Source organism: Spermophilus citellus (assembly GCF_964194105.1).
Source record: "Spermophilus citellus genome assembly, chromosome: 6".
In the NCBI taxonomy this organism is placed as follows: Eukaryota; Metazoa; Chordata; class Mammalia; order Rodentia; family Sciuridae; genus Spermophilus; species Spermophilus citellus.
This window is the reverse complement of record NC_138187.1, coordinates 80,644,436-81,109,440: the sequence shown is the minus strand read 5'-3', so window position 1 is coordinate 81,109,440 and position 465,005 is coordinate 80,644,436. Positions and strand designations below refer to the sequence as shown.

General features: G+C 40.1%; 1 protein-coding gene and 1 long non-coding RNA gene across 24 annotated transcripts; one reads left to right on the top strand and one right to left on the bottom strand.

Annotated features, from left to right (window-relative positions):
* Positions 1-29,157: 29,157 nt before the first annotated feature.
* KIAA1217 lies at positions 29,158-435,313 on the bottom strand. 23 transcript variants are annotated; one of them, XM_081297956.1, is made up of 24 exons: positions 435,165-435,180; positions 333,174-333,618; positions 324,246-324,529; positions 199,153-199,233; positions 186,653-186,851; positions 130,952-131,150; positions 127,094-127,187; positions 94,094-94,926; positions 76,774-76,878; positions 76,207-76,256; positions 70,341-70,507; positions 59,439-59,614; positions 54,048-54,178; positions 53,133-53,280; positions 49,063-49,519; positions 45,633-45,816; positions 43,361-43,524; positions 42,276-42,443; positions 38,827-38,946; positions 34,494-34,529; positions 34,266-34,343; positions 32,552-34,153; positions 31,927-32,049; positions 29,158-31,182 (listed from the first exon to the last, which is right to left on the bottom strand). In XM_081297956.1, the coding sequence occupies exons 2-24, from the start codon at positions 333,241-333,243 to the stop codon at positions 30,685-30,687; spliced, it is 5,967 nt and encodes a 1,988-aa protein (XP_081154082.1). In that variant the 5' UTR covers positions 333,244-333,618; positions 435,165-435,180; the 3' UTR covers positions 29,158-30,684. The 23 variants fall into 23 exon arrangements, with proteins under 23 accessions (XP_081154082.1, XP_081154093.1, XP_081154083.1 ...); XM_081297967.1 differs by having other exon boundaries at positions 49,096-49,519; XM_081297957.1 differs by lacking the exon at positions 333,174-333,618 and having other exon boundaries at positions 435,165-435,313.
* LOC308651142 lies at positions 335,587-347,435 on the top strand. The gene is made up of 4 exons (XR_014022504.1): positions 335,587-335,646; positions 338,790-338,940; positions 345,185-345,260; positions 346,133-347,435. It is a non-coding gene; the product is annotated as an uncharacterized lncRNA (long non-coding RNA).
* Positions 435,314-465,005: the final 29,692 nt, after the last annotated feature.

The following is a 465,005-nucleotide window of genomic DNA, read 5'->3' as shown; positions in this document are numbered from 1 at the left end:
GAATGCATTTTATTGGTAATAAATTTCATTACATTTACCAGTTTTAACACAGGTGGATACAGAACTTCCATTCTTTAGTCATTCCAGGTGGATCTGAGTTTTATATTCAAACTTTTAATACAGTTTTTGAGTTTTGTGTGACTTGAATTTTTAATCTTTCTGTAAAATACGTAACTTAAATGAACATATTATATGTGTATCTTTTCTTCAGATACCAGATTTGATATAAATGTTGTAACATAGGTGTGTAGATAGTGGATCCTGGATGGAACTGGCTTCTTTATTGAGAAGAATATAATTCTGCATGAGGACCTAATGATCCAAACCTGTGTCATGCCTGTGTGCATACCCAATTAAACACTGGAAATAAAAATTGTTTTGATGAACTTTGCATGGTTTCTGTTTTTAAATGTTACCATTTATATAACTCATTAGCCCTAATTTTTTAAAAAAAATTACCTACTACGTTTATACATTCCATCTCTATATTGCTGTGGCTGGCAGAGATCCCTTATAAATACTTAAATTAGCTTAACCTCACTTCCATATACATATTTAACTTTTCTTAAAGAACTTTGAAAAGAACATGAGTTCTCAAGTTATTTGACTCGATTCTTCTTAAACAGTTTGTCTAATTTACATCTCACTGCCTTCATTCTCTCATAAACAGTGACAATATTCCTACCCCTTTTAAGGGGACTTATTAGATTTAAATGGAACACCGTTCCAAATATAGTATTTGCCACACACTAGTTGCAAAACAGATTAGAGCTATTCATAGAAATAATGATCACAGAAAATCTTAGAATGTTAAGGCTGAGAAGGACCTCAAAACTCAGAATTCAGAGTCTCAACTCTCTCAGACCCAACAATCCTATTCTAAAAAGATTCTGAAATTCTCTATCATGAATCATAGTTAATGTATCCACATCTAAGTTTGGATATATTCAACATACTTTGTGATATAGATCGATTCCCTTACTACAAAAGGAAAAGAGTTTGTAACATTTCAATATGCAAACAAACATTCAGGCACAACTACGTTATAAAAACAATGAAGGAGGTCAGATGTTTTCAGATAGAAAGATAGATGGATCGATTGATTGATCACAAGGCAGTAATCAAATGGAGGCATACCATGAAACTCTTAAACATCCCTTGGCAGATAGTAGAGGCCTGAGAAAAACAGCACACTTTTGCTTAGGTTACATGGCAGGTGTATTCTTGGAAAAGTTGGTATTATTAAAACCATCAAAGACTCTTTTCAGGGGCTGGAGTTGTGGATCAGCAGTAGAGCACACACCTAGCATGTGAGAGGCCCTGGGTTTGATCTTCAGCACCACAAAAAATAAATAGAAATATTGTGTCCAACTACAACTAAAAAATAAATATTTTTTAAAAAAGTCCATACATTTGAAAAGTTAGATGCAGGCTCAATTATATTTCATTCATTCTGCTCCTACGTGTAGTATACTTACCTGTTTGGATTTTGTTGGCTGTGCATTTTTTAACTTCCTGAGATGATGATTGCTTAGATTGTTGGTTTTTTTTTTTTTTTTTAGAGAGAGAGTTTTAATGTTTATTTTTTAGTTTTTGGCGGGCACAACATCTTTGTATGTGGTGCTGAGGATCGAACCCCAGGCCGCACGCATGCCAGGCAAGCGCGCTACCACTTGAGCCACATCCCCAGCCCGAGGTTGTTGGTTTTCTAGTCCCATTTTCTACTATCTGTATTTTAGGCTGTATACTGTATTTTATTAATTTTAAAACATTTTCTAGTTTCCATTGATTTTCTGAATTACTGGGATGTATGTTTAATTTTCATACATTTAAAGGCTTTCTAATTACACTAATGACTAGCATGATGCTACTTGGTCACTGAACATATTAATATTGTTTTCAGGCATTTGAAATTGAGACATTAATTTTGATCCAGTATATGATCAGTTTTGAGAAATGCTCCATATCTACATGGAAAGAATATGTATTGTGTCATCATCGGGGTCTACGTTAGATTGATTAGATCAAATTCATTAATCATGTTTTTCATATCTCCCAAGTCTCATGATTGTAGATTTGTCTCTCATTTTTGTCTGTTAGTAACCTAACTTCAAAATATATAAGGAAAAAAAAAGTGAATTTAAGAATTGTTATATCTATCTTCATGTGGATTAACTTTCTGAACATGGAACATTCCTCGTTATCTCTACCAAAGATCCTTGCCTTAAAGTTATTTGCTATAATATTAATATAGCTAGTGTTTATGTAATTTGTTTTTTTTTTTGTTTTGTTTTGTTTTCATTCTTTAATTTACAGTCTTTTTGTGCTTATATTTTCAGGGCTGATTTCTTGTAGCAGCATCTAGTCCCAATCCAGGAGTTCAAAATCCAAAGAGGTCTGAAACACATTTTTTTTTTTAAACAGTGACATGATGCTCAAGAGTTTGATTTTATAGCATTTTGGATTAGAGATGCTTAGCCAGTAATGTCTATGTGAATTTTCCAAAATTTGAGAAACTCAGTTTGGAACATTTCTGGTCCCAAGCATTTTAGATAAGGGTTACTTAGCTTCGTGTTGAAAATAGGTATTCCCTAAACTCAGATCATTATAAGTAGATTTTTTAAAAAATTAATATCTACAAGAATGTCAGGCAGGAGAATCACAGATATGTGGGACATAATGCAGTTCTGTGGAAATTTTTGATACTTCTGTCACAAGCCTCCAAGATGAAATTTATTCTAATAAAGGAATATGTACTACTATAATTACTGTTTTTAGTAAATTTTTAAATAATGGATTTTCTAAAAGCACTCAGCCAGAAGATTGTTGGCTTTAAGTAACCTGATTTTACATGAATAATTTATGATTTACAGTTATTCAAACTGAGTACCCTCAGTCCATTTAAATTCTAGTCTCACCTCAGTAACACTAATGTTTAGAATAGGTTCATCTCATAGTGTTTTTCATTTTTGCCTTTATAGCGGGTCCCCTTATTGGATAGAGAGAGATTCCAAGACCTGCAGTGGATACCTGAAAATGAGGTTAGTACCTGGTTAAATCACGTACATGGTCAGATGCCACCATGGAATTTGGGTGAACAGTGGGACCACTGTACAATGGTAGTCCCTTAAGAGTATAATGGAGCAGGACAGTTCCTATAGTCTATTGACATCATAGCCATCATAAGGCTGTAGTGTGAAATCTTATGTGTTTGTGGTGATGCTGGTATGAACAATCCTGTAGTGCTTGCCATATGAAAGTACAGCATACAAATATGTGTGGCACATATTTGTGTTAACTTTTTATATACTTACTAGACTTTTAATCATTTTTTAATTTACTCCTATAAAAATTTTACTATGAAACACTACACTGGCACCAAGTTATGCCAGCAGTGGTCTCCTACATCTCAAGTTTACCACATCTCTTCATTGCATCAAGCAGCTTTGATTGACCTTTACCATCTAGGATTGTATCCATGGCATTCACCTGATAAAGTCACCTAACATTTCTCAGAACATATCCTGGTACTTAAGCAACACATTATCATATTATATTTTTTATATACATACTTATGATAAAGTTTAAATTAAGCACAGTAAGAGGCTCAACAATAAATGATAATAAAGTAGAATAATATAATGATAGCTATAATGAAAGTTACACAAACGTTATCTTTTGCCCAACTGCCAAGGGGCAGGTAGCATGTGTGTACAGCCTGGATACGCACAGGGGCTTATTTCGTGATCCAGGTGGAATGGAGAGGAATGGCACAATATCTTATGCTACTCAGAACAGCAATTTAACTAATGAGTTATTTCAGAAGCTTTCCATTAATGTTTTTGGTTGACCTCAGGTAACGAAGTAGATAAAGGGAGTGGGGGACTTATAGACTTTTTAATAAAAATGCTTTGAGGATTTTTTGCTCAAATTTAAGAGGTATTTTATAAAGTACCTGCTGCTTTACTGCAAGATAGGACACAGTATTTGTTTAGGGTTCATTTATTGAAACATTCATGCTGAGGTGGAGTTTCTGGCCTCTGAAGTTGACAGATGAAAATATATGGAGATATTAAAAACTCACATTCCTTGATTTTTCATAAGGTCATGTGCATTCTTGAACCCTAACTTCAACTCTAATGCCACACCCAATGGTGATGATTCCAGATGACAGCCCTGACCTTGCTACTAGCCAACCATGTAACTTTAGGCAAGTCACTTCACTTCTCTGGGACATAGTTCTCTGATGTATAAAAACCACTGAATTAAAATAGATGATCCTAAGGGCTGAGGCTGTAGCTTAGTGGTAGAGCACTTACCTTGCAGGTGTGAGGCCCTGGGTTTGATCCTCAGTATCACATAAAAATAAATAGATATTATGTCCATCTACAACTAAAAATATCTTTTTAAAAAATGGATGATCCTAAAGTAATTTCTAATCTTCCATTCTAGGATTCTTCTGTAGGCTATAGTATTAGAGTCCTCTAACCATATTACCATCTCTTTGGGGAAAAAAGGGACTGTTACATCACCCACAATGTTAACATTTTGTAATATTTGCATCAGATCTTATGCAGTGAAGTAGGTATTTGTGATAGCTTTACCCCATTTTCTTACCCTTTCCAGGCACATTCCCTACTTCTCCTCCCAATAGACAGCCCTATTGTGAACCTCTCTCTCTAGTCCACATTTTATAATTATGTGACCATAGTTATTGATGTTTTTAGTTCATGTAAATTATCTCAGAAGTTACAGCTGTGGCTTGCTGTTTTCACTCCACAATGTTGAGACCTGTCTTTATTGATATATATTGATCAGTTTATGGTCTGATTTTTCTCTTGGGGATGACTGTGGTCATCAATGTGGTCTTTTTGTGCTTACCTCATTGTGCACACACAGTGTCTTCGAGCCTCTGGGTTGTAAGGGACAGACATTTTCAAATTTACTAGGTTTTTGCCAAATCCATCTCTTAGGTTGTACCAGTTCACCATCCACTATACGCTGCCATGTAAGGATCCTCATCTGGGGACACCCTGAACATATTAGGCTTTGTCAGGGTTTGGAAGTTTTTTGTTTGTAACAAAATGGAACTGAGATGATCCCCCACTGGTGTGCATTTCCTACATGACTAGGCAATGGCATTTTTCACATGTTTATTGACAGTTCCAGTTTTCCTGTGTCAAGCATGTTCATCTCTCATCACTTTCCTGTGTTGTTTGGAAAAAAAAAAAAAAAAAAGTTCTCCGGATGTTAATCCTGATTGCAAATACTTTCTTCAATGTAGGTTCACCCCCTAACCCTTGCATCTTTGAGGTAGTTCTTTCCAAAGTTTTTTTTTTTTTTTTAACTTCAGCTTTTAAGTGTATATTCAGACCCACTTAGAAGTACTTCCATAATCACAGGCATGAGTTATATTTGTTTTCTACAAGTCTTCAAGTATGGTTTTCGCGTGTCTGGAATTTATTTTGCAAATAATGTGAAGTAGAATGGCAGCCCTGAACCCCCATGAAAATTGATACATTCTATGTTCCAAAAGTTTGGATCCATGAGTTATGCAAGAAAATAAAAGGTCCTTACTTGACACTTCACTGCAGCAAGCTGAAGAGATTCTATCCTAGTAAGCAGCTTTAACAGAACAGAAGAGCTGGTTGTAATACAGCAATCTCAGGAAGAGGAGTGTGGCACTAGGAGCACAACTGTTACCCAGACCTCAGAATAGCATTTTAGGTGAAAGTAAAGTACAAAGCAGAAAAAAAAATTTTTTTTCTTAAATTTGTCCAGCCATGGGACTTAGACATAGGATATGTCCAAACCTTTCTGACCCAAAGCAATTACAAAAAGAGGATAATAAGAACTAGAGGTTTAGCAGTTGAAAAGCGTGTTGACACACTGAGTTCTAGAAAAGCTTGCTTATAGAGCTATAAAAAAAAACAAAACTGTCCTTGATTTTATAGTTAAAAGATAACAACAACAACTCCACCAGAAAACGTCTAGAATTCATAAACGAATTCAGCAAAGAAGATATAAAACTAACACCCATAAATCAATTGCGTTTGTATACACCAATGATGAATCGGCTGAAAGATAAATTAGGGAAACTATCCCATTCACAATAGCCTCCAACAACAACAACAACGAAAAGACACTTGGGAATCAATCTAACGAAAGAGGTGAAAGATCTCTACAAAAGAAAGAAATTGAGGAATACCTTAGAAGATGAAAAGATTTCTCATGTCCTTGGATAGACAGAATTAACATTGTCAAAATGGTCATACCACCAAAAGTGCTATGCAGATTTGAAGCAATTTCTATTAAAATTCCAATGATGTTTTTCATAGAAATAGAAAAAGCAGACATGAAATTCATTTGGAAAAAGAAGAGGACCACAATAACCAAAGCAATCCTCAGTGAGAAAAGCAAAGCAAGAGGCATCACATACCAAGTGTTGGGGCTGGGGAAATAGCTCAGTTGGTAGAGTGCTTGCCTTACATGCACAAGGCCCTGGGTCCAATCCTTAGCACCACCAAAAAAAGAAAAGAAAAAAATATGGTGTTGGTACCAAAAACAGACATGAAGACCAATGGTATAAAATAGAAGACTCAGAGACAAACCCACATAAATACAGTTATATTAGACGACAAAGGTACCATAAACATACATTGGAGAAAAGATAGCTTCTTCAACAAATGGTGTTTAGAAAAGTGGAAATCCATATGTAGTAGAATGAAATTGAACTCCTGTCTCTCACCCTGCACAAAACTCAAGTTAAAATGGATCAAGGACCTAGGCATTAGACCAGAGACCTTGCGCCTACTAGGAAAAAAATCTAGTCCTGACTTTCTATCATGTTGGCTTAGGAACTGACTTCCTTAACAAGACTCCTAAAGCACAAGAAGTAAAAGCAAGAATCAATAAATGGGAACCGGGGTTGTGGCTCAGTGGTAGAGCACTTGTCTTGTACATTTGAGGCACTGGGTTCTTCTAAGCACCACCAAAAATAAAAAAGTAAATAAATAATAAAGATATTGTGTCCATCTACAACTAAAAAATTTTTTAAATCAATAAATAGGATATCAAACTAAAAAGTTTCTTCACAGAAAAGGAAACAAGACCATGAAGAAAGAGCCTACAGAATCAGAGAAAATCTTTGCCACCTACACTTCAGATAGCATATTAATTTCCAAAATATATAAAGAACTCAAAAAACACCAAAAACAACAACAAAAATCCAAATAACCTAATCAGGAAATGGACAGAGAAACTGAACAGGCACTTCACAAAAGAAGAAATACAAAGGTCCAAATATATGAAAAAATGTTCAACATCTCTAGCAATCAGAGTAATGCAAGTTAAAACTTCACTGAGATTCCACCTCACTCCATCAGAATGGCAATTATCAAGAATACAAGTAATGAGGGCTGGGGTTGTAGTTCAGTGGTAGAGTGCTTGCCTAGCTCATGTGAGGCCCTAGGTTCAATCCTCAGCACCACATAAAAATAAACAAACAAAATAAAGATAGTTTGTCCATCTACAGCTACCAGTTGCAACATTACACAGGCCACTTATTTAAAAAAAAAAAAAGAACACAAGTAATGATAAAGATTAACGATGTGGAGGAAAAAGATGTGCTTATACATTGTTGGTGGAACTGCAACCACTATGGAAAGCAGTATGGAGATTACTCAGTAAACTTGGAATGGAACCACCACTTAACCCAGTTATCCTATTCCTCAGTATATACCCAAAGGAGTTAAAATCAGCATACTACAGTGATGCAGCCATATCAATGTTTATGGCAGCTCAATTCACAATAGCCATGAATCCAACTTAGGTGGCCTTCAATAGAGGAATGGATAAAGAAAATGTATTTTCAATGGAATATTACTCAGCCATGAAAAATTATTTTTGCCAGTAAATGGGTGGATCTAGAGACTATCATGCTAAGCGAAATAAGCTACCCCCCACAAATAAAAGACAAATGTTCTTTCTGATATGCAGATGCTAACACACAACTGAGAGGAGGTTGATGTTCATTGGATTAGACTAAGGGGAACGAAGGGAAAGGAAGGCAAATGGGAATAGGAAAGACAGTAGAATGAATCGGACATAACTTTCCTATGTTCATATATGAATACACTAATAGTGAAACTTGACATGTTCAACCACAAGAATGGGATCCTAATAAGTTATACTCCACATATGTAAAATATGTCAAAATATACTCTGACATGTATACCTAAAAAGAACTATTTTTTAAAAAAAATCCTCAAAATATATCTTGAAAGGTTTAAAGAAATAAAAAACGGCCACTCTGAAAATCTAACAATAAAGCAAAACCAACCAACCAACATGCTCATATGCTCCTTTGAAGTTCACATAGATTAGTTGGCATTAGATTTTGAAGTAGGGTTTTACCCCATAGGTACTGTCACTATGCCTCAGACGTCTGCACTATGATATGGTGCTCTCTCTATAGATTTCTTGGATAATGTTGAAATGGTATTGTTTCATGGTGGATTTTTAAACATATAAAGTCAGTGGTCAATGAAGTCAACCCACATTTTCTTGAGAATAACGCAGCAAACATTTGAAGACCTTTATGATGTTTACCAAATCTTATCTTTTCCATTTTAAGCATTCTAACCTCTTAATGTGGAAGAATGGAAAAATCTTAGGTGGATTTTATCTCCAGGTGAGCTAGGGAGTTCAAACCAATTCTGTTTAAAAATGAACCAAATTGACTTGAAAACTGAGCCTAACCTCCCTGGGCAGCACCAACTGAGATCTTCCACATCCAAAACATCACAATTTGGTGGCATGTGCCACAGTGAATTGCCCTTGGTTATGGTTCTATCCAGTTTATGATTGTTGAACTGAAAGAAAATAGTGGGTTTTGGAAATAAAATCTATGTGGGCTCTCTAAAATTCTGTTCTCATAAGCTGATGCTATGTCCGGAAGCCCCAGTACCTCTGCTCCTTACTTCTAGTACAAACATTACCAAAGCACTTCAGGAAGCACACCTGGAGGATCGCCACAACTGTACACTCGAAGAAACTGGCAAATTCAAGTGTACCTAGAAACTAGTCTATGTCTTTAGTCTATGAGGGCTCTCTAGCTATGGGAGATAAATTTCTTCATGATACTTAAAAAAAATTTCATTTCTGACAGTAACTAACATACAAATATTAGCATTTTTAGGAAGAAAGGGCAGATTCACAGGAAGAATTCCACCTCAGTAATGCTTTCCTTAAGTATTGTTCTGGCCACTATAAATCATCTTTTCAGCCTTTCTCTGAGAAATCGTCTGAACCACACAACACAGGAAATGCTTTGAGGAGCGATTCTCTAAATTCCCCCAGGGATGGGTGCTACACCTCCAGTCCCTTTTAGATTCTTAGAATTTATTCCACTCCATGGAAGTCATCATACATATTTTAGCAAGCATCTTACAGTACACCTTTCACCAAGATAACAGGGTTAAAGAGGCCACATACATAGATTATATAACGGCAAGGATTTGGGTGCCAGGGTGCTAACAAACCGACTTGAAATTCTGGCTCTTATCAAATTATAGCTCTTATCAAGGATTAAATAAGTCATGTCAAGACTTAGAGACTGCCTGCTACATAAGTGCCCTAGATGTTAGCTATCAACGGGAATGGGAGCCCCACAAGGGTGGAGGTCTTGGTCTTTTGGGTTTACTGTCTGTTGTATTCAAATGCTTAGAACAATGGCAGGAACATAGTAGGCCCACAGAAAATATTAATTGAATGAATAGGAGGCATTTTGAAAGCCTAGATTGAGAAAAATCATACAGTTAAAAATAGGGTGACCATATACTTCATCATCTGTTGGTTTGCGTTGTGTTGTTATAGCAATATAGCCGAGTCGTCTGAGTACATTATACAGGGTTCTATCTAGCTCACAGTCCTGGAGACCCATGAACTTGGTACCAGCATCCTGGTACCTGGAGGGCTCCACTGTCCATTATAACATGGCAGAGAAGTGGAGAGGGAACCAGCCCCTCAGAAAAGGCCAAATACATGGGGTAGCTTCGCTTTATATCAACCCCTTCTCCCAAGAATTCACTCCTTGAGACCAGCATTAATCACTTCTTGAGGGAGGTGCCCCTACCTCAACACTAAGTATCAGGACTCCAGTACCTGGAACATCTGGGGTACACACTCAAACCATGACATTAGCCAACATTGGACATTTTTTCAAGTAAAGGCTCTTGTTCCAGGTGACAGTGAGTTTATTTATTTATTTATTTATTTATTTTTTGGCATGTGAAATGGGGATCTATGTACTGAATGTGCCCTGTTTTCCCACTGACTTGTAATGTCACCTCTGCCATAGGTTACTTTCCTAATACATGCAGGACGACTTGGGGCTCAATATTCTATTCCATTTGTCTAATCTTCTGGCCCTACAACACACTTTATAAATCTTGGAACTCTTTTCCCCCATTTCCTCTAATCTAGGATATTCTAGTTCTTATGAGCTCCCACATGAATTGTATAGTTCAATATGATATTGCCTTCAATTTTTTTTTCTTTCCATTAGGGGTATTAACTTGGGTGCTTAAGCTGAGTAAGCTTTATTTTCAGGCTTTCTTGTTTTCTAATAGAATTTGGATCATGCATTTCCCTCTAAAGAGTATAAATTTCATCAAAACAAGTTTTAATCCTAAGTATTTTTATGTTCCCATTGTGATTTCTTCTTGACACATGTGTTGTTTAGAGGGATGCTTTAAATTTTCCAAAGATATGCTATTATTCTGGTATATGTTTTTGCAGTGTTTCCTAAACTTTTGTGATAGATTATGCGATCTATGTGACCTTAGTTCTTGGCAGTTGGTTGAGGTTAGTATCTAATCTGTTTTAATGGATATTCTGTTTGGAAAAGTATGTTCTTCAGTTAAAGACACTCGCCATCCTACTATTTCCATTGCAATCTTAAACTTATACCCTTTCTGATTTTTGAAATTATTACTTTGGAGGCTTCCCCCTAGGATGATGGATTTTTCAGTTTGCTATTGTTTGCTTGTTTTTTCCAAGTTTAGCATTGCTATAACTTCCTGCCTCTTGTGATTACATAATGGCTAAACTTTTATCATTTTCTAGTAATTCTTTTCATCTCTATTTTAACTTAGTCTATTTGGTATTTTGTCTTATATTAATTTAAATGTTTTAGTCTTGTTTTGATTTGTGTATTTCCCACCCTTGGTGTATTTTTCCCATGTTTAAATCTTTAGCCTTCCCTGGTGTCTATTAAGTTGCCTTTATAAATGCCACATGGCAACATGAAGGCTTTGTTTTGTTTTTAAATCCATCTGATGAACTTCCATTAGTCTTTTTCCACTGATACACAGAAATAAATGAGTAATTATTAGCTGTTGAATTGTCTATTTTTCCCTTTTCATACTTATTTAATGTGGATTGACTGATATAGTGTTCTTCTTTCCACTTTTCTGTGCTTAATTTCTACCCTTTCTGTGGATATTCTAGAAACTTTAATATGCATATTAAACAAATTTCAAGTTAATCAAAAACTTCTTCTCAAGTAATACAAAGATCTAAGCATACCTTTAATTTCCCTTGTTCTTCCAACCCATAAAGTAACACTTTTCAGAATTTTATTTTTATTTTTTACTCCATGAATTGGGCAGTATGTTCTTTGAGTCAAGGTCAGGTCAATGGTTAGATTTGCTCACATAGATACTACGTTAAGCTCCTTCTTGCATTCCGGGGCTACCTTCTAGGACCATTTACATTCCACCTGAATTTGTCCTTCAGAAGATCATGGAGACTGTCATGCTGGTTAAATAAGCCATTCCCAAAAAACTAAAGGCCAAATGTTCTCAGATATGTGGATGCTAACACACAGTAAGATGGGAGGAGGGAAGAACAGAAGTTCATTGGATTAGACAAAGGGAATGAAAGGAACTGGACACGACTTTCCTATGTTCATGTGTGAATATTTGACCAGTGAACTTCCACATCATGTAAAACCTCAAGAATGGGAGGTTATACTCCATGTATGTATGATATGTCAAAATGCACTCTACTGTCATGTATACTAAAAAGAATAAAAAATTTTAAAGAAAGTTCATGTGCAGAGAGTTGTTCTCAGATTTTATTTCTTAGAGTATTATTTTGTTCTTTCTCTTAAAAAAGCATGTTGCCAGATACACAATTATAGGTTGATAGCAATATTTGGAGTTGCTAATATAGTCTCTCGATTTTGGTGTTGCTATCAATCCTCAGTCTGTGTAAATCATCTTAAGTTCTCAGAGGGTTTCAAAATTGTCTCTGTTTGGTGTTCTGAGGCTTTGCTCCAAAGTGTCTAGGTATGAATTGCTTTTTATTGCCTTAGGATTTATTTGGCCTTATGAAACAGGGTTGGTATCTTATCAATTCTGGGAAACTTCTCAGCCATACTCTTCCATTCTATCATTTCCCTTAAGAGCTCCTATTAAATGATGCTAAATTTACTTACTGTACCCTCTACATTCCTTACTCCATTGTTCATATTTGACTTCTCATTTTTCTGTGCTATATGCTAAGTTTTTCAGTTATTTTCCAACTGTCTCTTTTGCTTCCAGATATGTCTAATCTGTAAATTTTAAATTTCATGTATCTCATTTGTAGAAGTTCTGTTTGTTTTTAAAGACAACCCAATTTTGAGATCTTATTTACATCATATTTTAGACCCTATTTCTGAAAAATATAAAACACATTTATATTATCATGACTTCTAGAACTAGACCACTGTCCTGGCTTCAAATTTAGACTCTGCCATTTATGAAGTAGGTGGGTTTGGACAAGCTCTCCAACTTTTCCTTTTCTCAGTGTTCTCACATATACACTAAAGGAAATAACAATCTCAGTCTCAGTGTGTTTCCTGTTATCATATTTTGGATCCGATGATTTCCATAATTCAGTTTTAGCAGATCTGATTCTTGATCTGTTTCCAGCGACTCTTAACAACGATGATCCATTTTCTCAAAGCATGTGTTAGGTCTCTAGTCATACAAGAACAGTAGACTTATAATTTTACATCATAGTTGATCTAGAAAAGTAAATGTTTGTTATGGTGTATATGGTTCATTTAAATAAATTTTTTTAGTTGTAATTGGACACAATACCTTTATTTTATATATTTGTTTTTATGTGGTGCTGAGGATTGAACCCAGTGCCTCTCACATGCGAGTCAAATGCTCTACCAACTGAGCTACAATCCTAGCCCTATGTGGTTCATTTTGACATACTGAAATCATATGTGTATCCTCTTCCATGTTTGACAATACCCAAAGGCAATTTGAAGATTAAGGGAGAGGAGAAATCGTAAACATTCTATGTCCATTTACACAGCGACTTTGGAAGTCAGCACAAGATTCACAGTTTTCGGAGTGTTTTTAAAAAGGAGCCTTTATCTTAAGAGTCAGAAAATAAAAGGCTATCAAGAACCTTGCCAGAATCACTGCAAATCTGGTGACTGCATATTTCACCTTCTGTGATTAACCCCTGTCACCAAGAAACTGTTAATGGACAATAAGCATTGGTATTTTTAGATTTTATCACTGGCCAAAAAAAAAAAAAAAAAAATCAATCTCCATTTCACTTTTCAAGCAAACAGAGTTCTAAATTTGTCACTTGTTCATTATCTCTATTTTGTTTGGGCCAAAATAAACAAGTTGAAGAAGCCTAATAATATTCCTCTTACACTATGTTGATCTTTTTAATAACATTCCAAATATGTCCTCCTCATGAATTCTTAGGAAGAGAAATATCCATTTCCTCTCCACTTCCCATAAGCAACCTGTTCTGAAAGCCTAAGTACATCCCAGAGCACTGTTTAGCTATGGAGTAATGGGGTGAGTCTGGGCTTTGATTATAGACTTTAGTGGTTCACAACAGTTGATTCTTATTGATTGACAGACATTTCTCCTTCCCACAATTGACTCATTCAGACAGAGAGGGATTTATTGTGTGGTTTTTTTTTGTTTTGGTACCAGGGATTTAACCCAGGGCCGCTTTACCACTGAGTTACACCACCAGCCCTTTTTATTTTTGAGATAGGTTCTTGCTAAATTGGTTAGGGCCTTAAAGCTGGCCTTGAACTCGAGATCCTCCTGCCTATATCTCCCAAGCCACTGGAATTATAGGCATGCACCGCCACACTCAGCAACATTTTAAATATTAGAAAATCATATTGTTTCCCCTCCTCAGCCCATTTGAGCCAACACCATGCAAACACAACTCTTAAGTCATGTAAGTGTAGCTTAAGCATTCTTTCCTTCCTTGGTCCCTGGAAGGGGTTGCAGACTGAAGGTCACTGCAACACAACTTGATAAGCTCCACCCTGGATGTCATTCCCTGTGTAACCTTGCCATGTACCATTTTATACACATGTCCTCCGGCTATATCTCGTGATGGCTTTTTTGGGAGGGGTAGGGAGGTAGGGTAGTACCGAATCCAGAGATGCTTTGCCACTGATCCACATCCCCAGCTTTTTTTAGTAGTTGAGATGGGGGCTAAGTTGATTAGGGCCTCGCTAAGTTGCTGAGGCTGGATTTGAACTTGTAATCCTCCTGTCTCAGCCTCCCGAGTTTCTGGGATTATAGGCATGAGCCACCACACTGGGCTTCTGATGGCTATTTCCAGTGTGCCCCCTTCCTCATTTCTATCTCATGTGGTCTTTATGGACCGATTACTTGCCTATGGCCATAAGACACAATTCAAGATGAACAAAAGGATGTCCCATAGAAATCTAACCATTTAAAAAACTCGAAGGTCTGACAGTGCTAGTGCCACACTCCCACAGGGTAGTGACAGGCAGCAGACATCCTTAGAGAACCTGCATTTGCTTCCAGTTTGCTCAGCTCCATGGACCTGCCTCACCCTCCTGCCTGAGCTCACTTCACATTGATGTTACATTCTTCACTTGAAGCCCCAAAATACTATCCTGACTCCTACCATGATTGAAATCTCCTTGACCAGAGAGACTCTACCCAGTCCCAGTCTCAGTGTCCAGTCAGGGGTAAGAATAGGAAAGGACAATGGAGATGGACATTCTTTTGACACATCTGCTTCCTTAATGCCAAACTGACGTTTTCTACCACTTCCTGTTGGAGGATAGCAGCTAAACTCGAGGTGAGTATATTTAGAGTACCAAGAACCATTCTAAGCTTTTCATGCACATCATCCCCTTGAGTTCTCACAACTTCCCTAGTGAAGCACATTTGTGGCACAGAGCCCTGGTTATTTCCCAGCACCGTTCTTAAAGACTGCACTTCTCAGTTATGCCGCCACGCCTAGCCAAGAGAGTCTAAGTTCTTGCCCATCATCTGCAAGTGTTTTATGCAACTTTCAGGCCAGTATCTTGAAAGGCAGGAGGCCTGGGTTTCTACTTGTGTTCCTCTTTCCATGGATTGAATGCAACCTGGAACCTCTAGAACCATAAAATAACCTTGCCTTGCACAGTGGACAGAGAGGGCATGATACCATGGACACCAGCCCTGCACAATCGACCTGAGCTGCTTGAATGTGAGAGAAATAGACCCCTCTTTTGTTTAAGCCATTATTGCTTTGGGTTTTCTGTTACATGTAGCTACCCTTAGCCCTAGGTTACATAAAAGTATAATGCACAATCTTACAGATGAGGAAGCTCAGGCACAGAGATGCTCAGCCACCTGCCCAGATTGAACAACAGATCCGAGAATTCCACCCTAGCCAGGGCCCCCCTCACACATTCTCAAAGCCTGTGATGGCATTAAAATCTGTCAGGTTCACTCCGGAGGTCCAGTTTTTATCTCTGTAATGCAGAATTTTAGATCTTATTTATTTAGAAATATCTACTCCTTTATGATAGATTAAGAACATAAAAGTAGTTATAAACATCAGCTTAGTATTATTTATCTGAATAAAATCTATGCACCTGAGGGTTTAGATGTGACATATCACTAAAAACGAAGATTTTTCTAAAATGAGAGAGTTTACTGGGCAAGGACATCAAGAAGAAAACAACACACAAAGCTTCAATTAAATATTTACGTTTTTTCATATGTAAATTAAATAGTTTTTTTAATCACTATTGGACTATTTTCATAAGCAATGTTAGTTTTTCATAGGAAAGGTAAATCCAGAGTAAAGTCTGAGAAATAAAATTACCTCAAGAAAAATGCCCACATATATTTAAAATTCCATTTTCTGCAGAAAATTCCCAAATTCCCAATTCTGCAATCCAAATTCCCCCTAGAGAGGTAGCATCAAACTGAACATACCAGACCTTGATTCTTATTTGAAATTCAAACAATAGCTTGGTGCACACAGATATTCTTCACAGAGAAAACGGAAGAGGCCAAGTCTGTGAAGATTAGAATTGAGCCCAGAGTTTCACTCAGCCACTCCATTCTAGGGTACTTGGCTCTCCTTTTGTCCTACAAAGCTTTCCCCTCTGATGACACTTGCTTTTCCACCGTGGCTTGGGTTCTGCCTTGACTTAGCCTCTTTGCTGGTTCTCAGGTTCTAGAAGCCTCTCTATGACTTGGGCACAGCTCCTCCCGACTTCAGAGCCACACTCCAACATCATCTCACCCACCACCTGCCTGTCTCCCTCAGCCACCTTTCTCCATTCCTCTGCTCCTTATCTAGGGTAATAATGGAAGTTAACCCACAATGCGGGGAGGGGAAGACTAGAAATTCAGATTAGATAAAGAGGAATGAAAGGGGGATAGGAAAAGGAAAGACAGTGAAATGAATCTGGCATAATTTTCCTATGTACACATAGGAATACACCACAATGCATCCCACCCCCACGTGCATTCATAAGACTGGGATCCTAAGTAGAATGAGCTCTATTCCATTCTTGTATAATTATATCAAAATGAATTCTATTATCATGTATAACTAAAAAAAAAAAACACACACTCTCTCTCTCTCACACACACACACACACACACACATACACACAGAAGCTGCTCACTGGAGCCCTGTGCTCTCAGCCACTATGCTCTATGCAGATTACCAAAGTACCATATTAATAATAATTACCTAATCAATGTCATTAACCACATTAACAGAATAAAAGTGGAGAAAAACAGGTGGTCATCTCAGTAGGTGAGAGAAAAGCATTTTTAAAAATTCAATACCATTTATTAGGGGGAAGAAGAAAGCTCTGACCACACTAGGAATAGAATATAATCTGCTAATAGAATATAATCAAGATGATTTTACAAAGAAATGCAACAGCAAACCATACCTGGACTGGTTAAATATTGCAAGCTTTAACCCTGACAGCAGGCCCCACAGAGAAAACTGCTACTGCCCATTCTATTTGGTGGTAGGGGTGGGGAGAGAGAAGTTATAATATCAGAAATGAGGAAGTCGATATGACTGTGGATTATATAGATATGAAAAGGACAGTATGAGAATACTGTGACCAATTTTATGCCTAGGAACTCAAGGTGGCCGTGGCAAAAACAGAACCCTGCCAACAAGCACTTGAGCTTGGGAGCAGATCCCACCCCAGTGCCTGCTGACAGCTCATCTGTGGCCTTCTGGGAACTCCCAAAGCAGACAACTCTGCTAAGCCAGCTGGGCTAGTGATCCATTGATAGGAACTCTTTGATTTAAGCCACTAAGTTTGTGGTCATGTCTTTCACCAATAAAATATAATTAATAAAAAGTAGACAAGGAAGCAAACCAAATGCCTCCCATGAGCAACACGACCACCAACGCGACCAGTATCAAAGAGAGCTGCTGGTGAGCTGAGTAGCTGGGGCTGTAAATTGGGGCTGCTTTTTGGAAACCTCTATGGCTTGGCAAGTTCCCACCTAACTACAGACCCAGCAAAAATGTACCTACATGTGCACCAAAAATACATACGGTGTCAAAGAAATCAGGAGTAGCGTCAAACCAAGAATAACCCAAGTTCCAATTAACAAAATGGGTGGTGACTTTTTTGTCCACAGAAACTCTATATAGTCACAAGAATAAACTACCAATAGGGGCAGTACTTTGGGCCACTCATAGCCCTGCGTGAAAAAAGCATCATAAATTATATTTGATTACTTTATTTGCATAAAGGTGAAAATCAGGTCGAAATATGGTTATAATAAAATCAGTTACCTGATGGGGTTACATCTGGGAGGTGGCCTGAAGAGCACCTGGTTTTTTTCTTTCTTGAATTGGGATGGGAGTCACCCCAGGTAAGTTTACTTTGTAAAAATTTAATCACAAACTGCTACTTTGTGTACTTTTATGTGTGTTACAAATCAGAAAAATGAGACTCAAAAGCTAATTTATATGAAGAGAGACAATTTAAAAATATTGCGCCTTAGAGTTGTATGGGCTTTTCCCACGTCTACAGAAGCCTGTGTCACACCCACGGTTACCTTAGTCCATTGGGACTGTTAGGACAAAATATACCGCAGATGACTTATAAACAGGAATGTATTTCTCATGGTTCTAGAAGGTTCGAGTTCAAGATCAAGATTCCAGACTGGTGCAAAGGCCTGCGCCTGGTGCATGAATGGATGCCATCTCCTTGTTGGGTCTTCACATGGTGAAGGGACGAATGAGCTTTCTAGGTTTGTTTATTTTTTGTGGGGTTGGGGATCAAACCCAGAGCTTGGAGCATGCTAGGAAGCACTCCGACACCGAGCCAAACCCCAGGTTTCTGAGTCTCTTACCAGGTCACTAACCCCATTCTTGAGGATCTGCCCTATGACAGAATCACCTCCCAAAGCCCCCACCTCCTAATTTCATTTCCTTAGAATTTCATCATAAATTTGGGGGAAGGGAGTGCACTTTCATTCTTTAAAAACAGGTCCATATCCTAAAACTTATGTATTATGCAAACAAGAAAACAGCCTTGTGGAATTTAAAAGAGGAGAAATGACCTAGGCTCAGAAGAGAATATACATTCAATCTACAAATATATGAAAAAATATTCACCATCTCTAGAATTAGAGAAATGCAAATCAAAACTACTCTAAAATTTCATCTCACTCCAGTCAGAATGGCAGCTATTAAGAATACAAACAATAAATGTTGGCGAGGATGTGGGGAAAAAGGTACACTCATACACTGCTGGTGGGACTGAAAATTGGTGCAGCCAATATGGAAAGCAGTATGGAGATTCCCTGGAAAATTGGGAATGGAACCACCATTTGACCCAGCTATCCCACTCCTTGGTCTATAACCCAAAGAACTTAAAAACAACATACTACAGGGACACAGCCATATCAATGTTTATAGCAGCATAATTCACAATAGCTAAACTGTGGAACCAACCTAGATGCCCTTCAGTAGATGAATGGATTAAAAAAATGTGGCATATATACACAATGGAATATTACTCAGCAATAAAAGAGAATAAAATCATGGCATTTGCAGGTAAATGGATGGAGTTAGAGAAGATAATGCTAATTGAAATTAGCCAATCCCCAAAAAACAAATATCAAATTTTTTTTCTGATATAAGGATTCTGAATCATATTGGGGTAGGGAGGGGGAGCATGGGAAGAAAGAGGAACTCTAGATAAAGCAGAGGGATGGGAGGGGAAAAGATGGGGCATGGGGTTAGAAATGATGATGGAATGTGATGATCATTATTATCCAAAGTACATGTATGAAGACATGAATTGGTGTGAACATAGTTTATATACAGAGATATGAAAAATTGTGCCCTATATGTGTAATAAGAATTGTAATACATTCTGCTGTCATGTAGTTAAGAAAATCAATTAAAAAATAATAAAAAAAGAAATGACCTAGGATACAGCTGAGATGTTCTTTCTAATTAAATCTAAAATACTGTACTTTGAAAGTCAGCAAATAGAGTAAAATCAGTTATATGGAAGCAGGTGACAATGACAGTGACTCATCATTTGGGTCATCTTGGGACAGGTAATCCTGAAAACGTTTAGGGTGCAATCAATTTGAAGGCTGAGGGAGGCCCTGGTTAGGTCATTCTAATGAGGCCATGGAGCAGAAGGGACCTAAGGACACAGCTGTCAGATACTCTACCCTGCACCACTATTTCCCTCTTTGTGAGGGATGTTTGGAAATAAAGATCAGAGATTCTTAGCTTGTAGGGTGGAGGTATGGACAAAAACCGAGGAAAGACCTCAGGAGAGGGCCAGTTCTTTGCAACAGATTCTCTCAGGGACTCTGACCCTCGCAGGTGTTGATTCTTTTCCCTTAGGCCAACCTGCAGCCCTTGGTGCAGCGCCCCCTGATGGGCATCAGTAGGCAGAACAGCTCCATGTCACCTCAGCCACTCCCTAACCTGAGCTTTAGGAAACCTTCAGTGGACTTTTCTTTCCCTACACCATAGTAAATTCTGTCCTTCCTGGTCACAGTTGATAATCATGGTTATGCCTCAGGCTCTGAGAAGTCCAAGCTTTCATGCAGTGAAAGCCAGGATGCAGGAAGTACTGAGAGCAGAGCTTCAAAAAGATGCCAAAGTGGAATTTCTCCACCTTTTAGTGGCACCCAAGAGATGAAAATTCCATGTAGCTCCTCCACCATTCTAACGTGGCTTTGGGGGAGGATAAGGGCAACCCCGCAAGCTGAGTGTATTGATATACAGAAGGTAAAGTCTTTGTACTTGCTTATCAGGCAAAAAGTTTGTGGGATAGGAATCAGCCAAGTAGGAGACGTCGGTAGGACATGTAGCAGCAGAGCCTGGAGTGGCCTAGTAAGGGCTTTGGGTTTCATTTAAATGCACCTAGAATGTTCCGTTGAGTCTAACAGGTGGAAATGTGAGGGGGATACATATAAATTTGTCCTTGAGTCCAAAATATCAATTTCAAAAGTAGCATTTGAGTAGGTGGAAGGGGCTCAGGGCTTTTGGAGACAGACATCATTATGAGTGATATGTAGGCTATTGCTGTTTAGAATTCAATGCAATCAAAAGTGACTTTTTTTTTTTTTGCACTGGGGATGGCACCCAAGGGTGCTCTACTATTGAACCACCCGCCTAGCCCCTTTTGAGACAGGTTCTTGCTAAGTTGCTGAGGCTGGCCTCAAACTTGTAATCCTCCTTCCTTAGTCTTCTGAGTCACGGGGATCACAGGTGTGTGCCACTGTGCTCAGCAAGAACACAACACTTGTGTTGAGAGGGGGAGCACTACCACTAGGCTCTGCATGGAAATGTTTATTCATATTTTGATTAAAATACGTCATCTATTTGTCACTAAACTGAACTATCGATCTGCTTAGCTTATCTGGGTCAGAAACCCTCGGTTCCTGTGGCTTATTGTTTTACCCAGGTGTTTACAGCTTTGAGTTCTTTCATCCCTGTGATGGATAGCAAAACTAACTTCAGAAATTCCACAGCTAGAAATGCAACAGCAGCAAGCCAGTTGGCAGGAGAGGGCTGCCTCACTGGGCTTGACTTCCAGGGAATTCCACCTTGGATCTGCCGTGTCAGCACTCGGGTCCCATCACTGGACATGCTACTCAATGTTCTTTTCCTGAAATCCTAAGGTGCTTACAAGGGAGTTTTTTTAAAAATATTTATTTATTTATTTAGTGTCTTTGTTCATTTCACTACCCCCCCCCAAAAAAAAAATAGGAATAATGGAGATGGTGAGTAGTTCCGCAAGGATGGGCAAATGCCACCTTCCTCACAATTCCATCCAGGGCCACAGCTGCATTAGCTCGTCAATTTGGTTTTTTTATAGCGGCAGTAAATACTGCAGTGAAGGAAGTGGAGAGATTTCAGTGAGGAGCAAGGCTTGCTCTAGTCTCTTCGAGGAAGTTCCAGAAATGACCACAAGGTGGCAGCAGGTGAACAATGTTTTCCTAAACTGCTGTAGCTTCTTACAGGAATCTTAAATCTCGAGTCTTCAGAGATTTTAGTGGATGATGTGAACCATAGGGACCATGTCAGTCTGCCCTACCCCCACACCCCATCTACTGGCTGGTGTCCCCACAGAAGACCATGGGTCTTCATGGTTTTGGGCAGGTCCTGCTATGGATCCCTCCATGTGTTACAGACCTTAACTTCTGTACTTGTTAAATATTTACATGTCACTGTATAGCCTTCCCTAAGTGCTGTGCAGGAGGGGTGCCAACAGCAGGGCCCCACATTCAGGCTTCCTGAAGGGGTAGTGGACCAGAGGATGAATACAAGTCAGGTAAGGCTGGAGGTCGGGGAGAATATTCCAGGTGGAGGAAGCACCCTGTGGTTTTGGCTTGTCTGAGGAGCAGACTGAGGCAGGGTGTTTGGAGCTGTGAAGGCAGGGAGAAACCAGGTCCCATCCCGTAGGGCAGGATTGCCTCGCTTCACTCCCCAGTGTCTCCCTTGTATGGAGTTTTAGAGGGAGCGACAGAGTCATGGCCCCTGTCTCTGTAGTGTCAGGGTCAGGGCATTCTTTAACCAGGTTGGGGAAGGTGTGCCAGATCTGGTGAGACCCCTTCCACTGTGATATTCCTCATTTGTGAAGACAAAGGACATTTGACTGCAACCCCTGTGTCATGATCTATTTATTCCTATAAGTTTTCCTGCCTTCTCACTTCTAGGCAAAGGAACTGTCCTACAGAATAGCTTTGAGATGATGTTTGATGAAAACAAACAAAACCCCAATAAACTACTTCTCAGAAAGTCCAGGGACTGGACCAGAGAAGATCAGGGCCTTGGATGAGAGGTGGCTGGGACCCAACTGCCACTGGTCTGTAGTGAAAGGAGAAGACCAGGGTGAGAGATGGCTGTGAAAGGGAATCTAACAAACATCTTTGCCTTCCTCATAGATCTAACACAGCTGAGCGCTCTAATTCATTCAGAATTCTCTGATATGTAATTTTAGAATCCAATCTCTGTGAAGGACTGCACAGTCCACTTTTAATTCTGCCTCAAACAAAATGGTTGAGGAGATGCGCTTCCGAGGACTCGAGGCCTTCTGCCCAGAGAAGGGCAGGACAGTGGCTTGCCCGTGTTCTGGATCATCTATGCTTGTTACCCCACAGAGAAGTGCCAACTAGGGAAGGCGTCAAGATGGGCCCCCATTTCCTTGTGTCCATAGGAACGGGCTTGTTTAATATAGAACCATTGTGAAGCCGAAGATGGGGACTGAAAAGGGGCCCTGGGGACAGAAACAAGGAGATACCAGTGATGGTAGAGTCAGCCAGAGTCAGCATGGCTGAGGGGTGACAGGAGGTTGTAGGGTGGGCAGACGAGAGAAACCGAGGCAGAGCTGGGGGCTGGTGACAGAGCAGAAGCAACGTGCCCAACACCAACCTGCCTGATGCAGACAGGGAGACACGGAGGATGCCAGGACCGGGCTCACGGGAAGAGCTAGCCCTCTGCCAAGTAAGGAATGGGCTGAGGGCTCTTGGTTTTGACCTGGTGCCGCCAGCACTTTTCATCTGGGGGGTCCGGGAACTTCCACATCACCCTCCCAACTTCGACTTGCAAAGTCATCGGAGACTGGCTTCTGTTTCTCAACTCCCCTACTATGGCCCCAAACCCTATGTCACATCTAAGCTCCTGAAAGGGGTGGGAAGTTTTGCTTTATGCATCCATGTCACCTCAGAGAGGCCCAGAGGCAGCATGTGAAGTGCATCACCAACACGTCATTCTCTACCCAGGCACCTCTGTAACAAATTCACTTGGAGCATCTCATTTAACCAAATATTAGGAACTCTTGTGGGAAATTCCAGAATTTCCAGAGGCTGAGGGAAGAGCCACACCTGCACTTTATTAAAGTCAAGTCCTTAAACTGTTTTAACTCCAAAGATTTAAATACTGTAAACATGCGCTCCTGGTACACAAAGCTCTCAGCCTAGTTAGGATTGGAAGATGCCCACAGAACGAGAAGTGTCCAAACCCAAGCCCATCTCTGAAAAAGGAACCAAGTAACTATCCAGTAGGAGGACAAATATTGCTTATAAACTCCAACTTCTAAAGCACACAGTTGGAAAGTTAAAAAAAAAAGTAGTGGCCAAGCCAATACTTTTTTTTTGGGGGGGGGCGGTACTGGGGACTGAATCTAGGGGTGCTTAACCACCAAGCCACATCCCCAGCTCTTTTATTTTGAGACTGAGTATTGCTAACTTGCTGAGGCTGACCTCAAACTCTCGATCCTCCTGCCTCAGGCTCCTCAGCCACTGGGATTAAGGTGAGATCTGCCATGCAGGGCTTGAGCCAATACACTTCAAGCATGAACTTTCTGCTATGTGGCAATAGTTAACTCATGGGAGACTGTGGTTCAGTCCTGTTACACCATTAGCATCACCTGGGGATGTTTTTGAAACCCCAGTTGTACCTCAGTGCTTTCCAGGTGACAGCAGCCTACAGCTAGTTTGAGACTCTGGCAGGTGAATCAAGGCTATACTGATGAAAGACTGGGCTTTCTTGCGTTCCTCTGCTGTTGGTGTATCTCACTGTTCCCTGACTTTTCCTGTTAGCAGATCAGCTGGGAGAAGGCATCTGCAATCTGTGCTGCCTGGTTCTAAGTGACAAGTCCCCCTCCACCCAGAGCTTCAGCAGTTCCACCTATTGCCACTCACCTTTCCGAGACCTTCCATCCCTCCCTCCCTCACAGTTGCTTATGGATTAATCATTTACCCCTCCAGGTACAAATGACAAGAGCAAAAATGAATTTAGGTTTCACAGGAAGTTCCAGCCATAGTAGAGAATGTTGAGGCATAACTGAGCTCTATGTGTGTCCTGAAGTGCCACCATCATGTGCAGAGGGTCACCAGGCCAGTCCCATGGTGGCTCCTTATTGTTGGATCCTGTGCAATTGGGGGTTGATAATGAAGCCCATGTCCATCATTCCATGCCAGTGGTTTTTAGTCAAAGCAGAACTGCCACTTGGGGGTGATTCTGGGTGTCTGTGGGAGAGTGTTTTAGTTGTTCCCATGGTGGTGGTGGAGCTGGCATTGAGTGTGGTCAGGATGTTAGACATTTGCTCAGGAAGATGTGTAGCAGGACCCACCCCTAGCAGGACCTGGTAACATCCACTGGCATTTTGAAAACCCCGCTATAATTATCTGAGCCTGGGGCCAATTCCATTTTACAGTTTTTTTTTTTTGAGGCAGGGTGGTACTGGGGATTGAACACAGGGGCACTCAACCATTGAGTCACATCCCCAGTCCTTTTTTGTGTATTTTATTTAAAGACAGGGTCTGAGTTGTTTAGTGCCTTGCTCTTGCTGAGGCTGGCTTTCAACCTGTGATCCTCCTGCCTTAGCATCCTGAGTTGTTGGGATCACAGGCATGTACCTCCATGCCTGTTTTTTTTTTCTTTCTGAAAATATGCTATAAATTTTCCAGAAATGTGTAAGACAAGGGAGAATTATGCTTTGTTTTGTCCGAAGTTTTTATTATTATTAAAGGCACTAGTGATCAAATTCAGGACTTTGTGTATGTTAGGCAAGAACTCTACCACTGAGCCACATCCCCAGATCTGTCTGAAGTTTTAAAAAGAGTTGTTCATTGTTTTGAGAAAAGTCTCATCAAACATTTATGGTTTAAGTTCCCAGTGCTCCTCTGAATTTTGCCGATTAGTTTGATAGCCTTATTATAACAATTGTTAAGGCTTTCTGTAATGTTTTGTTTTGGAAACTAGGAGAGTAGGAAGGATACATCAAGAATTCTCCCTCATATATTTAAAAGGGGACCTTGGATCTGATGGGATCAAAACTTGTTGAATTTCAAAACCTGAGAGGCTGAAGTGTCTTCACAAGTCCATGGTCTAAAGTCTCAGGAAACAGACCTCTAGAGAACCCCTTTCAGGAGGTGCTTGGAAGCAGCTTAGCTATAGCACCCCAGCAGGTGATTGAAGGCTACAGGAGGATTGCAGGGGATCTGGCCTAGAGGAGGAGAAGGCATCCTACAGGGAACAGAGTGCAGCTTGGGCAGGAGCTTGGTGTGGCCTGTCAAGGCAGGGCTTAGAAGGTTGGGGCCGTCCCTATTCTACAGTGAGATGCAGAGGCATAAGGACAATAAAGTCCTCACAGGGAGTTTGTGAGGATTAAAAAGCAATGGCTGGACAGAAAAGGAAAGAGAAAAAAAATGAAGAATCAAAATAACCACAATGGCTGTGAAACACCTTAGTATTATACCTGGTCCCTAATGGGCAACAGATGGTCGTTAATGCTGATACCTTCACAGACCCAAGGACTAAGGAATCCTTGTAAATCCTAGGCACTTGAAACAATAAGCATTTATGTCTAAATCTAAGGTAGGCAATGTAAACTCCTCCTTTTTTGACACAGTGTGTTGCACATAATTAACTTTCCTGCTTCTGGGTCATCCAGGTGGGGACTGGTTTCTAAGGTAAGTGCGATCTCCAGAGCTAGAGGAACCAGAGATCTAGCAGGGCCTGGGATTTTTTTTCCTCCATGGGATTTGTGCTCTTGGGATCCTTTAGTCTTTGGACGTTACCTGCTCAGCGGCAAAGATCAGGGACTTTGGTTGCATGGCTAACGGCATTTTCCTGGACAATGTCTGGTTACTTTTACAAAACTATCTTTCAATTGGTTAAAGCAATTATCATTTCTCTAACTCCCTCCAAAAAGCTTCCTGGTTGCTCAAATGTCTGCCTTTACAGAGCACTGGAGAAGAAAGGAAGTTGGTTAAGAATTATAGAGTGGGCATTTGGGAAGAGAACTGGATTTGCCTATGAATCCAGCCAGGAAGAGTGTGGGTGATGGCTAAACCTGCTGTCTGTCTGGGCCCAGTGGATGTGTCTTCTTTCCTTATGGGTCTAGTTCCTGGCACCCTGCCCAGTGATGGGCACCATCTGGGCGTCTAGTTGGGCAATTTGGGAGCACCTGCTCCCCAGCCCAAGAAGGCAACTCCATGCTTTTCTGCAGCCATGATTCCCAGGGCCTTGGCTTTTCTCCAAGTTTGTGTCAATGTCTGTTTTACACTGGAAAAAATTCTAGTAGCAAGCAGCACTAAAAGACAAGTAGCTTCTTTAATGTTGCAACACTGTTAAAGGTTCTGTGAGAAAAGACCCCTGAGGGCCAAATGCCACCACCTCCATGAAACACTAGAAAAGACCTCTGCTCTGGACGCCTGCAGCCAACTTTTAGAACTCAGTCTGGCCCATCCACCTCACATGTGAGGCGAGTTCATGCTCCCCTGCCACCCTCAACCAGGCTAGGAGTCTCTGGAGGGCAAAACATGGGCTCAGCCACCATCACAGCTGTGATCACTGTAATCCTAACCTTTGTGGAGAAGCATTAAGTGTTAGGCTCAGTCTAAGAGTTCTGTATTTAATTCTCCCAACAATCCTACCAGGTAGGTTCCTTTATTGACAGAGGATGAAAGCAAAATGTGCTTGAAGTTGCACAACCAGGAAACAGCACTGATGTCACAGGTCACAGTCACCCCCCACCTGATGTACTGCCCTCTGCACAAGAGGCACTCTGCAAGGTGGCTCAGTGACTTGATACTGAATGATTCTGAAGAGCTCATTTAGTTTATTTCTAAGCATTTTTTTTTTTTAGTTCTAGAGATTTATTCGTTAAATGACAAACTCCCCCTTAAGTGAGTCTGTTAATAATTTAACAAAATCTGGAAATGCAGCAGTTCATCCTGCCTAACGTCACACACTTTCGATGCTCAATTGACTGAGGGTCTGTTGTCATTTTTTTTTAATATTTATTTTTTAGGTGTAGATGGACACAACACAATGCCTTTAGTTTTTACGTGGTGCAGAGGAATCGAACCTGGGTCCTGCCCGTGCTAGGCGAGTGCTCTACCGCTGAGCCACAACCCCAGCCCCCTGTTGTCATTTTTGTTAGTTTCTTTCTGTTTGGGAGGGTCTCTTGGGAGTGACCATGAGCCAAGTAACCACTCTCTAAGAGAGTCCTGATGGGAGGTGGGGTTGGCTAGGGTCTGGGGTTGTTCAGGTGAGACCCAAAAGGATCAAAATGCACAAAACAAAAGAAATTCATTACTTACAGATCCTAGAGAGGTTCAGAAGCAGATGGGAGCTGACAGGAAGCCTGGAAGCGGCAGAGAGCTCCATGGGCAGATGGGGGACAAGCGAGAGGGGACGAGGGGCCATGTCCTTATCAAGGCCCGTGGGCTTGCTCTGTCTTGGGCTTTTCCGTGGGGGTGTGGATGGACTGGCTGGTTTGAGGAAAATGTAGGAAGGGGGAACTTATTTATATGTTTCTGGTGTTGCCCGTTAGGCTTACCATGGTCAGCTGCTGTGAGTTGAGTTTTAGGTCAGAGAGATGAGGAGCAAATGGGGGGTTAATTACAAACTACCACGTGGGGAGGGAAAGTCTTCACTAGGCTAAAGGTGACAGGGTGCCCCTGGGCTTCCTACAAGGTATCTCAGACTAAAACAGGAAGTCAAGGCACACAGTTTATGAAGGGTGCCTTGGTGTGGTCACAGGTGGCCTGTGCACACTTGGATTGGGATCTGCAGCTCCGGCAGTTTCCAGTTTGCAGAGGAGGAAGCAGCAGTTCGGGGGGAGGTTATGGATCTGAGCTAAGCTGTTCCTTACCTGGAGAAAGGCTCTGTCCTGCAGCCTTACCTTGGCTGAAATGAACTGTTACCTGCATGACCTTGCCGAAGTAATGGGAAGTCGAGGTCAAACTGGAAATGTGAGCCACAGTATGCTATTTAGCTGCTCACAGAGAATTCTCTTCATAGAGAGAAGCAAATACATCGGCATAGATTAGCTAGTTTATATATATATATATATATATATATATATATATATATATAATAATTATAGTAGTTATTATACATATATAAACTGAATGTAGTGAGATCAGGAGAGATGACTGAAATGTGGAAACCTTTTATACCTAAATACTTGCTTAAGTGCTAACACATGTGATTTTACCATTACCATGATGAGACAAAAGAAATTGTTTCAGGTGAAAGCATCCCAGCTCAGGAACTCTGAGGTTTGGGATCATACAACTGGGTTCTAAAGTGTAAGTAAGACTTTACAATTTACACCAAGCCACCAAATCAACTATTTTGGAGGTGGAAAAGAGTGATAAGCAGGTTCCTAAGTTTGTTTCTGTAGTCAATTCATAATTTTGGTATTTTCACCAACTTTCCTATTTTTAAAAAATGAAAACATACAGTGTGGTGTTTGCTAGTATATTTCCCTCTAGGCCAGCATTTTTTATTTTTTCCAATTGAGAACTCAAAAAATAAATCTCAATGGTAAAGTCATTTTATTTCTCTATTTTACTTCTACCGGAAATGTAAGAAAACAGAGAAAGAAGCAAGAGGCTCTCCAGGAAGTGAGGGTGGAAACTCGGCAACCAGGTTTGCTTTCTCTTAGCCAAACCTTGAGAAGCCACAAAGAAGAGAGTGAGTCGGCAGGTTACATACAAGTTACGACACTTGCAATTAATTTATTAGGAACTCATCATTAGTCACCCCAGAGTTTTCAGAAAAACAGTGTTGTCTGAGAGGTTGTTGAGTTACATGTTACTGATAATGCCCTCAAAGCCAAAAACACTTAACTTGGTAATGGTTACATTTTGTTCTTTGACCAGGAAGTAGTTATAGTGACAAGGTACAAAAAATAATAAGCATGCAGCCCTTTATTTAGTTTTGCAAAGTCTCTGCTCATAGTTCTGTATATTACATGACTGTGTTATACAAATACATTTATTTACAAAACACTCTAGCTGTGCAAACTCGTTGCTTTTTAAAAATGTATGGATAGCCCCATTTCTGCCCATTCCAATATATCTTCTTAAAGCATGCATAAAAATTAACTTTGGTGTGGGAAAACTACTCTATGTGCTATCACATACAGTATTTTTGTCTATTTATATATTTACAAAAGTTGATCAGTTTACAGAACCGTACAGAAGTGTACATTTTAAAATCCACAATGCAATAGTGTGGGTTACCAGGTCTCAGAAAACGAAGGAAGGGGTTAGATACTGTAAAGAAAACAACCAGAGAATCTCAACATGTTTAAAAGAAAAACAAAAAGAAAAGAAAAAAAAAAAGCAAAGAAAACAAGCTTGCTTGGGCTAGCAAATTATTATACATACTTTTAATGGCAGTGCAATAGTTTTGATAAACTGCTTTCTACAGAAGCCTCCCTATTGGCTTACGTAGAAGTTCATTGGCTTAGAGTCTAGCACACTACTTTCAAATGTACAATGCTATAGTATCAAAATGTTTTGGCAAAAAAGATCTTGAAAGGAACCATGAAGTTTTGACAAAAATAGAAATCTGTAATAAAGCTAAATAACACTAAAATAAAAGGAAATATTATAGTATCTGTTTTACAATTTATATAGTCACACTTGTGTATTTCTCTGTTCACTTCTAGTCTCCGTAGTGAAAAATATTTTTATACAAAACATACTAAAGTTCTGGAATCATACATGTTTTACATGCTTAATACAGTTTCCCCCATCTCTCACACACCCTGTCCGCTCCCCAAACTCTCTTTTTGGTAGCAACATGCTCACTCCATTTGACAGGTCTCATTCTAGACAGTAAACACTACGTAGTTACAACAGCAACAAAGTAAAAAACAAACAAGCTTTACCGAGATCTATTAATCCAGTATTTAGCACATACTTGTCATTAAGCCTCAAACAGTACAGCAATATATTACATTCTCTTGTGAAAACAGTTGTTGCAGACTGCTAAAAATGAAAAAACAAAACAAAACAAAATATGTAACTCCGACTTGGGCCTAACAGGATTTGGCCTTTAAGAGGTCTCCTTGGCTGTGGAAGGGGTGGCTTTGCTTGAACTTCCATTCTGTGCCTTGTAGCTGGTGAGGCTGGGAGTATGGATGGTCCTGATGCCTTTGGCACCTTGGCTGAGGGAGGTCGGGGAGGCAGGGGAGGGAGGGGAGGAGGAGGAAGAGGAAGGAGGGACTGCTCGGCCATTTTGAGTCTGCAGTGAGAATGAAAGGTGGTGACCTTTACCTGTGTGAGGGGGGCTCTGAAATTTTAAGGAGCCATTAGAGACAGAAGGGATGAGGGAGGCGGAGTGAGCGGATCGTCCTGTTTGAGGGCTGAGAGGGTTAGAAGTAATCGATGGTTTAGTAGCAGGCGGATTAGGAAGGTTAGAGCTGTCACCACTAGAAGAGGGCAGAGAACTGCTTTTCCCAGAGCTGGGGGAAAGGGCTGGAATCTTAGAAGCAGGTAAGGAGGGGGAAGTAGGCTTACAGTCCCCAACAGCTTTCTTAGCACTTCCATTAGCCTGCAAACAAAGATGGCGGAAGACAGTTTATCAGAAAGCTGGTAACACGATCAGCCCACAGGGCCTGGCAACACAGCCCTTCTGAGACTCATCCAATAAAAGAATAACAAAATAGTTCAAGGCCTGAACTAAGTCTTGTGCTTTTCTAGACCTGGCAGATCCCACCCATTCCCACCCCCCCCCCCAACCACCCACCCCAGTCCAACCACATAGCAAAGGATGTTCAGGCAGACGGAAAGGAAGAAAGCATGTCACGTCACTCCAACTACCACTTCCTGTGGGCAAGGTTGGCCGTGCATTGGGATTATTATTGGGTTTGGGCTGGACACTGTGATGGGAGAGTTAATGTACTCCTAGGGATGCAGTCAACACAGACGTTAGTATTGGTGACTTTAAGGGCAGTTCAACAGCAGGTTGGTCTGTCTCTGCTTCCCAACGTGTTCTTGATGAAGCACTACATTCACCAACGGAAATTCAACTGGTCTGGCACTGTGTGTTAACAGTTAAAATTTGGAGTCACAAAGTAAAAGATGTTTTATTGCAAGCATGCAAGAGCGTGGTGAAAAGTTTAACAAAGGTTTTTTTTTGTTTTGTTTTTAGACTTTCTTCATGCCCCCAGATCCAGGATGTCTACTGTAAACCATAGCTTACAAAGAAAACATAGTATTTGGTATGAACTAAGTCAGTGACTTGCTTCAAAACGGAAATCATGTCCATCCAAAATTGGGTTTAAGGTAAGACTACCTGACGATATTGGCGAGGATCCTGCAGTTTGGATTGCTTGCCAGGTTTGTCCAGGCTTCCGGGTCTATTCTTGGAACTCATAGGGACGGGCATCCTGCTCGTCTGTGGGGTCCCACTGGAGCCCTGTGGGAAGGACCAGCGAGAGGGGGAAGAGAAAGAGAAGCATGTGAGTGGATCGTCACCAAGGCTGCCCCCACTGTGTGCAGAGAAGGCCAAGGGGAGAAGCCAGAGCCCTACATGCAGGACAGATCTAGGAGACACCAACGTGGGTTAATTGGAAGAATCAAACAGAATCAACTGCTCACTACTGATCAAACGGATTTTAATGTGAGTATCAGAGCAATCATTTCCAGAGCCAATGGCTGACCCAACATCCGGACGTTTACCCGACACCAATCAGCAACAGAGGTAAAAACAGAATCAATTAGCTGTTAGACACCTAGTTGTTGTTGTTTTGAAGGTGAGAAAGGATGAGAGAAGGGGATCATGGCGAACACACACACAAAAAAATCACGAGCCACCTGAAAGGAAGCAATTAAATCACAAGACACCTTTGGCTAATGGTGATTATGGCAGGTTTAAGAAAAGCAGCTGGGTCTTTTCATTTTCCACCAGACCAAGATACCTTACGTGAAGCTGAAGATACTGACGTGGGGGGCTCTAGGGCAGGGGGGGCTTCATCCAGAACTAGCAAGTTTCGGGGAGGGGCCTCGTGGGCTGTGTGGGATGAGCTTGCAACAGATTCTCTGTTGGAGGAACACGAGGTCTCAACTAAGGCTTTGGGACTCATTTCACTGATCGTACTTTCAAGCTGTTTGATGGTCTTCTCCAGGCTGTCCAATGTTCTGTAGGTATTTTTCCTAATTTCATCAGTTCTTGAAACCTGAACTGTGCTCTCTAAACTGGGTTGCTCCTGTCTCCTGGCCATATTTTTCGGGGTGTCTTCAGGTTGAGACCTGGTGATTTCGAATCGCTTGGCTTCTTTGTGCTGTTTCAAAGTGCCATCCTCTTCCTCTTCCTCGTAGACCACCACCTGCAGGGTCTTCTTGCCCGTCTTGGTTCCTGTGAGGATTGCCTGAGTGAGAGCAGCAAGTTGCTTTTTAGGGAACTTGAATTTAAATTTTTTCTTGGGGCTTTCAAATTGGTCATCGGCCACGTCCCCTTTGCTTTCGGAATCTGGAGAATCTGTCAGGCTCAACTTGCACGGCTCTGTTGGGTTCATGGCCTGTCCTGCTGGGGGCTTGGTCTCTGCTGATAGGGAGAGTGGCTTCGATATCATCTCTGTCTGCTGTCCCTCACTCAGACTTCCTGAGGCAACCTGCGTAGGAAACATGTGGGAAGCGTCATTCTTGACTACGGAGTCTCCATTTTCCTCCTCTTCCTCCTCCTCTATCTTTTCTTCCGTCATCATTCTCTCCAATTCCTCATCACATTCTTCAAAGATGGTGGAAAGTCTCTTATATGCAGACCGGATATCCATGGGTTCATCAAAAATGATGATAACTGGTTTCTTGTCTAGGCACACGACAGGCTCTTCGCCTTCAGTCACCTCTGGGCGGGAGGCCGTCTCTTTCTTGGTATCGATGTTGACTGTCTGCACATCTTGTCCCTTTTGGCTCACTATGTCATGGACCTCCCCACTGGACAGCACCTGGACAGCGGTTTTGGTGATCATGAAGGCGATGTTGTCAGTGGCTGAATTTTCTTCAGTGGGAGAACCTGGAATTGAGTCTCCATCATCAGGAGGATTCAGGTTTCCATGCCTCGTCCCTTTGGGTCTTAGAAGAACTTGGCTGATATCTGTCATGAGCCCATCTTGATCTTGTGTTCTGATGTCATGACTATTCGATTCTGTTGACCTGGCAGGGGAGGGAACGTGACACTTATCTGTATTTTCGGGTCCTTGTTCACCCATCTCCTTTGTCTTTCCGTAATTCAACTTCTGATTCTCAGGGTCAGGTAGAGGGTACTGTAGTCCTGAGACTTGGGGCCCTTTGTTTATTTCATCTTCTAATGAGTTCGTTCCAGAGAAGCTGAAACTGACCTTTGGCATATTTTTCTGGGAGTAGTTTCTACTGTCTCTGAATAAATTCTTATTGGAAATGGAATTTTCCTTCATTAAGATGTCAGTTTTATGTTCTGATGTTCTGGATGCATCAGAAATACTATTCTCCATTCCTCTTTCCCACTGAGGAGGGTCACTAGGTCTTAAAGCCCCTGCAGAAACCTGCGAGCGAGAGTGGAGGAGGAAAACCACACACATTAATCAGCAATGGATCTGCAAGGGAAAGTAATTGTCTGCATGGTTATCAGCTGGAACACAGATGTGGCGAACTCACCTTTTGTAATTCCATTTGGGGACCATTGTCATATTCAACATCAGATTTCCGTACATCTTCATGGAAAATTTCCAAATTCTGGTAGAATAGTGTAGGACATGTTACTCCACAAAACCACATCCCCCCAAAGTGGACTATAACTAACTTGTTTCTTTAATTAACATTTCCAAACATGCTGGTCAAGCACAATTGGTTACACGCCAATCCAAAGCCTATGGCTCTGTTTACCTGGGATTGCTTTGTTCTCCAACTTCCAAAAATGCCCTGTGTTTGCACAAGATGAAAGTCTCAATTAGCAAAATATTTCAAGTATTTAAAATTTTGTGGGGGATTATTTTTCAACCTCTGACTGTGATCTTAGTTGAATCTGGAGCCAGAATTGCAGAAAGCACAGCATATGGAGAAGCAGTGTGTTCAGATTCTAATCCAAATCTTTCTCTTAACTATATGACTTTAGGCAAGTTATTTATTTCACTTGTCTGCACCTTCATTTTCTTGCCTAGGAACTGAGGAGTAAGACCAGGAGATTTCAAATGTCCCTTCCAGCTTGATTTCAGTCCTATTTCTGCTTCTGTGAAAATTGTCCTGTAAAGACTTCTGCATTGATTAGGTATGGTGCTTTGGAATTGGAAAAACAACAATGACATTATTTTTCCCTGGTCAAATGACAGATTGAAGATGTCTTTGCAGTTTTTACGCAGGTGTCAAGGGGTCAAAATAACATTCAAATTAATAACCAAGACAATCAAATCCAAATTCACAGTGATAATGCTGCCACAAAATACGGTCATGTATCACTTAACGATGGGGACCCATTGTGACAGATGCATCATTAGGTGATTTTGCTGTTGTGTGATAGAGTGTGCCTATTCAAACCTAGAGGGTACATTATCCATTCAGTGAGGCCTCTTGATGTCATCAAGAGACATGAGGCTGCTACTTGTGCAATAGGCCAGGCTGTCTTACTGTGACATTTTTTTTTTTAAATAAATAGAAGCACACACTAAAGTTATGATGCAAAGTATCAAAGATACAGGGATGGGACTGGAGTTGTGGCTCAGGGGTACAGCACTTGGCTAGAACATGCGAAGCACTGGGTTCGATCTTTAGCACCACATAAAATAAATAAATATAATAAAAGTATTGTAAATTCAACTACAACTAAAAAAATTAGAAAAAAAGATACATAGGTATTCAAAGTCTAGAAGATACATAAACCAGCAACAGTTGTTTATTATCAAGTATGACATACTATGCATAATTGTGTGTGCTATGCCTTTACATGTAGGTCTGTTTCCATCAGCATCACCACAAATAGGGCAGTAATGGGGCTACGACCTATGGCTGCAGGGACTGTCGCTAGGGGACAGGGATTTTTCAGGATCATCATTGTATATAAGGTCCCCTGTGGACCAAAACATTGTTATGTCATGCATGACTTTTATCTAAACACAAAACAGATATATTAAGCTAAGACAGTGACAGTGACATCATGATTCGGCTTTACTTCTCTGTATATTACCATGCAGCTTTTATTCTCTACATTTTATGGTGTAGAGCAAAGATACATTTCTGAGGGTCTCACCAAGGCTCAGACTAAAGGGCCCAACAGTGAGGCTGCAGGTAATAATGGAGCTTCCCCTAGAAGCACAACCTCACCAGCCTGACTGTATGAGCAGCCTCAGGCCATGCCACCACCTGGACAGTAGTGATGCCTTGTGGCTTCCAAAGCACGGCTGCCCCTTCTTGCTATAGAAGCCCAAAAGGAAATAGTGGTTATAACAGGGTGAAACACAATCCTGAAGAAGGCTATTTGGTTAAACCAATGACAGAGTAACAAAGCACAATAACCCAGGCTGGGCCAACTCAACCCAAAGCAGTCCTAAGTCCCTGGTTAAAACTGGAAAGAATGTTCACATACACTCAAGGAATAACACACACACCGCAAGGTTAATTACACAGAAATATCCACAAGGTACAAGGCACATTTAGCCACCCCACACCTCCTGTTTTAACTTCTGCACATCCTCAAGTTGAAGTCCCCCTGCAGAAGGGCAGTGCTGCAGTTTGAACCATACAGTTTCTCTTGTGGGATTTAAAATGTTCAGATTATAAAACAACTAACATGTCAAATGCATGGTTTTTTAAAAAAAATAAAGTTCTGGCCTAAGCTTTCAACTCCAAATATGTAGTTAGCATATTTTCCTAGGACCTGAGTGAGAATTTACCCTCTGAATCAAAGAAGGGATTGGCATGTAATATTAGGAAGACACATGCCAGACTGGTATGTCTTCCTGAGTTCATTTATTGGGGTATCTGTCCTGATTGTTCAGGGGCCTATGCCACACCCATGTTAAATATTTCCAGTGTCACACTGCAGAACATGTATTTTGATGTTGATTTACTAGCAGAAATAATCAGGTGGAAAGGCATCATGTTAAAGGTGTTGAGGAGGGCTGGAGTCGTGGCTCAGTGGTAGAGTGCTTGTCTAGCATGTGTGAGGTACTGGGTTCTATTCTCATCACTGCATATCAATTAAAAAAAAAACCCACCAACTAAAAAAATGTTTTAAAAAGGTATTGAGGATACATTTCAAGTGAACTATCATTTTCATCATGATCTAGAAAAAGGAATAAATGTATCAAAGCAAGTGTGACATTGGGTCAAAAGTGTCATGTAAATAGAAAATGATTTTTTAGTTTTAGAAGGTCAAGATTCTATGTGAAAAGGAATTAAGCCTCTTTAATATGTTTCTAGGCCCCAAGAGTTAGATTGCTTACATAACTGGAGAACCATACTCAATAGGCAAATGGACAATAAACCAAAATAAGAGACATAGTTACAAGAAAATTGCATAAAAGCAAAGTATTAGGCTAGAGCTACATGATAATAAGAGGAAAACACTTCACTTATGGGACAGGTGAACAGCCCAGGTAGAGGTTAATAATGACAAGAACTGAGAGACAAATTTGAAACTTATGGTTATTATGAAATAGATCTATATCTGAGTAGAATGATCCAGAAAAAGCACCTGCAATTAAACCCAGTGCTGGGCACTCAAGATAGACCTGCTGGTTTTCCAAAAAAATCCTTGGTTGTGATAAATGATATCAATGGGATATGGGTTTTTAATTATGGAATAACAAGAAATCTCATGCAACATTATAGCCAAATTGAGAAGTTCAAGTTAATAAATCAATGATTGCCTCTTTCAGAAGGGATCTTTGAGAAGTTCCAAGTTCCCAGTCAGTGTTTTAGACAGAAATGGTTGTATTGTCCCAAATATGCCATGCTAGGTCATGCCAGGGCCACCCATGAGTTAGTTATTTAATAAGATCACATAAGAAAATTCCACATAAGAAAATTTCACATGAAAAAGCAATATATTTCCAATATGACTTTGAGTTCAAATTAGGAGGAGGGTTTCTTCATGAGAGAGATCTATCAATATTCTTGTGATCTCCTCTGGTGGAAAGGATTCTCCTTCCCCTGGTAGCAATTTTATATGTCCCTTATGTGGCAGATATGGTTCATCCAAGGGCTCTAGGCTGGCTGTGAGCCAGAGAGGAGCAGATTTCTTGAAGGCTTTGTCAGACCAGCCTTCAGACACTGTGACGTGCCATCTCCCTCACTTAGATATGGACCAAGGATCCCAGTTGGAGAAGCTGTGGTGCTATCTTGCACTTGATTAGTTTGACTTTATTTAAGGGAAACTTTGAGTCCCTGAATTCTGATATATAAGTTCCTGGTGAGAATTGTTAGGACTTGAGTTGGCTAAGCTTTTTATCCTGATATTTAGACAAGTATCTTCATTAAAATAAGATGGCTTGAAACCCCCAAATCATAAGTGCTCTAGATCCAATTTAAAGTCACAGCTCCAAAGTCCAGGTTAATATCCTTTCTCTAAAGTATGTATGCAATGACAACTGCTTTGTTTTTAAGCCTGGACAATCTTTTAGAAACTACAAATATAGTTCAGTGCTAAAATTATCTCAGAAGTGTATCTCAGAAGACACACTTTAAAAACTGGTAATACTTCACAAGGATTCTGGTGGGAATTCTTGGACACATGTATAAATACTCATAGGTTTCTGTGATTCCATATTTATACATATGTGACCAAGATATTTTCTGTTATGCAGGTCTTCCCCGAGACTAAGGCTTTCACCTATTTTTAATATAGTTTCTTTTTTTTTTTTTTTGTCCAGAAGACATGTTAAAAGTTGGAAAACTTCTATATATTTGGTTGCTATTTCTTTTTTTTCCTTTCTAGAGTTGTTCTAGAAAATCTAATATTCTTTAGTTTAGGAAGATATTGCTTAGCTTTTGCATATACTATTATATGCTGGGCACAGACACACGATGTTCACTCTGGAAACCTGAGCCAGGTATCTCTGATCTCAACATAAACCTGTGTCTCTATTAGTTAAAAAAAAAAAAAAGGCAGAGAGAAGGAGAGAGAGGGCAAGAAGGTCAAGTGCAAGAGAGCCGTGTTAGTGTCAGAGCAAGGAAGAAAGGGCTGTCTGACCATGTGGCAAATGCATAATTGCCACGTTGTTACCTTCTTCTCCTTGGGTGGCACTGTGGCGCCTGGCCTAGTGTCTTTAACGTGACTGTCAGCCCGGGACTGCTCAGCATGACTGTTTGAATTTACTTCCATAAAGGAACACTTCTGGAATGCCTAAGGAATTAAAATAATGAGGTTAACAGGGGTCCAAGTATACCAAGCAGAGAAGAAGGAAACAGGCAGGAATCCAAAAGCACAGGGACCCCAGGGGTCCTGCCTGCAGTCACACCAGGGAAGCAGCACCCTGAAATCCTGCTCTCCACGGGCCCTCAAGTCAGCAGAACAGTTGACTTGGGGGGTGAACCTCTGGGACATCCTCACCAAGATAAAATGGGCAGAGCCCTCAAGAGGAACACCCTGGGGCTGGGGGTGTATCTTATGACTGAGCACATACTTGACAGGCATGAGACCCTGGGTTCAAACCCCAGGACCAAAAAAAAAAAAAAAAAAAAAAGAGGAGAGGAACACCCTTTATTTTGTGTGGGTGAGCCTGATTTGCACTTAGTAGGATTTCTTGCTCTGACCTTTGCAAGATGTTGAATGTAAGTGAATTAAAACAAAAAGATCTTTTCCTTCATTCCTTTAAAAAAAAAAACAATTTTATTGTATTATAGGAAGAAGTTCACAGGACATTTTAAACCTTAAAAGTAATTTTTACTAATCCATTTTCTGAAATAGTTAACAGGTCCTACCCTGCTCTGAGGCTCATTTACAATGAAGTGACCCTCCTCAGCACCCATACATGCATTTCCAAATGGCCAGGGAGCTGCCTGAGCCCTGGAGATCTGCCTCTGAAAATTAACCATTGCCACCCTGGGAGCCAGAGGCTGGCTCGTGTGAAAACTGTCTCAGGGAGGCCAGTTCCCTGGCAAAGAAAGAAAGTAATGGCTGTGACTAGAAGGCTGAGAAGGAAGTGGACATTTCTAGAGCCTCCTGACACTTGACAATGACAGCAGGAGAGCTGAGGACTCAGGAACCCAAGTTCATGACCATCATTGGTTTTCAACCAGTTAATTTGAGGGAAAAGGACCATCACCAAGGCTTCTTCCAGAGAACAACTAAATCAAAATATCTGGGCCTTTTCCAATCCCCCAGATAATTCTAAAGTACAGTGAGGATTGAAAATCACTAACGTAGGGCTGGGGGTGTAGTTCAGTGCTAGAGCACTTGCCTAATGTGCATGAAGCCCTGGGTTTGACCCCTAGCCCTGCCAAAAACAAACAAAAACTCCAACAAATAAACCAACCAACCAACCAACCAAAAAATCTTATATAAATGCATCATCTCAAATAATTGTCTAGTATTTTCTTTATGTCAAATACAGACGTTTGGAAATAAGTTGGCAGGCAGAAAGGAGAATTGGTGTCTTCTCTATATGAACATTCCAGAACTGGTCCTAAAGTCGAAATATAGCTGATGGTGAGAGCCTCCTCTGCACTTTCTCCCATGACTCTGCTTGTCTCTCTCTTCTTGCCCCCCTGCCTTCCCTGCTACCTCACAGAAAGCCAGTCCTGGCTCACCTGGGAATCCCTGGCTTAAATGCCTGCCCATAGCCTTGCTTACTGAATCTACTCGCCATCTCTGTTGGGCTGTTAGGCCCTGGCTTTCAGAGCCTGTGTTTTCTTCTGATGCCTGGTGATGCTCTTAGAGGGGGCTGCAGAGTCTCCTCATCCTGCCCAGGATCTAACTCTAGAGGAAGAAGCAAAGAAATCAGCAAGGCCCTTGGCCACTGTCCTAGCAGGTTGGTTCTTTGTCCCAGCAGGAGAGCCAACAGGGCTTGGCTGAGTTAGGGTCACAGCACATCACTAATCACTGTTAAATGACCATCCACCATGGGGCCAGAGGCCAGATACTCCATGCAATGAAAAGTGGTCATCAAAGAGGGTATCGAAGATTAAGATTTCAGTGGAGGGAGGCATTCCCAAGTGGCAGGTTGGAAGTGACTACAATAAATGTATGACTTCTCTTAAATGGCTTAAACCTGGATTATTCACAAATCTACAAGTTATTCACTTTACAAATCTATATGCTCCAACCATTCTAAAACCCTGTGAACAGTCTGATTTGGTGAAGGGATGTCCCAGGTCAGTCTGAGTTTTACTAAGGCTCAAAAGGGTTTACGTATATGACAGAGTAATCGAGAATCCTATTTTCCCTGTAAAATCCAGCAGCTCAATTCTGGCAGTTATTACCATGGAAACTAGTAGTGAAAACGACATGATTTGAAAGACTTCCTACTCCAAACGAAGAAGGAGAATCCATGGGCCTGCACAGCCCCACTTTGTGCAGGGAGAAAATGACATGTTTTGGAGCCCCAAGAAGTGTGACTATCTGATAGATGGAAATATCCTATAATACGCAGGAGTCCAACAAAATTCAGAGTTTAGTCTGGGAATTGTGTACGCGTTAGACAAGTTTTTAGAATACATTCTTAGGGAAGATTCTTATCTATGATTGGAATGTGAGATATCAGTTATGGGTATAGTTCCTATATCCCATCCTTAATCCTATGAGTGAAAAAGTAAAAAGCATGTAAAGCTGATGAAGTATCATTTCTCAAACAGGCCAAGGCAAATGCAGAGCACATTTTTTTTCAGCTCTTCAGAATATCTGACAAGATGACATTCACGTAGAACAGGAACCTGGTATGAACTACAGGTGGTCATTCATTGGCATGACTCAAAACTGGTCACTCTAAAGGTTAGAGCCAAAGAACAGGATCCACCTAAAGTGCGCTTCAATTAGTCCTTATCAAGGCAAGACAATGGCTGGTGTTTCTAATCACCATCTTAATTGCTTTTGGGATGAAGCAAAGACTATTAAGTCAGAAGGAAAAGAAAGAAAATCCTATGGCTAGAGCTAGGGAGGAGTACAAATAATTTTTCTTTTCTTTTTTTTTTTTTGGTTTGGGCAGACATTTATTTTCTAAGATCCTAAAACCCAAGTAACAAAAGCAAAAATATAGAATGAGATTTCAGTAAAGAGCTTTCTCACAACAAAGGAAACAATTAATAGGGTAAGATAAAATTTTATGGATTGGTAGAAAACATTTGCAAGTTATGTTATCAAATGTGGGGCTGATACGCAAAATATATAAGCAACTGAAATGATTTAATTATAATAAAATAAATAACCCTATTAAAATGGGAAAATTACTTGCATAGTCATTTCTCCATAGAAGATAATTACATAGCAAACAGATTCTTGACAAAGATGCTCAACATCACTGGTGAGATTCCTCACACGTCTCACAGGCACCCCAAGAGCCTGGTATGGTGCCATCTTGGAAAAGTAGAAGCCAAGTCTAGAGGACGAAGTTTATGCGTCCTAGCTCCAGGGACCCCTCCCCAGCCTTCTCTAGCTAACCAATCTGTGAAAAGCGGTGTCTAGAGAGTCCTGGATGAGATGGTAGAGAGTCAATGGCAGTCACCTCATTCACATACCTGGAGTTCTGCCATTATTTTGTCTCCTTCTTCTTCTTCTTCCTCCTCATCTTTCAAGGAGGACGCAGTGATTGGTGGTGGGGATGGGGCCCAGGCTGAAGCAGGCTCTTCTGCTGGACATTTTGTGGCTCTTGTCTGTGGGCTTGAACCAACATCTTCACCACTGGCCTGTGGGAAATTCAAACCACAGATAATGGCTTAACACCTCTTAGGTACCAGCTAAAAAGTGACAGATTCACACGATCCCTCGTCATCTGATCCCGTGGCTTCCTGGATCTTCACACTTAACTGAAAGGCTAGTTTGGGTTTTCATTTTGACAAGTCGTCATTTTGGTAAATGGATTGAAGAATTGTAATAAAATCAAAACTCAGCATCCAGGCCCTTTAAGAAAGGCCACCTCCCATCCTCCATTTCCTTGGAAATTGTATTTTACATTTAATGTGACAAAACTTGCCAAGTTAAGCGGGAGCTATAGCTCACTTAACATCTTTCTGTATAAACCCTCACCTGTGTCAGCTAAGCCGCTACTTTTGTAAGATACCTTTCCTTCACTTTCCCTTTTCTTCCCCTATTTTCAATCTTAAGATGCCCTGTTTGGGGAGTAGCTTATGATTTATTTATTTTATTTTATTTTTTGTTTTGGTAATGAGGATTGAACCCAGGGGTGCTCAATCACTCCCAGAGCAACATCCCCAGCCCTTTTTATATTTTATTTACAGACAGGGTCTCTCTGAGCTGCTTAGGGCCTCGAGGCTGTTGAGGCTGACTTTGAACTGGCAATCTTCCTGCCTTGGCTTCCAAAGTCACTGGGATTACAGGTATGTGCCACCAGGCCTGTGATAGCTTGTAATTCACACTTAAATCAATGCAGTGAAAAGTCAAGTCAGGATAAAACCCGTGATGCGAGTCTATTCTAGTCACATCAGCTGGGTTTTCCCACCTGTGGCACTCCTTGGGCATATAGTTTAGTTGAGGTTCTATTTCTCTTCTCCATATAACTGCTTTTATGTTTGAACACAGAGCATCTTGTCTAAGGGTATCATCGTGCCCCAAAACCAGTTTACTAGGAATCAACCCGTCAGACCTTGGTGGTGGTACTCTCCTTCCTGCCAGTGTAGACCACATCACCGGATCTCGTGGTAGTGAGCCCCGATCCGGGCAGGTAACTTCTCCGAGGAGGTGGGGGAGGGGGAGGGGGTGATTTCCCCCCCAGCTTGTCCAAGTCTGGTTCTGAATTTGGTGAGTCTTCTGGAAAACAATGTGCCATTGTGATTTTTTTTCAAGATAATGTTCAAAAAGTCCAGTGTATTGCTATAAGCTTAAAGAATACTGACTTAAAAATTTTGTCTTTCCCATATAGCAACAATTAAGCATACAGATCCTGAAGATCGACTGGATCGAAATCTCAGAAAGACCCTGCACAAATGACCTAACTTCTCTGTGTCTCAGTTTTCTCATCTATTAAATGGGTATTCATTATTAAATTAATTTTTAATGACACAAAAAAGCTGATTGTCACTTGAAAAAACGAGGAACTAAAGGTAATTCCAAAATGCCTCATATGTCCTCCAACATCTTCAGTCCCTCAGTGAAAAGACAGGTGTATCAAGAGGGATGTGTGTGGGGAATGTTAGAGGAGGATCTAGCTGAGGGAAGGCGAGAGAGGAGATAAGCCAAGTGAGGACAAAGGACAAAGCCAGAGAGGAAGTGAATTATTTTTTAAAAATTGGGGTCATGGTTACATGGTTGAAAAAGATTTTTTCTGCTAAAAAATGATAAATAAAATAAAATAAAAGGAGGGAATAAGTGTAGAAATCAGAGTATTATAAATAAACATTAATTTCTGGTCACACATTTCTAGAGGCCTGCACATTAGTGGATTATTTCTGAGAAGGAATCAGAGCATTAAAAACAACAACAGTAATAAAAAATATAACAGTAAATAATAGAACATTGTAACTAAGTAAAAATATTCTTGGGCGTTACTTGAAACATTCGTGCAGAACCCTTTTCAATCTGAAAGAATAAAGAGGGAAAATGAGGCACATTAATAAAATTGATGTTATATTTTTGTTGTATAAATGCAAGAAGGAAAAATTATGAGAACTATATAAAACATCAAAGGACTGTAAGGCAAAATGAATGATGGGGCAGAGCAGACGTCCACAAGATAGAAACGTAATGAGTGGGTCATTTTAGCTATCAGAAATTCTTCCTGGGGACTTGGAGAGACAGACCATCTTTCTGAGAAAAGTGTCCCTCCCAGGTCCTACCCTGTCGGAGTAGATGTTGCCTGGCTATCCAGGGGCCCCAGACAGGCCTCATCCAGATGGCATGTGGGATGGGGTGGGCAGGGGCACTGAGGCCTCTGAGCAGAGGCTGAGGGGGGAGAGTTTCAGTTGAGTGGAGCTTTGGAGAGTGAAATGTGGCAGGGAACATTCCATGAATTTTCAATCCAATCCACTTAATGTTCCTTGACAAGCAAGTCCAGGTGGTGATTCCTTTTCAAATTAATTTTAATGGTTGGACAAGGTACTGTTGAATGTGACATGGCAGAGACTTTAGGCTGCATGTAAAATAACATCTCTGTACAAAATTCTAAGATCAGAGTAAGGCATGTGCCTTGTAATTAGTGAAATATTTTGTAGTTTGAGTTTGTAAAGTTATATTCATGCATCACTTAAAAATAGGGAGACACGCTGAGAAATGTGTTTTTAGGTGATTCTGTCAGTATGTGAACATCACAGATGTACCTACACAAACCATGATGGCTACAACATCACTCAGTAATACAATCTTAGAGGACCACCATGGTATGTGAGGTCTACTGTGGACCACACGTTACGTGGTGCACGACTGAATTTTATGTTAGTATTGACACACTGATGCTTCAACTTCCATGATTGAGTTGGTTAAATATACATTCTAATAATTTTCTCAAATGTAGAATTTCACCTGATGATTGACATAATATTCCCTGAGGAACTCATAAAAACCACCATTTTCTTTCTGGGGGGTGGTGGTGGCGGACAAAAAGCTCTTCTTTTAAATGCAGGCCTCATACTTTCCTAGCTTCTGCTCTAAGTGTCATATGTTCAGAGGAAATAGAGAAGCTGGAAAATTACCTTTTTCTTTATTGGACATTATCTGTCATCCTAACACCCAACATGGCTTCCTGCCACAGTGAGAGGCAAAAAGTCGTAGCAAGGATCTAAGGAACACCTGGGGGATTCACTTTATATGATTCTGGAGAAGTGAGACCTTGGTCCCGTTGTCTAGCACAAGCTCCAGGAGTGACATCCCTCTGAGCTGAAGACACCCCACACTGGCAGCTCTAGCTGTGAGATCAACCTCACCTGAGAGTTCCAGCTTGTCCATGGGGGCATCTCCCTTTGGCAATGGGGCCGAGGCTGGTGGCATCTCCAGGTTTGGAATTGACTTCATGATGTTGGCCTGAGCTTCTTCCAGGAGCTTCTCAAACTCTTTCCCATTATAATGGTCCAGATTTTGCCTTTTCTCTTCCCATTTCCTTTCTGCTTTCTAAAGGGAAATGGCAAAAGAAGACAGTTTAAAAACCAAAGGGGAGAACTAATTTAGTCTGGAGATTTCACATTGAAGTTGGGCATGTAACTCAGTTAAAATGTCCACAAGACAATGTCCCGGTTTTCCTTGGAGGGACAACTGCACATATCAGATGAGTCCTAGCCACCCGACCCTTCTGCTGTCTGCCACATCATTTAGAACTACATGACTTGACATTTCAGCTCAGGTGACAGTCATCCACAGAGAAGCAAGCTCAGAAACCCAAACCCATTCCTTAAATGATCACTAAGCCCTTATGACATACTTCTACCAATACAGAATAAAAAGGGACACAGATAAAGCTGTCAAAGATACGTTTTTCATTACCAAATTTTTGCTTTTTAAAGTAAGTTTTCATTGTAGAGGATATGTGCAAACAAATGAAAACCGCAACACTAACAACAAAATAATCTTGTTCTGTTCTGATTATACACTGTGTGTGTATTGAAATATCACATAGTATTTTGTTAATATGTACACTTTTTGTGTCAGTTTATAAAAGATAAAATTAATTTTAAATATCCTACATCTTAGTTCCACTTCTAAGAACTAAGAACTGCTATGTGACCCTTTCTTGGTCATGTTTTTTTTTTTTTTTTTAAATCCCTATATTTTAAAAGACATTTCTCCTGTGATTTTACAGATGGTTCACTAATCATTCTAGAAAGGCAGAGTGGAAATTAGCCCCAGAACTAGTGGAACCTCAGAGTTCAAGATTTGGAAAAGATCACTGAATCAACACACTTCATGTAGGAGTTTGGGGTGCAGTAAGATGAAGAATTTGCTCAAGGTCCCCATATAATCAGTACCCTCACTCATTTTTTCTTCTTAGTATTTACTATCAGCTGGCATATACGTGTTCTCAGTTTCCCCACAAGTAGGTAAGGTTCTTGAAGACACAGACCTTATCTTTCTGTTCACTGCCTATCCCAGAGCCTAGGAAGGCTCAGCATCTCTACTGAATGAATAAGGTTCATTCCACTTGTTAGTGGCTAAACTGACAGAAAGACCCAGGTCTCCCTGTTTGTGGATCAGGGAATTTTTAGGAGATGATTTATGTCTCTTCTCAAAGCAAAATATACAAATCACAATGATTATTATGCTAAGTTCTTAAATATCCATATTCTTTAAAAAAAATTTTTGGTGGGAGGAGGGTACAAGGGATTGAACCCAGAGGCACTTAACCACTAAGTCACATTCCCAGTCCTTTTTTTTTTGTTGTTGTTTGTTTGTTTTATTTTGAGATAGGGTCTCCATAAATTACTTAGGGCTGAGACTGGCTTTGAATATGTGATCCTCCTGCTTTAGCCTCCTGAGCTGTTGGTATTAGAGGTGTATGCCACCCCACCTAGCAATATCCATATTCTTAATGGATATTTGTGAAATAAAAGTGTCATCAGACTGACATCCTTTAAGTATTGAGATAAGTGATGAGATGTCTTAAGAGGCAGATTAGAAATTCTCAGGAGGAAAGGCATATTCCCCAGCTTCTCTATCAGGCATTAAGGACAGAATCAAAGCCCAGAAAAATCCTATGAGAAGAAATATTAATTAATTAATTTTTGCAATTCTGGGGATTGAACCTATAGGTACTCAACTACTAAGCTACATCCTTAGGGCTTTTTACTTTTTATTTTGAGACAGGATCTCACTAAGTTGCCAAGGCTGTCCTTGAACTTGCAATCCTCTTGCCTCAGCCTCTCAAGTACCTGAGATTTACAGGTATGGGTCACTGCACCTGGCAATAAGCAATTTTTAAATTTTGCTGATTTGGATTAGGGGCACAGCCTCTAATTCTGGAACACAGAGAAGCTACATAGGGACATGGATAATGTGGTCAAAGGTATATTTTTCACTACCAAATTTCTGGTCATGACTGTGGCCACATTGGTTTTAAGAGGGCATCTCTAACATACCCACCCTGAGTTATTCCCTGATGACTTGCAAGAAAAGCAGGAAGGATCAGGACTGGGTTGCTGGGGACAGAGCACTGAGCTACAGGGTACAAAGCAAAGGCTTTGGGGTAAAAGGAAAAAGATCTATGGAAGCAAAATACAGGATTTAAAAAAGAATATTTAAAAACAGTGTGTTTTTCTACATATTGGGTTTTTCTTTAATTTTTTTGAGGTGCTGGGGATGGAACCCAGGTCCTCACATATGCTAAGCAAATGCTCAACCACTGACACTCCCAGCCCTCACTTGATCTTTTTTTTTTTTTTTAAACTTATGTAGTTTTTAGTTGTAGATGGACACAATACCACTATTTTATTTGTGTATTTTTATGTGAGGCTGGGGATCAAACCCAGTGCCTCACACATGCTGGGTAAGCGCTCTACCATTGAGCCACAACCCCAGCCCCCACACTTGATCATAAGACCTACCTTTCTCTTTCCATTTTGACTGCCTCTGCTTTTCATTCCTAGAGTCCTATAATTTGTCATTCTGCTTCCTTAATTCTAGACCTACTACCACAATCAATCCTCTATATTGTCTCCAGATTAATTTCTTAAAAATGCTATTTAAAAAAAATCACGGGTCAGATCTGCAGTGTTATTTCTCTGACACCTTAAAAATAAACTCCACACATTTCTCAAACTGGTTTCATCTATTTACCCTTCTTTATGTCTTCAGTTCCAGTTAAACAGGTTTACTATGAGCTCAGCCTCTGCTCCGGCATCCCTCCATCCCAAAATGCCACAACACCCTTCTCTGCTTATCACGAATCTTCTGTCTTTCAGGATCGTAGTAACCCTCCCCAGCCTGCCTTTAGCACAGGGGAAACTCAAGTCACACCCACTGCCTCAGGAAACTGATGGTCACCTCTCTCCCCAATTTCCTGCTCAGTGATGTCATACTGTAGCTTGAATTTGCTGTAGTGGGAGAATGTATACCACGGAAATTGGCAAATGCCACAAATCAGAGCTTTCTTCCAGAGAGCTGGTTGTTAAATATTTACCAGCACACCACTGAGTTATATTCCAACTAAAGGTTAGGGGCCATCTTTCTCAAATCTTATGACCTTTCCTTTAACTTGGCTATGGAATCCTATTCCCAATTGAAGGAAAAAAAAACTATCTTTGGCAAAAAATATATCTTTGATCCACAAATGAATTCATATACACACTATCTCTATAATTAGACTGTAACTCATTAAGGGAAAAGACTTTGTTAACGGGATGATGAGAAATGGAAACAAGACTCTACCTCAATGGACACTGCCCTGTTCTTGGCACTCACACTGTGGATTTCCTCAATGAACAAGCTCTGCATGGTGGAACCATTCGTGGGCGTCTGAGGGGACTGTGGGGCTGGAGCTGACTGCAGTGCAGAGGTTACTTCCTGTGTGACTGCAGGAGGGTGGGCTGAGTGGGTACCAGTCCCCACAGGCAAGTTCTGGGCAGGGTTCAGCAGGGCCAGGGAGTGCTGGGAGGGCTGGATGACCACAGGGGAGCTCTGCGCGTGGTGAACGGTCATGCCAGACAAAGGCACCACTTCCGACTTCACATCGCCAGGGACTCCCGTGCCATGGAAGGGCTGGCTGGGGCCATGGGCTGCTTCCTCCTGGTTCTTCAGGACTTCGGCGGCTGTGGCCTTTTCCATAGCGACATACTGTGCGGCTTGGGCTGCATCGGTGCCCTTCAGGAGCCCATCGGTGACATGTCTAGGAGAAACCATGCACAGTAGAATTATCTGCTAAAATAGGTCACTTCCATCTTGTCACTGTGGTGTACTCGAAGGCCATGCATCCCAGAGCTGGGTGAGATCAAAACAAGAGAAACTCAAGAGTAGCTGCTGGGGGCGGGGGTGAGGGTTTCCATAGCAACTCCCTAATGCCCCTGATGGCCTCCTAGTTATGTACGAGCTGCTTCTCCAGGACTTTCCCAGGAGATGATCTCATTCCCTTTTCATTAGAACTGTTGTGCCCAGACTGAGGCCAGCCTGTCATTGTTCGGATGGTGGTGACACGACATGAACAACAAGATTCTAACAACACTCTGACTCCACCACCTGATCCTGGCCTTTGCAGACCTTCAATACACCCAAGAGCTTCCTGAAGCCTCCAGCCACCCTCCAATGGCAGACACCTCAAAGGGTAACCTGCCTTCTAATTCCTTCTGTTTGCTCTGCTTGCAGATCAACCTGTTGTACTCTGACATCCCCACCGGGACCCAACCAAATCTTTCTGCAAGGTCACGGATGACTGACTCTATTGTAACATTGGGCTTGGTTCTCATCCTCCTCTGCTTTGGGAAGTCATTCATTGCTGTGTCTCTACCCATGCTTCAGAGGAAAAGGCAGAACCTTTGCTGACAGACGCGCCTGTGTTTGAGTGTCAGTTCTACCATGTTCTAGTTATATAACACTGGGCTCATCACCTTTTTGAGCCTCAGAAACTCTTCTGTAAAATGTAAGGATGGTGACAATGACAATGGACACAATGCTTTCCTTGGGGGTTGTTAGAACTAATGTTGTGAAGTTATGATATAAGCCGAAGTCACGCCTGTAACTTGATCCATAACTTAAGAATCCTACAATCCCTTCTTATTAAAGTACTCTCTTTTCTGATTTGAAAAGAAAAAGACACTGTATTTTATGACTCTCCTCTGTTACTTACTTCTCTCTTTACTTTTGACTTTACCAACCCCAGGCTTTTAACTCTCCAGGGTTTTCCCAAGATTTGTTCTCTCCTACCTCTACCAATTTACTGGACTACTGCTTCCATTTTCAGTAATCATCTCCATGAAGGCGACTTTGATTTAAATCCTCCCTCCCTCTCTTCCTCCTTCTCCTCTGCTGTCCTCTCCTTTCTCCCTCTCTTGCTCTGAACTAGGCCACGATCCCTTCCAACTCTGTCTCTGGATCTTGCCCACTAATCTGGGTGCCTAGTAGGAATCTCTTCCAACCTCAAATTCCACTTGTGCCAAACCACCACTTGGGCATTTTCCCAAGCTCCTAAGTGTGCTCTGAACTGTGACCATTTGTCGCCCACCTCACCTTCCCTGCCATGGTGTATGGTCATCTGCATGTCCTTGGCAATATGCTCATTCCCACTTCATCCTTCGGTCTTCCACCATGCTGAGAATCACATGTTATGCACAAACATGCTAGTACAAAATTAACTATAAATAGGCTTGTGACGGGCACCCTAATAGAAGCTAAAATTTATTTTATTTTGAGTTGTTCGACTCATTTTATATACCATTCTCACCACTGGGTATTTATAAGTAAAAATGTCATGTAATGTTCAAAAGCTATAATCCTGTCTTCTGTCACTCTGTGCTGGCTCTCAACACATCCTTTAACTGCTTTTCAGGGATGGAAAGGGAAGGGAAGGGAGAATGAGCAGTATTACCTGGCAGATCATGCTCTATTTTTGCTTAATAAGGTTGCTTTTTTTTTTTTTTCTTTTGTGGCCTTGTGGGTGAGTTACCAAATTTGGGTTAAAGCTTCATAAAGAATTAGTTTAACAGATTTTTATCCTATTGGAAGAAAAAGTTCCTTTGGAGATTTAAAATATGTGACTTTATGAAAAAATTTAACACACATGCAATTTCTTCCCGTATACAGTCAGATGTGGACTTCACAGGAGGGGGCATTTTTTATTTTGATCTGGAATTCCTTTAGCATCCTGTGCTTACACACTTGCTATAGAGGGTTATCTCAAAAGGGGCTTTTCTGAGGTTATTCATTGCTAGAAAAATTTAATCTGCTCCTCACGCTTAATGATTGGCCTTAGTTAACTGTGAACTTCATATACTTTTCTTCTAAATCTGGTTAAATGATTATAGTCAGTGATTAAAATCCCTACAAGAAATTTTCCTACATGTTACTTCTGTCTGGGACCTGATCTCAAATCTGGTCCAGAAGGGGAACTTTTTGATCTTATTAAAAAACCCTGAAACTTCAGGGACTGCCATTATAGAGCTGTGGTTTATTTTTGGTTGTTGTTTAGTGTCTATTCCTCATGGGAGAGAGTAATTTTTATAAGGATAGGGTCCCACCTGTCTTTTATTACTGTCTCTATAACACCCAGCACCAGGGCTGGGCACAGGGAATGTTACTGAACTTTACTGCATCCCTGGCTGTGAGGTAAGAACCAAGAACTACTCTGGAGTCAAAAGATCTGTTCATAACCCAGCCCCACCTCTCACTAGCAGTGAATGTCCCCAAGCCTCAGATAAATACCTTTAAATAATGAAATAACAGTGCCTGGAGTGGATGAGGTAATACACATCAAGAGTTCTGTCCTGCGTCTGATACATAGAAAGTGCTATGTCTGATACATAGAAAGCGCTGGGAGGTCCAAGTTATCCTTATTGTTAGGTTGAGAAGAGAGTGATCCAATTGTAACTCAAAGACAGAGCATACAGAATGTCATTTACCAGGGTGCTTCCGAATCCTGCATGCTTATATGTTGGCATCCCCCACCCCATGCTGGGGATTGAACCCAGGGCCTTGCACATGCTAGGCTAGTGCTCTGCTGCTCAGTTGTACCCCCAGGCCTGTAAACACTCTTTGAGTAGATTATGGAGTTCTGAATTTTTCTTTTCAATGAAAGTCATGGGTCATTCAGTGATTTTCTAATCTTTCCCTATAGTAACCCTTCCTGATGAGCAGGTTCACCCTGGGTAGGAGACTGGCTCACGCCACTTCAGGAGTCTTGGTTCTCTTTTCTAGATGGCACCAACACACTCTTAGATACTCCTTCAGTAGGAAATTTAAGAGAGACTTATTTATTTCTACTCACTTTCTCCAAAGCAAAGTCTTCTATGCCTCTGAAGTGAAGGAGGCTAATAGACTACTTTGATTTAGTCTTAACTTCAAAGTTACTAACAAAACAAAACAAAACCAAGCCAAAAAACAAAACCAACTTTCAAATTTTTTTTTTTTTTAAAGAAATGTTGACTATGTCTACTCATTTTATTATTTTATTTTCTTGTGTTGCTGGGGATGGAACCCAGGACCTCATACATGCCATAAACATGCTCTACCACTAAGCTACACCCTAAGCCCGTGTCTATTCATTTTAAGTCATAGGATGGGTCCAATGCTGCAAGTCTATGCTAAAGAATTAGAACCTCGAGGTATATTGCAATGAAAGCCCTGGGGTGGAAGGAGTCGTGGTTTCCAGAAACAAAATTTGATAAGTCATGACTCTGGATGCAGGCTCTTGGATGGTGGCAGAACCTGGGTCTTCAACATGCACTCCAGTCTCCCCGGCCCACCCCCTCAGCAGGCCTTCCCGGCTTGGGGGTGTGGAGGTCCCCAGTTACCTCCGCAACATGGTCAGGATGTCTGTCATGCTGCGCACACGTTTCAGGAGACTGTCCAGCTTATGTGGCTCCTCCTTCAGAAACCGCACAGCCTCGACCTCTATGCGCAGGACGGCTCTCATCTTGTTTTGTAAGGTTGGAAATTCTCCTGTAGGCCAAACCAGCTGGTGATTATAAGAGAATGGCAGAACCACCACCCCCATCCTGCACCCTGACACTGGATGGCACTGAGAAGTGTGGAATTCACATGTCTGTGGGAAGCGCGAGGCAGGGTTCAGAGAATAGGAAAAATGTCAGATCAAGTAACTTTGTGCAAGGTCACAGCTCCTTTAGGCCTGTTTCCTGTATATTTGGGTTAAGGCCAACTGAACCTTGGGGTTATGTTTAAAGAGTTTGGCACAGGTGTCTGGGCACACTGTATGGGCCCAGAAAATAGAAAAATTAATAGAAGTGTTTTTAGCATCATTAGTCTTGAATCTTCCAGAACCCACTAAAATATAAACTTCAAAAAGGTAGGATATTTGCCTGTTTTGCTCAGTGATATATTCCAAGTACCCAGGCCAGTGTCTGGCATGTAGTTATTTGATAAATAATTGCTGTATGCTTGCATGAATGAATCCTTCACTATTTAACATATATATGTATATGTGTGTGTACACATATATACAAATACATGTGTATATATATATATATAAATGTGATACATATGAATTATATATTTACTTATTTTAAATGGAGTCTCATTACACTAACTAGGCTGGTCTTGAACCCCTGTGCTCCACCCATCCTCCTGCCTCAGCCTCCACAGTAGCTGGGATCACAGGTACACATCAACAAACTTGACATCTATTTGACAGATCTTTAAACATCTCAGGAAACACACTTCAGACTTCTCCCCTCTAGTGGAATGCTCACCTTTCAGGGTGGCTACTGCTTCTCCCACTTGTCTTAGGAGGAAAGCCCCATCTTCCACGTCCTTGAGAGTAACCACTCGGCCAGCGGACGAAGAGTCCTTCTTCAAGTCTTCAACAAAGTCTTCCAGCTCACTGTGGAGGAAACAGACAGCAGACAGGGCTGAATAGTGAGGTCCAGAGGAAGGATGGGTACAAGGGCGGAGTGCTTGCCTGGGTCTCCCATTTCACAGTGTCCAACCCTCCTAAGCCTTTCACTTAGATGCCGAGAGCACATTAGAGCAGCAGCTGGGTTTGGCTTGGAATACTCCCCAAGGTGTAAGGAAGGGCCAAGGAGGTTTTCCCAGGGCCTGTTCTTGGGGAGGCCCCCACTGGCCAGAAGATCATGCCTGGTGGAAGACCCATTCTTCATTCCCAGTGGGGCTGATACCAGCTAAGGGAGGGATGAGTGCAGTTCGTGATGGGGTGGGGCGGGGCGGTGTGTGCACAAAGTAGCACTTAGTGGAGTGAGATGAGAAATATGGACTGGTTTACATCAGGTTTCTCAACTTCATTGTTTGACATCTTGGGCCAAATAATTCCTTTTTTTTTTTTTTTTTTTTTGGTCAGGGATTAACCTGTGCATACTATGATATTTAGTAGCCCTGGCCTTCACTTTTGAAATGCAAGTAGTACCCCGCCTTCCCCCTTTAACTTGTGATAAATAAGAATGTCCAGACATTGTCAAATGTCCCTAGGGGAGGAGGAACAAAACTGTCCCTGACTGAGGATTGACTCTTTCCTATACAAGCTACAAACAGAAAATATGTTTACCAATCTGGTTTCTGGTGTGTGTGTGTGTGTGTGTGTGTGTGTGTGTGTGTGTATTTGGGTGTAGAGATGTCAGCTCCAATAGAGCTAAGTTAAGCTTTTCTACTTGAAACAACAAGAAAACAACAGTCTGCTTCTGGGCACATTACCAGCGCTACCCTAAACACCTGTTGGTATCATTTCAGTTTGCCTGGGAATGCAACCAGAGAAAATTTTGTCATGAATGTACAAGGAAACCTACTAGTGCAGAGAAAAAGGATTGGGAGGAGGGAAGGGAGGGTAAGGAGAAGTAATAGGGGATGTATTTGACCAAACCATATAAGCAAATATGAATATGCATATATTAATATATGAATATGCATATATATTTTAAGCATATATGAATATGCCACAGTGAAACCACAGTGAAACCCACCATTCTGTATAATAAATACGTGTGTGTGGGCGGGTGGGGGGGGGCAGCAAGGAACGTTGGGAAATGCAGAACCACTAGGTGGCAGTAAGTGAACAGTGATTCTGTTTCCTGGATCTGAGTGTGGAACAGGGAGCTGCCAGAGATAAGACAAGGCAGAGTTATCAGAGAAAAGATGGATCACAAAGCCCCCTTCCATCAGGTGGGCCAGTGGATGGCGCCATGGCAGCTGTAGAAGAAATTCAGGCAGGGATATGTTGTAAATTCAACAGGACCATAAGGCAAATGACAAATTCATCCACTTCTGACCAGTGGATGGAGAATGTAGTGATATCATTCATTCTGTTATAGAAATTGGTTGTGAACATTTCTGATGAAACAATGTCCTTAAGGACCCAAAGGGAAAGTCTTGCCTGCTCACTGTCCACACTTGTGAATGATAGAAAGGTGCTTATTGTTAGGGGAACATACCCAAAGGATGCTTCCTACATCTACTGTATCCCTGAGGAGGAGAGACTGTGTGGCGTCCCTCATGAGAGCTCTACATATGGTATATCTGGAAAGGTTATTTTCTACCACATGACCCACAGTCACTCTGCCTGAATTCTATTTTGATCTTTTCTACACAATGTGACTCTTGGATAACCCTCATAACTCATACATTTTCTTCGTTGTGCAAACTGATACTATGGTATACAAGTGTCCCTTCTATTCCAATGTTCATGATACTATTTAGACAAAGCATTAAATATTACATTTGTGAATTGAAAAATTGTAAAAGAGACAGCGGAGCTAAAAATGAATGTGGAACATCTTTTAACCTAACAATCAATGTGACTTTTGAAATACTAAGTTGCTTTTCATGCTACTTTTGTGAAAAAGCATAGAGTTTGTTAAAATAGATTTCATCTGTTATTATAAGCCCAACTATTATTTCCAGGTAGAAAACCATGAAAGAGAAATGATCATGACCCAATATCTATCTATCCTTTTAGACTCAAATTTCACCTCTCTGTCATCTGACTGGCCTGCTAGTACCTGGGCTTCACATGCTCTCCAAGGGAACTTGTTTTCCAGTGCTTGGAAGGAAAAGGAGGAACAAGAGGAGAAAGAGAGAGGTCTCTGTTCCCTCATGACCCAGAGTTGGGAGTTTCTGACTATCTTTTATAACCTGTGCTCTCACTATGCACACACATCCAGTTAACCCACTTTATACATTATAAGAGGTAAAGTTACAAAAATATTACAAGGATATATATATATATATATATATATATATATATATATATATATATATTTTTTTTTAAAGACATTTTTGAGATGAATCCAGACCTAGTTTTTTTTTAAATATATATTTTTAGTTGTTGATAGACCTTTATTTTATTTACTTATATGAGGTGCTGAGACTTGAACCCAGTTCCTCATACATGCCAGGCAAGTGTACTACTGCTGAGCCCCAGCCCCAGCCCCAGACCTAGTTTTAGGCAATTGTACTTTAGTGTACTTTGTCTTTGATTTCTTTTCCTATTTCTTCTTCTGTTGTTTAGTTCAGGCTTCATTGCCTCTTTGCCTAGATTGTTACACTTGCTTCTAGTGTGGTCAATTACTAATCTTGTGCAATCAGTCCGGCACAGGACCACCAGAGGGAACTTTTCAGAATACAGGTCGAGTTTTGCTATTTCCTTGATCAAAAATCCTTCCTCATTATGTGCAGGTGCTTTGGAATCATCTATGTAGCTTAAGTTTCATTGAGAAAAATTCTTAGGTGGGGTTGGACCTGGGAACTTGTATAAAAACCAGAAATTTAGTCTGGTGCAGTGGTGCACACTTGTGGCTCAGGAGGTTGAGGCAAGAGGATTGCAAGTTCAAAGCCAGCCTCAGCAACTTAGCGAGATCCTATTGAGCCCTTATTGAGCCCCTGTCTCTAAATAAAAAAAAAAATATAAAAGGGGCTGGTGATGTGGTTCAGTGGTTAAGTGCTCCTGGGTTCAATCCCTGGTACCAAACCAAACCAAACCAAGTCAAAACAAAACCAATAATAAAAACAAAACCCAGAAATTCAGGTTTCTGTTAGCATGATCTTCCAATTTTGGTAAGCACAGCCCAGACAGGCATCAGGCAGATATCCAAGTGGAGTGTAGTATAAGATCTAGAAATGAATGGCACAACCTAAATAGGAGACTTCAGTAGTATCTTCCATTCAATTCTCCTGCCAAACTGGACTACCCCCAATTCTCTAAGGATATCCTGTACTTTCCTGGTCCAGAGACTCTGTGGTCCATAGGGTTCCTCTGCCAAAAAGATCTCTAGCCTCTGCTGATGAAATTCACCTGCCTTTAAGCCTAACTCAGTTCAGTTTAACAAACCACTTTTGACATTACCCTGTGTATAGGGCTGTGCTTGGCCTGTGGGGCATATAAAGAATAACTACTTCAGGTTAAGTCTCCCCAGTCCCTGGGCTCACAAGCAGTAGGTTCACCCACAACCTGCATATCAACAGTTCTGCACTAAACTCCTATTTATACATTCTGCTTTGCTACACTGAAGATCCCCAAGGGCCCCGTGCATACTTTTTCATCTATGGCCATACCATAACACCAATCAGAAAAAATCCTCTCATGTATTTCATGGCATAATTGTTGCAACTATCTTAACATATATTCACAAGTATTCTGTGCATATGAATCTTGCACCAAAGACAGTTTAGTAATAAATAATTTTTGAATAATATTGACACAATTTTTAAAAAGCCGCTCATAAAGGTTGCATCTCAGTTTTATGCAAAAAAATTTTAGTATCAGATATGTGACAATTATGCAGTAAAATATGGTACAATATATTTGTTCCATTATCAGCTATGCTATTGGTCTTAGGATATTATTGAGATAAAGATGCTTGTTAAAGGCCAGAAACAGAGTTAGTTAACCAATAAACAAAAAAATTTAAGGAAATTTTCTTTTTTTTCATAATATTACTTGAAAATTTATACAAATATTAAATGTATGTATACATAAGTGTGTGTGTGTGTGTGTGTATATATATATATATATATATATATATATATATATATATATATATATATATATATACAGATAAATCTTGAGACCTAGTATTAAATAATCTGGCTGTCACAAAATCATTTCAGACAAATAATAGTCTTATTACCTCATGGTGGGTGATCAACTCTGTCCACAAATGTATGAACTACGTAAAATTTTAGAAGTTTTTTTTGAGATGTCAATGAAGAGTGGCCTACTTTTATTTGGAAAATAATAACTCATATTGATTTTTTTCTCTCTAGACTGTTGAGAGGGACATTCTCATTTTAATCAAACACATGGGGTTGGTACTGGGATAATGTAAGCTACAGCTCAAATATGAAAGAGGTGATAGAATATAACACTTTCCATCATAAAGAATTCTGGTCAGGTTGGTCATAGGAAGAATCTGCAAATTCCCCTCTTAGATTTAATATTTCTAAGCAAAAGAAAACTACCAACACTAGAGGAACCTAGAAAAATTACTATTCATTACACTAAACGGTGAAATAATTCTATAACAAATCTTTGTTGCATAACAAAATATACATTAACTTAAAAGATGGGCCTGCTTCCTGATGGGGAGTAATAGAACTTTGCTCATTTCAATGGTGGGATTTGATAGATGCTTTCAATAAGGACCTTATATAGGATTGGTAACATCCCAGGAAGCATCTTTCATTCTGGATCAGACACACTTTACATTGAAATTCTTCTTCAGCAATTTTAACTATGGTTGAATAATAGGAGGATAATTTTAGTGCTGTGTTATTTTGCTTATTAGTTTTAATTTATTGATCTTAAATACAGACTTCCCATTTATCATTGGGTTTTGACATTTGCTGCTTTTAATTTTATGTGTTGCTGAACCCTAGAGAAAAAAATGTAATTCTCCAACTTGTAAAACTGCTAGCTCACTCATCTGGGGGTTGCTGAATTTCCCAGACCTCCATGATGGGGTACCTGTGTTCACAGACACCAGGACCAATGGAACACTGACTTGTACACAGTAGGGGCTTAATAAAGACACAGAAAGAAAAACACCAATTAAGAAAATCCTCCTTTTGAGTAAAGACACTTTTCCTTTTCAGGTTCAACAGCTAGACTTGGGACCAGTGACTTCTGGACAACTCACCATAACTTCTTGACAATCCTCTCCTCTTCGTGGAGGTATTTTTGTCTCTCTTGCTCCACTAGGGTGCGCTGTCGCTGCACGGGATCCTCCAGCCTCTTCATTGTTTCCACAACTTTGCTACTGATTTCCAGCTCAGCCTTCTTCATCATGGCCCTCAGCAGCTCCTGGTTCTGCAGCTGTGGAACAAAAGAAATCAACCTCAATTGGCTGTGCCTGCCTGCCATCGTGGCAGCTGAATGCCTTGCAGACTTCAGAAGTGGATTCGGATAAACAGAATCTTTGCAATTGCATCGTTATTTCTTTATTTTAGCAGGAAAGGGAAGGGCTCAAAGACTGTATATCCTATTTGCTTCTTCAACCAACATCTGAATTTTAGAAACTGACTGACAACCAGACTTTCATGTCTGTATCTATAAAAGGAAAAAAAAATAGGGATCATTTCTATCCTATGGCCATGCATCATGGGTACAAGATACAAACTCTATGGACAGATTTTTATAGAAAGCAGCAAAGAACCTAGCTTGGGAACCAAGCAGACTTTGTATAAACTCAATACCTTCTTCCAACCCCACTTTGAGACTTTGGGCATGTTACTTAGACCTTCTTGGTCTTCATTTCCCTATCTGTAATGATGAGGGACCTACTTTCCTTGGCAGGGCTATTCTGAGGATTATATGAAATACTGCTTGGATTGGGATAAGTACTCCATAAATGTGAACTTGGATATAGCATATTCCAGAGTATCAGTTGAAAGTGAACATGTGCCTCTCTGGCTGGTGCCTGTCATATGAATACCTATGAATCACAGACCCTAAAACAGTACTCACTGTTAATGGTAGCAATGACAATGATTCTAGATGAGCCCAAGGCTCTTGGCAATTGATGAATATCCCTGGATTTGAAGAAGGCTGCATGTGTACATAAGCCCACATTTTCCATAGCTTCCAGAACTCTCTGGTGTGTCATCCCAGAGCATATAGGATGTGCAAGTTTGCATCTAGGCTTTACAAGAATCTAGACCAACAACATGAGTCCCTGGGGTAGGACAATTTTATGACAGCACATCCATCAAGCAAATTTCCTTGATCAACCTCAACAGCGGTGCTTCTATTGTGCCTATTATATCATCCCTAAAATTTCCCTGAAATATCAGGTAGCAAATTTCAATTGTTTCCTTGTTTCATGGACTGTTCTCTAACTACTATGTATCCCCTCGTGGGAGTTGGAGGTGTCTTTGCCAATTGCTCCTGATCTGTACACGTTGAGCAGGAGTATAATTTGACCGTGGGATCACTTGCTTGAGACCTCATCGAAGTTTCTATTTTCTCTGAGTAAATACAACATATTTTAACTCGGGCTACAAGCAAAACCACTTTGGTTTCCAACATCAGCATTGCATGATGATTAACTGGCTTCCAGAAAAAGAATGCCTGGGTCTAATTTCTAGTTTTACCACCGAGTAGTGGTGTGTCTGTGGCCAAGTCATTAATCTCTGTGTCCACCCATAGAAGGTGTAGTAATAGTTCATAGCTCTTGGCTGGTCATGGAGACTGAGTAAGACAATTGAGTACTTACAATAGTCTCTGGCATGAATCCAGCTCTGAGTCTGTACAACCTACTGTTATCAGGGAGAGAAAACTTAGGGTAGGGCGTGTGGTTTTGTTTGGGAGGGAACCAAATAAAAATGTGCCACTCGTGGTGACCTTCTGTATATGACTTACAATCATGCTCTCACACTGCTTTTGCTAATGTTTTTTTTTTTATTGTTTTGCTAAAGTCTTTTTACTGTGGACTTACAAACAGTCAAAGTATTTCTGAAAGGCACCAGTTTTGGAAGCAACTTCCTGCCATGCTCCCTGTAGCCCCAGCCTGTCCACAAGGTGCTAGGCAGCCTGGCCCCTTCCCACATGGCCAGTCTCCCCTCTCTCCATGCACCCAGCACTCTGTGCTCCAGACACACCAGTATACTTTCAATTTCTCTGGCTGGCCAAGCTCTTTATACCACAGGTACTTTGCACCTGCTATTTTGACCTCTCGAATGCTTCTCCCTCCACCTGGTTAATTTCTGCTCTCCAAAGATTCCAGGACACTGTGCCAAGCACAGAGCAGAAACCCAATAAATGTCTGCAGAGTGAAATAACAGCATGAAGCAGCAATGTTGAGGATAACAAAATGATGGAGAGTCCATAATTGTTTCCTAAATGATTAAAATATGGAGGGGGCTCACAGAACCTGGGCTTTGTTTACATCTATGCCCTGGGCTCAGCTTGAATGTTCTACCTTGCTCCAATCGCAGTAGCTGTGGCAGGGTCAACACTGCACAGGTCAATTAAATACACACAACAATACTACCTGCTATCAAAATGGTATGCCCCAAATTCACTGCCCTGGATCCAATTCCACAGAGCCATTGCCTTTGAAAGGGAGGTAGGGGGAATGAAGAGTGATGGGTATGAAAGGGGCAAATAAACAGGCAATTAAACAAGTCTAAAAGTTACGGAAGCGTGAGTCCCTCTCCCGAGAGATTCTGATTTAATTGGTCTGAGGTATAGCCTGAGCCTTGAGAATTTTTAAACTTCTCAGATGATTTGATTTGCCACCAAGAGTAGCATCAGAGGCTAAGAAAAGGGCTCTCCAATGTACAGATGATGTCACTGTGCTCTGATCTGCGGGGCGCAGCCCTCTGCAACAACCCTCCTGCCCCAATCCCCCAAATAGACAGTGCCACGGTCTCAGCAGTGAGCATCAACAATGGCCATCAAGCTAGAAATTACTGCTGGAATATTTCAGATTCTCAAAATTGAAATTTGAAAGCTAGGAAAAGTAAAGCCCTGAAAGTTCAAGGGATTTCTTCCTGCTTCCCTGGCTGTCACTGTCAGGATTAGAACCAGGAAAATTTTGAATTCAAACTATTTTCCCACTGCCCCAAGTTGTTCTTCTATCAAGATAAGGGAACACGTCTGTTTTGTTCCCAGCTATAAGCACAGTTTCTGGCCCACGGTATGTAGCCAACACATATTTGTTGTATGAGTGTTAATGTTAATATTTCTGAGCAGACTACGGGTGCCCTGGGAGAATACAACTGTACATCATATTTAAGTGCTAGAAGAGCAGGGAGGCATTCTCCTTGAATTCTAGGCTTTATTATCCTCATTCCCAGAAAGAGAGGCTTTAGGGGATCCAGTTGAGAGGACCAAAGAGGGAACGCTTCCCAGCAGTCCAGCTGACACATGGGCAGTGATGCGTGACCTCTGGAGGAATAAACATTTGCCTAGTTTCTCTGTCTCCTTTTCCTCTATTCCCCCCCTGCTTCATGTCCCTTGATGCTGTCTCCAGGCCACAGGAATGTTCCCATTTCATCTCAGCACAGTGCAAACAGTGCTTACAGAAAATGCTTTCAGTCAGTAAGTTATTGGCAGCTCAAATCGTTGGTTTATTTTTGCTTACAAGGTGATACTTACATTTCAATTTTTTTTTTAAATCAACTCCATGGAGTATGGTTTACAACCAATAAAATATGCCCATCTTAAGACAGAGTTCTGTGAGTTTAGACAAATATATATTCCAGTATAATCCTCACCCAAAGGCCAGAAGACATTTTTTTTTTATCACTCTAAAACTTTCCTTCCTTATCCTTTGCAATTAATCCTCAATCCTCAGTCCAGAGAAGCCACAGTCTGCTTTCTGTCATTAAAGATGAATTCCCCCTGTCCTAGAACGTCATATAAGTGGAATTATACAGTCAGTATGTACTCTTTGGTGTCTGGCTTCTTTCATTCAGTACATTGTGGTTGTTTGTTTGTTTTGCAGTGTGGGGGATGGAATCCAGGGCCTGATGCACACTAGGCAAGAACTCTACCTCTGAGCTCCATCCCTAGCACAGTACACTTGTTTTTTGCAATCCTGGCCATGCTGTTGAGTGTTTCAACGATTCATTCTTTTTATTTCGGAGTGGTATTTCATTGTACGGGTACACTAACATTTTTGTATTTTTACATATTACCCTGATTCTGTTGATCTTGTTGATTTCACTTATTTATAGTAGCTCACTCTATTTCTTAGTACGTCTTACAGATTCCTTTTGATTTCATATGCTCACAATCATGTCCTCTGCGAGTAAAACCGATGACACTGTTTACCTTCCCACCTGGATGCCTCTATTTCTTTCTGTTGGTTTGTTTTGTTTTGAGAGAGGTTCTCACTATGTTGCCAGGCTGGTCTTGAACTCATAGGCTCCAGGGATCATCCCACTACCCTTCCCTGGCTGGATGCCGCTTTTCTTTTCCTAGCCTTTTGCACTTGCTAGGGTCTTCAGGACAGTGTGAAATAGAAGTGAGAGTAGATTCCCTTGGCCTTGTCGCTGATGTGATGGGATGCGTTTAGCATGTCACCGTGACTAAAATGCCTTCTGTAGTGTAAGGACATTTACTTCTCCTCCTAGATCCCTATATGTTTTCATTATCTGTTGTGAATTCTGTCACATGCTTTCTCAATTTTTCTTGAAATGATATGATTTTCTCCTTTGGACTGTTAGTATGGTCAAATATATTGATTAGTTTCTTCATATTAGAACAATCTGGTATTACCAGGAACATTTATATCCTTTTTTACCTATGGTTGAATTTCACTGCTATTATTCTGTTAAGGATTTGCTGAATCTATTTTCATAAGGAATGTTGGTCGGTGCTTTTCCTATAATATTTCTACCTGGTTTTGCCTTAGGGTAATACTGGCTTCATGATACGAGTTGGGAAGGGTCTCTATTTTCTGAGATTTTTCCTTTGAATACTTTAAAGAGGCCACTCCATTGTCTTGTGGCTTATATTTTGATGAGAAGCTGGGATTCACTCTTATTTATGTTTCCTTGTATGATTTCATTTCTCTTTTTCCCCTTCTGGCTGTTTTTAAATTTTCCTAGTTATTCCTTGATTTTTTATTTTTCAGTTGTAGTTGGACACAATACCTTTATTTTATTTATTTATTTTTATGTGGTGCTGAGGATCAAACCTAGGGCCTTGCACGTGCTAGACGAGCGCTCTACAGCTGAGCCACAACCCCAGCCCTATCCTTTGATTTTTAGCATCTGATTACACCCTGCTTTGGTGTGGTTTCTTTTGTTCTAACTGGTAAAGGTGTTTATTGAGCTCTCTTGGTCTTGGATTTACAACTTTCATCAAAGTTGGCAAAATCACAGTCCTGATCTCTGAATATTTTTCTGTCCTTTACTGACTCCTTGATTTTGTTCCACAGGGCACTAAATTTTGGTTTGTTTTATTCTTATACTTTAGCTTGGAGAGTCACTATTGCTATGTTTTCAAGTTGACTGATACTTTGTTTGGGCTGTGACTCATCTAAGTCCGCTCAAATACCATACTTTTCAGCATTAAAAGCTGCACTGGGATTTAAAAAAAATACCTTTCCATTTCTTGTTTTATTATGTTCACATTTTCCTTTAAATCCTTGAGAAGAATCATATCTATTTTGAAGTCCTTGCTGCTGACTTCATTATCTGTGTCATTTCTGGTTGGTTTCTACTGGGTGATTTTTTCTTAAGGTTATAAATCACATTTTTCAGAATCATTATGTCTAGTAATTTTTGATGAGATGCTGGACATGGAGTTTGGGATTTTGTTGTTTTCCTTTATAGATTCTGGACTTTCTCTGGTTAGACAGTTCAGTTACTTGTGGATCAACTTTGGCCTTTGAAGTCTTAAGGGTGTTCCTTAAGACTGAAGCATAGCCTTTCTCTGTTCTTTGCTGAATGCTCATGTATTCTACAAGGCTTCTCTACTCTTTCCTGTTAAAATATGAACATCATAACTTGAAAACAGCTTCCAAGCCTGTATGGGCTCTGGGAAGTTTTCAGCCCCCAGCTCTCCCAACTTGGTCTTTGCCTGGCTCAGTGGTCTTTCCATACCACACAGAACTGGCTTATGACCCAACAACAGACCCACAGATTTACATAGTTCTTTCTGTGTACAGCTTCCTTCTTCTTGGTACTCCATTCCACAAACTCTAGCTGCCTCAGCTCTCTAAATGTTGATCTTATTTCAACCCAGCAGCTGATCCTGGGCTGCTTGGGGTATCCCAAGCATTACATTTGAAAAGCATCTCTAGGCAGAAATCTGGGTCACTGGTGGGTCTTACCACCTTTGTTCCCATTCTCCAATGTATCACACCCCCAGTTATCTGTTGCCTAGTGTCTGAAATTAGTTGTTTCATTTGCTTTTCAGTTCTGTAGCTGTCAACAGCGGGAAGGCAAGTAGATCTGCAGTTATTCCTTTGTAGCTGGAAACATGATTTACTGACAATGTCTTTGACACGTTAATAAGCATACTTAGACAGAAATAATGTTCTTGGACATTAAAATTTTAATTGGGCCAAATGAGCTATCCATATCAATGTCATAAACAAAGTAGGAAACTGTTTAAGTCAAATTCCACCTACCTAAAAATAGACCTGTACTTCATGTACTTATTCTTGATTTCTTTGGTAAAATCAGCTTTGACCACAGTGGATAGTGTGATGGGAATGGTTTTTCTGTCTAACAGTGATACTGAACAGCGACTGCACCAAAAGTTGGGAAATTTCATGATGATCACCAGACCCCAGAATGACTCATGAGCAACTGGACAAGTTCTCCCGGGCTTTAGGGAACAAGACAGAGAATGCCAGGTCACAGCTGCATGTTATCTGGGTGCTGTCTCCCCATCTCAGACAGCTTCTTATTGTCTGAAGATCTGATTGAGGCTGGGTATATTGTACCAAGCAGCCCAATTTTCAAGCCCTGTACTAGTTTTATTTATTATTTCTGCCTGGCAGGAGAAAACAGGTTTTCTCCACACAAGCCACTTCTGGTGTGCTTTTCTCCAGAATACACATTCCCCTGACCATTATTTTGGACATCAGAAAATAAACAAGACCCTGAAACAAGAAGTAGTATCATATAAAAAGATACATTCACATAACTATTGAGTTTTATCATTTCTAACACAAGGGCTCTGTGTACTGCTGTTTCTTTTATTATGTTGATCCTCCCTCTCTGGGAAGAAATAGAAAATTCACAGTAGTCTTAAAAATGTAACATTAAATTCAGAATAACTCATTTTTTTTCTTGGTCATGAGTATCACAATTAGGAGATAGGGTCTAAGAAAAAAAAATTGTGGGAATTAAATAAGTTGAATGTTTCTAGTCTCTTGATTTAGGTCAAGTCTCATTTGGTTTCCACAGAACCTGCACCAACTCTTTTATAGACTTATTTCTCCTCAGCCCACAGGGAGGGTTAGAAGTGTAGTCGCTTCTATGTGTCTGGAATTACCTTGGAAAAATCCAAGTACTGAGCCATTTGGGAAAAAGATGTTGTTCATCCCTCAAGAAAAAGCTTCCTCCTCCCAATCATATCAGGAAAGGTAATATACATAGATAATTATCTTTGAAAGAGAACAGTTGTGAGTAAGAAAAATATTTTCCATTGTTGCTAGCCCATTATAGACTGTTATTTGGGAACAGGAAAATAGCAACATAAAAGATGCATGTAGCAATCCTACCAAACATACCTAAGCAGAGGGCACATCTGATTAGCCCCTGCGAAAGAGGCTTTAGGTTACTGTGTATTCTGTTCTTACAGACTGGTCGGTAACTTCCTTAGTTTCCATTTGACCTTCTGTGATGGCTGATAAATCTAAACAGTTCCATGAGGTACCTTATAAGAATGAGCATCCATAATAACCTAAGAGCAGTAGTTCTTGCCCTGGAACATTCTAGAATCACCAGCTAGTCCACACCTCTAGTCCACACCATTAAAGTCAGACTGTGGCAGGGGTGCCTCAGTATCGGTCATTTTGTTAAGAGCCTGAAGTGGCTCTAACGGACAGCCAGGATTGAGAACCATCTGTAGAGAATTCAAGTGAAACTGCAGAGCAGAGAATTATATGAAGTGATTTTCAGAAGTTCTCTTGATCTGCTTAGGCTCCTTTTACCTTCCTTAACTTTCCTTCTGCCCTGCTAAAATCTACACACCCTCCTGGGTCTGCATCCCATTTCTATTCCTGAGAAGAATCCATTAGTGCTGAAAGTGAGATGCTCAAATACGATATGCTTGCAGTCTAGGATTTTCCAATGATTTAATTATCTAATTACTGGAGCTGACTGCCAAGCACAAAGATTTCATTCAGTTTCAGTATTTTTATAACACAGTTCAAAGAACATTTGAATTTCTAATACAATTTTTGTTCTTTTGAGACTCTTCTAGAGAGTTTCGCATATCTCTAATGATAGCTCCATTATTGGCCTTATAATCACTTTGGGGTTGCACTTCATTTTTGTTGTATAATAATACATATGCTGAAGGAGAATGGGTGCTGCCATAGCTTAATTATTCTGAGTTGTTTTTGTCTTAAACAGACTCCCCTGACTGAAAAGATAGAAATCTGAGGGGGAGGGAAGTCAAACTGGAAGAATACCAAGTCACAGGTAGAAACAATAGCAGCTGGGTTAAGAAATAAGGTTTTTATCTTCCCCAACATGTCTGCACTTGAGAACTATAGACATTTCTAAGCTCAAAAGCACATTTGTACATTGTTCTTTATTTTCAGAGAGCCAGAGGACTTGAGCAGTTCTGAAGCAATAGCGGAACTTGTGTGTTAAAATGGCCTAGACCTTGATCAAAAACCTTCAAGTTCAAGGCTGCAAAGAGTGGCAAGTTGCAGGAGACCTCTGCTAGCCAGCTGGAGTACCAAATGACACCATTCACCAAAGTGCAATGCTACAGATAGGAACACCATAGATGTGCTAACAGATTCACCTTAACACCCATGAAATATATAGGGCAAGTAAGAAATTGATGCTAAATTAATTCTACTTCTCATCTTCAAACCAACAACTTCTCTTCTCTCGTCCTCAAACCAGCAACTTCTCTACATAAATGATAGATCCACTCATTTTTCTTATGGTGGGGGGAGCACAACAAGGAGAGCATAATTTCCAAATGGCCAGCAGGTGGCGCCAAAAGGCAGGAGCAGGGTGAGGAGGAACTTCACCTGCAGAAACCCTGACCATCTCTGGCTTGCAGATGTGTCCTTTGGCCATCAGAGCACTAAACAATTGGGTTTAATTACTTTCCAACATTTAAAGATAGATATATTTCCTGTAAAACCTGTATTTCCAGATTCTCTTGAAATAACCGACCATCAGGCTACGGGTTGGCTAGGACAGAGTGGTGAAGGTTCTCTAAGGGGACAACTTTGCCCTTGTCCCTCCTCACTTCCCCTGTTACATTACTGCCTGGACACTGAAGACATCTGTGTCATCACCCCAACATACAACCCAAGCCCAGCCTGGATACTTCATTTCATTGCAAAGTCCTTTAAAAATTGTGAAGCAAGGAGAAGCCCATGCAAGGGATGGGCCACTTCACCGACAACATGATTCAGAAGTGATGTAAGTAAATTTGCACCAAATATCCAAGGTGTGGGGATCTGAGCACTGACCAGTGTGTCTCTTCTATTAACTCCTGTGACCTAAGCTAGGGCCTTGGGGCAGCTCCCTCAAATCAGCTGCTCTTTTTGTCCTCTGGTATTCGGAGGGCAAGGGGAAATAATTTTCTTAGCCATAATAAATAAGGTGGTGAGAAAAATGTAGGGTTTATGTCATTAGTGTGTGGAAGGGACAGAAGAGCTGTGACTCAAAGACCTTTCCTTACTGCACCTTGGGGACTAAGGGGGTTGCCTTCTTCTGACTACTGAGGATGCTACAGTGGTGGCTCCTGTGTGCTCTCCTGTTAGCAACGTTTGGCTCATGAACTTTGGTTTTATTCTTGGGGGGGTTATACTGGGGATTGAACTTAGGGACATTTGACCACTGAGCCACATCCTCAGTCCTGTTTTGTATTTTATTTAGAGGCAGGGTCTCACTGAGATACTAGGGCCTCGCCATTGCTGTGGCTGGCTTGGAACTCACGATCCTCCTGTCTCAGCTTCCTGAGCCACTGGGATTATAGACGTGCACCACCACAACCAACCCAAGAGCTTCTTGAAGGAAGCCAGGGAATATCTTGAATAAAGTCTGAGCCAGAACTATATCCTTGGTGCTCCACCTACCACAATAGGCAGGGAGGTGTGAGGCTGATCAATGAAGCAATCCTGTGACCTCATAAAGAGACATGCAAGCCAGCTCCTTAGTCCTTATACCAAGTGATAGAAGTTTTATGCAGTGTAAGATTTACAGGATTTGTTGACCAAGATTTGTGACATGAGAGTTATTTTCTCTCCCCTTTGATTCCCCTATAGTACATATATTCCTCAACAATGGAAAAGGATAAAAAAAAACTTGGAACATACTATGCAAATAAAATGCAGATGTTTTTCTCAACAAATCATCCAGGATGGCTTTTTTCTTTATGAATTCATCTTCTATTCTAAATTCATAGTTCTAAATGCATCATAGTTCCTTGCATATAAATAAATTAAAAAAAAACAAAAACAAAACAAAAAAAGCTTGGCTGACTGTAGTACCTTGCGCCTGCTCCCTGGGGAGAAAGAAGGAGCCTACACTGAGCTGGCAGCCTTAACTGGCTGTTAGAATGCTCCACAGGGCTCCTGTCTATTCCAGTCTTCTCCAACAGCAAATGTGAATAGTATTTTTTTCTTTTGTCATGTGTAAGAGCATGTACCACTTAAAGAAATCATTATAGATGGCCTGTAGTTGCAGCAGAAGGCTCTAGACCAGGATTAAGTTGTGCAGGGGGAAACCAGGCCATTATGGTTCTAATGCTTCAGGTCTTCAATTAGCCCCTAGGAAAAAGATGGCAGAAAGAGCCCAGAGAGGATGCAGTGGGGTGGGCTAGGGGAGGAGGTGAGGGGAGACTTAGCCAGTGAGACAGAGGGTGCATTCATAAGGGATACCTGGAGTTGTCTCATCTGCTGGAGCTGGAGCTTGAGTTCAGCCACACTTCGCTTCATGTCCAGCAGGCTCATGTGGATGGCCGAGGCGCCTGTAGGCGGGGGCTGGCTGGGCGGCACCGTGGCCTCTTGGGCGCCCAGAGTCTTCCCTCCGGAAATGTGGGGAGTTCCTATGAGAAAAGAGCAGCAAAGGACCTTAGAATGTCATGGAGGGAAGTCCAGGCTCTGAGCCCCATCTCAATACAGAGTTCTAGTAACTTTAAGAGTGCCATTTGCTTCCTTATGAAGCATGGTTATAAGCCACACAATGTTATGGGATGTAGTCTGTAAATAACATGTTCTGGAAGTTTAGTGCTAGAGGATGGTAGACCACAGAGCAGAGTGCACAGCTCGATGCCACATTAAGGAAGTTAAATGTCCCCGCTGCTCTCTCCCTCCCTCTCTCCCCTTCTTTCTCCCTCCTACCCCTTCCTATCTTCTGTAAGCACACAGGTTTGCATGGAGGAAAGTTAAAAAATACACACATACATACATATATGCGTGTGTGTATATTTATGTATGTATATGTATATTTATATAAAACAAAGTATTAACAGTATCCCACTGGTGGTATTGCATATGAATTTTATATTCTTATTGTTAGTTCTTAGATTTTTAAATCTACAGAGTGCACATACAGAAAAAATAACTTTAAGATTCATGCGACTGTGTCCTGCATGGCAGTGTACCCTAAGGATGCACACCTCGTTTCTGGACAAGAGTTGGGTGATCACCAAGATAATAAGGGCTTGGTTCTCTCCTGAATCCCTGCAGGTTTCCCAAACCCCAAAGAAGTAGGACTTCTGCACACATCTCCTTTAGTAAGAAAATGAGGCGTGACTCCAAAATTCTTTAGGAATAGAATTTAAAAAGTCAGCAGAAAGCAACTCTTCCAGGCAACTCTTCTGAGGTGTGGCTCTGTGGCAGCACATTTACCTAGCATGGGTGGGGCCCTGGGTTCCATCCCCAGAACCGAGGGGGCATAGGGCAGATCTGGGGAACTCTTCCTAAGTTATTTTATAACTTGCCATAAACTTTTGTTTTTCGAGTTCAACTTAAATAATCCGCATATATTTCGTAAGACCATCAGGGAAGGGCCCGATTTGGCCAAGTTTGTTTGTAAAAGGACTTAAAAAGAATCCAAGTAGTGAAGTTTAAGGAAGGGGAACAAAAAGAAGGGACTGCCTCCTTTTTCAGGCAACTGTTTGAAATAGGCCTCCAGAGTGGATGAGTCACTAACTTATACACATGCACATACATATGCACACACATGAACACATGCACACACAAACATCTGTTCAGTTCTTTCCGGAAGCTTTGTAATGGGCCAGGCTGGCCTTGCTGGACAGAACCCTATTATACAACCCAGAGTGGTTGGTTACCTAGCAGAGGCCTGACTTTCCATTCTGGCTTAGCAACTAATGGGCCCCTTCTTTCCCCAGCACACACCACCCTGCAAAGCCTCAGTGGAGCTGATGCCATGGGCTAAAAAGCTGGCCTGCTATGAGTCAGGGAGTGCTGGTCACTGTGCTCTGACTAGCTTGGCCTCTACAACACTAGTGGAGAGTGGACAGCATACAGGTTCATCATACTTAAGAGACTGTCCAAAGAGAGCAGGTCTCTTCCTTGCTTCTCTAAGGGCCACTTGGGGGAAATCAGGAGAGCAGATTAGAGGCATCTTAAAAGATTTACAAAGGAACCCCAGCACACCAGACAGCAAGCTTTTATGAGCCTACATAGTCACTCTTATCAGGATGTCCCCTTCCTCTACCCCAAAATGAAAATTGCCCTCAAAATGAGCAATATGTGCCATCTCTGCAATTGTTCAAAAGCATGTTCTCCACTGTGAAGGGACGAAGTAAAAGAACATCCAATAACATTCCCAATGTCAGCAGCATGTCAGAATTCCAAGGTCAATTATTCTATGGGGGGATCACAGTCAGGTGGAAGTCGTCTTCTTGGGAATCAGCCACATTACTTTTATCATCATTTCCTATGTGGAGGCCTAAGCGCACATGCATGCACATGCCAACAACCCTACCCCCCACAAAATAATATTATGTGTTCAATGAATGGAACCATTGAAGTGTTTCTCCAACAAAAATAACACTGTGCTAACTAACTATTACCTCCTGTTTGGTAAGTGGAAACGTTCTGCTAATTCTTCAGCCAGGTGAGGGCTCACCTTCCTTCAACATTCCTCTCTCTCTCTCTAAACATTCTGAGGGCACCACTGCACCTCACCAATCTTTAACTGTTAGAGAAAAGAGGTCGAGTCTACATGCTATCTATCTGTGAGAGCTAAATGCTGAGAAGTGGCATTCACAGTCAAATGGTCTTTACAGAATCTATCCCCTCCTTTATTTTGAGGTGCTGAGGATTAAACCCTGGTCCTCACACATGCTATACAACAGCTGTTCCTCTGAGCTGCATCCCCAGTCCCACACTCATTTTTTGAGATACCTATGTCTTTTTCTAAAGCCTCTTAGCTCACCACGTTTGGTTTCTACTCCATCATTCATGGAAATGGCTGTTTGTAAGGTGATCAGTATTTTCCTAGTTGTCAGTCCAATGGATGTGCTCCAGGGCTGACATGACTTCATTGCAATGTGACATTGAGCTTTGTCAGTCATTTTTCTACAGTTACTTTGAACATTTCCTCTCCCTTGCCCTCCTCTACTGCTCCTTCTTGGTCAATCTCTTTCCTAATTCCTTTCTCTGCCAACCCTTGAAATCCTGGCAGGTACTGTCCTGGGCCTGCTTGTCTTCTCACTGGATGTGCTTTCTAGAGAGATATTTCCACCTCCATCATCTGCCCAGTTATCTCATGTCCTTGTCACCAGCATACAAATATCTTCAGCTTCATATACCAATTGCTTCAAGTCACTACTGGACTTTCCCACGAGTAGGTTAAATTGATTATTTCCACTCATCTTCTGTTTCTACAGACCTAATTGTAGCCAGGAGTACTATATCCACTCAATTATTTAAGTCAGAACCTGGGGATCATTCTCAGTATCCACTTTAGAGTCTGATCTTGAGCAAGTAACTGAATCTGATGGATTCTGATTCCTTATCTGTAAAATGGGCTTAAGAGTTATTGTGTAGGCTAAGGGAGTGACACGCTTAATTGCTAGTCTGGCACAGGGGAAGTCCTTGCACTGTTAGATGTATTATTCCTCTGAGCAGAGGGCAGAGAGGGACTCTGTCAGCTCTCCTCTCCTCACCTAAAGTCTCAGAAGGTATAGAGGCCAGAGGTGGCAGGAGTACCTGGCTGAGATCTATAGGTAAATGCACCAAAGTCTCAATTCAGGATGGAAATGATCTGCTGGTTGGATACCATCAGCAGGTCCCCACTTAGATTAGACTCATGAGACCTGGGATTCTGCCCCCCACCCCAAGGCCCATACATGGGTATTCATATTCTGTCCCTCTCAGGCCTGGTTTAGTGAGAGTCAACATAGGGTAGTCCTTAGGATTGTATTCTTTTCTGAGTACTTAACCTGCTCTTGGGAATTTCTTTTTGTCAGTTATATCTTAATTTGAATCTTATAAAATACACATTTGACATGAATTTATTGTAATAGAATGAACATGGATTGGGGTTTGGCAAGACAGGCTGTCATTCTTTTTAGCTGTGTGACTTTGAGTAATTTGAACTCTGAGCCTCACTCCTTTTACATAAAATATGGACAGAAACACTTCCTTATAGGTTTATGTGTGTTAAGTGATATAATGCACAGTATAATACGTCCTATGCCTTGGAAATGGGAGGTTCCTTCTGATCTCATATCTACAGTAAACTACATACTCCTAAGGTAACCAGGAAGTCAGATGAGTTCCCTGACTTCTATATAATTTTGTTTGTCTACAGAACAGAGATAATACTTCCTAGGATTCTGGAAGCATTCATGTATTTTGTGCACTGTATAGAGCTGCTATGGCAACTACACCCCTGTGGACAGGATCTTGCTACATGAGAATGAGAAAGACCAAACTCAGCAGAGACGTGGAGAGCAAGAGCGCACCTCCATTGCCAATGGCACTAAATCGGTTCAGCCTTTAGAAAGAGAAAGCCGGCCCCATGTCGCCAGGGCTACTAAACTGCTTGTCCCTTTGGACGTATTGATTCCAATTTTGGGAAAATATCCAAGGATATTAAGACTTTCTCCTTCCCCCATGCTCAAAAGAGACCTTTACAAAATTTTTCAAATCAAAACAACAACAATAAAACAGCTTGTATATCTTTTAAGGGACTAGGGTATCTTTAACATAAAACAATGGGATAAAATGACAGGTATGTGAACTAGGTTGAAAGGTGTCACGTGTGTGGATAATGTGTTCAGTTTCCTTATTGGAAACACAGAAATACAATTGCTCCTCATCCTGGAGGCTGTAGTCAGGAGTTAATGGGTTGATGCATGAAAAAAAAAAAAAAAACCAGAATAGTGCATGACACATAGAAAGCACTTACTAAATGTTTCCTGTTATTATTCCACAAAAGGGGAAGGAATAGAGGGAGAATACAAACCAGCATGTGCATATTGATCAGAACAATGGTATCAGACACTAATCATTTCCAATGAGGATCCCAAAGGGAGGGAAGGTTTTAGTATTGGGTAGTTTCCTCCCTCCACCCCCCGGTTCATAATAAATAAGAAACTAAATGAACGAATAACTATCTCCAAGAGAAACTGGCAATTGCTCTGAAAACAAGTTTTAGCAATTTCCATGAAATAATTCTCTGGCTTTGGCCAAGGCCACTGATTGATTTCTAAGCAAAATGCTGGAAAAGCAGCCCTGCTCACTTTAGAGCTCAACTGTGCTCAGCCAGCGTGAACCAGGGCCAGCAGGGGATTAAACTTAAGTCCCAAATTCTGTCCACTCTACTCTACTGCACAAAACTAGTAGATGTGGTTTCCCCAAATAAGGGGTTTGACCCAACTTGACATATGTTTCTGGGTAATTTAGCATCTGAACACGTTTCTGCTAATGATTTCCATTCTAACTTGAAGGAGGTGTGTGGCGGGGAGGCTATATCTTCTTGACAGAGCCCTGCCTGGGGAATGCAGGGGGAGGCTGTCATTGCATATATCTGGACACTAGGAAACTCCTCTAGTGAGGGCAACAGTCCTCTTCTTGGAGAAGGCTGGCATTTAAAAAGCAGAGCCTGGTCCAGATGCACCTTCTTCTCTCACCTGGTCCACTGGCTGCTCCCTACTGGTTCTCGCCCTTCTCACCTATTCTCATGCTGCAGCTGGGCTGGTGTGTTTCCCCGGTGTCCAATCTTCCAGTGACTTCACTTTCCAGTTAGGATAACATCTTGAGTTCCCTCCATCTGGATGGTTCCTGCCTGTGTTCACCTCCCTCAATCCTGGCCATCCTTTGTATTTCACTTTGTCACTTTCTCAAGGGGATGCTCTTGGTAAGGGCTAGCCCGGTGGGTTAAACATTTATCTTGTCCTTCTTGAAACTCAACACACATAAAATTACTTGTCCTATTCTCAGTTTTCCCACAGGAGTCCAGGCAGCCCTGTGTCTGATGCCCACCATTCTTGTCCAGTGCTAGGCACATAAGTATGTCTTGGGTGTGTGGTCATATAAATGAATTAATGTAGCAGCAAGTGAATGAATGAATGAGTGAATAAAGATGACAACTTTTCATCCCCTGAATCAATGACTAACTCTGCTTTTTCAGCACTAGCCGGAAGCTGTAGTGTAGGGAGTTATCCCAAAAGCCTTCCAAAGCACAAAAACTGGGTGACTTTGGGAAAGGTTAACTAGCTCTGAAGCCAGCAGGCTCCTAGACCTCCCAAGAACATTTACTTACCTGCACTTTCTGTGTGGTTCCTGTTGGCTGTCGTTTTCATCATTTTCTCGCTGAATGAAAGAAATAGAGAGTCAGCTACGTACTTTCCAAAATGCCCTTATTTTTTGGTACCTTCCAATCACGATTCTAAGCAATTAGCAGTGATGAGATTAAGCAATGAGGGTATTTTGGCATCAGCACCATGACTGGCTTGGATGGAAAAGGCTTCCCGGGTGTGCATCTGATACTGTGAAATGTAGCCAGGCACACTCGTGACTTTCAGATGGTGGCAGACGTGGACACGCGTGGATGGCGGTTGTGGGCACTGCGCAAGGAGTGGTCCATGAAGCCACATGCACTGGGAAGCCCATTTACCCTTCTTGGGCCAAAGTTAACCTTCGTCCAAGAATTATCAGAACAAAAACAAAAAAAACAAAACAAATATAAAAATCATGATTCATAGAGACGAGAATATTTTAGCCTTGAAATGATTATGAGGAAAGGAATTTGAATGAATGAATGATTTTAATGATTAAAGAGAAACAGATTGAATTTAACTCTTTAATTGGATAGCTGGTTTCTTTTTACCTAGATGCATCTTTGCTACTACTTGTAATGGGCCCTTTAAAAAGTGCAGACTGAACAAGGCCAGTTAAACTGGCAATCTGCTTCTCCATGGCTTGCATCCTCTCTCTGTAAAACAAGAGAATTGTTTGTTAAAGCTCTTATTGACTTTCAGACTGGTTTTTCTAGGTGAATGATCCACCAGAGGGTTATAAAAGGTACCACCTAGAAGCCGCCAAAGTTCACCCCAACCTGGCTCAGAAACCGGAAGCGCCTGCAAGTCCTTGGCTGAGATCGATTGGATGATCAGAGTTGTAAGACAGTGACCTCAATTAAAAAGACACTGTGCAGACCAGCAGAGGCCTCCCAGAAAACTGGAAGGAAGGGAGGAATCTCCCTCGAATTCTTTTGTTGGCACAGGATGTGTTTTTGAGTCTTTCTGCCCTGCTTCATTATTTGACCTTACACAAAACGGCTCCTCTCTGGACCAGGGAGACCCTAGGCCAGGTACTGCACAGTCACACACAGTTGTAATCTGTTCTTCTCTGCTGGGAGACTGCAGGATGGTTTTGGTGTGAATGATGGAGATGTTTGGCTGTGTGTGTATTTACACTTCTTTTATAGCCCAAGGGCAACACAAGCAAATGTCTCTTATTAAGACCATGGAAAATATGATTGAAATCAGTGTATGTTTGGGAATAGATGATGCTCAATCTAATGTTGTAGAAATTTTAGCCTAGAGGCTTTTATAGGATCAGGCAGGAAAATGAACATCCCTAACAACTTGATAACTCAAGGCGTCGATAAAAAACTCCCTTTGTTATTGACTCAGGGCAGATACCGTACCTCTCTGTCTTCAAGGTTCACAAGAGTCATGTCAGACATTTCAAACAGGTTCACATTTCCAGGCCTCAGATGTTTCACAGAACTGTTACGTTATTTTCGACACATTATAAAAACAACTGTCTATATGAGGAGAGTATCAAATGTCACCTCCTGTGAATTCACTTATGCATACCTTGTAGGTAAAACAGGAAGAGAGGGCTAATGGCTTAAATAGTATGGGTATCTCACCATCATTCCCCATGAGCAGGTGTCCTATGTGAGCTTGGGATAAGTGGCCACTGTGGGTCTCAGTTCATGGCCCTCTAATATGAACCTCAGTGGTTCCTATGTTACAAACAGCATAGGCACACACGATGACTCTCAAATAGAGTCCAGTGACTTTATCTGGTACTCAATGGTACAAGTAATAGTGATCTATTCTTCTATGAAGTTGAGCTCATTGAGAGATGATATGTGCATGTCCTGAATTTTATGGCAATTGAACATTTTCAAGCACGGGAGAAATGAGTTGTGCCTTGGAATGTGACCTATCTTGCCAGGTGAAATTTCAGTTTTGCAATTCCAAGCCTCTGACTTCAGAAGTCCATATATTTTCTTTAGTTTAAAATGGTTGGTTTGTCACAACACTGAATTTTTCGGACATGAGCTAGACAGTAAGGATAGTTAATGGCTGTAGACCCCCAAAAGAAAAAAAATAATTAAGTATTGATAGTATTATTTCTTGGTTCTAATGGAGCAGAAAGAAATCTCCAATGGTGAATGTGGACACACATCTCTATGGAGTGACTTAGCAAATGTCTCCAGGTGCACCCGCGGGTGCTGTAGAGCATTTTCAGATATACCTCTTTCCCATAAAGTAGTTAATGTGTCAAAAGAGAAAGATTAGTAAGAAATCCAAATAAGGAAAGCAGTTTTAGTAAAAACCCAATGGAAATCCCAAGTTTATCAAACCAAATCACACAGTGACATCTCAGAAACATTGGGGTGACGGTGATGGTGCTGGAGATACAGACCCACAAACTCTTGGGAAATTAATGACTTTCTTGGGGAAGTGCTCAGTACCAGGTGAATGTCTTCCATTGCCATTAATTGTCCCACAGGGGCTGCCTCTGTCCCTGGCAGTGCTTGAAGCCAAATTTATGACCCTAAGACAGGAGCTCCCTTGGGAATTACAGGTTTAGTCATCTTATTTAATCTCAGGCAAATGCAAAGAACATATCTTTTCTGTTTTTTTTTTTTTTAAGTGGCATGACATTTTTAGATTCTAGATGGCTGTGGTTAAGAAGTGGCTTAAGGGTTCTATACAACTGGGGTGTGAGATAGTGAGGCATGGTGACAGCCCAAGTATGCAAAGAAGACAGCAATATTAAGAAATGAAAAAAAAAAAAAGTAAGTCTACAGCTGTATTGGATAAAGAAGAATCTGCTAGGAGGGAAGTGGTAGAAGGGAATGCTGGGATTCCAACGCTGTTCCTGGGCACAATGCTGATTAAGGTTAAACCAGTGTTCTTGAAAGTACTCTGCACTGACCGATTACTCCACTGGAGCTCTGAGGGGTTCCTTCTGGTCCCTCTCTGATCAACGGCTTTCATTACCTTACCCAAGAAAGAAGAGCAGGAAAAAAAGAAAAATAATGAAACAAGCGAACAACAACAACAACAACAAAAATGCCCCCAAACATAGCACCAGAATGATTCTGGATAAAGAACATTGATCTTTAACTGGTTTATCATAATGGTTAGAAATCTAGAAGGTCACAGCACAGCCCAAGTCATCTCTACCCAGGAGTCTGCAGGGGGAACAGGTGTTTTCCCCAGCTCTGTGGGTACCTGGATTCTCCCCTGGGCTTTCCCCAGATAAAGGTTTTAGGACGTGGAAAGAGACAATTCCCCAATCACATCTCATTCCCTTATCTTTCAGGACATAGTTGTAGGACTTCCTGAGATGAGCTGCTCAGGAACCAAAGCCCTGTAACCAGTGGGCACCCAGGTGATCTGGGCTCCTTCTAGTATTGGGAGTTAGTGCATGAACCCTCCCTTGGTGGCCTCTTCCAGGCAGTGTCCCCTGCAGGGCCACCAGGAAGGACATAATAATGTAACAGAGATATGGAGTCAGATGACTGACATCCTCCTCAGAGGGTTCAGATGCTTGGGCCAGGCAGCAGATGGGGAGCGCATCTCTCCCTTTGCCCAGAAAACAGGAGGGTCTGAGGACAGCGAGGCTGGCAACGCACGGCAGCGTCTGTCTCAGCCAAAACCACCCTACGAAAATACAATTCTTTTGACACATGGTAATGAGAAAAGTTTCCCCCTCTTAGTTAATCATCAAAGAGTTTCTGGTTTCAGGATTCATTTGAGGGAGATTATCTGATTTATAAATTCATAAATAAGATTGTCTTTCCATTTCATGGTTGGTAATCTGGAAACAATTTTATGGTTTAACTAAATTACAGCAACTGGAAATTTACACAGCCTTCTCCCATGATGAAATGCTATGAAGTATGTTTTAATGTAAAAGGGGAAAAATAGAAGGGAAATGCGCTGGAAGAAGAGAAATTAAGCACAACCCTGTCATTTTACTGCAGTGGCAAGTTTGCATGATAATCATCAGAATATTAAAGATGCTTAGGCTAATTCTTGCCAACATCACTGGCTTTACGGTATTACAGAACCAGTGTAATTACTGTTGAAAAGATGGTTTCAAAAATGATTTCATAAACCATTTTACATCACTCCATAAACCATATTTATGTGATTAGTAGGTATGGTTAACTAGTTATTTTGTGTCATAAGTCAGCTTGGCTGAATGAATCTTCTGAAGGTCCAAACATAATAAGAATAAAAAATTTCAAGTCAAATTCAGGGAAAGTGCTGGTGCTACCTTTACTAGCTACTGCTTTTTTTTTTTTTTTTTTTTTTTTTTGGTGCTGGGGATGGAACCCAGGGCCTTGGAAATGCTAAGCAAGTGCTCTACTACTGAGCTACATTCCCAGCCCTTTTTAATTCTTACTTTGAGACAGGATTTCACTAAGTTGCCCAGGCTGGTTTTGAACTTGGGATCTTTCTGCCTCAGCCTCCCAAGTGGCTGGGATTACAGGTGTGTGCCACTGAACCTGGATTCAGCTACTGCTTTAGCCAGGTTTCCTATAAGCCTGTCTGACATCTGACCCACACTGCTTGGGGTCAGGGGTGGCTCTCGGTCTTCAGAGTGCAGGGTAAGAATTGGGTAAATATTTTTGGCCAGCAATGCCATTTATAGAACTTTAGATTCAAAATTTCACCTTCACCAGTTTTTGAGTAGGGCTGTGTCTTTGTACTGACCGAGGCCTCATTAAGCCTGAATTAGGTACTTATCCTTGTATAACTAAGCAAATTAATGGCTATTAAGAAATAGGTCAATGTTGTAACAAGTATGAGGCTGGCAATTCTCCTACAGTGAATCCCACAGGATATGCTTTTAAATATCCAAAGGAGATACAGGAGAGTTGGCTGGGCCCAGCCAGCCGAGTTGGTAAGATTAGCTCCCAAACAGAAGCACTAGCCTTCCTAACCAGTACTTATTTTGAAAACCAGTGGCACAGGAGAGTCAAGAAGAACTCTAGTAACCAAGAATGGCCTTCTAGAGTACTTCCCAGGAGGTCTGCCAATTCACTTCTAATTCTAATATTTTGTGAATTTTTCTTCTTTATGCTCATGATCGTCCATCTCTCCAGAAAGTGATGAATGGTCATTGGGACTGCCAGCAGGTATTGTCCAACACCTGGTACGTGCTGGGTGCTGTGCTTCTGCCATAAACAGCGTAGAACAAAGCACCATCAATCCCCGGCAGCACACTCTTCTCACGATATCAATTTTTGAGAAATCTAATTCCACTGCAACCTTCCAGTCCTGGCAGTGCAAAAGGTATTCTCTAGAACTGAAGAGTGGACAGGCTTAAAGCTGGACTATGCCCTAACTTGCTCAAGCTCTGCTTCTGTGGTACGAGGGGAAAAAAACCTCAGAGTAAAGGCATTGTTTTCAGATGAGACCAACAAAACACTGGAATCCAGATGACCTGAATTGATGGGAAATCCTCACAAATATAGGACGGAGAGCATCGAACTTTCTATTTCTGCCCAAAGTTAATCTACTGGTTTAAAAAAGAGAGAGAGAAAGAAAGAATAGGAAAAAATTTAAAAAAAAAAGAAGCAAACCTATGTAACTAAAGACGTTGTTCTAAAACTTCCCAGTAAAATCAACTTATCATTGAAACATCTGGATTTATTGAGGGGATGTTTGTGGTTGAACTCTGTCCCCTGCCCCCACCTTCTGTTCATGGAGTGAGCAGGAGGACTGGGTATATTCTGTATTCCTTGTTGTGACTTCAATCCACCTCCATGTGTCCCCTGATTCTCATTTTGGACTTACACATCTGTAAGCTGCCTTCCAGCAACCAAGAAATTCATTTCCACATCTTTGGATGATTCCAACCCAGAAAGCTGTCCTCCTATCTGACACACCAGGCCCCCCTCCTCAGTGTTGCTCCCCTCCCAATAGCAGCACAGCTTGGTGACTGAGCCTTTGACACAAAGGCCTTTGAGGGACATTCCATACCTAAATTATAGCACCTGGCATGGGCCTCACACTCCTTCACCACCAGCCTCTCTTGCTTCTAGGCTTGCTCCCAGCATCCCTGATTCCAGACTCGACTGGCTTTGCCTTCTGACCATTTTGGAATGGAAATAGATTTTTTAAAAAAATCCCTTCTATCCCTTCTGTTTCTTCCTACTTTATTTCCTTTTGGTGAGGCTTTAAGGAGACAGAGTAGGGGGAATCCTCTTACTAGTCACCCCAGCTCACTATCTTTTGTAGCTTTAATATCTACACAGACAATGCTTTTAGAGGTTTGGCATTTTGGATTTTTAAACTCTTCTTTACAGCCTTACTCTGACCTTGAATTCTAACTCAGGATGGTTTTACTGTCTATATCTGAAACTCCCAAATCTCTACTAAGTAAAGCAACATTTTGTTGTCTTCAGTTCCCTCATTTATACAAACTAGCCCTTTACCTGCATCCTAGCCCTACTTTCTCTCCATCAGCCATCAATGTTATTTTTTGGACAGTCCCTGTTAATTTCTCTGGCTCCTTATTCAGTGTGTTAGTCAGGTTTATGATACTGTGACAAAATACCTGAGGTAAACAAATGAAAAAGAGGAAAGGTTTATTTTGGCTCACAGTTTCAAGAGGTTTCAGTCCAGGGTCACTTGGCCCTGTTGCTTTGGGCCTGTGGTAGCATAGCTTATCCTGGTGGGAGCACATGATGCAGGAGGTCTGTTAATTTCATGGCAGTCAAGAAATAAAGAGAGAGACAGGAAAGGGGCAGGGTTCCAATATCCTGTTCAAGGGCATTCCCCCAATGACCTAACTTCCTTCCACTGGGTCCCTTCTATTTCTTCCCATACCATTTTCTTTGGTTATATTTCAAGGAAACAGAGAGGGACTTGTCTCACTGGGCAGACATGTTTTCCCAAGTCAGGAAAGAAACAGTGACCAAATCACCTGAAATGCTCTGATAATGCATGACTTATGATGCATGAAGACATGCATATTTAAGAAACCTGTTTTTTAAAAAAACCAAAATGGGCAAAAATGGAGCCCCATTTACATAGCTCTGGAGAGGAAAAAAGCTAGAACTGTTCTTCCTTCATAAATGCATGGAGGCATTGCGATAATGAAGGCTCCCATGGGATGCATATACTAGTAGTGGATAGTTTTGGACAGTTCACTTTCCTAGAGGCCTTGGGAAATGTTTGATTATCACCATCAACTTCAGTTCACTTCAACAATCACTTTGGGTATGGGCACAGGTGCTTGGGATCTATGATGCCAGAATCTTTTGTCCTTGTTCTAGGCTTCAGATGGCACTGCTTATGTAGTCACGGGTGGCCACACTCTAACCAGGATTCTGTGGGCTTCCTATGTTCTCAACACTGTCAACAAAGTACTCCTGGATGATGGAGACAGAGCAGTCAACTGGGAAAGAGAAAATCCTCATAAGAGCTGACATGTGGCTATGCCATGCAGCCACATCAATGTTTATAGCAGCTTGATTTACAATAGCCAAGCTATGGAACCAACCATGTGTCTTTCAACAGATGAATGGATAAAGAAAATATTACTCAGCCAACAAGAAAAATGAAGTTATGGCATTTGCCAGTAAATGAATGGAGCTGAAGAATATCATGCTAAGTGAAATAAGCCAGTTTCAAAAAACCAAAAAAAGGTCAAATGTTCTCTCTGACATATGGATTCGAACTCATAGCAAGGGAGGATGGGGAGGGGAAGAATTGAAATCCACTGGATTAGACAAAGGGGAATGAAGGGAAGGGAGAGGAAAAGGGAATAGGAAAGACAGTAGAATTAATTGGATATAACTTTCCTACCCTTGTATATTTGTACAAATGCAAAGTCCTGAGGTAGGAACATCTGGGACACATTCAAACCCAGGAAGCCGGTGTATGTGGGTGAAGTTTGTGACACAGAATATAGGAGGTTTGCTATAGTTTGGATCTTGAATGTCTCCCAAAGGCCCATGTATTGGAAGCTTGGTTCCCTGGCTTATGGCACTATTGGGAGGTAGTGGGACCTTTAAGAGGTGGGGACTAATGGAAGAAAGTTAGGTTACTGGGGGTGTTCCCTAGAAGGGGATATTAGGATATCCATTCTCTCTCTTTGCTTCCAGGCCACCATGAAGTAAAGAAGCCTCCTGTACTACATTCCTGCCATGACATACTTTGCTGCCATAGACCCAAATCAACAGGGTCAAGTGTCCACAAACTGAAATCTCTGAAACTGAGTCAAAATAAACCTTTTCCATTATCAAGTTGCTTATCTCAGGTATTTTGTTACAGTAATGGAAAGCTGACTGACGTGAGGCTGAAGGTCTCAGCAAATAGAGAGCACAGGGTCTCAAAAGACTTTTTCTACCCCTTGTTTAAAGGATTAGGGATACACATTGCCTTTTGTCCACCACCCAGAGAAGATCATTTCTGAGATCCAATCTGACTTTGAATTCCAGAATTAAAAAATTTTCTTGTCGGAAAGAATTTGTTTGGGTGTCATACTTCTTCTCCTTCTGGGTCTGTGATCTTGATAGAGTGGGAGTGGGGGGTGGGGGGTGGGGAGGCGGGAACCAAGGGTGTGGCAGGCCAGGAAAATAGGGCAAAGCTCAGTCACACCTAGGCCTAGCACTCCCGATGTGCACAACTTCCAACACTCCAACAGGGTTCTTTCTAGCACAGCAAACATGCTCGGAAAATCCTCTAGGTTAGCCTTTCATTTATTTCACAATTTACTTCTAATGGCTTCAAGTCAGGGACAAGGACACAATAGTCTCTCAGATCCAAATGAGATGACTTCATGGTTTTACATCAGTAAGTCTCTTATTTATAGAGAACTATCTGATTCACAAAATGCTTTTGTACCTATGCTCATTTAAATTGCACAGAACCCTTGAGAAATGCTAGTGGCCATGCCCAAGTTACAGTGAAGATCTGAGGCTCAGAGAGGCAAGGACTTCTTTGAGAAACACAGTGAATTAGTTTCAGACCCCCATAGCCAGTGCTCTCCGCCCTTGGTTCAGATTTGAGTCCTGTGGTGACATGCAGCCTGAGGTGAGGCACTTCTCTTCCTGTTGGCTCTCTCCTGGGTGACTACATCCTCCACTCCCAGGGCATGCCTATACCCTGCTTCACGAAATCACTGATTTTGCATTTTTTTTCTCTCTTCCTGGAGGGCAATCTTTAATATTCATGCTCTGGAAATGACATCTCATTTTTTTTTTTAACAGGTACAAACTGGTAGGAATAGCTGTTCATTCATGTTATGGCTTATAATTTACCTTCAAATGGGAGATGGTGTTAGAAGCCACGGAGAGATGTCTCTTGAGTGGTCCTCAGGGGGCTATGAGAATAAGCCCCTTCCCCACACTCGCTTTTGATCTGTAAAATCTTAAGACTGGATGCCAAAGAAAAAAGAGCGATGCTTAGAATAAAGAAGGAAGATATTTTGTATGTGTGGCCTCTGGTTTTTAAATTTTTATTTATTTTTGTTTTGTCTTAATTTCTTGTGCATGATGGTGGAGGTAGACAGGTACTATCTTCATGATGAAGAGAAAAGAATATTGAGACAGAATGATGGTGAAAGTAACTTACTGGAATAGCTCTGGTTGTTGCACCTTTGGGGTTTCTCTTCTGTTTGTCTGCTCTAAAGTCAGACATCAAGGTATTTGCTGATTTACAACTTGGCAAATACCTCTATACAAGAGTAGTGGGCAATATGGACTTTTTAAGACCCGCCATTTTTAAAAGTTAGAATTCATGCTTGGACTTGGCTGTATTTTTGAATCATATCATTCATTGCAAATAAAGTCTAGATTTCAAATAAGGTCAAATATAATCTCCCTGATCTCCCCAGCTAATCACTACAGAGGGTAACATGTGGCCTGGCATTAGGAGAGCGTGGAATTAGGCACCTGCCGTGCCAAAGGCTGCTCAGATGAGCCCCAACCCTGGGCTGGGGGCAGCCATGTTGATTCTACACCAGGTTAATCTTGCCATCTTTTAAGGAGGCTAAATCGGCACCTTCACATTACTCTTCTCTTTGAAAAGGTTCTAGCTGGCAATGAAAGGGATGATCTGAAGCATACAGGCAACTCTGGTTTCGTTTGTGGTTTCAGGCTCAAGACCTCATGAATGTTCAGAGATGGAGAAGTGCAATTTAATTTGATCTAATTAAGGAAGATGATGGCTTTTCCTTTTGAGAAACTGGTTTAAAGTGGCACAGATCTTGTGGCAGTCATTCTCTGGTATGTTGGGCAGAATCTCCCAGGTGTAAGAGTGGTGCAGTCTTCATAAATCTGTCAATTCTCAAGTATGTTTATCAGACATCTGTGGCCCGAACTCAGCAAAGGAATGTCTAGCAAATATTACTTAACCGTGAAGTTATATTCCTGTGATGGAAGTAATAACTCTATTTATGGGTACTTACTTAATTTCTGAGACTGGCAAAAGCATATTGTAATGTCATTTTTATAGGTTCGGTAATGGTAGAAATATAAATTTTGAAGAAAGGCCAGTCCGCCTTCGCAAATGATATCTTTTCATTCCATCATGTACGTGCCTTATATTCCAGACCATCTTAATATTCTCATGGAGGCTTCCAGACCAGAATAACTTTGGGAAAGTGCTCTTTTTTTTTTTTTCTGAATTCTTAGCAATTACCGTCTGTATCACTACTTTGGAATTAATTATGTACAAGCAGCCCCCAAATTATGGCAGTCTTGTCATTGAAAAGTTTACTTGTACTTTCATTGTTCAGAACTTGCAATAAGTGCTGGTTGGATTTCCAGCTGGCCACAGAAGCCTCTTTAACCTGCAATGTATTATTAATTCTATTGTTGTTCTGCATCGTTTCCAAGGAAAACGTGTCCTAACTTCCCAGCTGGACTTTGCAATATTGGAAAAATATCTCCCCCCCTGAAGCTCAAGCTTTTGGGAGATGTGTTGGACTTGGCATGTCCTCTCCTTCCTCCCGGCTTTGTTAGGAGACCCTGTCACTCTTGGGATGAGAAGAAGAACATCCCAGGGTATTATCAACACCCAAAGAAATGCCATGCATGAAATTCTACTGTTGTAGTTATTCCTCCAAAATGGGTATTCAGTAGGCATTCAGAACCCAGAAGCTTCCTGCCCTTAACTGTAGCATGACTTATACATGTGTATTAAACTTGTTTTATGATCGTCTTCACAGTTTATGTTCCTTGTGTATAAGAACCACGTCTAAGTTTCTTGGTTTCCAGAAAAGCATCCAAGTCCACAGCTAAACCCATAAGAAGAGCTTAATAAACATTTACTGATCCATAATCAGAGTTTCCTGAAATAGCAGTTCAGGAAAGAGCTGGGTCAGTCGGGTATTATCAGATACCCAAACAGGCAACCTAATAATTTCAGCCAAATCTGTTAGGGGTCTTTATCATCAGTCATATAGCTCAGAAGCAATCTTAAAAGGATGACTCACAGCTGGCTTGTCTTTTTGTCCCTGGACCCAAAGGGATGTACCACTCAAACTACTTTCCTGAAATGCACTTAAAAGTGCTTTTGATACTCTATTCTAATTCGGATATTTAGCACACTAATTCCATTCTCTGTTCAAATTAAATTTACTTTCTCACTACCCCTATGCGACCATTTTGCGCTTTTTGATATTATATTTAAAAATAGGCCTCCCTATCTCTTCAGGCAGTCCTCTGTCCTAGCCATCTCTGTGTATTGATCTCCTGTTAGCATTTAGTAGAATGCTCAAAGTAGGAACTCTTGGGTTCTTGGTATACTTCACGTACCCTCTGAAGTAGTTACTATTATCATCTCCATTTGCAAATGAGCACAGGGAGGCAGAACACAATTCCATAAGTGGTCAAAGACATTAGGAAAAAGTATCGAAACTGGGATTTGAACCCAGGCAGTCTGGCTTTGACATCTACTAGAAGTTACTGCTTCTCCATAAATGGTTGCTGAGAGATCGATTTACTTTACCAAGAAGTAAGTTATGGCAGAATTGAATTAATAATTGGTGTGATTCATGTCTTATGAATGTCATAATTTGCATGGCTTGAGCACAGGCAGTCTTTCTCTACTTCATTATGTTTTTTGAAAATTCCATTTTTTTTTTTTTTTTTTGAGAGCCGTGTTTCTTAACCAGGGGCATTTTACTCTGGTGGAAGGCATTTGACAATTTCTGGAGACATCTTTGACTGTCAAAGACTAGGGCAGGCTTAGGGCATATTTTGCTCCTGGTATCCAGGGGGTCAACCAAAGACCTCAAGGCCAAAGAGGCTGCTGCTCAGCACAGGTCACCCTCCTCCCCAGGCCCTACAACTCATCAGGCCTGAACTGTCAACAGCACAGAGTCTAAATAGAGCGATTCCAAGTTTAACTACTTAAGAGATCTCTAATGTGGCTCACTTTTGACTAAACCAAGGAAAGAGGTAAAAAAAAAAAAAAAAGCAATAATTCTTTTTGGGTCATTCAGACTGCTTTGTAGCAGGGTAAAGCATAGCTTAGAAAATCTTCAAAGGTCTGCCAATCACCACGGACATTTTTAAATGATAGAAACCCAAATTTAGGGCTGGGGATGAGGCTCAAGCCGTAGCACGCTCGCCTGGCATGCGTGAGGCCCGGGTTCGATCCTCAGCACCACATACCAACAAAGATGTGTGTCTGCCGAGAACTAAAAAATAAATATTAAAATTCTCTCTCTCTCTCTCTCTCTCTCTTCTCATTCTCTCTCTCTCTTAAAAAAAAAAAGAAACCCAAATTTAGACTTTCATCCAATCAACTGCTAAACCAAGGATCCATCCCACCTCTCAAAGCTACCATCACAATAACATTTAATCCTCATAAAATGAGAAAGTGATATAAAATGATTAAAAACAGACACACACCGCCAATTAGCAGGCAGGTTTCCTTTTCTACACACAGCTTTCCTTAGTCTTCCTAAACAACCCAAAACAAGAGTTTCTGCTCGATAAGTCTACACTGTTGCAAAAATCCTAACGAGTCTCATGTGGCTTTTCTTTCTCTAGACACAGGTGCCTAGGCAGGGCAAGGCTTTGCTCTTCAGTGAGCCTCTTTCCTAGTTTGTTGAATTTAGCTGCTCTAGGTAAAGAACAGTATAAAAGTCTGATCTCGGCTCAAGTTTACTGAGTCTGACAAATCATATTTCATTGGGAGGAATCTGCTACTCACTTGAAAAGGGAGTTATTAGTCACTTTGCAATGAGCACTCTTGACTTTTGAGAGTTATTTCAATAAAAATATTTTACACTATATGATCCCAACTACAAAGAGAAAATAGCAAGACACAAATGTCCTCAAATTTTGGAATTCTTAAGAGCTGTTTTATATGCCACGGGTAGAAAGCATGATGCTGTTTAATGAAGTGATTTCATAACGGGGGGAAGACAGCCTCACGTGCTGTCACATGATGTCTCTCTCTCAGCATCTCTCATGGTTTTTCAGACCCACTTTCTTCTTGAAGAACCAGGTGAAGGGTGTCACTCGGGTACAAGCTACTTCAACACTCAAGGTTGTCTTATTTCTATAAGCTCAGACATGAGAACTGCTGTCCTGAAAGTCACAAGTGGCTGTGATCTATTACTTTACCCAAAAGTCCCCGGGCTCCTTGGAAGGAGAACCCCAACATCACATCACACATCACTGCTTTTTCCAGATCTTCTAGATAGTATGGGTCATTAGCAGATGCTTCTTGAAGCACTTTTAAAAAGAAAAGATGCCAAATTCATTAGAACAAGGCACAGGACTAAATATAAGAGTCGAGATTATGCCATTTAGTCTTTAGCTCTTCATTTCCATGTCAACAGACCTGTTTTAAAATCGTGTTTCTTCAGACAAGCTACTGTTGAATGGCTCTTGGGTATGGATGTGAAAGAAAGAATTTTTCTCTCTGATTTCTAACGTCCTGCAGTTATTTGGGTTATTACATGGAAGTGCTCTTTGGAACAGTATTTGAATCCAGCAGTGCCCAAAAGAAAGCAGAGCTACAGATTTCTCAGTCTCCCTCCTGTGTTTTTTGTAGCTTCACATCTTAGATGTAAAATTTCACTTGAGAGTTTCATATAAAAAGCACTCTAAGATTTATTTGCTTTTTAATATTATGAAATTGCAACAGAAATTGGTTTGGCACTTTATACCCTGTACTCATGGAGTTTAAGGGGTTGAACACTCTTTAAAAATACTTACCCAGATTAAATATTTCTAAAATAACGTCATGGGATAAGCAAGACAATGTACTATAATTTTGTACTGCAGTAATTGTTTCTGGTGTTCTTATTTTAATTTTTTTGACGTAGTACTCAGATGCATTTTTTTTTTAAAACAAAATCTATCAAGAACGTTCTCTTCCTTCTTTCCCCACTTCTGCATAATTGTGCTAATATATTAGCTAGGGCAGTTATGTTTTAAATGGCATGTATATATTTAGAAGTATAATTATGCAAATTCTACCATGTTTATGATTGTGAATATCCTTTGGGAGCAGTTATTTAGCATCTAGTCCTGAAACAATTCTTCAAGGATTCTGGTTGAAATGCTCAGAATTCACTCCTGAATTCATTTCTTGCTGTGTGAAGGTGGGGGCTCATAGTTTTCAGTCCCAAGAAAGAATACTATACAGTGGTAAAAAGTACAGATTCTTGGACATTTTATGCCACTTACTGGCTTTGTGACCTTGGACAAGCTACTTAAGCTATCTGAGCCTCAGCTTCCTCATCTGTAAAGGAGGGGTGCTGCTAGTGGGTTCTCATGACAAGTACATCTCCTGATGTGTGCAAACTACTTACACAGGCTTGGCTCATTAAAAAGGTAAAATAAATGACACCTGCCATCAATAGCTATAAAACACCCGGCAACCCTGCATTTCAGCCTAACCCTGCATTTCAGCCTAATCAACGAGCTGTTGAAGAGTTCACTGTCAGATTCAGAGGGGTAGCTACAGAGAAGGAAATGTGGCACAAATCCCATACTTTTCCCTTTGTCCCACCTTCTTATCTGTTCTGGAAGTAGTGGGGGGTGGGGTGGGGAGACTGAGAACAAAAGTTCTAGAGTTGAGTTCTTTTGAACAGAAAGTCACTATTTACTCTTGGCACCTGCCTGCTGAGTTGGGGCAGAGGTTAGTCTTTTACTAACAGCAGCTGTTAATCTGTTAAGCTGTATGAGTGTCTGCATATATGTCTGTACCTGTGTCTACGTGCTGTATATCTGTGTGTGTGTTCGTGTGTCTATTTGCATTTGTGTGGTGTATGTATCTGTGTGTAGGTCTGTGTATCTTTGTGGGTCTGCAGGTCTATGTGGTGTATATATGTATCTGTGAGTGTATATCTATACATGTATGTCTGTGGTGCATGAGTTATATGTGTATGTGTCTATATGTGTGTGTATGTGTGTCTGTGGGTATCTGTATGTTCCTCTGTGTATACATATGTGTTTGTGTATATAGGTGTGTCTACATATTATGTCTATGGGCTTGTATATGGTTGTGTTTATGTATATGTGTGTGTCTGTATAGGGCTCTTAGAGAACAGTCTTGCACAAACACCCCAATTCTACCCTTTGGAGCTAAGTTCACTAACAGGTGAGGAGTCACCTAGCCAGATGTATGAGATAAAATTGTTCTGTGCCATTTCATATTTTGGGGAAGGGAAAATATGAAAATGTTAAATTAATTCATAACTACAATCATATGTAAGAACATGATGATAATTATGACAGTGCATTTTAGGTGAACATTAATCTTTTTTGGTCAATGTTTCTAATATTTTTTTGTTTTAGATGTATACTAATTTAGATTTTCTAAACAGGTTTTCTAACACATAAAACAGAACTACATAGAATCTTCTAAGATTTAGCAAAAATGTCTCTGAGGCAGGCAAATCCTTTTTAAAAAGAGAGTGGAGGTTCTAAAAGAATGCAGATGGCACTGAAAGCTCATATCCTTCCATGCTTTGGTCAGGGAGCTGCATAGGAAGACTCCTCAGGTCTGCAGAAGATTCTTGTTTGATTCCCTCCAATAACCAAATCCCTGACAAACACAGCTCAGCAAAGCCTTGAAGTTGTTTACATGTGGTAACTGCATGGATGACACCCCACTAGGCACTGGGAAGGAGGCAAATACCACTTGTTGGCCAAAAATGTACCTAGAACCCAGGGGGTGGACACAGTTAACATGATCCCGGTGGGATAGGGCTTTTGATCTTCTGATACCCTCAAGGTGGGCAGTGTGGGGAGGTGTCAGCATGGTGGGATGAGAGGGAGGACGGATCCTGACTCAACATTATATCCAGAAAATGGATTCATTTTATTATTTTCTGGACCAAATTCTTGTGGCTTTAAATCCCCTCTTTTCAGTGATACACCATTTTTCAATCCACACCTCATAATCCACTGCAGGGGACACATCTGTTACCCTTTCTGCAAAGCACACAGCACAAGCTCCAAGCCCCATGACAGGTCCTGGTAGATTCCTCTCCAGCTGTGACACTGGTCTGTTCTAGCCAGCCACTGTGGACATTCATTCCACCCCCTTCGCCGTCTGTGATTATGAGAAGAGTCCCTATCTTTGATTCTCAGAATTTTCACTTCCTAAGAACTATGAAAAGGAGAGAATGAATATTATTTTCAAATCCTTAATTTTTCTTAGTTCTACCTAATCCAGCCAGTCACCACTGAGGTTTTTTTTAGCTGTGTGAGTTAGAATCTGTTGTTGTCTTAATGACCCCAAAATGTTCATGTTCATTCTTGTTCCATTCTCCTGAAATCTGTCTCTTGTGAGATTCCTTATGACTGAACAAATAAGGAGGGACAAGCTTTTCCTGATAAATTTTGCTAAAGGGGACAGGACTGTCTGATTTCTGTGTGAAAACATTGATGTAGACAGTTCACATTTCATTCACATGTTTGGCCTTCTTTTTATAAGGTTATATAATGGTAAGTGATAATACCATTTTTTTAGTGAGGAACAGTGGTTCTAAGAAGGTTCCGAATGACTGAATATCTGATTCTTATTTTTTACACACCTTGTGAATTCACATATGATGACAGATAAAATGCTTCACCTCTTTTGGCCTCAATTTCCTTGACTAGATTTTTATGAGTGTAATTATTATGTTGACTTCCTTCAACCCATTCAGGTTAGAGAAATTCCCTCTATCAAAATTTGCTTTTCTATTATTACTTTATAAATTTTGGAGGGGTTTCAAAACATGAGAGGAAGGTTCTGCACTGGTGAATCATACCAATATATGCATATAAAAAAGAAATTTAAATACCCAGAGTGCCTCATTCACGAGAAAAGTTTTGCTGATTTTAGCACCATTCCTGAGTGGATATTAAATCTAAACCATTCTATGTTCATGCAAATTCACATTTTATCATCCTACAAGACAGGCAATGACACATTCTTTCCATTTCCCAAAACCAGATGAGAAAACAAAATTGCATTCTAAAAGAAAAACAGAAATTGCCACTGCAAACAAACCACTCACTTCTTATTTTCTGCAGCAGATCAATTACTATGATCTCTTGATCTATTTCTCTGAATAGTTTCTGCTAATCACAATTTTCTTCTATATGATTCAGATTTATACTAGTGATAATGCTGGCAAGACCATGGTCCAGAGACCTGCTGACTGATGGTCCTTGTGGGCACACCTATCCTCTTTACCATGGCTACTGTGTACCTCACAGGACTCCATTGATTCAGAAGCTCTTTGCAGAGAAGGCCAACCTTGGATGCTCCTCTGTGCCCTCAGTGGCACCCATAAAGCACAAGGCTGGAGCTTGGCACTTATTCTTTGGCATTTGTTCTCTCATTTCATTTCTGGAGAGCAGCCCGCCCTCAGCAACACATGAGCACAGACCACCCGTGGCTACCCTTCCCATGCCTTACCTGGTCTCTCTGTCTTTGGGGATTGTAGCAGTGCTGTAGGCAAAAACTTGCTTCTCAACTAGAGGAGGGCCAAGGTCCACAATGCCGGATAATCCTGGAGTGTTCCTGGGCTTTTCAAAATATACCAAGGTGCCTGGTTCCTTTTTAAAGGACTGACGACTTGGCGAGGCCCGGTCTGGCTGCATGGTGTGAGGGGGGCCGTGAGCATTATGATGAGCATGCATGTCTATCATCCTCAGGTCACTGACTCGGTGAGGAGAGGCGGGGGGTGTTTTGGAGCCCAGAGTAGGCAAATGGCTATCTGGATACTTCCTTGGTTTCTGTCTGTACAGTGATTGCTCCATGTGCATTTCTGCTTGCATGGAGGGGTTACAATAAGCACTCGCTGACCGAATCGCTGTGCGGTGATATGCAATGATGTGATCAGGGACATCCAGGGGGTGCCCTCCATGGGATGAGGCTATGCTCATCCTTCCCTCATGATAGAGGTAAGGATCAGCATAGAAACCCTCATTTCTGTACATTGCGATGTTTTTGCTGCTCATGTCTTCATCGGGCTTGACATCTCTTCTTTCTAAGATGGCGCTTGGGCTTGGTGAGATGGATCTGGAGACCGGCAGGCTGGAGAGTCTGTCCCGGGGGATGGTGGCATTGCCAGGAACAACCATGGGGCGAGTGCCCCCATAAGGAATTCTGGATGGGGAGGGAGGCATGGAATGAGGCACAGGAGTGGATGGTGGAGAATTGGGAATTGCATGGGGTGGATGAGCTGTGGATCCAGGTCGAGAGGCACCAGGGCCATCTCCTCTTGCATAAACAATTTCTCTCTGCATCTGAAAAAAATAAATAAAGGAATTAGAAAGTGTACTTTGAGATTTGTGTTTTTAGAGAGGTCTGAGTGTGATGCTGAGATGGGAGATTATCCAGGTGTTCTCGCTGCAATTGCAAAGGTCTATATGTGCAAGAGGGAAGCAGGAGACTGCAGGTCAGGGGTGAGCTGTGATGATGGAAGCAGAGTCAGAGATAGAAAGACTAGAAGGTGCTACACTGCTGACTTGAAGACAGAAGGAGGCATGAGCAAAAGAATGTGCATAGCTTCCAGAAGCTGCAAAAGGTCAAGAAATGGATTGTCTCATATTTTCCAAAGAAAGGGTGGTCCTGCCCATAGGTTGATACTGGCCTGTGAAACTCATTTTGGAATTCTGACCTCTATAATATAATAAAGGTGTGTGTGTGGTGTTTTAAGCTAGGATTTTTCCTCCCAGTGCTGGGGATTGAACCCAGGACCTCACACATGCTAGGCAAGCATGCTACCACTGAGCTACACCTGCAACCCTAGAGTCATCTAATTTTGAGTATTGTTATAGTGACCACAGTGAATGAATATACCTGACATAGAGCTCAATGCTGTGGGGCTTGGAGAGAAAATATTGCAGTGATTTAAATATTAAAATCATTGTTTCTCATAGACTCTTAATAAATGTGGGTCTAATGTATCAATAGTTCTGAAATTGTTTTGTAAAACGTGTCCTGGACATGTATTCCTACTATTAGACCTGGGAAACAGTAATCACCTCTTCCAGCTTTCCAAGCTAATACAATCAACGAGACATGCCTAGAGAGGCAAAGGAGATCCCTGGGGAAGTTTGGGAGTTCAATTCATCCACCAAATCTTATTTGAACTTACGAGAAACCAGACTGAGAAGTTGGGGGAGGGGATAATGATCCTGGAGATAACAGTAAAATTATAGTCAAACTCATAATTGGGAAGCTGAGGGGTAAAGAATCCTGACGGTACACCTTCTGAGGTGCCATGTGGTGTAAGGAACCTGCAGGCACAGCCATAGTGACTAGGGCTTTCTGCTGTCACAGCCTAGTCTTCGGATGTGTTATTCCCTCCCAGTTCAGAAGCTGCCACAGAGTCTCCCACTGACTCTCCTGTAGGAAAGCAATAGCGGAAGAATGAAGTCAATGGGGAAAAGGGAAATGAATTTGTAATTTCAATTACGCTACTGTGTTTAGCAAGGGCCCACATTAAAAAATACAAACGATTCAGGACATGATTTTTGATACTGAAATTCTCTAATTGGCTACAAGGGACAGGACAGACAGCCTTGGCCCTTGCTTCAAGTCCTATTTATGCCATCATGGAAGCCCACATCCCCTATCCTAACTTCCAAGAGGTGTTATAGACAGGAAGAGTATAAATGGTTGTAGAGGGGTTGAGACAGTGGCATGAAGAGAGAAGGGAGCCCTTGAACAAACAAGAATCCAGATGTACTGACAAAAGATAAATGATTGGAAAAGCATTAAGTAGATTCCTCAGAAAATTTGGAATGGAATCACCATTTGATTGAACCACTGAATCACCAGTTATCCCTCAGTATATACCCCAAAGACTTAAAATGAGCATACTATACTGATGCAGCCCCATCAATGATTATGGCAGGTCAACTCACAGTAGCTAAGCTCTGGAACCAACCTAACTGCCCTTGAACAGATGAATGAATGAAGAAAATGGGGTACATATACACAATGGAATATTCACCATAAAGAACAAAACTACGGCACTTGCTGGTAAGTAAATGAAACTAAAATCATGCTAAGTACAATAAGCCAATCCCCCCAAAACCAAAGGCCAAATATTCTCTCTGATATGTGGATGCTAACACACAATAAGGAGAGGGAAGAAGGGAAGAACAGAAGTTCACTGGATTAGACAAAGGGGAATGAAGAGAAAGAAGGGGGTTGGGAATAGGAAAGACAGGAGAATGAATGAGACATCACTTTCTTATGCTCATATATGAATACATGACCGGTGTAACTCCACATCATGTACGACCATAAGAACGGGAAATTATACTCCATGTCTGCATGACATGTCCAAATACATTCTACTATCATGTATTGCTAAAAAGAACAACAACAAAAGACTAACAGTTGGCAGATGGGGGAAAAGAATAGAAAAAACAAAGGCAACAAGAGGAACTTGAAAATGAAAAGGATCTCCCAGCCTTGAATACAAAGAAATCAATTCCTTATCACATAATTTCATTTGTTTAGTAAACAACATTTACCAAGCACTTAGGAAGAGCCATACATTATTGGAAGGTATAGTTCTGAACAAGCCCATAAGTTTCTGCCAGGGACAGGCTGAGTTCTTTTATACACATGGTAGAACACTGGCCAAGAATCAGTGGATCTTCCACAGCTTCCTGACCCTGGGAGAATCTAGCAGTGCAGAACCCTTGACGGGACCAGGAAGTTTCACCTATTATAGTGGATTTCATAACAAAAGTCACTGATGATACACACAAGGTACAAATAGGTAGCAACAAATTGAAGCCCGTTGAGTGTTCCGTTCCTGGGCATCAGCAAATTGGCTTCTCAGATCCCTTAGGATCTGTTTCTGGGGACCTGTTCTGGTTAATCACTTACAAGTACAATTTATCTCCTCTCATGTCACACACAGAGTTCCTACCATCCCAGGCCAGACTGTTCTCCTGTGATATCCTCACGTTGTTCGTATCCCTGGAATTCTGTTCATCTCCTCACCCGTGTGGATCCAGATCTAGGCTCAGGCTCCAGGTGCCCTGGGGCTCCAGCCCAAGCAATCCTCTCCCTGCTCACTTGACACCCTCACGACTCAGGCATGCAGGGCCGTAGACTGGGATGGCCACTCCCAAGGTCACTGGGGGATAGTATACCAGCATGGTTCTTGTTCCAGAACGGCTAGAGCCACCATGTGACAGGTTTTGTAGAAAGTCAGCACCCAGCCTCTATAAATGCCTCTCCCACTCAGTCTTCTACAATGTAGGATTCAATGAAAAGAAAGGGATGGCTCAGCAGGGCTTCAGAGGTCATAAAATGTAAGAAGGACCGGCTTAGCCAGCAGTGAGATATCTGACTGGATTCTCTGTGCAGTCAAACCAAATAAAGCAATAATCAACCAAAATGAACATCAAGATAAATTCATCATATTGATTCAAACATGGCACTTTCCATAAAGCATCATATAGATCACATTGTGCCCAAGACAAGTTAATAATAAATGGCAACTTGTCATTATTGTTATCAATACCCCTGTGTCGTGCTTCTGTCAGAGAGAGAGAGAGAGAGAGAGAAGAGAGAGAGAGAAAAGAAAATATCTCTCCCCTGTAAGACTCCAAATGTCTAGAACCCCTTTGGGTTGAACAATAGTTCTAACCAAGCTTGTCCCTGTTCTCTGTTCTCTTTTCTTTGTTCTGCTTTAGACAACATCTTGGTTTGGGGAATTGTGACTCCAATTAACACTCAGTAGAAACTTTCTTCTTTCTGGCACAATACTAAAAAGAGCCATCTAGATTTCAGGGAGTATAAAACTGTCTAGGAGATAAATAAAACTGTAAAATTAATTTTAATTAATAAAAAGTTGAATATTTTTTTAAACAGCAGAGATATCTGTATGGGTATTTAAAAATGTGTTTGGGGATATGAAAAGAAACGGTGAGGCATTGCATTTTATAAATGAAACATTAAAAAAATTCTCATTAGGAAAAAATTCATTAGACTTTCTGGTGGCATATGGAGACATGATCAAAAAGAAATGTAACAAGCAGTTAAGAATAACTCTGTGACACTGTGTTGTAAATTCATATGGGGAATGTGGGTGATGGTCAAAATATTTAACAGCCAATATTCAGTATGGCATGGGTGCCAATTCAAGCACAATGGAACTTCAGCTACTGAGCATGATCCTAGCCAACAGCAATTGGCATTGTGTACCTGGTGGTAATGCTGTGTATCAGCCCTGCCTGGTCCACTCCAAAATCATAATGCCATCATCCAACAGGGTCATGGAATAAGTCACTGAGTTACTGAGCTATCCACAGTGGAATATAAGCATTCAATTATGAAAAGAACAGGTGACTGGAGCATCAATGTTTCTATCAATCAAGTGACTTAGAAGTCGGAAGTCTTTGACAGAATTCTCCTGTTGATTTGCCAAGTGATGACTGACTTTCCAAGACAGTTTTAAAAAGTGCCCTGTTAATTTCATCTGTGGCTCCAGACCCCAAGAAGAGAATGATATGATTATCCCATTAAGTCATGGGAAATAGGTTTTAAGCCTAAAACTAGATTAATCTCTGAAAATGAAATACCTTGGGTTCATACACTAAAAGGTATGGACCAAAGACAACTCACTCTTAGGGTGTGTCAAAGTCCTGGAAGATGAGAAGAGAGAATCTTCTTCAGGTCTTCAGTGTGATCTCCCAAGGAGGCCACTTGCTAGTCCAATAAAAAGTGGGCCTCCTTGACTCTGCAGACGTTCGTCTGATTGAAGCAGGTGATGAGTCAGAGTCTTATAATTCATAACTTAAAACAACCTCCGCCTTTCGGACTTGTGTTCTTCCCATGTCAATACTTCCTCGAGTGACACACCTACACAATTTTATTTCATTTTTTTTTTTTTAACTATCTGGCTATTTCGTAAAAACATGGCATTAAATACATATTGAGGTTTTCCTGTTCTGGTACTCAAAGTTAGATCTCCTAGGAGAAAATTACATTAATCTCACAAGGTAAAATAAATAAACAAAGCACAAATACACACAAGGCTGAAGATACATATGGAATTGCTGTTCGCCTTAATATATCTGAATTTATTCTGCCATCAGCCTCTCTTATGTCTCTGGTCTCTAGAAATCATCTCCTTGCTCTTAGTAAGTTAAAAAAGTCTCTGGCTATGTGGTATCCTTAATACTTTCTCCCCAGAAAATTTGTAAGATTTAAAGAATTTCATATCATAGCAAGAAAAGAAGATAACCTAAACACAAAAATAATGATTCTTCTGAATTCAATACACATATATATTTTTTTCCTGAACGTAAGCTCAGATAGAATGTGTTCAATTATCTGGCAGTGTAGGAACCGGACTATTCTCCAGACTATTTATTCTCCCTCATTCATATGGTATGTGGGCATCATCTTTCCCTCTCTCCATTACTGCCCAAATCACTACTGTGTCTTGGTTATTTGAGCCCTTCTGGTTTGTATAAAGAGGGAAATTTCCTTCAGAGTCTCATCACCATGGACCTGGGTAGGCGGCTATTGTCTCTGCCCATAACACTCAGCTCAATATGTTTGCCCTATATTTCTAACAGTCTAGGAAATATCTTGGGTGGCTTCATATTAATTATTTGAAGTTTGAGTTAGGAATTTTTATCTACAGCTCTATTTCATTTTCCCAAAGCCCTGTAAGCCAAAAAATATCACTCATTTAGAAGTTTCTTGAAGGTAAGATAAGAAAGAACACCTTAAAATTGTTTCTGGGGAAAACAAAATGTAGCATGAAAAATGTTTACCTAACATCATTTGGGGAAGCTGTCTCATGAATCGTGTCTCTCTGTGGAACATTTAGAATGCAGAGATATATGCTTTGCAGAAAGGGAATATTATATATAGTTTATTGTATTTCAAACCCCACCCTTGCAAGTCTAGAACTTGTAAACATACCACTCCATAAGACCACACAATGAAGTAACTGGAGAAAAGAATTCTTAGGATATACTTTGATCCTGGAAGAATTAAAGCCACTTACTTTTTCTTCAGGAAACCACCTGTATAATTACGCTGTGAAAAAAGCACATTGGCTCAGCTCCCGGTTATGTGATCCCTTTGTTTGCTGGCTTCATCTAAATTCTCAGTTCCACTCTCGGATATCTTAGGCAGCTTTCTCTTCTGATGAAATCATCACAAAGGACGCGGAGATCCTAAAACGTTCCCCAGCTTGAGTGTTCACAACGAGTAAAGACCATTTTTCCTTTACCCAGTTCTCAGAGCGGAGCTGCCATAGGCATGGGTAAAAAGTAGCCTTCCCTATGATAAGCCAATTTCTCCTCCCCTTGGAAATTAGTCACTGAATAACCTCAGCCCACATCCAACCACAGGCTACCGCACGGGTGAGTCAGTCCTTCAACAATTGCTTACAGGGAAAATACATACCAGCAAAGGAAGTCTTAAGAGGCCTAGGTAAATGGGTTAAATCAAGAAAATATTACCAAATCGATTCTACCTAGGTCAAACAGGATCATTTAAACAAGCAAGCCAAGAAACGAAACCATCAGAAAACCCAACCTGCTAATCACTTCCAAAGACCAGCTCTTAGATCAGTTTTCTGTTAAGAGTGCTGCTGTGAAAACCTAGACCGGTACCCCAAACTCATTCTGCTGCCAGACTTTTGAAGTTCAGGAATTGGCAAGTGAAGGAAACCTGAGCTTCTTACCCAGGTTCATAATACTGAAGGGAAAACATGGGCGATAAAGGAGGCTGTCTATTAATTAACCAGCCTGCCTTGACTAAGCTGAACTTTGGGTAGCAGCCATTCACCAGTCCTTCACAACACCGGGTAAGCAACTGCAATCATTCTGGAAAACACGGCTGAAATAAGAAGGGAAGACAGGGCAAGGCACAGCTACTCAAAAGAGGAGACAGGTCCCGGAGCCCAGCAACCCCACCCTAAGCAAGATGGAAGAGGAGCAGACAGGACATTCTCCAGAGACCTCCCCCTGCGCACCACTGTCAGCACAGCCACTCACTCCCAGGGGACGGGGACAAGGAAGTGCGTATCCACAACAAGAAGTGGCTTGTGCAGCTCTCAGCCGGGGGGACAGGTATTAACACATGGTTGGCAAAAATGAGAGAGATGGAAGCGCCTCCTTTGCTTGCAGGTAGGCTGTGTTTTATCCACGTCACACTTTCTGAGTCCTAGGGGACTGAGTGGCACCCAGTGGCTCTCCAACTGGGAATCCTGTGATACTGAGCTCTAAACACTGGGCTGGCCTCATGCCACACCCGACTGCCACGCTCTGGGCAGCCTGTACATTTTTCAAACATTTTAAGGTTTTTGGAGGTTGTTCTTGTTGACCAAAAGAATGCCCTGACGTCTCTTAAGTCCAAATCCAGTCTGCGTTGCAGGCTTTCTTTAAAAAAAAACCAAAAAACTGTTTACTGCCCTGGGATCGCTTCGTGGCCATTAAAGAAGGGGAAAAACTGAGCACATGACATTGCCTCCCTCCTAGGATGTCTCATTAGAAACAATATTTGGATGAAGTGGTTGCAAGAGATGCCGAGATGCCACCTAAGAGGTCGGGAGAGTAGAAGGAATGTGAAAACCCCTGTTGTTATTTTTTAATCTAATCAGAAAGGGTTTGTTATTTCTCACCAGATCATGGGAAGCACAAGCTATCGGGCCGGGGAGGCATCTGGTATACATTTGGCAGGTTTTGCTTCTCCAGTCAGAGGCGGGCTTTCCAGGAAGGGGGATGGATGCAGGGGCTGCCTCCCTTGACTGATGAAGCCACGCTTCCACTCTCCAGCGCTTCCCACAGTCCCTATTTTATGGCACGAGGCGTGCTAACGAGCCGGGCTCTTGGAGCTCGCTTTACCTGCTGTCTGTGACATGTAGGACTGCTTGTTCCAGACATGGGGTGTGAAGTGTCTGGGGCCATGCCATCCCCCACCAGGAAACAGGAGCTGTGAACTCTCCGTGCTGTTTGACCAATGCATCACTCCATGTTCGACACACTATTCTGTGTCATACGCCCCAGAGAGCAGTGGCTTCTTGGACCCTGCTACCACGTGAGTGAGTCGGTGGGTACCATGTGAGAGGAGGTCTGGCTTACCCTCTCCCACCTCTTCCTTCCTGCCCTGTTCAGAGCAATTTCCTTTCACTTTCAAAATGCTCCAGGGCGCTGTGTGCGCAGAGCCAGAGCTGGCATGGCTTCGTCATTACGGAGGGCAGTAATTCACTGTCAGGAGCTTGAAAGCCAGCCCAATCCTGTGGTGAATCAGGATGAGTTAAATGCTCTCTAGTAAGCATGAAGCTCACCCCAGAGAAAAGGGGAGTTCAATATCCCAAGGCCCCAGAGTAGCAGCTAATGAACCAGACATGCTAATTTCCTAAGCAATATCCTGGTGCCATACACGGGGCCCAATGGCTTCACCCGAGTGGAGCGTGCTCTCCAGAGAAGGGCTTCCTCAGACTCAGTTGTTACTACAAAGTTTGGCTCAGTCTGCATACAGTCAACTCCCGACACCCCCATGCTCTGGTCTGATTGCTTCACCAGATCCTTCTCAGCCCTGTCTACCTTGGGATGCAACAGACTTTGTCAAATTACTCTTTCCCAGCAGTGCATAAAGTGTCCTGCTATTCATTTCCCCTCTTCCTTTCATTGACTAAGGCTATAAGAAAAGTGGAAGTAATTTATTTCTTTTGAGTTAGTGTTAAGAAAGGACATGCTAGTAAATATTCAGCCTTACCTCAGTAGGAAATAATTTCTATGCTCTGGGAAGGCCAATAGTGTTGTGAAATTTATTCCTAATTCCCATTTCTTGTTCATTTCTTTATTGATTTAAAAAAAAAAAAACAACTAAGTATGCTAAAAGAAAACCCAAAATGTGCCTATAAACATAATGATGATATTGTGAGAGCAAGTAATTATTATGTTGGACACATTTCAAATGCATCTTGTTTATGCTGTTAAAATTGCAAAGATGGTCATTTGTGAGGTCTTATTAACCTATTAAGTGTTTCATTTGATCATAAATGGAATGTCTACCAGCCATGTGACAGACAGACTGTTGCCAAAATTACTGAATTCTCAGGAAAGAGAGGGTCCAGCCAACTGATGGCTATATATTTAAGATGATAGTTAATTTTCACAAATATTTTGACACAAAGAATTCTGCTGAGTCCTCCAACGCCAGACCTGGTGGAGCAGTTCTATGCCCTACCCTGAGAAAGATCTCAGTCTGGAACAAAATAAAAAAGGAATATTAAATAAATCATTTAACTTCCAAGCCACAATCAATAACTATGCAGAGCCGTAGGAGAGATAAAGAAAGAAGGCTTTCTCTCCCAGATACCTGACCTTCCACTGGGCTATTCCTGTGTTATCCAGGCCAAGGACAATCTCCTTTTGTACCTAAAATAGTTACAGTTTGTACATTCACATCTTGTTTCTAAAGACTTGGAACAGATGGAGCCAACTACTCCTTCTCATTTTTTATCTCCTTGTCTGCACATCCACCCATTTCTTGGATTGAAACAGTCCTCGTATGCTTGACTCCCTTTTATCATTTTTTAAATTTGTTGCTGACATATCATCTATGTTACCAAACTCAAGCTATTCAGTGCCTTAGATATTTTCTTTTGATGATGGGTTTCAAAAAGTCTATTTAGCTCATCCAAGTAATTCTGCAGTATACAATATATGGCTGTATTTACTTATAACACTTTTTATTGTATAAAAAATTTTAGATGCCTTCCCCTCCCTTGGAAATACTCATTATAATCACCCAGCAGTTTACAGTTTACAAAGTGCTTTCAATTTTGATTTTATTTAATTTCATGCAATTTTATTCTATTTCATAATATGCTTATGTGTATCATGCTCACATATACTTATGTAATTATACATCACCTCCTGCAAACACACACTGATAATCACCCACCAGTTTGCAGATTACAAAGTGCTTTCAATTACAGTTTCATTTCATGGCCCTCAGAACTCAGTGAAATACCTACTTACTGCCCCATTTGAATGGTTAGGAAATGAAGCATGGGGAATTAAGTATCTTTCCTCACTTCTGGTAGCTAGGAAGCACAGCAGTGCTTATTCCTAGGGGACACATTCCAAGACCCTTAAATGGTGGATAGTCTCAGCCCTATATATACTATGTTTTTTCCTATAACATACATAATTATGATTCAGTTTAGTTTACAAATTAGGCACACTACAAGACGAACAACAACCATAATAAAACAGGACAATTACAACAATATGCTGTAGTGAAAGTTATTTGAAACTTATGAATTGCTTCTGGAATTTTCCATTTAATATTTTCAGATTATGATTGTGCTCAAGGGCACTGATACTTGGAAAGGGAAACTGCAGATAAGTGGGAGGGCCACTGCAGTGAGGTAGCAAGAACCTCAGTTCCAGGATTCCCACTGCTTCACTTCCCCCACCACTGGGAAAGGCCGTGTCCTCCAGGACACTGTGCGTGTTCTGCAAAGAATCACATCCCAATGCCTTCCCAGCCAGGATCCCAGAGGGGCACCTCTATTCCTGGATTTTGGTGTGCAACATGGAAAACACCCTCTGAGAAGTACCTCTCTTGCTTTGCTCACAGGTCTGGATTTTCACAGCAGAGGAGAAGAATCTCTGGGTGTCTCCCTGGGCATGGCATCTAATTATCCATTTGGTCTCTTGGCTTACATTAGGTTTTATATACTTGTCCAAGTATAAATATATACTTGGTTTAGATATGAACCATATCTAAAAAGCTCATGTGGGAGACACTGCAAGAATTTCTAGAGGTGAAATGACTCAATCATGAAAGGTATAATTTAATCAGAGGATTAATCCACTAAACTGGATTAACTGGGGGGTAACCATAGGCAGGTAGGGTGTAACTGGAGAAAGTAGGTCACTGGGGGCATGCCTTTGGGGTGTATATTTTGTCCTTGGTGAACAGAGCTCTCTCTGCTTCCTGGCTGTCATGTCTTGAGCTGTTTTTGTTGGCCACACCTTTCTACTTTGATGTTCTGTCTCATCCAGAGCTATGAAGTTGGACGATCGTGGACTGGACCTTTGAAACCAGGAGCTAAAATAAACTTTTTCTCCTCTATGTTGTTCTTGTCATCTTCTGGTTACAGCAATAAAGAAACTGACTAAAATATGTCCCCAAATTATATTAGTTATATAATTAATTATATATCATTTATAATTAACTAATAGATGTCACTATATATTATGCTTATGTATATCACATCCATATATATTTATGTAATTACATATCACTCATAAATCATCACTATATAGATGTCACTACATCACTATTAGTTATACATATATATATATGTGTATACACAAACATAAATACATACTATCATCAGTCAGACACTAGGTTACTCATGGCTAATTATCTGGGACACATCTGATTAAAATTCCTTAGCATTATGACCCAATTCTGCTACTGGGTGATATTTCTGGGAGATGCATTAACCACTGCCAGAGGTGCTAGGTCCCTGAATCTGGGCCCTTTGACCATCTTTCTTTTCACTAGGGACACTGATCAAAGTTGATTATGTTGTAAGTGAAGAAGGTTAGATACAGCACTATATAGCTTTCAGATGATTGTGACAATATGAGAATTAATAAAGTACATATATTTTGGTTCAATGATATGACAGATCAAAACTTACCAAATGAGTTGATGATTATATAGAATTTTATGTTCTACAACTGCAACTTAAAGGATGGATAGTTTTCAAGACTCATTAAAGAAAATGATGGTGAACACATTGATGAATGAAAGATGCCAACTTTGAAACCAAATGGCTATCTACAGTAGTCTTCCCCATGCCTGAAACCACAGGGATAGTACCAAACGGTATATATACTACATTCTCCTTATATACATATTTATGATCAGGTTTAATTAATTAACTTATTATAGACCTTAGCAGCCTCAGCATATAGTATTTTTTCTTTCCTTTGATTTAGAACTTTCACTTCTTGTCTTAAAGGAAGCATTTAACAGCTAGCTACCCTTTGGCATATTTAAATAGCCTGTATCACTACTCTTGTGCTCTGAGGCCATCATTAAGTTAAATGAAAGTTACTCAAATACTGTGATGTTTGACAGTTGATCAGATAACTGAGAATTGCTACTAAGTGACTCACGGGTGGGTAGTGTATAGAGTGTGGATACACTGGACAAAGGGATAATTTACATCTTGGAAAAGTGTGGAGATGGCACAAAATTTCACGACACTGATCAGAATGGTATAGAATTAAAAACCTATGAATGGTTTATTCCGGGAATTTGCCATTTAATATTTTGAACCATGGTTGACAAAGGAGCTCCTCCAATATCAGGACTGCTGTTCGTCCAATACCCATTTATCATGGCCTCAAGCAGTCCCAGTTTCTTATCACCAAGTGTTCTCTGGTAGGTTTGTCCCCTACCGGGCCTCCTTGCACCTTCCTTTGCTTTCCTCACAGCTCACCTGGAACCAACTCTGATGATCCAGGTTGTGATTTTTGCCTTTCTACAGGATTCACCCCATTTCTTTCTTCATATTGATCCCAGTAGATATATGCTAGTTCCATTACCACTTATTAGAACGAACATCTAATGCAAGGTGACCTGTGTTAGCAGAGTCTTTTTTTTAAAGAATCATCCATGGATGGCTTCCAATGAAAGGTGTTTCACGGTGTCATTATTTTGATCTTCAGCTGAACAATATCAGCTAATGTGTCAGGGGAACGAAAGAGTATGTGAGGGAAGAGCCCCAGAGGTTAAGTGGAAGACAATAATCCACAAATCATGTCAGCTCAATTTTCCCTCAAAATAAACCTGAAAAACCAATGATGGCTTGTCAAACCAAATAGCCCTTGTGCCATTTCATCCTGGATTAAAAAGAGTCACTTGTCCCACTCATAAAGAAACCTTCAAAACCAGAAGAAATTCCACAAGTATCCTAGGTATATAGAGTATGTTATCTTGAGAAAATCCTTATGGCTCTGACTGGGAATTAGAGCTATGTGTTACAAAGGCTCATAACTGAAAAAGCATACGTTTCCAGTTATCATTAGTAATGAAAAAATCTAAGAGCTGTGGGTTTATAAATTAAATGAATACAGCTTTGAAAACCCATCTGTTTTCCTGGGCTCTAGTTGGAGTCTGTAGCAGACAGCGTAAGAGCACCTGTTTGTTTTTGGACCGGACCAACGGTCCTGAATTCCCTCGGGTATGTCTCTTAGAAGACAGTGCAACATGACGGAGTGGGAAGAATATCAATGGGGAATCATGGAATCTAAACTCTGCTCCAGGTGTTAACGTCAGTTTCTTTACCTATCAATTAGAAGCCTGGTCAAAATTTTCTCTAGGGCCCATTCCAGTTATAAGATTCTGTGGGTTCAGGAGATATTTTCTGAGTGGCTACTGTGTTATGGTTTAGACATGAGGTGTCCCCAGAAAGCTCATATGTGAGACAATGTAGGAATGTTCAGAGGTGAAATGATCAGACTATGAAAGCTGTAACCTAATCGGTGGACGAATCCATTGAAAAAGACTACTGAATTGGGTGATTATAAACTATAGGCAAGGTAGGGTATGGTTGGAGGAAGGAGGTCACTGAGGGCATAACTTTGGGGTTTATATTTTATTCCTGGTGCCTCTATCTCTCTGCTTCCTGGCTGCTAAGAATAGAGCAGCTTCCCTCTACCATGCTATTCCGCCATGATATCTTGCCTCATTTTGGGCCCAGAGAAAAGGAGTTGGCTGACCATGGAATGAACCTCTGAAACCATTAGCCAAAATAAACTTTTCCTTCTCTGAGATGATATTGTCAGGCATTTTGGTCATAGCGATGCAAAGCTGGCTAACATACATTGTGACAAGTCCAGGGGTAGCGCTGGTGTGGGGGTAAGGAGATCTGTAAGACGTCATTCCTACTTTTCAAGAACTTACATTCTGGTAGGGAAAGTAAGGCATGTACATAACTGTTAAAAATAAGACAAAGAAAGAATGAGAGTGATAGACACATACTCTTAGAGCCCACAGAGAATGAGAGTCTTCTGGCTGAGTTAGTTGAGTAACAATAATCCGAAGAGGTGAAATTTAAGTAGGTCATGGATTAGGAGTAGAGTTTCAGTAGGTAAAATAGAGTTTCCTTTCTTAGGTATTCCAGGCAAGAAGGCATGGTCAGAGATAGAAGGTAGGGAAGACCAGCTGCCTGAGGGAATAGATAGACCACTGATAGCATCAGAAAGTTGGTCTAGGTCAGTGATTCTCCAACTTCAGTGTGCGTCAGAACCAGTCAGAGGGTTTACTAAAAGATTACTGGGTCGGTCTCACATCTGATTTGAGAGGTGTGAATGGGGACCAAGAATTAGCATTTCCAACAATTCTTTAGGGGATGCTGCCCTACTGGACCGGGGACTATTCTTGGAGAACTGCTGCTCTAGAGAGAAGAGAGGAAACGCAACGTAGAGTCACTATAAACTCATGATGAGATCTCCATTCTACTCTGGATTTGGCTAAATTCTAGTTCAGGAGGGTGGCCTTATTCAACTTTGGGTTTAGTTCCAGGCAATTGTAATTACTTAGAATTTCTCCAGCGGTAAGTATTTTCACTAAATCTGCCAGGAGAAGATGGAGATGGGGAAGTCTCTAAACATATTAAACATTAATGAAATACTGTATCTCCAAAATGCCTTCCAGAATTAGCTCATTTAATCTCCAGATCATTCCCATCAGATAGATATTATCATCAGCCATTTCACAGATGAACAAATTGGGACCCAGAAATGTCAAGTGTCTTATTCAAAAACAAACAACACGGCCAGGACCTAGGAAATGCCAGAACAATCTTGCATTCTAGTATCAAGAAATCAGTGAGGATGTCCGACTTTCTCTGAATGCTCTTCACAAGAGCATTGGCTTGAGAATCACCGCAGATGAGTATCATTTCTGTCCAAAACCAGGTTCAGAGATAACACCTGCACTGATTGTTACATGACAGAGAAAGGTGAAATGGACCAGCCATATTAATGCTATCTACAAATGGGGGATAAAAAGTCTTCCAGACAATGATTCTAGGGTATGCGTGAGCCCCACAACAGTGCTCCATTTCAAAGAAATACCTTCCCGTGTTTTCAGTTCAAATATCAAGTCAGTCAGCCAGTGAACACGGCTGGGAAATATGAGATGGTTAGCAAAACCACTGCTTCGCCTTATTTGGATAAATAACAGCCTCAAAGACAAGCAGTTTGGGAGTCGTGCATATCCTGAGGCTGAGCTTGGCAAGCATCTCTGCCCACACCCTACCATGCCCTGCCTTGCCCTGACTGGCAAGAGAAGTCTAGCCAGCCACCAACCTGTCCCCACTGAGCTCTGATAATACTGATAGGACCCTCCTCAGAGACTAGGTCGGCTTCCCTGTGTCACAATAGCCAACCGCCAAACTTTGAGCGTTCCTACTCTCTAATGAAGCCCTGCATTCCTGGAACGTACTCCCCCAAACACTGCCCCCTGCAATGGGCAAGATCTCTCTGCCCCACCTGAAGCCACGCATGTGAAGAAAAGGCTTTATCTTCTCTGGAGTGTTTTTCAAAGAGAAGTGGTGCTCCAGGCTGAACCAAAGGTAGCTCATCTCCCCCACTGCCCAACTCAACCTCTAGCCTACCCCCTTTTTCTTTGAATTGTCTTTCTCTCTATATATTTTTGTTTTTGAAAAGCAACATCAGGAAAAATTTTTCTCCTCTAGTGACGATGGGAATATATGAATTAAAATAAACAGAGGGGCATTTCTTCAGATTCGAACAGCAAAGCATTGGCTCCATTTCGAAATCTCTGCTCCAATATAAAAATTAATTTTTAAAAAGTGTTATGGGTGTGCTAATCCTCTTCAATCTTTACTCCTTCCCTCCCTCATACTCAAGGAAGACAGAGGAGCATGGTGGTGAGACAAGCACTGGATGATGAATCCAAAGACTTGGTTTCTCTGTAGGAGCTCCTGTTGGCAGAAATCTCACCACTCTGACTGTGTTCCTGACCCTGAACTTCTCTGAGCCTCCAATTCTGCTGTCTCATTGTTCCAGGCATACCTTTTGTACTTATGCTTCTGGAGCCACAAATCATGATCACATCACTGTGTGTGTGCAGAAATGCGGAAAAGACATACATTCTTATTAACATCACCAACAAATGCTCATGCATTTACTCCATGAGTTTGTGAGTAAAGCCAAAGGAACAAGATGAATAATACCCACTTGAACATGTTCCTAGGGAGAGGAAGAGAATGACACAGTCTCTTCTTGAAGCACAAGAACTGAGGAAAAAATGGAAATTGTGAATGTAGCAGTGTGAGAACACCTTCCTGTATTATATAGCACAGACCTCCTCCTCCCTGAGGACCAAAGTCCAGTCACGTGCCTTGAACTCAGATTTAAGAAGACACTTTTCATCATTCCATTCCCCAATTTACTGACGATTCTGATCTAGTTCTAGCTATCTAAAAGACTCCCTCCCGACCCATCTCATACCAGTAGAGCAAGAAGGAGACTCAAATTTCAATGATTTATAATAAGTATGAAATGAATAATTATCCGCATCTGTGCTTTTTTTCGCCCCCGTTCCCATATCACCTGGGAGAGATCTCTTTGGGAATGAAAAGAAAATTCATGCCATTACTTCCATGTGGCCAGAATAAAGCTTGTAGTTGGTGAGTAGGAAGCTCAATTAGTTCAAGGTAAGTTTTTGGATGTTCTCAGAATTTCAAGAATCATCATCCCTTCTAGACCTATCCCATGTTTATATTCAAAGCCTGGATTTGGGCATTTTGGGGCTTTTTCTTGATTAAAAAAAATGATCTTATAATATTTCTCAAAATAAATTCTTGGCAAAAATAAATTGATTCGCATTTTTAGGGGTATAACAAAAAGTAGAGGTCTAATGTAAATGTAGACTATTTACGCTGAGATGGTGTTGCGTATATATTCATTATATTTTAAATATAAAATTTGGTAAATTTTATATTAAGATGGATTATGTATACAAGTACATTTCTTTTGATAACAATTTTGTGTCAAAATAAAAAATATACAAATTCCACACTGGACTCATTTTCATGCTCTAATCACAAGGGGGTACTGAATAGAAACTTATTAGCATTTTGCTAAATTTCTTCAGATCATTGTTACGAATAATAAAAATACGGAAACATTTTAAAACAACATATTTTAGTCTTAAAATGGTCAGATTAACATAATTATAGCCTTAGGTTGCCAACAGTGCCATGGATCTCATTTTCATGAGAATGTAGACGTTTGCTCAGATCACAAGCTAATAGGCTCCTTGGTCTAAATATATACAGTAAAATCTGCAGCAAATTTCTAAAGCGTTAAGGTCTGAACCCTGGTGATAGCTGGTGAGTAAATTACGCTGCAATGGAGCATATTTTTTTTCTTTTCCTTTTTGCAATTACACAGCTGCTAGGAAATATATTTTTAGGTTTATTTTAAAAGGCAAGGAAAAATGGTATCTACTTGGTGGGTATGCATGCTGAATATTCCTTTAGTCACTACTACAAGATGCCAGCCATGTAGTCTAGATGAAGCCATCAGGCAATGGTCACAAATCCCATGTGTTAGAGGTGGCATGTTTTATGAAAGAGTGTGCAGAGTCGTGTGAGCACACTCTGCTATGTCTGAATTTCCCCACTGTCAATATCGTTGTGATTTCTTGCTGTTTGGGGCTTTGTTTGGTAGCTCTTCCTACTCTATTGAAGGCAAATGAAAAGGGAACAGTTTCAAAGAGTGAAATCAGAGCAAGGAAAAGAATGACCTTTGATGTCATGGAAAAAGAGAAAAAAAATGAAGGGAATGAAATCAAGTGCATGTGTCGATCAACAAAACGAGTCAAACATATTGTCTATATTTCAGGAACCCAGAGTTAGTGTTGCCTGAACAGTAGGGACAGGTCCTCTTCCTCAAACGACACACTGGATATTCACACCTTGTGCCTAGTGGGGCCTCCAATAAATAAATCTGCACAAAAAAATGATGCAACGAATAGCTCCTCTTTTGTGGCAAATAATGAGACACTCAGGTCTTCAGACTTCCTAAAGACGAATTAGACTGGATTTTGACACTAAAGTTGTTTTTCCCACCCCTCCTTGAATCCCCACAACTTCAGTTTCTGCACTTCAAGCATTTACAAGATCCTGTCACCATTGTGCCCATATCCTTACACCAGCTGTACTAACACTCATTTAACCATTTTCTTTAAGTCAATTTTAAATTGACTTTCCTTTTTCTCCTTAACTGCCACAGAAACAACAATATTCATTCACTCTCAGGCTCTTTGTGTGTCTTTCCAAAAAAATCAATAAAAACAACATTATACAATTATTAAAATTTAATAACCACGTTTCTCTGTGGCACCTAAATATCAATGGTTCCAAGTGAAGAACAAATTAGAAAACAGTTTGAGCTTTAGTACATTAAAGTTTCAGAGTGACTGTGGGAGCTATTTGACAAAGCAAAGAAACTGATATTTAGAGATAATACTATAATACCACATGACTTTGTTAAGCCAATCTTGTTTTATTCAAAGTATGTCATAATTTGAAGCAGCTGCTGTTGTTTCAGTTGACTAGATGCCTAATCTCTCTCCCATAAAAATATTGGATAATCTAAATCTAGTTCAAAATCCATTTATTTTTGGTGCAAGCCCGTGTATGTCCAATTAATGGACTCTAGACCTACTATAGGATTCCTGAGTCTTTTTGAGTAAGATAATCTAGAAGAGTGAGACTTGAGCGGCTTTTTGGAAGGGAGGAGGTAACACCTGGCAATTCTCAACGGCAGCAGTGGACGGCAAAGAGAAGTCAAATATACAGCTCTCCTAAGTCCATTAAACAAATAAACCTCATGAGGCCTGGGGAGGAGAACAAAAGCAGGGAACAGGCTAACAGGGCACTAGATATGGGGCTGGTCTGAGGACAGAGGCTTGGGCTGTAGCCCAATTTTTGTCACCACCTTATTTTGTGATTTATTTATTTATTTTGGTCCTGGGGATTGAACCCAGAGGTGCGTCAACACTGAGCCATATCCCCAACCCTTTTTAAAAAACATTTTTAATTTGGAGACAGGGTCTCTCTAAGTTGCTTAGAGCCTCACTAAATTGCTGAGGCTGGCTTTGAACTCGTAATCCTCCTGCCCCAGCCTCCTGTGCCACCAGGCCCTGCTTTATTTTGTAATTTTGACCAAACCTCTTCAACTACTCTGAACCTCCTGGGACTCAACTTACAGGTGAGTGGGTTACCAAAGATGACACCTAATACTCTCTTTCTACCTAGAAAGCCCAATGACTCTCAATAAGTCAAGCCTGTTCACTGAAGGAGCACCAATGATGCACAAATCTAAAGCCGCTCGCTCTGTTTCCTCAAAAGCAGACAAAGTGTCTATCACTCCTGCAAATTACAGGCAAGCAAAGAGATTGCTACCCTATGAGAAAAAAAAAAGCATACCAGGGAGGAATTGTGTTACCAGGAGAAAAAACACTTTTTTTCTCTTTAAAGATTAATACATGATTCCTTTCGCTCTCAAATTTATATGAAATAACATATGCTCACCTGAGACAGTTTGGGAAAAGCATAAAGCAACTAGAAGTGCACTATGGACCCAGGGAACCTCAGCTGATATGGTAGGGAACAGTTTGGTATGATCTGGGAAGGCAAAATCTCGGCCAGATAACAACATGTAGGTACAAGGGATACAACTTAAAAATACAAGGACATATGTTTCCAGTCAAAGGCCATTTCCGTTAACATCTATATTTGTAAAAACAAAGAAAAGACATGTGGCTTGGACATCAAAGGGCAGATGGGTGTGGCAAAACCCTCTCACACACTCCAGCCATGGCTTGGAACCCTTTGGGAGTCAACCCTACCCGATACCTGCTGATGCTCTGTTCCAAGTGCTTACTTGAGTTGTGCTGGTTGTTTAGCTAACCCTGGGATTTATGCTGAAGTGGGGTTGGAAGCAAGTTGCCTTGATCCTGACGCCCAAATTCTGTGTTATGATGAGCAGCTGCATTGCCTGGTGATGCTGTTGGCAGTAATTACTTTGCATCGCAAATCACCAGAGTATTTTTGTTGCTCAGTTGACGTCTCAATCTTCAGGAGGGGGTGGTAAGAGCATTGCTGTAGGGGAAACTCTGGTTCTGAGAAGGCTCACTCAGCTTGCTGCCCTAACCCCAGAACCTTCACCTCTAGCTTTCTGGAACATTCTCCCTGGTCTCCTCCTGAAACAGTGACAGGCGGGCACATTGAGCCAGTCTCCATTCAAAGACACTTTCTCACTTCCAAATCAAGCTTACAAATACTCTCCCTGTTCTCCCCAACACATTTTAAATGAACACTGCAGCACACAAAACAAGAAAAAAAAAAGCAATAAAATCTTCAGCAGTAAAATCAGCAGTTTACCCAAAGTGCTTTTCGCTATCTGATGTTCACTATTTTCATTTCAGTAACTTATAACTAGGTCCATGGATAAACAATCAGCCTGATACAGTCCAAGGTTTTAGATGCCACAGATCTTAAAAAAAAAAAAATTCCCCAAAGTACAAAATAACTTATCTTGAAGCCAATTCCAATATTACTTGTTTATTATTATTATTCTCAAGATAAATTATCTGTATTTGACTCCAGACTATAGGCATCAGCAACTGGTGAGGCTGTGCAGTATGGGATATAGAAACAAGGGCTATGGAGAATCAACCTGGATTTAAACCCCAGCTCTGCTACTTATTACTAGTGTGCTACTTCATCTCTCTCGGCCTCAGTTTTCCAATCCTAAAATGGGTACAATATTAACAATGCCATAGAATTATCATTATGACTTAATAAAAATATCTGTTATTTAGATTGCATTGGATAATCACATCTGATGTACATCAACTCATCTACAGACTGTGATAAAGATGGAATATAGATAAGCAGATCCATGCACACATGTATCTTTAAAGAAAAACTGACATAAAATCTTCATTAAATTCCTTTAAGAGAAACTAATGCATAGTTTGTGAACAAACTCCTGCAAGAGTACGACAAAATATTTATTTCAATCAGCGTGATTTCTATCAAAGACTTTTTCAGGCAATCATTAAATAACCTGGTGCAACAGACTCAAATCTGTTATTTATAAACTGTAGGAGTTTTGAATATTATATTATCAAGTTTAAATTGATATTTCTTTAAATATTTTCAAAACCAAGATAAAGGAGTTGTTTTTATTTAAAAATCTTAAAGTGATTTTCACAGGAACAAAAGACCAAATAATTCTCCCCTGCCTGTTAAAGGACACATCCTAATTTCCCTCCCATTTGTACCATGTCTTTCAATTTTCTACATTTGTCTCAGAAACTGAACACAAGTCAACATCTTCCTGAAAACATGGGACGCTGTCACAAAACACATAAATCAACAAGCTCGGTACAAGCAAACTACATTGACATTTTAAATCCCTTTCTAAATTATAAGGCTAAACAGAAACTAGATCACAAGATTTGTGGAATGGAGACAGCCCAGTGTAATTTCAGTTGATCTTTCAAAACAGACGAACACCAGTAACAAAGAGGTCTCCTTCCAAGCAGAGTGCACGAAGTTGACATAAAAACCTCAATTGTGATTCCTTATTGAATTGAACTTGAATACAGAAGGCTTAACTCGAGTGAATGTAAATGTGCCAGAGCGTGACCAAAAAAAGAAAAAAAAAATTCCAAAGATCACATTTTGTTATAAAGACACAGTTCTTACCTTTCATCTTCCGTGGACCTTTCTTTTCTAGAAAAAACTTTCTAGACTTGCAGAGACCTGGAAATCACCCATCTCTCGAATGCTTCCTGCTCTGCCTGTCTTCTTGGTGACTAAACGCCAGCCTTGGTTTTCTTACACAAGGAAGCTTTTAGTCAAAATATGTGGTTTAAAGGAGCAGTATCCACCCTTGTTAAAATCATTTCACGGACATTCAGAGGTTTTGATTCTACTCTATGAAAGTTAAATCTAAATAGGAAGGCATTTTTCCTGTCCCGGAAATCAGCATAACTAAAACCAATGCTGAGCTAACAAGAAGTGTTTCTTCCATGTGTTCTGCCTGGCAGACACTGCAAGCCATATCAAGGAAACACGTGATGTTTATAAATACAATATGGCTCATGTTGTCATAACCTCTCAATGACAAAAAAAAAAAAAGTGCAAGAAAAAGCAAGCAGCCATGCAGCAAGAAAGATGAGATTTTGTATCACTTGAAAACTGTCTCTCTGATGCGCATATGTTACCTTCTTGCTTCCTAAAAAAAACAGACTTTATAACTGGGAGCAGTGAGGGAAGAAGGAGCTATCTGTCAGGTTCTGGATAGCCACTGCATTAAAATGTATTCGATGGATGATCATTTCAGTAAGTCATTTCTAATCAGTTGGAACAGAAATCATCCTTTTGCATGTTAGAGAGACATAATATAATAGGAACATTAGTACGTGTGCTGCTCATAGGTGAGGTCCAGAGTATCCACTCAAGCAAATACTAGGCAAGGATTTCACATAGCGTGGAACTGATGTGGAACATTATACATGTCTGTTTATATTTTCAATGATTAACTTCTGAGAAGGGAGCTACCACTCCTATCATTCTCACCGTTATCTTCAGGAATCTCGAGTAAGAGGTTAGACCAGAATGGGACTGAGCTCTTGAGAGCTGGGAGACAGAATCAGTGAAATTTTGCCATAAGCGGGGTGAGGTTTTCTGTTCTAAAACCATGAGCCCTATTTTGTAAGTTTGGAGGTATTTGAAGTCCTGACTACAAATTCAATCTGAAAGCAAGATTTGTCCTAGTGAGTCATAAATGCAGCAACAAAATGATCTGTATTATTTAGATTTGTTGCCGATATTTAACTTACTCTCTAACAAAGATGAATGCAATGCCTGAAACCCACTCTTCAAAAAAAAAAAAGTGTTTTTTTTTTTTTTTTGGACAATCACTTAGTTTAATCTGACAAATTCAGACTCTTTTCCTTATTGTTATTTTCATCTTAAATTTCTGGATTATTAGCTGCTATCAAATCATCATAATGAAATGGGGAATGCTGGTAAGACAGGTAGACACTTTTATTCTCATTTGGGCCAGCAACCCACACCAGGATAAACTAGGGATGTGCTGCAAAGCTCAAATGTTTGTGTTTACAGATTATCATATTAATCTTAGTAGATAAATATCGGCAGGAAGTTTGACAGGAAAGTGGTGATGTAAGTACCATTTTTCATCCACATACTCAGGACAAGGACACTGAAGAGAGCCAGAGGGAGCATAAAGATGAATGAAATGGAGCCCTGGCCTCCAAGAAGCCTGGAGTTTGGCAAGGAACTTAAGATAGGTGCATCAGGAACTACTAAAAAGATTCAATGCAATCCCCATTCAAATACCAATGGCATTCTTCTCAGAACTAGAAAAACAGAATAGTCCTAGAACTCATTTGGAAGAATAAAAGAACTAGAACAGCGAAAACAATTTTAAGACAAAAAAGCAATGCTGGAGGCATCACAAATTATACTACAGAGCGATAATAACAAAAACCGCATGGCACTAGCACAAAAACAGACACGTAGACTAAGGGTACAGAATAGAAGGCCCAGAAACAAGGCCACCTATCTGGTCATCTGGTCCTTGACAAAGGTGCCAAAATCATACACTGGAAAAAAAGACAGCCCTTTTAACAAATGGTGCTGGGAAAACTGTTTATCCACATGTAGAAATATGAAACTAAACCCTTATCTCTCACTCGGCACAAAAATCAACTCTACATGGATCAAAGATTTAGGAATCAGACCAGAAACTATGCAACTCCTAGAAGAAAATGTAGGGTCAACACTCCAAAATATAGGCAAAGACAATGCTGTTTTCAATAGGACCCCAAAGCTCATGAAATAATAAGACTTACTAAATGGGATGGCATTGAATTAACAAACTTCACACAACACAGAAAACAATTACAAATGTGAAGAGAGAACTTAGAGAACGGGAGAAAATCTTTCCTAGGGATTCTTCTGATGGGATTAATAACCAGAATTTAACACTAAAAAAATTTAGCAATAAAAAAAAACCCTCCAAATAATTAATAAATGGGAAAATGAACTAACTAGATACTTCTCAAAAGAAGAAATACAAATGGCCAACAAGTGTATCTGAAATACACTGTTAGCGATTAGAGACACGCAAATCCAAACTACACTGAGATTGCATCTCATCCCAGTCAGAATGGCAACCATCTAGAATACAAACAGTAAATGCTAGAGAGGATGTAGAGAAAAAGGAACATTTACACTGTTGGTGGGATTGCAAATTAGTACAACCACCATGGAAATCAGATGGAGGTTCCTTAATTAGGAATGGAACCACCATATGACCCAGCTATACCACTCCTCAGTTTATATCCTAAAGAATTAAAGTCATAATGACATATGCATGCCCATGTTTATAGCAACACAATTCACAATAGCTAAAGAATGGAACCAACATAGGTGTCTGTCTATTAATGAACAAATGTATAAAAACTGTGATAAATATACACAATGGAGTTTTGGGGTTTTTTTGTTTCTTTTTTTTGGTACTGGGGATTGAACTCTGGGGCATTTAACCACTGAGCCACATCCCCAGTCCTTTTCATTTTTTATTTTGAGGCAGGATCTCGCTAAGTGGCTTGGGACCTTGCTAAATCGCGGAGGATGGCTTTGAACTAGTAATTCTCTTGACTCCTGAGCCACTTCGATCATTGGAATGAGTCACCATGCCTGGTTCCACAATGGGGTTTTACTTAGCCATCAAGAAAAATGAAACTGTCATTTGCAGGAGATCAAATGGAACTTAAGAACATTATGTTAAATGAAACAAACCAAACTGAAAAAGTCTCATATGAGAAAGTGAGAGAGGAAATAAGAAAAGAAAGGTGTAGGGGGGTTCTCATGAAAGTCAAAGGAAGATCAGTAAAGGTAGAGGAAAAAGGGATCAGGAAAAGGAGTGGGGAGGGCAAGGGGAAATACTGCAGAACAATATTGATTGAATTATATGTCACATTGTGGGCATGTACAAATATGTCACAATGAATCCCCACCATTATGTCCAAGTATAAGGCTCCAATATAAAATATAAAAAATAAAGACAAAATAAAAGTAAGAATAAAAGAAAAAAAAAAGGAAATGACCCATAGAGACAGCAGTGGGAAAGGACTGAGGTAAGCACAGGAATGACTAGGAAGGCCAATTCCAGAGTTCTACCTGGCTTGAGACCCACTCTATAGCTCATTGGCTCTGTGATTTTGAGCAGGTTCACTAACCTCTCTGATGAGCACCAGGCTCCTCATCTGTCACAGGTAATAAAATAATAAGAACTCTCACATTACCTTGTTTTTACAGTCAGAGATGAACAACCACAAGCAAAACATTTATCAAGGTGCTAAGCACAGACAAGCATATGATGAATATTATTTTTTAATACCACTGTCATTGTGACAGCCAAGGGGATATCATGGTTGGGTCAAAGAAATCTTTGAACAAATGACAAAATCAGCTAGGAGTGTTTTTTTTTTTTTTTTTTGAAGCTTCCATCTCTTGGGATTCTTTGCTCCACACTTCCTGTTCCTTTTTTCCTTATCCACCTCCCCTAAGGGTATCTTTCTAGTACAGTCAACAGAGAACAGAATGGGGTAAAGTAAAACATGAAAAGATGCCATGAATCAGGTACAATATAGTGTCAAGAGATGAAACAAATGTTAATAAAGTAACATTTGTACATTTCAAAACTTGTAGAACTTGAATGAAAATATGAAGGAAAGGAGACTGTGGACTAAATTCAAAGAAACAGAAAGAGGTGAGCTCAAATCCATGTGACCTTGGGAAAGACCTCTTTGGCCTCAGTTATATCATCTATAAAAAATCAGCATACCTACTTTGCAGAGTTGTGGACTAACAGAACAGTATGTAAAGTACTTTAACACATTGTCTACTGCAGACACAAAAAGGTCTACTATCTCACATTCGGGACAACAATGGTATAGAATGAACTCATTTATATCCTGTCAGATTCTGCAAGAAATTAACAGAGTTCACATTACTTATTACATTTTTTTTTTAAAAAATGAAAGTCAAAAGTGGAATGTACGACAAGAAGAAATTGAAAGTAGGGAAATTAAAGAGAGGGGCCAGGAACAAAGCCAATACACAAAATACCCGCCACAAATGCCTATATCCTTGCTGTGGGTGGGCCACAGATTTAATTCTAAGCTTTAGAGGAGCAACACAAAGAGGGAAAATGATCACTTACAAGATTCAAAGTGTCCATATGATAAAAATAAACCAAGAGAAGCACAACTATTTCTGGCAATGAGAACAGAGAGATATTTTTACAGTGGGTTCTCATTAATAACAGAAAATGAATAATACAGCATTTGTAGCACCATCATTATAGTACTCAATGCAATCCATGTAAAGAGATTTACTCAACTTTTACCACAGGTTAGGATGCTGGACTGGCTTTCAGAGGTCTACTGAGATGAACGTATTATGGCTTGTGCCTTTGAAGAACTAACAGTCTGTGGATGAGATGAACAACGTGTAATGTGCAACGTGTCCTCAATGGGGGGAAGATTAATCGTAACAGAGCGTTAGGGAAAGCTGCATGGAATAGGCATTCTTTTCTTTAGACTTGAAAAGCAAGTTTTTACTTTTAAAACATTTTATTAGGGAAACTGTCAAATATAAAAAAGTGGAGAAAATAATATAATGAATTCTTATCTCCCAGCTTTGGCATTTTTTCAACATTTCAACAATTTTGTTTCATCTACTTCCTGTATGTGTGTAGATTTTTGTTATTGTTTGCTGGAGTGTTTTAAAGCAAATTCCATTCATCCTGTCATTTAACCTGCAATACTTTCGTATGTTTCATTAAAAAAAAACCACCAACCTATTATTATACCCCACAGAATTACCAGTTTCATCTTAATATCATCTGATTCCTAACACATGTGGAATTTTTCCAAATAGTTTTAAGGACATTTTTTTACAGTTGGTTTGTTCAACTCAGTATCCAAACACTGGTGTGCCTATGGCACTTGGTTGTTACAACATAGTCAAGTCCTGAGAAACTCAGCGCTCCTTTTCCAAACTTTTCTCAAGGAAGTAGTTTGTTAAGGGAATCAGACAATTGTCCAGCGATATGTTTGAAGACTAGAATTTTGAAAGTTAATGTCTTGAGTCTGTTTCATGCTGCTATAACAAAATGCCTGAGGTTTTTTTTTTTCCTTCTTCTTCTCATGATTTTGATGATTCTGGTAGCTAAAAATCCCAGACAATCTGGTGCCAGTATCTGTGGGCCAGGCTGCATCAACATGGCCAAGAAGCAGAAAGGGAAATGGCCACGTGTGGAAGGGGCCAAGCATGTGAGGTGATCTTGCTTCATAACAAACCACTCTTGTAAGAATTAATCCAGTCCTGGTAGAAGTACGCTGATCTCCTCTGAGGGTGGATCCCCCCATCCATTTTCCAACCACCTTCCATCAGGCCCCATCTCTTAAAGATCTACCACTTCTTACGTTGGGGACCAAGCTTCCAGCCCATGAGCCTTAAACCATCTCCAAACCATAGCAGGCAGATATGTGGAAAGGAAGAGGACATTTCAGAATCTTGGAACTAGAAACACTGGGGAGTAAGAACAGAACTGCAGCTGATGCAGTTGGTAGAGAAATAATGACTATTGTAACTACAGCAGCAGAATGCTAGCTAAGGAGCCTAGTATCCACAACTAAGTTACCCAGTTCAAAGATCAGCCTTTTCTCTCTAGCTATGTGGCCCTGGGATAATTTCTAAACATAAGAAACTGTTTCATCAAGTACAAATAAAAGGACTTATTACAATGCCTGTCTCAAAATTTTGTCTTGAGAATTAAATAAAAATGTGTTATCGACTATAAGAATACTGGTGTGGGCAATGGCAGAAGGGCCATCTCTGAAAGACCTTGCAGCATGGAATGGGCAAGCTCTGGGGGCTGTTTGAATATGTGAATACAAGAATCAGGCAAAAGCAGAATCACTGACACCTCAATGCAATGTTTTAAACCTCACATTCCCTAGCCCCCAAGAGATTCATGCACACATGTATACTCCCTAATGTAACCAATCTATCCTCAAAAGATAACCAAAAAAATCAAGGAGGATAAAGGCTTGGAGGCAAAAAAACAGTGATTTTATCTTCAATGGGATACATTTGAAATGCTAGAAGAATATCAGTATGAAAAGAACCACATAGAAGTTGAACATTTGGGTCTTGAATTCTAGAGATGGCAGAACTAGGATACAGTTTTAAGGGTCATTCAAATGGATGCAATAATTAAATCAGTAGTAAAATAAAAACTACAAGTGCAAAAGTTCAGAAAACAGACAAAAGAAATAAAAACTAAAATCTCCAAACTGGTAAAGACTGTGGGAACACACTGGAGATCATTTAGGGGGAAAAGAGAGGAAGAAACAAGAGTGAATAAAGGAGGCTGGGGGGTGTTTGAATGGAGGGAAGGAATTCAGACATGGCGATGTAATGGAAGCCCATGGTTTCTAAGGAGACCATTCCTCAGCATTAAACACAAAGTTCAAATAGAAGAGGCCTGGGCAGCGGTGACTCATCTGGGTATTAGGAAGTAATTTAAGATGCAGGGTCAATTCTGGGGAGTTATGATCTAAATGAAAATCTGGCAGTTGTCTGTATACAAGTAAAAATCCTAGACAAGTGAAATTAACAGAAGGAGACAAGAGGGAGAGCATTAAGGGAGAGTAAAGAATCTTGGGAAGTAATGTTGACTATATACAAGAAGGTAAAGAAGCCCCCAAACTATGAAAAAGCCACTAGAAAGTCACCAGTACCATTTGAGAACCACAAAATGGAATAGTTCATTTTAAGTTATATATTTGTGAATTAAAAACCCTGTGAGTACCTATATAATTTGTGTGAAAGATCCCCTTCCATATGGGAAGCTCGATCCCTTGGGAACTGAAGTATCAGCTCTACCATCTGATGCAATAAACAAAGGCTATGTGATTAAATTACATCAGGATGATTTGCACCCGTGTGCAAAAATCAGAGCCGGGTGGGCTCAGATCCAGTTGAGAACCACAAGTCTCATTAGATATCCTGGCCTCAAAAATTCTCAGCTAGATGCTAAATGAAAAGCTAGACACATGCTTTCCACCAAGCATAAATTCCATGTACACTCTGAGGCCCATAACCTCAGAGTTAATACATTAGTCTAACACACTTCCTGAGGAACGCCATTCTATCATAAAGCTGCTCTGGGAGAAATGCCTGGGAATTTTGGATATACAATCTGAACATTTTCTTTCTGTTCAAAGGCAAGATATTAAATTTATCATTTCAGGAAAGTCTTCGAGGCCACTGCAAAGTTCTGGCATGGCTGGTGTTACCCCTCTACTTGTTCCAACCAATGTCTTTCTCATATGCATGTTTATTGGTAAGGAGTGGGCAGCTGGGAGTTCTGGCCCAGGCTGACTCTAGAGGCTGGCAAGTAAAGTCTAATGACATCGGGGCAGGGCTGCAATGACTGATGCATGCAAGTGGTTACTGTGGAATTCCTTCAGGCCATGCTTACATTGCAAACATACGGAGGATGCAGCTCCCCTAAACCCAGCATGCAGCTTGGTTTAGTCTGTGACAACTGACTAAACTCTGTTCTTTACCATGAACAATGGGGTTTTGGAGCTGGGCTACAAATAAGGCTCAACAAAACTTCCTGTAGTTTCATAGCAATGCAGACACATTCATCAGAAAAGGAAAAAGAATTCTAACTTTCAGAACCAAAAGGTGAGGCCCAAGGAATTCCATGTCTCTAAGTTTGGAGAATCTGTGAAGAGGGGTTAAGTTACAAACTATAGGCATGATCACATCGAGCTGGTTTCTATTTTTTCATTTCTAAATAGTCTTATTGAGACAGAAAAGCTTTTCTGTTGTGTTGGATGGTGAACATTTGTCATCCCCTCATTTGAGGACAATGGTTGACTTTATTATACAAACAACTGGTGTCTAATGTAGGCTGTGGATAACCCAGAAAGTGATCGTTGTCATCTCATCTACAAACAAAAACAGATCCACTTGCTGAAACCCTTAGCAAAAGTTGTGCATTTTAATAGGCTTTGTGCATATGGTTAATATTTGATGCTTCCAGTCCTCACAGCAGGTCCTTATGTAGGCACCACATCTGCTTAAGAGTTAAAACAGGTGTCCTCCCAGCCATAAACAAGATTCTCAAAGGCAATTGTGAGGCGCCTGTCTGGGAATGGCTCTACATAACAGAAACAACTCCAAGCATAATGGAACTCCAGTTCAAAGGCCAGACATATCAAAAAAAAAAAAAAAAAAAAAAGAAATAAAAGAAAAGAAAAAAAAAAAGATATCCAAGGGGGCAAAGACTCCTAAGAATGTCACCAAAAAAGAGTAATAAAAGGCATAGTGTCTTGTATGCTTCATGATTGGCATGACATAATCTGTCTTCATGTATATCTGGTTTATAGTTGAAGTGGAACTGGTTGAAAGTAAACCTCAAAATTTTAGATTTTCCAAAGTAGCCACACAGACTTCAGTTCTACTCACACACCATTTTAGACATAAAAAAGCATTTGAGGATATAAGCAGCCTTTTTCTCCAAAAGCATAGACCCTGGTTCCACATGTCACTACTCACGTTCCAATCCAGAATTACACAGGAATTCTTCCAGCACATTCAACTGAACCTCCTGACTTGTTTCTTGGTCTTGAACTCACATACTCTTTGTAGGAGATACAACTGTGGTCTCCCAATACTATCTGTACCCTAACTCCCTGCACTTGTGGTTACATTGGGGTACCTGGGAAAGAGAGGTTTAAAGTTGTTAATCAGCTAACTTGAAATTAGGGAGATTTTTCTGGACTACAGTGTAGGCCCACTGTAACCACAAATGTGTTGAAAAGCAGACAACAGGTTAGAGATAGGCCGATGGTCAAAGTGATGCTATTTTGCTAGGTTTGAACATGGAGAAAGGGGATTACAAATCAATGTTGATGATTGCTAGAAGACATAGGGGGAAAATAGATTCTCTCTAGACCCTCCAGAAAAGCCTTGCTAGTGACCCCTTATATTGGGGGTCCTAGCAAAACTCATGTCAGTCTAAAGACTCTAGAACCATAAGATCATAAATTTGCAGTGTTTTAAGCCACTATATTTGTCATAATTTGTTCTAGTGGCAATAGGAAACCAACAAGCATTATCAGGAGACAGACAACACACCTTACTCAGGAACAATACTCCAACTCCAGGAAAGAATCATGCCTGAGTTTCTTTGCTAGTAATTTTTTTTTTTTTCCTTTCTAGCTATACTTCAACATTCAACTAAGGCTAACCCATAGAAAAGATGATATGAAATGGTGCAGTGTCATCTAAATGTGTGTGTGTGTGTGTGTGTGTGTGTGTGTGTGTGTGTGTGTGTGTAAGGAGGCGGGTTATGGGGTGTGCAGCTGAGAACCAAATCTTTTATTTTCCCCTCCCATTTTTACTTCAGAAGAATATAAAATTATTGTTAGAAACTCGATCCCTTCCTGGTGGATCTACATTAATGTGATCTTACAATTTTCTTTTTTAGTTTCCTTTTTCTTTTTCCTTCAAAACACCCCTGGATACTGTGAATATTTGTGTGATCTCCTGAGATGATCTAAATCTAGAGGATTTTTAGCTCTTAAATCACACAGATGTTTGTGCTTGCCCACAACATGGTTCACAGAAGATCTGCTAATATTAAATACAGTACAACAGCAAATAGTCCTGGAAGGTGAATAATGGAATGTGAACGTGAGGAACTTGGAAGACACACTCTGAGAACATGAATAGTTTGTCCATGTAACATGTGACTCTTTGTTTGTATGTGAATTTTATGTTGAAGAAAAAAATTTCAAGGGATCCTCTAAGTTAGTATATTAAGGAGAAAATTTTCAGGATATTCTTGGAATGAGGCTTTTTCTAAACTCTAGGCTTAGGGGTTGGAAGGGTATAGCTCAGGGATATAGAACTTGCCTAGCAGGTGGGAGACCCTGGGTTCAAACCCCACCTTGCCCAAGATAAAAATAAAATATAAACTCCATGCTTAGAGGTGAGGTGAATGAGGGTATATAACACTCCCATTTCAATCTGGTTGCCCTAAATGTCGAGGCTATCTTATTTTTCTACTATGGAACAAACAATGAGTCACCAGAGGAGAACCCATGAAACCAGGTGGTGGGGTGTGACTATGTGAGAAGCAGGAACAAGAAGAAAAGATGGTTGGACCCACCAAGAAAAGTTAAAAATAGAACAGTGCCGCTTACCCTCAGGTCTCCGTTCACAGTTTTTGGTGTGTGACTGAATGCGTGTGAAGGATCCTTGTTGTACACTTTGAGGAGGGATCTGTCCTGAATATTCCTGGAATCAAAAACATCAAAAACTATGGCAGATGAAAGAAGCCTGACTCTGGCCATTTCCTCTGGAGGATCAGGTAAAAGCCAAGAACAGACAATCTGGCAGTGTCTACCAGAAACCACACAAAAAGTTCTTTCACCATAAAATAGGCAAATATAAATAAGGAAAAGAAGAAAAATGACTTCGGCTTTTCTTTCTTTGTCTCGTTCCTCGGGCAAGTATTATTCTTTCAGTGTAGCTCTCCACCCATAAATATCAGGTAACAAGAACTTTCTTTCAAGATTTTGAGGGTGGAAAACTAATGCTTTCAAAAACAATAAAATTCCAATGTTTACAATATGTTCAAAGAGATTCGGTTAATATTTAAATATTTAATCGCTTACTTTGCCCAAACACCTGGTTTGCTGCTTATCTAATGAATGCACACACACACACACACACACACACACACATGCCTTTTTTCTTTTTCTTTTCTTTTTGTCTACAAACATGCTCAGCAAAGAAAATAAAATGTTATATGCAGTCTTAAAAAGTACCAAAATTAATTAAATTAATATCTTTACAGTGCATTTGTTTCTTCCACAGTGGGTTTTAAAAAATACTTTCCTACAAATTGAATCATAGGCCATAGAGGAATAGCAGCAGATAAATTCTTCTCTCCTTCTAAACCTAGCACTTACAGCCAATGAGTCATTCCACAAGTAAAAGACAGAAATCCCATACCTTGCTTGGCGCCTACCTTAAAATTATTTAAGAGCACATGAATGTCTACGAAGTCCTTGTTTCACCCTGTAAAGTCTTGGAAGGGCCATCCAAAGTCCCTTCATCCCTGTCTACCCTGTGATTCCACTCCAGTGATGGCTGGGGCAAACTCAGAAAAATGTGTGCAGGAGGACAAATACCTTCTCCTAGGTGCAGCGATGCATTTAATGGGCTGATTGCAATCACTGGGATTACTGGGTTATGTTTTGGTTTTAGGTGAAGTGGAGGATTCTTGGACTGGTCCTGTTCTTCTTTAAATACCTGCCAGTCATTACTTTGAAGCAAGGACTAGTCCAAGCTTGCACACTTGTTCCACGTTTCAAGGAGCTCGTTAGAAGTCTGCTGAGGGGAGCATACAGCCCTTGTTATTAAAAGGGGCTCAGTTAATGAGAAGGGGAATGTCGCAGGGGCAAGGCCTTGGGCATTCACTAAAGGAACGCACCCTCTGGCTAGAGGCAGAAGTCATGTGTGACGATGTGGAGAAACTGCAAACCTCACTGGTGAGAAAGACTTACTGCAACTGTAAAGATATTTTGAAAATACATGAGCTTGGCTTATGATTGATTTAGAAACATGTTCATCTGAGATGAACCAACAGTAAAAGGCCAGATTGCATTTATGGTGGTGACATTTACAACACAGTATTCTGACCTGAACTCTGCAGCATTTCCCGAAGGAAAATACACAGAACCCAACACATAATGAAATAAGCCAAATGGTGAGAAAATACACTCTTGCTTCAAAAGTACTCAGGAGGTGACATGAAATTTGCCTTGAGTTTAGATTAAAGCCATTGTCTTCAGTTAGAACCTATGTGATACTTTTTTTTTTGGTCTTAAAATAATGCTTGTGGTGAAAATTTCTTCTACCATTCAAATGAAATAGAATTGAACCATCTTTTATATTTAAAAAAAAAAGAGAGAGAGAATGATTCTCAGGAAGGATATATATGTGATCATTTAGCATAAATATTATATTCATCATCCAACAAAAGCATTTTTCTCTGCTTGAACACTTTTAGGTCTTTTTAAATATTTAAATCAAAGAAACTGAGAAGTAAAATTATAGAAAATTTACAAATCAATGACTTTCCACTTAAGCTTTTTAAATGAGATTTTTAAAAAATCAGGCTATCAGTACTGCAGCTTAAAGATCAAAAAGATCATCATTTTTGCGATCACAAAATGTAAGCATCACTGGGAATGATAGTGTTTAAAGTGACTGCCCTTCAAGTGCTACTTTCACTAATCTTACCAAATGGATTTGCAAGGAGGGCCATGACCTGTTTCCTCCTAGTCCTTCTCGCATTTCTCTTTGTTAACCGCTTTCCAACATTCCCAAATAATGCAAACAGGAACCAAATGAATCACATTTTGAGGCTTGCGAAAGGCTCTAGGAAACAGACTTGTGGCAATCCTCCCATAGGCTGCAAGACAGTGAGCTCCAATTGTCTACAACCCTCTCCTCAGCCCTAAGCTCCATAATCAAGAGTGCTTAGTTTCACACCTACTTCCTATTACAGCATCCCTCCATGCCTCTAAGTGTGGAAATATGATTGTTATAAAATGTCATGTCCATGTAAAAATACTACATGGGATTATATTATTGCAAACAGTCTTCAAACATAATGTGATTATTTCAGGCTTAAGTTTATGCTTTGTAAATTAAAAAAAAAGTTTTGGTGATAGCTTGACTAATAATTTATATCGAAAACAAGCATGAATGTTCTGGTACTCATGAATATTTAAACCGTTTTTAAAAAGCAGGAAGGTTATGTAATAGGTAGCACCTATACCTTAGGGCATGTGTCAAACTTTGAAAGCCCTAAATTACTCATTCATCTTGGCACAATACTAAATGTGTCATTTGTGATCTTTGTTAGATATTTATCGGTTTACATTTACTGTCCTCTAAAGGCATATTTTAAAAAGTGGTACTCGTTATTTCCAAGATAACAAAACTGGAGAGCTTGCTATCACCTGGGGGCAAGGATCCAGAAACCCCAAGTTCTGCCCTTGATGATCTGAGAATGTCCACTGACAGCCAGGTTTGGGGTGGGGCTTAGTGCTTAATTGGCTGTGTGCTCTTGAATAAGAGCCTTAACTTTGATGTTATCTGTGATTCTGGTTCCATAAAACGAAAGGGCCAGATTATCCACTAAATAATCTCTTGAGCTGTACAATAGGTAAAGGCCACCATATTAGTGATTTAAGTCCTGTTTCTCAGGTTATTTGAATAGAATAGTTCAAAAGAGTCCCTTCTGTTCCATATACACCACCACTGCAGCCAATAGGATGTTTGTTTTTTTGCCATTTACAATACCATGAATCTTCATAGTCTAGTTTTAGAGCACATCCATCTGGGTGTCCTGGAGAAAGCCCTCCTGGAAAGTGAGACTCTTGGGTAAAGGACACTCTCAAAGAAACAAATGGAAAGTGAGAATGCTTTTCAGTCTCATTTCTTTTAGGCAATAAAGGTGAGCCACTGCTTGTATTTTAACTTGTTAGTTGTAAATAATGACCCAGTAGGATCATTACTCCAAATAGCCACAGTCTCTGTCTACAGGGGAAAGAGCACTTGAGAGGGAATTTGGAAATTTCTAGTCCTGAGTACTGCTTTCAATTCTCACCAAGTTTCTCCACCAACTCTCTGGGCCTTGGTTTTCCTGACTTTGAGATGAAATGGTGGGCTGAATCATTTCTAATGTTCCTTTCTGATTTATCACATTGAAAGATCTGATGTCACATTCAAAGATCCATGCAAAAGTCTTTTGCCTCCATCTTTATAAACTACGCCTTGCAAATGAACTGTGGAAAGCCAGAGAGTGAATTCACACCTGGGTGAATAATCCTGCCAATCATGATAATGGCTATGCTTTCTTCACTGGGATGAGATAAAAGACCCTCTAAATACCATATGGTGGAGAGAAACAAACCATAAATACAACACATGGAAGACGCCCCCTCCCCCCCAAAAAAAAACCCTCAAATGACATAACTACTTACCTTACATCATTTAATTCATAATAGACATTTCTGCTTTCATCTTTGATGTAAATGGCGACACTGGGTGACTCCAGCATTTTCATGGTGAGCTGCTGTGGAAAGGCACTTACAAAGAGAGCACGGATCGTGTCTGCACTTGTGATTTCATTCGGCATCCTGAGCTGCTTGGTTTCATCTCCATACTGGAGATAGAGAACCCCTGCATGCAAAAGGAGCATGGTTATTAGTCAGACTCAGAGGACTTGAAGCACAAGCTAAGCTGTGTCTGTCCTACTGCACTTACAGATGTTCTTGACAAACTTGAAAAGCATGTGACAAGGAATATATGTTTGGAATTTCCAAGGAATGCACTATCTGGTTATCACATAAGCATCTGCTTTTATTCTTTGGAGTCCAGGCAGGTATTAAAGAGGCTAATTAACCACTGTTTTAAAACCAAAAAGATAAAGAACTGACCTCGACTAGCCTAAGGTGAAAGGTAGCATTTAATTCCTTTGGAAGGTATATTTAGGACCTAATCCCTTAGGGTTATTTTTTCCATGTCTTTCATTAACCAGGAACATAATCATTATAGCAAAGGGTAAACTACAGAGCTTAAGTCTTTGTAATCCATTCAGAAACATTTTTAGTGGAAATGCTACCATATTTCTGTGGTTTTAATACATACCTACTGTATATTTGTACCATCTTAAGTTAGCTACAAAAAAAGAGTTGGACACAGCAACATTTCATAAATAAAATGGGAAAAAGTCCATTATACAAAGAAAAACACAGGACTGAATCACAGAATGATAGAATTTCAAGGGGTATTTGGTCCTCAGTGAACCACATTTCTCAGTATTTTATTCCCCTATAGAGTGTAGTCACTTTCCACATTGATTGTGGGCTTGGCCCTGTGACTTGCTTTGGCCATGGAAACATTATTAGCAAGTGTGATGCAGAATGAAAACTTGATATGTGTTTGCACACTGGAGGTTTTCCTCTAGGTGAGCTGCACCTTGGGATCCACTTCCAGGAGTTCAACCAAGGCACACCTGCGGGAGGCCACACAAAGAACCAGAGTCCTCCTGGCTCCAGTTATGCACTCATTCTATAGCCAGATCTACTGACTGGTCATGTGAATGAGCTATCCCAGCTGATGCCACATGGAACAGAAATGAGATGCTCCCTCCAAACTCTGCTCAAATTGCAGAATCATAAACAAATAAATGACTGCCATTGTTCCAAGTCACTATGTTTTATGGTCATTTGTTATTCAGAAAAAATCCCTGAAATAGGATATCTAAGACCCTAGCACTGAATGTGAATCTTTGTGAGATCCTACTGAGGGTGGACCACCACTTGGCTAAGCCTTAATAGGAGAGATTGATAAGAGAATAGAGCGACATCTAGATAAACATGGCAGTTCATGAGACAAATTTATTACTTCCTTCAGAAATTCCATTTAAAATGGCAATGAGGAATCAAAAAGACATAAATCCACAATGACAAAGATGAGAGAAAAAAAATGGCTGTGTGCTCTTGAATAAGACCCTTAACTTTGATGATCATAGCATTTGAGGCAAAGTTGACACTTACATCTTTAAGGGAAGAACTTGACCTACAACATCCAGGGCCACAGAAATCCAGGAAAAGATAGGAAGGAACAGTGAGTCAAACGCATGAGGCCTGGTTGAACTCTTTTCTTCCCCAGTTCATGGCAAGACGTCCACCTCTTCCTTTCCGCACTACTCAGCCAAGGAATTCCTTATTGCACTCTATCAGAAGACTGAAGAGCTCCATCCAAAGACTGGATTCAGGGTGCCCAGGCCCAGGGGAGAATGCTAGCCAAGGGGCTCAAACCCCAGTCAGGAAACTGAAGGATCCCCCTAGAAAACTGAGTGGCCTGGAAGAAGGTGACCAATAGATTTTTGAACGTGATATTTAGATGTCGTCTGGTCATGGGATATGTGGAGTGCCATATATAAAAACTTGCAGCTGGTATGACCACATCTCCACCATGCATTTAGACTCACAGGGATTCACAGGTATTTATCAATGGCTGTAAACAGGAAACAGAAACTCTGCAGAGGCGAGGCAGTTCAGGTAGCGGGGAACACTTGGAGAACTCATGCAGCAGAAATAAAAATTCAGTGAAAAAGAAAAAGTTGATGGAATCTTAGAAAGTAGAGCAAACAGAACTAAGGGATGAGAAAGGGAGAAGCACAATAATGAGAAAAATAGAGAATGACATCAGAGCACCATAGTCCTAATAAAAGAGCTTTGGGTAAGAGATCAGGAAAAAGAGAATTTCCCCAAAAAATAATCCAAGAATTTTCTTTTCTTTTTTTTTTTCTTTTTTCTCTCACAAACTGAAGTACAAGACGGAAGATTTAAAGCATTCATGAAATGCCCTAACATGCATTTAGGCTTGTCACTGAGACACTGGAGATGACAGGAAAAAGCAGAGGGCTTAAAATCTCCCAGAGGCAGGGACAAAGTCACTTAGGAGGCACTGGTATCAGAAAAGTGATAGCTTTCTGAACAGCAACCAGGAACCAAGACAACAGCAACACCTTTGAGAATCTGAGGTAAATATATAATTTACATTTTAATTATTTATGTTGTTTACTGTTAGTTTTTCTTCCTAGAATGTAAATTTCATGAGATCAGAGATTTAAAAAAAAAACATTTTTTGTTGTTGTTGTCCATTGTACCTATGATAATAGTAAGTTTCAGGTAGTAAGTTTCTTAATATTTGTTGAGTGAACGAATAAATTATTAGTTATCTAAAGGAGGATGTCACATGCAGTCTGGGTGAGCTGTAAGAGGTTTTGTTAGGTGATGTCAACTGCCAAACAGCCTTGCCTCTGGTTTGTATTCTCATTAGGAATACATTCTGAAGTGGTGATTTCTTTGACTAGCGTAATCCTCTTGTGTTGGGCAGGCATAAGCAGCTCCATTTCCCCTCTGCCTATCCTAATTTTGGCCCTCAGCTTCCTCAGGGAAGGAGTTCTCCAGAATTTCCACGTGGTTCTACATTCCTCGGAGTATGGAGAAAATCTTTCGAGCCTGTCTAAATCACAGGTTGTGCAATGTCTTGCCCCAAATGGGAGGTGTGGCCACTGTCCCAGGCGATTGCTAATGCTATATCAAAAGGCCAAAACCGCTCTGAGGTCTGGGCCCCACTAGGCCTAGGGTGAGGCCACTGCAGATGAGCCACTTATGGTCTCACTCCAGTTTCATGTCACAGCCTCACTCCCCCAAAGGGCCTGATTTTCATCCCCACATCTGCATTCTGTACGTGTGTGTGCTTGAAATAGAATTTGTAAGCTCTGGAGTGGAAAAAAAAATGGGGGTCTAAACTCCAGTTACCTCAGGTCTGGCTGGCGCAGATGCCAGCTGGGTACACACGTCCAGTTACAGAATGTGAAAATCCGGGGCGGATGGGAGAGATGCCTTTACAAACAGAGAAGAGCAGTCTTTTCACACTTGATTCAGGAAAGGTATTTAGAAATGCTTAAACTCAGAAGGAATTCTCTTAATATACAGTGGCGTTTTGTTGGCACAGTGATAAGCTAAAACCCACATGGTTTCTGGAGATTCAGCGTGTTTGGCACAGACTCTCTCCAAGTTAGTCCTGGCTGCTCCAGATTCAGAGGATGTTGGAGGGACTCTGGATCCTAACCTCCCTTTTTATGAGGAAGGGAAGAGGATAAAGAAATGCTTTTTTAGGATGCCTACTATATGTCAGATACAGGGTGCATTATTTCATTCCATCAGCATAGCACCTCGTCAAGTTGTTAGTAAGGCTACTATTTCAGATAGGGAAATAGAAGCTCTGAAGGGCCAATCAAGCAACTTGCCTAAAAGTTACAGCTACTTACTAAGAAGTATATCCAATTCTGTCAATCCACAGAACCAGTACCTCTCCCTTGAGGCATGCGGCTTCTGAAATTCTGCATTTAACCTTGTCCAATCCTTCCACTCAACAACTTTAGTCCTCACACTTAGACTGACCATGAGTTGAAGATGCTGGGGCATGAGCAGGGCCGTTCAGGAAGCTATCTCCTGTGGGGAGTGGTGATGTCAATCAGGGTGGCTGATTATCTTGAGGTGCACTTGCACTGGGATTTCCCTGTATGTGAGTGTAGGGTTAACATTCCCCAGTTGCTATGGCACGATGGCCCTTGGTCTCTCTGGGCAAACATCCAGAGATGTCAGTTTTAATCTTGAGTTGCAGACACTGTCTCCTAAGAACAGAAGATTCTGAACAGAGCAAGGTAACCATAATGGCTCACCTGTGCTGTGACCTGCTTTCCAGAAACTTTCTCACAAATAAACTTTTGATGATAAAACCTATATAATAACCATGTGGAGCCAGCTCTGGGTCACTGTTCCTCCATCAGAGGAGAGTACCCACCTGATCCCACCTTTCTCTCTAAATGTTTGTGTGTCTTTTCTTAATCCCCCTTTGCCCCTCTCCAGTCTCTGAATGAATAGCCATGAAGGTGGCAGCGATCTCCTGTCTCTAACTCTACTGAAGGAAATGCCAACCCGTGGTTAAAAACAACCCACCTGCCAGGTGGGGTGGTGGGGCTCTGGGGAGGCAGAGAGCTTGGAAAGCTGCATCAGGGTTCTGAATGAAGCTCACAGCACTTGGAGTCCTTCTGAGAAGCCTGGTCCTTCAGTGTCCTCCCACCCTGATGACTTCGAAGGCAGCATGGATTTCAGCAAAAGCTCTAAGTCACACTTAAACAAAATGCAGCTGGCAGGCCCTTCAGGCTTGTGTCTGTATGTTTTTATTGACTTGAATCTCAGAATTACTTCCACAATGCAGGAAATCTTCTCTTTCTTAAGATATCCAAGGAAATTCACAGTGTGGCCCCTCAATTTCCAGCCTTATGACCCCAAATCATCCCACCTTCCTTGGGTATCCTGCCATGAATATTTGCACCTGCTGCTGTGCCCCGACTGGTGATGGCCCTCTCGCCACTTCTTTGCTTGACAAGCACATCACACATACCTCCTCTGCACGATCTTCGTCAACCCCTCCCTCATCACTTTTCCATTATGAGTTAGAAAATTAATTTCCTCTCACATATGTGTTCACACTGTGTTTTGTTGAAATTGCCAGCACAGCTTTTAATTCTGCATTACAGTTAGTTGTATATGTGTCGTTTTCCCTCATTGGAAATATAGAGTAGACTGTTAAGCACCTGGTAGATGCTCAATTATCTTTAGTTAAAATAAATTCATTTCTCTCTGTAACGTGGTCAAGTTAATATGATGTGTGTTTGCCTTCTGGAATGGCAATACAATTTCCTCTAAAGGGCATCTTCTGCAGGCAGATAATGTGACAATTCCAAATGAACTAAATTCCTTAATTTCTCTGAATCCAATTGCTGATTATGCAAATTACTGTTTGCATTACCAATGGCATAGAGCTAATGCCCTAAATATATAGAGCTCTTGCTGGACTTATTTTTCCACTTAAGAAAAAAAAAGATAAATTAAAAGACAAGACAGCTTTTTATATCTATGAAATCAGCAAATGTTTTTACAATACAATAGCTTAGATAAGAGTTAGGAAAATGGGTATTCTCATATCTCACTGTTGGGAAAGTAAATTGATACTACTTTTCTGAAGGGCTATTTGTGGATATATATTCAAAGCCCCTCAAATACACATATAGTTTGAGCCAGTAACTCAACTTTTACACAGTTAGGCACAAAGCAGGATGTTAAATGAAGCAAATTTGTAAGTACAATACAAGGGGTGGGGAAGTTTCTGTCCAAAAATAGGGAAGTAATTTAGTAAATCGATTATCTTAATAGATCTATTCACTGGAATGCTACACTGTTTTTAAAAGGGATTCTAAAAGCATGTGACAATGAACAAAAATTTATATTTCATTAAGTGGAAAAGCATATTATAAAATGGAAAGGAACTACATTTATAAAAGCCAATTAATAACCATCATGGATAACAGTGATAGATCCAGGTTTTGTAGGTGCTGAAACCTAAAATTTTGAGGATCCTAAGAATGAAAAGTTACATAGTATGAACTTTGGTGACATTAGCTTCATGGTAAGCCCACCAATTTGATGACTACATACCAAAATGTTAAGAAGAGTTGTCTTTGGGCAATCAGTTCACCCACACTTTATGATTTTCTATATCTTCTTTCTAAAATAAGTGTGCTTAAAAGATAACTTCCACACATCTGAAAAGACCGGCCAACTGGGAATCTTATTCAGTTAACTGGGTAATTTTTTTTAAGCCAGAGAGAAGGATCAAGAGAGGCAGCTCAAATAAAACCTTTAAGTTAAGGGAGCAAGAATGTAAATTGGCATCTGAATGGGGAAGATATTGGTATTTAAGCAAAAGCTTCCAGAGTGTAGTTATCACAGTAGCGCATCCTTAGGAGACTGTTCAAAGGGTGGGGTGGTGGCCTGGTGGTAGAGTGCTTGTTTAGCTGTGTGAGGCAGTAGGTTTGATCCTCAGCACCACATAAAAATAGATAAACAAAATTAAGGTCTTGTGTCCCTCTACAACTAAAAATATTTTTTTAAAAGAGACTATTTAAGAGTCTTATGATGTAAACTTACTGGGACTGTAGAAATGACTTCATTTATTGGCTAGATAAGGTCCTATCATGTGCCAGGTCTGTGTGAAGAACTGGGAACACAGTGACCACAAAAGAATCACAATTCCTTTCTTCTAGGAGGGGCTTTCTGGCCACTTTCTGTGTTTTAACCCCTACAGTGGTTCCATAAATGATAGTATTCCTTGGAAGTTAGCAGTTCACATCTAACACATATACTGCAACTGTAATTAAATTTCCTCTTAACTTGGTGAAGAGTAAGATAAATTGAATATTGTTGTTAACAATTCACTTCATAAGGCTAGTATTTACTCAGATATTAGACAAATAGTATGAGAAGGACTTCAAGTTTCAATGTAAACCCCTTAATAGAACATGATATTTGCTTCAAACACAGCAGCAAGCTGAAGACGGTTGTGTATTCCCTGTAAACCTCCAAGATGCATTCTGTCCAGAGAGGACACCTACGTGCCTAAGTCCCTTCCTGTGGAACAGCTTTTCAAGTAGGTGACAAAGCAGAACAGTGACAGTTGCCTTGGGAGAAAGGAAGTGTAGAAATTTTATTCTCCATGGAAAGTCTGGAAACTCTGTTTTTGCAGTCACCTTACTCTTAGATTTTGCTGTCTTTGTCTTCAGTTGAGGAACACCAAACCTTTGCTACAGTTTCTAAAAAGGATTAAATCAACCCATTATTATCTCCCTAGGAGAACTGCTATTTAAGGCAACATAAGACTTTTGCTAAGTCTTTTAATTAATTCATCTTTTATTTGTTATAATGTGGAACTTGGAGGTCCTCTGGAAAATCTCATCAGGAGATTCCTGGCAATAGCAAGTTTAAGCCAAATTCTAATTTAGAATGTACTTTAAAGAGTCATTACTGTGGCGCAACCTGTGAGGGCGTGTTAAAAGAAATGAACATGTAGGAAGTTAAATATGGCAGTCTTACTCCACCAACAACCCGACAGACAGTAGTTGCTGGATGGAGATCCTGCTTGGAGATTCTTGTTCTCAGCACTGAGACTTGGTAATGGCATATCAGTGTTTAACCCTATAACTACTTTGTACAATTGGGCCTCAAGTGAAATGATAGTGCCATTGAAATAAGCATCCCAAGGCATTTCTATAAAAACTGTCTTGAATCAGCTAATGACTTCTGGAATTCTGGCTGTGTTAAAGACATGAATGTATTTAACAAAAAAGACACAAATGCTGATTTTTTTTGCACTGTGATGCTCTTCATTCTCAATGGGTCTTATTGTCCTTTATGTGGAGATGAAACTTGTCCATGAAAAAAAAAATAAAATAAAATGCAAAGTCACAACAGAACATGCAGAAACATCAACCAAACCAGCATTTCAGTCTTACAGATTACTCAACAATTAAGGCAGAAAACACTACAAAAAATGCGGTAGAAAAAAAATATACTAATTACAGGTATACTGCAACTGTAACTAAATTTTCTCTTAACTTGGTGAAGAGTAAGATAAATTGAATATCATTGTTAACAATTCACTTCATAAGGCTAGTATTTACCCAGATATTAGACAAATAGTATGAGGAAGGACTTCAAGTTTCAATGTAAACCTCTTAATAGAGTTCCACCCTTAGCACGCCCTGATACACACACACAAGAATTGAGGAGAGTGTTCTTCACCTGTGAAGGCTTGGTGAAAGGTATCCACGAAAAATCTCAAATAAGCATAATGCTTAATGATGAAATATAGAAGCCTTGACTTTCAATTCAGAATTTTTATATGAGCAAAGCAAATATGTATGAAAAAATACCTCATGACCAAGAAGAGTTTCTTGGAGGAAGGTAAAGAAGACTGAATACGAGAAGTATTTTCTGTAATATAGATAAGTAGAAAAACTATACACTGATCTTTTTTTTGTGAGGCACATTCATAGAGGTCCTTGAATTTTAATTTTTGACATTTTGATTTCTGAGTATACATTTAGGCCTAGAGATTAGGTTTAGGCCTATGGTTGGAAGAGAAAGAACTCCATCACACCACTTTAAACTCATGATCTATTATAGGACCACTGTCAAATGAAACTTACACCACAAACCCTACCAGTTTTATAGAATAATATGGAATGCTTCTTTGATAACAGCATAGATTTGTAAAATGTAAACAATGCGAGGCGAGGTGGCACACAATTGTAATCCCAGTGGCTCCGGAGGCTGAGGCAGGAGGATCTTGAGTTCAAAGCCAGCCTCAGCAAAAGTGAGGTGCTAAGCAACTCAGTGAGACCCTGTCTGTAAATAAAACACAAAATAGGGCTGAGGATGTAGCTCAGTGGTCGAGTGCCTCTAGTTCAATCCCCAGCACCTCTCCAAAAAGTGTGAACAGTTATAGTAAACTACAAATATGTTAATCCTTTTTGGCCACTTCTTTTCTACATATATTCTAAACATGTCTATATACTATACACTAATCTTAACAGAGTCAAACAAATGTTAGGAAAAATCCAACAAAATCATATTTAAAAGACAAAACAGTTGTGGATGTGTAACCGAAGTGATTCTGCAATCTGCATTTGGGGTAAAATTGGGGGTTCATAACCCACTTCAATCTAATGTATGAAATATGATATGTCAAGAGCTTTGTAATGTTGTGAACAACCAATAAAAAAAAAGACAAAACAGTAATCTGCAAATTAGAGAGGGTTGGGGATATAGGTCAGTGAAGCTCTGAGTTCCACCCTTAGCACCCCCCTGACTCATACACCCAAGAATTGAGGAGAGTGTTCTTCACCTGTGAAGGCTTGGTGAAAGGTATCCATGAAAAAATCTCAAATAAGCATACTGCTTAATGATCAAATATAGAAGCTTGGACTTTAAATTCAGAATTTGTATAAATTCTTCATGGAAAGAGATAGCTAGCACAGTTAATATAAGAAAAAGAAATAAAAGGCATGTGGATTAGAAAGGGATAACAAAATGATATTGTTCACAGGTGATACAATAGAGAATCCAAGGAAAACCGCAAGGTATCATTAGAACCCATAAGGAGTCAATACGACTAATGATGCAAGATCAATGCATGAAATCAACAGCAAGGTGGACACTATTTTAGAAAACAGAGAATATAGTTAAATAAATATGCCATTTATAACAACAATCTGGGAATTCTGAAGAACAATAATAAGTGGGAGTACTTGCTGTACCAGATATCAACACTAGTAAAACATTGTGGTTTTGGCACAGAACAAATAGGATTATGGAATGACACACAGGGCCTAGAAAAAGAGTTATTATGAGAGCTTGATATAGGACAGGGCTGGTCCAAAAATCCATAGAGAAATGACTATTCAATAAATGATGTCAGGAAAATTGGTTATCCATATGGGAAAAGTAAGAAATACATCCCTATCTTGCATCATAGGTAAAATAGATTCCTGATGGACTAAAGATCTATATGTGAGAAAGCCAACTATGAAACTGAAGAAAAATACATGGTGTTGTCTCCTAGCTCATTGGCATAGTGAAAAAAATTTTTAAAGGGAACAGAAATCGTATACCACAGAACAAAATATTGCTTTATTATCCTACATTACAATAAATATTTTATACTACAAAAGACGCTGTATATAAGGAAGACAAATCACATTCTGAAAGAAGATATTTACAGCACTCATGGTCGACGCAGGATTAGTATTCAGAATAATTAGAGATGACTTATAAATCAATAGGAAAACAGCAAAATAGAAATGGGTAATAATGGATATCCCAAGATGGATACGAATAGGCAATTCAAAGAAGAAACCCCCAAAGGCGAATAAACTTTAAAATGCTCACTAGGAATTTAAAATGTAATGTAAATAAAAAGAGTGACTCGATATCTTATGCCCATAACAGAGGCAAAAATCAGTAAATGTAAGAGCTTCAGGTATTGGTGGGGACATATGGGAAAGTGGTGCCTGTCACTTCTTGCTGGTGAGAGTAAATTTGCACAATCTCTCTGGGACACCTGGGAGAGTTAAGGACGTGCATCCTATAGTTGGCTATGTCTTTAAGCTGTCCATATAGAGAAAATCTCAAAAGTGGGCCCTGTTACAGGATACTCACTGCAGAACCATTTGTCAGTGATTTCTTCGTAGTGGCTTATTTGTAGAATGGAATAGTAAACAGCAGTAACAAGTGGAGTAGAATCATATCTACCAACACGGATAAATTGAAAAAGAAAAATGATAATGCTGAGTCACCATAGAAACTTTATTGTAAAAGGATGCATGTGGTACTATCCATTTAAGTAAAGTTTTATGATACACACAACAATGTGTATCATAAAACTGTGTATGAGTACAGCAAATAGAGCAGATATACCAAAATTTTCCTATCAATTATCCCTCCAACTTCAGCAAGTGGTTAGCTCTGGGGAAGGAAGAGAAAGGAAAGCATATGGAGTTTTAGAATACTTTATGCCTGAAATAATCCTGGAAACATTTTCTTTTACAAAATTTGACAAAAAATGTACATAGCACTTGTTATATGCCAGGGAATGATCTAAACCCTCTTCCAAGTATTAACTCACCAAATCTTCTCTATGAGGTCACTACTATTATCCCCATTTCAAAGATGAGGAAAACGGAGGCAAAGAGAAATCATGTGGGTGATTCACTTAGCTAATGATCTTGCCCATCATGTTCAGCTGCCTCTCCAATCATAAACAGATGTTGGCATCCATTTACTTTTGTAATATCTACCATATTGCTGTTTTCTGTGGTTTTTTTTCCTTTTTTTACAGTCAACAAATTAAAGAAAAATCATTTTAACAAAAAAGAATGTCAAAGTAATGCTGCTGTTTTAATAGTGCTCCTTTTACGGATCCCCATAATCTGACCTGGGAGCTCAAACCTGAATGAAATTGTGGGAATTTGGGAGTTTTCTTTGGTTTGTAATAAAACAGAGGGTGTTGAAATTCTATAACACAAAGCAAAGAGTAAAGGCCACAAAGGGAAGAATGAGATTTTTTTTAAAAAAGATAATAACAAAAGGGTAAAAGTACAATACTCTTGTTTGGGGGAGGAGGGAATCAGAAAATCAACTGGCCTTTTAGGAATATGAAAAAATGTAACTTGGTCTGTGGGTCCAGCTCAGTGGCAGAGCACTTCCCTAACCTCCCTAGCACACTCGAGGCCCAGGTTGGATCCCTAGCACCGCACGTGCACACATACACAGACACACACACACAGTACGAATTACACAGGTTTTCCAATGCATCTTTTCTCAGCATCGGAAAGATTTATTTTTTTTTTTTTTAAGGTGGTTGCCACTTCACCTAGGACATTTATATATCCTGTGGTTTCTTTGGTCACAGCGATGAGCAAATTTAGGCATGGAGATTATGGACATTAGTGAGAAACAGTCTGAGCTCATCTAAAATTTTTTTTCTCTGTATAAGTATTAGGATTCTACACAGTAATAACTAACAACTATTGCAGATAAATGAAAATATCTTTAGAAAAGTTTTTGTGTTATGAAATGCTAGTTTTTAATATTGATACATGTAGACTTTTTAAAAGCCACCATTATATAGTACCATGAATTAAATTGCTAAGAACTTATTTGATTTTCTACTAGTGGGGAGAAAATTATGATGCTTGAAAAGATGCAACCTCTTTGGTCCTCAAGTAGGGGGAGAAAGGGGTCAGAAAGTGTTAATGTGATGATTTTTTAATACCCTAAGGCACAAAACTCAGGATCACCAAGAGTTTCCAGAGGACATGTTCAGGGTAGAGGGAGATGGGGTGCCTCCTCTTCACTATTAAGTCAAGCTAATGACAGAACAAAACAAAACAAAAATGCAAAGCTATCCTTGGACAACAAATATTGTAAACAAACATCAGAAGACCTGTACCTGTGGGATTCCAAATCACAGGATCAGCATTTTACTTTCTCAAACTCATTTTTATTTTTTAAATTTAAAAATTATTTAACTTCTTTTTTTGTGGTGCTGGGACTCAAGTTCACAATCCTACACATTTAGGCAAGTACTCTACCTTGAATTATAACCTCAGCCCTATTTTTAATTTTTTTTTGTTTTATTTTTATTTTTTCTAATTAGTTATACACGACAATAGAATGCACTTTGATACATCATACACAAATGGAGTATAACTTCTCATTCTTCTGGTTGTACACGATGTGGAGTTACATGGGGTGTGTAATCATATATGCACATGGGGGTAATAATGTCTAATTCATTCTATGATCCTTTCTATCCCCATACCCTCTCCCCTCTTTTCACTCCCCTATGCCTAATAGTAATTCTATTCTTCCCTAGCACCCCTTTTATTAATGCCAGTTAGCATCCGCACATTAGAGAAAAGTTTCTGCCTTTGGTTTTACAGGATTGGCTTATTTCACTTGGCATGATATTCTCCAGTTCCCTCCATTTACTGGCAAATGACATCATTTTTAATGTTCGTAGAGATGGGGGTCTTGATATGTTTCTCAGACTGGCTTTGAACTCCTGGGCTCAAATGATTCTCCCGTAGCTGAGACTATAGTTATGCAACATGGTGCCTATTTCAAGCTCATTTTCAAAGTCACACATACAGGCTGCTTGGACCTCCCAGAGTCTTGCTCTTTGGTCACAACTCTCCCCACCTCTTTTCTTCTCTAGTGTCATTCCTCGGCTCCACACCTTCGCCCTTCCTGTGAACTGTGCCACAATGCCCAGCTCTGCATGGGTCTTGTCCTACCAGTGTAGTCCCTGGCAGCCTATGACTCCCAGGGAAATCATTCCCCTTTTAGCACCTCAGGAAGCATTTGGGGGATGCACTTTTCATCAGTCTGCAAATCGATGGCCTTTGCTGGCGTTTGGGTGTACCCACCCACGTACCTCAGGAGACCCTAAAGTCTGGGTAATGTCACATGCAGCCATTGAGAGATTCAGAACACTCAAATTTGACTCCTTGCTATTTTATTCCCCAGATCTACTGCAGAAGGCAATAAAGTTGGAAATATAGCCAGTCAGGAAGGGCAGGAACCCAGTAAGCTGCCGTTCCTCTCTGGGTAGACATTTCTCAGTTTCCTGTTAGGGGTCTGAGGGTCAGGCCCAACACTTTTTCAGAAAATGGTGAGGAATACTGTGTGGGCAGTTTGGAGAAATCCATATCTCACTAGCCTTCATTTTGAAGCTTAAAACAAACAGATATGCAAACCAAAAATTGCTCTATCTCCCATGGGATCTGAAAACATAAAATCCATGTCAGTTTTGCTAGGAGTGAACAACTTCCCTAAATCTTTGTGATCTGATTTGATGGAAGTAAAGGATTTATGTGTATAAATGCTGATGGGATATGGGTTAAACTGAGTGGTGGAGGAGGAGTCTGGCAAAGGAACCTCTGCTCCCCACAATCCCGATCATTGGTAGAGGTACCCCTAAGACTGAGTGGTGACTAAGGCAGGCTGCTTGCAGGACATGGGGAAGGAGCCTGCCATGCAGTTTGGGACAATCATCACATGTGCCCGGGAACCCCCGGGATGTGGAATAGACTTGAAGGTAGAACAAGAAGTGGGGAGGGAGGGCTGCTGCAGGGTGGGCTGGAGGGGACCCTTCTTAATGACACGATCCAGCACCAAACTGACAGGTCAGAGAATTCTAAAATCAGACCTGACTTTACAGGTCTGGCCATTGTGAAGGTCTGTCTGTCAAAGCACAAGGATAGAACATTCTGTTGATTTATACCTTTAAAAATATTTAGACAGAAATGATACACTCCTCTGTATTCTTGACCCAGGCAGATTTGTGTGTGATACACAAAGGTGAGTGGTGTTTCCTAATGTCAGCATCAAAGCCAGGCACAGAACTTCCTTCACCTCCTGACATCCACAGTGATGAGCGGTCCATGTTGTCGACAGGTGATTGTACTTTATTTTTAAAGACGTCCTAATAGAGGTGGGTACCTGAAGTCCTCTACTCCTGCACAGATTTGATTATTTGGGGTTTTATGCTAGCTGCAGCATCCTACTGAACTGCTTTTAGTGTCCCCACCTTTTACAAGTTGGTGAACTACTTGAGTTCTAAAATTTCCCTTTTACAATTGTGTGCTAATTATTCTGTCATTTGCTCCCTCTTTGGTTCCTTTGGGCTCTCAATATGGATGAGAGCTTTCTTAGGGATGATATAAAATATCACAGCTGCCCCACAGACACTCCCAGACAAACCCAGTTGGACGTTGGCCTGACATGGGCAGTGACAGGATGGATGTGACAGTGTCTGCCACAGGATGGGTCCATTCCGTTCTGAGGCCTGTCCCTGGCTCACTGCCCACTGCCCCTCCTGAGCCTTGCCTGCTGCTCCCAGTGTGTGTTCTCAGGCTTGTGCCAGAGGGTGTGGGTCGCTGACAACCTCCATCTTTGTCCATCTACATGCCCTGGACTTTCATGAGAACTGGAATGTCCTTCCCCACCCTGGCCAGATGAGTAAAGGGGTTCCAAGAGTAAAGAGAACCCAGACACACGGCAGTGGAAAGAGCCCCAGCTCTCAAGGGCCTGGGGTGGGTGCTCAGGTCCAAAGTCACTCATGAAAGTGTGCAAGAGTGTGTGCGTGAGCAGGAGGGGAAGAGGGAACGGGGGCTGAGAGTCATAGTGTTTTAAGCTAGGTCATTTGGTGGCTTCTAACTTAGCAGGGAAGGGACAAAGGGATTGTGAGGTGAGCCTGATCTGTGCAAGGTGCACCTCTGCACGCCATTTCTTGCTTTCAGTGTGAGAAAGGAAGGAGCTACTGCAGACGGGAGTCTGGGTGAGGGAGACGAGAAGATGGAGCCACATTTTCTCCCCAGAACTGCTGGGTCTCCAGCACTCAGGGACTTTAAGAAGAGGACAGCGTGGGGGCACTTGTTCTCATGACATAAACCTCCAGGGCTGGGCCTGACAAATGGACTCTAATCTGCTTTCACAAGACCAGAAAGACTCTTTGTACCCTTACTTTTGACTCCCCTTGGGTACTTTCTGGAGACACATTTAAGAGACATCACGCGTGTCTGGTCCCCCCCATGTCCTTTTGAAGTCTCTGCGATGCCTTTTAAAAGGAACTTCTGATGTCAACCACAGGATAATAAAGAATAAACGTCTGAGAGTGGCTGGAGCAGGCAGGGCCCTGTGGGAACAGCTCTGGGAGTGGCGACTGGGGAGGGACTGCCAGGAGAGTGTCCCTGCTGGATTCATGTCCACAGGTCCCCCTCCCCCACTGCCTGCAGAATACAACCTGGGCTTCCAGATTCACCACGTGCTCCTTTTCCTCCTCACTGTGTTCATAGGTAGGGGTTCCTTCTAAATGATGGATCAAAATGACCCATGTGGGCCTTCCAACTAAAAACACTAGGAGAGAAGCTATAAACCCCTGGATGCCTTTTTATCTGAGGAATTTAGCAAGCAAAGTCATTGTTCGGTGCTATGCCCCTCAAAACATGCACCAAACAGGTTGGGTTCCAGCTCTGGGCTGCAGGAAAGTGGGAGAGACAAGATTCAACTCAGAGTGGCTGTTACAGGCCTCCGTGTATTCTCTTGGGTTTATCTTCTGTAATAGCCACTTGGCTCATATATAAACATTATGCTTACATAACAAGCCTAACAAAAGAGGAGAATAATAGTCAATGTCCCTTTTCCACAGGACAAGATAATTAAACTTACATCCACCGTAATGACAACTGAAGCCCGGCAGACTGAGCTATTATTTTGATCCTTAAATACGTTCTTTAGGATCAGAGATCTGTTCAAACTTAAGGCTGTTTCTGATTTACACAGCAGCACCACTGCATCCATTTCAATAGAATCAGTATAATTACAGATACTCTACAGATATTCATGGCATGCTATGAGAATCACAAAGACCGGTGATACAATGGTCAACTCAAGAGAACTCAGCTTCTATTGATGAAGAACAAAGGATAGGGCAAAGGAACTAAACAGACACTTTACAGAAGAAGAAATATGAATAGTCAAAAGATATATTAAACCAAGCACGGGGGCGCACACCTGTAATCCCAGCAGCTTGGGAGGTTGAGGCAGGAAGATCGCAAGTTCAAGGCCAGCCTCAGCAAAAGTGAGGTGGTGCTAAGCAATGCAGTGAGATCCTGTCTCTAAATAAAATACAAAATAGGGTTGGAGATGTGGCTCAGTGGTTGAGTGCCTCTGAGTTCAATCCCCACTGCCCCCTCAAAATATGAAAAAATGTTCATCATCTCTAGCAATTAGGGAAACACAAATTAAAACTACACTTCAGTCAGAATAGCAATTATCAAGAATACCAGTAACAATAAATGTTGGTGAGGATGTAGGGAAAAGGGTCCACTCATACATTGCTGGTGGGACTACAAACTGGTACAACCAATACTGGAAAAGCAGTATGGAGATTCTCCAGAAAACTTGACATGAAAACCCTACTTGACCCAGTTATCCCATTCCTTGGCTTATACTCAAAGGATGTAAAATTAGCATACTATAGTGACGTGACTACATCAATATTTATAGCAGCTCAATTCACAATAGCCAAGCTTCGGAACTAATCTAGGTGCCCTTCGACAGATGAATGCATAAAGGAAATGTGGTATGTATACACAATGGACGTGAAATAAATCAATCCCCCAAAACCAAAGGTTGTATGTTCTGATATGCATATGCTAATTCAAGATAAGGGAGGGTAGGGAGAGGAAGTATAGAAATCCATTGGATTAGACAAAGAGGAATGAAGGGAAGGGGGAGGTTGAAACAGGAAAGACAGTAGAATGAATCGGACATAACTTTTCTATGCTCAGATATGAATCCATGACCAATGTAACTCCACATTATGTTCAACTACAAGAACAGAATCAAAATTGTAATGGGTTGCACCCCATGTATGCATAATATGTCAGAACACACCCCACTATCATGTACATCTAAACAAAACAAAACAAAGGATAAACTCATGGACAAGTAGCGTAGAGTGTGCCAAATAACAGAGAGGAAAATAAAACAGGGTGTGGGGAACAGAGAGAGGCAGGGTGGGAGTGGGTGGATGGTTGTTTTATGCATAGTAGCTGGGCGCCCTGCTGATACAAAGATGTTGGAAAGAAGCACGGAGGGGGCTTTGCTGATATTCTGGGAAAGAACCATCCAGGCAAAGGGAGCAGTACGTTTTCTTGAAATGGAAACACAGTTGATATGGTCCAGAACAGCAGAGAGCTACTGTGTTGGGAGGAAAACGAGCGAGGAAGCGAGTGGAAGGAATGAGTTTAGAAAAGCAGCCAGTAGTCAGTTTGTGCAGAACCTCCTACTTCCCATGGAGCTGGGAAGCTGACAGAGCAGAGGTGTGACAAGATGAGATTTCTTACCAGGACTGCTTTGGTAAGAACTGACCAGAAGGGAGCAAAGACTAAATTAAGAAACCATAGGAAGCCAAGTGAAAACCAGGAGAGAGCTTAGGATGGGCCTGGGTGGAGGGTTAGAGATGGGGAGAAGTGGTCAGATTTTTAAATAAACAGCAGTCCTTCTGTATCCATGGGGAGGAAGGTTCCCTGACTCCCATGGATAGCCAAACCCATGTACGCTCAGGTTTCTTATATAAAGGGTAGTATTTGCTCCTTCTCCTATGTACTTTAAATCATCTCTGTTAGTTATAAAACCTAATGTAAATCTTTGTTTTACTTTTTTGTTTAGGAAATAATGACAAGAAAGAGAGTCTGAACATGTTTGGTGTAGATGCAATTTTTTATTTCTGAATATTTTTCATCCATGTTTGGTTGAGTCCATGGATGTGGAACCTACAAATATGAGGGACTGACTATTTTTTAAAGGTGGAGCAAAACATATTTTCTGACACACTGGATATGAAATGAGACCAAAAGCAGCCAAGGATAATGGCACAATTTTGGTGTGAGCAAAGCGTTGTGTGTCAGGATAAGGCTACAATCTATTTACATGGAGAAGACGGTTGGGGGAATAAGAAGTTCATTTTTAGACCTGCTAAGGTTGATATGTCAAGAAATATGAATCTGGACTTCAGAGGAGAGGTCTGGGCCAGAAGGGTCATCATCATGTAGCTGACACTTGGTCACCATGGGAACAGGACTAAATGACATCATCTACAGTGTTGGTTTAGAGAAGTGATGAGGTCGGGACAGAGGCCAACACAAAATGTGACAAAATGATAAGGAACCAGGAGGTTGGGAGAAAGAGGTCTCTAAGAGCCAAGGGAAGGACACTGGGTCTTAAGGATGGGAAGTGGTTTAACTTGGGAAGTGCTGGCAGTAAAGTACAGGTCACCTGTGACCTTGACCAGGGCTGCTCTGGTGGTGCAGTGGGATTAAAGGTCTGAAAGGAGAACAGATGGTGGCTCAGTGGTAGAGTGCTTGCCTCACATGTGTGAGGTGTTGGGTTCGATTTTCAGCACTGCATATAAATAAGTGAATAAAATAAAGGTCCATCAACAACGAAAAATGAATGAATGAATGAATGAATGAATGAATAATAAAGGTCTGAAAGGACAGGTTGGAGAAACACCCAGGGAGGCACTGGAGATAGTGCTACTGATAAGCCTTTCCAGTCCCTCTGTTGCCATGGTATAGTAACTAGAGAGGGACTTGGTAAACTAACATAGGGCTAAGCTACAACATTGGGTAATACAATCTCAAAATAGTCCCAAATAATTCCCGAAGACTGACAAGCCAGGCAGATGAGACCTAACTCAAATGCCATCGTAATAATAGAAATATGTTTAGAAAATTCAGATTTCTTGTCTTTTTTTTTTAAGCCAAAGATTTTTGTGGGATTGTTACAGTCATAATGGAAAATTGTAACAAACATAACAATTGCACAGGATCTTTCTTTTAGAATTCTGCAGACACAAACAACTTTTGGTCACAGTGATATGTCTAGCCACGCAGCTAGGGTTTTTCCTTTGCAGACATTACTAAGCCGCCCTCAGCACCACCCGCTCTTGTTTTATAGGGCACGCTTTGTGCACAACTTGTCTATTACCTCTGTGATCTTTGAGGTATGCTTGGCCACAATCAAAAGCATCCATTTCTATTAGCAACTTCCTACTGATAGCATCTAGTCTCCAAATCCAAAGAAAAATAAAAATTTTCAATGTTCACAGCTAGATCCAAGGAAACATGCTAGTGTTCATTTAGATCAGGGCTGTGATACAAATGGAAAAAAAATCACGTTGGGGTTTTTATTTTCCTTTGTTTTCTTTCTCTCTGCCAGACTAGGCTTAACTCTGATTACTTAGAATACAGATATAAAAGAAAAGAATGTCCTAATCTAAGGAAATGTATGCACAGTTGTCCCCTGGAATCCATGGGAGACTGGCTCCAGAACTCCATGTAAATACTCAGATTCATGGACGCTCAAGTTCCCCATATAAAATGGTCTAGTGTTTGCACACCCTCCAAATACTGTAAACTATCTTAAGATTACTTATAATATTTAACACAATACAAATGCTATGTCAAGAGTTGCTGTCCTGCATTCTTCAGGGAATAATGACAAGAAAAAGTCTGTAGTATATGTTCAGTGCAGGCATGATTTTTTTCAAGACCTGTAGTTGGTTGTATCTATGAATGTGGAACCCATAGATATATGGAGAAACAATTCTGGGGGTGTGTGTATGCTATATGTGTTATATGTGTGTTTGTGTATGTGTATTTTACAATAAAGATAAATTAAGGAGTAATATTAATATCTTGAAAGAATTTACCAAAGCAATCCTTTAATTAGCAGTTAGTGTCAAAATGCACTTAAATTCACAATAATAAATTAATTGGCCAAAGGTTTGGGAACATAAGTGTAAAAAAAGGGATAAGCCAATGTATTCAAAGCTGAAGTATAAGAGCATTAATAATTAAAAAAAATTTAAAAACTTCAAGTATCTCAAAAATAATACACTTTCCTTACAATTGCAAAATACTCGTTCATTTGTTCTTTTCTGTCTGCTGAAGAGTTAGGCTGACTTATCTTTGAATTCCTTTGTGTCAATGAGCATTAAGTGGGTACTCAGTAGTATGTGGCAGTAAATTAAAAAAAAAGAAAGAAAGAAATAAAAGAGAAAAAGAGGGAGAAAATGTGTCCCATTGAATGGTAAAGTGCTCATCAACTGAAGAGTGATTGTTTTGTCAGGAACAAGTTTATTAATTACAGTGTGGCCCATTTAACTACTGGAGTTTAATTTCAGCCTTAATCTGACATCCACAACTAACTACAATATCCTTACTGAGTTCAGTTCTATTAATACTGCTTAGAGTAACTGGTGACTTTTTTACATAGTGAATGGCAGGGAGGAGGGTGTGGCCTAATGGTGAGTCCTGCATGTGCAGGGAGGCGTCTAGAAATCCGCCTTCACAGAGAGAAAAAGAGGATGTGCACAAAAAACTGTGAGAAACAGGTATTAGATAGATTAGATACTTGGGGGATAAAAAGAGTTAGGCTTTGTCAATAAAGAATGGTGTAGCTCAGTGGTAGAGGGCTTGGAGGGCTTGTCTAGCATGTGTGGGCACTGGGTTTGATTACACACACACACACACAGAGAGAGAGAGAGAGAGAGAGAGAGAGAGAGAGAGAGAGAGAGAGAGAGAGAGAGAGAAAGAGCAATGTGGCTTCTAATGCTGAAAAACAAAATGCAAAGTTATCCAGTCATTCAGTTTTTGATTCCTGCACTGAAGCTACTCTTCTCGGTGACCTCGGTAAAATCATTTAATGCTTTCAATTTGCTCATCTAAAAGTTCTATAAATCTGCAGTTCCACAAATACTACTCAATTAATTTTGGCTATTAGATTTTTATTCATTTCAAAAGAGAGAAAGAAACTCATAAAAGTGATGGGAACACTTTTAGCCTGTAACGTCAGCCTCTTCCTTTTAACACAGAGAAATATGAAAAAAACTTTATTGTAAACAGGATGTCATTAATTAATTCATTAATATTGAAAACCTGAGCCTCATTATCACCTAGTGGGCAATGCAAGAAATGGAAGACTAAACCATGAATCTATAGATGTGGCCTCTACTCAAGCTTTGCAAAAATATGCAATACCATCATGTTGGACAATTTTTTTTCCAAAATTATTTATTTTATTGAGCAAAATTATATATAATAAGTTATATATATTTAAAGGGTAAAATTTGATAAGTTTTGATATATCCATATTACCATAGAACCAGCATCAAAATGAAGCTAATGAGCTAAAATGTTCCCCTGGGTCCTTTGTGAATCCCCCTCATCACTGGTCTGCTCTCTGTCACTACCAGTTAGTTTTCATTTTGCAGAATTTTATACAACACATATTCTTTGGTTTGGCTTCTTCCATTCAGTGTAATGATCTTGAAATTTGCTCATGTTGCTGCTGTATTGAGTACATTAAAAGTGAGCTAACTTACTGTACCTCGCTAATCAAATAAAACAGTAACACTTTACAAAGTACAGAAGTCAAGTGGCAACAGGCTGCTTGGGCCTGGGAACAGTAGAGCTCTCTGGAATCCGACCCAATCTTTATAGGCATAGGGACAAGAACAAAATTTGTCCTCCTGTGATCCTTACTTCTGGGGATTAAATAAGACAGTGCATGTAAAATCCAAGATAAACTATTATACGACTATTATAAACTATAGAAGAGACCACCATAGCAAGAGGGGAAACAGGAAAATCACTTTAGGAGGTTACTACAATAGTCTTAGCAAGAGGTAGTGGTAGACTGGGAGTCAAGTAAGTAAAAGGTCAAGTTCTAGTTATGATTTTATTTTCCTAAATTAGCTCTATGGAAAATGTAATAATAATGCCCCTCCCATCACCACTTATAAAATACTTACAATTTGGGTACTCTAGTGAGCAATTAACATAAATTAACCATTTCAATCCTCACAACACCATAGAGTCTACTTTTAATATTTCTTACTGATGAGGAATTCAGGCATGAGTAGTTGGATTACTTGGCCAACCTCACGTAGTGGCAGATGATATAGCTGAGATGTGAGTCCAGGCAGTCTGTCTTCAGAGACATGCTACATGGCTTCTCAATGTTGACGTACAAAAGAAATACAATTTTGTTCAAGGAGAACCTAGACCGATCAAAAAGTTGAAGTCTGTATTATATTGGCTGCTGATTTAAAACTTGGGATTTTAAACAGAAGTTGCAGAGTCAACCTCATTACCTTTTGCACCATGAACATGACAAAAACCATTTTCAATGGAACCACTTTTGCAGGTCCACCTGGATGGGCCACCTGGCCACTCTTCACAACTACAGCCAGAGAAACTCTGAGTGCTGTTAAGGCCAGCACTGAGGGCAGCTCTGGAAGATGCTGACTCCTACATGGGACTAGACATGAGCAATTCAGAGCATCATGGCCTGCCTGCCTGCCTTCCTTTCAGTGAATCCTTTCTGGATTTTAGTTGTATCTTGGCAAAATTAGTGTTATCATCACTTTATCAAGGGCATGAAATAAATAAATGTCTCCTATTTTATCATTATGAATGATAGAGTTTTGCTGGAAGACATCTGTTGCACATAGCCATTTCTATAAAGCCAACACTTTCCTCAAATTTCTTAGGAAATGGGTCAGGATTTCATGGATGAGGAATCTGAATACCAGGAAGGATAAAAGACTGGGCACAGGGTCTCTGACCTATTCCATGACACAGCTGGGAGGGTAGTGTTGGGACCAGAATGTTCCTGATGTTTTTATAGAAGGCTGTGAGCTCACTCTGTGACAGGTGCGTCGGTTGTTTCAGCAGATGAAACTATTGTGCAAGAGTTGGGCAAACTCATTCTTCAGCCTGCCCACAAAGGGCTAGGCAATGGTACGTGTTTGGAGAGTTGGATGCTACCATTTGCTAAATGTTCTATTTGGGCTTACTTCAATGCTTCCTACCGATGCTAAAATCTGCACACATTCAGGGAAGTGGGATTACTCAATAATGCACCTGATTATAATTCTAACTTCAGGAGGCAACACATTCCAAATCTTTTTCTAGTACATTCTCTATAGTCATCTTAAGAATAACAGAGGAGGCATAAAATCTTTTATGAGTCAGTAAATAGAAGCTTCTTCTGCACAAGATTTCAGGTAAGATCAGAGTACTTCCTCTTCCCAATTCTACCAACCGAGGAGCTGTAGTCATTTATTCCAGACTAAAAGAAGAAAATACTTGATGAGAGAGGAATATTCAGGTTTCTTTTATTCAAGGCTATCAACAAATAGGAGCCACCTCCCAGGACCCATCCAAAAATGTGTGTGTGTGTGTGTGTGTGTGTGTGTGTGTGTGTGTGTGTAAGAGTTTTGCCCTGCAGGCTCTGTGGACAGGGATGTATGAGAATGTACCTGAGGGTACCCAGACTTCAAGTAATTTCAGCATCAGGAGAAACGGAAATAAGATTTACAAGTGGGAAATCAATAGATATAGTGGTTTTCTTAGGTCTTTAAAATACACTCCCCCTTTTCTCAACCAAATGCAGGATAAGATCAAAAATTTTACTTCTATGCTCATAGCTTTATTAAGAAGACGCTAAATTTGAACGTGCATTGGTGCTCTTCATTCTCCCAGGTAAACAATTAGTTGAATGCTGGCCTCCTGGGGCAGACAGCTTCACAATGACTGTTTAGGGTCCAATAATAAGGAAAAGAGTCGATATGAAGGCTTCCAGTTTTGTGGTATGTTTTGCCCAGAGTATGGTCAACGAAATCAGGTGAAAAGATGTGAAAGCTTTCTGTTTTGCCTAGAGTTTGAAGAAGATTTTCATTTGGAGAAAAGGTGAGATTATTTCACCTCCCAAACATTGCAAGCACTCCTTTTGGAAAAATTATTCAGTATGCCCAGGAGGGTATGGGAGGGTTTAAAGAAGGTAAGATTGGGAGAGAGGGTGAGCCCTGGGCTCAAAGCCCAATTCTGCCACTTACTGCTCTGACCTACACATTTTCCAGCCCTGTTTGGTCTCTGCTGTTTATCAATCAAAAGAAGAGAAAACCACTTCCCCTCCAGATTATAACAGGGATTGTGACGTCAGTAGGTTTCCAAATCAGAAGAGATCATCAGCAAATGATACTTCATATTAAACAATATTGGCTGGGTTAAATGTTGTTCTTACATTTCTATCACAGACATATTTGTTCAAATGTATGCATGTCAATCTCCTCCAATAAAACATGAGAATTTTAGAGTGCCTTCGTTGTGATCCCCTCTCTGGTCTTTGTTTCTAGCTAGTACTTTCATTTTGTCTTACTTTTAACCTCCTTACATGACTTGTCACATTAGGCTCATTTTAATTACTATTTTATATTATCACTATTGTTTCACACATTCCACACCCTCCTTCTGTTTTTAGTATCCTTCTTGGTGAAGTATATATGTTTCAACCTTTTATGCTAAAATGGTTATAAGAAAAAGTTGCAAAGAAACAAAGGAAGACCCCATGCATTTTTGGCCCTCTGTTTTAGTCAGATTTTTTTTTCTTTTTTCTTTTTTTTTTTTTTTTTTTTTTTTTTTTTTTTTTTTTTTTTTTTTTTTGCTGCTGTGTCTAAAGGACCCAACCAGAACAATTATAGAGAAGGAAAAGTTTATTTGAGGGCTCACAATTTCAGAGATCTTAGTCCATAGAAGGTTAGCTTCATTCCTTGGGGGCTCGAGGTGAGGTAGGATATCACGGCAGAAGAGTGTGTCAGAGGGATACAGCTCACATGGTGATCAAGAAGCAGAGAGAGAGACTCCACTCTCCAGATTCTAAATATATAACCCAAAGCCACGCCCCCAATGTCCCACCTCCTCCAACCACACCCCACCTGCCTTCAGTTACCACTCAATTAATCCCATTGGGCGACAGACTCGCTGATTGGATTAAGGCTCTCATGACCCGATCACTTCTCTGAATCTTCTTGCATTGTCTCACATGTGAGCTTTTTGGGGATACCATATCTGAGCCATAACACCCTTCCTCTCCCAATTGGACAACTATAGGACAATAACAAAACCAGATTTGGCATGGATATGACCCAGAGAGAGTACTCAAATTTATACGTATGCTGTCTGTGTGTGTGTTGCTCTATGAAGTTTTATCACATATGTCACTGTGTGTAACTACCACCACAATGAACACACTATTATAATGAGGATTGCTATGCCACATTTTGAAATCAAACTCCTCTCCCCCACTTATATCCTTAACACCTGGCTACTACTAATCTGTTCTTCATATCTTAAAAAAAATTTTTTTGAAGCACAAATATTCCCACAAAGGGAATTTTATTGATAGCTCAAGTTTATTCCCTTCCCAAAGGTCGACTGCAACCACACGAAGTGAACAGAACATCAAGGCACTACTATTTTTATAATAAAACAAAAGATAAGCTAAGGGTTGGATCCTTCTGCCCCTTCTCCTCTTATCTCCTTCCAGGTCAAATGTTTGCATCTCTTAACAGCCAGCATTTTCTTAAATGTGCAGTTGGGCTCAACACATTCAACCTCTCCACAATGTCCTTAAGAGTTTTAGCCTTTGTTCCTGGAGAATCAACTTAGTCTGTTCACCATTGCTACACCGCTTCCTTTCATGACGCTGCTTTCTCTGAAAACAGAGAATCCTTGCCATTCGTGTACTGTGCTGCTTTGTGGTGCTTACTACACTTCTTGTAGAAAGTCTGGCAGGTTTTAGGAATATTTACCACATTTGCAGGAACACCATCAGCACATAAAGAATTGCCCGTCACTTCACTTTTCTCTCAAGTGTGTTATGCATAAAATGGAATGGTTCCATGTGTAACCTTTTGAGATTGGCTTTATTTTACAAAGCACAATTTCCCTAATGTGCATCCAAGGTGTTGAGCATATCAGTAATTCATCCCTGATTAATGTATAGTCTTGTGTGGTATGGATAGAACCTAGGATAACCATTCACCCACTGAAGGGCATCTGGGAAGTTATTATGGCTTGGATATGAAGTGTCCTCTGAAGAGTCATGTGTTGAAGCCTTGTTCCCCAATGCAGCAAGGTTCAGAGGTAAGGATTTTGGGAAGTCATTGGATCACAAGGGCTCTGACCTCATCAATGAACTAAGCCATTGAGGGATTCACAGCTAAATGTATTATTGGGGGTGGGGAAAACTGTAGGAGATAGGGCCTACTTATAGGAAATAAGTCCTTAGGAGTGTACCCTTCCAGACTATATCTGTCTCTGGTCCCTTCTCTCTCTGCTTCCCAGCTTTATGAGGTGAGCTGTTTACCCCTACCACACCCTCCCACCGTGATTTACTGCCCCACTGAAGAAACAATGGAGCTACCAGTCAGCCTTGGACTGAAACCTCTCTAAACATGAGCAAAAAACAATCTTTCCTTTCCTCCTTTTCTCTCTCTCTTTTTTTAAATATCTTTTTTTTTTTTTTTTTGGTAGTTGAACACAATAACTTTATCTATTTATTTTTGTGTGGTGCCGAGGATTGAACCCAGGACCCTGCACATGCGAGGCGAGCGCTCTACCGCTGAGCCATAACCCCAGCCCCAGCCCCAATCTCTCCTCCTTTAAGTCGCTTTTCTCAGGTATTTTGTCTCAACAACAAAAAGCTGACTAACACAAGTAATTTTTATCATTTTGGCTACTATAAGCAAAGGCTGCTCTGAACACATATGAACAAGATTTTTAGAAAGGTTTTCATTCCTCTGAGATAAATGTTAAAGAGTACAAGTGCTGTGTCATGTGGTAACTTCATTTTTTTAAAAATTTTAATTTTAAAGGAAACTGTAAACCAATTTCCAAGCGGTTTTGTCATTTTACATTCCCATCAGCAATGGATGAATGGTTCAGTTTGAATCTTTACCAGCATTTGGTATTATCACTATATTTTATTTAACTATTTTATAGTGATACCTTGTTGTGGCTTTAATTTGCATTTTTCTAAAGGCTAATGATGTTGGGTATGTTTTCATATACTTATTTGCCATCCGTGTACATCCTTTTTAGTAAAATGTCTCTTTTTGTATTTTATCCAATCTCTAATAGGATTATTTTTATTATGGAGTTTTGAGAGTTCTTTATATATTCTAGATAATGGTCCTTGTCAGATATACAGTTTACAAATATTTTCTCAGTCTGTAGCTTGTTTTTTCATCCTTTTAACAGGGCTTTTTTAAAAAAATAAGATTCAAATGATCATTTTTTCCTTCTATGGATCATGCTTTTGGATTCATGTCTAAGAAATATTCACAAAATCCTAGTATATTAGTCAACCTTCTGATACTATAACAAATTATGTTAAGATAGAGCTGGCTGCAATCTCAGTAACGCTGGGGGCTGAGGCAGGAGGACAGCAAGTTTGAGGTCAGCTTCAGCAACTTAGTCCCAAGAAACCTAGCAAGACCCTGTCTCAAAATAAAAATTAAAAAAAGGCTGGGGATGTTGCTCAATGGGTAAGCAACTCCTAGGTTCCATCTCCAGCATCACCCCCCCCCCCAAAAAAAAAGACAACATAAAAAAGGAAAGGTTTATTTTTGGCTCACAATTTTGGACATTTCAGTCCATGATCAGTTCTCCCATTGCTTTGGATCCTATAAGGCTGTATATTGTGGTGGAAGTGCATAATAGAGAAAGCCCCCACCTCATAGCCAAGACGGAGGGGCAAAGAGGGGCAAAGGTTCCATAATAACCTCCAAAGGTACATCCCCAATCACCAAAGACTTCCTGCTAGGCCCACCTCTTTTTTTTTTTCCCAATAGTTTTTTAGTTGTAGATGGACACAATACCTTTACTTTGTGCATTTATTTTTTATGTGGTGCTGAGAATCGAACCTAGTGCCTCACATGAGCCACTACCACTGAGCCATCACCCCAGCCCTAGACCCACTTCTTAAAGGTTCTACCACCTTCCAGTAGCCTCATGGGTTGGGGACTAAGCCTTTAACTCATAGGTAGGCTTTTGGAGAATTTTCAATTCAAACTATTCAAGACTCCTACGGCTTGAATACTGTCTCCTGATTTTTTTTTTAATCTAAAATTTTTACAAATTTTCTGTGTGGTGACCCACACCTGTGTTTCCAGTGGCTCAGGAGGCGGAAGCAGGAAGTTCGTGAGTTCAAAGCCAGCCTCAACAACTTAGTGAGGTCCTAAGCAATTTAACTAAGACTCTATCTCAAAATAAAACATAAAAAGGGCTGGAGAATGTGGCTTAGTGATTAGGTGCTCCTGAGTTCCATTCCCAGTACCAAAAAAAAAAAAAAAAGTAAAATTTATAAATTTACCTTTTTATATTAAGTTCATGAGGTATTTTGAGTTCATTTTTGTACAAGACTTAGATTGAAGCACATTGTTTCTTACCTATTGCTATCTCATTGCTTCAGTACCACGTGTGGAAAAAGCTCTTTTCCTTCCTTGAACTGCTTTTGCAACTTGTGTTAAAAAGAAAAAAATAAATCAGATGGGCATTTTGTATGGATCTATTTCTGACTTCTGGCTTCTGTTTGATTGATCTGTATGTCTATTCCTCCACTAACAACAACTAATCTTTATTACTATAGTTTCATACCAAGTCTTGAAATCAGATAGACTTATCCCTCCTACTTCACTCTTCTTTTCCAAAGTAGTTTCAGCTATGCTAACTTCTTTGCTTTTTTATATAAAATTTTGAATAATCTTGTTTATGTTCATAAAAAAAGATCTTGCTGTGGTTCTTAGAAGAATTGTTTTAAACCTGTAAGTCTATTTGGGTAGAACTGACATCTTTACTTTGCAGAGTCTTCCAAGTTATAAATAGACTATGTCTTGATTATGAGGTCGTTCTTTCATTTCTTTTCAGCCTATAGCTCCTATACCTGTTTTGTTATATGTATACCTAAGGATTTCATTTTCTTTGGAGCAATGGTAAAGGAGACTGTGTTTTTCATTTGGGCTTCCCTTTGTTTGTGAGTTATATGTAGAAAGACAATTGATTTTGTGTGCTGATCTTTTGTCCTGTGACCTTACTGATCTCATTACTCCTAGGAAGGTTTTGTTTTTGGTTTGGCTTTTTTTGTACATTATTTGGGATTTTCAGTGTAGATACTATTATCTGAAAGCAGAGACCATTTTATTTCTTTCTAATCTGTACGCCCTTTGTTTCTTTTCTCTGTCTATTGCTCCAGCTATCATATCTAGAATTACACTGAGTAACAGATGAAGTCAGATACTCCTGGTGGTTCCCTCTGGCAACATTCAGCTTTTCACCATTAAGTAAGGTGCTGCAGGTTTTCTGCAGAAGTTCTTTTGGAGGGTCCTCTATGTTGTTGTTGTTTATGACTTGGTGTTGGGTTTTGTCAAATAGTTTTTATGTGTTAATAGATGTTATCTTATGATTTTAATTTTTTACCCTGTTGATATGAGGAATTTCATTAAGTGATTTTCAAATATGAAACCAGCATTGCAGACCTGGAACAAAACCCACTTGGTTGTATTGTTTTTTTTTTTTTTTCGTTTTTTTTTTTTATATTTGCTAAAATTTTATTGAGGATTTTTGTGTGGAATACATATATTACTCACTCATTCAGTGAGTCTGGGAAGGGCAAATACTTCATATCTTGTTTATCTAAAATTGGCTCCTTTTTGCCATCAACTCTTAAATAATAATTTTGCTAGATAAACAGATATTGGTTGATGGTCATTTTTTGCTCTGAAGTTTGAAGATTTTATTCCATAACTTTCTGACTTCTTGGCTTATAAAAACATACCATGGAGAGGTTTTATTTTCTTTGTTGGTACCTGTCATTTACCTCTGGCTGCTTTTAAGTTTCCCTTTTGATCGCTGATGCTCTGCAGTCTCTCCATGGTGGGCCTGTGCATAATTTTTTTTTTTAAATCTTCCTTGGGATTTTGTGTTAGTTTTCAAACTTAAGATGTGGTTTGTCTTTAATTCTAGAAAATTCTCATCCATTCTCTCTTCCACTACTGCCTTTCTTCAATTTTCTCTAGTCTTATCTTCTAGAATTCCCATGAAACAGATCATCTTTGGTCACTTTCTCTTGCCTCTTAATAATCCTTTCACATTTTCTTTCACTTTCTCCTTGGGTTTTCAGATTTCCTCAGATCTGTATTTTAGTTGGCTATTTTTCTTTTTAGCTGAATAATCTTGAATGATCTTGATTATTTTAAAGCCAATTTATAAACACGGTGTGGTTTTACTTGTATTGTTCACAAATATTCTAGGCCCATTATTAAACTATACCTCCTTATTTGCTCTGAAGTTAAATATGGCCTTATGACTTCTTTAAATAGAAGTATCCCTTCTTGAAGAAAGTTTTAGGGCCAAAACAAGATTCATTATGATCTACACATCCTGCACCACTGATGTGCTGAGCTAGAGCCTGCATCAATGGGACCCTGAGTGCCACTGGCAGGCAGGGCTCCATCCAGCTTGAGCTAGACATACAGTTTGAACAAGAAATAGCCATTGCCTTGGAGATAAGTGCTACTGAGATTTTGGGGTTGTTACTGCAGCATTACCTAGCCTATCCTGACTTATATAACTGAGAAGTCCCCCAAACGTGGGAAATGTAAGTTCAGGATACCTCCCTGTGGATAGGTCCTGTCAACAGCATTTGTTTTTCCCAGATAATTTTCTCTTGTTAACCCTAATGCCCTTGCTAGAGGCAAACTTCTTGCTGCTTTCCTGGGCTGAGAGAAGAGTACTCCCTTACTCCCACCCCATTTTATAGATGATCAGCTATTTGAACCTCTAGGCTATTTATTTTTGCTGGGGCCATCATTCTATCTTTCTGCTCATTCTCCTGTAGTTGTGTAAGAATCAGAGTCCTAGCCCAAAGGTCTGGTACTCATTTATGAAACATGCAGGTTCACAGTCATTTCTATTTCGATATGCTTTACTTCTGGAACCTGGAGATTTCATTTCCTTCCTTGCAAACATGCCATGTTTTAATTTTTGGTGTTGTTTTTATATTTCTATGTGTTTGTAGCAAGGAAGGGTACTGTTTGCATCCTATGATCTTTCACATTGCATTATTGCTAGAAGTCTCCCTAAGATCATTCTTTCCTACCAGTATAATTCTATCTTGTCTGAACTATTTGTGAAAAACTATTCATACTCAAATTAACTCTCTCCTTGCTGGGATGACTAGGACATATTTTTCAAGTTGATGAACACAGGACTTGAAAGACAGCAAACCAGAAAAACAGGAGAAAACAAGGTGGCCATTAGAATTTAGAGAAAATATGTAATAGTCAAGACAGAATCCTCCAGAAACAATATAACCTAAAATGTGAAGACAAGCTGTTGATAAAAGTAAAGAATATGAAAAATCAGCCAAACTGAAATGTTAATTACTAGAAACAACTTATTTGTTTTCAAGATTTTCTTTTTCTTTTTTTAAAAATTTGTTCTTATTAGTTATGCATGACAGTAAAATATATTTTGACATATTATACATATACGGAGTACAACTTCTCTTTCTTCTGGTTGTACATGATGTAAAATTACATAAGTTGTATAATCATATATGTGCATAGGATAGTAATGTCCAATTCACTCTACTGTCTTTCCTATTCCCATTCCCCCTCCCTTCCCTTCATTCCCCTTTTCTAATCCAATGAATTCTATTCTTCCTTACCAGCCCCACTATTGTGAGCTAACATCTACATATCAGAACATTCAGCCTTTGGTTTTTTGGGATTGGCTTATTTCACTTAACATGATAGTCCCCAGGTCCATCCATTTACTGGCAAATGCCATAAATTCATTTCACTTTAGGCCTGAGTAATATTCTATTGTGTATATGAACCACATTTTCTTTATGCATTCATCAGTTGATGGACACCTAGGTTGGTTCCATAGTTTAGCTACTGTGAATTGAGCTGCTATAATATATTGATGTACCTACATCACTATAGTATGCTGATTTTACATCCTTTGGATATAAGCTGAGGAGTGAGAAAACTGGGTCAAATGGTGGTTCCATTCCAAGTTTTCTGAGGAATCTCCATACTGCTTTCCAGAGTGTTTGCACCAACTTGCAGTCCCACCAACAATGTGTGAGTGTACCTTTTCCCCCACATCCTCGCCAACATTTATTATATTATTAATAATTGCTATTCTAACTAGAGTGATATGGAATCACAGTGTAGTTTTAGTTTGCATGTCTCTAATTGCTAGAGGTGTTGAACACTTTTTTCACATATTTCTCACTTCTGTGAAGTGACTATTCAGTTCCTTTGCCCATTTTTGATTGGTTCTTTTTTTTTTGGGGGGGGTGTTAGGTTTCTTGAGTTCTTTATATATCCTGGAGATTAATGCTCTATCTGAGGTGCAGGTGGCAAAGACTTTTTTCCCATTCTGTAGGCCCTCTCTTCACATTCTTGATTATTTTCTTTGCTCTGAAGAAGCTTTTTAGTTTGATTCCACCCCATGTGTTGATTCTTAATTTTACTTCTTGCACTATAGGAGTTAAGTAAGTAGATTCCTAAGCCAACATGATGTAGATTTCGGCTTACTTTTTTCTTCTATTAGGTGCAAAGTCTCTGGTCTAATGCCTAAGTCCTTGATTCACTTTGAGTTGAGCAATTAGACAGAAGAAAGAAATTAAATGGATATGAATAGGAAAAGAAGAACTCAACTATCACTATTTGCCAACATGATTCTATATTTAGAAGACCAAAAAAAATTCTACCAGAAAACTTCCAGAACTCATACATGAATTCAGCAAAAAAGGGGGGCGGGAACATGGCCGCCGAGGAGGAAGCAACGACTCTAATGTCTCCGCACTAACGAGATCAAAAAGACCCTTTGGAACAGCGGCAGTCTTCACACTGAGGAACTTCTAGCAAAATTCCATGAAGAGGGGTCCTGCCGGGATCTGGCAGGTCTATTAGAAGTGTCGGTTTGTGGCTGCCGGGACTCGGGGCCTGGGGACTGCGGTACTTGCCGGAGACGGGCCGTCGCCTCCCCGGCCCCGGGCGCCGCTGGAGCCGCGAGCCATAAAGACACGGACCGGGCCGTGGTGCGGCTAGAAGCCGGGAACGCTGGGGGCGGAGAGAGCAACCAGGGCAGCGACGGCTGTAGAAACCGCGGCGGAGAGAGGCGTGGGAGCTCGAGGCAGAGACACACCGGAGAGAGCGAGCCAGCACCCCGCCATCATCCCGAAAAAGCGAGAAGAGGAAGATGGCGGCGGGAAGTGAGTAAGCCCCTCCGTGTTCCGCGCCCCGCACTGCTGCGTCTGAAAAGCTGAGACAGACAGCTGCAACTCAGCATTAAGCTATCCGGCTGAGGCGGCTGGTCAGCCCTTCTCATCCTACGGAGGTGGATGCCTGCCGGGCCTTCGTGGGTAGTGGCCGCAGGGTCCAGGCGGGGCTTGGGAGACAGTGGGGACCCGCCCGTGGCGTTGGTCGCCCGGCAGGGTGAGGCGAACTGTAGCCGTTTGCGGAGGACACCACTGTGGCGGAGGGCTGGCGTGGCAGGACTGCGGCGGAGGAGATAACTTCTTTGAAGCCTGCTGCAGCAGGTGTGTGGTCTCCTGGTTTTCCCTCTCCACACATCGGGGAAACCTTAAGAGCCCCTCCCAGCTCTCCCGAGAGTGCTACAGCCAGCCCGAGGGAGTCAGAGGTGGTGTGGGACTGCCGCTCCCGCAAGGGCTGACTGCTGAGGTCTCTTGCACCAGCTACGGGGGTGTGGCTACCGGAGGGCAAGCAAAATTCGCTGAGGATTCTCAGCACCAAGCTCTACAAGCTTAGGGTCTGAGGGAATGGCAATCTGGAGGAGTGAGCCCAGTCGTTCATGAAAACAGGGCTCCCGGGAGCAGCAGACCCGGCCTGTAGCCAGTATAGTGGTGAGAGGGGCCTGGCTAGAGAAAAAGTGGAAGTGATTGGACACAAGAGGAGGCCCTAGGCACTCAGGATTGGAGAATCGCCCAGTCTGGGAGGAGCTGCTGCACAGTGATTGGTTCCCGCGTACTGATGGGAAAGACTTGACCTGGTGGGCACAGCGCCACCTAGTGGAAGAGAAGTTAATCAAACTCTAAGACGGCATTTATTAGTCTTTTTTATTGTTGTTGTTGTTGTTTGGTTTTTTTTTTTTTAATTGGGGTTTTTCTTTCATCTTCATTTTTCTATCTTGTTTTTTCTTTCTTTTCTCTTTTTTTTCTTCTTTCTCTTCTAATCTTAATTTTAATTTTTTTTAATTATTATTAATATTTTTTAAAATTTTTGTTCTTTTTTAGTTCCTATTTCTTTCTTCTTTTGTCTTTTCATTTTTCTTATCCCCCCTTCCTTGAATTCTACCTGCCTACTCTCATTCTCCTTAGTGACTTCTTCCCTTCCCTTCTAATACCTTTCCTCCCTAGCATCAAATAAATTTATAGGAATAAACAGTAACCCAGCAGTCAATCAGAACAAGAAGCAACATGAGCAGCTTCAAGAAACAAGGAAGAAATGGAGTACAAACAATGCAGGACAGCCTAAATATTCAGGAGGACCTAGAGTCATCAGAAAAATGGTCATATAAAGACCTCAAGGAACACCTTAGACAGATGGAATGGAACCTCAAAGAGGATACAAGACAGCAAATTCAAGCAGCGAAAGAACACATTGAGAATGAGTTACATAAACAGCTAAAAGAAGAAGTTAAGCATCTTTATAAGGAGATAGAGATTATAAAAAATAATCAAACAATAATTCTAGAAATGAAGGAAACGATAAACCAAATTAAAAACTCAATTGAGAGTATCACTAACAGAGTGGAACAAGTAGAAACCAGAACGTCAGATAATGAAGACAAAATATACCATCTTGAAAAGAGTCTAGCCAACTCAGAAAGGCTGGTAAAAAATCACGAGAAAAACATCCAAGAGTTATGCGATAACATGAAGAAACCAAACTTACGAGTCATCGGGATAGAAGAAGGTACAGAGATTCAAACCAAGGGAATGAGAAACCTGCTGAATGAAATAATTACAGAAAACTTTCCAGAAATAAAAAAGGAAACAGATATACAAATTGAAGATGCATACAGGACACCGAGCACACAAAATCACAGTAGACCAACGCCAAGACACATTGTTATGAAGATATCCAATATACAGAACAAAGAGAAAATATTAAAAGCTACAAGAGAAAGGAGACAGATTACATTTAGGGGTAAACCAATACGGTTAACAACGGACTTTTCATCACAGACACTGAAAGCAAGAAGGTCATGGAACAATGTATTTCAAACACTGAAAGACAATGGATGCCAACCAAGAATTCTGTATCCAGCAAAATTAAGCTTCAGGTATGACAACGAAATAAAGATCTTTCATGATAAACAAAAGTTAAAAGAATTTGCAGCCAGAAAACCTGCATTGCAAAGCATTTTGAGCAAAACAGTACACGAGGAAGAAATGAAAAATAATAACCAAAACCATCAGTGGGAAGTGCCTCAGTAAAGACAGAGGGCAAGGGGAAAGATAATCACGGAGAAACAAACTAAATATTTAAAAAAAAAAAAAAAAAGGATAAACATTCAAACATGGATGGAAGTTCAAACCATATATCAATAGTAACTCTGAATGTTAATGGCCTAAACTCTCCAATAAAGCGACATAGGCTGGTATCATGGATTAAAAAAACAAATCCAACAATATGCTGCCTCCAGGAGACACATCTGATTGGAAAAGACATACACAGGCTGAAGGTGAAAGGATGGGAAAAAATATACCACGCACACAGTTCTCGTAAGCAAGCAGGAGTGGCCATCCTCATATCGAATAAAATCGACTTCAAGACTAAGTTAATCAAAAGGGATAAAGAAGGTCATTATATACTGTTAAAAGGAACCATTCACCAACAAGACATAACAATTATCAATATTTATGCACCAAACAATGGTGCTGCGACATTCATAAAACAAACTCTCCTCAAGTTCAAGAATCAAATAGACCACAACACAATAATTATGGGTGGCTTCAACACACCTCTTTCACTGTTGGACAGATCCTCCAAACAAAAATTGAATAAAGAAACTATAGAACTCAATATCACAATCAACAACCTAGACTTAACTGACATATATAGAATATATCAACCATCATCAAATGGATATACTTTTTTCTCAGCAGCACATGGATCCTTCTCAAAAATAGACCATATATTATGCCATAGGGCAACCCTCAGTAAATATAAAGGGGTGGAGATAATACCATGCATTTTATCTGATCATAATGGAATGAAACTGGAAATCAATGATAAAAGAAGGAAGGAAAAATCCTACATCACATGGAAAATGAACAATATGTTACTGAATGATCAATGGGTTACAGAAGACACAAAGGAGGAAATTAAAAAATTCTTAGAGATAAATGAAAATACAGACACAACATATCGGAATCTATGGGACACAATGAAAGCAGTTTTAAGAGGAAAATTCATCGCCTGGTGGTCATTCCTCAAAAAAAGAAAAAACCAACAAATAAATGAGCTCACACTTCATCTCAAAGCCCTAGAAAAGGAAGAGCAAAACAACAGCAAATGTAGCAGAAGGCTAGAAATAATTAAAATCGGAGTGGAAATCAATGAAATTGAAACAAAAGAAACTATTGAAAAAATTAACAAAACTAAAAGTTGGTTCTTCGAAAAAATAAATAAGATCGACAGACCTTTAGCCATGCTAACGAAGAGAAGAAGAGAGAGAACTCAAATTACTAACATACGGGATGAAAAAGGCAATATCACAACAGATCCTACAGAAATACAGAAGACAATTAGAAATTATTTTGAAAACCTATATTCCAACAAAATAGAAGATAGTGAAGACATCGATAAATTTCTTAAGTCATATGATTTGCCCAGACTGAGTCAGGAGGATACACACAATTTGAACAGACCAATATCAATGGATGAAATTGAAGAAGCCATCAAAAGACTACCAACCAAGAAAAGCCCAGGACCGGATGGGTATACAGCGGAGTTTTACAAAACCTTTAAAGAAGAATTAATACCAATACTTTTCAACTTATTTCAGGAAATAGAAAAAGAGGGAGCTCTTCCAAATTCATTCTATGAGGCCAACATCACCCTGATTCCGAAACCAGACAAAGACACCTCAAAGAAAGAAAACTACAGACCAATATCTCTAATGAACCTAGATGCAAAAATCCTCAATAAAATTCTGGCGAATCGAATACAAAAACACATCAAAAAAATTGTGCACCATGACCAAGTAGGATTCATCCCTGGGATGCAAGGATGGTTCAACATACGGAAATCAATAAATGTTATTCACCACATCAATAGACTTAAAGATAAGAACCATATGATCATCTCGATAGATACAGAGAAAGCATTTGACAAAGTACAGCATCCCTTTATGTTCAAAACATTAGAAAAATTAGGGATAACAGGAACTTACCTTGACATTGTAAAAGCTATCTATGCTAAGCCTCAGGCTAGCATCATTCTGAATGGACAAAAGTTGAAGGCATTCCCTCTAAAATCCGGAACAAGACAGGGATGCCCTCTATCTCCACTCCTATTCAATATAGTTCTCGAAACACTGGCCAGAGCAATTAGACAGACGAAAGAAATTAAAGGCATAAAAATTGGAAAAGAAGAACTTAAATTATCACTATTTGCAGATGACATGATTCTATACCTAGAAGACCCAAAAGGGTCTACAAAGAAACTACTAGAACTAATAAATGAATTCAGCAAAGTGGCAGGATATAAAATCAACACGCATAAATCAAAGGCATTTCTGTATATCAGCGACAAAACTTCTGAAACGGAAATGAGGAAAAACACTCCATTCACGATATCCTCAAAAAAAATAAAATACTTGGGAATTAACCTAACAAAAGAGGTGAAAGATTTATATAATGAAAACTACAGAACCCTAAAGAGAGAAGTTGATGAAGATCTTAGAAGATGGAAAAACATACCCTGTTCATGGATAGGCAGAACTAACATCATCAAAATGGCGATATTACCAAAAGTTCTCTATAGGTTTAATGCAATGCCAATCAAAATCCCAACGGCATATCTTGTAGAAATTGACAAAGCAATCATGAAATTCATATGGAAAAATAAAAGACCCAGAATAGCAAAAGCAATTCTAAACAGGAAGTGTGAATCAGGTGGTATAGCGATACCAGATTTCAAACTATATTACAAAGCAATAGTGACAAAAACAGCATGGTACTGGTACCAAAACAGGCGGGTGGACCAATGGTTTAGAATAGAGGACACAGAGACTGATCCACAAAGCTACAACTATCTTATATTTGATAAAGGGGCTAAAAGCATGCAATGCAGGAAGGATAGCATCTTCAACAAATGGTGTTGGGAAAACTGGAAATCCATATGCAACAAAATGAAACTGAACCCCTTTCTCTCGCCATGCACAAAAGTTAACTCAAAATGGATCAAGGAACTTGATATCAAACCAGAGACTCTGCGTCTGATAGAAGAAAAAGTTGGATCCGATCTACAGATTGTGGGGTCGGGCTCCAAATTCCTTAATAGGACACCCATAGCACAAGAGTTAACAACAAGAATCAATAAATGGGACTTAATTAAACTTAAAAGTTTTTTCTCAGCAAGAGAAACAATAAGAGAGGTAAACAGGGAGTCTACATCCTGGGAACAAATCTTTACTCCTCACACTTCAGATAGAGCCCTAATATCCAGAGTATACAAAGAACTCAAAAAATTAGACAATAAGATAACAAATAACCCAATCAACAAATGGGCCAAGGACCTGAACAGACACTTCTCAGAGGAGGATATACAATCAATCAATAAGTACATGAAAAAATGCTCACCATCTCTAGCAGTCAGAGAAATGCAAATCAAAACCACCCTAAGATACCATTTCACTCCAGTAAGATTGGCAGCCACTATGAAGTCAAACAACAACAAGTGCTGGAGAGGTTGTGGAGAAAAGGGTACACTTGTACATTGCTGGTGGGACTGCAAATTGGTGCGGCCAATTTGGAAAGCAGTTTGGAGATTCCTGGGAAAGATGGGAATGGAACCACCATTTGACCCTGCTATTGCCCTTCTCGGACTATTCCCTGAAGACCTTAAAAGAGCATGCTACAGGGATACTGCCACATCGATGTTCATAGCAGCACAATTCACAATTGCTAGACTGTGGAACCAACCCAGATGCCCCTCAGTAGATGAATGGATAAAAAAAAATGTGGCATCTATACACAATGGAGTACTATGCAGCAATAAAAAATGACAAAATCATAGAATTTGCAGGGAAATGGATGGCACTAGAGCAGATTATGCTTAGTGAAGCTAGCCAATCCCTAAAAAACAAATACCAAATGTCTTCTTTGATATAATGAGAGCAACTATGAACAGAGCAGGGAGGAAGAGTAGGAAGAAAAGAGTAACATTAATCAGTGACATGAGATGGGAGGGAAAGGGAGAGAAGAGGAAAATTGCACGGAAATAAAGGGAGACCCTCATTGCTATACAAAATTACATATAAGAGGTTGTGAGGGGAATGGGAAAATAAACAAGGAGAGAAATGAATTACAGTAGATGGGGTAGAGAGAGAAGATGGGAGGGGAGGGGAGGGGGGATAATAGGGGATAGGAAAGGTAGCAGAATACAACAATTACCAATAGGGCATTATGTAAAATTGTGGATGTGTAACCGATGTGACTCTGCAATCTGCATTTGGGGTAAAATTGGGGGTTCATAACCCACTTCAGTCTAATGTATGAAGTATGATATGTCAAGAGCTTTGTAATGTTGTGAACAACCAATAAAAAATAAATAAATAAATTAAAAATAAATAAATTAATTAAAAAGAAAAAAAAAGAATTCATCAAAAAAAGTAGAAGGATATAAAATTAGCACCCATAAATCAAATGTGTTCCTAATACATCACCAATGAATCTACTAAAAGAGAAATTAGGAAAAGTACCCTATTCACTATAGCCTCAAAAAAATAAAATATTTGGGAATCAATCTAACAAAAGAGGTGAAAGACCTCTACAATGAAAACTACAGAATGCTAAAGAAAGATGTTAAAGAAGACCTTAGGAGATGGAAAGCTCTCCTGTGCTCTTGGAAAGGTAGAATTAATATTGACAAAATGGCCATACTACCAAAACTGTTCTACAGATTTAATGCAATTCCTATTAAAATCCCAATGATGTTCTTCATAGAAACAGAAAAAGCATTCATGAAATTCATTTGGAAAATTAAGAGACCCAGAATAGCCAAAGCAATCCTTAACAAGAAAACAGATGCAGGAAGCATCACAATACCAGACCTTATTTTATATTACAGAGCCATAGTAACAAAAATGACATGGTATTGGCACCAAAACATACATGAAGTCCAGTGGTGCAGAATAGAAGACTCAGACAAACCCATATGAATACAGTTATCTCATACTAGACAAAGACATCAAAACCATACAGAGAAAAGATAGCCTCTTCAAAAAATGGTGCTGGGAACACTGGGAACCAATATGTAGAAAACAACTGATTAACTTAGAAATGAAACATAGTATGAAAAGATAATGATAAACGTTTGTTTTTAATTGGGGAAAACAGAGTGATTTGTTTTGGTTACTTTTGAAGGTAAAAAAATAATTTAAAAATGAACTCATTTAAACAGAAAATACCTTGAATACAGTATTTCTAAATGAAATTTAAAATAGCCTATGTTTGAGAACAAAATAGAGTGGAATTTAAAAAAAAAAAATTCAGGTCATCATTATGGCTATCTGCTAAATTACAGAGTACTTACCAAGTACCAGGCAGTTTATTAGAACATTTTCTGTAGAAGTTCAATTGTTATTTACATGTATTTTATGAGGCAGGTATTTATGGAAGGGGCTCAGAGGCTAAATAATTTCTCTAATGCCACACATCAGGTAAATCATGGAAGCCGGGTGAGGTGAACCTAATCACGACACTGGCTGCTCCTGTTTATACCTAGTGCCCTCATTTCTCTAGTGATGGGGTGGGAACAGCTACAGCTACAGGTATGGATGGCAGAGAAGAGAGTTGGAAAACTACCACTCAGTGTGCTAGACACTGCCTGGCATAGAGGAGGTACCCAGCAAATGTTAGCTAGCACTATGCCTTCCCCACTCCAGTGCTAACTCCTAGATGGCACTAGCCAACCTTAAGCTAATTTCAAAATACCTACAGAATTCAAATTCTTCTCAAAGCCTCCATTGCTAACACCCTCCTCTTCCTCACTTTTGCAAAACTCTTTACTGGTCTCCCAACTCTGCCCATTCCCCCTTTAGTCTATTCCAAACCTAGAAGCCAGAAGACAGTCTTTAATTCTGAAATATCATCAATGCTTATACTCTATGATATAGCCAGGCTCATTCCAATGTGGCTGGTGTAGCCCCTTCAGTATCCATCTCCATTACCTTTCTAAACTCATTTCCTGCTCCTTTGCTACCTACTGTGAGACTCCAATCATAATAATCTTGTGGTTCTTCAAATGCTCAGGGCCAGTTTGGCTTGGTGGCACATACCTGTAATCCTAGCATCGTGGAGGCTGAGGCAGAAGGATCGGGAGCTCAAAGCCAGCCTCTATAAAAGAGAGGTGCTAAGCAACTGAGACCCTGTCTCTAAATAAAACACAAAATAGAGCTGGGGATATGTCTCAGTGGTCGAGTGCCCTTGAGTTCAATTCCCAGTACCCCTGTCCCCCAACATGCTCAGGCTCTTTGCACTGGCTATTCCTTCTATCTGGAATTCTCGTCCCCCAAATATTCATGTGGCTTACATGTTCACATGTTCCAGGTCATGGCCTAACTGCCCCTTTCCCACTTTCTCCGTTCATCCTTTGCAAGTTTACAACTCTCTTCAGTAGTTTCTGTACTCCTTCCCCTGCTTAATTTTTCTCCATAGCACTTACACAATCCATTATCCTTTTAGTCAGTTTTTTAGTGGCTGTGACCAAAACGCCTAAGAAAAAACAACATAGGGCAGGAAAGGTTTATTTTACTCACGGTTTCCCAGGTTCAGTTCATGATCGGCCAACTTCATAGCTCTGGGTCTAAGGTGAGGCAGAAAATCGTAGCAGAAGAATGTGGCCGGGAAGCAGCTCAGAGCATGGTAACCAGGAAGCAGAGAGAGAGCTCCTCTGACCAGGGACAAATATAAACCCCAAAGGCATACTGCCAGTGACCTACTTCCTCCAGCCACATCCTACCAGCCTACAGTTACCACCCAGTTAATTTCTAGTAGTGGATTAATCCATATGTTAGGTTAAAGTTCTCATCATCAAATCATTTCACCTCTGAACCTTCTTGCACTCACAGATGAGCCTCTGGGAGACAACTCATATCTAAACTGTGACAATATGTAACACATTTATTATCTCTTCCTCCAAATAGAACAGACACTCATGGCTTTTTTGTTGACTGTATCCAACAGTGCACAGAACTCCAAGTGCTTAGAAGATATTCAGCACGCATTTCTTAAAAAAATGATTTTCCTTCTTCCCACCTAATAGAGCAGTGTGTACACTGTAGGCAGGAAAAACATAGTTTTAAATTGAATGCTTTTACTCTTACAAAGGCTCCCATATCATGTGACTCTTCTTATGAAGGGAAATGGGAACTCATGAAAGTGCCTAATCCTAGAATCATGCAAGATCAATTACTGAACCAAATCCTAAAACAGCGGGTCCCAGGGGACTTTCTTCATAGTGGCCTCATCTATTTGTCCTCTGCCTCATCCACATCATGAACAATATCAATGGTTGGGTGCTACGTGACCATGGTTAAGCCAGGGATCCCTTAGGGTAAGGCAAGCACAGAGCACTAGTGTAAAAAATCCCTGAATTAGGTAAACTAGGATGTGTATGCAGAGCAGCATGAAGTCATATTAAAAGGTAAAACTCCCAAGATCCAAGGATTGGATCAGGGGTAAGTTGTTGAGTCTACACACATTTCTAAGTGGGTTGAGGTGGGGGCTGAGGTGGCAGATACAGGTGACTCAGAGATTAAGGAATCAAAAATAGGAACATAAAGATCAGGAGAGACGGATCTGGGTAAGCAGGATGCTACCTATTCTTCCTGTGGGAAGGATGTGGCTCCTCCTTCTTTGTAAAGGCCATGTAAGTTAAGAGTGTTGGGATTACGAACTTTATTTTTAATTTTTGGTGGTGCTGGGGATTGAAGCCATACTCAAGTATGCTAGGCAAGTGCTGTCTCACTGAGCTACCTCCCTAGACCTAAATGCTTTAGTGTAAGGTCAAAATCCAGACCCAAACTCCATATTTCCTCCAAAGGAAGTCTTTTATATTTTCCTTCCAAAGTATCATGACAGGTTTTCATTCCCTGCTGGGGGCAGATTAACATGCCTCATAGGGCTCAATGTTGTAATTACCCTTAACTCCTTTCTGAGGGCATCCTACTGCCCTAAAGCAGTGGTCCCCTGACCTGCAGCGTCAACCTCAGTGACACCTGGAAACTCATTAGAAATGAGAATTCTTAGATCCCAATCCAGATCAACTGAATCAGAAACTCAGGAGGTAGGACTAAAAATCTGTTTTATTAAGTTCTCTGCTGAAGTTTAAGAAGCAATGTTTATAATAAGCACATGCACATGCACGTGCGCACACACACACACACACACACACAACAAATAAATGTTGGGGGCTGAGACAGTGGGTGGGTGTTACTTTACTCAGCGAAGTGGAGGGCTCTGATGATCAGAGATCTGAATGACGTGGAGAAGGTGCACGAAGGTCGGGGAGGTCAGGGTCTACAGGGGAACCCAAGCAGAGGAGCAGAGGGAACCCAAGGACAGAGAATCTCAGGAGCAGACTCTGGAGCAGTCACGGGGCCCCGCACGACTGGCTGTAATCAAAACCTTGACTGTGAAGTCTGTGATTTATATGTATTTTAAAGTTGGTCCTTACATGTGTCTTTAGTTACACTAAAAAATTCCTTAAATACAAGAATCTGCTCTCATATATTTTTAAAATAACTCACTGTGGCACCCTTAACAGTGCCAGAAACCAAGTAGATCCTTAATAAATACATGAATCGAGAAAAAAAAAATTGAAAATGGGCAAAACTTGGGGTGGGGGAGAAAGGAGGATTTATTTTTATCCTTATATTACTGGGAGACATTTAGCCAAAAATGTCTGAAGGCCAATTAACACCTTAGAAAAGTCTGAAAATGAGAAGTTGGTGGGAATATCGTTTTTAATGACATTACCAAACTTTTGAGAACTCAAACTCAGCACAATGAAAACAGGAGCTTTTCTTGATGCGATACAGTTGAATCAGTTAGCTGTCAAGCAACATTTGTTTGCTAAATTTGGGAGCTGCCAAAGGGAAAAGTAGGAATGGCAGATGAGTCTGTACCCAAAGTTTTAAAATGTCTCCTGGCTATGCTCAGACTGGGTTGATGTACCATGCACGGGGGTGGGAGGCTGGAATAACACCAAATTAAAATAAATGGAAAACTTGATCAACATAATTTTAATGTCTTGAAGAAAGACACACAATATGTTTGTGACAACTGCCATAAGCAATTGAGAAGGGAAATAAGAAAGGGGGAGTGGGCCTGAGCCCTGTATCCAGTTTCTCAGGCTTCTAGAACCAAGTCCTCCAGGCTTAAAACACAGCCTTCAAGATCAAGGTCTTGGCAGGGTAGGTTTCTGCTGAGACCTCTCACCAGGGTTTGTCGATGGTTCTCCTTCCTGACTTGATTCTGTTATCCTAAATTGCTCTTCTTAGAAGGACATTAGTCATATTGGACTAGGATCTACCCTATAACCTCATTTTAACTTAATCATCTCTTGAAAGATCTTATTTCCAAAAAGTGTCACCTTCTAAAGAATTGGGGGTTAGGACTTCAACATATGAATTTGGGGAGACACAGGCTCATAATAGCTCCCCAGAGTGACTTATATTTGCGAGAAACCAAAGATGTCATGTTGGTATCTGGGGACACACCTGCTGTTGTGCTCAAAAGCAGTTATCCAGGACAGAAAGCCCAATTCCCAGTGCTCCAGAGAGAACCTCCCTCCTTCCAGACATGGGGTCTGCTTAGTCTCAATCCCACATCATAGAGTTAACCTGAGAAATCTGAATGGGGAGTGAACCTGGACCATTCTCTAACTCCTTTGCCTAAGAAAATGTACATCTGCCCTCTTGCTATGCGGAATGTGTGCTTCTACTCCACCTGAAATATGAGAAACTGCCACAAATCTGTTTCCAGATGCCCCCAGGCAGCCTTCTGGAGACCAGTGCTAAGATGAGAACACCAAGAAGGAAGTTCTACTTAAGGATATGACGTAAAGCAGGCTTGTATCTTAATTTTGTTTCTAGCACTTCACAGTATTCTCACACTATTCTCTAAAAGCTGATGCAAAAAAAAAATGTGTGTGATTCTTACAGTTAAATGAACACAAAAGATCACATTTGAAAGTCAGTTGTTAGAAAAAAAAATGCATCTGACAAGAAACTTTTAATTGAAAAATAGCATGTGCTATTAATCTTGCATTTACCCAGATAACAAGGGTCAGTGAATAGATTTCAGATAGAGTTGTTACAGTAAAAGAAAATGCGATTGACAAACTAAATCTTTCCCCTCATGAGTAGTCCAGACAACCTCTTCTAATGTCTCATTTCTTGTTCCAACCAAACCATTTCAGAGCATCTGAGGGTACAACATCTGGATCCAGACACTTCTCATCTCATTCCTGGAGTGTGTAGTAATAGCTGGTACTAGACAGTATTCAAAATCTGAAGTTTTGTTGCTGTGAGGAGATTCTCTTTTTGCCATCTAACCTTTCAACAATGACCTACCCCTCAAATATTCCTCTCCAAGGAAGAAATTGTCCACCCTAATACAAATATTAATTGCCAAGGACCAATCACTCGAGGGCCTGGTGAATTGCCAAGATTATATCAATTATTTCCATGTATCAAATTAGACCCACAGAAATCTACAGATTCTAAGATATGCCCTTCATACAGCATGATGTAATCCTCTGTCATTGGATTTTGAATTTTTATGTAAATATAGAGCTATATGAAATAAAACTTTCATGCAACTTAAATATAACTGCCTATTACATAATACGTTATGAATATAAACATATAAGAGCTCTTGGATTACAATGCTTTAAAACTTTATTTTTTCCTATTTAACTAACATAAACCTCTTCTTAAATAATGAAATTAATTCAACTTACTGGATTTCTCCTTTTTTTTTTTTTTTTGGTCTTGGTTGAAATTACAGCAATTATTCTTATCTTAATTTTTCTGGCTCACATATTATGCTCAACTGCTACTTGTATTAATTCTTGTTTTAATGGTTCTAATATTTTTTATTGGTTTTCATTAAGCCAAATCAAATTGATTTTGGATGTAGAGAGGTATAAGAGATAAAACATGCTTTACTCTCTCCTATGTTACCTTTGAAACTTGAAGAGTTTCTTTCTGAATAAAAGTATTTTTCGCATCACAAAATGATAGCTAGATGTCTGTGTTAGGGTATGGCATGTGGCTATGATAGACAGAAGAATATTTCACACTGACCCTCAGGAGGACTGAATTTCTGAAATGGCTTTGGACATATATTACCTTTCCAGTTATTTGTACCCTTTAGCTTCATCTTCATTAAAAAGTTTTATGTTAACTTTACAAAATGGTGACCTATGATTTAGTTTAGCAACACCCTGGCTGCAAATGGAGAAACAGAAACAGGAGACCCTAAGTCTTCTTTAAGATCCTTTTTAAGATGTTTTTGTATTTGTTAGCCACCTGATCACTGACGGACCCTGTAAAATAATGGTGGCTCAGGGAGGACTCAGACCCCAGCATCAACTAAATCTTCCATTCACTGGTATTCCTACAGCATCCCATCTACAAAATAATCCTCAAAGATACTGGTAAAGGGCATAGAATCTCTCAGGTCCATGTGAATTAAACAACTTCTTCAATATTTTGAGAGTTACAACCAAGGAATTTTAATAGCAAGAGATTTCTAAAGATATATAACTGTATTTTTTAAACTAAGAACAAACGCTTCATGAATCTACACGATCTTTCACAGGAACATTCTTTCGTAGGAGGGAATTGTGTGCCAAGTGGATAAACTTGGATAAATCTTCCCTTCCTTCAGTAAACCTCATATATGAAAACACTAGTTTTTAACGGCCAAACGAAGGGTGAATTGCTTGAATTACAAATGCATGTTTCATGATATGAAAGGATTTCTTAAAACATTCCTGCTCATGATTAATTCCCAGCTCCAAATCTATCTTTCATTTGAAGATGGACTCAGTTTGTAGAAACTACCTCTCAGGGCATTCACTATACGGAGCATAAGAAAAATAAGAGGTAAGATTTATTTCAAAAACGTTTTTTTACCCCCAAAGAGCCAAATTAAAGTACTTAAGAACTCCTTTTATATAGAGGAAATTTGTTCCTAACTTTCTTCCTCTCATCTTTCTTCCTTTCTCTGTATCTCTGGATCTATTTAATATATTTTAGTATGTATGTAGATATTTTATTTATTTTACCAGTTTAGCATCAGCTCATTGTTAAATGAAATCTTACATGAAACTGAAAAATTTATAGCAAAGAAAGCTCCACAGAACTCAAGACTTCTCTAGAAGATTGGAAACCACACTTGCAGTTCACTGCCAAGCCTCTAGAAGGCACCAGTCTACACCAGTTTTCGTGGAATTTCATGAAACCAACCCTGACAGAACCACCATATCTACAAACAGAAAATCAGTCAGTGTGTAGTTGCACGGAACTGAACCAGCTGCATCTAGTTAAAGCAAAAATGGATTCATTAAATAGCTTGCAGAATCACTGGGCTGAATTTTCACTGTGGAGCTGGGCCACTTTGACAAAAGAAGCAGCTTCCTGCCATTCTGGGCAGGTGTGACTCCGAAGCCATGCGGCCTTGATCAGGAAGCTGCCAGGACTATGGTAGGGCCTGGCAACACCTGGACCTTCAGCGCTACAAAAATGGATGCCCTAGATCCATTCTCTGAACCCTATCAACCTAGTTACTGTGGGCTGGGACCCTGGCAAAGGATGCTGAGGACACCCAAGAGCATCAGTAACTTTGCCTTGTCACCCACCATCCAGAACCTTGCACATTTGATATTCTAGAATGAGCCTGTTTTCCAGCCTTAGTGGTAGAGGAAGACACAACAGGAGAAGGTGGGAGGGGGGATTTGTGTCTGTCATCGTAGCCACCCAACCTGGTCCACTTGGGCCAGGGCACTAGTTCTGGTGCTATCAAAAACATGCTGGCATTTTTTTTTTCTAGTTTCCTGAAAAGGTCAGGGATATGTCCAAATCTATTAACTTGCTATGAAAATCTTTTCTGCAAATTTCTGCTGTATTAATAATATTGCAATCACTTCCAGTGCTTAGGACCACAGATATCCTATTTTACCTACTCTGCAGAGTAATACTTTTCTTATTTGTTTAAAATTAGTTTTTTTTTAAATAGTCAATGGATAATTGTTTATGCTCAAAGAATCGAATGCTGGTCTTACAGTGGCTGCCCACACTCCCTTTGGATTTCCCCCTTTGGATATGAACACCTCCTCTATCCTTTGTCCTCCCCTCCAACCTAGTCCTGCATACCCACAAGATGGCAGATTCTGGCAGCCAAGAACCACCCTTTCCTTAAATTCCCACAGGGCATGACGACCAATAAAGTTATCAGCTTGGAATGAAAAAACAGCCATACATTCAATAATTCACACCCCCTAGGGACCTTGTCCCACAACTAGTCTAAAATCTTCCTATGCCATTGAAAATCATTTTTGCCTTAGCGGTCTGAGTGTTTAAGAGGCAGTTCATTACAGAAATGACAATACCACTGGCTGCTAGTCTGGTAAGCAAGACTGTTTTCTAAAGCTCTCCGTGTGGATTATGGTCAACAAAGGAATCTGGCTGCAGGAAGAAGAAGTTGCTGCTGCTGTTCTTGTTTTCATGAGTTTTATTTTCAAATTCCTGAGGGCACACAGAGGGGTGGGAACATCTTGTGGCTACCCTTTCCCCGAAGGCCAACTAGGGAAGCAGCCAGACAACAACCCCTGCCTATGGTCACATTCCAGATGGGATTTATAAGACAGCACGGTGATTAAAAGGCAACTACTCCATCATTAAGACTGCAGACCTAATATCAGTGGGGACAATTTTTCATGGAAATTATTTCTAAAACCAAGCCCTACTGAAAAGTGGGTTTCGTTTTTTTAGGCTGCCTTTCTTCTGGTAACTTTATTTTCTCCAAAAAGAGAGTGAAAGAGAAATGGCATAAGTTCCAAAGCTGTGTTTTGGATGGGTGGAGTGGACGGGAACCCACTGCCCTGGAGAAGAAGTGAAGATTGAAAGATGGAAGGCCACTGGACCCAGTCATGTGCTAAGTCACAGCCACTGAACAAATTTCTTTCTTTACCTTGCTGCTTTGTACACCTCTCCAAGAATGGCTAGTTGGCCCTCAGCATCAGAAGGGACTGTGTTTTACTGTCATTTGGCTTTTTCTGAAGGCTCAACATGCCTCTTTGAAATGACATGCTCACATCTTGCATTCCAGCACAGTTGTGCCTCAATGTCCACAGGGGATCGGTGCCAGGATCCCACCTCAGATACCAAAATCTCCCAATGCATGAATCCCTTATATAAGATGGCATAGGATTTACATGTCACCCATGCATATCCTCTAATACACTTAAAATGATCTCTATATTACTTATAATAACTTGTACAATGACAGTGCTATGTAAATGGTTGTTAAAGTCATTTAGGGAATAATGACAAGCAAAAGAAAGTCTGTACATGCTCACTACAGATGAACTTCATTTTTCAAAGATTTTTCAATCTGCAGTTAGATGAATCCAAGGATTCAGAACTGGCAGATACAGAGGGCGACTTGTGTTTATGAGCTACAAAATGTACATATATGCTAAATATAGCTATGTATATATTTATTTATACATAAATGTATTACATACTGCTCTCCATTCTGTATCCTGCATGTCTCCTAACAGCCTCTGCAAAACGCTCAGCCTTCCTGCATTCCTCATTCTGGAAATATACTGAAGCCACAGAACAAGGGATTATTCAAGTGGAATAATTGTGAAGGTTTATCTTCAGGCACAGGCAGCCCAAAGTGAGGTAAGGTTTAAACCCAAGGAGTGGGAGTATTTTGAGAATTCTGTCCATCCAGGCTCCAACATAAAGGTGTCAAGTCTTTTGATAGTGCAGCCTGGGCTGAGTGGGATTCCAGTAACAAATAATGCTATGTGCAGAAGCACAGGCTGGGGACAAGGCTTTTTCTATTCAACTTCATTCCAGACTCTGGCTAGAGGGTGGTGGTGGTGGCATCTTACAGTCCTGGGGTGACATCTGGGTAGGCACTTCAAAGGTGCCAGTGGAACACAGCTTCCAGTGTAAAATTCAAGTGGTTCCCAAAACTTAGTGATCACAATGAACAATATCTTAATGTGATACTTTTAAAACTCAAGATTAAGTCAAGAACCCACAATGAAACTAAACTAAACGTAATCTTCCCATATGATCCAGCAATTGTGCTCCTTGGAATTCACTCGAAGAAGTTGAAAAGTTCTGTCTACACAAAAACCTCCACACGGATGTTTTTAGCAGCTTTGTTCATAACTGCCAAAACCTGGAAGCAACCAAGATGTCCCTCAGTAGATGAATGGATAAACTGTGACACATCTAGATGCTAGAAAATTATTCAGTGCTAAAAAGAAATGATCAAGCCACGAAAAGACATGGAGGAGACGTAAATGAACATTACTAAGTAGAAGAAATCAACTTGCAGTTTACATTCTGTCTGATTCCTGTATGCCATTCTGGAAAAGGCAAAACTATAAAGGTAGCAAAAAGCTCAGAGGTTGCTAGGAATTAGGGGGAGAGAGATAAATAGGTAGAAGACAGAGGATATTTAGGGCGGTGAAAATAGTCTGTATGAACATGGCATCATAATTTGTGCAAACTCATACAAAGTACAAAACCAAGAGTGAACCCTAAGAAAATCTATGGGATGTGTGGATGTAGTTTCACCAACTGACCCCAATGCACCCACTCTGGTGGAGTGCACTGGTAGCAAGGGAAGCTGTGTGTGTGTGGGGCGGGGGTATATGGGAATGCTCTGTGCTTTCCTATCAGTTTTGCTCTTAACCTAAAACTGCTCTGAAATAATAAAGTCTTCAAGAAAAAAAATATGCCCAGTACGGCAGTGCATGCCTCTAACCCCAACAGTCAGGAGACGGAAGCAGGAGGATCGCAGGTTCAAAGACAGCCTCAGCAACTTAGAGAGGTTCTAAGAAACTTAGTGAGAACCTGTTGCAAAATTTTAATAAATAAATAAATAGCCGGGGATGTGACTCAGTGGTTAAGCACTGCTGGGTTCAATCTCTGGTTTAAAAAAAAAATAACAAAACCAAAAAAAACCTACAATGAACAAACCATCAAAACTTTCAAGAAATAAAGATAAACAGGACTTTGAAGAAGATCTTAAGTCTCTGTGGATTAAGATAAATGTCAATGCACAGTTCTAAAAGACCAACTATGGGTTTCCAGGAGGTCTCAGCTCTAAGTGTCCAATCTGCAGCCTCTGAGGCCCCTTGGGGTCACAGTTATGCCACCATCATGCTGTGGACACTGTAACTGTGGCTAGGTTCTCCAGAAAGTGCCGCTCTTCCCAGGAGCCTGTGTTAAAGAAGGCCAACTACAAGGGGATTTACCTAAAGACGAGGCTGAGCAAGTCCCTAGCATTTAGACTCTTTGTGACTCACATTTTCCCCTTTATTTCCCATCCCTGTCAAACAGATTTACACCAGGCGGGCCAGGTGCATCTGGGAGGACATTTCCAAATTGGCCTAGAAGAGGTGGTCAAGGGCAATTCCAACCTTGCTGTCCAGGTGCCAGCCTCATTTTCTGAAACCATAGCCTTCCTCACTTTGGCAAATTTCTCCTTCTCTCCTGTCCTCTCTCCGTGTCTGTTTATTTCCATCCAAAAATTAGGAAAAATCACAGGTCAAAAAGCCACTCATGAAGATGGCAGAATAAATAACTTCGGACACATTTTTCTTTAACCTGCCGTGGCAGCGTGTGGAGCAGCACTTTATGGCAAAGTGGCTGCAGAGTAAAACAGTGTTTTGCAGAAGTACAGCCACCTCTGTGCACAAACGCCAACCACACTCAGCAACTCCTTGGACAAGGCTGCCCCCAGCTCCTGCAGTCTCTCTGCCCTGAGGCTTGGTTCCTGAACTCTGCAAGTATCTACCTGCACAGCCAACTGTGGATGCTGCCAGGGGAAATTCCTGCCTTGGAAACAAAGGATCTATTATCCAACACTCAAGGTCCCCCAGGTATGGGGGGGGAAGGGGAATTGGCAGTTCTTTTTATCTTCATTTTCTTTTGCAAAGCAGAGGCTATCTCTACAGAGACCTGAACCTCACTCATTTCCTGCAAAGCACAAAGGAGAAATTCCACTCCCAGCCTGGCTCCTGCTCCAGGTGTGAGCAGGGTTGAGAAAGCACAAAGCTCCTCAATCCAGAGGAAATCTGCAGCCAGGCGGCAGTGGAAAAGCCGTGTCGTTTTCATAACAGCATGTCCCTGTACCTTCATGTGTAAGGTGAGACTAACAGGAACTAGAGGTCTGTACTTCCTGCCCCTGCCATTTAAATAACTGTGCCCTACTAACAAACAAACAAACAGGCAGATTTTCCGTGGCCTTCCTCTCTCATTTGAAAAATAAGGACCCTGCATTACTAATCTAAGATCAAGTATACAAATTTAATATTAAATATTAATGATGAACATTTGCATGAGCTGTATATTTAGTAAAATTGAAACAAGAAGGATTAGCATGGCTGACTCTTGCACAAAACAGGAAAATAAAAAATATTCCATGTTTTTAAGATAACCAGTGGCATATCTTACAAATAAACAGAAGAGAGGCACTCAAAGGGTCCAAGCACACAGTAATGATAAGGAGACGAAAACATTAATTGCCCTGATTGATCAATACATACTGTATATGTGATGAAGCATCAAACCACATCTCAAAAATATATACAATTATGTGATCATAAAAGTTTATTTTAAAAAAGGTTAAGTACACTGGGGCTGGGGCTCAGTGGTAGTGCACTTGCCTGGCACGTGTTCGGCACTGGGTTCGATTCTCAGCACCACGTATAAATAAATAAAGGTCTATCAACAACGAAAAAAAAAAGTTTAAGAACCCAAGTGTGTTGGTGCACACCGGTAATACCAGTGACTCAGGAGGTTGAGGCAGAAGAATCACAAGTTCAAAACCAGCCTCAGCAACTAAGTGAGATCCTAAGCAATTTAGTGACACCCGGTCTCAAAATTAAAAAAGAATATAAAGGGTTGGATATGTGGCTCAGTGGTTAAGCACCTCTGGGTTCAATCTCTGCTACAAAAGAAAAAAGAAAAAAAAAAGCTTACGGCGAAGTAACCACCCTGCTTCGATCATTATATGATGTATACACATGTTGAATTACACTGTACTCTATATAAGTTTGTCGAATTAAATTGATAACTAATGAAAAATTACCAGGTAAAAGTAAAAAAAAAAATAAAGAAAATATTAACAACCCAGAGGATAATAGTTTTTTGTTTTGTTTTTAGGACCAATTTGCTCTGGTTGGGGAAACAAAATCAAAGTAGCATTGTATATCTATCTGCCCCTTTCTTCTCCCAGCATCATACTTGCTAGGTTTCACATGGCAGAATTCAGCTGTCTTCTTTTTTTTTTTTTTTTTTAAGAGAATTTATTTATGTCACTTTAATGTTTTGTAGGTTTTTTTTTTTTAAAGAGAGAGTGAGAGAGGAGAGAGAGTGAGAATTTTTAATATTTATTTTTAGTTCTCGGCGGACACAACATCTTTGTTGGTATGTGGTGCTGAGGATCGAACCCGGGCCGCACGCATGCCAGGCGAGCGCGCCACGGCTTGAGCCGCATCCCCAGCCCCAAATTCAGCTGTCTTCTGCATGGGCCAGCCCCTGAAGATTTTTTTCACACTGATCCTTCTCCTCTTTGATGTTACCCTGACTTCATCTGTCTGCACCCACAGGTACCAAGTGGGAACCTGCAAATGGCAGACGAAGCATATGAAACACCAGCACAGCGGCATGCTCTGCAAAGAGGCTTAAATTCTACTTGATCCTATGACTTGTGCATTTTGTTAAAGGGAGAGAAAAAAAAAAAGAAACAACAACAGCAACAAAAAACAAAGCAAGCTATAAAGTGAATTTCCTATAAAAATGGATGATATGTGGTAATGGTAGAAAGTTAGAATCTCTGTTTCTTGGGAAAACTTTCTGAAAAGAAAAGCAGCTTCCTATTTGTGGCTTTCACAACAGTCCTGGGAGTGATGGCCACGTTGGCCCCCTTCTTCCTGGAGCCATTCATATGCTCTACCAGACTGCCAGGCAAGTGGTGTGAGGCTCCTAATACCCATCTCTCTGCTCATGCATCCCAACCGGTGGCTCTGGGACTGGTGGAGGAAGTCTTGGGAGGTGAGGCCAGGCTTTCTGTAGTCTGTCCTTGGTATTCCTTATTCCAGGAACACGGGCAAGTACTACCAGCCTCATGGCTCAAGCTGCTAATTTCAGCCACTTCTGAATGTGCCCAGTCTCAGCAAATCTTCAATACTTGATATTTGTTATGGTTTGGGTTTTAAAGGTCTCTTAAAGTCCATATGCTAAAAGCTTGGTTGCCAGACTGTGGTGCTTATTGGGAGACAGTGGGACCTTATGGAAGGAAGTTAGATCATGGAGGGGTGTACCCTGGAAGGGGATTTTAGGATTCTCTGTTTGCTTTCTGGCCACCATGATGTGAGCAGCATGGCTCTACCATGCATTCCCCGCCATAATGTACTACCTCACCACAGTTCCAAAAGCAATGGGCCATGGACTGAAATCTTTAAAACCATGAGACAAAATAGGTCTTCCTTATAAGTTGATTATCTCAGTCATTTTGTCACAGTGATGGAAAGCTGACTAACATAATATTAAATCAAGAAAATTCCCCAGGATCTGTGTTTTTACAAATTACAGTTGAATTCATATTTGAACGCATGGATTTGTGTTCCAAAGTGTAAATGTACATATATACAGTCAGAGGCATCAGAACCTGCCTCTGGAAGCTTACCCAGAGATCTTTCTTTCGTCTGGTTGGTTGACCTCACCACAGGAAGGCTTGCACGAGTTCGGCTGCCTCTGGAAAAAGGACTTGGCGCCTCCCCCTCAGACATGGCTTCCAAAGAATCACCGGACGTCTCTGATAAATGCTCGACTGGGTCACTCAAACTGGGAGGTTGAGGACTGTGAGACAGTTTGGGACTTCTTGTCTGAAAAAGATATTTTAAAGACAGTGGGAAAATAGATTAATTCTACTGAAAATATTTTCAATGCCATCTCTGCCAATCTAGAAAAAGAATATGGTCAAGGGGGAAAGGCCATCAGAAGGACTGAATGGGGAACCCTTGCCCAGTGGGCAAGCATTAGTTGTGAAGGTTACTGAAAAAAATTATCCATGAGTACTCCATTAAGAGCATTTTACTGCTGGACATCTAGCGTACAAATGCCATTTCAAACAGGGAGTTGGGGGCAAGTCATGTCACAGGAAAGAATGATGGCAAATCAATTCCTTTTGCCAGACAAATTTTCACAGTTGTCACCACAACAGACGGGACTGTGAACATTTCAATACAGGGATGCAGTACTCCCACCAGAGTGACTGAACACAACCAGTCCTTCAGAGTCGTAGATCAAGGCTGTTTCCAAAATCAGCAAACTAAAATGGTGAAGGGAGATATTTATATCACAGTTGAATATTTTTATTTTGAAGCAGCAAAATCCCATAAGTAAGATTATGTCTAGCTTTGGTTATTATTTACCTTGCTAATCAAGAAAAAGTATCTATCTATAATGATTTAAGCCAACTCACTCAGCACCCAGTTGAATTTCTCTCCTAGTTCTCTCTACTGCAATGGCAGGGGGTGAATGTGTAACATGCTCATGATCTATTAGTCAATACTATTCTTGGAACATGAACTACAAGTGGGCACCATGGGAGATTCAAAAGAAAGAGACAACATGTTGACTGATGTCAAAGTTTCTGAACTAATTGGTGAAATTTGTGAAGAACAACAAATAATCCAAGGTAATGTATAATTAAAGTATAAACTGGGGCTGGGGATGTGGCTCAAGCGGTAGCGCGCTCGCCTGGCATGCGTGCGGCCCGGGTTCGATCCTCAGCACCACATACAAACAAAGATGTTGTGTCCACCGATAACTAAAAAATAAAATATAAAAAAAGTACAAACTATGATTTGGGTGGTATATCTATTTGCTTTTCAACAAATACCTATTGAGCACTTCCTGTGTTCCAAGCACTATGCTAGGTATTGGGGACAGAATACTGCACAAAAGAAACATGACATGTGCCTTGACAGTGTTCATAATCCAAAAAGAGGACACAATTTAAGATAAATTAAAGGTGCAAGAGAGTGTGCAACTCAAACGGTGGTGGTAGTGAGGTTGAGTGGAGAGACAGAAACACAGAAAAACTTTGATCCCAGAAGGAGGGACAAAGAGAGGAAGAAAGACACCCTGGTTGTAGGGAATAGCCTGTGCTAAGGTCCCACACCAGAGAAAGCAGTGGTCCCTGGAGATTTGGTGGGCAAGAGAGCAGAGCACACACAAAGTCTTTGAATCATGGTGAGAATTCTCCCTTTGACTGCCAAGTAACAGAAGGCCATTGAGGTAGTTAGGGATGGGGATGAGGTAGGAAAGATCAGATAAACTTTTAGATCACTTTGGCTATTGTGTAGAGATTGGAGATTATACATGTACAAGGGCGGAGAAGGTGAGCTAGAAAAACTGGGGGGTTATGCTGAGTGAAATGCATTATTTCCCTTTCAATTTCCCCTTCTTCCATGGCCTATCTTTATTACATGATTCCATGCACTAGCTGGGAAGCAAACTGATTTGGAATTAACCAGGCAGGCTGGTGATAGGAAACTAGTCATCCCCAAGAGCCAGGTTTTGTTATGTTGCATTCTTAATTTCCTTTAATCCTTCCTAAGGCTGCCAATGCATTTTGACATTAAGCACCAAGACTCTTAACTCTCAAGGTAGGGCCAGCTTCCTGGGAGTACACTGCAAAGTCAGGTAGGGCCCTGCTCTCCAAAGGATCTGTAGATGGTTTTATGCTGCACTATGGCATTCCTAAACTTCTTAATGAGTTTTTTGAACAAGAGACCCTGGAAATCATAGAGCAAGTAAGTCCTTCCTCCAGGCTTTGTCTTCAATTCTTTGACGAGGAATGCCCCAGGAGTGCTGGATACTCTAAGGGACTCTTTGAGGATTGCATAGTCCATTTCTCCCCCTTTCTGGAAATATGTACAAGGAAAACCCTCTTGGCAGAAGCACTATCATGTTACCTGGACACACACACACCTTGCTACACCTTTCAGGACCTTCTCATAGAGGGAAGTAGGAATAAGATAATTCTTCTCCTTCTGCATCCCAGAAAGGCTTTGGGAGATACCTGAGTATCTCATAGGAAACTCAGCTTTGGGGAGATGCCTGGGTATCTCATAGGAAACTCAACCATTACAAGCCAATGAGATTACAAGTCAAAATCATGGCCAGAATGGACATCCATTAACAAGCAAATTATCCTTGCTGGTTAATTTTTCTGTGCTTATTTCCAAAGTGGTTTGTTCCCAGATTTATTTTTCATAAAGCCTGCTTCTATTATGGGGATCTGGCTTTGGCACCCTTTAAGAGTATTATTTGAGTAGGAAAATCATCCCTGCTCACCAAGATTTACAAAAATTTATGTGGTCTTCAATGAAGTAGTTTCCCAGTTACTCTGCTCAGCAGAATAGCAAACTAAGATGCCCTCATTCCTACCTTAAAAAAAAATACACATTTAGTTTAGCAGCATAGCCAAGAAATAACATTACTGTAAGCAATAAGGCAGCATTTACCACCTCTACTGGTCATCTTTGCAGCCTGCAGCAGACACGCTACATTTGATGAGTTGTCATTTTCCATTGTAAAAAGAAATAATCCTTGAAAAAAAAAATAAAAATCAAATTCTCTATTTCTTCTTCAGGGTCATCATCGTGGTAGGTAAGTATTTTAAAATAGAGATGTAAGGGCTAATCTTTTTTTTTCGAACTGCCTATACATAGCTATTCAGTTCTATATATAAACTCCTCCTCTTCTTTTTTTTTTTAAATATATGTCAATCACTTTCTCATTGAAAACTATCCCTGTATATTAGCAATCTCCTCACACATGGTACCCTCCCCTCTGATGTCAGCTCGCTGCTGAGACATCATTTAGTTCAGGGAGAAGATAATGGAAATTGCTGACAGCAGGATCAGAAACAATGACTTGATACATTGAAAAAATAAAAAGATACAAAGCGTTTGGAAGAGGGACTCAGCACAGTGCTAGGCACTGGGGGATGACAGCTTCTAAGGCATTTAAGGTATATTTGGGGACCAAAGATAACATATCCATAACAGTAGAGCTAAAAAGCAAGCCACGGTGGTACAGAGAGGGGTTTCCATTTCACTTTGGGCCCACCTATGGAGCTGGCCCTCTATTGACTGAGATCTCTGAAAACATGAGCCAAATGAACTTTTCTTCCTCTAACTGTTCTTTTTCAGGTTGTTTGGTGACAGCAATGAAAAAGTTGACTAAAACAACTGTCTAGAGCAGTAGTACCCCCATTATTTTGTATTTCAAGGAGTAGACCTTTCAAAAAAAATTATAGGAGGTTACAACATGGAATACTGTTATTTTTGCAAAGTTAGAGGCGATGAAAAAATAACTTTATGGCTGGTGGTGTCACTTAGTGGTAGAACCCTGCTGCGCATGCTTGAAGCCCTGAGTTCTATCCCAACCCCCAAACAAGACAAAACAAACCCTACTGTCTATGGATCATTATTATCCCAAGAAAGGAAAAATATTTTAATGCCCTGAAAAGAAAGGCAAGATACTCATGCAATTTTAGATTTGGTCTCATTTTGCCTCAGCTAAAACTTTTTCTCAGCGCTGCATGGTCTACAGCTCAGTAGTGGAAGCCTGGGCTCTAAAATGCTGAATAAGGAACTGTCCTTACCTGGGGAGGGAGCAGGGGACTAGGGAAATGTTCTCTGGGCCACTTGAGCAGGCTTCAAGTTTCCCTAAGTCTGGATTTCCCTTCTTGCCCAGGGAACTTCTAACACCAATCTCCTTCTGTTTCCATCACAAATTTCTAGAGATTTCTAGAGATCATGCCCAAACCTACAAACTCAAACAAGAACAGGGGGTCTGTACAAGTCTGAATCCACTTGTCCTTTCTAGTCTTCTCTTCTTCAAAGAGGACTTCCTATCCCTCCCAAAACACTGGTGTCAGAGGCTTCCAGTAGCTCTCCTCTCAGCTTCATCTACAATTTATAGAATATTCTCTTCCTAATGGAGGAGTGAGGAGGAGTGAAAGGAACTAACATATGGAGTGCCTGGGTCACTGTGCCAGGTAATTGATATGGTAATCTCATTGTAACCTCACTGGTCAACACAGAGAAAACAGCAATCCTGATCACTGTACTGATATGAAGGAACTGAGATCCAGTGTGTAGGATTCCACAGCTGATGCCCAACAGTATGGTTGTTTAACCAGGAGTCTGGGGGTGCTGGCTCTAGTTTAGCTTCCACCAAAAGCTGGTCAATGTCTAAACTCATTGGATCACAACTATCTTATCTAAATGGCAAGAGCTTGAACTAATTGGTACTTAAGATCCCTTTCAGGACCAAAATTGCGTAACTCTAAGATATACATCATACAAAGAAGAAAAGATCATGTCGTCCAAAAAAAAAAATCAGTTGACTGAGATTTCCTACAAATTATTTACCATATTGCACCTGCTCTATAGAAATATATAGCGAGGCAGTGGCAAGATCTAGTTTTCTGCACAGCATTAATTTTTAAAAGACTGCCAGGCTTGCATTTTTATCACCGTGAACAAATATTTGCTGAAACGTTCACTGTGTGCATTATGCTTTACTAGGGGATCAGATTTATTCTTATTTTTTGCAATGCTGTTGGATTTGAAGACCACAGCCAAAGAGGAAGGAAAATTAGAGAGTCATTGATGATATTTTTTTCATTCACATTTTTCAGATCCTTTAAATTCGAAAATGAAATGCTGAGGTCCAGAAAATGAATCAAAACTGTAGCTTTATGTAACAAGTTCACTGTCAGGAACAGTAGGGTTTCTGGTTAGCCAACTCTATTCACCTTCCTTCAGAGTACATTCTATTTTGAGAAGGAAAAACCAATGTTGCCTTAATGAAGTTTCACTTCATCCTAATTAATGCCCAATTTGCCACAGAGAATTCAGAAATATAATGAGGCTTCCCACATGCAAATGTATTCGGAATGACTCATTCTGGTCCTCATTAACTGACATGGTTAACCATGACACTCTGTGCTTTGACCCATTTCTTGCATCTGTGAAACTTTCAACTCAACTTCATCAAAATTCCAACTTCAATTCCAGAGAACTTTCTTGTTGCCGGAAGCAAAGCATTATGTTAACAAATACTGGGTCATCCATCGAGGGTAGATTTTCTCTGCCATCCCTGCTCCACAATACTCTAGTAGATCAAGGAGAATTAATGAACTCACTATGGAAGGTCTACACTTCTACCTAACTTAGAGGGTCCTTTCTACAACCCACAGCGCAATCACCTCCTTTCCATTCTCTGATCTTCTAGTCTTTTTTCAAGGACTCTGAGTTTGGGACTGGGGATGAGAAGACGGACAAAGTCCTCCCCAACATCACACCTGGCTTCCATTCGGTCTCCTGTCCTTACAGACTCCCAACCCAGGTGGCAGCCTCAGTAGGACCCTCTCCCTCCAGGTGTGCTCTGGAGCAGCCCTGGTCTCTGCACGATGCCCTCCTACTTCCCAAAGCTTCTGTGGCTATCAAAATCTGAGCCAGTTATCCCCAGCACCATTCTTATGATGATGGTTAATTTGGGAAATGGACTGAGGGCATCCACGGTTCTAATGATGAGAAGTGGATGTGAAAACTGTGATACATCTGGAAGAAAGAAAGAACTGTAGTTTTGTTATAGTCTTGTAATTTGTGTGTGTGTGTGTGTGTGTGTGTGGTGTGCTGTGGATTGAATCCAGGGCCTTATGCATGGGAGGCAAGCCCTCTACCAACTGAGCTATATCCTCAGCCCAAGTCTTGTAACTTTTGAGTGGGCCTGGCATTGAAGACTCTGAAGAATGGTAGTAGAGGAGAATCAATCAGCTGTCATTTTTATTAAAAAAAAAAAAAAAGCAAAATTGGGCACAAGCAGGAAAGAGTCCTGTGGTTAATCAAGAGCAAGAAATAAAGTCATACAAAATTTTTGTGTACTTCTGGGTCCTTCGTGTTGGCAGTTTGGAGAAACATATGCCAGGTTTATTAGAGAAACTTCTGGGCCTTATAAAGAGGAAGGTCTGTAGGCCCAAACCCTCACTGTAATGCCAACTTTCAACTCTGCACACCTGAGATTCTCCTACCTTAAGTTGAGTTTTGAAATTCGTGTTTTCCTTCCCCAACTTGGACAAGGGTTGGGGGACATTTTTTCTAGGATGTATTTTGATGAATTATCCTTGATAAACTCAGTTTAGACCTTGTTTCTTCAAGGCTAATATTTCAGTGCTTTCCTCCCTCTTCCACCAGAAGAGTATCCAGACATTTTTCATGATTTTCACCTGTGAAAACAACCATGTTTGGTCTGGAGTCAAATCAGACGATTCAGCAGCTGAGCCAACCATGCCTATTGCTTTTACGGTTTCCTTCCCTGGATGCATTATTTCACGATCAGATCAGAAGGATGTAAAACCTGCGATGCCAGGTACTCACTGTCCATTGACGGCCTGTCTAGAGCCAGCCACAGGCATGGGTGTGGTGAGCTACCCATGGCTCTGTGCCAAGTGGACCCCACTTTGTGTGCCTATCTCCCCACGCGTAGACACCAGCCAACAAATGTCAAGAACACCTCTGTGCAGAAAAGGGTGTTCCTCATCTTTTAAAGTAACATTTGCAATACAAACATACTCCTACTAGAGTATAATTTGTATGTTAGATTCCTCTTTTGAGATAGTATTAATTTATCTTGTCCTATTTTTAGAAACAAACAAAATTTATGGAACTTCTACCTCCAACCTCCTTGGAAAACCGCCATGCTTTTGAGTGCTAAGGTCTTTCCAAGAGGAGGAGTGGAGGGTGTCCTCATGTTACAGATGCCACCCTGAAAATCCTCTCCCTAGTTTGGGCTTAGAAGGTAAAGGAATTTGGAAAAAGAATCTGGATGGGAGGGAAGTTACTTTTGGAAGGAAGAGGAGAGGGAACGACTTTTCAGAGTTGAGAGGAAGATGGTAGTTCTGTTGTCAGTGGTGGTGATACTGAGGGTGTTCTTCCAACCTGGGAGACCTGCATTCCCTTTGCAGAGAATTACTCTGACTGGGACCATGGCTGTGTGGCATGCTGAAAGTGGCTGAAACCAGGTTCTCAAGCCTAGGAAAAGATATGGCAAAGATCCCTGTGCACCTGTCTGCAAACAGACTGCATGGGAGACATTGACTATGAATCCTGGGAGACTCAAAATCCCTTACCCAGATTTACTGGAAAAGTCAACCTCCTCAGGATTTCTTTATAACCCCAAATGAGAGAGCATTATTTCCCTTGAATATGAGGAGAATGAAATTTCTCAATAACTGCTGAAGCCAAGCCAGATTATTTTGATTTAGGAAAATTAATATATTCTACACTTGAGTGGCAGAGAGCAAATCTCTACATATTACATCTTTAATAAAATAAATAAATCTAGAAAAACCTTCCAAGGCTGGTTAATAAATTACAGTGTATTCCTACCCTAATACTATGCAATCATACTAAAGGTATTTTAAAGGAATGTTTCTGTGTAATTTAGAAAATGAAAGCAATACATCCAAACATTAGCATTGGTTTTCTTTTGATGGTGGTTATCATGAGTAGCATTTTTCCTTCATTTCTCCAAAGTGAGAATATATTGCTTTCATATATTAGAGAATTACTGAAAAAGCAAGATATTTTTAAACAGTAGATTAGGGGAAGGGAAGACTTCCACAGGATAGGATCCAGAGGATTTCTGTCTGTGGTCACCTGTAGGTATTTATACCATCTTTTCTGTGCATTCTGTACAACTGGATTCCAGGTTAAAGGGCTTGTCCTTAGAGAGATGATCCTCGAAATGAGGGCATAAATGCATAGGGAAAACACAGGAAGGAAACATTCTCACTTTCATGCCATGCAAAATTTGGCAGGAACCCAGAGCTTCCAATTTCAAAAAAGATGCAGTTAGGAAAGAAGAATCAAAGCCAGCAAATCAACTGTGGACATGCAGATTGCACTTCCCCTCTTAAAGAGAACAGACTTTCACATCTCTAGTGCTAATGTCATTACAACAACTTAATTTTAAGGCCTTTAAAATTTGACTCCAGGTAAACTTGGAATTTTAGAAATTTTCTATGCTCTCTTGACTATTTTTCTACTTTTTAACCCCTTTGTGGCATGCAGCTGACAACGACTCTCCTTTTTTTGCTCTAAGAGGTTTGGTTCTGCCTAGAGTTGCTGTTTGAGTCTGTTTCACTGCAGACTGGACATGGGCACCTCACCTGGTCTGAATGCAAGGTAGCCCTTCCAACTCTCAGGATTAGATGTCAACCTGACATCTGTCTACCTGGTGGTCTACCTGTAACACAGGCTGTTCTCTGAAATTACTCCTGCTTTTTGACTCCTCCCCAAAGCCAGCATGAGATAAAGGCTATTTAAAGAAGATCAGCCCTCACTCTCAGCCTGTCTCTTTAGTCTCCTTCCATTAAGTTAGAAAGTTCTGTTATCAGCAAGTTCCACATCTGGATTTCACTAACTCAGCCCCACCCCTTTCAGACATTCACTCAGGTACAATTGTTATTTAGTGATATGTTTTCCTCTTTTATTTTGCTGATACAAAATAAAAGTCTAAATGAAGAATACCGTTTACTTGTTGATTCTGCCTATGATGTTGGTCCATGTCCCTTTCATGAAGGCATGAGCAAACAGCAGTTCTTTTAGAATTTAAGACAATGAAAATGTTTTGCTGCCTGAAGGGGTCATAAGTCTTAATTTGCCATATAATAAGAATCATGTAGAGTATGGCACATATCTGGAATCTTGAAGCTAAATTTAATGTTCAAGAAAATCCTAGTACCTGTATTTGTAAATTGGCTTCCTCCTCCCACAAGGCTTCCCCTTTGATTTTTTGTTGTGTTCACCTTAGTGGGGATGTCACTTTATAGCACATTGCTTTGAATCAAGCAATCAATTAATAGATTCCTTCCTTTGTCTCTTTCTGAAACAAGCAAGGTATACCTTATAAACAAGCAAAATGTTGAACAGGCGTTGGCTCCCACAGTTCTCACTGGATGACATCTGAGCAGGCTGCAGATACCTTTGGAATTCAGCGTCAGGAATGTGCTTTAAAAGGCTTCTTGGGATAAAAGGTGGCTGTGTGAGGATGGCTGTTATTACAGTGATGAAAGGAAAGGGACCTGCTTGCAGGCTTTGATATTTCAAATACAATACAAGCAGCATAACACACGGTGCTAAACCCACACTTAGAAGGCCTCTGAACAAAAACCCTTATCAATCCCACCCCTGAAGCCTCAGGCTTCTCTGCCCTGGGTGGTACCATAGGGCGTAACTGCACTCTTGTGAAACCAGTGAGGATTTACCCATTGGGAAAGGCCCCAACCTCAGCAAGGACATGAACAGCATTATGGGAGATGTTACTATGTCCTCACTATCCCATGGTGGAGAAGGCCACGTGGAGATGGCCCAGAGACTCTACTACTGGGCACCTAAGTCCCATTGAGTCTTATGTGCTATGGCCAGAACCTCACCATACATCCCGGGAATAGAATTTGCTTTTACCTTCAAACTCAAAATGCACACACGTGCTCACACACACATGCACACCACCTGCCCAATTTCATAGGAACATACACACATACACATTGTAAATTGTGTAGATATACATATAGATATATATATAAGTTCTGAGTAGTTTTCTGGGCCAAAAAAGTTATTTTCTTCCTCTAATCTTGTCATGGTAAAATGTCTCAGGGTTAGAAGACATGGGCAGAAGACAAGATTAAGAATGAAAGGACTTAACTGCTCTTATCCTGTTATTGTATGGAACATGGCTTCCAATAATGCCGTGTACTGGTGGCATGACCCACATAAAACTTTTCGGAACCTCAATTCTTACTTTAATAAAATATTCAGAGAGATTGGGGGTGCAGCTCAACGGTAGAGCCCTTGCTTTTCTGGGGTAAAGTCCTGAGTTTGGTCCCCAGAACTGTAAAGAATAAAGAAGGTAATCAGAATATCTATTTGATAGAGTTGAGATGAGAATAATTTGAATAAAAATGCACAGGACAACAAAGAGGGACACAAAACATTTAGCTACTTTTATCCAGTGTCACTCACATTAAAGTGGTTCTAGGCCACTCAGTTTCCTGCCATACTGGTGTGTCTCATGGCTTATGGGATCCCACGTGAGATTAGAGAATTTTTTATTTTATTTTATTTTTTTTAATATTTATTTTTTAGTTCTCGGCGGACACAACATCTTTGTTTGTACGTGGTGCTGAGGATCGAACCCGGGCCGCACGCATGCCAGGCGAGCGCACTACCGCTTGAGCCACATCTCCAGCCTCCAAGTGAGATTAGAAGGATGCAGCCATTGCCATAAGGGGTCCATTGCACCTCTGTTTTGGTCTCCTGAGATTGGTAAATGGTCACTCCCAATTTCACTGCAGAGAATTGACACCCACAGAGGACCCAAGAGTGACTCATTTACTCAGTAGGAGAACGGAATGTCTTCAGTTTCCAAACCTTGGCCTTCATCCTATTCATCTCTGAAAATCACTATTAGAACTTGTCTATGAATGCAGATGAAAGTTTGAGAGAGTTCTCTGACATCCAATTATTTGCCAACAGGTTAAAAAAGGAGGAAAGAAAACTCAGTACTAAGGACTTATTTGTTTCAATCATAAGAAAAAGAATAAGGGAGGGGATTGAGGGGGCAGCTGCTCAGTGGTAGAGTATGTGCTTAATGGGTGCAGGACCCTGGGTTCAATCCCCAGCAGGAAAAAAAAAAAAAAAAGAAATATGGGAGGGGATCCCAGACTCTCTACTATTTATGATGGAAAATTCCACATCATCCTATCAAATCTCTATTTGGAGAGTAGGAGAAGCAGTTAATGGCAGGGTGTAAAGTTGTAGGAACGGGCTTACCAGGGCATTCTTTCCCACTTCTGCATTTCTACTCAGTGCATGGTGCTTGTGCAAGGAAACTGTAAAGATTCCTCTATTTCATATGGATTAGAGAAACTGTGAATACATTTAAGAACTCGTGGAAAAGATAAGAACAAATACCTCTCAGAATTAGGGTGCTATAGGGTTTGACAATGATCCTTGTTGGTCTGTTTAGCCCAAATTTAGCTGTCATACTTATTTGTTTTGAGAAGGAACTTTCTAATTTGAGCTTGTCATTCCAAAAAAGAAAAAAAAAATCAAAGAGACCGATTATTTAAAAAAGGAAGGTGAAGAGGTCAGTGTGGTCACTGAAAACTGACCAAGAGGGAAGGAGCTCCCTTTGTACAAAGGCCAGATGGCTAGACATTTCCTAAGCACAGTGCATTTGGGCCTCCCCCAAAAGACTCAGGGCTCTGATACATGCATGCTCAGGGAACAGTGGAAAAACTCCATGCTTAGAGGACAAAAAGGAGGTGGACAACTATGTTTATAGAAGGCCCTGAGGTTTTTGGGTAAATAATCTGTTCATAATCAACTTCTGGGGTCAGACTTCCTAGAGTCAGATACCAGTCACTAACTAGCGTTAGGCAAGTCATCTGCTTTAGTTTTCTAATTTGTAAAATGGGGATCACAGTAAACCTGCTTCCAAGAGTTGCTGTGAGAAGTTAATACTTATAAAGTTCTTAGAACAGTGCCCAACACATTGTCCATTCGAGAGAAATGTGTTTATTTGCACCATTATCATTATTAAAATGTACGCCAGTAAAATGATCTGGACCCAATATTGGAGGTGGTAGAGCTGGAAGAGTCATTCTGCTCTGGGATTGTGAGAAGCATGCACACTTCTGTTCTCCTTCTATGAATATTCTTCCTCGTAGTGGGCAAGGATGGGTGTCTCTCATTATAGAAGACTACCTTTCACATGATTGTGCAAAGACCCCTGACTTGCTGTTGCCATGCCACTGATTCCACAAACCAATTTGTGGAAAGCATATTAAATATTTTGAAGCAAGCATGCAATGAATGTTCATTCCAATTTCAACTCTCACCATTTAACAGCACATGGGTCAGAGTGCTGCCAAGCACTGGGCTTGGAAGGATTTGAATCAGGGCTTGGGGTCAACAGGGGACAGCAGAGGAAGCTGGTTTAGTCACTGACACGGATTAGAATGGCACACATGGCAGAGTGAAAAGGCACAGGAGGAGGCGCAACTGGATGCAGAAAAAGAAAAGGTGGAGTACTAACTCGCTGAGATGACTCAATTTTCATCAAGTACCTTTGAATGTCAAGTTCTGCCTGAAGAGAGATCAGCATGCACTGCAAAGCCTGTGGACCAGGAGAGAAAGAAAAAAAAAATAGAAAAGAAAAGGGGTGAAAATGTGCAGAGGAAAAAGAATAACTTGAGCAAATGGACCATCTATTCATTCTTGATAAAAATATAGTTACCTCCTCCCCCCCCAAAGAAAGAAAAAAATCGTGACAGTTAAACCACATATTTTAGAAAGAAATGCTAAAAGCAAGCCCTGAGTAGCAATGTGTTTTCACCAAAATATCCTGCTACAGACACATCTGAATTCACCTTGTGCCATTTGAGAAGAAGTCACATTAACCCTATGTTGCCCTAGGACTACAGAGGACTTACCAGAGCCTGCCCATCCCAAATGAAATGCCTTTCTTAGTCAGAATGCAATTTGGTGAGGCCTAAGGCTGCCATCTTGATCGGCACTGGTCACTGGGACACTGACCATTGAGTTGTTCTACTCACAGCAGGCCTGTGAGTGCAGTGGCCTCTGCCTACACATTGTCAAACTGTGTGCCATAGCCAGGGTAAATATGTGTAGGATTAAATCAGCATAAAAATTCAGAGCACGAGTGCTAATATTGTCCTGGGGTCTGCCTTCAGTTTATGGCTTTTGTTGTGCTAGTTCTTAAATATTTTATTTTTCTTTTATCCTATTGGTTAATTTTTGGATGACTTAATTTAAAAAAATATAGTAGACATATATTTTTGAGTCTTAAAAAGAGAAAAATTTTCACAAGCCTCATGCAAGAAAGACTGCTTCTTGCACCCCCAAGTCCTAGCCACATGTTATTACACATACACTCAGATATATCCATATTCCAACATATAGGAGCCTTGAAATACCATCATAATTGAATGACATAATATCCATGATGCATATTGCCACTTTATATACATAAAATATACATACATCTACACACCTATTTTACATGTGTGCATTTATTGCTGATAAACTTTACATTTTTTTAGAACCCAAATGCATACATATCAGACACAAATCACTCAGAGAAAAAGAAAATTCAAATATCATGGTAGCTGTGCTCAAAGGCCAAAAAGGCAAAAGACAGGTCTCCAAATAAGAACTGTACTAAAATATTTTACCCCGAATGCATTTAGAGCTTAAAAAACATAAAAGAACTTGATAGAACCTTTAAGAGGAAAGAGAAGCAACTCCCCTAGAAGAACTATTATCGAGACTGACCTCATAAAAGTCCTTAGTTTGGTGAATATATTCTCCCTAGAAAGGCCAGGGTTGCTGTAGGGCCTTCCAATTCTCTGCTCCTAAGTTTATGGTCTTCACCAACTATGAAAGAAATATCTTGAAGTAGACCACAAATAAGAAAGCCCTCTAGGTACATGATGCATAAAAGTGTAAGATGAAAACAGGATGATAGATTTGAAGAGATTTTGTGGGTAGACAAGAAGAGAAAGGGCACAGGAAATCACAGATTCCATTACAAGGAGATGGTGTGTGTTGGGCAGGGGACACAGAGATGGCCAGAAATGGGAAGGGTTGAAGGAGACCCCAACCTCTCTCTGCAAGGGGACACTCATCAGAGGAACTTGGAAAAAAGATAATGGAATACTGAGAGAAAGGGAGAATACTCTGGAAAAGGAAAGTGCCTAAAGCAATTGCTTTAGGTAAATATCACCTGAAAGTCTAGAAAATAGGGGCCAGAGAAACAAAGGCTCCAAACTTTGCCATAAACCCATTCTACTGGTTGTGTCTCTTACCTTGGCTGATGATTTTAGTCAGCTTTTTCACTTCTGTGACTAAAAGACCTGACCAGAACAGTTTTAGAGGAGGAAAAGTTTATTTGGGAGCTTACAGTTTCAGAGTTCTCAATCCATAGACAGCAGGCTCCTTTCTAGGGGCTAAGGCAGAACATCATGGCGGAAGAGTGCGGTAGAGGGAAGTGGCTCACATGATGTTTAGTGAGTAGAGAGAGACTCCACTTGCCAGATACAAAATATATATACCAAAGGCTCACCCCTCAGTGACCCACCTTCTCCATCCAGACCCTACCTGCCTTCAGTTTCCACTCATATCTCATCGGCAGATTAATCCACTGTTTGGATTAAGGCTCTCATAATCCATTCCTCCTCTAAATTTTCTTACATTGTCTCAAATGTGAGCTTTCTGGGGGGACATCTCACATCCAAACCATAATAGTGAGTGAGGTCAAGGAGGCCAGCAGAATCTCCCAGGAGCAGAGCAGGGAAGGATCCAAGGCGTGTTGGAACGGGAAGCTCTTCCTAGAAGATGGAATGGATCCCAAGCTGCAGAATGTGAGGCCAAAGAACATTTATTTTCCATAACCACAGTCAATTTTTCTCAAGATGACAAAAGGAAGCTCATAAAACTATGTTTGCTTCCCCATAGGCTACCCTTGTGTGGAAAAAGTGTTAAGCTCAACAGTCAGACAGCAGAGAAAGAAAACTGGATTTTTAACAGGTTTCTCCCATAACACAAACTCAATCAAGTGTGTAGAACTTAGAAGTCTGTGACTTTGACTAGAAAATAGATTGTTCTTACAACTGTAAGTGTGGTGGAAAAGAAGTTATCTCTGATAAAACTACTTGTTATCAATTATAATGATAACCAAACAGCTCAGTGAATATAAAGAGGTTATATTAAGGATTAAGGAAATGTTAACCAGAAAAGCACAAAATACCCATCTCAAGGAAATAGTAAATGCTGCAAAAACAAAACAGAACAACTGATACCAAAACCAAAACAACCACCACCACCACCACAACAAAACCCTAAAAATTAAACAGAGGATGTTTATTCTTTCTAAGAGGTCTAATAAGCTCAAAGGCTATCATAGAGGAAAATGGTAAAAGAAACTATGTGTTTCCGAATTATACCTGAGATCTCTTTGAAAGGCTGAGTGTGGCAGGAAAGAAAAGAGACACCAAATTTCCTTCCTCCCTACCTTGCTTCTGGGGATTGAGCCCAGAGTCTCGTGCCTGGTAGGCAAGCACTATACCCTAGAGCTGCATCCCCAGACCTCAAAGTTTCTTTCCTGAGATAAAGACAGTGCCCAAGAGCCTCAGATGAGTTGGTCAGGAAAGGCAAATATTGGGTAAATGCTCAAAATGCATATGTAGCAGAGAGAATCAAGAATGAACAACACCTATACAATGTTTATTAGGGCTTGAGTGATGAGTCATATTTATTTTTCTTCTTTGCTATGCCTATTTCTGAGTTTGTCTCATCATTTAAAAAAGTACTGGTAAAAGTGGCGAAAATGACACGTAGGTCTCTAGTGAGCATCTAGTGAGAGGTAAACTGTAAAGAATTTTGGAGAGTGCTAAAATTTTAAAAGGTTAAGTCTTAAAGGTTAAGTTTTGGTTTTATTCAGAAATTGAAGACTTCTGGCAGATTTAGAGAAAGTCGGCTTTTGACTCTTTGGGAGTCACTTAACCAGCTAGACTATGATTAAATAAAATCCATTTATGGCAAAATGATAAGAATCAGGGCAAATACCTCTTTATTAAAAGTCCTCTAGACATGTAATGATATAGTGATCAGTGTGTTGGACCCCACATCATCTTCTAACCTGAAACCTAATTGCCAGACATTTTGCTTAGATTTTTTTTTCACGTTCCTAAACCCAGAATATGGAAAAATACTTTCGTTCTTTCTTCTTTTCTTTTATAGTCCAACACACTTGTTTTCTAATTTACCAGTGGAAATTTTTCAGTATTAGTTTCCAGTTGGTTCAAGATTCAAGGAATATAAAATGTTATTTTTATCCAGCTTTGGAAAGCTCACTTTCTCTCTGCTTTCGAAGTCACATTATAGCTATTTAATTTCCTCGAACTTGACTCTCCTCATCTGGAATATAGGAATAACAATAGAAAACAACAGGTTGTTGGGCAGATTAAATGAGATTGAGGCATGCAGAACACTATGCAACCAATTCCTGGCACACACTAGGAATGCAAATGATAGGAATTTGAAGTTTTTCAAAACTTTTTTTTTTATCAAAAATACTTTTAAAAATGAACTAATGATACCAAAACTTATGCTTGTTCTTTTGATTCAGCCATTCTATTTGTAGCAACTGATCCTAAAGAAATAATCCACAATAATCCACAAGGAGCCATGCTCGGTGTTGTGTTTGTGTAGAGTGGTGTGTACACATTCCAGAACTAACAGAACCAGCAACCACTAGCAATGATGAAGCAGCTGACCCTGCAACACTGAAAGAAGCTCACATATATAATTCAGTGGAGAAAACCATGTCAGAAAATATGACATAGGCTTTTGGTTTTCTTTGAGGTTTTATGCCTAGGGGGGAAAATAGCAGAAGGATACACCAAAATACTAATAGAGGTATCCTGCATGGGTCAAGGGATTGTAAATGTCTCTCCTCTTTATTCTTTCTGAATTGTATGTGTTACTCTGGTAATTGAAAAAAATATACAAAAAATTATTTTTTAAAAATCACCTAGGATTTGTGCTTGATTTTCCGATGTTTCTACTTCTAAAAAAATAGTATCGAATATGATATAAATAGCTACAAAAGAGTTTAAGACAAAAGGAGGTGAGATCTTATTCACTTGGGGGCTTTCAAAATGGGAGAATTGGAAGATCTATCTAAAGGGATAGGCTCTTTGTAATTTTTCAGCCTGCTCTCCCTGTTTTCTCACATTGATCATGTATCAGTTGCACCACGAGGGGGTGCCCTGAACTTGGCAACAGCAGTACAGTCTCCTGCCTGATGGAAGGAAGCAGCTGGAATCCCAGACTTGGAGGAAACAAGACACCTCCCCACTGCTGGCTTTGGGTCATCTTGGGCCTCTTTGATATGCCTTAGGGCCCTGGTCTAAACTCACCCTGACTGTAGGCTACCCGTTTGTGAAAAAAACTACAGTGGATAAACTGTATAATTAACACCAATGATGGAAGTGAGAGTTGATTTCCGCAAGCCTGACAAATTTAATATATTATAATCTATCTGATACACTAGATGCTATGGTTTGATTGGGGCACCGCAGCAATTTCAGGCTCTTTAAGGTTAATAAAAAAAGTTATCCAATTAAGAAATCCAATCGTAATATAATTCCTTTTAAAAACATTTTAAAGAGTAAAGATGGAATAAAATTATGTAGCCTTAAGTGGCTTGGGAGGCTGAGGCAGGAGGATCACAAGTTCAAAGTGAGCCTCAGCAACTTTGTGAGGCCCTAAAGCAACTTAGAGAGACTCTGTCTCTAAACAGAATTTCTTGTGTGTGTGTGTGTGTGTGTGTGTGTGTTTCTGGAAATTGAACCAAGGGCCTTGTTCATGTGAGGCAAGCACTCTATCAACAGAGCTATATTCCTAGCCCCCTAGAATATTTTATTTTAAAGGGCTGGTTGAGAGGTTAAGCACCTTGGGTTCAACCCCCAATACAATAAATAAATAAATAAATAAATATGGTCTTGTGAGACTCAGTAAGTCATGCTAACATTTGTAATTACTATAATGATAATGTTAAAATTAGTATTAAGACTCTAAACGGCAGACAAACAGAAAAGGCAGCAACTCCCAACAAAAGTAAAAAGAGTTCTACTGTCATGTATAATTAATAAGAAGCAATAAAATAAAATTAAAAAAAATTTAAAAGAGTTCAGGGCAGATATCCTAAGAATCTGTAATCCTAAGAATTTCAAGTTTTCTAAGAAACCCTAGGAATTCTAAGTAATCCTATAGTAAATGTAGGATAGTGGTTGAGAGGATAACTTTTAGAAGAGGCAGAACTAGACTTGAACCTTAATTTCAACACTGCATGCCTGTGAGACCTTGGGCACATTACCTTGACTGTTTTCCTCCTTATCCCTAAGGTAATAATGTTTAGATTACAGCTTGTTTTATGAAATAGAAAATTTATGAAAAAACGCAAAAGCCAGTGGATAGAATCCAAGGCAGTACTTGATCTAGGAAGAGCCTGGTAGGTATTATGGTCATCCCTGCTCTTCGGCAGAACGTGACCAAGGCAACTCTCTGAGCTCCTGTTCTCATGAGTCCAAGTAAAGGAACCTGATCTTTTAAAAGAACAAAAATATCATGTATACTTCTGCATATAATATGGTGCTGGCTTTCACAGTAGTGGTTCTGAGGTATTTCACAATTACTTCTACGACCTTGCCACTCCTCACAAAAACAGAGTGCAAAATACATGTGTCATACACAGGGTGGACCTTCAGCCAGTTTTCATAATGGTCCTGCCACTGTGTCTGGCTATTGTTCTGATTAAACAATTCATGCCACAATAGCTGTTAAGGTCTGGCTATTGTTCTGATTAAACAATTCATGCCACAATAGCTGTTAAGTTGTAATATTAACCTTGGTCCTTTATTTTCAATTCTGTGTCTCAATAAACACGCTTTTTTTTTAACTCCTTGAGTATGAGACTAAAATGATGCAATATATTTACAAGAAATTTGAAATAGTTAATATTTTCATGCAGACAAAGGTGGTATTAGAAAAAAACACATTGGCTAACTCTTTATCGAGTTCTTTCCTAAGCCCCCATATTCCCTATTAAGGAAGATAGGAATGGAAGGGAGGTGAGTTGGAAGTGTCTCCACGTTCGAGTATCTGGGAAGAGATAGCCCAGGTCATCTCTGCAAAGGTAACAGATATTCTTAGAACTTCCCCTTTAGGACATTGGGATGATCAATCCCTTGAGAACTCTACCCATTTGTTCCTGCACAGCCACCACCTGATATACTAGATGTATGCTATGGTTTGATTGTCAACAGACAGTCCACTGTGATTGAAGTCTTGGTCCCAAGGGTGGCGCTATTACAAAATGGTAGAACCTTTGGGAGGCCCCCTGACAGAGAAGTTCCCTGGAAGGTGGTTCTCATAGAACATCTTGGTAGTTCCCCTGTGGAGGTTGATTAGAAAGTCTGAGTTTGGTTTGGCCCCACCCAGTTCTCTCTATTTCCAGGCAATGCAATCACTTGTCCCAACAGGTCATGAGGCTCTCAAGAACTGAGCTGATGTGGGCTCCCAAAGTAAACTAAATAAACCTCTTCTCTTCACAGCTAATCTTGGGTATATCATTACAGTGATGCAAACTTAATACATTGTATTTATTTGCTTCTCCTCTCCCACCACCACCATAATCCTTAGGAAGGCAGAGGTATCTTCAGTACTCAGTCTTTACTGACAGAATGAATGAATGAACACCTGGAAGGAGGCAATGGCCCTTGGGAGTCTTGGTTTTTATGAAGCCTGTGTGATTTGAGCACTTATCTTTTTTTTTTTTTTTTTTTTTTTTTTTTTTTTTTTTTAGTACTTGGGTAAAGAGCCCAGTGGTGCTTTTCAAATGAGCCACATACCCAGGCCTTTTTATCTATATATTTTTTCATTTTGAGACAAGTTTTCGATAAATTGCTTAGGGCCCCTCTAAGTTGCTGAGTCTGGCCTTGAACTTGCAGTCCTCCTGTCTCAGCCTCTGGAGCTGCTGGGATTAAAGAAGTATGCCATCACACTCAGCTAAGGCTTACCTTTTGTTAATAAACTATCTTTTAAGTCTGAGGACTTCAGATCTGTGCCCCAGGTAGTTGTGCCAGCAGCTTGAGCAGGACTATAGGCTCCAAAGACCTGGATCCAAACCAACATTGCTGTGCGTCTCACCACCAACCTTACTTCTAGGCCCTAACGGTGCGGCTCCATCCAGAGCATTCTGATCTATCTCCTGACTCTCCCACACTTTCTGGCTTCTTGGCCACTCTCATACCTTCTTGAAAGGGGGAAAATATCCATCTGATATGGAATTTCTGTTTGGCAGGACTTCTCTTCAGTTTTCATCAAAACCCTCCTCTTTCCCCTCCCCTGGAACACTGAAGTTGAACCAAAACACTCAGAATCCCTTAAGGGGAGGAAAAAAACTTCCCCAACCCCAGGTTTCTATTCCCCCTCATTATTACAAGGGCTTTGTAAAGCATCTGTTCTTGCTTCAACAGCTTTATGTGGGTGAGCTGGGCTGCTGGGAATTATGCTTTTCAGTAGGGATGGCAGGTGCCACAGAATACTTGCTTAGACTATAGTCCCAAGGGGGCTGACTTTAGGAGCTGCTTCTCATGCTAGAGGACTGGCTACAGGTAATAATTTTAGTAGGAACGAGGTAGAATAAGACCTAGGATTGTTTATTGAAGCCCATCAGAAACATATGTCAGTTTCCCTTTTCCTCCCACAGAAAACAGGTTCAAAGTCTAGAACCTTAAAGATCCTGATCAACGTGTACCAGAAGTGAGACGATGATTCACTCTGTGCCTGGCACAGGCAACTAGCTGAGGGACATCTACAGGCACCCTGCCTTCTTCCACCTAGAGTGTGGAGGGAGGGGCTACTTCACACAACATGCCCTCTGGAAGTTTCCACAATGGCTGATAGAAGGACATCAGGGGAATGACTGCTGACACGTCTCTCGGAGGGAGAGGCATAGCTCCGGGGTCCAGAGAGCACTAGAGCCACAGACCTGGTTCTTATCCAGGCTCTCCCTTGAACTCCATGTAATTTATGCATGTCTGAGCCCTGGATTTCCTTTTACATTCAAATGAAGAGGTGGATGAAATCTTTATGACAAATTTTAGCTTTGAATTGCTCGAGACACAGAATGCCCCCTAAAACACCTGGGTGCAACAGAGGTCTCCCTCCCAGAGTTATTATGAGGCAAGGCCTAAAGTAAAGGACCCCCAACTCCATGGTCCTCTGATAAAGCTGATTTCCATGGGAGAGCCTGAAGTCAGAAGGCCCGGGATCAAGACCTAGGTCAGCATTCATTAAGCATTTTACTTTGAATAAATTACTTAATCCAATGTCAGGCTTTGCATTGGATCCATTAAACTACCGAGTCTCAGTTTCTATACCTGCAAAACAGCAATAATCATCCCACCTACTTATAAGGCAACTGAGAAGCACAAATGAGATATGTTGGATGAAAGCACTGTTAACTATAATGCCCTAAAAACATGAAAACAATTGTGTTATTATGAATATGAAGCTTAAGACATGTACAAGAGAAAGGGTTCCTAAAAAGTTTCAGATTGAAGACAGGCTACATCCAGGCCAGTCCTCTGTAGGGATCAAAGACCTTTAACACTCAGCTTCAGTTCATGAATGTGATGGACTGAATGTCTGTACCTCCCTGTATTCAAAAGTTGAGTCCTAATCCCCACTGTGATGGTGCTCAGATACTGGGAAGTAATTCATTTGAGTGTGGAGCCTTCATCATAGGATTAGTGTCCTCATGAAAGAGAGAGGGAGTGATCACTTTTCTCTCTGTCACACATGAATATAGCAAATTAGGTGGAGGGCCCTCACCAGAACCTGAGGATACTGGCACGCTGGTCTTGGACTTCTAGTCTCCAGAACTATGAGAAATAAATTTCTATTGTTTAAGCCACTGAGTCTATGGTATTTGTTATAGCAGGCCAAATTTACTAAGATATCCACCAATGAAAACCATGGGAGCAGATACTGGCATCCACATTCACAGGTGAGTCTAGCCATCAGACTTGCTGTCCTGAATTCCAGAGGCCCACATGCCTGTCCATGATGCTACAACCTCCCCTGACCCCATTCATCATGAATTAGGCTCAGCTAACCTGACCACCCTCGACAACCTGCATCACCTGCAGAACTCAACGTTGGACTCTGACCTTCTCTTCTACTTTCTGGCCTATTAACCTCCAGAAATAACTAAATACATTTGGAGGCTGAAAAATATTCTTTGAAAGCTAATAAGCTTTACTGAAAGAAAAAAAATGCCCTCATACAGAAATACGAATTTTGACAGTTCCATTTTGCTGCTTATTGCAATTAATAAGGGGGTGAGGCTATTTCTTAAACTCAAAAATGGACGGATATTATTTAAACAGGAAATATATTGGTTGCTAACTGTTCTGATCAAACATGATCATTATAAAAAACACAGCATAACTGAGAGTAATAGTTACAAATTATTGTTTTTAACATTGCATTTTAGGAAGATAATCTGAGGGCAGAACAATATAACGTAGCTATGTATCTTCACCATGATTTTGAAGTCACAGGAGTGGACATCATACATTCTGCTAGCTGGGTGAATATTATTGGTTGCCATTTTTAATATCCAGTTGAATCTTTTATTCATGAAACAAGTGAAGATTTCAATCCTCTGCAATCAGAAGATTGGTTTCTAAGAGTTCTTAAAGAAGTTTAATGCTCATTCCTCTAATTACAATGAATTAAAATAGAATGTCTGCACATAACAATTCAACTCTACACAGACTTTGCTAATTGCCTGGAAACATTGAGAGAACTTTTTAAAAAGTTGAAAACACAGACTCTGAGTAGGCAAACAGCCCTGTACTGCAAACCTGGGAGAGTTAGACGAAGAGAGAGTAAAGAGCCATTTAGCAATATCAAAACGTTACAGCTTAGGTTGACCATCCTCAATATGAAACTTTGGAGCTCTGTGTCACCGCAACTCACAAGGATGAGCGGTGCCCTGTGTGATGCTTTTAAAAGGTTTTCGAAAAACATTTTAGAAGATGACCAAGTGCCTTTCCAGAGGAAAGGGGTTCCTGTGGAACTTTGTAGATACCTCTCCAGTAAAAACTCTAGAGAGAGAAACTGAAAATACACACTAGAACAAACCTAATGAGAAATGTTTGGAGGAGGAAAAGAAAAACAGAAATTGTCACTCACAAACAAAATATATGGTTTTGTCATAAATAAGGTTCAAAAGGGATATTGGGAAGACACTGTTGTTCCCATCTGTAACACCTGTCCGTGTTGCTCCTTGTGGCCTTTAGAACCACTGGTAGCCACAGACAGATCTGGAAGGTGAACACCATGGGGTGAACTGGCCTCCCTTTTCCTCCTCTGAAAGATGGCTCCGGACCTCTTGGGTGCAGTGGGGGACCCTAACTTCAGGAAACAAAAAAAACAACTACATCATTGAGATGAGGGTTTGCAGCTGGTGGGAACATAACTCTGCATGAAATATCCCTGTCTTCCCCTTAGAAGTCCCAAGAAGCTGCTGTGAGTCTGGGGCCGATGGGGAGGGATATGGGGTCACTCATCGAAGGGCTCTTGGGGAAGGCTCGACATTCTTTGCATCCCCCAGCGCTGCCTTGGAGAACCCCACAAGGAATTGCTCCCCCACCGACCCCCCAACCCCTACAGAGCCACATTTCCTCCCTTAATTTGCTCTCCCAGGCATGAAGGCTGAGGACAAAGTTGAGAAGATCACTCATAATTTTGAGATTATTTGCTCCAGGGTAATTCAACTCTTAGGCAGGGACGTCTGGCATGCAGTCTCCTTCCTTTTGACCCTGGCCCCTCTCCTAATTTATCAAGTATCATGATGACCTCCTACCTCCTTTACAAAGCTAATAAATCCCACTTGCATATCATCAACCAAAGCACAGCATCAGTTTCTAAGCCCCTAGGAACAGTAACTCACTCTTTCAACACAAGAATAACCTTGACTCTCCCTCCATTCCTAATTTGACATTGACCTCCTCCTACAGGGATTGTCCTTGAGATGCAAATGAAGTGCTTTAAAATCCAGAGTGAAGAGCAGAATTTAAACTGAGTGCATTTAATTTTTTGGCATTAAAAAAAAAAAAAGATTTTACTTTTTAATGGCATGTTGGCCACCATTATTTACAACAGGCAGAACAGCACACCCGTTTATGAGAAGGGTAAAGCAACATTTTTAAATTTATACATAAAGCACACACACAATCTTCCAATTATTAGATGTACATGCAAAAACGATATGTGATCCTGATTATTCCACATGAACACTTGAAAGAAGGTAGACTTTGGATGGCCTCAACTTCTCTTTAAAGGATGACTTGAATCATCCCTCCTCCCCATTCATAATGGGGTTCTTCAGTTAACTGAAACTACTAATGGTGGAAGCACAGTCTGATGTTTATCTCTGTTGTTGATGCATCCTTTGACTTCTTTCCTACTTCAGTGGAGAGAAGAGTGTGGCAGAGAGGGAAGGCAGGCCTTCATTAAGTGCATAGAGCAACCAATCTCATGCCCAGAATTCGCCACTCAAGGAAAAGAGAAAACAGCCAGATGGGCAAGTGGTCCTTTGAAAGAGCATCCAGAAGTGCAATTCTTGGCCCAGAATGGATGTCTCTGGTGGGTTCCCCATTGTATTATCAGGTATCTACGTATATAAACTCTTGTCTGGGCCACTGACCACATGGTAGGGCCAGACCTGTGAGCAGATATAGTGGTGTCTTGTCAATGATACTGTCGTGGGTAACTTCATGTGAACTAGGAGCTGCCTTGTTCCACAAATGCCATACCAATTTGCCTGCTGTATCCCATAAATCCAGAGTTCCCTGATGAGCTAAGCAGGGGCTAGCTCTATCATTAAAAGAGGAGACATACAACAGCAGCTATATGGATCTCAATAAGTTTAATAGAACCTTTTTGAGGGGGATTTATTAAGATGCAGGATAACTGAGAAATTAAATTATTGGTACAAAAGGTGACTATTCCTCACTTTATTGTTTTTTATAAGTTCTTCCTTGACCCAGAGAGAGAAAAGTCCTGTATTCTCCCTGGTTCTATAGCTCCTTTTCTCTAGCCAGACTCGAACCCTGCCACTGTACAGTAAGCAAATGGGCCAAGGGTCACCCACAAACACAGCTGAGTGACCAAGTGGAGACCGGCACTCCTGCTGACCACTAATGGATAGAGAATGGCCTGGTCATTAAGACTGCCAGGTGCTCTAGAAAAGAACAAAGCCTGTGCAGGAAATAAAATCCACATTTAGAGGGGAAGAAAGGAAACCAGATAGGAACTTTTTAAAAGTTAGATTCCTAATTGGTTGCACCAATTTGCACTTCCACCACCAATGTATGAGTGTGCCCCCCACATTCTCACCAACATTTATTGTTGCTTGTATTCTTGATAATTTGCCACTCTGACTAGAGTGAGATGGAATCTCAGTGTAGTTTTAATTTGCATTTCTCTATTTGCTAGAGATGTTGAACATTTTTTCATATATTTGTCGATGGATTGTATCTCTTCTTCTGTGAAGTGTCTGTTCAGTTCCTTTGCCCATGTATTGATTAAATTATTTATTTTATTGGTGTTAAGTGTTCTGAGTTCTTTATACATCCTGGAGGTTATTGCTCTATCTGAGGTGCACAAGGTAAAGATTTTCTCCCATTCTGTAGGCTTTCTCTTTATGTTATAGACTGTTTCCTTTGCTGTGAAGAAGCTTTTTAGTTTGATTCCATACACTATGGAAAGCAGTGTGGAAATTCCTCAGAAAATTTGGAATGGAACCACCATTGACCCAGTTATCAGCCCCTTAGTTTATACCCAAAGGACTTAAAATCCGCCTACTACAGAGATGCAGCCACCCGTGTTTATAGCAGCCCAATTCAACTTCACATGATGAGTATTAAGTGCCTTTTTGTGTGTCTGTCCTGCCCTTCCCAACATGAACTGAGTCCTGTGATTCCATCCTGGTCATGGCTGTGTTTGTGGTGATTTGCCCAAGACTTGGTAGGAGGACCACAGGTGTGTGCTGCATTATCTGTATTTAGATATGAAGGCCTGGAAAGATTTTTAAAGAAAGAGTGCAAACTGTCTGTGAGCTTAACAGAGTTGCTTGTACATAGCGTAATAATGTCCAACTCATTCTACTATTCTTCCTACCCCTCTACCCCTTCCCTTCCCTTCCCTTCCCTTCAATTCGCTCTGTCTAATCCAAGCTATGTCTACTCTTCCCTAACAACTCCCTACCGGGCTTATTGTGAATTAGCATCTGCATAGTAAAGAAAACATTTGGCATTTGGTTCTTTAAGATTGTCTTATTTTGATTAGCATGATATTCTCTGGCTCCATCCATTTAACAGCAAATGCCTTAATTTCATTCTTCTTTATTGATGAGTAATATTCCATTGTGTATATATACCACAATTTCTTTATCCATTCATCTGTTGAAGGCACTTAAGTTGGTTCCATAGTTTAGCTATTATGAATTGGGCTGCTATAAACACGGGTGGCTGTCATATATAACTAATTAGAACAATGAAAAATAGATTTAAAAAATTAGATTCCAAAAATCTATTTATAAGGCATGTATTAACTTCCCAAGAAAGTTATGGGTGAAATACAATAGCCCATCAGGTATGATGAACCATGCAAGTAACACAATTAAGACACTATCAGTTATCTTTTTATCACCACTTGGCTTTCCCTACTCACTGTCCTGCTGTGTACAGTCAGCTAATTCCAGTGTATGGAGGGGGAATGATTTAGGGACAATCTGTTTTATGAAATTCCTTTGGTTCTACCACTTAACCTCATGCTAACAAGAATAAGACTGAGAGTCAGTTCCATATGACAGATGAAATACATGTCTTATTTCAAGGTCAACTACTAATGGGTAAAAGAGTTTATTGTGTCTCTCCACAGATGTCAAAAATTAAATAAAGGAAGAATAATTTCCTTGATTCTTCTCTAAAGGGGGACTTTTTCTTAATTACTTCTTCTGCTTTTTTGGCTGAACTGATCATAAAAACACATCAAAAGGATCAAATCAACACAAAGACCATTTGAGTGCAATCGGGCCCGATAAGTTATCTCTAATACTGTCTCAGAACTGGGACACAATAAAAACTTATCTTCGCACACAAGAAAAGTCACTCTAAATTACTTTTCTTTGGTCAGTTCACAATCTAAATCAGACTTCCTCCCCTGCCCCCAGTCATGTAAAGGCTGCCCCATGGCTGCTACTGGAATTATATGATGTGGAAGAAAGCTATCCTTCAAAATTGATGTCATAATTGTTTAGCAGCCAGGTCACAATTTTAAGAGCAGGAAGCATGTGCAGCATATAAAATTACTTTCAACTTCGGAGGCTCCTAGGCCTAAAGCCAAAAGGTAATGAGTTACCTCAAAAATATTTTCTTTTCTTTCTTTTTTTTTTTTTTTTTAAAAAAGTTATTTAGGGGGATAGGGTCTAAGACAAAAGCAATTTATACCACCTCACCCAGGGGTGAAGAGCAGCCACGCATTCACATCGTGCCTGCTTTTAATCTCTCATTTTCTTTTACCTGCCATTCACTCCAATACCAGGATTCTTTTCATGCCCCAGTTCGCTCTCCTTTCAACATCGTCCCCCCAAAGGCCTGCTCTTCAGCTCCCTGCGCTACAGGCATTCCGAGTACACGAGCTTTTCATTATTGCTTAGATATCTTTTCTGCTGACCATGATTATCTATGAACCCGCCAGCGATCTCTACTCAGGGGAGAGTCAATTCTTTTTAAGAAGAAAAATCATTTCTGTACTTTATTTCTCCTCGAAGCTCTTGTCATCTAAAGAAGTCTGATGCATTCAGCGAGTTACTTGTTTTCACTAACGGCTTTCAGTCACCGGCATGCACGTGCCAATGTTACAATGTCACTGCCCTACACAGAGAACAACCTCACAGTCTAAGAAGTCTCCCTGTGCCCGTGTCTGGTGGCCATGTCCAGGCATGGGGAAGGTAAGTTTTGCAAAGGAACTGCTTTGGGAACGGACCATCCTAAATGCATGGTCTGCCAGAAAAAAAAAAAAAAAAAAAAGTCTCAACCTTTTCATCTGTGAAATGGAAATATGACCGTGTGCCTTCTCCAGAATGCAGTCGGGAATAAATGAAATAATGTCAGTGTCTGGCACATAGTCAGTCAGAGCTCAACAAATACCTTTATGTTGCTCATTCTCCAATTTCTACTCAAAAATATTACAGAATATACAGGATGCAGTTAGTGGGATGGTATTTTGTATTATACGTTGGCTGATGCTGGCCGTTACATGTCCTTTACAAATAAGATCACAAGGTGAATATGCATCCACTGACAATCAATTCAACCTCCTACAAAAACAGCAGATCCTAGTTCCTTTTGAATGCATGGGCCTGCACTGTAGGTACGGGTACTTGCTCAGAGTATCATCGCCTCTAGGTAAGTCCTTAAGTTTCTCCCCAGTATGAAAATTGCTTTGCAGTAAAATCACAGCCCAGAGAATGGGTATGCAAATTTATTCTGCTTATTCTTCAGATCTGCTCTCAACCTAGATTTGTCTGGTTTTCATTATGTACAAGATCCTATGGAATGTGCAGGTGATGGGCTTTCTTGACATTTGTACAGTGTTCCTTCTTCCTCCCCACCCCCCCAACATCTCACTAATGTACCATTTGTTAAATAATTTAATAATTTTCTTTCAGGTAACTTTTACCAAAGCCACAAAATTATTTTGGGTGGGGGGTGGTACTGGGGATTGAACCAGGGGATGCTTAACCACTGAGCCACATCCTCAGCCCTTTTTTTTGTATTTTTATTTAGAAACAGGATTTCACTGAGTTGTTCATGGCCTTGCTAAGTTGCTGAGGCTGGCTTTGAACTCATGATCCTCCTGCCTTAACCTCCCGAGCTGCTGGGATTACAGATGTGCACCACCAGGCAGCTCACAAAATAATTTTTAAAAAGATCTCTCAATCCAAAATTACCAAGTAAAAAGGAAAAAATATCTGCTGTGACTTTTATACACAGGTCCAGTAAAAGGGTCCATTTGCTACAGTTTGCTAGATAAGCCATTTTAAAACCTCCACGTCCACCAATGATAAGTTTAGACATGCATTTAAACATTGCTAGCTATTTGTACATGTTAGATTACACAGAGGGTTGTTCCTGAAAAGTACATAGGAGTCAAATAAATTTTAATAAAATTGGCTTTTTAATTTCCAAATTGGTTAAATATCAGGCTTATACCAATGCTTTTATTTTCATTTATAATTTATCTTCAATTACACTTTCACCATTAAATATACAGTTGTAAAATAAGTTGTTTATTATACTGAAACAAACTAGAGTAACTTCTATTTTAGAAGCAAAATTGTTGGTATTTCTTTTAGGATATGGATAATTGTAATTTAAGTTCATTGGGTCAATAATTACCTTTCAGTTATTCAGTGATTTTCCTAAGGCAAGAAATGATATGCAATGACATATACATACAGATATGGTTCTGTTTATTTACCTTAAAACTCAAAGTGTGATGACTATGTGAAAGATGCACTTGTTAATTAATTTCACAAGATACTCATATATCAAATTGAATTTGCATACCTAGACTGTATTGTACACAGTTTTTCTTTGTTATTTACACCTCAGTAAATAAAGGCAGGAGAAAAGTCCTTGTTATGGTTTGGATGTGAGGTGTCTCCCAAAAGCTCATGTGAGAGACCATGCAAGAAGGGTTGGAGGAGAAATGATTGGGTTGTAAGAGCCTTAACCCAATCAGTAAGTTAATCACCTGATGAGATTAACTGGGTGGTAACTGAAGGCAGGTCAGGTGTGTGGCTGGGAGAAGTGGGCATTGGGGGAGTGGCTGTGGGGTATACATTTGCACATGCTGAGTGGAGTCTCTCTTCTGCTTCCTGATCACCATGTACCTGCTTCCCTCTGCCACACTCTTCTGCCATGATATTCAGCATCACCTTGAGCCTCAAGGAATGGAGCCTGCTGTGTATGGATTGAGGCTCTGAAACTATGAGCCCCCAAATAATCTTTTCCTCTTCTAAAATTGTTCTTGTGGGGTCTTTTAGTCACAGGAGTGACTAAAACAAGCTTCAACGCACATCTTCACAAGACTGATATGGCCTTTGTTGTATTTTTAAAATGGGTGTGTGTACGCTGTTGTTTTAATTATTATTCTGATTTCTGTCATACTCTATTTTCTCATTTTCCCTCCCCCATGCCAATAGAGTAATCCACAGCTATGAAAACACAACATTTTTAAAAATAAAAACTGTGATGTAAGCTTTATGGCTTTTGCATGGCAAAATCCCAACTACTAATCTCCACTCACCCAGAGCCAAGAGTGGTCAAAGGTGGCACATGTGTAAAAAACAAATGTACTAAGTTTCCATTTCTAGCTTTCTCTGAGAAACGTGAAGGAAGTATGGAGGAAGGAATGGACTCCAGGGTCAGAGGATGTGAAAAATATAAATGGTTCCCTCCAGTCCCATTCTCCCAAGCTCTGACTGTTTACCTAGAGGAGCCTTTTTAAAAATCTGGTGAGAAAGATTACACACTGTGTATTTGAGGAACCAAACCCACATCTCTAGCTTATGAGAGGTCTTAAATGTCCACGAAAAAAACACCTTTGTGAATGTGGATAGAGGGATAGCAATTCAAGAAAGCAACCATCCCTCACCAGGTGGTTGCCACCTGCATCCTTTGGCTTCTAGATGGAACCTGCACCTGTCTACCTGAAGTGAGGGAGATAGGAGGGGTCAGGACTAGTGACCAATCACTGTAACTTATTTTTAAACAACTATGGACTACTATTATGTGCTGTTACCCTTATTAAGCCAAGTGAAAGTTATGTACAAAAGTAAAATTCTAACTAGGAAGTATCTTCAGATTCTAAAACAGCTTTGTTGAGACTTATCCACATGGACATTGATAATGTGTGTACATTTTATTGATTAAAAGTGAACCAAACCCAAATGTCCACTGACAGATGAATGAGTAAATAAAGGAGGGGATAGAAATAAATGAAATATTATTCAGCCTCAAAAAGGAAGGAAATATTGATTTACGATACGACATGGATGAAACTTAAGGGAATCATGTTAAGCAAAATAAATTAATCACAAAATATGATTTTTACATATGAATTATCTAGAATAATCAGTCAAACTCAGAAAAACAGAAAGTTGAATGTTGGTTGCTCAGGGCAGTGGGGAAATGGAGAGCTATTTAATGATAAGAAGGTTCTGGAAATTGGATGCATATCAATGTCTGTATAATTAACACCCCTACAGTGTATACTTCAAAGTGATTAAGATGGAAATTTTTACGTTATGTGCATTTTACCACAATTTTTAAAATACTGTCAACCATCAAAATATATAAGAGAAAAAAAGTGTACTAAAGAGAACAGCTCATTGCCCAAGTTTCTCTAGAGATTCTAAGAAAACAAGGAAAGCTCAAAGGAAAAATTATTCCTAGCATATCATTTGTATTGCAGGGGCTATTCCTTGCTTTTATATTTAGACAAAATTCCATCTTATCTTAATAGCTGTCTCTAGAGGGGACTGTCCCTGGACTCATGTCAAGTTTGAGTGACGATCATGGACACATTTCATTTAGCCTAATGGTCCCTTTGGTATTTTCTGGTTCTTTGAGATATTTACCCATGTTCTTACTTTAAGCTGGACTATATACAGATGCCCTTTGGACAGGCTCACTGAGGTACACTGAGGTGAGTCCCTGCTGCCTTTTTTATTGGGGATGATGGCCATATAAAGACAAGTCCCTGCTACCTTTTTTATTGGGGATAATGGCCATTTAAAGACAAGTATTGTCCCATTTCTATTCAAGTGGAAAACTGTGTGCTCAATGCTGAAGAAAACTCAAGAACGATAGCTGTCCCTCATGTGTCGTCTGATGCAGCTTCTCACAGCTCTTTTTTTGTGTGCTGAAAGGAAAATAAAATTCATTTTCAGTGCTGATTGTCAGTGAAGGAATCCTTGTGCTTGATACAGTTGGACTGAGAAAAGTATTTTTCTTATTGAAAGTCAAGGTAATAGAATATATTGTAAAGACCTTTTCTCAAACCCCCAGATTGCTTCTCTGGCTGGGGGCTGGGAGGAAGGAGCACTTCTGTTCTATTTGCTCAACTGAAAAGAAACAACCAACTGCCCAAACGACTTAAGATAGGTTTGCCACCTGGACAGCTGGTATTGGATTCTCTGAGAGACACTGCAGAGGTGATTCTGAGATAGGAACAGTTCTTAATTGTATCAACTCACTGAATCCATGGTCTGTTTTAACTCAGGAGCCAAGACACAATTCTACCATTAAACATATGGAAGACAGAGAAGAAATCATTTATTTTCTCTATGTATAAATAGTAAGGTCTCTCCTTTGGACTTTTACATGTACAAATAAGGATATTTTACAGCAAGGACCATTATCTGACCATGTTTAAGTATAGATCTGTGTAGAGAGAAGTTACATCCCTGTTATTAAAAGATTGTTCTCTTTTGGAAAATACCCAATCAGCTCAGGGAGGAAAAAAAATCCTTCACTATTCACATTATTAACTAAAGAAAGGCTTTAGGTTTCTACATTCCCCAACAATAAGATCAGAACTGACTCTTGGAATCTACCCCAAAACCTCAGCTTCCTGCTGCAAGAAGATTTACCTCCAAGAATGAATCTGTCCTAACTGCTGCCAGAACCAAGACCTTTATATGAAATCAATCAGATCAGGGCAACCCATAACTCTATTTGATGTGCCACATACTAAAAGATGCAGCATAAGAAATACTAACACTTCTCTGGCTGATTGCCTACAAATGTGTGCATGAATAGGTACAGTAATATCTTATTTATTTAATATTATCCCAGAAGTGAGATTTCTAAATAAGATATTTAAAAATACTTTCTAGATGCAATTTTAAACATCATCTTATTTCTAATTTTGAATATCCAGTCTTCTTCAGCTTACTACAATGGCAAAGTTACTTCTTGTAATGTCATCATGAGCATTATTAGTTCTGATGTTCATAGAAAAAACTGGAACAACAAGGTCTCTGGATGAAGTAACCACAAAACAGTAAGCAGAGAAGAACAATGGCTAATCTTCCTTCCTTTAGTTTGACTCATAACTAAAAATACAGTAACTCCAACAAATTAGAATTACAGAAGGAAATAGCAGTTCCGTGGAAACAAATATAGGGCTTGGAAATACTTTCCAACGTGAGCAGAAAGTTGGATCTCATATAGAGAGACATTTTAAATCAGTGGGAAAAAAAATAATTATTTAGTCAGTGGTAGTGGCACAGGTGACCAGCCAACAGGAAAAAGAAAGAAAGCTGGTTCCCTATCAGACACTCACCTCAAAATAAACTTCAGGTGGATTAAATACTACAGCCAAGAAATGTTAACCACTAACAGGGTTAGAATAAAACATAATTTTTAAATATATAATATTGGAACGGGGGAAGGCCTTTCTAAAAATACACTCCAACAACAGAAATATAAAAGATATCTAAATTTGATTATACGAAAAATTAAAATTTCTCAGGCGAAACTCCTCACAAACAAAATCAAAATACAAACTGGAAAAATATTTACATCAAGTGTAGTAAAAAGTTAATTCCTTGATTTATGAAGTGATCTTGCCAAAGGAATACAAAAGAGAGTAGTTTTCCAATGAAAAATGGGCAAAAACACAAACTGGAACTGCATACAAACACAAAATCAACTAACATATAAAAATATACTTTAACATAAATGATTTTAAAAATCTAAATCAGAACAATTTTTTTTTCACTCATTAGGCAAGTGAAACTTTAAAAATTTGATATGCAGGGTTAGTAACAATGAACCATAAGTCTTACACCTTGCAGGGATGTCCACATTGTTACAACCTTTCTGGTTAAATTCATAAACATTTTTAATAATCAATTGATTTTAGGATTTTCCTCTATGTATATAATAGCTAGGAGAAACCCAGAGGGAAATATGAAGAGATGTCTAAGGCAGTTTCACCTTCCTAAGAAGAATAAAAACAGAACACAGGAGTTGCAGTTTGAGAAAAGTGGAAACAAGAGAAATGATCTCCTAAGTTGTATAGGAGACTGATTTAATCAACAGTGATAATTAATATGGTGGCAAACAATATAATTATTAAAAACTGAATAACATCGTATGAACTGATGTTGAATACCTTGAAGATGCATCAAGTGAAGAGAACGTGTACATTATGATAATTTTAAATGCGCTATGCATCTGCCTACTGAGATATACAAATGCTATTTTAGGAAAGGCTCTTACAAGAAACTATTAACAATGGTTACTTTTAGAAAGGATTGAAAATTGTGTGTAAGAGCTTTTGGTTTTGTAAGTGTAGCTTTTTTGAATATATATTTTAGATTGACCCATGTAAACTACATATATTACATTTAAAATTTTGATTTAAAATATTAGTCCTCTTTTGCTGCCCCCTGGTATCTTTCCTGTGGCCAGTCTTCTACTAAATTGATTAAGTATATAAGGAAGATATCTGTAATCAAAATGCTTAGACTTAATGATAATTGTTTCTCAAGTGTCTTTTTCTCCACATCTGAATTGATGTTTGTGACAGTTGCCCTCTGTGACCATGCACTTCCATGTATTTCTACACATAGCTCACCAGGTACTACAATGTCTACGTGGAATGTGTTCTGCCTTCAATCATAATTCATGCTAACAAAGACAGTCTGATAGATTTCCTTCAATTTTAATTATTCATCCAAGATCTGTATATCAGCACTCTTTTCAAGCATTGATTGTTATAAAGAATGCTTTATAACAATACTTCAGGAAGAAATAGGATATTCCTAGTCTATGCAAGCATCTTTTTTCAAAGTCCTGGAATGTCAAAGCTAAAAGGAATTTTTAAGAACATCCATTTCAGCTTCCACATTTAAGAGCATGGAGTAGAAAAAGTTAAATGCCTTGGGTAAAGTCACCAATTAGTAGCTGGCACAGAAACTGCAGAACTCTCCATGCCAGTTACATGCTCTTTGTCCAAAAAAAAACATGTTAAGGAACTTTAAACTACATCTTCAGTTCATGAAAATAAATATTAAAGGAGTTATAGGACATGACATAAAGTGTTGAAGAAAATACATTTTGTTTTTCTCATTCCACTTGATAAAGTTTTCCCAGGAATGCTGGTTTCAGAAAGGGGAATGCTACAAGTGGATCCTCTGTACCCACAGATTCCACATCCATAGAGTTTAACAACTGCAGATGGAAAACATTTGGGAAAAAAACGATGTCTGTAGTGGGTATGCACAGACTTCTTTTCTTGTCATAATTCCTTAAACAACATCGCTTAACAACTGCTTACATAGCTTTTGCATTGTATTCGGTATTATAAGTAATCTAGAAATGACTTAAAGCACACAGAGGAAGTGCATAGGTAATATGCAAATACTATGCCATATTATATAATGGACTGGAACGTCTACAGATTTTAGAATCCACAGGGGTCCTGGAACCAACCCCCTTGGATACTGTAGGAGGACAGACTGTACTCACCTAGAGGTGAAAGTAATGAAATAATACATCAAGACTCTATGGAAAAGGAACGCAAAAGGAGAACTCAATTCCAGATAGAGATTAACAAAACATATGGTTTAAATAAAAACAATTTATGAGATCTCTTTTTAGGGATGGATGAGAAGGAATTATCTTAACAGGACAATTCTCCAGCTGACTTCTGGGATTGCCATCTCAAGAAGAGGTTTAACACAGTTTGAGCACCTCTGATCTGAAATTCTTGAGACCAGGAGTATTTCAGATTTTGGATTTTTTTAAATTGGAATATTTACATAGACATAATGAGATATCTTGGGGATAAAATCTTAATCTAAACAAAAAACCTCATATTTCCTATATAATTTATACACAGAGTCTAAAGGTAATTTTTATATTTTTACTATATCTGCATTTTGACTGTGACCTGTTACATGAAGTCAGGTGTGTAATTATCCACTTGTGATTCACAATAATACTAAAAAAAGTTTTGGATTTTGGGACATTTTGAAACTTGGATTTTGGAGTTAGGGATGCTCAACTTGTGAAGATTCTGCTAACATACAAAAGACAAGGAAAAGGAAATCCTATCACAAACAACTGTGGCATGCTTCCAGAAAGAAATTTTAGAAAAAGTTCATTTGCAAGCTGGGGCACTGAGTCCCATGTTAGCCCAGGGATAATGTATCTCTAGGTTTTCCTTTTGCACTGTGATGGTTATTTCAACAGGACTCAAAACAGGTTAACAAGAGCTGCAATCCGTATGGATTTGGCAGCCTTTTGAGCAGTAGGTGGTATCTCCAGGAAAGAGTGAAGCAATCAGAAAAGGAGATTTGCATTTCTTAGGATTACATGACTGGGTACTATCTCCACAAAGCCTTTGTAAGACACATTTCACGCACACGCGCGCACATACACACACAGTCTTTCTCTCAAAAAATATTCTGATCCATTAGAAGGCCAGATAGTATGCTGAGGTTATTTCTGTTTACTTGAAAATAATTTCCAGCTGGGTGTGGTGACACACATCTGCTAATCCTGTTTCAAAATTTTAAAAATAAATAAAAAGGGTCAGGGAGGTCACTCAGCAGTAGACCACTTGCCTAGCATGCAGGAGGCCCTGTGTTCCACCCAAAGTACTGCAAAAAAACAAAAAGAAAAAAAATAAATAAAAAGAAGGAAGGAAGGAACAAAAGAAAGAAAAAATTCCTTATGAGGTTAATCTATTAGAAGGAAAGTGCCTTGCACTAAATAGGTGGCAGGGTGGTGGGTGAGGAACTTGACTTTATAAGGCAGTGTCTGGATCATTCTTTTTGTGGCAGTTTAAAGGAAAAGAAAATTTCCAAGAGTAACCTTCACAATGGATCATTCTGTTTGAACCAGAGGAGGCTTGCCTGGCATCACCCTTTGTGATGGGACAGATGCTACATGGGTAAGGGAAAAGATGGTGGTGGAGGGAGGAGATAGGGGTAGGAGATGGAGAAGGAAGTCCCACACACTAACCAGAAGATGACAGAAGTTATAGCAGCGTCCAATTGATACTCCCCTACAAAAAGGGGCCAAGTCGGCCAGTTCTTTCAGCCATTCTCCTACCTGACCCCAAATGTCCTGGAGCTCAAGTTCCAGTTAGGTGGTAAGATAAGCCTCCCCTTCCACACAGAACCACATAGCCTGCAGCACACCTTCTCTTTGACAACGTGGCTCTCTACATCCTTGGAATTAGCGATATTTACTACACATGTTTAAAAAGCAAGGGAGAGAGGGAGAGAAGATGGAGAGAGAGGAAAGTGGGGATCCATCTATGAGGCAGCCTTTAACACTGGCTTTGGAGGATACTAAAGTTCCTTATGCTAAAGGGTGTCTCCCATATCATCACCCCTGGATCATTCACTTCTAGATAGAATTCAATTGTGGAAAATACTAAACATCTCAAAGAGGCCCAGGTACCACACTGGCCCAGAACCTTCTTAGTGTGCTATCCAGTGAATTAACCAACTTCTGCGGGTCTTAATTTCCTCTCTTATTATAAAATAGTGCTAATGATGCCCACTGGAGAGTTGTGCAGATTAAATGTGAAAATGTATGTGAAGCACTTGGCCTGATTCCTGGCCCATAGTATTTATTAGACAAATACTATAATTCCTGACTACCATCTCACTTTTGAGGTCACTGGATCCCGAACTCAGTGATTGAACAGGTCCTTATAAAGTTAAGGCCAAGAGCCCAACAAGGGAAGCTGACACTAAGAAAGTAAACCATTTACAAAGGATGGCATGGGACTTCCTTCGATTTAGAAGGCTAATTTTCTGTAGATTGAAATTAAATAAGAACTAATGAACTACATTTATAAATGAAGATCGACTTAAATTATCAAAAACTGGCTGGCTGGCAATGTCCAAAAGAAAAAATATATATATTAAATGATTGATGTGCAATGATTATGACCCAAAGGTAAAACATTTTCTGTGTTGATATAAAGAGAAGCAGACATTGTTATTACTGTGTATATATATGTGAATGCATGACCAATGTGATTCTGCAACCCGTATACTCAGAAAAATGAGATATTATATCCCATCTGATTCAAATGTATGATATGTCAAGGTCATTGTACTGTCATGTGTAACTAATTAAAACAATTTTTTTAAAAAAGAGATATATCCAAGGGCTAAGGATATAGTTCAGTTTAGAGTGCTTGCCTAGCAATGTGCAAGGCCCTGGCTTTAATCCACAGCTTCACAAAAAAAAAAAAAAAAAAAAAGTAAAAATTTATAACATTAAGTGTGTAGGGAGGTAAACAGAAAAAAAGAGAGAAGATGGAATGAAGAAGAGATCATTATTTGAAAAGTTGCTATGTGTACAAGATACTTATCAGGTTCTTCTATGTGTAGGGTTTATGCAATCCACATATTAACACTGAAATATGATGGTGTCAGTTTTACAGATTAGGAAACCAAGATTCAAAATCTTGCTTAAATATATTGGTAGGATTTAGGGGGTGGGGTTGTGGCTTAGTGGTAGAGTACTTGCCTAGCATGTGTGAGGCACTGGGTTCAATTCTCAAAACAACATTAAAAAAATAAAAATATAGTGTCCATCTACAGCTAAAAAATATTTTTAAAAAATATTGGTAGGATTTTAATGTGAGTCAGTTTAACTCAAAGTTTTCCTTCCCCATCTAACATGAAATTTATTCCTGACTTTACTTTATATATGTATATCCTCCTATAAAACAGTTTGAATATAATTCTGTTAAAATGAAATTATGTTTTTATGTATGTATGTGTGCATGTACTGGTACTGCGGATTGAACCCAGGGGTGCTTTACCTCCAAGCCACATCCTCAGTCCTTTCAATTTTTATTCTGAGATAGGGTCTCGCTAAGTTGCCAAGACCGGTCTTGAACTTGTAATCATCCTGCCTTGGCCTCCCAAATCCTTGGGATTACAGGTATGCACCAAAGCACCCAGCTGGAATTATGCTTTCTTAAGAATCATCTATATTATGAGAATTGATTCTGTCTAGAATTTTTAGTCACAAGAAAAGAACTGAAGGAAATAAACTTAAAATGACTCCATCTGACAATCATTTTAAAGGAAAATCTGTTAATTCTACATTGAGGAAAAAATAAATTTATATTACGTGCAAAACAAATCTATTTTAAACAAGTTTTAGGTTAGACAGAGAGGCATTCCTTGGGTATCAAGGTCAGAATTGTAAAATATGCTCAGCTTCTTAAAAAGTTGACAAGCTGCTTTTTTTTAAGGATTAAATTCAGTCCAGCTTGGATGCATGAATACTTTCATGAGGCTCTCTCCAGGTTGTCTAATTCCTATAGGACCTGGGGGATTGTCTGTCAGTCCTCCAGAAGTAAGGGGAATTGATATTATTCATTTTAGGGCCATTTATATGTCAACCTTCAGGATTGAGAGGCTAGGACTGAGAGGGTTGATTAAGGTCAAGATCCCCCATAAAGGGATTTTTGGTATTCTGCAGAGGACAAGCAAAAGCCATATCCAGATACCAGGCAACTCCTAAAGTACAATCATTCCTTGATGTCTACATTGGATTGAGTCCAGAATCCCAGAAATACCAAAATTCACAGGTGCTCAGGTTTCTTACCAAAAATGGCATGGTGTTTGCATATAGCCTACACATAGCCTCTAATACACATTAAATCATCTCAGATGACTCATAATACAATGTAAATGCTAAGTAAATGGCTGGTAGATTGTATTGTTTGGGGAATAATAAGAAAAAAATTATGTACGTGTTCAGTACAGGTGGAGTTTTTTTCTGAATAATTTTAATCCACAGTTGGTTGAACCTATGGATGAGGGATTCACAGACACACAGGGCTGACTGCATACATATAGGTGAGGATTCTCTATCAGGGCTTTGAGAACAGGATAGCTCTTCCAGCCTCTTTAGAGTACCTATCAGGATATAGATTACTCAGAACTTCTGGCAACAAAAAGACTCAAGGGGAAGGCTGGTAGGACATGGAGACACACGCTAGACAGAACTCTTGTTGGTTGCCTTCCAGACTACAGATGCATGCTTAATTTAGAAAACATTTTGAGAGATTACAACGTCCCATGTATTATTGGCAAAATGTTGAGGGAACAGTCTAAAGCTAAATGTGCAGACTAACAAAACACTATTTGTCATGCTTTCACGAAGTGAGGTATGTACAGGAATCCAACCTAAGATGGCCAAGCCACATGTCACAGAAGAAATCACTTGTTCCAGCATCCATTTCTCAGACCCCTTTTGAAGCACCAAACCTGTATTCTGTCATTATCAGGGAGTCTTCAGGTTTTACTATGAAACTGCTTATGAGACAGTAATATCTTTCAAAGATACAATTTCTATAAAATATATATATATACTACATATGTAGTATAATATATATGTCTCTATTTTGGGAGGTACCGGGGATTGAACTCAGGGGCACTTGACAACTAAGCCACATCCCCAGCCCTATTTTATATTTTATTTAGAGACAGGGTCTCAGTGAGTTGCTTAGCACCTCATTTTTGCTGAGGCTGGCTTTGAACTCACGATCTTCCTGCCTCAGCCTCCTGAGCCTCTGGGATTACAGGCATGTGCCACCACAACCAGCTAGAAATATATTTTTAAGGTGCTATTTCAAATAATTAGTATGAAAATTGGTAAATCACCAATAACAATACCAAACACAATATTGTAAAATCTCATAGAGTTTGGCCCAATGACACATGCTCAGTTCCAGGTTTTTCAAAAGTGTTTTCAGTACTATTGAAAATTTTGTAAATTATTGTCTGGTTCACTCAGTAATCTGAAGGACAAGCTGTTAGACAATGAAGGTAAGGAAATGCTTTCTGTGGCTGTGGTCTAGAAGCAGCAATTGAGGATATTTAGGCTGGGGTGAACTTTTTTAGCCAATTCTATCTACACAAGTAAATACCTTTATTTAAAAACAATAATTTTTATTGTGGTTTAAAAAATATATAACATAAAATTCACTACTTATTTTATATGTATAATTCAATGGCCTTAAGTATATTCATACTATTATACAACCATCACCACCATGCATCCCCAGAACTCTGTTTTTTGTTGTTTGTTACCAGAGATTGAACCCAGAGGAGCATAACCACTGAGCCAATTCCCATCCCTTTTTATTTTTTATTTTGAGACAGGGTCTCACTATGTTACTGAGGGCCTTGCTAAGTTGCTGAGTCTAGCTTTGAACTTGCCATCCTCCTGCCTCAGTCTCCCAACCACTGGGATTACAGGTGTGCACCACCATACCTAACTATGTTGCCTATGCTTTGGTGTCATATCCAGAAAACCACTGTAAACTTAGTAGCATGAAACTTTCCCCATTTTCTCCTAAGAGTTTTACAGTTTTAGATCTTACATTTTGAGTCTATTTGTGCATACAGTGTAAGGTAAGGATCCAACTTTATTCTTTTGCATATAGATATCCAGTTTTTCCAAGAACATTTGTTAAAGACACCATTCTGACCCCAAGAGTGGTCTTGGCACTCTTGTTGAAAGTCATTTGAATATTAATTTTTTAAAAATCCTTTCTTTAGCAAGCAACTCTGTTAAGCTCACAGACAGTTTACACTCTTTCTTTAAAAATCTTTCCAGGCCTTCATATCTAAATACAGATAATGCAGCACACACCTGTGGTCCTCCTACCAAGTCTTGGGCAAATCACCACAAACACAGCCATGACCAGGATGGAATCACAGGACTCAGTTCATGTTGGGAAGGGCAGGACAGACACAGAAAAAGGCACTTAATACTCATCATGTGAAGTGCAAGATTCAGAGGTCTGCACACATTCTAAGGGGAAATGGTAGTATCACAAGGCTTGTTTTATAGAAAACATGTTTTCCTAGTGTAATCCTTAAGCATAGGTTAGTCAAAGGCAAATCTGGAAAATAGGAAAAAATAGAATTTTGAGCTGTCTCAACTCCATAGTATTTGTGTTCTTTTCTTGCTGGAGATGTGTCACTGTGGTGCCAGGTGACCCCTAATGTACCTACGTAGAGTACATAATTCAGTAGCTTTTAGGGTATTCACAGGGTTGTACCATCTTGGCAATCTATGTGGAATGTTTTTAGCAGACATACTGGCAGTTACTCCCTCTTTCCTCCTAACTTCTCTGACCCTCGGCAACTACCAGTCTACCTTGTATCTCTGGATGTGTCTGTTCTGGACGTTTCTTATAGACAGAGTCATAATAAGTGGTCCTCTGAGACTGGCTTAGTTCACACTATATAATGTTTTCAAGATTAATCCATGTCATAACAGTACCACTGTTTACACATACCACATTTTGTCTATCAAATTCATCAGCTGATGGACATCTGATTTTTCATTTCTTGGTCATTATGCATATAACCACTGTGAACATCCACATACAAGTTTTTATATGAATTTCATTTAGATTTCAAAGGGAGATGGTTAGAGATGGAGCTCTTAGGTTCAAATGACATGTATTTCCAGCAGTCGTAAGCCTTGAAGAACATGACAAATATCCGGAAATACATTTCAGTGACCATCTAGTCTGTTTAAATAATTCCTAAAATGACAAACTTTTAAACCTTCAGCCTTCTGTGCCACACTTCTTTCAATGTCCATCATTCATTTTCCCAATGTTACAACTATGTGCCAGATACTGTGTTGGACCTGGAATTACAATGATGAGCAGGATAGAAATGGTCTATTTGTAGGGGATAGAGATATAGCTTAGTTGGTAGAGTGCTTGCCTTGCGTGCACAAGGCCCTGGGTTCAATCCCAAGCAACACACACACACACACACACACACACACACACACACACACACGTCCATTTACAGAGCTGAGAGGCCCCAAGGAGATTGCTAATTAACCTAGCATATATAATAAAAGTCCACAGCATTACTGTGAAGGAGTTACGTGGCAATTAGAAGAGAGCTGAGCACACAGTTGTGGTAGGAAGAAGAAAAGTGCCAATTAAAACTTTCGTACAGATTAAGTCCTTCAAAACAAATACAAATTTTGACATGTAGTTGAAAGATATAAGAAGGTTCATCTCCATGATTTTTTTAGTCCAAATTCAAACATTTCATAAATTCACAACATGTATTCCTCCACACACACAAAAACATATTACTTATAATTTTAAAGATTCCTTAGAAGGAGGCACACATTCTCTCTCACTAACTTATCTCAATGTTTAGGAACAAACTATCTTCTTTTAAATCTATTTCAAATCCTTTATGCAGTTAAGCCTTTGCCCTCTTTGTCATCAAAAGAAAAGCAGAACAGCTGTCACCAATGTGCTTTTAGGAGTTCCTTGCATACTTAGCATGAACAACTTATCTCTCAACATTCTTCCACACCAAAGTCAAGTTTCGCTTGGGCTGGAAGTCTTAATTTTCCCAACCTTTTAACTATCTTCAAGGCTTTTTCAGTATCCACAATCACTTCATTGTGGAGCTAAGACTAGATCCTTGCTTCACTTAGGCTGCAGCATGTGCTTGGTACAATGTGCTTTATTCCTTGACCTTGGAAGTCATATGGTGATTTTGAGTTATATACTAACAAGGTCTTCCCTGCAGTTGGTCTCTAAGCTGGTCCAGAAAAGACTCAGCAAAAAAACCCAAATCAATACTGCTTTTGGAAAAATGAAAAAAAAAAACACTATAAGATTGCCTCAAATTGTATTCCTTTCAAACATTCATTCATTCATTCATTCATTCATTCATTCATATTCCTCACACAAAAGATAGGTACTCTATAGAGTCCCTGCTTCTACCCTTGATATTACCATCTACTACTCGGTTTTCAACCATGTCTTTCAATGACCACAATCATTTTGACCAATGATAAATCTCCCCCTACATCTGCCACCAATCTAGTCATTTTCTATGTTTCCTGCATATCTTGCTGATTATTGGACATTTTCAATAAGTCCTAGAACTACTACTAATTACACAGCATTTGTTGATATGGCCCCCTTTACCCACTCCATTATGACCATTAACTCCTAATTTTAAACATTATTTCAATATTCTCCAATGAGGGAGCCCCTTGAGGAGCTGTGTAGTGAAAAATAATAATTTCTTTGGGGTCTGATAGGTGTGACTTGTGGCCCAGATTCAGCAGCTTTTCTAAAATCAAACTAAATTGCATTGTTCACTCCCCACAATCTATGGGCCGCCATTCTGTCACAGAGAGAGAGAGAGAGAAACTGCACTTTTTTTGACAAGCTCTGATGTCTTTCAGACCACATTGGTGATACCTGCTACCTACCAGCCTGCAAAGTATTTCCAAATCAATTTTGGAAATAGATGATACATACCTACTTGATATCTGTTACTCTACCCACTACCACCACCACATTTTCTTCCAGGTCATAAAAGTTTTTCAGATTTGTCATTTCAAGGCTATTCTTCATTCCATATTACATAGAAATGGCATGTTGCTCCTTTCCTAGGTTCTATATTCTCTCTTTGACTGGTGCACTGTGAGGTTATCATTCAAAACAAGTATTCCAGTATCCTCACGGATAAGTCACTGGGACTTACAGACATTAATACAAACTGTCTGCTAAAACCATCTTTTTGCCAGTTCTTCTAATAATTTTGTGAATCCCTCCAATTCCCAGTCAGTACTACCAGATTCCTTTAAAACAAAGATGTTTTGCTTTGGCAGGGCAAAAAAAAAAATAGACAAACTGACCTACAGACGTCATTTAAAACCAAATCCCTCTTCTGCTTAGCAGAGAAACTACATTTGCCTGTCCTGTTGTTTCTGATGTATTTAAGGAATGTTTCCCTTGATGTGTTTTGAGAGTTGCTTCTCATTTCCTGTTTGAGCTTCTCTGACTTTCCGCTTCTGCTGCTGCTTTGTGTTCCTCCTTGGCCAGATGCCATCCCCTGCTTTGGTGTGACATTCTTGTTCCTGTCTCAGCTATTCAAGCAGCTCTCTGTTCAGCATGCTGGGTTTCCTCCTACCTTAAGTCAGAATGGCTTTTCCATTCCTTCCTTAACTGGAATTTCATGAAGGCATGCCCCCCATGTCTTTTTTTTATCCAATCTCTACACTGATAGCTACCCCCTTAAATACCTGAGAGCTGCATCCATCATTTCGACTTCATGAAAGCTGCTGATCTGTAGCTTTTGAAGATACTACACAATACTCACATCATTTGTCATGAGATACTTATCCAACTCCTACGTTTGTAATATTTAATTTTGGATAGGACCGTCATCCTAGTGGCTCCTTTGGTTTTCTTTAAAATATCCCTAATGAGGTTGGGAATGTAGCTCACAGATATCTGAGTGTTTGCTTACCACGCACGAGGCCCTAGGTTTGATCCCCAGCACCAAAATACCAAATAAAATGTCCCTATGGTTCATATAAGAGTTTATTTCATTCTATAATATAGAAAAGGGCAATGAGATTGCTGATACCTTCAAGGTCTAAGTCTTGGTCAGATGATCAAGAGATCTACCCAACAGCTTCTCATAAATCAAAGATCTACATCAAAAGTCCTTGAAAGGGTTCCCTTTGCTTTTTAAATTTTTTTTTTTTTTTTGCTTTCAAAACCTATAAACTCTCTGCCCAGTGATTTCCTTTTATGTCCTCTTAAAGGCTAAAAAAGAAGAAATTGCAAAGGGTTACAGCTTTACTTTTTATGTACCTTCCTATTCTTAAACAGACCATATTTTTGAATTGTGAGTAAGTTATGCAGACAAGTGAAGAATAGAGAGTTCTTTGACCCATTTCCTCCTTATTTCCTATAATTTAGGCAAGCCCATAACACAGTGCTGGCTTTGTACATCTCCCTAGACTCTTTCATTATGATTTTATTTTATTATTATTATTATTATTATTTTTTTTTGCTAACGGTTGATTCTCCAAACCTGTTCAAATTCCTTGTAACACTCTCTTCATAATCAACAAAAAGTATCACATACAAAGTATGTAATATTCACATTCATCTTCTGGAAGAGGGTTTGCCATTATTGTACGGAGCATCCATGAAGAACACTGGAACCCACAAGGAAACAGACTCAAGGTTACACTGTCCAGAAGCAGAGTTTAAATCCTACTCTACCATTTGTTAGCTGTGATCCTGGGCAAGTTGCATGAATTGTTGTGCCTCTATTTCCTGGTTAGTAAATGGGAATAAAAACAAAACCACATGTCTCAATGGGTATTGAAAGGCATTAGGACTCAATGAATAATTTCCTTAAATTTAGACCAAAAGGGCACTTTTAGTTAATCAATAAAATAGCAGGAACACATTCATATCAGTAGGGGGTTGGGAGTACAGCCCAGTGGACAAGCTTACATAGCATGCACAAGACTCTGGGTTCCATCCCTAGGACCTAAATACACAAATAAGTAAATAATCGATCCAATAGGTAACCATGATTTGGGAGAAATTCTCCAATATCTCATTTACATAATATGCCATAATTGGTCTGGGTACCTCAGTAAAGCCAGCCCACTAAACTTACATTTCTTAAACAGCTATACTTGGTATCTTTTGCTTTGTGAAGGCTGCACTTATGAGGTAGTTTTCTAAAATGCTGACAATACCCAAGCTAGTTCTTGCCAAAGAATAAATAATACCAATATAGAAGACTATAACTGGCTTGCATCCCTTCTCGTATAAATCTGATGAGTTTGCACTTTATATCTTATCTTTCAGAAAACAAATCAAAACCAAATATCTTATGCTGTCTTTCAAAAATACCAAGAAGCAATAACTCAACCAAAAGCAAAATCAAAAATGGTATGCATAAAACACTTCCAGTATAGGTAACAGTTTGCCATCTTTCTCTGTCTAAATTATTGAGCACCATTTATAATCCTGTTCATATCATTTTTCTTTCCTAGTTATCATCAAAATACCATTTCACTTCCAACTCTACTTTTCTTGTGTATAAGGATTTAAAAGGGCTAGTATTAACTCATACAACTGTGAAAGTGTCCAAAAGAAATTTAGATTTCCATTCATTGTCAAAAGAAGAATGTCACAAACCTTTAGTAGATAGCCTTGTTGAAACAATGTAAACACATAAAAGAAGGAAAATCCATCTTTGTTTGAGATAATCCATGACTGACACATCAAGAAGCATGACATTTTCTAACACAGAACCATGCACATGTATTTGTTTTCTGTAACCATGTCTTTCACACCTTTAGATTTAAGAAATGTTAGAGTACACTGGAAAAAATGAATTATGTAACTTTGATACCTATTTCCTCAGGAACTTTTGTCAGTTATTCTCAAACGAGGCTACCAAAAAAAAATCTGTATTTCATAAACTAGAACTAAGTATTCTGTCATTGACATTAAAAAAATAGCCATTGTTTTCATATTTAAGGGGTAACAAGAGAAAGGAAGCAGATCATATATTTGAGATTTAAGATAATCTCTATGTTAACTTCAAAATCCTGAGTGAAATGAATAATCTTAGGAGATACAGTGAATAAAATGGTAGCTTATAGGAACTTTTCCAACTTGGAACCTCCACACATTGATTCAGCTACTAGAGTAATGAAAGGGCTTGATGAAAAAGATAAAGAAATAAAAATTAGATAAGAAGATTCTTTTTCTCTTCCAGGTATCCAAAGTACTCCTAATGGTACTTTCTTCCAGATAGTTCTGGAACATTCTGAAATGGAAACATTGCTTCAAACTAAGCCTTAGCATGATAGGTCATGGTCTTCTCAATTGGTACACCTATAGTTTGATAGTATCTTGCTGGAGTGCATTTCAAAGTTATTTATATCATAAAAGTGAAAAGAATCTAAACTGTATCATAAGAAACTAATAATTTCATTTATTTTAAAAATCAACACAAATATCTTGCAACCATTAAAAAAAACATAAAGTAACAAACTATTAAAAATATGCCTAAAAATGGAAAGGCATTTGTATCTGGAGGATAGGGTTTTAAAAAAATGTTTTCTTAAACTCTCTGAATTTTCCACAATTAATGTAATTTCCTTTAAAATTTTTATTTCTAGAGAACTAAATATTAATTTTCACCCTTATTTGTGATTCATTGGTAAGTTATAAAATCAGTTTGAAAAATAAATTTTAAAAAGGGACAGTTTTAGAGTAAAAAAACATTAAAAAAGAGCTGAGTTTTTATTTTTATTTTTAAAGAGAGAGAGAATAGAGAGGGAGAGAGAGAATTTTTTAATATTTATTTTTTAGTTTTTGGTAGACACAACATCTTTATTATTTTTTTTAATGTGGTGCTGAGGATTGAATCCAGTACTCCATGCATGCCAGGCAAGTGCGTTACTGCTTGAGCCACATCCCCAGCCTGAACTGAGCTTTTTTTCTCTTTTTTCATTGTTAGTTGATAACCCCAAATTGAATAAAAGCAATAAAAATCTTCTATCATCATCCAAGTACTAACATAGCTGTTATGGTTTGAATCTTTAATGTTCCCCCAAAAGCTCCTGTGTTAGGCAATTGTGGCAATGATCAGAGGTGAAATGATATTGTTATGAAAATTGTAACCTCATCAATGGATTAATCCATTTGGTGGATTACTAATTTGAATGGACTACTGGGGAGTAACTGTAGGCACATGGGGAGGAAGTAGATCACTGAGGGCAAGGTTTTGGGAGTTGTATTTTGTCCCTGGCTCCTCACATGTCCTCTCTCTGCTTCCCAACCGCCATGAGCTGAGCGGGACGTTCTGCCACGATGTTCTGCCTCACTTTGGTCCCATAGCAATGAAATCAGTTGTCCGTGGACTGAATATCTGAAACCATGAGCTCTAACTAAATTTTCCCTCTCTAAGTTGTTGTTGTCAGGTATTTTAGTCACAGTGGCAAAAAGCTGACTGTTTTGGTTTCAGGGCTTACAGTTTCAGAGGTCTCAATCCACAGACATCCAGTTCCATTCCTTGGGGCTCCAGGTGAGGTACGACATCATGGTGAAAATTGTAGCAGAGAAAGTGGCTAAGGACATCACACCAGGAAGCAGAGACAGCTCCTGCTCTACAGGGACAAAATCTATATCCCAAAGTTATGTCCCCGGGGACCCACTTCCTCCAGCCACACCCTACCTGCCTCAGTTATCATCCAGAGAATTAATCACTGATTAGGTGAACACTCTTAAAACCCAGCCATCTCTTGCATTGTCTAAACTTTGTTACATTGTCTTCCATATGAACTTTTGGGGGACATCTCACATCTAAACCATAACACCGACTAATGCAATAGTCTATTAAATGAAAATCCTGATGTGAGAATTTGACTATTGGGCCCACAGACAATACTCTCCACCATGTGTCCTGAGGACAGTTGTCTATTTAGAGTATAATTTAGACTATGTACAAATTGAAGGCATAAAGATTAAAACCACAAAAACCACTAACCCAGCTCCTAGTTTCCAGTAATCCCTTGACCCACAGGGACCTTATCTTTTGATAACTCTAATCATGTGCTCTCTGTCCTCCACATCTTAAGATTCTGTGGTGGGTGCAACTTGATGATCAATTCCTCACAAATATTTTTATCTGTCTTGCCTCTTTCGCCCATCATTGGAAACAGCATGGGTTCAACCCAACACGCCATTCACAATTGAGCAGTTAAAATTCCTAGAAGGACAAAAACCTCCCAAAACTGCTTAATGCTCTTTCCTTAAATTCACTATCCCAAACCTCAAACTGGCACTCAACTTTAGATGATTCTTTTATATTTTCCTAGTTGCATTTTTTTTCTTCCTGGATGATAAAAACTAATAGCTTTTCCTCTTTCCTCAAATTTTCAACATTCTTTTCCTCCTTCTTCTTTTTATTTTTGTTTGCAGGACAGGAGATTGAACCCAAGGACACTTTATCACAGACCAACATCCCCAGTCCTTTTTACAATTCTGAGACAGGGTCTCGCTGAGTTGCCCAGGCTGGCCTGGGGCTTGTGAGCCTCCTGCCTCAGTCCACCAGTAGCTCGTATTAAAGGTGTGTACCACCATGCCTGGCTTATTCTTTTCTCTCTTCTGATCACCTCCCTCATATGTTATTAATAGACAAATACAATCACATCTTCTCACCCTCAAATCCACCAAATGTATAACCTATGAATCGTGGTTTTCCTGCTCTTAAGTTGGCCAATACTTCTACCAGGTACTAAGTCCCAAATGTCTGACCTACTCAGTATCTTCCTTTCTATACTGTCCCCTCTCATCTCTATATCAGTCACAAGGGATACAAGTTTGCCTCTATATTTCCCACCTTATAAAAACCAACAGTGATGGTTTTATGTTCATGTTTCCCTTAAACTCTATAATTCAATGATATATACTAGATGAAGTAAAACCAAAAAGTTTAACTGTCATGCAATATCCTTGAACTGAGTAGCTTTAAGTATACAGTAGGTGATTTTCATGAAATTATTCAGCTAGAGAATATGCTCTTTCATTAACAATGTCACATGTAAATGAACAAGACTGCATGCAGTATGAATTAAATTTAAAACAAAACAAAAGAACACAATTATTTGGTATTCCCAAAGAGGGTTTTTCCTTATAAACTAATGGAAGTGTTCATTGAGAAAGAGAAGAATCTCTCTTAAAAGCACAGATGACATGAGAAATAAATCTGAGGAGGAGGCAGGGTAAGTCATTGAGGGGGTTGGAAATGGTATTCTCTGTTGATGGGTCTAGGATAAAGAATAATGATGTTCTATTAGAATTACTTGAGCTGGCCTGGGATCTGGATCTGTCAGCCCTCCTAAGGATACCTGAGAAAAAAGCAATTCTGAATGATATCAGCAGACTTTCTAAGCCTATTTTCAGTAATTATAACAAAATGTCCAAGGCTGGGTACTTTATAAAGAACAGAGGTTATTTAGCTCACAATCCTAGAGGCTGAAATTTCAAACAGCTTGGTGTTGTTCTAGTCAGGGTTCTCCTGCTTGTGTCACTTCATGGCAGATGGTAGTATGGTGGAAATATAAGTGTGGGAATGAGATCACTTTGCAAGACAGGAAGCCAGAGTGCAGAAAGGAGCCAATTTTGTGACCTCTTACTAGACCTCAGCCCTTAAAGGCCCCACCATCAACACTCAAAAGCACACTCAACTCAGATCCAAACCATAGCACAGACAGTGGATGCCAAAGAAGACTAGCAATTCCAGTTGATGTCTCCTGAAAGAAAGAGATCAAAGGCAGCACTCAAGCAAGGGACAGGGGAAGAAACCCACATCCTAGGATTCATTCTTACACCATCTCTTCCGAATTCCAATCTAAGAAATAATGTCCATTGCCAGAATAAATGCATTTTGTTAATAAAAGGATCATTAAAATTTAGAGGTAATTTTCATAACATGCAAACATTGTATAACAAACATTATATAAATAACGTCTGTTATTTACCCACTTATATTTCTAGAGTTAGGGTTTTTCAAGCAATGTACCAAGGAGTAAAAGAGTGAGTTGGGGAGGGAGCTGGACAGTAACTCACCTAGTTACTGAGAGTCACAATGGCAAGTCTGAGATATAATCAACCAGAGTGGGCAGTGATTCACCAGTGCCCATCTGACTACCTGTAAGCTCAAAAAATTCTATGAATCCTGGATAAAGGAAAAAGAACCTCAAGGATAATCCTGTAGAATCTAATCCAAAGAATGCAAACTCACACAAGAAAACGGCTCAGGGTAGAAAGACCACAAAATACTGAAACTGAATTTAGAGTAGAAACCGGCAAATGAGTAGATTTCTCCAATTTCCTCCCCTCACCAACCCCCTGAAGGGCACATACCTGCCCATCCATCTATATTCATATGCAAAGCAAAACTTTGGACTCATATCTACTAGTCTGTTTTCTACAGTCTGCATCAGGAGCATAATGTTCTCTAATCTTACGGCCAGACCAAACAAATAAGTAAATTGCAAGATCAACTGGCTGCTTGTAATTAATCTTGTCTAAGAGGTTTAAGAAGATCTATCCATGTTGTGGCATAAAAGACAGATGATGAGGGGGCCAAGGGACTGAGTGGCTGTGAACTCTCCAGAGCTTGGTTGAGACAGCCCTGTAATTCTCTCTGGACAGCCATCCTATATGAACAGCTGGGACCAAGACACCTTCTCACTCATTCTTAGATGCTCACTCAGAGACCAGACACACCTTTCTCATTTCCTCTGTATATTTCTTCTAATAATTCTGAAATTCCATAACCCTAGGCACTGATGCCAGCAGAGAGAGCTGAATGAGGAGAGCTTGCTTGAGCTTTTTCTCCTTAAAACCAAAGAGCTGAGCTCCAAACTTGAAAGGCACAAGAAAATCCCCAATACAAAACGTTAAAGAACTTGCAAATCATTGCCCCTCGTGTGAGGAAGAAATACCAAAAGAATAAAGGCAAGGTAGAAAGCTGAGTTTCATGTTTAATTTACTGATTAACTCCAGATGGCTTTGGGATTGTTCTTTGATATGTAGAAACAAGAACTTCTAGAATTATTTAAAGTTGAAAAGGCGGCACCCACCCAACTAGCACCTAGATGGTCACCTGCTTCTACCTTTCCCAGCTCAAATTCTGCACAGTCCATTTCTGAGAGGTCAAGTTCATGACCAACTGAAGAAGGGAAGGCTCTTCCAAGCAGCCTCTATAGAAAAGCAAGTATAAGCATTATTATGAAAATATGATAATCTTGGGCTCCTCCTGGAGAAATTAGCACAACAGAGATACAAGTTTGCAAGACTTGACAAGACCAGTACACAAACAAGTATTGACATCACCTTTTTTAAAAAAAAGTAAAAAGGTCTGTGAGAGTGTAAAGATTATGAAAAAAAATAGTATTACAAAATAAATAAGGAGTCAATGTCTGGAGAAAAAAATCCAAGAGTCATTCCTAACATGCTACCCTGGGCTCAACTCTGTATCTATAATTTTTTTCTCCATTTCTACAGTGGTTCCTTTATCTAATATCTAATGCCTCACTTTATTAAAATTGTTATGTCTTCTGGATTTTTAGACACTTTTGATCATAAGTCTGTCATTAACTAGGGTACATTAGCTTTCGGGTACTAAGAAGAAAAGCATTAAAACACCTCAAGTTACACACACACACACACACACACACACACACACACACACACACACGATGATATTGCCATTTGCTTCAGAGTCCATTGGAGTTTGGGGCAATCTTAATGGCACACAAATTTTTCTTCCAGTGTGAAAAAGATTCAATACGTTTTCCTTCTTTGCACAGCTGTTTTTTACAATGACATTAAAAAGCAGATGGAATGCTAGTAACCAAAAGCCAGAGGGCTGATTAGGCTGTTTGCAATCTGCACTTCACAAATAAAGAACTATTACTGAAAAGTAAAGGTCACTCAAAAAGAATTGTATTCAATAAGGAGTGTGGACAAGGACACCAGAGCTCACTATCGATTCCCCTGAAGTTCTCGGGAATAGGAGGAATGGAGCCTTGTCAGGGATGGCTCGTGGTTTGAGAAGACTTCTTCAAGTGTGCTGTGGTTTGCATGAACTGAGGCGTGCATAGAACTCTCTGTGCATTCATATAAATTAAATCAATACCTAAGTCATTCCATTAGGTCCAAAGTTCAGTTAGATGTTTCTGACCAGGGAAGACCAGGTCCTTGAAGAAACAAGAGGGCTGAGGCCAGGTCCATCCCTTCACAGATAAAAGGGCCAGGATGAAAAATTATAGTTCATTCATTCTGAGCCTCCCTCCTTTTGCTTTTTTTATTCCAAGAAGATGGATGTCCACTATCTTCAGGATTCTGATGAGCAGCATGCATGACAAGACCCAGAACAGACTAGGTACTTTGTAGAGATGTGACAGAGATACACCAATAGCATGTAGTTTTAAAGTCAGTAGCACAAGTGTGATTTAAAGACCCTTCTACTCCATGTGCATAAATCACTCATAATACCTGAAATTTCTACCACTAAAACGATTCCTTTGTCAAGTTCATGTGCAGGGTCTTCTCCCTTGCTGGGACTTATCTCCCTACTCTTTGCATTGACATTCTCTCTCCTTCCCAACACTCAGTTCTCGAAGCCGGCCATATGGGCCACACCACTAGGGTCTAATTGCTCCAGAAACCATCCCCCACTATTGAGCAGAATCCACTGCAGTGTGGGGTCCCTGCTATTGGCCACGTGGGCTGAACTTCTGTGGCAGAGCCCACTCCTCTGTAGTTGTTATTTTTTAAATTGCAATAAAATGTATACACAATCAAATTCACTATCGTGAATTTCTGTTGTGTGTAGTACTAGGGTCAAATAGGACTTCCTGCAATATAGGCGAGTAATCTACCACTGAGCTACCTGCCTGGCCTTTAAACATTTTTTAAATGTAGAATTCAGGGGCCTTAGGTGTATTTATACCATTGTGTAATGGTCACTCCCATCTACCGCCAGAGCGCTTTTCATCTTGCAAAACTAAAACTCTGTACCCCTTAAATAACAACTTCCTATTTTGCCTTCCCCAACTTCTGGCAAACAAGCACTATACTTTCTGTCCCTAAAAAAGTGACTATTCTAAATACATCATTATAGGTAGAATCATTCCGTATTTTTCTGTTTTTAACTGTCTTATTTCACTTAGCATAGCTTTCAAGGTTCATTCATCTGACAGCCTGTGTCAGAATTTTCTTTCACATTTTGTTTTTGCATTCTTCCCCTGATGGACTCATGGGTTGATTCTACCTCTCAACTGTTGTAAGCAATGTTTCTGTGAATGTGGCTGTACAAATATCTTTCTGAGAAGTGGACTGCAAGGTCACAGGGTAATTGCATTTTTAGTTTTTCTGAGGAACTGCTATACTGTTTGCTAGAGAAGCTGCACCTCTTCTCTGTGGGTTTAAAGATGTTCCCGGGTGACACTGGTGAAAGTGAGAAAGAGGAGATCTGGTGCTGGGCCCATTAGAACCATCCCCATCTCATTATATTAATTAATGACAACCACTACTGAAAGTTGTTTTGTCTTTACACGATGAACAAAATGATGCTCTTTCTTGCAGATCTGATGATTCTGACAAATGCATGGGTGCTGCAATAAGATGAAAATGGCCTCGAGGCAATTTTTTATAATTTAATATGGACCTCCTGATGATAATACTTAGCCAAAAAGGAATGGAAACTGTTAACCAGGATTAAGGGAATTTAAAAAAAAAACTTTTTGATTTTGAGTCTTACTTCAAAAACAGCACTGCCAGCCCAAGATCTAAATTCTTAATTGTTTACAATAGACCAAGAAGAAAGTAATCAGCATCAAGCATACACTTTTTTTTTTTATCTGTGATTAGCTATTCTATGTCTGATTTATGGCTTTTGGGTAGATGGGTACCAATTTATTTTTCCTCTTCATAGATCCATGCATGAAGCGTAATTACAAATTTGCTTGCATTTTCTGTGGTGTGGAATTAAAAACATAACCTTCTTAGAGACTTGGAATAAGATGACATCCTCGTCGTTTTATTTTTCCCCCCTCAAAATAAAAATTTAATAGATGCCAAGTAACATTTCCTACGATACATATAAATTCACTGATTCCAGCCACATGATTCCATCAGAATCGTTGCTTTTACCCGATGAAACAACTCATTACAGTGAATAGTCATTGAAAAAAAAAAAAAAAAACAACTAGAGTTTTACATGCTTAATTATGCCAACTTTTCATTTTGTCACACTGTTGTATCATTAATACGGGCATTACTTATCTCCTGGAAACATTTACTCAAATGTACAGTTAACAAAGCTGGAAATGTGTATTTTCTTGCAGGCAAATTAATTTCAATAAATGCCAAGAGACTTACATAGCTTTGGCAAAGACTTGTGAATTTAATATTGGCTTGTTAATTCTAAAGCTCTGAAAGTAGGGCCACACACCATCAGCTGAGGCCCCTCTTGTATCTAGTCACTGGGGCCTTGTCCAAGTGCTGTGCTGAGACTCACCCCTAGTTGCTCTTTCAGGCTTGAGCCACCAGTGCAGTTCTCACACCCTCCACTAGGGGCGTCCCACACCTGAGGTCTTTTCTATTCCTTGTTCTGGTCACATGAGCCTTGTGTTTTTTTTCCTGAGGCTTCCTTATACCACTTTATATAACTCCCCTTCATTGCTTACCTTCCAGATATAAAGAGAGTTTTCTAAAGAAAAACAAACATGGAAATATTTTCTTTTGTCACATCTTCTGTTAACCTCTCTCCCAAGCAACACTCCCCTTTTGTCCACAGATCAGTGTTGGAACTGAGTGGAAGCAGGGTACAAGATGGGAAGAAAAGGATTGCAGGGTTGAGTTAGCAAGAGATCTAGAGATCAACTTTTTTCATGATTGCAAATATATTTTTTTCATGACATGATAAAGACATACTGAATAATTTTTTAAAGAGAGATGAGAGACTATTGCCATATTCTCACCATCGTAACTCCTCCAAATTTGAAAGCTTTACAGAATTTTCTTCCTACTTTCTTTCCTATGAAAAATGATTTCCTCATTGGAATCGTATTGGAATTGCATTTCCCCTCCTTTCACATAGTGTATTGGGTTTTCCTTGGGTCTCTAGTCTTCTGTTATAATCTTCTCTCAAAAACTCCTCTTCCACGATCTCTTCCTTCTTCCAGATGTTCTGTGAAGTTCATCTCTACACCTCTTGTGGTGCTCTCCCTGCTTGAGCTCATCTACTTCCCATACCCACTGCTGCCACTTGTACCCTGGGTTCACCAACTCTGTACCGCTACCGTGAACTCACAGAGACAATGTGTGATATTTTAAATGTTTATGGGAAACAAAGTATTTTCGTTACTTTTTCCTCATGGTGACCAAAATACCCAACAAGAGCAACTTAGAGGAGAAAAGATTACTTGGGGCTTATGGTTTCAGAGGTTTCAGTCCAGAGACAGTGGACTCCATTGTTCAGAGCCTGAGCGAGGCAGAACATCATGGTGGAAGAGTGTGGTGGAGGACGACAGCTCTGGACATGACAACAGGAAGCAGAGGGAGACTAAACTCAGCTCACAAAATATATACCCCAAAGGCATGCCCCCCAATAACCCCACCTCCTGCAGTCACAACCTACCTGCCTACAGTTGCCACCCAATTAATCCCTATCAGGGAATTAATGCACTGATTAGATTAAAACTCTCATAACCCAATCATTTCACCTCTGAACTGTCTTGCATTATCTCACACATGAGCTTCTGGGAGACAATCTAAATCACAGCAGTTTCAATGTTAGATCATCCACATTCCTTCTGATGGTATCATCTTTGCAAAGCAGGGTTTGCAGTGGTTGCCATGATAAAAAGCAAATATGCACAAAAATCAAAGTGGAACAAGAAATGGTATTCGATCTGATTCCAGGGTTTGGGAGGTTGTCCTGTGTTCAACAGGTACATGCATGCATCTCTTTGGGAAGTGAATTAGGATTCTCCAGAAATACAGAACCACATAAGGGGTGTGTGATGTGTGTGTGTGTGTGTGTGTGTGTGTGTGTGTGTGTAAAAAAGAATGGGATGGGGAATGGAGGTTTAAAAGAATTGGCTCACACAATTGTGAAGGTTAGCAAACCCAAAATCTGCTGGGCAGGTCAGTAGGATATAGATGCAAGAAAGAGCTGGCATCAGAGCATAAATGAAAAGATAGTCTAGCAGCAGGGCGGAGTTCCGCCTTCCTTGGGGAAACCTGAACCTGGCCTCTCTTAAAGACGTCAAGTGCTTGGATGAGGCTTACCCACATTATGGAGAGTTAGAGGGTAATCAGCTTTATTCAAAATCTACTAACTTAGATACAATCTTATCTAAATAATACCTTCTCAGCAATATCCAGACTGGTGTTTACCATATCTGAGCATCAAAGCCTAGCCAAGTTGATACATAAACCTAACTATCACCTTATAAAGAAAAAGACATACATTTTCCCTTGAATTTGTGTAATTTTAATTTTTAATCAGTCACTGAATTGCTGGGTTATAAATACGAAGTTGTTTGAATTTTACCACTTAATAAATCCAACAGTTAGATATTTCTGCCCGTGGGCACAGAGAATGCCATGAGCAGAGAAAGCTTGAGAATCCTCAGCTTTCACACTGCTGGCTGCAGCCCAGACTGTATTCAGGAGTTACGGACACACATATTCTAAACATCCATCAGGACACATGTATAATCTAAAATGAAGAATTATCACAGCTACATCTCCTCACATGTTCCAAACTGAATTTCTATGTCCTCCACCAAACCTATTGTCAGTCTATTTCCAGCACCCCTCTCTTCAATAACTACTCCCTTCCAGGGTAATATAAAGAATTTTATCCATGTCATATTTTATTATAATAACAAAGTTAAATAGTGACAGATCAAATGCTCTGGTCACAAACTATGGATTTATAACTTTTCAAGAGAAAGTGTTTATTTTCAACTTTACCATGTCTTCCCATCTAGAAAAAGCAGTGCAGACACGGTGCTCAGCATGGTGACAGTAAGCATGCTTTGAAAAGGTTCTTTCTCCTTGATTTAGAAGAAATCACGCTTTAAAATATGACCTCTAACAGAACACTGCAGAGGCAAATAGTTCATTCAGTGAGCCTGGAGATGGCTAGACCCTCCCTAGTAACAAATGAACAGTCTCTATCCCTGTGAGAAAGGAGTCCACTCCACCCAAATGGCTCAGCCTGTGGTTGGCTTAAAACAAAAGTGTTGCCAGGAATAGTGGCACATGCTTATAATCCCAGAGGCATGGGAGGCTGAGGCAGGAGAATCTCAAGTTCAAAGCCAGCCTCAGCAACAGCAAGATGCTAAGCAACTCAGTGAGACCCTGTCTCTAAATAAAATACAAAATAGGGCTGAGGATGAGGCTCAGTGGTTAAGTGCCCCTGAGTTCAATCCCCAAGACCAAAAAAAAAAAAAAAAAAAAAAATTTAAAAGTCACAAAAACCAAAGGTAAAAGTGTTACCCCCCTCATCCCATTACAAATGCATGCTTCAGTCAAAGGTGACCACTAAATCACTGTGCAAAAACACTTTAATTGTAAACTCTCTTTTTTTTTTACTTTATTTTTCATAATTAAAGCTGGAAACCACTAGAAGTCATTTCCTCTACTCTTTCATTTTTGTTGGCAATATCTGCTCTGTTGAATAAAGATGCTGCTCCATCATGCATAATAATATTTATGGAACTGCACTCTTGAGATACAAGGCAATGTGATTTCTCTCTCTCAAGGAGCAGCACTTGTTATTCATAAAGAGCAATTGGTTTGCCATAAAAAGTCATCCCATTTAAATGGGGCCACAAGCCTCACCTAAGTGGATGCTGGCCATCAACACTCCTCCTTGTGTCTAAGGACTGGGACAGTCCTGTGGAAAACTCAGTATTCTCATGAAAATAAACATCAGGAGGCTAAAAAGAAGCGATAGCTCAGAGAAAATCCATCAAAAAAATTGGTTAATATAGAAACTAGAAAGTATTACAATTTGAATGTGTTTATCTAACAGGAAAATAATGCACATTAAGATGTACAATGAAGGCAATCAAAATAAATGTACTCCAAATAGAGGATTTGGGGACAAACAAGAAATCTGATAAAAGAATAGCACGGTTATTCTCTTTCTCTGCAAATGCTCTTTCTTAGTTTATTCTCGTCAGCCGATGTGTACATTTTGGGGCAATGAACTAGGTGAAAATCTATAGGCTGACTTATATATTGCAATTCTTTTGGTATATGAATCTCCCCAACCAGCAGACATTTATAATAATTTACAACTCCAGCATTTTCTAGACTACACAATCTCACCATCCCCTCTAGACACTCAGAGTAAACATAACCTGATTTTTCCAACACTTTTTCTAAAAATAAAAAGGACCACACAGTGAGCACCTCTCACTATCACCAGAAACATTTGAACGGCCAGTTCTTTAAAAATTCATTCCATTCAAAGCCTTTGGAAAATTAGCAATTCTCCATCGAGGGCCACAGAATGCTAGAAATGGAAGGGTTATGCAGACATCTAATCTTTAGCTTGGAAATACATTATTATTTTATGTTTTAGTTGTAAAGCTTTATTCCCCTGACAGATAAAAGTAGTGACCTCTGGGCTCAGAGGCCAGGGAACAGCCAAAGGAGAGGGAGTCCTATTGTCTAAGCCCACCGGCAGCTGCTGAGGCACTTTGCCATGTCTAAACCACTGAGCAAGAACACAGAGGCACCCAAGTGTCCACGCTTGGGGACAAGCGGAAAGGGATGTGTTCTAAAACAATTTTGGTGTCCCTCCCTATCTGGAGCATGTCAAGAGCTGACAGAGTCAACAGGCAGGAGCAGGGTCTTGGACATCAAGGCCAGTCTGTGATATAAGATAGGTTCAGGGACATCTAGAAGGTCAATAGCTTAACATTTTGAAATGGAATACTTAAGTTCCTGGCCAGTCCCTTGCTCTGCACAGGGTGCTGACTCATTCTGGTTTGCTTAGGGCTTTCCCAGTTTTAAAATGGAAACTCCCACCCCCTGGGAACCCCCTCAGTGTCACAGACTGGACAGGACAGTTAGTTGTCCTCCAAAAAGTACTATAAAAGTGTTCCACTGCCGACTGACCTCCTGTTGAAGGGACACATTGAGTCAATAACTGATGAACAGTCTGGATTGTGGAGAACACACGTCACCTGAAGTGGCAGGAGAAACCGGGTGTTTCTAACATCATCAGGATGTAGCTGAACATATTAAAATGGAAGATCCTCTAGGCTGGGCTCCATGACACATCCTTTAGGGAGGAACAGATGCCCAAGAGTTTTCTGCATGGCAGGTAACTCCCTTCTTTATAAACTTAATTATACCGTAATTTTTCTTACATATTCCTTTGATCTCCCCCTCGCTATGAGATAATATTAAGATAAACTTCCATCCAGTCACTAATTAAGCAACTGCAAGTTAAAGTTATTATAAGTTATAAAATGATAATAAACCGATGCCCATTTCACTGTTCAAGATTTTTAAGTATTTAACTGCTGTTCTGGTGACAGACAAAATTGAAATCATATCCTCTAGTGGACACTGCTTATGAAACCATCCTTAGGCCAAGCCATGACCTCCCCAAGGAGGCTTTTTGCGGACCAGGAGTGAGCCCCTGTAACTCGAAGATAAAAAATCAACTGTTTGTGTGATTAGTCAAAGCTGTGCCACCTTCCCTGCAGGGAGTCCCCAATACTTAGCATCACTCCAGAAAACAGGCAGAAAAGCATGCCGTCTGCACTGTGTGTCTCTCTCCTTAACCAAAGGAGTTCCACCTCTGAAGCTGGGGATCTGGCAAAGACAAGGGAGAATTCTTATGTGTCAAGTGATTCTCGGGAAAACTAGGCTCATTTTCACCTTAGGAAAAATTCCCTCCAGGCCTCAAATTCTGTCCTTTCTCTCTTCTTACTGTGGCTGCCTCAATTTTCTACAGTTATCCTGAATGTCAGCCGCTGAGGCAGTGAAGGGAGTTCTTGTGCTGCTTTGTACCACCTTCTCCGTGAGCTTCCCAAATCTCTCTCCATCCCACCTTTTTCTCCTGTCCCTTCCATCCTCTATCTCAACCTTCCAGAGATGCTCCTGGGCACTGCTGGGTACCACAGAAGACTGGGAGCAACAAGACCAGACAGAGAGCCACCAAATGGCAAGGGTGGGTTTTTGGGTGAACACTGGCTTTATAACATGAATGGTAGAGGTCATTAGTGTCACATCTGAAACACCCATCAACAACCACAGAGACTAGCTAGAGGTGTGGAGCAGCATCCCATACTCTTGAGTTGGTGAACATGCACATGTGTGCACACACATACACAATCATGCCCGCACACGTGGGTATCTCTCCCCATTTAGGAAGCTGTCCGAGGGCTCCCCTAGATGCCTCACACAACTTTGATGAGCTGTGACATTACTCCTCTGAGCAAAAGTCCTTACCTGCCCTACTTAAGTCTTCACCGTGGTGTCAAAATGCCCAAGTTCTGCGCAGAAATGCTACCACGACTAACAAAGACATGAAATTAGTTCTCTTTATTTGATATGTAAACAGAATTATAGTAGAAATTGAAAAGGAGTTAACAAGGTTTATTAAGTCAACAAGATTTACTTTTAAATGAGGTTATAAATAGATATTTTCAAAGTTTTCTTGCTGAGGGCTCAGTTGTTTTTCTTTCACAAGTAAATAAGATGGACCCCATTGATCCACTAAAACCAGGACCAGCAGTTCCAAACCAACCATCAGCTCTCACCCAACCATTAGCCGGTTGGCAATCCCAAGCCAACTTCATCACAGGATAGGACAAGATCCATCCAAAGAATCACCTCTCAGAATAGTACAGCCAGCTTTCTGCAATCTATAAGTGGTCAAAATAAACAAGTTTCTGCAGGTGGTATCCCAAAGAAGCAAAACAATCATTATCTAACCCCCCCACACCCCACCCCAGGAAGGCATCCCACATAAAAATACACAAGAGCTTCCTATCAACTGCATCCCGAAAAGCCCCACTTGGCTCCAAACCCAGACAGCTTTAACAACACAACCCACTGATTTTTCACAGCCACACTCCCTTTCCTCTTAATTGGGTTGTTGATGGGCCTTGTGCTCAGCATAACAGGCTCTTCCAAACACAGCCGAGCTGCTCACTATGAATAAGAACATTTAATCACCGGGCGCCTCTTCTCAAGCCTTCCAATAAGAGCACTTTGTCACACATTATTTCAGTGCTTGCGAACAAATACAACTTCATCGCTCTCTCTGCTGACAAGCAGGGCTCCCATCACTGTCCTCAAAGAAACATTTAGAAGTTTGCCCTCCGGGCTCCCTAAAAATCTTCAGTGAAGCTGCAAAATGCTTCCCATTGTCCCATAGATTTCCGTCAAAGGGGCTAATTGGAGGAGATCACAGCGGGGCTTGGGATATAGAGCACCGGGGATGCTGGATTTTCTTGGATGCTGGATTTTCCTTCGCACACTATGAAATCTAAACATCGTCCACCCCACTTCCACCCAGGAGTGCATAATGCAGGTGTATTCTTAAATCCTCATTTTCAAAACAATCTTTGAGTCAGGGGGCTCAGGCAGGAGGATCGCTTATGCCCAGGGATTCGAGGCCTGCCTGAGCAACAGAGTGAGCCCTTGTCTCAAAACAAATAAATCTGGGAAGTTAGAGCTCCACTTCTATTTATATTCATTTTTCCTGAATGACCTGGGGCTGGCCTCTCCTGGCTTTTGTGCCCAGAAGTTCCAAGAGGGCAGGCATCTTGGGCAATGGTGCCACCTCCTCTGGAGGAAAGGCACTGTCACTGGATAGAGTGATCCAGATTCCACAAACAAGCTGTGATGGCAACTGCTTTTTCTCCTGTCATCTCATGGGTCCAGACTAACCCTAGAATAAGGGCAAAACCAAAATTCCACCCCAAGGGGAGTCCACATTGTAGGGCAGGTGGTGCCCTGTCAAGGGGTCCTAGGGTGAGTGAGTCTTAAAAACAAAAACTCTGTTCCTGCATTTTCTCCTGTCTCCCCTTCTGGACAAAGTTCAAATGTCACCTGCCAAGTTCCCAGCCTTTCTGATCTATGAGAGAAGCCCCTGCCCATCCTTACCTGCATTACTTTCTCACCCTCGGAATAAAATGAAGACTTTTTTTTTTTCATTTTTCCCCCTCAGATGAAAACAAAGTTCCCTGATGATTTATAATGCCCTGACTCAAGACCCATATTCATCTATTTGTGTGACACAGGAACTCTAACTCAAATGTAAATGTCACCACAGCAACATTGCCCAGCACGGACTGTCCCTGGGGTTTGAAGGTGATGCCCTCTGGAACTAGGGTGCAAAGAGCTACACAGAGCAAAAACCAGACAATGCTGGTGAATGTCACTGAGTCATTCAGAGAGCAGCTCAGGGCTGGGGATGTGGCTCAAGCGGTAGCGCGCTCGCCTGGCATGCGTGCGGCCCGGGTTCGATCCTCAGCACCACATACCAACAAAGATGTTGTGTCCGCCGAGAACTAAAAAATAAATATTAAAAATTCTCTCTCTCTCTCTCTCTCTCTCTCTCTCTCTCTCTCCTCTCTCACTCTCTCTTTAAAAAAAAAAAAAAAAAAAAAAACAGAGAGCAGCTCAGGTGTCACTCCTTGTATTTTTCTCCCCCCTTATCACTATTTCCCCAGGGTACACTAGAGAGCACAGAGGCTACCCAACCACCTGCTAGTATTTACTAATTGATTCCTGCACGCAAGAAAAGGTATGAGCTCAGAGACAAGCCCCAACTAAAGACTTGTCCACTGCCCTCAGGTTCCTTGGGCATCAGCCGAGTAACCAGGAAAGGGAAGTTTCCTTTCTTAATTCTCCAAATATCTATAAGTCTCCATCCTTCTCCCAGTTGTCTCAGGACATCCAATCCTGAACTGCCTCAAACATGCAGATCACAAAGCTCTGAATCCAGGGTCAAATCTAGATCACCCCATGGAGCCTGGAGTTCAAGAGTTTCTGGCACAAAGGACAACAGCAACTCCTTTTAATACCTTTCTTTTGTTTATTTTTGTGTGGTGCTGAGGATCTTGAACCCAGTGCCTCACACATGCAAGGTAAGCACTCTACCACTGAGCCCCAGCCCCAGCCCCAATAGCAATTCTTTTTTTTTTATTAATTTTTTTAGTGGTAGATGGACACAAAATCTTTGTTTTATGTATGTATGTATGTAGTGCTGAGAATTGAACCCAATGCCTCACACATTAGAGGCAAGCACTCAACCCACTGAGTTACAACCACAAGCAACAATAGCAATTCTTGATGTCAAAGAGATCCTTGCTTCAGATTTAAACATTCAATTAGCAGCAACTGTTATGAGAATATTTAACAAATTCAGGTCTATGTAACCTACGAGGCGCTGAGTTTTGGAAGAACGTTTGGAATGAGATCCCTGAATTTGGTCCAATTCCACTAGGCTGTGTTGATCTTGCTTGAAAATGTAGAGACTAGAAAGGAGTATGTCTAACTTAGAATATGGAACTTTTATTTCCTGAAACATGAAGAATGTTTACCTAAACTGAGGAAGAGAATGAAAACCATGAGGTTCTCCACCAGGTGGCTTTGCTAGTTTTAACTCACCTGAGTCCTGGCTTACCTGTATTAGACCTATTACTGGGGCTTGGTCATCTTTCACTAGCTAGAAGCTAGGTAGCTGTAGGCATGTAACTTCTTTTTCTTTCAGTTTTTTATTTTGGTACTAGGGATTGAACCCAAGGGCACTTTACCACTGAGCTATACCCTCAGTCTTTTCTGAGACAGGGTCATGGTAAGTTGCTTAGGACTTCACAAAATTGCTGAGGTTGGCCTCAAACTAGCAATCCTCATGCCTCAGCCTCCTGAGTCACTGTGCCTGGCTTAGGTGTAAGTCTTCTAATGTTTTGCTTTCCTCATTTCCAAGTTACAGATAACACTGCATTCCTCATTGGGTTGTTGTGAGGATTATGTGAATTACAGAGGAAGGAAATAAATGTTAGTGGATGTTATTCTTACACATAGTCGATGGACAGTCATTTATTTCATGAGATAATAAATAACATGCTATAGTTTGGATGTCTGATGTCTCCCACAGGCCCACGTGTTAAAAGTCTTGATTACCAGGGTGGCAATATTGGGAAGTGGTTAAACCTTTGAGAAGTAGGCCCTGGTAGTAGATCTTTAGGTTGCTGGAGGCATATCCTTGAAGTGGCTTATAGGACCCCAACTTTTCCTCTTTCTCTTTGCTCCCTGGCTTGTGATATAAGTGCTTTTGCTCCACCACATGCTCCCAACATGATGTGCTACTTCAACACAGGTCCAAAGTGAAGGGGATCACTTGAGCATAAACTGGAAAACTTTCTTCCTTATGAGTCAATTTTCTCAGGTATTTTGTTATTCTAAGTAAAACTGTCCAACATGAGACATTTCCCAAAAGACTTTTTATTTTTAATATCCAATAGAGAAGAATTGGGGGAGAGAGAGGGGCAGGATAAAACCAGAGAAATTATAGTGCTAGAACTCAAGAATCAGTATCACCAAGAAATGCAAACATATCTGTAATATATGTACTTTATCATACATTTTCTTTGTGAAAGCAGTTTAAAGACCAAGAATAATTATTCACATTTTACAAATACAAATAACAATTACCTTTGCCTACCCTAAAGATTAAAGACAACAGAGAGTATCCTAAGAAGCCTTTCTTTGTGGGTAGCAGTGTGTTGCAGAGAAATATCAAGAATGAAGGTGAAAATCAATAATCAGGAAAGGTCCTCCCTGTACTGGTTACATGAAAATTGCTTATGTGCAATATCTGGTTTAAGTCCCACATTTTGGAGATGGATATTATCTTTGTCTTCCAGATGAGGAAAGAGGGGACCAGAAGTAACTCCATTTGAATCAGGATCACACAAAACATGGTAAAGTATAAGACAACTTTGAAAATTTCTACAATGTTGGTTTTTACAAGTATTTCTTGGGGTCTGGGATGTGAAGAGGTGTTCTATGGTGGTTACTAAAATGGAGAAAAGCCAAGTCCAATAAAGGTTAACCAGGTTATCTTTAGTGCAGGTTTTTTTCTTTGAGACATCAGTATGCAAATGTATACTCTGGATCCCACAATGTGATAAAGTGGCCAACATGTGTCAGATCATGGAGGCCTCTGGGTGTGTGTTTATGTATAGTTTGCAATTATCTTCTCTTCCATGGGCTACATTTGGAAAATGCACACTCTTGCCGCTGAGTCCATAATAAGTCTTATTCTTAAAACGAGGATCTCCACCAACGTTTTCCCTGTTGCTTTGACACCTTGCCATTCATTCGAAAAGTATGTTGTGCTAGATACTGTTTCAGGTACAGGGGACAAAAGAAATGGGGGAGTCATAGAAATTGACTGACACTTGTCAGATGTGACTGAGAACTTATTTCAGAACCCTCTTTCTGAGAGAGAAAGACAAGGGGGAAAAGAAGATTGTGTGGATTTTTGTGATGAATGAGCACAAGGTTTTTTTCCCCCCCTTGGCTGTAGTCAATATCTTTGTCCCTTTTAGAGAAAAAAAAAAGACAAGCAAGCTTAGGGCCTATGTTCAGATTAAGCCCAAAGAAAGTGGATGACTTTGAAGAAAGTGGATGACTTTGCCCCGTTCTCTATTCAGTAGACCTCACCTCATTCTGAAAGGGCAGGGGGATTACTTGTGATTTTGAAACTGGCCTTGATCCAATTGTGCAGACTACCTATTACTGCTTAACTGCAGTCAATTATATGAGCCTCACTATTCCTTTGATTCCCTTCCAACCTAAATTCCCTCTTTCTGGGGTGACTTTTGACGGTCTAGCCACTGTATTATCTAGTGGCGTATGGAATTTGGAATGGTATTTCCATACGAGGACCATGCACATTCCTTTTCCAGGTTACATTTTGAAACACATGTGCTATCAGTTAGCACAGGAGGCTGAGGAGGGGTAAGGCTGGGGAAATGATGGGGAAGAAGAGCTGAGAGAGTTCCAAAAGGCAGCTCCTTATACTGCTTAGTATAAAGCAATAAAGACCATGGTTGCCTGCACAACAACATATATATATATATATATATATATATATGAATAGGTGAGACAAATTGGTTTATTGCATCCCATTATCTTAGGTTATATATTTTTCTTTTACAATTTTAAATGTAACTGGTCAGTTAAACATGGCTACAAAAATCCAGAACTTTCTATGACTTAAGTGTGATGTGACCACCCCCTCCTCTCCCAACTCAGGCAATGACATCATATTCCTCTGTTTCCCTCCAAACAAAGCTCTCAGATACTATTTTAGCAGCTACACAGGAGTTTTCTCCACAGTGAATGAGACAGCACAGCTGCTTCAGCCTTCTGGGTGGCAATATATGTCATTCTGTCTCAACAGGAAGAAATCTGGGGCCAAACAGTGTTGCTGTGAAGGCGGTCCCCGCATTGCACTCTGCCAGGTCTACCAGTAGGAAGCTTGACTCATGAAATAACACCCCGGCAGCCACATCTTTCTATGATTAATAACACCCACCATCCCTCCTTCTCGCTCATTAATGCAGGCTTTATAACGTCAGAACCTTTAAGGAGAGCTCAACCCAGAGCTGAAGGAAAAGGAGAAATCCACAAATCAAGAAGTTTCTACAAGGACACTTGTGAAGAACTTCAAACTCTAAAAGCGGAGCCAATATTTTGGAGGAACCACATCTATTATCAGAATGTTAAGACCTCAAGGAACTTTCTGTAATGGGAAATAAATAACATAAGATCTTTAAGAGAGTTACCAACCTAAGAGTGGTTGCCCAGTAACTAAACAGCTAAGGTTTAAATACTGGAAAAAAATGATAGAAGTCACAGCTTTAGCATCTATGCTTATCTTAGTTATCCTAGGTAACTGTCAAACGCTTGCTGTATGAATGAACAACAGACACAAGGATTGTAAAAATGCAAATAATCAGGAGACGAGGACCCTGGAAATATATAACAAGTAGAAAGTTAAATCAGCAAGAACCAAAACATCACATTGCATACTTTGGAAGACAAGATGTCCTTTTACAGAATATCAACATACAACAGGAAGTGAAAGGGGACACTTGGTTTCAGGAATAGTGACAAAGCAGAGTTATTTTTATCACTTGGAAGATGCTGCTGTTGAAAGATCCTATTTCCCATGCAGGTGTGCGATGTGCACCCAGCATTTCCTGACATACAGGCCTTCACAGAACAACTCCTCCTAAAGACAAACAGACGCCTGCAAGTCAGTAAGACATTCCAACTAGCCAAATAAGCAGCTTTAAATACCATGCTTAAGGATTTGGAGCTTAGGAGAGTCCACAAATGTAGGATTTGTTTTTATGGCACAATAACAACAATCATTCACATTGCGGATAGAACAGCAGGCTCTTTGGTATTTTATTGTGGTGTCTAGTTTTGGGGTAAAATGATGCTCTGCTTCAACTCTTAAAGATTCTCCAAGTCCCAAGTACCACTGAGTATTGTTCAACATTAATAACAAAACAACGATGCCCAAAGTTGCAAATTATTGGTGTTTAGGGTAGAGTCAGAACATATTGTCATCCTTTATAATGAATGAGTTCAGTTGGTTGTGGTAGGTATTGACAGTAGAAAGGGCACTTATTAGGATGCTTTTATTGACACCTTTGGGCACTACCTAAAGAGTGATTATAGTTTGTATTTTTTTTTTTTTTTTGGTACTGGAGAATTGAACTCAGGGGTACTCAATCACTGACTATATCCCAGCCCTATTTTTTGGTATTTTATTTAGAGATAGGGTCTCACGGAGTTGCTTAGTGCCTCGCTGTTGCTGAGGCTGGCTTTGAACTCCAGATCTTTCTGCCTCAGCCTCCTGAGCCCCTGGGATTACAGGCGTGCACCACTGCACCTGGATATTCTTTTTTTTATGAAAGAAAATTAATATATTTTCCTGGGACACTTAGACAAAAAAAATAATGTTAATACGAGACCAGAATTTGAAGAAAGCACTCTTCTTTTTTAACGCCAACATCAATGATTGGACCATTGGTATCACAGAGACTCAGTCCCATGAGTATGATGCCCATCTTTGACCATTTTTCTCTCCTTGTTTTATTTCCCTTCCTGTGGTGGAGTCTTTCATTCCTATCTAAATGGTGAAGACTTCTAACGGTGTTCTTCTAGGGCAAGGGCTCTGCTAAGCCCGAGAGCTACGTTTCCAGCTGCCTGACGGATGATCCATGAGTTTGCACAGAGATGACGTGTCCACACTGAACCGTGGCCGGTATTCAACCTCCACCTCACTGCATCTGTTGCTTGCCCTGGGATGACATCACCTTCATCCAAGCAGATGTTGTAATCCTACATGTCAGATGCTTCCCGATTTTATACTCTCCTCGCCACTGTCAATATTTCTACATTGTGTTTTAAATACTTAAATACTTTGAAATATATGTCAGCCACTACTCTAAGAATTTTATAAGATCTTTATTATCTTTTGTATCAAGAATCTAACCAATCTCCCTCACTTCCCATCAGTTCTTCCTATGGCAAGGAAGTTTTATTTCAAAAGACAACTACCATCATAGCACTCAGAGGCCCTAAACTGCTGACACCCCTCATTTTCTACACTCCTTAGCACAGTCCTTAAAGACCTTTATGACCTGTCACCTGCCCTTTGTGCCTCAGTTCTGGTCCCAATTCCTGTGAAACCCATGTTCTAATCACACCAAACTAGGCACCTATCCTTCCAGAAGCCACATACCTTTGACTTCTGCCTCAGGGTCTTTCTTGACCCGGAACCCCCATCATCACACCAGGCTCAGCCAGTGTAAGGAAGTTTCTTTAGAGAAGTCTTCCCTAAACTTCTCAGAAGAGCTGCTGGGAGGGCCTTGAACACAAATGTTAAAACCCCAGTGGATCTAATACAAAACTCCAAGTGAAAACAAGCAAAATAATTTGCTCAACAAAATAGAGTTGCAAGACTTAGCCGGGTATGGTGGCACATGCCTGTAATCCCAGCAGCTCAGGAGGCTGAAACAGGAGGATTGCGAGTTCAAAGCCAGCCTCAACAAAAGCAAGGCACTAAGCAATTCAATGAGACCCTGTCTCTAAATAAAATATAAAATAGGGCTGGAGATGTGGCTCAATAGTCACATGCCCTTGAGTTCAATCCCCGATATCTCCCCCCACACACACACACACAAAAAAAAGAGTTACAAGATTTTTTCTTGATCATTATGGTCAGGTTAAAAAATAATAATAAAGGAACCTAGTATAAAACTGAAAACGATGAAGCAATGACAAACGGGCATACTTTTTCCATGCAAAAAAAAAAAAAAAATGTAGAGGAATTACACAGCTGTAGTCATAGGAGCAGCTGTTGAGTCAACCAACTCGGGTGCAATAGGCATGGAAATCAAGAGTGATGATTTATGCTAATTGACTTATATTTTGGTCTGAGTGCTCTCTATTTTTCACTTCTAAACCTCCCGTCAGCATCATTTCTGGTTCTATCCATTTTCAGAATATTTCACACAGCATTTCTTTCCCATTGTCTTTTCTCGGCTTTTACTAATCATGTCGAAAAAGAATATGAAGATGTAAGTGAAACCGCAGACCACCTTCAGAAAACCCCACACCTAAATATGAATTCCATTAGTTCAGATGCATCCTACAGACCACAACCTCTGCAAACTAATGTGGAGAAGACAAAGATGGCCAGGACATGACCTTGAGTTCAAGGACACCCAGTTTAGGAAGGGAAATTCACAGCCAACAATATTGGATATCCAACAGAATTTGGATATCCAAAACCCAACTTGAGTCCGTCCTCCACACTTGCTCCTCCCTCAGCTCCCTGCCCCCATTTCAGTAAATAATATCAAGAATCTTCCAGCTGCTGAGGCCACCAGCCTTGTTGACAATAATCTTGACTCCCCTGTTTTCCTCAGAGGACCACCAGAGTCAGACTGAAACTTCCAAAACCGTGAGCCAAAATTAACCTTTCATTTTTTTTAAGTTGAGCCTTCCTGGTATTCATTATAGTAACATAAGGGGGGGCAGCAGGATATAGCTCTGGCATTGGAGGAGGTTCTAGGATGATTAAGGGAGAGAGAAAAATTCTTTTTCTCATCTCCCCTTCCTTCACAAAATTTAGGGGTTGTTATATTTGGGTGGTTTTTTTTATTATTAAGAAAATAATTAACATGTCAAAGAAAAAAAATAATATAAAGATGTTGTGTCCAAAGACAACTAAAAAATAAAAAATATTAAAAACTTAAAAAAAAAAACATGTCAAAGACATTTAAGATGACATGGGAAAGCCACAGGTGTGCTTGAGGGATTGTATGATGTTTGGTATCATGCAATGGAAAGATCTTGTACAGAGCAAACAAGAGGCTAGGGGGTTTTAGACAGAGATGTAAGTCAGGAGCTTCACCTACTGTCGGGTGTGTCACAATAATATAAAGAACTTGGAGGCTGGAGGTGTGGCTCAGAGGTAGAGCACTTGCTGAGCACGTGCAAGGCCCTTGGTTCCATCCATAGCACTGCCAAAACAACAACAAGAATCTGGATCTGAGCGCCTACACCCAAAGCCCTTTAACTTCTACAGAATCCAGTGAGATGGCTTCTTTATTTTCTGTTTTTTCTGTTTTCAAACCCATAACATTAGGGTTATTACACTATTATTTACAATTTGTAGCATTTTTGTACTTCTCTGCCAGTGTTTTAAGGGCATTATCTCTAACACTCATTCTGACTCTGCCACGATCCCCAGAAGTAAGAATCCAGGACAGTAATAAGGATCATGCAGTAGAAAATGGCAGGGAGCTTCAGATTCAAGTGCATTCATCTCTGAGCCCAAGCTCCATCTCTCATGGTCAGCAGCTTGATTCACGAATTCCCCCCATAGGAATCTTAACCTGTGCTTCCATCCCAGCTTCTTTTTACAATGGACAGAAAGATAAGAGGAAAAAATTACACACACACACACACACGTAAGATGCATTTCAATGTATAAATTCTCAGGTATAACTACATGAAGCAATATTAAAAGACAGATCCTTGCACCTCTAAGTAGAATCAGTGTGAATTCTGAAGCTACACATAGAAACTGACATGAGCAGATTTTTCTGAAATAAACAAGTAAATTAAGTTATAAACAAAGAGCAATAGATTTTCAACTTGAAAGATGGTTGCACTGCTGGAAAATTAAGCATGCATTTAGGGTGCTTTTGTTTATATGTGAAATATGCTGAGATTCTAGTAATATAGATATTCACTCAAATTATGTCTGGCCTCATATTGGACAATTCTTCACAATGTGAAACTATTTTATGCCTTGAAGGATGTCTACTGCTCCTGGCCTGCACTCACAAAATGTCACTATCCCAATTATTGTGCCAAGCAAAAACAGTGTCCCTATACATATCCACAATACTCCATTATGGGTAGTACTTTTGCCTAGTCTAGGCTGTGGACAGATATACCTCCTTACATTATACCCTTAGTTTCTTCCCAGACAGCTGAGGAGACTTTCCTATCATATGCTTTACAGTTTTGAAAATCTCAGCATATTACACTGTCATCTCCTTCTATGGTTATTAGCAAGTACATGTGAACTGGAATACTCAGTTTTTGACACAGTGACAGATAACATCCTCCTAACCTTTACATCTTCCTTGCCAAATGTATGGTCCCGAAGAACACAGCTGATAAGATGACAAAATGATTCACCCAGGCAGGTGTTTATTCACAGATGCTTGCAACTGTTTTTTGCAAAAAGTCTATAATTGTACCCAATTAACAAGCTTTCTCTTAATGCTTATTGCATAGGCCAAATACTACCTTGCATGGGTATTAAAAAAATGAAAATGACAACAAAACACTACTAAAGGTAATAAAAGCAACAAATCAAAGATTGTAAAGTAAAAAAAGGGTCTCCATGCTTTTGAGACCAAAAATGGTCACAGGAAAATGATCTATGCTGGATTTCATCTTCTATGTCTGAGTGATTATGACACAATCTTCTAAGTCAATGAAGACAGCCTTAACTTTTAATGTAATTCATTCATTAGTCATTTAAGAGAGAGTCACGGAACCCCTGCTTCACATAAGGTGCTGTGTGATGTGCTATCGCTGAGCTTCTGACTCACTGTGGCAATGGAATCTCCGAGGGAGCTTTGTTAAAATGGAATTCTGATTCAGCTTGTCTGGCTGGGATGGAGCTGAGATGGTATATTTTTATTGCTAGGGGTCAAAAAAATGATATCCCTAAGGATGGCACTTTGGCATGCTGTGTACTTAAAAGAAAACTGAAAGGACTTAGAAGCATCCTCAGAACCAGAGACTTTCTGACCTGTTTCTCCCCTCTGGCAGAGTGGAACTCTCATCTGAAGTTCCTTTATTTGAAAGTCCTCCAGAAGGAACATAATGGCCTTCCATCCCCTCTAGGAAATTTCATTAGTGAGAAAGATTCAACTCCTATCAAAGGAAGACTGAGGAACATCATCCCACCTAGACAGAAGTTGTTGCAAGTTATTACTGTCTGTTCTTCAGGCCTATTCAACTTTCCTAAAAACCATTTATTAACCCCTCAAAACTGCTCATGATCCCCCCACTTCCTGTCCCCTGTGAAGACCATATTTAAACCTCAAGTATCTGACCCTTCTTTGAGTTTCATATTTTGTGTGGTTCCTGTGTACATTAATACATTTGTATGTATTTTCTTCTAATGATATGTCTACTATCCTGTTATTTTAGGCGACTCAAGTATCAGAATTTCAAAGGTGAAGTTTGAGTTTCCCAGGGGATACTAATACTTTTGGTTAGCAAACCATATTTTTTGAATAAAAGGACATTTCTCAAGCAAAAAAATCAAATATGGACCCCACTTTCATAGAATTTACAGTTTACATAAGGAGGTATATTTCTTCCAAAGAAACACAAGAGCTATGTGCTGCTATAAGAGTGATATAAGAAGTAAAGAGCTTTTCAAGGTCAAAGACTTGCTCCTGGATGGGGGTGGCTGGATATTTGGGAAGATGGTGAAGAAGACGGCATTCAGGTGGCTTCAAGTGAAAGCAGGATTGGGCTTGTAGCAACAGAGATGAGTGGGAAGGAGAATGTGCCTCGCAGAGAGAATGGAGTCAACAAAGGGACCCAATTTAAAAATTAAGTGTGCCATGCTGAGGTGAAGAGGAAAGTCCTATTTGGAGGCATGATTGTAGGTGATGAGACTAAAATAGTGGGAGATGGAATTAAGAAGCCACCCGAGGGCAGATGGGAAGCACCCTGAATAGCCATGTTAGGAAGTCTACAATCCAGCTTCACAACTGTCCTCAGGGAAGTAGACAGACAGGGCTGAGGGGTGGAGGAAGAAGGACCAATGGAGAGATGACTGAAATAATCCAGAAGAGATACAGAAGGTCTGATAGAGAGATAGTCAAAAGTCCTGAAAATGGAGAAAAAAAATAAGGAATGATTTATATCTAAATTTCCTATTTTGAGCTTTACTTTGAATAATGTTCTGCCTTTTTCTGATCTCGTAAGCAAAGTTACAAGCAATTCTTCAAGAGTTTGGGAAAACCCAATATAGTAATTAAGTTATAATTAATTGGTCAGCAGATCCCATTTTGAATAAAAGGACATTTTCTTTCACATGGGTTATGTTGGAAATAACTAAAGGATGCTATGATTTTTTTCAGACACTTCAAATTTAAGTTTGCTATTAATGAATGATGTCTGCCAATACAAAACAGTCATTTTTCATTCTCTGATGAGGTGGTCCTGGTGAAATTAAACACGGTTGTTTTTACTTCAGTTTTCTGTACTGTGCCAAGTTTAAGTCACCCCAAAAGAAATGTACTTCCATAGGAAAAGCATCTGGCTTTGAAATATAGTAAGAGAAGATGCCTCTGAACATGAATTTTCAGAGAGGGGGAATGGAAGGTGTTCCAAAGCTGAAAATATTATCATTTTGAATTCTCCAATTCTCACCTTGCCAAGCAGGTGTGGAATTTAACACTAGTAATGTGCTAAATACCAAAGTGTGCTTCCCTTTTGGATCTTAAAAGTTTCAAACCCATGACTCCTTTTCTGTCCTAGTAGGAAAAGATCAGAAGCCCTGAAGTGTGAGCAGACTGAAGAGAGATCTTAAAGTTGCCATATTTTTATTTAAATCTTAATTAGATGAAAATTCTTCTAAGGAATGAATTCACTCCAAAGCAGTTGGTCACATTGCACAATGCAACAGAACCATATTCTGTTAGGTAAACAGACCCACCCAACTCCATTTTTATTTACCAAATACACATGCGGTACAGTACCCTATTGTCTCCTCAGCATGAACGTCTGTAACTACTATCAGCTTGCCTGATGGAAGTAGCACCCATGCACAGCAAACAGCACACCCATCGATGGACAGGAAACGGGCTGTGTCAGTGGATCAGTCCCCACCTCAATGACAGAAAAAAAACTGGGAGTCTTTAAGTGGTTGGCTATTAAAAGAAATATATATGATAGGCAATTACAGTAAGAATTTGGACTGAGAGAAACTAGTAAGAGTGAAATATACATGAAATGGGACAAAATTTCCCAAACCAAACAGCAAAGATGGAGCCCTAAGGTAACCAGTCCACCTCTGGTGGAAAGGGACTATACCAAAGGCAACCATGTGACCCTTCATGCTAGGATGTTGGCAAGGCTGGCAAATGTTCCAGGTGTTGGTGTCACCAATGGGCACTCAGAACGGAGCAAGACCATGTCAGCTCTGGCGATAGAACATATTCATTCAGACACTGTTGATCATGCAGTCTGTCTACAGAACAGGACAACAAGGAGCTCCAGAGGTTGAAGCACGCAGAAGACATCCTGAAATTCTAAGCCCAGTGGTGCACGCTTGGCAGGATCAGCAATGAAAGCTTTGCAGCTGAGTCCCTCTCGGGTAGACGGCTGCCAAGTCCAACAAACAGCCCTGGTTACAAGCTAGAGGAAAAGTCCCGAAGCATATCCATTGTTTCTTGGATGTTGAATGATAAATGCTAAATGGCAGGTGCTTTCCTATGATGAATAGAAGGGATGAGGGCAGCGGAGTGCAGTAAATTCGGAGCAGCAAAGGCAAGAAAAATTTCATTAACACAGACTTCCTTGAGCATACATGTAAGCATTTAAATGCATTTTTGAAGTTCAGCTTGCAGCCAAAAAGGAGTCACATTTCTGGTTCATGGGATGCTACAAATACAACTAAAGACGCTACACTGTATATTTCCAGATATAAGAATATTTCTACCCTATCCTTCTTCCTCCTTCCTTTCTTTCCATCTTTTGTTCCTTCCTTCCTCACTCAGCCTACAATAGCTAGAGTGTTAATTTAACTCCCTGGGATCTCTTAAAACAGCCAACCTCAACCATGACTTGATAGCTTTTCCTTAGCAAGAGAAGAGCCGTGCAATGGGTTTCCCCAGTTCTGAAGTCAGAACATCAGCTCTAAATGTAATTCCATTGTAGATCTGAAGTACACCATAAATATTCTGAGCAAATTCTGCCAGCCTTTTGATAAGAAAACAGAAAACATTCACCTCTAGATAAAATGTGAGAAATGCAAGAACACCCACCACCTCCCACCCTTCTCCCTGACCTGTTCCCAGCTACACAGAATAAATCCTTCTTCCTCCTGCCAAGTAGGGCAAATGGATTTCCTTAGAGCTAGCGGCACAGGATCTTCAGGAAGGGCTGCATGACCGGCCTGCACTGCCAGGCAGAGGAATGGACATTTGGATGGGCAGAGCGTGTGACTAGAGAGGAATACCATGGGTGATGCTGAGCTCCGACTTATTGGCCCAAGTTGGTTGAATTCAGTTCGTGGGCCAGGATCTCCCTTGGCCACTGACCCTCCTACCATACCTAGACAATCAAATCCCAAACTCCACTCAGTCCCAGCACCCTGCTCTCCTGCACTGAGTTAATGATTACTGCTGAGAAAAATTCCTCAGCTTTGCTGCAAGGTACCACCACCTACCCGTGGTCCCTACCACAGCTGTGCTCATATGGTGACACTCCCCTCACCTTCTTCCATATAAACACTTAAAATCCTTTTTGTTCTCCCCTAGCCTCCTTCCTCACCAGCCTCTTCTGTCATTCTTCATGGGAGATCTTCATTGGAAAATTCAAAGATGAGTTGTTAGTCTTCTCCAACATTCTCCACCTCCATGGACAATCATGATTCAGCCCCAACTCCCAATTTTTTTAAACTTTAAAAAAATTTTTTTTTGAACTGGGGATTGAACCCAAGGGGCACTCAACCACTGAGCCACATCCCCCAGCCTGTTTTATATTTTATTTAGAGACAGGGTCTCACTAAGTTGTTGAGGCTAGTTTTGAACTCACAATCCTCCTGCCTCAGCCTCCTGAGTCAGCTGGTATCCAACTCCCAAGCTTTTGTCACTGGCAATGAAGAAGATTATTTCTCCTCTGTTCTTTACTGAAAGCTAATCCACCCACCAATCTTTCCCACACTTCAGGGTCTTCTTCCCTGTCAGCCTTCTTAGAGGCCAAAACTTCATCCCATCTTCTGTGGTTGATTCCCTTCTTTTACAGTCCAGTTTCCAGGAAGAATATCTATATTCCCATTTCACTTGCCTGACCTCCCAATCCATCTCTGCCTACTGCCCCTGTCCCTCCATTGAGATGGTTCATCCCAAAGTTCATGCCCTCCTGGTTGCTGAATACAACAGTGATGGCAATATGCTCACCTTAATGAACATATTGTAATTATCATTTTTTTGTAATACTGGATATAGTTGTGTTTATAAACTTGGCATAGGATGAAACAGGTAAGATCCAGTGGAGGGAAAAGGGTAAAAGGTCCAGGAGAAAGCATATGGGCAGGCCCAGGCACACAGTAGGGGATTAATACATGGCAGCTGTGAAAGCGTGAAGAGCATCTAGGTGTAGCTGCTCACATCTTCTCATTGGACTTGTGTAAATTGCAAATTTGATCTTGTCACTTCTCCTAATTATAATTTTTCAGTTGCTTACCATTATCCATAGGATAAAATCTAAGCTTCTTAACCAGAGAGGTCCTGACTGTCTCACTTCTCAGCATGCCCTGTATACATGCTGTGCTCATCAAACTACTTAGGGGCCATTTGTTGGACGCATGATCTTTTTGCTTCCGATGGACTCCTGGGTCTGACAAATTCTCATTCTTTAAGACTCAATTCAACTCTGGACAACCTTCCCTGACCCAAATCAACTGATGTCTCTGCTCTGGTCAACGTTCAGTGCCCTGTGCCTCAGGTCCCACTGCACGCTCTGTCCCAGCACTTAAATCCTACATAGCAATCCTTTGTCCTCTTTCCCTAGGCTCAAGGGCAAGTACTCAGCACTGTCCTCACTTGAAGTTTTATTGCCTACCATGCAGTTGCCACTCAAGATGTATGTTGAAGCAGCGAAAAACAGAAGACTCAAATAAAATGCTCCATGGTGAAGCTGCCTTGTATGAACTACACTGAAATGGTAAAAGAAATGGTAGAGGAAAGCGTAATGGCGATCTGGGAACTCACATCCACCCAAATTAAGCACTCAGTCTACAAGTTGGTAGAACGGGAAATAGTTGGAGATATTTTCAAAGTACTTTCAGATATTATCAACTACTTTGATATTTTCAAATTACAATAATATATACTCAGGAGGCTGAGGCCAGGAGGATTCCAAATTCAAGGCCAGCCTTGCCAATTTAGCAAGATCCCGTCTCAAAAATTAAAAAATAAACATAAAAAGGTCTAGAGATGCAGCTCAGGGTTAAGCACCCCAGGTTCCATACCTAGTATCAAAAAATAAAATAATAATAACAATAATATAATAATAATAGTAAAATAATACAAAGGAAGAAAAGCACTCATGATATAGTTAGTCCAATCTCTACCATTATATCTTTCAAATAAACAAGTGATCTTGGCAAATGAATAATTAGAGGAATCTTAGGGAGGAGGCTCCTAAGAAACAGGTCTAATTATGTTATTTTAAAAAAAAAAGTGCAGTACTTTTTGAATGAAAATAAATTTCAAAGACGAGCTAAATTTCAATTGCACAATTATATTCTGCCAACTCGGTTCTTTTGCAGGCTTTTAGAACTGACCTAAGATGCCCTTCCAAACTCATGTGTTTCTCTCATGGCTACTAAAGGCCAGAAGGAACATCTTAAAAGAGAAACAAAACACTCTCGTGCTATTACATGAAACATATTTTTATACATTTGAATTCTAAACAGTTTGGGAAATTGAATTGTGGCTTTATATCATGAATTCTCAAGTAGTAAAACTGACGGCAATTCACCAGTCACAGACAGAGGTATGGGATTTGAAAGATTATCAGGGGTCAGATGTTCAGTTAAATCATGAGTTATGCCAAAATTCTTTATAAATGTTAAACCACTTATGTTAATGGGCTAAAAAATCCTATTAACAAATGTTTTTGATTTTTAACAAAATTCATTTCCATATTCACAGCAGGAAGTTACAGAGTTCAGACTATAAGTATGAAAGAATATAGTATTTTTTTTATAATGAGCTTGGGGGAAAATACAAAGGACAAACAAGCTCCCTCCAAAGGGAAAAAAATGGCTTTAATTGCTTCTTCAAGTAGTTTGTGATTATTTTATATAATTAAAAACTTGATTTGTGGGTCTATGTCATCTCAAATGTGAAAGTGGCTATTCTTGGATCACCAAAGCTCTGACTGACCTGAACATCTTAATTCAAAGGAAGTGAGAAGAGCTGAGAGGTAAAGGACAGGATGCTCTTAAATCCAAATGCATAGGCATGCATTGGGGAATTTCCATTATTTAGCTGAATCGAATATAATTATAATCCTCCATCTTATGATTTAAAGTGAAATAAATGGCCTGGCCAGGTGGCCTTTCTAATTAGTGCTAGGGGAAAAAAAATGGCAAGAGAACATGGGTTTTTTTTGTTTGTCAAATATTTGCTTTCCTGGAGGGGACAGAAATTGTAAAAATAGTTGCTTTGTAAGAAATTGTAAAAAAAGAATCTAAGTACTAAGAGACTGGAGTAAAATAAAGTTATCCAGAATTAGGTTTTTTTTTTTTTTTTTTTAATAATCATTCCTTCTAGAGAAGGTAAAAATGTCTCTGGAAGACCTCAGGAGTCTCAAAAGCCAGAATCAGCAAAGGCAAAGACGATATTAAAGAGAAAACGTCCTCGAAACTTTCTGCCTCGTTTCCCATCAAATTAAATCTATAATAATACCTCCCATTGAATCTTCCTTCTTGATTGACTTTTAAAAGTAGAGTCTTGTTCTTAAAAAAAAAAAAAACTCAAAAATTAAAAGGGTGGGTTGGGGATGTAGCTCAGTGGTAGGGGCCTCGAGTTCAATTCACAGCACCACAAAAAAATTAATTAATTAATTAAAAAATAAAAGGTTGGTGATCGTATTTAAGATCTCTTAAAATATGTGGAACATTTGTTTGTAAAAAATATATGAAGTTACGGGCTTGGGATATAGCTCAATTGGTAGAGTGCTTGCCTTGCATGCACAAAGTCCCCAGCACCACACACACACACACAAATATATACATAATTATTCAGAAAATGCTTAAAACTAAATCAAACTACTCAATTTTAAAAAGAAACAATAGGTGAAAGATCTGACCAAAGAACATACCTTTTTTGCCCTAATGGCAAAAAAATCTTATGAAACATCATTTGTCATTATTTGTCTTATTGTCATCTGCAATTTGAAACAAGATACATTTATTAGAACATTTAAGGTTCAAACAACAGGTAACCTGGAAGACGCAGAGCAAAAGGGACTCTCATTCATTGTTGGTGGAAATGCCAAAAGGTCCAGCCACTTAGAAGGGCGGTTTGCCAGATTCTCATGAAGCAATTAAAAAGCTATCAAGCAACAAAAAGACAAGAATAAGTAACTTCCCAGTGGAGAAACCCAGCAAATGCTCCTCATCCTGTGATCAAGGTCAACCTCAGCATGTTAATTTGTTGATTATGTGTACTTTTGGTCTGATGTGACAAGGATAGCTCTTTATATCTGTTTCTTCAAACCCAGAACAAAATAACCCTAATCAATATAGAAACACCAAACAAGTCTCAACTGAGGGAGACTCTACAAAATACCTCACCAGTACTCCTCCAAATTGCTGAGGTTATTAAAAAGAAGAAAAGTCTGAGAAATTGTCACAATCAAGGGCAGCCTAAGGAGATATAACAACCAAGTGTGAAGTGGGATGCTCAAACACATCCCACATTACAGACAGATAATAATGATGGCAATCTGAATAAATATGAGATTTAGATAATATAATGCATCAACCCTGTTTTACTAATTATAACAAATTCACTAGGCTAATGTAAGATATTAATGGTGGAAAACTGTAACTAGGGTACACAAAAACTCTAAGTTAGCGAAGGAAGATGGCGGCAAAGGGAGTGCATCACCCCAGTGGGCCGTGTCACTGTGCGAGAGAAAGATGAGGTGAAAGAGCTGAAGGCTATCTTGTTGGGAATTTCCAGTGAAATTGAGGTGCTCCAGAATCTAGTGGACGGATTTCCATCGCGTGAGGTTCGGCTGTGGGGGCTCGGACGCGGGCGATTTCTCCACACGGAGGGTCACGCCCCGCAGCTGGAGTCTGCGGCGAGCGCTGGGAAGCGGTGAGGTGCAGGAGCAGGGGTGCAGCGATGCGGATTCTGGGGGCTCCTGCCAGTGGTGCAATGGCCGTGCTTAGTGCTGAGTTCCGGCTTTGAGACAGAGGAGAGAAGCGGTCCAGTTCGGTTCTCGACACTGGTCAGACCACGGAGGAGGACAGCAGCCGCCATCTTGGAGAGCTGATGTAATCATCCCTGTTTTCTACTGATCTCAGCTCATTCAGCTACGGAACAGGTGATTTCAGGCTGGTATTTGCCTGCGTCTCGCAGACAGATCGCTCAGGCTCGGGGCTGGAGAACCAGTGGAGAATACTCCTAGGGGCTCGCTCCTGGCAAGGCATGCGCCGGGCTCTGAGCAGCCGGAGTCTGGTTCCTGGGGCTGCTTAGGCCCAGGGCTGGGGAACCTGCGGAGACTGTGTGTTGAGGCCAGCTCCAAGTGGAACGTGCGCTGAGCTCGGGGCAGCTGGGTTCTGACTCCCGGAACAGTTTTGGCCCGGGGCTGGGGAGCCCGCGGGGACTGCGTCTTTGAGCCTGCTCCCAGTGGAGCGTGCACCGAGCTCGGAGAGCTTGGAGCGGCCGGGCTCTGGCTCCCAGAGTTGCTTTGGCCTGGGGCAGGGGAACCCGCGGGGGTCGCTCCTTGGAGCCTGCTCCTAGCGGTGCGTGAGCCGGGATCGGAGAGGCCGGGTTCTGGCTCCCGAAGCTGCTTTGGCCCAGGGTTGGGGAACCTGCGGTGACTGCTTCTCGGTCCGGGTCCTGCTGGGTGCTGTGGGGGCCAGGGGGCAGAGTGGAGCTGCCGCCTGCGCCCAGAGCAGGCCAAGTGACCCAACTGTAGCTGGGGCTGAAGAGAGTAGCCGCCCATGCCTAGAACAGGACCAGCGACCCGATGGAGTGGTAGCCAAGTCACCATTTGGAGTAGGGGCTGTGCAGAGCCGCCGTCTGAGGCTGCAAGGTAGGCAGACCTGCGTCCCACTGGCAGGACAGGCCCAGTAGCCTGCCAGCGTGATGGACACGTAGCACCGAGGCAATCACGTCACACTGGTTGGAGCGGGGGTGGAGCAGAGCCGCCGCCCGTGTCCGGAAAAGGCCCAGCACCCAGCGACCCGTTGGAGAGGCAGTCAGGTACCCCCATTGGGAGTGGGGGCTGAGCAGAACTGCCGCCCGAGCCCGCAAGGTAGGCAGACCTGCAACCCACCGGCGGAACAGGCCTAGAGGCCTGCCAGCGTGGTAGACACGTCACACCAATTGGAGTAGGGGCCGAGCAGAGCCGCCGCCCACATCCGATCAGGACCAACGACCCGAGGGCGTGGTAGATACTTCACCACAATTGGAGTGGGTGCAGAGCAGAGCGGCCACCCGCGCCCGCAGGGTGGGCAGACCTGCGACCGACCAGAGTGGTAGACAGATCACCCTAATTAGAGGAGGAGCACAGCCACTACCTGCCCAGCAAGGGAGATTTTCCAACTATACAAGAGCAATATAAATAAATAGGGGGAAAATTTCAAAAACACAACAGTTTCACCAAGCAGAAAGAAACGCGAGCAGTATGAACAGACAAGGAAAGAAAGGACCACAAGCAATGCAGGTCAACTCAACTCTAGAAGAGGTAATAGCTGCAACAGATGGAATGTCAGAAAAAGAGTTCAGGATATACATGCTTCAGATGATCTGGAGTCTCAAGGAAGACATGAGACAGCAAAATCAGACAATGAAAGATCACTTTGACAAGGAACTACATAAACAAATCCAGGAAGTAAAAGATCAATTACACAGGGAAATAGAGGTAATAAAAAACAAACAAATAGAAATCCTAGAAATGCAGGAAGCAATAAACCAACTTAAAAACTCAATTGAGAATACTACCAGCAGAGTAGATCACTTAGAAGATAGAACATCAGACAATGAAGACAAAGTATTTCAACTTGAAAAGAACATAGACAGCTCAGCAAGACTGCTAAGAAACCATGAGCAGAACATCCAAGAAATATGGGATAACATTAAAAGACCAAACTTAAGAGTCATTGGGATACAGGACGGCACAGAGCTCCAAACCAAAGGAATAAACAATCTATTCAATGAAATAATACGAGAAAACTTCCCAGACTTGAAGAATGAGACAGAACCCCAAATCCTAGAAGCTTACAGGACGCCAAATGTGCAAAATCATAAGAGATCCACACCTAGACACATTATAATGAAGATGCCCAATATACAGAATAAGGAGAGAATTTTAAAAGCTACAAGAGAAAGGAAGCAGATTACATTTAGGGGTAAACCAATCAGGATAACAGCTGATCTCTCAACACAGACTCTGAAAGCTAGAAGATCCTGGAATAACATATTTCAAACACTGAAAGAAAGTGGGTTCCAACCAAGAATCGTGTATCCGGCGAAATTAAGCTTCAGGATGGAAGATGAAATTAAAACCTTCCACAATAAACAAAAGTTAAAAGAATTCGCAGCTAGAAAACCATCTCTTCAAAAAATCCTTGGCAAAACATTACAGGAAGAGGAAATGGAAAATAACAATGAAAACCAACAGTGGGAGGTAGGACAGTAAAGGGGGGAAAGTAATCAAAGAGGAAAACAAATCAGGTTTAGTAACATTAATAAACAAATATGGCTGGAAGAACAAACCATATCTCAATAATAACCCTAAATGTTAATGGCTTAAACTCACCAATTAAGAGACACAGGCTAGTTGAATGGATCACAAAACAAGACCCAACAATATGCTGCCTAAAGGAGATGCAGTTGATAGGAAAAGATATACATAGACTGAAGGTGAAAGGTTGGGAAAAATCATACCACTCATATGGACTGCGGAAACAAGCAGGAGAGTCCATACTCATATCTAATGAAATAGATTTCAAGCCAAAGTTAATCAAAAGGGATAAAGAGGGACACTGCATACTGCTCAAGGGAACCATACACCAACAAGACATAACAATCATAAATATATATGCCCCAAACAATGGTGCAGCTATGTTCGTCAAGCAAACTCTTCTCAAGTTCAAGAGTCTAATAGACCACCATACAATAATAATGGGAGACTTCAACACACCTCTCTCACCACTGGACAGATCTTCCAAACAAAAGTTAAATAAGGAAACTATAGAACTCAATAACAAATTAACAACCTAGACTTAATTGACATATATAGAATATACCACCCAACATCAAGCAGTTACACTTTTTTCTCAGCAGCACATGGATCCTTCTCAAAAATAGATCATATATTATGTCACAGGGCAACTCTTAGACAATATAAAGGAGTAGAGATAATACCAGGCATCCTATCTGATCATAATGGAATGAAACTGAAAATCAACGATAAAAGAAGGAAGGAAAAATCATGCATCACTTGGAGAATGAACAATAGGTTACTGAATGATCAATGGGTTTTAGAAGACATCAAGGAGGAAATTAAAAACTTCTTAGAGTTAAATGAAAACACAGACACAACATATTGGAATCGATGGGACACACTGAAAGCAGTTCTAAGAGGAAAATTCATTGCTTGGAGTTCATTCCTTAAAAAAAGAAAAAACCAACAAATAAATGATCTCATACTTCATCTCAAAATCCTAGAAAAAGAAGAGCAAAACAACAGCAAAAGAAGTAGAAGGCAAGAAATAATTAAAATTAGAGCTGAAATTAATGAAATTGAAACAAAAGAAACAATTGAAAAAATTGACAAAACTAAAAGTTGGTTCTTTGAAAAAATAAATAAAATCGACAGACCCTTAGCCATGCTAACGAAGAGAAGAAGAGAGAGAACTCAAATTACTAGCATACGGGATGAAAAAGGCAATATCACAACAGAGACTTCAGAAATACAGAAGATAATCAGAAATTATTTTGAATCCTTATACTCCAATAAAATAGAAGATAGTGAAGGCATAGATAAATTTCTTAAGTCATATGATCTGCCCAGATTGAGTCAGGAGGATATAGACAACCTAAACAGACCAATAACAATAGAGGAAATAGAAGAAACCATCAAAAGACTACCAACTAAGAAAAGCCCAGGACCGGATGGGTATACAGCAGAGTCTTACAAAACCTTTAAAGGGGAACTAACACCAATACTTTTCAAGCTATTTCAGGAAATAGAAAAAGAGGGAGAACTTCCAAATACATTCTATGAGGCTAACATCACCCTGATGCCTAAACCAGACAGAGACACTTCAAAGAAAGAAAACTACAGACCAATATCTCTAATGAACCTAGATGCAAAACTCCTCAATAAAATTCTGGCGAATCGGATTCAAAAACATATCAAAAAAATTATACACCATGATCAAGTAGGATTCATCCCTGGGATGCAAGGCTGGTTCAATATACGGAAATCAATAAATGTTATTCACCACATCAATAGACTTAAAAATAAGAACCATATGATCATCTCGATAGATGCAGAAAAAGCATTCGACAAAGTACAGCATCCCTTTATGTTCAAAACTCTAGAAAAATTAGGGATAACAGGATCATACCTCAACATTGTAAAAGCAATCTATGATAAGCCACAGGCCAGCATCATTCTGAATGGAGAAAAATTGAAGGCATTCCCTCTAAGATCTGGTACAAGACAGGGATGCCCTCTCTCACCACTTCTGTTCAACATAGTCCTCGAAACACTGGCCAGAGCAATTAGACAGACGAAAGAAATTAAAGGCATAAAAATAGGAAAAGAAGAACTTAAATTATCACTATTTGCAGATGATATGATTCTATACCTAGCAGACCCAAAAAGGTCTACAAAGAAACTATTAGAGCTAATAAATGAATTCAGCAAAGTGGCAGGATATAAAATCAACACGCATAAATCAAATGCATTCCTGTTATTAGCGACAAATCCTCTGAAACGGAAATGAGGACAACTACTCCATTCACAATATCCCCCCAAAAAATAAAATACTTGGGAATCAACCTACCAAAAGAGGTGAAAGACTTATATAATGAAAACTACAGAACCCTAAAGAGAGATATAGAAGAAGACCTTAGAAGATGGAAAAATATACCCTGTTCATGGATAGGCAGAACTAACATCATCAAAATGGCGATATTACCAAAAGTTCTCTATAAGTTCAATGCTATGCCAATCAAAATCCCAACAGCATTTCTAGTAGAAATAGATAAAACAATCAGGAAATTCATATGGAATAATAAAAGACCCAGAATAGCAAAAACAATGCTAAGCAGGAAGTGTGAATCAGGCGGTATAGCGATACCAGACTTCAAACTATACTACAGAGCAATAGTAACAAAAACAGCATGGTACTGGTACCAAAACAGGCGGGTGGACCAATGGTACAGAATAGAGGACACAGTAACCAATCCACAAAACTACAACTATCTTATATTTGATAAAGGGGCTAAAAGCATGCAATGGAGGAAGGATAGCATCTTCAACAAATGGTGCTGGGAAAACTGGAAATCCATTTGCATCAAAATGAAACTGAATCCCTTTCTCTTGCCATGCACAAAAGTTAACTCAAAATGGATCAAGGAGCTTGATATTAAATCAGAGACACGGCGTCTGATAGAAGAAAAAGTTGGCTATGATCTACATACTGTGGGGTCGGGCTCCAAATTCCTCAATGGGACACCCATAGCACAAGAGTTAACAACTAGAATCAACAAATGGGACTTACTCAAACTAAAAAGTTTTTTTCTCAGCAAAAGAAACAATAAGAGAGGTAAACAGGGAGCCTACATCCTGGGAACAAATCTTTACTCCACACACTTCAGATAGAGCCCTAATATCCAGAGTATACAAAGAACTCAAAAAATTAGACAATAAGATAACAAATAACCCAATCAACAAATGGGCCAAGGACCTGAACAGACATTTCTCAGAGGAGGACATACAATCAATTAATAAGTACATGAAAAAATGCTCACCATCTCTAGCAGTCAGAGAAATGCAAATCAAAACCACCCTAAGATACCATCTCACTCCAGTAAGATTGGCAGCCATTATGAAGTCCAACAACAACAAGTGCTGGAGAGGATGCAGGGAAAAGGGTACACTTGTTCATTGTTGGTGGGACTGCAAATTGGTGCAGCCAATTTGGAAAGCAGTATGGAGATTTCCTGGAAAGCTGGGAATGGAACCACCATTTGACCCAGCTATTCCCCTTCTCGGTCTATTCCCTAAAGACCTAATAAGAGCATGCTACAGGGACACTGCTACATCGATGTTCATAGCAGCACAATTCATGATAGCAAGATTGTGGAACCAACCTAGATGCCCTTCAATAGATGAATGGATAAAAAAAAATGTGGCATTTATACACAATGGAGTATTACTCTGCATTAAAAAATGACAAAATCATAGAATTTGGAGGGAAATGAATGGCATTAGAGCAGATTATGCTAAGTGAAGCTAGCCAATCCCTAAAAAACAAATGCCAGATGACTGCTTTGATATAAGGGGAGTAACCAAGGACAGGGTAGGGATGAAGAGCTGGAGAAGAAGATTAACATTAAAAAGGGATGAGAGGTGGGAGGGAAAGGGAGTGAGAAGGGAAATTGCATGGAAATGGAAGGTGATCCTCAGGGTTTTACAAAATTACATATAAGAGGAAAGGAGGGGTAAGAGAAGAATAATACAAGTGGAAGAAATGATTTACAGTAGAGGGGGTAGAGAGAGAAATGGGGAGGGGAGGGGAAGGGAGGGGAGGGGAGGGGGGATAGTAGAGAATAGGATAGAGGGCAGAATACATCAGACACTAGAATGGCAATATGTAAATCAATGGAAGTGTAACTGATGTGATACAGCAATCTGTATATGGGGTAAAAATGGGAGTTCATAACCCACTTGAATCAAACTGTGAAATATGATATATTAAGAACTATGTAATGTTTTGAACGAACAACAATTAAAAAAAAAAACTCTATGTTATGTTCAACAATTTTTCTGGAAATCTGAAACTGTTCTAAAATAAAAAGTTTATTGTAGATATATTAGTGAAGTCTTGAAAATTTCATTATTTTCTACCAAACACTGCCTATTGCGAGTCTAGCTTTAATAAATGAAAAAGAATGATTTGAAATAAGGTATCAACACACCAATCTAAGGAATATTAATTGGTCTTCACATGTGTTAAAATCACACTATTTGAATATGAATTAAAGTTTCTCTATTTGACAGTTTTGTTTTCTTACATAAAAAATATCCATCTTAAGAATTATAATTAAGTTTATTGTTTTACCGAAATATTTTGTTTACCTATGAGAAAAGGTCATTTTCATCCTGGAATCTGAGCATATTTCAAATTAGTGGTAAAGTCCTGTGCTTTTTCATTTTATTTCTTTAAACCTTTTATTTTTCTTCACTGATATTATTCTACTTCCTGTACCCTGGATTTCTCCAAAAATTCCAGAAAGGCAAAAATGTTTTGCTCCTTTCAATTTTCTGCTACATTTCTGCAAACAGCTTCAAGACTTTAGTCTCTGAAACAAGGAATATCATTCTGTTCATAGTCTTAGTACTATTTAGAATTTATTAGCATGAACCACAGGAAACTGATAGCATTTGATGCATATTATATGTTGATGCATATAAATATCAACTTCACATGGTATCTGAAAGACTTTGACATTCTTTTTCTGGAAAAACAGGTATGATAAATGTGAGCAGTGAGGAAGAGCATCAACTGCTACCAAACCTGTCATGATGATGAGTCCAAGAACTCTACCCGCGCCCCCAAAAATGACAAAGGTCCCATATGTCCCATAATATTTCAAGGAGTCATTTTTTCAGCAAATGAGCCTTCACTGACTGCTGCACACCATGATTTTTCAAATCTCAAACATTAAACTTGGAGAACTGAATGGCAGAGGACCTTCTTAGAACATCTTAGCTACTACCAGATGAACTTGAGCTTTTTTAGAGTCCCTCTCATTATTTTTGGTCACTAACAATAGTATTTTTAAATCATTATAATATATTTAGAATGAATTTTTCTCCCTGTCACTGCAAAAAGATAACTAGAGTTCATTGGTAAATTTTTTTTTTCTATTTTGCACTTACCACATTTTAGTTGTATAGCTTTCCACCTAAATCCCACATTCTTGATAAGCTCTAATTTAATTACTCTTTTAATTGTAATAAAATAAATATTTTAATAGCTAGTTATACTTAAGATATAGAATCCATAAACTTTTCATTTATAATGTCTTCCTCATATGCTCTCTGCAAAAATTCTTTGGCTCCTTTTACAAAGACTTCATTTTCTAGGAGAAATTTTCCACATACTCATTAATTAGTAATATCTCCCAGTTACAAGGCATTCTCTTTCCTGTTACAAGGCATTCTCTTCCCAGTTACAAGGCAATCTCTTCGCTTGACTGATATTGTAGATTTTTTATCGATTTGTTAAAAACAATTATAAGTGAGTCAGATGCCATCAATGCCAAAAAACTTTGAAGTAAAGGATACTACTGAGCTCTTGACCTTACAGGCTGGGCTCTGTAAATCTGGTTCTGTTCTGTTTTACACATAGACAAAACAGATACCAAAGAACCAAAGGAGAAAGCACAAGAGCAGAGAACTCCTATCTTATGCTTATGCTCTCTCTTCTTTTCAGTCATCCCTATTAGAGTCCATCCACAGCAGATTATCTGGTTCAGCTCTTTGTTATTCTGCCTTCACAGTTCTTCAATCCACTTCCAATTCAAAAACAAGGAGATGGTGGCCACTTATGGAGGTAATTTTTATCTAGCATGACCTGATGGAGCATCGTAGTAGTAACAACCAAATGAATTTTGCAAGGCGTATCTGTCTGTTGGGATTATTGAACTTGAAAACTGCTGTGCTTTGATTCAATTCTGATTGGCCTGATCTAGCAGGGTGATTCATATTAGCCAACCATCACCCATGTGTGAGGGGGGAGGAGCAAATCTGTTTGCTGTTATGGCGGACCTATATGTCTGATGGAGTACAACCCGGGGCTCATTCACCTGCAGTATAAATCCTTGAAGGCAGGAGTTATTTAGTGTAGTGTTTCTATTGATTCTAGGATGCTCTATAAGTTATGTGTTTAATTAATGCTTTCTGATGGAGATGATGACAGTTATGTGATGGTTTGTTACATAGCCAACTGGGAGTTTCCATGATTGAATGAAATAAATAACGGATTCTAGCTGTCTATCACAAATTTCAACTGACATCTATAGTGTAAGTGAGATAAAAGAATTATAATGATTCCTAAGAGGCGATAATTCTACATTTACTGATTGAAGTCAGCCTCTAAAGTTGAGGTTTGCTGAGCAGGAGTAAAGGACAGTTGAAATGGGATGAATTTTCAGTTTGTAGAGGATCTTAATGAAGTTAAAAATTTATATTACTTGATGACTTGCTAATATTCTCATGAAATGTTGACAAATTTAACATTTAAGATTAGAGTGTTCTCAGAGATCCTATTTTTGTCTAAAAATATCATAGATGAAAACTGAAAATAATAAATAAAAATGTTAACAGAGATTATTTCTTGAGGATCAGACATTTCCAACTTTGTTTTCCAGAATAATTTAAATTCTAAAACTTATACTGATGCCACTTCACAAAACCTAACAAAAACCAAGGAAATCTACCCTAACAAAATCAAATCTTGGAATTTAGAATAATTCCTTTTGAGATTTTAGTATTTTGCCTAAATATAACATAGGAATTCTTTCTATAACCAAAAAATAAATGACAAGATAGGAACAAATTTTCTAGAGAACTCTTAAGAATTGCCTGAAACAGTTTATATTCCCATATAAGGAAGACTGAAGCAACCTAAAACCAAGAAAGAGTTTGTATGGCCTTCCCAGTCACCAGGACCTGTCAACATAAAAGAGGAAAGTAGCACTACCTCATCCAACCTCTCCATTAATCTCTAGTTAGATAACGAAAGCACTGGCTATAAATGAGCAAGACTTTCAACCCCTTTATGCTGAGATGCCATTAACTTATAATATATTGAGGCCCAGCTGGGGTTTTGGCTGAGATTTAATGACGGGCTCTTTGAGTTACCTTGCTAAGAAGTTAAAGTGCATGTTGGACACCGCATTCATTTTATATTCTTAAGCTTTCCATAAGATACAGGTCATTAACTCTATACCAATTTCCTCTGTGGAAACTACTTTAAATAAATGTCTCAAATAAAAATGCAATTTAGAAATAATAAGAATATGTTTTCCAAAGACAGAACTTAGGTTTACCAATGTGCATTTTAGATGGCTTTTGTCTAACCTTTCCTGACCCAGGAACTGTAGCACAGATTTCTACAAATGTGGTCAAACTGGAACACAGTGGGGGCTAAGAAGTCTCCTTTCTGGTGTACACAGACAGCCTATCCTTACTGGTCTTGCACAGGAAATCCTAGCATGCAGATGGTTGGACAAAATTGCCAAGAAGTCCAAATGTTAATTTTGATTGTTGTGTACTTTCTGCTAACCAAAGGGGTTCAAATTAAACTATCATCCATGTTATTGAAGGGAACAGTTATACAAGTAAAAACAACTGTATTGGCCTGCAGAATGCAACTCTTTGTTCTATTTTATTTCCAAAATAAAAGATGCAAATAAAACATGTCTAAAAGAGCTCAAATTCTATATCTTGGGAAATAAATTTCATAATTCTAAAGAGTAACTTTTACTTTTACTAATTGCAATATACTTTAGCTCTTAGGCTTCAGTTTTGCAGTCTCGGAATGTCTTAATTTCTTAGAATATTTTGTCTCTATAAAGTCCTCACCATTTTTCTAAATGTGTTTTATTAAAATATAGTTTTGTTTTTGCTGTAACTAGTCAACCAAACTCAGAAAACTTCCTAACCTTTCTGTTCACCCTTACTTATTGATCAACATAACTGATCAATAGGTAAAAAAACAACAACAAAGAGGTTTCTGAGAGAATCCAATGCTTTCAGTCATGTGCCACTGTATACAGGGGCTGTTCTATGCCCTCATCCTGCTCCACCCACTCCTCTTGTTCATCCTCTACTCCTTCAGATTCAAATAATCTATGTGAACATGAGTATTAATCCTCTAGCTCATGTCTCTCCTATATTGTTCAACTGCCTAATGACAGTTGAGTGTCCTGTATAATCCCAAACACAGTAGCCAAAATTCCTTATCTACCTCACCTTCTCTCAAAATGCTCCCTCCTCTTGTCAAAGATACCATTTTCTACCCTGATGACTATGCTAGAAGCTGAAGAATTACCTTCAGCTCTTCTTTCTCCTTCTGTATTTACCAAGTTCTATGGATTCCGGGACTTGGAATCTTTAATACACCTCAGATCCATTTGCTTCTCTCCATCTTCTTACTTTTAACCTCTTTTATTCTAATTCAAGCTTTTCTGGTTCATAGCACAGATTATTCCAACAGCTTGATACCAAGCACCCCCATCCGCTGTCTTACAGTTGCCTCTCTCACCCCACTTCTTCCATCCCATCTCCACACTGCAGCTAGTGGCTTTTCGAAAAACAGATGTGATCATGCCATTCAGCAGCTAAAACCCTTCCTGGCTCCCCATTCCCTTAACCTAAATTCTACGCTCTTCCATGCCCTCCTGGCTCTGCTTATCCTCTCTCCATGTTCTTCCAACCATGCCCAGATGCCCAACACATCCTGTTATGCCTGTGCTCAGGTGCCTGACCCTTGTTCACATTCACTAAAGATCCAGGCCGTACATGCTCCTCTGAGTGCCTGGAAGCCCAGTCCTTGCTATCCTGCCTGCCTGACTCACATTTCCAGATTCCTTGTAAATGTTTCTTCCTCATGGAAATGTTTTTGGGCTATGGGTTAGGAGCCATTTCTATGTGTCCTCAGGTAACCAACTTCTTCCTATATCACAGAACTTATCACAGGTCTGTTCTAAGTACTTGTTCATTTGCAGTCTCACTGTAAATGCCAGCTTAGCCTATCTCTCCTATTCCTCTTCTCCAGTCAGGGCCTAACACAATGCCCAGGTCAGAGTCACACCCACATAGTCAATGAATGGATGAATGCGACTCAATATAAGAGAGCCACCACTCACTCAAGGCCCATCACATGGGCCTTTGAGCAGATAACCTCTTATCCACACCACTCTGCAAGTTGTGCACTATTTTTTGGACATTTTACAGACAACAGTCAGTGGGATTAAATAGCTCTAAGTCATACCGCTTATAAGTGAATTCAAAACCAGGTCTGCATAATCTCAAAATTCCTGCTTATCTCACTCCAAACAGTACCTCTCCCTGTAACCTGGACACAACACAAGCAGAGTGCTATGTGTTGGGCCTCACAGAGTAATTCTCATCTGTCTTCTCCCTGACAGTCCTTCAAGAATGAAAACTTTCCAGAAGCCAGTGGTTAGCTTGACCCTTCACAACCTACTGTGGCTAGACTGTTCTTCTTCATGGAGCTTAAAGCATGCCCCAAAGTAACTCATTGAGGCCTTGCTTCTACTGCTATTTTCACACACAGAGTCTAAGATATGGTGTCACCATGGTCTAGAACATCTCATCCCTGACAGCTTCCTCCAGCTGCAGAGACCATGCACAACAGGCTCAAAAGATGAAAGGCACACATCCATAGAATTGCCATCCAAATGCATCCCAAGGAGAAAACAGCAAACACCACTTTATGTTGCATGAGGAAAGGTCCCTGGACAATAGCTGGACTTGCTGCCGCTGTCTGTATTATCTGTGTAAGGTATTACCTGTGTAAGGTATTACCTGTGTAAGGTCAGAGAGCAGATGTAGGAATAATGGGTGGCCCTGTTTTCCCATTCACAAGTCCCCCAGGGCAGCATCTCTCCAAATCCTTCTATAAGGCTTCTCTCCAGGAGGGGACCTGTCACAGATCTGCTAGCTCCTGAGAGCCATGCCAGGGTCAACCTCAGAAGCCTCTGAGTGATTGGAAGTCAATTTTGCAATTCAGGAAAATACCATCCTCTGTGACCCATGAATCCAGGCCGAGAGCTGAGATGGCCTGTGGTTGAAAAGCTGCCACCTTTTCATCAGGTTCAAGTAAAGACCTAGTTTGAACAAAGCAAGAAGTTCCAATCTAAAGAACTAACGATAAGATTCTAGGAGGATAAAACATTTTAATACAGGTTTAAAAGTTTTTGAAGAATTCAAACCCAAACTTCCTCAGGATTCTCATTAGCTATCTCAGCAACAGGGAGGGAAGCATGCAAAGGAGGCAGAATGAGCCGCAATGGTAAGACATTTTATCTTTAGTAATTCCAAAAAGACCTTCATTGTTCGAAGGACACAGAAGCTGAAATGCCATATAATTCCCTTTGCGCTTCTGTGGCACATTCAATGGTATCAATAAAATGGATGATCGGCAAACAGCATCCAACTCTATTTGTTATCCTCCATTCTTATTAGACTAACAACATGTAAAACGATAAGAAATGAAATGGTGCTGATTCCAATGACCTTGTACCCCAATTCAATCAGTGTTCCACCAAATAATAGCAAAATCAACAGTATTCAAGCATCCAGATTTATGAATTCAATTCAACTTTTCTTCCCCATCCTGAGCAGGCCTAGGTAGAAACAGAAATGGCCGGAACTAGGAGCAGCAGCTCCCCTCCCCTCCAATAACCCACTGCAACCCCACCAAGTCCACTGGAGGGTGGTGCATGAAAGGACCGTACAGAATCAGAGAAGCTAAGAATTCAAAAGTCAAGGCCAGGGCCCTCGCTGTTATCTGACTATGGAACAAAAGGTATTCTGGAAAATTCTATTATTAATCAAATTGCCCGAAGGCTAAAAGTCAACATGGCTGGGGAGCATCAATATCAACCATAAAGGCTTACTAAGGAAAACAAACAAAAAAAACTCAGATACTGGAAACTTCTCAGTTCTCAAAGTCATTCATCATTTGCAGATTCTTTATTTGTTCATTACCACGAGTAGAACAGTGAACAATTTGGGTTGCCCAGTAAACACGTTCTCAGGTGGAGTCCAACTAAACAGTGCTCTGCCTTCTTGTTTCAGCTGTCCTACTGTAAAAACATCATCCTTTTTTGTGGTCTATTTTGGGCCAGGTGTTTCTCTTTTATACCTTTTTTTGTGTGAATGTGATTTTATTATTTCAATGGTTCCCAAGCATAGTGCCAAAGCACCGTCTAGTATTCCTAAGTTTAAGAGGCTGGGCTTTGCCTTACAGAGAAAATAAGTAGGACAGAGGTGCCATGTCATCTGCCTTAAGCACTCCAAAAAGAACTTAAAAATAATAATGAAATGAAAGTAGCGAGGGTACGTTTTACTGCAAAGAAGACTGTTAGTATTTAGCAGGGACTCTATGTCTGTAGAGAAGAGAAGTAAGAAGGGAGAGAAACACTTAATTTGATGCTTACTGTTTAAAGGATCCTCTCTGTTCACACCTTGTAAATGTTAATGAGAATCTGATCTCTTCATAGTAACCACAGGGAACTTGATCAGTCTCTAAACGTATTTTTCCCCCATTCTCTTTCCAGAGTCTCCACTGAATTGGGCAAAATCTCCTCTTGCATTTATTTAGTGTTGCTAAAACCACTCCTAGAAAATTAACTAGTTTTTAATCATTTTCTTCTCAAAGGATTCTCTCCATAAATAGTCAATAGACCCACTGTCTGTGGGACAGAAGGGTGTAGATTTTTATGCAGCAGGAGGCCTTTGACATTCTGCTAGCAATTTAAGACTTCCTTCTCAGAGCTCATAGACCAAAGAAAGAATTGGGGTGGATGCTAGTCTCATGTTTGCTCTTTTCATTAAAATTTTTCAAAGAAGACTTTATTCCAACATGCATTTAGAAGAAAAAGAAAGTGAAAAATTTTTCCTCCAGGCAAATAATTCATAAGGGCCAAAAAAACTCTTCAATATGATTTATTTCACAGGGATCATTGAAGAGTGTGTGAAAACAGATCTCTGTTGAAATTTCAGGATGTCTTTTAATGTCACCTTGAAAAAAGTAAAGGATTTCAAAGACGATTGTTAAGTAAATCCACTTTTAGTTTAACGGCTATCTCATTTTGGCTGGAATGTAACTAAAATTCATGTATGTGATTCAATTTGACGGGAATGTAGCTCCTGACAATCAGTCAACCTCAGTATTTTATTCTCATCAATGAGGAAGTGGCTAGGTTGGGTAGCCTAGAATGTAGATTTGGGACCTCATATTCTTCTTTCAAAGAGATGCTTAGTAGAGAAATTTCAGAACTGAAAGAAATCTTAGACATCATTCAGTTATCTGTGCAAATTAAACATTGTTTTCTAATAGGTCAAATGACCAAGACAGTAAATAAATAAGTAAACAAGTGGTGGGGCCATCACATTGAGCTAGAAGCAGCTCTAGACTAGATCTGACCCCTCCTGCTGCTGAGGCTACATAGGCACATCCCTAAGTAAGTAGTGATTTTCCTGGTAATTTTCTTTATCTAATTTTACTACCTAAACACATTACCATTTGTTATAGAAATAGGACCCCTCACACAGAAAGAAGAGGGCAGGCCTGAGGGACCTTCTAATCTCACTGCTAGGCTCAGTAGGGAAATGTTCGGTGACCTCCTCAAACCAGAACCCCACCCATCATATTTCTTGACCTAGTGACTGGTCCCTATGGGTCTTGATCTCTCTGTACTTCTTGCAACCAGCCTAAAATGTAGGCGAGTTCTGCATAAACCTGACAATGAGGGGTACTTCATCTTGTAGGAGGCCAGGTCATGTTTTCAAATGAAACAACCTTTTTATTTGAAAAGGTTGGGGTTCAAAGACATAAAAGGTTAGAATGAGCTGTGCACAGGGAAGAAGTGTGTTGAGACCCATGTATATACAGTTTCATTATTTCTATTCTTTATTCCCTTAGTAAAAAGTAAGTAGCAACTAATAAAATGGTTATAGTCAGAACTGAAATTTCCAATAAGATTCACGTAACACATTGGCTATATGATGTGGTTTTCCCAATATCTATAGCACTAAACTTCACTTCTAGGGACATGATTACAAAACTCAGCATTATAGAGCTCCTTACCCTCCAGAATCCTATATTTTATGTCAATCAAAATAGAAATAATCCTAAAATTAAAGGCATTTTAAAAAATAATTTTGATGCCAAATTGGAAAAGAAAGCTTCAAAAGTACTTTGAAAATGGAGCCAAAGTACCCATTAAAGGAAAAATTACAGGCAAATTAAGAATATGCCTTTTCCAATGACATTGAACCTCAGTAATTTTCTCCATGATGATCTAAAACCCTATAATTCTCATAGAAATCTGGCAATCTCATCCATTTCCCCTTGGCAGAATAAATAGACCAGTATATGGTGTGGTTTGTAGTTCAAAGAAATATTGCTTTACAATGGAGGTTGGGGGCACATGCCAGGACTACTTGAGTATCATCAAAAGAAAGAAATCTAAGCTATACTTCACATTGCAGTAGCTTAATCCAGTGCCTTTATTTTTCATGCTTGCTAATTGGCAAACAGATGAAAATAGGAAAGATGTTGTGATCCGTGCAGTTCACTGACAGTGCACTCTATTTCATTGGGCTATACGCATATAAATTGCCTTCATGTTGATGGAGGGATGAGTTTTAAGTATTTGATCTAATAGCCCCCCAAAACAGAATCACTAGAACCTCAGTGGGTGAGCATGAGTCACCCATGACACAATTCAACAGAGTGTCACAGTGTTTAGTGACCAAACCAACTCTTTACAGTAACAACGACCTTCAGTTTGGGTCTAGAATAATTACTCACAATGGGGAAGGTTTATTAAGAGAGAAATTAAAAATCAAATACACTCCTTTGGAAATCAAAGAATGTATTATGAATTTTCTATTTCTAATGCCTTCACTCCACAATTAGGGAAAAAGTCCAGACTGCTGACTGGGGTGTATCTAGAAGTTGGGCACAGCAATTTGACTTGAATTCTGTTTCCACTACCCACTGCCCACTCTCATGGTGATGGAGACTGCCCTGACTTAGGTGAGGGCCTATCGGAGATGGTGGGAAGAGAGGAGATGAGAGCCCCTTTCACTCAAACACAGACTGAGAAATTTATTTAGTATTTTATGGAGTAGAGGGCCCCAATCTTGGGATGGGTATTGACACAATTATCTGCATTGTGTGAACATTTCATAGAACTTCTTGAAGAAATCAGATCTATTTTATGGTGGGAGATACACAGAACAAAGACCAAGGATTCCTGGTTCCAGAGTCAAACCAATTCCATTATCAATCTGCCTGCAGTCTAGTAAGCCCTGCAGGAATGGGCAGATGCCTGAATCCAAATAGTAGCCTTCATGTTTCTGCCAAAGCATAATTTTCTTCCTATATTATTGCTTTTTGATGAATGTTTAAAGCAATCCGTTTTAAAATGGACAAAGCTTGGCAGGAGGTTAGCAAGTCAATTAATTGGCAGGGAGAAAGAAAAGCACAATTTTACACACCACTATTTAAAGAGTAATTTCAAATATAACAGGTTGTTAACATACTATGCATATAGAAACGTTCATCTGCCCAATTTTATGAAAATCCAGTATAAGGATATAAGAATTCTGACATTTCTATCCAAACAAATCAGGGAGCAACAATTTGCATAGCATTCTTTCCTGTTTACCCAGGTCTTTTTTTTTTCCTGTTGTTGTTTTAGTCTAGATAGCAGCTTCTTGTGCTATAAGTAGAGTTTATGGTAGAGTGCCTGCCTAGCATGCCCAAGGTCTTGGGTTCGATCACCACAAAAATAAATAGATGGATATACAGATAGATAGCAGCTCCCCAAGTAACTGTTGGCTTGAGTGCACAGATGATTAACTGCTATGTGGGGAGCTGCAGGGTAGGAAGCTGCAGAGTTAAAGGGTTGGCTACCACTGTCAATTACAGGGTAATCAGAAAGCATACCATCTCTTTAATTAAATGTAAGATAATGGGAAATGCAATTTATGAAAAACAACCCACACCAAAATATCAAGACCCCATTTATTGTGGAGGGGCAGGCAACCCATGCAGTAACACCAGCAGAATATCAAGTCATTTCTCAACCAACATTATGCCTAGATGAAAAGAAAACATTCAGCTCACTTTAGTTGGTGCCTTTTCTCTTTCCAAAGCACGGTCACTCCTATTAAGTATTAAAATACTATAAAAATAGTTTGACTGTTTAAATAAACCTACTTAACCTTACTGCCATTCTATCATCCTTTGAGGGTCAGTTTAAATATCTTCCCTTTTCTGAGAGAGAGTCCTTGCATCTTGGGAGAACGCTTTCCTCCTCGGGGTTCCTATAAACTTTTACTCATATGACCAAAAGAAAGTTTATTTCAGTGGTTCTGTGTATACCAGTCTCTGCCAATAATGTTCTCCTGGAGAACATTAATGGTCTTTATTCATCTTTATGCTCCCAGCAGCTACATGAATTCTTGGCTATTAGTGGATGTTTAATAAGAGTTTATGTAATTATATTTACAGAGAAGATGAATGGCACAACATTATAAATAACTCAAGCTCATTGTAATAAAAACTGACCAATTTCTACTCCAAACTTTCACCTCTAATAATACCCATGACAGGATCTCAACACCATTCTGGAAGATATCTTTTGATCCCTGTCATATAGCCACAGGGGGAGGTGCTGATGAGTAGCAGAATGGCCAAAAAGTAATGGTTCCAGAGGAGAAAAGATGAAGTATTTGGATAACCAGTAAGAAATGATCCATCTTCAGAGTTATACAGATTTGGGGTTGAGTATAGTGTGGCCTTCGAAGTTCTGTATAAAACACAGCATCTGCCTGCCCTTTCTTCTTAGTAATCTTATTTCATTCATCTGCTCCTCTTCTAAAGTTAAGTCTTAGAGCTTAGGATTTAATTTCTCTCTGAATTGTTTTACTCAGACTTCCGTGATTCCTCATTCCACTCCAAAAGATGTCAGTCTCCCATTAAGCATTCCTTATCTTTCCTTACTACTCAATGTTCTTGTAGCTATTTAATGTTTTATCCCCCCCCACAGCATGCTACAATATATAAGAAGATAGAAATATGATCCATCTTGCTCAGTGCACCCACAGCCCAGGAGAGTACCCAATGTAAAATATAGACTCTGTTTATTTAGTGAACAGAGGGAAAGGGGAAGAGGGGAAAGGAAAGCTTTCACATGAAGATAACAGAGACAAAGATGTTAGGATAAATGTGGGAGCTATGGTGGCTAGCCCAGTGTCCCTCCCCCCTCTACTCTTCCACCTCAGAGCTTATCAAGAAAGGAAAGGGACAAAGCTGAGAAAGACAGCCAAGAAGGAGGCTGCTTATGGGACAGTACACATTGTCATGGGATAAAGGAGTGTGAGCTAATATGAAGATGATGGTCACAGTGTTGTCAGATAAAAAGATTTTTTTAATATTCTTAAAAGGTTCATCCATTCATGGTGGCATTATCGAGATGAGATGAGAGTTGTATCAGCAGATTTAGTGAATTTGAAACCATTTGTAAGATCAACATAAGTATCATGTATGGTTAAAAAGATGAAGTCTTTAAGCCCAGAAAAATGATGACAGTCATGACCAATATCCTTGAAATACAGAAGCTAACAGGACAGTGAGTTCAGGCTAAATCAATTTAAGAAAAACTTTGATGATAATGAACTGGTACGTCAGATAATTCCTTTCCCTGTTCTTTACAAATCATCTATGTTGTTTTCACAGTATAAGTTCTTATCCTAGCTGTCCTCTAAAACAAATCTTTGGAGGAAAAGACAGGAAACATGTTATCACTCACAGTTCAATGGTTTCCTGGAATGTTCTGGGCAATTCCCTTTGTGTGTGCCTCCCCCACTCCCTCTCCCTCCGCCCCTCCCTTCCTTCTCCTTCTCCTTCTACTTTTTTAAACTCTAAAGCTGGTCTTACTAGTTCAATACCCACTTCACCTTTCATCTGGTTGGTTACACAATGGTGTCGACCTGCTAAAATTCAAGCATGTCTGCTGTTGTTCTATCTTGCCTACCCCCTTCCCTAATTACCACTTAAGTATGTGTTCACAACAGTTCTTTAAAAAGACACCTTCCTCCTGTTGCTTTACATATTTCAGACATATAACAAAAATAGGGGAAGACAACTTTGAACCCGGTATTCACCTTTATTATAAATGTTCTCCCTAACTTTCTCAGAGAAAAGAAAATCATACTATATTTGTATGATAGAGTACGGTAGGCCCTCTGAAGCCACAGGTTGGTTCTGCATCTGGGGGTTGTGCATTAATGCATTTAACCATGGGTCAGATATACTGGGGAAAAAAATTGTGCTGTGCTAAACATAGACTATTTTTCTTGTCATTATTCCCCTCCTCCAATATTATAACAACTATTTACATGCCATTTACATTATATTAGGCATTATAAGCAGTCTATGGAAATTATCTAAAATATACAGGAGGATGTTGGTAGGTTGTATGGAAATACTATACCAAATTACATCAGGGACTTGAGCAACTGCAGACTTTGGTATCTCTGGGGTCCTAGAACCAATCCCCCATGGATACCAAGGGTCAACCATATATCAAGCACTAAATTTATAATCATCTTACCAAAACTTTTAAAACTCCTCCCAAATCTAAAACTCAATGGACAAAATACACACACACACACACACACACACACACACACTTTTTTTCATAATAAAAATGTTAGAGGCTTTCCACGCCACACAACTGGAACATAATCCACTCAGTTGGGTAAATCTAGTCTGTAACAATGTCAGTCTCAGAAGGAAACAACACCCTCAAACCTAAAACCTTAAATGTTTTGTTGTTAATCACCCAACACACGTGGGAGACAAGCAACAGATCTTTGACTAGAAAGTAGGCAAATGCCTTCCTTAGAGTCCAGATGAATCAAAGAGGGACACTAGATTTAGGCATCCAAGAACCACCGTGTTCTTCTTGGAGATCCTGAAGACAGCATTCACACTCTCCCTCTGTGGGGCTGAAACCCAGCAGGACACAACAACGTGGCCTGGTGTGGCAAGCATTTCTTGCAAGAGCTAAGCACAATGGGAAGACCCAAGACTTTGCCTGCGGGGCTGGGGATGTGGCTCAAGCAGTAGCGCGCTGGCCTGGCATGCGTGAGGCCCGGTTCGATCCTCAGCACCACATACCAACAAAGATGTTGTGTCCGCCGAGAACTAAAAAATAAATATTAAAAAAATTCTCTCTCTCTCTCTCTCTCTCCTCTCTCTTTAAAAAAAAAAAAAAAAAGAATTAAAAAAAGAAAAAAGACTTTGCCTGCAAGTCTCCCTGGCCTTCTCCACTCCCGGAAATGGTCTAGTGTTTTGCACATTTTTAATTCCAAGTCACCTCTTCAAGGACATTTCCGTAACAGTGACAGAGCAGCAGTCATCATTATTGCAGAAACACAATTAGAAGGTTTATAGAAAGATGTTAATCTCTTGTATATATTTATACACACAAAGAAAAGTGGGTGAAGCCCTGGCAGGCACATGCGTGTTCTCACGTACCAGCCCAACTCTGGAACAGAGAAGGAGCAAGACTAGAAAGAATGGATGACCTCAGATGCAACACCAAGTGGAGCCTAAGACACTCACAGATGAGCCTACTTATCAGCAGCATTTTCATTGGTGACTGGACGTTGGCCTCCATGACAATGAACTGACTCAAGAGTATTTTAATAAGGCATTTTATCTTGAAGAAGGCCTCATGTAGAACTCCCAATTCACCTAGCCCCATAAATTGGGACTTTACTGGATGTTTACTTAACAGTCGCTCTGATGGCAATATTTGATCACCTGGACTCTCAGGATTTGATCAGCCACTGCTTCACCTTGAGTCCTTTTCTCCTTCTGTGATTGTCGATGGATATGTGGAATGACACTGGGATGCTCCTCAGAGCAACCTCTCATAGACTTCCCACAGCCATAAATCACCATTAGCATTGCCTTCGATACCAACCTCAGTTCCTTGGACCTTTCTATCCCTTTTCTCACTGTCATTGCCTCTTTCCTCTTTGAATCCTCTGCAATGACTGGGCCTAATGCTATGAGATGGATCCAGCACATTACAATGGTTCTTGAATACCAAATGCTCTTTTTCTATACGCACAGGCATTGAGGAGCTTCTTTCTTCCTTGAATCTGAAAACTTGCATGTCAGGAACTGGATTCTGAAAGGCCAAATCATTCCATCAACTTTGTCTTGGCTCAGTTGCTTGAAGAGCTCGGATATCTAAATTTAGATTTTCTTCCCCATGGCTTAGCTCAGGCAAATATCCCTCCCAGGCAAAAATCTATCATTAGGATTCCCCTGTTAAAGCCATCAAAGCCTGGGAGAGAGTACTTACCAAGTCCCAAGTACAGAATTAGAACTTAGACCCATTTTCCCACAGAAATAATGGAAAAATCAGAGGACAACAGGTCAGCTCAATAGCAGAATCTTTACTTGCCCTTCTGTAGGACAACTTGGGAGGCTGGTGCCAAATTCCACATAACCAGTTTAAGAGACAGACCTTCATAGCAATAAACCATCAACTGGGAAAGTATAGAGAAGTATTGTCCTTGTGCAATGGCAGAGAAGTATTGATGCATAAGGTATCTGTGGCCTTGAGAACCACCACCTAGCATGAATTAAATGATTACTTCATATAGTTCTGTAACTTTTAAAAAATAGGCATTTTGGCCCTCCATCTCCAATACTATGAATCCATTATTACTTTACCTCTCCTTATGAGAGTCCTAAAGTAAGAACAGACACTTCATTTCACACACAGAACAGAGGAGGCAAGATAAAAATAAATAAATAAAAATTTTAAAAAGTCCAGTACTTAACAATTTTTGACAAGTCTAGAGAAAAGGGTTGTAGTCAAAAGTTGTTCACAGATGATTTTATATTTCAAAACTGTCTTTTAGAACATTTTGTGGCTTAAGAGTGTAATTAAAAAACAAATGTTGATTACAGCAGGATTGATTATAACTGGTTAAGAGCCACTTTGGGTTTTTGTTTTTCATAGTAGCTGCCCCAGGTCAGGGGCTTTCTAATTGCCTTTAGAAAGCCCAAGGAATATGTATGAAAACGTGCCACCTGAAGCACAGCTGCTTATTTCTGCATCCCCCTCCTAATTCTTCAAAGAGACCTGACTCTCGACCTCGTTTTTCTACCTGGAACTGCGTGCACATGAAATCCAAGCTTCTGATTGTACTGCGAGAGTACTTTGATTTAAATTATCTTTCCTTCCTCCCTGGTCTCTCGTAACTGAAGACTAAACCTTTTTTTTTTTTTCTTTACAGGGTGAGAAAAACAAACACAAGGAAGGAAGGCCCCTCAGTTTCCTATGGGCTCAGAGCTGTAGGACTGGAATTTTAAACCCTGGGGAAAATAACCAAATGCAGACACCTGAGCTCTTTGGGGCAACTGAACCAAACACAATGGATGGAATCCTCTGGCCTTTCAAAATCCAGCTTTGCAGGAGAAAGAGCTTCCATTCTGGTGTGTGTGTGTGTGTGTGTGTGTGTGTGTGTGTGTGTGTGTGTGTGTTTTCTCAAACCCTTCTCTTTCTCCAAATGAGAGAGAAGATGGCCCCTTCTACAAGGCACAGGCTCCCTAGTGATTTTGTCACTTTCAAGGGTGCTCAGCCTCCAGACACAGGGTGTGGTAGGAACACACATTTCAATTCCAGGCTCTAGAACTTTCCAGAAACAACACCAGAACAGGACCCACATACAATGCCTGTACTCTAGTAAAGTTCCTATTAAGGTAACTCCAGCCAGGGGCAGTAGTGCAGGCCTGTAATCCCAGTGGCTTGGGAGGCCGAGGCAGGAGGATCCCGAGTTCAAAGCCACCTCAGCAAAGGGGAGACACTAAGCAACTCAGTGAGACCCTGTCTCTAAATAAAATACAAAAGAAGGCTGGGAATGTGGCTCACGTGAGTGCCCCGAGTACTCCTCAGTTCAATCCCCAGGACACACACACACACACACACACACACACACACACACACACGTAACTCCAATTGATCTGGCTGACATAATTTCATTTAGGAAAAATGATAGGAAATGGCCAAAGTTTTATTTATGAACATGGACATTCTCTCTTAGTCTTAAGACAGGCTCACTCACAAGACACACAGGCAGACACCGCACTTTTTTTTTTTCCAATCCGAGAGTCCCTGGGTGGCTTATCTTAGCTAGACTCTCATCACAGTTGAACAGGGTAGAAGCAGCTTAACTGCCTGCCACGTGCACATACTGGAATCAGAGAGTGGTTCATCTTCCCAGAGCTGCCCCTGAGCCCTGGGCTTTGAGGGGAAATAACTTCCTGCGGAAGGGTATCACCTTTGTTAAGACAGTGCCGATGGACATCACAGGCTCATTGACACCAAAGCCCCAGAACGACGGGAATTGCTTGTGTGCTGGGTTTGCTCACTGTCATGCGCGGGTCCAGGCGACAGTACTCTTGTGCTGGGCCCTGATTCTCAGCCTGGGCCTTGGACAGATTTGCTTTTTCATTCATCTTTCACTTCATTGTGATGGTTAATTCCAGATTTTCAAAGCCAATCAGGGTTTCGAACATGCTGTCTTGGTGTGTGTGTGTGTGTGTGTGTGTGTGTGTGTGGTGTGTGGTGTGTGTATCTGGGGTTTGGAAAACAATAAATAATCAAATATAATATTCTCTCTCCCACCTGCAATCACTTTCCTTTTCCCATGCAGAATCTGCTTACATAGACCACTTGTGATAGACGGCACTTCTCAGAGTTCTTAAAGACTGATGCAAGCCCTGGGAAACACGCACCTGGGAGGAAACACCAGTGGACTCCCCTGGCTACTTGTGTGGCCAATGAAGGAGGAGAAAGATGGGAGGCAGGACCTGAGTCAGAAATCAGAATACTCATCCACCCAGAATATGTCAGGGCGCACCCCAGGTCCCCTGGGACTGCTAGATCATCCTGCCTTATCCATATCCTTCTGCCCCCCCTCCACAAACTCATTAGCCTGAGACAGCAGGTCTCCCAATTCCACATCTTTGACTAATTCCTTGTGTGTCCCTGGATAAGTCACTGGAGCTTTCTGGCTTTGGAGTCCTCATCTGTCACATGGAGAAGACTAAAAATACCTTTTCGCTCTTCCATTCTTCGGTTCTCTGAGATAAATTTTGACCTGGGTTCACTTGGATTCTCAGATCAGGACAAAGACTTAGCTGGGCGCAGTGGTACATGCCTGTAATCCCATCGGCTCAGGAGGCTGAGGCAGGAGGATCACAACTTCAAAGCCTCAGCAACTTACCGAAGCCCTAAGCAACTTAGCTGACCTTGCCTTAAAATAAAAAATAAAAAGGGCTTGGGATGTGGCTCAGTGGTTAAACGTCCCTGGGTTCAATCCCTGGTGCCAAAAAAAAAAAAAAAAAAAAAAAGACTAAGACGTAAGTAGGTGGTCTTACTTTGACAAGCAAAGGGTCTGGGGACCCCATGATTCAATCAGGAACCCATGAAGGATACTGCATCCAATGATGGAATCAGGAACCCACGAAAGATACTGTATCCAATGTGGGCTAACCTCAGGTGTCTGGTGAATCTGTGTGGACTATGTGACCAGCTTAGGGGAATTCTGAGCACTGTTCCCTTGTTACCTGCCATCCTTCCTCAAGAAGAAGCTCATGCTTCTGGCCAGCTGTTTCTCTAATAAATGATGCCTACCTTTCCATTTCCTCAATACACTAAAGTTATAAAAAGCCATTAGAAAACCAGGTAGAAACTGAATGGCCTCTCCCAAACAGAATATCCTTAAACCCCCTCTTCTAGCAGAAGAAGAACTAAAGTCTGTGCAGAAGCCTTTACCCTAACCCTTCTCATTGTTTTTGCCCATTTTTCTTGCTGTAACAAAATACCTGACACTGAAATATTTATCAAGGAAAGATGTTTACTTTGGCTCGTGGTTCTGAAGGCTGGGAAGTCCAAGAGCAGAGCTCTAGCAAGGGCCTCATGCTACTTCAACTCATGACAGAAAGCAAAAAGGCATTCAAACCCTAACCTGCTCTCACAGTAAATAATCCAGTCCTTCCAGAATTAATCCAATCCCTCAAGATTAAACCAGTCCCACAAGAAAGGCATTCATCCTCTTAACAACCTAGTCACCTCTGAAAGACCCCACTTCCTGATACAACGTGGAAATCAAGTTTCAGTGTGAGTTTTGGAGGGAACAAACTATATATAAATCTTAGCATCCATTATGCCACTCTATCGTTTGGACCTGAAATGTCTCCTGTTCCTGCACCCCTCCCCCCCCCCCCCCCCCCCCCCCGTGTTGAAGGCTCAGATCCTGGCTGGTAAGGCTATTGGGAAGGTGGTGGACACTTTAGGAGATGGGTCCTATTTGGAGGAGGCAGGTCACTGGGGGCATGTACTTGAAAGTTGTATCTTGTCCCCAGTCTTCCCCCTAATTCCCAGCTGCCATCAGGTGAGCAGTTCTACTCTACCATACACACACTGACATGCTGTTTTGCCTCACCACCAGCCCACAGTGACGGGGCTAGGCAAAATGGATTGAAACCTCTGAAACTGTGACCCAAAAGAAATATTTCCTCATTTGAGTTGATTTTCTCAGGTACTTTGACATAGCTATGAAAAGATGACTAACAGCCACCAATTTGATGACTGTGTATTTCCTTACCTCACTCTGCTCATACTATCTTTAAAAATATTTTTTTTCTGACCATCTTGGTTCTATACATTTATATGTACTCAAACTCTGCCTGTCTGAAATATCTTTATAGCTCTTCTAAGTTACTGGATCTTTCTTCTCTTCTCTACCTAAATGGCCAGCAGCTGTTTTGTCTTCCTGTGACTATATTATGTGTCTTATTCTGAAGTTACTTTTCATCAACTCAACATTCCATTTCTTACTCCACCTCCTTCTGCTGCCAGGGTCGCCTGCTCAGTATCATCTCAGCCCAAAGAAATCTGAACAAAGCATGCTGGGCCACAGAATTAGCCTCCAAACCTGAGATAGCAGCAGCACAGTCTTAACCAAAATGTTTGAATGCTCACACACACACACACACACACACACACACACACACACACACACACCTTCATATTGCACATGATTTCTCTTAAAATTTAAAACTCAGACTTATTAAAACCCCAGTTGGTTCAGTTCCTTTAAGAAAACACTTTTTTTCTCCACTCTGTTCCTATAAGAAACTTAGTAACCAGGCTTCGTTTCCTAAGGTTTCTTTCCAGAACATCTTCATTCTGGCAACAGGAAGACAGGCCCGTGAAATAACAGATCAGATACAAGGATCTGTCAAACAAATCCCTGTTCTAGGGCTTCTCTTTTTTTGAAGTTTTACTTTTTTTTTCTACGTGGGCTTCAATGAAAGTCTCTCCCCTGCCTCCACCATCTCAAAACATTCTCCTCGTGGGAAGACAGATGATCAACTTCCCAGCACTGGAAAGCCTGGAGGCTTCTACCATCCAAGTTCTGAGGACTGTAGGCGACTGTGACAGATCAACACCATCCTCATGCCGTGTCTAAGTCAAGCAGGAGCAAGATGGAACGTGCCAAGTCTCATCCACGTTTTGAAAAGGTGAAGCAGCCCAGTTCCAGGGCAGCAGTGCGTGTTTAAGAAATTCTTTGGGCTGGGGGTGTAGCTCAGTGACAGAGTACCTGCCCAGCACGTAGGAGGGCCTGGGTTCCGTCCCCAGCAGCACAAAAAGAAAAAAAGCAAAAAGCAAACAAACAAAAGCAAAGTGTTAGGGCAGAACCAGAGGGAGAAGAGGAAGTAGGGAAAAGCAGTTTTTTTGTCTTAAAAAGTTTTAACCAGCAGCACTGAGTTTGTAACTTTCATGGCATTTCCAAATCGGAAGAGTAAAGACACATGATTTCAGAGTCCAGCAAGGTAAGATGCATTGATTACACCCTACCTAGAAATAGTCTGTTACAATCAAAGAAAAATGCTTCCTTTCTTTGTGCAGCAAAATTAAGAGATGTTTCAGAATAAAGAAAAGCAATTTAATTATCATTAAACAAGGTTTAACTGCTTTGAGCAATCATCCTCTCACTGAGAAGCATAATTGAACTTAAAAGAAACCTTGTAACCTGTGGCCCTTTCTGGCTCCCACTCAGCAAGAATTGGCCAGGAACCACCCACTTTCAGGAGAGCCGCCCAGGTGATTGGGAACATGACACAGCAGGCTAGGGACCCCAGAGAGGAAGGCAACCCCCACCCCTGAATCACACCACTTCTGTACCTGGCTTCTGGCTGGTGCACTCCGGGGCCCCCGACAGCAGAAACACATGAGTCCTCCTTCCTTCTGTGGCCTTTCCCCCAGAGCACAGACTGGAGGCTCCATGTCCACATCCAGTAGTGGCTATCGGCCAGACCTTTAACCTTCTCAGAGCAGTCAAGAGCCTGGCCCGCGAGTGACAGGACCTGCCCCCTTCACACTTAGCTGGCCTTCAGTCTTACACATTCCTTCTAGCAAGCTGGCCTGACAGACAGGCTCAGGATTGGGAGTGTGATTCACAGGTAGAAAATACCGGTTTTTCATTGCTATGCAGATGCAGACTGGGTGGGGTGGGGTTTAGGTAAATCCGGATGTGGACACCAAAAAAAAAAAAAAATTCCAAAAACAAAAATGAAGGCAAGAATGTGTCTCTTTTTCATATATCACACCTGACCAAATAGGCTCCACCCACATGCCAATCATTGAAGAAATTAAAGTGAACAGAGTGGTGGGAAGGGGCCACTTACAGCTTGCAGGTATACACGGAGACAGTTAATATTCACAAGCGATGTGAGATTAGAGACAGATTTTTATGTAATTCATACAAAAAAAAAAAAAAAAGAAACCTTGATCATGGCTTTATTGTCAAGTGGTCAAGTAGTCAACTGTCTCAATGCCAGTGTTTGTTCAAATTGCTTGAGCCTGAAAAGCCATGTAGGCATGGTGAGTCTGCATCCCTTGTGACCATATCTGCCTCTAAAATACGCCATTTGGGAGCTTCTAGAACAGGAGAATAAAGAATAAAGGGGTGGGGGATATAACATTCAAATGCCTGAGACCCACCAGGTAGGTGGACATCCCTCCGTCAAACATTCTTGATGGTGAGGTTTATGCCACTCACAGCATCTGACCGCTGCTGTCACTGGGCAGTTTCTGAAGATCAAGTCATGCTATTCAAAGGTCAGAGTCAGAAACCTGGATTCCAGGTGTTAAAGGTGCTAGTGGGAACTCACAGTCCTGGGGCTGGGAGTGTAGCTTGGTGATAAAGCACAGTAGCTTAGTATGTGCACAAGGTCTTGGGTTCAATGCCCAACACCAAAAACAAACAAAACAAAAGCAAAAATCAGTGCCAACATTGCTTATCTGTTCTGCCAACCTTCACCGGGTATATTCTGAGTGCCCAGCCTGAGTGAGGATAGGGGAGAAACTTAGAGTTGGCTCCTTGAAATATACATTATTTAATTTTTTCCCACTGAGAGCAGATAAAAAGGCAAAGGTTTGATGTACCATTATGTCACTGGAAAAATCCAAACTCAAGGATTCATAACAATGTATCCCATTTCACATTGCTACATCAAATGTATAGCTTTTCTTTTCTTTTTTCTTTTCCTTTTTTTTTTTTTTTTGTGATGAAGAGGAAATATTTAAGTAACCTGCTGGGAATGGATTTAGAACTAGAGGGAAAAAAAAAATACAAAATATCTACATTTAGCCTTTGGGCTAATGACAAGAATGATGCATTGTGCTCCTGGACACTAGGCATGAGACCCGGTGGCACAAATCATATCTCCTCAAGATTCTGTAAACTGCCCACCGTGTGTTTTGGGGAGCCCTAGAATTAGTTCTACAGGTTCCTTTAAGGACAGCCACAGAGACAAAAAAGAGGACAGGCTTGCTTAGAAGTGTCCCCCAACCCACTCAAAGGAACTTCTGTGTACTGTTTGAACAAAAGCTAAAAATATTTTATCACTCTCCTACTTAAAATCTTCACACTACCCAAAGAATGCACTCCAAAGTCCTAACTGTGGCTTTATAATTCCAGCTGCCTCTTTCATGTCATCTGAGTCATTCAACAGACAAGTCTCTTCCTGCCTTGGGGTCTATGCACTTGCTGCTCTTCTTCCTGAAAAACATGCCCATTATTTGCCTAGCCTGTTTTCTTACCTGGCTTCCTTCTCATGTAACTCTTTTATTTCCTTCATAGCAAGCCCCTCAGCAGTGGCTTCTTAAAACCATGGATAGTACTGAATCTTATATAAACTATGTTTTTCATATATATATATTTCCCCCCCTCTTCAACATATTCAAATTGCCAACCAGCATGACTTGTGCTTTGTGGCCATTATTCAGTAAAATAAAGGTTATCTGAACACAAGTAATATGATATTATGGCAGTTAATCTGATAACCAAGATAACTAATAAGTGACTAATGGGAGGGTAGCATATATAATTTGGATACACTGGACAAAGGAACATTTCACATCCTGGCAGGTACAAGATTTTATCATGCTACTCAGAGTGTGATACAATTTTAAAGTTGTGAATTGTTTATTTCTAGGATTTTAATATTTTCAGACTGAAGTTGATAGCAGGTAAATGAAACTGTAGAAAGTGAAACCACAGATGAGGATGGAGGACTATGCTTTCTTCTCTGCCTTCTCCCATTAGATTCTAAGCTCTGTGAAGGCAGTGAGTGGTCCTGTCATCTCATGTAGTGTATTCCCTGTGTCGGGTGCAGGACCTATTTGAACTAAAGTTTCAGTGCTAAATGAATAAATGGTAGTTATTTTTTTTCTAAATCAAACAGATCACATATTGCTGTACTATCTTTATGTTATTCAAAATTATTCTCACTTAAAATTCAATTAGCATAATTTCATAGAGTTAAACATCAAAACCACATTCTAAGGCCTTTTCATGGGTCAGTGGAGAGTCAAAGCCACTGGTTCTGAAACCATTTGCCTTTAAGTAATGGAGTAATCTTGTACTAGTCAACTTTGGATTCTTCTCCATGAAATTAAGATGAATCCCATCATATTCAAAGAACCTTTCCACCTTGAACTTAAGACAATGATTGGGTAGAAATTAATCTTTTCTCACAAAATGTTTCAGGAGATGTTTCCATTATACTTGCTGCTATGTACTGAGCTTCTACCACATGCATGGTACTGTGTTAAGTACTTCTCATATAAGGCCTCTGATCTGCAACCAATTTGCTGGGTAGGAATTCTCAGCCCTTTTTTTCAGATGCAGAAGTGGAAGCTTACTTAGATCAGGTTTGCTCAAGACCACACAAATAGTAAGTGGTAGAACCAGTTCTTAAAGCTAAGTCTGGCCAAGAACAAAGGTAAGATCCCTCTCATCTCTTGCACTGTTTCTTGGAGAAAGCCTACAAAAACATTAGGTTAGGGTCATAGTCTGTAGTAGAGTCAAACAGGTAAGGATAGCAGGTGTGGACAGAGAGTGGGGGGTTAAAGTGCACCCTGGAGTCTATATCCCCATATTACTGGGGCAGCTGCTACTTAGCGCTACCAAAGATTCTGACAGTGTTTCTTGACCATATGATTTTTTTTTTTTTTTTTTGGGTCAGGATGTAAGAAATTTGATTTTTAGGTGAAAATGCCTAATTCTAAACCATTCAAAGTGTTAGTGGTTTTGTGTGTTTTGACTCTTATTTATTTTTTGCAGTGCTGACGACCAAACTCAGGGCCCTAAAGCATGCAAAGTGTGTACTCTACCACTGAGCTATACGCATAACCACATTTTATCATTTTATTGAAATTTGCAGAAGTCATTGAGCAGGTGTTTCTGAAGACCCTGGCCCCAAGACAGATGCCTGCCAATCTATTCTTATGTCTAAACCTCTGAAAGTTGCCCCATTTGTCTCTAATTCCAGTAAGCACTTTTGCAATCCACATGATTGCAACTGCTCAAAATGTATGAATGGTGCCATGCTGTTAAGTCCCAAGAAACGTCAATTGTTCTTTCTTTGAGGTGAAATCTGAGGGCCCCTTCACAGAGTACAGGTTTCTGAAGGAAGAGATTTGATCTGTGCGTGAGGTTTTCTTCCTAAAATGCCAGGAAGAAGATTGCTTAATAAATGCTTTTGACATTCCTGACAAGTAATCTTCAGGCTTGACTCCAAGGCTAAACTAAGCTCTCCTTCCCTCCCTCCCTTTTTGAGAGTATTGCTAATCAGTAGCAAAAGGATGGCTGCTCCAACTCCATCAGGTTGCTCAACTCCACCCTCTGGTGTGTCATTGAAATGGAAAAAAAGTAAAGGTAGGAGGTACCAAAGAGAACTTCAGGCTACAAAGGCATGTGGTAAATCATTCCCAGCATGATTATAGTGTTTGGAAATCCAACCTCATAAAAAGAGCCACAGTTTTCATAGCACACCCCTCAGGGAGCCCAGAAAAAAAATGCCCTAGGCTGAATCAGAATTGCTGAGTTCAAATCCCCATTCCTTTGCTTAAAGAATCAAGTCTCTAAATTTTTCTGAGCCTTGGTTGCTTTATTCATGTGTCTCTCTTCATACATATAAAAATAAAAACTTTTTTTTAAAAAAAGAATTATATTTGAAACTTTGCGTGAAAGTTGACATATAGCAAGTGATATATTACATATGGAGATTCTAGTACCCATATTTATTTGCAAAGATTTGAATGCATACAGGGAAAATTTTTATTGAATTGCATTAGAATGCAAAAAGGCATATGAGATTTGGATGTATATGTCTTACAAAGCTAATGGTATTTAATATGTGGAGGAAGAAAATATTGTAGATGATCATGATATAGCAAATTTGGCCCATTTTTCTGAAGATTTAGAAAAAGTTAGGTTTTAAAAAAAAGTTCAATTGACCTTCCTCCAACCCGGGCTACAGTAATTATGTTCTTTTTAATTGAATTACTTAAATTGCAGCTTTCCCTTGATTTGCACACCACAGCCACAGTTTTTACCCTTTTTCCTCTAAGTAGAGTTGTTTCTCATTAATTTTTAGGTTAACCAACTAATGCCAGGCATGTTTATTCACAAAACACTATATTAAGAGGCATTTATTTTATATGTGTTCCCCTTTTGCAAATATTTGCAGTAAGCTGCAGGACTGATATTTTTATGAAGTTAAATAATAATAATAATATATTTAGGGAAAGCACAAAGTTTCAGAAGTAGCTTTTGCGAAAGAGGAAGGAAGAAGAGTTTAATTACAGTGAAGACAGTTAGTTACTGGTTTGTGCTAACAAATCAAACCCCCTACACTTGAGGTTTGACTGCTTTCTGCGCATCTGAATTAAAGAGGAGTTGGAGTTTAAAACCATGTCTTAAGATTTTGCTTGGTGATTTGGGAGTATAACATGTGTTGTTTCTTTCCTTTCACAAGACATCCTCTGACAGTGTGCCTTCTATTCTTGACTTGCTCTGCGGTAAACAAAAAAGAGCTTACAGTCTTTGAAAATCTAAATATTCTGTGTATGAAAACAGGGTTGTTATTTTCACTTAGGAAACAGAATCATCAATATACAGGTTTAGACTTCCTACAGAAACCTAAATGGCCTTTATCTACAGTTGAGTCTCAGTACCTTGGTAAGGGGTGGGATTTAATTATAAAGAGATATTTTGTACGTTGGATCAAAAGATGCCCTGCCCTACAAAGATGAGTTTACTCTATTTGTTGAAAAGTACCAGCAACTTAAAAACATTTAAATCAAACACACCTGATACTTGGAATGCAAAGCAGGATTTGTTTAGAAAGGAGGGATTCTAATTGGAATAAACTCATTTAGGGAAGACATCAGAGGCGGCTGCTTCTATAAAGAAGGACAGAGGAGAGACCTGCTTCCCTCTTCAAGGGACAACTCCATCAGTATAAACATACACCTGCTTTGATACATGACATGAAGTCACTTTTCTCAGCCTACCTGGAAACTGCAGGCTTAGCTCAAAAGAACACATGCTATACTCCAGGGCAACTAGTTTATTCTGTTTTTAATTTATGTTTTTATTAGTGCATTATAGTTTTATATAATTGGTTTCATTTAAAACTGGTTTTTCAGTATCAAAGTATTACATGTCTGTGGTAAAAATGTACATAGTAGAGAAATACAGAAATTAATAAAACTTGCTTCTCACAGCTTGCTAGTTCCTCTCTCTGATTTATTGGACATCATTTTAGGAAATTTTAATGTCTAGATAAGTATACAGAAAATGTATATGCTTTCTCATACAAATAGGGTCCACCCTTTTTAAAAGAAATAGGATCCTGTTATCTCTACTGCTCTGTAGCTCATATTGCTTATGTAACATGATTGGTTATGTGTCCATACGTGGATGGAGGGTCTCCTTCATGTATTGCCATGACTGCAGAGAACTACATTACATGAATGTGCCAGAACATCCTCTGTGATATTCCTATCGATACAATAAATTGGTGAGTCTTTCTTAGAGAAAATTGGGCGATACTTTTCAACTCTAGTGATCCAATTTGACATCAAGAAATTTGGCCTTCTGATGTGCTGACACGTGCATCGTTCCAAAGAGGATCAGTGCAGTACTATTCATAACAGGGAAAGGAAAAAAAAAAGCAATCTAAAGAGCAATTAAAAAGGGGTCAAGTTAATATATTATGGAGCCACAGTTATAATTGCTCTGAAGAGAGTAGAGTTTTAAATAAGAGTTTGTGCTATTCTCGAAGTCATAAACACATACATCCACACCCACACACCCCACAAAGAAGAAGCTGAAAATTGTCCTTTATGAAGCAATTGGTTGGAATTGCTTTCTTCTGGAGTCTTAAAAATTAACCTGAGAAGGGAACCAAATAATAATACAGTTTTTTAAAAAAGGAGTTTATATAACCTTTCTCAGTGCAAAATGACAAAACAAACTTGTCCTTCTGGAATGACAAGCCAAATAGTGGCTACAGCATGTTTTTCTTAGTAATGACTACTATGTAAATGAGACCTGACATCCTCCTTGATATTCTGAGAGGTATCCACCAACATTATTAATGTCAAAGAGAGAAAATGACCAAGGGTCCATCTGGTTCTCTGTTCTCTCAGCCATTCCAAACACGGGAGGCGGCAGCCTGCTTTGCTTCTGAGTGGCAAACAGTATGGTCAAAGAAAGTCCTCTCAGAAAAGTCTACGGCACCATGTGGCAGTCCTTCAGAACATCTCTGTGACTGGGCCTTGGGTTTCTTCCTCTTACTTGAACACAACAAAGCAGGGGCAAAGAGCCCAGGAAAGCTCACAGTGCAGAGGACGCCCACCATTAATTTTATGGTCAACATGATCATCTGCATTTACCAACCCTAATAAAACTGAGAGTGGGAAATACCTTTCTTACTTCACTTGCTTAATCATGAGCAAACAGAAAGGAATGGAAGGTAAAATCACACAATAGAAACGAGCTGTGAAATTAAACCGCAATGCAGAATCCTGGGGCCATCAGAACCAACAGATGCTAACATCGACCTGTACTGACTGATGGAATTCATGTGTCCCATTAAATTAGCTACTGTCTGTAAGCTCTGGTTAAGGTTTTGTCCACATGCATAATATTTTGCATTTGCTTTTGTGATTCATACAGCTGGGCATCTGAACGTTATTTCTGCTACCTATTTAGTCTGTTTTCTGGAAACAAAAGCAGCAGAGTTTCCTGTCTTTAGGATAAAGTTCATCCTAGTCTACCTAAAGCCATCCTGACTGCACTCTTCCCAAGACATCCCACAGGTCTCAAGACTTCCAGCTGCCCTAACATCACACAACTGTCATAATGAACCAAGCAGGGGCTTATCTCTTTAGTTATGAAACCATGAGGGAGAGCAGATTTAGTGACAGAATCTTGCCTTCAGGGCTGCAGGTGTAGCTCTGCCTAGAGCACTTGCCAGGTGCACGTGAGACCTTGCACACACACACACAAGTAAAACTGGGGTGTTTCTGATGGAGTTCAGGAGAACTTTCTGCTCTCTGATTCCTCAACAGCCAGCCTGAGAGAAATTTCTAGATCCATTTCTGGCACTGGGAGATTCCAGTACTTTTCTTTTTGAAGAAATTACTTACAAATAACTTACATGAGAATTTCAAAACAGTTTTTTTTTTACAAGAGAATAATGTAATACTTAAAGATCGCTATCTCCTTTATGAAGAAACTTTTAAAATTCAGATGCTGTATTTATTTAGAATATGAACAAACCTGTAGGGGTTTTTCAATGAAAACATATGCTATGAATGAGAAATGGATCCAGGCTTCCAGTGCATGACACCCAATTCTTCAGCCCCTGAGCAGGGATCCTCTGACTACCCAAGTCTTCCCTAAGTCCTGGTGCAAAGTACACTTCTAGAGCTTATCTCTGCTTACTGACAAAGAGATCTCTGATCACCACAACAAGTATGTACAATATGAAGTTTCAATGGAGTTTTAAAGCATGGTCTGCAGGATTTAAAAAAAGAGTAAGAATGTTCATTAGTGATTCCAAACCTATTTGGAATCTTGGTACCCTGTTGCTGTTAGATTTCCTGGCTCTCTTTCCACCTCACAATTGCTGATTTGGGGTTCTGAAACTTTGAATGAAATACATATTTGATTTCAGACTTCTAGATCTGCCCTTGAGATAAGATAACCAGAGCTGGAGCCAGCCTCACAGCCAATTCGTCTGACCACTGAGGTTATCTGCCAATGAATGGGCTCAGCCTTGGCGGTTCAGATGTCTGTCAAAAGCCGTCCATTAGAATCCCACTTGATGGGCCCACCCAAGACTTCTGCTAAAAGACCCTCCTTCCAGCAGTACGGCGGAACCTGAATCATTTTGAATAGCGTAACATGGAAAAAGTGGAAAAATTGGAAAAGTTGCTAGAAAAACTCTGGAACTAATAGAGTATTTTCCCTGGCTAGAAACACGACTACTAAAAATAACACAATGAAAAACATATTTGTCTCTTCCACACAATGGATGCAAAATATAATTATGGACTGTGTATCCGTCTGGGATGAAGACAAGGGAAGAGGTGCCAACATCCAGAACACAAAGGGAGTAAAGGGACAGTATGTCCAACTCCTGGCTGGCTTCTGCACCCTGTGGAACTCCCAGCCCCCAGCTGACTCAAGTTTCTGCTCAGCAAATACCTGTAACATCAAACCCGATTCTTCTCTTGGGGCTGAGAGAAATTTGAGGCAGATAAGGTTTTAAAATTTAAATCTATGCAGTGGATTAGAGCTCCTAACAATAGAAACCAGTAAAAAGTAAATTAATACTACTTCTATATTCCTCTCTAGGAAAAAGACATAAGTGTAATTAACTTTATTTTTTAAAAAAAAGAATATCCTAGGTCCTTTGACACACTTAACATTTTGTATTTTAATTAATTTATAAGAATAATTGCTTGCTGCTGGGAGTTATTTTAGTCACATTATTTTTTTTTTTCTATGCTCCTTGAGATCAGAAAAAAATGCATACTGGTTTATTATGTAGTGTTTTTCTTTCTCTCAATGAGCCATGATTTCTTCATCTGTAAACTGAGAATAAAAAGACTCTGAGAGTCTCACTTGGCTTTTGTAATGATAAGACAAAGGATGGGGGGGGGCACTATAAATAGTCCAGTTTCTTATAAATAAAAACAATCCTTAACACCTGAAGTATTAATGCTTAGAACTGTGTCTAAGGAATGTTGCTCTTGTTAACCCCATTTTATAGAGAAGAAAACTGAGGCTTAGGGATACGAATTTACTTTTCCCAAGTTTACACAGTTAATACGTGGCACTGCCAGGCTGCAAAGTCCCCTTTATCATTCACTCTTGCAATAACTGTGGCAACCACAATTTCCTATGAATGGCAATCCCGGTGCTAATCCAGGCTATCCAACTGCAAAATTTCAGGAAGTCTCATGTTCATGTATTAGTTTCTAGAACACTTTAAAATCTATCAGCTTGCTCATAAGTACTTTTTGTTTCAAAAGTCCAAGTTCCGACTGCACAGGTATCTTTAAATTCTGTGCCTTAACTTCACGTGCTGCATGTAAGAGACAAATGAGTTCTCTTTGTGTTCCTTTTAATCTTGGTGGACTTAGCTGCTCACCTCAACTGTTGTGGTTCAACTAACTCCCTGATCCACAGCAACCTGACTGATCCTTATCACACTCAAAAGGCTACCAAGATGTTTACCTGCCATCAGCGTGCCTGATGCAAACAGAAACCCCCCTACTCTCAGGTGTGGGGGTTTCCTATTTAAATAAAGCATGATTTACAAACAAACTACCTTTAACTACCCTCTTCCCCCAAGAAGCCTTTGTCTCTTTTCTCAGGTATTTAGAACTCCTGTTTCCCTAAAAGTCCAGAAATGAATATCTCGAACAGAATTTTTTTTTTAGTCCCAGAAAATGCATCTATGAGAAAAGTATACTATCCACATTAAAACAAAACAACATAACATGCAATGTTCCTGAGCCTGATTCCAAGACAATTTTTGTGCTATTCCAGGGATTTTATTTTGGGGAGAATTTTACAAGGTGAACATACAGAACTATACATAGCCTCAATTTTGGAGTAGAAGAAGAAAATGCATGCACAACATCTGGGAATAATCAACAAATATGTATAGTATCTCAATTCTCAGATGGTCTTTCTAATCCTTATCTATGGCATTCTTACCACATTATTCACAGGGCACAATCAGCATAATGCATAAGGCATCTTTTGTTTTTCAGCCCTATTCAAAAATCTGGGTTCATTCAACAACAACAACAAAAAGCCCTTAAAACAGCCCTGAAGCTCAACATTCAGTGTGGGAAAGCTGTGCTTATTCAGTTCTTCCTGCCAAGAGAACAATGCACAGAAACAGACCACAAGGTTTCCAAATAATTTTTGGCAATAACTTGGAAGGAAAAAAAAGACACATATTTACCTGCACTTAGAGCGCCAGAGGTGAGGCGGCCGTTAAAGCAGAAAATCTAACTGGTCTTCTGGAAGTTTTCGTCTCTCCTGCACTCCAGGGTCATCCTTCCGAGCTGTCAGGTAAACCCCCCTCCATGTCTCTGCTGTTTTCTTTTGCAGTTTTTCCCAGTAAAACTCTTGTCATTTGCATAAAACCGACTTGTAGCCTATAGGACTATTTGAGTAGCTACTTGTTAAATTGGCTGTCTTGACATGCTCTTTCAAGCATGACATCATAAATCTCCATGGAAACTCTAACCCCACCTGCCTACATGCCAACCTTACCTGTCAGGCAAAGACTTAAACAATCGTCTGAAATTGTTCATTAATGAAACCTTTTTAGGGGCTTTGGATCTCTGCACAGTGTAATTTGTGCTGTTGGCAGAAACTTAGCCAAGACCGATGGCTTCATTTTCAAAGCCTGAGCTGTTTTGCAGAAAACAATGATCAAAATTATAGGCATTCGTTAATCTGCCCCTCCCTGTCTAACAATGCACTTAATCAGTGGAAGAAAAAAACTACAGCGGCACATGTGTGCCTCTCTCTGCAGGATAGAGTTACTTTGAAAACTCAGGTTTTGAAAAATCTTCAATTGATACTTCTAAGGCTTTCCCACTCTGCTCTCCAGCAACCCCCTTCCTACTTTTTTTTTTAACCAGCAAAACTTGCAAAACAGGTTCCCTGCCTGAGCCTGTGTATGTGTTGTGTGTGTGTGTATATATATATTTTCCCTTGGCCTCTGTGGTTGCCAGTTGTGGGAGAAGGTGTGGAGAATTTTTTAACTCTTTGCTAACTCACCCATATCTTTTGCATGTCTAACCTGGTTTATGGAAGTCACTAGAATCACGCTAAAATCTATTTTTGGTTTTGAGGAAGGGTCAGCAACATCTAAGAGATATTTGATCCTTCTTTCATTCATTCATCTTTCACTATCTCAAATTTTACAGAATACTTACTGTTTGCACAAAGGTTTAGACAACTTCTGCCAAATTTGTACACAACCCTCTAGGTAACACTGAACTCAGCACTCTCTTTTCACCTCTAAACTCACTATAGACACTTAATATTCCTTAAGTCTACGATTGCTGACGCTGAGGCCCCAGAAAGTGGAGTTTGATCCAAGCCCACAGGAATTTATCATAATGTTATCTAGTGGCTGTCATATGCCATAGCATAAAGTTCTTCAGTGGGACTGAAGAGGGAGTTGAATGAACAACACACAGAATGAACTAAGAAGCACTTTCAGAATCCAATTCAACTCTTCAGAGAAACAGCAATAGCTAAAAGAACTGCCTGCTCAGACTTGTCGAAGATCCTGCTGCAAACTTCACCAGGCCCACAGCACGTGTCCTCAAAGGTTAGAGAGCAAAAATATTAACCTCTCCACCTTGCTGAGAGAGAGCAATGCAACCACTTCAAAAACCCAGAATGGCTCTTTTCAGAGGGGGAATTAAAGATGCTTTGGATCCCATCCTCTGATGACTCTGAGTTTTGCATTGCCATAGTTCCCAGTCAACAGATGGGACATTACCTTTGAAGGGAACCAAGAAGTAGACTGGTTTAATATAGCAGCCAGAGTTTGAATACTCCAGGGAGGCAAGGCTATTGTCAGACATTCAATTACTGCCTCTGTGAGTTGCAAATACATCCAGATGAAGCCCAAGCTTATGCTTTACTCAGTGGGGAACAAACACAACGTGAAACAAACAAGAGAGAACCAGATCTAGGTTTTATTTGGTGAAATCTGCAGATGGTGTGGAGGCACAATTCAATTACAGTTATTCCTCAAAGTTCCATTAGAGAGAAGAGCGTGTGAAAGCTGATTCGACAGAGTTGTTCTAATAGGCCAAATCTTCCCTTTAGGTTATTTAGGAAATTACAATATCTTGCCTTTTGCTTACTGAAGTCAAGCTTGGAGAAGAGATCCAAAAGAATCAGGTGGGAAAGGCACATGAAGATAATCACAGAAATAATTTAGAGGTGAAAGCAGCTTGGTTAACCCATTCATGGGCAGGCAGGCAGAGGTAAAGGATGAGTGAAGAATCTGTAACCAAGGATGACATCATTATGATGATGTGAGAATCTTGGACTATTTAGTGTGGGGAATGTTTTGGGCAATAACAATCTCAACAATAAGGGCAAAGCAGAAGGGTGGGGCAGAAATGCCAAGACTTGATTAGAAGTGACCAGGCCAGTAATGATTTTTTCCTCCTGGCTCCAAATGAGGAAAACATGAAAAACTCAGTCACCCTGAATGACATGATTTGCCTAAGACTCTGCACCCCACCAACTAAGTCAGAGCTCAAGAAATGCATGTAGATAAGCTATTTTGTTTCTAAATTTAGCAACATCATGGGTATCTATAATTGCCTCCGGAAGCAAATAAGTTTCTTTCTCTTGAATTTATTTCAACAAATGTATTTTGTAATATAGGTAGAAAACCACTCACTGAAAAAGACCCTGAAAATATAAGCATACAAATAACTGCTAAAAGAGATTACATTTAACACTTGGGAGTCTAAATTTTTGTTTCTTAGGAAACACAAGTAGAAATTGTCATGTAGAAAAGGAATATTTCTTTGAGTAGAAAAACTCCAAACTTTTATCATTCAAATAACCAATCCTTATTCCATTTAGGCTTCACAACAATAGTATGATGAAACTCAGAGAAAGTGAGCCTCAAAGAGAGGTAAGTGGGGCAGGTTCACATGGCTACTAAGTGCTAGAGTCTGTTTGAACCCAGATGGACCTGAGATTTGAACTCAGAACACCTGTGCTTAACCAACAGCTGTTGTTACTCCTAGCTGAATAAAACTGCTCATAACTGAGGATACTAAAATCCCAAGTAAATTAAACCATGCCAAAAGTATTTATTTCTTAGACTTTACCTGAAAGTACATATTGGGTTGCAAAGTGTAAACACACACCTTCCATAGATCTGCCCAGATATAAAGTTAATAGATGGTGCCAGGCTCTGGCAAGGTGGAGACAGGGATGCTCTATCTGCATAGCAGCAGAAGGGAAGGGGAAGTGTTTATTTAGTTCCAGGCTGTGAGCAGGCCTGCAAGGACTGCTCTGTGCAGGGGTAAGGCATTGCAACTCAGAGCTCAGCTCTCATAACCTCAGGGCCAACAGATCCCTAGGAAGCAGATAAGGCTGATGCAACACCAGATACTCAGGAAATATCTGCAATCTGACGTTCTGATCTAAAAAAAAAAAAAAAAAAAAAAAAAAAAAAAAAAAAACACCCTGACAAACACTCAAAGGAGAAAAAAAAAAAAACAAGTATATATTTTTTAAGTTGAGGACATACTTTAGGTATCACCCAAAGAATAAGGACATTTGGACTTCTGAATGTTTTCAGTGGAACCCGACTGTGCTAATTCCTTAATGCTAAGTCCTTGATCTTTCAGCTGTTTTTGATTTTTGTTATTTGTTTTAGAAATTACCCATTCATGTTTTGTCTATTGCTGCAGTTAATTTCACGTGTCACTTGGCTAGGCTATAGTGACCAGTTGTTTGGTCAAACATCAGTCTTAGATATTGTTGGGAAGGTATTTTTAAGATGTGATTAACATTTAAATCAGTAGACTTTGTCTAAAACAGATTACCCATCATAATTCAATCAGTAGAAGACCCTAAGAGCAGACTGAGCTTCCCTGAAGAAAAAGGAATTCCACTGATCCTGTCTCTCTGGAGAACCCTGACAAGCACAGCTTGTAACTCCAGTATATATCTCCACAGTCTTGTTTTCTGGCATAGATCCCAAACCTAAGTCATTTTCACTTAGAGCACCTACTGTCATTTCATATACAACTTATCAAGACCTAAACTCACACAACTGTTTAGCATTTACCTAGCATGAACTGTATCTAATTAAAAAAAATAGACAAATTTGCTATCAAATTAAGATAAAGGGCAATAATGAAATCCACTGGTGGTTACATTCAATGTTAATGGACTGAATTCTCCCATTAAAACTAACAAACTGAATTTTAAGAAGCAAAATAATGTTACATATAGTCCCTAACAAATGCAAACAAATATAAATCAAAAATGATTATATGTGTGTCTATGTACATATGTTTTCTCTTCTTATTTATTTATTTATGCACGCATGCTGGGTACAGAACACAGAGTCTTACCCATGCTAAGTGTGCGCCCTACCACTGAGCTGCATCCTCAAATGAAATGTGGTAATATGAAGAAAACTTATCAAACACTACCTTTAAAAGACAATTTACGAAGACATTGGATCATAACAAGTTTGTTTGCAACAAAGAAGAAAAATGTAGAGCAAAAATTTTTATGTATGCAAGAACAAGATAAGAATAAAATCAGAGAAGATGTTATTGTATTTCACTTGGAACTAAACAGATTTCAAAATAAGAACTGAGGGGCTGGGGTTGTGGCTGAGTGGTAGAGTGCTTGCCTAGCACATGCGAGGCCCTGGGTTCAATCCTCAGCACCACATAAAAATAAATAAAAGTATTGTGTCCAATTATAATCGAAAAATAAATATTTAAAAAAATAAGAGCTGAGAAAAAATTAATAGGAATAATAGAAATAATACATGAGGCATGTGTTGTGTGTGTATGTGTATGTACATTCATGTCTGTGTCTAATAAACATAGAACAGATGATCTGCTCTGATTCTGAAATACTTAAACTTCCATTATGTATTTGGCTACTCCCCCCCACAAAACAATTTAACCATTAAAATATTTTTAAAGTAGAAATTTGACTAACTACATTCTCTGATCATATCCATAAACTTATAAATAAATAATCTGAACTACTCAGAAATTAAATATTCTCAGTCAACCCTTAAAATCCAAAATGAAAATTTAAAAAATTTCAACTTTCTTTAAAACAATGAAACAGAAGATATTTCATGCAAAACCACAGCACACAGACCAAGCTGGTGTCAGGAAACCTATTTCCTTTAATGTGTTCATTATTAAAAGAGAAACACTAAAACTAACTTTAATACTCATTATAAGAGAAAAACCAAGATAACGATAAAAACTATGAAAAAGAAGTTGAGATGTAAGTTAAAAATAACAAGTTAGCAGACAATAATTTGGAAATAATATAGCCAGGAATGGTGGTGCATGCCTGCAATCCCAGCTACTCAGGAGGCTGAGGCAGGAAGATCAAAGTTCAAGACAAACCTCAGCAACTTAGTGACACCCTCAGAAACTTAGGAAACCCTGTCTCAAAATAAGATTTTGAAAAATGGTTAAGGGTATAGCTCAGAGGCAGAATGTTCCTCGATTCAATCCCCATACCCCCCCCACACACACATAAACTGATACTTAAAAAAAAAGAAGAAGAAGATTAAGATATCAAGTAAATTTGAGAGAATACAGAACTCTTTTACTCTCTAGGAGTTTATATAGGGACACTAAATTCTTGATATTAACCAGAAGGAAAATAGATGTTTTCTGGAGTTATTGGAGAAAGAATCAGGGAGGTGGAATAAGACTAAGTTGGCCTTTGAATAAGTTATGATTCTCACACTTTCTATATTCAGCATGCTTTTGTGTAGGAGAAAGCTCTGGTTCACTCGAAATGTTTAAAAACAAAAAGGAAAAGAGGAAAAGAACAAAGAAATGGAGGAAGAAAGGAGATGAAGAGTGAACACAAAATATGGAATTCATCACCCATAATTGCCCCACATGTAAGCCCTTCATTGCTCTCCTACCGACACTACCTGTAGTCACCACTCCACCCACCTTCTCTCCCTTTACCACTTTGGTGCAGTTTTATCATGACTGTTGGCTGCCCCAGCAAATACTCATGAAGCAGAATCATTGCACTAATGCAGAAACACATCTTGAGTGCAAACATGATACAAGACAAATCCTCCAGGTATGGCCAAGAATTGCAGTCCCCTCTCCATACTTTGTCAAATTCAGCCCTCAGTTCAAAGTTCCGTCAGCCAGCCCTAGCACAGTTCGCCTTCACACCTGTGTAGGTCGACAGCTACCCCTTGAAAATCACAGCTTAGGGGACTGGAAAGAAGAAGGAAGAGTGGGCCTGATGGGTTAGAGATGCTGGGATGACAGTGTCAAGGGAGGCTGTTGCTAAAGCAGGGTGGTGACAACTCTGCCAAGGGGAGAATTTTTTAAAAAAATAGAAAACTCACTGAGTTCTGGACAAGAGCTTTTTCTCCAAATTCCACCCCATCAACGGACACCAATAGGTGACACTCTGATGTCATTTTCTACCCGTTTCTTTCCTGATTATTGTTAGTAGTACTTCACGGTTCTCTGGTTCCCCAGTGTTTCCACACAACATGGTCAGATGATACAGGTGACTTGCTAAAGGTCCTAGCCAAGGTAGAAGGCAGAGAGAGCCCAGAGCCCAGGCCTTGGGTGCCCCACTGAGAGCTGTCACCTTTCTGCTCCACCTGCATCAGCCCTTTCACAACCCCATCCTCCCTGCATCAGTCATGACATGGTCCCCCTTTTTCTCCCCAACATCTGGTGTGTCATGTTGGTAGCCATTCTGGCTGAGCTCCTCTCCAGCCACCACCCTGGGCCTATCACTGTGGGCCTGGACACTGCTGTCACTTCTAGGCCAGCACCCATGCTCTTCCATCTTGTGGATTACTGAGAGGCTGACCTTTAAACTTTGCTTTTACTCTACTGCCATGTTCAAGGCTACCACAGGGCCTGTATCTGCTGGTCCGCACTTTCTCCTGATATTCAAGGCCCAACACAACCTGGCTTCCTTCTTGAATCTACTGATTTCCTACTTTCCCAAAGGCCACTTCTGTCTTATTTAGATTGTCCTACCCCTTGAGCCACAAGGAAGCCATATCCATTGTCTCAACATTGCCTCTCTTGACCTCCCCTCTCCATCAGAATGCCCCCATGTCTTGATCCTATTCATTCAAATACTGAGCTCTCGGTTTCCTGGCCATAGATAGATTTAAATACCTGCTATGTACTGGGATTTGGGGAAATAGTTAGGAAAAGGCTCTTGGAGTCTTCCATCATTCCCATAGACTCTTTGCAAATTCTGATCTCCAGTGTGAAATCTTTCCTTGGTGCTCTGTGTTCCAGCAAACTTTTGAAATACATATTACCATTTCCTAATGCATGTCTCATAAAACATGAGTTCCTAAATCAATGCTTTTGTGGGTCAGATAGTTTGGGGAAACACTGAACATTTTATTTTATTTTTGCAGTTCTGAGGATCAAACCCAGGACCTCATGCATATTAAGCAAACCTATTACCACTGAGCTATACCCCCAGCCCAATGCTGAATATTTCATTTCTTATCCACCTGCCTCCAATATCTGTACCTGAAATTCACTGGCAATATCTATTCACTTATTTAAGGTCTGGTCTAGAAGGCACGCAGAGGAAAAAGCCTATAATCCAAGCTACTGGGGAGGCTGAGGCAGGAGCATTACATGTTCAAGGCCAATCTGGACAACTTGGAGAGATACTGTCTCAAACACAGAAAGGGCTGAGATAAAGCTCAATGGCAGATTGTTAGTGGGATTGAACCCAGAGAGCCACTACTACAGAATCACTAACAACAACAAAGATCTGGTCCATGTGTAGAAATTCATTTCACTTTGGTTAACCTCAAGAATCTTCCCCTAATTTAAAACTTTCTCCCCATTCTTCAAACCACTATTAACAACCTGGAGACCTAGGATTCTGTAGAAGATACCTGTACATATTGCTGGTCTAGATCATTGCAATTTAGAACTTTCACTGATTGGAGATATCCAGGTGTCCTGGCCTTGGCTTTCCAACCAGAATGCCTTCCCCTTAATGAGAAGAGTTTTGACACGTCTTTAACACCTGCTACAGTGGAGAAGAATTACATAATCTAATCCTCATTCCAGTCATACTGTTTGTCTCTTGCTTCAGCTAAGAAAAAGCCTCAGGGAAACTGACTCACCTACAACCCCGCAGCTAAGGGCATCCCAGCATATATAAAGTCCATTTTATCACACACAGAATTCCAACTCCTTCCATTAAAGAGGTGTATCCTTGGCAGGTCAGAGGTTGGGTTTTGTACTTTGTATATAATGCCCAAAGCTGAGCTCAGCCTGTAGGTCCACCATAAATAACCATTTGACGGAATAAATCCAAGAACACACCTGCAGGAGGAAGAATGAATAAATGGCTAGGAAGTAAGCTTGATCAGTGAAGACAGGAAGGGTAATTTAGACTTTTGCTATGTGAGTTCTATGTCTGTGTATCGGATTAAATCACACTGGTCTTTTTTAGATCCCTCTATATGAAAAATTTCCGTCTAATTTGGTGGCAATTTTCTCTAGGTTTTGCTGATTACCGTTTTCCAGGTGTCTCCTGCCACCGCATAGCTATACTTTGAATCTTGCCTCCCCTACTTTCCCACCTACTTCAGGGCACTCCTTAGCAGGTTTTCCACTAGAATTTTATTTTGACTTTTTTTTTTCTCAGTGCTCTTAATATAGCTCTCTTCTCAAGTTGTGCTCTCTTGTTCTTCTACAACACTAATTAAAATGAAAGTGAATGGTGAGGTTGGTGGCACCCAATTAAACATGGATCAAAAGGCACACATTATGAATGATCCCAGTTAGGATGCTTTTTCCTCTTTTCTGTATCCTGAATGATCAATGTCAAATGGAAGGTCAATTTTGCAAGTAAAACTGGAACCCCTGGATTTCTGTCTGTTCGCTCACTGATGCCCTACTTGACATATTCCAAATCTTCTGAGATGCACTTCCACAACTCCACGATTCTTTTGGGAGGTGGGGAGAGGGGAATGTTGGGATGGAACCCAGAGCCTCACAACATGCTAGGTAAGCACTCTGCCCATAACCTGTAAGTCACAATTCAAAATGTAAGTCCTCTCAAAACACTTCCAGGTGAGCTCCTGCGTCTAGTTCCATAAGTATTAGATTATTCTTTCTGTTCATAATTTGACTCTTATTTTCATCATATGTAGATTTAGATGACTATTGTTTCTGATGCTCACTCCTTTAGACGTATGAAGATTATTTGGTATTTCTCTGAGGACCAGAAATGGTTTTATGCTGATTCTTCCAAAAAGCACATTCTTTACTCCCAGGGCTCTAGGATTTCATTAAACACATACTATACACATACTAATACAAATTCTGTAGCTATGACTGGTGATTCTCTTCTGACACCATGGTCCCTCCGTCTGCTGGTATTGCTCTGGCGATACTAGCATTTTCCCAGTGTTCATCTGTCTCATCTATTACCATTTGTGTCACTGCTTCCTTACTGCAAGCTCCTTTTGTTCTCCAAATTAGTAAAGGAAGATGCAAGCAGGAGACTGGCACCTCAGACATTTTAGGATCATGAGTAAAATTTCATACTTACTGGCACTAGGCAGACTATGTGTTGAGATGGCATCATCACAAGCCCGAAGAAGCTAGAATTACTGTCATTGTACAAATAGCTTCTCTAGAGAGTTGCCCCCAAGTGACAAGACTTTGTGTGTGGAAGAGACAAAACATTTTTGTGTCATTCCATAAATTACCACAAATGAACTACAGGGCTTATTTGTTACGAAGCATAATCTAGACTATCCTGATACATCAGTTTTAAGACATGCATCTCCTATTGGCTCCTTTTTCTCTTTAAAACTTATTATTTGAAAGAGGCCAGCAGGCTACTGAAAGATAGTGTACAGGAGGGAGAAATAGCAGAGGCAGGCTGCACCCACTATTCTTGTTTGCGACATCAAATGACTTCTGCACAAAAATATGTTACTTGCTTTGTCCTGAAAAGCATGTCACCCTTCCTCTTCAGTCTGTGACATTCATCGTCTCTGTGGCTCACAGCAAAGTTGTTTACATCATGGTCTTTCTTTGATTGGAAGAGTTGAGGTCTAGTAATCACTGCTTCTCTTTTATATTAACCCTGCTTTTCATTGGAGAGTTTTCTCTATTTGAATGTAAAGTCAAGGTCACAGGAATCCTTGGTAGCATGCATTCCTCCTTTAGCTTTCCTTTCCTGTCTCATTCCCGAAAGCCATCCACTCCACAGGTCCTGACATTTGCCTCTTTTATTCAGGGTCCAGGGGTTGTTTTCTTCTCTCCATTGTTAATACTTTTCATAGTTTTCTGTGAGTTTTGAGCAAACAGGAGTCAAAATGCCTTTAACCTACCAACTTACAGTTTGCCTCTGCAGACCTGCTCTCCTGACTCAAATGCAATTAAAACTTTTCTCGTTCTTTGCCTTTAACTTTCCATGATTCTTGACAAAATCAAGTATATGTATACTTCTGAAAAGAAGAAGTCAGTCAAAGGAATAGATTACGTTGAGGCTGAGCCACAAGTTTCAACTTGTTGTTGTATACAACAACTCTTCTCCAGTGAATCAAGTTTTTGAAAGGTCATTGAAAGAGTAGGACGAACTATGACTTGGAGTGTTTATGAATAAACATGCAGATAGCTTCCTGATTTTCACTTTGGACTTGTTAGCACAGCTACATTTCAGTGCTGGATACATATGACTCTAGCACAGAATCGTAAATGGTGCAGAACTCACCAGGCACAGAGAAACTAAGCAGGCTCTGGTGCTGCTTCCACATGAACAAGTCCAAGAAGAGGCTGGCTGAGGAGGGGGATGCCACAGAGGCCTGGTGGGCACTCAACAGCAGCAGCCATAAGCAAAGGTCTTGTGGCCCTACTGAACCTCATTGTTCATGTTCTTATCTCCTTATTTTGGTCCACCATAATGTTCACATGGAAGGGCAACATGTTCAAGTTTCTCTTCTTCTTCATGTGGAACAAAAGAATACATCAGATTTTTAAAAATATTTTGTAGTTGTAGTTGGACACAATACCTTTATTTTATTTACTTATTTTTATGTGGTGCTGAGGACCGAACCCAGGGCCTCGCACATGCTAGGCGAGCACTCTACCGCTGAGCCACAACCCCAGCCCAACAAATCAGATTTTTTTTTTTTAAAGAGAGAGAGACAGAGAGAAGGTTTTAATATTTATTTTTTAGTTTTCGGTGGACACAACATCTTTATTTTATTTTTTCGTGGTGCTGAGGATCGAACCCAGCACCCCGCGCATGCCAGGCGAGCATGTTACTGCTTGAGCCACATCCCCAGCCCAGATTTTTAAGTTAAAAGAGTAGCTGGGTGTTGTGACACATGCCTGTAATCTCAGTAGCTCACTAGGCTGAGACAAGAGTTCAAAGCCAGCTTAAGCCCTAAGCCCTAAGCAACTCAGTGAGACCCTGTATCTAAAAAAAAAAAAGGAAAAAAAAAAGAATTAAAGGGCTGTGGGGAGCTGGGGTTGTAGCTCAGTGGTAGAGCACTTGCCTATCATGTGTGAGGCCCTGGGTTTGATTCTCAGCAGCACATATAAATAAATAAAATAAAGGTCCATTTACAACTAAAATAAATATATATTTAAAAAAGGGGGGGGAACTGTGGATGTGGCTCAGTGGTTTAATCCCTGGAACAACAAGAAGAGTACTGTACATAGGTTAATTGTAGCCACAAAGCAGGTACAATGTGCCTAGTTAGCTACATAGAAATTCTACGAATAACTGAGAGACAAAGACTATAAAACTTTTCTTTTTTTTTTTTTCAGAAAGGCTCCTGAGTGAAGGAAGGAAAGCTGTTCTCTAGAGGTGGGGGCCAGTTGGATATCTGTTTCTTTATAAGTGAAGACATGAAAGAAGAGCATTTGCAAACCGTATGGTTACATGGAGACCAAGAGTAGGAAGCACTGTTGAACTACAGAGCATTTCAAAGAAGCAACTTTCTGTGGGTGTAAAACACACCCAGAAATCTTTTTTTGTACCGAGGAGTGAACCCACCGGTGCTTCACCACTGAGCCACATCCTTGCCCCTTTTTTATTTTGAGAGAGAGTCTAACTAAATTGCTTGGGGCCTCACTAGGTTGCTGAGGTTGGCTTTGAACTTGCAATCCTCCTGCCTCAGCCTCCCAAGCTGCAGGGATGATAGGCATGTGCCACTGTTCTGAGCCAGAAATCATTTTTTTAAAATGGTGGTTTTATATACCCTGCAACTGAATAAGATTTACCTTTTTAAAGAAATTTAAGGTGGAAACAGAAATCATGATTATGTCTCTATTGCCTGACCCAATAGCATGCATATAATCCATTGCCAAATGTTGGAAGAATTAAAAGTGGAAGAAGCAACATCCAGGTCTGTCATGAAGGGAAAGATCATAGACTTCCAAAGCTCTGGTCTTGGTTCAAATGCTGACTTCTTGAGTTGGGGAAAAATATGTGTCTTTCTTAGCTTCTCAGCCTACTTTGTGTCTGCCCAAATTATAGTCCACCGTTTAATTCTTGGATTCTCTATTTCTTCTTATGTGTACCAATGATCACATTCTAATTGAAATAGAAATAGTGACTCTTTCTTCATTCAAAATATTTTGATCATTCCTAATCTATGTTAAATGCTCACCTAAATGCTGAGTATCAAAAGTGATTAAAACAAGATTCCTGCCCTTCAAAGGCTTATTCTAGATAGAAGAGAAACAAACAAACAAACAAACAAGAATTGTAGTACACCACAATTAGATGCTACAATAATGGCATGATTAGATATTGCAATATCAGCACTGCTCAATGTTTTGACGAGCTCAGAAGATAGGGCATTTGGACAGGATCTTGAAGAGCTAATCTATGTACATGAATGATTATTTCTTCAACTGACTTGAAAACAGGGCCACATCTTGTAGTTTGTATTCTTCCGGATGCCTTTTCCATGGTAAATGCCAAATAAATACATTTGAGATTGAAAATAAACTGAATAAAATCTGAAAGTGATGCTTTTAATGAAAGAAAAATATAAGCTTCAGAAACATATTATTTTCTGACAAGGGGTTAAATAAAACTTTTCAGGTCCTCCAGTATTTGTTTGTAAAAAATAAAATCACTTCAAATATTCATTTTGAAATACCAGCCTCTGAGAGTCTTTTTTTTTGGGGGGGGTGGATACCATAAACCAGGACAATATAATGCTAAGCTTAATCTTCAGTAAAAGGTTCCATCAGCTTCTTTCTCAGCAATCTATGGTGGAGGTACTGTCATCCCTTGACAAGTGAGGGAACTGAGACAGAGAAAGATAAGCTCCAAACTACAAAAATCAGCAGGAAGTGAAGGCTGGGTTCCAACCAGCCTTGTCTCACTCCAGAGTGACACCTCAGCCACCAGGCCAGGAGGCCTCACTGGTGATTGGCCTGCACAACTAAAAAAGGATTAGGAGTGTGCAGGGATCTGGGAATGGTGACAGCTGCTCCTATGCAGATAAGCATTAGGCTGCACTAGTGGTCATGCACCTTTCCAGCCATGCAGAAGGGCCTTAAAGTAACCCTTCACTTTTCAATAACTTAGGCCAAAGAAAACTCTTGACCACTATTTTTTTTTTAAAGACTCAAATGTAAGTTTTTCAACCATGAATCTTCTGGGGTTTGGATTCAGATTTTGAAACATAAGGCCTACTCTCATTCTCATTGTCTTTGATACCAAGGAATTACAACCTAGATTTTCCTGTTATCCAGATAGTTCATGTCAGTCGCCAGATATGTCATTGCAACATCCTATTCTCTCTCTTGCTTGCTCATTGGCGCTGCTCTTAAAAAGTAAGATCAAGGGGAAGCCGCCAGGAACGCAGCCAGGGGCAGAGGACCTGAGAACCTCGGTATCTAGAGATGCACATCAGACTTTAAGTCATTGGACTTCCTCCTTGAGGCTGGTCATGTGCTCTTTCTGCAGAGGAAGTCTGGGAGACTTCAGAGTGAAAAGGTCTGGGAAGAACAAAGGGTGTCACAAAGAAAAGGACTGGGAGCTGGGTGCAATCGATGGCACAGGCTTGCAGCCCAAGGTACTCACGGGGCTGAGGCAGGACGATCATGAGTTTGAGGCCACCTCGACAATTTAGCAAGACCCTATCTCAAAAAAAAAAAAAAAAAAAAAGAAAAAGAAAAGAAAAAAGAAAATAGCTGGAAATGTAAGCTTGGGGGTAGAGCATTTCTGGGTTCAATTCCCAGTACCACAAAAAGGAAAAGAACAGGAAAATAGGTGATAAATAATGGAACAAAACAAAAGATGAGGTGACTAGGCATTTCATCATGAAATTCCACCATGCCCAAGCTTATTTCTGGCTGGTAAGGGTTTGGTTTGCTTGCAAAGGCACAGCAGCGACTGGAACATGTGTACACAAATCTGTCCATCAAAATCTCACCCACTTTGAATAGTCAGCATGGAACACAAAAGAGGAATAAAGACAGAATGTGGTTTTTGTTCATCCTGCATTACTGGGAAGGGATAGTCGACTGGCTGTGGCAAGGCTATCCCCACGGAGGAGACGTATGTAACAAGAGACCAGAGCTGGAGACCACAAACCATATTCCTATCCCCTTTTACCTGCTACCATGTACCCCTCACAACTTTCTGGTTACAATTAGCTGCTCACATAGTATTTCTAGTCAAAGCTACCATCATCATAGTGTTGGCAATAATATTGACATTGCAAATAAGAACAATTGAGATATTTGGGGAACATAATAGAAAAGAATACCAATTTTGACAGGTAAATTTCTATATTTCATATATTATATATATATAGCAGTACTGGGAATTGAACCCACAGATATTCTACTTCTGTGCTACATTCCCAGCCCTTTTTATTATTTGGGGGCAAGGTCTCACTAAGTTACCCAGGTTGGTCTAGGACATGTAATCCTCCTGCCTTGGCTTCTCAAGTAGCTGGGATTACAGGTACATGCCCCAGTGCTGGACTATACATTTTAACTTTTAAATAAAAATATTTCCCTTCTCACTCAACACATGATTATGTTAGTCTTTTTCATCGTAGCCTTGTCCCCAAATACCAGCGTGTCTCCTGCCCATGTAGTCAGACCACACTATCTACTCTAAGCTGTGACATTTTGTGAGATAGTGGAATAAACTTGTGAGATAGTAGAATAAACAAGCGTTCTGAGTTCAGGCTTATTTCAGTTCAAATTGCAACTTTCCTCAGTATATTGTGCAACTGTAATTTATCCGAGTTCAAGTTTCCTCAGTCTGAACAGCTCTGGATAAGATATTGTGTGTCTCAAAAAGTAACAGAGCAGGGAAGAGCAGAGATTCCATTTCCAAGATGCACAGTAACCCTACTATCAACAGAAAAAAAGGTATTTTCTGTACATGCTTAGACAGCCTTCCTTTCCTAATTATCAAAGACTCAATCACCAGTCTGTCTTGACATTCACCAGGATCTTTTCTCCTCCTCTGCACCTACTGCCTTTTGGCTGTGTGAGCAAAGAGTGAACACACCCTCACATCTGTAGGCACTCTGACAAAAGATCCTTAGAAAGGAGGATGCATGAGATTGAGGGTATAGATTGAAATTATACCTGCTGATGCCAATTTCCCACTTGCATGCTAATCAAAAGCTGGGAGAGTCGGACATAATTTTGGCAACTAGCTGGCAAGACAGTAGAGCACAAACCCTGAAAGTGTCTCTCTCCCTGGAGGGTAGAGATCAGTCCCTGCCTGTCCCCCTCCCCCTGCCCACCCACCATGCACAAAGGCTAAGTGCTCTCTGCTTCCTTGACTACCTTCTCTATACTCAAAGTTCAATCTGATAACATGCCAGAGAGGTCCACAGAGGAGGCTTCACATCTCCTAGGACCCCAAACCTGCTCTGTCTGCTAAAAAGTAATTGCACACAGCCAAGAGACAACACCACCCCCGGCCACAGTTGGGTGATATCTGTGTAGTTGTCAAGATAAACAGAGAAAACAAGTCGCTAAAGACAGCAGAAAGCAAGGCCCGCAGAAGGAAATCATCTATGATTAAAAAGAACAGAAGCAAGCTGAGGGAAGCAAGCTTAAAGAACAGCCTGAGGAAGAGTGTTCACCACAAGGCCATCCTAGGCTCCCTTCTGCCCTAACAGGAATTTATGCATTGGTAAATTCATTTATCCACTGGTTCGCTGAGCTAAGCACTCAGTGCTTTCAGGGTGCATCGTAGTTGGTGTCATGCTTTTACTCGGTAAGATAAAACCCCTTCATTGCCTGCACTTTAGATGGATCTGTGGTTGAAATGGGAAGGCTCTCCCAGGAAATGGCAAGCTTTCTGGCCCTTCTTCTCTGGTCAGATCTCTTGTTTTCTTGCTGTGCTGCTAAAGAAGAATGAGCTTTCAGGTTAAACCTTTGCTACCCCAAGCTGGAAAAGAGATCTTGGAATGGCCAAATGGCAGGCCCAATCTACTAAACCATTTTCTCCCCTTAAACTAACGATCAGTTGGCATGGCCTTGTGCTCACTGAGGAATGAGTTACCTAAGCAGGGGTGGCGCACCTCCTTACCTGGTCTCTCAGCCTTTCTTGGTGGCCCATGATCGCTGTGGCATGATGGGGGTATTTCTGCTTTAGGTGTTCCAGGAAAGCTTCTCTCTTTCTATCCATCTCCGATGTTTGCATTCCCAGTATTTCTTTGGAACTTCGGGGCCCCCCTAGAGTGTGTCTCCTTGGGATGTTTCGGGAAGACTTGGAAACTGAAGTACGATTGCTTCCATTAGAGAGGCGCTCCTTGGTTCTGCGGCATTCTGCATCTTCTACTGATGTTACATGCAGATTGCTTTTTCCTTGTTCTGCAAAATGAAAAAAAATACATTTTGCAATTAATGATTTCACACAAGAAATCTCATTTATAGAACACCAACAGGGTTGGTGGCAGTTGTTAATGAATCATTGTAACTTAGCAAACCTTTTCCCTTTTCCTTTGCTTTTTCTTTTGTATCAAAAAAAGGGGAAAATATCTATAATCAGGAGAAATATGAAAAATTACACTGTAGAAATAAAAGATGTTGTAGCGAAAGCCCTGCTATTTCTGACTTTCCTTCCCTGAAGTTATTCCTAAGAAGAACACTTGTTGAGACCCATTGTCTGCAAGCAATTGGGTCACCCTTTACCTTCATCTATAATTACACCAAAATTAACACCAGTGATTCTGATTATTTCTGTATTTGTAATTATAGCATCGTCCTGGTGACAGGATTTTTATGTTTTTATAAATTGAAGATGGTTTTCATCACTAAGAACAAAAATAGCTATCACCCTACACATAGCCAGATAATCATTGACACATGTGAACAACTTGAAAACTCTATTCTTCCATTAGCATAAGTCAAAAGCAAGCAGAGCATATCATTAGAGGTATTAATCAAGGGGATAGGAAGATTTAAAGACATTTTACTTGTAGTGGACTTTACTTAAAACACACAAAGAAAAGGAAGAGCTATGGTGTGTGTTGATAACTTTGATCTAGATAGACTGCCACAAACTGACCTTTAAGGGACAAGTTGGTTTACACTTAGAACAGGGCAACTAAGACATGCAGGGTCACTGGGGATCCCCATTGATTCTCAGTGGGGATTCCTTCTCAATACATTTCAGTTAACTAGAAAAAGGAGTTAGTTCCTTTTTTTAAAAAAGCCAGTTGAGGAAATGAAAGTTAAAAACTTTCAGAAGCAAGTCAGAAACTGGATGGATTCTCTTTATAAAGTCTCAAGGATGACAGTTGTTGTCACATAGTCTTAGAGACGCAGGCAGAAGAATATGTCCCTATCCACTGAATTCCCTGGAAAAAACACTAGATTGGGACTTGGGAGTCCTGTCTTTAATCCTAGATTCAGAACACACAATTTGACCCCTCTTAGCCTCATTTTCTACACTAATAAAGTAAGGATGGTTAGCGGGGCACGGTGGCACATGCCTGTAATCCCAGCATGTAGGGAGGCTGAAGCAAGAGGATTGCAAGTTTGAGACCAGCCTCAGCAACTTAGCAAGACCTTCTGTCAAAATAAAAAGGGATGTAGTTCAGTAGTAAATCACCCCTGGGCTTATTCTCAGTACAAAAAAAAAAAAAAAAAAAAAGAGGCTGGTTGGACTAGCATTAGAAATGCCAAGAGCCTTCTACCTCTAAATTCTTTAAATCTACTATAAATTTTTAAAATAATACATTTCCAATAGCAATTTATTTGCCAATAATTTAAAGTTAAATGCAGGAAAATAGGTTCCATATTTGACAGTTCTGCTCATTTGCATCAGAAAAACAGAGATCCAAACCTTCACACTAGAGATACAAAATGACAGCTTTCCAGAGTTAGGAATAAACCAAGTTCCCTAAAAGCAACGCCATCAACATAGTTTCCTCTTTGCCTAGAAATATCTGTACATAGAACTCTAGGTACAGACTCTCTTTGCTTAAGCATAAAAAGAAATAATAATAATCTAGGGCTGGTTTTCCTGTTATAGTCTTCCAAAACTTGATGTGTGTTCTGGGAATAATATTTCTTGTTTACCCTTCACTTCTCATTATATTGCTAATTATAGCATCTCCATCAGACACAGATGAAGAAAGGGAGGAAAAACACAGCCAAATTAGTTAATCCTATTTTTCGTTAGTTTCAGCAGTAAGTTTAAAGAGGGGGAAAGATGGAACTGTTGGTTAAAAGATAACTGAGGGATTCACTGTAATTTCATTTATTTAGGTTCCTCTTTTAATGTGCAGATTCACATAATGGCTACTTTTTGTTTGTTTATTTGTTTTTGTTTTTGTTTAGGGTCAGTCCCCTCATAACATAAAAGTAACAGATCTAGTGCATAAAACAAAACGCAGGCCTGGGGATGTGGCTCAGTGGTGGAGTGCTTACCTAGCATATGCAAGATCTGGGGTACGATCCCCAGAACCATAAAAATAAAGGTAAATGCAGAGAAGGTTGATAAACACACATGCAATCTGAAGATGTTGATCATTTAAGTGTGTGTTGCCCGTGCATTTTGTATTAGCCAAAATTGCTATATACCTGATATAATACTGTTAATTTTCAGTAGATTTTTTAAGATTTTTTTAAATATTTATGTTTTAGTTATAGGTGGGCACAATATCCTCATTCTACCATTTTACTTTTATGTGGTGCTGAGGATCGAACCCAGTGCCTCATGCATGCTAGGCGAGCACTCTACCACTGAGCCCCAGCCCCAGCCCAATTTTTAAGATTATTTTTGACAGCATTAAAATAGTGTTTTTAAAACTACCCAGGATAGCTAGATTAATGAACAGGATTGAGTCTCTGGAAAGGTGATGTCTTTGCAGTTATTACGCTCCACATTCACCAGATGGATAAATGTTCATGCCTAGCGTCCCACCACCAGCAGAAAGCTGCTTCCTGCTTGGCTATGACACCCAGACTCCCCTGAGCTATTCTATTTCATCCAAGGATCATCAGAAGAGGTCAAGCCAGCCAGAACAGTAACCCCTTGGAGTCTAAAAAGAGTTTTCTACTTTCTTCTTTAAAATAAATTTGGAGAAGAGCTAGAAGGAGGGTCTTGTAGGTCATTATCAATCTTCTGTCAATGTTAACCTTAGGGTGGCCTCAACTAACTTGGACTCTAAACCCTCATTCTTTCCAACACTTTTCACTGTGGATGCCACATCAACCTTACGCTGCTTTTCGACTTTTTTCTCTTGTGGATTTTTGACAAGGTTTATTGGGATGCAGAGGAAAGCAGTTTGGACCTCCCGCCCAATGATAAAGATCAGTGCCATCTGCCCCCTGTCCCACCACCAGGCACCTGCTCCACTGTCACCAGCACTCCAGCAACCAACACAAAAGCCACTTCACGTGCTTCCCAGTCACCTGAGTCTCTTCCTCACTTAAGGCTCCACTCTTGGAAGCTGTCAACTCCCACACCTGAGCGAGAAGTGACAGCTCTTAACATTCTGGCATTTGAGGAGAACCTGGTCTTTCAGTTGAGGAGAAGGACTAAGCAGGGTTACAAATAAACAAGAAAGGGAACTGGCAAAGGACATTTCATCACAATTCCTCAGTCATGGAGTCAGAGAACTGAGTCCCGCCAATGCCTCATTATCCACATGAATAGAAAAAGCTCAAGTGTGGATTAACCAAGGCTTCCAAACAGAAATACAATTCTATTTCTTGTTTGGAATGAGCTTTGGTGCTAACATTTAAACATGGGTGTGTCTAGTTGTTTGCTATTCTGGGAACCCTGGTCTAACAAAATAATGAAGCTGTACCACGAGGACAAAGCTCAGGCCATGCTGAAAGCCCTCAGTGTCCTCTCCCTGCCCCTCCCAGCCTCTGCAGAACTCAAGAGCAGCAACTCTGGGGAGCTCCCTTCAAGCAGGGCAAAGAGCAAACAGGAGCTTCAAGTGGAAAACAACCCCTTAAACATTCCCTGGAGCAGAGGTGGGGAGGAAGAAGGCAGGAAAGCCAGAGAGACACTCTGCAGAGTTGCAAAGGCTTCCCGGCTGGGATGTGTAGGCATTCTGGAAATTAAAAGTGGAGCCTGGGGGCGGGGCAGACACCAACATGCAGGGGAGTGTAGGAAACTGGGCATCCAGAAGGAGATACCCATATAGCAAGCTATGCAGATAGGCAACTGCAGGAGCTGCCAAGACTGGCTTCTTTGCCATACTCAGGTTACTCTGGCAGGGTCAGCTGACCCACAGCAAGGGATCTGGGGCTGTGCATCATTGGGGCATTCCAACCCCTGCTGGGAGCCAGTGGACAGTGCTGGCAGCTTCCCAGGGATTTTTTTTTTTTTTTTTTTTTTTTTTTTTGGGTGCTGGAAATTGAACCCAGGGTCTCCACATGCTAAGCACACACTGTATACCACTGAGCTACACTTAGGCCCTTCCCTGAGATTTTTATTCCTGGGTCAAGATTAGTTTGGGTACAGGAAACTGAATACAGGGGAACTCTACCACTGAGCATCCCTAGGCCTTTTTATTTTTTTATTTTGAGATGAGGTCTTGCTAACTGGCCAAAGCTGACCTCAAACTTGTGATCTTCCTGCCTCAGTCTCCCAAGTGGCTGGGACTGCAGGTCTGAGCCACAGCGCCTGGTACCTCACTTCAGTAAGAGTTATCTTTAAGACAAATCTTTTAAAATAGTGTCCAGATGCTCGTCTTAGGGAATATCATAGGGAATTACTGATTTGTCTGGCTGTACAGCCTCTCTGGGTGTGACATGGCAGTGACAACACTATCACAATCTGCTGTATCCATAGGAAGATTGTATTTCCCAGCCCCCTCCACCTAATCGGGGCCTTGTGCTCATTCTGGTCACTGCAATGTGGGCAGAAGTGACGTGGGCCACATCAAGTCTTGGCCCCTGGACCTCCTGAATAATCTTCCATGTATTCTATCTTTTCCTTTTGATCTGCTGGGTGCAAAGAATCCAGTGGAAGCCTCCTGAGGGATGGCATAGTGATGGGACAGGAGAACCTTGATAGGCCACCCGGGAGGCTACCAGCACAGGAACAACATATTTCACTCTGTGTGGACAAGATATTAACCTTGATCAAGCAAAACTACCAAGATTAGAGGGCTATTAAAACAGCGAGCCTGTCTAATACAGATAATCTGTTGGATGCTAATGGGGTCCCTCAGTTTTCTACCTTCCTTGTTAATATAAGGATCCCCACCATATATACAAATAAGCATGAAAACCACAGCTGAAACCCAGCCATTATATTCCTTAGAAGAATATAATCAACCTTAAATTGGAAGTCAATGGTAAAAAGATTTCTGGTGTAGACCTTAGACAAAACAAGGCCAACCCCTCCCCCAGAAAAACATGCTTGTGTAAAGTGTTGATTAAAGTTCAATGATGGATTGATTATTTGATTGATTCATTCATTCAGTCACACATATATTTATTGAGCGCCTGTGCTGTACACAGAGAGGAGCCAGGAGACAGAGTGGAAAGTTGTGATCAAGACAGACTTAATTCCCTGTCCTCTTAGAGGATGCCTCATTATAATTAGGGAGGCAGACAACAAATAATACACAATCTAAATGTCAGGTAGTGCTAAGCGCTTTAAAGAAGAAAACAGGATAAGGGGACAGAAACTAATGGAGTTATTTTAGAGGAGATTTTTTGAGCACAGACCTACATATCTGTCATTCATCACGGGGAGGGGAAGGCAAGCGAGTGAGTTGACCAATCTTCACCTGTAAAGAGGTTTGAAGATTTTAGAGGCCAGAGAAAAAGAAAACACTTCAGGGTGCTATGGGCAGACATAGGTATCCCAAAGAATGCCTATCTCCTAAAGCCACACTAAGGAGCCCATGGCATTCAAAGGGAACATGATACAGTTAGATTGAAATTCCACCAATGATTATTGAGTGCCTACTCTGCCAAATGCAAAATGCGATACACTTCCACACTGTTTCCTACCTACTAGCCTTGGGGCCCTCATTGATCAGATCTATTCCTGGGGCAACCATATGCCCCACTTCGCCCAAATAGCTCTGGGTTACAACTGTTGCCCAGCAAAATTATTTATAGGGTTTCTTTTCATTCTTGAAAGTGTCTTGGTTCAGACAATAAGTTACATGATCACTCAAATGATCCTTATCTATAGCAGATTGACAAACTCAAAGTCCCTGAAGTAATATAACTTTCCTTCCATTCAACAAATATTTAGTGTCTTCTACACGCCTGGTGCTCCACTGGGTGCTGGGAATGCAAAGGTCAGGGAGACATGGTTGGTGCCCTGGAACACCATGTTGTAACTGGGTGAAACAGATACATGGACAGATATAAGATTGAGTGCAATGAAAGATGCAGACATGTGGTTATCGTGGATGATGCTTGTCTCAGAGACATTGCTCTCCTCTGCTGTCCTCATACTGACCAGAAGAACTGGAAATGAAGCCATACTCCTTCAGGGCATCATATTCACCGGAACTAAATGGGATCTTGAACATCTAACTTGGATTCTACCCTCCTTTTGCAATCTTTCCAGGACATCTTTAAAGGACATCTCTCACAGTCCCGAGTCCTCCCTCAACTCCAATATTCCTCTTCAGTGCCTTCCCACTTAGGTAAACAGCAATTCCATTCTTCCAAGCCTCTCAGACCAAAAAAATCTGAATTCATCTTTGATCTCACTTTTTCTGTACATCCCATGTGCAATCTTTCAGCTAATTCTTTTGGTTTTACCTTCAACATATATCTAAAATCTACCTTGTTATCACCACACAGCCCCAACTACCTCTGTTTCTTGCCTGGTTTACTGCATAAACCTCTGCAAGGGTCTCCCTGCCCTTGCCCCACCCCACTTGGATTGTGCTCAAGACAGCACCCAGTACTACCTTTTAAAAGACAAACCCAAACTGTCAGCAGCTCCTCACCTCCCTAGAAATAAAAACCCAAATCCTTATCATTGTTCCACAGGCCCTACATGATCTGGCCTGGGATTATCTCCACCTCTTTTCCTTCCATCCTTCTCCCACATTCTTGCTGTTCTTTGAACATGTTAGATCCTTGCTGTTCCCCCTCATCTTTCTTCAAACATCTCCTCACTGAGACTTTCCCTGATAATCCTATTTACAACTTACCTACAAACCCACATTCCCTATTCTCTCTCTCTCTGCCTTATTTTTCCTAGTAGGTTTATTTCAGCTCAGGAGGATTGCCAGATAAAATATAGGATGCTCAGTTGAATTTGGATTTCAGTACACAACGAGTGGTTTCTTGGTATAAGTAGTATATCCCATGCAATAGTTGGGACATACTTATGCCAACAAATTATTGTTTATCTGAAATTCAAACTTAACAGGGCATCCTGAATTTTTTATGGGCTAAATCTGGCACCCCATACCATCTAACATACTATATATTTCATTCATTTATTCATCATCTGCCTCTACTACTCCACCCAACCCCAACTCAGTCCTTAGAATACAAATTCAGTGAAGGCGAGTATTTTTTAGTCTGCTTTTTTTCACTGTTGGATCCCCAGCAGCTCCAAAAGTGGCTACTGTAAAACAGATGTCCAATATTCATTGAATAAATGAATAAGTGAAGGACGGGAGACGCTGTCTCAGTCTGACCATGTCAGTTTCTGAAACATCTATGAATTGCTCTGGTTGTTTCAAAGTTATTTCTTAAATTGGTCTCATTCTAATTGCCCCCTTTAGAATCTGGGTCATTTCTTTCAGGACAGGCCCAGAGGTTGAATTCCTGCAGTCTAAATCCCATCCAATCAAATGAGAGGGACTGTGGGGGGCAGAGGGGGAGGGGGGACTTATCTTCAGCTGGAGTCCCCTGACCTGGTGCCCTCAAGAAGTGCTCTGCTTTGGAAGCACAGATAACTAGACTGATACTGTAAAACCCAGGGATTCTTCTCCAGCATTTAGGAAGCTTAAGGTTTCCTGCATTTCACTGGGGGATTTCTCTCTTCTAATTGTATTTTCTTCCGTCTGGCTTGGTTTTGCATTTTCAGTGTGGATGAGTCATGTGTTTCTTTCCTTTTGCATTAAAAAAAAAAAAAAAAAAAAACCCACACACCTTTTCCCTTGTGCATAATCCCAACTCCCACGCTCAGCACAGCACTCCAGCAAGTATTTTTGTTACTAACTGGCCCCTGGATGAACCTGGTGAAGGGTGGGGTGGGGGTGGTTCAGGATTCTCAGTTTATGAACATACCACCTATATGATACTATATGATAGGCTCTGGCATCACAGACATCACTGGTCAACAGAGACGTCTTCGGTCACCCCACCTCCCTGCAAAATTTCTTTGGAACAACATAAAAGCTTCTGGAAATTCCCTACGGAAAAGACAAGTCTATTATAAACACAATGAAAAGGAAAGGGCCTGAAGAAAATTTACCAAAATTGTCTAACAGCTCCTAACTTTTGTATTAAAACCTAAAGGAGATTCTGAGTGCTACCTCTTATTCACATAGGTAAGTGCTCCCTGCTGTTCTGATCTGCAAAACAAAACATCCCTAAACTCTTGTGACTTTACTCTCAAATGCTGCAAAACTTTGCATCCCACAGGCAGTTGCCTCTGGAATCCCTCAACCAATGAATGGAAAGGCTGCCCGTCCTGGAGGTAATTTGACAAAAACAACTCCTTTCTGCGCACTGCTAAAGCACAGGGGAAATTATTCAAAGCTGCTTAGCGATTTATTTGCCCTTGCCTAGAGATAACCGCACAAACTGACCGCTCCGCTCGGTGGGCTACAAATATGACATCGCCCTCTGCCTCCTTTGCTACTTTAGAAAATCCTGCCAGAGATAAGGGGAAGCCCAAGAAATTACAGCTCGCAACTCAGTTTAGAAAACGCACCACCCCCCCCAAGAAATCAGCTTTTCCTTTCGCCAGGCGCCGGGTCTCCCGTTTATAAAAAGCAGCGAGCGGCCAAGGGCACGCGTCCCCGTAACTCCATCTTTGAATGACTCGGTTACTCACCCTGCATCTGTCTGCTGTCTGGTGAGTAAGGGAGGCTCGGCTCACATTTCTGGCTTTCGTTTTCTTCCATTGTCCCTGCCTGCGGCTCAGGCTCCGGGCTCTCTTGAAACTTCAGAGCGCAGTTCTTAAAGCTCCCAGAAAGCGCCTGGAAGGGGGCCGGGGGTGGGGAGGAGGGGACCGTGCGAAACCCCACCCCAAACTATTTTCCAGTCCAGTGCAAAGTCTCCCTCGCCCGAGGAAACTGCATTCCAGCGCCGGGGCCTCCCTCGCTCTGTCCGGGTCTGCCGGTCCCCCGCCAGCCAGGTCCCTTGGGGGCGTGCTCCTGAGGCTGTCCCCGCCTGGTGTCCTCGTGCTTCTCTTGCTGGGAGGCCCCAACAGGTGATGGCCTTTCCTACCCAGGACTCCGCCAGTCTGGTTCCCCCACCGCAAACTCCCGCCCGAGACTCTGCAGCCCAGCGAGGAAGGAAAACATTTCACACATGATTAGGGACAGGAACCTTAGCTGGAAGCCAGTACCCTGCTCTCTTTAATCTCAAGAGCGGAATGAGCCTCCAAAATCCGCCCATAAGATACACCTATTAAAAAACAATGAACTACGGAACCTCCCAAGTTTACCAGAAATCCCTTAAAAGTTCTGAAAGAAATAGTATGTAATGAAAGGTGTGAAATAAACATGTCCCGGCACTGGCACCAACTTTTTGGGGATTGATTCGCAACTTTAAAAAGGTAATGTCATTTTCACAAGGTCCATTTCAGTGTCTTCCTTTGAACTTTGAAAGGAGTCTTTACTCAGTTGGGGTCACTTTCTCTGACTCTTCCACTCCCCTGCCAACACACACACTCACACAGGCACGCACGCATGCACACCCACCCCTTGATCACAAACTGAAAAGTGACCTAGTAAATCTACTTTCTGACTCTCTCAAGTTAATTACTTTAAAACATCTGAAGGGCAATTAAAATGCTTTTCTTTGGATGGGCAGAGTTACATCCAACATACTTGTTCTCCTTTTAAACTACCTACAAATATTTATTTTGTTCTTTACCCAGTCCTTGAAAAACTGGCAAATTTCCCAGAAAGTGAAAATAGGAAGAACGATGTCCGCACGAAAAAGGATGGGAAAATAATCTAAGCAACATTTACCCTGCTATTTCAGATTCCTCAGAGTAACACAGTAATAATGTTAGGAAGAGTGTGATATTTTAATCCGTGGCCCCATATCATTGGGTGTGTGGGGGGGGACGATGGCCAGCCTGCTGGCCATACCTTGACCCAATATACAGGACATTCAGGCAAGATGTTTTGACATTGACTTAGGTCATAAATGTGTGTCAAACAATGGATGGCCTCTCTGCCAGATTATGACCTTGAGTCACCTTTGATGGTGGGGGCTGGGCATAGTTTGGTCATTTAAGACATAAAAATGCAGAAGCCCCTAATGGATGAAGGGTATGGGCCAAAAGGAATGTAAAAATGTGAAAAAGGAGATTATACTCATGTTGGGAGGAGAAAGAGAAAGCCCCTCAACTCCTAACAGAATTTTTTATTAATATCTAAGAAGATGTGGTAACTCTTTCAGGAAATTAAAGCTATGCCTTGGCAGTGTGAATACAAGCAGTTGGTTTTACGGGGCAGCTAACTCAAGGTCTCCATGACTTTGCAACACAATTACCTGGTAATCTTACTTCAAGGAGAAACTAATCTTAACAGTTTCTGTAGTACTGGCCTGCAGGCAAACACCCCACGAACCTCACTATTTCTTTAGGTACAAAATGTTAAAGAAGGAAAAATCTCCTGGTTCATGCCACCAGGTCCAGATTATCTAGATTTTTGTATAGCTGTTGTGTGTTTGTCTTCAAAATTATTAATACCAAAAGGGAAGCATTGAAGCACTGGAATGTCAGTCTAAACCAGATGATGTCCCTTGACCTTTGGTTTCACAGCAATCCAACTCGCTTTGGTGTGGGAAGAACCGCCTCTTAGCAGTGCCTACCTGTCACTTGATGTTTAAGGGAGACAACAGCAGCCTACCCTGGCGTCTTCCCAGCTACCTCAATCCAGGCAGAAAAGATCCATTTGTGGACAAACACAGTGCTTTTCTGGGACTGTTTGGAAAGTGTCAGAGCAGCCACCAGGCCTCTATTGATTCCTAGATAGGCAAAATGGGGGGAACCCCTCCCACCATGTCAGAAATCCCAGTTTCCCCTATAGACCAAGGACCACCCTTAGCTGCCATGTGTCCAAGCTGCTCTGACCTCCCCCTCCCCCATGGGCAAAAGTGGACTGCACCTCTGTAGATATTCTAAGAAGCAAACTCTTTGTGGAATGCACAAAAGAAAAAAGCAGTATGAAAAAGAATATTAATAGGAATCATCCAGGACTATGAAATTGACATATATGTTTGAACGCATAGGTTCTCTTGAGTGATCAAAAACTTCTGGATATTCTACAAGCAAAGCTTCTATTTATTGGGTGAGTTACTGGCTCTTTTCTCCTCCTTAAGAAAAGGAGCTAAAAACAATTTGAGAAGACACTGTTTATACCACTGTGCCCAGACTGTGCCATAACACACCTCTCTCCCAAAGTTCCCACAGATCTTACCAAGAACTTTTCAGAGATTGTCAGTTTCTCTGGAAAAACAGCAGCTGTATTTGCAATCCACATAAACTTGGTAACTCTGGTCTTCATGAAAATACTACTATTGTCTTTACTGTTACTGGGGAGATGTGCTTCTTTCTGAAAGAAACTCTCTCTTTGAACTAGAAGTACATTATTTTTGGTTTAATTTAATTTCTGGCTTTAAAAATTGCTATTACATTCCAATCTGCCTACTGCCATACTTTGAAATTTGCTGAGAAAGGGAGAAGAACTTGAAATTTGATTTTTCCTTTAGTCATATAGACGGCAACGATGATGACGCCAGAGGGCTGAGTTTTCAATTCCATTTCTGTTAACCAGGAAAGGTGCAAGACTATTTGGTTATGACTCCAGATGTTGCACTTCATGACTTAAAATGAGCTAACACACACACACACACAAAGTGTCATTTAAAAGAAAAAAAAAAACAAACAAGTGATCAAAGAGTGCTATAAGGACAAAGGTGATTTTTCCGTCATAGCTAATCTATTGTGGGAAGTGAATGATTATTGGTTCTGATAATGCAAATTAAATGGTATGTGCCATGATGGGAAATTCAACACAAGAATCATAAACAATTGTGGATGATTTCTCAGTAGGCCTATCTAATTACAGGGCAGAGGAAAACATGTAAATTTTCTTTTTTTCTTTTTTTTTTTTTTATTGGTTGTTCACAACATTACAAAGCTCTTGACATATCATACTTCATACATTAGACTGAAGTGGGTTATGAACCCCCAATTTTACCCCAAATGCAGATTGCAGAGTCACATCGGTTACACATCCACAATTTTACATAATGCCCTATTGGTAATTGTTGTATTCTGCTACCTTTCCTATCCCCTACTATCTCCCCTCCCCTCCCCTCCCAACTTCTCTCTCTACCCCATCTACTGTAATTCATTTCTCTCCTTGTTTATTTTCCCATTCCCCTCACAACCTCTTGTATGTAATTTTGTATAGCAATGAGGGTCTCCCTTCATTTCCATGCAATTTCCCTTTTCTCACCCTTTCCCTCCCATCTCATGTCTCTGTTTAATGTTAATCTTTTCTTCCTGCTCTTCCTCCCTGCTCTGTTCATAGTTGCTCTCATTATATCAAAGAAGACATTTGGTATTTGTTTTTTAGGGATTGGCTAGCTTCACTAAGCATAATCTGCTCTAGTGCCATCCATTTCCCTGCAAATTCTATGATTTTGTCATTTTTTATTGCTGCATAGTACTCCATTGTGTATAGATGCCACATTTTTTTTTATCCATTCATCTACTGAGGGGCATCTGAGTTTGTTCCACAGTCTAGCAATTGTGAATTGTGCTGCTATGAACATCGATGTGGCAGTATCCCTGTAGCATGCTCTTTTAAGGTCTTCAGGGAATAGTCCAAGAAGGGCAATAGCAGGGTCAAATGGTGGTTCCATTCCCATCTTTCCCAGGAATCTCCAAACTGCTTTCCAAATTGGCCGCACCAATTTGCAGTCCCACCAGCAATGTACAAGTGTACCCTTTTCTCCACAACCTCTCCAGCACTTGTTGTTGTTTGACTTCATAGTGGCTGCCAATCTTACTGGAGTGAAATGGTATCTTAGGGTGGTTTTGATTTGCATTTCTCTGACTGCTAGAGATGGTGAGCATTTTTTCATGTACTTATTGATTGATTGTATATCCTCCTCTGAGAAGTGTCTGTTCAGGTCCTTGGCCCATTTGTTGATTGGGTTATTTGTTATCTTATTGTCTAATTTTTTGAGTTCTTTGTATACTCTGGATATTAGGGCTCTATCTGAAGTGTGAGGAGTAAAGATTTGTTCCCAGGATGTAGGCTCCCTGTTTACCTCTCTTATTGTTTCTCTTGCTGAGAAAAAACTTTTAAGTTTAAGTAAGTCCCATTTGTTGATTCTTGTTGTTAACTCTTGTGCTATGGGTGTCCTATTAAGGAATTTGGAGCCCGACCCCACAATCTGTAGATCGGATCCAACTTTTTCTTCTATCAGACGCAGAGTCTCTGGTTTGATATCAAGTTCCTTGATCCATTTTGAGTTAACTTTTGTGCATGGCGAGAGAAAGGGGTTCAGTTTCATAAATTTTCTTTATGTAAGTTTTTAAGGAGAGAAATTGCTAGAACCAAACCTAAGTGGAATTGATACATGTTTAATCTTTTATTTCCTTTCCCTATTAAAAGCAAGATAGTTTAAGATAACCGTAAGAGATAATTAATGCTTGCTGAAGTCCTTAAATGTACTTTTCAAAGGCCCTGATAATAGTAGAAAAACTAGGTAAATAAATGAAATAAAGCGAAAAGTAAACAAGTCAACATAAATGTTTCAAGCAGAGGCCTTGTGTTTGATGTATATTACACATCACCATTTCCAAGGGGCAGGCTGCAGTGGGTTACCCTGTAAGACAGAAGGAAAGGTCTTTTAACAACTGGGAAAACATTTACTTGAGTGGATGATCTGGTGAATGTGCAAGGCAGACTTGCCCATCTTAGTTTTGACAGCAAAGTGTCAGGTGGCCAGGGTGACCTTATACTTAAATATAAACTCTGAGCACTTGGGAGAGTGAAAGGGAGAACTATTAATAATTACAAACTGGACAATAAGAAACCACGACTGTCCCTGGTAAATGAGCACAGATGGTCACCCCTGTGTGATCCAAGATAAGCCCTGTGTACTCAGAATTTTCCTTTCTTTGTTAAGAGTAACAACCTCACAGATGTGACCAGGTAGTCAGTTATATCCCCAGGCTTCTTTGCAGAGGATCTTCAAGCTTCCCTAACACAAAGTTCGTAAAATGCCAGCAGCTCTGAAGAGACCTGAGAACTGCGGAGGCCAAGGGCCCCTGAGCACTCAGACTTCCCTATTCATATGTCTTGGGATGGTCCTCTTGCCCCTTCCTACAAATTCCTCATGCGGTTATATACTATATAACTGCACTTAGATACAATGTGTTAATACTTTAAGCATATTTGCTTTCTTTTTAAAGGGAATCTATTGATGTTCATTTTTATCGGGGTTTCTTTCATCTCCTCTACATTGGAAGATACAGCGCGGCAGAACTACCATCTGTGTACCACATCTGGAAAGTGGGGCTCATCTCTCCTCCCTGGTTACAAGAGAGCAAGTCTGGATTCCAGGTGGCTACTTTTAAGTGAAAATTACTACGTTGTATATGCTCATCTCTTTTATCCCAGAGTTTGAGCTAAATCATGGCCTGTTCCACAGGAGTTTCTGGATGCTCAGGGTAGAATCCATGAGAATGTGAGAAATTCCACTGATCCCAGCATCTCCTTGGCTTCCTAGATGTACCCAGTGGTGCCATTATCAGCCCCTTCAATAGAAAGGATTTGGTGAAAAGGGACTTTCCTGGCTCATTTGTTGCCCCTGGGCTTCTCCATGTGCCCTCACTCAAAGATGCAATGAGTAGTAGAGAAGGACAGGAGCTACGATGGGGACAATCACATTGCTGGGGAAATTTAATCATCAAGATTTCATGTTCCTATTGCCTTTCCCCCATGAATGAGCATATGGCTCCCATCTCTCCTCTAAGCCCTGTCACACTTGTTGAATCTGTTAGGATTTTTTATCCTCTTTTCTTATCTCTAAAGTCAAAGACAATTGCCCTGGATGACCCTTTGAATATTCTAATTCTTTTTGCTCTATTGAAATAGAGAACAAAACCAGGGTTGGTATGGGGGGGGAGTTATTTCTGAAAATCTCTCTCGTCCTTTGCAAGGTGGACACACCTGCCATCTGCTGGGAAGACTGAGGCAGGAGGATGACAAGTTCAAGGCCCCCTGGACAACTTAGTGAGACCCTGTCTCAAAATAAAACTGAGATCGTGGCACAGGGCTGAGGCTAAGCTCAGAGGGAGGGCACTTCCCCAGCATGCCCAAGGCCCTGGGGTTTGATGACAACTATCAGGGGGAAATAAAACCAAAATGAAAATTCCTCCCTATCAACCATAGAATGGGGTCTGGTATTATTCAGGGGAAATTGCTGTAAAAACCATGAGGTACGTATTAGGCAGTTCACTACAAGTATTTACCAAAAGTCTCAAGTTGTATGCCTTTTTATGGTCATTTTTTTTTGGTTCTAATCTTATTTATTTTTTTAAATTTTTTTTCTTTCTTTTTTTTTTATTGGTTGTTCACAACATTACAAAGCTCTTGACATATCATATTTCATACATTAGATTGAAGTGGATTATGAACCCCCAATTTTACCCCAAATGCAGATTGCAGAATCACGTCGGTTACACATCCACAATTTTACATAATGCCCTATTGGTAATTGTTGTATTCTGCTACCTTTCCTATCCCCTACTATCCCCCCTCCCCTCCCCTCGCATCTTCTCTCTCTACCCCATCTACTGTAATTCATTTCTCTCCTTGTTTATTTTCCCATTCCCCTCACAACCTCTTATATGTAATTTTGTATAGCAATGAGGGTCTCCCTTCATTTCCATGCAATTTCCCTTTTTTCTCCCTTTCCCTCCCGCCTCATGTCTCTGTTTAATGTTAATCTTTTCTTCCTGCTCTTCCTCCCTGCTCTGTTCATAGTTGCTCTCATTATATCAAAGAAGATATTTGGTATTTGTTTTTTAGGGATTGGCTAGCTTCACTAAGCATAATCTGCTCTAGTGCCATCCATTTCCCTGCAAATTCTATGATTTTGTCATTTTTTATTGCTGCATAGTACTCCATTGTGTATAGATGCCACATTTTTTTTTATCCATTCATCTATTGAAGGGCATCTGGGTTGGTTCCACAGTCTAGCTATTGTGAATTGTGCTGCTATGAACATCGATGTGGCAGTATCCCTGTAGCATGCTCTTTTAAGGTCTTCGGGAATAGTCCGAGAAGGGCAATAGCAGGGTCAAATGGTGGTTCCATTCCCAGCTTTCCCAGGAATCTCCAAACTGCTTTCCAAATTGGCCGCACCAATTTGCAGTCCCACCAGCAATGTACAAGTGTACCCTTTTCTCCACATCCTCGCCAGCACTTGTTGTTGTTTGACTTCATAGTGGCTGCCAATCTTACTGGAGTGAGATGGTATCTTAGGGTGGTTTTGATTTGCATTTCTCTGACTGCTAGAGATGGAGAGCATTTTTTCATGTACTTGTTGATTGATTGTATATCCTCCTCTGAGAAGTGTCTGTTCAGGTCCTTGGCCCATTTGTTGATTGGGTTATTTGTTATCTTATTGTCTAATTTTTTGAGTTCTTTGTATACTCTGGATATTAGGGCTCTATCTGAAGTGTGAGGAGCAAAAATTTGTTCCCAGGATGTAGGCTCCCTATTTACCTCTCTTATTGTTTCTCTTGCTGAGAAAAAACTTTTTAGTTTAAGTAAGTCCCATTTGTTGATTCTTGTTATTAACTCTTGTGCTATGGGTGTCCTATTAAGGAATTTGGAGCCCAACCCCACAATATGTAGATCGGAGCCAACTTTTTCTTCTATCAGACGGAGAGTCTCTGATTTGATATCTAGCTCCTTTATCCACTTTGAGTTGACTTTTGTGCGTGGCGAGAGGAGGGGATTCAGTTTCATTTTGTTGCATATGGATTTCCAGTTTTCCCAACACCATTTGTTGAAGATGCTATCCTTTCTCCATAGCATGTTTTTAGCTCCTTTATCAAATATAAGATAGTTGTAGCTTTGTGGATTAGTCTCTGTGTCCTCTATTCTGTACCATTGGTCCACCCGCCTGTTCTGGTACCAGTACCATGCTGTTTTTAATACTATTGCTCTGTAATATAGTTTGAAATCTGGTATCGCTATACCACCATCAAGCTCCTTGATCCATTTTGAGTTAACTTTTGTGCTCTCGCCATGCACAAAAGTTTTTATGGTCATTGATCTGTGTGCTGAGACTATGATCATCTCAAACCTAGGGTCTGCCACATGCTAAACAAGCACTCTACTTCTGAGCTACCTCCTCAGCCCCATATTCACAATTTTTCTTTTGGTCCTGGGGATTGAACCCAAGGGGTGCTTAACCACTGAGCCACATCCTCAGACCTTTTTAATATTTTATTTACAGACAGAGTCTTGCTGAGTTGCTTAAGGCCTCACTAAATTGCTGAGGCTGTCTTTGAGCTTGTGATCCTTCTGCCTCAGCCTCCTGAACTTCTGGGATTACAGGCAAACACACTGCACCCAGCCATAGTCATAGACTTAAGAGAGATGCAGACAAGAGAGAATGAAAAAGGCTGTACAGTATACATATGTTAGTCCTTCCATTTTACTCGGGAGGTGGGTAGTCATGAGCAGCCACCCCCAAAACCAAAATGCTCCCAACAGGCCTCCATCACCCAGGACCTGGAGTGGCCAGCCCTCTGAGCACTTTAGACAATCAGGGATTAAGGGGGTTTCAGAGGGTCAGGATAATTCAGAGGGAACCCAGGTTTCTTAAGGGTTTGGGGCCATCAGAGGGTTGGTGCTCAAGGGACCCATGCTGGTAAGATTCCAGGGTCATCAGGGATGGGGGCAGTGTTCAGAAGGCTAGAGGTATTTGAGGGCTTCGGTACCATCAGGGCTCTGGGAGTGCTGTGTGAGCACCAGAGGGCTAGGGGTGCTCTGATAGCTCTGGGGACTCAGGGCTCAGTGACAAAGGAGCTCTGCCCAACTCAGAGCTGTGCTCAGCTTGTTCAAGCCACAGCACCCTCAATTTTTGAAAACCAATTATATGCTTCAGAAGTTAAATTTGTACTGATTTTTTTTCCTCTGCATCCCAGTTCATAGGATTGAAGATGAGGTGGAGACCAGGTGAGAGGGGGCACTGCTGCTCCTTGCCAATGGGAAAAAGTGTTTTAATAATGACTAACTTTTAGATCAAGTGGGTAAACCCAGTGCTGAAACTGGGAGAGGTAGGAGAAGCCCTCCAACATTCACAAATTATTCAAGGGCTCAGCTTCTCTGCCCTTAGGCCAAGATGAATTTTGTTTGTCCCCATGTGCTGCTAGAGCTTAAAAGTTTTCATTTCCTAGATTTTACTGTTTTGCTTTTGAAATAGCCCCTTTTGCAAGCTTTGCAATCTCTCAACTGGACAGGATTCGGTAGAATAAAATATTTAATTACATGTTGGGCCAGTGTTCCATAACACTGCATCAGGAGCCTGATTTGTACAATATGATTAAATTCATAAAAATGAAAAGGATGAAATTTTTTTTAAGTTTTCATTTGTTCTCACCACGTACCTTCCCCATTGTACACATATAAGCCAACAGCATGCACAAACACCAGGGCTCCGATATGTGAAAAACAGGTGCAGAAAAGCAGACCAGAAAACGACTGAGGATCATTCCCAAGCCCCTTCTGAGGAAGGCAGCTAGCGATGCTTCTTTACATCAACCCCAGGTCGGTCTTGGTCTATTTAGCAGGGGTCAGCTTGGACTTATACTAGTGGGGAAGCTTGGAGGCTCCCTGAGCTGGAGAAAGAATGAACAGATCCAGCCAGATATTTCCTCTTCTCTCCTACAAAACTGTAATATGAAATGTACAGAAAAGGGATGCAGGCAGGGTGACCAACTGGCTTATGAAGAAATGTTGGTGCTCAAACTAAAAAAGTTGCAGCCCATATGGAAAGCAGTATGGAGATTCCTTGGAAAACTGGGAATGGAACCACCAATTGACCCAGCTATCCCTCTCCTCTGTCTATACCCAAAGGACTTAAAAACAGCATACTGCAGGGACACAGCCACATCAGTGTTTATAGCAGCACAATTCACAATAGCTAAACTGTGGAACCAACCCAAATGCCCTTTAGTAGATGAATGGATAAAAAAGTGTGGCATAGATACACAATAGAATATTACTCAGCAATAAAAGAGAATAAAATCTGGCATTTGCAGGTAAATGGATGGAGTTAGAAAAGACAATGCTAAGTGAAGTTAGCCAATCCCAAAAAACCAAATGACGAATATTTTCACTGATATAAGGAGGCTGATTCATAGTGGGGTAGCAAGAAGGAACATGGGAGGAATAGAGGAACTCTAGATAGGGCAGAGGGGTGGGAGGGAAGGGAGGGGGCAGGGGGTTAGCCAGGATGGTGGAATGTGGTGGACGTCACGATACAAAGTACATGTATGAAGACACAAATTGGTGTGAACATACTTTTTATAAAACCAGAGATATGAAAAATTTGTGCTCTGTATGTGTAATATGAATTGTAATGCATTCTGCTGTCATATATAAATAAAAATAAGTTCTAGGAAAATTGGGCTGAGTTGTGACCCCAGATGCAGGTGGTATGGAGGGTAGAAGCTGAGACACTAATGAACATAGCAAGCAAAAGCCAGGAGGCAGCACAAGGCAGATGACAGTGGGAGAGAGAGGCAAGGAAGCGGACAGGGGAGGCAGGGATCCTGTTGGGTCCCCAGAGTTGCTGCTATCAACCTGCTATAGCTACTGCTTTACCTCAAATGTCCCAGAATCATGTCCAGCTGCTCAGAGGCCTGGAAAAGCCATTTCCTCTTTTTTCCTTACTTCCACATATAAGCAATAACACAATTTATGGGCAGATCTATAATGCACCTGTGAAAATCAGCAAATTCATCTGGAGATTTTCCAGAACCACTTCTGGGATAAAATAAGTAATAAATACGGTTTGGTTCATCTTAAAAACAGACCTACACGCACACAATGGTCTCGATCTATCTCTTTTGTATAAATGACTCATCTCAAGAAAGACACCCCCTCCCCAGATAGGCACAGTGGTTCACACCTGTAATCCCAGAGACTCAGAAGGCTGAATCAGGAGGATCCCAATTTCAAGGCCAGCCTAAGCAATTTGGCAAGATGCTGTCACAAAAGAAAAAAAATAAAATAAGACCTGGGGATGTAAGTCAGTGGTAGAGCACCCCTGAGTTAAATCGCTGGTAGTAGAAAAACAAAAAAAGTTCCCCAAATTCTAAAGGTATGTATGTATACTGAACCCAGAAAAAAAATGAAAACACCTTGTTTTGGTGTTTCCCAAACTTCAACCATTTGTCATTTCTCATCAAATTGTTAACCATTTATGTTAACATTGATTTTAAAGCATGCTTAAAATTTTTAAGCTTTTCCTCATGTATAATATAGTTACATTGTGGGTCTGATAAAACATTTAACTTTTTTTACATATAGTTATGAAACATATAACTACTAAAAAAGCAAATTGTTGAACTGGGGGATATAGCTCAGTGGTAGAGTGCCTGCCTGCCTAGCATGCGTGTGGCCCTGGGTTCAATTCCCAGCACCAAAAAGAAAAGAGTCAAATATTTTGTTTTGTTTATGTATTTTTCCCCCCAGTACTGGGCATTGAACCCAGGGGCATCTAACACTAAGCTAAATCTCAAGCTTTATTTATTTACTTGTTTGTTTGTTTATTTATTTATAGACCAGGGCTAAATTGCTGAGTCTGGTCTTGAAATTGCGATCCTCCTGCCTCAGCCTCTCAAGTAGCTAGATTAAAGGTATGTGCCACCATGCATAGCCTGTTCATGTAATTCTTAAAATTGCTTCCTAAGACACTACAGATTGGAGAGAAATGTTTTAGGCCAAATTCATCCCTCTCTTCCTTCACTCACACTCTGTTAATCTATTTCCTGTTGCTGCAATAGAATACCCAAGACTGGCTAATTTATGAAGGAAAACGGTTCATTTGGGTTCATGGTTCTTGAGGTCCAAGAGAATGGGGCTGATATTTGCTGTGCTTCTGATGAAGCCTGCGAGCTATTTCACACGTGGCAGGAAAGTGGAAAGTGATGTGGATATGTGGGGAAGAGAAGCCTATGTGTGAGAGGAAGCACAAGAAGCCAAGGAAGTCAAATGCCTTTTGTATGAAAACTTGATCCAGGAGAGAGAGGGGAGGAGGGAGACAGAGAGAAGAAAACCACTCATTCCCAAGAGAAGGTTTCAACCTCTTCACAGCCTCCATGTGCATGACCTGTATGTCTCTCAACACCATTACATTGAGGACTAAGCCTCAACTTGAGTTTTGGTGGGGACAAACCATATTCAAACCATTCAAACTGTTCATTTGTTCAAAAAATTAAGTCCCAATTTGCTAATGGTGAGTATTAAAGATGCTGACACGGGTGAGAAAAGCCATAGATTTGTGAATATTTAGCAGACTACATGGAAATTACTTGCTTATCTGTGATCCTCTCCCATGACATCGTGAGATCTCAAAGGAGAAAAAAAAATTACTTTGGTTATCTTTGAATCCCCAGCTCCATCCACAGCCCTTGGCCCCCAAAGATGCTGAGTAAGTGGTTTTTGCATCACGCAATCAATGATGGATGAAACCCAGGAGATTAAGAAAATAATGTCTACTTTCACTTAGAGGAAGAAGAGTTCTACTGGAGATGTAAAAGAAGAACATGGAAAAGGGAGCAACCACACTGTCAACAGGAAAGACTTGGGAGAAGTGGTGACAAAGAATGAATAGCTTTACGAGGTACATCATGCAAGAAAGAGCATTTCAGGCCTCCAGGGATCCCCAAGTGCAACAGCCTGTGTCTTGAACGACGAAGAGCATGATGTTTTATGTTAGGGATGGCAAAGGATAAGAAATGTTGGCAAATAATGAGAGAAAATTAAAAAATAATAATAATAATGGGCACTGAGGACTGAAATGAAGCAAATTATATTCCATGCATGTATGATTATGTCAAAATGAACCCCACGACTATGTATAACTATAATGCATTAATAAGAACATTTAAAAAACCAAGACTTCCTGGGGATATAGCTTAGTTGGTAGAGTGCTTGCCTCACATGCATAAGGCCCTGGGTTCAATCCCCAGCACCACACAAAAATAAAATAAAATAAAAATTAATGGTGGGGGTGGGCAGAGATAAACAGAAAGTTGACAAACAAAGCTGATTTTGCGTGTGCTTGCATTGCAAATGAGAAGTTTAAACTGATATGCAGCTCATGAGGAATAACAGGATCTTTATGGATAGTTTTTTTTTTTCATTTTTTTCTTCTTTTGGCTGTTCTGGGGTGAAACCCACGACTGGCACCTCCTTTGTGAGCACTCTACCACTGAACTACATCCCCGGCCCTGACTATACTTGAGAAAAGCAATTATATTGGCATAACGGAGGCTGTCATGGAAGTAGGGAGAGGAGCATCAGGGAAATTAGCTATGATTAGTGATGGGAAATGCACTGTATTTTGTGGAAATGTGTCTTCTGGGGGGTCACAGACAAGGTCCCTCCATTACTCCTTCTCCCCCTTTCCATGTATTGACAAGAGCCAGTGCCAGCAACCTTCCCACCTTTGTTAAATGTTCTCCTCAGTGAGAGCTCATCCATTAACCACAGTCAAAGTCACTATCATTCAAAAATCATGTTAACTATCAAACCAGCATCTATGTTTAGCAAAAAGAGGGGAAAAAACCCAATAATGATAATGTATCCTATACATTAATAATAATAAAAAAGAAAATAACAAAAAAGAAAATGAAACAGGCAGAAAACGCTGTGAATGAACAAAACACTGTTTCATTCAAGTTCTCAGTTTGTGCAGAAGCACCTTCCTGCTTGCTCTTGAGCTGTGTGAGTTTGCTTGAAGAGTCATTATTTAACCTCTGTGTGCCCTAGAGTTTCTCAACTGTGAAGGTTTTAGTCTAGATGAACCCTGAGATCTCTCTCAGATAACATTTGATTTTGTTCTCCTCCTATGGCCTTTCCACACCACTCCAGTTCCTATTAGTAAGACAAGCCACCTCATGCCCTTTCCACACCACTCCAGTTCCTATTAGTAAGACAAGCCACCTCATGCCAGGCCCTAACTCAATTGTACTAATGGAACGGAGGAGGGTTCCCTAGGCTTTGCTCTCCGGGTCCATCTACAGGCTCCAATGTTACAAAAACACACTGCAGTAGCCTGGTTCTTGAGGCCTTACCTTTATGTGGAGTCTTTGAGCTCTGGAGACATCTATGATTTTTGCCATCACAAGCTGCTAATGTTTCTGCAAGAGAGTCCACATGGATGAGCACAGACTATCCAGGCTGAACCTCCGTTCCACCATGTATTTGCTGTGCAACCTGGGGTGAAGCGTTTCAGCTTTCCTACCTTCAAATTGGCAACAACAGTACCTACCTCCCAGGGCTGTTGTGAGAGCTGAAGGAGACTGAGCTTGGCACATGGCAATTGCCATAAAAGGGGTGTGAAGTGAATAAACAGAATCATGTAAAAGATATTATGGATAGAATGGTAGCCATTCTATCAATCTTGGCCATAATACACTGACACGATTGTCCAAATATGGGTCCCTAAGAGACCCAGACGTTTGGGTCAAAGTGACAGTGACGCTACTGGATAAACAGCAAGATCCCCGAGGATTCATCAGTTTGCTCCTACACAGCGATACAGACAGCTATTCCCTCTCTGCTTCACAGGGAATTCATTTTGGCACTTTTCTTCAGTGTCTGGAGCGAGTGCTCTGAATAAAAATAAAATGTGGTGACCTCAGTAATCTGAACATCATAGAAATATTAAGAATGGATCTGGATGAGCTCTGCCCAGTCACATGACATTTCCAAGCCTGGCTGGGAAAGTTTGAATACTTAGTCACTTAGTGTAGAAGCATCTGCCAGGAAGAACTTGCTCCCCCAGTTAGAAAGACCAGGCTCTCTCTACCTTGGCCCCATCAGTCACCTTTCCAAAACACAAACAATGGGCTTTTGTAACCAGAGCATTTCTATTTTATGTTGAGGTCAAAATCCAATTAACTCAACCCTCAGCACCCAAAGAGAGGTAGCCAGGAAATTCTATGCAATTGAGAGGGGAAGGGAAGGGAGGGAAGACTCCGGAGTCTGATAAACAGATTGCTCCCTGGTAATGGGATTCTTAAAACAGTGTCAATACAGACTCGTAACACAGGTAACCTCAGAGCTACCTGGAATACCAAGGGAAACCCCAAAAGCAATACAGCACAGAAGTAAATATATGTGTTTGTTTATGCATTTAAAAAATCCACAACGCTATTCAGAGCATCTGCAAGTCCACGGCAGGGACGTGAGGAGAAGGATGACGGATTAATAGGTCCACCATTCAGTGCAGGAAAAACTTGATTGTCCTGTAAGTATTATGGAACTATGACCAGGACAAAAACAGAGTAGAAACATGACCAGATTTGTGTTTGAGATAAATCTGCGTACAGAATGGATCTGAGAGGAGCAGGAAAGGGGACCATAATAAAGTGTTTATTGCCATAGTTCAGAGGAAAAATGTGAGTCTGAACTAAGGAAGTCGAAAAAAATCAGAAGGTACAGAGCCGTGAGAAATATTTCAAAAGTAAAATTGGCAGACTGTAGATATTCATTAAATGTGGGGTAGTAGAAATTGGGAAGTGACCCCCCATTCAACTGAACAAGCTCAGGTTTCTACCTACGTTGGTGTACGTCGGTGTGCTGATTTTGTCTGTTAGTATTACCACGAATAGGCCCAACTACTTCCAAAATGACTTCATTGCCCTAATAGGTTTCTGTTGGTACGTTGTTTCAAGTGTCAATAACAATATTTCTTGATTTACAAAAAGGGATGAAAAATTCAACATTCTGCCACGGCCCTCCTTTTTCCTCAGTGAGAACTGGCTCTAGGCATACCACGTCATGTGGCAGTAATTTTGTACACTGTGCACTTTTGATTGATTTCCATGTGCCAAATTATAGATCGTTATCAAGAAGTCTAATGACCATTTTTCAAAATGATGTCGAAACCCTGTATGGAGTTATAAAGAAAGGATGTGGCAGGAAGGTATAGCTCAACTAAAAAGTCAATACTGAAGCAGTTCTCTTTATAGATCTAAAACCATGTGTTCAACCTGTCTTAACTGCAAAACCCAGAACTCTGTTGCAAGCTCTTTGGTTCAACTCCCAGTCTTAATGGAATATGTCAGATGTCACATGCCCTATACCCAGAACAATGCCTGGCATGTATGAGGCATAAATATTACTCCAGAAATATTTGTTGGATAAATGAATTGATAACAAAGGCAACCAACAAGAGGCAGGTTTAATATCAGGACTCTGAACCAGATTTTTCCCTTCCAAGCCAAGAATCCCCATAAAATAACAAGAGGCAACACAGGGACAGCACAGCCTTCCATACCTCCTGCCTTCCATACTCAGCACCTCTCTGCCTGACTTTGGTACTGAGGATCTTTCTAGATCTGCACCTTTGCATGGGAGAGCCAAAGCGGCTGAGGCACTGTAAGGCAGAGGAGCTCAAACCCCTATGTGGGCGTTTGACCACTAGAGGGCAAGAGAGTCAAAAGCCTGCTCTGGAAGCCAGACTTGCCCTTGAAGGGTGTAAACTTCTTCCTCTGCTTATAGATGCAGCATGATTAGAATTCCTTTTACTAACAGTCCCCAGTATCTAGTATACAGGAATCAGGAATTGGAATATGATTTTTTTCACCTCTGAGAAATTTGAAATATCCACCTTTGGCAATGGTTTCATTTTTTTTTCCTAATAATTTTTAAAGAAAACCAGAAAATAATCAGGAAAAATTCCCAAGATTGATCACTGCTTTGAGTTGCCTCTTGTGTCTTGACCCGCCTTCTGTGAGTGACTGGGTGCTCCTTCTTACCACCATATGATATGACCAGAGACACTGCAGGTCAGGTAGGGAGGCCACCAGGGAAAATACAGGCTGTCCAGTTAAATTAGAATTTCAGATAAACAATGAATAATTTTTAACATGCAATTATGCTCTGGTATGAGGGCAAATTTGTTATTTTTATGGGTTTGTTTGGCAATGCCATCTGCATGGGGCACTAGGATATTTGCTCTTCCCCTAAGGCCCCTGATCCCACTCACTCCTCTGTGTTGGCCATGTCTTTCCTCCTGCCTGGAAGGTTTTCCTCCATCACTTTACCCACCTACTCATTTATCTGCTCCTTGTTCAGGGTCTGGCTTGAGGGTCCCTCCTTGCATGCCTTCTTCACCAGTGCCTCTGGATGGAGGGCTGTGGGACCCAGTGTTTGTCCCAGCCAGTCAGTGTGGGGGCCTGAGACTGGTGATCTCAGTGGGACCAGAAGGAAGGGGATGGATGTGAAGCACCTAGAAGAAGTCATTCTAGATGCCCCAAATATTGGAGAAAAACATGGCTGGAAACCCCTGCTGTAGCCAGCAAGCCCCTGGAGGGCAGGGGCCTAGATCTTGTTTGTGACTCCTGTCTCAGTTTCTCTGCACCTAACAGAGATACCCACTCCTAACAGATCCTCAACAGGTACAAGTTAAATGAAATCATCAAGCTCCTCAGTTTAGGTGGTAGAGCACATGCTTAGCATGTCTGAGGCCCTGGGTTCGATGCCCAGCACAAAACAAAATAAAACTTAAAAAAAAAAAATCCCCACCCGACTCAACAGGTCCTAGATCTTTGTCAAAATAAACAAGACACAATCTCCCTTTAGCTGTCCTTCTGGCACATTGATCTAAGAGGTTTGCCCCCCACCCCACCCTAGTCAGTTCTTTAGTTGCCTGACAAAGAGGAAAAACTCATTTGGTGCCTGGCCATCATCAGCTCGCTGACCTTCTGACCTTCTGACTCTTCTGGAAGCATGTTCACATATCTCAGGGCCTCTGTTGCCTTCTGACCTCTTCCTCCCCTTGGTTTTTGCCCACTTTTATGGAGGTAGATGCCATAAAACAGACTTGCTTGTCCTTCATCCCAATGGCTAATTCTTGGCTTTCCAGACAGGCTAGACTCACAGCCCTAAAAGCTCTGTGCTCAGGTTTCCTGGGCCTGGGAAGAACACCGGGTTGGGACCAAGCTCTGAGGATTGACTGGGTTTAGCTGAAACAAGGGGAAACGCTCCTGGGCTGGCTACCCCATGGCTTGTACAGACAGAGTTCTGGACAGGAAGACAGGGCACCTTAAAGCTGGCAGGAGAAGGAGGCTTAGTAAAGGGACTTCAGTATTTTAATAAGCATGGACAGGGCTCAAAATATGCTACTAGGAATGCTGTGGTCTGAGGACAGAGACTCCTACCTTTCTCAGGTACAAAGAAGACAGAGGGAGTAGTACCAAGCCCGCCTGGAGAGAGTCCTGGGGGAGAGCTGCCTGGCCTTCCCTAGAAGAGGATGGCCCACTCACGGTGGCCCAGCAGAAAGAAGGCCAGAGGAGGAAGCAGCCTGCCCCATTTTCCTTTTGGCTCTGTTTGCAGCTACACTTGTTCAGAGCTTGTTGAATTGAATGCAATAGGAAATTTGTCAATCTGGAGACAGAAGCAATGGGGGAATGGAGCGGGTGTGGTCTCAGAAGGCCCATGGATTGGCTCTCCCTTCTCCTCTGGTCTCTCTGAAAGCCCTGTGGTGTCTCCCTCTGCAGGGGTGGGAACTATCAGGGAATGTGAGAGAACAGTGTGAAACCCACAGTATACAGAGTGTTGAGGGACGTGGAGGGATAAGATCAATGACTTGTTATGCATGTGGAGAGAAAGAACAGGCATATGAAATAGAGATCAAAGGACAGGATCAAGTGAGTGGTAGAGACACTGGCTTGGGAGGTTCAGTGTGACTTTTAAGAGGTGGAACCCAATGGAAAGCAGGCAGGTTTTTGAAGGAGATGTTGGGACCCTAGCCCCGTCCTTTCTCTCTGCTTCCTGGCTCCCTGAGGTGAGCAGCTTTGTTCCACCATGCATTGCCCACCGTGATGTTCTTCCTCACCACAGGCCCAAAGCAATGGAGCCAAGTGATCATAAACTGAGGACTTTGAAACTTTGAGCCAAAATAAACCTCACCTCTTATTAAGTCAATTTTTCTCAGGCATTTTGTCACAGCGATGGAGAATTGACTGATATAAGCCCACACTTGCTTTAATACTAAGCTATATGTTTTAACATCAGCTTTACCAGTAACCATGCTGATACTTCAGTCTCTTTCTTACTCCTTTACTTCTTTTAAGAACTTGGGTGTGGAAAGTCATATGGCTTAGGAATCTTCTGAAACCATACACTATCCAAACACTGTCCCCTCATACATGTTAGTCATTATATTAAGTTCTTTACATGCGCTTAGATATTGAATCCTCTATGAAGAAGGTGCTATTATTATTATTATTCCAGTTTTGCAAATGAGGAAAATGAAGACAATCAGTAACCTGACAGAGGTTACACAGTTAGGAAGCATAGGATCTGGGATTGAAACTCACGGTCTGCCTACAGATCTAACAACTGCTTTCAAGCTTTGCTGGCCTCATCCTTGACTTCTTTTCAGTTTTTTCTAACCAAGTTATTGTGAATAAATGATGATGACGATGAAGATGATGATGATGATGTTGGGGACTGAACCTAGGAACTCCTGTATTCTTGACAAGTGTTCTACCACTATGTCGCCCCAGCCCTGTTATTTTTAATCAGAGTTACCCCAGTCCTAAATAATTTTTAAATGAGCAAGCCAAAGTATGTGTACATGGCTATGCTTAAAAAAAATGAAAGAAAGAAAAAAAGCTGAAAGGGGGAAAAATACCATCAAAACAAACATCCTCAGGTGCTGCGATCTGCCCTCACATGTCAAATGTTAGGAGCTGAACGCTCCTCTTGTCTCTTGCTGACTTAGATAGAGCTGTCTGGCTTAGTGCACAGAGCTGTATCTAGCAGCTCACTTATTTCCTCAGGGAAAAACAATTGAAGCTATCGCTCTTGTTCAGGTTAGATAGCAACAATTTAGAGAGTTCTCCCCTGTAGACAGAGGAAGACAGGTATTATCTGGCCTGACCATGGGAAGATGAAGAAGTAGTACCAAATGCTGTACTTATAACTCAGCAGGACAGATGGCCAGCGATCGTACAGAAAAGACTCCATGGTTTACCCAGGGCTCAGCTTTTGGATCATGGCTGAACACTTTGCCAAGCAGCTATTTAAATTGGACAGCAATCTAAAATCTTGGATCAGATGATGAGTTCTTCACAGCAAAAATTTTTTTTTCCCAGATAAGTCCTAGAAGGCTCTTATAAAACCAGAGCTATGGGATTTGTTGGAGATGAGTAAAAAGTTAAGTGATAGAATTTGGCAGCCAGAGCCTTTTAGCCACTATCAAAGGAGCTTCTCAAGGTCTAGCTGGAAGCATAGCTCCAGCCATTGTAAATGTCACCTCTGGTCACAAACACAGAATGAACTAATTGGATCCTGTGCTTTTCTCAATTCCATTATGGATCTTGTTTCTATGGCATAGAAAGTTATTTAATGTCTGTTAATGTCATCGGGATGTGACCTTTAAACCAGGTTAGAAGGCCCTCCCATGGCCCCATGTCATCTGTCCCAAATGTGCTTCTCTTAGAAACCAGGGTCACAAACAAATAGGATGTGAAACACTTAACCTTGTGGGGGTGGTGCTGATAAATAAAGTCACAATGACTGTTTGGACAGGGCTCAGGACATGCGACCCCAGGACACAACATCGTGACATTTGAGGAAACAGCAGAAGCAAGAAGGTCACTCACCTTCCTTCCCTTCACCTTCCTCTGCCTAATCAGACTATCACTTTGTCACGTGAAGGGCGCTCTCTCTACTTCCAGAAGAAAGGGGATCATCCTTACCTTGGAAGTCACCGGGACTCAGAGAAGAATCTGAACAAATAGGACTTGCTAAGTTTATTACCACAGATCAGACCCTTCATGCCCTCCAATCAGACTTCTGCATGACGGTCCCTTCTTTATCAAACCTAACCATAAAAATACACGAGTTTTTCTGTTTCTTTGGGTTTACATTTCCAGTGGCTTCCATGTCCCACAAAGCAGACATTAAATAACTTTCTCTGCCTCCCTCTTGTGAATCTTCCTTTGTTTCAGGTGTTTCATCCGCGAATGTAGCACTGGTTGAGGAAAATGTTCCTGCTCTATAGTTTCATTGCCTCCATCTTTGATCTTCATCTGGATTTCTTTGGCAGGACTTTATAAGATCATAAGTAGCTCTCTTGAATGGAGGAATTTCCTTTTCTGCTCATTAAATGTTTCTTAATCCTGACTTGCTTAGTAGGGTAAAAATGCAGGTCTTTTAATCATTAAACTGAGTAAAATCGTGCTATGGAAAACACAGACTCTGTGGTACAAAGTACCTGATACCGTTCTAAGAGGACAGCGTAACAAACCCACATCCTTGTTATCCTTTCCTGTCCATGAAGTCATCTGTTCATCAGAGCACTTAGCTAATATGCATTTCCTTCTTATAGACTCTCTCCATATGGTAGCTAATTGGAGCGTTCTGGCCAGCATTTTCTGGAGTAGGTGCCAAAGGATGGAAAGGTGTTAAGAAAATAACTGGTCAGCAGCTTGCCTACCCCTAGACGTGATATCCTCATTCTAATTCTGGAATTCCTAGATAGCTCTGGGCTCTCCCAGGACATATGGGGGAATCTGTGGGTAGGAGAAACTTCTGGACTCCCTGTGTTCGTCAGCCAGGGCAATCCTGCTATGGGAAAGCCCTACAGCTCACTTTTGAAGTCCAGCAGAGTTCAGAGCTGCTTACTGTTCTACCAGGAGAAGGTTCCATGCCTGGGAAGCCCAGCCTCAGCCTCCATGCCACCAAGCTGTTTGGAGAAGTTCGGGCATTAGAAGTAAGGATGAGAACTGGCTCTGGCATGGGCTCTGAAGGCAAAACCTGTCCTGCTTGCTATTTTACTGCTTCTATCACAGGCCATGTTACTATGCATGGGATTCTGGAGGTCCCTTCCTGACCACCCCACTTATGTGAGAGAGGTGGCCATAAAGAATTCTTTGATCTACCTCTCCTGAGGTCAAAAGACCTTCATATGACAGGTGGTGTTCTGCCCTGTATCCAGATGAAAGAAATCCTACAAAGAGAGGCCAAGAAGAATGTGAACAAACAGGCCCTGCTAGTCCCCCTTGGCCATCCCTGTGTATCACCATTAAATCCATTAGACCCATTTGGTCTAATCATTATTTCTACCTGATTTCTAATTCTTCATCAAGCCTAAGCATAAAAGCACAGTTTTCTAGGGATCTTTGGGTCTTCATTTCTGAAGCCTTCTCATGTCATGTAAAACTTTAGTTAAAAAAAAAATTTGTGGTGCTTTTCTCTTATTAATCTGCCTTTTGTTATAAGGTGGCAGTCATGACCCTTGTGGTAAATGAGGAGGAAGTATTACTTTTTGTCCCTTACATGGCTAAGAGCATATGTATATGTATGTATGGTGAGAATGAGGAATGAGAGTATTTTAAGTTATTGTATTAATGATAGGAATGATGGACTGTTACATCAACACAATTAATTATCATTTAGAACTGCTTCTTAGTCTCTGGGTCACATTTTCTAAGTATTTTTTAAACAAAATGGTGTGGGCCCTTCCTATGATCTCTCTATCCCTTCTACGTGTTATCCTGGATGGCTCCTTCTAATCCTGGAATTCATAGATAACTCTGGACTGTCCCAGGACATATGACAAAATCTACCCCTTCAGCTAATCACTTGGTAGTAGTGACAGCCACCATTTGAGGAGTGCATGCTTTGAATCAGGTGGCAAATGAACTAATTTCATTTATTGTTCTTAACAAACCAATGAGGTAGTTACCATTCTCGGGTTACAGGTGAGGGAAGTAAAACCTTGTCTGGTCAAAGAACAAACCCTTGGAGACAAGATTCAAGAGCAGTGTTCAATCTCAAGTCTTTAAAGAATATCCAGAAAATGCTGAAATCAATGGCTGACTCCCAACTATCAAAGTATAGGCACATGTTATTAACAGCCTTCTATGTCAGTGGGTTCTACATCATGGGATTCAATTAACTCTCAGTTAAAAAGAATTGGAAGAATTTCATCTTTTTAACATATCCAGACTTTTTTTCCCTGGTTATTCTTCCCTAACCAATATATAACAATTATTTACATAGCATTTACAATATATTGGGTATTATAATTAATCTAGAGATGATTAGGGAAGTATATACATAGATAATAAAAGGGACTTAAGCATCTATGAATTTTAGTATCAATGAGGAGTCCTGGAACCAGCCCCCTCTGGATACAAAGGGAATGACTACATTTAATGCCCAACCTCCACCTTTATTTAAATGCAAGAAACAATTTCATTTCAGATAGAACAGCCCCAAGAATAAAGCTCCAGTGGGCAGCAGCCTATTGAATGTAGCTAAGAAGAAACTTGCAAGTTTAATTGCAGTCAGTTTCACAAATGATTCCTGAACACCAAGTGTGCACCTGGTAATATACCAGAGGCCAGAGATTCAAAGATTCGAATAAGGGGCCCTTTTTAACATGCAATATATTCATGGCTGTGATCTTCACACCACTGAGAATCTCTAGTGGTCTGCTAGAAAGAACTTGAAACCTCATTATTATTAAATTGTATCTCTTTATGGCTTCGATTTTACTCAAATATTAGTAGTGAGGCGGGGGAATTAAGTAATTTAATAGCTAAGTTATTTAAAGCATTTAAACAAATGTATTCAAAATAAATGTGGCTATCGTGGAGCTGAATAGAAATATTGCCTTATTTTTTAAGATAAAGTGCCGGACTTCAAAGAAAATTGAAGTCATTTCCCTCAGGACTTTACCCCTGGACTCCCAAGGGTACTAGTTCTTTTTTCTTTGTTGAGAGTTCTAATGCCTCAAAACTAGGTAGAAATATTTTTAAGGCACAGAGCATATTAATTAATGAAGAGGGATTGAGAAGAATAGACCAGCGACAGTTTTTTAGAAGCTGAACTCTACCGACTGAGAGAGGAAATAGATGTCTGAGAGTCAGGAAGAAGGAGAACTCATGGGGACCTTAATTACTGTTCACTCAGTCAGCCACAAAAGATTATGTGAGTAAGAATAAAAGAGAAAAGAATGAGAGAAAGGAGGTTTAGTGAACTCATGATGTCAAGGCAAGAAAGAAGGATCGGGTTAGGAAAAATAGAGTAAAAGATTGGATCCACAATCAGGTTTTAAGAAATTGTTTATGAGCAAATCCTAAGGAGAATGGCCAGGCTGGCAGATCAGGGTTGTGAGGAAAGTCTGAAGGCACATAAATAGAGTCCTCTTAGGAAAGGGGCACCATGAAAAGAGGGGTAGAGAAGACCAGGCAGTGCTGAGCACAGAGTCCAAATTGTAGATCGTGCACTTGAAGAAACTGAGTAAAATGAACTGAAAAAATAGTGAAAATGGATAATAGGTGAGGAAAACCAAGGAGATCCAACTTTTAAGTATCTCTGTAAAAATCCAAGCCAATAAAAGAGAAATCATCTCCAAAGATAAATTTAAGAAGTTTTAGTGCAATGAAGGACTGCATTCTATATGATGAATAAATAGAGCTAAGAAAAGACAGACACTGATCAGATGGTACCAGGGGGGAAAAGTCAGTTCTGGAGGGTCGTGGATAATAGGTACAAAAGTTTCAGAGATATAAAGTGAGACTCGAGAATACTGGACTCAACACAGTCATTCAGGTAAAAAGGCAAAGGATTTCCAAACTTAATAGCTCAGGAAAATAGTATCTGTGAGATCTGTGAGCCCTTTTGAGGAAATATTGGAAGAAACATCCAAGAAACAATTGAAAAGGAGGCTAATTGACCATGGACAGAAACTTCTGGAACTGTGAGTCAAAATAAACATTTCTTCTTTTTAAATTGATTTTCTCAAGTACGTAGTATAGTAGAAAAGGTTGGGACAAAGGGCTACCTTGAGGACTGAATATATCTGGTACTAAAACTAAACCTAAGTAACCATAGGAATGAAGATTTCAGAACTTAAATTTTATGAACAAGGCCCATTTAAAAACAATTTTGCTAACAAGCATTAGGAAATCAAGGGGAAGATATGATAAATTTCCATAGATAGGTCAATTTTCTGACTTTTCAAATGAAGGGTCAAAAGGCATTCATCTGTTAAATCTGGTAAGCCAGGGAACAAGAGTAGGATTTTGTCTGATTTTAAAATCACATGTATGGAGGATGCTACGGTTTGGATGTGTCCCCCTGAGACCCATGTGTTAAAGGCCTGGTCACCAGCCTGTTGTGCTACTGGAGAGTGGTGGACCTTTAGGAAGTGAAGAATGGTGGAAGGAAGTTAGGTCACTGGGATGTGCCCTTGGAGGGAATAGTGGGGTCGATTCCCTCCTCTTTTCTCTTTGGCTTCCTGGCTGTCATGAGGTGAGCAGCTTCCTCTGCCATATGCTCCCACCATGATCAGCTGCCTCACTATAGGCCCCCCAAAATGGGGCTAATTGGCCATGAATAGAAACTTCTGGAACTGTGAGTCAAAATAAACATTTCTTCTTTTTAAATTGATTTTCTCAAGTATGTCTTATAGTAGCAAAAAGCTGACAGATGATTTTTTAAACAGGGATGATTTATTAAAATAAATGAAAACTAATAAAACAATAGCTGCAATAAAGAAAGATCTTAAGGACTCAGAAGAGAATGTAGAAGAGAATTTCTTGAAGGGGATTCTAGACTACAGAATGATATTTTTGGACAGGTACTCGTAACTTACTTCAGCTAGATCCCTTATCCTGCAGGGTTAACACACAAGCCTATCTTATTGGGGCATCAATATCAAAATAGGATTGCCCATGGTTTTACCAAGTACAACACAGAAATATAAAGACTTCCCATCCAAGTGCCAACTGGGTAAATGGTGATCCCAAGATTTCACTCCTCAGCAAGGAATTCCTCTTTATGATCATGCATTAGTGGAGACCAGAAATCAACACGAGGAGCCTCGTCTTGAGGATCCTCTTTCTTTCAAGTCAAGTTTTTACAACAGTGTTTGAAAAATTAGTTGAGCATATACATCCATTTCCTTTTTCAGGGAGTAGCATTATAAACATTATGCATCTTGATTTTACATCCTGTGGGTAATGAGATTGTAAGAGTTTTTTGTCCCAGTACTAGCCAATAGCAGGGTTCAACAGTCTGCCTCTGATTTCCTCTGGCTTTAATAAGTATCTACAGTGGCAAGATAAAATTGTAGCAGTGAAGATAGATAGGAAAAAGAACAATCCTAAATTCCTGGTTTTGAATCTTGTACTCTGAGTGATGGGGCCAAACACCCCTCTGTTGGCCAGTGACCTCTGCCCCCTATCTGAAAGCCTCCACTGGACTGCCATTGGTGCCTGAGTTTCTTGAGGCGAAGATAGGTGTGGTTTTATGGGAGACCCCTACATATGTAATTGACTGTCTTGGCAGGGGCTTAGACAGTGAGGGTGAACTACCGAAAGTGCTAGGTAACTTATTTGCATTAGAAAAAAAAAGTTCTGGGCTTTCAAAAACATCTCTTCATGGAGAGGATTCTGTGAGGTATACTAAAATAAATAAAGAAAGAATGGTACCATCTAAAATGAACATCTGTTATAACAGCTGTTCCTAAAAGCAGAAGAAGGTACAACAGCCACATAAAAACTAGAAAAGAGGAATATCTTCCAATTTTATCCACACTCTAATGGAATGTAATTCCCCCTACCATTTATGACCTAGTAATTCCACTGGGATTTGGCATATTTCAAGTTCCACAAGTGAAAAACCCACCTGGGTTTTAAACCGTAATTAAATATCCCAACTGCCTGAAAATTTGTCAGAGCTTTAAAACCAGCATCTATCCTTAAGACTCCCACTCACTGTCCCCTGTTGAAAACTGAAGTGTCCATCACTAAAATAAACACAAGAACAACTAAGAGGTGTCTGTCCCTCTGTGCATGTTGCTAGTCAGAGAGTGGATGTCACTTAGGGGTGACTTTGAGTTGAGAGAGCTGAGAGGGGACAAATTTCTATAAAGATAGTGGAGAAGGCAGAAACTGAGTCTCACTCTCTCATAAGAAATGTACTGAGGGATGTGGGGATATTTAGTTTGCAGAGGAGAAAGCTTGCGGAGACAGGGCCGTTGTCTCAGTATATTTGAAAGCTTGTCATGTAGAATATGGAACAGATTTATTCTGTGTTGCTGTGGGGAGCAGAACCAGTGTCAGTGAGGAAACTCATTTTCATTCATTATAGAAAGATATTCTGTATAATTTGATTTAGTAAAAAAAAAAAAAAAGTTGGTTTGTTCCTCAAATAGAGAGGGAGCTACCTGCTGCTAAGAATAACCAAGTACAGGCTAGTTGAACATTTCTTGGGAATTTTGCAGAGGGGTGTTTCACACTGGAGTGTATGAGAAGAATCAAAGAACCTACTTTTACATTCTATCATTTGTGCTGTTAGAAAGCCTTTTACATAATTTTCAAAATGTAGAGAATAACGATGTTGGGGAATTATCTTTAAGACACAGAGAGTAATTTAGCCCCATTTCTTTTTTTTTTTTAAATTCATTATTCTATTTTCTGAAGATGAATTGGAAGCAGATGATGAACAGAAAAGGGAGAAGAAAAATCAGAGGAAGAGGAGAATAAGGAGAATTTCTGTGATCTTCCCTCTCAGAAATTAGGCAATAATTGAATAGTCCTGTGAAATGTAAACCCTTGCATAACTAGGGTGAATTTTCATCAAAGACCAACTCGCCTTTGCAAACAGACTCCAAAAATCCCTCACTGGACATGAATTTCCACCAGCAGCACTACAATTTTTAGTACAAAATGTCATGTTCTTGTTTTTAACCTGTTCTCTACACGGATGTTCTGTCCTATCTATGAGGGTATCTGGGATCATTCCTAAGTGATGAATTTGCTTTCAAAAATGCCAGATTAAAGAACACGTCTAGTTACACCAAGCCTACGAACAACCAAAAGAACACCCGTAAATACATGCAAAGAGCCTCATCGACCTAACCTGTTTCCTAAACTAGAGGAAGTGAAAACAAACAAGGCCATTATATTCTCCGGGGAGAGCAGTCACTTTTGAAAACAGATTAAAAAAGAACTGTGACTCAGCATCAAGACACCCTTGGATGGATATAATAGTTTGGATGTGAGGTGTCCCCAAAAGCTCACATGTGACACAGTGCAAGAAAGCTTAGGGGTGAAATAACTGGGTTATGAATCGGATCGGTGAATTAATCCCCTAATAGGGATTAACCGAGTGGTAGCTGAAGGCAAGTAGGGTGTGGCTAGAAGATGTGGGTCACTGGGGGTGTGCCTTTGGGTGTATATTTTGTATCTGGTGAATGGAGTCTCTCTTTCTGCTTTCTGATCAGGATGTGTTGAGCGGCTTCCCTCTGCCACACTATTTTGCCATGATGTTCTGCCTCACTTCAAGTCCCAGGGAATGGGAACAGCTGTCTATGGAGTGAGACCTCTGAAACTGTGAGCCCCCAAATACACTTTTCCTCCTCTAACTGTTCTTATCAGGTCTTTTGGTCACAGCAGCGGAAAAGCTGACTGCAACACTAGATGAGCATATTGTGGGGGGGGGGGTTCCTCTCGCTGGATCTTCACTGGTGCTAATCTAAACTGCACAATTCTCTCAGAGCCCACTTAAATTCCACTCTTCATTACAAATAGGGAAAAGTACATGACATACTGAAAGTTTCATAGGTGCTTCAAAATCTGTGTGTCTGGAATTGAGCTTGTAAGTTTGTCTTGACAACCTGATCCTCTTTCAGTGTTGTATGGTTCTACCAATTATTATCTAAAGAGAAGTCAAAGACCTCTCTGACACTTCCTTTCCTCTCACTCTTGGGTGCAATTATTAATTAAAAACCATATAATCTATCTCCTAAGTACTGTTTGAATCCATCCTACTACTACCATCGTGGACAAAGCCATCTTCTCTCCCTCAGAAAACTGTTTTCTAGTTTGAAGTTGTTCCCAAGTTTCATGTGTTAGAAACTTAACCTGCAAATTTATATGTTTCTGATATTTGGAGGCAGGCCCTTTGGGAGGCAGTTAAGATTAGATGAAGTCCCATGAGTGGAGACCCCATGATGACATTAGTGACTCTTTCAGTTCTGGGATTGAATTCAGGATTTTGCACATGTTATTAGTGATTCTATAAAAAAAAAAAAGGAAGGGATTCAAACTAGCATGATGGCTCTGTCTTACCAGATAATGTTCTCTGCCACATTATGATGCAGCAAGAAGGTCCTCACCGGATACTGAGCACCTCCTGAATCATGAGTTGGACAGACTTCTATTCTTTATAAATTACTTGTTTCAGGTATTTTGTTACAGTAACAGAACATGAACAAAGATACTGTCCTTCCAAAAAAGAGGCCATGATTTTTCCCACCTCAGAGTCTTCACATATGGGATTTCTTCTGTCTCTCTTTTGTGCCTCCCTCCCTTTAGTTAGCCAAGTCTGACTTCTCCCTTAGGTCTCAATTCTTTGTCCTCAGGGAAGTATTCCTTGACACCAGACCCTGCTGATAGTTTCTCTGAGATATTCCTAAGGCTCTTCACATCTCTTCCTTATAGCCCACATCACACTTTAAATCCTGGTTCATCATCTACTTTCTAAACCAGATTAGAAATTCCAAGAAATAAGGGACCATGTCTGCCTGAACCAGTAATCTAGGTACTGGCACCTAATTTATGCTCAACAACCTGTTGTCTGAATACATGAGTGAGAGATATATGCAGTCTATGCCAATGATTCACAACCTTCACTGTGCAAAAGAATCACCTGGGAAGTCAATTTGGCAGAACCACAGTCAGTCCCAGGAAACTATCTTCCCAACCCCAACTCTGGGGGAGCTTCAGCTCAGATTTTCCTTGGCTCATACTTCAGAAATCAATATTCCAGGAAACACGGGGACAAGGGAAAGAAGAAGAATTGAGGCTAAGGACATAAAAGAGAAGAAAATGTGAGAAGTCAAATAACAACAGAAGATATTGATATAACTGTGAAAACAGCCACTGAACATCTCAAGGGCTAAATGGAAGGTTGTCAAATTGATGGGCAAGGGTAGCCTCGAATCTTAGAAGCAGCCACCTGAGGGAGCTAGAGGTCTGGGGTGTCGTTAGAATAGGGAAGTAGATTCAGGCTTGTGTTGAGGTGGCTATGGTTGGAATGGAGGAGTGGTAATAGAAAGACAGACAGACTAGTAGGAACGTGGGTTCAGAAGAAGGGAAGCATAGGGTGAGAGGAGCAGGCCCAGGAACTGAGAGATTGAGGACATGGTTGGAAAAAGGGGAAGGGCCTGACCGCTGTGGGCCTCAGAACATACCCCCCTCCGCCCCCAAAATATGCCCCTTTAGTATGAGGGCTGTTTTCAGCTGAAGGTAGTTGAGAAACAGATGACACAGGAAGAAGTCTTTGCCCAACCACTTTCTGCCTAAAAGAAGGTCACGAATTTCCCACTGTGATGTGTCCTTTTCCCTTCATTTGAATAGAAGTTCATTCAACTCATGATTCAGGAAGTTGGGAAGACCAAGAGTCTGGTGCTCAGTATCTGGTGAGGACCTTCATCCCCAGGGAGAGGGGATGACCCTTACCATGGCAATGCCACCAACTTGCCTCTGCATAACAAGCCTCACTAAATAACCGTTATCTTCCATTCGTTTCCTCCGAATATTTACTTTTTTTTTTCTTTTTTCTTTTTTAGTGGTGCTGGGGATTGAACCCAGGGCCTTGCTATTACACCCACCCGCCATGTATTTACTCTCCTATCCTTTATGGCTCTTAGAAGTCCAAACTCCTTTATCTTTCCATTTTGTTAAAATGGTATGTAAACTTCAAGTCCTCACTACTTTGTGGAGGTTTTTCACTTCTTTTCTGAGAGTTCTTCTACATGCATGTGAAGGTAAACCTTTTCTTTTGTTAATTAGTCTTTTATCAGTTTAATCCACCTGCCCCCAATACATACATATCATGAATTTGAGGGTAGAGGAAGAGTCCCCCCCTCCACTACATTAAGCAAAAAGGAATGATAAGATGAAATGCCCAAATGTAACACCTGACTTATGGTTTAAATGAAGGGCTAAATTTTGGAATACTTAAAAGGAAATACCCTATTTTTCATAATATGCTCCATTTCTCTGAAACATTAAAAGGCTTCTCCATAACAAAGCCTTCCGCTCTGTCATAAAAATAGAGGACAAAAAGTCCAAGCTAAAGAAAAAATGATATGTATGTCATTATCAGAGGCACTTAGTTCTAAAACCAGAGGTACTGAGAAATTTCAAAGAAGATGGAACTGAGATATAAGTCTACCTTTGAACTGAAGTGACATAAGAAGAGTTCGCCTCCCCACACCCCTTTACTTATTTCATGTCTGCTTTGATGAGCAGTGGAAAGAGATCTACTGGCTGAAATTAAAATGGCGCCATCCAGTATATGCTAATTATCAAAGGAGGGGAAGGTGTCAAAAAGTACAAAGGAAAACTCCAAAATTTCACCCTGACTAGATCCCTTCATGGCACCTACAACCAGCTCCTGAACTTCTGTTCTTGGGGTTTGCAGCAGGGGCAGGGATGGAGCTCAGAAGACCCGGCTTTATATTCTGGTTGTTCCACATCCACATCAAATGGATTCACCTCCACTCGACTGCAGATTCCATTTTCTTGTTTCTTTTTTAGTATTGGCATTGAACCTGGGGGCCTCATTGCATGCTAAGCACGTGTTCTACAACTGAGCTCTACCTCCAGCCCTCGAAATGGGGATAGGATTCCTTGCCTTCTTTCCAAGGTTGTGAGAATCTAATGTGAACCATTTGTAAACTGTAAGTCACTGTATAAGTAAAAGGCATTATGAATATTTACCCAAAGTGAAGCAATAAATAACTCCAAAAGAAAATTTTCTTTCTTCTTTTTTTTCTTCTTAAGTTACTATGCAGGTGACATTCAGATAAACATTAGTTGTCATAGATGATGTCAGGTATCGTGGCCAAACAATTGTGAATGACACAAATACACTCATGTGTACACTTATTGTTTTTTTAACCTGGCCTTCCTTCATTTGCTTTCCTTGGAATAAACACCTGAAACTCCAACAGTACATCAGTGTGACTCTCTGAAGGCTAAATACTGCAGGAATTTATATTGGATATTTAGGAAAAGTGCCAAACCTAGCAATATCTGTGCACACATTAGATAAAGGATTCAGCAAACAGATGCTCCTCCTTGCAATCAGCCAAGAACTTCTAATATTCTGACAACTTGTTAATCAACCAACATATGGTATCACTTTAGTAAACACAACACTCAGACTTTGCTTTTTACAGAGTGCTTTCTAAGAGATGTAACGGTCCTGATTTATCAATGCTGTTCACTGGAAACCAAGGGAATCTGGCCTCACCTGCCACTTGAAGTTTGTTTAATTACTTGGGAGAGAAAAAATAAATATAGGTATTGATTTGGATTGTGAATTTTTTTTCTAGGTTGGGATTTTTAAAAAATGTCATCCTCAGAGACATTTGTAAAATGATGACATATTATATAGATTTATACACATCACAGGTTAGGAAGTGTCTACAGTTCCTACATCAGTTTCCTAAGGCTACTTAACAAAGTACCACATACCAGGTGGCTTCAAACAAGAGAAATTTATTCTCTCACAGTTCTGGGGGGAAATCAAGCCGTGGGCATTGCCACGCTCCCTCTGAAGTTCCTAGGGAATATTTTTTGGTTTTAGTCATGACCAAAAGACTTGACCAAAACAACTATGGGGGAGGATAATTTATTTGGGGCTCATGGTTTCAGAGGTCTCAGTCCATAGACAGCTGCCTCCATTGCTCTGGGCCAGACGTGAAGCACCCATCATGGCAGAAGGGTGTGGAGGAGGGAAGCTGCTCGGGGCATGGCAACCAGAAAGCAGAGAGAGAGAGTATTAGGGACAAAATATATACCCCAAAGACACGCCCCCAGTGACCTACCTTCTCCAGCCATGCTCTACCTGCCTGTGGTTACTGCTTAGTCAACCCATTCAAGTGGATTAATGCACTGATTAGGTTAAGGTTCTTGTAACCTAATTGTTTCACCTCTGAAAATTCTTGCATTATCTTACACTTGAACTTGTGGGGGACACCTCATATCTAAACCATAATATCTTCCCTGTCTATTCCGGATCATGGTAGCCCCAAGCCTTTCTTGGCTCATGTTAGCAAAACATCAAACTCTGTCTCATCTTTACAAGGCCATCTTCCCTCGGTGCTAACTTGTGTACAATTTGTTTTTCTTATTATTGGGATACTGATCATATTAGATTAGGGGCCAGCCTACTCCAGTATGACCTCATTTTAACCTGATTATATCTATAAAGACCTTAATTTTAAATAGAGTCATATTCATGGGTATGAGGTTTTAGGATTCCAGCATATCCTTCTGAGGGACACACCACAATCAATCACAGTTCCAAGCAACACAAATCTGATCCTATCAGATGGTCCTATTTGTCATGTGGGAACCTTTTCTCCCAGTACTGTTACTACAGGAAACCATCCTCCTTGGATACCTGTAAATGCACCTAGTCGACCAGTACAAACAGGAACCTAGAGCTCAGAAATGTACCCCTTTGTATATCTCCTTTTCCAGTCTACTCCTCTCTGGGCCCCTTTTTGGTTTCACACTTTGTTTCTCAATTCTTTTCCTCCATACTTCATCTCAAATATGTCTCTTCTTTGTCCTCTGGCTCCACATAATGGGGCAGCAGCTGGGTTTTCCAGTCTGTCCTCAGAGAGGGGACTCCCATCTCCACTTTCAATGTACTAAGCGGGGCCAGCTTCTCTGAGGCATGTGAGAGCCAGCTCCTTCCTCTGAAAGGTGAACAAGCCTTGAGCCACAACAAGCAAGTGAGGGAGTGGAGGTGGAGAGAGGGTAATAGGCTTGGGCCCTACCCTTTTAAGGGTCCCCCCCCCATCTGATATACCAGTGAGTACATATTTGGTTACCTGGAGTAATAGCATCCTTGTTCTCATTTATCTAACCATTCTACTTCTAAAATTTCAGTAACGATGTTCACACCTGAAGTTTCACAAAATTATATATTTCATGTGTTTTAATGGTTAGCCACAGTATCTTCATTATAAGATGTTAAAAAGTGATGCCGACTTTAAAGAGGACTAGGATTATGGGAAGGTTCTAAGGGTTGGTATGGATTCACGATTCTGGTTTACAGTCAGAGCTTGCAGAGGAAACGCCACTAAGAATGACACCATAGGTCCCTTTACCCCGTAGGTCCCAGGTCCTCTCCATGTGGGCTTTCATCCTTGTACTCCACCCCACTGAAGCCCTTCTTGTCAAGGTGTGAGTGACAAATCCAGGAGGCAGCCTCCCCCCTGCCCCTTGTTTTACAGTGCTGAGGATGGAACGCAGAGCCTGCTACGTAAGCCCTCTGCCACTCTCTGAGTTACTCATTCTGTGTGAAAGAGACATAGACCGACGGACAGAGAGACAGACAGACAGACAGACAGACACACACACACACACAGGCAGAGAGGGAAGGTTGGGAGCATGGGAAGTGGGCACATATTTGACATATTTGTCTTTTCTATAGAGAGACCCTGAGCTCATACACTAAGCTTCAAAGACTAAATTAAATTAATCAATTATAGTTAGAAGCAGTTTAGAGCTCCTTAGAATAGGGACTTGAATTCAACCTTGGGGCTGACATGGTCTTTTTAATCATAGCAATGTAAGTAAGGGAAAGATGAAAATGTGCTAAAACAGTATCTGCAGTTGGATGTTCTGGACTGAGGTGTCCCGTGGGCTGACTCCCTAACTTGAATTTTTTATTAAATATTTATTTTTTAGTTTTAGGTGGATACAATATCTTAATTTTATTTTTATGTGGTGCTGAGGATCGAACCTAATGCCTCACAGGTGCTAGGCGAGCACTCCATCACTTGAGCCACAACCCCCAGCCTCCTAATTCGAATTTTTAAGAAGAGCTAAATGTATGTTCTGGTGTAAGCTGCTTCTTTGGGGGCCAAGAGGCATCTCTCTTGTTAGGGGGCTGTTGTTTCCCCAGGAAGGAAAACAGACTCACTTTTCAATTTCCCAGAAGAATCCTCTTCTGCAACAGGTTCTGTGATGCACTTCAAGGTTCAGCTTTAGAACTGTGTGTGGGCACACGCATGCACAGGCGTAGGTGCACACAGTGGTGGTAGGAGGATCACCCTCCACTACCCCAGGGTCTGCAGGGTGTGTGCTCTGAACTCTGACCTGTACAGATACTCAGGTAAACCTCCTGGGGAGGAGCAAGCCTAGAGCCAGATGGATGTGGAAAGGGCTGCATTTGTGGGCTCCGAGCCCCTCAGGCAGGAGGAGTAACAGTAGCTCCTGCTCTACATCCTACTGCCACAAAATTTCCAGAAAACTGCCTCTATCACAGTGAGGCCTTGCCCTTGCTGGGCCTCAAGTCCCTTCTTCAGAGGTCAAGTGACTGTAGACACGACTGTGATCTCACTGAGAACACAGAGTCCCAAGGGAGGATATTTCCATGATAGGCTACCAAAGCCCTGGGAGCCCCAGGAGGAGAAGAGGGCCAGTGTCAGAGGCATGCTTTCCTGAGGGGGCAAGAGAGGGCCCTGTGACACTCAGAAATGCCTGAGGGGCACATAGACTGGCAAAGTTGTTTTGTCAAAGAGAGGCAGCTCAAAGTCTGTGCTTTGGACATTTAAAGACCAGTGTGACTATTCTTTTTTTTTGATAGTCACAGGCTTAGGAGGTAGAAGGTTTGCACGGCTCAATCTACCACTGTCAAGAGCCATCCACGAACTATACATGAGGACGTTTTCAGCCTTGTAGCCAGTGAGTGGGAAAGTCTGGTACTGGGAACTTCCTGGGGCAATCCCACGGGGTAAGATCGCCCAATACATGTGAACTCCCCCTCAGCTCTGCTCAAAAATGTCCCATGTGGCACCAGAGATGGGGTGACCTGCTCTAGTCACACAGCCTCTCTGAGATGGGTGTAACCTGCCCAGATGCCAATCAATCTGCTGACTGCAGGACATCAGGAAGCAAGACTCCACCCCTGAAACCTTAGCCCTGCCTTTGACGTACCCCCTTAAATAAAACACAGGAACTATCTTCTAATTGTCTAGCTCCAGGTCTTGTGTGGGCTGAGCCTATCAGATACTCTATCCTTTAAAACTATAATTCTGACTTTGTCTTTTGTTCTTTACTAATTATTTCAGACCCTAAGTTCTTTGGAGGCTTATCCCTCCCAGCAGGGAAGAGTTTCCTGGCAAGGTGTTGGCCATCCCATGAGATAACATGAATATTAATATTATGGTTGACATTTATGGAGCATTTCCTATAGACCAGGCAGTATGTTTATTTTATTTTATGTTATCTTTATTTTATTTGTATGTGGTGCTGAGGATCGAACCCAGCGCCCCGTGCATGCCAGGCGAGCACACTACCGCTTGAGCCACATCCCCAGCCCCCAGCTTTTTAAATGTAGAATTTTTAGAATCAGTTTCTACTTTGAGACTCTATAAAAGATTTCAATGTAATGAAGTGGAAGCATCTTTTAGAGGGTGAATTGAAGCCAATCACCTCAGAAGCCGACCGACTTGTAAGATTCTGTCACTATCACAATATCATCGAAATAGTCTGGGCAACTGTTGAGTATTTAGGCTTTTGTGAATTATCTTCTTAATGAGTTTCATTAAAATGTACTATTTTGGGTACAAAACAAAGAAAAAGTCCATGGTTCATTTAGAACAAGCAGGAAGGTAAGAACAGGTTTAATGTGTCAAGTCAAAGGGAGAAACTAAATAAAAATAATTATTTTTAATAAATAATTTTTATTAAAAAAGTAAAGCAAATAAATAAATTTTGTTAGCTGTTATCACAAATACTTGAGATAACCAATTCATAAAGATAAGAGGTTTATTCTGTCTTATAGTTTTGGAGGTTTGAGTCCTTTATCGGTTGGTCTCATTGCTCTTTGGCCTGTGGTGAGACATCACGGCATAGCAGGAGCATATGGCAGACCAGAAGTGAAAGAGAGGACGAAGAAGAAGAGACCAGGGTCCCACAGTCCGCTTCAAAGCCATAGCCCTGATGATCTGAAGGGATCTCACTACCCACCCTCTCAATGCTTCTATCACTCAGGTATCAGTACTCTGGGGAACAAACCTTTACCACATGGACCTTTGGGGATATTTAAGATCTAAACCATAGCAGACCTCCAACACCTATGAGAACAAGAACTATGGAGTGCTAGAGTTTGAACTTGTGGACTAGTAGACGGTCATGAACATCACTTACCTTTTTGGCCATCTGTGTCCTTCAGTTCTTGAGTAAGGTTATTCCAGTGTAGGCACTAGAACTAACCAATCCTAATAGAGTGTACACCATGAGCCACTGGAAAATATTAACTCATTTAATACTCAGAGTGGCTCAGGGAAAGATGTTCTGCTATTATCTCAATTCAACTGGTTGAAAAATGGAGGCCCAGAGAGGCTAACACTTTCCCAAGGTCATACGGATCATGGGTACTGGGGCTAGGACTTGAATCCAGAGTTTAGTGCCGGGTTCTGTGCACTTAGGCACTACACAGACTGGAATGTGTTCTTCTTTCAGAATCCTGGAGCTGCTGATTTACTCTGTGTCTATGGATTTTGATATGAAAAAAAAATATATCCTGATATAGTATTAGAGGGAACATGGTTCCCCCGAGAGCAATTAATTGTTTGATAATATTTTCTTTAAATCTTCTCTCCTCTTCCACAACAAACCCTTAATGCCTATCCAAAAGGTTGCTGCCTCAATAGAAACCCAGAATTCCAAATTTATTTAATTCTTTTCTCTACTGCCCTGTGTGAACTACACACTCAGGACAGTAGCCAAAAGTTCGGCGTTTAAATTCTGGTTCCACCACATACCAGCTGTATGATTTCTGTCAAGCCATTTGTGCTCTCTTCAAGCCGGTTTCCGCCTTGGTAAATTGGGGTGTCACGGTGCTCACATTAAAATAGTGCAGGTAAACTGCTCCCCACGGTTCCTGGCTTCAGTAACTCCTAGCTGTGTGCTTTGATTTTAATTATGATGTCAATCAGCATTACTGTAGGGAAAATAGCCTTTTATTTTAAATATTCTTAATACTTTCTATTAAGATCACTTATTTTTTTTTTAATTATAAAAATATAATCTTTGTAACTATCTAGATGAGCGGAATTCCTTCCTGTTATACCAACCTCCCTATTTTTGAGATCTTTCCAAAGTGCTTCTTTTGACTTCTATTGTTAGAGGCATATATTGGTGTCATAAGTTCATTAGAAACCGAAATGAGGAAGGTGACGATGATGAGTCCACAGAGACACCATTGACAAGCCTTTCCACTTGGAGCATTCACATTTGAACCCTGCCTAATTTACCGGAGAATAATCCTGATCCTTACATTTCCAAGCAAAGGAAGCCCTTTGTGCCCTATTTGCTCTTGTCAGGTGGATCCTGCTTTCAGCTGTCCCAAGTGGGTTGGCAAGACCCAGTCAGTTTTGCTGCTGTCATTCAGAGAAAAGAGAGTGTGTGGAAATCTGTGTTGGGACTTAACTTTCCTACTAGGCATTACCGGACAGAATATTGTCCTGAATGAGGCAGGCCTAGCTGGGGGGCCCCTTCAAGATGGCACAGCCAGAGGACCCATGGGACTTGGCATTTCTTTACTCAGAAGGCAGTTTCTGGGGGTGGGGGCGGGAAGGCTGGATATCTTAAAGCCACAATCAGTGATGTTGTGTGTGTTTCTAACATTGAATCCACAAAGACTTTAAGTTTACAGCGCATCTGTTTAGACCTATCTAACTCTCATCAGCTCAACAGAAATGAGGTGGCATAAGCTTAAATCTTGTGTTGCCTGAGTGGTAAGAATGTGAAGTGGTAAGAATGTGAAGAAGAGTCCACGTGGAGATGTTCTTTTGAACATTATATCTCCTCACCATGGCTTTTGTTTTCCATCTGTCATGGAACTTGGACTCATTTACTGAGCACCCATCCCCGACTCTTGTAGGAAGGATGTTGCCAAAGGAAGGGCCTCCCCTGGGAGGGTCTCCACACAGTACATCCTGAAAACCCCTCTCCCTCCACATTTCACAGCCAGGAAAATAATGGAGTCCTCAAACAAGGCAAATTTCACACAATGAACTTGGGGACACTCAGGAGAGCATCTCTATTTCCTTTAACAACCAAACAACAGAGATACTTGAAAAAGACTCATTCATCAAACACAAAGGCTCGGTTCCCCTGGGAATCCCACCTTCCTCTCCTCCTTTCAGGAATAAGTCTATTTATTTCTCTGCTCCGAAACCCCTAAGTGGCCACCAGGCTCAGTGCAGCAAATGCTACAAAATGTTGAACATAAAATAAAGTCTTTTCAGTACTGCTGTATTTAGTATAGAAATAAACTAGTGTTAGGAAATGTTATTCTTCATTTAATTTGGGTTTTGTATAAAGCATGGATATATGTAGATAATCACAGTGAATAGTCTTCATGCTTATATTAAAATCTGTATTTTCCATGGCTAGCGGAGAGATGCACTCACCTAACATATTCAACTATTGCTACTAAATATAGCCTGCTTTTGGATAAAAAAAATCCCTTAAAGCTTTTTGAATATTAATAATCAGTTATCTTCCAAAATAGTGACTTAAGGAGGCTAGGTTCTCTGGGTTGTCTGTTGGTTTGTTCTTACTGTTTTATGAGAGTGTAGGGTACTTTATTTCCCGTAAGTTGCTCAGGGTCCGTGGGGCCTTGTATGGCAGCCACAGAAACAAGATGGCAACCAAGAGTGGAAGAATTCACCTCTGTCTAGGGAGGCAAGATTTGGAAGAGCCCTGGCAACTTAAGGTGCCTAAGGGCTGTACAGATCACTACACAGTGAAACCAGAGCAGGTTAAGTAGCAAAATCAAACAGACTTACTGATTAAACACCACTGTCTTTTCCAGTTCTATATTTTATTCATTCATTCATCATCTTGGTTTGAATATGTTCCCCTGCAGTTGATGTGCAGGAAGCTTAAGGTATTTGAAAGTAGGGCCTTGGAAAAATAATTAGGATTAGATAAAGTTATGAGAACAGGACCTCATGATGGCATTAGTGGCTTTAATAATAAAAAGGAGAGAGATCCAAGCTAGCATGCTTGACCTGTCTCATCATGTAATGTCCTCTGCCTTCTTATGATGTAGTAAGAATGCCCTTACCTAATGCTGGCACCATGTTCCAGGACTTACCAGATTCTTACACAGTAAACTAAATAAATAAATTTATTTTCATAATAAATTACCCAGTTTCAGGTATTTTGTTACTGTAGTAATGGAAAAGATGAAGAGAATGCTTTTTTGAGAAACTTCTAGGCATTCAGAACAAAACAAATTCCATATTCTCAGAGTTTCTTTTCTGTTGGCATAGACAATAATAAATCAAGAATTTTAAAAAATATTTTTAGCTGTAGATGGACACAATACCTTTGTTTCTTTAGTTTTTACATGGCGCTGGGGATCAACCCAGGGCTTCACACATGCTAGGTAAGTGCATTTCCACTGAGCTACAACCCCAGCCCTCAAGAATTTTTAATTCAGTAAAGAAAGATAGTTTTAACAATGAAGACAGTGTTATTTGGTGGTTAGGGAGGAGTGAGATACTACAGTTTGGATCTGGAATGCTCCCCCAAGTTCCATGCATTAAAGGCTTGCTCCCCGCATGGCACTATTAGCAAATGGTGGGAATTTGAGAGAGAGGGTTTAGTTGAAGGATGTAGGTCATTTGGGGCTGTGCCTTTGAAGAGGATTATGAGACTGTGGTGTCTTCCACTTTTCACTTCCCTGCCATGCAGTGAATGGGCCCCAAGCAAGGAGGATATTCAGTCATGACCTGAAATCTCCAAAACTATGAGATAAAATAAACAGTTCCTCTTTTTAAATTGATTTATCTCAAGTATTTGTTGCAGGAACAGAAAGTTGACTCAGAGAAGGTGTCTGTAACAAGTTAACACTGATGCTCTAGGTGATGAGGTAATAGAGGGAGATAAGCAGCTATTAGAAGAAAATGTTCCAGTTGGAAGAAAGAGCAAACATATACAAATGTCCTGGGGCAGAGCATATTTGGTAAATAACCAGAGCACAGATGAGGCCATTGAGACTAGAATGGACAGAATAAATCTGAGAGTGGTGGGATGTGGGGTCAAGAAGACTTACCTTTGGCCTGGGCCAAACCACTGGAGTCTTAACAACCAAGACAGGAGGTCTTTCCATCTATGCCAAGTGTAAGGAGAAGCAGCAGTATATTTGCTAGGAGCCCCATAGCTCTGACTTTTAATGCTTTTGGTGATGTAAAGATGATGGACATATGAAGATAAATGCTGGGCACAGCCCAGAAATCGAATGTGTGAAAGATTCTTGGAAATGTGGCTGTATCTCATGCCTTTGAAGAGTTAGTTAAGCCCATCAGAACAGGGGTCCTTCCTGCTGGGAGCCCCAGGCTCTGCCAGCAGCTGGCATCTTGTGAATGACACACCTGGACCATGGGCCTGGCTTCTGAAATGGACTTAAACCCACCTTCAGAGGCACTGCTTGATGAACCAGGGGAAAAGGGCCTCTTTACTCTGAGGGGGTTTTCCTTTGTTTAAATGAAGTAAAACGACTTCTCCAGGAAATGAGATGCTGGTGCTGTGGAACGCAGGGGCACCGTCTGAGGCTAACAGGTGTGAACATTGATAATGTCAGGCTGTGGCTTGGGAGAGCCCAAGGCATGGAGGAGACAGGGGCAGCCTGTTCTTCTTCTTTAGGGGAATGTCAGGGAATCCTCTGATATATTGGCCATGCTGTTCTTTGTTCCCTTCCCACTTTATCATGCAGAAAAGGACCCAATTATTTAATAATGAGCTATTCTGTCTGTCATGTTGCTCTTTAAAAAAAAAAAAAAGAGCGTAGCCCATGTAGGGAGAGCACTGCTCACACCCCCACCGCTTCACAGGAGGTCTCCTTAGTGCAGCGGACTCTCCTGCCACATTTATGTTTAAGAGTTTCTCTGGAAGAAAACCAGGCACTAGTCAGACACACTCAGCATTGAGTCCAGTTACCTACTTACTAGTTGTGTGTTTTGGGTCAAGTTACTACTTTGGCTGAGATATGTTTCTTCATCTGAAAAATAATAGTTCCCTCATATAGATGTAAGTTTTAGGAGCTGGGTGCAGGAGTGCATGACTATAATCCCAGTGGCTGCGGAGGCTGAGGCAGAAGGATTATGAGTTTAAAGCCAGCCTCAGCAATTTAGGAGGCCTTATGCAACTTAGCAAGATCCTGTCTCTAAATAAAAAAATATATAAAAAAGGAGCTGGGGATGTGGCTCAGTGGTGAGTACCTCTGGTTTCAACAACAACAACAACAACAACAACAACAAAAGTAAACTTTAGGACTGGAAATTTACATCTAGATCTTTATATAAATACATGACATCATGACATTTAGTAGGCATTTAATTGATAGTCATGACTTTTATTATTATTATGAATACTAATTCCAATCTTATAGTTTTTAGGTTTCTGTGTTCTATACCCCCAGATTCAAGATGAGCAGCAATCTGAGAGGAATTAGAATCTGTCAGAATTAGAATCTCAATATTTTATCCATCCACAAAGGTCAGACCAGGGAAGACAGATGTAGTACAAACATGCTGTGGATCCAGCTCCTTCTCCTTTACCAGTTCTGACCCAAATGCTATTTGGAATCCTTCTTAACACAGTAGCCCCAGCATCCTCCACCCATAGACAGAAATTGTTAGAGGAGATGAATTATCATCTCTGTACTTGGTATGAATGGTGACTAGGCAGTATTGGTTTTATGTGAGGGAGGAGAAGGGGCAAGGAAAGGGGTTGGTTAATGAATATGAGCTTCATAATGAAGCCCAGTGAGTTCTTCACAGATGTCAACCAGCACTGGGCAAAAGTGGAAAATGTCAGTGCTCAGAAGTGAGTGCGTCCGGGGGCCTTTCCATCTTGGGCTAGGTTCTGCCCAGGTTAGAGATCTGCAGGAAAGACAGACTCCTCGAATTTGGGCTGCTAACTTACACAGGACTTCACAAATGCCATGACAAAGTTTTTGAATTTCACAAGATTCTGAACAGACATGTACAGGGCATTGGTTTGTTTCACGTTGGGGGGAAACATCTGAAGGAACCCACTCACACACCCATGCACCCATAAAAACCTTTCCAAAATCTGTCAGTAGGTGCTACTCTGTTCAGCGCTTTTCCTCAGGACGATGAAAGGAATTTGCAGGAGTAAAAAACCCTAAGATTAGAAAAGCCCAAGCAGGAAAGAAACCTACTGACTGTCAATACATACTTAAGTCTTAAAAGAAAATACTGTTTTTTTCTGTTTTAAAAATTATTCAATAAATGCACTTTCCTCTTAATAAAGGAGTCTGTTAAACTCAAAGCTCTATGTTTAACTTTTGCTCCTTTCTAAAACAGCTTTCTCCTCAGCTATCAACAATTGCAATATTTATCCTCCAATTGGGGCTGTCCATACCCAGACTGCAGTAGGAATCCCCTGAAGCCAGCCCTCAGCAGCCCCAGGACACGCCTTCCCAGGATGACTCTTCACCAGGGCAGTGAGAGTCCAGAGGTCTCCCCAGCGATCTCATGGTGAAGGAAAGAGGGAATGAAGAGTAGCATTGGCTTCCTTTCAATCTAGCCACTCAAGTCCTGGTACAAAGTACCTTGGAAAACTTAAATGATTTGCCCAAAGGTTTAAAATAAATCCTTTGAAGTTGTAGGAAAATGATGTTCAAAAAAATAGTTTTTAGTCTTTTCCTTCCTTGACTCATAAAATTTGGGGCCAGGCAAAGGAAGTTACTGTATAAAGGAGGAAGGACAACGGAGCCCCCAGCTCTAAGGCTGTGTCTTCAATCTTGGATTTCTACAAATTGTTCTGATACTTTTCCCTCTGACCCAAACCAGCAAGAGTTCACTTAAAGAAAAATCAAACTCACTTTTACTAAAAGTCTGCCTTTTTCCTGCTGTAACCAGGTGATCTGAGAATTCAAACTCAGCGTTGAAAACATGAAATAGTTTCATTTATTTATGTTTTCCCGTGACTGCCTTTAGCCATGATCTGTCAACTAGCTTCTTCCTGTCCCTCAGTGATATCTGAGCTAGATTTTATACATTTCTGGTCACTTTCAATTTTGGAAAGTCTAAGCAGGCTTAAACTCACATCCACCTTCATCTCATCTCCTCTTCCCAGTGCAACTGGGTGTGGCTCAAGATATACTCATGGCTCCAGGACATGATCTGTTTCTGGAAACCTTCTCCTCCACTTTTACCCTAAATCTAGCTTTTTGGTGGGTTTATAGTGGTGAAGAGGAATGAGTGAAATGCTCTCAGGGGCCCGACCCCACTGTCTGTCTGTCTATGTTCCTTTGTGCTATGGTTTAAATGTGGCCCCCAAAAGTTCATATGTTGAAAACTTAATCCTTCACTTCCTATTTAGATGGCATTTGAATGTGCTGCCTTTGGAGGCATTAGGGACTAGAGGAAGTGTGAGGATGCCCACCCCCGCCACGAGGGTACCTTTATCAGAAAAGGAAGAGAGACCTGGGTTTGCATGCTCTTATTCTCCTGTCATGTGAGACCTTCTACCATGTTATGATACACAGAGAAGTCCCTCACCAGATGAAGCCCCTGCATCTTGAACTCCCTAGTCTCCGGAACTATGTGAAATACCTTTTTTAAAATCAGTTTTCTAACCTCAAGCATTCTGTTATAGCATCACAAAGGGACTAAGTCACCCTCTTCCACTCCAACAGAGCCCCTGCTATTGGCAGTAGCCCCTCACCTCTACATACTCACTCTCATACACACATTCATACACACTCACCCACACACACGTGCATCTTCTTATAAACTGGGGAGCCCTTTATCTGCTGTTGGAGAACTCTCAAGATTTCATCAGTCTGCCTGTGCTCCATGCAGGAATATCCCCCGTCCTTGCCAACCCATGCCGGTCATCTCTGCTTTATACTGCCACCTTTCTCTTACTTCCTATTCCCCAGGTTAACAAAAAAGGGGAGCTGAACTGCTGGGCTGCTGTGAAGTTGATATCTTGCTGGCCAAAGACCTACCGGTCACTCACTCCTGCCCTTCTCATGAAGGCACTCTTCTCTTGGCTTCAAGAAGGGGAAGCTTCCCATTGTGTCCCCCAGGGGAGAGAACCTATTACAGTGAGCACAGCAGTCATATGTTGGTTGCAAATGTTCCAGGAGAGCCCTTGTATCCTGTTCTTGTTTTCCTGGGGGTACAGCTGTTGGTTTGGACAGCAGGACCTGTCCCCCTAGAATCCCAGAGGGGATTCTCCCAACTTTGGGGGTTGTCTTCAGTATGTGGGCTACCCCAGGCTCTTTATACACAAATTTAGTCCTTCCTTGCTATTTCAATGGGAAACAGGCCTTTTAATATTCTCCAAAATTCTCCCTAAACTCACTTCCATCAAACCATAAGCCTTTCCATCCATTTAACAAATATTTACTGAGTGCCCAATCTGCACTGGGAGCTATTCTAGGCACTGGGGATGTGGCAGCAAACAGGACAGAAGGGGTTCCTTCTCTAACAGCTTACTCTGTATTGGAGGTGGACACTTTAAATAGATATGCTAGCAAGATGATTTTATACAGCGCTAAGCGCCCCAAGATAGTAAAAAAAAAATGGTGTGGTAGAAAATGACCAGAGCGGGAAGGAGGCCACTCAAGACTCGTGACTGCAGAAGGCCTATCTGAAGGGGTTATCACTGACCCAGATCTGAATGATTCCCAAATAAAGGCAAATACAAAGGTCTTGAGGTAGGAACCTGTTTGGCATGTTTAAGGAATTCAGAGAAAAGCAAGTAGATGGTTTTCCCACTTTCATCTTAGAAGATAAGTCTCCTAAGATATGTTCTCTGTCCTCTGCTTATTCTAGGCTAGTCTACGAGGTAAAGAGATCCACTGTTCATTTCATTGCTAGTCCATCCTGAATATGCTAGGCCATTCAGCTGTCTTTTTAGAGACTTTGGATATTAAGAGGTATTTTCACTCATTTACTTGGGTTATATGCCCAGGAATGTCCTTATCAGAAGGCTACTGCAGCATTCTGGCCAAAGTGCCACTCAAGTGAACATTAGCCACTAGCAATGGAAGAATAAACCCAGATGGCTTTTCATGCCTGACACCTTCCTAAGGAGGCTCATGGATGAAGTCAATATAAAATCTGTGTGCTGTACCTTAAAGAATCATACAAATAAAGATATGTTTTTGTGAGGCTCACTTACTAGAAAAGGATCGATAATGAACAGAAAGGAAATAAGTTCTAAGAAAACTTTAGGGTACCATTTCTCCAGTTGGTTTATTACTTTGAAATCTCATTGGAAAATTGCTCATTTTGTTAAACAAAACTGCCGTCATAACATTCATGCCTGAAATGGCATAATTCTTTGTGGCACTGAACTTCAAATCTGAGAGATATCTTTGAGATAATTTATAATAACACTCTTGTTTTACAGATTAGATAATGGATGTCCAAAAAGGTAATACAGCATTCCAAAGTCACATTGCATTCATAATTGTCAGAATTGAACTCAATCCAAACTTTTTTACTCCCGGCCCATTAATCTTGCTGCTGTGTCTAAGCTAAGAACTGTTACTCGATGTGCAGTATATCAAAGACCAGAGCCAACTGTGCTGTCAGCACAATTCGGTAAGAGGTGTTATCATAGGCAGCCTCCAAGATGGGCCTCAATGATCCTTGCTTCCTAACATTTCACCTCTTACATTGTACCAAGGTTGGTCTACATGACCAACAGTATATAGTAGAAGTGATGGTATGTCACTTCCAAGATAGGATATAAAAGACTGTGGTTGCCACACTGTTCTCTGTCTCTTGGAATATATTCCCTGGGGAAAGCTGGCTGTCATATCATGAAGATGCTTAGCCTATGGAAAGACCTACATGGAGAGGAAGTGAGATACTTAACCAACAGCCAGTAAGAACAGATCTTACCAACAGCCATGAGTGAACTTACAAGAAGATCCTTCAATCTATTGTGGCTACAGCCCTAGACAACAGAGACCTCACTGAGACCCCAAGCTTGAACCACCCAGTTAATCTGTGCATAAGATTCCTGCCAAAAAAAAATATTATGAGATAATAAATATTTACCCTGCCGTTTTTAATGTAGCAATAAATCACTGATATAGACATCATGCTGTCTTCCTCTAGGGGATCCTAGGTACCCTGTGAAGGCTGCATCACTCAGTGGTAACTCTGTTTCCTTCTTACACGAGGGGGAGAGAGGTGCGTGCTCTGCTCAAGGACCTGCTTCATCCCTGTCTCTGCTGCAGACATGAAAAGGGTGGATGGTGGCCCTGCCAGATGCCAACAAGTCCTCCTCAAAGGGCAATTCATGGCAGGTGTTAGCCTATGTGGACACTTCTGTTGGAAAACCATAACCAAAGCCATGTCCGTGGTATGATGTTCAGAGAGAAAAGTGAACACAAAGCACAGCATTAGTCAGATTTCTTTTAGATAGGCACAGTCTCTCACTGTAATTTTCATGCTTTGGGAAAACCAGAAATTTCCAGAGGCTGCCCTGTCCCTGTCCAGTTACAAATTTGTTCTGGATTCAGTAGAAAAGATGTTTGGAGATATTAGTCAACACAAATTAAATATCTCCTTAGCCACTTTCAGGGCTGTGGACACTTTAAAATACTTGCAATTTAGGACCCCGCATCTGCTGGTGCTGCTGTGCCTGTGTCTTAAAAGCACCACCTGGCGCCTGAGTCACACCACCCTTGTTTCTCTGCTAGACGATCTTTCTCTTTTTCATGACTAAGTTTGAGCTCTCCACCTGTTATGGTTTGGATACAAGGTGTTCCTGAAAGGTCCTGTTAATGCAGGAATAGTCAGAGATGAAATGATTAGAGTATGAGCTGTAAGGTAATTAGTCCCTCTGCATTTTGATTGAATGGACGGGGTGGTAACTGTAGGCAGGTAGGACAGGGCTGGAGGAGGTGGTCACTGGGGGTGTGCCCTAGAAGGGTGCATCTTCCCTGTGGCCTCTTCCCTCTCTCCCTCTCTGCTTCCTGACTGCACTATGAGCTGAGCAGCTTTCCTCTGAGCTGCTGCTTCATCGTGGGCTCAGAGCAATGGACTTGGCCATCTGTGGACTGAGACCTCTGAAACCATGAGCCCCAAATAAACTCTCCCTCCCCTAAGTTGTTCTTATCAGGTATTGTGGTCACAAAAGTAAAAAACAAAACAAAACAAAACAACAACAACAAAAAAAACCACCACTGAGTTTACAAAGCCTTTCTAAAGTGGATCTATCTGAGTAGTATCATTTTTTACCTATCTCTTCCTCACCATTATGCCTCATGCATGAATAGAACTGAGCTTAGATCTGTATTTCTTTTGTTCTATGGGTGTCCTTTTTGGCTCCCCAACATGATTCTCTAAATTGAAGGTAGTGAGACTTTGAACAGTGTTTGTGGGGGACTACTAAATATCACCCAATAGTGCCAGTGCCTGAGAAGCTTGCTTGGTGAGGAACGGGTGGATAATAACAAGATCAACTCAACCTGCATGTGGACTTTCTTTAGCGAACTTTGCTCATGAGAAGATCATGTTCAATCTTCTCAACTTTCTCTGTGGGGAAATTTTTTAAAAATCCATGATTTATCATTACACAGTTGGGCACAGACAGAAAAGTCTTACATGCATTAGTAATGTACTTCAGGAGTTAGGGTCTAGCCTTTCCACAGCCAGAGGAGAAGGTCACATCAGTTTTTACAAAAGGCATTCCTAGCAATGAGATTAGAGGGGATGGCAGGATTTCTTGCCCCTCTGCCTTTCCCTTCCATGGTGCCTGAAATCCACTGTAACCATAAATGCCTCTGCATTAGAATTATAGCCCTTTTGAAATGCAAATAATTAAAAAAAGATCTTGTTCGATTTTTATAAAATATTTTATGCTGAAGGTGTTTACCAGAACATGTTTCCTCAGGGTTCTGAGAGAGAATAGAATTTTATGGAACACAAGGGAATAAGACCCAGCTTAATTTAGCTCAGGAGACTTCTGAGGACAGCTGCTTCTTGGGGAGGGAGAGCTGCTCACTCACTCCTCAAAGAGAACTGGATGTCAAAGGTGAGGTCATTTGCTTTTTGGAAAGTTTACAGGTAGGGAACTCGGAGTGAAGCACACCCAGAAAGTATAAGGAGTACAGAGGAATTTTCAAAAAAGATTTTATAGACTTGTGGGGGGTCTGGTAATTAATGCTATTAAATTCAAGCACTTTGGGGAATATCACTTTAATATTTCCATCTTAACCATACCAAAGTCAGGAAGTGCAAAAGTTGATGTTCTGATAGCAGGAGTAATTCATCCCCATTACTCGCTCTTGACAGAATTCTTACAAGCCCCAGAAATTTGTGTCTGTAATATACTCAGCTGCTTTTGCAAAAGAGGACAGCACTCTTAGCTCCCTCTGAGCAATATGGTTACATTTTCAGCCTCATTATAGGACTCTTGGCATTTAGTTTGAAAGGCTGAGAGGAAAAATCCATTTGTGGAACTTCTTTAGCAAGATAGGGGCCAAAATAGAACAGAGAAACCATTGTTTTACTGTTCTCTATGGAAACAGAGCATTCAAGTTTGAAGTAACAAGGTTTTTTCCCCATTAGAAATTAAAATTAAGAAAAGAATACCATTTACAGAGCCTCTAAAATTTGAGATGCTTTAGGTTAAATTTCATAAAAGATGGGAAATATATTTACACTGAGAAAGATCGCAAAATATTGCTTAGAAAAGTTTTAGAAGACTTCAAAAATGTAGAGACAATGTTCTTAGGTTGGAAGAATTAAAACTTAAGATGTTACTTTTTTCCACATGGGTGGATTCCTATCAACATCCCAGAAGGCTGTGGGAAAAAAATGATAAGATGATTCTCAAATGTTTGTTCTTTTAAAAGAACAAAGTTGGAAGTCCTACTCTATGTGATTTCATATGAATCGATGGTAATCAAGACTGTGGAATTAGCGGAAAGATAGACAAACAGATCAATAGACCAGAATAGAGAACCTAGAAATAGACCTACACACACTTTGTTTTATTTTTATTTTTTAGTACTAGGGATTGAATCTGGGTACTTGTTGTCTTGCATGAGGAAACTTTTAGGGGTGATAGATATGTCATCATCTTGACTGTAGGGAAGGTTTCATAGGATAAACACATCCCAAGGCTGATTAAATGGTAAAATCCAAATGTGTGAAGTTAAAACCTCAATGAAGCTATTTAATACAACTGTCTTTCAAGGAAATATTTATCCCAGCCTCTGAAGTTATCCAATCAGAGCATAGAAAACCCTCAGCCCAATTTGAGGTCACAGAGTGGCCCACATGATTCTCAAGAGAGAGTGCAGATCCAGGATTTCTTGGGAAGCAAACTAGACCAGGAGACAGAAATCATGAGTTTTTATTCTAGCTGTGTCACTGAGTTGCTGTGTCATTTTAGTTGAATCATTGAATTTCTCTAGATCTCCATTTTTGTGTGTATTCAGCATGAATATGTGGGACATGATATTCTTGGAGTTCTTGTCATCTCTGACAAGCTCTGAATCTGTATTTCTGAATGGTGAACCCAATACAGTACTTAGCTTCTGTGGCTCTATCCAAGTTGCCCAGTTCAGAGAGTCACCAGAGAACAAGTCAGTGACCATCAGCCATTTGTCAAGGGTGAAAAGGAAGACTAGGAAAGTTGCCTGGCACTGTGCTCAGTGCCGTCTCTCTTATTATGGTAAACTACACACACTGCAAAAGCTACCATTGCAACTCTTTTTCAATGCATAGTTCAATGTCACCACGCCCACTGACATTGCTGTGCTGCTGTCACCACCACCCATCTGCACAACTCTTTTCATCTTGCAAAACTAAAACTTTGTATGTATTAAACACAAACTGCCCATTCTCTCTTCCTTTATTCTGTAGCCATTGCCATTCTACTTTCATTCTCTATGAGTTGGACTTCTCTAGGTACTTCATTTAACTAGCCTCATCCAACACAGTTAGTGAATGATATTATAACCTATTTCTGCCAATAAACCAGGAAGTAGGAACGAAGCTTTAAAAAACAGAAGAACGAATAAAGGCTTTGAGTGGAGAGCTTTGTATCATACAACTAAGAAGTCACTGGCCCAGCATTGAGACCTAGGTCAGCTGATTCTTCCATGACTGTAATTGTATAACAATGCATTTAATAAAAAGGCAGTGATGTCTCTGAGAGAGGGCAGGAGTTTGAGAATAATATATAGGGTAGTGGAATTCACTCTGCTCTCAGAGGTGGTTGGATTATAATGGGCTACTTAAAACCACAGTGACTCCATATCCATATCTGCTAATTGAGTGTGTGTGTGTGTTTATTTAAATTACTTCATTCCTAAAATGAAGGTGAAATAAAAATCAGTTAGATAAAGTAGGGAAAGCTCCCAGTACTTTCTGAAAAAAGTGCGGTACGTGTTTTTATTACTTCCAGGGTTTAGAGTCAAATGTTTCTAGAAAATACAGAATGAAATTCCAGACACACATAACCACAAGTAGTGTTCCCACCCTCAAAAGCGTAAACCAACCTTTTTCTGGCTGCTGTTTCAGCTGGTGGTGAATCCTAGGGGGTAGGAATTTGCAACTCAGTGTTGTATGAAGGAATATTTGCTTCTAAGACCAGCTGTAGCCAATCAACCTCAGAGTGAACCAGACAGCCCCAAAGTCAGACTTCATGGTAGAAAGGATAAAAGGGCTTGGGCAGGGCCAACTGACTTAGGCTAACCGTTCAGGAATTGAGAGTAGTCCCTAAAGCCTGAGTACCATGGATTGGCACCCAGCAGGTGCCCTTCTGAGTAAGTTTACCTTGCAGGCATTCAGATATTTTTTTTTAAAAAATACAAAATTGTTCTTAGATTTATTCTTAACTCCAGAATGAGCGAATCTTGTTCCTTTTCTATACCCATCATTTGAGAATTATTTATTCATTATTAAAGAGTTTTGCAAGCATTCCACAATTCCTAGGAGCTGTTTGTTTTTAATGAGAACAAAAATCCAACCTTAGAGTCTTCTTTTCCTATTAAAAAATTTAGCATTGGTTTGAAAATAAATAAATACAATCTTTCTTTACAAAGAAGACTTCACCCCCCCCCCACCCTGCTCCTCTTTTAAAGGGACTAGAAAGTACAAGATAGTAAAGTTTATTTAAGTGTTAGATGAAAAAGGCATAATATGTTCTGCCTTATTTAGTCCAGAGAGAGAATTATGTACTGGATATAGAGGGGGATTTAGAAATCTCACAGAAGTAACATAATCTCCGCTTTGTAAAGATCATTGTCACTCTGAAAGCATTGTCTCTTTCTGTGAAGTTTATGCATAAAAAGATATAAAATGCTATTGCACAAAATAAAAATTTTTTGTAATTCATTAATTTTCAGTTTGGACACATAGCAAATCTTTTACATATTGATTCGCATGGAAAGGTTTTCAAAAGGCTAAGCACTTATCCAGTAAATGAGAAGCAAAGGAGATGGGAATGGGCACTCATTTTTTATCCATGGATATTTACTACAATAAGAACATTTTTCTTTTATAGCATGTCACTACCATTTGCAATCTGGGCATTTACAGCAAATGTAGACCATTCAAACCAGAGCTTTAAATACATAAACCAACATCAGAAAAAAAAAATCATGATCTACGAAGTGCTGGGAGGGACAGGGAGGAATGGAGGGGGAAGGAGATGTTATTGCTCATCTCCAAAAAAACCAAACCAATCTTGAGACAGTAAAGGATAAAAAGAGAAAGGGAGAGAAGAAGAGGAAAACTACCGGAAACTAAAATGTTAGGTCTGACCTCTGGTCACACAATTTAATTAGTTTGGTAGCAGCATGAAACTTCTACCTAGATATTTAAGAATCAAACTGAAATGGTTGGGATTAGTATGGAAATAACACAGGATAGGGAGTTAGCTTAGATTCAAGTTTTAGCACTGCCTCTATCTACTTGTATGACTGAGTAAACTACTCATCCATTCTGGAACTCCATTATAGTTCTCTAACTATAAAATGAGAGGACTAGGTATAAATCTTACCCTTGGGTCTGTGTAGCTTTAGAAGACTATGATTCTCTGGTAAAACAACACAAAAGGCCAGGAGTATAACTAGCAAAGGAACTTGAGAGTTATACTCAGCACAATTCAGAGGGGAATTTGAGTCGGAAGAAGGCAGACATTATTTCCTGGGATAAAACAGTGGTGATACCTTTCCAGAGAGAACTTAATCCACCTGAATTCTTATGAATTCTCTGAAGAATGCAGGGCATGCCTGGGTGACACAGCTCCCTATAGTACTGTGTCCACCCTCCAGGACACCTTTGGGGCATCCTTCCAGCTCTGTCCTGGAACCCTGCGGCATGTCCTGCACATGCTAGATGCAGAGAATGAACTCTAGGAAAATCCCTCTGCTGCCCAGATTATAACCCCACCTAGGGCAAGTGACTTTAGGCAGATTTCTCAGTCTCTTTATCCTTAATATAGAGGTAATGATGACAGTTGTTAACTCAAAAGTTCTTAAAAAGAGTCAATGAGATAAAATATGTGGACTTCAATCTGAGTTTCTCAAACTACTGTGAAATTCAGTACAGTATATAGTGTTGGCCTTTAGTAAGCTCTTCCTGTCACCTTCTGCAATTAAAAGTAAACAAACAACAGATACAAGAAGTGTGACATTCCTGTTCTTATTTCCAGCAAGTGCCTGACATGTGCTTCCCTCTTTGTGTAACAAATCCTCTGCTCAGCTCTGGGCAGCTCTGGCCTCTGTGCCCCACTCTGCAGTGGAGTGAGCTCCTTTTCCCAGACTCCTAAGGCTCGCTTATTTCTCGCCACTTTAGATAACATGTTCTTTCATTTCAGATGTAAACTGGAATTTTCCAGGCTGCCAATCAGGTTCGTGTCCTCTGGGGAGGACTAACCCTCTTTAGTCCCAATATTGAGGCCCTCCTGGAAAAATTAAACCCTTTATAAACGTCAGCGCTATCTAGTCATCTAGTTACAGAGAATGAAATTACGCACCGTAGAGGTACAGAGCCTAGGGATGGATGGAGGGGGAGAGATTCTTGATGATCCTTCTAGGAGGACCTTGCATGCAGCCACCTCTTGCCATTTTGTTGTCTTTAACCTCTCTCCCTGCAAATCACTTTGTTTTGATTTACATCCAACTGATGCAGCAGAAGTGCTGTAACACTGAGCTACATCCCCAGTCCCAGACTTTATATTTTAAAAAACAGTGTTTAGGTAATAGATGTACTAAATTTAATAGTTTATATTTGGTATTTTCTTATATTTTGTATTTATTCTTACTGGCTAGTAAGAACCCGGCTACCTGAACTCGATCCAGACAACTGATGCAGCAGAAGGGAAGGAGGGAATGATAGGCCTGGAAACCAAGCGAAACTCAAAGAGGGTTCAGAACAAGCCCTCCTTCCCAAGTTGCTCTTCCTTGTTTGACCAGCTGTTCCCAGTTGTACCAGAACCAAACCAATCCCTGGAGATAACAAAAGCAAGATTTGACTGTTCTCTTCACGTTGGTGCTCTTCTTAACTAGGGATATGTTGGTTAACAAGACCTTCCTGCCTTCTATGAAAATACTTATGAATGTTTTAGGAAAATATGTAGATTACCTTTCAGTTCTATTTAAAATAAAAATTTGGCTGGGTGTGGTGGTGCACACCTGTAATCTCAATGGCTCGGGAATCAGAGGCAGGAGGATCGAAAAGTTTGAGTCTAGCCTCAGCAACCTAGTGAGCCCTTTTTATTTTTTATAAAATAAAAATAAAAAATAAAAAATGCTGAGTATGTGGCTCCGTGGCTAAGAGCTTCTGGGCTCAATTCCCAGTACCAAAAAAATAAAAATAAAAAATATTTAAAAAATTAAAGATTTGCCCACAATTTTCTCTTACCACACCTCATATGTATGTATACACAAAGTTCAGGATCTGATTATAAACAAGATTCCTCTATTTTCTTACATAAAAATAATTTCTTGAGGAAAGATTGTTGATATACCCATTTGTGAACTTCCAGTTCTATCAAATCAGTTACATCCTACTTTCATAAGGTGCAAAAACTTTAACTATGATTCCCTGAGAAACGAGATGCTGTGCAATATGCAGGGTGCCTGCGAAACTCAAAGACTCTCACTTCACACAAGATGGGGTGATCTGTTGTCTATAAAATAAGAAAACTCACTGAAGTTTCCATATTATTTTAAGATATCCAAAATGGATTAAGATCTGAGGGTCAGGAGTTATCGTTTTATAAAAAATAAAAACACGTATTGAGTTAAAAAATAGTATATATCAAATAAATAAAGAAGCATGACTGGAAGTACAAATCATATCTCAATTGTAACCTTAAATGTTAATGGCCTAAACTCACCAATCAAGAGACATAGGCTAGTAACCTGGATCAAAAAAACAAATCCAACAATATGCTGCCTTCAAGAGACTCATATGATAGGAAAAGACATACACAGGCTGAAAGTAAAAGGTTGGGAAAAATCATACCACTCACATGGCCCTCGGAAGCAAGCAGGAGTGGCCATACTCATATCGAATAAAATCAACTTTAAACCTAAGTTAATCAAGAAGGATAAAGAAGGACACTATATGCTTTTAAAAGGAACCATCCACCAACAAGACATAACAATTATCAATTTGTATGCACCAAACAATGGAGCTGCAATGTTCATAAAACAAACTCTCCTCAAGTTCAAGAGTCAAATAGATCACAACACAATAATTATGGGTGACTTCAACACACCGCTCTCTCCATTAGACAGATCCTCTAGACAAAAACTGAATAAAGAAACTATAGAACTCAACAGCACAATCAATAACCTAGACTTAACCGACATATATAGAATATATCAACCATCATCAAGTGGATACACGTTCTTCTCAGCAGCACATGGATCCTACTCAAAGATAGACCATATATTATGTCATAAGGCAACTCTTAGTAAGTATAAAGGCGTGGAGATAATACCATGCACCATATCTGATCACAATGGAATGAAATTGGAAATCAATGATAAAAGAAGGAAGGAAAAATCCTACATCACATGGAAAATGAACAATATGTTACTGAATGATCAATGGGTTACAGAAGACATAAAGGAGGAGATGAAAAAATTCTTAGAGAAAAATGATAATACAGACACAACATACCGGAATCTATGGGACACAATGAAAGCAGTTTTAAGAGGGAAATTCATTTCTTGGAGTTCTTTCATCAAAAAAAGAAAAAAACAACAAATAAATGAACTCACACTACACCTCAAAAACCTAGAAAAGGAAGAGCAAAACAACAGCAAATGTAGTAGAAGACAAGAAATAATTAAAATTAGAGCAGAAATCAACGAAATTGAAACAAAAAAATTGAAAAATTTGATAAAACTAAAAGTTGGTTCTTTGAAAAAATAAATAAGATAGACAGGCCCTTAGCCATGCTAACGAAGAGAAGAAGAGAGAGAACTCAAATTACCAACATACGGGATGAAAAAGGCAATATCACAACAGACACTACAGAAATACAGAAGATAATTAGAAAGTATTTTGAAACCCTATATTCCAATAAAATAGAAGATAGTGAAGATATTGATAAATTTCTTAAGGCATATGATCTGCCCAGATTGAGACAGGAAGACACACACAATTTAAACAGACCAATAACAAAGGAAGAAATAGAAGAAGCCATCAAAAGACTACCAACCAAGAAAAGCCCTGGACCGGATGGGTATACAGCGGAGTTCTACAAAACCTTCAAAGAAGAATTAATACCAATACTTTTCAAGCTATTTCAAGAAATAGAAAAAGAAGGAGCTCTTCCAAATTCATTCTATGAGGCCAACATCACTCTGATCCCAAAACCAGACAAAGACACTTCAAAGAAAGAAAACTACAGACCAATATCTCTAATGAACTTGGATGCAAAAATTCTCAATAAAATTCTGGCGAATCGAATACAAAAACATATCAAAAAACTTGTGCACCATGATCAAGTAGGATTCATCCCTGGGATGCAAGGCTGGTTCAATATACGGAAATCAATAAATGCTATTCACCACATCAATAGACTTAAAGACAAGAACCATATGATCATCTCGATAGATGCAGAAAAAGCATTTGACAAAGTACAGCATCCCTTTATGTTCAAAACACTAGAAAAACTAGGGATAACAGGAACTTACCTCAACATTGTAAAAACTATATATGCTAAACCTCAGGCTAGCATCATCCTTAACGGAGAAAAACTGAAGGCATTCCCTCTAAAATCTGGAACAAGACAGGGATGCCCTCTATCACCACTTCTATTCAATTTAGTTCTCGAAGTACTAGCCAGAGCAATTAGACAGACAAAAGAAATTAAAGGCATAAAAATAGGAAAAGAAGAAATTAAAATATTGCTATTTGCGGATGACATGATAATATACTTAACAGACCCAAAAGGGTCTACAAAGAAGCTGCTAGAGTTAATAAATGAATTCAGCAAAGTGGCAGGTTATAAAATCAACACGCATAAATCAAAGGCATTCCTGTATATCAGCAACAAAACCTCTGAAATGGAAATAAGGAAAACCACTCCATTCACAATATCCTCAAAGAAAATAAGATACTTGGAAATCAACTTAACAAAAGAGGTGAAAGATTTATACAATGAAAACTACAGAACCCTAAAGAGAAAGATAGAAGAAGATCTCAGAAGATGGAAAAATGTACCCTGTTCATGGATAGGCAGAACTAACATCATCAAAATGGCGATATTACCCAAAGTTCTCTACAGGTTTAATGCGATGCCAATCAAAATCCCAATGGCATTTCTTGTAGAAATAGATAAAGCAATCATGAAATTCCTATGGAAAAACAAAAGACCCAGAATAGCAAAAGCAATTCTAAGCAGGAAGTGTGAATCTGGAGGCATAGCGATACCAGAGTTCAAACTGTATTACAAAGCAATAGTAACAAAAACAGCATGGTACTGGTACCAAAACAGGCAGGTGGACCAATGGTACAGAATAGAGGACACAGAGACTAATCCACAAAGTTACAACTATCTTATATTTGATAAAGGGGCTAAAAACATGCAATGGAGGAAGGATAGCATCTTCAACAAATGGTGCTGGGAAAACTGGAAATCCATATGCAACAAAATGAAATTGAATCCTTTTCTCTCGCCATCCACAAAAGTTAACTCAAAATGGATCAAGGAGCTAGATATCAAATCAGAGATGCTGCGTCTGATAGAAGAAAAAGTTGGCTCTGATCTACATATAGTGGGGTCGGGCTCCAAATTCCTTAATAGGACGCCCATAGCACAAGAGTTAATAACAAGAATCAACAAATGGGACTTACTTAAACTAAAAAGTTTTTTTCTCAGCAAGAGAAACAATAAAAGAGGTAAATAGAGAGCCTACATCCTGGGAACAAATTTTTACCCCTCACACCTCAGATAGAGCCCTAATATCCAGAATGTACAAAGAACTCAAAAAATTAGACAATAAGATAACAAATAACCCAATCAACAAATGGGCCAAGGACCTGAACAGACACTTCTCAGAGGAGGACATACAATCAATCAACAAGTACATGAAAAAATGCTCACCATCTCTAGCAATCAGAGAAATGCAAATAAAACCACCCTAAGATACCATCTCACTCCAGTAAGATTGGCAGCCATTATGAAGTCAAACAACAATAAGTGTTGGCGGGGATGTGGGGAAAAGGGTACACTTGTACACTGCTGGTGGGACTGCAAAATGGTGAGGCCAATTTGGAAAGCAGTATGGAGATTCCTGGGAAAGCTGGGAATGGATCCACCATTTGACCCAGCTATCGCCCTTCTCGGACTATTCCCTGAGGACCTTAAAAGAGCGCACTATAGGGATATGGCCACATCAATGATTATAGCGGCACAATTCACAATAGCTAGACTGTGGAACCAACCTAGATGCCCTTCAATAGATGAATGGATAAAAAAAATGTGGCATCTATACACAATGGAGTATTATGCAGCACTAAGAAATGACAAAATCATAGAATTTGCAGGGAAATGGATGGCATTAGAGCAGATTATGCTAAGTGAAGCTAGCCAAGCCCTAAAAAACAAATGCCAAATGTCTTCTTTGATATAAAGAGAGCAACTAAGAACAGAACAGGAAGGAAGAGCATGAGGAAAAGACTAACAGTAAACAAAGACGAATGGGGGGAGAGAAAGGGAGAGAGAAGGGAAAGCATATGGAAATGGTAGGAGACCTTCAATGATACACAAAATTATAAGAGGTCATGAGGGGCAAGGGGGAGGGGGAAAAAAAGGGGAGAGAACTGAACAACAGCAGAGGAGGTAGAGAGGGAAGATGGGAGGGGAGGGAAGGGGAGGGGGGATAGTAGGGGATAGGAAAGGTAGCAGAATACAACAGTCACTAATATGCCATTATGTAATAATGTGAGTATGTAACAGATGTGATTCTGCAATCTGTATTTGGGGTAAAAATGGGAGTTCAAAACCCAATTGAGTCTAATGTATGAAAGATGATATATCATGAGCTCTGTAATGTTTTGGACAATCAATAAAAAAAAGACAAAAAGAAAGAAATGAAAAAAATAGTATATATCTTTTCTTAGAATGATTAAATATAAGTAAATGGGAAAATACTTTTAACTTCATTTTTTTTTCCAGTTTAGTTTCGGAAAAATATATCTATTTACATGTAAAAGATCAGCATCAGAGGTAGCAATTCTTCCACATAATACTACATAAGTGCTCTATAAAACTTAGTTCAAATTTGTGCAAGAAAAGTGTTAAATCTATTCATAGGAATGAATGCTGTCGTTAAGAATGCAAAATAGTTTTAGAAATTTAAAACCAGGAAGGAAAAATGTCTCCTTGAAGGATAAATATTCCATATATGGTTTTTATGCAAAGAAAACTTATTTTTAGGAAGCAGAAGAAAAAATACCTTTTAGTTCTTTTGGATTTATATGTTTAAAAGTGACTATATTTAAAACAAGATTTTATTTGTTTGTTTGTTTGTTTATTTACTTACTTACTTACTATGGTGCTGGAGATCCAACCCAGGGTCTTAAACATGTTAGGCAAGTGTTGTACCATTGAGCTACATCCGTAGCCCCAAACTTTATATTTAAAAAAAAGTGTTTAGGTAATAGATGTACTAAATTTAATAGTTTATATTTTGTATTTTCTAATATAAGTAATCAAAAATGTGGATCTGGGCACAGAGTAGAGAGTTCATTTTTCAAATGACTAAATGATTTTGCTCAACACATCTCTGACATTACGGCTATTTTATCACTGTTTAGACACAGCACATCTGTTGGACAATTTACTCTCTAAAACTCAACCATATTAAACTGCACCCTTCAAAGAATTCCCGAAGCGGTGCTTTCAGTGAGGAGAGATTCTGTGCGAATTGACAATACAGATCACCTTAAAGAGTTTTTCTTTTCCTACAAAACAAGATGTTTTTAGGGAAACAATGACAAACCATTTTTCACTCTCCCTCATCTCCATGAAATTGCAAAAATAAAAATATCAAATTTTCAAACTGCCAAAAGAAAACAGGGGTGTTTGTTGACCTCTACAATGAAAACACTGGTAGAAACAGCAAGATGTTCCATATTTATCAATCAGCCGAAGCTATTACTCTGACCATTCCAGAATTACAGAGAGGGTCACTAACACTGCACATCCTGAGGCCTCACCAAGGCATTGAGTTTTTACTTGGAATTAGAATCTTTACAAAAATATTAAAAAAAAAAATGCTCCTTCAGTGGTTCTTAGGTACTTTGGGATTTGCAAACCACAGTATACGACCTAGAGAAGGTCAGCTATTTGCAAATCCCTCTAGATAAGGCAAGTATTTTCCAGGCAACTTTCTCTTTGACACATGTCTGTTTTGTGACTCCCTCCTCCATTGTTGGGAGATGGGGTTGGGAGACATTTGGGAGGTGAAATGTGGGGCATTGTGGCCTATCTCTTGCATCCAGTTAAGGACTCTGTTTTTCTCTTCCTTCCTTTCTTTCTCATGTAGTTCTGGGATTGAACCCAGGGCCTTATGCATGCTACGTAAGTGCTCTGCTACCAAGCAACCTCCCTAGTCCTTGGAATTTATTTATTACTGCATATAACTTAGAAACAGCACATAACCAAACATGATAGCTTTTGACTTTGCTTCAGATTACCAAATACTTTGAAAGGTGCTAAATTTAAAAAGAGCTTATATAAAAGAGGCTCTAGAGATTTTCCTTGCCCTTCAGGAGGACACAATAAAAAGTTGACCATCAGCAAACCCAGAAGAGGACTCTCACTAGAAGCACACTATACTGGCACCCTGATCTTGGACTTTCAGTCTCCAAAACTCCAAAACAAGAGAAATAAATTTCTATTGAATATAAGCTAACAAATAATAAAAATAAAAGACATCTTCAGGGGAATTATCTGTGACTCTTCAGTACCCTATATCTTTCCTGACCCAATGTCACAAATGCAATACACAACAGGTGATCCTTGTTCTAAGTAGACTGTTTTCTTCTTTCAAGAGGTTGATGCTAAGTGTCTTACAAAGGCAAACAAAGAAATTCATATGTTGGATACTCAGCATATAAATTATTATTTTCTGGCTTTGTCTTTCTAGAAGCCTTATGTATATGATTCTTTTATAGCAGTTAATTGCTAGACCAGCTCCTGTAAGAGGTATATATGCATAGATGTGTACAATTATAATTTTGTAATTTAAGCCTCTGACAATAATCTCCATAATCAACATTGAGATGTGTTAGTAAGCAAGGCATCAAAGTCACAGTGAAATGGACAATGAAGAACATACCAGAGTTTTCCTTGGCAAGGTTGTATGCATTGTTATCCTGATGTTCCAGCAATTGGAGACCTGTTTGTGCAACTGCTGGAGATAGGTCAGAGATATAAGAAGTATAAACTGCAGAACTCTTGGAATAAGAACCAGCTCATGTGGAGTAAGACTTTTCTTTCATTCTTTTATCTCTGCAACTTCAAAATAGAACCTCTAAGAATTTCAATCTCATACTAAATCAAATTCCAAAGTGTTCTTTGATCTATAAATGAAAATCCAAATAAGATGATAATCATTAACTTAAATAAGTTCTCTGTTTACAAAACCATTGTGACTATTTGGCTGCTGTAAATATCTCATTGTCTAGGATTGGAAAACTGGGCACAGAGAAGCAGGATATATAAATTACAAAGAATGTGAGAGAGGAAGGAGGGAGGTGGGGCCAACAAGAGAAAGCAGATACCCTGAGTAACTTGAACGACCCTAAAAAGGCAGGGAAGGAGGACCTAAGGAAGAAGTAAGCACAAAACATCTAAAAATAGCAGGGCTCTAGGAAATTGTCCCGAAGATATTAAATCTGCCATTGTACTCCAAATCCTGCCATTTTGAGTTCAGGTCTATAAAAAGCCATCTTTTAAAAACGCATCATCTCCTTCCGATTACACATCCTGGTTCAAGCTGGTGGCCCTTGCACCCCAGGATTTCTTAATTTCTTACATTAAAAAGCCAATCACTTGTTACTGTTGATTTCTCTTTGGGAATTTCCACAAATCACAGAATAAAGTCAATAGTTGCCCTGTTGGCAACCCATCATGGAAGTGGGAGAACAAAACAGATGCATGATTTGCAAATACAGTTTAAAGTGTGTATCCTTTCTATTCCTTTCTATCCTTGGTAGGGCTCATTCTACATTTTCACTTAGAATCTTCTCCTTTATTTCCGCGTACCTTTTGCATTACAAAGGATGTCCCGTAAATATTTTTTTACTTTTTTTTCCCTAATGTTAATCCATTGAAGGCTTCTGAAGGAATGATGTGTCTTATGACTGGTAAAATGAGAATTTAGCCCTGCATTGACTATTGGAAAAAAAAAAAACAACACTTTAAGTTTGGATCGAATGTATGAGTAAAATCAAAATCCCTTATGTAAAAATACTTTTTATCAATTTAATTACATTTACTTTATTTATTTATTTAATGTGGTGCTAAGGATTGAACCCAGTGCCTCACGCGTGCTCGGCAAGCGCTCTACCACTGAGCCACAAACCCTTACTTACCTTACTTATTGCTGGGGTCCCTTTAGGCTCACTTTCCTATTCAGATTAGGTAGATCTAAACCGAGTCCAATACTGCTGATAGTAAACATGTGCATTCATTTTTATACAGCTGGATTGCAGACTGGATCTTAAATGGGTGGAGAATCTCATTCTCTGTGCAATCCCATTGTTCTCTAGGCAAGATACTTGGTACCGTCCGGTCCTGCAGTCCTAGCCAGAGTGTTTTTTTGTCAAGAGTCTTCACTCAAGGCTTGCTGCTAGCATAGCATGAGGCCAGATATGTCAGCAAGGCTGCGCCTTCTCAGGGTTGAGTCAATCAAACTCTGGTTGCTAGCAAGACTGTTCATATTGGGAGGGTTACTTTCTTAGTAAGTGATAGCAGCAAAATAAGTAGAAGCTAGAAGAAATTGACGCCTGCTGCCTAAGAATGACAAGATAAGCAGATCACCGCAGCTGTGGTGTGCAGAGCACTTGTAGAACTACAGCTGCATCCTGAATGGCTTTCCTGTTCCAGGCAACTTCTATGCAACTATTGAGACACCTCCCTCCTTATTTCTCCACTTTAAACTTTTCTTCAACTAAGGGGAGCTCTATATCTCCCTGCTCCCTGCAACCTTGAAGAGTCTACCAGTAAATTGCTCATTGCTATTTGCCCTCCCTGTCCTTCTACTTTTTAATGGTGTAAGAAACAATTTCAACATGATATGGATTAATGATTTTCCTCTGCTGCATATTATTGTAGTTTTGGTCGTTGACACTGGGAATAAATCCCTTTTTTCTTCCTGATATATACTATGGCTTTTTAGTAACAAGAATAGTGCTCGGATTTTTTTTTTAAGTCACTTTTGGATTAAACCCACAGAGAGAACAGTGATGCTTCTCAGTAACAGTTCTATAGTCATATGACCTCCATAGAGGCCACACTGGTTTATTCTGTTCAGATTTTCAACAGTGTTAAGGTGGATAGTCTTTCTCTGTCCTTCTGTCTTTATAAAAACAGCCCTCCACCTATTTGCAGCCTTCATTCTTTGCCCAGCTCCTCTCTGTGCCCCATTTGTTCCTGTTCTCTCTCCTCTTTCTAGACAATATTATCTATATCAAGATACTACTTCAACACTGCATTTCCTATTTGCAGACTGTGCCTATGAAAATTGAGTCATACAGTCTATGAAAACATATAGCCATAGATTGTTAGACCAGGAAGAGATCACCTAGACCAAGTCCCTCAATTTATAAACTCAAATTTTAAAACCTATATATGATTCACTTATTGGAAAACTTTGTTAAATAAACTTTTGTACAAGGCCATAGATTTTGACTGGATCTCACAAAATACCTAACAGAGTTTTATCATAACTGATGAACTTTGTGCCCCATATGGTGTGCACAACTGTAATCCCAGCTGCTTGGGAGGCTGAGGCAGGAGGATTGTGAGTTCAAATCCAGCCTCAGTAATTTAGTGAGGACCTAAGCAACTTAGCAAGACCCTGTCTCTAAATAAAAATATAAAAAGGTTTGAGGATGTGGCTCAGTGGATAAGCTCCTCTGGGTTCAATCTCCAATACCAAAAAAACAAACCAAATCAAACCAAACCGACCAACCAACCAACCAATGAAAAACAAAAGTATCCTTGGGTTGCAAAAGACCCCATTGCCAATCAATTAATGAAGAGGAAACAACTAACTAGTTAAGCTGTGACCAATTGATGAGGCCGTAGCCAATCAAGTTGTCCTATATGCCTCACTTCTACTTCCCTAAAAATACTCTCTGATCAGGTTTTTGGTTAGAGTTCCCAGGCCTGCTCTGCTTCTGCGAGTTGCGCAGTTTGCAAGTTGCTTTTTTGTTGTTGTTGTTGTTTTGCTCAAATAAACTCCACTAAATTTAACTCTAAGGAATTTTCCTTTTAACAACTTTTAGGTTCATTAGGAAAAACTTTTTGAATTGTAAATTTTCTGAAATCTAAATGCATATCAAATCTTTCTGATGACAACTTTATGTCTACATTGAACTGTGCTGTAAATATAATATACATACTGGATTTTGAAGTCTTAGCAGGAAGAGGAGAAAATATCCCATTAACATTTTTATATGGAATATGTACATGCTGAACTAATATTTTAGATATATGTGTCTTAGTCTGTTTGGGCTGCTATAAAAACATGCCATGGACTGAGTGGTTTATAAACAACTTATGTCTCCCACTTCTAGAGACTGGGAAGTCCAAGATTAAGAAATGTGCAGTTTCAGTCTCTCATGATGGCTTCTTTCCTAGTTTATAGATGATACCCTCTGCATGGGTCCTCAAAGGGTGGAGGGGACAAGGCAGATCTCTGGGGCACTAATCCCATTCATGAGGACTCCAACCTCATGACTTAATCACCTCCCAGTACTCACAAGGATAATTAAATTTTATTTTATTTTATTTTATTTTTTTATTGGTTGTTCACAACATTACAAAGCTCTTGACATATCATATTTCATTCATTAGATTGAAGTGGGTTATGAACCCCCAATTTTACCCCAAATGCAGATTGCAGAATCACGTCGGTTACACATCCACAATTTTACATAATGCCCTATTAGTAATTGTTGTATTCTGCTACTTTTCCTATCCCCTACTATCACCCCTCCCCTACCCTCCCATCTTCTCTCTCTACCCCATCTACTGTAATTCATTTTTCTCCTTGTTTAGAGCCCTAATATCCAGAGTATACAAAGAACTCAAAAAATTAGACAATAAGATAACAAATAACCCAATCAACAAATGGGCCAAGGACCTGAACAGACACTTCTCAGAGGAGGATATACATCAATCAACAAGTACATGAAAAAATGCTCTCCATCTCTAGCAGTCAGAGAAATGCAAATCAAAACCACCCTAAGATACCATCTCACTCCAGTAAGATTGGCAGCCACTATGAAGTCAAACAACAATAAGTGCTGGCGAGGATGTGGAGAAAAGGGTACACTTGTACATTGCTGGTGGGACTGCAAATTGGTGCGGCCAATTTGGAAAGCAGTTTGGAGATTCCTGGGAAAGCTGGGAATGGAACCACCATTTGACCCAGCTATTGCCCTTCTCGGACTATTCCCTGAAGACCTTAAAAGAGCATGCTACAGGGATACTGCCACATGGATGTTCATAGCAGCACAATTCACAATAGCTAGACTGTGGAACCAACCCAGATGCCCTTCAATAGATGAATGGATTAAAAAATGTGGCATCTATACACAATGGAGTACTATGCAGCAATAAAAAATGACAAAATCATAGAATTTGCAGGGAAATGGATGGCACTAGAGCAGATTATGCTTAGTGAAGCTAGCCAATCCCTAAAAAACAAATACCAAATGTCTTCTTTGATATAATGAGAGCAACTATGAACAGAGCAGGGAGGAAGAGTAGGAAGAAAAGAGTAACATTAAACAGAGACATGAGATGGGAGGGAAAGGGAGAGAAAAGGGAAATTGCATGGAAATGAAGGGAGACCCTCATTGCTATACAAAATTACATATAAGAGGTTGTGAGGGGAATGGGAAGATAATTAAATTTTAAAACAAGGAATTTGAGGCACACAAACACTCAGACCATAAGAAATTCGGTTAAATAAAATATACTATTGAAATTAACCACATCTATTTCTCTGTAATTTTTAATGTTGATGCTAGAAAAGTTTAATTACATATGTGGCTTACAATTTATTCCTATTTGACCACAACTGTCTAGATAAGAGAAGCAATGCGTATACATAGGTTCTACTTGGTCCTGGTGGAAAATTTCATGTTTGGCAGGTAATCTATCTCAGCCATGAGCAATGGAGGAATATTCATTTTCACCAAATTTTAATTTCAATATAGTTAATGAATTCTCTCTCTCACACTTTTTCTAACCAAATCACATTATCTTCAATAGGCTGGCTTCTAAACACTCCCCAGTTCAAACCTTGGTTTTTAATTCGATATCTGGATCCAATTTGCTCCTTGTCAATTTCTAGTTCAAATCTTCAGTCTTGAACAAAGATTCATGCTTCTCCCTCAAAACTCATGCAGCTTCTCTTGGGTTCCCATTCCTTGTATTCAATTTCACTTTGTCATTTGGTCTTCCCACAGTGATGACCTTTCTCATGATGGAATGTCCTCCATTTACATAAAAAAACAATAACACAACAGTTCATACCCTCCTGCTTTCTGAGATGTCCACTCTGCCCTGGATTTCACGAAATATATGATGTTTAGGAAGGCAAGACCTTCGATTTCTACTATGGAAGCTCATGAAGAACCAACCCATGTCCCACTATTGCTACTGCCATTGGAATCCAGACAAATATCAGGGACCTGAAATACTGCAAGGAAAAACTTTCCCAGACCCTGCCACTCTTTGTCATCAAACCCATCTCTGCTGTAGCTCTCCACACTTTTGTAGCCCCCTGAGGAAATGACTCTCCCCATTCAGGTTCCACTGCTGGGGTTAAATTTGGTGGGAACTGAGGAGGAAGTGAGGGGGACAGGGTTGGGGACCCAGGGCCTGATGAAGAGAATCAAGGGCCCTAGTGATTTCTATATACACTTCAATATAAAAATAACACTAAGCTTAGTTAAGGAAGTTCAACAAATTCTGATTTTCACTATGAATGCCATGAATGTTTAGTATCAAATATAAGTACTCATGTAAAATACTTATATCAAGTTATTTCAAAAAGATGTCTTAATGTTTCTATTTTGTTAATATCCTTAGGAAATGTGTAGTCTTCCCACTGGATAAACCACTAAGATGGAGAAGGATCCTTTCTCTGGCTGCCTGGATGGAGGGAGTGGGTGCCTACTATTTTGTGTCTGAAACTTAAATTTGTTTACCCAGAGACATAAGGATGTATGTAATGCTTAGTTTCCATGATTCAGCTAACTTGTGAGTTAAATATATCCTCCAAAAAAAAAAAAAGCCTAAGAATCTGATCATTATTTATATTCCCAGAGTTTTTATGGGCTATTTAGTTCTAAATTTTAATAAGTCAATTAAAAATAACATTTTATAAACACATATAGGAAGTCTGTAAACTGTTACTATATGTTCATGTTGATCTGGCTCATTCTAAATGATCCAAAAATAGGGACTCGATTCAATTTGTTTTTATTATCTATGTCTCTTTGACATCACGAGTTTGACAAGCCTGAGATATGTGTTTGCAAAAGAACAGCAGCTGAATGTAATTAGATCACAGCTGTTCCATCCAGTGACTGGACTCACAATTCAGTGGAAATACCCACTCAGGAGTCATGATCTGACCATGCCCAATTGCAATCATCTCTGGGTTGAGAACAATGCTAACACACTCTTTGCAACTAACAAAGATTGTCTGGGAATGAAGCTATCCACCGGAAAAGTACACAGTATTTCTGGGTCAAAGCGTATCCCATTCAAATTCGGAGAATTTCCATTATTGTTGAACACTAATCCTGCCTGCTTGCTGCAAAATTGCACAGGAAAGTTCTTTTGGAAGGAGACAGGGTCAGTTCATGACTGAGTGAAATTCAAATTATTATAATATAAATGAGATGATTTTCTGTCTAGTCTATGAACTCAAATTCCAGGTATTTCATGGAGGACGATGTTCTAAAGCTCTCAGAGGTGTGTTCTAGCTAGAGGACTTGGTTTGGGGTGTATCTGGCTTCCTTTGAATTGCTTTTGTCTCTGGCTCAGCATTGTCACGGAGAGTCAGGATTGGCTTTTAGGCTCTACAGAACTTTTCTGACTTTAAGGCAATCATTCTGAGAAATGAACTAGCTGATTTCTTTGAAGGGATTTTAAAGATTGGGGTAGAAATTTTTAGTAAAAATTTTAAACCACAAATATCTCAAATGAAAAATAAATTTTAAATATCTAGTGGATAAGAGATAAAAATAACTTTCAGAGTAAATGTGTAGAAGAAAGAGGATGGGGGAAAGTAGAGGTAGTCTATGTTTTGTTAGATTTACATCTAAGTATTCTACCTTTTTTGTAGCTATTGAAAATAGTACTAAAGCATTTACTTGCTATCATTTCAGTGTACAATTGATTTTTGGTGGGGAACGTGCCTTGGCTTTGTATTGTGTAACCTTACTTAACTCATGTAGTAGGAGTTATTTTGTAGATTCTTTGTGATTTTCTGTGTAAGTGATCATGTCATCTATAAAGAGGGAAAGTTTTATTCCTTCCTTTTTCATTGGAATGTTTTTTTTTCTTTTTCCTGCCCTAGTATTATGCATAATCCCAGTATTATGCAGACTAGAACCAGTAGGAGTGACCATCTTTGCCTTGATCTTGATTTTAGAGGAAAGTCAGCAGCCTTTCACCATTAGGTGTCTTTGCTGTAGGATGCTTAAGATACTTTGTCAGTTTGAGGAAGCTGCCTTCTATTTCTAAGTTGTGAGTTTTATGAGAAACAGATGCTGAATTTTGTCAAATGATTTTTCTGTATTTATGTAGGTAATCATCTGGTTTTTCATTTTTAGATTGTCAATATTGTAAAATAATCTGATTTTCAAATATTGAATATGCCTGGCTTTCCCAGGATAAAAACTACATTGTTGTGCTCTGTTATTCCATTTTTATGTGTGGTTGCATTGAATCTTCTAGGATTTTATTGAGAATTCTTAGATTTGTGCTCATGAAGGCTATTACTCCGTAATTTTCAGTCATTGTAATGTCTTTGGTTTTGCTAGTAGAATGATGCTAGTCCCGTTGAGTGAGTAAGAAGTGGTCTCTCACATAGGCACTTTACCTCTGAGCTATATCTACAGTTCTTTATTTTTTGAGATAGGGTTTCACTAAGTTGCTGAGGCTGGCCTCCAACTTGCAATCTTCCTGACTCAGCCTCCTGAGTTGCTAGGATTATAGATGTACATCACCATACCTGTCTCTTTTTATAGCTCCTCGAGGCAGAAGTTTAGATTACTTATTTGAGATATTTCATCTTTTTCTAAAATAAGCATATAATTTCAATCACTCCTTTAGTGGAATCTCACAAATTTGGGGTTATTTTCATTTTCATTCAGTTTAAAATGTTTTAAAATGCTCTTGAGACATCCTCTTTGATTTTATAAAGAGTTAGATTTTCAAGTGTTTGGAGACTTTCCTATTACTTATTTGCTTCCAGAGTTTGTGCTTGCTTGGGGGCTCTTTTTATAAAAGATACTCTAAATCTTCACTAAATAATTCCAATCTGTGTTATCACAGTAATATTTTTAGTTGATTACCTTTGTCTGGTGAGGACTTTTGAATGTTATCCTACAGGTTTTGAATGTTGGGTTATGAGGCCACGGTCTTTCTCTGACTTTTATGGAAAGTGCTAATCTTTTTCCTTTGTCAGGCAATTGACCTGGGTCAAGGCTGCCTGTTATTGGGTCAAGGCTGCCTGTTCTGAGAAAACTCCCGTGGATTGTGATTGCAATATAAATTTAATTTTCAAAGTCTTTGCAGTGCAATTTAGATCTGTCCTGCACATGCCCTCTTCTACATTCTAATGTGGGACATGCATACTTACTTTACATTCAGTTCTCAATAATTAATGTATGCTGTGTAGGTTCAGCACCATACACATACAGTTTTAGAGGTGAGCCCAGGAGTTCATAAACAACATTATTGGTTACTTTCCCAAATTCCTCTATTTATACAATATCTCTGTGCCAGGGTACTTTGTGGTTCCCTGAGACTTTCCAAGAATTCTGAAACTCTATTTATCCTGCTGCTATGGTATACTTCCTGGGACTACTCTGTATCCCAGTCTGAGTGGTAGGAAGACATAGAGTAAAACCAATAGATATTTGTCCCAGACTTAGAAGCATGGTTCCTATGATTGAAGAGAAAAATTTCCCAAAATCAAGAGTTTTAGACTCCTGCTAGTTCCATTGTTGCTATGGCCATTGTGAGGCTATTTAGGGGTTTGGATGCAAGAGTATAGAGAAGTGGAAAGAAAAAGAGAGAATTGCTCTCTCTGCATATGAAGAGATCCTTTCTTGTTCTTTGATTCTCTTTTGGGTGTCCCTGTTGGCACCAGTACCCACATCTAGATTGAGAGTTTTGTTGGGCTCAGGAGGAGAGACACTGGAGGAAGCAAACAAGGTTATATTCACTGCTGTTTCAGGGATACTCAGAATTTTTGTCTTCTCTCCCAGAGGACTTTTCACTTTCCCAGTGCCGTTTCATGCATTCTGTCTAGGTTTTATAGCTGCGTTCAGTGAGAGAGACAGAATGTCTTTGCTCCACCATAACCAGAATGGAATTTGCACTATATTTATCATTGCACATTGTTTTAGAAGTTCTGGGCAATGCAACAAAAAAATACAACACAGAAATGAGATAGAAAGCTTGAACAGGAGTCAAACGATTACTGTTTGCAAATTTTAACAGCCAACATTCATTGACTGCCCACTGTGTGTCAAACACAATCTGTAGTAATTTATATACACAAGACCTCATGTGATCCTCAAACAAGCCTATGATCTGGGCATTATTGCCACCATTTCCACTTTACAGATATAGAAATTAAGGCCAAGTAAAAACCCTTAAGTTGCTCAAGATCATGGAGTCCATTAGTGGAAGAGCCTCTATGGTAGCCCCAATAGATTAGAACTACAAGATCTGTGTTCTTAGCCCTACGTAATTGATTGAAAAAGTACTAAAAAAGAATAAGAGCGAAGCAGACAAACTTTAACCAATATTAAGACATAATACTTAAAATATTTTGGCACCGACACAAAAAGGCATTCAGATGAACATGACAGCATAGGTAATTCCAAACAAAATCTATGAAATATGAGAAATCAATATACAAAAAAGCAATGTCACAAAACAATAAGGACAAAGTGAATTGTTTTGGAGCAATGTCTTAGCTGAATGTAAAAAAAATTATAATTACATGTCATATACCACAACTAAATTCCAAGTAGATATATTTAAAAATAGAAACAGTCAATAAATGAGACAAATACAAGTAAATATTACTAAACCTCTACAGGAGACAATTTCTTGAGCTCAGGAGTGATAACAATAATCATTATTTGCCATTTAAAGTACAAAAACTCATAGAGATTATTAAAATGAAGTGAAAGACAAAATATTTTGGAAAAAAATTCTCACAAAGAGGACATAGGTTTAATATTATTAATTTAGTGGTCATATAAATTTTAAGAAAGCATTCAGACCATAAGTAGATAAATAAAGGCTATAAACAGATACTTCTTATATTTGTAAAAATTTAGAATGGAAAAAATTCAACATTATTAAGAAAAGCAGTTTGAATTAGGACCATGATGTCACTCACAGAAGAGCTTAAAAAGGGATAAAACTTCATGACACTGAGGCCCTTGATACAAAAGTGTAAAATAGTTTGAGAAAAACAAACATAGAAGTTTTGGACACCAAATTTCTAATATATGAGAAGATTCTTAAAAATGCAATTACATTTTGACTGGGAACATTTCTGGAAATATATCTCAAGGGAATAATTCCAAATACAGGGAGGTGGTGATATATAGCCATCCAGTGAAATGCGTGTGTTTTTAACGTAAACATAAGACCATAGGAAATTAGCAAAGTACATTGTGCAACATTCATTTTATCGGGGTTGGGGTTGTGGCTGAGTGGTAGAGCACTTGCCTGGCATGTGTGAGGCAATGGGTTCAATTCTCAGCACCGCATATAAATAAATGAATAAAATAATAAATATCCATCAACAACTAAAAAATATATTAAAAAAGAAACACTTTATGAAAAACTATATGAGGCATTAACATTGCATCTCTAAATAGCTTATGGTAACATGAAAACATTTACTCTTAAGAAAAAAATAGTCTGATTATTTACATAAAGATGGCAAGTACATTAAAAAAGAAAACAATCACATGAACCAGTAGTACAGAAGAAAACAGGCCTGGCCAGAATTGAGACTGACCTTCCTACTACATAAACAGTGGTTGTCTTGCATTTTTCTTCTTAATTCTTTTCTATTTTTAAAAAATGGGCATTAAGAACATATTATTTTTATATTTGAAAATCTTTTTTGTAGCTATATAATATTTAAACATGTTGTTTACTGCCATAATTTAAAGCAAAACAATGTTTTTTGCACTTAAAAAACTCAATGGCATTCATTTGTGTATTTGAAAGAACTGCTGAATATGAGTGGACACATCAACCCCCTTTTTAAGAACATGTACAGAAAATGAATGAATAAAATGTCATGACATCAGTTTTTTTATTATTGGTCGTTCAAAACATTACATAGTTCTTAATATATCATATTTCACAGTTTGATTCAAGTGGGTTATGAACTCCCATTTTTACCCCGTATACAGATTGCTGTATCACATCAGTTACACTTCCATTGATTTACATATTGCCATTCTAGTGACTGATGTATTCTGCCGTCTATCCTATTCTCTACTATCCCCCCTCCCCTCCCCTCCCCTCCCCTCCCCATTTCTCTCTCTACCCCCTCTACTGTAAATCATTTCTTCCACTTGTATTATTCTTCTCTTACCCCTCATTTCCTCTTATATGTAATTTTGTAAAACCCTGAGGATCACCTTCCATTTCCATGCGGTTTCCCTTCTCACTCCCTTTCCCTCCTACCTCTCATCCCTGTTTAATGTTAATCTTCTTCTCAAGCTCTTCGTCCCTACCCTGTCCTTGGTTACTCCCCTTATATCAAAGCAGTCATTTGGCATTTGTTTTTTAAGGATTGGCTAGCTTCACTTAGCATAATCTGCTCTAATGCCATTCATTTCCCTCCAAATTCTATGATTTTGTCATTTTTTAATGCAGAGTAATACTCCATTGTGTATAAATGCCACATTTTTTTTATCCATTCATCTATTGAAGGGCATCTAGGTTGGTTCCACAATCTTGCTATCGTGAATTGTGCTGCTATGAACATCGATGTAGCAGTGTCCCTATAGCATGCTCTTATTAGGTCTTTAGGGAATAGACCGAGAAGGGGAATAGCTGGGTCAAATGGTGGTTCCATTCCCAGCTTTTCAAGAAATCTCCATACTGCTTTCCAAATTGGCTGCACCAATTTGCAGTCCCACCAACAATGAACAAGTGTACCCTTTTCCCTGCATCCTCTCCAGCACTTGTTGTTGTTGGACTTCATAATGGCTGCCAATCTTACTGGAGTGAGATGGTATCTTAGGGTGGTTTTGATTTGCATTTCTCTGACTGCTAGCGACGGTGAGCATTTTTTCATGTACTTGTTGATTGATTGTATGTCCTCCTCTGAGAAGTGTCTGTTCAGGTCCTTGGCCCATTTGTTGATTGGGTTATTTGTTATCTTATTGTCTAATTTTTTGAGTTCTTTGTATACTCTGGATATTAGGGCTCTATCTGAAGTGTGTGGAGTAAAGATTTGTTCCCAGGATGTAGGCTCCCTGTTTACCTCTCTTATTGTTTCTTTTGCTGAGAAAAAACTTTTTAGTTTGAGTAAGTCCCATTTGTTGATTCTAGTTGTTAACTCTTGTGCTATGGGTGTCCTATTGAGGAATTTGGAGCCCGACCCCACAGTATGTAGATCATAGCCAACTTTTTCTTCTATCAGATGCCGTGTCTCTGATTTAATATCAAGCTCCTTGATCCATTTTGAGTTAACTTTTGTGCATGGTGAGAGAAAGGGATTCAGTTTCATTTTGATGCAAATGGATTTCCAGTTTTCCCAGCACCATTTGTTGAAGATGCTATCCTTCCTCCATTGCATGCTTTTAGCCCCTTTATCAAATATAAGATAGTTGTAGTTTTGTGGATTGGTTACTGTGTCCTCTATTCTGTACCATTGGTCCACCCGCCTGTTTTGGTACCAGTACCATGCTGTTTTTGTTACTATTGCTCTGTAGTATAGTTTGAAGTCTGGTATCGCTATACCGCCTGATTCACATTTCCTGCTTAGCATTGTTTTTGCTATTCTGGGTCTTTTATTATTCCATATGAATTTCATGATTGTTTTATCTATTTCTACAAGAAATGCTGTTGCGATTTTGATTGGCATTGCATTGAACTTATAGAGAACTTTTGGTAATATCACCATTTTGATGATGTTAGTTCTGCCTATCCATGAACAGGGTATATTTTTCCATCTTCTAAGGTCTTCTTCTATATCTCTCTTTAGGGTTCTGTAGTTTTCATTGTATAAGTCTTTCACCTCTTTTGGTAGGTTGATTCCCAAGTATTTTATTTTTTTGGGGGATATTGTGAATGGAGTAGTTGTCCTCATTTCCGTTTCAGAGGATTTGTTGCTGATATACAGGAATGCATTTGATTTATGCATGTTGATTTTATATCCTGCCACTTCGCTGAATTCATTTATTAGCTCTAATAGTTTCTTTGTAGACCCTTTTGGGTCTGCTAGGAATAGAATCGTGTCATCTGCAAATAGTGATAATTTAAGTTCTTCTTTTCCTATTTTTATGCCTTTAATTTCTTTCGTCTGTCTAATTGCTCTGGCCAGTGTTTCGAGGACTATGTTGAACAGAAGTGGTGAGAGAGGGCATCCCTGTCTTGTACCAGATCTTAGAGGGAATGCCTTCAATTTTTCTCCATTCAGAATGATGCTGGCCTGTGGCTTATCATAGATTGCTTTTACAATGTTGAGGTATGATCCTGTTATCCCTAATTTTTCTAGAGTTTTGAACATAAAGCGATGCTGTACTTTGTCAAATGCTTTTTCTGCATCTATCGAGATGATCATATGGTTCTTATTTTTAAGTCTATTGATGTGGTGAATAACATTTATTGATTTCTGTATATCGAACCAGCCTTGCATCCCAGGGATGAATCCTACTTGATCATGGTGTATAATTTTTTTGATATGTTTTTGAATCCGATTTGCCAGAATTTTATTGAGGAGTTTTGCATCTAGGTTCATTAGAGATATTGGTCTGTAGTCTTCTTTCTTTGAAGTGTCTTTGTCTGGTTTAGGCATCAGGGTGATGTTGGCCTCATAGAATGTATTTGGAAGTTCTCCCTCTTTTTCTATTTCCTGAAATAGCTTGAAAAGTATTGGTGTTAGTTCCTCTTTAAAGGTTTTGTAAGACTCTGCTGTATACCCATCCGGTCCTGGGCTTTTCTTAGTTGGTAGTCTTTTGATGGTTTCTTCTATTTCCTCTATTGTTATTGGTCTGTTTAAGTTGTCTATATCCTCCTGACTCAATCTGGGCAGATCATATGACTTAAGAAATTTATCTGTGCCTTCACTATCTTCTATTTTACTGGAGTATAGGGATTCAAAATAATTTCTGATTATCTTCTGTATTTCTGAAGTGTCTGTTGTGATATTGCCTTTTTCATCCCGTATGCTAGTAATTTGAGTTCTCTCTCTTCTTCTCTTCGTTAGCATGGCTAAGGGTCTGTCAATCTTATTTATTTTTTCAAAGAACCAACTTTTAGTTTTGTCAATTTTTTCAATTGTTTCTTTTGTTTCAATTTCATTAATTTCAGCTCTAATTTTAATTATTTCTTGCCTTCTACTTCTTTTGCTGTTGTTTTGCTCTTCTTTTTCTAGGATTTTGAGATGAAGTATGAGATCATTTATTTGTTGATTTTTTTCTTTTTTTAAGGAATGAACTCCAAGCAATGAATTTTCCTCTTAGAACTGCTTTCAGTGTGTCCCATAGATTCCAATATGTTGTGTCTGTGTTTTCATTTAACTCTAAGAAGTTTTTAATTTCCTCCTTGATGTCTTCTAAAACCTATTGATCATTCAGTAACCTATTGTTCATTCTCCAAGTGATGCATGATTTTTCCTTCCTTCTTTTATCGTTGATTTTCAGTTTCATTCCATTATGATCAGATAGGATGCATGGTATTATCTCTACTCCTTTATATTGTCTAAGAGTTGCCCTGTGACATAATATATGATCTATTTTTGAGAAGGATGCATGTGCTGCTGAGAAAAAAGTGTAACTGCTTGATGTTGGGTGGTATATTCTATATATGTCAATTAAGTCTAGGTTGTTAATTGTGTTATTGAGTTCTATAGTTTCCTTATTTAACTTTTGTTTGGAAGATCTGTCCAGTGGTGAGAGAGGTGTGTTGAAGTCTCCCATGATTATTGTATGGTGGTCTATTAGACTCTTGAACTTGAGAAGACTTTGCTTGACGAACATAGCTGCACCACTGTTTGGGGCATATATATTTATGATTGTTATGTCTTGTTGGTGTATGGTTCCCTTGAGCAGTATGCAGTGTCCCTCTTTATCCCTTTTGATTAACTTTGGCTTGAAATCTATTTTATTAGATATGAGTATGGACACTCCTGCTTGTTTCCGCAGTCCATATGAGTGGTATGATTTTTCCCAACCTTTCACCTTCAGTCTATGTATATCTTTTCCTATCAAATGCATCTCCTGTAGGCAGCATATTGTTGGGTCTTGTTTTGTGATTCAACTAGCCTGTGTCTCTTAATTGGTGAGTTTAAGCCATTAACATTTAGGGTTATTATTGAGATATGGTTTGTTCTTCCAGCCATATTTGTTTATTAATGTTACTAAACCTGATTTGTTTTCCTCTTTGATTACTTTCCCCCCTTTACTGTCCTACCTCCCACTGTTGGTTTTCATTGTTATTTTCCATTTCCTCTTCCTGTAATGTTTTGCCAAGGATTTTTTGAAGAGATGGTTTTCTAGCTGCGAATTCTTTTAACTTTTGTTTATCGTGGAAGGTTTTAATTTCATCTTCCATCCTGAAGCTTAATTTCGCCAGATACACGAATCTTGGTTGGAACCCATTTTCTTTCAGTGTTTGAAATATGTTATTCCAGGATCTTCTAGCTTTCAGAGTCTGTGTTGAGAGATCAGCTGTTATCCTGATTGGTTTACCCCTAAATGTAATCTGCTTCCTTTCTCTTATAGCTTTTAAAATTCTCTCCTTATTCTGTATGTTGGGCATCTTCATTATAATGTGTCTAGGTGTGGATCTCTTATGATTTTGCACATTTGGTGTCCTGTAGGCTTCTAGGATTTGGGGTTCTGTCTCATTCTTCAAGTCTGGGAAGTTTTCTCGTATTATTTCATTGAATAGATGGTTTATTCCTTTGGTTTGGAGCTCTGTGCCTTCTTGTATCCCAATGACTCTTAAGTTTGGTCTTTTAATGTTATCCCATATTTCTTGGATGTTCTGCTCATGGTTTCTTAGCAGTCTTGCTGAGCTGTCTATGTTCTTTTCAAGTTGAAATACTTTGTCTTCATTGTCTGATGTTCTATCTTCTAAGTGATCTACTCTGCTGGTAGTATTCTCAATTGAGTTTTTAAGTTGGTTTATTGCTTCCTGCATTTCTAGGATTTCTATTTGTTTGTTTTTTATTACCTCTATCTCCCTGTGTAATTGATCTTTTACTTCCTGGATTTGTTTATGTAGTTCCTTGTCAAAGTGATCTTTCATTGTCTGATTTTGCTGTCTCATGTCTTCCTTGAGACTCCAGATCATCTGAAGCATGTATATCCTGAACTCTTTATCTGACATTCCATCTGTTGCAGCTATTACCTCTTCTAAAGTTGAGTTGACCTGCATTGCTTGTGGTCCTTTCTTTCCTTGTCTTTTCATACTGCTCACGTTTCTTTCTGCTTGGTGAAACTGTTGTGTTTTTGAAATTTTCCCCCTATTTATTTATATTGCTCTTGTATAGTTGGAAAATCTCCCTTGCAGGGCGGGTAGTGGCTGTGCTCCTCCTCTAATTAGGGTGATCTGTCTACCACTCTGGTCGGTCGCAGGTCTGCCCACCCTGCGGGCACGGGTGGCGGCTCTGCTCGGCCCCTACTCCAATTGGTGTGACGTGTCTACCACGCTAGCAGGCCTCTAGGCCTGTTCCGCCGGTGGGTTGCAGGTCTGCCTACCTTGCGGGCTTGGGCGGCAGTTCTGCTCAGCCCCCACTCCCAATGGGGGTACCTGACTGCCTCTCCAACTGGTCGCTGGGCCTTTTCCGGACACGGGCGGCGGCTCTGCTCCACCCCCGCTCCAACCAGTGTGACGTGACTGCCTCGGTGCTACGTGTCCACCACGCTGGCAGGCTACCGGGCCTGTCCTGCCAGTGGGACGCAGGTCTGCCTACCTTGCAGCCTCAGACGGCGGCTCTGCACAGCCCCTACTCCAAATGGGGTGACTTGCTACCACGCCATCGGGTCGCTGGTCCTGTTCTAGGCGTGGGCGGCTACTCTCTTCGGCCCCAGCTGCAGTTGGGGTGTCGTGATACCACGCCAGCGGGTCACTTGGCCTGCTCTGGGCGCAGGCGGGAGCTCCACTCTGCCCCCCTGGCTCCCACAGCACCCAGCAGGACCCGGACCGAGAAGCAGTCACCGCAGGTTCCCCAACCCTGGGCCAAAGCAGCTTCGGGAGCCAGAACCCGGCGTCTCCGATCCCGGCTCACGCACCGCTAGGAGCAGGCTCCAAGGAGCGACCCCCGCGGGTTCCCCTGCCCCAGGCCAAAGCAACTCCGGGAGCCAGAGCCCGGCCGCTCCAAGCCCTCCGAGCTCGGTGCATGCTCCGCTGGGAGCAGGCTCAAAGACGCAGTCCCCGCGGGCTCCCCAGCCCCGGGCCAAAACTGTTCCGGGAGTCAGAACCCAGCCGCCCCGAGCTCAGCGCACGCTCCACTTGGAGGTGGCCTCAACACGCAGTCTCCGCAGGTTCCCCAGCCCTGGGCCTAAGCAGCCCCGGGAACCAGACTCCGGCTGCTCAGAGCCAGGCGCACGCCTTGCCAGGAGTGAGCCCCTAGGAGTATTCTCCACTGGTTCTCCAGCCCCGAGCCTGAGCGATCTGTCTGCGAGACGCAGGCAAATACCAGTCTGAAATCACCTGTTCCGTAGCTGAATGAGCTGAGATCAGTAGAAAACCGCGATGATTACATCAGCTCTCCAAGATGGCAGCTGCTGTCCTCCTCCGTGGTCTGACCAGTGTCGAGAACCGAACTGGACCGCTTCTCTCCTCTGTCTCAAAGCCGGAACTCAGCACTAAGCACGGCCATTGCACCACTGGCAGGAGCCCCCAGAATCCGCATCGCTGCACCCCTGCTCCGGCACCTCGCTGCTTCCCAGCGCGTGCCGCAGACTCCAGCTGCGGGGCGCGACCCTCCGTGCGGAGAAATCGGCCACGTCCGAGCCCCCGCAGCCGAACCTCGCGCGATGGAAATCCGTCGTCATGACATCAGTTTTAAAGGAGATTAAACAAGTAGATCCAATGCTTAGTCTTCAGGAGGATGTTGAAACCTTCTAAATAAAACATCCCTTCTTTACTGTTTTTAAGTTCAGGCTTAGCACACCCTGGTAGAGTTATAAATGGCTTAAGATACTTTATCTAATAATATAATTTGTCTTTATTTTTAAAAATACATGCAAAAAATGAACTCACGTCATGATGATTTAAAAAAACAAACAAAGTCTAGGCAAAAAGTTTTGGCTGTTGCCCACCTTACTGGTGCTAGGAATCTCGAGAAAAGCAGGTTTGCTCAAGTGTTATGTGATCTTTCAGAGAAAGTGTAGGTGTGGGAGAAGAAAATGTTGTTTGCAAAATGTCATTCTCTGCTGTGAATCACCATGAGGAAGTCCCTTCCTGAGGGCTTATGGATCTCTGCTACAAGCCCAGACATCTGGCTTTGAGCTGGTAATAACACACCTACTTGCAGTCAGTAGGACGTGGCAGGATTCAGCCCTCACAATGCATGCTGCCTAGGGCAGAGAGAACTAGGGATCCTAACAACAGCCATGAAAACCTTGCTACAAAGGGACCTGGGTAGCCTGCAGTCTGATGATGAGGACATTATTACTTTTGAAAAGGGATTAATAATTGCTAGTGCTCTCTCACATGCCACTCCATACGATGAATCTTTTAAACAAATATGCCAGAACTTGCATACTAAATGAGCACTGTCCCCTTCAAAGGATTATTTTATTTTAATGATGCTATTATCATTCAAGTTGCCTTTGATATTACACTTTGGACATGAACACCAGAAATTATAGTGCATTAAAAAAAATCTTTTCAACGTTTCCAACATTTTGACCTTTAAGACCTTTAAGGTAGGATTAGTGGTTTTTCTTTTTTCTTCTTTTTGGTAAGCAGTCGAAAAGAACAAGTCTTTTAAATAATATGGACATTTAACTATACTTTGAGCTAATTTCCAAGGCCAATGTCTCCCTGCCTTGACATAATGTTCAGTCACTGCTTCTTGGAAGAATTAGGCTCAGAATATATTGCTATTGAGTGGTGGCAGTTTTCTTTGCAAATAATTAGGTGAGATTCTAAAGTAAGGAAGCTGTTGCTTTATATCATTGTAAACACACTGAAAAAGGCTACACAGACTATTCATATCAATTATAAAAGTATTTCAGCAAAGCCTGGATTATCAGTGTAAATTTGCAGTCTTCATTATAGACTGTTTATTTGACTATATTTTGGTATATCTGCCCCTCCTTAAAATAGTCTTCATATTTTATATTCCTACTACTAAAATAATAATAATATAACCTCTGAAAGACAAATATTGGATAAATGAATATTTACATAACAAACACTTATCCCTTTGGAAAACCCTAATTTTATAAATTTGAATAGAACTCAACAATGTATTTCTCTCCCCTCCCTGGCTCTATTTAAAATAGAGGATTCTGGACACAGTTCATTCATTTCTTGATGACTCATAACGATCCTTGTAAACATCAATTACTCATTATGTTTGGAAAATTGAGAAACATATCTCAAAAATATGGAGAGATACCCAGAGTGTATGAAGATGTGCATTTTCTTTGTCCCTACACTGAATGGCTGGCTCTGTATTGTCATTTGGAAAATAATTTCTGTGTTGACTTTTTTCTCCTTCTTGTAGTGGGCTCTTTATTCCTGCTTGTTGTCTATTCACAAGCATGAATCTCATATTCCAATGCCCCCTCTTTATTTGCAACTTCATGTCTCTGGGAAGTGTAACCAGAATATCAAATATATTAAAATTGTGTCCAAGCTAAATACAGATGCTCAATTTACCATGGTGTTACATTTCAACATCTGAAATGTAGCTGTAAACAGAAAACACTGTTAAGTTGAATGTGCACTGAATGCCCCTAACCTATCAAAGGTCCTAGCTTAATAACACATACTTAGAGTATGCCTCTTTCCTCTTGTGATTGGTGGCTGATGGGAAGCTGTTTTGCGGCCTCTGTCTAGCATCACTGCAGGGTATCATACCGCAAGTCACTAGCCCTGGAAGATATCCAAATCCAAAACACAAAGTACGTTCTGTGCTGAATAAGTATTGCTTGCACCATTATAAAGTTGAAAAATCACAAAGTGGACCATCCTAAGTCAAAGAAGCTTTGTACCACGGAAGAAGCATGGAAGGGCTACAGCCTCATGGTATCAACGGGATGCTGTCCTAAGGTCAATACTGACTGCAGAAAGACTTATTTACTTTGATGTTTTGACTGCATTTTTGACCCTTGAGATTTCAGCTCACTCTGTGGGTATGGTAGGTATCACTTGAAACCCATTTGATGGATGGAGAAACCCAGGCTCAGAAAGCTTTGCCGTGGACCTGTGACCACAGCTCCTCTTCTGGCTCTCACCGTTCCTTTCTGCCTTTGGGCCGAGTCAGGCTTTTTCACTATCTGAGCTGCCCCCACCTGTGACTTTGGCAGCACTCATCACTGCAGGGGTTTGTGAGGTCTGAGGTCTGTCCCCTGCTCCAGCTCTGTCCTCCACTGTACTGAGATAACATTCAAATCCTTTGGTTGACAGACCTCCTCCCCATTATTCATTTTATTTCTGCTTCCCTGAGCACGTGTGTGTGATCTATAATGGAGCCCCTATCCAGTCCCTGAGCCAATCCTGCCCAGGCCAGCAGACTCAGGCTCAACATAAGGCTGGACATTTCTTGTCCTAAACTCAGTCTTTGGGGATCTACCACCCATTGACCTAAAGCCTTCCCCCAACTCCTAGTGGGGCTTAATCCAGAAACAGCATCTGTTTCAGCTTCCTGATTTTTCCTCTGGAGGCTTCCTGAGACAGGGACTATAACTTGAATTGCACCCCACTTAGAATTGGGCATTAGTTTTCTGGTCCACAAATATGTGCCAGGAGCCTTGCTAGATGACCTGTATGTGGATTGTTTTATTATATATTATTATTACCACCTCACAGATGAAGAAAAAGTTTAGAAAAGACAAATTACTTAGCAGAGGCCACAGTTCAAAGAAGCTTTTCCTGCCTAGATAGAATTCATTTCCACGTATAGACAAAGCGGACAACACTACCTACAAGCATGGCTAACTGAATTTATCCTCCCACTGCCTACAATTCTTTATTTTCACTTTCTACTTATCACATTAGACCTGCCCCATTGGATACAAACCTGATCTAGTAAAATTAATACCACATACCTCATGGGACACTGTAAGGCAGACACTGTCCACTTACAAAGAAGGTCACCCAAATTCTAAGGCTCCTCCTTTTGCTTTGATTACCTGCCTGGGTCCTGACACCTGTCTTTTCTGCAGACCCCCTGCTAGAGTTTCAAACATGCTTTAAGCCTGTTGCCCAGTCTGGAAGCCAATGCTCTCCACCTTATTTTCCATTATTGCCCCATGCTTGGCTTCAGTCAAATGGAACTAATTGCTCTTCTTTATGCATCTGCTATGCTTTTTTAAAAAAATCTCCTTGACATTTGTTCTGCTAGAAATGCCTTTAACAGTGCTCCATTGACCACCTACCCTCTCCCAAGCCCTCCCAAATCTCTGACCATCCAAATCACTTTATCTTTTTTATCTGGTATATCCACATCTCTAAGAAGCCTTTCTCCTTATGCAAACTTCCAGTCTAGCTAGAAGCAGACCCACTCTTTTGACTTCTTAGAGCACTTTATTTGTACTTCTCCTGGGGCGCTTTCTGCAGAGTTCAAATGTAAATGAGCAAATCAACTCTGTCAGCTCTGTCATAAAAGATCTTTGAATTTTCTCTGTTACTGTCCCTCTGAGCCTAATCTAAGGGGTTAGCTCTTCCTTCACCCCTCATGAAAAGTTAATCCAAACCATGATTTTCTGATCACTTCTTCTTAAGATAAAGTTCCATGTTTATAGTAGGTTACAAAATACTATCTCAATCCAGAAATAAAAATACACAGGCCAATATTCACCAACACTTGAATTATCACTTACAGGTAGCATTTCTTTACCATGGTAGGCAGAGGCTGCCTGCAAGGTAAACTGCTGTCTTCAAAACACAGAGTGGGTCTGACTTCGTTTATCTCTTCTACTTCTGTCCTCCTTCACTCACTAACTGCTGTTTCTGATCAACCTCCTTCACCTCGAAGGGCAGTGTTACTACTTAGATATGAGGTGTCCCCCAAAAGCTCATGTGTGAAACAGTGCAAGAATTTTCAGGGGTGAAATGATTAGATTAGGAGAGATAAAACCTAATCAGTGGATTCAGCCACTGATATGGATGAACTGGGTGGTAACTGTAGGCAGACAGGGTGTTGTTGGAGGGAGGAAGTCACTGGCAGGCATGTCTTTGGGGTTCATATTTTGTCCTTGGTGGAAGAAACTGTCTCGCTTCCTGGTGACTTCCCCCCTCCCATGCCCTTCTGTCATGATGTTCTGCCTCACCTTGGGTACAGAGCTATGGAGTTGGCTGACCATGGACTGAACCGCGGAGGCCATGAGCCAAAATAAACTTTCTTTTCTACATTGTTCTTGTCAGGTCTTTTGGTCACAGTGACACAAAGCTGACTTCAACAGCAGGAACATTATTTTTTGACACACAAAAGAGTGGAGCCAGTATATAAAGTTGATAATTTCTCTCAAAGGTCACTTTTGTAGGTTCTCCATAGACTCTCCCACTCTTCTCATTTGTTGACTCAAGGAAAGCAGCTGGAACTTGCTGGTTGCTTCTTTCTCACAACCTGGGTTCCTGGCCATCCACCTCAGCTTTTCTCTGCTGAGGTGAACCTTTTATGTCCTCGTTGTGGCTGACAAATGGTTAGTTTATAGAACCTATTCTTGATTTTCTTTGGAAATTCCCACATAGACCTGGTATATTACTTTGGAATTTTGTATCCACTACAGCTAGATGACTTGGTAGAAATTTCCAGTTGAACATCTTGTCACACAGCTAGAGAACAGTCATGGAAGAAAGTCTGCTTCTTTAGAAGACTGTATACTTCCTGAGGGCAAGGATGATTCATCTCACATCCTTCACAACATCTAAAATTGAGTTCACTAATTCACAATAAGTGGGGAGGGAGAATAGAGGTTGTTTTTGTATTAGGCAGAGGTGAGTGAACAGAGGGGAGGGTATATGGGGGTAGGAATGATAGTAGAATGAATCAGACATTATTACCCTATGTGCATGATGACTACATGGCCTGTGCAACTCTGCATCATGTACAACCAGAAGAATGAACAGTTATACTCCATTTATGTCTGATGGGTCAACATCCATTCTGTCATGTATAGCTAATTAGAATAAAAATTTTTTAAAAATGGAATGTTTTCCTTAATAGGAAATCTGTAACTAGAGCTCCTTAGAAGGGACATACTTAGTCTTTTATTTTCTTATAGTTACTAACATTCAAAACCAACCAAGAAGGTTTTTCACACACCTTCTTTTTTAATCCCAATTCAAAATTATTGATGACGAGGCGACTGCTCTGTACTCATCATATTGATTTCCTTTTCTTCTTACAGGCAGTCTGGTTACATTTACTAGTCTCTCTTGCAGTTAAGTAGGACTATATGACTGAGCTCTAGACAATGGGTTGGGGGCAGAAATGACATACACTCTTTCAAGGAAGGCCCCAGAAGACATCCTGTATATTTGATGCAGAAATTGCTGAATAAGACAGTCCTTCGTGGGCTGAAAGCCGAGAAGGACAGGCCCTAGAAATAGCAAAGCCATATATTGTAAGTCTCCAAATGAGGGCTTAGTACAGAGCCTCATGCTGTCCTCATCCTAATACCACTGGGTTGTGTTGTGAGTAAGAACCACACCTTTCAAGTGAGAAGCCACTGAGATGTGGAGTATTACAGCTATGACTGACAACACAGAGGGCCAGATTCTAATAACATACTTCTAAAAGCAAGCTAAGGAAATTCTCCTAGAAACTTTTTTCATAACCTCCTTGAGAAAAACGCCAAAAATATATTGCGTAAGGTTTCATATAACATGATCTATTCTTTCCTGTGACAGTTCACATACCCTTACTCAAAATATGAGTCTCATTGCTCCTTTTAGCTTAAGTGATTTCATTTTTAGGTGAAAGAAATGTAGAGAAATTCTTTCCTTTTCCCATCATTTCCTCAGGCCTGGAGACCTAAAATTTATTTTTAATTAAAAAATTATTGGGTATGAAGGTACAGAATGGGCATAATTATGGGATGCTAAGTTAGGGACTGAGCTGCTTTTCTGAAGGACTACAGTTTATGAGTATTAGGCTGTATTTTTGGAGTAGGAGAAAGACAAGTTCATTCAACCATGCAAATTAAATTATAAGACTGGGAATCATGATTTCTGTGAAAATGTGTTCTCTGTACTGTGTTCATTCTGACACTCTTTCCAGATTTTTACCATAACAGTTCCATTTGGCCTTTAAATAACACAGGGTTGGTAAATGTCTTTGGTGAAAGAGATGCTGGTTGAAACTCCCAGGTTGAATTTGAACACATTTGTTTCAGTATTCCGGAGTTATAAATATCTTAGAAGAAACACCAAGCAATCAAAGAACAGAGGAACTATTATTGATGAATGCAAAGTGCTACATCTGTACAGCTTAAAATAGTTTTCGAATCTGCCTTAGATATCAGCATGGTAATCCTATTTTCAATAAGATATAAGGAAGGCAATTTCATGTTTTCCACTACTGTTTCAAATACTCGACAACACTGAATTTTGATAATTCTTTATATTTTAACTAAATCAGTCATGGAGTAACTAAAGACATATAACTTATTCTTCCATGAGGAGGAAGTGTTATCACTGTCTTATGAGTTTTGACAGTCTTTAATTTGTTATGACATATCAAGGGAAGAAACAAGCTTGTACTCGTAGATTAAAGGACTCAGTTTAAGGAGTCCCCTTATTGCACTGATTTATAATGTCCTTTGGAATCTTGAGGCAATCATAAAATAACTGTAGATTTGATGCAGAAATTGCTGAATAAGTTATGATTGTGGTTGATCATATGGAATTGAAAACATAACAGTCATGGTCAATTTAATATTATTGAGAACTCTCTATATGCCCATCTCTAGGTATACTCCAAGGTAATTCCAATTGGTATTGTTCTCATTTTATGAGCAGCTGGATGGCTTATCTGTTTGGGGTGCCTCCTTGGATAATTATTTCTTTATAATTTTCTGTTCCTCAAGTATAGTATGGGAACTCCATGGTACTCGACTAATTCTGTGTTCTAGGCCCATTTTTCTAGAAGTTTATTTTACACAGGGAGTTGGATACTGCCACCATCATTAACTGTCAACATTACACAAGTTAAGAGTTCAGGGATTCACACAAGATGCTACAGGACACAAAACCAGATTCCTGCCTTAAAATAGCCTATAAGTTGGTCCAGAAGAATAGTGAAATTTTCCTTTTCCAAAACTTGCAAATTATACATGTTTTTATGTAGAAAATGAGAGCTTCTGAGCTTATATCATAAGCTAGTGAAACTTCAAATAACCCAATATCTCCAATCTGGAAAGTTTCCTTTGAAAGGTTGAGTTGTCTGTAGACTAATACCAATACTTTTCAAGTTATTTCAGGAATTAGAAAAAGAGGGAGCTCTTCCAAATTCATTCTATGAGGCCAACACCACCCTGATTCCGAAACCAAAGACACCTCAAAGAAAGAAAACTACAGACCAATATCTCTAATGAACCTAGATGCAAAAATCCTCAATAAAATTCTGGTGAATCGAATACAAAAACTCATCAAAAAAATTGTGCACCATGATCAAGTAGGATTCATCCCTGGGATGCAAGGATGGTTCAATATATGGAAATCAATAAATGTTATTCACCACATCAATAGACTTAAAGATAAGAACCATATGATCATCTCGATAGACGCAGAAAAAGCCTTCGACAAAATACAGCATCCCTTTATGTTCAAAACATTAGAAAAACTAGGGATAACAGGAATTTACCTCTACATTGTAAAAGCTATCTATGCTAAGCCTCAGGCTAGCATCATTCTGAATGGAGAAAAATTGAAGGCATTCCCTCTAAAATCTGGAAAAAGACAGGGATGCCCTCTATCACCACTTCTATTCAATATAGTTCTCGAAACACTGGCCAGAGCAATTAGACGAAAGAAATTAAAGGCATAAAAATAGGAAAAGAAGAACTTAAATTATCACTATTTGCAGCCAACATGATTCTATACCTAGAAGACCCAAAAGGGTCTACAAAGAAACTACTAGAACTAATAAATGAATTCAGCAAAGTGGCAGGATATAAAATCAACATGCATAAATCAAAGGCATTTCTGTATATCAGCGACAAAACTTCTGAAATGGAAATGAGGAAAAACACTCCATTCACAATATCCTCAAAAAAAAATAAAATATTTGGGAATCAACCTAACAAAAGAGGTGAAAGATTTATACAATGAAAACTACATAACCCTAAAGAGAGAAGTAGAAGAAGATCTTAGAAGATGGAAAAATATACCCTGTTCATGGATAGGCAGAACTAACATTATCAAAATGGGGATATTACCAAAAGTTCTCTATAGGTTTAATGCAATGCCAATCAAAATCCCAACGGCATTTCTTATAGAAATATATAAAGCAATCATGAAATTCATATGGAAAAATAAAAGACCCAGAATAGCAAAAGCAATTCTAAGCAGGAAGTGTGAATCAGGCGGTATAGTGATACCAGATTTCAAACTATACTACAGAGCAATAGTGACAAAAACAGCATGGTACTGGTACCAAAACAGGCGGGTGGACCAATGGTATAGAATAGAGGACACAGAGACTAATCCACAAAGTTACAACTATCTTATATTTGATAAAGGGGCTAAAAGCATGTAATGGAGGAAGGATAGCATCTTCAACAAATGGTGTTGGGAAAACTGGAAATCCATATGCAACAAAATGAAACTGAATCCCTTTCTCTCACCGTGCACAAAAGTTAACTCAAAATGGATCAAGGAACTTGATATCAAATCAGAGACTCTGCGTCTGATAGAAGAAAAAGTTGGCTCCGATCTACATATTGTGGGGTCGGGCTCCAAATTCCTTAATAGGACACCCATAGCACAAGAGTTAATAACAAGAATCAACAAATGGGACTTACTTAAACTAAAAAGTTTTTTTCTCAGCAAGAGAAACAATAAGAGAGGTAAATAGGGAGCCTACATCATGGGAACAAATTTTTACTCCTCACACTTCAGATAGAGCCCTAATATCCAGAGTATACAAAGAACTCAAAAAATTAGACAATAAGATAACAAATAACCCAATCAACAAATGGGCCAAGGACCTGAACAGACACTTCTCAGAGGAGGATATACAATCAATCAACAAGTACATGAAAAAATGCTCACCATCTCTAGCAGTCAGAGAAATGCAAATCAAAACCACCCTAAGATACCATCTCACTCCAGTAAGATTGGCAGCCACTATGAAGTCAAACAACAAGTGCTGGCGAGGATGTGGAGAAAAGGGTACACTTGTACATTGCTGGTGGGACTGCAAAATGGTGAGGCCAATTTGGAAAGCAGTATGGAGATTCCTGGGAAAGCTGGGAATGGAACTACCATTTGACCCAGCTATTGCCCTTCTCGGACTATTCCCTGAAGACCTTAAAAGAGCATACTACAGGGATACTGCCACATCGATGTTCATAGCAGCACAATTCACAATAGCTAGACTGTGGAACCAACCCAGATGTCCTTCAATAGATGAATGGATAAAAAATGTGGCATTTATACACCATGGAGTATTATGCAGCACTAAAAATGACAAAATCATGGAATTTGCAGGGAAATGGATGGCACTAGAGCAGATTATGCTTAGTGAAGCTAGCCAATCCCTAAAAAACAAATACCAAATGTCTTCTTTGATATAATGAGAGCAACTATGAACAGAGCAGGGAGGAAGAGCAGGAAGAAAAGATTAACATTAAACAGAGACATGAGATGGGAGGGAAAGGGAGAGAAAAGGGAAATTGCATGGAAATGAAGGGAGACCCTCATTGCTATACAAAATTACATATAAGAGGTTGTGAGGGGAATGGGAAAATAAACAAGGAGAGAAATGAATTAAAGTAGATGGGGTAGAGAGAGAAGATTGAGGGAAGGGGAGGGGGGAATAGTAGAGGATAGGAAAGGTAGCAGAATACAACAGTTACTAATAGGGCATTATGTAAAATTGTGGATGTGTAACCGACGTGATCCTGCAATCTGCATTTGGGGTAAAAATTGGGAGTTCATAACCCACTTGAATCTAATGTATGAAATATGATATGTCAAGAGCTTTGTAATCTTGTGAACAACCAATGGAAAAAAAATCAATTCAAAAAAAAAAAAAAAAAAAGAAAAGTTGAGTTGTAACTTATACACTGAAAAAGGAAGGGATGTGAATAGAAACTTCTTAAAAATGTCTGTAAGAGACAGCAGGAGAGAATTATCAACAAGTCGTCCAAATAGTGTGCAGATGCTAAAGATTACAGTCTTGTTAAAGGGGAGGAAGGAGGCAGTGGGGGTCAAAGGTAACATGAGACAGGGTGAATAGGCAGAGATAGGAGGTCTGTGATCATGAACCTGGATCTTGATCATGAGAGACAGGTGAAGCCTGAAGTCATGCATCTTCATCAGAGAATAATGAGCCAATGGAATGTCACAACAGAAGGAAAAGAGGTCTATGACACTGAGAACTGGATGGCCAATACACACTGGATAGGATGAAAGGAAGTTCAAATCCAGTTTTCAGGACTGGAAACAGGGAATTGTAAAGTGAGATAGGATACAGATACATAGAACAAGAGGTAATAGAGTCATATGTTCAACCAAGGCTGTTTAAAAGAAAGATCAGCAATGGGAGTGAGGAAGAGTCCTCCAGGTGATGGGCTATAACAATTTCAGAATTAAAAATTAATTGCATACTTTAAAGCCATTTAAATTCTTTTTATGGTATTCATACTCATATCACTTAGAAATATGAAGTCTATGATATACCAATGACCAAATGAGACCTGTAGGTGTCCTTTCAAACACTAATGCTGAGATCCTAGGGAATGAGAATACCCCTTCCCTGGGCCCTAGGAACATACTGATTTTAATGACCTTATTTACCTAGTGTTCTTGATATAATAACTAATAGGCAACAACTAGGAGCGCTTTGTCCTGCATCTCCTTTATTATCCCCACTTATTTCTCTGTTGCACTGTAGCAAGGTGCATAATTGAAAGTATAAATTCAAAACCAAAAATGAGAAAAATCTCAGAGAGGAACTCTCTGCATCAGCATTTTCTGCACATAGTAGGTGTCTAGCCCCTTTCTCACCAGCTCAGGGTGGCCTATTCCAGCCCTTGCCTCATCCCACGTGATCTCAGGCAGAAGAGGATTGCTACCCTACACAAAGAGGAGAAGTTTTCTCTGCTTAGGCAAATAAACTCAGGTTGTACTTTGGTTAAGTTAGAGTTAACTTGGATTCTCAAGAAGAGGGATGTATGGCCTTTAGTGGCCAGGGCCAGAGCAGGGGGCCTTGGCTCTGATTGCTTAGGTAAGAATTATTAATGCCAGTTTATAAAGGTGGAAAATGAAACTATTAGTTATTGTTCATCTCAAGCCTTTGGTCTTGCCTTCTCCTTGGTTCAAGCAAGATGAACCCTGGGCTGGGAGCTTGTCTGAAGGGGCAGTGGAAGCCCATGCTCCATTTCTCCTGGGACACCATGCTCATTAGTCACAGTCACCCATTAAAAGCTTTGTTAGAAAACTAAAGGAATGTGCTGCAGTCCATGTAGAGGTCCGGAAGCCCCTTTCCTGTATAACATGGATGAATGGGTCTCCATGACATGCCAAGCCACACATCAGTAGGTCGTGTGCATCAGCAGAAGGGATCAACAAAAGCAGAACAAAAATTTTAAAGTCAGCACTTTCGGGAGCCAACTCTTTTCATTCCAACGGATAAGGATTTAAATATTTTCATTAGCCTTGCTGATCCCAGTTATTTAAAATGACAAACACATTATATTATTTTTTAAAGCAAATTATACAATGCAGGGTGCAGCCAAGCCTGATAATTTTCTAGAAATGATTATTGACCCTTATATACCCCTCCTCAAAAACATGAAAGGTCAAGTTGAGGTTAATGTTCTGGCAAACCACTTAGGATCTAACAACTGTTTTGGGAGGAATTATTGCCATTGTAAACTACTGACAAGGGTTTGAAATGGTAATTCTTAATTAAGAAAATAAAAAGACTCAGCGTCTGCCCTCTTATCATGCAGCTAAAAACTGACTCCACCTCAATCCAAACACAGAATGAAATTCAGCAAAGAGATAGATTTATTTTTGTAATGATCTGTTTGAGATGTTTAATTTAAAATAATATGCCAAATCTTTAGAAATAACTTTGGGTATCAAGTGTTGAAAGAATATGTGCTTTACTTTTATGATTTTTTTTGTTTTTAATTTTAATTGTGACTTATTACTGACTTCTTCCCCCTAAATTCTTGTTCCCAAACAGAATTTTAGGGCAAAATGTCTCAAAATTATAGCATGTTCAATATAAGTAATAACATTTTTTCCATAGTATGTATTGTGTTCAACAATTAGTGTTTTGCTAGATGTACCAATTGTTTTATTTGGTAATAACAAATAGATATTTTATTAGTTCACTAACAAATAATTGGTGGTTTCATAATTTTGACAGAAAAATTATGTGTAGAGTATCATATAAGAACAATATTAACAGTAGATAAAACTGAATATAGTCCCTTTATTTCTATGGACTTATTGGGGTGCTATGTCAAGTAGAAATGGAATGTGTTTTGAGAAGATTGGACAACTCTGATATCAAGCATCTGGTTATAAAGCTGTATGCAGTCTATAAGAAGATTTGTCAGGAAAATGTCCCAAGGTAGGAGAAAAAAAAATCACAAAATTTTGGATTAGAGTTGTAGCTCAATCATAGAGTGTTTGCCTAGCGCACATGAGGCACTGGGTTCGATTTTCAGCACCAGATAAAAATAAATAAGTAAAATAAAGGTATTGTGTCCATCTACAACTAAAACAGTTTTTAAAAAATCACAAAATTCTAGGGCTAGAAAGAGCTTCAGGCTTTTCCTTATAACCTTTAAAAACTATGTCCTAGTCTCTGAATAAGGAAAAGCAAATAATGATTACAGTGTTTCAGAAGATACTACTTGTCCTCTATAGTACATTCCCTAAATTTTCTCAAAGTAGGGCATATAGCCTTACCCCATGCTGTACCCCATCATTCTCAACCCACCAAGCTGTGAGTGAATTTATTGTAGAAGTTCAAAGGCATGTACCTCCTTAGAGGCTATATAGTAATATTTCAGGTTTACATTAGTTTAATAAATTTCAAGCTGATTCTTGGACAGCCTAAATTTCTGTAAAAGCTGGTAAGAAAACTTGGCACAGAGAATATGATTTGTGAAATTCTTAGATCTTTTATTTTTTTAATATTAAAAAGGTCAAAGTAGAACTTCTCTTCTGCATTTTTTCTCTCAGGAAAACCTGAAAAATTTCCCACTATGAACACTTAGAAATAACAGATAAAAAGATGTTATTTTTTTCAAATGTATTCCAAGCTTGCAAAAAGAGAGCAAGAACAAGAATATGAGAGAGAGGGCTGGGGGTGTGGCTCAGTGGTAGAGCAGTTGCCTAGCATGTGTGAGGCACTGGGTTGGATCCTCAGCACCACATATAAGTAAATAAAATAAACGTCCATTGACAACTAAAAAATATTTAAAATAAAAGAATATGAGAGAGAGAGAGAGAGAGAGAGAGAGAGAGAGAGAGAGAGAGAGAGAGAGAGAGATGGGGTGGGGGAGAGACTCCTCTCTAGGTCTGAGACACAGAGATCTAAAAGTCAGTATGGGTAGAAAATAAACAAACACTGATCTACATTCAACAAACTTATGGGTCTCAGTAACATAGAAGCTTAGAATCAAATGCCTAAGTAGAAGCAGGAGACAGGTTGGGGCCAGAAGATGGACACAACAATGATGCCCATACATCTCTATCTAGATGCCAAGTGAAGGGAAACCAGATTGTCTACTCAGAATTTATAACCAGAATATGTATATGGTTCAGGAAACCCAAATCAAGAAAATAACTTAAGAATTGTCACAAATCAAAAAAAAGGACAAAATGTGTCTTTAGGGCTGGCTCTATCTACTCTGGCTACGTATTTTTACAATTTTTTTTTTGTTTGTTTCCTTGAAGATGAATTCGTAATCCTAGATTATTAACTGCATAAAGAAACCATCTGAGAGGACTGGCAAAAAATAAATAAATAAATAATTTCGGAACACAGCAAGTATTGGAAAAGATATGGAGAAACAGATGCTGTACTGATTGTGCATTTGAATCACCAGGGGGAAGCTTTAAAACAAGTATCAGGTCCCATCCCCAAAGATTCTGATTTAATTGGTGTGGGGTGGGACTTAGGCATTGGTAATTTTTAAAAGCTTCCTACTAAGCGATTCTTATCAACCCCTACTTTGGAACAACTGCTCAGCGATGTTCATTGTTGAGTAAGCCAATACTATTTGTAGGGTGATTTAGCGTAGTGTAATAAAGGGAACACATGCATTCCCTACAACCAGATAATTCAACTTCTAGGCAACTCAGGAAATTTTAACACACATGTAAGAAGTTATGTATAGAGATCCCTTCGGCACGGTTGCAGCATCTATAGCAAAACTGCAAGGATAATCCAAATTTCTCTCAGTTGGAAAATCGATAAATCAACCTTGAGTTATTTATGCAACATGATATTATCCTGAAGTTGCAAAAAATACAATAGATACTTACCTATGTAGCAACATGGATACATTCCCCAAACAAGGCTGAATTTAAAAAATGTTACCAAGGAATATGGAGATGCTTTATATATTTTAAAATCTAAACACAAAACATGAAGGTAATCACAAATAGATATAACCGCACAGAGATGTAGCCAAATCTGTATCTACCACACATACACATGCATATGGTGAAGATACCAAAATACCCAGAATATACAAGGGAGTGATATGCAGCAGTTTCAGGATAGTAGTTATTTTGGAAAAGAGGGGAAAGAGAAAAGGGTAGTGTTTCAGTTGTGTTTATAATGCATTTTATTTTATTTTACAAGTTATCTAAACTGAAGATGGCAAAATAACATTTTTAATCTTGGTGGTTGGTTTGCAGATAACTATTAAATGATTGTGTGTTTGTGTGTGTGTGTGTTTGTGTGTATGTATGTATGTGTGTGTGTGTCTGATAGTTTATATTAAAATACTTAAAAGGCCAAAAAGGAATTAAATGGAATGACTGTGGGGCCATATCCACATTATTTTTTAGTCACTGTAAGAAGCAATAATACTTTTTTTTTTTGTACCTGGGATTGAATCCAGGGGCACTTAACCACCGAGCCACATCCCCAGCCCCCTTCCTTTTTTAAATATTTTATTAGAGACAGGGTCTCACTGAGTTGCTTAGGACCTCATTAAGTTGCTAAGACTGGGTTTGTACTCGTGATCCTCCTACCTTAGCCTCCCAAATTGCTGGGATTACAGGTATGTGCCACTGTGCCTGGCTAGCAATAATACTTTTAAAACATAAGAAGTAAAAAAGTAAAAATAAATAAATAAAAATGTCACTGGATTTGGAAGTCAGAGGCTAGAATTCTTGTTCTATTTCTGCAACTAATTAGTGCTATTGTGTAAACCATTTTACCTAACTGCCTCCAGTTTCCTCATACATAGAGGGGTTGGATGAGATGATTCAAAATCCACTCTAGTTTCAAATTTCTATGGACCTAAAGTTGTAAGGATATAGTATTTCTGAATTCAATTTTTCTGTCTCCGTGGACGATGTCTTCAAAATACAGACTTACCCTGTAGCAATGCATTTACTTTCAATTATAATCATGGACCATTTCAAAAGTAATGGCCTAAGGGGTATTCAATAAGTAAACTTTGAATCAATGATGTAACCAATGTGGCAAATTAGCTGAAAATGTTTCCATAACCCAGAAAAATATTAAAATGAAGAAAACTGTTATGAAATACCAATGACTTCCATCTTCAAATTTATAAATTTTTACTCACCTGTTCATTGATAATATCATGTCTCATCTTGATATGTCTTGTCTCGCTTGTTTATAGGCCAGTTACCACTATTTATCACTTATTAACACAGTTTTTTTTTTTAATAAGAGCAGATGTTATAGTAAATTTTACTTAAAATTTATGTTTTAAGGCAGCAAAAATTCTGATCCCTGGTCCCTTCTTGGTAATTTGAAAGACTTTATTCCATTCTCTGAGTGGATAATGAAAACCTGGCCCAATATAAACAACTAACACACATTTGTTCACTAATGTGATGTTTTCTTCCAAGAATTATGTTTTTAGCCAACAAGAATTAATTATCCCTATAACTCTATGAAAACCCAAGCACAGAAACACATGGTGTGGGGTGAAGTCACTCTTGACATGGAAGTTAATGCAGAGCAGAGAGAACTGAAATCCATTTCCAATACAAGCAACAAAAACTCACTGCTGAGGTTTCAATTGCTCCTCCCACTCCACCTCGTCCCAGCCTGCCACCCACTCCTGGCTGCCGATTTTCTGCCAGAAATGCTATCCACAGATTAAAATAATATGGAAAGAGCCTGGCAATCTACAGCCTGAGCAGTTAGGAAATAAACAACAGTGACAATAAACACTGAAGAATACAGGGTAGTAGTTGATGGGAACATTCTTAGATCTTTTTTGTTCCTCCTGTATCAACATATTTGAATTAAACTGCTTCCTTACCTGTATCACAGGTGATAGGTGATAGGTGTCATAAAATATTTATCATCTCATCTGGTAAATAGTCTTGGTGGATCCTGTTAGACATTATCATTGTCTGATACATACAATATGGCCCTTCACATTTGTCCAGAACACAGGTTTATAGAAGAGTTACTCAGTGCAAACTATTCTCCTTACAAAGGAAAACAACCCAATGGTTCAGAGAGGGCCTGATGCCTTTGGAAACTCAGCAATATAATTTCTGTTGGGGACAATGAGAAATCACAAGACTCACTGTCATCTAGCAAGCACAAAACAGGCCACTTACAAAAGGTAAATTCTACTGAGCACTTTCTTAGCTTGTGAAAGAGGGGCATGATGGGTAGGAAGTCTTCCATTCTTTGGGCACACTAAGCAAGCACTCTACTCCTGAGCCATACACCAGCCTCAAACTTCCTCTCCTCATGGCTCTCCTTGGTAAAGGTGGAGCACCCAAACTACTGTAGGTGGGTAGCCAGCATCCATAAGTAGGGGTTGCTCGGGCAACACTATGCACCTTAGAAAGAAGCACAAATCCTTGTGGATTTAAATCAGAAGCAGATAATTTCTGTAAAAGCAACAACCATCCAGGATGGTTAAGTCCATACTCTCATTTTGTTTGATTTTTCACAGTTCCCAAATCACTCTCCCCCCTCCTCTAGTGTGTGGGGTGGTGGTGGTTATGGCCGTCCAAGATTACACCATCGCCACTATTGCTTGCAAAAGTGGGGCACAGATTCCTGTTGTTCGCCACAGGCCTTTGCCCTTGGACTACATCTAGCTACTCTATAACATGTGAGGGGAAATTTAAAGGACACCCATAGATCTGAAATAATACCCTCTCCTAAGTGAAAATAACAGATGGCCTGGCAGATAATGATCTTTAAGTAAAGGGCTAGAGAGAGTCAAGGCTGGTTCTGGGAGCACTTGGCTTTGGCAAGAGAGGATGAATAGGAATCATGTTTCTCAGAGAACGAGGTTGACAAATTTAAAGACTACAGAAAGATGGAGGGAGGGATGCCACACGTCTATGGAAGTGGACTTCATCCATTATCTTTCTCTGGAATATGTCCTTTCAGGCCAGCTGGTCTGTGGTATAGATGAGGGTTTGGTGGTAAAGTGTGCGACAGGGGATGTGGAGGAAGACAAATCACCCTGTGTTCCAAGCTGCCCAGAAAGCAACCAGAAAGTACATCCACACAGCTGTCTCTTCCCCTGGCTGACTGCTGGGAAGGGAAATGCCATCTTTCCAACAGCACTTTCAGGATTTACAGCTACCACATAAGGTTGGAAGGGATGAGGGGTGGGTGGAAGAAGATAGGAGCCTGGGGGTGGGGGGGGGGAAAGCACAGTTTGGCCACTTCTAGACTCCTCCCTGATCAATGTGCACCGTTTAACTGCATCCAGATGGATCAGCTTCACAACTCTAGATTCCTGAGGAGGCTCCAAAACATGCACAGTTGCAGCTCAAACTAATAGTGTCATTGCAGAAAGGTAACAGCAGTTGAAATATTTTTAATGTTTCCGTGCCCTTTGCCAAAGAGCATTTCCCCCAACCCCAAGTCTACAATATGATTTAATGGCATTTTCAAAAGGAGTTCACCAGAGTAACATTTTAAGCTAATTTTACTCTCTAGATTTAAAAAGTTCTTCAGCCAATTTACCTATACATTCCAGAAAAATCGACAGTATGATCTGCTTGCTAGGGCCAACGGTGTTGTTTTCCAAAGAGATTTTTTTTCCCTTGCTTATTTTCCAATTTGAAAGATAGTTTATATTACTAGAGGAAATGAGGCAAAAGATATTCACTCAAGATGTTAATGAAATTAAATAATTCTTGACACACAAACATAAACATGACTATAAATATTACCTGCTACCTGCTAAACAGCATTAAGAGCAAAAACTCAATATCTCATCTTATAATTAATTTATGGGTCAGCAAATCATGTTACTTATAGTCCAACCAATAACTTCAATGAGATTACCATATGCAAAAAGATGCTTATTAGGGAATTAAAGGCAAAGAAAGAGAAAAATCACAGTACTTACTTTGCAGTGATATTTTTAAAGTAATCCTGAAATTCAAATTAAGAGTTTTTGTTTAAAAAGAGAGACTGATCTAGCTATAATCCTTTAGACCTCAAGCTTCACTCCAGTAATCCACAGGACAAATATTGTGAAATCTTCCTTTTGTACTATTTCTCCAAATATCCAAGTTCTATGAGGAAGTTATAAAAAACAAAAGACTGTCCTTAAAAAAATGAAAGGAAAGAAAGCAAAACTGAAATGTAAGCAACAAAGAAAAAAAAATAAACCCTGTCTAGAAACTAGAATGTAATTCAGAGGTGTAACTATCTGTCTCCATTCGAAGGTGTCCTCCTGCTTTCCTGGTGACATTTCTCATCATTCAGCCCAGTACTGTTTTACAGCAACATGAGGATGTTTGAAGCGAAATGAACTCATCCTCTGAAGTTCCTTGTAGTAAAGGAAAACAGATGGAGGATTTCCTGCTGAGGACTCCCTACCGAGCACAAATTCGAGGGGGTGTGGAGTTGACTTGTGAAGGCTCTCAGTTTTCTGGGCTCAGCAGTATCTGCTCAGCAACGAGCCCACAGGAGCCGCCTCGTGCTAAAGAGAACTCTCATTCTGCAGTAACTCCACCAATAGCAATGGTTTGTAGGAGCAGGTCAATAATATTTCAGTTCCCTGTTTGTTACTGTCCTTAGTTTCAATCTCATCTCACCTCTAGGACCAGATAAATGCACATAAGGACAATTTGCTGAAATAGTCTTCCCAATCCTGTTTTCCTTCTCTCTTCCCAGGTTTCTTATCTGATAGAAGCAGTTTCCAGGTACATGCACATTGTGAATGTATTCCCGAAAATCAGTTTAAAATGTTAGAGATGTTTTCCTCCTCTTTCTAGCACTTCTTCCTATGAAAGTACATTCTAAGGACAGCACAAGACATTTTTAAATATGTTATGAAGATGCTGATGGACTCGGTAATTTTTAAATGAGGAAAGCAAGATTCTACACAAAGTACTCAGAGCTCTGGAGCCCTGAACACAGATTGACACTCTAGTGAAAAACAAAGCAGACAGAGCTAAGAGCTAAAACTCATCACAAAGAGTGAGGACACTATTGCCCATCAGAGGAGGTTTTCTCCAGGCATCTAGCAGTCCAGTTAACGAAACATCAACCCCGTATCACATCAATTACCCTAACATCTCGCCCAACTCCGTGGATATATTTCATGTTGCAACTTGTGTTAAATATGCCCCTAAAATTAAATGCCATGTGATCCTTCCTTCCATGTCAATGTCTTGATGCAAGAATTTATTTTTATTGGGCAAAGATTTCTGTAAGATCAGCTGAATGACAGGATAATTGATTAAAAGAGCTAATGATGTAGTGTGATGAAGAAGGCGTGTAAATTGCAAGTAGAGCTATGGCATATCTAAGTGGTGAAGTCAAAGAAAACTTTTGCAAGCTTAATGAAAAAAAAGCCAAGATTATCTGGAAGGATGTTCTATATCAGGAATTTACAAATTATGGTCCATGGGCTGAATTAGACACACTGCCTATAATTATAGATAAGCTTTTATTAGCACACACTCATACCTGTTTATTGCCATGTTGTCTGTAGCTGCCTTTTATTCTACAGTATCAGGGCTGATTAGTTATGACAGCCACTGTGTGGTACACAAAGCCCAAAATATTGACTCTCTGTCCCTTTACAGAAAAAGCTTATAGACTCCTCTTCTATGTGACAGAAGAGCTTATAGATACTGTAGCTTATAGATTCCTCTTCTGTGTTACCGGACAACCACTGAATCCTTTGACTTTCTTATTCTGAGCTGTGTAGTCAGAAGTGTTACATTATAACCATATTTAAGGATAAGGCTCATCACATAAATGTCCCCCTGCTCTGCTGCTCCCAGGTAAACGTGACAGGAAGGTTTCATGGGGTGTGGGGTGAGAAATCCCAAGCTCCCAGGGGACAAGATGGATCATATCATGTAGGAATGTTGTAGGATGACACAGTAAGAGGAGGAATCCAGCACTGTCACGAAGGGAAGCCAGAGAAGCAGGGCTGAGCCTAAGCATTGAGAAATACAATAAAGTCAACGGTGCAGAAGAGAACAATGAGGCCTGGGTATGAGTCAGATTAGGAGAAACAAATGGCCTGGAGCAAAGAGTAACCAACGCTTGGAGCAAAACTAAGGATATGGGATTCCGTCTTTCTGATGGCCCTGTGCAATGCGACTGAGTTTTTCAAAATGAAGGCTGTGCATCAGGGCACCTCCTTAGTCCCAAGGAATTGGGGTGGTGGGTCACCCTACCTGTTGGTGGAAGTCAGGCTGGAAAGAAACTTGAGGTCCGGCAGCTTTGCCAGTCTTAGCACCTTTCCTTCCTAGAGAGCTTACAGAAGAAGCAGGGAGCAGCCCTGGTGCTACCAGGGGCACCAGGGGAAGACTGACTGGTTCCAGCTCTCAGTGAGCAAATGATCTGGCTGCGAGAACACACTCTGTGTGAACAGGAAGAACACAACCTCAGAGCAACCCCGTAAACAAGTGTGAGATCATCTGTACTACTGGACAGTACTTGGCCTGGCCTTTTCACCCCAAAGCCAGCCTGCAGTTTTTCCAGAAGAGCTGACTTGTGTGATTTGATGACTGCCTGTTGCCTTGAATTCTCTGCTTTAATTTTCCCAAACTCCCCAGCCATCCAAAATAATGCTCAGTTTTTTTTTTAAAAAAAAATTATTTGTTCTTTTTGGTTGTACATGACAGTAGAGTGCATTTTGACTTACTAAACATACATGGAGTATAGCCTCCCATTCTCATGGTTGAACATGATGTGGAGTTATACTGGTCATATATTCATGCATGGATGTAGAAAAGTTGTGTCTGATTCATTCTACTATCTTGTAATGCTCAGGGTTTTTTTTTTTGTGTGTGTGTATTTGTTTTTTAGTTGTAGTTGGACACAATACCTCTATTTTGTTTATTTATTTTTATGTGGTGCTGAGGGTCTAACCCAGTGCCTCATACATGCTAAGCAAGTGCCCTGCCACTGAGCTACAGCCCCAGCCCGTAATGCTCAGCTTTTAAGTTTTTTAACCTCAATGAGAGATAATGACCCAGGCCTTGGGAATGTGTGTGTGTGTGTGTGTGTGTGTGTATTTTTTGTTTTAAATTTTTTTTAATATATAGATATTTGCCAACGTATCAGTGTATCAGCTCATCAGGAAATATGTCTTAAGCTTGTACTATATCCCAGTTACTGTGCTGAACCTGGGGCAAAGGACTGAATCAACAGGACAGACCTCCAGCCTTCTGGATAGGAAAGAGAAACACATAAACATGCAAACAGGATAATTTCAGATTGTGATAAGGGGTTGAGGAGAAATGAGGAATGTGATACGATATAGATGACCCAGGCTGGGGTGGGGATTCTGTCTTAGGTGGGATAATCAGAGGGGACCATCGTGAGAAGGTGACATTGTAGCTAAATATTGGGAGTTGAGAAGGAGTGGGTTGTGCAATGAGCTAGGAGAGCTTAAGTTCAAAGACTGAGATAAACAGGAACTTGGCATTTCCCAAAAAGCAGAGAGGACACTCGTGTGGCTTAGTGGGCAAGTGGGGGAGGGTGAGCAATAGGCAGAGACCAGATGGTGTGTGGTCTTGTCAGGAATGATGAGGAGGTTTGGAATTTTTCCAAGGCCAAGGCAAAACCATGGAAAGGATCTAGGCAGGGAATGTGCGTGAGCTGATGTACATTGAGGATGGAGTGAAGGAGGTGAGAGGGAATGAGATCAGTGGAGGGATAGGTGTTGGCAAGGATTAAATGGTGTTCCATGGAAAGAATGGTTTAGAGATGTATTTTACAGATAGGGAGACTCCGCTCCCTGTGATGGTAACCTGAAATGGCCTTGTTTAGTTGTTTGCTAGCTAACTTTAAATTTTCATCCACATGAGGAAAATCCATAGATCAGGGACCTTATCTTCCTTGGTTACCACCATACTCAGAGTACCTAGCGCTTGCCTGACATAGAGAAGAAATGCATGTGATTCTGTAGTTGTATGTTAAGGATGGTGAACACAGCGCAGGGCAGGTCACTAAGTGAGAAGAGAACACATTGCCCTGCAAAAAGTTATCTTTGTTTCTTGAATTTGAACACTTGTGAAGACCCAGTTGATTGGCTCACTTGGCATCTTTTCCAAGTACTTCCCTCATAGTAGACCCTGAATACTAAGAAGGCCATTCTTCTGATTCTCTTTGTGGGGCCCCACCAGATTTACAGATTCTCATACTGGCATAAATCGGAATGTGTGACAGTATAGAATGCATCCATTTTACAGATGCCGATTAGCATGTGGCGTAGCTCTGAAGCCAAGAGTTGGGGCCAGCTTCAAGGACTGTGCAAACAGTTATAATCCCCATTCTTAGAAGGGTCCCACACTTGATTTATAGTTCTGCTCTCATTGTCCTGACTCTTAATAATTTTGAAAAGTTCTACATTTTCATTTGCACTGGGCTGAACAAATTGGGTCGTTGGTCCTGCTAAGGGTTCTGATAGTTGCTTTCTCCAACCAAAAGGAAGCTAGGCTATATGTTCCCAATAACCAGCAGGTAAGGCAGTGGCTTCCGGCTCCCTGGATATTGACTCAGGCAGCAAGATACAGAGTCAATAGGCTTCTTGTTCTCTGTCTTCCTGTTCTGGTCCTGGCTAGTTCCTTTGCAGGCTAGTTGTGCTTAGATGTACTGTTTTAGAAGTCAGTTATGGGATCCTGGTCTAGATCCTGCTCTCCTAGTCTTTCCGATGGATTTTGTAACCAGGATTCCCTTTCTATTGAAAGGATGTAGTTATCCTCAATTTTCATCTTAAACAAAGGTAACTCTTGTGGGGTAAGTTAGCTTCCCTAAAGAGCTTTTCTACTTCTTTGCCATCTTTTTGCTGTTGAGGTGGTAGAATTCACTGGCACTTTTGAGATTCCATGTTCTGGTCCTGATCCTTATTAGGTGACAAGTCTGAATCATTGCTTACTAGAGATGAACTTGGACATGTCAGTCACATCCTCAAATTACAAAGATGCATTTTTTTTTTCCCTTACAGAGATGCTATTGAGTTCCTGCTGGTGGACCTAGTAGCCTTAGCCTGGTCTGCAGTCTGACTTGGATGTCTGTGTGATAGATAGGTGCACTGTGAGCTAGCCAAGCATCCAGGTGTGTTGGTTATCACTGGCTGCCATAGTAAGTAATCACAAAATGAGTGACATAAAACAATAGGAATTACTCTCAGTTCTGGAAGCCAAATGTCCAAAGTCAAGGCATGGCAGGGTTGCTTCCTTCTGGAGACTTGAGGGAAAATCCATCCCATGTCTCTCTCCAGCAAGCCTTGCCTTTCCTTACACCCTTATCTGCCTCCTTCATCTTCACATAGCTCTCTCCTGTGCCTCTGCACATTGTCTCCTCTTCTCATGAGGACCAGCTATTGGATTGAAGCCCAATCCTAATGACTATTTCCTCATCTTAATTTAATTACATCTATAAAGATCAAGTTTCCAAATAAATGTCAGTCTCAAGTTTTGGATAGATATAAATTTTGGGGTGACATGGTTGAACTCATTACTGTACCTGGTCAGTTGAACAAACCGGCTTAAGACAGGTGAGGTTAGAAAGACTTAGAGAGGACCCCACTGTCATGAAAGAAAGTAAAACTAGTCGCAGAATGGCTTACTTTTGAGGACACCCTGCCATTCATGATACCTCTATATATGATGTTTTACATTCTTCCAATGTCTTTGTTCTCAGAAAGTCTTAAAGTATAGGAAAATGTCCATAATTAACTCAAGCTAAACATCTAAGAATAAAAACCTTTTCATCTAAAAAAAATTCCATGAATATACCCCTCTGATTTTGTTCTGCTACAGGAACTTCTGTAGTGCCATCAGCAAAGGACAAGGTTTGTGTAGAGGAGAAAAAAGTCAGGCAAAAGCATTGAAATTATGTGACTCCACTCATCCACAGTGGGGACTTTTTAGGTTTCACAAATCAAAAAATAATTTAATCTATTTTAGATACTTTTTTCTAGCTCAATGAGATCGAATTCCTTAAAGCTGTAGAAGCAAGTACCCCCACCCCAATGAATACCTAAAATGACACTATAAAATATAGCCTTAGGATGGAGAAATCTTTTTTATGAGCACAGAAAAGAAGATTACATTATTCAACTAGACAAAAAGTCATTCTGTCAGAATTCTTTTATAATTTTCCACTATACGTATCTTGCCAGGAGAGAATTACAGTTATTGGGCAGCATTGAAGCTATTTATTCCCTTTTTATTCCAATAATTAAAGTATAACGCAATCAGTTGGGTTACCCATAGCCAATCTGTGGAAGATTAATACAGGATGTTCTTCTTTTGCTCATATTTGGTTTCTGCCTGGTAATGAGACAGCAATAAACTTTATGATCCCATAACATGTAAGAATTGTATTTTGTACCAAATAGCTAGCATCAAAAATAACTACTGATATAAACAAACCACACAACACAATCATTCTTGGCATACGTTAATGTGTCACTGCAAATAGTAATACAATGCCTATTGTAGCTGAAATCTGAATATTTAACTTAAAGGAATGCATAAAAATACTACTAAAATATGTCATGTCTAAAAAATAATTTGAAAATAGATTTTGGTGGTTAGCTATTAAATCACCTCATTTTTAATATGTACTGTGAGAAAACCAAAACCTGCACTGCTCTAACCTAAGCATCTGTCTTCACATAACTTAAAAATCCAAATTTACAATGCAGAAACATTACTGGCATAATGAGCATTTAAAGCCTATGTTTCATTTTGCTATTTGCCAACATTTAACATTCACAAATGAATTATTTCTCATAACACTTCTCAATAAAGGTTTATAATCCATTTGCTTTAGGTGGAGAAATTAAGACAACAGTATTTTGAGTTTTTTTTTTAAGTTCCATAGAAAGCATCAGAGCCATGGGATTATAGGAAAAAGTATTGATCAGGACTTTGCAAAAATATGCCTTAATCTGCATAGTTATTTTTCCCCTCTAGCCATGTAATTGTAAAATTTCATTAAAGGAATGCCAAATATCTTAAATTTGTATGCTTTAATTGCTTAATCATAGCAATCATTAATAGTAAATTTTTTAAATGGATTTTCATAGCATTACTATTTTTGACTCCCCAAGTCACTAAATAAAATCACAGAATAGACTACTTAGTCATTCTATCATATGAATATGGGAAATCTCTGAACATCTGCACTGATGCTTTACTTTACTATGATTGATATAAATATACAACTTGTCTGTCTTCATATGAAGACAGAGATGAACTGATCTACCAACACTGAAAAGGTGAATTAAGGACCACAATTCTCTTACACAAACTCAAATAAGACTATCCCATACTCCAGTTCTCATCCATAGTTGCAGCAGAACCATTTGACATTTGCTGGGTATGCAAAAAAATGTGAATGAAACTTTCCCTCCTCAAACCCCACAAATTATATCTTGTCTGAAACTTTTTTTTTATTGATTATTTAAAGCATTACATAGTTCATGATATATCATCTTTCATACATTTGACTCAAATTGTGTTTTTGTCTGAAACTTTTGAATGAGAGTTTCATTTCAAATTTCAACACTTTCAAATTGGTCTCAAACCAGATCCTGTTACTGTCCTTAATTTCTTTGATGTCCATTCAGTGCTTTCTATATCTTTTACATCCTCAAACATTTATTTTTTATTTCTGTATCTTCTAAAATTTATTCCTTGATTATTTTTACTTTTATCAGCTTTCCTTTCACATTTCAGCATCTTTTCATCTTTTCCAATACCCTTCCTTTTCTCCTGAGGAGCCATCTGGATTTCTGTTGATTTCAAATCCCTGTGAACTTACTTTCTCCCTTACCTTCCAGTTTCCATCTATTTGCCTTTCCCTTGTTTTTTTCCAGCACAGTTAATCCACACAGGGAATTACTGACAGATGGTGGGAGCCATACAAAGATCATAGACCAGTGAATCAATGCAAATATTGTCTGTAACTATAATCAGAAAATGCAAATATGTTATTAAAAATGAGACCACAATCCAAATGAAAAGTTAACAAAGTTATCTCACTGTATAAGACAATAGTTACCATAATTGAAAATGACAACTAGGAAGACAGACAAGTGAATATCTTTCCATCTGTGATATTAAATAAATAATTGGTTTTTGTTGTTGTTGTTGTGTTGTTATTCCTGGTGTAATCTCATCCCTCAGATAATCAGATAAGAGTGACAAAGTGAAATTCAAGGTATAGCCAGTTTTGAGAGCACTTTGCTTTCTCTCAAATCTCCCCATCATTCATTCATCATTAGATGTTATCTAGATTCCCCATCTACTTTCCAAAGTAGGGGTCATATTTAGATCTTGGGAAGTCTGAATTAACTCAAATAAAATTTGGTAAAATGGCAATAGCTTTTTCTGGAAAGTTCAGATATATTACATCTATCATGTTCTCTTTGCCCATTAACTTTATCTGTCCATGAAAAAGCAACTGATTTAGTACAACACGATTTTGTTCCTCACTTTCCCAACGTTTAGTTGGTTAAAGATTTCTTTTCTTCTTGTGCTGGGAGCATGTCTGTAATTCCAGTGACTCAGGAGGCTGAGGTAGAAGGATTGAAAACTTGAGTTCAGCTTGGGCAATTTAGTGAGAACCTGTCTCAAAATAAATAAAATAAAAAGGGCTGGGATGTCACTTAGTGGAAAAGCACCCCTGGTTTCAATTCCTAGTACGGCAAAAACAAAAACAAAAATAAAAACAAACAAAAAATAAAACTTTTCTTCTTCATAATTGTTCAAGTATTTTATAATGGATTCAAGCTAGACTTTCTGGACAGTAAAATTTTAAGCTGTATTTTACTAGCATCCTTTAAAACTTAAAGTACCATGTTTTGTTTTTCCCTCTGTTCTTATAGTATCCAACCTATGGTATCTTTTAAATCTTAAAAAAACCCATCATTGAATTCTAGTTAATAACATGAGCATCAGGCATTCTTATCTATTTTTGCCACTGAAATATATTTGGCTGTAAAATTATCCCAGCATTTCTGTCCCTGATACAACTGAGGTTGATATTTTTTTTTGTAATTTCCTTCTGTTATAAACAATCCCTATGGTTACACAGTTGCTTACAACTATTAGATAAATAAAATAGCCTGCTTTAGGATGAGAGATCAAATTTGACATGGGCAGGATTTTGGAACCTTCCCAAATGCTTCTCTTTTCTCTGCCCTGACACGTGACACATGCTGGGTGCCTATGGACCCTCTTCCAGATGAACCCCTCCCAACACTTACTATGTAACAGAGTAATGTGATCCCACCATTAATATTTCATTTATTCATGTTTTTTCCCTTTAATTTACAGCTGCACCACTAATCAAAGTGGCTTGTAGATGTTAATCCAGAAGCTCTTGGCTAGTGCTGTCCTTCCCTTTTGCACCTAAGCAACATTCTTCATCCCTTATGTGAGTTCAGTGGCCTTTTAATTTATTTTATTTGGCATTGGGTATTGAACCCAGGGATGCTTAACCACTGACCCAGATTCCCAGCCCTTTTTATCTTTTTCTTTTGAAACAGGGTCTCACTAAGTTGCTTAGGGCCTCACTTAGTTGCTGAGGCTGACTTAGAACTTGTGATTCTCCCTGATCTCCTGAATCACTGGGATTATAAGTGTGCACCACCACACCTGGCCTTCAAGGGCCTTTTAAAAGGAAAACAATTCTAGTATGTTGGTAACAATTGTTAGGAGATTTGATGTGGCAAGATATCCCCTTCCAAGATGTACTATACAAGGATGAATGATGAAATAGCTGGTGGGAATTTTGTGGAAGCATTTGGGCCCATCTTCCTCATTTAGGCAGAAAAAAAAATATGTAAACTGATCAGAGCAGGTTGAGCTGTGTCCTGTTGTTCACCTGGCACAGTACACTTGATAGCAGAAAAGTGGAACAAACTGAAATAAGCAATGATGTCCCCTATTCCTGGTTATAGGTAATTGAGAGTCCCCACTCCTGTCAATGAAGCATGAACATTCAGGGCATGCAAAAGTAATCAGCATGTAGGCAGTTAGGGCTTAAACAGGGGAGTCACATAACAAGGGACCAAGAAACTGAGAGCTAGCTTTCAGTTTCCAAGTTGTCTTATGGTCCAAAACTGTTATTGGAGTCCCATCCATTAAATCTGCATTCCAAGGAAGAGGAAGGAGAAAGTATGGAAGACCTTCTTTCACCCTCTTTAAAAAGATGTTTTCCTGAAGTCCTGTGTAGCTGATCACTTAAATCTCATTGGTTAGTATACGTTCACAGTCACACCTCATTGCAAGGGAGTCTGGAAAAATACAATAATTTCTCCATATGACATTATGCCCAGCTAAGAATCTGGTTTCTGCTATCAAGGAGACAAAATGCAGTTGTAGACAACTAATTGCCTCTGCCACCATCCTGTAGGGGAAGTGACTGTACAGAGCATGCCCACCAGCTGAGGGGTGAGGACGTGTTGTTATAACTGCCACACAGAGCTCTCTCCCATCACAGTATTCTCTGTGCCTAGAATCAGTCTCCAACTCTTTAATGACTCCTACTCTTCCTTCGGAACTCAGCCTCTCACCTTTCCTGGGAGGGCCTTCCCTGTCTTGATGGGGGTCCTCCTTCTGCTCTGTGGAGTCAACGGGGAGTTTCCCATATGCCCTGTGCCTGGTGGATCGATAGCTGCAGGGACTTCCATCCTAGGTCCTTTCATTTGTTATTCACCAGAACATTCTAGAAAAGTGCATGGGAGAGAGTAGGTATTCAATCAAGATCTGTTGAGACATGAATCAAGCCACTTTTCACAGAGGCAAAGCAGCCCTGCAGAGGACCTGCTCTGTTCAAAGGCAGATGGACAGAACTGCAGCCCCTGCAGGTGTAGAGACCCCCGGGGCCTGGAATAAAAGGAATATCAGTCCTAGATGAGAACAGACATTACTGGGCTCTCCGGCCAAAGGAATTATAAGCTCATTTCTACCTGACACCCCACCTATTACTCCATCTTCACATATGGGCTGAGAGAGGGACATTAAAAATCTGCTGCCTTTGGTACCTGAATGTCTCCTGGTGCACCTCTGACTCCACCTGCCATTTCATTTTCTAAGTTCATGCCATCCTGTGACCACTATGGCTCAGCCTTTATATATTTGCTGTCTACTTACCCAGTAATCTTTGGGACTTGATGCTTTGAACCACTAGAGAGGTGTTTCCTGTCTTGTTTTTTTTTTCTTCCTGGGACTCTATCTTGAGTTTTCTTTTGCTATCAATTTTTTGCCTCTTATGAGTTTCTAAAATTTCAACATAGACCCCAAACCTAAATGCACCTCATAAGTGTATTCTAATTAGTTGGCCATGTGTATTTCTGTTTATATAACTATAAAACAAAATAAGAATAACTAGCATTCTGGGGTGAAAAATTCAGCTCTTTCCAACATTTTCTGAGGCATGTCCACAAAATTCCAAGTACAAAGCGACTCCAAGAACTTAAAACAGACGGGAATGTGTTTGAGGAGGACCTCCCTGATAATTCCAGCTAAGATTCTGCAGTGGACAAAACCAGATACACAGCCAACTGAACACAAGGTTTTTTTTTAAATTTTTAATTTTTGTAGTTGTAGATGGACAGCATGCCTTTATTTTATTTGTTTCCTTTTGTGTGGTGCTGAGGATCTAACCCAGTGCCTCACATGTGCAAGGCAAGCGTTCTGCCACTGAGCCACAACTCCAGTCCCATTTTACCAGTTTTGAAAAACCAATCTTTACCGTTTTTTTCTCTAGGTATGGGTAAAATTTTAAAAGTAGATTATTATTATTTTTGAGCAATTTTAGGTTCACAGACAAATGGAGCACAGAGTACAGAATTTCCTACTTCTGCTGCACCCCTAATCCATCGACATCTGCATCAAAGTGGTACACTCATTATATTCAGTGAACCTACACTGACACATCATCACTTCAAGTCCGTAGTTACATTAGGGTTCTCTCTGGCTGCTTTATATTCTATGACAAAAGTATGGTCGCATGTACCTACCCTGACAGTGTCATATAGAAGTTTAATTTGCCTTAAAAATCCTCTGTGCTTGATCTATCCATCTCTCTTTTTTTCTCAGCCTCTGGAAGAACTGATTTTTTTTCATTATCTCCCCAGGTTAGCCTTTTTAGGAATGTCATGTGTATCTGATACATGTAGAATCATACCGAAGATTTGTTTCTTCAGATTGGCTTCTTTCACTTCATAATATGCATTTATGATTCCTCCATGTCAACTCAAGCCTTGGTAGTTCATTTCTTTTTAGTGCTGAGTAATATTTCATTGTTTGGATGTAATAATTTATTTATCTATTCACCTACTGAAGGACATATTGGTTGCTTCCAAGTTTAAGCAATTCTGAATAAAAATTCTGTAAGCATCCAGGTGCGGGGTTTTGTGTGGAAAAAGTTTTCAACTCCTTTTTGGGTAAATATCAGGCAGTGTGATTGCTGGATCACATGGGAAGAGTAGGTTGAGTTTTGTAAAACAACAACAACAACAACAACAACAACAACAACAACAAACCTTACAAATGTCTTCCAAAGTTCCTGCACCATTTTGCATTTCCACCAATAAATAGGGTTCCTCTTGCTTTACATATTGCCTTAATTGTCAGGGTTCTGGATTTTATTCATTCTAATAGGTGCATAGTGATGTCTCCTGTTTTCATTTGTATTTCCCTGATGACGTATGCTGTGGAGTATCTTTTCAAATGCTTACTTGCCATCTGTGAATCTTCTTTGGGGAGGTGTCTACTAAAGTCTTTGGCTCATTTTTAATTGGGTTGTTTTCTTATTGTTGAGTTTTAAGAGTTATTTGTATGTTTTGGATAATGGTTCTTTATCGGATGTGTTTTTTTGCAAATATTTTTTCCAGTCTGAGGAATGTGTTTTCATTCTTTTGACATTGTCTTTTGAAGAGCAGAAACTTTTAATTAAATTCAGTTTCTTAGTTATTTCATTGGTTGTGGCTTTTGTGTTTTATCTAGTAAGTCATTACCAGACTTAAGCTCATCTATGTTTTCTTGTACATTATCTTTTAGGAATTATATAGTCTAGTGACTTATATTAAGGTCTATGTCAGGTTTTGAGTTAATTTCTGTAAAGGATATAAAGTTTGGGCTTATTTGGGTGTGGTGGCACACACCTGTAATCCCAGTGACTCAGGAGGCAGAGGCAGGAGAATCACAAGTTGGAGGCCAGCTTCAGTTGCTTAGCAAGGCCCTAAGAAGTTAGTGAGACCCTGTCTCAAAATAAAAAATAAAAAGGGCTGGGGTGTTGCTCAGTGGTTAAGCAACGCAGGTTCAATCTCTGTTATCCCCCAAAAGGCCTGTGTTTAAATTCTCTTTTGTTCTTGCATTTGTTGTCCAGTTATTCTAGCACCAGCTTATATTATTGTTGTTGTTGTTGCTGGCATTGAATCCAGGACCTCATGCATAGTAGGTATGCAACTCTACTACTGAGTTACATGCCTAGTTCCCTAGTACCAGTTTTTGAAAATAGTATCTTCTCCATTATATTATCCTTTCTCCTTTTTCAAAGATCAGTTGCCTATATTTGGATCTGTCTGCTTCGGGTGGGGGGGGGGCAGGTCTCAGTTCTTTCTGCTGATCTGTATATTATTGTTTCACCATAACCTGTTGTCTTAATTATTATAGTTTGGTGCTAAGTTTTGAAGTCCTCCAATTTGTTTTTTCATATTGTATTTAGTCTTTTGCCTATTCACATAAATTATATAATCAGCTTGTGATATCTACAAAATACCTTGATTGGGATTGCAGATCAAGTTAGGAAGAACTGACATTTTGACAATATTGCATATTCCTATCTATGAATGTAGGATATTTTAATTTATTGCGGCCTTCTCTGACATTTTATCAGAGTTCTATAGTTCTTTATGTTGATTTTGTACATATTTTGTTAGATTTATGCCTAAGTATTCTAATATTTTGATATTGATATAACTTTCAAATACCAGTTGTTTATTGCTGGTATATTATAAAGCAACTGACTCCTCTATATTAATCCCTTGCATGCAAAATCTTGTTAGAATTATTTCTTAGTTCAAGGATCTTTTATTTTTTAGTTTTCTGAGATTTTCCACATAGATAATTATTTCACCTACAAAGATAGTTTTACTTCTTCCATCCCAATCTGTATATATACAGATAATTTTTGTTATTGTAATATAATTCACATACCATCCAACTGGCCCATTTGAAATGTATGGCTCAGTGTTTTTAGTGTATTTAATACAGTCTGTAACCATCACTATTTAATTCTAGCCCATATTCATCACCTTTTGAAAAAAAACCCATATCTATTAATCATCAATTCTGATTCTCCACTTCTTGGATGTGTCACAGTTTACACCAAGATCCAACATCCATGATAAGAAAACTACTGTTATACAATTGTAAAGTATAAAAGGGGAAAGAAAAACCAACACCAAAATAGAATTAAAGGCACAATAAGAGTAATTTATAAGTGAAAATACTGGGCTAAACATCATGAAATGATCATTTTTAGAGGAAAAATGGCATATTGATGTTAACTTCAGATGTTTCAGTCTAATTTGCTTTGGTAGGTTTGAATCAATACATTTCTTCAAAATTCCTTGAAGAAAACAGCCTTCATTTTAACTTATAATCACTTCCCAAATATAGTAACAGCAATGTGCAAACAAAATATGAATAAATAATCTTTAAGTATCCACTAGTGCTAACATCTCCACAAGAACAGGTGTCTTGGAGGGTTTCTAAGCATGCACAGAAAGGGGACCCAAACACTTTAATTAAAAAAAAAAACACCTTACAGTATTTAAGTTTGCTAGATAATCTCATGAATAATTCATAAACATAATATACAGCCCCACTAATAACCATTAGAGAGAGAAAATGTGGAACTGGTGCTATTGCTGTGTACCCAGTGCTAATGAGTTTCTCAGGTGTCCTATGGGCTGAGATTTTTCATTGAAATACACTAACTATTAACAAAGAGGTGTTGTCTTCACCAAGCTGAGGCCATATTTTGACCTTGACTACTACTGTGATTTGAATTGATGGGATGAATTGCAGTTTGCTGTTTTAGTTCTTTTGGGTAAAAGTAACATTTGGAACATTTCTTACAGGAGGAAAAAAAAAGCAAGAAAAGAAAAATCATGAAAAACCTAAGGCTAGCAAAAAATGTTAAAGCTATGAAGTTCCTGATGATAAACATTCACCCCGTCCCCTTGCATATAATCTTTACCTGCATTATTTTTAGACAATTTAATAACAGGGTGATATAGCTGATCCTTTATCTTTTCCTAGACTAATTTATGAAGAAACTGTCAAAAAAACAAAAACCTAAAACCCCACCATCTTCACTACTGAAAAAAAAAACCCATTTCTCTAAAACTGGCAAGAAAATGAAAAAATAGAGAAGCAAAATATCTGGGATAATTTAGATCTCCATACTAAAAAATGCATTTATGTTAGATAAGAACTGACATCCTTGCGAAACAGTTTGCAAAAGGAAGAGTTAATGATATTCTCTGCCTTTAAGGCAACTCTCTGAACTGGGCCAGGACCCAAACTGGACAGTCTTGCTAAAAGCAATATTCACTTTATGTATTAAGTGCTTGTCTTATATAAGCCTCTGAGTGAAAAATACATCTTATTCCCAGTGAAAGTTGAGGAACAGCAGACTGACTTGAAAAAGAGAATCTTCTGATTTGGGTGATGTCTACTTACATTGATTTTGTTGGTATTTTTGTGCTAATTTTTCATACCCAAAGTATTAAATGTATTTGGGAGAGATGAACCCCCTTCCTGTTCTGAGTGCACTATTACTGTCTCCCAGACCCAACACTAAGAGGAACAGAGCATCCTCTCTGGGAGCTGCTAGAACCCCCACCCAAGAGGCTGCTGTCAGCAGGAAAACCTTTTATTCTAGTGAAACAGATGTGCTACCTGCTGGGCTCAGACATTATTGACCAAGTAGAGTAACAACTTTGGGCTTGTTACCAATATAACTATCATAATGGCAGCATCAGAACCTGTTCCCTGGTGGGGTTATTTAAAAAATAATTTTGAAGAATCTGAAATAAGAAACAAAGACTTTGCAGGTTGATTGCTATAATGAGCATAAGAGAGGGAGAGGAGGGGGAAGTAAAAGGGCTGACCTAATATTGCAGAAAGCATTAGCAACTGCATTGACTTCTTATTAGGTAGAATGTGATGGAATTCAAATACAAAAGAAAAAAAAAGTAAATGAAATCAAGTCTCCCTTTTGAGGCAGGCAAAGGACAGCAGTGTTTGAGGTTTAGACCTCAGTGGCAGAATTAGTAAACTATCCACTTCCTCCAAGGGTATAACAGAAGGGCTTTCCCATTTTCCTCCCAAGAGCTGGTTTTTCACAAGCAGGGTTAGAACAGGAGCCTTGGAGATTTTCTTGCTGCAGTTTTTTCCTACAGTGGTAGAAGTGAGTGGACTAAAGTGGCCACAGTTTGGACTAAACCCCTTTTTAACATGGGCCCTGGCAAAGTCACTCCCCGGCTGAGGCAGTCTTTCTGTGCGTCTCTGTCTCTATCTCTCTCTTGCATGAGTGTGCACACACAGAAATGAGAATTACAGCTGCCCTCTATCAGACAGTCAAAGAACCTGGGGTCTCAGCAAAAACTGTGACTCTATGGAGCCCACCTGAAACCCATTCCCCATCTGTCCCCAGAGTTCAGAGAAGTTCCTTTCCTTCCCACGCTGCCACAAAGTAACTGAAGTGGGTTATGCAGCAGAGTGCTCTGGTCTCTGGTCTATGCAGATATAACTGGACAGACCCTTATCCATTCACAGACGGGAAGTAATGCATCTAGAACCCGGGCAGCCTTTTAGCTCTGAATGGCCCTGCTTTGGACTCTACGTCGGTTTTTGAAACCTCAGTTCCATAGTTTGGATGTTGCTCATTCTCTACACTTTGTAGTCTAAAACCGTGCTTTATTTTCCCTCTCAGTTTAAGGTAAGCAAAACATGCAGATGAGGATCTCAGCCCCTAACCACCAACAGATCTCTGCTCCAGTCTCATACATCATCAGGCCCCTCAACTTCTGTTTTCATGGAATCCCTTGTGCCTTATGACAGCTACTCTTCTCATCTCAGAAAACAAATGGGCACCAGGTCTACAACCCACATGCTCGGAGGACACTGCATTATTGTCTAAGGGTTAAATGGCCCTTCTTCTAAGCCACCTTGTCAAAGATCAGAGAAAGAATGCTAGAGAGAATGCAAGCAGAGGGAAGGTCCAGTGCTCCTGGAATATAGAGATTTGCAGCTTCAAGTTCCAGGCAGTTTCTGCAGAAGCCTGCAGGTATCTCCCCAATGTGAGGTGGCCATTATGGCATATGAAATGTGGTCTGGCCTTAGCACAATTCTGCCTGAAGAAAAGGAGACCACCTGCAGAGAAAATTATCTGCATAAATAACAATCTCACTGGAGCTCTCCTTGCAGATGGTCCTGATTTGGAAAAGGTATGCGGCCAGTCTTTGAAATATGACTTCTGTATTTTAGGCCACTTGGAATTCTTTATAAGTCTCACCATCACTGTGACAATTTATTAACCTGAAATAATTAGCTTCCTCTGAAGCCCAGTTCTCTTTTCATGATTTCCTATTACTCAAAAAATTACCAGACCCTAATTTCATATGCTTTTTACTTTGCCCTTTTAAAATACAATTAGCCTTCAGAGTCTATAATTTTTCCTCCCTCCTTCCTTTTGTCACCATTCTAACTCAGGCCTTATTGCTCATCTCTCCATGTCTAGTCTATGACATGATAATTCTTCTGTTTCTGGTTTTCTCAATCTATTTTGCATGTAATTGTTAAGGTCATGTCATTTCACACATGGCCCCCTTTCCTTACCATGCACTGATGTCTTCAAAGGCTCACCATGACCTGTATTCAATATAAGTTTTTACTATGCATTCCTCATCTCACGACCTTAATTTTCATTTTCTCCCAACATATATTTATTCCATATTTGCAGTGTGTTGTTATACATCATGTTTGGCTCTGGAGAGATTGCAACCGATGAGTCAGATCCTTCTTCTTACTTTTAGAGAAGGGAGTTATCACAGATAAGTGATCAGAAAGAGGAACTATAAAAACATGTAATGAGGGAAGCAAATCTAGTGTCTGGGGACCTGGGAAGTGACATTTCAGCTGAGGTCCAAGTGCAGAATAAGGACAAATGGGTGAAGTGCACGTGATAGTACCAGCATATGCAAAGGGCCTATGTGGGGAAGAGCCTGATGCACGTGTGGAAGGAGAGAGGGCTGGAGCATCAGTGTTGGGATGCAGGAGGAGACGGGGAAGCACAGTGGGGGATGTAGGCAGGGAGGTCACCAGGGGCCAGACTGTGCACAGCCTGGCAGGACATGTTGAGGAATTTGGGCTTTATTATAAAAGCAATGGGAAACCACAGCAGGTTGGAAGCAGAGGAATGCGATAATTTATTATGTTGCTGAAATATCACCCCAGCTGCAAAGTGGGGAAGAATGAAAGGAGAGGCTTCTGGGTGACCACATAGAAGGAGGCGTTGTGTAGATAAAGAGGTGGTGGCGCCTGGGACCAGTATGGTGCCATCGAAGGGAGCAGAAAAGGAGAAAAATACCTGGATTCAAGAGAGAATGAGATTTAGTGATCAGCGCTCGGGGGGGGGGGGATGGGGGGGAGAGAGAGAGAGAGAGAGAGAGAGAGAGAGAGAGAGAGAGAGAGAGCAGTGCAGCACTGAGGGATGTTAGGATCATATCTAAGTTTTTAGCATTAGAGGCCAAGGATAGTGGTTGTATTTAATGAGCTGGGAGCCCAGGAGGGGGACCTGGGAAGAGTGTGGGGAGGAACTAGCAACTGAGTTTAGCTTTGGTACATGTTAGTTTGAGGAGGATACACCTCTAGGAGGTAACAGCATGTGCCAATCTAGAATCAGAAGAGAGGTGCCAGTGTGAGGGGTACACTTGAGATTCGTCAGCACTTGTGTAATTGAGACCACGGGTGTGGAGGAGGCTGTCGAGGGAGAACTTGTAGAGTGAAGAGAGAGAGAGTGGCTGAGTCCTGAGCCTCAAGAAAGAGCAACATGGAAAGGCTTCATAGGGAAGAAGGAGCTTGCAAAGGAGTCTGAGGAAATGAGGACAGTGAAGTAGCACTTTCTCTGCAGGCCAGAAAGTGAGGGCGGGATGGGGTGGGGCACGTCACAGTGCTGAACGCAGGATGGCTATGGACTCTGCAGTCCCATGGAGGCATGGCGGTCATTAGCATCATTTGTTAAAAAGTGTGTTAGTTTGTATTCTATTGTGAGGTCCCCTCCACATTCTGGTTGGTTTTTATTTAATTTTTATTTTGTGGTGCTAGGAATGGAATCTAAAGCCTTGCACATGCCAGGTAAGTGCTCTACCTCTGAGCCACACCCTCCCGTGCCCTGGTTGGCTCATAAAAAAAAAAAAAATTGTATGCAGGAAAATTCAGTCTGTGCTGTAGAGTTCTCTGGGTTCTGACAATTATTGAGATGTCACACCCCAAATTTCCTTTTGCTATTCTTTTATCATTCAGTCTTTCTCCTCGATTCCTGGAAACCAGTGATTTGGTTTTCATGTCATAAATGAAATCATACAGTACGTAATATTTTGGACCAGGCTTCCTTTACTTAGCAAAATATATTTAGGAATCATTCATGCATGAGGTAATCGCTCATTCCTTTTTATTGTCGAGTAGAATTTTGTGGTGTGGATATGCCATGATCTCTATCCTTTCCTGGATTGAAGTTCAAGTTGGTTATTTTCCATTTTTGTTGATGATGAATAAAGCCATTTGAAAGATATGCCCACAGGATGGGGGAGGTAGCTCAATGGCAGAGCACTTGTCTAACTTGCTCAAGGCCCAGGGTTGATCCCTACCTAGCACAAATAAGAAAGGAAGGAAAAAATATTTTCATACAGTTTTTTTTTTTTTCTGAACAAAAGTTCCTTCCTCTTGAAAGTGGGATGGCTGGGTGATACAGCAAGGTTCTGTCTAGCTGTATAATCATTCATATCTTGATGATGGGAGTTGTTGGTAAGGTGCAGACAGGAGAGGAGAGGGTTAAGGTGCAGAAGGGAGGTGAGGAAGCAGAGACAGTAAGTGCAGCCCAGTGCAGAAGCAGAACTGTGGTTGAGAGTGGCTGCCAGGTTCAGGGAGGGAGGGCTTGTCAAAGATAACAGGGACATGAGCAGGTTTAATGAGGATGGGAAGGAGAACCAGACAGGGTGAGGTTGAAGATAAGGGTGTGGGAAGAGGAGTGGAAGTTATCTGGAAATGTAGGAGGACTTGACTTTTGGTGAAAGGGTAGCTCCTCCATTTCAAAGAGAGGCCACAAAAGCAATGAGTCTTTCAAACCCCTCATCTGACCTTGACAGGGCTTCTTAGGGGATGTCAGGAGACAAGTTCAGCCTTCTCACACTGCACATGTGCATGACCCCTTGACCCCAACCATGCGGTACCATGATGATGTCATGTTCATGCTGTTAAGAGCCAGTCAATATTTTGAGGGGAAGTAGTCCATCACTTTTGCTTGTCCAGCAGTGTTGAGCACTTGCTAAGGAGAAGCAGCAAAGCTACAAGTTCAGCAGCTTGTTAATATTTATCCCCAAAGGTATGTTTTGCCTCATTTTCACTGGTATGATGTTCAAATTCTGATCTCAATGTCATATTAATCATTTGGGTCACCACATAGCCCACAGGCCACAGGACTCGGATATATTCAGGATGTAGGGGCTGGTGACATGGTTGTGAAAATTCCATTAACTTTGTACAGTTTGGAATATTTGTTAACTTTTTTTTTTTTTTGATAACCTAAACATGTGTGCTTGCCAGAGATCCTGACACTGACCTCCTGATAATTAGTGGAGACTTTTCCTCTGACTCATTAATGAGCAAAACAGATTCTATTTTTTCCTTGTATTTTTCAAGAAAATAGGCACAACAATGATACAATAAGAAAAACAACATTGCATTAACCAAAATGATGAGGATATGAGTCTCTGGGCATCTTATTTAAGAAGTTATGGTTTTAAGACCTTCAGGGAAATATCTGAAATGACTCTAGTCAATCATTCAGATGCTGTGAAACCGCATTCTGATAGCGTAGCAGAGCCATTTGTGAGCTGGGACTGATAACAACACAGTTTGTTGTTGGATATCAGATTTAACATCTTAAACATTCTTAGGAATCAATACATGTTTTGTGGAAGAGTTCTGTACAATAGAACTCACTGTGATAATGTCATCTTAATGTATCCGAAAACTTAGGAGCTCTAAATGAGGAAATGTTTCTCATTTTTGGAAAAGGCTTAGAGAGGGCCTTGCACCTAATACAATCAGCAAGGAGTTCTTTGGATGGAAACTTGGGTTGTGAATCCAAAAATAATCTACCCAGGTGACTAGTGTTTTAATGACTCTTGGCTCTTGTTTTGTTTTTCTCAGCTTGCAGGGCTGCCATATTATAAATAAAATGCCTACACTTTTTTTATAAGTTATTTTTTTCTTAACATTTATTTTATTTATTTATTGTATATGGTGCTGAGGATCGAACCCAGTGACTCGCATGTGCTAGGCAAGTGCTCTACTGCCATAGCCCCTCAAATGCCTACACTTTTGAGAAAGCCCTTTTATAAGACTGGGCACCATTGACATCAGGGCTGAGAGTCCTGGGAGGTAGCTTGAGTTTGATTGACAGACATCCCCAAGACAGTCATTGTAAGCTCAGAACTTGGGATCTGCTGTGAATTATAAATACTTCATCCCTTCAGAATGGTCAAAGACCCCCCCCCTTATATATTCTTAGGGAGAGACCCAAAAACAGAGATATGATTTTGGTCACTGGGATCCTAGGAACCCTTGGATCTGTTTGCAAAATGGAGAAATGTGATTAAGGAACTTCTGTATTTACTGAATTCCAGCAAATGAGCAGGATCTCCTCAATTTGGGTGGCAGAGGAAAGCAAGGCAAAGGCAAAGTGGTTAAGACGCATTAAAACCCAGAGACTAGGAGAACATATGTTTGGAAATGACTCCTTAAGCCTGGCCAGAGGAAGTCATTATCCTTTTCTTCAGGGAAAGATCATTACCTAATCCTAAGAGTTTATCCTATACAACATAGTTGTAGGGCTACTGGGAGGTTGGAATAGAAACTCTTAATGGACCATTAAGCCTAGAGAAAGGACTATTTTATTTGAGCTACCTTGTCAACAGCAGTCTACTTCCTTGGTTTGGGAAACTGATACCTGCCCTGTTCCATTTACATCTTATCACCAGAAGCCCTGGAGGTCTGACACAGTCTGATCAGATATAAAGAGAAAATGGCAAAAAAAAAAAAAAAAAGAGAGAGAAAATGGCAGCAATCCTCCCTTATCCAGCATTTTACTTTCCATGTTTTTCAGTAACCAAGGTCAACCGCTATCCAAAAATATTAAGTGGATGTTTTCAGAAATGACAATTCATAAATTTTAAATTATGCTCTATTCTTAGTAGGGTGATAAAATTTCATTCTGTCTTGCTCCATCTTGCTTGGGACAAAAATAATCTCTTTGTCCACTGATCCATACTGTATATGCTACCCTCTCATTAGTTAGTAGCTTTAGGTTACATGAGCTACTACATACTGTATTAAGCAACTGTTGTGTTATCATAGTGCTTTGAGTTCAAGTAGTCTTTATTTACTTAATAATGGCCCCAAAGTGCAAGAGCAGGGATGCTAGCCATTCAGATATGCCAAAGAGAAGCTGTAAATTATTTCCTTTAAAAAAAGACGTGAAAATTCTTGAATAAGGAAAGAAAAAGAAAATCATATGCTGAAGTTGCTAAGATCTACAGTACAATGACCCTTCTATCCATAAAATTGCAAAAAAGGGAAATAAATTATGCTAGATTGGCTATTGCACCTCAAACTGAAAAAATAAGCGCTTAATTGAGAAGAAAAAGGCATTAAATTATATGATTTGGTATTGTATGTGGTTTTGGGTATCTACTGGGGGACTTAGACTATTCCCCCATGGATGGGGGACAAATGTGCTCAGAACACATACTTTGTAACTCCTTTGCAACCAAGAAGAATACACAATTCAGAATTTCTTGCAATAAATGTGCAAATGTGAAGAGTATTGAGATCTGATTCCAGGAACAAGATGACTGCTGTGACAGCATAAACCCAGGTCACACAGTGGTAGGCTTTTTTCTGTGGCCTAGATTCTACAAATGGTCTTTGCAAATGGCATTTAGTGGGTGACCAGAATTAGGAATTCCATGTCTGCACACAGAATACAGTGGGGCTTACTAATTGGAATGAGGGTTGATTCCATGGCCTTTTTCCCTTTATTGACTAATTAATTGAGTAAAATATTTATTATGTTTGCCAACTACTTGAACAGAGAAAACCTGGGATAAGAGATGAGAAACATAACAATAGAGTCTCATGTATTTATACCCCTTTAGTTAAGAATTTCAGAAAGTACGTAAAACTTAGCAACGAATATTTAGCAAACCAATGAAGAACATAATACAGTCGTAATTGAAGAATGCTTAAATTATGAATGGCAGTAGTTTGCAAAAACTCTCCCTTTAGAAGCACATAAAAACAATCCTTTATAAATAGACCATTCCCAAAGATGTGCCAAAGTTGTTTCTTAAAAAATTGTCATAAGGCCAGGAGTTAACCTAATTATAGTTACTATAAATCTTTCAAAGTAATAAAAAAACATTTCTTAAAATGTCCCTGATTTCATGCTTCTAAGTAAGTTAGACTGACTTTCCTTTCCACCCTCATTGGTATTAAACCTTTGCCTGCAGAGCAGCTTTCATTTAAGGATAAATAGATTTGCTGAATTTGGGTACCATAAATATCATGAGTGTCCAAATTAGATGGAGTCTATCCAGAGTCTTACTGGATAATTGGGAGGATGAGGATGACCTAAGGCCATGTCATCTGCAGAACTGTTACAACATCCTGCACTGGCTGCAAATCTCAGTGTCACTTAGGCAAATGCGTGCTCCAGTCCCCACTGAACACACAGAGGACACATAAGCATGAGGAGGTTTAATTGCTGGGTCAAGGTTACCCTGTGAGTCCCTCATGGGAAACTTGGAGCAAGGAACAGACGAGGTCTGTTTTAATGTCTTTATCTCCCTCCCATTCCTGGCGATAAGAAACCTCTATTTTTACTGCTAATTTGGATTTTTTGAGCTTGAGATGGCATTTCTCAGTTATTCTCTGTCCTCCTTCCTTCATTAATGTTTTGCATATCTTTAAAAAAACACACACACTACCCATTAAAAAAGCCAAGTTAGACATGTATATGACATTAGCCAGAAAATCAGAAACTGAAGCTTCATTCCAAGTTCACTTAGACTGTATCCTTGATAGAATTTGGGATCCTTACAGGAACAACAGCAAAATCAGTCTGGAAATACTCCTTATTTAAAATCTTGTATACATGGAAACTTCTAAAGGGGATATAAGAAAAAATTAGGCCAACAATCATTCACATATCTTTGTTGACATTAAAATATTCTGGCTAATGTCAATTTGATAATGAAAGAGTATCTGTACTCTCAAACATGAAGGAGCTACCCGAGTTTGAAACACGGTGGGAAGGAAAAGGAATGCCTAATTTGCTCAACTGCCCAAAGGCAGAGCTGGCCCTGAAAAAACCTCCCTTTTCTGAAGCTCCTTCTTAGAGTCACTTCCATTCTTTTTAGTAAACTCCTTTTAAAGCCTTACTCCATTGTCAAACAATGCAGGACACCATATCAGATAGAATCTCACCTGCCCAGTGGTTGCTGTGGATTTTTAAACAGGAAGCTGAGAAGCAGGAGCCAGGTGTGTGTATGTCTGTGTGAGTGGGTGGGGGGATAGGGGTGGCTGGGTGGAACAGTTAGGGTGACAGAAGACAGAGCAAACACATTTTTTTTTTTTTTTTTTTTTTTATGGAGATGAGTGGCTGAGGATGCTAAAGAATTTTCAGGCTACTCCTTGCCATTGCTGGAAGCCATTGTTTGCTCTCAATACAGATTTCCATAGTTCTGCATGGTGGCAAGCAATAGTCACCCACAATGGGGTAATGTTGATGGCAAAGGGCAGGAAGTTTTAATCCTTCCTAAAATAATTTCTGACTTGCCCTGAAGAACAGAAAGCCAAGCCAAGTGATCTTGACTGGGTTTCACATCTCCCAAATGATTTTCAACTTATTTACTCCCTCTAGTCCCATTGCCCTTTATGACTTGCATGGAATGACTTGGAGGTTTGGCAAAGGTGGTCTGATATTTCAGTGATCTTGTTAAAAACCCCCATCAAATGTTATTAGCTCATGACATCCTAACGTGTGGGAACCACGGAACTATCATCATCTACATTTATCTACATTTGGCTTAAAAGTAAACTGTGCTATTTATATCTTTGTGATAAGCTCTGTCAGAGTGGAGAGTAATAAAAACAATTCTACCCATTTGGGTCTGAGGCTTGTCAGCACCGAGTCTAAATCAGATGCAGCACCAGGAGACTTCTCTGGCATATCTCTTTCAATTACCTTTTGTCCCCCATCTAATCCAACCTCCTCTCCGCAACACCTTTGAGCACTTGCTCCCTCTGAAAATGTTCTCTTGGTTGACCTCCACACACCACAGCAGACTGTTTTTCCTCCTGTTCTGAGTGACTTTGCAAGGTTTCCTGTGTGATGTCCATTGCCTTTATCTGTCTCTAAAAGGATGATATCCTCAGTCCCCATTTCTTGTTTTTGCTTACACTATCCTTGCAGATCTCATTCATTTTCATATCTCTGCTTACTATCTATAAAGCCATATCTATTAAATTTACCTTTCTCACATAAGATGAAACAACATATGGAAAACACTTGGGGTCATGCACATGAGAAGGGCTCATGTCCTCATCCAACCACTGTTCATGGAAGGTGCGTGTCTACCCAGCACTATGCTGGCTGCTGGGGATACAGAAGGAAGCAAAATAGACAGGATCCCTGCCCACATGGAACTTACATTTAAAGAGGTAGAACAAGGTAAACAAATAAGTAAAAGGAAGCACAATATTTAGTCTTTCGATAATGCGTTCTACTATGGAAAAAATATAATGCAGAGAAGGTAGACATGGAGTACCTGAGCAGGAGGTATTTCCCATTTAAAATTGGGTGACCAGGAGAATCTTCCTGTAAAGATGATATTTTGAGCAAAGACCTGAAGAAGTTGTGAAAAATATTTAGAGATGTGTGTCTAAGTATTCTGAGATGTAATTTGCTATTTTCCTTTTGCAAAGAAGTACTAGATAAGAACGTGGAGATTAATTCCTTCCCAGGGTCTATAAAAACCCACAGATTTCCTGAAAGCTTATGTCATAGCACTAGCCAGCAATTATTGAGCACTTACTTTGTATTTAACTGTGTTTTCCACAAAACCGTGGCCTAGAGACATGAAGTAATTTGCTGGAGATTATGCAAGTAATGAATAATAGGGCCTGGATTTCAACTTGGGCAGGGCTATACCCAAGTACTCTTCACCAACACTGTCCTCTGGGCTGTAGTGCCCACTCTGAGCAGGAGGCCATGGTTTGAATGAGGCAGAAAGATGGTCAGGTCAGTTTGTGCCATCAAAGGCAGCAAGGGTAGAGCAGCTGGAGGAAGTCTGAACTGCTTTGATCTGGCTTCCTTCCTGTCTTCCTTCTCCAGGAAACCCTGACTTTGGATTTTCAACACATGCTTTAATTTTATATAATGATGAAAAAATTGTAAAAAGGCAAATATGCCAACAAATAACAGATACTCTAAAAATTATTGAAGTCCAAAGATAATAGGAACAAAAACCCAACTGGTACCCAGGGCAAGCACAATGAATTCCTCAGGGGTAAAGTTACCCTCAGCCTGTCAGTCATTCCCAACCAGAGGTTGAATTACAAGTGGGGACTAAAGCACTATGGCCTTCAGCAACAGAAAGCTTCTTTTCATCTCTCTTTATGAACTCTGGCCACTTGAGTGCCACATTTAGTCCCATCTTAACTGGCTAGGACATCTGCCAAGGTCATGCCTTTTGCAGACTTGACCTTGTGAACTCAGAGATGCACTCTGGGCCCAGCTGGGCAACACTGAAATTTCTGTGGGCAAGAGGCACAAGAATGTGGGCAGTGTCCATGTCATTCTAAAAACCTGCCTCAGTATTCATTCTCTGGTGAACTAGATTGTGCAGATCATCTTAAGGGCTCAGGTTAAAAGCAAGGCAGGAAGCCGAAAGCAACCAAGGTACAGGAAGCCAGAAGGACAAAGCAGGAGGGAGGCTCCAACAGGAGATGAATGGCAGGCCTGAGTCAGACTCTCTTGGGCCTCCCAGCAGGTGCAGCCTGAGCCAGCCTGAATGCTGTGCCCCGCTCCCTCATGCCAGTTTTTATTCCTCTCTCCCCCCTGCAGAAAGCAAACAAAAACTCTGCCTTGGAGGTCCAGTGCAGCTTACATCTCACGTCCTGAGGAGACATTCCTGCAGGTCTGAAATTGGTATGTTTAAGATCTCTCTCTTCACAACACCAGCCTGAGTTTCCCAGCTCATTTTCTTTAGACTTTATAAACAGCAAATAAACAATCACGAGAAATGTTCTGGGGCTCTGAACATCCCAATTTACAGAGACAAGGGTAAAAACATTTGTTTTTACCCTTGTCTCTGTAAATTGGAACCATGGTGTAAAGATGTGGCCTTATCAGGCATGCAGAAGTGACTGTCAGCTCACTCACTATGCAATCATTCCACTCGACTCTTGAATAAATCAGCGTCGTTTTCAGCTGAAATGTTAAACCCTAGGTATGATGTTGAAAGCTCTAGAACAGGTTTTCATGACACTTAACTCATACCATTTGTTCTTCTAATCATTGTCATATTGATCCCCAAATAAGAAAATTTCTGTAATTCAGGACATTCTTGTTTAAAAATAATTTTGACAAGTGTTAAGATTAAGTTAATCATTGTGTTTTCAATGGGGGAAAAAAGCACTTGCTAAGCTATTAATACGATAAGAGCATAAGAATGGCTTAAATTGCCTGCCTGAAAGAACAAGCTGTTCCTTAAAGACCATTTACACACCAAAAATGCACATATTAGGTTGATGCTCTGTTTAGAAATAATTTTTATTTACACATTAAGTCAAAATTCTCAGATAGCTTAATTTAAATCACTGTGCAAAGTTGGAAGAAATTAAAATGTTACTTCTTTTAGAATCTTAAATTTGAGATGGGTTTTTCCTTCTAATTATGGTTAATTAGTGAGGCTTTATTGTCATAATAAATCACAGGGGAAGTTTCTAGTTTCATGGGTGGTTGATGCCAATTCTAATCAGGATTGCTGACCTAATGCTTGAGAAAGGATTGGCTGCTTCCGGAAGAATCCATTAAGGACTTGAGAAAACAGATGTGCCATTGAACAATACTAGTCATGCCAAGGACAGAGCGTGCTTTCTTCCTCCTCCATTCTCTTCAATAAAACCAAGGACAAACATTGACCCAGGAGCACTGTAAAAACAACCAAACCACATACAGTGTCCTCAGGCTTCTCAAGGTCCTATCCAATCAACAGCCATTCCCAGTAGGAAGGACCCAATCCCAATGCTCTCTGCTAAGATTTCACTGCATATGAGCCGTAAGAATCCTTACATAAAAGCCAGAAACGAAAAGAAAGGCTTGGCAATTAGGGTGTTTTATTTAGAGATCCTTTGGTTCTAAGTAATAGAAACACACTCTAATAAGAGTAATAATAACCTTGAACAATAAGGAGGATTTATGGATATGGGGGTATGGCTCACAGGACATTGGAGGGCCATAGAAGAGTCTGTCAGTACACTGGGCCAGCCTTGGATGTGCCTTGATGTTCTGGTTTAAGTATCAACAGTAGCTTCCTAGTGACTCTCAGATACAATTCCAAATTTTCAGAAGACTGTCTGTTATGGTCAGTTTTCCAATTTAGTTGTGCCTGGCATTGAGAACACAAATACTTGCATAGAGGCTCTGTCTGTGACTGATGGAGATACAGAGATGCAATATCATCCCCAAAGTTACAACCATCATCATGGATGTCCCTTCCTTTTGAAAATGACCAATTTTCTTCTACAAATGTTATCAGGAGTATCCTTCCCTTTTATAAATGATCAATTTTTCTGGATACCAAAAAAAAAAAAGTCCCAGCATCAGAAAAAAAAATAATGTTGTATCAGGAAATGAATAGTTTCTTTTCCAAGACTGACCAAAGAGCTTTTACAGGAAGCATGCCTCAGTATTTCAAAGGAGTGAGAATAATCAGCTATCTTATTTATATTTAAATAGGCTTATGTTATTCCCTTCTTCTGACAATATAATACCATTACGGAATATATAGTATTATCCCATTTATTTTCTAAGGGAAATGGACATTGTTATTCTACTCCTGCAGTTTGGATGAGTATGTCACTTGGTAAGCAGTGCCCAAACTAACTCTGGTGCTTATGCATTACAGTAGCTTCATATGGCCCTCAACAGTGTAGGTGAACACTTTCTCCCAGTGCCCTGAATCTGAGGCTCTATTTTATAGCTCACAGTGTCACTGTGTCTGATTTCTTTACTCATGTGTCTTTCATAGTTGTCTTCCCTCAATCCCTGCACAATATAGACACTTGATTGGTACTCTAGTGATGAAGGCATGAAATGGGTTAACACAAGTTGCCAGTGTGTTCCATGCATAAGAGGAACCCAAAAGGCCACACCACCGACCACTATTTCATGGAATAGGAAAGCAGTCAAAAGAAACATAAAGATCAATTAGCTACTGTGGCCATTTGTCTTTCCATATACTAGAAATGATAGATTATTTTCTGTTTATTGATAGCTTTTGATATAATTTTATTTTACTTTGGCCCTTCACTTTATAAGAAAAAAAAAACAGGTTCAGAAATATGCATGATCATACAGCTAGTTAGAAAAAAACACCAAGACTAGAGCCCACACATTAGCCTAATTGGTGAGTATACAGTGGGATAACAATTCTCACCAGAGAGAAGGGTGCAGGGTTAAGCTAGGGGATTTGGCCTTTACTAGGGAGAAATCCTAGAAAGTTGCTGATGCAAATTAAAGTAACTTCCCTCTCCATCACTCATCCCTTCTCCAGGTCCCTGATTTCTCAGGGTCTCCAGGGTATTGCTCCCTCTGGGTTAACCTCTGGTCCCTGGAATTTCAAGGAAGCTCAGATCCTTGGGCCAAATATTTCCCTGAACAATGGTTCTTCTTTCTCACAACTCTGATTGTATTTTATACCTGAATCTCCTTTAAATTGTATTTTCATTCTTAGTTTTAAAATAATTGTAGCTTATTAAATCCGAGAGTATAACACCATCCTTTAACCACTTGTGAACTCACAAGAGTTTAAGCTGCTCTACCACCTTTTCTAGGATTCTCTTAGGAAAAAAAAAAAAAAAGAAGAGTGTTTTATTTACTGTATTTATTGGTTAGGGCAAAAGAAAGCAGGAACTTTGGGAATAGAAGTCCTTGAATTTGGATTGTGACTCTGCCATTTTAAGAGCCTTCCATAAGGCCTTTCCCTTTTCTATGCTTTTGTTTCCTCATTGTAAACCAGGCTGTTGTCTGGATTGAAGGAACAGCTTGCTGGGCTCCAGGGAGTGGTCCACAGTAAGGACCTCTCAACAAAACAAAACAAAAAACAACAAAAGTTAGGTTAGTTAATAAACGCCATAACAATAGTGGCTAAAATGATGTTAGATTTTTGAAAAGGAACCACATTTTCATGTCACTAGGGAAGCAATGGAAGAGATAATGTCATAAACATCAAATAAGCAGATTGAGAACATTCACTGTTCAATAAACATAAAGAGTGAGATGAACCATCACTGAGACAGTGCAAGAGAGGAGGAAAAAACTAGAAAGGATAAACTCAGAATATGTGGTAAAAATATTGGTAACATGTCTTTTTAACAGATGCAAAAATCCTATACAACATCCAGTGGTGGCTCTTGAAGACAGGATGGGAAAGGGCGGAGAGATCCCCAGCCTCCTTTTGTCCTATGCAGTGGCTCTGTCCCTTCCCTCCTCTTCAGGATACAACATCTCCCACTTTAAAATGAGCTTTAAAAAAAGCTGCAAAATTCATTTGCACTAAGTTTAGAAACCCCATAATGCTTTTGCTTTTGCTGGGAAGTCGGCTTTAAGTCAGGGCATGAAATACCTAGTTTGGAACTTCAGGCTGTGCTGAGCACATGAGGAAGGTGTGTGTATATGTGTGTGTTTTGAAGCAGAAGGACTTCGTTAGTTTCCCTGAACCTTCAGCAGGATGGACAGCTATGATGGAGCAGAGAAGGAGCACTATAGTGACAGTGGAGGAGATGAAAGAAGAATCCCAGATAATAGGAAGAGGAAAAAAAAAGAAACAAAAAGAAAAAGAAGACATTGGCCCTCCATGGAATGCCACATGACCTGCCTGTTTTTGCTCTCTTTTCTTTTTGGTTTCTTTGACTTTTTTTTTTTTTTGACTTTTTTTTTTTTTAATGTGACAAAAACTGAGTTTGTCATTGACATGTTCTTAGGGAGAATCCTACGAAGAGAAGGGAAGGAATCAGAGAGGAATAGGGTAATAGAGGAAATATAGGCAGAAAATGACAATGTATAACAAGATCAAAACATTAAAAAAATCATTCTTTACGGGAACAGTCCACATATTTTCTTTGACACTGGCATTTTTTGTCCCCATATTTTGTGGTTACATGATGTGGAATTACACTGGTCATATATTCATATATGAACATAGAAAAGTTATGTCTGATTCATTCTTCTGTTTTTCTCATTCCCATCCTCCTTCTTTCCCTTCATTCCCCTTTGTCTAATGAACTTCTATTCTTCCCTCCCCTCACTTATGGTGTGTTAGCATCCCCATAGCAGAGGGAACATGTGGTCTTTGGATTCTGGGGATTGGCTTATTTCACTTAGCATGATAGTCTTCAGTTCCATCC

Excerpts from the sequence above, each read along its gene's own strand:
- KIAA1217 (XM_081297956.1), bottom strand. The coding sequence starts at position 333,243 with ATGGAAGAAAACGAAAGCCAGAAATGTGAGCCGAGCCTCCCTTACTCA. Across the intron at positions 186,852-199,152 it reads AAATTGAGTCATCTCAGCGA|ACAAGAAGTCCCAAACTGTC; the intron begins GTTAGTACTCCA and ends TATCTTTTTCAG. Across the intron at positions 45,817-49,062 it reads ACAGGGCAGTGTCCATTGAG|AAAGCAGAAAGGAAATGGGA; the intron begins GTAGAGTCTTGT and ends ATTTCCCTTTAG.